Source organism: Ranitomeya variabilis, chromosome 2 (genome assembly GCF_051348905.1).
Source record: "Ranitomeya variabilis isolate aRanVar5 chromosome 2, aRanVar5.hap1, whole genome shotgun sequence".
Taxonomy (NCBI): domain Eukaryota; kingdom Metazoa; phylum Chordata; class Amphibia; order Anura; family Dendrobatidae; genus Ranitomeya; species Ranitomeya variabilis.
In genome coordinates, this window is record NC_135233.1 from 851,225,054 (window position 1) to 851,712,640 (window position 487,587).

Genomic DNA, 487,587 nt, shown 5'->3' on the forward strand with positions numbered 1-487,587 from the left:
GGCTCAGCTTTGTTCAATGGAGGAGAAAAACAAGGAGCGGCAGACACCGTTAGTAGGCCCAACCAAACAAGTAGGCCAAATGCAGTTTAACCCCTTCATGACCCAGCCTATTTTGGCCTTAATGACCTTGCCGTTTTTTGCAATTCTGACCAGTGTCCCTTTATGAGGTAATAACTCAGGAACGCTTCAACGGATCCTAGCGATTGTTTTTTCGTGACATATTGGGCTTCATGTTAGTGGTAAATTTAGGTCGATAATTTCTGAGTTTATTTGTGAAAAAAACGGAAATTTGGCGAAAATTTTGAAAATTTCGCAATTTTCACATTGTGAATTTTTATTCTGTTAAACCAGAGAGTTATGTGACACAAAATAGTTAATAAATAATGTTTCCCACATGTCTACTTTACATCAGCACAATTTTGGAAACAAATTTTTTTTTTGCTAGGAAGTTATAAGGGTTAAAATTTGACCAGTGATTTCTCATTTTTACAAAATTTACAAAACCATTTTTTTTAGGGACCACCTCACATTTGAAGTCATTTTGAGGGTTCTATATGGCTGAAAATACCCAAAAGTGACACCATTCTAAATACTGCACCCCTCAAGGTGCTCAAAACCACATTCAAGAAGTTTATTAACCCTTCAGGTGTTTCACAGCAGCAGAAGCAACATGGAAGTAAAAAATGAACATTTAACTTTTTAGTCACAAAAATGATTTTTAGCAACAATTTTTTTATTTTCCCAAGGGTAAAAGGAGAAACTGGACCACGGACGTTGTTGTCCAATTTGTCCTGAGTACGCTGATACCTCATATGTTGGGGTAAACCACTGTTTGGGCGCACGGCAGGGCTCGGAAGGGAAGGAGCGCCATTTGACTTTTTGAATGAAAAATTGGCTCCAATCTTTAGCGGACACCATGTCGCGTTTGGAGAGCCCCCGTGTGCCTAAACATTGGAGTTTCCCCACAAGTGACCCCATTTTGGAAACTAGACCTTCCAAGGAACTTATCTAGAAGTATAGTGAGCACTTTAAACCCCCAGGTGCTTCACAAATTGATCCGTAAAAATGAAAAAAGTACTTTTTTTTCACAAAAAAATTATTTTAGCCTCAATTTTTTCATTTTCACATGGGCAACAGGATAAAACGGATCCTAAAGTTTGTTGGGCAATTTCTCCTGAGCACACCGAAAGCTCACATGTGGGGGTAAACCACTGTTTGGGCACATGGTAAGGCTCGGAAGGGAAGGAGCGCCATTTGACTTTTTGAATGAAAAATTATCTCCATTGTTAGCGGACACCATGTCGCGTTTGGAAAGCCCCTGTGTGCCTAAACATTGGAGCTCCTCCACAAGTGACCCCATTTTGGAAACTAGACCCCCCAAGGAACTTATCTAGAGGCATAGTGAGCACTTTAAACCCTCAGGTGCTTCACAAATTGATCCACAAAAATGAAAAAGTACTTTTTTTTCACACAAAATCTCTTTTAGCCTCAATTCTTTCATTTTCACATGGGCAACAGGATAAAAATGGATCCTAAAATTTGTTGGGCAATTTCTCCTGAGTACGCTGATGCCTCATATGTGGGGGTAAACCACTGTTTGGGTGCACGGCAAGGCTCGGAAGGGAAGGAGCGCCATTTGACTTTTTGAATGGAAAATTAGCTCCAATCGTTAGCGGACACCATGTCGCGTTTGGAGAGCCCCTGTGTGCCTAAACATTGGAGCTCCCCCACAAATGACCCCATTTTGGAAACTAGACCTCCCAAGGAACTAATCTAGATATGTGGTGAGCACTTTGAACCCCCAAGTGCATCACAGAAGTTTATACCGCAGAGCCGTGAAAATAAAAAATAATTTTTCTTTCCTCAAAAATGATTTTTAGCCCAGAATTTTTTATTTTCCCAAGGGTAACAGGAGAAATTGGACTCCAAATGTTGTTGTCCAGTTTGTCCTGAGTACGATGATACCCCATATGTGGGGGTAAACCACTGTTTGGGCACACGGCAGGGCTCGGAAGGGAAGGCACGCCATTTGGCTTTTTGAATGGAAGATTAGCTCCAATCATTAGCGGACACCATGTCGCGTTTGGAGAGCCCCTGTGTGCCTAAACATTGGAGCTCCCCCACAATTGACCCCATTTTGGAAACTAGACCTTCCAAGGAACTAATCTAGATGTGTGGTGAGCACTTTGAACCCCCAAGTGCTTCACAGAAGTTTATAATGCAGAGCCGTGAAAATAAAAAATAATTTTTCTTTTCTCAAAAATGATTTTTTAGCCCACAATTTTTTATTTTCCCAAGGGTAGCAGGAGAAATTGGACCCCAAAAGTTGTTGTCCAGTTTCTCCTGAGTACGCTGATACCCCATATGTGGGTTAAACCACTGTTTGGGCACAAGTCGGGGCTCGGAAGGGAGGTAGTGACGTTTTGAAATGCAGGCTTTGATGGAGTGGTCTGCGTGCGTCACATTCCATTTTCAGAGCCCCTGATGTGCCTAAACAGTAGAAACCCCCACAAGTGACCCCATTTTGGAAACTAGACCCCCCAAGGAACTTATCTAGATGTATAGTGAGCACTTTGAACCCCCAAGTGCTTCACAGAAGTTTATAACGCAGAGCCGTGAAAATAAAAAATCATTTTTCATTCCTCTAAAATTATGTTTTAGCAAGCAATGTTTTATTTTCACAAGGGTAACAGGAGAAATTGGACCCCGATAATTGTTGCCCAGTTTGTCCTGAGTATGCTGGTACCCCATATGTGGGGGTAAACCACTGTTTGGGCACACGTCGGGGCTCGGAAGGGAGGGAGCACCATTTGACTTTTTGAACGCAAGATTGGCTGGAATCAATGGTGGCGCCACGTTGCGTTTGGAGACCCCTGATGTGCCTAAACTGTGGAAACCCCTCAATTCTAACACCAACACTAACCCCAACACACCCCTAACCCTAATCCCAACCCTAAAACCAACTCACCCCTAACCCTAATCCCAACTCTAGCCATAACCCTAATCACAACCCAACCCCAACACACCCCTAACCACAACCCTAACCCTAATCCCAACCCTAACCCTAATCCCAACCCCAACCACAGCTTTAACCCCAACACACCCCTAACCCTAACCATAACCCTAACCACAAGCCTATTCTTAATCCTATTTCCAACCCTAGCCCTAATTCCAACCCTAACTCTAATTCCAACCCTAACCCTAAGGCTATGTGCCCACGTTGCGGATTCGTGTGAGATTTTTCCGCACCATTTTTGAAAAATCCGCAGGTAAAAGGCACTGCGTTTTACCTACGGATTTACCGCGCATTTCCAGTGTTTTTTATGCGGATTTCACCTGCGGATTCCTATTGAGGAACAGCTGTAAAACGCTGCGAAATCCGCACAAAGAATTGACATACTGCGGAAAATACAGCGCAGCATTTCCGCGCGGTATTTTCCGCACCATGGGCACAGCGGATTTGGTTTTCCATAGGTTTACACAGTACTGTAAACCTGGTGGAACACTGCTATGAATCCGCAGCGGCCAATCCGCTGCGGATCCGCAGCCAAATCCGCACAGTGTGCACATAGCCTAATTCTAACGCTAACCCTAGTTCTAACCCTACCCCTAACCCTACCCCTAACCCTACCCCTAACCCTACTCCTAACCCTACCCCTAACCCTAGTTCTAACTCTAACCCTAGTTCTAACCCTAGTGGAAAAAAAATATATTTTCTTTATTTTATTATTGTCCCTACCTATGGGGGTGATAAAGGGGGGGGTCATTTACTTTTTTTTATTTTGATCACTGTGATAAGTTTACCACAGTGATCAAAATGTACATGGAATGCATCTGCCGGCCGGCAGATTCGGCGGGCGCACTGAGCATGCGCCCGCCATTTTGGAAGATGGCGGCACCCAGGGAGAAGACGGACCGACTTTGGGAGGCTCGGTAAGTATGAGGGGGTGGTGGGGGGGTGGATCGGAGCACAGGGGGGTGGATCGGAGCACAGGGGGGGGATCGGAGGATGGGGGAGCGGACAGGAGCACGGGGGAGCGGACAGGGGGACGGAGGGGGGTACCGGACAGAACGGAGGACTGGGGAGGAGATCGGGGGTGGTGGGGGGGCTGCTATTGCAGCATCGGCCATGGCTGGATTGCAATATTTCACCATTTTCATAGGTGAAATATTGCAAATTGCTCTGATTGGCTGTTGCACTTTGAACAGCCAATCAGAGCGATCATAGCCACGTGGGGGCAAAGCCACCCCCCCTGGGCTGAAGTACAACTCCCCCTCTCCCTGCAGATCAGGTGAAATAGGAGTTAACCCTTTCACCCGATCTGCAGGGACGCAATCATTCTGTGACACAGCATATGCGTCACAGGTCGGATTGGCACAGACTTTCATGACGCATACGCTGTGTCACAGGTCGGGGAGGGGTTAATATTCGAAACAGGAGTAAACTGGCGGCTCAGCTTTGTTCAGTGGAGAAGAAAAGCAAGGAGCGGCAGACACCGTTAGTAGGCCCAACCAAACAAGTAGGCCAAATGCAGTTTAATATTCGAAAAAGGAGTAAACTGGCGGCTCAGCTTTGTTCAGTGGAGGAGAAAAGCAAGGAGCGGCAGACACCATTAGTAGGCCCAACCAAACAAGTAGGCCAAATGCAGTTTAATATTCGAAACAGGAGTAAACTGGCGGCTCAGCTTTGTTCAGTGGAGGAGAACAACAAGCAGCGGCAGACACCGTTAGTAGGCCCAACCAAGCAAGTAGGCCAAATGCAGTTTAATATTCGAAACAGGAGTAAACTGGTGGCTCAGCTTTGTTCAGTGGAGGAGAACAACAAGCAGCTGCAGACACCGTTAGCAGGCCCAACCAAACAAGTAGGCCAAATGCAGTTTAATATTCGAAAGAGTAGTAAACTGGCAGCTCAGCTTTGTTCAGTGGAGGAGAAAAGCAAGGAGCGGCAGACACCGTTAGTAGGCCCAACCAAACAAGAAGGCCAAATGCAGTTTAATATTCGAAAAAGGAGTAAACTGGCGGCTCAGCTTTGTTCAGTGGAGGAGAAAAGCAAGGAGCGGCAGACACCGTTAGTAGGCCTAACCAAACAAGTAGGCCAAATGCAGTTTAATATTTGAAACAGGAGTAAACTGGCGGCTCAGCTTTGTTCAGTGGAGGAGAACAACAGGCAGTGGCAGACACCGTTAGTAGGCCGAACCAAACAAGTAGGCCAAATGCAGTTTAATATTTGAAACAGGAGTAAACTGGCGGCTCAGCTTTGTTCAGTGGAGGAGGAAAGCAAGGAGCGGCAGACACCATTAGTAGGCCCAACCAAACAAGTAGGCCAAATGCAGTTTAATATTCGAAACAGGAGTAAACTGGCGGCTCAGCTTTGTTCAGTGGAGGAGAACAAAAGGCATCGGCAAACACCGTTAGTAGGCCCAACCAAACAAGTAGGCCAAATGCAGTTTATTATTCGAAACAGGAGTAAACAGGCCGCATTGCTTTGTTCAGCAGAGAACAACTGTAATGAGAGGCTGACACAGTTAGTAGGCCTAAAAAAGTAAGTAGGTTAAATGCAGTTCAAAACTGGTAAAAGGACTAATCAGGCGGCATAGCTTTGTGCAGTGGAGGACAACTGTAATGGGAGGCAGACACAGTTAGTATGCCTAAATAAGTAGGCTAAATGCAGTTCAAAACTGTAAAAAGGACTAAACAGGCGGCATAGCTTTGTGCAGTGGAGGACAACTGTAATGGGAGGCAGACACAGTTAGTAGGCCCAATAAAGTAAGTAGGCTAAATGCAGTTCAAAATTAGTAACAGGACTAAACAGGCGGCATTGCTGTATTCAGCGGAGGAGGACAACTGTAATAAGAGGCTGACACAGTTAGTAGGCCCAAAAAAGTAAGTAGGCTAAATGCAGTCCAAAATTGGTAACAGGAGTAAACAGGCGGCATAGCTTTGTGCAGCGGAGGACAATTGTAAGGAGTAGCAGACTAAGTTAGTAGGCCCAAATAATAAAGTGGGATACATGTCAGCCAAAAAATTGGTCATAAGTAAACAGGGGGCATACCTAGGTACAGGGGTGGGCTCCTCTGCTGAGTAGCAGACAGTGGTAGTAGGCGCAAAGTATTAAATGGTCTAAATGGAGGCCAGGGCCCCTGTATATTTGAACTATCATCTATCATTTCAACAAATTTGTAATGGCAGTGCCATTGAAGGATTTATCAGCACAGACTACACTGTGGTGGAGCAGGGAGAGGTAAGTATTGCAAGTGGTAGAGCACTGTTCGACCTGGGGGCGGCGGTACTGGCACAGGGCCCCTCATATTACGATGGTGTATCTGACGTTGGTTGTGCACCACCACCATCAGAGACACTTCATTGCACTATGAGGGACCCTGTGCCAGAGTTGTCGCCCAAGAGTGGGCACACCCACCTGTCCAGGCAAACGGCACTCGCATGGGTGCTTGTGCCAGGTGGTGACCACGGCCCTGTGGGGGGAGTCAGCCCATTTAGGGAGGTATAAAAATGGCCTATGGTGGACATTCAGCAGCTGCAAATGGAGGAATTAGAGCAGTCAGTAAGAGGAGGCCAAAAGCAAGACATTTTTCAGGCAAGCTACGTGTCAGCAGGGGAAGGTGGGGCCAAATAATTGGAAATACATGATTGGTTCACTTTAATGAAGGTTAGATCATCGACATTTTGGGTAGCCAGATGTGTCCTTTTTTTGGTCAGTATTGAACCAGCCGCACTGAAGACTCTTTCGGATAGCACACTAGCAGCAGGGCAAGCGAGCTCCTGTAATGCATATTCTGCCAATTCAGGCCAGGTGTAGTGTTGAGCAATCCGATACCGCAAGTATCGGGTATCGGCCGATACCTCTGGTATCGGAATTCCGATACCGAGATCCGATACTTTTGTGGTATCGGGAATCGGTATCGGATCCATATTACTGTGTAAAATAAAGAATTAAAATAAAAAATATTGATATACTTACCTCTCCGGAGGCCCATGGACATCACCGCTGGTAACCGGCAGCCTTCTTTGCTTAAAATGAGCGCGTTTAGGGCCTTCCATGATGTCACGGCTTCTGATTGGTCGCGTGCCGCTCATGTGACCACCACGCGACCAATCACAAGCCGTGACGTCATTCTCAGGCCCTAAACTCCTCATTCTAGGAATTTAGGACCTGAGAATGATGTCGCAGCTTGTGATTGGTCGCGTGGCGGTCACATGAGCGGCACGCGACCAATCAGAAGCCGTGACGTCATGGAAGGCCCTAAACGCGCTCATTTTAAGCAAAGAAGGCTGCCGGTTACCAGCGGTGATGTCCAGGGGCCTCCGGAGAGGTGAGTATATCAATATTTTTTATTTTAATTCTTTATTTTACACAGTTATATGGATCCCAGGGCCTGAAGGAGAGTTTCCTCTCCTTCAGACCCTGGGAACCATCAGGATGCCTTCCGATACTTGGTGTCCCATTGACTTGTATTGGTATCGGGTATCGGTATCGGCGATATCCGATACTTTTCGGGTATCGTCCGATACTATCCGATACCGGTACTTTCAAGTATCGGACGGTATCGCTCAACACTAGCCAGGTGTCTATTTTAGATGCTCAGTAATCAAAAGGGAATGACCTGTGAGGGAGAACATCGACAAGGGCAGAAAAGTAGTTTGTAACCATACTGGACAAATGCTGTCTCCTGTCACTGAATCGATGCAGCAGTACCTGTTGTGTCAGCGGTCATTGCAAAATCACTCCACAACCTGGTCATAAAACCACTCTGTCCAATGCCACTTCGGATTTGTGCACCTCTAACACGTCTGCCATGTTGCCCACTACGCCTCGTGTTAGAACCATCACCGCCGCTGTGTGCTGGGAATGCCTGAACCAAACAGTCTACAAGAGTTGCTTGTTTGGTAGCCAATATTTGCTCAAGGTTCTGATGTGGCATGATATTTTGTACTTTTCCTTTATATCGTGGATCCAGGAGGCAGGCCAACCAGTAATCGTCATCGGTCATCATTTTGATAATGCGGGGGTCCCTTTTTAGGATACACAAGGCATACTCAGCCATGTGGGCCAATGTTCCAGGTGTCAATTCACTGATTGTGCTGGGTTGAGGAGCACTTTCTTGCAAATCAACATCACTTGTGTCCCACAAAAACCCTGTACCTGACCTTGCAATGCCACCAGTTTCTATTGCCCTGAGAAGCATCCTCCTCCCATAAATATTCATCCCCATCATCCTCCTCCTCCTCCTCTTCATCCGCCAACTCGTCCAGGAGAGTTCCCTGAGCAGACAATGGCTGACTGTCATCAAGGCTTTCCTCATCCTCGGCTCCAGACGCCTGCTCCTTAATGTGCGTCAAACTCTGCATCAGCAGACGCATTAGTGGGATGCTCATGCTTATCATGGCGTCGTCTGCACTTACCAGCTGTGTGCATTCCTCAAAACACTGAAGGACTTGACAGAGGTCTTGTAGCTTTGACCACTGCACACCAGAGAACTCCATGTCTGCCATCCAACTGCCTGCCCGTGTATGTGTATCCTCCCACAAATAGATTACAGCATGCCTCTGTTCGCACAGCCTCTGAAGCATGTGCAGTGTGGCGTTCCAACTTGTTGCAATTTCGATTATTAGGCGGTGCTGGGGAAGATTCAGCGATCTTTGATGGTTCAGCATACGGCTGGAGTGTACGGGCGACCGGTGGATGTGCGAGCAAAGTCTTCGCACCTTGAGGAGCAGGGCTGGTAACCCCGGATAATTTTTCAGGAAGCACTGCACCACCAGGTTCAAGGTGTGAGCCAGGCAAGGTATGTGTTTCAATTCTAAAAGGGCTATGGCAGCCATAAAATTCCTTCCGTTATCACTGACTACCTTGCCTGCCTCAAGATGTTTACTGCCCAGCCATGACTGAGTTTCTTGCTGCAAGTACTCGGCCAGAACTTCCGTGGTGTGTCTGTTGTCGCCCAAACACTTCATTTGCAACACAGCCTGCTCTGTTATGGTTCTCAATGGCAAGAGAACATAGCCCCAGCAAACATAAGAACTAGCTCTTGGAAGGATGGAAACTAAACTGACCATGAACTAAACCTGCCGCACAACTAACAGTAGCCGGGTAGCGTAGCCTGCGTTTTATCCCTAGACGCCCAGCGCCGGCCGGAGGACTAACTAATCCTGGCAGAGGAAAATATAGTCCTGGATCACCTCTAGAGAAAATTCCCCGAAAGGCAGACAGAGGCCCCCACAAATATTGGCGGTGATTTTAGATGAAATGACAAACGTAGTATGAAAATAGGTTTAGCAAAATTGAGGTCCGCTTACTAAATAGCAGGAAGACAGAAAGGACACTTTCATGGTCAGCTAAAAACACTATCAAAACACCATCCTGAAATTACTTTAAGACTCTAGTATTAACTCATAACATCAGAGTGGCAATTTCAGATCACAAGAGCTTTCCAGACACAGAAACGAAACTACAGCTGTGAACTGGAACAAAATGCAAAAACAAACAAGGACTAAAGTCCAACTTAGCTGGAAGTTGTCTAGCAGCAGGAACATGCACAGAAAGGCTTCTGATTACAATGTTGACCGGCATGGAAGTGACAGAGGAGCAAGGTTAAATAGTGACTCCCACATCCTGATGGGAACAGGTGAACAGAGGGGATGATGCACACCAGTTCAATTCCACCAGTGGCCACCGGGGGAGCCCAAAATCCAATTTCACAACACTGCTCCCGCTTACCACTAGCTGTTCGATAATGGGATACCTCGTGTGCAACACTGGCAGCTGCGGATGGAGTGGTTGTGCGACTGCGCTCTGTGGACGAGCTTTGGCTTCTGGAGGAGGAGGGGGAGGAGGAGGGGTGGCGAACGCCTACAGCAAACTGTTTCCTAGACCGTGGGCTAGGCAGAACTGTCACACTATGGCTGTCCCCTGTGGACCCTGCATCCACCACATTAACCCAGTGCGCCGTGATGGACACGTAACGTCCTTGGCCATGCCTACTGGTCCATGCATCTGTTCTGAGGTGCACCTTTCCACTGACTGATTGCCTCAGTGCATGGACAATGCGGTCTTTGACATGCTGGTGGAGGGCTGGGATGGCTGTTCTCGCAAAGAAGTGCCGACTGGGTAGGTTATAGCATGGTACTGAGTAGGCCATCAGGTCTTTGAAAGCTATGCTTTCAACCAACCGGTAGGGCATCATCTCTAACGAGATTAGTCTAGCAATGTGGGCATTCAAACCCTGTGTACGCGGATGAGAGGATGAGTGCTTTCTTGTCCTAACAAGAGTCTCTTGTAGGGTGAGCTGGACTGGAGAGCTGCATATGGTGGAACAAGCGGTGGTGGTGGTGGTGGACATGGCGGATTGAGAGAGGGTTGGTGATGATATTCTTGATGTTGACCTACATACAGTTTTTCCTACTAAAAACCTTGTGATTCCCTGACTGCTTTGGCCTTGCGACGATACCTCCACATTTGCTGCTGGTGGTGTCCTAACCGGTGGGCTTACAGTGAGGGAAGTAATGTAGCGTTGCTGACTACCTTCATTCTGAGCAGGTGCACCAACGGTACGGGACGTTTGGTAGTTAGTCCAGGCTTGCAAGTGCATGCTGGTTAAATGTCAACGCATGCACATTGTATTTACATTTTGGGGATTCTTCCCTCTGCTAGAGGTCTTTGAGCATTTCTTACAGATAACTTTGCACTGATCTTTCCAGACACAGAAACGAAACTACAGCTGTGAACTGGAACAAAATGCAAAAACAAACAAGGACTAAAGTCCAACTTAGCTGGAAGTTGTCTAGCAGCAGGAACATGCACAGAAAGGCTTCTGATTACAATGTTGGAAGTGGAAGTGACAGAGGAGCAAGGTTAAATAGCGACTCCCACATCCTGATGGGAACAGGTGAACAGAGGGGATGATGCACACCAGTTCAATTCCACCAGTGGCCACCGGGGGAGCCCAAAATCCAATTTCACAACAGTACCCCCCCCTCAAGGAGGGGGCACCGAACCCTCACCAGAACCACCAGGGCGATCAGGATGAGCCCTATGAAAGGCACGGACCAAATCGGAGGCATGAACATCAGAGGCAGTCACCCAAGAATTATCCTCCTGACCGTATCCCTTCCATTTGACCAGATACTGGAGTTTCCGTCTGGAAACACGGGAGTCCAAGATTTTTTCCACAACGTACTCCAACTCGCCCTCAACCAACACCGGAGCAGGAGGCTCAACGGAAGGCACAACCGGTACCTCATACCTGCGCAATAATGACCGATGAAAAACATTATGAATAGAAAAAGATGCAGGGAGGTCCAAACGGAAGGACACAGGGTTAAGAATCTCCAATATCTTGTACGGGCCGATGAACCGAGGCTTAAACTTGGGAGAAGAAACCCTCATAGGGACAAAACGAGAAGACAACCACACCAAGTCCCCAACACAAAGCCGAGGACCAACCCGACGCCGGCGGTTGGCAAAAAGCTGAGTCTTCTCCTGGGACAACTTCAAATTGTCCACTACCTGCCCCCAAATCTGATGCAACCTCTCCACCACAGCATCCACTCCAGGACAATCCGAAGATTCCACCTGACCAGAAGAAAATCGAGGATGAAACCCCGAATTACAGAAAAAGGGAGACACCAAAGTGGCAGAGCTGGCCCGATTATTGAGGGCAAACTCCGCTAAAGGCAAAAAAGCAACCCAATCATCCTGATCTGCAGACACAAAACACCTCAAATATGTCTCCAAGGTCTGATTCGTCCGCTCGGTCTGGCCATTAGTCTGAGGATGGAAAGCAGACGAGAAAGACAAATCTATGCCCATCCTAGCACAGAATGCTCGCCAAAATCTAGACACGAATTGGGTACCTCTGTCAGAAACGATATTCTCCGGAATACCATGCAAACGGACCACATTTTGAAAAAACAGAGGAACCAACTCGGAAGAAGAAGGCAACTTAGGCAGGGGAACCAAATGGACCATCTTAGAGAAACGATCACACACCACCCAGATGACAGACATCTTCTGAGAAACAGGAAGATCCGAAATAAAATCCATCGAGATGTGCGTCCAGGGCCTCTTCGGGATAGGCAAGGGCAACAACAATCCACTAGCCCGAGAACAACAAGGCTTGGCCCGAGCACAAACGTCACAAGACTGCACGAAGCCTCGCACATCTCGAGACAGGGAAGGCCACCAGAAGGACCTTGCCACCAAATCCCTGGTACCAAAGATTCCAGGATGACCTGCCAACGCAGAAGAATGAACCTCAGAAATGACTTTACTGGTCCAATCATCAGGAACAAACAGTCTACCAGGTGGGCAACGATCAGGTCTATCCGCCTGAAACTCCTGCAAGGCCCGCCGCAGGTCTGGAGAAACGGCAGACAATATCACTCCATCCTTAAGGATACCTGTAGGTTCAGAATTACCAGGGGAGTCAGGCTCAAAACTCCTAGAAAGGGCATCCGCCTTAACATTCTTAGAACCCGGCAGGTAGGACACCACAAAATTAAACCGAGAGAAAAACAACGACCAGCGCGCCTGTCTAGGATTCAGGCGTCTGGCGGACTCAAGATAAATTAGATTTTTGTGGTCAGTCAATACCACCACCTGATGTCTAGCCCCCTCAAGCCAATGACGCCACTCCTCAAAAGCCCACTTCATGGCCAAAAGCTCCCGATTCCCAACATCATAATTCCGCTCGGCGGGCGAAAATTTACGTGAGAAAAAAGCACAAGGTCTCATCACGGAGCAATCGGAACTTCTCTGCGACAAAACCGCCCCAGCTCCGATTTCAGAAGCGTCGACCTCAACCTGAAAAGGAAGAGCAACATCAGGCTGACGCAGCACAGGGGCGGAAGAAAAGCGGCGCTTAAGCTCCCGAAAGGCCTCCACAGCAGCAGGGGACCAATCAGCAACATCAGCACCCTTCTTAGTCAAATCAGTCAATGGTCTAACAACATCAGAAAAACCAGCAATAAATCGACGATAAAAGTTAGCAAAGCCCAAAAATTTCTGAAGACTCTTAAGAGAAGAGGGTTGCGTCCAATCACAAATAGCCTGAACCTTGACAGGATCCATCTCGATGGAAGAGGGGGAAAAAATATATCCCAAAAAGGAAATCTTTTGAACCCCAAAAACGCACTTAGAACCCTTCACACACAAGGAATTAGACCGCAAAACCTGAAAAACCCTCCTGACCTGCTGGACATGAGAGTCCCAGTCATCCGAAAAAATCAAAATATCATCCAGATACACAATCATAAATTTATCCAAATAATCACGGAAAATGTCATGCATAAAGGACTGAAAGACTGAAGGGGCATTTGAAAGACCAAAAGGCATCACCAAATACTCAAAGTGGCCCTCGGGCGTATTAAATGCGGTTTTCCACTCATCCCCCTGCTTAATTCGCACCAAATTATACGCCCCACGGAGATCTATCTTAGAGAACCACTTGGCCCCCTTTATGCGAGCAAACAAATCAGTCAGCAGTGGCAACGGATATTGATATTTAACCGTGATCTTATTCAAAAGCCGATAATCAATGCACGGCCTCAAAGAGCCATCTTTCTTAGCCACAAAGAAAAAACCGGCTCCTAAGGGAGATGACGAAGGACGAATATGTCCCTTTTCCAAGGACTCCTTTATATATTCTCGCATAGCAGCATGTTCAGGCACAGACAGATTAAATAAACGACCCTTAGGGTATTTACTACCCGGAATCAAATCTATGGCACAATCGCACTCCCGGTGCGGAGGTAATGAACCAAGCTTAGGTTCTTCAAAAACGTCACGATATTCAGTCAAGAATTCAGGAATCTCAGAGGGAATAGATGATGAAATGGAAACCACAGGTACGTCCCCATGCGTCCCCTTACATCCCCAGCTTAACACAGACATAGCTTTCCAGTCAAGGACTGGGTTATGAGATTGCAGCCATGGCAATCCAAGCACTAACACATCATGTAGGTTATACAGCACAAGAAAGCGAATAATCTCCTGGTGATCCGGATTAATCCGCATAGTTACTTGTGTCCAGTATTGTGGTTTATTGCTAGCCAATGGGGTGGAGTCAATCCCCTTCAGGGGTATAGGAGTTTCAAGAGGCTCCAAATCATACCCACAGCGTTTGGCAAAGGACCAATCCATAAGACTCAAAGCGGCGCCAGAGTCGACATAGGCATCCGCGGTAATAGATGATAAAGAACAAATCAGGGTCACAGATAGAATAAACTTAGACTGTAAAGTGCCAATTGAAACAGACTTATCAAGCTTCTTAGTACGCTTAGAGCATGCTGATATAACATGAGTTGAATCACCGCAATAGAAGCACAACCCATTTTTTCGTCTAAAATTCTGCCATTCACTTCTGGACAGAATTCTATCACATTGCATATTCTCTGGCGTCTTCTCAGTAGACACCGCCAAATGGTGCACAGGTTTGCGCTCCCGCAGACGCCTATCGATCTGGATAGCCATTGTCATGGACTCATTCAGACCCGCAGGCACAGGGAACCCCACCATAACATCCTTAATGGCATCAGAGAGACCCTCTCTGAAATTCGCCGCCAGGGCGCACTCATTCCACTGAGTAAGCACAGCCCATTTACGGAATTTCTGGCAGTATATTTCAGCTTCGTCTTGCCCCTGAGATAGGGACATCAAGGCCTTTTCCGCCTGAAGTTCTAACTGAGGTTCCTCATAAAGCAACCCCAAGGCCAGAAAAAACGCATCCACATTGAGCAACGCAGGATCCCCTGGAGCCAATGCAAAAGCCCAATCCTGAGGGTCGCCCCGGAGCAAGGAAATCACAATCCTGACCTGCTGAGCAGGATCTCCAGCAGAGCGAGATTTCAGGGACAAAAACAACTTGCAATTATTTTTGAAATTTTGAAAGCAAGATCTATTCCCCGAGAAAAATTCAGGCAAAGGAATTCTAGGTTCAGATATAGGAACATGAACAACAAAATCTTGTAAATTTTGAACTTTCGTGGTAAGATTATTCAAACCTGCAGCTAAACTCTGAATATCCATTTTAAACAGGTGAACACAGAGCCATTCCAGGATTAGAAGGAGAGAGAGAGAGAAAGGCTGCAACATAGGCAGACTTGCAAGAGATTCAATTACAAGCACACTCAGAACTGAGGAAAAAAAAAAAAAAAAAAATCTTCAGCAGACTTCTCTTTTCTCTCCTTTCTCTGTTAATTAATTTAACCCTTTTAGGGCCGGTCAAACTGTTATGGTTCTCAATGGCAAGAGAACATAGCCCCAGCAAACATAAGAACTAGCTCTTGGAAGGATGGAAACTAAACTGACCATGAACTAAACCTGCCGCACAACTAACAGTAGCCGGGTAGCGTAGCCTGCGTTTTATCCCTAGACGCCCAGCGCCGGCCGGAGGACTAACTAATCCTGGCAGAGGAAAATATAGTCCTGGATCACCTCTAGAGAAAATTCCCCGAAAGGCAGACAGAGGCCCCCACAAATATTGGCGGTGATTTTAGATGAAATGACAAACGTAGTATGAAAATAGGTTTAGCAAAATTGAGGTCCGCTTACTAAATAGCAGGAAGACAGAAAGGACACTTTCATGGTCAGCTAAAAACACTATCAAAACACCATCCTGAAATTACTTTAAGACTCTAGTATTAACTCATAACATCAGAGTGGCAATTTCAGATCACAAGAGCTTTCCAGACACAGAAACGAAACTACAGCTGTGAACTGGAACAAAATGCAAAAACAAACAAGGACTAAAGTCCAACTTAGCTGGAAGTTGTCTAGCAGCAGGAACATGCACAGAAAGGCTTCTGATTACAATGTTGACCGGCATGGAAGTGACAGAGGAGCAAGGTTAAATAGTGACTCCCACATCCTGATGGGAACAGGTGAACAGAGGGGATGATGCACACCAGTTCAATTCCACCAGTGGCCACCGGGGGAGCCCAAAATCCAATTTCACAACACTGCTCCCGCTTACCACTAGCTGTTCGATAATGGGATACCTCGTGTGCAACACTGGCAGCTGCGGATGGAGTGGTTGTGCGACTGCGCTCTGTGGACGAGCTTTGGCTTCTGGAGGAGGAGGGGGAGGAGGAGGGGTGGCGAACGCCTACAGCAAACTGTTTCCTAGACCGTGGGCTAGGCAGAACTGTCACACTATGGCTGTCCCCTGTGGACCCTGCATCCACCACATTAACCCAGTGCGCCGTGATGGACACATAACGTCCTTGGCCATGCCTACTGGTCCATGCATCTGTTCTGAGGTGCACCTTTCCACTGACTGATTGCCTCAGTGCATGGACAATGCGGTCTTTGACATGCTGGTGGAGGGCTGGGATGGCTGTTCTCGCAAAGAAGTGCCGACTGGGTAGGTTATAGCATGGTACTGAGTAGGCCATCAGGTCTTTGAAAGCTATGCTTTCAACCAACCGGTAGGGCATCATCTCTAACGAGATTAGTCTAGCAATGTGGGCATTCAAACCCTGTGTACGCGGATGAGAGGATGAGTGCTTTCTTGTCCTAACAAGAGTCTCTTGTAGGGTGAGCTGGACTGGAGAGCTGCATATGGTGGAACAAGCGGTGGTGGTGGTGGTGGACATGGCGGATTGAGAGAGGGTTGGTGATGGTATTCTTGATGTTGACCTACATACAGTTTTTCCTACTAAAAACCTTGTGATTCCCTGACTGCTTTGGCCTTGCGACGATACCTCCACATTTGCTGCTGGTGGTGTCCTAACCGGTGGGCTTACAGTGAGGGAAGTAATGTAGTGTTGCTGACTACCTTCATTCTGAGCAGGTGCACCAACGGTACGGGACGTTTGGTAGTTAGTCCAGGCTTGCAAGTGCATGCTGGTTAAATGTCAACGCATGCACATTGTATTTACATTTTGGGGATTCTTCCCTCTGCTAGAGGTCTTTGAGCATTTCTTACAGATAACTTTGCACTGATCATTCGGATCTTGGTTAAAAAATTGCCACACTCCACTATTCCTACTATGGAATACCTTTTCAGGCATTGCACGCTGTGCTACGTTCACCAGATGGCCACGCTGTCCTAAAACTGTTTTTTTTTGTTGAAAAACCTTTTTGGCCTGATACGGGCCTGCCAGATGAAAGCTGTTGCGATGTAGATGGCTGCTGCGGATCATCCTCCTCCACTTCTGAGCTACTGTCAGCGGCACCATCTTCCCCCAATGGCTGCCAATCTGGGTCAACAACTTGGTCATCTATCACCTCCTCTTCAATGTCATGTGCACCTTTCTCTGTGTCACCGTGTAAGGTGCTATAGCGTTCGGGACGGGCACCATAGTCTCATCAGGGTCAATTTCTGGCTCAATACACTGCGAGGGCAATGTAGTGATCTGAGTCAATGGAACAGCATAATAATCTAGCAGTGGCTGTGCATCTGTGCACTCCATGTCCGATTCATCTTGTAATGGGCTGTTAACAATTTCCCTTTCTAACTCATGCATGGTATGTGTAAAGAGCTCCATGGAGTAACCTGTTGTGTCGCCTGACGCATCCTTCACTGTTGGTTTGGGTGAAGGACACAAGGAAGTGTCTTGTTCCTGACTGGGAACATCCACTGACGACTCGCTGCTTTTAAATTTGGAACTTTCTGAAGAGGAGGCAAAAGAGCTAGAGGCTGAGTCAGCAATGAAAGCCAAAACTTTTTCCTGCTGCTCCGGCTTTAAAAGCGGTTTTCCTACTCCCAGATAAGGGAGCCTTTGAGGCCTTGTGTAGCCAGACGATGACACTGGCTCAACACCTCCAGCCTTAGCTGCTATTTTGCTTTTCCCACTACCACCAGATGCTCCACCACCACCACCATCAGTACCAGCTGGAAACGACCGCCCACGGCCTCTTCCACCAGACTTCCTCATTTTTGGGAAAATCGAACCAAAATAACAACCGTTATATGGTACTGTAAAACAAGGTAGAAGGTGTATATAAACTGCTTGAGAATTTAATTCTCCCTTTTTTGGGGGGAGACTGCACCACAACTCAGGCCCAGTGTATAACACAACACAATGTAAGTGGCAGCAAGTGGCTGGCTGATACCCCACAAACTAAGAGGAATGAGGTATATCCACTTTGTGAGAATTTCAATCTCACTTATTTTTTTGAACACAGAACCCAAACTCAGGCCCAGTGTATTTTACAACGCAATGTAAGTGGCAGAACGTGGCTGGCTGATATACGACAAACTAACAGAAATGACATATATCCACTTTGTGACAATTTGAATCTCCCTTTTTTTGGGGGGAGACAGCACCACAACTCAGGCCCAGTGTGTAACACAATGCAATGTGAGTGGCAGCAAGTGGCTGGCTGATACACCACAAACTAAGAGGACTGAGGTATATCCACTTTGCGAGAATTTCGATCTCACTTTTTTTTTTTGGACACAGAACCCAAACTCAGGCCCAGTGGATTTTACAATGCAATGTGAGTGGCAGCAAGTGGCTGGCTGATACACCACAAACTAAGAGGACTGAGGTATATCCACTTTATGAGAATTTCAATCTCACTTTTTTTTTTTGGACACAGAACCCAAACTCAGGCCCAGTGTATTTTACACCGCAATGTGAGTGGCAGCAAGTGGCTGGCGGATACACCACAAACTAATAGGACTGAGGTATATCCACTTTGTGAGAATTTGAATCTCAATTTTTTTTTTTGACACAGAACCCAAACTCAGGCCCAGTGTATTTTACAACACAATGTGAGTGGCAGCAAGTGGCTTGCTGATGCACCACAAACTAAGGGGACTGAGGTATATCCACTTTGTGACAATTTGAATCTCCCTTTTTTGGGGGGGAGACAGCAACACAACTCAGGCCCAGTGTGTAACACAACACAATGTGAGTGGCGGCAAGTGGCTGGCTGATACACCACAAACTAAGAGGACTGAGGTATATGCACTTTGTGAGAATTTCAATCTCACTTTTTTTGGGGGGAGACAGCACCACAACTCAGGACCAGTGTGTAACACAACGCAATGTGAGTGGCAGCAAGTGGCTGGAAGATATCTGAAAAAATCCAAGGACTGTAGTACAATTTCAATCTCCCTACAATGATCTCAGGACAAGTATGGCAGCAACAAAAAGGAATGCTGCACACAAAAGTGTGGACAAATAAACAAGATAACTGCAGAAAGGAGCAACAAGATTTTTGCTTTTAAAAAAGCAGTTGGTTTGCACAGCAGCGGTGCAAACAGCAATGCAGCTATCAGGGAGCCTTATAAGGCAGCCTAATAAGCTACAGAGCTGATGCACAAAGATATAGCCTCCACTGTCCCTGCAAAACAAAGGTGGTGTTGGACAGTGAAAATCGCTACAGCACAAGCGGTTTGGGGGTTAATCTTCCCTCCCTAACTATATCCCTGCTTCTGACGAAGCTGCAGCAACCTCTCCCTATGCAGAGATCGGCAGAAGTAAGATGGCGGTCGGCGTGCACGCCCCTTTATACCCCCTGTGACGCCGCAGAAAGCAAGCCAATCACTGTCATGTCCTTCTCTAAGATGGTGGGGACCGAAACTTATGTCATCACGCTGCCCACACTCTGTGTCCTCCTTCATTGGCTGAGAAATGGCGCTGAACGCGTCATATGAAATGCGACTTTGGCATGAAGATCGCCGACCTCATGGCCGATCCAAAAGTCGGCGATTTTTGAATTTGTCCGATCCATTTTGCTCAACCCTAGTGCCCACCACCCATCTAGATAAATTGCTTGATGGGTCTAGTTTCCAAAATGGGGTTTGTTGTGGGGGGTTCAACTGTTTAGGCACGTGAGCAGCTCTCTAAACGCGACATGGCGTACGCTCTTGATTACAGCTATTTTTGCATTCAAAAAGTCAAATGGTGCTCGTTCCCTTCCGAGCCCTGCCCAAACAGTCATTTTTCCCCACATAAGGTGTTTCAGCATAGTAGAAATTGCACAACAGATTTTGGGGCTAACTTTTTTATGTTATCCTTGTGAAAATAAATAAAAGAAAAATAGGGCTAAATGACACTTGTGAAAAAAGTAGAATGTTTATTTTCTCCTTCCACATTGCTTTAATTGCTGTTAAGCATCTGAAGGGTTGATAACCTTATTGAAGGTGGTTTTGAGCACTTTGAGGGGTGCATTTTTTAGAATAGTGTCACTTTTGGGTATTTTCTGTCACATAAACCCCTCCAAAGTAACTTCTAATATGATGTGGCCCCTAAAAATTGGTTTTGTAAACTTTGTTGGAAAAATTAGAAATTGCTGAATCAATTAACCCTTCTAACTTCCTCACAAAAACTATGGTTCAAAAATGATGCAGCTGTAAATTAGACATATTGGAAAGGTTATTTATTAATTATTTTGTGTGCTATATCTTTCTTAGTTAATTTAAGAGCATAAGAATTAAGAGTTTGAAAATTGTAACATTTTCCAAATTTTCACCAAATTTCTGATATTTTCACAAAAAAGCACAAGTCATATGAAACAAATTTTACCACTATCATGAAGTACAATATGTCACAAAAAAGTCTTCTGGGAATCACTGGGATCCGTTGAAGCGTTCCAGAGTTATTACCACACAAAGTGACACTGGACATAATTGTAAAAATTGGTCTGGTCATGAAGGTGAAAACAGACTCTGTAGTGAAGGGGTTAAAGAGTAACGTTTGATTTCATTTTTATTTAGTAAATTAATAGAACAAATGAAATTCATTTTATCAGAGAAATCTTTTTCTCTCTCCTTCTGGACTGACTACTATTTTCAAAATTATTCAATTCACAGTTAAAATCTGTATTCAGTGAATACAGATTGTTACATAGCTGTGATAGGAGATGTCAGATGCTACCGACAAGATTCTATGGGTAGGGGAGGAGGGACAGAACTTTTCCATCAGTCTCATTCTTCCCATCTATATAGAAACTTATTAGTAATAACTGTCTTCTCCTATCTCAGTAATGTAACATTCTGCCTTCGCTGAAAGCAGATTTTATTCATGAATCATGAATTGAGGATTTTGAAAATGAATGATCAGTCCTAGTGGAGAAAGAAGCAGACTTCTCTGATAAGATATATTACAAAGTTTCTTAATTTCATGTGCACTACTGATGTATGTATGATGTATGAATTAAAAATTTAAATGAAGTTTACACTTTAAACTGTGTATGGTGAGACATGACTATCATGTGTACTGAGAAAACTGAACAAGCACCACAAAAATGAAAAAATATTTTTAAAAAATTCTGTTCCCTTATTCCATACAATGTTTAATTTTCCAGATTGCGTATGATCACCTGCATATCTTAAACCTTATAAATTGATATAAATTGATTCTCTCATCTCTCTAAATGTTTGCATGTAAAATAAAATTTGTCTTCGGCTCTGATTCACTCAAGCCGGAAGCATTTACTCAGACAATGTTATTATGTACTATAAATCGATAATAATGCCATTTTTAGCTTGTATATTTAAAAAAAAATGTTTTTTTCAACAAATGTATATTGTACTTTAGATGAAGAAATTCAGGCTCATGATTGGTGCTGCAATGAAGTTGATGACCCCCAGTTCTGTGAAATGTACAAAGAAAAAAGACCCGCAATTAATTGCTGGGATTATAAACCATTGTTTTCAGGTGAGTAAACTGTAATTACTAGAGATGAACGAATCGATTCAGGGCGAATTAAGTTCACCTTGAATTAAAAAAAAAAAAAATCACATTCTCCAGAATTTACATTTTTTATTATTATCTTTGAGGGAATTCAACAAAATGGCAGTCAGACATTGCTATTTTTCTGACTTATCTAGCATTGCGAAAAGAGTGAAAAAAATAACTCGCCTCACTACTCCCCTGTCCCACAAGTGAAGACCTCCCTTCTTCTCCTCTATGCAGCTGTCTTTGGAACTGCAACGTCTCCTTTAGCTATTCTGGCTGCTTAACTGAGTGTCAAGGCTTTGATAGCTGAGTAGGCCTTTGAAGTCATGCTGTATGGTGTGACGTCATGATGTGCGTTGCTCGAGACTCTGCCTACTCTTTGAACATTGTAATTCATGTAATTCATAATGTCATTATTGGTGTTGTGACTTCATGACCAGTGTTGACGTCAGAGATGCATTTTGAGCACCCAAAGTCCAAGTAAAGATATTGGAAGAGCTAAAGAGGATGTAATGCTCACTGTTCTAAAGGAAGCTGCCTGGAGGGCCAGGCAAGTGAGAAGTGAGGTGAGCTTTTTTATCACGCTTTATTTATTCTGCTCTAGGTTCTGGAGATACCTCAGAAAACAATTAGGAAGATTTTATTTGTATAAGGACAGGGCCGTATTTACCACTAGGCACTTGAGGGCACGTGCCTAGGGCGGCAGGATGCGGGGGGGGCGGCACCTGAACAAGGTTTTTTTTCTTTCTTTCTTTTTTTCTCAATAGTCCGGGGCTTGCCCTCCCTCCTACCTCCGCCCTCCTCCCTCCTCCCACCTACGTCTTCTGGCTGCTGCGGGTCTCGGATCCCACTGCCGGAAACGGAAACACGTCACATCATAGGCCCCGCCCCCTTCTCGCTGAGGCGCCAACTTTAGTTTCTGCCTGACAGTTCACCCGCCCACCTCAGTGTCCTGGATGCTGGGGATCACATCATGATCACGTCCCTCTGCTGTATCCCGGCCGGACTGCTGGTGCCTTGGCCGGGGATCGGAAAGGCTGAAGCCCTCTGCCCATCAGGACCTGCGAGCGGCTGGCGGTGGGGGGCGCTGGTGGTGGGAAGCCCCATCCTGGGCTATGGGAGAAGTGCAGCTGAAACTCCTGGAGTTATTGGGAGAAGCCTCCACCTGGATCCCGGCAATGTACTGCGAAGTGCTGAAGCCCAGGACAGCCGTCAGCACAGCCGTGGCACCTGCATGCCTCTCTCCAGGAATCCAGGCTGGATGATCCTCCACCAAGCTGCCAGCCTTCTCTTTACCGGGACGTGGATAGTGTAAGTGCACGGCAGGGGCTCTGTGATGGGGGCGGCATAGCCGGGGAGCACTGATCAAAGGAGTCTGTGTTGGAGAGAAAGGTAATGATGTGTGAAACATCTTGGGGGAGGAGTGGGGGCTGATACTGCTCTGTGCACCTCCAGGGGATGCCAATGCCTGCAAGTCCTGGCACCTTCATAATGTCACTGTACCATCAGCAGATGGTCTGCATCCGCCTTTCATGTAAGGGTCACTATGGGGGATAATAGTAGGTGGTCCCTAGAAGGTCATGGACAGGTCCAATATGAGCCCTGCCATCCATAATGGCACTGACACTACCCTGGTATAGGGTCTGCACCTACATGTGGGGTTGTCAGCATTTAGGACAGATTGTTATTGTCACACTTCTGATATTTAGCAGCTTGTCCACCATTTTCTTTTAGGCAGCGCTGTACATAGTGGGGACGGGATGTATGGCACTGTTAGTCTATGTTCACATGTTGCATTTTTTTAATGCAAATTTAAAGCTGCATTTAAGCTGCTTACAAAAAGCAGTTTTTGCTGTGTTTTGTTGTCTCTCATGCATGTTGATAAAGTTTAGTGCCCCTCCACCTTCCCAAAAAAGTCTGATTTAACTCTCAGGTTTTTGCACCAAAAACTGCTACTTGCAATTTCTGCTGCGTTTTTAAAAAGTGCAGCATGTTACTTTCATGATTTTTTTTTTTTTTTTTAAACAAAGGCATAAAAACCGCTGAAAGTGACATGTTGCAGTTTTTAAAAACACAGCAGTTTTCCAAATCAGTCAGGGAAATAAAACCAAAGTGTGTGCATGAGATTTCTGAAATCTCATACACTTTCCTGATACTGTAGAACGCAGCTTAAAACTTGCATAAAAAAGCAGCAAAAACCCCTGCAAAAATACAACATGTGAACACAGCCTTATTAGTAATGTTTTAGGGTAAGTTCACACTGGGTGCTTTTGCTGCGTTTTTTGCTGCTTTTTTATGCTAATTTTCAGCTGCTTTTTGCAGTACCAGCAAAGCCTATGAGATTTCAGAAATCTCACGCACACACCTTGTTTTTTTGTGTGATCAGCACTTTGTGCTTTTTTTGGACATAGGGCATGTCACTTCTTTCAGCGTTTTTCCAGCGTTTTCCACCCTTTGACTTGAATGGATGGTGAAAAAACGCTGCAAATACGCAGATTGACTTTTCTTGCAGCGTATTTGCTACAGAAAAGTCAAGGAGAGCCGGATGGGACCTCACACTCGGCTCTGCTACATCTAGATGGCAGGCTGCATGGTGTGTCCATACAGCCTGTCATCCAGCAGAGCGGGCCCGACATTGCAGTGTTTGACACGCTGTCATGTGCATGACAGCACAGCAAACACTGCTTCTGATCAGCGGTGAAATCGTCCTCGCCGGTCAGAGAGCCGCGGTTCCCACAGTGTCAGGAGACAGCAGCACGACAGGGAGTCAGATAATTATTTCAGTCCTATCCCTCCCCTTCTTATGAAAAAATGGACCCTCTATGAAAATGTCTACTACAATGGTGAGACCAAACCATTTTTTATCTTGATCACTGGTATGCACGAGCACTTTATACACGTGGTTTTCTTTGTGTCTTTTTGTCCATGATTTTAGTGTTGTATTAAAAGTTATGTTTTAATAATAAGGGAGACTCTCCTAGCTATACTCAGTTATGCCATACGAATTCATCAGATTAAGAGAGCTGCTGTAAAAATACCATTAGAAAGATTAAACATTTTTAAAGCTGCTGGTGTCTCTGGAGTCTGTGAACCCCAAGGTGCAGGATTCTCCAGCTGCCCCTAACATACCCCTGCAGTTGTATGGGCTGTACGGTCTGGGTCCAGGCGCACGCGCAGTGCTCATATTGAAGCTGGCCCGTACACCTGATAAGCCCCCACAATGCACCAGACAGGAACTGACGTCCGGCTGCGCGTCATACTATGAGGAGGAGGCGGGAATTTTAACATGGGGGGCGAGAAAAGAAGGAATGATAACGCCCAGCGGGGCGTGAAAAGAGCAGCGAGGGGGAGAGATTGGAGACTGCCCGTCCCTGTCTACGCTGGAGCCCTCATTGTCAGAGGAATATGTCAGTTAATACATTTTTTTTCCTGATGCTTTATAGTGTAGTTTTAGATCAGAGGGGTTGTTAGGCATGAGCTAGCAAGGTGCAGGAACAGGTAGTGATGGCTACTTGCGGACATGTGCGGCACTTGCAGTTTTGCACTTGTGGTGAGACAAAAAAACACTGCTAGCCGGATCGAGGCAAGTGCCGCACATGTCCGCAAGTCCCTTATTGAACGAATGAGGCCGAACACAGTGTTGCTGTAGGTGATCCGTTATGTGGCAGATGCAGAAAAACTGCTGGATCTGCCGCAAATGGCAAAAATTGCTGATGTCAAAGTAGTCTTAAGGTACCGTCACATTAAGCGACGCTGCAGCGATATCGACAACGATGCCGATCGCTGCAGCGTCGCTGTGTGGTCGCTGGAGAGCTGTCACACAGACATCTCTCCAGCGACCAACGATGCCGAAGTCCCCGGGTAACTAGGGTAAACATCGGGTTACTAAGCACAGGGCCGCGCTTAGTAACCCGATGTTTACCCTGGTTACCAGTGTAAATGTAAAAAAAAAAACACTACATACTTACATTCCGGTGCCTGTCGCGTCCCCCGGCGTCCTCTTCCCTGCACTGTGTAAGCGCCGGCCCTGAAGCACAGCGGTGACGTCACCGCTGTGCTTTGCTTTCCGGCCGGCACTGACACATTCAGTGCAGGAAGCTCTAAACAGCAGCGCGGACGCCGGGGGACGTGACACATCAGAAGGTGAGTATGTAGTGTTTTTTTTTTTTTGTTACCTTCACAATGGTAACCAGGGTAAATATCGGGTTACTAAGCGCGGCCCTGCGCTTAGTAACCCGATATTTACCCTGGTTACCATTGTAAAACATTGCTGGCATCGTTGCTTTTGCTGTCAAACACGACGATACACGCCAATCTGACGACCAAATAAAGTTCTGAACTTTCAGCTCCGACCAACGATATCACAGCAGGATCCTGATCGCTGCTGCGTGTCAAACACAACGATATCGCTATCCAGGACGCTGCAACGTCACGGATCGCTATCGTAATCGTTGGAAAGTTGGTCAGTGTGAAGGTACCTTAAGTCACTGTTGACAGTATCTGCATTAGTCATACCAAAGGGGGAGGCAGCACGAAAAGTGCCTAGGGCAGCAGAAACTCTAAATACGGCCCTGCATAAGGAGACACCCAGAACATAATAAGGGAGATTTTATTTGGTACAAATTAAATTTCCTGGCTAAATTGAACTGAAGTGAACTGATAAATTGATGTTTGGTACATTTCCCCATCACTAGTTATTACATGGGAGGTAATCCCCCAAACAATTATACATAGACTTTCATGCTCCTGTTCGAATGTTGTACTCTCATAATGCAAAGTGTGAGACCACAATAAGATTTTAACACTGCAGGTCATTATTAATAATTTTTAATTAATTTAAAATTAATTAGCGCCATCATATTCGAAAACGCTTTACAGATATTATCACTGTCCCTGTTGGGGATAATCTACATTCCTATCAGTATGTCTTTGGAGTGTGAGAAGAAACCAGAGCACCCAGAGGAAACCAACACAAACATGGGGAGAACATAAATACTCCTTGCAGATGCTGTCCTTGGTGTGAGCATACCATCACTGCAAATGTAAAGTGCTAACCACTGAGCCACCATGCTGCCCACAGATTGCTAAAGCTCCTTACCATGGGTCAAGATTTATTAGTATGCCCTTTTTTGATGCTATGTAAAAAAAGATGTACATGGTGTAATATTTACAATAGTATATTGTTTAGAATATTGAAAAATAATGTTATTGTATTGCCACATGATTTGTGAATTTTGTATTGATCTAATGTTTTCTTAGGCTACTTTCACACTTCCGTCTTTTACAAGACGTCGCAATGCGTCGTTCTGTGTAAAAAACGCATCCTGCAAAGTTGCCCGCAGGATGCATTTCTTTGCACATAGACTTGTATTACTGACGCATCACGACGTATGGACACACGTTCCATACGTCGTGCACTGGATGCGTCGGTATTTGGCGGGCCGTCGTATCGAAAAAACGTTCAAGGGAACATTTTTTTGTACATTGGGTCCTGCATTTTAAACTGCGCAGGCGCGGCCGGAACTCCACCCCCTCCTCCCTGGGACTTCACAATGGGCAGTGGACGCGTTGAAACACTACATCCGCTGCCCACGTTGTGCTATAAAACGTCAACGTCCGTCAGTATATCACGCCGACGCTTAGCGACGGCCACGTACCGACGGAAGTCTGAAAGAAGCCTTAGACTTTCAGATAAAAAAAATTCATAATAGTGAAAAATAATTCTTTAGCTATCTGAGCACAAACTAAACACTTTCAGTGTTCCCACTAATACACTCAATCTAGTGCATAGCAGCTCGCTGATAGTCCACATCGTTCCTAATGGCACAGATAGGCTTTCCTCATACTGAAAGCCATGCTGTGAGTATATCTCAACTTATAACAGGAACCTTCTTACCTGCCTTCTAATGCACCTAAAGGGGTTGTGAGGCTGAAATCAAATTTCTGCGGTTACTGCATGTGACTGCAGACTGCCTTATCGTGATCGTGTATGATGCGCACACTGTCATAAATACCCTGTACTGCTTGGTGGTCCTATTAGTATATTTGCAGTCATATACCAGGCATTATTCATAGTAACAAATCCATCTCAAAGGAACCAAAATGTCTACTTCTCTGCTGGACACATTCTCTGGTTGCTTACAACTTCGCTTTGCAACTTCAGCATTTGAACTGACACGCATAAGTGTAGTTTCACTATACATACAAGGCAAAAAACAATATTCTCGTATTGAACTTGTATCTTTTTAAAGTGGTTTTACTTTCTGCAACTTTTACCTGTCTTTTACAGGATGGATGTTTGGAGATCCTCACATTACGACTCTAGATGGACTTAATTACACATTCAATGGACTTGGAGATTTCCTTCTTCTTAATGCATCAGACTCACACATCTCTTTAGTTCTACAAGGTCGTACAGTGCAGACTGAACAAGCGAATGCCACCAACTTCCAGGCCTTTGCAGTGCAATACACATCAAGCAATGGTAGTGTTAAAGTGAGTCATGGTATGGTTGAATTTGTAGTTCCTAGACCTTTCAGATACAGTACAATGTATACATATATGTATAGATACAATTTATAAATGCAAACACATACTCTAAAAAAATAAATTTCCCCAGTAAAGAAGAGAAATAACAGATTTAAAACCAATGCATTTTTATTAGAAAATAGATTAAAAGATTATCACAGAGTGCCCAGTCGGGGGGGCATCACAATATCCAAACTAATTTGTGATAAAGTAATGTACCATCCAATAATAGTATGTCACACTAATCACATAAAATGGAGTGCTAAGTAAACCAAATCATGAAGGAATACCGAGATATAAAATAAACACTACCGTTCAAAAGTTTTCGAAAGGTTCGAAAAAAAGATTTGTATTTGAAATAATAATTTTCTCCTTCAAACTTTGCTTTCGTCAAACAATGATCTCTTTGCAGCAATTACAGCATTGCGGACCTTTGACATTCTAGCAGTTAATTTGCTGAGGTAATCTGGAGAAATTTCACCCCATGCTTCCAGAAGCCCCTTTCACAAGGTGGTTTGGCTTGATGGGCACTTTTTGCATACCATATGGTCAAGCTGCTCCCACAACAGCTCAATAGGGTTGAAATCTGGTGACTGCGCTGGCCACTCCACTACAGATAGAATACCAGCTGCCTGCTTCTTCCCTAAATAGTTCTTGCATAATTTGGAGGTGTGCTTTGGGTCATTGTCCAGTTGTAGGATGAAATTGGCTCCAATCAAGCGCTGTCCACAGGATATGGCATGGCGTTGCAAAATGAAGTGATAGCCTTCCTTATTCAAAATCCCTTTGACCTTGTACAGATATCCCACTTTAACAGCACCAAAGCAACCCCAGACCACCATGTTACCTCCACCATGCTTGACAAATGGTGTCAGGCACTCTTCTAGCATCTTTTCAGTTGTTATGCATCTCACAAATGTTCCTATGTGTGATCCAAACACCTTAAACTTGGATTCATCTGTCCATAACACTTTTTTCCAATCTTACTCTGTCCAATGTCTGTGTTCGTTTGCCCATATTAATCTTTTCCTTTTATTAGCCAGTTTCAGATATGGCTTTTTCTTTGCCACTCTGCATTGAAGGCCAGCATCCTGGAGTCCCCTCTTCACTGTAGACGTTGACACTGGTGTTTTGCGTGTACTGTTGTGAACTCTGTTTTTGGGCTCCCTCTTGTGGTCACAACTGGTACTGTGTGAGTGCTGTCTTTGGGCTCCCTCTGGTGGTTCTTTGTGTCATTCTGCAGGTCTGAGGCAGGATCAGCTGTCTCGTTATCTCTTAGCTGGTTTCCTATTTAGTTCACCTGGACTCTCAGTTGTTGCCTGCTGTCAATGTCTTCAGTGCTATTTTGGAGCTCTCCTGCAGTCCTTCGTTATCAGTCTCTTCAAGAGAAGCTAAGTTTTGCTTGGTTCATTTTTTGACCATCAGTGGTCACATGTTTCTTGGTTTATTTTTGTCCAGCTTGCTAATATGTGATTTCCTTGCTTGCTGGTAGCTCTAGGGGGCTGAGTTTCTCCCCTCACACCGTTAGTTGGTGTGGGGGTTCTTGTATTCTCAGCGTGGATATTTTGCATAGGGTTTTTTACTGACCGCACAGTTCCCTATCTGTCTTCTGCTATCTAGTATTAGCGGGCCTCATTTGCTTAATCTGTTTTCATTTCTACGTTTGTGTTTTCCCCTTACCTCACCGTTATTATTTGTTGGGGGCTTCCTATATCTTTGGGGTGATTTCTCTTGAGGCAAGTGAGGTCTTACTTTCCCTCCAGGAGTAGATAGTTTCTCAGGCTGCGTCGAGACGTCCAGGATTTTAGGCACGTTCACCGGCTTCCTTTAGTGTGTTGGTTAGGATCAGGTTTGCGGTCAGTCCAGTTACCACCTCCCTAGAGCTCGTGTCTATGTTCAAAAACTTAGCTAGTCCGTTTTGTGATCCTCAGCCACTAGGATCATAACAGTGTACTATTTAATGAAGCTGGCAGTTGAGGACCTGTGAGGCATGGATTTCTCAAACTACAGACTCTAAAGTATTTGTCTTGTTGCTCAGTTGTGCAGTGGGGCCTGCCACTTCTCTTTCTACTCTGGTTAGAGCCTGTTTGTGCTCTCCTCTGAAGGGAGTAGTACACACCGTGGTAGGAAATCTTCAGTTTCTTGGCAACTTCTCACATGGAATAACCTTCATTTCTAAGAACAAGAATAGACTGTTGAGTTTCACATGAAAGCTATTTTTTGTTGCCCATTTTGAGAGTTTAATGGAACCAACAAATGTAATGCTCCAGATTCTCAACTAGCTCAAAGGAAGGTCAGATTTATATGTTCTCTAATAAGCCAAACTGTTTTCAGCTGTGCTAACATACTTGCACAAGGGTTAAGAAGGGTATTCTAACTATCCATTAGCCTTCTTACACAATTAGCAAACACAAAGTACCATAAGAACTCTGGAGTGATGGTTGTTGGAAATGGGCCTCTATACAGCTATGAAGAAATTGCATTACAAACCAGATGTTTGCAGCTAGAATAGTCATTTACATTTACCACATTAACAATGTATAGAGTGTGTTCTGAATCATTTAATGTTAGCTGCTTCATTGGAAAAAACTGTGCTTTTCTTTCAATAATAAGGAAAATTCTAAGTGACCCTAAACGGTAGTGTATAATAACATCAAAAGAAAATAAAACTTCACAAGTAGCAGTGTAGGCTGACACCAACGAGCCACTCACAGTATAATATACTGATAAGATAGGCAAAGTAAGATGGAATTTATCCTATTGGATGGCCACACTACATCTAAACATCAGAATAGTCCTAACATGAGTAAACAAACTAAGAGAGCTAAAGGTAAGTATAGTCATGGCAACCATCCCAATAAAATGAATAGTCCATATTAGCAATACATAAGTGCTCATAGAAGAATAAACCATTCGTAAATACCTGTAAGAATGATGACAGGAGAACGAAAAAGGTTAGGCTGGATAAGAGTGGCATCCCCTCTACCCCGATGCGGGTTTTGCCACTTGCTTCTTCTGGGGGCATGTCATCTCTGCATACCTTCATGATTTGGCCTATTTAGACCTCCAGTTTATGTGATTAACATGACATACTATTATTGGAAGGTACTTTATCACAAATTAAGTATCCTCTTGCTATTCTCCTATTAATATAGCAGTGAATTAGTTTGGATATTGTGGTGTCCCCCTGACTGGGCACTGTGTGATATTTATTTTTTTCCAGGGTATGTGTTTGTAGTATTGCCTGAAGTGCCATTAATTTAATATTCGGATACCTTTTGATAAACAATTTACACATACTGTACAGGACACTGACACATTTGTATCTACATAAAGCACATATCAGGTAAAAAGATTAAGACAAGTAATAATGATGGTTCTAGGCTACATTGTAAAAATATGTGACCAAAACATCATTATGGTTCTTCATGGCTCTCTGCCATTCCTTAAAGCCAAGGTCCTCAAAAGAGCACTTTCAACACTCGTATGTTAGCATAGGAGATGTTATTCTGCGTGACATTGCATTTCCTCTATTTTATTTTCACGGTATATAGTAATGAAATTTGCTTGTATGTAGCTCCAGAATTTGTCCAATTGGGTTTCAAGAGTAATTGTAAATTCTAACTACAGTATATAGATTTAAAGGGAATTTGCCATGTTCTCAAATGCTATCAATCTGCAAATATACAGTTAATCTGTTAATCTGCAGGTTTACAGCTTTACAAAGCTCTTTGGCCACCTTACTGAAAGTGTGACACCCAGGATAAAAATGAATTTCATTCCTCGTGGGACCCAACCACTTTCAGGCATAGGCTACGGTCACACTAGCAGTATGTGGTCAGTATTTTACATCAGTATTTATAAGCCAAAACCAGGAGTGGAAAAACAGAGGGGAAAGCTATAATAGAAACACGTCACTAAGTCTGTATTTTTGACCCACTCCTAGTTTTGGCTAACAAATACTGATGTGAAATAGTGGCCAAATACTGATAGTGTGACCGTAGCCATAGAGGTGTGCCTGAGTGACTTTAGTCACCGCTCAGTACACATTGAGTGGCAGCTGTAAGCATGCCACGGTGCTTGGATTTCAGCTCAATTTGTTGCCCATCTGTGCAGAATGAGCTGTCAAAGTGCCGAGTCGGGCTTAAAGCTGCCATTCACAATGCCCCCATAACCGGCGACGGCCAAGAGTACTAAAGTTAATGTTCTCTTGATAGATGCATGTTCAGTAAGGCAGCAAGACAGAATTGTAGTGCTATTTATCTGCATATTAACCCTATATCTGGGGGTTAATAACGCTTAGGGAGATGAAAGGTTCCTTTTAATATGTAGAGTGAATTTGGAGATACTGTATATATTTATCACACAATATGTAAAACTGTTTTGCTATAAATTTTACAGAATAAATGGTACACACTTCATTACAAGAAGGTAAAGCTAAGAAAGGAATAGCTGTTGGGGGTTCATTGTCAGTAACTATTCTGTCTCTGGATTATCTACTGACCTCAGATAATTTGTGGTATTGGTTCTCATATACATAGTATAAAAAGAAATTAAAATTTATTTTAATTATGAAGATAAACCTTTCTTGTAGACAAGTAGATAACCTTTGTTTTCTTTATACGTCTTTTACATATTAATATACAGTTATTTGATTGCTTCTAAGCAAATGTGGGAGAACAGAGCATAGGAGATAAAGGGTTGCACTGCCGTGTGGCCTCCGAGATAAAAGGCAGAAGCTGCGAATACCAGTTAGGCCACAACAGACATGACAGTGGTCAAGTACTAAAGATGAGAGCTATGCCGGTTAAGGTCCAGATTGCGCTCATTGACAGTCATGCAACAAAGACTCAAATGATGCCGGTCAAGATTTCCAACCTTGACAATGTCGGTCAACAGTCGAGAACCAACCCCCACCAATATGGATGGAAGAGACGGTCATCGACAGTCAAACACCTAAGAGGCCCTGGCGATACCTGGCCAGAGACTCTAGTCAGGGCCAGTGATCGAAGGAGATATGTAAGACAGGCTGTCACTACCAGCACATACTTACAGTACTGGGCATGGGCGGGGGAGTACTGACCAGACCGAGTTCAGCTAGTGCTGGAGCGGCTCAGAGAGTGTTGATAGACTTTGTAAGAAAAACGTTTAGACAAAGTGTTGCAGGATCAATTAGTTGTGAGCCATAGAGACCCCTAATTGAGAAAGGCCCTAAAAGGGTGGCTACGATCTAATCCTGACATAAGTTTCCTGGAGGTTGGGGCTGAGGTTCGAGTAAGAGAAAGAAAAGTGCCTACCCTAGCAGGTGTAATTCGGAGCCACCAGGTGGCCACACCTTCGGAAGCAGCTAGCAGGGAACCCGATTGGGCCTGAGAATTACATCAGGAGATCAGAGACATCTGAGGAGAATTCCACAGTATGAATGGAGCCTCTGACAGCCATCAGAGAAGTAACCCCCTGATTCTATAATGAAGGAGAGATGATGGAGAATATCTTCCCCCATCATCTCGAGTTCATCGCCCATCACAAGAGCATAGGGTGGAGTGTTAGACCTGAAGTTGCAGGGGACACATATCCTGGGACTACCCAAGCTGAGGCAATGGAAGCAGAAGCTATCAGTTAATCTAATAGGCCCCATGGTCAAGGAGAAAACCACGGGGTCTCGTATCCAAGACAAAGGGGAGATAGGTTCTGAAGATATTGTTTCTGAAAGGCCTATCATCTGGGATGAGTTTGATTGTGAATTCACCTGCTGCTTAATGGCACTGGGTCCCAGGTGACCACGATTACAGAGGAGTACTTTTAGTCTTACTTTTCTGATGCCAGCGGCTGTAAGAAGGAGCTGAACATTAGACTGGAGGCTGCTAATCAGTTGCCCATTCCAGTGGCTGATGTAGTGTGGATGACCATTCAGATGTGCGGAAGAGAGTTGGGAAGAAAAGAAATCGTTCAGGTAAAAGGCCCCATTGTGACCCTGGGAATGAATATCCTCATGGAAGTTGGGGACTTTCAGGCTGATGGACATGAAGGTAGTGACTGGAATTGTGTGACCAGATTCCATGCCAGTCAAAGAGTGCTACAACAAATCATCAGGGTAAGTCAAAAGTCAGATCTAGAAATTACCTGACATCTTCCAGCTCCTCAGGAAAGTGGTCATACCTTCAGAAGCTATGGCGACCTTGCCTGTCAGACAGACTATACTCGCCATGCCGATGCGAACCTGTGTGCCAATAGAAGGAGCATAGGTATAGATTGAGCCTATAGGAGGAGATGAGACAATTCCTGGATTCTTAGTCCCCCACTCTGGCCACAGTATGAAGGGGCGTGTGCCTGTATGCTGTGTCAACTTGAGCAGGATTAATTTTCAATTACCCACCCGCCAAAAAGAGGTCACTCATGTGTAAGTAATGCTGGAAGACCATACCAAGCACAATGCCATCAGGTTGACACCAGTGAAGGGAGATCCACAGCTCTGTCAGTCTTCCTCACTGTAAAAGAAAATGAAGAAAAAAATGGGCCAGCCGCTGCCTCCTAGAGCCAGTGGAGGCTGATATCACAAAATTGTCCCCTGGACAAGTGGGGCAAATAGAAGAATTGCTGCAGCACTACTAAAGAGTGTTTGACAGTCATGAAGAAGTCTTTGGATGCAATGAGGCCTTTCAGCCTGAAATTCCCACGGCAATCACTGCTCCCATTAGAGAAAGATATCACAAGATTCCCCCAGCAGATGGCCAAGAGGTGGACAAGTTATTGTCATATATACTGCAAAACGCAGGGATTCGGGAAAGCCAAAGCCCCTTGGCGGCGTCTATCGTTCTGGTATGCAGGATGGATCCGGAAGAAGGGTCTGGAAGAAGAAGGGTCCGGAAGAAGTAATTATCCCCCTCTACTCTTCCTGGATCAAGTCTCATCTGAAATAATATGTCCAGTTCTGGGCAAGACATTTGATCCCCCTATGTATATTAAGGACTTCTGCCATATGGATTATTTTAAAGATGAAAGAATAAAATGGTTTTTAATTGCCAAGTAGGAAAGATTTGCTGGAATTTTCTGTTGTATACTGTGGCTATTTCAAAAAAGACATTGAAAAACTGGAGCAAGTTATGAGAAGAGCTACCAGGATGGTGAGCAAACTGCACAGTATGTCCTACGAGGAACAGTTAAAGGATCTGAGAATGTTTAGCTTGCAAAAAATAAGGCTAAGAGAAGACTTAATAGCTGTCTAAAAATATCCAAAGGAATATCACAGTGTAGAAGGATCATCCTTATTCTCATTTCCACATGACTACACAGGATTGAATGCCTGTTCTGTGTGGGACTCCTATCCTCTGCTCAGAATTGAAGAGTCCCTGTCCGCTCTGGGAAGAGCAAAGTACTTTCCTTCCTTGGAATTAAGGGGTGGCTACTGGCCCAGGATAAGGAAAACGTATACCAGGATGGGGCCCAGGATAAGGCACGTATATAATAGGATGGAGCCCAGAATAATTGACATACAGTCATATGAAAAAGTTTGGGCACCCCTATTAATCTTAAGCTCAATGTTTTATAAAAATTGTTTTTTTTTTGCAACAGCTATTTCAGTTTCATATATCTAATAACTGTTGGACACAGTAATGTTTCTGCCTTGAAATGAGGTTTATTGTACTAACAGAAAATGTGCAATCTGCATTCAAACAAAATTTGACAGGTGCATAAGTATGGGCACCCTTATCATTTTCTTGTCTAAAAAACTCCTACCTACTTTTTACTGACTTACTAAAGCACTTTTTTTGGTTTTATATCCTCATTGAGCTTTGAACTTCATAGCCAGGTGTATGCAATCATGAGAAAAGCTACTTAAAGTGGCCACTTGCAAGTTGTTCTCCTGTTTGAATCTCCTCTGATGAGTGGCATCATGGGCTCCTCAAAACAACTGTCAAATGATCTGAAAACAAAGATTATTCAACATAGTTGTTCAGGGGAAGGATACAAAAAGCTGTCTCAGAGATTTAACCTATCAATTTCCACTGTGAGGAACATAGTAAGGAAATGGAAGAACACAGGTACAGTTCTTGATAAGGCCAGAAGTGGCAGGCCAAGAAAAACATCAGAAAGGCAGAGAAGAAGAATGGTGAGATCAGTCAAGGACAATCCTCAGACCACCTCCAGAGATCTGCAGCATCAACTTGCTGCAGATGGTGTCACTGTGCATCTGTCAACTATACAACACACTGTGTTTTTTTGCCGCCATGCATAACGCCTTTTTGTATGACCATACAACTCAATCTTGGTTTCATCAGTCCACAGGACCTTCTTCCAAAAAGAAATTGGCTTCTCCAAATGTGCTTTTGCATACCTCAGCCGACTCTGTTTGTGGCATGCTTGCAGAAACGGCTTCTTTCGCATCACTCTCCGATACAGCTTCTCCTTGTGCAAAGTGCGTTGTATAGTTGACCGATGCACAGTGACATCATCTGCAGCAAGTTAATGCTGCAGCTCTCTGGAGGTGGTCTGAGGATTGTCCTTGACTGATCTCACCATTCTTCTTCTCTGCCTTTCTGATGTTTTTCTTGGCCTGCCACTTCTGGCCTTAACAAGAACTGTACCTGTGTTCTTCCATTTCCTTACTATGTTCCTCACAGTGGAAATTGACAGGTTAAATCTCTGAGACAGCTTTTTGTATCCTTCCCCTGAACAACTATGTTGAATAATCTTTGTTTTCAGATCAATTGACAGTTGTTTTGAGGAGCCCATGATGCCACTCTTCAGAGGAGATTCAAACAGGAGAACAACTTGCAAGTGGCCACTTTAAGTAGCTTTTCTCATGATTGCATACACCTGGCTATGAAGTTCAAAGCTCAATGAGGATACAAAACCAAAAAAAGTGCTTTAGTAAGTCAGTAAAAAGTAGGTAGGAGTTTTTTAGACAAGAAAATGATAAGGGTGCCCATACTTATGCACCTGTCAAATTTTGTTTGAATACAGATTGCACATTTTCTGTTAGCACAATAAACCTCATTTCAAGGCAGAAACATTACTGTGTCCAATAGTTATTAGATATATGAAACTGAAATAGCTGTTGCAAAAAAAACAATTTTTATAAAACATTAAGCTTAAGATTAATAGGGGTGCCCAAACTTTTTCATATGACTGTATATACAAGGATGGGGGATATATATATATCAGGATGGTATCTAATATAAGCGACACATATACCAACATGGGGGATATATATACCAGGATGGGGCATATATTTACCCAAATGGTGACCAGGATATTGGATATATATGCCAGGATGAGATATATACAAGGATAAGGGACACATACACCAGTTAGTAACATCTGCAAATATGGACATTTTTTATGTGAACAATTTTCAGTCATTATTGAATAAATAAAAGAATGATGCCCAATAGTGACTCTTGTTGCACCCCAATCCTTAAGGGAGTTGACTACTTTATCTTTTTTGTTACAGATGTGTTGGGGACATGATTGTGTGTCTCTTGCATATACAGGTCCTTCTCAAAAAATTAGCATACAGTGTTAAATTTCATTATTTACCATAATGTAATGATTACAATTAAACTTTCATATATTATAGATTCATTATCCACCAACTGAAATTCGTCAGGTCTTTTATTGTTTTAATACTGATGATTTTGGCCTACAACTCCTGATAACCCAAAAAAACTGTCTCAATAAATTAGCATATTTCAACCGTCCAATCAAATAAAAGTGTTTTTTAATAACAAACAAAAAAACCATCAAATAATAATGTTCAGTTATGCACTCAATACTTGGTCGGGAATCCTTTGGCAGAAATGACTGCTTCAATGCGGCGTGGCATGGAGGCAATCAGCCTGTGACACTGCTGAGATGTTATGGAGGCCCAGGATGCTTCAATAGCGGCCTTAAGCTCATCCAGAGTGTTGGGTCTTGCGTCTCTCAACTTTCTCTTCACAATATCCCACAGATTCTCTATGGGGTTCAGGTCAGGAGAGTTGGCAGGCCAATTGAGCACAGTAATACCATGGTCAGTAAACCATTTACCAGTGGTTTTGGCACTGTGAGCAGGTGCCAGGTCGTGCAGAAAAATGAAATCTTCATCTCCATAAAGCATTTCAGCCGATGGAAGCATGAAGTGCTCCAAAATCTCCTGATAGCTAGCTGCATTGACCCTGCCCTTGATGAAACACAGTGGACCAACACCAGCAGCTGACATGGCACCCCACACCATCACTGACTGTGGGTACTTGACACTGGACTTCAGGCATTTTGGCATTTCCTTCTCCCCAGTCTTCCTCCAGACTCTGGCACCTTGATTTCCGAATGACATGCAAAATTTGCTTTCATCAGAAAAAAGTACTTGGGACCACTTAGCAACAGTCCAGTGCTGCTTCTCTGTAGCCCAGGTCAGGCGCTTCTGCCGCTGTTTCTGGTTCAAAAGTGGCTTTACCTGGGGAATGCGGCACCTGTAGCCCATTTCCTGCACACGCCTGTGCACGGTGGCTCTGGATGTTTCCACACCAGACTCAGTCCACTGCTTCCTCAGGTTCCCCAAGGTCTGGAATCGGTCCTTCTCCACAATCTTCCTCAGGGTCCGGTCACCTCTTCTCGTTGTACAGCGTTTTCTGCCACATTGTTTCCTTCCAACAAACTTACCATTGAGGTGCCTTGATACAGCACTCTGGGAACAGCCTATTTGTTGAGAAATTTCTTTCTGGGTCTTACCCTCTTGCTTGAGGGTGTCAATGATGGCCTTCTTGACATCTGTCAGGTCGCTAGTCTTACCCATGATGGGGGTTTTGAGTAATGAACCAGGCAGGGAGGTTTTAAAAGCCTCAGGTATCTTTTGCATGTGTTTAGAGTTAATTAGTTGATTCACAAGATTAGGGTAATAGGTCGTTTAGAGAACCTTTTCTTGATATGCTAATTTATTGAGACAGGTTTTTTGGGTTATCAGGAGTTGTAGGCCAAAATCATCAGTATTAAAACAATAAAAGACCTGACAAATTTCAGTTGGTGGATAATGAATCTATAATATATGAAAGTTTAATTGTAATCATTACATTATGGTAAATAATGAAATTTAACACTATATGCTAATTTTTTGAGAAGGACCTGTAAGTATTATAGGTTCTCTTACTACAATTGTAAGTTTAGGTTTTCTTATAGACTGCATAGTTCTCCTGTCTACAAAATGGCTGCTAATGGAAAAACATGTGACAGACCTGGTCATCACCCTCTATCAATTGAAAAGCACTACATATAGCAATGCTGTTTTTCAATTGGAAGAGTCTGGAGGAGGAGCATGTGACCAGTCCTGTCAATCAATCTCTTCGAATTGAAAAACAGCATTCCTATGTGTAGCTAACAAGTGCTGGAGGCGAACATGTGATACTTAGATATTAGTAACTGCACATAATCCAGTCCTCAATGCGTAAATAAAGACAAAGTGAACATCCCTATTAAGGTACTGCTATTTGATTGTTATTTTAAAGGGTCTCAGAATTCTCATTGTTTTTTCCTATAATTGAACATAAAGACAGTGTCCCGATTACAAAAGTGGTTATCACTTCGAAAGCCTCTAAGGCTTCACAATTAACATTCACATCCCATGTTCTTTCTTTTCTTTCAGGTGGAATGGTATTTAAGCAATGATATCATAAGTACTTATGTTAATGGTCATGCAGTCAACTTCAGATACTCAGAAGGTAAAAACCTAGAAATGTACAATAGTTTACAGTAAAGCACAATACTGTTTTCACACTAAGCAATCTTCTCTCATTCTTAGATATGAATGCCCAGATTAATAACAGTAATCCGAGTGTGTTCCTTCGATATGATGACTCCATTACTGCAACTTTTGGAGGTCTTTTGTCTGTATCAGTGTCGGCTTACTCTGGAATACTGAATGCAATAATCAGCCTTCCAAGCCAGTTCTTAAACAAAACCCAGGGCTTGCTTGGTGGGTATATTTCCTGCAGTACCCTAATGCCACCCTACTTACATAAAGTATATATTGCTAATGACAATATATCATATTCTACAAATGTAGTATATTAGAGATATTGAGGATGACAGCTGTTTTCATTGTCATTTATGGTAACACAATAAACAATGTAATATTTTTCTTACAGGTTTATGGAATTGGAATATGATTGATGATCTTATGAGGCCAGATCGTTCCTTTATTTCTCATAAGAGTACAGAAGAAGAGATCTTTTATTATGGAAAGACTTGTAAGTCAAAAGTATAATTCGGCTTTACTCTTTTCTGCAAAGGGCGGTGATTGAGGTTGGTGGGGTCATGTCTATACATATCTGCCAAATCATGAGCATGTGTCTCAGCTATCATGCACATGTGTTTTACTATTGAAAAGGACAGAAGCGAGATATCTGCTGCTCACACATACAAGCCAGTAGATATCTGTAGATTTAACTTCACCACCTCAACTCATTGCCCAATGCAGAAATAGTGCTGGAATACCCCTTTAAAAGGAGCCTGACATGACTTAAGTCCCCAAACCCAGATGATAACAGTTTGATAATGGTGTGTTTCTAAATTCTTGTCAATTCCAAATAATGTAAAAAATATAAGCAGTCAAGGGGAAGGAGACGCTTCCTTAAGCAGTGAGACTGAGCAGTCCATCTTCTTGTTTAATTGCTGTCACAGAGGCCAGATACATCATTACTGGCCACCTCCAGGAGCAAGTGTCCAGTAAGTAGTCAAACAAGGTGTAGAGGTCATTATTTCATCCATGCACTGCACAATAAATAGGAGCCGCCAAAGGTGTCTTGTGATGACAAAAGTGTTCTTGGGAACCTCAATCAAACCAGAAAGGAGATCAGCTTGCATCTTCATTTTCTTAGTGCAGCTGCTATCCAGTAAATTACTCTGCTGTTATCCAGTTACATCCCACTGTCGATCTCTGACACATAGGGTGTAAGCACGTCATTAATCCCATCGATTAGTGCCCCTGGCATGTGATCACAGGGCACCGATGGATTGTCATGACAGCTGATGGTCTTCAGAAAACCCCTGTGCCTGTCATCATGATACTCCTGTGAACGCTGGCTTGTGGCCGGCGTTCATAGGAGATTGTGATTTCTGCTAAACAGTGCTTCAGTACTGCTATGTATAACAGAAGTAATTGGATGATTGCAGCTTCAAGTCTCTCAACGGGACAATTAAATAAAGTAAAATTTGAAAAAAAGTTTAAAAAAATATCGTCAAAATAAGAAAAATACACAAATGTTCAAATCACCCTTCTTTTGTCAAATTGAAAATAAAACAATAAAAAATACACATATTTGGTATTGCTGCATTCGTAAATGTCCAGTCTATCAAAATACAAAATAAATTAATCAGATAGGTAAACAGCATAATGAGAAAAAAGTCAAAACGCCATAATTACATTTTTTTGGTGGCCGCAGCATTGCAATAAAATGCAATAACAGGCTGTCAAAACATTATATCTGACCCAAAATGATAGCAATAAAAATGTCAGCTCAGCATGCAAAAAATAAGCCATCATGCAGCCCCAGATAATGAAAAATGGAAACGCTACTGGGCTCTGAAAATGGTGACGAATGCAAAAACTTTTATTCATACAAATTTCTGAATTTTTTTCACCACTTAAATAAAAAATAAATTATACATGTTAGTATCTGCGTACTCATACGGACCTGGGAAATCATATTGCCTAATCAGTTTTACCATGCAGTAAACATAGTAAAGAAAAAAACAAAAAAAAAACAAGTGTGGAATTGCACTTTTTTGGCAATTTCACGGTACTTGGTATTTTTTCTTTTCTATTACATTATATGGTAAAATAAATGATCCTATTCAAAAATACAACTCATCCCACACACAAAATGCCCTCATATGGCAATATTAACAGAGATATAAAAAAATAATTTTCATAGAAATCATAGTAATATTTGGACATTCAGTGTTATAAATGTGCATTATTTAACCCCTTCCCGACAAGCACTGTACATGTACGGTGTAAGTTGGGAATGGAATGATTTAGTCTCATGCGTAGCCACCATTCCTGGCAGATAACAGCTGCTGTGTCACTGCTAGGATCTGTCTCTAACAGTTGTGGATGGAGCGGAGCTCCGCCCATGACTGGTAACCTGTTAAATGTCACTGTCAATCTCTAACAGTGGCAATCTCAGCACGCCGGCATGGGGACTCATCATTTTATGCATCCTTTGGCCAGTGTATTACTATAAAAAAAAGGGTCTGTTGAAGACTGCCATACCTGCCATGACGTAGCTTTGTTGAAACCTAGCCTTTAATTTTACTATATGCATCAATACTGTGGAATTGCTTTATGCAGTACAAGGGATAAGACGATTGCAGGTTCAAGTCCCCTAATGAGGCTAACAAATGCAGTACAAGGGATAAGACGATTGCAGGTTCAAGTCCCCTAACGAGGCTAACAATAACAGTAAATGTTATGGAAAATTGTTTTTAAAAGCATGAAAACATTTTAAAACTCATACAATTTCAAATCATCCTCTCTTGCCCCTCATTAAATATAAAAATGTTAAAAAATATGTAAAAAAAAAAGCCATTAAAAAGAAATCAAAATGTAAAATTTATCCCAAAATGGTATCAGTATAAACTTTGACTTGATCACCAAAGCAGTTTCGTCAACTAAAAAATGAAATTGTTATGAATCTCAGAAGGTATCAACACAGTGAAGTTTTTTTAACAAGTTTTTTTTTTCCATCACTAAAATAATTTTTTTAAAAATGGATAACTTTGGTATTGTTGCAATCATACTGGCAAAGCAAATCATGATGCCATTTTTAACACGCAATGTACATTGTAAAAACAATGACCAAAAAACAATGTCAGAATTGTGTTTTTTCTCTTCTGCATTTTAACCGCATTTGGTAGGTCGTTGAAAAGAACAACTTGTCCAGCAAAAAGTAAAAATGGAAATTGGCTATGTTGAGAAGGGGTTAAATACAATCACATTTGTAATGTTGGAAATGTATATCTAGCTGATTTAAGAAATTTTCCAGCCAATTATTTTTTGGGTATAGTTTGTAGAACTATAACAAGCAAATGCAGTTAATAAGTTCATTCGGAAGAACCATTGTCTGTTTGTTGGTTTATTTTTGCCAGTATCTTATCTGCATTTCTTATGTTCTGTAACAGGGGAGGTCACTCAGAATACATTATTTACTTTCAACGATTCAAGGCCAAAACCATGCAATTTTACTCCAGCATTTTTCAATGAGATAATATCAAATAAAGAAAGATACTTCGAAATATCATCCATTTGTGTGAACAACACAGAGTGCATTTATGATGCCCTCAGCACAGGAAATGAGACTATTGGATTTTTAACCCAGAAAGTGGTTACTGGCTTCCAAATCTTAAACGCTACACTCAGTAAGTGAAACGATAAGTTAGAAATGTGTCCTTTATGTTATAGTATATACAGTATAAACTTTCCACACTAATAATTCAGTCACTGGAAATATATGATTGTTAGATATGACAGGGATACAAATTCTAATGGAATATTGTGTTGGGGTGTGTTTTTCAAACCAATGAAATGGAACAGTTCAATCCTGGCACACCAATAATTTTTTATATATGTTATTTCTCATTCACTTCATTGAGGAACACAGGAACCATGGATTAATATGCTGACACCTAGAAGCTAATAAAAAAAAGCTGACTCCTCCCCGCCAGACTAGATGTAGGAAGACAACACCCAATTATTCACTTTAGCTTAGTTCTGTTCGTAGGCAGACATTAGACTGACTAGTAGACCTGTCTCAGCCATGATTAGGCAGGTTAGGAACTAACATTTTTTCTATTACTTTTGTGTTTCAGACGATGTTTGGTCTAAATTTTTCATAGAATGGGTAATCAGGTACAGACTGGGGCTGAAATTCAGCCCTGGCATTTGAAATCACACAGGCCCATGTTGTCCCCGTCCCCCAAGCATCAGATCGGATATATTACTAATATTACCCTGGATGGAGGAAATGAAGGTTTTCTACAAGACCAATAGTTCTAATAATAGCCGTGGCCTGCTGGGGTAAGTGATGGAGTCAGCAACTTTGTGCTCCGTCATAACTCTTAACAGTATGGGTGTCTTGAGAACACTGATTCTGTTAACAATGTAGCAGACAAGGCAGCCCATGACCAGACAGGCCCTTCTGGCATTTGCCAGATTTGCAAGATGGCCAGTACGGCCCTGTTCTGGCTCATTCACTCTCTATTACCCACAGGGCCGGACTGGCCATCTGGCAATTCTGGCAAATGCCAGAAGGGCCTGTCTGGTTGTGGGCTGCCTTGTCTGCTATGTTATTAACAGAATCTGTGCTCTCAAGACACCCATACTGTTAAGAGTTGTGATGGAGCACAAAGTTGCGGACTCCATCACTTATCCCAGCAGGCCACGGGTATAATTAAACTAGTTATATCAGGTTGTGATTTTTGATTCTTGCTTTGTTGAATGATCCCTGTAAGGCTTCTTTTACACTTGCCATGATTTTGGCAGCCCAATTTTGCAGGACTTTTTTTGCGGGTCATATTGCCGTCATTTTCACGTTCTGCCGCCAAAACGAGCCCCAAAAATCTTGCGGATGGCCGTTTTTCCGGTTTAGAGTAGTAGAGAAAAAGTAGAAAAAAAAACGGCGATCTGCAAACACGGTCAACACGGTGCACCGCAAAAATAAGCTTCCGCTGTTTTTGCGGACCCATTTATTTTCAATGGGGGCCTTGTCCGTAAGCCGTGAAAAATATCGAGCAGGTTCAATATTTTTTCATGGCCATAATTACAGCCCTCACGGCCATATGGCGTACGGCGCCCCGTCGATTTATTGCAGCCCATTTTGGGGGCCCTATAGAAATCTATTGGGGCTGCAAAAACGGGACGAAAAACCACGGCAAATGTAAAAGAAGCTTAACAGAGAGTTCATTGGTGAACATGGATGAAAAGTGCCCATTTAATATCTCAGCCTTTTCTGTTCTCTGTAATTATCTTGTAAGTGTCCTCTTTTTAGGGGCTGAAACCATCTGTTTTTTTTCTTTTCCACAGGGTCAATAGTCTGCTTTTTTATTCCATACTGCTGCTACTTAGTTTTCTGTCCACATGTTTATGAAGCTCTTACCTTTGCATCTAGATATGCGAGTCTTAGCAGAAGGGTACTACAAGTGGCAGTTGTTTATGTAGCAATCTGAGGGATTGCTATTCTTCCTTCTGCAGTAATGGTATTAGTTTTTCCACCCCAAAGACATCTTTAGAACATTCCATTGTTCCTGTGTACCCTAATGAATTGACTGAGAAGTAAAGATTTTTGGAATGCACCATATATTTTCTTTCTTGTAGCCTATTGAGGGACACAGCACCCTCCCTTGTTACGAGTTTCTCCTACTGCTCTTCCACTAACTGAATAACGGGGTGTCAGCTGCCCAGGTGTAGTGTGGTGAGGAGGAGTCAGCTTTTTTTCTAACATATTTTCTTAGTGTAGGGTTCCAGGTGGTAGCATATAACCCATAGCTCCTGTATCCCCCAATGAAGGCGAAAAGAAAGAGAATGATGAACACCAACATTTTTTATTTACTTAAATAAATATGTCTGTCATGTCAATCTCATGTGTTAGTTTTTATGTGACATTCTTAAAGAACTTTGCCATCTGCCTACAACTTTAAAAAATCAGATCTTGTCTGAGCAGTACCATACCAGATAATATAATTGAAAAGCAGCCTAATAGCAATGTCTTATATCGTATGCTTTCTACTTCAGGTTTTACGCCACCTAAGATTATGGGAGACAGCTATGTTCAAGCATTTAAGATGGAGAAAGTTCAAAAGCACTATAAAGCTGATGGAGCAGGAGTTAAATTTACTGCACATACATCAGTGAATCTTAATGTAACAGGTGGGTATATTAAAGAAGCTGATGACTTACAAAAATTAGATGTCCAAAGTGATTAAAATGTATGGATGCCTTTCACAGCAGTTTGACAAAATCAGTTTTGTAATTTTGTCTAATTAAATACTGAATGTTGAAACATTTCTACAACCGCTATGTATCAAAGTACAAAGCTCATTGTAGAACTAAAATATTTAGAATTGAGAGTCCTCAGTGGTTGATACTAGGGTTGAGTGAAACGGGTCGGCAATTTTCAGAAGTCGCCGACTTTTGGCAAAGTCGGGTTTCATGAAACCCGACCCCTGTGTGGGGTCGGCCATGAAGTTGGCGATCTTCTGAATCTGGAATCGGAATTCCGATACCGATTCACGATATGTTTAAGATACCGGGAATTGGTATCGGAATTCAGATTTAAGTGTAAAGTAGAGAATTAAAATAAAAAATATCGCTATACTTACACTCTGATGCGCCCTGGTACTAAGCGGGAACCTTCCTTCCTTAGAATCAGCCTTCCAGGACCTTGCGGTGACGTCGCGGGGACGTCGCGGCTTGTGATTGGTCGCGCGAGCGGTCACATGGGCGGCCGCGCGACCAATCACAAGCCGCGACGTCACCGTGACATCACCGAAGGTCCTGGAAGGGCTAATTCTTAGGAAGGAAGGCTGCCAGAAAGAAGCAGGGCATGTCCGAGGGTGAGTATATACCTAATAGGAATATACTCACCCTCGGCTTCTTTCCGGCAGCCTTCCTTCCTAAGAATCAGCCCTTCCAGGACCTTCGGTGACGTCACGGTGACGTCGCGGCTTGTGATTGGTCACGCGAGCGGTCACATGGGCGGCCAATCACAAGCTGCGACGTCCCCGCGACGTCACCGCAAGGTCCTGGAAGGCTGATTCTAAGGAAGGAAGGTTCCCGCTTAGTACCAGGGCGCATCAGAGTGTAAGTATAGCGATATTTTTTATTTTAATTCTTTATTTTACACTTAAATATGGATCCCAGGGCCTGAAGGAGAGTTTCCGCTCCTTCAGGCCCTGGGAACCATTGGAAACCCAATGCACTGCATTGGGTTTCGAGTTTCGGCCGACCCCGACCCCGACTTTTTTATAGGATCGGCCGATTTCACTTGACCCGACTTTTGAAAAAGTCGGGTTTCGTGAAACCCGACCCGATCCTATAAAAGTAAAGGTCGCTCAACCCTAGTTGATACCTTTTAATGGCTAACTGAAAAGATGGAAACAAATTGCAATCTTTCGAGACTACATACGTCTCTTCATCAGGCAAAGACTAAAACAAATTCTGAAGATTCACATATTTATGCACAACATAGTATAGAAAAAAAAAAAAAGAAGAGGGGGAAAAAAACCATGGATAAGCCAGGTGACATGAAGCAGAATTACCATGCAATTTGTTACCATCTTTTCAGTTAGCCATTAAAAGGTATCAACCACTGAGGACTCTCAATTCTAAATATTTTTCTATCTACTGGCTAACACGGTACCAAGATATATTTCTTTCCTGTATTGTAGAACTAGTTATCAATGCCTCTGTCAGTGACTTTGTGACCATTATCTTTCTTCTTATCTATCCTATGCTTATTTATGAGTGCATCATAGTTGAAATCATGTATCATGAATAATAGTAAAATGTCATGTCTAACATCTTCTATTGTATGTGCAATCCAACACGTAAAGTTACAATAACTTTCCTCATTACTATGTGTTAACCACATCATCCACATTTTGCTATTATTTAGAGGCTGGACTCATGACTTGGGCACCTACTAGCATTGATGGCTTTACTTTCCAGTTGGAGGCTATTGATTCACATAATCTTTCCAGTATTTTCTTTATAAAGTTCATCATATGCAGCTGTCAGTTCAACAGTGAGTGCAACTACATGGAAATCACAAGAGTCAACAGCAGTTCTCTCTATGTAAGTCAAATGTAATTTACTTTTCTGTTATCATACTGTGCATTGAATGGCTGTATATAATGTAAAGTGAATGTTGATATTTTATGTACAAACTAGGTGGCAAGCTGCAATTGTATTGATAACTACACTGGGATCTTCTGCCATGAACAAATTAACCCTTGCAGTCAAGGTTGCTACATCAATGTAAGCTGTGATCCAGTCAAGGGCTGTGGATCATGCCCTCCAGGTCTTTCTGGAGATGGACTTCATTGTTCAGGTAAGGAGCCCTGTATTGCCAAAAACAGACATCAATAAACACTATATATAAGGCCCCTTTCCTGATTGGTACCAGTCTTATGTGTGTCCATGTGTAACATATGTGTGGCATCTCTGTGCTGTCCGTGTGCCGCATCAGTAGGACACGCACCAAAGCCTGGAAAAAAGCAGTACAGTTAGCGATGTTCCCATGCACTGGGTGCTGAATGCAGCTCTCATTATTGTTGCCTGGTCTTCCTACGATCAGTGTAACCAGGCAACGCTAAAGGGAGTTGAAGTCAGTACCCACTGTGTGTGTATTGTGTATTAAATAATTTTTTTTTTTAAAATGGCGTGATGTCCCCCTTCATTTTAGTAACCAGATGAGGGGGCTGATGTTAATATTCTGGAGCTTAGCCTCCACTCTGGCAGCATTTCTGACACTCAGTCAGTGTGTTTCCGGCTGACGTGATGAGCAGTCACATCACAGATGTCACCGCTCATGACACCATCTGGATGTAGCTGAGTTGGGGAACTTCTTGAACATGAGCATTATGAATTACAAGTTTGAAAGGTGAGTATAACTTTGCTTTGTTATTTTTATTTTTTGGTGAATAAATAGGTAAAATATGTTTATTACAATTAAAGGACTTTATGTCTTTATTAAATTTGACTATGGGCATAGAAATGGGGGTGTCTGATAGACACTACTCCATTACTAAGCCCTGGGCTTGATGTCAACTGACATTAAAAAGCTGACATCAACCCAACAACTATTACCCCACTTGTCAACGCAAGGGGCAAGAGTGGGAAGAGCGGAGGCTAAGCACCAGAATTGGCGCATCCATCTAATGGATAATGGATCCTAAAAACTCATAGTGAGAATATAGCCTAAGTGTGTAATCGTCTGTATTAATGCTGCTTGTAATGCTTTTGCATTCTTATATGTAATCTATTTTTTTATTTTTATCTTTTTTAAGATTTTGATGAATGTTCTCAAAACCTATGTTCTCCCAATGCTGCTTGTACAAACACTTTGAGGAGTTATCACTGCACCTGCATGGAGGGATACATTGGTAAAATATATAATATTATATATAAAACCATAATTCCAAAAAAGATGGGATCACATGAAAATGTAAATTATGCCAGAATGCAATGATTTGAAAATTTATTATAGCCATGTTTTATTCAGAACAGAACATAGAAGACAAATCAGATGAAAGTTAGATAATTTACCATTTTATTTGAATAAATTAATCCATTAAGAAACTGATGGTAGCAACACTTCTTTGAGTTGCTGTCAAATTTATCAGCAGAACATAGACTATAGCAGGTCTAAGTTTAGAAATGAAATTTAAGCTATAGAATTTAAGAAAAATCCAAAACCGAGAGTCTACTAAACCATCAATGTTTTCCCTGAAACACCCACAAAATACAGCAAATGCATTTAAATATAACTTGCCACAATATTTGTTCCCTTTTTGTGGTGCGGTTTATTGGACTGTTCAACGGAAATTAAGACTGTTTGTCAGATTTACCTACTATGAACATGAATTCACAACAATAGTGGTGCAAACGATTTTTCATAATTATTCCAAGTAGGAGGACTCATGTCACGTACAAAGAGATTAGCAATAGAGAAGACTAGTGTTGAGCATTCCGATGCTGCAAGTATCGGGTATCGGCCGATACTTGCTGTATCGGAATTCCGATACCGGGATTCCGATACTCTTGTGGTATCGGGTATCGGGTATCGGAACAACATTAATGTTAAAATGTGTAAAATAGAGAATTAAAATAAAAAATATCGCTATACTCACCTGTCCGACGCAGCCGGGACCTCAGCGCAGGAACCGGCAGCGTTGTTTGTTTAAAATTCCCGCTTTTACATGGTTACGCGAAGTCCCGGCTTGTGATTGGTCAGGGCGGCCATGTTGCCGGGCCGCGGACCAATCACAGCAAGCCGTGACGAAAATACGTCACGGCTTGCTGTGATTGGTCCGCGTCCCGGCAACATGGCCGCCATTAACCAATCACAAGCCGTGACGTCACGGGAGGCTGGAAACGCGCTCATTTTAAAAAGGGCGCGTGTCCAGCCTCCCGTGACGTCACGGCTTGTGATTGGTTGCGTCGCGGTCAACCAATCACAAGCCGGGAGGCTGGACACGCGCCCATTTCAAAATGAGCGCGTCCAGCCTCCCGGCTTGTGATTGGTTGATCGCGGCGCAACCAATCACAAGCCGTGACGTCACGGGAGGCTGGACACGCGCCCATTTCAAAATGAGCGCGTCCAGCCTCCCGGCTTGTGATTGGTTGATCGCGGCGCAACCAATCACAAGCCGTGACGTCACGGGAGGCTGGACACGCGCCCATTTTAAAATGAGCGCGTGTCCAGCCTCCCGTGACGTCCCGGCTTGTGATTGGTCAGGGCGGCCATATTGCCGGGACGCGGACCAATCACAGCAAGCCGTGACGTAATTTCGTCACGGCTTGCTGTGATTGGTCCGCGTCCCGGCAACATGGCCGACCTGACCAATCACAAGCCGGGAATTCACGTAACCAAGTAATAGCGCGATTTTTAAACAAACAACGCTGCCGGTTCCCTCGCTGAAGTCCCGGCTGCGTCGGACAGGTGAGTATAGCGATATTTTTTATTTTAATTCTTTCTTTTACACATTTATATGGTTCCCAGGGCCTGAAGGAGAGTTTCCTCTCCTTCAGACCCTGGGAACCATCAGGGATACCGTCCGATACATGAGTCCCATTGACTTGTATTGGTATCGGGTATCGGTATCGGATTGGATTCCGATACTGTGACGGTATCGGCCGATACTTTCCGATACCGATACTTTCAAGTATCGGACGGTATCGCTCAACACTAGAGAAGACAAGTGGGATTGAAAGCAAGATAGTGGTGAGAATTCAGAAGTTGGGAAATCTGAAGCTGCATAAATTAGGTTCAAGTCTTATTAGTTATAAGAGAATGCATGGTAAACTAATATCTGTGAATTCCATATACTGTTACCAAAAGTTTTACGTTGAGCAATATCTTGTTAAGATTATTGATTAGGCTTTAAAAGAGTAATGTATGCCTAGTTTACTTATCATAAATATGAAAATAGTCCTCCAACTTGTTAGAAACCTGTTGGCAATAAATAGTATTACAAATGATATATCACATATAGTTTCAGCAGTCTAATATGGTAATATATTATTACATTATACAGTCATTTCATGTTGTTTCAGGTGATGGAAAGCACTGTGATGATGTCAATGAATGTTTGTACAATCCATGTTCTTCCAATGGATATTGTTCCAATACATTAGGCAGCTTCTTGTGTTCCTGTAATGCTGGTTATGCAGGTAACGACTCCTGTAAAACACATAATCTTTGTTATGCTTGTAAATATAAAACTGTTAAAGTACTTAATGTACATTCAAATTGTTTAGTATTTATTTATAATGATATTCAAAATAAATATTTGCATAGTTTCATAGTTGCATAGGTTGAAAAAAGACCTTGGTCCATCAAGTTCAACCTTTCTCAACCAATTGTACATTTTCTCAATATTTTAACTATAACCACCAATGTTATGTGTATCAAGGAATCTTCCAACCCTTTTTTTGAAAGCTGTTATATTGTCTGCCATTACATTACTTGTGGTAGGGCATTCCACAGTCTGGCTGCTCTAACTGTGAAGAACGAACCATTTCCTATTTAACTGCTGGAATCGCCTTTGTTCCACCCCTAATGAGTGCCCCCTAGTCCTCAGTATGGTCTTTCAAATTATTAAATCATGTGGAAGTGTTTTGTACAGGCTACACATATATTTATACATGTAAATGAGATCTCCTATTGTCAAGAGGAATATGAAAGAAACCAGACCCAACAATGCAGATTAGCTGAAGGCTGCTATCAAAGTAACCTGGGCTTCCATAACACCTCAGCAGTTCCACAAGCTGATCACCTCCATGCCACACCACATTGATACAGTAATTGATGCAAAAGGAGCCCTGACCAAGTATTGAGTGCATTTACTGAACATAGCTTTCAGTAGGCCCAATTTACTGAGATAATGATGTTTGGGTTTTCATTGGCTGTAAGACATAATCATCAACATTAACAGAAATAAACAGTTGAAATAGATCACTATGTTTGTAATAACTCTAAAATATGAGTTTCACTTTTTGTATTGAAGAACTGAATTAAATTACATTTTTGATGATATTATGAGTTTGTGAGATGCACCTGTATTTTTTTTGTTAAACTAGTTATATCAGGTTGTGATTTTTGATTCTTGCTTTGTTGAATGATCCCTGTAAGGCTTCTTTTACACTTGCCATGATTTTTGCAGCCCAATTTTGCAGGACTTTTTTTGCAGGTCATATTGCCGTAATTTTCACGGTTTGCTGCAAAAACGAGCCCCAAAAATCTTGCGGATAGCCATTTTTCTGGCTTAGAATAGTAGAGAAAAAGTAGAAAAAAAAACGGCAATCTGCAAACACGGTCAACACGGTGCACCGCAAAAATAAGCTTCCGTTGTTTTTTTGCGGCCTCATTGATTTTCAATGGGGGCCTTGTCCATAAGCCGTGAAAAATATCAAGCAGGTTCAATATTTTTTCATAGCCATAATTACAGCCCTCACGGCCATACGGCGTACGGCGCTCCGTCGATTTATTGCAGCCCGTTTTGGGTGCCCTATAGAAATCTATTGGGGCTGCAAAAACGGGACGAAAAACTACGGCAAATGTAAAAGAAGCTTAACAGAGAGTTCATTGGTGAACATGGATGAAAAGTGCCTATTTAATATCTCAGCCTTTTCTGTTCTCTGTATGATGCGCCTATTCTGGCACTTGGCCACTCTCTTCCCACTCCCGTGTAGCGGTGGGATATGGGGTAATGAAGGGTTAATGCCACCTTGCTATTGTAAGGTGACATTAAGCCAGATTAATAATGGAGAGGCGTCAATTATGACACCTATCCATTATTAATCCAATTGTATGAAATGGTTAAAAAAACACACACACAATATTGCAAAGTATTTTAATGAAATAAACACACAGGTTGTTGTAATATTTTATTGTTCTCTCAATCCACCTGAAGACCCTCGCTCTGTAACAAAGGAAACATAATAAACCAACAATATACATACCATCTGTAGATCTGTAACATCCCACAATGTAAATCCATCAGAAAGGGTTAAAATATTTTACTGGCAGGAGCTCTGCTAATGCAGCTGTGCTCGTGCCTGTAAACCCCGGGGAATTAAGGAAATGTAGGTCAATGACCTATAGTTACCTTCAGTCACGGTGATGCGCCCTCTGCTGGATGTCCTCATATGATGTCGAGCGTGGGAAAAAGTTCCCAGGCTGCAGTTCATGAGGACATCCAGCAGAGGGCGCATCACCACGACTGAAGGTAACTATAGGTCATTGACCTACATTTCCTTTATTCCCCGGGGTTTACAGGCACGAGCACAGATGCATTAGCAGAGCTCCTGCCTGTAAAATATTTTAACCCTTTCAGATGGATTTACATCGTGGGATGTTACAGATCTACGGATGGTATGTATATTGTTGGTTTATTATGTTTCCTTTGTTACAGAGCGAGGGTCTTCAGGTGGATTGAGAGAACAATAAAATATTACAACAACCTGTGTGTTTATTTCATTAAAATACTTTGAAATATTGTGTGTGTGTTTTTTTTAACCATTTCATACAATTGGAAAAATAATGGAAAGGTGTCATAATTGACGCCTCTCCATTATTAATCTGGCTTAATGTCACCTTACAATAGCAAGGTGGCATTAACCCTTCATTACCCCATATCCCACCGCTACACGGGAGTGGGAAGAGAGTGGCCAAGTGCCAGAATAGGCGCATCTTCCAGATGTGCCTTTTCTGGGGTGGCTGGGGGCAGATGTTTGTAGCCAGGGGGGCCAATAACCGTGGACCCTCTCTAGGCTATTAATATCTGCCCTCAGTCACTGGCTTTACCACTCTGGCGGAGAAAATTGCGCGGGAGCCCACACCAATTTTTTCCGTGATTTAACCCTTACATTTAATAGCTACAGCGCCGAAATTTTGCACATACACACTACTAACATTAGTAGTGTGGAATATGCAAAAAAAAGGGGGATATGACATGGTTTACTGTATGTAAACCATGTCTCACATCATGTCGGGTTTAGGCAGGAGAAATTAAAAGCCGGCAATTGAATTACCGGCTTTTCACATATATCGCGCTGAAGTAAATATAAATATAAATATATATATATATATATATATATATATATATGTGTCTCAATGACATATATATATATATATATATATATATATATATACATGTATATATATATATATATATATATATATATATGTATATATATATATATATATAAACGAAACCCGACTTTGGAGCGAAGATCGCCGACGGCCGACCCAATCCCACAGTGAGATCGGGTCGGGTTTCACGAAACCCGACTTTCCCAAAAGTCGGCGACTTTTGAAATTGGCCGATCTGTTTCGCTCAACCCTAGTGGAGAGCATGGCACTAAAAATAATTGTGTGCAAATGGTGTCTTTTCTTTTGTAGAAGACTCTGGTTAGGCTTACATGCTCTTGAACGAGCAAACATTGACTGACAAGGCAGCCAACTCCAATGTGTGGCAAATGGCAATAGATAGCCAGCATACATGAGTGTCTTGAAAAAGCAAAGGCAAATGTGTTCTATCAGTTTTCACAGATATAGGTCTTATTAAAAAATTTTATTGGTCACTGCTGTTTTAGTGCTTTTGTTTGATCATAGCTCTTTATGTATCATAATGAATAAATTCTTGCGCTTCATTTTCCATAAATTATAATTATTGCAGTATTTCAAAGTGAAAACTATTTACAGGTATCTTGTAGTACAAAGTTTAACTTTCAGAGTCCTGAAGAAAACAAATTGACAACATGTTGCTTCTGAGGTGTGGTAATATGTGGAATACTTGATTTTATGTTTGATTTGTTTCATCTGCAGGAAATGGCTATGAGTGCACAAGTGTATGTGGACCATGTAACCCTAATTATTGTGCAAATGGACAACCATGCAGTAGAGTTGGCAGTACATGTGTCCAGAAATGTAACTGCCACCCAATGTTTTCCGACAATCATTGCTTAGAAGCTGGTAACAGATATATTCCAGATGCTGCCGAGAGTAAGTTATCAAGAGCAGCCTAACGTAGAATAAAAGCAAATTGGTATGATATTATAATAATGTATCTCTTACATGAAAATAAAAGGTATAATGTCCATATATTACTTATAAGAGGCTGTCTGAAATGAAAACAATAGGCATGATACAGGTGCATACACAGAAAACATGAGGCCCCATTTCAAATCTTCTAATTGCCTCCACAGCCCCCCACTCAGAACCATGGTCCTCATAGCTACTCACTGAGTGTGATGACCCCACACTGTATGATGGACCCCTTTGCACCTCCGTTATTGAGATGTCACCCACATTCTTCCATTCAGTATATTGACCCCTCCACCCCCCACATACAGTATGATGGCCTATACAGTTCACTGCTCACTGAGAAAGATGGCCATCACAACCCCAACTCAGTATAATAGCCTTCACAGCCCCTCACTTAGTATAATGCCCCCTCAGTTCGTCAATCATTATAATGGGCCCCACAACCCTTCACTTAGTATGATGTCCTCTTAACCCCTGACCCAGTATGATGGCCCCCACAAGTACTGATATTTAAAAAAAAAAGATACCTGCCCTCATTTCCACAATGCACTGCTCAGGAGTGTGCAGCGTGAGCACGTCGCATAGTAGGTGTGATACAATGATGTCATTGAGCCTGAAGTGTGCTGAGTCTCAGATACACATGCACAGGCTGTATAATGGATCACAGTGCTTTTGGTTCCCTGATCCATTATTCTACAGAGTGGTATCCACACCCTGAGGATGTAAACAACACTGAAATTCTGATGATTGGTGTGGGGAGGGCCCGGAGCTATGCAGCATCAGGTACCCCAAATCATTGGCTCCATAAGGGCATTATGGTCTGCTGCTATGGATGGTATGCCCCTAGCCTGGTATTTTTACATCCACATTCACTTGAAATGAATAAGCAAAGTTATCAGACATATCTCATGAACAAAAGTGGCACTATTCCAGGAAAAACTACTGACTTCTTCTAATTTCAGTAAATTAATTTTTTAAAAGTTATTCAGTTCAACAAATACCTCAAGACTAAAGATACAATTATACAGCCGAACATGCCAGTTTCTGTGGAACATATTGAGAACCTAGTGTGTGTGGTTATGTTCTGACTCTCCCCGGATGGTAGAGTTAAGGGTTAAGGGTTAATGTGCCCAATTGTTTTAATATTAAGGTTTTTGGCAGTGTGTCCCAACCCCCTTCCTTTTAAAAAGAACACATAGCTCCTTGTCCAAAACAAGCATGCATCTGGGAAAGGGAAGTAACTGTTGGCTGAGTAAGTGTGTGACTGACAGTTAACTTTAGTGAGGGCCCAGTGTAATTTAGGTCTTGTGTGTTAGAGTCCATATTACATCTAAAATGCTTGACGGGTTACTGGACTTTTTCTAATGAGTGAAAGGGTAAGAGAGTATATTTCAACCATAAAAAAGTTTTTTATTAGAATAAATAAAAAGAAATTAACGACATTGTTAAACAAAGTAACACTACCAAAGAAACAGGACATTGTAAGGGGTAATAATAAGGGGTGCAGCCAATGCATCAAAAAAGTCAGATTTCATCAAATAATTAATAATAAATAATTTCTAGCAGCAGCATAAAGGCAAAGTGCAAATGCATTGTGGGGAAAGCAGTATGAGACAAACAATCTCTTATGAGCACGAGATCTTAATAACAACGTGAAGGCAAAGTGCAAACGCAATGTTAACAAAAAGACGAAGACATGGCGAAACGCGCGTAGGGGTGGCAGGTCGGGGTCCATTCACTCTCCAAATTATGTAGGTATTAGCCCGTATAATTGCATGACATAATCTCCTTTCTTGCACAGCAGGCACTTTAACTTCAAAATGCTGCATTTATTACCAATTTCCACCTCACATGAGTATCCACTTTGCTGTTAGGGAGACTTTAAGCTTTTAATAGCTCTTTTTATTTACATTGCATTTGCACTTTGCCTTCACTTTGTTATTATTACTATTTTTGTGCTCATAATAGATTGTTTGTCTCATACTGCTTACTGCTTATTACCCCTTACATTGTCCTGCTTTCTTTGGTAGTGTTACTTTGTTTAATAATGTCGTTAATTTATTTTAATATATTCCTATAAAAAACTGTTTCATGCTTAAAATTGATGTAATACCTTTGGGAGGGCATTTTGGTGATAATTATATGTTTTGAGTTCTAACCAGTATTTAATATTGTGATATCCTCTTCCTTGGGAACCTTGTGTTTAATTTTTTTCTAATGAGTCACTGAGTAACTTGTAGCTTGGTAAAATTTCCATTGTGACAGTGTTGTGTTACCTGTATTGAAATTGGTGTTTTCACTATTGTCAGATACCCCACAACGAACTATACATCTAAGAATGACATCTCTTGAGAATATTACAGCTGAAGAAGCTGAGCGCACAGTAAGTACAGGATATATCAACAAAATAACTGTACATGCAACAAAGGCTATTAGTCACGGACAGAGTATATGGAAGTGTGCTGACTGCTGAGGTGACCTCGTGTGATACAGCAAGAAACTAGGAACAAAATCAAAAATATGTTTTGCTCGTTAACAATTTAAGTATACAGCTAAAGGGATTAACTAGGAGTAAAAAGGTTTTGGGGTGTAATAATATTAGATATTATTTATGTGTAAATAGATCTTTTTTAGAATTTTTTTTACTTTTAATTTTAGCTTTCCTATGAAATAATTTTCAATGCATGACTACATAAAACTACGGACTACTTTATCTTACTTATCTTACTTTTGCAGGTAGCACAGTTTATGTCACTGCTGCCAGTGGACAGATTTGTGAATACCAGCAATTTTAGAATATTGTAAGTATATGTTTCATGGCTTGTATATTTTTTGTTTCATTTTAATTATTTGTAAAAATGGTCATGCATGAAGACGGTTTTTCCAGTGTTCTGGAAATACTTATATTTATTGTGCAAGTATAATGTGATATGTACAATAAAGTACCAGAAATAAACAGGCAACATATTTTATGTGCAGATTCTGAGGGAATCCTTTTTTTTAAAACTGTGAATTAATAACATGAGGTACATAATACACCACACATTACAATGTAAACATTCATCAAACTTCCATTGTCAGGAGCACATATGGAAAATAGCTCTTTTACAGCCATGTCCAGCTGTAAAGGGAATGTTAGGTTAATAGCTACAAAGTTAATAGCTACTCAGTAGCATGTAAAAGTTTGGGCACCACTTGTCTAAATTACTGTCATTGTGAACAGTTAAGCAAGTTGAAGATTAAATGATCTCTAAAAGGACTAAAGTTGAAGATGACTCTTTTCTTTTGTATTTTACGCAAAAAAATATAATATAATACATACGAGGGGCGTTCATTAAAGATTTCCTCTGGTCCCAAAATACTGTGAGCATGACCTTGCCTGCTGAGGGTTGGACACGTGCCTTCTTTGGAGGCGGTGAGTCACCGTGCTTCCATTGCATCAACTGGACTTTAGTCTCAGGATCATAGTGATGGACCCAGCTCTCATCCTGTGTGATCAGTCTGTTGAAAAAGTCCTCCTGGTTTCCATGGCACATCGTCAGTAGAGCCTGAGAGCATTGGACTCATTCCTGCTTCTGGAAAGGTGTGAGCAACCTGGGAATCCAGCGAGCAGATACCTTATGCATATGAAGATGGTCTTGGATTATTTTTCCCACAGACCCCACACTAATCTTGACATAATGGGCTAGGCGGCGAAAGGCTACACAGCAATTTTCCAAAATGGCAACATCCATTTGCTGGATAGCGTGTTCATCAATAGCAGAGTGGGGTCACCCTGAAATTGGAGCTGTTTGCACCAAATTCCGACCACATTTGAATTGACGATACCAGTTCTTGACTACATGATATGATGGGGAATCATCACCATAAACAGCTTTCTTCTAATCGAAAGTCTCCTTTGGTGTGTGGCCTTTCAAGTAAAGGAACTTGATAACTGCTCTGTATTCCACTGGGTTCATTATCAAACTTCACACCACTTCAGCACCTGTAAAATCAAGGCCGTTATCAGTTCTGACTTGCAAATTGGCAAGTGACCTATAGAGACTTAAATCATTACACGTGCAGGTTCAGCATCCTGTGATAAATAGAAGTGGGTCAGGGGAAATTTTTAATGAACACCCCTCGTATATATATATATATATATATATATATATATATATATATATATATATATATAGGGATTTTTGACATTTTAAAAAATAAAACAAGGAAAATGGGCAGATGCAAAAGTTTGTGCACCCTGCTTGGTTTGTAACTAGTAGCACCCTCTATTACAAATACCACAGCTTGTAAATGCTTTTTGTAGCCAGATAAGAGTCTTTAAATTCTTGTTTAAAGGATTTTCATTCATTCTTCCTTGGAAAATTCTTCCAGTTCTGTGAGATTCCTCATTCGTCTTGCATGCGCTGCTATTTTGAGATCTAGCCACAGATTTTCAATGATGTTCAGATCAGGGGACTGTGAGGGCCATTGTTAAATCTTCAGCTTGCACCTTTTTAGGTAGGCTATTATGGATTTTGAAATGTGTTTAGGATCAGAATCTATTTGTAGAAGCCATCCTATTTTCAACTTCAGCTTTTTTACAGATTGTGTTATGTCCGCATCAACAATTTGCTGAAATGACTTGATATTTCTCTCTACCCGTGACATGTTCCCCATGCCATTGGCTTTAACACAACTCCAAAGCATGATTGAACCACCCCCATGCTTAATGGTTGGTGAGATGTTCTCCACACATACCTTTTATCATTGTGGCCAAACAGTTGTATTTTAACCTCATCGGTCCACATGACATGTTTCCAAAATGCATCAGACTTGTTTAGATGTTACTTTGCATACTTCTGATGCTGAATTTTATGGTGAGGATACAGGAGAGGTTTTTTTCTGATGACTCTTCCATGAAGGTCATATTTGTGCAGGTGTTTCTGAACAGTAGAACAATGTCCCACAACTCCAGAGTGTGCTTAATCTTTCTGAAGGTCTTTTGCAGTTAAGCTGGGGTTCCGATTTGTCTCTCTAGCAATCCTACAAACAGCTCTCACTGAAATTTTGCTTGGTCTGTCAGGCCTTATCTTGACCTCCACTGTTCCTGTTAACCGCCATTTCCCAATTACATTTGGAACTGAGGAAATAGCAACTTGAAAACGTTGTCTTATAGTCTTCTCCTGCTTTGTGGGCCTCCATCATTTTTATTTTCAGAGTGCTAGCCAGCTGCTTAGAAGAACCCATGGCTGCTGTTTTTGGCATAAATTTAGAGGAGGCTGGGTTTTTATAAAGCTGGGTAACTTGCATCACCTGGCCTTTCCTAACAATGATAGTAAAGAAGTCATAACCCTAATAGGCTAATAAAGGTCTGAAACCTTGGTAAAAGTTATCTGAGCACACAAATCTCTAAGGGTGCCCAAACTTTTACATTGACACATTTTCCTTTTTATAACTTTCAAAAAATGTTCCCCTAAAATACAAAGAAAATGTGTCATCTTTAACTCTAGGCCTTTTTGCAGACAACCTTCAATTTGCTTAGCTGTTCACAATAACACTATATTTGACCAGGGGTGCCCAAACTTTTACATGCCACTTTAAGTGATAGGTAAGTTTTTTTATAATATAGCTCACTAACCTTTAAAGAAAGAACTTACCTAAATTGCATTTTATTTGAATGAATAGTTTATATTTCTTCTATAAATTTGAAATTGTTTTATTTCAATTAGCTTAGCGGATAACAAACTAGGTTATTGTGATGTTATACCTAAGCATAGGCCTCATTTCTTACTAAAATTTCCATTCTACACCCAAAGATGCAGCGCCAGACAGTCAGGCAGTTTGATTTTCAGCCAAAAAATGAGTACAAAGTACTCACAGACCACCATACTACAGAAGATAAAATCAACAAAGTTTATTGAAAAAACATTTTAAAATTAGTACATCATACTGTATGAGGATATATAAAAAAGACTCAGTCTAAATTCCATACCCAGCAGCAGTTGTAAACATAATATTAAACATTAATGATGTAAATTATGTCTTTGTGCTAAAGGTACAGCTCAAAAAAATCCTTTAAGGCAATTAAATACTATGTTATACCCGGATAAATAGAGCTTTGAACAAAATGAACACACAAAGAGCAGTTAGAAAATGTTCTTTGTCAGTGCTTACCCATCATTACCCAAGTGCCGCTGTAGGAACGCCCAGACGCGCATTTCACAACTCACGTGCTTTCTCAAGGGAAGTATTTAATTGCCTTAAAGGATTTTTTTGAGCTGTACCTTTAGCACAAAGACATAATTTACATCATTAATGTTTAATATTATGTTTACAACTGCTGCTGGGTATGGAATTTAGACTGAGTCTTTTTTATATATCCTCATACAGTATGATGTACTAATTTTAAAATGTTTTTTCAATAAACTTTATTGATTTTATCTTCTGTAGTATGGTGGTCTGTGAGTACTTTGTACTCATTTTTTGGCAGTAGTATACAATTGTCCACTATTTTTTGATTTGTGGTATAGATTTAGAGGAGTAATTATAGTAATGCTCCTGGCTAAGATTGAATATTTATGCTTTTTGTATCTTTATCTTGATAAGTTTGATTTTCAGGCAGTCCCTTTGGGTGTCAAACTTGTATGTTTTGTTCACATTTACACACATTTAAATGAGTGCCTAAATAAAAGGTCAATGGCTGATAACTATACCATCAGATTATAAGTCGTCTGCCCAAAGTATACTTAAATCTAGTTACTGGTATATAATGAATGCATATGGATTTGCTGGACTATGTCATGCAATGTCCATAGTTCAGCATATAATCACTCTTTTTTTCCCTGCAGCTCATTTATGAACTCCATGTTTCAGATCAGATTGATCTCTAAGTTCTCCTACAATGGAAACATCACAACTATAAAGTTCCTGAATGAACAGCTGATAAATGCGATCAAAAATTTGATCTCCAATGGCAGCATCAAAACGCTTACAGCAACACTGACTGGCAACATTACGTTTAAGAGAGTCAGAGATGGGCAATATTGTGAGTTAATTCTGTGATTTAAAAAAATGATATATTTGCTCACACCATAGGCAGACACATCAAACAAAGGGCAGAGCAACTAAATGTTTTTCATTTTCTGAAGATGGACATAGACTTAAGGGGATATTCTTAAGTTCTGTGTGAGCTTGTTCAAATGCCCTGTTATCGGTCCGTATAAATACTGTGATAATAGTGCACACTCCAGCACAAACCACTGAGAGCTGAGTGTGCTATATCAGAACATGTGCTGATCTTTATAGTTCTACTAAATCTACCGTTCTGGGAAGAGCCAGGCAAAGAACCAGAATTTGCATATCTAGGGTGGCTGTGGGATGCTGTTTTTAGACTGGGGCAATATCCATGGCCACTTATTAGTCTGAGAATACCAGCCCCCAGCTGTATGCTGTAGCTTGGCTATTTGTCAATATTGGTGGGAAACCACATTGTTTTTTAAATTATTTATTTAAATCATTTAAAAAAAAAAAATGTGACCCCTCTATTCTTGATAATCAGCAAAGCTAAGGCAGACAGCTGAGGGTTGCAGCCTGCAGCTGTAGGTTTTGCCTGCGCTGCTTATCAAAAATAGAAGAGACCCCACATCATTTTTAAGTTTATTTATTTATAGCACAGGTGCCTGTTGATGAATACTCTTTTCAGCCTCACCTGCTCTCGTTGTTATCAGTGGCAGCAAGCGTACACTGATGAGAGAAGTACTCTCATCAGCTGACAACTGTGAGCCTGTCAGCACTTTCTGTTTTGAACTCTCAGGCAGAACTAAAACTTGCTCATACAAGACGCTAGCGGCAGGGCAGCACAACACCTTCAAGACATAGATGGACAGCTCATGCCTGGGGTCCAGATATAAGACCCAATAGCTGAATGCCACAGAGAAATTAGGGAATACGCTGGTTTTGTCGGACAGGTATTGCTTGACCACCTTTAAAAACGTTTCCCACATTGTCAAAAATACCCAGTCATCAGGGCCAGGATGCTGGCTTCCGATCACATCACTCAACTGAAATTGCTGTAACTAAAGTGACCAACGACCTACTAACCGCCAAGAGCAAGCGACACTACTCTGTCCTCTTCCTCCTGGATCTGTCTTCTGCCTTCAACACTATGGACCACGCCCTCCTGTTGCAGATTCTCTCATCTCTTGGCATCACAGACTTGGCCCTATCCTGGATCTCATCTTATCTAACAGACTGGTCATTCAGTGTTTTCCTCTCCCACACCACCTCCTCATCTCGCCCCCTGTCTGTTGGTGTTCCCCAAGGCTCAGTTCTAGGACCCCTACTCTTCTCCATCTACACCTTTGGCTTGGGACAGCTCATAGAATCCCATGGTTTACAATATCATCTCTACGCTGATGACACGCAGATCTACCTATCTGGACCTGACCTCACTCCCTTACTGACCAAAATCCCACAATGTCTGTCTGCTATTTCATCTTTCTTTTCTGATTGCTTTCTAAAACTGAACATGGGCAAAACAGAATTCATCATCTTTCCCCCACCTCACTCTACCGCTGCACCCGACTTATCCATCAATGTCAATGGCTGCTCACTTTCCCCGGTCCCGCAAGCTCGGTACCTCGGGTGATACTTGACTCTACCCTCTCTTTCAAGCCACATATCGAAGCCCTTGCCTCCTCCTGCCAATTCCAACTCAAAAACATTTCCCAGATCCGTGCATTCCTTGACCATGAAACCACAAAAACACTAGTACATGCCCTTATCATCTCCCAGCTCGACTATTGCAACCTCCTACTCTCTGGCATCCCTTCTAGCACTCTGGCACCACTCCAATCTATCCTAAACTTTGCTGCCCGAGTAATCAACCTGTCTCCTCGTTATTCCCCAGCCTCTCCTCTCTGCCAGGCCCTTCATTGGCTTCCTATTGCCCAGAGGCTACAGTTCAAAACACTAACAATGACATACAAAGCCATTCACAACCTGTCTCCTCCATACATCTGTGACATGGTCTCCCAGTACCTACCTACAAGCAACCTTCGATTGTCTCATGATCTCTTTCTCTACTCCTCTCTCATCTCTTCCTCCCACAACCACATCCAAGACTTCTCCCATGCTCCCACCTCTTACAACAAGCCTACAACCTGCAGTGATCCTCAGTCTACTGAACTGCCACATGACCAGCTCTACCCTCTCCTAGTGTATCCTCACCCATCCCCTGTAGACTGTGAGCCATCGCGGGCAGTGTCCTCTCTCCTCCTGTACTTGTGTGTGCCTTGTTTTACTCATGTTTATTGTACTTGTCTATATTTGCCCCGTTCACATGTAAAGCGCCATGGAATAAATGGCGCTATAAAAATGTATAATAATAATAATAATAATGAAATTGGCCTAGGCCTTGACAGTGTACTCCTCTCCTCCTTGGTTGGGCAAGGAAGCTTGTCCACTGACGCTAACGTCTGATGGGAATTTTTCCAACATATTTTCCACAATGGCCTTTTGCTGTAGCATCATGTTAGTATACCTCTCTACATCAGGAAGGAGAAATGGAAGGTAGCGTGGGTCTACAGGGTGAATAACCAGTACTCTTGGTTTGGCCAAGATGAATGTAGCGGGATGGTCATGAGAAAGGCAGCTGTATATAAAGTCTGTCATATGTGCCAAGCTCCCCACAGCCAACACTTACCTGTCTCTACCGCCACTATTCTCCATCTCCTCCATTTCTTCCTACTCATTCCCATCCTCAATCCATCCACGTACGAGTGACTGGACAAAGCTTGAGTGTGTTTGCAATTTTCAAATTTAAATTTTTTTGCCCTTAAATCAGAGAGTCATGTCACAGAAAACAGTTAATAAATAACATTTTCCACATGTCTACTTTACATCAGCACAATTTTTGAAACATAATTTTTTTGTTAGGAAGTTATATGGGTAAAAAGTTGACAAGTAATTTCTTATTTTTTCAACACAATTTACAAAACCACTTTTTTTGGGAACCATATTACATTTAAAGTGACTCTGATGGGTCTATCTGACAGAAAATACCGCAAATAGGCACCATTCTAAAAATTACAACCCTCATGGGGCTCAAAACCAAATTCAAGTAGTTTATTAACACTTCAGGAGCTTCACATAAAGTTTTGGAATGTGGAAAGAAAAACTTAACAATTACCTTTTTTTCACAAAAATTTAAATTTAGACCCACATTTTTTTTTTCACAAGGGTAACAGGAAAAAATGGATCCCTGAATCTGTTGAACAATTTCTCCTGAGCATGCTTTCCCCCACCCCATATGTGGGGGAAAGCAACTGTTTTGGCAGGGCTCAGAAATTAAGGAGTGACATTTGGCTTTTTGAATGCAAAATTTGTTAGAATATTTAGCGAATGCCATGTCGCGTTTGGATAGTCCCTGATGTGCCTAAACAGTGGAAACCCTCCACAAGTGACACCATTTTGGAAACTAGACCCCTCAAGGAACTTACTTAGAAGTGTGGTGAGCACCTTGAACTCCCAGGTGCTTTAGATAAGTTTATAACATTGAGCCGTGAAAATAAATTTTTTTCACAGAGATAGCAGAAGAAACTGCACAATACAATTTGTTGTGCAATTTCTCCTGAGTACGCTGATACATAATATATAGAGTAAAACTACTGTTTGGACGCACAGCAGGGATTGTAAGGGAAGGAGTGCCATTTGACTTTCTAAATGCAAAATCTACTGGAATAATTAGCAAGAACCATGTCCCATTTGGAGTGCCCCTGATGTGCTGAAACACCCCAAAAGTGACCCCTTCAGGGAACTTATTTAGATGTGTGGTGAGCACCTTGTACCCCCCAAGTGCTTCTCAAAAGTTTATAACAATGAGCCATGAAAATAAAAAAATCTAATTTTTCCCACAAAAAATTTATTTTAGTCTCAATTTTTTTATTTTCACAAGGTGCACGACAGGGCTCAGAAAAGGATGTTCTGCAAGCTTTGAAGAAATGGTCTGAGGGTGTCATTTTGCATTTGGAAAGCCCCTAATGTGCGTAAACAGTGGAAAACCCAGACAAGGGGGAAACTAGACCCCTCAAGGAGTCTATCTAGAAGTGTTGTGAGCACCTTTAGCCCATAGGAGCTTCACAAATTTTTACGTTGATCTGTGGAAATGAAGAAAAAATAGCATGTCAGAGATGAAGAATGAGGAAGAGCAGGAGGGGCTGCAGTAACTGGTGTAGGAGGTGAAGAAAACCCTGATAGAAGTAGGGTCATCAATCCTGGGTGTCGGCAGCACATCTGCCGTGGAAGGGTGAGACTTAGTCAAGACCTCAAACATGTTCACCCAGTGTACCATCAGTGAAATGTAGCATCCCTGGCCACAAGCGCTTGTCCACATGTTAGTCATAAAGTGGACAATCCCAGTAACTGTGTTGGTAAGGACACATGCTGGTACAAGGTAGGGATGCCAATCCAGGAGAAAAAGTGGCGGCTGAGGACCGAGTACACAGGGATCAAATTTCTACACCTGTAGCAGGCCAATTTTGGTTTTTATGTCAACAATAGTAAAGTATATTTTTTAACAAAAATATATATGACCGTAATGTAACAAGAACCGTGTTAAACTGTATGGATGAATAATTGAATCCCAAAAAACTTTGGAAAGGGTTTTTTGGGGTTTTAATACCATTGTAATGTAAGAAAAAATGTGTTAAATTATATGGATGAATAATTGAACCCATCAACATTTTTGGAAGGGATTTTTGGAGTTTTATATACCACCGTAATGTATGGTTGACTAATCAAATTAATAAAAAATGTTGAACCTTTTTTTTAAGTGTTATATGCCACCGAAATATTATTGAAAGTACCTAATATTCAATGGGTGACTAGACTAACTGAATACAGACAATATTTTCAACGCTTATTTGGACTGTTATTTATCACCGAAATGTACCACAGACCACGTAATTGTGTATGGATGAGTAATTGATTATAGAAAAAATCTTTCAATGCGTTTTTGGAGTGCTGCATGCCACTGAAATGTTCTCCAGAACATGTAATAGTATATGGATGAATAATTATATACAGACACATTTTTCAACCCTTTTTTGGACTGTTATATAACGTAACACTGAAATGTATCACAGATCACGTAATAGTAAATGGAATGTAACTGAATGCATAAAAATGTTTCAATGCTTTTTTGGACTGTTATATAACACCAAAATGTACCACAGAACATGTAATAGTATATGTATGGGTAATTGAATCCAGGAAAATGTTTTAATGCCTTCTTGGAGTGTTATTTGCCACTGAAATGTACCACAGAACACATATTAGTTTATGAATGAATAATTGAATACCAAAAATATCTTCAGCACTCTTTTTGACTATTATATAGCACAGAAAAGTACCACAGAACACAAAATACTCCATGGTGACAATATAGTATTTTTTGCACCAAAAGAATAAAAATATGGTCAACTGGCGCAGCTATATATTTAACAATGAAATGCAAAGCCCTAATCCCTGACTGCCCAGAAGGGCCGGTGGCAGTCGTGGGCCCCTTGCCAGTGCCAACTCCCCCCCGCCGCCTACTCACCCCCCCGCCAGTGCCGCCGCATTCAACTATACTGGCATCTATGACACCGGTACAGTTAAATTCAATGATGGAGGAGAGAGCGTCCGCTGTCGCTCCCCTCTCCCATCATTTCCCGCTCTGCCTCTGACACTGCTGGTGCGCGATGATGTCATATCATCGCGTACCTGCTATGTTTCAGGCGGGCAGACTGCAGCTGCTGAGACCGGAGCTGGGAGCAGCACGGGGCAGGAGGAGAGGTGAGGAGAGTGTTTTTTTTAAATATATCAGTGAGGGATAACTGGATTGTGGGGCTGTTGGGGGGGCTGTATTACATTCTATGGGGGCTGTGCTGTCTTACATTCTATGGGGGCTGTGCTGTATTACATTCTCTGGGGGGCTGGCTGCATTACATTCTATGGAAGCTGTGCTGTATTACATTCTATGGGGGGATTTATTACATTCTATTGGGGCTGGCTGCATGAGGAAGAGCAGGAGGGGCTGCAGTAACTGGTGTAGGAGGTGAAGAAAACCCTGATAGAAGTAGGGTCATCAATCCTGGGTGTCGGCAGCACATCTGCCGTGGAAGGGTGAGACTTAGTCAAGACCTCAAACATGTTCACCCAGTGTGCCATCAGTGAAATGTAGCATCCCTGGCCACAAGCGCTTGTCCACATGTTAGTCATAAACATGTGACTATGGGGGCTGTGTTGCATTACATTCTATGAGGGATGTGCTGCATTATGTTCTATGGGGGCTGTGCTGTATTTTATTCTATGGGGGCTGTGCTGTATTACATTCTATGGGGGCTGTGCTGCATTACATACTATGGGGGGCTGGCTGCATTGCATTCTATGGGGGCTGTGCTGCATTACATTCTATGGGAGCTGTGCTGCATTGCATTCTATGGGGGCTGGCTGCATTATATTCTATGGGTGGCTGGCTGCATTACATACTATGGGTGGCTGGCTGCATTACATTCTATGGGGACTGGCTGCATTACATTCTATGGGGGCTGGCTGCATTACATTCTATGGGGGGCTGTATTACATTCTATGTGGGAGGGCTGTATTACATTCTATGGGGGGCTGTATTACATTCTATGGGGGGCTGTATTACATTCTATGGGGGCTGTATTACATTCTATGGGGGCTACATTATATTCTATGGGGGCTGTATTACATTCTATGGGGTGCTGTATTATATTCTATGGAGGGGCTATATTATATTTTATGGGGGGCTGCATTATGCTGTATGAGGGGGCTACCATATATTATATATGCAGGGGCTGCATTATACTATATGAGGGGGCTGCATTATATTCTCTGGGGGGTTACATTATACTCAGGGGGATACAATATATTCTGTGGGGTGACTGCATTATACTCTGGGGTGGCATCACTATACTATATGTGGGCTGCATTATACTGTATCGAGGACTATGGGGAATACATTATACTATATGAAGAACTATTGGGTGCATTATGCTATGGGAAGTGAATTGTACTACATGGATGACAATGGCGGGGCATTATACTATATGGAGCACTATGAGGAATGTAGTATACTATTTGGAGGACTGAGGAGTGTATTATACTATATGGAGGACTGTGGCAGTACATTATACTATATGGAGGACTGAGGAGTGTATTATACTATATGGAGGACTGAGGTGCACATTATAATACATGGAGGACTATGGGATGCATTATACTAAACAAGCAAAATGCTGCCTATTCATCAAGTGATTGGATTGTTTATGTGGGAACAGAAATCCTTGTTCTCAGCAGCACATCGCCAGTGTAAACTGTAGTTGTGCTGCTGATAACATGATATTGTATGGGGACAGATTGATCTAATTGTGATTGTTCTGTTCCCATCATTTTTTCTCAGTTGCTGTAAAGAGGCCGGGAAACAAGCGAATGACTTCAGTATTGTCATCACACTCGTTTAGTGGCCTGAGATCAATGCATGTAAATACAACAGAAATGCTTCGCAAGGAGACCAGGCAAGGATGATGACAGTTGTAGTTAGCACCCGACACCTGGGAATAGCACTAACTCTACGACTTTTACCAGCTGCCAGAGCATTTAATTCTGGTATGTGTAATGTTTTTAGGGTTGATGTCAGCTGCGTAATGTCAGCTGCTGTCAATCCCTGGTGTAAATAATGGAGAGGTGTCTATCAGACACCCCCACTACTAGCCCAGACCTGGTGAGACCCAGCGACTTTGAAGAGTGGTGACGGTAGTAACAATACCACTCTTCACAGTCGCCGAGCTCAGCGCAAGACCCGGAATATCTGAAGAGGGGTGACATTACTGATGTCACCGCTCTTCAGAGTCACCGGGTCTCGTGCTGCGTAGCGGAACCAAAAGTGGCTGTAGGCAACGTTTATGGAGCATCAGAATGAGGTTCCATAGCCTTTGGTTGTCTCATTCCCTTCATTATCTACGAGATCCAGTTATGTAGGTAAAGTAGCGGCTTTTCTTGGTACTGCAACTAAAAGCCATAAATAGCACTGAGCTGTAATGCTGGATACAGCTGTAATTATATGTTATATAGCCGTGTTACACTCCCCTCACTTCTTGTAACCTACAAGTGTACAAATATATCATACAGTCACCATGTGACAAGTGGGCCTCTATAACTTCAAATGCCAGGGCTGAATTTTAGTCCTAGTCCGGCCCTGCTGCCTAGAGACTGTATTCAGCCACTTTCCCTGCTCCTGCAACTCTATCTCTCTCCTTAGGCTATATCAGAATTTATCTGATACACACAGCAAAGAACATACTGTAATTAGCCAATACAAGGACTGTTACTATCAGGGCCGGACTGGCCATCGGGCACTTCTGGCAAATGCCAGAAGGGCCGATGCCAGTAGTGGGCCGCTGCACTGTTCCTCCCCCTCCCCCCGCCAGTGCCACCGCCGCCGCATTTAACTATGCCGGCGTCTATGACGCCGGTATAGTTCAATGCAATGATGGAGGAGAGAGCGTCTCCTGATGCTCCCTCTCCTATCATTCCCCGCTCTGCCTCTGACAGTACACTGTGGGTGCGCGAAGACGTCATATCATCGCGCACCTGCTGTGTCCTGCAGCCACCGAGACAGGAGCAGGGACGAGCAGCGCGGGCAAAAGGAAAGGTGAGGAGAGTGTTTTTTTTTTTTTTAACTGGACTGTGGGGCCATTATCGGGGGGGTTGGTGGGGGAGAGATGAGATGTGGGCTGTGCTCTATATACCCCTGTGCGGCCTGTGCTGTATATACCCCGGTGCGGCCTGTGCTCTATATACCCCTGTGCGGCCTGTGCTGTATATACCCTTGTGCGGGCTGTGCTGTATATACCCCTGTGCGGGCTGTGCTGTATATACCCCTGTGAGGGCTGTGCTGTATATACCCCTGTGCGGGCTGTGCTGTATATACCCCTGTGCGGGCTGTGCTGTATATACCCCTGTGCGGGCTGTGCTGTATATACCCCTGTGCGGGCTGTGCTGTATATACCCCTGTGCGGGCTGTGCTCTATATACCCCTGTGCGGCCTGTGCTCTATATACCCCTGTGCGGCCTGTGCTCTATATACCCCTGTGCGGGCTGTGCTCTATATACCCCTGTGCGGCCTGTGCTCTATATACCCCTGTGCGGCCTGTGCTCTATATACCCCTGTGCGGCCTGTGCTGTATATACCCCTGTGCGGCCTGTGCTGTATATACCCCGGTGCGGGCTGTGCTCTATATACCCCTGTGCGGCCTGTGCTCTATATACCCCTGTGCGGGCTGTGCTGTATATACCCCTGTGCGGGCTGTGCTGTATATACCCCTGTGCGGGCTGTGCTGTATATACCCCTGTGCGGGCTGTGCTGTATATACCCCTGTGCAGGCTGTGCTCTATATACCCCTGTGTGGGCTGTGTTCTATATACCCCTGTGCGGGCTTTGCTGTATATACTCCTGTGCAGGCTGTGCTGTATATACCCCTGTGCGGGCTGTGCTGTATATACCCCTGTGCGGGCTGTGCTCTATATACCCCTGTGCGGGCTGTGCTCTATATACCCCTGTGCAGGCTGTGCTGTATATACCCCTGTGCGGGCTGTGCTGTATATACCCCTGTGCGGGCTGTGCTCTATATACCCCTGTGCGGGCTGTGCTCTATATACCCCTGTGCGGGCTGTGCTCTATATACCCCTGTGCGGGCTGTGCTGTATATACCCCTGTGCGGGCTGTGCTGTATATTCCCCTGTGCGGGCTGTGCTGTATATACCCCTGTGTGGGCTGTGCTGTATACTACTACGCAGGCTGTGCTGTATACTACTACGCCGTCTGTGCTGTATACTACTACGCGGACTGTGCTATATTATGCAGGCTGTGCTATATTATGCAGGCTGTGCTATATTATGCAGGCTGTGCTATATACTATGCAAGTTGTGCTATATACTATGCGGGCTTTGCTATATACTATAGGGGGTATATTATATTCTATGGGGGAGGCTGTGTTATATACTATGTGGCTGTGTTATATACTATTGCGGGGGTATATTATATTCTGTAGGGGAGGCTGTGTTATATACTATGGGGGTATATTCTATTCTATGGGGGAGACTGTCTTATATACTATGGGGGGCTGCATTATATTCTATGGGGGGCTACATTATACTGTATATTATGGGGAGGTGGGCTGTATTATATTCTATGGGGGGCTGTATTAGATTTTATGAGGGACGATTGCATCATACTCTGATGGGGCTGAATTATATTCTATGGGGAGGTGGGCTGTATTCTATTCTATTCGGGGCTACATTAAATTCTATGGGGGGCTGTATTATATTTATATTCTATGAGGGGCGATTTCATCACACTCTATGGGGGGGCTGCATTATATTCTATGGGGGGGTTACATTATACTCTGGGGTGGCTGCATTATACTCTGTAAGGTGGTGGCTGCATTATACTGTATGTGGGCTGCATTATACTGTATCGAGGACTATGGGGAATACGTTATACTATATGAAGAACTATGGCGTGCATTATACTATGGGAAGTGAATTGTACTACATGGATGACTATAGCGGTGCATTATACTATATGGAGCACTATGAGGAGTGTATTATGCTCTGTGGAGGACTGAGCAGTGTATTTTAATATATGGAGGACTATAGGGAGTGTATTATACTATATGGAGGACTGTGGTGCACATTATAATATATGGAGGACAATGGGGTGTATTTTACTAAACAAGTAAAATGCTGCATATTCAGATGGTTTTTGCTGGAACAAAAATCATTATTCTCAGCAGCACATCGCCAGCGTAAACTGTAGATGTGCTGCTGATAACATGATACTGTATGGTGATCGTTCTGTCCCATCATTCTGTCTCAGATGGTGGAAAGAGGACGGGAAACACACGTTGAACAACTTCAGTATGGTCGATCAAACTCATTTAGCGGCCTGAACTCAGCGCATGTAAATACAACCGAAATGCATTTGGGGCCCCATTTTAAACTTTGCCTAGGCGTAGGGCCCCACTTTGCCTAAAACCGGCCCTGCCTACAAGTGTACAAAGATATTATACAGTCACCATGTGACAAGTGGGCCTGTGTAACTTCAAATGCCAGGGCTGAATTTTAGTCCCAGTCCGGCCCTGGTTACTATGATTGTTCAGCTTCAGCACCAGTATCAACACTACAGGACTCTGATTCGATAAACTGTGCACACACAGGCCTGGTCAAGCACTCTCTCCCTCCAATAACAACTATCACAGAGCTGCGCAATGGCATCAATATGCTGAGCCTGACGGTGCTTGTCCTTTTATAACCCCTGATGATGTGACATGGCCAGTCAGTCACAGTAATACACTAACAAGATGGCTACGGCATTACAATGACTTGCAGGCAATCCCTGAAGGCTTATTGGCTGTGTAACATGTGCCAAACGGGGATTCAACTTAGAAATCAAGCACAGAGATTATAGATACAACAGCATAATGCAAGTACAGTGCACTCATCAATACATTAAAAGCTGTTATACCATTTTGTGGCAAAGTGACCCCTAGATCCCTGCATTGGATGCAATCTCTACAGTTACCCCAATTACCTAATGTTATAATGGGACTGGTGTAAATAAAATATGTATGCATTGTAAGTAAATGTTATCATTTCATCTTTCTTTCATCAGACACTCTGGATCAATTAGTTCCCTACTTCACTTGCTCTTTATATGACTACTCGGAATACACTCTTAACAAAGAAACTTTCACATGTGAATCAAACTGTAAAACCACTTGTCAGAATAATGCAACCTGCGTCCATATGAAGGATGAAATTATCTGCAGGTAAGCCTATATATCTGTGGGTAAGGGATTCTAGAAATAACTTTGTGACTTTCTAAACAATTGCGTTGGACAAAGTCATGTCTATTAACTTATTTGCAGTAGGTGCTGCATTAGCCAAGGTCTATTGGAGACTCTATGGGTCTCAACTCTGACTCATTTATGTGACCTCTGTATGACATCTGTATTTCTTTACAGGAACAAGCTACTTAACTGATGTACTTGAGGTTGTTTCATGATTATTTTATAGTCTAAATAGGCTCCCAATCACCTGACAAACAAGCAAAACACTTGTTCGTAGGGTGAAATGACCTATTGTGCTATACAAAAGATTATCTTCAAGTGTATGGAAGCTAGGCTGCACCCACTGGTTGGGAGTCTGTATAACACATACATACCCTCCGTTCCTGGTTCAGAAACCTGCAAATCCTCATAGCGCACACACTGTGACAGCAGACTTATCAATTTGGACTGGACAACCGCTTTAATACAGATAACACATACCCCACAAAGGGAGTCATACAAATAACAGAGCACCAGAACAACAGTGGCGAATAACGTATTAGAGTTGATAAAATATCAATATAAAAGGTCTATATCTTATATTAGTAAATTGGAGCCACTGTGAATGCAGCCAATAGAAAATAGGAGGGACGCCCACAAATTGTAATGGATACATAGGTATAGAAAGTGTATCCATGTTGTATCAGTCATAAACAGAGGTGTAGCTAGGAGTTTGGCTCAGGTGAGCAAAATGTCTGAGTGGGCCCTAACCAGGTAACCCTGATTATTACGACTATGGGGCACACCCTACTAATGGATATAGGAGACCCTAAGCAGAAGACTATGCTGCTACTAAAAATAAATCTCTACACAAAGACCAAAAGCGATATTGTTTCCATAGGGTAGCCATATAGTAATAAATACTAATCCTTCAGATTATATAAGAGATCACAGGGCAGTTATAGATTGACTTACAGCTAATGTTCTTTCTGATAGAGTCGCTCACTTTTCCCATCTTTTCCATCTTGTCCAGACCGACATGGGAACTTCACTGCAGAGTTTACGACAAAAACACATTTGACTTCTCACATTTCCAGCACCGTCCCTATCTATTCACAACTTGCACAAATTCCTCTTCCTGCTGATACCCCAATGCTGAGCCGCTGCTGCTGTATGTGTCACTATTATTGCACCTGATGTTTGGCATAATAACAGTGTTCCACTTACTGGCCCACATAGTAGTGCACACCACTATGCCCCTTACATAGTTATAATGCATCTGTCGTGCCCTCTAGATGGTAAAATAAACCTCTAGAATAGATTAATGACCTGTGCAAGTGCCCTAGAAAAAAGTGCCCACATTTTTACCCCTAGAAAGTAATGATGCCCTCAGTTTGCCCATTTGACAGTCACATTACTCTTAGCTCCCCAATAGCATTAAGTGCCCACTTAACATTTAATAATGTCATGCGTTTCCCCCTGACAGCTCCTCTATATAGAATATGATGAGCTCACCTCTCCCCTATACAGAGTATAATGCCTCCCAAACTGTATTATGAGTCCACGGTGTACAATGGTGGACCCTTAGTAGCCCCCACACTATATAATGGCCCTCACACTGTATAATAGCCTTTTAGTGACACCCTACAATGTATAATAAACCCTTAGCAGTCCCCACACTATGTAATGGCCCCCACACTGTATAATGGCCCTAGTAGCACCACACACAGCATAATGGCCCCTTAGTAGCCCCCAAAATGTACAATGGCACCACCGTAGTTCCCACTGTATGATTGCACCCTCACTGTATCATGCCCCAATGCAATACGATTGCCCCACATTAGCTCACGCACAGTTTTATGGCCCCCTCAATAGCTCCTCTGTTGGAATAATGCTTATTATTGCATATTGCAACAGCTACTATTTATTACTCTTTATTAGTTCATGAGTTTCTGTCTCCAGCAATAGTGTTGTCATGCCAACCCATCAGCTACCTGCGGTCAAGTTACATGGTCGCTGATGGTGGAGTTTTTTACGTGCTCCCAGTGCCACCAAATTAAATGTTTTTGCCACAGCGTCATTTAACATGTTAACAGCTGCGGGTGGATAGCGATTCCACGAGCAGCTGTTAGGTGGAAACGTTGCAGGCTCACCGCCAGAGCCCGCAAAAAACAGGGGAAGCCAACCTTAGACATACTTAAACGTCCAAGGTCATGAAGGGGTTATATGATGACATTGAAGAGGACTTGTACATGACTCAACCTGAGGGCTATATCAAAGAGGGTTAAGAAAATCTTGCTTAAAACTACAAAAATATCTCTATGGTCTTAAGCAATCGTCATGGAATGCCAAAATGAACAAAGTCTTATTGGAAGAAGGATTTAAAAGAAATCAAGCAGATCCGTGTTTATACACAAAATGTACAGACATAAAGTGGATGTATATTCACCTTGGAAATGTGACATATTATCAAGGAATCCAGGTCCAAAGAGAAGAAGATGGAAGATATGTGCAAAAATCAACTCAATTCTAAGTCAGTTTGGAATGTCAGAAGTCCAAGGTTTATCAACCCCAATGGAACCATCCTACTTAAGGTTGGAAGGAGAAGATAATCGGTTACCTAATACCGAGAAATACAGAGAGGCAGTGGGAGCACTCCTATCCATAGCAACTATGACTTGACTGGATATTGCCGCAACAATTGGAATTTTCTGTAGATATGTGGAACAAATGCACCAAAAAGACTGGAATGCTGTTAAGAAAATTGTTCGATATTTAAACACGACTCAAGACATATATTTAAAAATAGCTGCAATAGAAGATCTAAAACTCACAGGCTATGTGGATGCAGAAGGGGCTGGTCACTTAAGTGATTGTAAAGGGGATATTTGTTCAAGCTTGGAGAAATATCAATTTCTTGGTCATGAAGAAAACTGGTGTCTGTGGCCTTGTCATCTACAGAAGCATAGTATGTGTCTACAGCCCAAGCAAGACAAGAGGTCATTTGGTTAAACCAATTATTAGGCAATATTGGTAAGCCTTAAACTATACTGATGGCAATTTCTGAAGCCTACCAAGGATACATTTAACTTGCATGCAGTGAGAAAATCAAGGCGAGAACCAACACATTGACTTTAAACATCATCACTTGCGTGATTTGATAGAATGTGACATAATTGAGTTTGTTTATTGTGAGACTGACCAGATAATAGTTAATGCTATGACAAAGCCATATTCAAAAACAAAATTTGAATAATTCAGAACCACTATGGGACTAACAGGATAAGTAATTGTTGAGTGGGGGTATTGGAATAATGGTTATTATTGTATATATTGCAACAACTACTATTTACTACTGTTTAATACTGCATGAGTTTCTGTCTCCAGCAATAGTGTTATATTGCCAGTAGTAATGAACGAGTGCACTCATTGTTTGGGTTTTTGGAGCATGCTCTGGTGGTCTCCAAGTATTTTGGACGTGCTCAGAGATTTGTTTTCGTTGATGCAGCTGCATGATTTGCGGCTGCTAGACAGCCTGAATCCATGTGGGGATTCCCTAACAAACAGGTAACCACCACATGTATTCAGGCTGTCTAGTAGCCGCAAATCATGCAGCTGCATCGATGAAAACATAATCTCCGAGCACGTCCAAAATACTCGGAGACCACCCGAGCAATGAGTACACTTGCTCATCACTAATTGCCAGTTAGTAGCCCGCACTATTTATTTGAGCCCCCTTAGTAGTCTCCACTATGTATGAAGGTACCTTAGTAGCCTCCACTATTGATGATGGAACCTTCAGTTGCCTCCACTATTTATGAAGGCACCCTTAGTAGCCCCCACTTTATTTGAAGGGACCTTAGTAGCACCAACTATTTATGCAAGCCTACTTAGTAGCCCCATCATATGCTCACTTTAACCCAGCGAGTCCAGCAGATCTATTCAGTGACATTATCGAGATGGGACTCTGATGTCCTCTTTATGCAACCTTCCACTTACAGAATGTCGAGTGGCAGTGCAGGGAGACCATTTTACCCTGCGTCACCTCAGAGTGTAACTGTATTGGCATGCTGCACACACCAATACAGTTAAAGGGACTCTGTCAGCACAGAATTACTGTTCAAACCAAGTACAGGCGCTCAGTGCTTCACGGCATGGCCAATCAACACCTTCCCCTTCCTTGTTTTCCATCTATTTCCTGCCTTCTCACACTATATATAGTTAGAGCTGTCAATTACAAAAGAGGAAGGTGGAGATGGATGGATAACAAGTCGGTAGGATGGTGTATTTAAATTATTGGCAGCGCCATGATGCACCGAGCCGTGATACTTAGTGTGAACTGTCATTCTGCTCTGATAGAGTCCCTTTAAGGGTAATGGTAGTTGCAGGTGGACCCATAAAAGTCATGGGCCTGAGGCGGCCACCCCCTCTGCCTCCCTGACAGCTATGCTACTGGTCATAGATCAGTGTTTCCCAAACTCCAGTTCTCACTGCCTCCAGTTGATCATGTTTTCAGGAATTCCCTAGCATTGCACAGCTGATGGAATTATTATCACGGCAACAGAAATTGCCACAGCTTCTGTGAAATACTAAGAAATCCTGAAAACATAGTTTATTGGGGGCTGTGAGGACTGGAGCTTGGTAAACACTGTCATAATCGATAGCATAAAGGATAACTTCCCAAGATACCTTACGACATCCTCCGCAGTATGCAAGCTAACCACAGCCTATGTCTAGTTTAACATACTGAGCTAATTATTTTTTTCTCAGATGCAAAAACTTCAGTATGTACATTACATCTGGGACACATTGTGAGAACCTCTCCATGAATCTTAATGCTTTCTTTGGAATATTATTTGGAGCTTTGGCATTCCTTGTTCTAATTCTACTGGCCATTGGATTGTGTGTCCGCTATTGCCTGAAAAGACAATATCAAGAAAAAGATGCTGAAAAGTAAGTAGGAATCAGACTGAATTTTAAATTTACTATATGCATTTCAGCTAGTAATATACTGTAAGTTACATCAAAGAAAACAGCTCTTATACATATGTATATATATATATATATATATATATATATATATATATACTGTATATATATATATATATATACACTCACTGGCCACTTTATTAGGTACACCTGTCCAACTTCTTGTTAACACTTAATTTCTAATCAGCCAATCACATGGCGGCAACTCAGTGCATTTAGGCATGTAGACATGGTCAAGACAATCTCCTGCAGTTCAAACCGAGCATCAGTATGGGGAAGAAAGGTGATTTGAGTGCCTTTGAACGTGGCATGGTTGTTGGTGCCAGAAGGGCTGGTCTGAGTATTTCAGAAACTGCTGATCTACTGGGATTTTCACGCACAACCATCTCTAGGGTTTACAGAGAATGGTCCGAAAAAGAAAAAAAATCCAGTGAGCGGCAGTTCTGTGGGCGGAAATGCCTTGTTGATGCCAGAGGTCAGAGGAGAATGGGCAGACTGGTTCGAGCTGATAGAAAGGCAACAGTGACTCAAATCGCCACCCGTTACAACCAAGGTAGGCCTAAGAGCATCTCTGAACGCACAGTGCGTCGAACTTTGAGGCAGATGGGCTACAGCAGCAGAAGACCACACCGGGTACCACTCCTTTCAGCTAAGAACAGGAAACTGAGGCTACAATTTGTACAAGCTCATCGAAATTGGACAGTAGAAGATTGGAAAAACGTTGCTTGGTCTGATGAGTCTCGATTTCTGCTGCGACATTCGGATGGTAGGGTCAGAATTTGGTGTAAACAACATGAAAGCATGGATCCATCCTGCCTTGTATGGAGCATCTTTGGGATGTGCAGCCAACAAATCTGCGGCAACTGTGTGATGCCATCATGTCAATATGGACCAAAATCTCTGAGGAATGCTTCCAGCACCTTGTTGAATCTATGCCACGAAGAATTGAGGCAGTTCTGAAGGCAAAAGGGGGTCCAACCCGTTACTAGCATGGTGTACCTAATAAAGTGGCCGGTGAGTGTATATATATATATATATATATATATATATATATATATAAAGTCTCATTTAGACAAGCATATAATTGGTCTGTTTGCTGTGTGGATTATAATTGCACACGAACCATTATTGCCAGTGGACCACTGCACATGACCTATTTTTCATGCGGACTTATGGTCTGCAAACAAAAATTTATATAATTCAATAATTTGGCTTATTTCATGGACAAAAATAAAGAGTGTTATGCAAAGGCATCTGCTGCACATGTCCGCAATGTGGGCAATCACACAGAGCTGTGCACGGAGGCAGTCACTTCTGCTATTTGCGGTCACGAAGGCCTTATTTTACAGTTGTGCTCAAAAGTTTATGTATCCTAGCAGAATTTTTGCTTTCTTGGCCTTTTTTCAGAGAATATGAGTGATAACACCAAAGCTTTTTATCCACTCATGTTTAGTGGTTGAGTGAAGTCATTTATTGTTAAACTACTGTATTTTCTCTTTTTAAATCACAATGACAACCCAAAACATCCAAATGAACCTGATCAAAAGTTCACATACCCTATTTCTTAATACTGTATATTGCCCCCTCTAACATCAATGACAGCTTTTGTGGCAGTTGTGGATGAGGTTTTTGATTTTCTCAGATGGTAAAGCTGCCCACTCTTCTTGGCAAAAAGCCTCCAGTTCCTGTAAATTTCTGGGATGTCTAGAAGGAACTGTGCACTTGAGATCTCCCCACAGTGGCTCAATGATATTGTGGTCAGGAGACTGAAATGTTCACTCCAGAACCTTCACTTTGTTCTGCTGTAGCCAATGACAGGTTGACTGGGCCTTGTGTTTTGGATCGTTGTCATGTTGGAACATCCAAGTACGTCCCATGCGCAGCTTCCGGGCTGATAAGTGCAAATTTACCTCCATATTTGCTGATGATGTGCTGCATTCTTATTTCTTTCAACTTTGACCAAGCTTCCTGAGCCTTTGTAGATCACACATTCCTAAAATATCAGTGATCCACCTCCATGCTTTACAGCAGAAATGGTGTTTAGTGTTGAGCATTCCGATACCGCAAGTATCGGGTATCGGCCGATACTTGCGGTATCAGAATTCCGATACCGAGATCCGATACTTTTGTTGTATCGAGAATCGGTATCGGGATTAATATCAATGTGTAAAAGAAAGAATTAAAATAAAAAATAGGGATATACTCACCTCTCCGGGGGCCCCTGGACTTTACCGCCGTAACTGGGAGCCCTTGTACCTAAGAATGCGCGCTTGAAGGGCCTTAGATGATGTCACGGCGCTCTGATTGGTCCGTAGCGGTCGTGTGACCGCTATGCGACCAATCACAAAGCCGTGACGTCACCTAAGGTCTTTCAAGCGCTTGAAAGACCTTAGGTGACGTCACGGCTTTGTGATTGGTCGCGTAGCGGTCACGTGACCGCTACGCGACCAATTAGAAGCTGCGGACTGTTGTGAATTCCGTTCTCGGGCTCCCTCCTGTGGTCATGAGTGGTACTGTGTGAGTTTGTTCTTGGGCTCCCTCTGGTGGCCTTTAGCGATATGGCTGGTCTTGGCTGGGTTCAGCTGCATTTCCTGCTATGCTGGGCCTATTTAATTCAGCTGGACCTTCACTTGTTGCCTGCTGTCGGTGTATTCAGTCCTGATTCTGAGCTCTCCTGAATATTCCTTGTGACCAGTCTCCTTCTGGAGAAGATAAGTTTGCTTGTTCATTTTGCTCATTATTTCCTTGAAAACGTTTCTCAGTATATTATGAGTTCAGTCCAGCTTGCTTTAGTGTGATTTTTCGCTTGCTGGTTAGTTCTGGGGTGCAGAGTGCGCCCCTCACATTGTGAGTCGGTGTGGGGGTTCTTGTATTCTCTGCGTGGTTTATTTTTGATAGTTTTTGTACTGACCGCACAGATCTATCTATTTTCTGTCTATCTAGTATTAGCGGGCCTCATTTGCTAAATCTGTTTCATTTCTACGTTTGTATTTTCCCCTTAACTCACCGTTATTATTTGTGGGGGGCTATCTAAAACTTTGGGGTTATTTCTCTGAGGCAAGTGAGGTCTTTGCTTTCTCTCTAGGGGTAGTCAGTTTCTCAGGCTGTGAAGAGGCGTCTAGGTTTTCAGGTAACGCTCCACGGCTGCCTTTAGTGTGTGTGGATAGGATCAGGATTGCGGTCAGTATAGCTTCCACATCCCCAGAACTTGTCCTAATATTCAGGTCATATGTGTCAGGTCAGTTTTGAGATCCTACCACCGGATCATAACAGTACAGCAGGCCCGAAAGTGTTAATGCAGCAGAAGAGGGAGAAGAGAAATCCTAAGGTCATTTTTTTTTTTTCCTCTGCACTGTGTTTAGCCTCTCTCCTCCCCTTAATCTCTGGGTGGTTCTGAATGCAGCTGCTGATATGGACATTCAGAGTCTGTCTTCTAGTGTGGATCATCTCACTGCAAGGGTTCAGGGCATTCAGGATTATGTAGTCCGCAGTCCTATGTCAGAGCCTAAAATACCAATTCCTGAGCTGTTCTCTGGAGATAGATCTAGGTTCTTGAACTTTAACCCCTTCACCCCAAAGCCTGTTTTCACCTAAGTGACACGGCCAATTTTTACAATTCTGACCACTGTCACTTTATGAGGTCATAACTCTGAAACGCTTCAACGGATCCTGGTGATTCTGAGATTGTTTTCTCGTGACATATTGTACTTTATGATAGTGGTAAAACTTCTTCGATATGACTTGCATTTATTTGTGAAAAAAACAGAAATTTGTCGAAAATTATGAAAATTTAGCAATTTTCAAATTTTTCTTTTTTATGCCCTTAAATTAGAGAGTTATATCACATAATATAGTTAATAAACAACATTTCCCACATGTCTGCTTTACATCAGCACAATTTTGGAAACATAATTTTTTTTTGTTAGGGAGTTATAAGGGTTAAAAGTTGACCAGCGATTTCTCATTTTTGCAACAAAATTTGCAAAACCATTTTTTTTATGGACCACCTCACACTTGAAGTGACTTTGAGGGGTCTTTATGACAGAAAATGCCCAAAAGTGACACCATTCTAAAAACTGCACCCCTCAAGTTACTCAAAACCACATTCAAAAAGTTTATTAACCCTTCAGGTGCTTCACAGGAATTTTTGGAATGTTTAAAAAAAAATGAACATTCAACTTTTTTTTCACAAAATTTTTACTTCAGATCCAATTTGTTTTACTTTACCAAGGGTAACAGGAGAAATTGGACCAAAAAAGTTGTTGTACAATTTGTCCTGAGTACGCCGATACCCCACATGTTGGGGTAAACCATTGATTGGGCAGATGGCAGAGCTCGGAAGGGAAGGAGCGCCATTTGACTTTTCAATGCAAAATTGGCTGGAATTGAGATCGGAACCCATGTCGTGTTTGGAGAGCCCCTGACGTGCCTAAACAGTGGAAACCCCCACAAGTGACACCATTTTGGAAAGAAGACCCCCTACGGAACTTATCTAGATGTGTGGTGAGCACTTTTAACCCCCAGTTGTTTCACTAAAGTTTAGAATGTAGCGCTATGAAAATTAAAAAATAATTTTTTCTTTCCACTAAATGATGTTTTAGCCCGCAATTTTTTTTCCCCAAGGGTAACAGGAGAAATTGGACCACAAAATTTATTGTCCAATTTGTCCTGAGTACGCTGATACCCCATACATTGAGGGGAACCACTGTTTGGGCACACGGCAGAGCTCGGAAGGGAAGGAGCGCCGTTTGAAATGCAGACTTAGATGGATTGGTCTGCAGGTGTCATGTTGCATTTGCAGAGCCCCTGATGCACCTAAACAGTAGAAACCCCCCACAAGTGACCCCATATTGGAAACTAGACCCCCCACGGAACTTATATAGATGTGTTGTGAGAACTTTGAACCAACAAGTGTTTCACTACAGTTTATCACGCAGAGCCGTGAAAATAAAAAATATTTTTTTTTCTCCACGAAAATTATATTTTAGCCCCCACGTTTTTATTTTCTCAAGGGTAACAGGAGAAATTGGACAACAAAACTTGTTGTCCAATTTGTCCTGAGTACGCTGATACCCCATATATGGGGGGGAACCACTGTTTGTGCGCACGGCAGAGCTCGGAAGGGAAGGAGCGCCGTTTGAAATGCAGACTTAGATGGATTGGTCTGCAGGTGTCATGTTGCATTTGCAGAGCCCCTGATGTACCTAAACAGTAGAAACCCCCCACAAGTGACCCCATATTGGAAACTAGACCCCCCACGGAACTTATCTAGATGTGTTGTGAGAACTTTGAACCAACAAGTGTTTCACTACAGTTTATCACGCAGAGCCGCGAAAATAAAAAATATATTTTTTTCCACGAAAATTATATTTTAGCCCCCATGTTTTTATTTTCCCAACGGTAAGGCTGGTTTCACACTTGCGTTTTTATCTGCATGCGTTTTTAAAAAAAACGCATGTGTGAAAAAACGCATGTAAACGCGGTAAAACGCATGTGTTTTTTAGACGCATGCGTTTTTATAGAAAAACACAAGAAAACAAGAAAAAACCAAAAAAATCTAACCCTAACCCTACCCCTAACCCTACCCCTAACCCTACCCCTAACCCTAACCTGAAATACGTGGCACTGAAATACGTGGCACTGAAATACGTGGCACTGAAATACGTTTATATACGTATATACGTATATAAGTGCCACGATATTTCAGTGGCCACGTATATAAGTGCCACGTATATAAGTGCCACGTATATAAGTGCCACGTATATAAGTGCCACGTATATAAGTGCCACGTATATAAGTGCCACGTATTTCAGTGCCACGTATTTCAGTGCCACGATATTTCAAAGACGTGGCACTGAAATACATGGCACTGAAATATCGTGGCACTGAAAGACGTGGCACTGAAATATCGTGGCACTGAAATATCGTGGCACTGAAATACGTGGCACTGAAAGACGTGGCACTGAAAGACGTGGCACTGAAATACGTGGCACTATGACTGTCAGAAAATGTTCATTAAACGTTTAGGGGTGAGTTTAGGGGTAGGGTTAGGGTTAGGGTTTGGATCCCTTTATCACCTTGATGGTGGTGGGTGACTTTTCAGTATGTGTTCTGGTTTTTCTCTATAAAAACGCATGCGTTTTTTACGCAAACAAACGCGTTGAGATCGAATGCCATGTTGCGTTTGGAGAGCCCCTGATGTGCCTAAACAGTGAAAACTCCCCAATTCTAACTGAAACCCTAACCCCAACCCTAACCCTAGCCCTATCCCTAGTCCTAACCCTAGCGCTACTTTCACACTAGCGTTTTTTTTGCATACGTCGCAATGCGTCGTTTTGGCGAAAAAACGCATCCTGCAAAGTCATCTGCAGGATGCGTTTTTTCCCCATAGACTAACATTAGCGACGTATTGACACACGTCACAAGCGTCGTGCGATGGTTGCGTCGTGTTGTGGCGGACCGCCAGCAGCAAAAAACGTTACATGTAACTTTTTTTGTGCCGACGGTCCACCATTTCCGACCGCGCATGCGTGGCTGGAACTCCACCCCCACCTCCCCGCACCTCACAATGGGGCAGCGGATGCGTGGAAAAACAGCATCCGCTGCCCCCGTTGTGCAGCGCTTGCACAGTATGCGTCGGTATGTCGGGCCGACGCAGCGCGACGGCCCTGTACCGACGCTAGTGTGAAAGTAGCCTAACGGGAAAATGGAAATAAATATATTTTTTTAAATTTTATTATTTTTCCCTAACTAAGGGGGTGATGAAGGGGGATTTGATTTACTTATATAGCGTTTTTTTGGCGGATTTTTATGGTTGGCAGCCATCACACACTAAGACGCTTTTTATTGCAAAAAATAGTTTTTGCATCACCACATTTTGAGAGCTATAATTTTTCCATATTTTGGTCCACAGAGTCATGTGAGATCTTGTTTTTTGCGGGACGAGTTGACGTTTTTATTGGTACCATTTTCGGGTACATGACATTTTTTGATCGCTTTTTATTTCGATTTTTGGGAGGCGGAATGAACAAAAACCAGCAATTCCTGAAATTCTTTTAGGAGAGGCGTTTATACCGTTCCGCGTTTGGTAAAAAGGATAAAGCAGTTTTATTCTTCGGGTCAGTACGATTACAGCGATAACTCATTTATGTAATTTTTTTATGTTTTGGCGCTTTTACACAATAAAAACTATTTTATATAAAAAAATAATTGTTTTTGCATCGCTTTATTCTGAGAGCTATAACTTTTTTATTTTTCTGCTGATGATGCTGTATGGCGGCTTTTTTTTTGCGGGACAAGATGACGTTTTCAGCGGTACCATGCTTATTTATATCCGTCTTTTTGATCGCGTGTTATTCCACTTTTTGTTTGGCAGTATGAGAATAAAGCGTTGTTTTTTGCCTCGTTTTTTTTTTTTTTTCTACGGTGTTCACTGAAGGGGTTAACTAGTGATATAGTTTTATAGGTGGGGTCGTTACGGACGCGGTGATACTAAATATGTGTACTTTTATTGTGTGATTTTTTTTAAATTTAGATAAAGAAATGTATTTATGGGAATATATATATTTTTTTCTTTATTTAGGAATTTTTTTATTTATTTTTTTTTACACATGTGGAACATTTTTTTTTAAACTTTTTTACTTTGTCCCAGGAGGGGACATCACAGATCGGTGATCTGACAGTGTGCACAGCACTCTGTCAGATCACCGATCTGACAGGCACTTTGCAGAGGCTTGCCGGCGCCTGCAATGAGGAATTCTCAGCAGACGCCGGCAAGCAGGGTCATCTCATGACCCGGAAGGAGTCCCGCGGCCATCTTGGATCCGGGGACTCCTTCCAGGTCACCGGAGCAGCGCGATCTCATCGCGCTGCTCCGGTGGGAGAGCGCAGGGAGCCCCCGTCCCTGCGCGATCCCCCTCTATGCCGCTGTCACTATTGACAGCGGCATCAGAGGGGTTAAATGCCCACGATCGGCGACAGCGCCGATCGTGGGCATTGCTGCGGGGTGTCAGCTGTCATATACAGCTGACACCCGCACCCGATCACCGCGGCGCTCAGCGTGAGACCGCGGTGATCGGGGCGCCGTACTAGTACTGCTGCTGGCACTAATGCAGTGCCGGCAGCGCAGTACTAGTACGGCGCATGTCGCGAAGGGGTTAAGAATAATTGTAAGTTATTCCTTTCTCTGAGACCTCGCTCATCTGGTGACTCTGTTCAGCAAGTTAAAATTGTTATTTCTTTGTTACGTGGTGACCCTCAAGATTGGGCATTCTCTTTGGCGCCAGGAGATCCTGCACTGCTAAATGTGGATGCGTTTTTTCTGGCACTTGGAGTGCTTTATGAGGAACCAAATCTGGTAGACCAAGCAGAGAAGGTTTTGCTGGCTCTCTCTCAGGGTCTTAATGAAGCAGAGATTTATTGCCAGAAGTTTAGGAAGTGGTCTGTGCTCACTCAATGGAATGAGTGCGCGCTGGCGGCGATTTTCAGAAAGGGTCTTTCTGAAGCCCTTAAAGATGATATGGTGGGGTTCCCCACGCCTGCGGGTCTGAATGAGTCAATGTCTTTGGCTATTCAGATTGATCGGCATTTGCGGGAGCGCAAACCTGTGCACCATCTGGCGGTATTTTCTGAGCAGAAACCTGAGCCTATGCAGTGCGACAGGATTCTGACCAGAGTTGAACGGCAAAACCACAGACGTCAGAATGGGTTGTGCTTTTACTGTGGTGATTCTGCTCATGTTATCTCAGAGTGTTCTAAGCGCACAAAAAGGTTCGCCAAGTCTGTCACCATTGGTACTGTACAACCTAAATTCATTTTGTCTGTTACTTTGATTTGCTCTCTGTCATCCTACTCAGTTATGGCTTTTGTGGATTCAGGTGCTGCCCTGAATTTGATGGATTTGTCATTTGCCAGGCGCTGTGGTTTTATCTTGGAGCCTTTACAATTCCCTATCCCACTAAAGGGAATTGATGTTACGCCATTGGCCAAGAATAAGCCTCAGTACTGGACTCAAGTGACCATGTGCATGGCTCCTGCACATCAGGAGGTGATTCGCTTTCTGGTGCTACATAATTTGCATGAAGTTGTCGTGTTGGGTCTGCCATGGCTGCAGGCTCATAATCCAGTCCTGGATTGGAAAGCAATGTCTGTGTCAAGTTGGGGTTGCCAGGGAACTCATGGCGATGCTACTTTGGTGTCAATTGCTTCTTCTACTCCTTCTGAAGTCCCTGAATTTTTGTCGGACTACCAGGATGTATTTGATGAGCCCAAGTCCAGTGCCCTACCTCCTCATAGGGATTGTGATTGTGCTATAAATCTGATTCCTGGTAGTAAGTTCTCTAAGGGATGACTTTTTAATTTATCTGTGCCAGAACATGCCGCTATGCGGAGTTATATAAAGGAGTCCTTGGAGAAGGGGCATATTCGCCCGTCCTCGTCCCCTTTGGGTGCGGGGTTCTTTTTTGTGGCCAGGAAGGATGGTTCTCTGAGGCCCTGTATAGATTATCGCCTTCTTAATAACATCACGGTCAAATTTCAGTACCCCTTGCCACTGTTGTCCGATCTGTTTGCCCGGATTAGGGGGGCCAGTTGGTTCACCAAGATAGATCTTCGAGGAGCGTATAATCTTGTGCGCATAAAGCAGGGCGATGAATGGAAAACAGCATTTAATACGCCCGAAGGCCATTTTGAGTACTTGGTGATGCCTTTTGGGCTTTCTAATGCCCCCTCTGTGTTTCAGTCCTTCATGCACGACATCTTCCGAGAGTATCTGGATAGATTTATGATTGTGTACCTGGATGATATTTTGGTCTTTTCTGATGATTGGGAGTCTCATGTGAAGCAGGTCAGGATGGTATTTCAGGTCCTGCGTGCCAATGCCTTGTTTGTGAAGGGCTCTAAATGTCTCTTCGGAGTCCAGAAGGTTTCCTTTTTGGGCTTTATTTTTTCTCCTTCTACTATTGAGATGGATCCAGTCAAGGTCCAGGCTATTCATGACTGGACTCAACCTACATCTGTGAAGAGTCTTCAGAAGTTCTTGGGTTTTGCTAATTTTTACTGTCGCTTTATCACTAATTTTTCTAGTGTGGTTAAGCCTTTGACGGATTTGACCAAGAAGGGTTCTGATGTGACGAATTGGTCTCCTGCGGCCGTGGAGGCCTTTCAGGAGCTGAAACGTCGGTTTTCTTCGGCTCCTGTCTTGCGCCAGCCCGATGTCTCTCTTCCCTTTCAGGTCGAGGTTGATGCTTCTGAGATTGGAGCAGGGGCTGTCTTGTCGCAGAGAAGCTCTGATGGCTCTGTGATGAGACCATGTGCTTTCTTTTCAAGAAAGTTTTCACCTGCCGAGCAGAATTATGATGTTGGTAATCGAGAGTTGTTGGCAATGAAGTGGGCATTTGAGGAGTGGCAACATTGGCTTGAGGGAGCCAAGCATCGTGTGGTGGTCTTGACAGATCACAAGAATTTGACTTATCTCGAGTCTGCCAAACGGTTGAATCCGAGATAGGCTCGATGGTCGCGGTTTTTCTCTCGTTTCGATTTCGTGGTTTCATATCTTCCGGGTTCGAAAAACGTGAAGGCTGATGCCCTTTCTAGGAGTTTTGTACCTGACTCCCCGGAAGTTTCTGAACCGACTGGTGTCCTCAAAGAGGGGGTGATTTTGTCTGCCATCTCTCCTGATCTGCGACGGGTGTTGCAGGAGTTTCAGGTCAATAGACCTGACCGTTGTCCACCGGAGAGACTGTTTGTCCCGGACAGATGGACCAGTAGAGTTATTTCCAAAGTGCATTCTTCGGTGTTGGCGGGTCATCCTGGGATTTTTTGTACCAGGGATTTGGTGGCAAGGTCCTTTTGGTGGCCTTCCTTGTCGCTTGATGTGCATTCCTTTGTGCAGTTTTGTGGGATTTGTGCTCGGGCCAAGCCTTGCTGTTCTCATGCCAGTGGATTGCTTTTGCCTTTGCCTGTCCCGAAGAGGCCTTGGACGCATATTTCCATGGATTTTATTTCGGATCTTCCTGTCTCTCAGAGGATGTCTGTCATCTGGGTGGTTTGTGATCGTTTTTCTAAAATGGTCCATTCGGTACCCTTGCCTAAGCTGCCTTCCTCTTCCGATTTGGTTCCACAGTTTTTTCAGAATGTGGTTCGTTTACATGGTATTCCGGAGAACATTGTGTCTGACAGAGGATCCCAGTTTGTGTCCAGATTTTGGTGGTCCTTTTGTGCTAAGATGGGCATTGAATTGTCTTTTTCGTCGGCCTTCCATCCTCAGATGAATGGTCAAACCGAACAAACTAATCAGACCTTGGAAACTTATTTGAGATGTTTTGTTTCTGCTGATCAGGATGATTGGGTGACTTTTTTGCCATTAGCTGAGTTCGCCCTCAATAATCAGGCTAGTTCTGCTACTTTGGTTTCACCTTTCTTTTGCAATTCTGGTTTTCATCCTCATTTTTCCTTGGGTCAGGTTGAGCCCTCTGACTGTCCTGGGGTGTATTCTGTGGTGGATAGGTTGCAGCAGATTTGGAACCATGTGGTGGACAATTTGACGTTGTCCCAAGAGAAGGCTCAGTGCTTTGCTAACCGCCGTCGCTGCATGGGTCCCCGACTTCGTGTGGGGGATTTGGTATGGTTGTCTTCTCGTTATGTCCCAATGAAGGTTTCCTCTCCTAAGTTCAAGCCTCGTTTCATCGGTCCTTATAAGATTTTGGAAATCCTCAACCCTGTGTCATTTCGTTTGGACCTCCCAACATCGTTTGCCATTCATAATGTGTTCCATAGGTCATTGTTGCGGAGATATGTGGTGCCTGTGGTCCCTTCTGTTGATCCTCCTGCTCCGGTCTTGTTCGAGGGGGAGTTGGAGTATGTGGTGGAGAAGATCTTGGATTCTCGTATTTTGAGACGGAAGCTTCAGTACTTAGTTAAATGGAAGGGCTATGGTCAGGAGGATAATTCCTGGGTTGTCGCCTCCGATGTCCATGCGGCCGATTTGGTTCATGCCTTTCATTCGGCTCGTCCTGATCAGCCTGGGAGCTCTGGTGAGGGTTCGGTGACCCCTCCTCAAGGGGGGGTACTGTTGTGAATTCAGTTCTCGGGCTCCCTCCTGTGGTCATGAGTGGTACTGTGTGAGTTTGTTCTTGGGCTCCCTCTGGTGGCCTTTAGCGATATGGCTGGTCTTGGCTGGGTTCAGCTGCTTCATTTCCTGCTATGCTGGGCCTATTTAATTCAGCTGGACTTTCACTTGTTGCCTGCTGTCGGTGTATTCAGTCCTGATTCTGAGCTCTCCTGAATATTCCTTGTGACCAGTCTCCTTCTGGAGAAGATAAGTTTGCTTGTTCATTTTGCTCATTATTTCCTTGAAAACGTTTCTCAGTATATTATGAGTTCAGTCCAGCTTGCTTTAGTGTGATTTTTCGCTTGCTGGTTAGTTCTGGGGTGCAGAGTGCGCCCCTCATATTGTGAGTCGGTGTGGGCGTTCTTGTATTCTCTGCATGGTTTATTTTTGATCTATTTTCTGTCTATCTAGTATAAGCGGGCCTCATTTGCTAAATCTGTTTCATTTCTACGTTTGTATTTTCCCCTTAACTCACCGTTATTATTTGTGGGGGGCTATCTAAAACTTTGGGGTTATTTCTCTGAGGCAAGTGAGGTCTTTGCTTTCTTTCTAGGGGTAGTCAGTTTCTCAGGCTGTGAAGAGGCATCTAGGTTTTCAGGTAACGCTCCACGGCTGCCTTTAGTGTGTGTGGATAGGATCAGGATTGCGGTCAGTATAGCTTCCACATCCCCAGAACTTGTCCTAATATTCAGGTCATATGTGTCAGGTCAGTTTTGAGATCCTACCACCGGATCATAACAGCGGACGTCTTCTAAGGTATTTCAAGCGCTTGAAAGACTTTAGGTGACGTCACGGCTTTGTGATTGGTCGCATAGCGGTCACGCGACCGCTACGGACCAATCAGAGCGCCGTGACGTCATCTAAGGCCCTTCAAGCGCGCATTCTTAGGTACAAGGGCTCCCGGCTACGGCGGTAAAGTCCAGGGCGCGTCAGAGGGTGAGTATATCCCTATTTTTTATTTTAATTCTTTCTTTTACACATTGATATGGATCCCAGGGCCTGAAGGAGAGTTTCCTCTCCTTCAGACCCTGGGAACCATACAGGATACCGTCCGATACTTGGTGTCCCATTGACTTGTATTGGTATCGAGTATCGGTATCAGATTAGATCCGATACTTTGCCGGTATCAGCCGATACTTTCCGATACCGATACTTTCAAGTATCGGACGGTATCGCTCAACACTAATGGTGTTCCTTTCATCATAGGCCTTGTTGACCTTTCTCCAAAAGTAACGTTTATGGTTGTGGCCAAAAAGTTACATTTTGGTCTCATCCCTCCAAATGACCTTGTTCAAGAAGTTTTGAGGCTTGTCTCTGTGCTGTTCTGTGCATTGTAGGCAAGATACGTTGTGGCATTTGCACAGTAATGACTTTCTTCTGGTGAATCAATCATGCAGCCAATTTTTCTTCAAGTGCCTCCTTATTGTGCATTTTGAAACAGCCACACCGCTAGTTTTCAGATAGCCCTGTATTTCAGCTGATGTTATTTGTGGGTTTTTCTTTGCATCCCGAACAATTTTCGTCGCAGTTGTGGACAACACTTTTGTTGGTCTACCTGACCGTTGTTTTGTCTTTACAGAGCCCCTGATTTTTCCATTTGATAATAACAGTTTGAACGCTGCTGACTGGCATGATCAATTTCTTGGATATCTTTTTGTATTCCTTTCGTTTTTTGTACAGTTCAGCTACCTTTACCCGTAGATCCGCTGACAATTCTTTTGCTTTCCCCATCACTCACAATCCAGAAACGTCAGTGGCTGGATGAGAGAAGCAAGAGTCTGTTTGGATCTCAGAAACTCACTCAGCTCACTTTATGCACAAACACTGATTACAAGCAAACAGGTCACAGGTGAGGATGTTACCTTTAGTAGCCATTCAAACTCATTTGTGTCAACTTCTATGCATGTTATCAAGCCAAAATCACCAGGGTACATGAACTTTTGATCAGGGTAATTTGGATATTTTGGGTAGTCATTATGATTTAAAAAGAGGAAAAAAGAACAGTATTTTGACAATAAATGACTTAACCACTAACTATGAGTGGAGAAAAGATTTTGATGTTATCATTCACGTTCTGTGAAAAAAAGGCCAAGAAAGCAAAAATTCTGCCAAGGTAAGTAAACTTTTGAGCACAACTGTGTATATATATATATATATATATATATATACACTCACCGGCCACTTTATTAGGTACACCATGCTAGTAACGGGTTGGACCCCCTTTTGCCTTCAGAACTGCCTCAATTCTTCGTGGCATAGATTCAACAAGGTGCTGGAAGCATTCCTCAGAGATTTTGGTCCATATTGACATGATGGCATCACACAGTTGCCGCAGATTTGTCGGCTGCACATCCCAAAGATGCTCCATACAAGGCAGGATGGATCCATGCTTTCATGTTGTTTACGCCAAATTCTGACCCTACCATCCGAATGTCGCAGCAGAAATCGAGACTCATCAGACCAAGCAACGTTTTTCCAATCTTCTACTGTCCAATTTCGATGAGCTTGTACAAATTGTAGCCTCAGTTTCCTGTTCTTAGCTTAAAGGAGTGGTACCCGGTGTGGTCTTCTGCTGCTGTAGCCCATCTGCCTCAAAGTTCGACGCACTGTGCGTTCAGAGATGCTCTTAGGCCTACCTTGGTTGTAACGGGTGGCGATTTGAGTCACTGTTGCCTTTCTATCAGCTCGAACCAGTCTGCCCATTCTCCTCTGACCTCTGGCATCAACAAGGCATTTCCGCCCACAGAACTGCCGCTCACTGGATTTTTTTTCTTTTTCGGACCATTCTCTGTAAACCCTAGAGATGGTTGTGCGTGAAAATCCCAGTAGATCAGCAGTTTCTGAAATACTCAGACCAGCCCTTCTGGCACCAACAACCATGCCACGTTCAAAGGCACTCAAATCACCTTTCTTCCCCATACTGATGCTCGGTTTGAACTGCAGGAGATTGTCTTGACCATGTCTACATGCCTAAATGCACTGAGTTGCCGCCATGTGATTGGCTGATTAGAAATTAAGTGTTAACAAGAAGTTGGACAGGTGTACCTAATAAAGTGGCCAGTGAGTGTATATATATATATATATATACAGTATATATATATATATATATATATATATATATATATATATATATATATATATATATATATATATATATATATATAAAAGCACAAACATCATAGACCATTAACTGAATTATATAAAAGTCACAAATTATGGTGAAAGTTATCAAATGCTGTGAACAGCTGTTAAATATGCCATGCACTAAATCAGTCATCTTTTCACAGACTGAAAACCCTCAGTGGACAATTTATTGCAGGACAGCTTTAATAAATGGCTCGTTAGAATACAGTACACTTAATTCATTAAGTGGCCAATACCGCTTAATGAATTAGACACCTCTGTTACCTGACATTCGTGGTTCATCGGGAACTAGAGTACATTTCTGCTATATAAGTAACGTCACTACAGTGGTGCAACTAATCATGAATTTGATGAACAGGCTTAGCATTGATATCCTGGCGGTGAGTTTTAGGAAAATTGCCACCGGAGGCGCTCAGATTGAGGTCTCGGCTCACAGATTGAGATGCGCAAATTGAAATCTCGCATGGGTCGCCTTCGGTGGACATTTTTTTGAAGCCCATCGCCGGGAGATCAATGGATTCCACTCCTTCCTCTCACTGCCGACATTTTCTTGAAGACCACCTCTGGGACACCTCCTCCCAGTCTAGGGCCCGCAGCATTGCCCCACTCAAGCCGCAGCCAGCTTCTTCCAGCAGCATCCCTGCCTCCTGTGAACTGCAGCCTTCCACCCAGTAAGCTACATTCAGATTATAAGACGCACCCCGATTTTACTCCCAAATTTGGGGAGAATAAATGTGTCTTATAGTTTGCAAAACACGGTAACAGCAGTAAATATTTAAATGGTTGTATTCCATCAAGACAACTCAGTGGCTAAAAAATTCTAAAATAAGTGAAGTTGTCAAATGCAATCAATTTACAAAAGTGCTTGCTGCTTCAGACATCACCCCTGAAAGACTGCATGTCAGAACATTTTGCAGCTTGTAGGTGGCATGACATTTTCCACATGATCGTTAGATACTTGATATTCTAACAGTGGGGAAAATAAGTATTTGATGCACTGCCGATTTTTCACATTTTCCCACCTAGAAAGGATTGAGTGGTGTGATGCTGTGTGATGCTGACCCCTGCTGCAGCTAGAGGGTGCTATGTGTGCTCCTCAGGATATGCAAGGAGGTGTATCTATGGTTATAATGGTGATAATGAGATAGTGACCGGCAGGATTGTAAATGGCCGATATGTGTCTCAAAGGGAGTCTGCGCTGTAAGCCTGAAGTAATGTTGTTGTTCTGGGACCTGTAGTGTTGTGATTTTGCTTTTTGCTCCCTCTAGTGGTCATTAGTGATTTGACTCTGGAGCTTCTCCTATATCCTCACCTGGGCCGTTAGTTCAGGGGCGTTGCTATTTAAGCTCCCTGGACCTTCAGTTCAATGCCTGGCATCGTTGAAATCAGAGCTAATCTGTTGTGCTCTTGTCCTATGATCCTGGTTCCTGTATTTCAAGCTAAGTCTGCTTCCGTGCTTTTTGCTTTTGTTTTGTTTGGTATTTTTGTCCAGCTTGTTCCAATCTGTATCCTGACATTTGCTGGAAGCTCTAGGGGGCTGGTGTTCTCCCCCCGGACCGTTAGACGGTTCAGGGGTTCTTGAATCTCCAGCGTGGATTTTTATAGGGTTTTTGTTGACCAGATAAGTTATCTTGCTATATTCTGCTATTAGTAAGCTGGCCTCTCTTTGCTGAACCTGGTTCATTTCTGTGTTTGTCATTTCCTCTTACCTCACCGTTATTATTTGTGGGGGGCTTGTATCTTGCTTTGGGGTCCCTTTCTCTGGAGGCAAGAGAGGTCTTTGTTTTCTTCTCCTAGGGGTAGTTAGATTCTCCGGCTGGCGCGAGTCATCTAGCGATCCGTAGGCATGATCCCCGGCTACTTCTAGTGTTGGCGTTAGGAGTAGCTATTTGGTCAAACCAGTTACCACAGCCCTATGAGCTGGATTTTTGAATCTCGCAGACTTACACGTTCCTCTGAGACCCTGTCCACTGGGGTCATAACAGTATGCCAGGCCTTGATTAAATGTTTAATGCATTGCAGAAGTGGGATTATAAGAAATAAAATTTTGAGGTTTTTTTTTCACTCTCTCATTTTTTATTTTTTTTTTATTTTTTTTTTTCCCCTTTACCTCAGAGTGGCTTAAGCTTGCTGCAGACATGAATGTCCAGACCTTGATTACAAGTGTGGACCAGCTTGCCGCTCGTGTGCAGGGTATACAAGATTATGTTACCAGAAATCCTAGGTCTGAACCCAAGATTCCGATTCCTGAACTGTTTTCAGGAGACCGATTTAAGTTTAGGAATTTCAGGAATAATTGTAAATTGTTTTTGTCCCTGAAACCTTGTTCGTCTGGAGACTCTGCTCAACAAGTAAAAATTGTTATTTCATTCTTACGGGGTGACCCTCAAGATTGGGCTTTTTCGTTGGCGCCAGGAGATCCGGCATTGGCTGATATTGATGCGTTTTTTCTGGCGCTCGGTTTACTTTATGAGGAACCCAATCTTGAGATTCAGGCAGAGAAAGCCTTGCTGGCTATGTCTCAGGGCCAGGACGAGGCTGAGGTGTATTGCCAAAAATTTCGGAAATGGTCCGTGCTGACACATTGGAACGAGTGTGCACTGGCCGCTAATTTTAGAAATGGCCTTTCTGAGGCCATTAAGAATGTGATGGTGGGTTTTCCCATTCCCACAGGTCTGAATGATACCATGTCCCTGGCTATTCAAATTGACCGGCGGTTGCGGGAGCGCAAAACCGCAAATTCCCTCATGTTGTTGTCTGAACAGACACCTGATGTGATGCAATGTGATAGAAAAACCGCAAATTCCCTCATGGTGTTGTCTGAACGGACACCTGATTTGATGCAATGTGATAGAATCCTGACAAGAAATGAGAGGAAAATTCATAGACGCCGGAATGGCTTGTGCTACTACTGTGGTGATTCTACACATGTTATCTCAGCATGCTCTAAACGTATATCTAAGGTTGTTAGTCCTGTCACCGTTGGTAATTTGCATCCTAAGTTTATTCTGTCTGTAACTTTGATTTGCTCACTGTCATCTTATCCTGTCATGGCGTTTGTAGATTCAGGTGCTGCCCTGAGTCTTATGGATCTCTCATTTGCTAAGCGCTGTGGTTTCATTCTTGAACCATTAGAAAATCCTATCCCTCTTAGGGGTATTGATGCTACGCCATTAGCAGAAAATAAACCGCAGTATTGGACACAGGTTACCATGTGCATGACTCCTGAACACCGCGAGGTGATACGTTTTCTCGTTCTACATAAAATGCATGATTTGGTTGTTTTGGGGCTGCCATGGTTACAGACCCATAATCCAGTCCTTGACTGGAAGGCTATGTCAGTGTCTAGTTGGGGCTGTCGTGGTATTCATGAGGATTCCCTGCCTGTGTCTATTGCTTCTTCTACGCCTTCGGAAGTTCCGGAGTATTTGTCTGATTATCAGGATGTCTTTAGCGAGTCCAGGTCCAGTGCATTGCCTCCCCATAGGGAATGTGTCTGTGCAATAGATTTGATTCCAGGCAGTAAATTTCCTAAGGGAAGACTGTTTAATCTGTCGATACCTGAACATACCGCTATGCGTTCATATATCAAGGAGTCTCTGGAGAAAGGACACATCCGTCCGTCTTCTTCCCCTCTTGGTGCGGGATTCTTTTTTGTGGCTAAAAAGGACAGATCTTTGAGGCCTTGTATTGACTATCGGCTTTTAAATAAGATCACTGTCAAATTTCAGTATCCTTTGCCGCTGTTGTCTGACTTGTTTGCCCGGATTAAAGGTGCCAAGTGGTTTACCAAGATAGACCTTCGTGGTGCGTACAACCTTGTGCGCATTAAGCAAGGGGATGAATGGAAAACCGCATTCAATACGCCCGAAGGTCATTTTGAGTACTTGGTGATGCCTTTTGGGCTCTCTAATGCCCCTTCAGTTTTTCAGTCCTTTATGCATGACATTTTCCGGAACTATCTGGATAAATTTTTGATCGTTTATCTGGATGATATTCTGTTTTTTTCTGATAATTGGGACTCGCATGTGGAGCAGGTCAGGATGGTCTTTAAAATTTTGCGTGAAAATTCTTTGTTTGTCAAGGGCTCAAAGTGTCTTTTTGGTGTACAGAAGGTTCCCTTTTTGGGGTTCATTTTTTCCCCTTCTGCTGTGGATATGGACCCAGTCAAGGTCCGAGCTATTCTTGATTGGACTCAGCCCTCGTCAGTTAAGAGTCTTCAGAAGTTCTTGGGTTTCGCTAACTTCTACCGTCGTTTTATCGCTAACTTTTCTAGCATTGTGAAACCTTTGACGGATATGACCAAGAAGGGCTCCGATGTGGTTAATTGGGCTCCTGCTGCCGTGGAGGCTTTCCAGGAGTTGAAACGTCGGTTTACTTCGGCGCCTGTTTTGTGCCAGCCTGATGTCTCGCTTCCCTTTCAGGTTGAGGTGGATGCTTCAGAGATTGGAGCAGGGGCTGTTTTGTCGCAGAGAGGCCCTGATTGCTCTGTTATGAGACCTTGCGCCTTTTTCTCTAGGAAGTTTTCGCCTGCGGAGCGAAATTATGATGTGGGCAATCGGGAGTTGTTGGCCATGAAATGGGCATTTGAGGAGTGGCGTCATTGGCTCGAGGGTGCTAAGCATCGTGTGGTGGTCTTGACTGATCACAAAAATCTGATGTATCTCGAGTCTGCTAAACGCCTGAATCCTAGACAGGCCCGCTGGTCATTGTTTTTCTCCCGTTTTGACTTTGTTGTCTCGTATTTACCAGGTTCAAAAAATGTGAAGGCCGATGCTCTTTCCAGGAGCTTTGTGCCTGATGCTCCTGGAGTCGCTGAACCTGTTGGTATTCTTAAGGATGGTATTATCTTGTCAGCTATTTCTCCAGATCTGCGACGTGTGTTGCAGAGATTTCAGGCTGATAGGCCTGATTCTTGTCCACCTGACAGACTGTTTGTGCCTGATAAGTGGACCAGCAGAGTCATTTCCGAGGTTCATTCCTCGGTGTTGGCAGGTCACCCAGGAATTTTTGGCACCAGAGATCTGGTGGCCAGATCCTTTTGGTGGCCTTCCTTGTCTAGGGATGTGCGGTCATTTGTACAGTCCTGTGGGACTTGTGCTCGAGCTAAGCCTTGCTGTTCTCGTGCCAGCGGGTTGCTCTTGCCCTTGCCTGTCCCTAAGAGACCTTGGACACATATCTCCATGGATTTCATTTCTGATCTTCCGGTGTCTCAAGGCATGTCTGTTATCTGGGTGATATGTGATCGCTTCTCCAAGATGGTCCATTTGGTTCCTTTGCCTAAGCTGCCTTCCTCTTCCGATCTGGTTCCTGTGTTTTTCCAGAACGTGGTTCGTTTGCACGGCATCCCTGAGAATATTGTGTCAGACAGAGGATCCCAGTTCGTTTCCAGATTCTGGCGATCTTTTTGTAGTAGGATGGGCATTGACTTGTCGTTTTCGTCTGCTTTCCATCCTCAGACTAATGGACAGACGGAGCGAACTAATCAGACTTTGGAGGCTTATTTGAGGTGTTTTGTCTCTGCTGATCAGGACGATTGGGTGACCTTCTTGCCGTTGGCTGAGTTTGCCCTTAATAATCGGGCTAGTTCCGCCACCTTGGTTTCGCCGTTTTTCTGCAACTCTGGTTTCCACCCTCGTTTTTCTTCGGGTCATGTGGAACCTTCTGACTGCCCTGGGGTGGATTCTGTGGTGGATAGGTTGCAGCGGATCTGGAATCTTGTGGTGGACAACTTGAAGTTGTCACAGGAGAGGGCTCAGCGCTTTGCAAACCGCCGCCGCGGTGTGGGTCCCCGACTACGTGTTGGGGATTTGGTGTGGCTTTCTTCCCGCTTTGTTCCTATGAAGGTTTCCTCTCCCAAATTTAAACCTCGTTTTATTGGTCCTTACAAGATATTGGAAATCCTTAATCCTGTATCCTTTCGCCTGGATCTTCCTGTGTCGTTTGCTATCCACAACGTGTTTCATAGGTCCTTGTTGCGGCGGTACGTTGTGCCTGTGGTTCCTTCTGCTGAGCCTCCTGCTCCGGTGTTGGTCGAGGGCGAGTTGGAGTACGTGGTGGAGAAGATCTTGGATTCTCGTCTCTCCAGGCGGAGGCTTCAGTACCTGGTCAAGTGGAAGGGCTATGGTCAGGAAGATAATTCCTGGGTGGTCGCCTCTGATGTTCATGCGGCCGATTTAGTTTGTGCCTTTCACGCCGCTCGTCCTGATCGCCCTGGTGGTCGTGGTGAGGGTTCGGTGACCCCTCACTAAGGGGGGGGTACTGTTGTGATTTTGCTTTTTGCTCCCTCTAGTGGTCATTAGTGATTTGACTCTGGAGCTTCTCCTATATCCTCACCTGGGCCGTTAGTTCAGGGGCGTTGCTATATAAGCTCCCTGGACCTTCAGTTCAATGCCTGGCATCGTTGAAATCAGAGCTAATCTGTTGTGCTCTTGTCCTATGATCCTGGTTCCTGTATTTCAAGCTAAGTCTGCTTCCGTGCTTTTTGCTTTTGTTTTGTTTGGTATTTTTGTCCAGCTTGTTCCAATCTGTATCCTGACATTTGCTGGAAGCTCTAGGGGGCTGGTGTTCTCCCCCCGGACCGTTAGACGGTTCAGGGGTTCTTGAATCTCCAGCGTGGATTTTTAAAGGGTTTTAGTTGACCAGATAAGTTATCTTGCTATATTCTGCTATTAGTAAGCTGGCCTCTCTTTGCTGAACCTGGTTCATTTCTGTGTTTGTCATTTCCTCTTACCTCACCGTTATTATTTGTGGGGGGCTTGTATCTTGCTTTGGGGTCCCTTTCTCTGGAGGCAAGAGAGGTCTTTGTTTTCTTCTCCTAGGGGTAGTTAGATTCTCCGGCTGGCGCGAGTCATCTAGCGATCCGTAGGCATGATCCCCGGCTACTTCTAGTGTTGGCGTTAGGAGTAGCTATTTGGTCAAACCAGTTACCACAGCCCTATGAGCTGGATTTTTGAATCTCGCAGACTTACACGTTCCTCTGAGACCCTGTCCACTGGGGTCATAACACTGTAGCCCCACAAGTGTTTGTATAGTTTGTGAAGGGAGGATTACTGGGCTAGTTTGAGAGCTGGGTGGGCCAAACTAGCCACACATACCTCCCATCTATGGGAGTGGTTACAACTACATAATGTGACCATGGTGTGGTCACATGGTCGGTAGTCTCTGCAATGAAGTCTGTAATGGTCTCTGTCCTCTCTGCAATGGAGAGTGTGTAGATCCTGGACAGTTTTTGTGTTGGGAGGTCCTGTGTGTGGACCGAATCCGTGAACATCGCACTGAGAGGCCGTGGATCTGGAAGACATGTGTGTTGAGAGTTCCTGGGAGCAGGATCGGATCCCTGAACAGCGCACTGAGAGACCTGTGTGTTGGACGGTCCCAGGTGGGGACGGACGTCTGGAACAGCACACGCAGTGGTCTGTTTTGGAAGTCCTGGGAGTAGGACTTCCTGAATAGCACAACCTGTGTTGGGAGTCCTGGGAGTAGGACTTCCTGAAGAGCACATGGGAAGGAGTGTATGCAGAGTCTGCAATGGCACTGCATTGGGGGAGCTACAGCCCTTCTGAGGATCTGGACTTACTGATGTGTGCCTGCCAGGCAAGTTGGTGATCCCAGTTCGGCAGTTTCCCTGGAGGAGAGAGGACTAACAGAAGTCAGCGTGTGGAGCAGGAGCTCCTGGAAGGTAACCCAGAGTATGGGGAACTGTGTGCACTGACAGGGGGTCAGTAATGAACTGTGTGGTCTCCCATGGTAACTGGATGAAGTGAGGTCCGGCGTGTTTAGAGACTGCAACCAATGTCGTGTGTGCTATATGATTAGAGACACTTATATGGCGTATGGACACCCCCGGTAACTAGTCAAGGAGGGCTGGTGAGTGTAGTGTCTGAACTCTAAGTTAAAGCCACAACTAAATGTCATCTGTTGGTGCCTATTTTGTTCTTTTAAGTTTATAATGAACTTGCATAACCTGGTTTATGACTGCATAATAAACCGCATAGACTGTTTTTGTGAGAAAAACGTGCCTGTGTGACTGAGTCCCATTGCTAAGCGAGTGTCCCCCTACATATGCAGTAAGCGCTATCTCACAGAGGGCCATATTTTTTTTATCATAGTTACAGTGCAACTGTGAGAGACAGAATCTTCAAAATAAATCAAGAAAATCACATTGTATGATTTTTACATACCGTATTTTCCGGCATATAAGATGGCTTTTTAAGCCCTGAAAATCTTCTCAAAAGTCAGGGGTCATCTTATACGCTGGGTACGGCATGTGGAGGAAGCATTCACAGATGGTTCCCAGGGTCTAGAGGAGAGGAGACTCTCCTTCAGGCCCTGGGATCCATATTAGTGTAAAAAAAGAATAAAAATACAAACTATGGATATACTTACCTTCCGACGGCCCCCGGACTTCTCCCGGCAGTCAGCGGTGCATGCTGCGGCTTCATTGCATGAAGTAAGTATTTGATACAGTAGAAAAGCAGAACTTAAAATTTGTCACAGAAACCTTTGTTTGCATTTACAGAGATCAGAAGTTTCCTGCAGTTCTTCCCCAGGTTTGCACACACTGCAGCAGGGATTTTGTCCCACTCTTCCATACAAGATCTTCTCCAGATCTTTCAGGTTTCAGGGCTGTCTCTGGGTAACATTGAGATTCAACTCCCCCAAAAAAAATGTTCTATTGGGTTCAGATCTGAAGACTGGCTAGGCCATACCAGGACTTTAAAATGCTTCTTAGTTGCCCTGACTGTGTGTTTCAGGTCATTGTCATGCTGGAAGCATCTTCAATCCTTTTAATGAAGGAAGCAGGTTGTTGGCAAAAAAGTCTTGCAATACATGACCCTATCCATACTCCCCTCATCCTGTCCCTTTGCAGAAAAGCACCACCAACATATGATGTTTCCACCACCATGCTTCACAGTTGGAATGGTGTTCTTGGGGTTGTACTCATCCTTCATCCTCCAGACACACTGAATGGAGTTGATACCAAAAGGTTCTAGTTTGGTCTCATCTCACCACATAATATTCTCACATGCCTCCTCTGGATCATCCAAATAGGCATTGGTGAACTTCAAAGGGACCTAGACATGTGTTGGCATCAGCAGGGAGACCTTACATACTCTGCAGGATTTGAATCCATGATGGTGTAGTGTGTTAATAATGGTAATGTTTGAGACTGTGGTCCCAGCTCTCTTCAAGTTATTGACCACGCACTCCCATGTAGTTCTGGACTGATTCCTGACCTTTTTCAGAGTCATCCTTACCTCACGAGGCAGATGGTGTTGACTGGCCAGTACTATGACTTCAACAGATCAATGAAGGAAATTTCCATGCAAACATGGAAAATTTCCTGAACTTAATAAGGGCTATGTACAAGGAATAGCCAGTACACAGTCTTAAGCACATTTCATTCACAGCAAGAAGCTTTTTAATTTCCTTCCATTGTAGTATGCTACAGGGCCAGTATAGCACAATGTTTCACCCTAAATTGGCACAACCTAGCTTATCACCACAGTACGCCTGACACTATGTTTGACAGCAGACTCTGCAGCACATTTGCCCCATGACAATAAACCCATGACACTGTGCAGAGCGAGTGTCATGGGGTTACCGCGACAGAGAGGAGCCAGAAGCATCTGATTGCTTTTACTCCTGGGCTGAATTAAAGCACTTCACCTTCTTTTTAAGTGGTGTAAACTTCTTTTGGCAGTACAGGGGTTAATCGGCCATGTTGGCAGCTCTGGGAGCTAGGAATCTCAGCTGAGCTTTGTAAGCCCCTCCTATCCCCTACATAATCTGGCTCATGAATGACACACATCGTCAAAGCTAGCTTATTCTGCATGGCTGGGAGGATAGTAGTTGGTGGTTATATGAGAAGTAGTGTTGAGCATTCCGATACCGCAAGTATCGGGTATCGGCCGATACTTGCGGTATCGGAATTCCGATACCGGGATTCCGATACTTGCCGCGTATCGGATACCGGAATTGGAAGTTCCAAGATTCAAAATGCAGAAATTCAGCCAATGAGAATGATTCCAAGTGTGGGCACATCCTGTTTAGCATGGAGGGCATGAAACTACTGGCAAGGCTGTGATTGGCTGCTGAAATGATGTCATGCTGCAGTTTAAAAGTCGCTGGCGCCATTTTGCGATCACTCTGCTGTGAATTCAGTTAGTGACAGGACGCTGTTTGCTGACTGAGGGACAGTTTAGAGATAGCGATTTGCTTCTTTGTGCTTTCCAAAGGCTAATTTAGCAACCGCTGTGTTCACCTACTATTCACCTTGCTTTTGCCTTGTAGCGCTGTTTTCACAGCGATCTGCAAGGTCTGTGTGTGTGTGTGTGTGAGTGCAGCCCACTCTCTAGTCTGAGTACAGCCACATAGGCCATCCATAGCTGGTTGTATTCAGTTCAGGGAGGGTGGTTCATTGCCTCATACTGTTCTTTTTTTTTTTTTTTTTTTCCAAGTAGTGTAGTCTGCTGCTAATTTATTCAAAAAAATCCTATTAGTGTCTTTCCACCCGTCTCCAGCTAATTTGTGGAAAAACACTACATAGGAAAAAGTAGAGGAGGGTTTTTGGGCCTTGCAGCGCCGTTTACGGCTGTCTGCACGGTCTCCGTGTGACTGCAGCTCGCCCTGTAGTCTGTGAGCAGCCGTAGCCTGGTTGTCTCCAGCTCAGGGTTGTTCACTGCGTCATACCGCCAAATCAATTTTAATTTTTTTTCAAGTAGTGTAGTCTGCTGCTAATTTATTTAAAAAAATCCTATTAGTGTCTTTCCACCCGTCTCCAGCTAATTTGTGGAAAAACACTACATAGGATAAAGTAGAGGAGGGTTTTTGGGCCTTGCAGCGCCGTTTACGGCTGTCTGCACGGTCTCCGTGTGATTGCAGCTCGCCCTGTAGTCTGTGAGCAGCCATAGCTTGGTTGTCTCCAGCTCAGGGTTGTTCACTGCGTCATACCGCCAAATCAATTTTAATTTTTTTTCAAGTAGTGTAGTCTGCTGCTAATTTATTTAAAAAAATCCTATTAGTGTCTTTCCACCCGTCTCCAGCTAATTTGTGGAAAAACACTACATAGGATAAAGTAGAGGAGGGTTTTTGGGCCTTGCAGCGCCGTTTACGGCTGTCTGCACGGTCTCCGTGTGATTGCAGCTCGCCCTGTAGTCTGTGAGCAGCCATAGCCTGGTTGTCTCCAGCTCAGGGTTGTTCACTGCGTCATACCGCCAAATCAATTTTCTTTTTTTTTCAAGTAGTGTAGGTTGCTGCTAATTTATTTAAAAAAATCCTATTAGTGTCTTTCCACCCGTCTCCAGCTAACTTGTGGAAAAACACTACATAGGATAACGTAGAGGAGGGTTTTTGGGCCTTGCAGCGCCGTTTACGTCTGTCTGCACGGTCTCCGTGTGACTGCAGCTCTATCTGTTGTCAGTTCAGCCCCCAAAAAAGAAATAAATAATAAAGTTCACCAAACACACCAGTTACACCACTTTACATTAGGCCACATTAGCTCATATTAAAGTCTAGTCCACACTTTAGAAAATTAGTGTTTCTTATACCTGTTAGGAGGAGTTGCTCAGGAATAAGCACACAAATCCGTTAGTACTTTTCTGCTTATCTTTATCAGTCAAACAAGATGAAGAAGGCAGTGAGTAAGGCACGTGGGCGTGGGCGTGGGCGCGGAGCAGGGAGGGGACGTGGGGATTCTGTGCCTGCTGCGGGCACCGGTGACTCATCAGCACCCACTTTCACCAGGCAACAGTCGTTCATGCGCAGCTTTGTGTCAGAGCGCCGTACACCGCTGCTGCGTCAAGAACAAATTGAAGCTGTTGTCGGATGGATGGCAGCTAATGCATCAACTTCCATTAGTGCCACATCCTCTCAGACACAGAGCACTGGAGAGCAGCCATCTGTCTCTTCACCACCTGCCAAATTGCCCAGGCAGACAGAGAGCCCAGGACAGGAGCCGTCTCTACTTCTGTTCTCTGAATCTCTTGGCTTGGAAACAGGGGGCCAGCCAAGCAGCATTGGAGAAATGGAAGAAGAGGCAGGGTGCAGTGATGCCCAACAGCTTTTTCTGTCTTCCTCTGAAGAGGCGGGTGGGCCAGTGGCTCCGGTCACCACATCGCAGGCCGCATCAGCTGATGATGACACTCAGGTGCCACTTACTGGTGCGTGCTCTGCTGCTGAGACTACCCAGGAGGAGCAGTTGGGGGCAGAGGGTAGTGTAGATGATGAGGTCCTCGACCCATCTTGGCGTGAGGGACAGGAAGGTGGTGGGAGCAGCTCTGAGGAAGAGATTCCCCGTACGGCCCAAAGAGGGAGAGGGAGGGGGAAGACTGCGGATCCTGCAGCCTCCGCTTTGGCACCCGTTAGGAGCATGTCTCTTCCAAAAGCCAAAAAGGGCGCTCCCAAGACTTGCAGTGCCTGGTCCTTTTTTGACACAGTTGCAGATGACATTTGCTATGTCAGATGCAAGGTGTGTCATCAAAAAGTCAAAAGAGGGAAAAATGTCAGCAACCTCAATACCTCCAACATGTGGAAACATGTGCGCAGCAGGCACCCGGCGGAGTTAGAAAAACACACTGAAGAGGTAGGCCAACCAACAGCGGCAGCTACCACCTCTTCAGCTCGTGTTGCCTCTTCCTCTAGCTCACACGCAGCTGGTTCGGCTTCCTCCCAGGATCGCCGTGGAAGAACCTCTGGCCCTGTTGTCCAGAGACCCGCTGTAATTCCACCCGCAGCACCACTTTCCCAGTCATCCACACACTCCCAGCCCAGTCTACAGCCATCGGTAGTACAGGCATGGGAGAAAAGGCGGCCTTTCTCGTCAAACCACCCATGAGCACAGGCTCTGACTGCAGGCATTGCCAAACTTCTGTCACTGGAAATGCTGTCATTCAGGCTGGTGGAGACTGACAGCTTCCGTGACTTGATGTCATTGGCAGTCCCACAGTACAATGTGCCTAGCCGCTTTTACTTCAGCAGGCAAGCCGTCCCTGCCCTGCACAAGCATGTGGAGGGACACATAAAACACGCGCTACTGAACGCCGTCAGTAGCAAGGTCCACCTCACCACCGATGCGTGGACCAGTCAACATGGACAGGGGCGATACCTTTCCCTCACTGCCCATTGGGTTAATGTCGTTGAGCCGGGTACATACCGTGCGAGTGGCGCAGGACGTGTCCTGCCCACTCCAAGGATTGCAGGAATCCATTCTGTACGCATTGACTCCTCCTCTTACACCAGTTCCTCAGAATCATCGCTGCAGGAGCCGTCACAGTCCACCTCCACATGGACCCGTGATGAACGTGTACCTGTTACGACCGACATGAGCACAGCCATGGCCAAACGTCAACAGGCCGTGTTGAAATTAATTTTTTTTGGGAATCGTAGCCACACAGCGCAGGAGCTCTGGAATGCCATCAAGCAGGAGAGCGATGTGTGGTTTGTGCCAGCGAATCTCCAGCCAGGCATGGTAGTGTGTGATAATGGCCGAAATCTGGTGGCAGCTCTGGGCCTCGGCAACCTCACTCACATCCCATGTCTGGCACATGTGCTCAATTTGGTCGTGCAGAGCTTTTTGAGGGACTATCCGGATCTTGATGCACTGCTGCACAAGGTCCGCCTAGAGTGTGCTCACTTGCGGCGTTCCAGCATGGCAAAAGCGCGCATTGCGGCTCTGCAGCGCCGACACCGCCTGCCGGAACATCGCATCATATGTGACCTACCTACCAGGTGGAATTCCACGTTACATATGTTGGAGCGGTTGTGTGAGCAGCAGCAAGCTGTAATGGAGTACCAGCTGCTTCAGGCGCAAAAAAGTCGCAGTCAGCGCCGTACAGACTTCACAACCACAGAGTGGGCCACTATGAATGACGTCTGCCAGGTTTTGCGTCCCTTTGATTATTCCACGCGGATGGCGAGTGCAGATGATGCACTAGTCAGCATGACTGTCCCCCTTATCTGCCTGCTTGAAAAATCACTGCAAGCGCTAAGGGATGATGTTGTGGAAGAGGTGGAGGATGAGGATTCACCATTTCCATCATCTTCTGGACAGTCAGCGCCACGTGGTTCCTCACAAACGCGTAGGCAGGGGACAGTTTGTGAGGAGGATGAGGAGGAGTCAATGGAGGAGGAAGACATCCGTCCAGAGGAGGGAGTTACACAATTGTCCAGTACTCAGTGTGTACAGCGAGGGTGGGGTGATGACGAGCGGGCAGAGATCACGCCTCCAGCAGGGGACAGCGTTTCTTGGGCAGTTGGCAGTCTGCAGCACATGGTGGATTACATGCTGCAGTGCCTGAGAAACGACCGCCGCATCGCCCACATTCTCAACATGTCTGATTATTGGGTGTTCACCCTCCTCGATCCTCGCTACCGGGACAACGTAGAAAGCCTCATCACACCGTTGAACCGGGAGCGAAAAATGCGGGAGTACCAAGACACACTGGTGAATTCCATCATCTTCTCCATTCCAACTGAGAGAAGTTCTGCTAGTGCATTCCAAAGCAGCTCAGTGCATCCAGGCAGTGGTGGAGGCTCTGCACAAAGAGGGAGCAGAAGCAGTGCCTCTGCCCAAGGCAAGACCAGTATGGCCCAACTGTGGCACAGTTTTCTGTGCCCCCCACAAAAGTCTACACCATCACAGACGGCTCCAGTCAGCAGGAGGCAACGGTTCCGTCAGATGGTGACAGACTACATGTCTTGCCCTCTTGCTGTACTCCCAGACGGCTCTTCCCCTTTCAAGTTTTGGGTCTCAAAGCTGGATACATGGCCAGAGCTAAGCCAGTATGCATTGGAGGTGCTGTCTTGCCCTGCGGCCAGTGTATTATCAGAACGTGTCTTTAGTGCTGCAAGTGGTGTACTAACTGACCGTCGCATGCGACTATCCTCCGATAACGTTGACCGGCTTACTTTCCTGAAAATGAACAAGGCCTGGATCTCGCAGGAATTTGCCACTCCTCCTCCTGATTAAATAATTAGGTCACTGTATACGTTATCCAGGTCTCCTGTTGTGTTCATCTTTCTACCACCTGAATTTAAATTCCTGGGCTCCAACACCGCCAGTTGAGGCTCAGAAGTGCCGTCTGCACAGTCAAAACATACGACCCAGTGTTATTGGGTTTCAGTAACGTCAGCTGATCCCCAGCTGTGTAGCCGGCAATGTGTCATGCGACCGCCACGCTGACACAACAACTGAAATGTAAGGGAATCTGTCCCCCCCCCCCAAGGCGTTTGTTACTGAAAGAGCCACCTTGTGCAGCAGTAATGCTGCACAAGGAAAAGGTAGCTATTTTTGTTTAGCACCTTGCACACGCAGAACTTAACACTTATAAAATGTGTCCACTGATACCGTAACACCGTCCCGGAGGTGGGACTTTCCTTCGTAATGTGATGCAGCACAGCCGTCATTCCTACCCCCCCGGCGCCGCGCACCGGCTCCTCAGCGTTGTTTGATTCCGTCCCGGAGCCTGCGCTGTTATGTTATCCCGTGGCCAGGCACACTTAGCGCTGCCCGTCTTCTGGCATCATTTGGTGTCAGGATGGCTGCGCCTGTGCGGCCGCGCTGGCAGAGAGCCCGCCTTGCAGTGTCTTCTGATTTAATCCCACTGGGGGCCTGGGATCCATGGACATGCGCAGTGCATATCTGAACCTCCACCTCTCACTCATCTCCCTATGGCTTCTTCAGACTGTTCGGTGTCAGCTGGTCCCTAATAGCATGCCACGGCCGTGACACCGCACAGTCTTAAGAAGCCGTAGGGAGGGGAGTGAGAGGCGAGGATATGCACTGCGCATGTCCATGGATCCCAGGCCCCCAGTGGGATTAAATCAGAAGACACTGCGAGGCGGGCTCTCGGCCAGCGCGGCCGCACAGGCGCAGCCATCCTGACACCAAATGATGCCAGAAGACGGGCAGCGCTAAGTGTGCCTGGCCACGGGATAACATAACAGCGCAGGCTCCGGGATGGAATCAAACAACGCTGAGGAGCCGGTGCGCGGCGCCGGGGGGTAGGAATGACGGCTGTGCTGCGTCACATTACGAAGGAAAGTCCCACCTCCAGGACGGTTTTACGGTTGCAGGGGACACATTTTATAAGTGTTTAGTTCTGTGTTTGCAAGGAGCATGATGAAAAGAGCCACCTTTTCCTTTTGCATCTTTTGTGCTGCACAAGCTGGCTCTTTCAGCTACAAACACCTTGGGGGGGGGGTTAAAGGTTCCCTTTCGACTTTCTCAGGCTTCGGCCTACATTGTGTTCCTCTGCTTTTCCACCTGTCCCTGGGCTCCAACACCGCCAGTTGCCGTCCAGAAGTGCTGTACGCACAGTCAACAGTCGCTCCTCTGTTATTGGGGTTCAGTAACGTCAGCTGTTCCCCTGCTGTGTGTGTGGCAATCCCTCCTACCTCCTCCACCTCCTTCTCCTCCACCTGTCCCTGGGCTCCAACACCGCCAGTTGCCGTCCAGAAGTGCTGTACGCACAGTCAACAGTCCCTCCTCTGTTATTGGGGTTCAGTAACGTCAGCTGTTCCCCTGCTGTGTGTGTGGCAATCCCTCCTACCTCCTCCAACCTCCTCCAACCTCCTCCTCCTCCACCTGTCCCTGGGCTCCAACACCGCCAGTTGCCGTCCAGAAGTGCTGTACGCACAGTCAACAGTCCCTCCTCTGTTATTGGGGTTCAGTAACGTCAGCTGTTCCCCTGCTGTGTGTGTGGCAATCCCTCCTACCTCCTCCAACCTCCTCCAACCTCCTCCTCCTCCACCTGTCCCTGGGCTCCAACACCGCCAGTTGCCGTCCAGAAGTGCTGTACGCACAGTCAACAGTCCCTCCTCTGTTATTGGGGTTCAGTAACGTCAGCTGTTCCCCTGCTGTGTGTGTGGCAATCCCTCCTACCTCCTCCAACCTCCTCCAACCTCCTCCTCCTCCACCTGTCCCTGGGCTCCAACACCGCCAGTTGCCGTCCAGAAGTGCTGTACGCACAGTCAACAGTCGCTCCTCTGTTATTGGGGTTCAGTAACGTCAGCTGTTCCCCTGCTGTGTGTGTGGCAATCCCTCCTACCTCCTCCACCTCCTCCTCCTCCACCTGTCCCTGGGCTCCAACACCGTCAGTTGCCGTCCAGAAGTGCTGTACGCACAGTCAACAGTCCCTCCTCTGTTATTGGGGTTCAGTAACGTCAGCTGTTCCCCTGCTGTGTGTGTGGCAATCCCTCCTACCTCCTCCAACCTCCTCCAACCTCCTCCTCCTCCACCTGTCCCTGGGCTCCAACACCGCCAGTTGCCGTCCAGAAGTGCTGTACGCACAGTCAACAGTCCCTCCTCTGTTATTGGGGTTCAGTAACGTCAGCTGTTCCCCTGCTGTGTGTGTGGCAATCCCTCCTACCGCCTCCAACCTCCTCCAACCTCCTCCTCCTCCACCTGTCCCTGGGCTCCAACACCGCCAGTTGCCGTCCAGAAGTGCTGTACGCACAGTCAACAGTCGCTCCTCTGTTATTGGGGTTCAGTAACGTCAGCTGTTCCCCTGCTGTGTGTGTGGCAATCCCTCCTACCTCCTCCACCTCCTCCTCCTCCACCTGTCCCTGGGCTCCAACACCGCCAGTTGCCGTCCAGAAGTGCTGTACGCACAGTCAACAGTCCCTCCTCTGTTATTGGTGTTCAGTAACGTCAGCTGTTCCCCTGCTGTGTGTGTGGCAATCCCTCCTACCTCCTCCAACCTCCTCCAACCTCCTCCTCCTCCACCTGTCCCTGGGCTCCAACACCACCAGTTGCCGTCCAGAAGTGCTGTACGCACAGTCAACAGTCCCTCCTCTGTTATTGGGGTTCAGTAACGTCAGCTGTTCCCCTGCTGTGTGTGTGGCAATCCCTCCTACCTCCTCCAACCTCCTCCAACCTCCTCCTCCTCCACCTGTCCCTGGGCTCCAACACCGCCAGTTGCCGTCCAGAAGTGCTGTCCGCACAGAGCCAAACACCTCGCCAATGTGTTAGTGGGGTTCAGCACCGCCAGCTGTTCCCCTGCTGTGTATACGGCAACGTGTACTGCGACCGCCACGCAGGCACAACAAGTTAAATTTAAGGGAACCTGTCCCCCCCCCCCCCAGGCGTTTGTTACTGAAGGAGCCACCTTGTGCAGCAGTAATGATGCAAAGGGAAAAAGTGCCTCTTTTCGTGGTGCTCCTTGCGGATGCTGAACCTAACACTTATGAAATGTGTCCCCTCACAGCGTTCAACCGTCCGGTAGGTGGAACTTTCCTTTGTCATGTGACGCAGCACAGCCGTCATTTTTACCCCCTTGGCGCCGTGCGCCGCCTCCTCAGCGTTGTTTGAATCTGTCCCGGAGCCTGCGCTGTTAGGTTAACCCTTGGCCATGCACACATTTCGCGCTGCCTGTCTTCTGACATCATTTGCTGTCAGGCTGGCTGCGCCTGTGTGTGTGCGCTGTCCGAGATTCAGCCTCGCAGTGTCGTGTAATGTAATCCCACTGCGGGCCTGGGATCCGTGGCCATGCGCAGTGCATATCCTCGCCTCTCACTCCCCTCCCTACGGCTTCTAAAGACTGTTCGGTGTCAGCTGATCCCTAATAGCATGCCACGGCCGTGACACTGCACAGTCTGAAGAAGCCGTAGGGAGGGGAGTGAGAGGTGAGGATATGCACTGCGCATGGCCACGGATCCCAGGCCCGCAGTGGGATTACATTACACGACACTGCGAGGCTGAATCTCGGACAGCGCACACACACAGGCGCAGCCAGCCTGACAGCAAATGATGTCAGAAGACAGGCAGCGCGAAATGTGTGCATGGCCAAGGGTTAACCTAACAGCGCAGGCTCCGGGACAGATTCAAACAACGCTGAGGAGGCGGCGCACGGCGCCAAGGGGGTAAAAATGACGGCTGTGCTGCGTCACATGACAAAGGAAAGTTCCACCTACCGGACGGTTGAACGCTGTGAGGGGACACATTTCATAAGTGTTAGGTTCAGCATCTGCAAGGACCATAATTAAAAGAGCTAAGTTTACCTTTTCCAGCATCAGTGGTGTACACGATGGCTCTTCCAGCTACAAACGCCTGGGGGGGGGGGGTTAAAGGTTTCCTTTCAACTTGCTCCAGTGCAGGCTTCGGCCTACACTCCGCTCCCCCTGCTCCTCCTGCTGACCCTGGGCTCTAACACCGCCAGTTGGGGCCCAGATGTGCTAGCTGCACAGAGAAAAACAACTCGCCAATGTGTCATTGGGGTTCAGCACCGCCAGCTGTTCCCCTGCTGTGCAGCCGGCAACGTGTCCTGCAACTGCCACGCAGGCACAACAGACCCAAAAGCTGCCGCCAGTGCAGGCTTCGGCCTACACTCTGCTCCATCTCCTCCTCCTGCTGACCCCGGGCTCCAACACCGCCAGTTGGGGCCCGGTACTGCTAGCTGCACAGAGAAAAACACCAGCCAATGTGTCAGTGGGGTTCAGCACCGCCAGCTGTTCCCCTGCTGTGCAGCCGGCATCGTGTCCTGCAAAAGCCACGCAGACACAAGAACTGAAATTGAAGGGAACCTGTCCCCCCTCCCCCAGGCGTTTGTACGTTTTAAAGGCCACCTTGTACAGCGGTAATGCTGCATGTGTGCAAGGTGGCTCATAAACGTATTCTCCTCGCACATGTGGAACTGAAAACACGTCTAAAATGTGTCCTCTGTGTGACCATTTAACCGTCCCGGTGGTGTGACTTTCCTTTGTAATGACACGCTGCAACCCCCTTGGTAGCGCTGCCCGTCTTCTGGCATCATTGTTTGGCTGCCTGCGCCTCTGCGGGCGCCCTGACCCACACAACGCCCCTCGTTGTCTTATTTATTGGGACTGCGAGGGTGTGATTGACGGGCATGATCAGTGCATCAGTTCGCCTGTCCCTCATCTCCTTCCGCCTTCTGCGGACTGTGCGGCTTCATGGCCGTGGCATGCGATAAGGGATCAGATGACGCCGCACAGTCTGAAGCGGGTGTAAGGACCCGAGTGTGAGAGGCGAACATATGTGCTGCGCCAGGCCCTGAATCCCAGCCCCGCAGTGTTTTAACAATGTTAAGACACTGCGGGGCTGGGATTCATGGTCATCGCGAACCGCACCGGCCGACATTAAATCATGCCAGAACATGGGCAGCGCTAACAGCGCTAGGCCAGGGGATAACACGACAGCGCAGACTCCTGTACAGCAAATAACAACGCTCAGGAGGCTGCACCCAGCACCAAGGTGGGATTCTTGACATCTGTGCTGCGTCTCATTACAAAGGGAACTCGCGCCTCCAACACAGTTTGACTGTTTAAAGGGCTAAATGTTATACGTGTTTCATTCAGCGTGTGCAAGGAGCGAAATTAAAAGAGCAACCTTTGACTTGTGCAGCACTACTGCTGCATAAGCTGTGGCTCTTCTACTTTGTAACCCCTGAGGGGGGGGTTAAAGGTTACCTTTGAAATTGGTTCAGTTAGGCTTCGGCCTACACTCTGCTCCCCCTGCAGAGCCCTGGACTCCAACACCGCCAGTTGGGGCCCGGTACTGCTAGCTGCACAGAGAAAAACACCAGCCAATGTGTCAGTGGGGTTCAGCACCGCCAGCTGTTCCCCTGCTGTGCAGCCGACAACGTGTCCTGCAACTGTCACGCAGGCACAACAGACCCAAAAGCTGCCGCCAGTGCAGGCTTCGGCCTACACTCTGCTCCCTCTCCTCCTCCTGCTGACCCCGGGCTCTAACACTGCCAGTTGGGGCCCGGTACTGCTAGCTGCACAGAGAAAAACACCAGCCAATGTGTCAGTGGGGTTCAGCACCGCCAGCTGTTCCCCTGCTGTGCAGCCGGCATCGTGTCCTGCAAAAGCCACGCAGACACAAGAACTGAAATTGAAGGGAACCTGTCCCCCCTCCCCCAGGCGTTTGTACGTTTTAAAGGCCACCTTGTACAGCGGTAATGCTGCATGTGTGCAAGGTGGCTCATAAACGTATTCTCCTCGCACATGTGGAACTGAAAACACGTCTAAAATGTGTCCTCTGTGTGACCATTTAACCGTCCCGGTGGTGTGACTTTCCTTTGTAATGACACGCTGCAACCCCCTTGGTAGCGCTGCCAGTCTTCTGGCATCATTGTTTGGCTGCCTGCGCCTCTGCGGGCGCCCTGACCCACACAACGCCCGTCGTTGTCTTATTTATTGGGACTGCGAGGGTGTGATTGACGGGCATGATCAGTGCATCAGTTCGCCTGTCCCTCATCTCCTTCCGCCTTCTGCGGACTGTGCGGCTTCATGGCCGTGGCATGCGATAAGGGATCAGATGACGCCGCACAGTCTGAAGCGGGTGTAAGGACCCGAGTGTGAGAGGCGAACATATGTGCTGCGCCAGGCCCTGAATCCCAGCCCCGCAGTGTTTTAACAATGTTAAGACACTGCGGGGCTGGGATTCATGGTCATCGCGAACCGCACCGGCCGACATTAAATCATGCCAGAACATGGGCAGCGCTAACAGCGCTAGGCCAGGGGATAACACGACAGCGCAGACTCCTGTACAGCAAATAACAACGCTCAGGAGGCTGCACCCAGCACCAAGGTGGGATTCTTGACATCTGTGCTGCGTCTCATTACAAAGGGAACTCGCGCCTCCAACACAGTTTGACTGTTTAAAGGGCTAAATGTTATACGTGTTTCATTCAGCGTGTGCAAGGAGCGAAATTAAAAGAGCAACCTTTGACTTGTGCAGCACTACTGCTGCATAAGCTGTGGCTCTTCTACTTTGTAACCCCTGAGGGGGGGGTTAAAGGTTACCTTTGAAATTGGTTCAGTTAGGCTTCGGCCTACACTCTGCTCCCCCTGCAGAGCCCTGGGCTCCAACACCGCCAGTTGGGGCCCGGTACTGCTAGCTGCACAGAGAAAAACACCAGCCAATGTGTCAGTGGGGTTCAGCACCGCCAGCTGTTCCCCTGCTGTGCAGCCGGCAACGTGTCCTGCAACTGCCACGCAGGCACAACAGACCCAAAAGCTGCCGCCAGTGCAGGCTTCGGCCTACACTCTGCTCCATCTCCTCCTCCTGCTGACCCCGGGCTCCAACACCGCCAGTTGGGGCCCGGTACTGCTAGCTGCACAGAGAAAAACACCAGCCAATGTGTCAGTGGGGTTCAGCACCGCCAGCTGTTCCCCTGCTGTGCAGCCGGCATCGTGTCCTGCAAAAGCCACGCAGACACTTGCTCTTGTACCTTCTGCTCCCCATCCTGGTTCCAGTACCGTCAGCTGGTTCCGGGCAGAGCCTTTGGCTTAGGTGCCTCCCTCTGGGTATCCGAGTTCCACCAACGTCAGGTGGTCCTTGGTAGTGCTTTCAGGCACGGGTACCTCCTGCTTAGTAACCGGGTTCCAGTAACGTCAGCTGGTCCTCGGTAGTTCCATTGGCTCTTGGACCTTCGGCTACCCATCCGGGTTCCAGCACCGTCAGCTGGTTCTCGGCAGTGTCTTTTGCTCTTGTACCTTCTGCTCCCCATCCTGGTTCCAGTACCGTCAGCTGGTTCCGGGCAGAGCCTTTGGCTTAGGTGCCTCCCTCTGGGTATCCGAGTTCCACCAACGTCAGGTGGTCCTTGGTAGTGCTTTCAGGCACGGGTACCTCCTGCTTAGTAACCAGGTTCCAGTAACGTCAGCTGGTCCTCGGTAGTTCCATTGGCTCTTGGACCTTCGGGTAGCCATCCGAGTTCCAGTTCCATCAGCTGGTTCTCGGCATTTTCTCAGCCTTCTTGTACCTTCTGCTACATTTCCAAGTTCAAGAGACTAAACACGATGACCCGGAAGACCACCCCTAAGATGACGACGACACCAGAGACGACAACCACCGTGATGACGACGACCCCGGAGACGACGACCCTGAAGACCACCCCGATGACGACGACCCCGGAGACGACGACCCTGGAGACGACGACGACCTGGAAGACCGAGAAGCAGAAGAACAAGAGGCTGCAGAACAAAGAGCAGAAGAACATTAAGCATAACACTAAATATCAGAGCAAAAAATATTATCTAAATTATAAGCAGAAGAAGACTAAGCAGTGTATGGGGGTGAGTCCGTTCCTCCTCGTGGTGCCCCTGGATAAAGCCTGATGCTGCAGGCCAAACTGAACGCAGACAAATGTAACTCTTTTGTGACAGGCAGAACGGAAGGTGTAATCTTCAAACTTTTATAGATAACAACTACGGGAATGCCTGTCACAAATAAGAATATGATGAAGAAGTAGAATATGATGAAGATAATAGTAAAATAAAAAGAATATGAACAATGTAACCAAAAAAATAATAGGTAGAAGATGAAGAAGAAGATGAATAAGGTGAAGAAGTTGATGTCAAAGAAGCTGATGATGAGGATAATGAAGAAGAAAGTGTGGGAGAAGTAAAAAAGAAGGTGAAGGGCGTGGAAGTAGTGAAACATCAATATCTGACAAAATAAAAAAAAAAATAAACATAGTCAAAATCTTTCTACCGCCGAACGTCATAAAAAAAACCCAAAATCCTGCTATTCTATTACATTGGGCTAAACCTCTGTGCCTTTAATGTCTCCGCCACGTCCCCCAATACATCCTACATTATTCTTAGTTGTTTTCCTTCATGTAGAATGAACCTACAAGTTTATAAAGGGTTTATTTTAATTCCGATATTTTCGTCCCATTGACTTGCATTGGGATCGGGTATCGGTATCGGATTGGATCCGATATTTTGACGGTATCGGCCGATACTTTCCGATACCGATACTTTCCGATATCGGAAAGTATCGCTCAACACTAATGAGAAGGCATTTGGTCATTTAGTAAGTGTAATAATTCCCTTTCCTTCTCTTACTCTGTTATATGCGAGTGAATATTTGTATGCCTGGTATTTTCCGTTTCCTCTGTTTGTGTTATCTTGTTTGTCTGGTTGGTGCACTACGGTGCACAACTACTCCCCTCTTCCCGGGGTGGGGGAAGGGTACACACAGAGGGCAGATTCAGGAGATAAAGTAAGGTAAGTGGCCCCAGCAACTTCTCCTTCAGAAGTAATCAAGGGAACAGCGCAAGCTAGGGCAACCACCTGACAACAGAGTTGTGACAGCGAGCTGTCAAAGATCTTGGGTGTGCTTACAGCTGCCGCTCATGGTATAATGTAAAGAATAGTAGGCGATCCTGTGACTATAGCCATTCTGTGTACACCTCTATGACTGAAAGCTAGTGGCTCCTGGGAGAAAAAAGGTCAATTTTCCCGGAGTAGCCATACTTTCAGTAAGGTGGCTGGATAGCATTGGAACACTATTTACTTGCAGATTAACCCCATATTTGTAGGTAAGTAGTGTTTTCTCAAGTGACAAGTTCCCTTTAAGTAAATACTCCTGCATCAGACGTTTATGCTGTTGACTACAGTCTTTGTAGGTGCTACAAGACCAAAGAAAGGTTTGTCATTCCATTATTGGGGCATTGCCAGCTTTTTTTTACCTGTGCTCATAAAGGAAAAACTGTCAATCATTGACTGTTACCATTGAATGAAAAGAGGAAGAAATTCAAGATCTAAACCACGAATTATACTGAATAATTTCCTGAAAAATTATTTATTGGTTTGAAAAGCTTTTCTTATTCGAAAAATGACAAATGTATATGTACTAAAATAAAGGTAATGATGCTTTAAAGGGAACCTGTCAGTAGATTTTGCCGCTATAAGATGCGGCCACTGCCTTTCAGGGCTTATCTAGAGCATTCTATAATGCTGTGGATAAGCCCCTGGTCCAACCTGCAAGTGAAGAAAAATAAGTTATATTATATTCACCCGGGGGACGGTCCTGTGCGGCCCAGTCCAATGGGTGACGCAGATCCGGGTCTGATGCCTCCCATCTTCTTGCGACGCCACCCTCCTGCTTCTTCATCGCTCCCCGGCATCGGCGCTCCTGCGCAGGCGTACTTCTCTGCCCTGTAAAGTACTGCAGTGCGCAGGCGCTGAGCCTCTCTGACCTTTCCCAGTACCTGTGCACAACAGGGCAGAGAAGTACGCCTGCGTAGGAGCGCCGATGCCAGGGAGAGATGAAGAAGCAGGAGGGCGGTGTCACAAGAAGATGGGAGGTGCCAGACCCAGATCTGCGACACCCATCGGACTGGACCACCCCTCCGAGTGAGTATAATGTAACTTATTTTTCTTCACTTGCAGGTCGGACCGGGGGCTTATCTACAGCATTATAGAGTGCTGTAGATAAGCCCTGAAGGGCTTATAGCAGCAAAATCTGCTGACAGGTTCCTTTTAATTACATCTTTTATTATATGAGTTTCCTAAGTGTGATAGGAAAAAACTAAAAATAATTAGCTACATTTTATTCATTTCACAGCTGCATTCCGGAAAATATTTTCCAGAAGAAAACAGCCATAATTTGTAAGTATGTTCTAATAGTAATCATAGTCACATTGCTCTTTCAATTTATGATCAAAAGATTTGCTTTTGGTTTAATAATATTTTAAATTATGCACAATAATCTATGTATAATCAAATATGGTCTATAAGTATATAATACACAGTATTATTACACATGATTGGTGAGCTGGTTTGTTGTAGATATTTTTGGTTGTAGAATTATCAGCCATTTTTAAATAAAACACTATGTTGAAAAAAAAATGTAGATATCTAATATTTAAATGAACCTGTCTTATCCAAATACGCTATTTATCTGCAGATATCGTGTGTATCTCCAGGTAAATAACATATAAAACAAGTCTGGTAGACTTACTGGAGCAGCGGATTCAGAGAAAAAATTAGTTATATTTTACCTGCTACGGCTCCCTTACAGTCAACGAGGTGGTGCAGGGAGCAGTTAGGGTATGTGCACACATAGAAAGGAGCTCTGCAGATTTTTCCACAGTGGATTTGAGAAATCCTCAGGTAAAAGGCACTGCGTTTTACCTGCAGATTTACCGCAGATTTACAGCGATTTTTATGTGGATTTTGTACGGATTCCATCTGCGGTTTTACACCTGCGGATTCCTATTATGGAGCAGATGTAATCCACTGCGGAATCCGTACAAAGAATTGACATGCTGCGGAATGTAACCCGCAGCGTTTCCACACATTTTTTTCCGCAGCATGTGCACTGCAGATTGCGTTTTCCATAGGTTTACATTGTACTGTAAATGCATGGAAAGCTGCTGCAGACCCGCAGCAAAATCCGCATCCTGTGCACATAGCCTTACAGTCACCACTCACTATACTGTGCATGCTGCTGTAATTACTCCTCCTGCACCTTGTCTGAAAGCCTACTCTGCACACACATACTGCACATGCTGCAGCTTTGTCTGTCACTCATGGTGTATGGGGGAGCAGACTCAATGTATAGTAAGGATTTAGGCATGTTTAAGTTTAGGGATGTTGAGTAATAAGCTTGCAGTTGGTAGTAAGGTAGAGTTCAGGGCTTTATATAGGCCAGCCTTTCTCTCCCTTTCTCATGATGTCACCAGCTAGCTGCAAACTACTGTCTAGAAAGTCAATGAATTGATTAACATTACAGTAGGCCTTCACTGGACCCAAATAGGCTTAGCCCAACATTCACTACCAGATTATACAGTAAGCACTATGGATTAGAGCAGAAATATTGTCTAGGCATCAACCAAACCCAGATTTACCTTTGACAGGGTTAAAAGGGTTGTTTAGTTATAAGTTCCAAGTATACAGTCACTCTATGTGATTACTAATTTGCACTACATGCTGTGAGGATTATCCAGTGCCAGCACCGAAAACTGTGGCCAAGTATGACCACAAGAATGTAATATCCATGCTCCCGGCCACATTTCAATTTGATGGGCATGTCCTTGCTCAATGCAAGTGTATTGAGCGAGGTCGGAAACAGTCAAGTAGGAATGTGGCCAGGAATATGCATATCACATAGTTGCGGTCACATGATTCTAAATCGTAATTGAAGAAAATATATATTTGCTACCATTTATTACTACTTTTGCATTGCACCATTAAGCCACAAATATAAGCTTCTGTTTGAGGGGGGCATATCTTCAAAATAATGAGATAAATGATAATAAAAATGTTCATTGAAATGTATTAATATAAACTGTACAATCCCGTATTTATTTTAAAACTTATTTTACTGTCGGGGGAAGTGGTGGGAGAGTGAGAACTCGGTTATTGAATAGAACTTTATTTCAGGAAGCCATTTTCAAATGATATAAAATTAAGATACCTTCATAATCATAATCTCACATCTTGATTTAGCTTCTAAAATTCGGAGACCAACAATCCCAGCTATAATTGTACCACCTGAAGAACCCAGTCTGGTGAAGTGGAGTCCAGGTTTGGACAATCAGCTCTCAGGGGTAACTAGAATTTATATGGTATACAATGCAGCATCTTCTTAGTCTCCAAACAGCAGGTCTATCCCTGTGGGAAAAACATAGTCAGCGAGTATTTAGTATATTTGGGATGACAAATGAGAGGATGGGTTAAGCTTTCGGTTCCCCCTTTACTGAGGTTTATTTGACTAAATATGTGGTAGTTCCTATTTTTAATGTTATATATAGTTTATGAAAATTACATTTTTGCTGAAAGGAAGATCAACTTCATCAGAATTTAGGACCTTGGAAACTGGTCTTGAGCTTGTGCAATATAAAGCACGAAGAGAGATTAGGGCGTCAGTTTAATAATCCTTTTAGTTGGATAAAGTGAAAAATAGTGTGTGACAATTGACGATGTAGCGCTTTCCATCATATTTCCTGCCTAGGATTCATCTACAAAACTGATGATGTAGCAAGTCAATCAATATTTTTCAATGTCTATAATTATGAGGGATTTAATATGAACAATGATTATTTGTAAGTGTTGTTCCTCCTTCACATGACAGCAACAGGCAAATACCTCCTTAAACAAAGATGATGTACCGACTACAAATATGGTCTTTACATCAGCACAAAATGTGCGATCAATGACAGACAAGCTAGATATGGTTTGTCGTTTGATCACTTAGCATTTACACTGAGAAACAATTGCTAACATTAGTTCATCCAAACAAAAATGATCATTGACATTATTGTAGCCCCAGTGTAGAAGATGATAAGATCAGTGGCGCATTCAGACTGTTTCAGACCTCTTATCATTCTTAAGACCCTATACATATTAACTAATGTTGTCTACTGTGTGTGGAATTGGTGGCTGAGATTGCTATTAGCCAAAAGATCAGCCGAAACATTGCTTGACTGAAAATCATCTAAGGTGTATGAGGGCCTTTAGACTACTATGAAACCTTTTTCAAATTGTGATCATAGAGGAGGTAAGGTAGTATAGACACATTATGGGGTTGACAAAGATACTATCCTTAAAAAACAAAAAGCACGTTTGTACACAATATGTGTGTGGAACTTTTCATTACCGCTTGTGAGTAATTAGGGTTGACAATACCATATACCTCCTATGCAAATAGAAGGCTTTTTTTAAACAACTGGACAATATCTTTAAAATGTATGGTTTTTCTTTCATTTCTAATGTTTTCTGCAGTGGATAAATCCAATTAACAAGTATATTTACTTCTCTTTCAGCTAAATATAACAAGACCCAACTCTCAAAATGGAGAAAGCACACCTAATGAATTTGAGCTGTATAAAGTGAACATAGAACATAGAACTGATTAAAAATGTCAACTGACTACACAAATTATGATATTGTCTGGGACATGCTAAGGCGCGACGTAAAGGATATTTACACCTGATTCATCAATTCCAAAATATAAGGGCACAGTCAATTTTCTCTAGTTTTCTTCAAGATGTATCACAAATTCTCATGTTATGAAAGTATTGTGTATAAAGCAGAGATGCTACTTTGTTTAGTCTAAATTCATAAAAATAAAATATTTAAGCTAACATTTTTTGTAGTTTCCCCAAAAATAGGATCTATTCTTGAATTGTTATTTAAATTGTGAATGTGCTTAATATACTTGATTTAAAATATTGCTTAAGAATTAGTGGAACTGAGATTGTAATTCTAATTATTCTTATGCTTATTCACTTAGCGTTAGACTCATCTCAAATTGTGCACAATAAAAATGTAATTTGTTTTTCTACAACATACAATTACTTGTTTGAATAAAACACATCTCTACGAGTTACAGCAGGCAGATTATTCTGAGGACAAGATCACACAATGTAACTAGCTTTATGTTCTAGTTCCACTTGCACCACAAGAACTTTCATTACTTGCTTGACTTTTATTTGATGTAAGTTTTAGACACTTTGCTCATATTGTCCTTTAAAGGGGGGTGACCTCACTGAAAAGGGAGTGGCAAGGCGGAAAAGAAGCACAATTCTTTTGGCAAAATTGTGGCGCATATTTTTGCCACACATTAAGTCAGCTAATACAGTATGTGACGTAACTTACTAGACAGCCTTAAAATACTCCAGATTTCTCAAACTACATGAAATATTGTAATAATTCTAGCAAATTTTAGCACTGCTTCGTAAAATAGCATCTCTATTTGATACATTTCTGAAAAAAATTCCTATTACTGCGGTAACGCGTTTCGAATATCACTATGTTCTCTGTCAAAGCTTCACCTCCGCCTTTTGTGTCACCCTTATTTCCTCATAGATTGTAAGCTGCGAGCAGGGCTCTCCTTCCTCTTGGTATCTGTGTATTTATGTGATTATTGTTTTGCTGTAATGTCTTTTTATTGTCTGTACAAATCCCCTCTAAAATGTAAAGTGCCGCGGAATATGTCGGCGACTCGCCGCTGTAGAAATACAATAATAATAATAATAATTAATATTATTATTGTTATTAAAGCTTATCATGACTGACATATCCTCCAATACATTTATATGCTATGCACACCAGTGAAATTGATGAGGCAGATGATATGGTATGAGTTAAATTAAAAACTAATGGCACCTGTGTACATTGCACAATAAACATTATACAGTAAAAATGGAACATAATTTCCCTGCGCGTGTTTAAACCATTGGGACTATATGTTGTTAGATTATAAATCCAAAACTCCTCTCGGGTAAGTAGGCGTTTTTTCAAATATCTCCTCCTCTAAAATTTGTATTGACCCTTTTGATACCGAACATTTGCAAAGCAGAAGTCTGTTGCTGATGTTGTTGGATAAAATGTTTAGATGCATGGGAAATGGCACGGTAAGTATTAGATACATTAATGATGTCTGAAATACTTGCTTTTAGTTTTCGAATTGTGCAACCCACATACATTTTATTGCATAACGCATATCATATAATATATACTACATTCTGGGTGTTGCAATTGATTTTAAAATGTTGCCTTTCATCAGACTTGGTGAATTCCTTAGTGATGTGTGCATCCTGGCATGGTTTACAATGGTTATTACCACACCTAGAAAATCCTGCACAACTCAACCAATTGTGGCGTTGCTGGGACAAATTAAATGAACTTGGAGAAAGAATATTCTCAAAAATTTTAGCTTTTTGAAATAATTGAGCAACCAGAATTAATCTAGATCGGACTGTATGGATCGATTCCAAGAAGTCATAAAATGAGATCTCATCTCCCGAGATCTTAGTGTCGAGATCTCCATCTGTGCATGCTCCACTCTTGTCTCCTCCAGCAGCAACCCTGTGATTCTGTTCCACCATGGCCGGTAAGGTATATCCGCATTATAAGACGCATCCCCATTTACCCAAATTTGAGGTAAAAAATATATCTTATAATTCGAAAAATACGGTAAGTTTAAATTAAGACCAGGTGTATGAGGGACCGGAGTAAGCCTGCTGTTCTGGGAGCCCTAATACCTCATGCGACTGCTTAAACTGCTTTTCTGCTCAACCACACTCAGGTGGCACAAATACGAGAGAAGTGCAGTGTGCCCATTGGCTCCACCAGCTGAAGGTGCCAAATGCTCAGGGCCAGTATGTTCTGCATGCAAGCTGCTTAGGGAGGACCGGGTGACTCACCATGAACTGTGCTCCATTTCATACATCTGACAAGCCACGTTAAGCTCCGATGGAGTCAGAGATTCCACTTCATAATGCAAAATGAACCCTGGACCAAGTACCCAGTCCAAGACAACAGGGACCCACTGCCACTGACAGAAACTGGATCTTCAATGCCTTCAGGATGACACTGGACTCACCGCGTGCTGACTGTGTTGGCGCCACCATTTGAACCTAACACTCAACAGTCAGGAAGCCACCAGACTCATAAGTTAACTGTTAAAGAACTGCTACATTACTTATTGTTGTTGTTTATGCACACCATTTGTATATATCACCGGCTATACTCCTGTTTATCCCTTCCTCTCCCTGCATGGAGTAACCCCCTGTTCAAGTAAAATAACGTTAACCCTTGCTCTGCCTCCTGTCCGTTACTGCATCCCGCAACCTGCTCACAACACCACTAAAGTTGCATCTATTTTCACAGAGTAGAAACAGTAAAATAGGCCTCTGACATACCTTCCACTACAGGCAACACACCAGATGGAGACCCAACATAGAGTCTCTTCACATTTAAAAAAAATTAAAAGTACAATATAAACCTACAGTGAATGCATGCATTTTCTTCATTGCTTTTTAAATTTTGTTTTTATGGTATTCCTTGTTTGGTAAACATGACCTGTGAACACATTCTCCAGGACTGTAGATTTACTTGCAACACCTAATACCAAACTTTCATAACACTATCCACTCTTATAAGCTATTAGCAGCAAACTGTCCAAACTTATGACTTATAACCTCCACACTGTTCACTCTTATGCCACGCTGTTCATTGTTATAAACTAATACTGCTGCACTGTCCACCCTTATGAACTGTTACATCTACACTGTCCACTCTTATGAACTATTTCCTCTACACCAGGGGTCTCAAACTGCATTCCTCGAGGGCCTCAAACCATGCTTGCTTTCAAGATTTCCTTAGCATTGCAAAAGGTGTTGGAATCATTCTGTGCAGGTGATTAAATTATCACCTGTGCAATACAAGGAAATCCTGAAAACATGACCTGTTTGTGGCCCTCGAGGAATGCAGTTTGAGACCTCTGCTCTACACTGTCCACCCCCATATGAACGATAACTACCCCATGGTCCGCCCTTATAAACTATGGCCTCCACACTGTTCTCTGTTATCAACTATAACTGTCACACTGTTCTCCCTTGTGAGCTATAACTTCCACATTGGCCACCCTTATGAACTGCAGCATCCATGCTGTCCACCATTATGAAGTATAACTGCCATACTGTCCTCTCTAATGAACTATTATAGCCACAGTGTCCATTTTTATGAACTGTAACCACACTATCCTCCATTATGAACTTTACCTACCACATTTACACTACCCTTTCTTATGAACTATTACCAATACACTGTCCTCACTTCTTACTGTCCCTGTCCACTATGCCCTCTCATGCTTTTCTCATGTCACACTACCCCCATACTGACTACATCGTTACAATGACCCTCACATGGTGCCAGTTCTCCATAGTATTTCTTCCACTCCCACATTGTCCCTGTCAGGGACACTGCACTGCACTTGATCACTGAGCCAGTGCGTGTGTCCTGAGTAGAACAAAATATACTCAAAGATACCTCTGGAGCGGGGCGACAGCGGTGGAGATGCATGCTTCAGGCAAACAGGACCTGAAGAATGTGACTGTGGGGGGAGTGCCTGGGGGCGGAGACAAGCCCCAGGACTCTGGAGACCGGCGCTTGAGCTAGAGATGCCCAGAGAGAAGTTGGACAGATGCGGGTCTAAGCCAGGAGATGGCACGGTACAGGAGGGGCAAGACAGGGACGAGGTTAGTCACAAAGCAGAGTCTGGAAACCAGAGACATAGCTGCACCATACAGGCAGGAGTAACGGAACAGAAGGTCAAGGACAGGCAAAGGTCATAACAGCAAGGCAAAACAAGTACAGAGTCAGGCAGAATTACCAGAATCAGGAATGGACTGGGTCATACACGAGCAAGCATACACAGGCTGACCTTAGCCATATTGTGCTTCTTTGTCACTCTGCCCACTCCACCCTGCATCCATAATGCTGCTCCTCTTTATACTGTGATCCCTCTTAAATGTTCCCTCCTCTACATAATGTACCCACCATACTTTGCTCTCTCACTAGCCCCCCAAAATAATAAAAGTTTGCCTCTTTGACTCCATATAGCACTTATCTTCCCAACGTTTTTGCTTCCTCTGGTTCCTCATGTCCAGAACATTATTAGTACATGAAAACACATACAATAGGTCTAGATGCAAGCACTGTGGTGTATTCTTATTCCAACTGATATTTTCAATTTGGATACAGTAAGAATTTGATGCCAAAGGCATTTAAGGACAAATTTATTATTGTATTTGATAATACTAGAAAATACTGGCACTATCCACTAGGGGAGAGAGAAAAGAGTGCTCAGCGGCTGCTGGTGAATAAAAAGGTGCTATATCTAACCCTGGTAGTAGAAAGAACTCAAAAGTATATAAATATATAACAGTATTCACCGCGCTGAATAAAAGAGAACAAGTAATGTGATGTAAGTATAAAAAAGTAAGGAATACTCACTTTTGTAGTGGAGGTAGTTGGAAACTATTCATGGAGCCATAAGAGGATGAAATATCTGGTGGTAGAAGCTGATTGAGATGATACGGTAATTAGTACCCGATATCAGTATAATTATAGTAACCTGCAAACTGGTTCTGAATAGTAGATAATTACTTACTCCAATAGACAGATGAAAAAGTATCGAAACTGGTCCAAAAAAAGGAGGATAAGTGTTGGTATGTGTGAGTATAAGGGCTTGTGCACTCGCTGCGGATTCCACTGCGGAATTTTCTGCAGCGGAATTGATAAATCCGCAGTGCAAAACCGCTGCAGTTTTTACTGCGGATTTATTGCGGTTTCTAGTGTGGTTTCCGCTGCGAGTTTACACCTGCAGCTTTATATTGGATCAGGTGTAAACCCGCAGCGGAATCTGCACAAAGAATTGACATGCTGCAGAATATAAACCGCTGCGTTTCAGCGCATTTTTTTTCCGCAGCATGTGCACTGCGGATTTCGTTTCCCATAGGTTTACATTGTACTGTAAACTTATGGGAAACTGCTGCAGACCCGCAGCTGCGGAAACGCTGCGGTTCCTCAGCGAAATCCACAGAGTGTGCACATACCCTAAGACGACTGGTGTTTTAGAGGCACTTGCTTACAGGTTCAGAGGTCAGTACTGGGCAGACTACAGTTAATAGCCATCTCTAGATTACTTGCAGGACCAAGGTCCCTAGGTCCCACTTACAAGCAGCGGTTTTAACCCACTAAGTGCTATTATATAATCGGCACTAGTGTTGAGCGATACTTTCCGATATCGGAAAGTATCGGTATCGGAAAGTATCGGCCGATACCGTCACAGTATCGGAATCCAATCCGATACCGATACCCGATCCCAATGCAAGTCAATGGGACTCATGTATCGGACGGTATTCCTGATGGTTCCCAGGGTCTGAAGGAGAGGAAACTCTCCTTCAGGCCCTGGGAACCATATAAATGTGTAAAAGAAAGAATTAAAATAAAAAATATCGCTATACTCACCTGTCCGACGCAGCCGGGACTTCAGCGAGGGAACCAGCAGCGTTGTTTGTTTAAAATTCGCGCTATTACTTGGTTACGTGAATTCCCGGCTTGTGATTGGTCAGGTCGGCCATGTTGCCGGGACGCGGACCAATCACAGCAAGCCGTGACGAAATTACCTCCCGTGACGTCACGGCTTGTGATTGGTTGCGCCGCGGTCAACCAATCACAAGCCGGGAGGCTGGACGCGCTCATTTTAAAATGGGCGCATGTCCAGCCTCCCGTGACGTCACGGCTTGTGATTGGTTGCGCCGCGGTCAACCAATCACAAGCCGGGAGGCTGGACGCGCTCATTTTAAAATGGGCGCGTGTCCAGCCTCCCGTGACGTCACGGCTTGTGATTGGTTGCGCCGCGGTCAACCAATCACAAGCCGGGAGGCTGGACGCGCTCATTTTAAAATGGGCGCGTGTCCAGCCTCCCGTGACGTCACGGCTTGTGATTGGTCAGGGCGGCCATATTGCCGGGACGCGGACCAATCACAGCAAGCCGTGACGTAATTTCGTCACGGCTTGCTGTGATTGGTCCGCGTCCCGGCAACATGGCCGACCTGACCAATCACAAGCCGGGAATTCACGTAACCAAGTAATAGCGCGAATTTTAAACAAACAACGCTGCCGGTTCCCTCGCTGAAGTCCCGGCTGCGTCGGAGAGGTGAGGATAGCGATATTTTTTATTTTAATTCTCTCTTTTACACATTTTAACATTAATGTTGTTGCGATACCCGATATCCGATACCACAAGAGTATCGGAATCCCGGTATCGGAATTCCGATACAGCAAGTATCGGCCGATACCCGATACTTGCAGCATCGGAATGCTCAACACTAATCGGCACCCCTATCCATCATCTCAATACGCTGTGATCCCTTTTTCATTTTTTTCTCATTTTCAGTAATTTTTTTTTTTACCTCTGAACCTGTACGCAAGTGCCTCTAAAACACCAGTCATCTTATACTCACGCATATAGTTGTATTTTGAGTTTTTATTCATTTTGGAGAGTATACTGTTATCATTGGGAGGTTTCTTCAATAAATAAAATTCAATGTATACTCTAACGAGTGATGACTTTTATTAGACTGACTGTCGTTTGCAATGACCATTTAGGAAAATCTGAAAAAAATGTAATTTGCATAATAATTTGGGACATGCTATATATATGTATATATATATATATATATATATATATACACACTGCTCAAAAAAATAAAGGGAACATTAAAATCCCACATCCTAGACATCACTGAATGAAATATTCCAGTTGTAAATCTTTATTCATTACATAGTGGAATGTGTTGAGAACAGTAAAACCTAAAAATGATCAATGTAAATCACAACTAATATCCCACAGAGGTCTGGAGTTGGAATGATGCTCAAAATCAAAGTGGAAAATAAAGGTACAGGCTGATCCAACTTCAGTGGAAATGCCTCAAGACAAGGAAATGATGCTCAGTAGTGTGTGTGGTCTCCATGTGCCTGTATGATCTCCCTACAACGCGTAGGCATGCTCCTGATAAGGGGGCAGATGGTCTCCTGAGGGATGTCCTCCTAGACCTGGACTGAAGCATCCACCAACTCCTGGACAGTCTGTGGTGCAACGTGATGTTAGTGGATGGTGAGAGACATGATGTCCCAGATGTGTTCAATCAGAATCAGGTCCGGAGAACGGGTGGGCCAATCCATAGCTTCAATGCCTTCATCTTGCAGGAACTGCTGACACACTCCAGCCACATGAGGTCTGGCATTGTCCTGGATTAGGAGGAACCCAGGGCCAACCGCACCAGCATATGGTCTCACAAGGGGTCTGAGGATCTTATGAAGTGTCCGAGGGCAAGGCCGCCCATGCATATCCATGATCTGGCCCAGCAAAACCTCCACACTCAGATTCCATCTTAACAAAGGTATCTTTACTGTTATACATTTTTCTTAACACAGCAGAACACAATAATAGACAGTACAAAGTATGCTTATTCACAGAAATAACGTGTAATAACAAACTATCCCTCACTGTCCCTATCCACACGTTACCAGTTCCTTTGCTCCAAGAGGTTATCTTCCCACGTCGCAGGCCTGTCGGTCACAGCAGGGAGACGCTCCAGCCGAAGAGAAAAAAGGAATTAAACAAAACTTTGTCTCTCAGGTCCAGACTGTAGTCCTTGGGGTTCAGCAGGTAAGGGTGGAATGTTCGGCCTCTCAATAGAGGACCCGCTTACAGTTCATGAGCTCCAGGATCTTTGAGGATGTCACCGCTGAGTGCTCCGCAGTGTGGGAGCTGGGAACAATCTGGATGTCAGCTTCCAAGAGAGAGGGGTAATCCAGGCAACCTTCTATATCGCATCTACAGGAGGACGCCAGCACACACAGACCTCTTTCTGCACCGACTGGTTTCCCGGGCTCTTTCTCTTCTCCCTCCCCTTCCTGTTCACATGACATAACAGGGGGGAGTTTAGCCAATACAGTTTGTTTCTCTGTAATCACATTCGGCATAGGTATAACTTCTGGCCACACGGGGGCAGTGTCTGTCACAGATTCTATGTCAATGATAACGGAACAGCCACAGCCGGCCAGCTCACTACACGCCCCCCTGCTTAAAGGTTGGCAGTCCCTGTCAACGACTGTCTCCAGGGCGGCGATGGCTGTGGAGGTTGTAGGACCCGGCTGTGAAAAGGGCCACACATATTGGTCTCTGTAGGACTGTCCCGGGGGCACTCCTGCGGTGGTCCTCGCTGTCCGCCTAACGGGTGCTAGTCTCTCTCCCCGATCAGTCACCCCACTCTCCGCCCCAGTCGGTAAGTCAGTCGAGGAGGTAAGGGGTTCAGACGCGTCAGTCAGGCGAGCAGGGGTAGGGATGTCTTCCACCTCTACATCCCCGGTATCGGTGTCTCCCACAGTATTAGTGATATCCGTCTCTCTAGGCATTATAGGAGGGGAGTCAGGCTGAGAACAACAGGGGCGCAACATGTTACGGTGCAGGGTGCGGAGGCTGCCGCTGTCTTCGCCTTGTACTTGGTAGATGGGGCCACCAGGGTACGGGTGTCCAATTATTCGATAGACTTCAGTCTCCCACTTGGGCCGGAGTTTTCCTTGTGGTTTCTTTATACGAACTAGGACTAGTTGACCCACACTCAGTAGGTCTTCTTGTACTGGAAGTGGATCAGCGTGGACCTGGTCCTGGATCTGCTGTTCCACCAGCCGGTAGACAGTTTCCATCTTTTGATGGTGTGCTTGTAGCCAGGAAGGATAGGTACCACAGGTGTCTTCATCAGAGTTAGACAGGTGTAGCTCATGGATGCCTTTGCCTGGGCGGCCAAAAAGGAGGGTGTAAGGCGTGTATCCGGTGACAGAATGGACTTGATTGTTATAGGCCCACAGCAGTTCTGGGAGGAATCGAGGCCAGTCGGGCTTTTTGTCTTCTGCTAAGGTTCGGATCAGTTGTAAGAGGGTCCGGTTGAAACGTTCACACGCGCCATTCCCTTGTGGATGATACGGGGTGGTCCTGGACTTCTTGATTCCATACATCTGCTGAAGTTCTTCAATGACTCGCCCTTCGAAACACGCCCCCTGATCAGAGTGCAGCCGCTCCGGACACCCGTAGACCCGAATGAAGTGTTGACAGATGGCCTGTGCAGCTGATTCGGCAGTCTGATCTTTGGTAGCAACAGCGACGGCGAATTTCGTGAGGTGGTCCACCATCACCAGACAGTACTGGTAGCCACTATTCGCCGTTCCGATCAACAGATAGTCCACCATCAACAACTCGAGGGGCCTGGATGTGCTAATAGTCTGGACGGGTGCACGCTGCTCAGTAGACTTGTGGAGTTCACATGTACGATATCTTAGGCAGACGTTTTCAACCAGCTTACGGAGTCCTGGGCAAAAAATGAATTGCTGGGTCCACCGGAGGGTCTTGTCTATGCCGAAGTGGCCGTTCCTTCTGTGGGCTACAGCCACCATCTCATGGGCTAGCTGCACCGGGACGACAATCTGCAAACATTCTTCCAGCATATGGGATAAAAGGGCCCTGCGATACAAGACTCCATCCTTCACGATCAGCCGATCCCATTGGGCAAGTAGGGCAGAGGCCCTGGTTGATAGTCAGGCTCTTACTTCGGAGGGTGGTTTCTCTTGTGTCTTCACATACTGTTTCAGTAAGACGTGGTCAGGGTCTCGATCTTGAAGCTTGGCCCATTCTTGTTGGGACAGGGGGGACCCCACTACGGCTTCGATCCCACCTACAGCATACTGGCGGCTATCTTCTATTTGTTTAGCTAGCCGGGCAAAGTCGGGCAGTTCATCTTCCTCCAACTCTTCATCCTGGTCCCCTACCGGCGGGGATGATGTCACTCTGGAAAGGCTGTCAGCATTCTGATTCTCCATCCCCGCTCTGTATTTAATTTTGTATTGGAATCTAGAGAGCCTTGCCATCCAGCGCTGTTCCATTGCCCCTAGTTTGGCATTTTCTAGGTGGGCAAGAGGATTGTTGTCTGTCACGACCAGCACCTCCGCCCCTGTCAGGTAGCCAGCAAATTTCTCTGTCATAGCCCAGGTCAGGGCCAGGAGTTCCAGGCGGAAAGAGCTGTAGTTGACGGGGTTCTTTTCGGTGTCACGGAGGGATCTACTGGCATAGGCTATTACGCGTTCCTTGTTATCTTGGACTTGGGAGAGGACCGCCCCGAGACCTTGAAGGCTGGCGTCGGTGTATAACTGGAACGGCAAGGTGTAGTCTGCATATGCCAGAATAGGGGGTGATGTCAGAGCAGCTTGAAGCGCCCGGAAGGATTTTTCTTGGTCGGGCCCCCAGCTGATGCGTCGTCCTCTGGGACTGTTCGCGGTCCCTCGGAGGGTCTCATGCAGTGGTTCTGCAAGCCGGGCAAAGTCCTTGACAAATCGGCGGTAATAGGCTGCTAGCCCCAGGAAAGCCTGGACTTCTTTGATGGTAGTTGGCTGTGGACACTCTTGGACAGCTGCTATCTTCTCTGGAGAGGGTTGGACACCTTCGGCCGAGATCCGGTGTCCCAGGTAATCGATCTCCTGCTGGAATAGACGGCACTTGCTGGGCTTCAACTTCAAGCCGTGTTTCTTCAAGCGCTGGAACACTTTGCCAAGCTTGTGAAGATGATCCTCGAAGGTGGCGGAGTATACCACGATGTCATCAAGGTATATCAGCGTGAATTCGAAGTTGAAATCTCCCAGACAGCGTTCCATCAGTCTCTGAAAGGTCCCTGGTGCGTTATTCAAGCCGAATGGCATCCGGTCAAACTTGTACAGGCCCATGGGAAGGATGAAGGCGGTCTTTTCTCTGTCCTTCTCACTCATGGGGACCTGCCAATATCCACTGGCCAAGTCTAGAGACGAAAAATATTTGGCCTTTTTCAGGGCGGTCAGTGACTCTTCGATCCGGGGGAGTGGATAGGAGCCCCGGATCGTGCAAGCATTCAACCGACGGTAGTCTACGCAAAATCTCAGGGATCCATCTTTCTTTTTGACTATCACCACGGGTGCAGCCCATGGGCTCTGGCTTTCCCGCACCACTCCGGCGTGTAGCATAGATTCTAAGAGGCTTTTCACCTCCTGGTATTGTTGAGGTGGTATTTGTCGGTACCTGTTGTGAATTTACCTTTTGGCTCCCTCTAGTGGCTACTAGTGATTTGACTCTGGGTATGTCATTCATCCCTTGTATGCTCACCTGGGTCGTTAGGTCAGGGGTGTTGCTATATAAGCTCCCTGGACCTTCAGTTCAATGCCTGGCAACGTTGATATCAGAGCTAATCTGTAGTGCTCTTGTCTACTGATCCTGGTTCCTGCTTGATTAAGCTAAGTCTGCTTTCTTGCTTTTTGCTATTTGTTTTGGTTTGCATTTTTGTCCAGCTAGTATATAATCTGTTTTCTGACCTTGCTGGAAGCTCTAGGGTGGCTGGTGTTCTCCCCCCGGGCCGTTAGACGGTTCGGGGGTTCTTGAATCTCCAGCGTGGATTTTGATAGGGTTTTTGTTGACCATATAAGTTATCTTACTACATTCTGCTATTAGTAAGTGGGTCTCTCTTTGCTAAAATCTAGTTCATCTCTGTGTTTGTCATTTCCTCTTACCTCACCGTTATTATTTGTGGGGGGCTACTATCCTACTTTTGGGGTCTATTCTCTGGAGGCAAGAGAGGTCTTTGTTTTCCTCTTCTAGGGGTAGTTAGTCCTCCGGCTGGCGCGAGACATCTAGCGACCAACGTAGGCATGTTCCCCGGCTACTGCTAGTGTTGGCGTTAGGAGTAGATATATGGTCAACCCAGTTACCACTGCCCTATGAGCTGGATTTTTGTACATCGCAGACTTACTTGTTTCTCTGAGACCCTCGCCATTGGGGTCATAACAGTTTGCCAGGCCAGTATTAAATGTTAAATGCATTGCAGAAGCGGGATTATAAGAAAGAAAGTTCTGAGTTTTTTTTTCTCTCTCTCATTTTTTTTTCTTTTCCCCTTTACCTCTGAGTGGCTTGTGTTTGCTGCAGACATGAATGTCCAGACCTTGATTACAAGTGTGGACCAGCTTGCTGCTCGTGTGCAGGGCATACGAGATTATGTTATTAGAAGTCCTATGTCAGAACCTAAGATACCGATTCCTGAACCGTTTTCCGGAGACCGATTTAAATTTAGAAATTTCAGGAATAATTGTAAATTGTTTTTGTCCCTGAAACCCTGTTCATCTGGAGACTCCGCTCAGCAAGTAAAAATTGTTATTTCTTTTTTACGGGGCGACCCTCAGGATTGGGCCTTCTCGCTGGCGCCAGGAGATCCGGCATTGGCTGACATTGATGCGTTTTTTCTGGCGCTCGGTTTGCTTTATGAGGAACCCAATCTTGAGATTCAGGCAGAAAAGGCCTTGCTGGCTATGTCTCAGGGCCAGGACGAGGCTGAAGTGTATTGCCAAAAATTTCGGAAATGGTCCGTGCTGACCCAGTGGAACGAGTGTGCATTGGCTGCTAATTTTAGAAATGGCCTTTCTGAAGCCATTAAGAATGTGATGGTGGGTTTTCCCATTCCCACAGGTCTGAATGATTCTATGGCCTTGGCTATTCAAATCGACCGGCGGTTGCGGGAGCGCAAAACCGCTAATTCCCTCATGGTGTTGTCTGAACAGACACCTGATTTAATGCAATGTGATAGAATCCTGACTAGAAATGAGCGGAAAATTCATAGACGCCAGAATGGCTTGTGTTACTACTGTGGTGATTCTACACATGTTATCTCAGCATGCTCTAAACGTCTTACTAAGGTTGTTAGTCCGGTCGCCATTGGTAATTTGCAACCTAAATTTATTCTATCTGTAACTTTGATTTGCTCACTGTCATCGTATCCTGTCATGGCGTTTGTGGACTCGGGTGCTGCCCTGAGCCTTATGGACCTGTCATTTGCCAAGCGCTGCGGATTTGTTCTTGAGCCATTGGAAAATCCTATCCCTCTTAGGGGTATTGATTCTACGCCATTGGCAAAAAATAAACCGCAGTTTTGGACACAGGTTACCATGTGCATGACTCCCGAACATCGGGAGGTAATACGTTTTCTTGTTCTGCATAAAATGCATGATTTGGTTGTTTTGGGTTTGCCATGGTTACAGACCCATAATCCAGTCTTGGACTGGAAGGCTATGTCAGTGTCAAGTTGGGGCTGCCATGGAATTCATGGAGATTCCCTGCCCTTGTCTATTGCTTCTTCTACGCCTTCGGAAGTTCCGGCGTATTTGTCTGATTATCAGGATGTCTTCAGCGAGTCTAAGTCCAGTGCACTGCCTCCTCATAGGGAATGTGACTGTGCAATAGATTTGATTCCTGGCAGTAAGTTTCCTAAGGGGAGACTGTTTAATCTGTCGGTACCTGAACATACCGCGATGCGTTCATATATCAAGGAGTCTCTTGAGAAGGGGCATATCCGTCCTTCTTCTTCCCCTCTTGGTGCGGGATTCTTTTTTGTGGCCAAAAAGGACGGATCTTTGAGGCCTTGTATTGACTATCGGCTTTTAAATAAGATCACTGTCAAATTTCAGTATCCTTTGCCGCTGTTGTCAGATTTGTTTGCCCGGATTAAAGGTGCCAAGTGGTTCACCAAGATAGACTTTCGTGGTGCGTACAACCTTGTGCGCATTAGGCAGGGCGATGAATGGAAAACCGCATTCAATACGCCCGAAGGTCATTTTGAGTACTTGGTGATGCCATTCGGTCTCTCTAATGCACCTTCAGTTTTTCAGTCCTTCATGCATGACATTTTCCGGAAGTATCTGGATAAATTTTTGATTGTTTATCTGGATGATATTCTGGTTTTTTCTGATGATTGGGACTCGCATGTGGAGTAGGTCAGGATGGTTTTTGAGATTCTGCGTGAAAATTCTTTGTTTGTAAAAGGCTCAAAGTGTCTCTTTGGTGTACAGAAGGTTCCCTTTTTGGGGTTCATTTTTTCCCCTTCTGCTGTGGAGATGGATCCAGTCAAGGTCCGAGCTATTCATGATTGGACTCAGCCCTCGTCAGTTAAGAGTCTTCAGAAGTTCTTGGGTTTTGCTAACTTCTACCGTCGTTTTATCGCAAATTTCTCTAGCGTTGTTAAACCGCTGACGGATATGACCAAGAAAGGCTCTGATGTGGCTAACTGGGCTCCTGCTGCCGTGGAGGCTTTCCAGGAGTTAAAACGCCGGTTTACTTCGGCGCCTGTTTTGTGCCAGCCTGACATCTCACTTCCCTTTCAGGTTGAGGTGGATGCTTCGGAGATTGGGGCAGGGGCCGTTTTGTCGCAGAGAGGCCCTGATTGCTCTACTATGAGACCTTGTGCCTTTTTCTCTAGGAAGTTTTCGCCGGCAGAGCGAAATTATGATGTGGGCAATCGGGAGTTGTTGGCCATGAAGTGGGCATTTGAGGAGTGGCGTCATTGGCTCGAGGGTGCTAAGCATCGTGTGGTGGTCTTGACTGATCACAAAAATCTGATGTATCTCGAGTCTGCTAAACGCCTGAATCCTAGACAGGCCCGCTGGTCATTGTTTTTCTCCCGTTTTGACTTTGTGGTCTCGTATTTACCAGGTTCTAAGAATGTGAAGGCCGATGCTGTGTCTAGGAGCTTTGTGCCTGATGCTCCTGGAGTCGCTGAACCTGTGGGTATTCTTAAGGAAGGAGTTATCGTGTCTGCTATTTCTCCAGATCTGCGATGTGTGTTGCAGAGATTTCAGGCTGGTAGGCCTGACTCTTGTCCACCTGACAGATTGTTTGTGCCTGCTAGATGGACCAGCAGAGTCATTTCCGAGGTTCATTCCTCGGTGTTGGCAGGGCACCCGGGAATTTTTGGCACCAGAGATCTGGTGGCCAGGTCCTTTTGGTGGCCTTCCTTGTCAAGGGATGTGCGGTCATTTGTACAGTCCTGTGGTACTTGTGCTCGAGCTAAGCCTTGCTGCTCTCGTGCCAGCGGGTTGCTCTTGCCCTTGCCTGTCCCGAAGAGACCTTGGACACACATCTCTATGGATTTCATTTCTGATCTTCCGGTGTCTCGGGGCATGTCTGTCATCTGGGTGATATGTGATCGTTTCTCCAAGATGGTCCATTTGGTTCCTTTGCCTAAGCTGCCCTCCTCTTCTGATCTGGTTCCTGTGTTCTTCCAGAACGTGGTTCGTTTGCACGGCATTCCTGAGAATATTGTGTTGGACAGAGGATCCCAGTTTGTTTCCAGGTTCTGGCGATCCTTTTGTGGTAGGATGGGCATTGAGTTGTCGTTTTCATCCGCTTTCCATCCCCAGACTAACGGACAAACGGAGCGAACTAATCAGACTCTGGAGGCTTATTTGAGGTGTTTTGTCTCTTCTGATCAGGATGATTGGGTGACCTTCTTGCCGTTGGCTGAATTTGCCCTTAATAATCGGGCTAGTTCCGCCACCTTGCTTTCGCCATTTTTCTGCAACTCTGGTTTCCATCCTCGTTTTTCCTCGGGACATGTGGAGCCTTCTGACTGTCCTGGGGTGGATTCCGTGGTGGATAGGTTGCAGCGGATCTGGGGGCATGTGGTGGACAACTTGAAGTTGTCACAGGAGAAGGCTCAGCGTTTTGCCAACCGCCGCCGCGGTGTGGGTCCCCGACTTCGCGTTGGGGATTTGGTATGGCTGTCTTCTCGATTTGTTCCTATGAAGGTCTCCTCTCCCAAATTTAAGCCTCGCTTCATTGGTCCTTACAAGATATTGGAAATCATTAATCCTGTATCCTTTCGCCTGGATCTTCCGGTGTCGTTTGCCATCCACAACGTATTTCATAGGTCCTTGTTGCGGCGGTACGTTGTGCCTGTGGTTCCTTCTGCTGAGCCTCCTGCTCCGGTGTTGGTTGAGGGCGAGTTGGAGTACGTGGTGGAGAAGATCTTGGATTCTCGTCTCTCCAGGCGGAGGCTTCAGTACCTGGTCAAGTGGAAGGGCTATGGTCAGGAGGATAATTCCTGGGTGGTCGCCTCTGATGTGCATGCGGCCGATTTAGTTCGTGCCTTTCACGCCGCTCATCCTGATCGCCCTGGTGGTCTTGGTGAGGGTTCGGTGACCCCTCACTAAGGGGGGGGTACTGTTGTGAATTTACCTTTTGGCTCCCTCTAGTGGCTACTAGTGATTTTACTCTGGGTATGTCATTCATCCCTTGTATGCTCACCTGGGTCGTTAGGTCAGGGGTGTTGCTATATAAGCTCCCTGGACCTTCAGTTCAATGCCTGGCAACGTTGATATCAGAGCTAATCTGTAGTGCTCTTGTCTACTGATCCTGGTTCCTGCTTGATTAAGCTAAGTCTGCTTTCTTGCTTTTTGCTATTTGTTTTGGTTTGCATTTTTGTCCAGCTAGTATATAACCTGTTTTCTGACCTTGCCGGAAGCTCTAGGGTGGCTGGTGTTCTCCCCCCGGGCCGTTAGACGGTTCGGGGGTTCTTGAATCTCCAGCGTGGATTTTGATAGGGTTTTTGTTGACCATATAAGTTATCTTACTACATTCTGCTATTAGTAAGTGGGTCTCTCTTTGCTAAAATCTAGTTCATCTCTGTGTTTGTCATTTCCTCTTACCTCACCGTTATTATTTGTGGGGGGCTACTATCCTACTTTTGGGGTCTATTCTCTGGAGGCAAGAGAGGTCTTTGTTTTCCTCTTCTAGGGGTAGTTAGTCCTCCGGCTGGCGCGAGACATCTAGCGACCAACGTAGGCATGTTCCCCGGCTACTGCTAGTGTTGGCGTTAGGAGTAGATATATGGTCAACCCAGTTACCACTGCCCTATGAGCTGGATTTTTGTACGTCGCAGACTTACTTGTTTCTCTGAGACCCTCGCCATTGGGGTCATAACAGGTACCTCTCGCGAATAGGGGCAGCATCGCCCGTGGGAATCTCGTGTTGGATACTGGTGGTGTACCCGAAGTCGGTGTCATGCTTTGCAAAGGAGTCTTGGTGTTCTCGCAGTAGTTTCTCCATTTGAGACACTTCCTGTTTGGTGTACTGGGACAGGTCCAGTTGCACTTTTTCCAGTAGTTTTCGCCCAATGTCTTCATCATCTGCTTGAGCATTTATGGCTGAGACAGTTACCGTCCAGCCATCTTCTGTAGACGGGGTGAATTGTAAGGGTCCCATGGGGTTTACTTCTGTGGGTAGAGCATATACTCTGGCAAGTTGCATGCCAGCCTCAAGAGCTACACCTACGTCTGCGGTGTTGTTTAGCCTGACAGGGACTCTTCCTTTCCTCACGACGGCTAGGGTGCGGGCGACTAGTGGGTTTAGCTTACTCCCACTTGGAGCCCTCGGCTCGATTAACACTTCAACTCCTTCAAGTTGTCGGTTGGTGTTAAGAGGCAGGGAAATGACTGTCTCTTTTTCAGCGGGCAAAGTAATCCAGGTACGGCGGGGCACTTTAATGGCTGCTAGGGGTAGTTGTTCCTTTGCCATCTGTTGAAGTCGAACGGTCCGGATTACGCGTTGGAACGCCAGACGAGTCGGATTATGTTTGGTATCTTTCTGCCAGTACTTGGGCCCTTTTCTTGTCAACAGCATAAGGTCCAGGTCTTTCAAGATATTCATTCTGATTATCACTGGGGTCTCGGAGCCGAAGCCTTCCTTGACAATGACGATTCCTCGTTTCCCTAGGTCTTGTCCGCAGGCCTTCGTATCCATCCAGGCGACTCCGGTTACTGGAATAGGTAGGTTATTAGCCGCAATAATCTTAATGGTGGTATCTGGATCACAAGAAGTTCTTGGTTTGAGGTACTTTTCATAAAACTGTTCAGAGATCGTGGTCACTTGCGACCCAGTGTCCATCAATCCTTGCACTGCAACTCCCTCCAGAAAAACTTCAAGTGTAGGACTACTCGAGGCGAGAGTACTCCGTTGCTGGCTCTGTTTTTCTACACCCCATTCTCTGTCCCCCCCTGCTGCTCGAACCTCAGCTGCAGGGGTGTCTAGTTTAACGGCGGCCATTGTGGTGAGACCTGGCGTGGTGGCTCTGCTTGTGGATATAGCTGATATTCTGTTCGTCGTGGTAACTGATGGTTTGTTCGTTGAGGACAACGATTCGCCCTGTGGCGAGGGTCACCACATGACCAACACGGTCCCGCGGGACGGCTAGGTCGTATCCGCTGGTCTCTCTGTCGTTCTAGTGTTAACTGTGACACCTGTTGCTGTAAATCTGCTACCATCTGTTTCAGCTCCTCGGTGTCACTGTTGGGCTGTTTACTGTCTAATATGGATCTGCATGCAGCGCTTTGAGTCCCCACATCCATGATGGGTCCCCTAGAACGTTCTATGGCTTCCTACTTGACTTCAGCGAAGGTGAGATTCGGCGTCATCCGAATCAAGTCCTGTAGCGTACGGTTAAGATACTGGTCTCTCAGCCCTATAACGAATTGGTCTCTCAGTACCAGGTCACGAGGAGCTATAGTAGCCAGTTATTCCCCTTTTGCACAGACTTGTTCAAGGAGTACCTGAAGGGCATTTGCATATTGGGGAATGTCCTCCCATTCCAGCTGTGTCCGTCTGAAGAACAGGTATCGCAGTGTTCCCTGGTACATAGTAGGTCCATTGGTCTTTTCCAGCACCTGCACCAAATCCTCCAACGCACGCTGCCCCCTGACCGTCTCCAGTCTGACTGTAGTCCATGCCTCCCCGTCTAGTGTCAGTACCGCCATTTCTGCCAAGGTCTTAGGGTCAATATTATACATTTCTCCCAGTATCCGCACTTGTTCCGCCCACTTCCTGACCTGGTTTACAATGGACACCGGCGGCGGTTTCTGACTGTACACTGGGCCTGGGTGGGAATCTTGCTGGGCACAGATCCTGCCGACTACGCCAGATGAAGTGTCCGAGGGCAAGGCCGCCCATGCATATCCATGATCTGGCCCAGCAAAACCTCCACACTCAGATTCCATCTTAACAAACATATCTTTACTGTTATATATTTTTCTTAACACAGCAGAACACAATAATAGACAGTACAAAGTATGCTTATTCACAGAAATAACGTGTAATAACAAACTATCCCTCAATGTCCCTATCCACACGTTACCAGTTCCTTTGCTCCAAGAGGTTATCTTCCCACGTCGCAGGCCTGTCGGTCACAGCAGGGAGACGCTCCAGCCGAAGAGAAAAAAGGAATTAAACAAAACTTTGTCTCTCAGGTCCAGACTGTAGTCATTGGGGTTCAGCAGGTAAGGGTGGAATGTTCGGCCTCTCAATAGAGGACCCGCTTACAGTTCATGAGCTCCAGGATCTGTGAGGATGTAACCGCTGAGTGCTCCGCAGTGTGGGAGCTGGGAACAATCTGGATGTCAGCTTCCAAGAGAGAGGGGTAATCCAGGCAACCTTCTATATCGCATCTACAGGAGGACGCCAGCACACACAGACTTCTCTCTGCACCGTCTGGTTTCCCGGGCTCTTTCTCTTCTCCCTCCCCTTCCTGTTCACATGACATACCTATGCCGAATGTGATTACAGAGAAACAAACTGTATTGGCTAAACTCCCCCCTGTTATAACTTCTGGCCACATGGGGGCAGTGTCTGTCACAGATTCTATGTCAATGATAACGGAACAGCCACAGCCGGCCAGCTCACTACACTTATCTCCGTACCTAATGGCAGTTTGGCTACCTCTGTGCATCCCCCCAAAGAAATGCCACCCCACACCATTACTGACTCACTGCCAAACCAGTCATGCTGAAGGATGTTGCAGGCAGTAGATCGCTCTTCACGGCATCTCCACACTCTGTCACGTCTGTCACATGTGCTCAGTGTGAACCGGCTTTTATCTGTGAAGAGCACAGGGGGCCAGTGTCAAAATTGCCAATCCTTGTGTTCTGTGGTAAATGCCAAGCATCCTGCATGGTGTTGGGCTGAGAGCACAACCCCCATCTGTGGACATCTGGCACTCAGACCATTCTCATGGAGTCAGTTTCTAACTGTTTGTGCAGACAAATGCACATTTGTGGCCTGCTGGAGGTCATTTTTCAGGGCTCTGGCAGTGCTCCTCCTGTTCCTCCTTGCATAAAGGCTGAGGTAGCGGACCTGCTGCTGGGTTGTTGCCCTCCTACGGCCCCCTTTATGTCTCCTGGTGTACTGGCCTATCTCCTGGTAGCACCTCGAGCCTCTGGACATTACAGCAAACCTTCCTGCCACAGCTCGCATTGATGTGCCATCCTGGATGAGCTGCACTACCTGAGCAACTTTTGTGGGTTGTAGAGTCTGTCTCATGCTACCACGAGTGTGAAAGCACAACCAACATTTAAAAGTGACCAAAACATCAGCCAGAAAGCGTTGGTACTGAGATGTGGTCTGTGGTCCCCATCTGCAGAACCACTCCTTTGTTGAGTGGCTTGATAATTGCCAATAATTTCCATCTGTTGTCTATTCCATTTGCACAATAGCATGTGAAATTGATTGTCAAACAGTGTTGATTGCTAAGTTGACAGTTTGATTTCATGATTTCACAGAAGTTATATTCTGTTGTTTAAGTGTTCCCTTTAATTTTTAATTTTTTGATATATATATATATATATATATATATATATATATATATATATATATATATATATATATATATACATACACTCACCGGCCACTTTATTAGGTACACCATGCTAGTAATGGGTTGGACCCCCTTTTGCCTTCAGAACTGCCTCAATTCTTCGTGGCATAGATTCAACAAGGTGCTGGAAGCATTCCTCAGAGATTTTGGTCCATATTGACATGATGGCATCACACAGTTGCCGCAGATTTGTCGGCTGCACATCCCAAAGATGCTCCATACAAGGCAGGATGGATCCATGCTTTCATGTTGTTTACGCCAAATTCTGACCCTACCATCCGAATGTCGCAGCAGAAATCGAGACTCATCAGACCAAGCAACGTTTTTCCAATCTTCTACTGTCCAATTTCGATGAGCTTGTACAAATTGTAGCCTCAGTTTCCTGTTCTTAGCTGAAAGGAGTGGTACCCGGTGTGGTCTTCTGCTGCTGTAGCCCATCTGCCTCAAAGTTCGACGCACTGTGCGTTCAGAGATGCTCTTAGGCCTATCTTGGTTGTAACGGGTGGCGATTTGAGTCACTGTTGCCTTTCTATCAGCTCGAACCAGTCTGCCCATTCTCCTCTGACCTCTGGCATCAACAAGGCATTTCCGCCCACAGAACTGCCGCTCACTGGATTTTTTTTCTTTTTCGGACCATTCTCTGTAAACCCTAGAGATGGTTGTGCGTGAAAATCCCAGTAGATCAGCAGTTTCTGAAATACTCAGACCAGCCCTTCTGGCACCAACCACCATGCCACGTTCAAAGGCACTCAAATCACCTTTCTTCCCCATACTGATGCTCGGTTTGAACTGCAGGAGATTGTCTTGACCATGTCTACATGCCTAAATGCACTGAGTTGCCGCCATGTGATTGGCTGATTAGAAATTAAGTGTTAACAAGAAGTTGGACAGGTGTACCTAATAAAGTGGCCAGTGAGTGTATATACATATATATGTGTATATATATGTACAGTAAAAGAAATAAGTATTGAACACATCACAAATTTTCTAAGAAAATATATTTCTAAGGGTGATATTGGCACAAAATTCTCTCCAGATGTCGGTAACAACTATTGATGGGTGAGCATGCTTGGGACTGTTCGATACTTTATCGAGCATTAGGGTTCTCAGGAGCGCTCAGTACTCGATCGAGCATTACGGGTACTAGATGGCCAGGTTTGAGTACCCTCATATTTGGTGCCTGATAGACAGGGAATGAACATGTGGGGATTGCCCTCTATGCACAGTAATGCCGTAGCCATGTTGGCTACTGACATTACAGTGATTGGCTGGCCGCACCTCACCTAGCCTTTGCTGAAACTTACAGCTGAGGATTGCAGCCTGCAGCTGTCAGTTTTGCCTGGCTAGTTATTAAGAATACAGGGGACCACCATGTAATTTTTAAAAATATTAATTTATTTATAGCACAGGCCACCTGCTCTCACTGTTAACAGCTGAATACAACTCTCAACTTTGCCCCCTGTTTGCTCTGATTGTGGCGTGATCAGGGACAGTGATGTGAGCTGTCTTCTTCAGCACTCAAGCTGATGAACAGCGTGAACAATACTGCTGAGATCTACGTGCCAGGACGTGTTACACTGATGACACAGGGATGTCCTCCGTGTGTCATCAGTGTGCATGTGTGCAGACCTTTTGTGACCAGTGCCGCTACCTGAAACACTGACATCTGAAAAAACCCTTAGCAAACTGGTCATTTACTGAACTTTGGACAGCTTTTGCCGATTTTTAGAAAAAAAGCTCGGGAATCTGAACAAGAATCCGAATGTGCAACATTTGTGCCAAATTTGAGATTGGTGATCATTTTCCCAACAAATTCGCTCATCTCTAATAATCTCTTAATTTATATAGCACCAACATATTCCACAGCGCTTTACAGTTTTTGCGCACATTATCATCACTGTCTCTGATGGGGCTCACAATGTAAATTCCATATCAGTATGTCTTTAAAATGTGGGAGGAAACTGGAGTACCCAGATGAAACCCACGCAAACACGGGGAGATTCCTAATACTCAGTTCCCAGCTGCTATTTTGCCCCGTGTGTCATCCCTGCCTTACACCAGCATGTATCCCATAAAATCACCGATGCCCTAACCAATGCAGTTACTAGTAAGTTCTACTTAACAACCGAAATATGAACAAGTGCTTGTGGCCTTTGATGCTACGTTTCCCTGACTGTACATTGGGTGAATCTAGTGGAGGCCAGGACTGGGAAGGACCATTGGATGGCACACTTGCTACCAAGGATTGCGGACCTTAATTCTGTCAGGATTTCCTCAATTTCCTACACAGGTACTTGCATCCCCCTCTTCTTCCTCATCCTCCATTTCTGAATTCTCATTAATATCAGTCGCAAACTGAAAGCACTGCAGCACTGCCCGGTAAAACAGGACCATGCTCTGCTGAAACTAATTTGTTTAGGTGACAGAGTTGTTGCAGAGTTGTTGAAGGGTATAAAAGACCAGACAGATCTGTGGCTCACGCCACTGAACCTACAACCATGTATGTTCGTGTGTGATAATGGCTGTAACTTAGTGGTGGCTCTGAGTCTTGTCAGCTCGAACACATACAATGTTTGTCCCACTTAACTGAACTTAGTGGTTCAGTGGTTTGTCTGAGCTTGTTGTGAAGGTACGCTATGTGTGTGCCCATTTATGCAAGTCAGCTACAGCTGTCGTTGGTCTGACAGTGCTGCAGCAGTGCTTGCATGTGCTAGCTCACCAACTGGTGTGCGACATAACCACAAGCTGCAACTCCACATTACATATGTTGAAAGGGTTTTGTGCACAGCAGAGGTCTGTACTTGAATACCAGCTACAACATGCCCACCTGTTTTCTGGTCAGCCTCCGCACTTAACAACCGACCAGAGGGCATGTATGTCTGACATCTGTGAGGTTCTCCAAAACTTTGATGAATTAGCCAAGATAGTGAGAAGCCATGAGAATTAGCCAAAATAGTGAGAAGCCATGATGCCATAATCAGTGTAACCATCCTGTTTGTGTTTCAAATCATATGCTTGCTGCTCACAATTGAAGAGGAAGCTTTGCATGTGGACCAGGTGGACATGGGGGGAGAAAGTACACAGGGTGATACTATCCAGCTCAGCCTCATGTCATCTTCTCAGTGCTGAGGTCCACGCAGGAAGCCGATAAAGTCCACATGGGTAAATATTCAGATTAACAAACCTGCATGTGTGTGAACATTTACCAAAGTAGCTAATGAGATAGCAGTATGGCGATTTATGACCCACCAGTAATTTTTTGAGGCACTGATGCAGGGTCTAATCACATATACTATACTATAACATTGGGATGTTCTTATCTCTAAGATTGAGCAGGTTTCATTTTGGCTCTCTGTGTGGCCCATAGGTCATGTATATCCACCTGGGTAGTTCACTTGATGCACTTGACATGTATTATCCATTCTTTACTGAGTAAATTTGATATTTTTTCTTTGTAATTTCTTTGAATTAATAAATTATATGTTCAGCAAAAACTCTATGTCCGCCTGTATATATAAATTGTATATGAGTTGTCTGAAGAGATTGGATAGTGGTATACAGCTGGTACTCTGTTTAATCACAATTGAAGAGGAAGCTTTGCATGTGGACCAGGTGGACATGGGGGGAGAAAGTACACAGGGTGATACTATCCAGCTCAGCCTCATGTCATCTTCTCAGTGCGGGTTGGATGATAATGAATTTAGGTAAGCGATCTTGTTTGGAAAATGTTAGCCAATTTCAAATTTAGCATGAACATAGCACATTCAGATTCGTGTATACTTTCACAAGCATTCTTAATCAGAATCAGCAAAATGTGGTTACAGTTTGGTAAATCATTGAGTTTCCACTAATGCTTTTGCTACTACTTTGGCTAGGATTGTGCTGCTGTATGATGAGCGGAGGGGATGGGATATGTTTTATGAGGGGAGGTGGTGTGGAGGGTTAGAGGACCAGCGTGCTTCTTATTTTTAACTTTATGTGTGTTGATTCCAGCAGCCAATCAGGGCACAGATACCATCCACAACATCATGACACAAGGTCTTCTGTGATTGGCTGCCGAAGCCACATGTCCCTTGACAATTTGTTTTGCTGGCGCCAATTGCTCAGTGCAGAGAAGCCGCTCCTGATAGTGCTGCAAGTGAACAGTTAGCTAGATAGAATCCTGTCCTGTGTAAAATCGATCTTCAAGCATATAACTAGATTGTGCAAAAACTCTGTGTTAGTTTCCAGAGACCCCATTTGCTACTCCAAATCGTTTGTGAAAAACCTGTGTTTCGGTGACAAATCAAAAGGCCAGATTTCAACTTGAAAATCGTTAGGCCTAATATTGGGTTGCAACCTCGAGACCCAATTAGCTAATCCAAATCATTTCTGATAAAACTGTGTTTCAGTGGCAAATCAGAAGGCCAGATTTCCAGTTAAAAATTGTTAGGTATATGTCATGAACAGAATGAAGAGGGGAAGAGGACGAAGGCTTAGCTTACGCTCCCATGCCACGATGACGTGGGGCGCCCATCCCATGTGGTAATGGAATGTGGACCCTCTGGACAACAGAGAGGGACTTGGGCCTACCCAGATTAGGGAAGGGCAGCGACCGGGGTCTGTGACAGCTGAGCATGTGGGCAAGGTGGTGAGATGCAGGACTAGATGACACCGCACAACTTCAGGTATGAAGAAACAAAGTTTACTTAGACAAAGTCATAACACAGAACTCAGGAAATAATGTTAGGCTCCCGATTCTGCACATCAAGGAAGGGCGAAACATCACAGGACAGCAGACATTACACGATGGCAAGAGGTCATCACGAGTTGATGCAGTCCAGGGTCATCTGGCACGGGCATATCAGGAGAACCTCTCTCTCAGGCCTCAGGCATTGCACTGGCACAGCAGGAGAACATCAGACACCGACCTCGGACAGACATCATCACAGGATGAACCCCAGGGCACAAGCAAGACATTGGGACACGGGCAAAACATGGACAGCACGGATCCAGGAACACCAACATGGAAGCTCAAGACATCGGCTGGTCAACTCCAGGACACACAGACAGAGCTGTCAGACTGGAACATGGAAGGAGGAGCCCATCTAGGCACACAAGTAGACTGGAGAATCCCCAGAAACACAGAGGAGGAGCCCATCCAGGAACTCAAATGGGAACCAACTCCGAGACACAGGCTGGACCACCAGGACATGGAAGTGTCAGGACTCTGAACATTTTTTATTACCTTTTTGTGCATTACTGCCCTTTTCCAAGATGGCGTCTTTGGTCTCATGTGCACTGTGTCTTCCTGCTGTAAAACTCCACCCCAGCCTTCAGTCTGTGCTAGAGTATTCTGCCTTGCATCCAGCTCCTGACCTCTGGTGACTCCCTGGCTATATACCTGCTCCTGTGAACCTGTGGGGTTATCCTGCTACTCTGCTCTGAGTTCCTGCTGCATACACCAGTTCCAGTAATCCTCCTTCATCTGCTGCTCGTGTTTACTTCCATCTGTATTTGCTGGACATATAAAATGTTTCTGCTCTGCAAGAACCTGAGACTATTACCCTGACCTCCTTGGTTGAGCTAAGATATTATTTGAACTGCCTTATAAGCATATCTATCTGTGTTTTGGACTAAGCAAGGACTTATTTGTGTCAAGTATCCTCAAGAATAATTGTGCTTCATAGACTTTCTGCGTGATTGCATTTTCCTCTGAAGTTTCCTATAGACTGCTGAGCTGCATTTGATATTGGCTAGAAGTGTTGTTGGCTTGAGTTTCTCTCTGCACCTGTTTGAATCACCGTGTGATAATATAGACTTTACCACTTATAAAACTGTGTCCTGTAGTTTTCTTGTTACACGTAAAGAGTCTCCTTAGTTATCCCCTATAATTATTACAGGATACTCTAGCCTAAAAAAAAGGAGACTGCTGGAACAATGACTTCAGAAAGCAGACTAGAGCAGGTGTTTTCCATAATTAGATCACTGCAGAAAGATGCGAAAGAAGTTTGGAAGCTTTGAACACAATCAACAAGTGTTTGGACAGACTTTGCAGGACTTAAGCACCCGCATGGCAGCCCAGGAAAACAAAATTGCTGGCATAGAGTCCCAGTATGGACGGGCTTTTCAGGACATAAGCACGCAAATAGCTGCACAAGCGACTTTTCCCTCTGAGCAACCGCCACCAGCTAGCCCACCTAAGTTGCCCCCATTCAGATTAAATGGTGATCGTGACAAATTTCATTGCTTTGTGAATCAATGTATGCTATATTTTGATGTGCATGCTGACTGTTTTCCTAATGATAGATTCAAAGTATTGTGTGTAATAATGCTGCTGACCGCACGAGCGCTCGCCTGGGCGAATCCGATGATTATGTCTCGTGACCCACGGTTAAATAACTTGGATGATTTCTTGGCCGCTATGGCATTAATGTTTGATGATCCTAATCGCCGTGCAACCACTGAATCTGCTTTACTGACTTTACGCCAGGCAAAACGTTCTGTTATTGAGTATGCTACTGAATTCAGGAGATTAGCGGTAGATACCAATTGGGACAGTTATGCACAATTGCCTATTTTTAAAAGGGGTCTGTCTAGTATTGCAAAAGATGAACTAGCTCGCTCTGAGTCACCACAAGAGCTGGAGACATTTATACAGCATTGTGTGCGCATTGACATTCGCCTTACTGAGCGCAGGCAGGAGAAGTTTGCTGCATATAACCGTATTTCTAACTTTTCCCTTAATTCCAAAGAGCCTGCAGGTAAAACATCTCGGGAGGTGGAGGAGGTGCCCATGCAAATTGATTCCGTTCTGAGGCGCGAGATCAATGAGCGCCGGGAGCATCGCCTTCGTGAAAGTCTATGTTTCTACTGCGGCCAGTCTGACCACTTCTTGATCAATTGTCCTAAGTGTCCTAGACGGCCTAACAAGGTGCTAGCAGCAGTAGGGGAGTATGACAACTGTGATGATGAATCTGACATCTCTGAATGTAGCCTGCCTTTAAATGCTGAATTCCATTCACTATTTATGACTTCACCCCCCAAGGAGCTTAAGGAAAAGAACTCTCACTGTTCTCTCCCTATTAAGATCCGGTGTTCAGGACAGTGGATTTCCAGTGCAGCTATGATTGACTCTGGTGCAGGTGGCAATTTCATGGATATCGCATTTGCCAAGGAACATGGTATTGAAATTCAGCAAAGTGCCTCTCCAATTACCATGGAAACAGTGGATGGGTCACCTTTAATCTCTGGGCCTGTGAATCAGGAGACCATACCCCTTGAAATCTTGCTGGAGCCTAATCATCAGGAGCAACTTTCTTTCTTGCATTCCTTGGTTGCGTTCTCAGAACCCAATTATCAACTGGGAGACCAAGGAGATTACCTTTCCAACAAGGAGCAACTCAGCGTTAACAGAAGCTGTCCCTGAGTCCACGGTTACGGAACCACATGTACAGGTATTTTCTTTACCTCCAGCATATAAAGAGTTCTCTGACATCTAGTACACAAAGAAAATAGCGGGCACCACAACTGTAAATAAGTCAGGGTTCAACCATATGCATATAAAACAGTACATTCAAAAAGGACCAAGAAAAAAGGGATATGCATAACACTGGGATCAACCATCAAAATAATCAACAACTTTATTAGTACACGGCATATCAAAACAAGACATACATCTAAAAACATTTAAAAGTGGTCACTTTTAAATGTTTTTAGATGTATGTCTTGTTTTGATATGCCGTGTACTAGTAAAGTTGTTGATTATTTTGATGGTTGATCCCAGTGTTATGCATATCCCTTTTTTCTTGGTCCTTTTTGAGTTCTCTGACATCTGTGACAAGAAGAATGCAGATTAGCTTCCTCCACACAGGCATTATGACTGTCCCATTGAGTTGCTTCCTGGGGCAGCTATTCCTTTTGGTAACGTATACCCTTTGGCGGCACCTGAGCTTCAAGCCTTAAAGGAGTATATTGATGAAAATCTGGCCAAAGGCTTCATACGTCCTTCTTCCTCACTAGCAGGGCACCTATCTTTTTTGTAAAGAAGAAGGATGGGACCCTGTGTTGACTATCGGGAACTCAATAAGTTAACCGTACGAAACCGTTACCCTTTGCCTCTGATTCCCGAATTACTGGAAAGAGTCCGCCATGCTAAGGTGTTCTCTAAACTGGATCTTCGTGGGGCTTATAATTTGGTGCATATTCGTCCAGTGGATGAGTGGAAGACAGCATTCAGATGCCGGTATGGACACTTTGAATCTCTTGTGATGCCCTTCGGGCTTTGTAACGCCCCTGCAATGTTTCAACACCTTGCTAATGACATTTTCAGAGATTTGTTGGACCAGTTTGCAGTGATCTATTTGGACGATATATTAATCTTTTCTGACTCTCTACAGGAACATGAAGAACATGTCAAGACTGTTTTAAGACGTCTGAAAGAGAACCATCTGTATATTAAGCCGGAGAAATGCAAGTTCCATCATTCTGAGATACAGTTCTTAGGTTATATCATCTCTCCCCAGGGGCTGAACATGGAATCTGGTAAGATTCAGGCTATCCTTGACTGGCCGGTACCCAAGAACTTTAAGGAGGTCCAACGTTTTATTGGTTTTGCAATTTTCTACATACGCTTCATTCGAAATTTTTCTGATATTGTCCGTCCCATTACTTCCTTGACAAAGAAGGAAAAGCCCTTTAAGTGGTCATCACAGGCTCAAGAAGCTTTTGATTGGCTTAAGATCTGTTTCACATCAGCACCGCTGTTGATACACCCAGATCCAACACTTTCTTTAATTGTGGAGGTGGACGCTTCTGATAATGCTTTGGGGGCTATTCTCTCCCAAAGAACTGCAGAGAAGGGTCTGCTACATCCTTGTGCTTTCTTTTCCCATAGACTAACCTCAGCAGAGAAGAATTACGAAGTGGGAGACAAGGAATTGCTGGCCATTATTGTGGCTTTCAAAGAATGGAGGCATCATCTGCAAGGAGCGGCACAACAGATCATAGTGCTAACTGACCATCGCAATTTAGAGTTCCTTAGATCCGCTAGATGTCTTTCTCCTTGTCAGGCTCATTGTAACTTATTTTTAAATCAATTTAACTTTGTTATCTCGTACTGTCCAGGTTCTCATAATGGGAAGGCTGATGCTTTATCCCGAATCCATGCTGCGGATTCCGTACCTGGAGCCCCGTCCAAGACTATTCTATCTGATGCCAATTTCATCGGAGTTATCCACGATCAGGACTTGTGGAAGGAGTGCAGGGAGGCCTATGATGGTGATGTATTTCTGGCCAACCCACCTGTGGATATTAATCTTGTCTTTAAGGGTGGCATGTGGTTCAGAGATCGATGTATCTACGTCCCTGAGGTCGTCCGTCTGCAGATCCTCAAGTTGGTACATGACTCCAAGTTGGCTGGTCACAGGGGGGTACAGAAGACACAACAGTTCTTGAGCCAATTCTTCTGGTGGCCAACTTGCCTGAAGGATACCAAGGACTATGTTCTCTCTTGTGAGGTATGTGCTCGTTACAAGACTCCTCATGTGGCACCTATGGGTCTTCTACAACCATTAACTGTTCTGTCCCGCCCTTGGGGGTCTATATCAATGGACTTTATTGTGGAGCTGCCTACATCGGGGGGCATGAATACAATCATGGTGGTAGTTGATCGCCTGACTAAAGCTGCTCATTTTGTTCCATGCACCAGCCTCCCCTCAGCTAAAGATACAGTGAACTTGGTTATACAGAATGTCTTTTGGTTGCATGGGGTTCCGGATGAGATCATCTCTGACCGTGGAGTGCAGTTCACTTCAAGATTCTGGAAGGGGTTTTGCTCTGCACTCAATATTAATGTCTGTCTCTCTTCCGCTTACCATCCCCAGACAAATGGTCAGACTGAGCGTACCAACCAGACGCTGGAACAATATCTAAGATGCTATGTCAGCCATCTCCAGGATGATTGGTTGGAGTTGCTGCCGTTAGCTGAATTTTCATATAATAATTCTCAGAGCGCCTCCACTAAATTTAAACCTTTCTTTGCCAATCTGGGTTATCATCCGTGTATCTTACCTAGGTCTCCAATTAATTCTCCAGTTCCGGCAGTGGAGGAAAGGCTGACTGCGATGACGCAAAATCTGGAGGTTCTGAAGGAATCCCTGACCACAGCTCAAGAACGTTATAAGAGATCGGCTGATAGATTCCGTAAACCTGCACCCATGTTCAAGGTAGGAGATTCCGTGTGGTTAGCAACTAAGAATCTGAAGTTAAACGTTCCTTCACAAAAACTTGGACAGAAATTAATTGGCCCTTTCAAGATCAACGGTATTGTGAGCTCTGTGGCCTGCCGTCTGAAGCTGCCTAGGACTATGAAGGTACACCCAGTTTTTCATGTATCTTTACTAAAGCCTGTATCTCCTAATACCTTCCAGGGACGTGTTCTGCCACCTCCGCAGCCTGTGGGGATTGATGGGCAAGAACAATTTGTGGTGGAGGAAATTGTTGATTCCAGGAATCGCAGGAATCGGCTCCAATATCTGATAAGATGGCAGGGATATCCCCCTGAGGAAGACTCTTGGGAACCTGTGGAAAACATCAATGCCCAACAGAAGATTTCTCGCTTTCATCAGAGATTCCCTGAGAAACCAGGTCCAGGATCGTCCTGAGGCCGCTTCTAAGGAGGGAGTAATGTCAGGACTCTGAACGTTTTTTATTACCTTTTTGTGCATTACTGCCCTTTTCCAAGATGGCATCTTTGATCTCATGTGCACTGTGTCTCCTGCTATAAAACTCCACCCCAGCCTTCAGTCTGTGCTAGCATATTCTGCCTTGCATCCAGCTCCTGACCTCTGGTGACTCCCTGGCTATATACCTGCTCCTGTGAACCTGTGGGGTTATCCTGCTACTCTGCTCTGAGTTCCTGCTGCATACACCAGTTCCAGTAATCCTCCTTCAGCTGCTGCTCGTGTTTACTTCCATCTGCATTTGCTGGACATGTAAGCTGTTTCTGCTCTGCAAGAACCTGAGACTATTACCCAGACCTCCCTGGTTGAGCTAAGATATTATTTGAACTGCATTATAAGCATATCTATCTGTGTTTTGGACTAAGCAAGGACTTATTTGTGTCAAGTATCCTCAAGAATAATTGTGCTTCATAGACTTTCTGCGTGATTGCATTTTCCTCTGAAGTGTCCTATAGACTGCTGAGCTGCATTTGATATTTGCACCAAGTGTTGTGGACTTGAGTTTCTCTCTGCACCTGTTTGAATCACCGTGTGATAATATAGACTTTTCCACTTATAAAACAGTGTCCTGTAGTTGTCTTGTTCCACGCAAAGAGTCTCCTGAGTTATCCCCTATAATTATTACAGGAAGGCAGGCAGGTCATAAGGGCAAAGACACAGCTCCAGGCACAGGACATCAGGGACACAGGCAGGACATCAGGGACAACAGCAGGACATCTGGGACACCGGAAGGACATCAGAGACTTCAGCAGGAGTTCAGAGGCATTGGCAGGACATCAGAGACACAAGCAGGACATCAGGGACACAGGCAGGACATCAGAGACACAGGCAGGACATCAGAGGCTCCATCAGGAAATCAGGGACATCGGCAGGACATCAGGCACAACGGCAGGACATCAGCGACTCCAGTAGGATATTAGAGACTCCGGCAGGACATCAGGGACTCTGGTAGGACATCAAACACGACCTAGAAAGGAACACAAGTGGTCTGGTGCAAGCACTGCAGCAACGGACTGGAGCTGGACAGACTAAGCACCGCCTAATAAGCTGAGCACAGCACAACATAGTAGGCACTCAGCACAGTCATCAGACTCCAGGACATCAGATAGTGGATACCACACTCCAGACACGACCTAGAATGGAACTCAAGTGGTCTGGAACAAGCTCCACAGAAACAGGCCAGAGTAGGGTTGAGCGACTTTCATTTTTTTAAGGTCGAGTCGGGTTTTGTGAAACCCGACTTTGTCCAGAGTCGAGTCGAGTGCAGTCGGCCGATTATCGCTAAAAGTCGGGGATCAACCGAAACACGAAACCCAATGCAAGTCAATGGGGAAGCATAGTCGGCAGTGAGTGGAGGCCAGGAAAACACCTACAGTGCCCATATTAATGCCAAAAACATCCATTCTTGTTTCTGAAGCTTGTCAATCTTAATTAACTTTATAATAATAGTTGTTCAATGGAACTTGGGGGTCATTTGGCAAATTTGTGGGGGGTAGGGCTGGTTCAAGGTTTTAGTGGGCCCAGGAATCGTGGACTACGTCACGGCGGTGGAGCAGGGAGAGGAAAGTATTTCAACGTTGCAAGTGCTGTGATCCTGAGCAAGCAGGGGGGCACACTTGTTCGCATTGGCACTGGCACAGGGCCCCTCAAAGTACAGCGGTGTGATTGCACGGCGGGGGCGCCTCCCACCAGCAGCGACACTTTTGCGTACTCTGAGGGGCCCTGTGCCAGTGACATCGCCAACGAGTATGCCCCCCCCCACCTGATGAAGGAACCTGCACTTTCATCTGCACCTTCCTCTTTGTCCCTGTGTAAGGTGGTATAACATGCGGGAAAGGGAATCTTACTTTCAGCAGGGTCAGATTCTGGCTGTGTAGAGTGCAAGGGGAATGTAGTGGTCTAGGTCAATGTACCAGCAGACTCATCTAGCAGTGGCTGGGCAATGGGCAGGATGAGGAGGAAACAGATATAGGGCCAAAGAATAAAGTAGGCTAAATGCAGTTCAAAATTGGTAACAGGACAGGACTAAACAGGCGGCATTGCTTTGTTCAGTGGAGTAGCAAACCCAGGAGCAGCAGACACTGTTTTAAGGGCCCAACCACACTAGTAGGCCAAATGCAGTTTAATATCTGATACTATAGGCCCAAAGCCAGAAGGTTGAAGCTCAGCTTTATTCAGTTGAGGGCAAACACCAGGGAGGGGCAGACACCATTAGTAGGCCGTAACCAATGTGTAAGGCCAAATGCAGTTTAATATCTGATACTATAGGCCCAAAGCCAGAAGGTTGAAGCTCAGCTTTATTCAGTTGAGAGCAAACACCAGGGAGGGGCAGACACCGTTAGTAGGCCCTAACCACCAATTTTTAAAATAACAGCACTTAATGAGAGCCAGAAGGTTGAAGCTCAGCTTTATTCAGTTGAGGGCAAACACCAGGGAGGGGCAGACACCGTTAGTAGGCCCTAACCACCAATTTTTAAAAAAACAGCACTTAATGAGAGCCAGAAGGTTGAAGCTCAGCTTTATTCAGTTGAGGGCAAACACCAGGCAGGGGCAGACACCGTTAGTAGGCCGTAACCAAAGTTGAAGGCCAAATGCAGTTTAATAACTGATACTATAGGCCCAAAGCCAGAAGGTTGAAGCTCAGCTTTATTCAGTTGAGAGCAAACACCAGGGAGGGGCAGACACCGTCAGTAGGCCCTAACCACCAATTTTTGAAAACACAGCACTTAATGAGAGCCAGAAGGATGAAGCTCAGCTTTATTCAGTTGAGGACAAACACCAGGGAGCAGCAAACATAGGTATTAGGCCCCATCCAGCAATTTAAAAAAAAAAAAAAAAAAAAAAAGCTTAATCAGAGCCAGAAGGTAGCAGCTCAGCTTTATTCAGTTGAGGACAACACCAGGCAGGGGCAGACACGGTTAGTAGGCCCTAACCACCAATTTTTAAAATAACAGCACTTAATGAGAGCCAGAAGGTTGAAGCTCAGCTTTATTCAGTTGAGGACAAACACCAGGGAGCAGCAAACAGAGGTATTAGGCCCCATCCAGCAATTTAAAAAAAAAAAAAAAAAAAAAAAAGCTTAATCAGAGCCACAAGGTAGAAGCTCAGCTTTATTCAGTTGAGGACAACACCAGGGAGGGGCAGACACCGTTAGTAGGCCCTAACCACCAATTTTTGAAAACACAGCACTTAATGAGAGCCAGAAGGATGAAGCTCAGCTTTATTCAGTTGAGAGCAAACACCAGGGAGGGGCAGACACCGTTAGTAGGCCCTAACCACCAATTTTTAAAATAACAGCACTTAATGAGAGCCAGAAGGTTGAAGCTCAGCTTTATTCAGTTGAGGGCAAACACCAGGGAGGGGCAGACACCGTTAGTAGGCCCTAACCACCAATTTTTAAAAAAACAGCACTTAATGAGAGCCAGAAGGTTGAAGCTCAGCTTTATTCAGTTGAGGGCAAACACCAGGCAGGGGCAGACACCATTAGTAGGCCGTAACCAAAGTTGAAGGCCAAATGCAGTTTAATATCTGATACTATAGGCCCAAAGCCAGAAGGTTGAAGCTCAGCTTTATTCAGTTGAGAGCAAACACCAGGGAGGGGCAGACACCATTAGTAGGCCCTAACCACCAATTTTTGAAAACACAGCACTTAATGAGAGCCAGAAGGATGAAGCTCAGCTTTATTCAGTTGAGAGCAAACACCAGGGAGGGGCAGACACCGTTAGTAGGCCCTAACCACCAATTTTTAAAATAACAGCACTTAATGAGAGCCAGAAGGTTGAAGCTCAGCTTTATTCAGTTGAGGACAACACCAGGCAGGGGCAGACACCGTTAGTAGGCCCATAACCACCTATTTTTAAAAGCACAGCACTTAAAGAGAGCAAGAAGGTGGAAGCTCAGCTTTGTTCAGTGGAGGACAACACCAGGCAGGGGCAGACACCGTTAGTAGGCCGGAACCAACAATCTTTTAAAAAACAGCACTTAATGAGAGCCAGAAGGTGGAAGCTCAGATTTATTCATTTGAGGACAACTTGAATTAGGGACTGCAGACAGACTTACCAGGCTGTGCCCTGTGTGGACCATGCATCCAATACATTAACCCATTGCGCCACAAAGGACACGTAACCTTCCGTGGCCATGCCTACAGGTCCATGTGTCTGTTGTCAGGTGTACCTTTGGACTCACAGATTGACAGAATGCAAGGACAATGTGGTCTTTAACATGCTGGTGGAGGGGTGGGATGGCTTTTCTCGCAAAAGAATTGTCAACTGGGTAGCTCATAGCGTGGTACAGCGTAGTCCATCATGGCTTTATTAATATTAAATAAAATAAAAAAATAGGCTCTATGCACTGTAAAATAGGTTCCAGGGTTACACGGGCAGCAGTGGTCTGGTCAGTGGAGGCCTAATGGAAGGAGGGACCACAGACAGGCTTCGAAGGCCTAACATAATAAAATGGGCAGGCTCTATGCACTGTAAAATAGGTTCCAGGGGTACACGGGCAGCAGTGGTCTGGTCAGTGGAGGCCTAGTGGAAGGAGGGACCGCAGACAGGCTTCGAAGGCCTAACCTTTTGTGACCAGTGCCGCTACCTGAAACACTGACATCTGAAAAAACCCTTAGCAAACTGGTCATTTACTGAACTTTGGACAGCTTTTGCCGATTTTTAGAAAAAAAGCTCGGGAATCTGAACAAGAATCCGAATGTGCAACATTTGTGCCAAATTTGAGATTGGTGATCATTTTCCCAACAAATTCGCTCATCTCTAATAATCTCTTAATTTATATAGCACCAACATATTCCACAGCGCTTTACAGTTTTTGCGCACATTATCATCACTGTCTCTGATGGGGCTCACAATGTAAATTCCATATCAGTATGTCTTTAAAATGTGGGAGGAAACTGGAGTACCCAGATGAAACCCACGCAAACACGGGGAGATTCCTAATACTCAGTTCCCAGCTGCTATTTTGCCCCGTGTGATGTGAGCTGTCTTCTTCAGCACTCAAGCTGATGAACAGCGTGAACAATACTGCTGAGATCTACGTGCCAGGACGTGTTACACTGATGACACAGGGATGTCCTCCGTGTGTCATCAGTGTGCATGTGTGCAGACCTTTTGTGACCAGTGCCGCTACCTGAAACACTGACATCTGAAAAAACCCTTAGCAAACTGGTCATTTACTGAACATTGGACAGCTTTTTATCGATTTTTAGAAAAAAAGCTCGGGAATCTGAACAAGAATCCGAATGTGCAACATTTGTGCCAAATTTGAGATTGGTGATCATTTTCCCAACAAATTCGCTCATCTCTAATAATCTCTTAATTTATATAGCACCAACATATTCCACAGCGCTTTACAGTTTTTGCGCACATTATCATCACTGTCTCTGATGGGGCTCACAATGTAAATTCCATATCAGTATGTCTTTAAAATGTGGGAGGAAACTGGAGTACCCAGATGAAACCCACGCAAACACGGGGAGATTCCTAATACTCAGTTCCCAGCTGCTATTTTGCCCCGTGTGTCATCCCTGCCTTACACCAGCATGTATCCCATAAAATCACCGATGCCCTAACCAATGCAGTTACTAGTAAGTTCTACTTAACAACCGAAATATGAACAAGTGCTTGTGGCCTTTGATGCTACGTTTCCCTGACTGTACATTGGGTGAATCTAGTGGAGGCCAGGACTGGGAAGGACCATTGGATGGCACACTTGCTACCAAGGATTGCGGACCTTAATTCTGTCAGGATTTCCTCAATTTCCTACACAGGTACTTGCATCCCCCTCTTCTTCCTCATCCTCCATTTCTGAATTCTCATTAATATCAGTCGCAAACTGAAAGCACTGCAGCACTGCCCGGTAAAACAGGACCATGCTCTGCTGAAACTAATTTGTTTAGGTGACAGAGTTGTTGCAGAGTTGTTGAAGGGTATAAAAGACCAGACAGATCTGTGGCTCACGCCACTGAACCTACAACCATGTATGTTCGTGTGTGATAATGGCTGTAACTTAGTGGTGGCTCTGAGTCTTGTCAGCTCGAACACATACAATGTTTGTCCCACTTAACTGAACTTAGTGGTTCAGTGGTTTGTCTGAGCTTGTTGTGAAGGTACGCTATGTGTGTGCCCATTTATGCAAGTCAGCTACAGCTGTCATTGGTCTGACAGTGCTGCAGCAGTGCTTGCATGTGCTAGCTCACCAACTGGTGTGCGACATAACCACAAGCTGCAACTCCACATTACATATGTTGAAAGGGTTTTGTGCACAGCAGAGGTCTGTACTTGAATACCAGCTACAACATGCCCACCTGTTTTCTGGTCAGCCTCCGCACTTAACAACCGACCAGAGGGCATGTATGTCTGACATCTGTGAGGTTCTCCAAAACTTTGATGAATTAGCCAAGATAGTGAGAAGCCATGAGAATTAGCCAAAATAGTGAGAAGCCATGATGCCATAATCAGTGTAACCATCCTGTTTGTGTTTCAAATCATATGCTTGCTGCTCACAATTGAAGAGGAAGCTTTGCATGTGGACCAGGTGGACATGGGGGGAGAAAGTACACAGGGTGATACTATCCAGCTCAGCCTCATGTCATCTTCTCAGTGCTGAGGTCCACGCAGGAAGCCGATAAAGTCCACATGGGTAAATATTCAGATTAACAAACCTGCATGTGTGTGAACATTTACCAAAGTAGCTAATGAGATAGCAGTATGGCGATTTATGACCCACCAGTAATTTTTTGAGGCACTGATGCAGGGTCTAATCACATATACTATACTATAACATTGGGATGTTCTTATCTCTAAGATTGAGCAGGTTTCATTTTGGCTCTCTGTGTGGCCCATAGGTCATGTATATCCACCTGGGTAGTTCACTTGATGCACTTGACATGTATTATCCATTGTTTACTGAGTAAATTTGATATTTTTTCTTTGTAATTTCTTTGAATTAATAAATTATATGTTCAGCAAAAACTCTATGTCCGCCTGTATATATAAATTGTATATGAGTTGTCTGAAGAGATTGGATAGTGGTATACAGCTGGTACTCTGTTTAATCACAATTGAAGAGGAAGCTTTGCATGTGGACCAGGTGGACATGGGGGGAGAAAGTACACAGGGTGATACTATCCAGCTCAGCCTCATGTCATCTTCTCAGTGCGGGTTGGATGATAATGAATTTAGGTAAGCGATCTTGTTTGGAAAATGTTAGCCAATTTCAAATTTAGCATGAACATAGCACATTCAGATTCGTGTATACTTTCACAAGCATTCTTAATCAGAATCAGCAAAATGTGGTTACAGTTTGGTAAACCATTGAGTTTCCACTAATGCTTTTGCTACTACTTTGGCTAGGATTGTGCTGCTGTATGATGAGCGGAGGGGATGGGATATGTTTTATGAGGGGAGGTGGTGTGGAGGGTTAGAGGACCAGCGTGCTTCTTATTTTTAACTTTATGTGTGTTGATTCCAGCAGCCAATCAGGGCACAGATACCATCCACAACATCATGACACAAGGTCTTCTGTGATTGGCTGCCGAAGCCACATGTCCCTTGACAATTTGTTTTGCTGGCGCCAATTGCTCAGTGCAGAGAAGCCGCTCCTGATAGTGCTGCAAGTGAACAGTTAGCTAGATAGAATCCTGTCCTGTGTAAAATCGATCTTCAAGCATATAACTAGATTGTGCAAAAACTCTGTGTTAGTTTCCAGAGACCCCATTTGCTACTCCAAATCGTTTGTGAAAAACCTGTGTTTCGGTGACAAATCAAAAGGCCAGATTTCAACTTGAAAATCGTTAGGCCTAATATTGGGTTGCAACCTCGAGACCCAATTAGCTAATCCAAATCATTTCTGATAAAACTGTGTTTCAGTGGCAAATCAGAAGGCCAGATTTCCAGTTAAAAATTGTTAGGTATATGTCATGAACAGAATGAAGAGGGGAAGAGGACGAAGGCTTAGCTTACGCTCCCATGCCACGATGACGTGGGGCGCCCATCCCATGTGGTAATGGAATGTGGACCCTCTGGACAACAGAGAGGGACTTGGGCCTACCCAGATTAGGGAAGGGCAGCGACCGGGGTCTGTGACAGCTGAGCATGTGGGCAAGGTGGTGAGATGCAGGACTAGATGACACCGCACAACTTCAGGTATGAAGAAACAAAGTTTACTTAGACAAAGTCATAACACAGAACTCAGGAAATAATGTTAGGCTCCCGATTCTGCACATCAAGGAAGGGCGAAACATCACAGGACAGCAGACATTACACGATGGCAAGAGGTCATCACGAGTTGATGCAGTCCAGGGTCATCTGGCACGGGCATATCAGGAGAACCTCTCTCTCAGGCCTCAGGCATTGCACTGGCACAGCAGGAGAACATCAGACACCGACCTCGGACAGACATCATCACAGGATGAACCCCAGGGCACAAGCAAGACATTGGGACACGGGCAAAACATGGACAGCACGGATCCAGGAACACCAACATGGAAGCTCAAGACATCGGCTGGTCAACTCCAGGACACACAGACAGAGCTGTCAGACTGGAACATGGAAGGAGGAGCCCATCTAGGCACACAAGTAGACTGGAGAATCCCCAGAAACACAGAGGAGGAGCCCATCCAGGAACTCAAATGGGAACCAACTCCGAGACACAGGCTGGACCACCAGGACATGGAAGTGTCAGGACTCTGAACATTTTTTATTACCTTTTTGTGCATTACTGCCCTTTTCCAAGATGGCGTCTTTGGTCTCATGTGCACTGTGTCTTCCTGCTGTAAAACTCCACCCCAGCCTTCAGTCTGTGCTAGAGTATTCTGCCTTGCATCCAGCTCCTGACCTCTGGTGACTCCCTGGCTATATACCTGCTCCTGTGAACCTGTGGGGTTATCCTGCTACTCTGCTCTGAGTTCCTGCTGCATACACCAGTTCCAGTAATCCTCCTTCATCTGCTGCTCGTGTTTACTTCCATCTGTATTTGCTGGACATATAAAATGTTTCTGCTCTGCAAGAACCTGAGACTATTACCCTGACCTCCTTGGTTGAGCTAAGATATTATTTGAACTGCCTTATAAGCATATCTATCTGTGTTTTGGACTAAGCAAGGACTTATTTGTGTCAAGTATCCTCAAGAATAATTGTGCTTCATAGACTTTCTGCGTGATTGCATTTTCCTCTGAAGTTTCCTATAGACTGCTGAGCTGCATTTGATATTGGCTAGAAGTGTTGTTGGCTTGAGTTTCTCTCTGCACCTGTTTGAATCACCGTGTGATAATATAGACTTTACCACTTATAAAACTGTGTCCTGTAGTTTTCTTGTTACACGTAAAGAGTCTCCTTAGTTATCCCCTATAATTATTACAGGATACTCTAGCCTAAAAAAAAGGAGACTGCTGGAACAATGACTTCAGAAAGCAGACTAGAGCAGGTGTTTTCCATAATTAGATCACTGCAGAAAGATGCGAAAGAAGTTTGGAAGCTTTGAACACAATCAACAAGTGTTTGGACAGACTTTGCAGGACTTAAGCACCCGCATGGCAGCCCAGGAAAACAAAATTGCTGGCATAGAGTCCCAGTATGGACGGGCTTTTCAGGACATAAGCACGCAAATAGCTGCACAAGCGACTTTTCCCTCTGAGCAACCGCCACCAGCTAGCCCACCTAAGTTGCCCCCATTCAGATTAAATGGTGATCGTGACAAATTTCATTGCTTTGTGAATCAATGTATGCTATATTTTGATGTGCATGCTGACTGTTTTCCTAATGATAGATTCAAAGTATTGTGTGTAATAATGCTGCTGACCGCACGAGCGCTCGCCTGGGCGAATCCGATGATTATGTCTCGTGACCCACGGTTAAATAACTTGGATGATTTCTTGGCCGCTATGGCATTAATGTTTGATGATCCTAATCGCCGTGCAACCACTGAATCTGCTTTACTGACTTTACGCCAGGCAAAACGTTCTGTTATTGAGTATGCTACTGAATTCAGGAGATTAGCGGTAGATACCAATTGGGACAGTTATGCACAATTGCCTATTTTTAAAAGGGGTCTGTCTAGTATTGCAAAAGATGAACTAGCTCGCTCTGAGTCACCACAAGAGCTGGAGACATTTATACAGCATTGTGTGCGCATTGACATTCGCCTTACTGAGCGCAGGCAGGAGAAGTTTGCTGCATATAACCGTATTTCTAACTTTTCCCTTAATTCCAAAGAGCCTGCAGGTAAAACATCTCGGGAGGTGGAGGAGGTGCCCATGCAAATTGATTCCGTTCTGAGGCGCGAGATCAATGAGCGCCGGGAGCATCGCCTTCGTGAAAGTCTATGTTTCTACTGCGGCCAGTCTGACCACTTCTTGATCAATTGTCCTAAGTGTCCTAGACGGCCTAACAAGGTGCTAGCAGCAGTAGGGGAGTATGACAACTGTGATGATGAATCTGACATCTCTGAATGTAGCCTGCCTTTAAATGCTGAATTCCATTCACTATTTATGACTTCACCCCCCAAGGAGCTTAAGGAAAAGAACTCTCACTGTTCTCTCCCTATTAAGATCCGGTGTTCAGGACAGTGGATTTCCAGTGCAGCTATGATTGACTCTGGTGCAGGTGGCAATTTCATGGATATCGCATTTGCCAAGGAACATGGTATTGAAATTCAGCAAAGTGCCTCTCCAATTACCATGGAAACAGTGGATGGGTCACCTTTAATCTCTGGGCCTGTGAATCAGGAGACCATACCCCTTGAAATCTTGCTGGAGCCTAATCATCAGGAGCAACTTTCTTTCTTGCATTCCTTGGTTGCGTTCTCAGAACCCAATTATCAACTGGGAGACCAAGGAGATTACCTTTCCAACAAGGAGCAACTCAGCGTTAACAGAAGCTGTCCCTGAGTCCACGGTTACGGAACCACATGTACAGGTATTTTCTTTACCTCCAGCATATAAAGAGTTCTCTGACATCTAGTACACAAAGAAAATAGCGGGCACCACAACTGTAAATAAGTCAGGGTTCAACCATATGCATATAAAACAGTACATTCAAAAAGGACCAAGAAAAAAGGGATATGCATAACACTGGGATCAACCATCAAAATAATCAACAACTTTATTAGTACACGGCATATCAAAACAAGACATACATCTAAAAACATTTAAAAGTGGTCACTTTTAAATGTTTTTAGATGTATGTCTTGTTTTGATATGCCGTGTACTAGTAAAGTTGTTGATTATTTTGATGGTTGATCCCAGTGTTATGCATATCCCTTTTTTCTTGGTCCTTTTTGAGTTCTCTGACATCTGTGACAAGAAGAATGCAGATTAGCTTCCTCCACACAGGCATTATGACTGTCCCATTGAGTTGCTTCCTGGGGCAGCTATTCCTTTTGGTAACGTATACCCTTTGGCGGCACCTGAGCTTCAAGCCTTAAAGGAGTATATTGATGAAAATCTGGCCAAAGGCTTCATACGTCCTTCTTCCTCACTAGCAGGGCACCTATCTTTTTTGTAAAGAAGAAGGATGGGACCCTGTGTTGACTATCGGGAACTCAATAAGTTAACCGTACGAAACCGTTACCCTTTGCCTCTGATTCCCGAATTACTGGAAAGAGTCCGCCATGCTAAGGTGTTCTCTAAACTGGATCTTCGTGGGGCTTATAATTTGGTGCATATTCGTCCAGTGGATGAGTGGAAGACAGCATTCAGATGCCGGTATGGACACTTTGAATCTCTTGTGATGCCCTTCGGGCTTTGTAACGCCCCTGCAATGTTTCAACACCTTGCTAATGACATTTTCAGAGATTTGTTGGACCAGTTTGCAGTGATCTATTTGGACGATATATTAATCTTTTCTGACTCTCTACAGGAACATGAAGAACATGTCAAGACTGTTTTAAGACGTCTGAAAGAGAACCATCTGTATATTAAGCCGGAGAAATGCAAGTTCCATCATTCTGAGATACAGTTCTTAGGTTATATCATCTCTCCCCAGGGGCTGAACATGGAATCTGGTAAGATTCAGGCTATCCTTGACTGGCCGGTACCCAAGAACTTTAAGGAGGTCCAACGTTTTATTGGTTTTGCAATTTTCTACATACGCTTCATTCGAAATTTTTCTGATATTGTCCGTCCCATTACTTCCTTGACAAAGAAGGAAAAGCCCTTTAAGTGGTCATCACAGGCTCAAGAAGCTTTTGATTGGCTTAAGATCTGTTTCACATCAGCACCGCTGTTGATACACCCAGATCCAACACTTTCTTTAATTGTGGAGGTGGACGCTTCTGATAATGCTTTGGGGGCTATTCTCTCCCAAAGAACTGCAGAGAAGGGTCTGCTACATCCTTGTGCTTTCTTTTCCCATAGACTAACCTCAGCAGAGAAGAATTACGAAGTGGGAGACAAGGAATTGCTGGCCATTATTGTGGCTTTCAAAGAATGGAGGCATCATCTGCAAGGAGCGGCACAACAGATCATAGTGCTAACTGACCATCGCAATTTAGAGTTCCTTAGATCCGCTAGATGTCTTTCTCCTTGTCAGGCTCATTGTAACTTATTTTTAAATCAATTTAACTTTGTTATCTCGTACTGTCCAGGTTCTCATAATGGGAAGGCTGATGCTTTATCCCGAATCCATGCTGCGGATTCCGTACCTGGAGCCCCGTCCAAGACTATTCTATCTGATGCCAATTTCATCGGAGTTATCCACGATCAGGACTTGTGGAAGGAGTGCAGGGAGGCCTATGATGGTGATGTATTTCTGGCCAACCCACCTGTGGATATTAATCTTGTCTTTAAGGGTGGCATGTGGTTCAGAGATCGATGTATCTACGTCCCTGAGGTCGTCCGTCTGCAGATCCTCAAGTTGGTACATGACTCCAAGTTGGCTGGTCACAGGGGGGTACAGAAGACACAACAGTTCTTGAGCCAATTCTTCTGGTGGCCAACTTGCCTGAAGGATACCAAGGACTATGTTCTCTCTTGTGAGGTATGTGCTCGTTACAAGACTCCTCATGTGGCACCTATGGGTCTTCTACAACCATTAACTGTTCTGTCCCGCCCTTGGGGGTCTATATCAATGGACTTTATTGTGGAGCTGCCTACATCGGGGGGCATGAATACAATCATGGTGGTAGTTGATCGCCTGACTAAAGCTGCTCATTTTGTTCCATGCACCAGCCTCCCCTCAGCTAAAGATACAGTGAACTTGGTTATACAGAATGTCTTTTGGTTGCATGGGGTTCCGGATGAGATCATCTCTGACCGTGGAGTGCAGTTCACTTCAAGATTCTGGAAGGGGTTTTGCTCTGCACTCAATATTAATGTCTGTCTCTCTTCCGCTTACCATCCCCAGACAAATGGTCAGACTGAGCGTACCAACCAGACGCTGGAACAATATCTAAGATGCTATGTCAGCCATCTCCAGGATGATTGGTTGGAGTTGCTGCCGTTAGCTGAATTTTCATATAATAATTCTCAGAGCGCCTCCACTAAATTTAAACCTTTCTTTGCCAATCTGGGTTATCATCCGTGTATCTTACCTAGGTCTCCAATTAATTCTCCAGTTCCGGCAGTGGAGGAAAGGCTGACTGCGATGACGCAAAATCTGGAGGTTCTGAAGGAATCCCTGACCACAGCTCAAGAACGTTATAAGAGATCGGCTGATAGATTCCGTAAACCTGCACCCATGTTCAAGGTAGGAGATTCCGTGTGGTTAGCAACTAAGAATCTGAAGTTAAACGTTCCTTCACAAAAACTTGGACAGAAATTAATTGGCCCTTTCAAGATCAACGGTATTGTGAGCTCTGTGGCCTGCCGTCTGAAGCTGCCTAGGACTATGAAGGTACACCCAGTTTTTCATGTATCTTTACTAAAGCCTGTATCTCCTAATACCTTCCAGGGACGTGTTCTGCCACCTCCGCAGCCTGTGGGGATTGATGGGCAAGAACAATTTGTGGTGGAGGAAATTGTTGATTCCAGGAATCGCAGGAATCGGCTCCAATATCTGATAAGATGGCAGGGATATCCCCCTGAGGAAGACTCTTGGGAACCTGTGGAAAACATCAATGCCCAACAGAAGATTTCTCGCTTTCATCAGAGATTCCCTGAGAAACCAGGTCCAGGATCGTCCTGAGGCCGCTTCTAAGGAGGGAGTAATGTCAGGACTCTGAACGTTTTTTATTACCTTTTTGTGCATTACTGCCCTTTTCCAAGATGGCATCTTTGATCTCATGTGCACTGTGTCTCCTGCTATAAAACTCCACCCCAGCCTTCAGTCTGTGCTAGCATATTCTGCCTTGCATCCAGCTCCTGACCTCTGGTGACTCCCTGGCTATATACCTGCTCCTGTGAACCTGTGGGGTTATCCTGCTACTCTGCTCTGAGTTCCTGCTGCATACACCAGTTCCAGTAATCCTCCTTCAGCTGCTGCTCGTGTTTACTTCCATCTGCATTTGCTGGACATGTAAGCTGTTTCTGCTCTGCAAGAACCTGAGACTATTACCCAGACCTCCCTGGTTGAGCTAAGATATTATTTGAACTGCATTATAAGCATATCTATCTGTGTTTTGGACTAAGCAAGGACTTATTTGTGTCAAGTATCCTCAAGAATAATTGTGCTTCATAGACTTTCTGCGTGATTGCATTTTCCTCTGAAGTGTCCTATAGACTGCTGAGCTGCATTTGATATTTGCACCAAGTGTTGTGGACTTGAGTTTCTCTCTGCACCTGTTTGAATCACCGTGTGATAATATAGACTTTTCCACTTATAAAACAGTGTCCTGTAGTTGTCTTGTTCCACGCAAAGAGTCTCCTGAGTTATCCCCTATAATTATTACAGGAAGGCAGGCAGGTCATAAGGGCAAAGACACAGCTCCAGGCACAGGACATCAGGGACACAGGCAGGACATCAGGGACAACAGCAGGACATCTGGGACACCGGAAGGACATCAGAGACTTCAGCAGGAGTTCAGAGGCATTGGCAGGACATCAGAGACACAAGCAGGACATCAGGGACACAGGCAGGACATCAGAGACACAGGCAGGACATCAGAGGCTCCATCAGGAAATCAGGGACATCGGCAGGACATCAGGCACAACGGCAGGACATCAGCGACTCCAGTAGGATATTAGAGACTCCGGCAGGACATCAGGGACTCTGGTAGGACATCAAACACGACCTAGAAAGGAACACAAGTGGTCTGGTGCAAGCACTGCAGCAACGGACTGGAGCTGGACAGACTAAGCACCGCCTAATAAGCTGAGCACAGCACAACATAGTAGGCACTCAGCACAGTCATCAGACTCCAGGACATCAGATAGTGGATACCACACTCCAGACACGACCTAGAATGGAACTCAAGTGGTCTGGAACAAGCTCCACAGAAACAGGCCAGAGTAGGGTTGAGCGACTTTCATTTTTTTAAGGTCGAGTCGGGTTTTGTGAAACCCGACTTTGTCCAGAGTCGAGTCGAGTGCAGTCGGCCGATTATCGCTAAAAGTCGGGGATCAACCGAAACACGAAACCCAATGCAAGTCAATGGGGAAGCATAGTCGGCAGTGAGTGGAGGCCAGGAAAACACCTACAGTGCCCATATTAATGCCAAAAACATCCATTCTTGTTTCTGAAGCTTGTCAATCTTAATTAACTTTATAATAATAGTTGTTCAATGGAACTTGGGGGTCATTTGGCAAATTTGTGGGGGGTAGGGCTGGTTCAAGGTTTTAGTGGGCCCAGGAATCGTGGACTACGTCACGGCGGTGGAGCAGGGAGAGGAAAGTATTTCAACGTTGCAAGTGCTGTGATCCTGAGCAAGCAGGGGGGCACACTTGTTCGCATTGGCACTGGCACAGGGCCCCTCAAAGTACAGCGGTGTGATTGCACGGCGGGGGCGCCTCCCACCAGCAGCGACACTTTTGCGTACTCTGAGGGGCCCTGTGCCAGTGACATCGCCAACGAGTATGCCCCCCCCACCTGATGAAGGAACCTGCACTTTCATCTGCACCTTCCTCTTTGTCCCTGTGTAAGGTGGTATAACATGCGGGAAAGGGAATCTTACTTTCAGCAGGGTCAGATTCTGGCTGTGTAGAGTGCAAGGGGAATGTAGTGGTCTAGGTCAATGTACCAGCAGACTCATCTAGCAGTGGCTGGGCAATGGGCAGGATGAGGAGGAAACAGATATAGGGCCAAAGAATAAAGTAGGCTAAATGCAGTTCAAAATTGGTAACAGGACAGGACTAAACAGGCGGCATTGCTTTGTTCAGTGGAGTAGCAAACCCAGGAGCAGCAGACACTGTTTTAAGGGCCCAACCACACTAGTAGGCCAAATGCAGTTTAATATCTGATACTATAGGCCCAAAGCCAGAAGGTTGAAGCTCAGCTTTATTCAGTTGAGGGCAAACACCAGGGAGGGGCAGACACCGTTAGTAGGCCGTAACCAATGTGTAAGGCCAAATGCAGTTTAATATCTGATACTATAGGCCCAAAGCCAGAAGGTTGAAGCTCAGCTTTATTCAGTTGAGAGCAAACACCAGGGAGGGGCAGACACCGTTAGTAGGCCCTAACCACCAATTTTTAAAATAACAGCACTTAATGAGAGCCAGAAGGTTGAAGCTCAGCTTTATTCAGTTGAGGGCAAACACCAGGGAGGGGCAGACACCGTTAATAGGCCCTAACCACCAATTTTTAAAAAAACAGCACTTAATGAGAGCCAAAAGGTTGAAGCTCAGCTTTATTCAGTTGAGGGCAAACACCAGGCAGGGGCAGACACCGTTAGTAGGCCGTAACCAAAGTTGAAGGCCAAATGCAGTTTAATAACTGATACTATAGGCCCAAAGCCAGAAGGTTGAAGCTCAGCTTTATTCAGTTGAGAGCAAACACCAGGGAGGGGCAGACACCGTCAGTAGGCCCTAACCACCAATTTTTGAAAACACAGCACTTAATGAGAGCCAGAAGGATGAAGCTCAGCTTTATTCAGTTGAGGACAAACACCAGGGAGCAGCAAACATAGGTATTAGGCCCCATCCAGCAATTTAAAAAAAAAAAAAAAAAAAAAAAGCTTAATCAGAGCCAGAAGGTAGCAGCTCAGCTTTATTCAGTTGAGGACAACACCAGGCAGGGGCAGACACGGTTAGTAGGCCCTAACCACCAATTTTTAAAATAACAGCACTTAATGAGAGCCAGAAGGTTGAAGCTCAGCTTTATTCAGTTGAGGACAAACACCAGGGAGCAGCAAACAGAGGTATTAGGCCCCATCCAGCAATTTAAAAAAAAAAAAAAAAAAAAAAAAGCTTAATCAGAGCCACAAGGTAGAAGCTCAGCTTTATTCAGTTGAGGACAACACCAGGGAGGGGCAGACACCGTTAGTAGGCCCTAACCACCAATTTTTGAAAACACAGCACTTAATGAGAGCCAGAAGGATGAAGCTCAGCTTTATTCAGTTGAGAGCAAACACCAGGGAGGGGCAGACACCGTTAGTAGGCCCTAACCACCAATTTTTAAAATAACAGCACTTAATGAGAGCCAGAAGGTTGAAGCTCAGCTTTATTCAGTTGAGGGCAAACACCAGGGAGGGGCAGACACCGTTAGTAGGCCCTAACCACCAATTTTTAAAAAAACAGCACTTAATGAGAGCCAGAAGGTTGAAGCTCAGCTTTATTCAGTTGAGGGCAAACACCAGGCAGGGGCAGACACCATTAGTAGGCCGTAACCAAAGTTGAAGGCCAAATGCAGTTTAATATCTGATACTATAGGCCCAAAGCCAGAAGGTTGAAGCTCAGCTTTATTCAGTTGAGAGCAAACACCAGGGAGGGGCAGACACCATTAGTAGGCCCTAACCACCAATTTTTGAAAACACAGCACTTAATGAGAGCCAGAAGGATGAAGCTCAGCTTTATTCAGTTGAGAGCAAACACCAGGGAGGGGCAGACACCGTTAGTAGGCCCTAACCACCAATTTTTAAAATAACAGCACTTAATGAGAGCCAGAAGGTTGAAGCTCAGCTTTATTCAGTTGAGGACAACACCAGGCAGGGGCAGACACCGTTAGTAGGCCCATAACCACCTATTTTTAAAAGCACAGCACTTAAAGAGAGCAAGAAGGTGGAAGCTCAGCTTTGTTCAGTGGAGGACAACACCAGGCAGGGGCAGACACCGTTAGTAGGCCGGAACCAACAATCTTTTAAAAAACAGCACTTAATGAGAGCCAGAAGGTGGAAGCTCAGATTTATTCATTTGAGGACAACTTGAATTAGGGACTGCAGACAGACTTACCAGGCTGTGCCCTGTGTGGACCATGCATCCAATACATTAACCCATTGCGCCACAAAGGACACGTAACCTTCCGTGGCCATGCCTACAGGTCCATGTGTCTGTTGTCAGGTGTACCTTTGGACTCACAGATTGACAGAATGCAAGGACAATGTGGTCTTTAACATGCTGGTGGAGGGGTGGGATGGCTTTTCTCGCAAAAGAATTGTCAACTGGGTAGCTCATAGCGTGGTACAGCGTAGTCCATCATGGCTTTATTAATATTAAATAAAATAAAAAAATAGGCTCTATGCACTGTAAAATAGGTTCCAGGGTTACACGGGCAGCAGTGGTCTGGTCAGTGGAGGCCTAATGGAAGGAGGGACCGCAGACAGGCTTCGAAGGCCTAACATAATAAAATGGGCAGGCTCTATGCACTGTAAAATAGGTTCCAGGGGTACACGGGCAGCAGTGGTCTGGTCAGTGGAGGCCTAGTGGAAGGAGGGACCGCAGACAGGCTTCGAAGGCCTAACCTTTTGTGACCAGTGCCGCTACCTGAAACACTGACATCTGAAAAAACCCTTAGCAAACTGGTCATTTACTGAACTTTGGACAGCTTTTGCCGATTTTTAGAAAAAAAGCTCGGGAATCTGAACAAGAATCCGAATGTGCAACATTTGTGCCAAATTTGAGATTGGTGATCATTTTCCCAACAAATTCGCTCATCTCTAATAATCTCTTAATTTATATAGCACCAACATATTCCACAGCGCTTTACAGTTTTTGCGCACATTATCATCACTGTCTCTGATGGGGCTCACAATGTAAATTCCATATCAGTATGTCTTTAAAATGTGGGAGGAAACTGGAGTACCCAGATGAAACCCACGCAAACACGGGGAGATTCCTAATACTCAGTTCCCAGCTGCTATTTTGCCCCGTGTGATGTGAGCTGTCTTCTTCAGCACTCAAGCTGATGAACAGCGTGAACAATACTGCTGAGATCTACGTGCCAGGACGTGTTACACTGATGACACAGGGATGTCCTCCGTGTGTCATCAGTGTGCATGTGTGCAGACCTTTTGTGACCAGTGCCGCTACCTGAAACACTGACATCTGAAAAAACCCTTAGCAAACTGGTCATTTACTGAACATTGGACAGCTTTTTATCGATTTTTAGAAAAAAAGCTCGGGAATCTGAACAAGAATCCGAATGTGCAACATTTGTGCCAAATTTGAGATTGGTGATCATTTTCCCAACAAATTCGCTCATCTCTAATAATCTCTTAATTTATATAGCACCAACATATTCCACAGCGCTTTACAGTTTTTGCGCACATTATCATCACTGTCTCTGATGGGGCTCACAATGTAAATTCCATATCAGTATGTCTTTAAAATGTGGGAGGAAACTGGAGTACCCAGATGAAACCCACGCAAACACGGGGAGATTCCTAATACTCAGTTCCCAGCTGCTATTTTGCCCCGTGTGTCATCCCTGCCTTACACCAGCATGTATCCCATAAAATCACCGATGCCCTAACCAATGCAGTTACTAGTAAGTTCTACTTAACAACCGAAATATGAACAAGTGCTTGTGGCCTTTGATGCTACGTTTCCCTGACTGTACATTGGGTGAATCTAGTGGAGGCCAGGACTGGGAAGGACCATTGGATGGCACACTTGCTACCAAGGATTGCGGACCTTAATTCTGTCAGGATTTCCTCAATTTCCTACACAGGTACTTGCATCCCCCTCTTCTTCCTCATCCTCCATTTCTGAATTCTCATTAATATCAGTCGCAAACTGAAAGCACTGCAGCACTGCCCGGTAAAACAGGACCATGCTCTGCTGAAACTAATTTGTTTAGGTGACAGAGTTGTTGCAGAGTTGTTGAAGGGTATAAAAGACCAGACAGATCTGTGGCTCACGCCACTGAACCTACAACCATGTATGTTCGTGTGTGATAATGGCTGTAACTTAGTGGTGGCTCTGAGTCTTGTCAGCTCGAACACATACAATGTTTGTCCCACTTAACTGAACTTAGTGGTTCAGTGGTTTGTCTGAGCTTGTTGTGAAGGTACGCTATGTGTGTGCCCATTTATGCAAGTCAGCTACAGCTGTCATTGGTCTGACAGTGCTGCAGCAGTGCTTGCATGTGCTAGCTCACCAACTGGTGTGCGACATAACCACAAGCTGCAACTCCACATTACATATGTTGAAAGGGTTTTGTGCACAGCAGAGGTCTGTACTTGAATACCAGCTACAACATGCCCACCTGTTTTCTGGTCAGCCTCCGCACTTAACAACCGACCAGAGGGCATGTATGTCTGACATCTGTGAGGTTCTCCAAAACTTTGATGAATTAGCCAAGATAGTGAGAAGCCATGAGAATTAGCCAAAATAGTGAGAAGCCATGATGCCATAATCAGTGTAACCATCCTGTTTGTGTTTCAAATCATATGCTTGCTGCTCACAATTGAAGAGGAAGCTTTGCATGTGGACCAGGTGGACATGGGGGGAGAAAGTACACAGGGTGATACTATCCAGCTCAGCCTCATGTCATCTTCTCAGTGCTGAGGTCCACGCAGGAAGCCGATAAAGTCCACATGGGTAAATATTCAGATTAACAAACCTGCATGTGTGTGAACATTTACCAAAGTAGCTAATGAGATAGCAGTATGGCGATTTATGACCCACCAGTAATTTTTTGAGGCACTGATGCAGGGTCTAATCACATATACTATACTATAACATTGGGATGTTCTTATCTCTAAGATTGAGCAGGTTTCATTTTGGCTCTCTGTGTGGCCCATAGGTCATGTATATCCACCTGGGTAGTTCACTTGATGCACTTGACATGTATTATCCATTGTTTACTGAGTAAATTTGATATTTTTTCTTTGTAATTTCTTTGAATTAATAAATTATATGTTCAGCAAAAACTCTATGTCCGCCTGTATATATAAATTGTATATGAGTTGTCTGAAGAGATTGGATAGTGGTATACAGCTGGTACTCTGTTTAATCACAATTGAAGAGGAAGCTTTGCATGTGGACCAGGTGGACATGGGGGGAGAAAGTACACAGGGTGATACTATCCAGCTCAGCCTCATGTCATCTTCTCAGTGCGGGTTGGATGATAATGAATTTAGGTAAGCGATCTTGTTTGGAAAATGTTAGCCAATTTCAAATTTAGCATGAACATAGCACATTCAGATTCGTGTATACTTTCACAAGCATTCTTAATCAGAATCAGCAAAATGTGGTTACAGTTTGGTAAATCATTGAGTTTCCACTAATGCTTTTGCTACTACTTTGGCTAGGATTGTGCTGCTGTATGATGAGCGGAGGGGATGGGATATGTTTTATGAGGGGAGGTGGTGTGGAGGGTTAGAGGACCAGCGTGCTTCTTATTTTTAACTTTATGTGTGTTGATTCCAGCAGCCAATCAGGGCACAGATACCATCCACAACATCATGACACAAGGTCTTCTGTGATTGGCTGCCGAAGCCACATGTCCCTTGACAATTTGTTTTGCTGGCGCCAATTGCTCAGTGCAGAGAAGCCGCTCCTGATAGTGCTGCAAGTGAACAGTTAGCTAGATAGAATCCTGTCCTGTGTAAAATCGATCTTCAAGCATATAACTAGATTGTGCAAAAACTCTGTGTTAGTTTCCAGAGACCCCATTTGCTACTCCAAATCGTTTGTGAAAAACCTGTGTTTCGGTGACAAATCAAAAGGCCAGATTTCAACTTGAAAATCGTTAGGCCTAATATTGGGTTGCAACCTCGAGACCCAATTAGCTAATCCAAATCATTTCTGATAAAACTGTGTTTCAGTGGCAAATCAGAAGGCCAGATTTCCAGTTAAAAATTGTTAGGTATATGTCATGAACAGAATGAAGAGGGGAAGAGGACGAAGGCTTAGCTTACGCTCCCATGCCACGATGACGTGGGGCGCCCATCCCATGTGGTAATGGAATGTGGACCCTCTGGACAACAGAGAGGGACTTGGGCCTACCCAGATTAGGGAAGGGCAGCGACCGGGGTCTGTGACAGCTGAGCATGTGGGCAAGGTGGTGAGATGCAGGACTAGATGACACCGCACAACTTCAGGTATGAAGAAACAAAGTTTACTTAGACAAAGTCATAACACAGAACTCAGGAAATAATGTTAGGCTCCCGATTCTGCACATCAAGGAAGGGCGAAACATCACAGGACAGCAGACATTACACGATGGCAAGAGGTCATCACGAGTTGATGCAGTCCAGGGTCATCTGGCACGGGCATATCAGGAGAACCTCTCTCTCAGGCCTCAGGCATTGCACTGGCACAGCAGGAGAACATCAGACACCGACCTCGGACAGACATCATCACAGGATGAACCCCAGGGCACAAGCAAGACATTGGGACACGGGCAAAACATGGACAGCACGGATCCAGGAACACCAACATGGAAGCTCAAGACATCGGCTGGTCAACTCCAGGACACACAGACAGAGCTGTCAGACTGGAACATGGAAGGAGGAGCCCATCTAGGCACACAAGTAGACTGGAGAATCCCCAGAAACACCGAGGAGGAGCCCATCCAGGAACTCAAATGGGAACCAACTCCGAGACACAGGCTGGACCACCAGGACATGGAAGTGTCAGGACTCTGAACATTTTTTATTACCTTTTTGTGCATTACTGCCCTTTTCCAAGATGGCGTCTTTGGTCTCATGTGCACTGTGTCTTCCTGCTGTAAAACTCCACCCCAGCCTTCAGTCTGTGCTAGAGTATTCTGCCTTGCATCCAGCTCCTGACCTCTGGTGACTCCCTGGCTATATACCTGCTCCTGTGAACCTGTGGGGTTATCCTGCTACTCTGCTCTGAGTTCCTGCTGCATACACCAGTTCCAGTAATCCTCCTTCATCTGCTGCTCGTGTTTACTTCCATCTGTATTTGCTGGACATGTAAAATGTTTCTGCTCTGCAAGAACCTGAGACTATTACCCTGACCTCCTTGGTTGAGCTAAGATATTATTTGAACTGCCTTATAAGCATATCTATCTGTGTTTTGGACTAAGCAAGGACTTATTTGTGTCAAGTATCCTCAAGAATAATTGTGCTTCATAGACTTTCTGCGTGATTGCATTTTCCTCTGAAGTTTCCTATAGACTGCTGAGCTGCATTTGATATTGGCTAGAAGTGTTGTTGGCTTGAGTTTCTCTCTGCACCTGTTTGAATCACCGTGTGATAATATAGACTTTACCACTTATAAAACTGTGTCCTGTAGTTTTCTTGTTACACGTAAAGAGTCTCCTTAGTTATCCCCTATAATTATTACAGGATACTCTAGCCTAAAAAAAAGGAGACTGCTGGAACAATGACTTCAGAAAGCAGACTAGAGCAGGTGTTTTCCATAATTAGATCACTGCAGAAAGATGCGAAAGAAGTTTGGAAGCTTTGAACACAATCAACAAGTGTTTGGACAGACTTTGCAGGACTTAAGCACCCGCATGGCAGCCCAGGAAAACAAAATTGCTGGCATAGAGTCCCAGTATGGACGGGCTTTTCAGGACATAAGCACGCAAATAGCTGCACAAGCGACTTTTCCCTCTGAGCAACCGCCACCAGCTAGCCCACCTAAGTTGCCCCCATTCAGATTAAATGGTGATCGTGACAAATTTCATTGCTTTGTGAATCAATGTATGCTATATTTTGATGTGCATGCTGACTGTTTTCCTAATGATAGATTCAAAGTATTGTGTGTAATAATGCTGCTGACCGCACGAGCGCTCGCCTGGGCGAATCCGATGATTATGTCTCGTGACCCACGGTTAAATAACTTGGATGATTTCTTGGCCGCTATGGCATTAATGTTTGATGATCCTAATCGCCGTGCAACCGCTGAATCTGCTTTACTGACTTTACGCCAGGCAAAACGTTCTGTTATTGAGTATGCTACTGAATTCAGGAGATTAGCGGTAGATACCAATTGGGACAGTTATGCACAATTGCCTATTTTTAAAAGGGGTCTGTCTAGTATTGCAAAAGATGAACTAGCTCGCTCTGAGTCACCACAAGAGCTGGAGACATTTATACAGCATTATGTGCGCATTGACATTCGCCTTACTGAGCGCAGGCAGGAGAAGTTTGCTGCTTATAACCGTATTTCTAACTTTTCCCTTAATTCCAAAGAGCCTGCAGGTAAAACATCTCGGGAGGTGGAGGAGGTGCCCATGCAAATTGATTCCGTTCTGAGGCGCGAGATCAATGAGCGCCGGGAGCATCGCCTTCGTGAAAGTCTATGTTTCTACTGCGGCCAGTCTGACCACTTCTTGATCAATTGTCCTAAGTGTCCTAGACGGCCTAACAAGGTGCTAGCAGCAGTAGGGGAGTATGAGAACTGTGATGATGAATCTGACATCTCTGAATGTAGCCTGCCTTTAAATGCTGAATTCCATTCACTATTTATGACTTCACCCCCCAAGGAGCTTAAGGAAAAGAACTCTCACTGTTCTCTCCCTATTAAGATCCGGTGTTCAGGACAGTGGATTTCCAGTGCAGCTATGATTGACTCTGGTGCAGGTGGCAATTTCATGGATATCGCATTTGCCAAGGAACATGGTATTGAAATTCAGCAAAGTGCCTCTCCAATTACCATGGAAACAGTGGATGGGTCACCTACCTTTAATCTCTGGGCCTGTGAATCAGGAGACCATACCCCTTGAAATCTTGCTGGAGCCTAATCATCAGGAGCAACTTTCTTTCTTGCATTCCTTGGTTGCGTTCTCAGAACCCAATTATCAACTGGGAGACCAAGGAGATTACCTTTCCAACAAGGAGCAACTCAGCGTTAACAGAAGCTGTCCCTGAGTCCACGGTTACGGAACCACATGTACAGGTATTTTCTTTACCTCCAGCATATAAAGAGTTCTCTGACATCTAGTACACAAAGAAAATAGCGGGCACCACAACTGTAAATAAGTCAGGGTTCAACCATATGCATATAAAACAGTACATTCAAAAAGGACCAAGAAAAAAGGGATATGCATAACACTGGGATCAACCATCAAAATAATCAACAACTTTATTAGTACACGGCATATCAAAACAAGACATACATCTAAAAACATTTAAAAGTGGTCACTTTTAAATGTTTTTAGATGTATGTCTTGTTTTGATATGCCGTGTACTAGTAAAGTTGTTGATTATTTTGATGGTTGATCCCAGTGTTATGCATATCCCTTTTTTCTTGGTCCTTTTTGAGTTCTCTGACATCTGTGACAAGAAGAATGCAGATTAGCTTCCTCCACACAGGCATTATGACTGTCCCATTGAGTTGCTTCCTGGGGCAGCTATTCCTTTTGGTAACGTATACCCTTTGGCGGCACCTGAGCTTCAAGCCTTAAAGGAGTATATTGATGAAAATCTGGCCAAAGGCTTCATACGTCCTTCTTCCTCACTAGCAGGGCACCTATCTTTTTTGTAAAGAAGAAGGATGGGACCCTGTGTTGACTATCGGGAACTCAATAAGTTAACCGTACGAAACCGTTACCCTTTGCCTCTGATTCCCGAATTACTGGAAAGAGTCCGCCATGCTAAGGTGTTCTCTAAACTGGATCTTCGTGGGGCTTATAATTTGGTGCATATTCGTCCAGTGGATGAGTGGAAGACAGCATTCAGATGCCGGTATGGACACTTTGAATCTCTTGTGATGCCCTTCGGGCTTTGTAACGCCCCTGCAATGTTTCAACACCTTGCTAATGACATTTTCAGAGATTTGTTGGACCAGTTTGCAGTGATCTATTTGGACGATATATTAATCTTTTCTGACTCTCTACAGGAACATGAAGAACATGTCAAGACTGTTTTAAGACGTCTGAAAGAGAACCATCTGTATATTAAGCCGGAGAAATGCAAGTTCCATCATTCTGAGATACAGTTCTTAGGTTATATCATCTCTCCCCAGGGGCTGAACATGGAATCTGGTAAGATTCAGGCTATCCTTGACTGGCCGGTACCCAAGAACTTTAAGGAGGTCCAACGTTTTATTGGTTTTGCAATTTTCTACATACGCTTCATTCGAAATTTTTCTGATATTGTCCGTCCCATTACTTCCTTGACAAAGAAGGAAAAGCCCTTTAAGTGGTCATCACAGGCTCAAGAAGCTTTTGATTGGCTTAAGATCTGTTTCACATCAGCACCGCTGTTGATACACCCAGATCCAACACTTTCTTTAATTGTGGAGGTGGATGCTTCTGATAATGCTTTGGGGGCTATTCTCTCCCAAAGAACTGCAGAGAAGGGTCTGCTACATCCTTGTGCTTTCTTTTCCCATAGACTAACCTCAGCAGAGAAGAATTACGAAGTGGGAGACAAGGAATTGCTGGCCATTATTGTGGCTTTCAAAGAATGGAGGCATCATCTGCAAGGAGCGGCACAACAGATCATAGTGCTAACTGACCATCGCAATTTAGAGTTCCTTAGATCCGCTAGATGTCTTTCTCCTTGTCAGGCTCATTGTAACTTATTTTTAAATCAATTTAACTTTGTTATCTCGTACTGTCCAGGTTCTCATAATGGGAAGGCTGATGCTTTATCCCGAATCCATGCTGCGGATTCCGTACCTGGAGCCCCGTCCAAGACTATTCTATCTGATGCCAATTTCATCGGAGTTATCCACGATCAGGACTTGTGGAAGGAGTGCAGGGAGGCCTATGATGGTGATGTATTTCTGGCCAACCCACCTGTGGATATTAATCTTGTCTTTAAGGGTGGCATGTGGTTCAGAGATCGATGTATCTACGTCCCTGAGGTCGTCCGTCTGCAGATCCTCAAGTTGGTACATGACTCCAAGTTGGCTGGTCACAGGGGGGTACAGAAGACACAACAGTTCTTGAGCCAATTCTTCTGGTGGCCAACTTGCCTGAAGGATACCAAGGACTATGTTCTCTCTTGTGAGGTATGTGCTCGTTACAAGACTCCTCATGTGGCACCTACGGGTCTTCTACAACCATTAACTGTTCTGTCCCGCCCTTGGGGGTCTATATCAATGGACTTTATTGTGGAGCTGCCTACATCGGGGGGCATGAATACAATCATGGTGGTAGTTGATCGCCTGACTAAAGCTGCTCATTTTGTTCCATGCACCAGCCTCCCCTCAGCTAAAGATACAGTGAACTTGGTTATACAGAATGTCTTTTGGTTGCATGGGGTTCCGGATGAGATCATCTCTGACCGTGGAGTGCAGTTCACTTCAAGATTCTGGAAGGGGTTTTGCTCTGCACTCAATATTAATGTCTGTCTCTCTTCCGCTTACCATCCCCAGACAAATGGTCAGACTGAGCGTACCAACCAGACGCTGGAACAATATCTAAGATGCTATGTCAGCCATCTCCAGGATGATTGGTTGGAGTTGCTGCCGTTAGCTGAATTTTCATATAATAATTCTCAGAGCGCCTCCACTAAATTTAAACCTTTCTTTGCCAATCTGGGTTATCATCCATGTATCTTACCTAGGTCTCCAATTAATTCTCCAGTTCCGGCAGTGGAGGAAAGGCTGACTGCGATGACGCAAAATCTGGAGGTTCTGAAGGAATCCCTGACCACAGCTCAAGAACGTTATAAGAGATCGGCTGATAGATTCCGTAAACCTGCACCCATGTTCAAGGTAGGAGATTCCGTGTGGTTAGCAACTAAGAATCTGAAGTTAAACGTTCCTTCACAAAAACTTGGACAGAAATTAATTGGCCCTTTCAAGATCAACGGTATTGTGAGCTCTGTGGCCTGCCGTCTGAAGCTGCCTAGGACTATGAAGGTACACCCAGTTTTTCATGTATCTTTACTAAAGCCTGTATCTCCTAATACCTTCCAGGGACGTGTTCTGCCACCTCCGCAGCCTGTGGAGATTGATGGGCAAGAACAATTTGTGGTGGAGGAAATTGTTGATTCCAGGAATCGCAGGAATCGGCTCCAATATCTGATAAGATGGCAGGGATATCCCCCTGAGGAAGACTCTTGGGAACCTGTGGAAAACATCAATGCCCAACAGAAGATTTCTCGCTTTCATCAGAGATTCCCTGAGAAACCAGGTCCAGGATCGTCCTGAGGCCGCTTCTAAGGAGGGAGTAATGTCAGGACTCTGAACGTTTTTTATTACCTTTTTGTGCATTACTGCCCTTTTCCAAGATGGCATCTTTGATCTCATGTGCACTGTGTCTCCTGCTATAAAACTCCACCCCAGCCTTCAGTCTGTGCTAGCATATTCTGCCTTGCATCCAGCTCCTGACCTCTGGTGACTCCCTGGCTATATACCTGCTCCTGTGAACCTGTGGGGTTATCCTGCTACTCTGCTCTGAGTTCCTGCTGCATACACCAGTTCCAGTAATCCTCCTTCAGCTGCTGCTCGTGTTTACTTCCATCTGCATTTGCTGGACATGTAAGCTGTTTCTGCTCTGCAAGAACCTGAGACTATTACCCAGACCTCCCTGGTTGAGCTAAGATATTATTTGAACTGCATTATAAGCATATCTATCTGTGTTTTGGACTAAGCAAGGACTTATTTGTGTCAAGTATCCTCAAGAATAATTGTGCTTCATAGACTTTCTGCGTGATTGCATTTTCCTCTGAAGTGTCCTATAGACTGCTGAGCTGCATTTGATATTTGCACCAAGTGTTGTGGACTTGAGTTTCTCTCTGCACCTGTTTGAATCACCGTGTGATAATATAGACTTTACCACTTATAAAACTGTGTCCTGTAGTTGTCTTGTTCCACGCAAAGAGTCTCCTGAGTTATCCCCTATAATTATTACAGGAAGGCAGGCAGGTCATAAGGGCAAAGACACAGCTCCAGGCACAGGACATCAGGGACACAGGCAGGACATCAGGGACAACAGCAGGACATCTGGGACACCGGAAGGACATCAGAGACTTCAGCAGGAGTTCAGAGGCATTGGCAGGACATCAGAGACACAAGCAGGACATCAGGGACACAGGCAGGACATCAGAGACACAGGCAGGACATCAGAGGCTCCATCAGGAAATCAGGGACATCGGCAGGACATCAGGCACAACGGCAGGACATCAGCGACTCCAGTAGGATATTAGAGACTCCGGCAGGACATCAGGGACTCTGGTAGGACATCAAACACGACCTAGAAAGGAACACAAGTGGTCTGGTGCAAGCACTGCAGCAACGGACTGGAGCTGGACAGACTAAGCACCGCCTAATAAGCTGAGCACAGCACAACATAGTAGGCACTCAGCAAAGTCATCAGACTCCAGGACATCAGATAGTGGATACCACACTCCAGACACGACCTAGAATGGAACTCAAGTGGTCTGGAACAAGCTCCACAGAAACAGGCCAGAGTAGGGTTGAGCGACTTTCATTTTTTTAAGGTCGAGTCGGGTTTTGTGAAACCCGACTTTGTCCAGAGTCGAGTCGAGTGCAGTCGGCCGATTATCGCTAAAAGTCGGGGATCGACCGAAACACGAAACCCAATGCAAGTCAATGGGGAAGCATAGTCGGCAGTGAGTGGAGGCCAGGAAAACACCTACAGTGCCCATATTAATGCCAAAAACATCCATTCTTGTTTCTGAAGCTTGTCAATCTTAATTAACTTTATAATAATAGTTGTTCAATGGAACTTGGGGGTCATTTGGCAAATTTGTGGGGGGTAGGGCTGGTTCAAGGTTTTAGTGGGCCCAGGAATCGTGGACTACGTCACGGCGGTGGAGCAGGGAGAGGAAAGTATTTCAACGTTGCAAGTGCTGTGATCCTGAGCAAGCAGGGGGGCACACTTGTTCGCATTGGCACTGGCACAGGGCCCCTCAAAGTACAGCGGTGTGATTGCACGGCGGGGGCGCCTCCCACCAGCAGCGACACTTTTGCGTACTCTGAGGGGCCCTGTGCCAGTGACATCGCCAACGAGTATGCCCCCCCCACCTGATGAAGGAACCTGCACTTTCATCTGCACCTTCCTCTTTGTCCCTGTGTAAGGTGGTATAACATGCGGGAAAGGGAATCTTACTTTCAGCAGGGTCAGATTCTGGCTGTGTAGAGTGCAAGGGGAATGTAGTGGTCTAGGTCAATGTACCAGCAGACTCATCTAGCAGTGGCTGGGCAATGGGCAGGATGAGGAGGAAACAGATATAGGGCCAAAGAATAAAGTAGGCTAAATGCAGTTCAAAATTGGTAACAGGACAGGACTAAACAGGCGGCATTGCTTTGTTCAGTGGAGTAGCAAACCCAGGAGCAGCAGACACTGTTTTAAGGGCCCAACCACACTAGTAGGCCAAATGCAGTTTAATATCTGATACTATAGGCCCAAAGCCAGAAGGTTGAAGCTCAGCTTTATTCAGTTGAGGGCAAACACCAGGGAGGGGCAGACACTGTTAGTAGGCCGTAACCAATGTGTAAGGCCAAATGCAGTTTAATATCTGCTACTATAGGCCCAAAGCCAGAAGGTTGAAGCTCAGCTTTATTCAGTTGAGAGCAAACACCAGGGAGGGGCAGACACCGTTAGTAGGCCCTAACCACCAATTTTTAAAATAACAGCACTTAATGAGAGCCAGAAGGTTGAAGCTCAGCTTTATTCAGTTGAGGGCAAACACCAGGGAGGGGCAGACACCGTTAGTAGGCCCTAACCACCAATTTTAAAAAAAACAGCACTTAATGAGAGCCAGAAGGTTGAAGCTCAGCTTTATTCAGTTGAGGGCAAACACCAGGCAGGGGCAGACACCGTTAGTAGGCCGTAACCAAAGTTGAAGGCCAAATGCAGTTTAATAACTGATACTATAGGCCCAAAGCCAGAAGGTTGAAGCTCAGCTTTATTCAGTTGAGAGCAAACACCAGGGAGGGGCAGACACCGTCAGTAGGCCCTAACCACCAATTTTTGAAAACACAGCACTTAATGAGAGCCAGAAGGATGAAGCTCAGCTTTATTCAGTTGAGGACAAACACCAGGGAGCAGCAAACATAGGTATTAGGCCCCATCCAGCAATTTAAAAAAAAAAAAAAAAAGCTTAATCAGAGCCAGAAGGTAGCAGCTCAGCTTTATTCAGTTGAGGACAACACCAGGCAGGGGCAGACACGGTTAGTAGGCCCTAACCACCAATTTTTAAAATAACAGCACTTAATGAGAGCCAGAAGGTTGAAGCTCAGCTTTATTCAGTTGAGGACAAACACCAGGGAGCAGCAAACAGAGGTATTAGGCCCCATCCAGCAATTTAAAAAAAAAAAAAAAAAAAAAAAAAGCTTAATCAGAGCCACAAGGTAGAAGCTCAGCTTTATTCAGTTGAGGACAACACCAGGGAGGGGCAGACACCGTTAGTAGGCCCTAACCACCAATTTTTGAAAACACAGCACTTAATGAGAGCCAGAAGGATGAAGCTCAGCTTTATTCAGTTGAGAGCAAACACCAGGGAGGGGCAGACACCGTTAGTAGGCCCTAACCACCAATTTTTAAAATAACAGCACTTAATGAGAGCCAGAAGGTTGAAGCTCAGCTTTATTCAGTTGAGGGCAAACACCAGGGAGGGGCAGACACCGTTAGTAGGCCCTAACCACCAATTTTTAAAAAAACAGCACTTAATGAGAGCCAGAAGGTTGAAGCTCAGCTTTATTCAGTTGAGGGCAAACACCAGGCAGGGGCAGACACCATTAGTAGGCCGTAACCAAAGTTGAAGGCCAAATGCAGTTTAATATCTGATACTATAGGCCCAAAGCCAGAAGGTTGAAGCTCAGCTTTATTCAGTTGAGAGCAAACACCAGGGAGGGGCAGACACCATTAGTAGGCCCTAACCACCAATTTTTGAAAACACAGCACTTAATGAGAGCCAGAAGGATGAAGCTCAGCTTTATTCAGTTGAGAGCAAACACCAGGGAGGGGCAGACACCGTTAGTAGGCCCTAACCACCAATTTTTAAAATAACAGCACTTAATGAGAGCCAGAAGGTTGAAGCTCAGCTTTATTCAGTTGAGGACAAACACCAGGGAGCAGCAAACAGAGGTATTAGGCCCCATCCAGCAATTAAAAAAAAAAAAAAGCTTAATCAGAGCCAGAAGGTAGAAGCTCAGCTTTATTCAGTTGAGGACAACACCAGGCAGGGGCAGACACCGTTAGTAGGCCCATAACCACCTATTTTTAAAAGCACAGCACTTAAAGAGAGCAAGAAGGTGGAAGCTCAGCTTTGTTCAGTGGAGGACAACACCAGGCAGGGGCAGACACCGTTAGTAGGCCGGAACCAACAATCTTTTAAAAAACAGCACTTAATGAGAGCCAGAAGGTGGAAGCTCAGATTTATTCATTTGAGGACAACTTGAATTAGGGACTGCAGACAGACTTACCAGGCTGTGCCCTGTGTGGACCATGCATCCAATACATTAACCCATTGCGCCACAAAGGACACGTAACCTTCCGTGGCCATGCCTACAGGTCCATGTGTCTGTTGTCAGGTGTACCTTTGGACTCATAGCATAAGCATATATAGGAACTAGCTCTTGGAAGATGGGAACTGAGCTGACCATGAACTAAACCTAACGCACAACTAGCAGTGGCCGGGTAGCATGCCTACGTTGATTCTAGATGCCCAGCACCAGCCGGGGGACTAAATAATGCTAGCAGAGGAAAATATAAGTCCTAGCTCACCTCTAGAGAAATACCCCGAAAGGAGACAGAGGCCCCCCACATGTATTGGCGGTGAATAAAGATGAAATAACAAACGTAGTATGAAAATAGGTTTAGCAAATTTGAGGTCCACTTACTACATAGCAGAAGACAGAAAGGACACTTTCATGGTCAGCTGAAAACCCTATCAAAACACCATCCAGAAATTACTTTAAAACTCTGGCATTAACTCATAACACCAGAGTGGCAATTACTGTTCACAAGAGCTTTCCAGACACAGTAACGAAACTACAGCTGTGAACTGGAACAAAAATGCAAAAACAAACATGGACAAGAGTCCAACTTATCTAGTAGTTGTCTAGGAGCAGGAACAAGCACAGAGAGGCTTCTGATAACATTGTTGACCGGCAAGCAACTAACAGAGCAGCAAGGTTATATAGCGACTCCCACATCTTGATGGGAACAGGTGAACAGAGAAGATGAAAACACCAGTTCAATTCCACCAGTAGCCACCGGGGGAGCCCAGAATCCAAATTCACAACAGTGGTCTTTAACATGCTGGTGGAGGGGTGGGATGGCTTTTCTCGCAAAAGAATTGTCAACTGGGTAGCTCATAGCGTGGTACAGCGTAGTCCATCATGGCTTTATTAATATTAAATAAAATAAAAAAATAGGCTCTATGCACTGTAAAATAGGTTCCAGGGTTACACGGGCAGCAGTGGTCTGGTCAGTGGAGGCCTAATGGAAGGAGGGACCGCAGACAGGCTTCGAAGGCCTAACATAATAAAATGGGCAGGCTCTATGCACTGTAAAATAGGTTCCAGGGGTACACGGGCAGCAGTGGTCTGGTCAGTGGAGGCCTAGTGGAAGGAGGGACCGCAGACAGGCTTCGAAGGCCTAACATAATAAAATGGGCTGGCTGTAGGCACTTTATAATTGGTTCCAGGGGTACACGGGCAGCAGTGGTCTGGTCAGTGGAGGCCTAGTGGAAGGAGGGACCGCAGACAGGCTTCGAAGGCCTAACATAATAAAATGGGCTGGCTGTAGGCACTTTATAATTGGTTCCAGGGGTATACGGGCAGCAGTGGTCTGGTCAGTGGAGGCCTGGTGGAAGGAGGGACCGCAGACAGGCTTCGAGGGCCTAACATAATAAAATGGGCTGGCTGTAGGCACTTTATAATAGGTTCCAGGGGTACACGGGCAGCAGTGGTCTGGTCAGTGGAGGCCTAGTGGAAGGAGGGACCGCAGACAGGCTTCGAAGGCCTAACATAATAAAATGGCCAGGCTCTATGCACTGTAAAATAGGTTCCAGGGGTACACGGGCAGCAGTGGTCTGGTCAGTGGAGGCCTAGTGGAAGGCGGGACCGCAGACAGGCTTCGAAGGCCTAACATAATAAAATGGGCAGGCTGTAGGCACTTTATAATTGGTTCCAGGGGTACACGGGCAGCAGTGGTCTGGTCAACGGAGGCCGATTGTAATGAGTGTCTGCCAGTTAGTAGTCCAAAACAACAAATAAATGTGAATGTCTCGCATTAAAACAAAACAAAAACACTAAAGGGTGCAATCATTAGGTTCAGGGGTGGGATCCTCTGCGTTGTTTCAGACCTACTGATTTAGCGCAAAGTATTTACTGTGGTAAATAGAGGACACTGCCCCTGACTATGTTAAGTACCATCATACATGTCAACACAATGGTATTGTCAGTGGCAGGTATGGAAGGATGTCAGCACATAGACTAAACATTGGTGGAAGTGTGAGAGATAACTGTGGAAGTGGTAGAGCAATGTTTGACCTGGGGGTGGGTGAATTCTCTTGTGGCCGGCGGTACAGGCCCAGGGCCCCTCATGTTACAACAGTGTGTCTGACGTTGGGTGCGCAACACCACCGCCAGAGACATTTTGTTGTACTATGAGGGACCCAGTAGCAATGCCGTCGACCAAAAGCGAGCACACCCACCTCTTTAGACAAACAGCAGTCTCACGGGTGCTTGCGCCAAGTCGCGATACCACGGCCCCGTGTGGGGAGTTTGGCCATTTAGGGAGGTGTAAACATGTCGTATGCTGGACAATCAGCTGCAGCAAATTAGACATTAGAAAAGTAATTCACAGTAGTCCACAGGCAAGAGATTTTCATAGGAAAGCTAGGTGTCGACCGGGCAAGGTGGGGCAAAAGATTTCGAAATCCAGTTGTGGTTCATTTTAATGAATGTTAGATCATCAACATTTTGGGTAGCCAGACGAGTCCTTTTTTCGGTTAATATTGAACCTGCAGCACTGAATACTCTTTCTGATAGGACACTAGCTGCCGGGCAAGCAAGCTCCTGCAATGCATATTCTGCCAATTCTGGCCAGGTGTCTAATTTTGATGCCCAGTAATCAAATGGGAATGACGGTTGAGGGAGAACATCGATAAGGGATGAAAAATAGTTAGTAACCATACTGGACAAATGTTGTCTCCTGTCACTTTCAATTGATGCAGCAGTACCTGTCCTGTCTGCGGTCATAGCAAAATCACTCCACAACCTGGTCAGAAAACCCCTCTGTCCAACGCCACTTCTGATGTGTGCACCCCTAACACTCCTAGTCTGCTGGCCCCTGGAGCTCGTGTGAGAACGATCACGTGCGCTGTGTGCTGGGAATGCCTGAAGCAAACGGTCAACAAGAGTTGATTGTTTGGTTGCTAATATTAGTTCCAAGTTCTCATGTGGCATAATATTTTGCAATTTGCCTTTATAGCGTGGATCAAGGAGGCAGGCCAACCAGTAATCGTCATCGTTCATCATTTTCGTAATGCGTGTGTCCCTTTTTAGGATACGTAAGGCATAATCCGCCATGTGGGCCAAAGTTCCAGTTGTCAAATCTCCGGTTGTGATTGGTTGAGGGGCAGTTTCAGGCAAATCTACGTCCCTTGTGTCCCTCAAAAAACCAGAACCCGGCCTTGCCACGCAACCAATTTCCAGTGCCCCCGGGAAAGCTTCCTCATTAAAAATATACTCATCCCCATCATCCTCCTCGTCCTCCACCTCCTCTTCGCCCGCTACCTCGTCCTGTACACTGCCCTGACCAGACAATGGCTGACTGTCATCAAGGCTTTCCTCTTCCTCTGGTGCAGACGCCTGATCCTTTATGTGCGTCAAACTTTGCATCAGCAGACACATTAGGGGGATGCTCATGCTTATTATGGCGTTGTCTGCACTAACCAGCCGTGTGCATTCCTCAAAACACTGAAGGACTTGACACATGTCTTGTATCTTCGACCACTGCACACCAGACAACTCCATGTCTGCCATCCTACTGCCTGCCCGTGTATGTGTATCCTCCCACAAAAACATAACAGCCCGCCTCTGTTGGCACAGTCTCTGAAGCATGTGCAGTGTTGAGTTCCACCTTGTTGCAACGTCTATGATTAGGCGATGCTGGGGAAGGTTCAAAGACCGCTGATAGGTCTGCATACGGCTGGAGTGTACAGGCGAACATCGGATATGTGAGCAAAGTCCACGCACTTTGAGGAGCAGGTTGGAGAACCCAGGATAAGTTTTCAATAAGCACTGCACCACCAGGTTTAAGGTGTGAGCCAGGCAAGGAATGTGTTTCAGTTGGGAAAGGGAGATGGCAGCCATGAAATTCCTTCCGTTATCACTCACTACCTTGCCTGCCTCAAGATCTACTGTGCCCAGCCACGACTGCGTTTCTTGTTGCAAGAACTCGGACAGAACTTCCGCGGTGTGTCTGTTGTCGCCCAAACACTTCATAGCCAATACAGCCTGCTGACGCTTGCCAGTAGCTGGCCCATAATGGGACTACTGGTGTGCAACAGTGTCATCTGCCGATGGAGTGGTTGGCCGACTGCGGTCTGTGGAAGAGCTGTCACTTCTGCAGGAGGACGAGGAGGAGGGGGTGCGAACGCCTACAGCCAACTGTTTCCTAGACCGTGGGCTAGGCACAACTGGCCCGAAATTGATGTCCCCTGTGGACCCTGCATCCACCACATTCACCCAGTGTGCCGTGATGGACACATAACGTCCCTGGCCATGCCTACTGGTCCATGCATCTGTAGTCAGGTGCACCTTTGTACTCACAGATTGCCTGAGTGCATGGACGATGCGCTGTTTAACATGCTGGTGCAGGGCTGGGATGGCTTTTCTGGAAAAAAAGTGTCGACTGGGTAGCTCGTATCGGGGTTCAGCGTACTCCATCAGGGCTTTGAAAGCTTCGCTTTCAACTAACCGGTAGGGCATCATCTCTAACGAGATTAGTCTAGCTATGTGGGCGTTAAAACCCTGTGTACGCGGATGCGAGGATAAGTACTTCCTTTTTCTAACCAGAGTCTCATGTAGGGTGAGCTGGACTGGAGAGCTGGAGATCGTGGAACTTTCGGGTGTGCCGGTGGACATGGCAGACTGAGAGACGGTTGGAGATGGTATTGTTTCCGCCGGTGCCCTAGATGCAATATTTCCTCCTACAAAACTGGTGATTCCCTGACTCTGACTGCTTTTGGCTGGCAAAGAAACCTGCACAGATACTGCCGGTGGTGCGGAAAATGGTGGCCTTACAGTGACGGAAGGGATGTTGCGTTGCTGACTAGCTTCATTGGCCGAGGGTGCTACAACCTTAAGGGACGTTTGGTAGTTAGTCCAGGCTTGAAAATGCATGGTGGTTAAGTGTCTATGCATGCAACTAGTATTGAGACTTTTCAGATTCTGACCTCTGCTTAAGCTAGTTGAACATTTTTGACAGATGACTTTGCGCTGATCAATTGGATGTTGTTTAAAAAAATGCCAGACTGCACTCTTCCTAGCATCGGATCCCTTTTCAGGGATTGCAGACTGAGCTTTAACCGGATGGCCACGCTGTCCTCCAACAGGTTTTGGCTTTGACACGCGTTTTGGCCCAGATACGGGACCGGCAGATGGAACCTGTTGCGATGTTGATGCCTGCTGCGGCCCCTCCTCCACCTCCGCTTCTGAACTACTGCCGCCTGCACCCTGTTCCCCCAATGGCTGCCAATCGGGGTCAACAACTGGGTCATCTATTACCTCCTCTTCGAGCTCGTGTGCAACTTCGTCTGTGTCACCGTGTCGGTCGGTGGTATAGCGTTCGTGGCGGGGCAACATAGTCTCATCAGGGTCTGATTGTGGATCAGTACCCTGAGAGGGCAATGTTGTGGTCTGAGTCAAAGAAGCAGCATAGTACTCTGGCTGTGGCTGTGCATCAGTGCACTCCATGTCAGAATCTACTTGTAATGGGCATGGCCTGTTAAGTGTTTCACTTTCTAAGCCAGGGACGGTATGTGTAAAGAGCTCCATCGAGTAACCCGTTGTTTCGCCTGCTGCATCCTTCTCTCTTGTTGTTGTTTTTGCTGAAGAGGACAAGGAAGCGACTTGTCCCTGACCGTGAACATCCACAAGCAACGCGCTGTTTTTACATTTACCAGTTTCAGAAGAGGAGGCAAAAGAGCTAGAGGCTGAGTCTGCAAGGTAAGCCAAAACTTGCTGTTGCTGCTCCGGCTTTAAAAGCGGTTTTCCTACTCCCAGAAAAGAGAGCGTTCGAGGCCTTGTGTAGCCAGACGACGAACCTGTCTCCACAGCTCCAGACTTAGGTGTAATATTTTTATCCCCACGACCACCTGATGCTCCACTACCACTACCATCATTACCAGCTGACAATGAACGCCCACGGCCACGACCTCTTGCACCAGACTTCCTCATTGTTTTAAAAACTTAACCAAAGTAACTTTATTTGTTGCTGTCAAACAACTTACACGGTGAGCTATAACTTCAGTATGATTTCAATATCCCTTTACAGGTTGGTGAGACCACAAGGAAAATCAGGCCCAATGTTACACACTCTGTTTTCTGTGGCACCAAATCACAGAGATGCCACACACGCAGGACTGTCACTCAAGCACAAATGTCAATATTAATCTCCCACTGTTTTATTTTATTATTTTTTTTTCAGGGAGACTTTAGAAACCAAATAAGATAAAATGATTTTTTCAGGGACAATTTAGAAACCAAATAATAATAATAAAAAAAAGGCTTTCTATGGCCCACTGAGTGAGAAATGGCACACACAGGAGTCAGGAGTGGCACACAAGCCCTGAGGCCAATATTTTTCTCCCAATGATTGATGTAGTGATTTTTTTTCAGGTAGATTTTAGAACCCAAATCAAGCAAAAAAATAAATAGGCTTTCTATGGCCCACTGAGTGAGAGATGGCACACACAGGAGTCAGGAGTGGCACACAAGCCCTGAGGCCAATATTTTTCTCCCACTGATTGATGTAGTGATTTTTTTTCAGGTAGATTTTAGAACCCAAATCAAGCAAAAAAATAAATAGGCTTTCTATGGCCCACTGAGTGAGAGATGGCACACACAGGAGTCAGGAGTGGCACACAAGCCCTGAGGCCAATATATTTCTCCCAATGATTGATGTAGTGATTTTTTTTCAGGTAGATTTTAGAACCCAAATCAAGCAAAAAAATAAATAGGCTTTCTATGGCCCACTGAGTGAGAGATGGCACACACAGGAGTCAGGAGTGGCACACAAGCCCTGAGGCCAATATTTTTCTCCCACTGATTGATGTAGTGATTTTTTTTCAGGTAGATTTTAGAACCCAAATCAAGCAAAAAAATAAATAGGCTTTCTATGGCCCACTGAGTGAGAGATGGCACACACAGGAGTCAGGAGTGGCACACAAGCCCTGAGGCCAATATTTTTCTCCCACTGATTGATGTAGTGATTTTTTTTTCAGGTAGATTTTAGAACCCAAATCAAGCAAAAAAATAAATAGGCTTTCTATGGCCCACAATTTGAGAGAGAGAGATGGCACACCCAGGAGTCAAGACTGGCACACAAGCAGAAAGGGCAATATTAATCTCCCACTGTTTTATTTATTTTTTATTTTTTTCAGGGAGACTTTAGAAACCAAATAAGATAAAATGATTTTTTCAGGGACAATTTAGAAACCAAATAATAAAAAAAAAGGTTTTCTATGGCCCACTGAGTGAGAGATGGCACACACAGGAGTCAGGAGTGGCACACAAGCCCTGAGGCCAATATTTTTCTCCCAATGATTGATGTAGTGATTTTTTTTTCAGGTAGATTTTAGAACCCAAATCAAGCAAAAAAATAAATAGGCTTTCTATGGCCCACTGAGTGAGAGATGGCACACACAGGAGTCAGGAGTGGCACACAAGCCCTGAGGCCAATATTTTTCTCCCACTGATTGATGTAGTGATTTTTTTTCAGGTAGATTTTAGAACCCAAATCAAGCAAAAAAATAAATAGGCTTTCTATGGCCCACTGAGTGAGAGATGGCACACACAGGAGTCAGGAGTGGCACACAAGCCCTGAGGCCAATTTTTTTCTCCCACTGATTGATGTATTGATTTTTTTTCAGGTAGATTTTAGAACCCAAATCAAGCAAAAAAATAAATAGGCTTTCTATGGCCCACTGAGTGAGAGATGGCACACACAGGAGTCAGGAGTGGCACACAAGCCCTGAGGCCAATATTTTTCTCCCACTGATTGATGTAGTGATTTTTTTTCAGGTAGATTTTAGAACCCAAATCAAGCAAAAAAATAAATAGGCTTTCTATGGCCCACAATTTGAGAGAGAGAGATGGCACACCCAGGAGTCAAGACTGGCACACAAGCAGAAAGGGCAATATTAATCTCCCACTGTTTTATTTTATTTATTTATTTTCAGGGAGACTTTAGAAACCAAATAAGATAAAATGATTTTTTCAGGGACAATTTAGAAACCAAATAATAAAAAAAAAAAGGCTTTCTATGGCCCACTGAGTGAGAGATGGCACACACAGGAGTCAGGAGTGGCACACAAGCCCTGAGGCCAATATTTTTCTCCCAATGATTGATGTAGTGATTTTTTTTCAGGTAGATTTTAGAACCCAAATCAAGCAAAAAATAAATAGGCTTTCTATGGCCCACAATTTGAGAGAGAGAGATGGCACACCCAGGAGTCAAGACTGGCACACAAGCAGAAAGGGCAATATTAATCTCCCACTGTTTTATTTTATTTTATTTTTTTTTCAGGGAGACTTTAGAAACCAAATAAGATAAAATGATTTTTTCAGGGACAATTTAGAAACCAAATAATAAAAAAAAAAAGGCTTTCTATGGCCCTCTGAGTTAGAGATGGCACACACAGGAGTCAGGAGTGGCACACAAGCCCTGAGGCCAATATTTTTCTCCCAATGATTGATGTAGTGATTTTTTTTCAGGTAGATTTTAGAACCCAAATCAAGCAAAAAAATAAATAGGCTTTCTATGGCCCACTGAGTGAGAGATGGCACACACAGGAGTCAGGAGTGGCACACAAGCCCTGAGGCCAATATTTTTCTCCCACTGATTGATGTAGTGATTTTTTTTCAGGTAGATTTTAGAACCCAAATCAAGCAAAAAAATAAATAGGCTTTCTATGGCCCACTGAGTGAGAGATGGCACACACAGGAGTCAGGAGTGGCACACAAGCCCTGAGGCCAATATTTTTCTCCCCTGATTGATGTATTGATTTTTTTTCAGGTGGATTTTAGAACCCAAATCAAGCAAAAAAATAAATAGGCTTTCTATGGCCCACTGAGTGAGAGATGGCACACACAGGAGTCAGGAGTGGCACACAAGCCCTGAGGCCAATATTTTTCTCCCACTGATTGATGTAGTGATTTTTTTTCAGGTAGATTTTAGAACCCAAATCAAGCAAAAAAATAAATAGGCTTTCTATGGCCCACAATTTGAGAGAGAGAGATGGCACACCCAGGAGTCAAGACTGGCACACAAGCAGAAAGGGCAATATTAATCTCCCACTGTTTTATTTTATTTATTTTTTTTTTCAGGGAGACTTTAGAAACCAAATAAGATAAAATGATTTTTTCAGGGACAATTTAGAAACCAAATAATAAAAAAAAAAAGGCTTTCTATGGCCCACTGAGTGAGAGATGGCACACACAGGAGTCAGGAGTGGCACACAAGCCCTGAGGCCAATATTTTTCTCCCAATGATTGATGTAGTGATTTGTATTCAGGTAGATTTTAGAACCCAAATCAAGCAAAAAAATAAATAGGCTTTCTATGGCCCACTGAGTGAGAGATGGCACACACAGGGATGGCACTCTAGCAGAAATGCCAATCTTAATCTCCCACAAAAAAAAAAAAAAAACAGGGACTGTCCTACAATTACTATCTCCCTGCAGTAATCTCAGCCAGGTATGGCAGGCAGCAATAAGGAGTGGACTGATGCACCAATTAAATAAAAAGTGTGGACAAACAAAAAAGATAGCTGTGCAGAAAGGAAGGAACAAGAGGATTTGTGCTTTGAAAAAAGCAGTTGGTTTGCACAGTGGCGTACACACAGCAATGCAGCTATCAGGGAGCCTTCTAGGGCAGCCCAATGAGCTACAGAGCTGAGGGAAAAAAATAAATGTAGCTTCCACTGTCCCCGCACACCGAAGGTGGTGTTGGACAGTGGAAATCGCTACAGCACAAGCGGTTTGGTGGTTAATGGACCCTGCCTAACGATCTCCCTGCTTCTGACGAAGCGGCAGCAACCTCTCCCTAAGCTCAGAGCAGCAGCAGTGAGATGGCGGTCGGCGGGAACGCCCCTTTATAGCCCCTGTGACGCCGCAGACAGCAAGCCAATCACTGCAATGCCCTTCTCTAAGATGGTGGGGACCAGGACCTATGTCATCACGCTGCCCACACTCTGCGTTCACCTTCATTGGCTGAGAAATGGCGCTTTTCGCGTCATTGAAACGCGACTTTGGCGCGAAAGTCGCGTACCGCATGGCCGACCACGCACAGGGGTCGGATCGGGTTTCATGAAACCCGACTTTGCCAAAAGTCGGCGACTTTTGAAAATGAACGACCCGTTTCGCTCAACCCTAGGCCAGAGCTGGATGGAGTAATAAGCTGAGCGCAGTATAGTGAGCGTTCAGCAGAAACTCAGGACTCCATCTTCAGTAGACACAGGTTTATTCTCAAGACACAGGTTACAGAAAGTTCACAGTCTCAGGGTACATGGTTCAAGGCACGGAAGGACTTCAGGAATATCACACAGCAGGAAACCAGATTCAAGGGCAAGGACTTTGGTACCAACACATAGACAGGACAAGTCCAGGGATAAGGACATCAGCTTTCCCAGAACTGATAGCAGGCAGAACAGGAGCTGGAAAACATGCAGACCAAGAGCAACCAGGAGGACCAAACACACTTGGCTAGGTTAAGAAATCTAATGAGAAGCTCTGGCAATGCCCAACAGGGAAGATGAACTTTAAATAGGACTGCCCCTCAGCAATAGGCTGGGGACAGCAATTCAAGCACACACACTGCCCCTAATAAAAGAGGGGAAGGTGTTGCCATGCGCACCCTAAGCACAGACAGAAACAAGGACAACATAGCAAGCACAGAAACTGTGGCTTAAGGCACCTGGCAGTGGCTGCAAGCCTGGGCACACGTGAAAAGTCATGCACCAGCTGCAGAGGACCTCGCAAACCGCGGATAGCTTCCACAGTGGCAGCCAGGGACCGCACACACGGATGGTCGTGTAGCAGAGCAAAGACCTTACAACACATGTACAGCTACAGCAGGGAATTGAGCAGCATCCACACAGGTAGCAGTCAACAGTATCCCAGCTGGTTAGGGAGAAAGGAGCAAAGGGTAAAAGCACAGACATCAGAGTAACGCCGGGGAAACAAGGCACAGAAATAAGGAATCAGACCAGGATACAAAGCCCCACTGAGGGCTGAAGCAAATGAGCGATGAATAATGACATGGCGGTGGACATGGTGGTGGTGGCTGGCGATGCTCAAAATTCAAATGGGCATGTTTGAAATGCCATTGTAAAGAGATGGGGAATATGTATTCCACTATTTTGCTAAATATTTGGCATGAGGGAGGTACCTTCTATATGTAGGAATGAGAGCTCTCCCAAATGTGTGATACAGGACCACCTGTGGGCCCTTACCAAACTCAGTTTTCATGATACCTGCTGGCACTCTGGTAATTGTTGGGGAGGGCCGCATAATGATATGGCTGTGGACATGGTGGTGGCGGCAGGAGATGCTCAAAATTCAAATGGGCATGTTTGAAGTGGCATTGTAAAGGGATGGGGAATATGTATTCCACTATCTTGTAAAACTATTTGGCATGAGGGAGGGTCCTCCCAAATCTAGGAGTGAGAGCCCTCACAAATGTTAAAGTAAAAAAATAAAGCCAAAACGCTCCGTGTGAACATATGCTAAATGGGAGGTATAATTTTTTTTATTTTTATATTCCGTTAAATACATGTAATTATGTAGGAAAAAATGTTTCTTAGCATTTTTCCCTTTCAAAAAATGTTTTTGTTTGGTTTAGTAGGTCTTTTTAAAAATAGGTTTTCATAAAAATCACTGCCCATTTTTACACTGTGTGCACAATTATTAGGCAATTTGTATTTTTAATGATTATTTTTATTATTAAACTACTATAGTGCTGTCAGTTAATACAAAAAGGTTAATAAACCTGAAACTTGAACATTCAAAAAAGTAGGTTTTGTCATTCTAAGGCCTCATACTCATTTGTGAGAAAAAAAATGGTCCGATTTCTTGACGGAAAAAACGGACTAGTGCCATGCGAGTGTCTTTCGAGTGTCATGCGAGTGTAATGTGATTTCCATGCGATTTTTACTCTGAACATCTGTATGACATGAGTCTGCAATCCGTATACAATGTGATTTTAACATGAGGTTTTACATACAGCTAGTGATGAGCAAATATACTTGTTGCTCGGGTTTTCCAGAGCATGCTCGGGTGGTCTCCGAGTATTTTTTAGTGCTCGGAGATTTAGTTTTCATCACCGCAGTTGAATGATTTACATCTGTTAGCCAGCATAAGTACATGTGGGGGTTGCCAGGGAATCCCCACATGTATTCAAGCTGGCTAACAGATGTAAATCATTCAGCTGCTGCGATGAAAACTAAATCTCCAAGCAGTCATAAATACTCGGAGACCACCCAAGCGTGTTCGGGAAAACCCGAGCAATGAGTATATTCGCTCATCACTACATACAGCAGTTCTCTGTATGTAAAAGCTCATGTTAAAATCGCATTGTAAAATACAACTGTACCAATCACTATCAAACCAAATAATCTTTGGTTTGGGGTCCATTTTCCCACGTTACCCTTGGGAAAATAAAAAAAAATAGGGCAAAAAGTTCATTTTTGTGAAAAAATATGATTTTTTATTTTTAAAGCTCTACATTATAAACTTCTGTGAAGCACTTTGGGGTTCAAAGTGCTCACCACACATCTAGATAAGTTCCTTAGGGGGTCTGCTTTCCAAAATGGTGTCACTTTTGGGGGATTTGCACTGTTTAGGCACATCAGGGGCTCTCCAAACAAGACATGGCATCCAATCTCAATTCAAGCCAATTCTGTGTTGAAAAAGTAAATCGGTGCTCCTTCCATTCCAAGCTCTGCCGTGCGCCCCAACAGTGGTTTACTACCACATTTATGGTATCAGCGTACTCAAAACAAATAAAACAACAACTTTTGGGGTCCAATTTCTCCTGTTACCCTTAGTAAAATAAAACAAATTGGATCTGAAGTAATTTTTTTGTGAAAAAAAAGTTAAATGTACATATTTTTTAAACATTCCAAAAATTCCTGCGAAGCACCTGAAGGGTTAATAAACTTCTTGAATGTGGGTTTGAGTACCTTGAGGGGTGCAGTTTTTAGAATGGTGTCACTTTGGGGCATTTTCTGTCATATAGGCCCCTCAAAGTTACTTCAAGTGTGAGGTGGTACCTTAAAAAAATGGTTTTGCAAATTTTGTTGTAAAAATGAGAAATCGCTGGTTAACTTTTAACCCTTATAACTTCCTAACAAAAAAAATATGTTTCCAAAATTGTACTGATGTAAATCAGACATGTGGTAAATGTTAATTGTTAAATATTTAGTGTGATATGACTCTCTGATTTAAGAGCATAAAAACTAAAAGTTTGAAATTTGAAAATTTTCAAAATTTTCACCAAATTTACATTTTTTCACAAAGTCATATCGAAAAAATTTTACCACTATCATAAAGTACAATATGTCATGAGAAACTCTCAGAATCACCAGGATCTGTTGAAGCGTTTCAGAGTTATGACCTCATAAAGTGACAGTGGCCATAATTGAAAAAAAAAATGGTCTGATCAGGAAGATGAAAACAGGCTTCCGGGTGAAGGGGTTAAGGGCGCAACAAATAAAAGTTTGACAATTGCACAATTCTCAACATTTTTGCCAAATTTCCAAATTTTTGTATAAATAAATGCAGCTCATATCAAAGAACTTTTACACCTATCATGATGAACAATGTGCCACGAAAAAACTCAATCAATGGGATACGTTGAAATGTTCCAGAGTTATTATCACATACAGTGACACTGGTAAGAATTGTAAAAATTGGCCTGGTCATTAACCCCTTCATGACCAGAGGTATTTTCGTTTTTGCGTTTCCATTTTTTTATCCCCTTCTTCCCAGACCCATGACGTTTTTATTTTTTGGTCAAAATGGCCATGTTAGGGCTTGGTTTTTGCAAGACAAGTTGTACTTTTGAAAGACACCATTGGTTTTAACATATCATGTACTGGAAAATGGGAACAAAAATTCTAAGTGCGGCAAAATTGCAACAAAAAACTGCAATTCCACAATTATTTTTGTTTTGCTTTTTTTTACTATGTTCACTAAATGCTAGAACTGACCTGCCTTTGTGATTCTGCAGGTCATTACAAGTTCATAGACATCAAACGTGTCTAGGTTCTTTTTTATGTGGTAAAGAAAATTCCATTCTCCATGAGAGACTAGAAGCTGCCATAACCCGATTGCCTCTGCTACTTACAGGTGATGATCAGATCGCCTGTATGTAGCAGAGTTGCTGACTTGATATGAGTGCCGTCCATCAGGCAGCGCTCATAGCAATCCAGCAGTGACAACTGTAGACGTTATTTATTTATATAATATGGCATTGGAACCCCTCTATTCTTGATAACCAGCCTTGTTGAAGCTGACAGCTGAGGGTTGCAGCCCTTAAAAATAATTTACCCGTGCACAAGTTGCCAGATTGACGCTGACCCATAACACGCATAAAAATCTGTAATTTGTATTCTGAATTCTATGCTGGTACATGCCACACAGATGTCACATGGATGCCAAATAGACAGCACATGGATGGTACACACATACACACAGATGGTACACACACATGAATGGCTAAAAGAAAACCACATGGATAGTAAAAATGGACCATCTCACGCTATGCTTTTTTTTAAGTGGACATGTGAAGGGAGTGACATCTTCATTATCACCTTCATTATCCTGCATCAAAATCTCCTAATGAATGAAACAATAAATATGATAATTGAGTATTAAGTTGTACACAAAATAAAAAACTCTCCTCTGCTTAATCAGTATTGTTGATCAGGTGGCACGGTGGCTCAGTGGTTAGCACAGCAGCCTTGCAGCGCTGGTGTCCTGGGTTCAAATCCCACCAAGGACAACATCTGCAAGGAGTTTGTATGTTCTCCCCGTGTTTGTGTGGGTTTCCTCCCACATTCCAAAGACATACTGATAGGGAATTTAGATTGTGAGCCCCATTGGGGACAGCGATGATAATGTGTGCAAACTGTAAAGCGCTGCTATATAAAGATTATTATTATTAATTGGCTTAAACATTATATTCTCCTTCACACTGAGTTTTGCTTATTTAGGGCACATAATCAAATGCACTTTTCTCTATTGAGGCTCCCAGATATAAGTTTGGTCTAACATATAAATATAAACTTTTTTTGTACAGTATACAATGTACAGTGCTATTGTGTCAACATAATTTACAAGGCAAACTGTATGCGTATTTTTTATTAAAATTACTAAATATATCAGGAATGCATTCAACAATTTTTAAAAATCACAGCATAATTGTACAGTCCCTCTATATTGTAGACAATGAGCCCTATTGCATTACTTAATAATTTCAACATTTAGAGGGTAAAATATAAATATTTCTTAAATCAACTTACAAAAATCTAATACAAAGATAGATTTCGCATTACTGGAGGAAGACAAGGTGCACAGTGCATTATAATGTAGAGAAATCCTTGCGAGTTTGTTCAAGTTTCTGAGACATTTATTCGTAAACATAATTAAACTGGACTGAACCAAATATAATTAAAAAAGCTGCGACTTCCCATTTTTCGACCCGTAATTACAGTCCAGGAAAATAAGAACTATGGTCCAAAATCTATACATCTGGCTTGTAAACAATTTTATTTTGGAAAAATAAGAAAAGTTATAGCAGGCAAATGCTCATTAATTATGGGAATTTGGCAACAGTGTAAATCACAAATGAGCAGGTCTGATAAGGCAGCATTGTGTCCCTAAGGATAGGGTTCATATCTAATAAATATCTTAATGTATTTTACAAAGTGCTATCCCAATACAGGGAGTTCTGTGTCTTATACATTCATAATCAAATATGCCTTTCAATCATTATGAAATCTTTGTTCTCTGCACATATACAAATTTTAGATACTCAAATAAAACATCATAAAAACACTTTAATTTTGTTCGGATTTCTTGATACTCTTGAGCGAGTCATTGTTGATTTCTGGTCGCTTTATTTTGACCTGGAAGAAAACATGCAAAGAATGATCAGTGAAAAGTTTAGCAAATATTAGATTAGACCAGTTATTCCCAAAACCTGCACATTTTACTCAATATCTTCTATTCTAGTCTGTAGAGGGCAGGAATGGACAAGTAGCGCATTAGAGCAACCTAGGATGGGCCCTGCACATAAAATGCTCCTTATTGGCAAAGACACTTGAATAAGCTGCAGGGGCAGGACTGGCAAAAATTGCCTTTAACCAGGAATGGACAATTCATTTTTTACCTCACTCCAGTAAGTAGTAAATGAGGTGGAGAGATGGCCATGCTTCTGTGCAGCTGCTGCCAGGGTAGCTTTTATTACAGTAGCTCGGTTTTATCATATCATTTAAGCTATATTAAAGAGAGCTGCACACATGGTCTAGGCCTTTCAGCAGTATGAATGGGAAACAAGATGACTGCCATTCTCCTGATAGGTTGGAGTCTTGGATATGGAATCGCCACTTTTTATACATTTAGGGCATATACTTTAAAATGCTATGAATGTCTCAGGTAGTAATACCCCTTTAAGTTTTATAACAGCCTTTGGGATTGGTTCAATCTGATAATGTGAACCAGAAAATCTTGTACCTTATATCTTTAATCTTATATGCACTTCTATCATAAAGAAAATGTTTGCACCCTTAGGGCTCCTTTTCACTTGCGAGAAATACGTCCGAGTCTCGCATGTGAAAACCAAGCTTTGGCGCCAGCACTTGGGAGCAGCGCGTGCAGCTGCATGTGTTGCTATGCAGCCGCACTCTCCGCTCTGGAGTGCGGCGCCAGAGCAGGGTTTTAACATGCAAGACTTGGACGTATTTCTCGCAAGTGAAAAGGAGCCCTTAGAGGTTCATGTTGTACTGTGTTGATAACTAATTTCTGTATTGCTTTCTCCGACATGCCTGCAGGTGGTGCTGCAATGCCAGACCTTAGCGGGTGTTTCCTGCAAAGTATACTCTCTACCTCTCCATTTAATCATTCCTGGTAATATGAATATATAAACTACAAGCTACACTATTTTTTTTCTTGTGAAAAAAAAAAAAAAACCCCTGACAGACGACATGATAAGTCATTAGGGTCTGTCTGGAATTGCTGGTGTTTGTCATATATTGGATTTGTGCCATTAATTTCTTTTTTCTGAATCAAACAGATGAATGGAATTCGTAATCCTAATTTGTACTGTTATTTTGAAGACATATTAGCCATCATACCTCCGTTGAACAGTCGACATTTTCAAGGTGAGGTTCCCAGTCGACCAAATGTGGAGATTTAATGCCTTTATCTGAAGTTGAAAATTCCGATTCTCCCAACCGCTCAAAGGCTAAAAAATTGATCAACATGAGAGTGCAATATTAATAAATTGAAATATATGTAATAATATTAGGAAATAAGATCTACACTTACTTGAAAATAGAGATGTTTTCCAGATAAATCGAGATTTGTATGTTCTGATTAAGAAAATAAGTAAAAAAAAGAATTATGAAAATCATTAGAATAGCATTACATGTTGTGAAAAACAGCATGTAGAAGTTACTATAAACTTAGAAATGATGAGTGCGTTGAACTGTTTTGCATTAAAATATGGAAAGCCCCCAGTGTGTGTCCCAAATTAATCCATATAATCCTTTTCACCAAAACAACCATTTGCCGTACCCCTGGAGTACTTTAGACAGTTTATTATATGGTACTCTGGGGAGATAAAAAATTATTGTGATGGCCATACAGTCATAAACTATTAGGATAACATGGATGGTGCTGTGTTCCACCCTCAGACTACTTGTAATTCTGTATGATGCTGTAGCTGCTCTTCACTGCTCCCCCTCCTTTATGGGACATTACATCACACATCAGTGGGTGTGGTATTCTTCCTGCTGCTGTGGCCTGCCCCCAGTGCTATCTGCTTGTACACAGTCTAATATTGTGGGCGTCGCGTGAGTGTGGTCTGCTTCCGGCTGCTAGGAGTAGCAGCCAAGCCCCTGATAATATGAGACCACATACAAGTAGATAGAATCAATGGGCAGACTGCTACTAACAGCCGGGAGCAAACCACGCCCACGCCATGCCCCCAATATCAGATTGCATATTAGCAGATAGTATCAGGGGACTGATTGCTGCTGCTAGCAGAGAGAATGCAATGCCCCCAGATGTGTGACATAACTTCCCATAGGGAGGGAGATCAGTGAGGAGCAGCTACAGCATCACACAGAATTAGAGGTAGTTAGAGGGCTGAAAACAGCACAATTCATGTTATCTTAATAGTTTATGAATATGGTCATTGCAATCATTTTTTATTTCCCCAGAGTACCCCTTTATGACCCCTCTCCATATTTTACAAATCAACTATAACAACTTAATGCAAGATAGTTCTTACCCTACACCTTACATTTGAGAACCTAACACTAGATTTGTCTACAGGGCATGCCTCGTGAGCCTTATCTGCCTCCCACTGCACTAAAATACAGTGAGCCAGTGTCAGGAATTGTTAAAGGATTTGTGGCAGCTCTGGGTCTGCTGAAATTTAAATGTTATTTTTTTCCTTTGGTCCAGCAAGAGTTAATTTCAGTCTCTTGTTGGCAGTTTCTTTTAGGCTGGTCAGCTGTTATTGGTTAAAAACCATTCCCACCTCCCTTTAAATAGTCACATGACCTATCAGCTGAACGTCGGTTATAGAGTTTTCTTCTATGAAGACTAGCTAGGTGTGTGGAGCTGAGACTGTGGTATTGCCACTGTTGAAGTTCTGTTATCCTGATTCCGTTTACTCCCTCTGCTGTGGAGCATACAGCAGATTCTGATCTGAGTAGTATCCTTTTTAGTAGAGGTGACAGACAGGGACTAGGCTCGTGAAAGGCAAGCATAGGGAATTAGGGAAGATTACGATTAGGCATAGGTTGGTGTCAGGAGGTGTCCCATCCCCGCTCCTCTCCTTTTTTCTGTCCTGTTGTACTTATATGCTGTGTCGTTCGCCAGACATACCCGTGTCCGAGCGTGACAGCCAGGATTAACAAATCCTTCTTTATGTTTTTCAAATGGTAGATGATGGCCATTCTGTCTGTACCACCTTTGCTATGATCAGCACAAGCGCTACCAATTGGTTAACTTTGTAATATTTGCTATGAAATGCTATCCTTATAACAGGTAATTTTCTTTTACTGTAGTTTACATTACAAGTGTGAACCAGTTGTCACTTACTCATCTGCATATCCGTCATTCTCTTGTTTCTTTCGATACCAACGAACTGCAAACCAGATTCCCAGGAGCAGCAGAAGAAGGAAGCCCAAAGCTCCAAATAATATGCCAAAGAATGGACCCAGGTTCATGGAGAGATGTTCACATTGGGGTCCAGATGTGATGTAGATAGAGAATGGTTTACAGCTGAAAGAAAAAAAATGGCTTAGGCTACTTTCACACTAGCGTCGGGCTCGGCCTGTCGCAGTGCGTCGGGCCGAGGTTACCGACGCTAGCGTTGTCTCCGCCGCACAATGGGGGCAGCGGATGCATTTTTCCAGCGCTTCCACTGCCCCATTGTGAGGTGCGGGGAAGTGCGGGGAGGTGGGGGCGGACCGTCGGGAGCAAAAAATGTTACATGTAACGTTTTTTGCTCCCGGCGGACCGCCACAACACGACGGTTGCGACGTGTGGCAATCTGTCGCAATGCGTAGCTAACGATAGTCAATGGTAAAAAAACGCATCCTGCAAGCACTTTTGCAGGATGCATTTTTTCTGCAAAACAACGCATTTTGACGGATTGCAGTTAACGCTAGTGTGAAAGTAGCCTTATTTACATATGTATGTTGTTCAAAATGTAAGAAAAAAGCTGATCAAAATTCTCTAGCTGATTTCTAGGATGTGTCATTCCCACAACTATGCTGTGTTTAGACTAAGGGTACCGTCACACAGTGCAATTTTGATCGCTACGACGGCACAATTCGTGACGTTCTAGCGATATCGTTATGATCTCGCAGTGTCTGACACGCTACTGCGATCAGGGACCCTGCTGAGAATCGTACGTCGTAGCAGATCGTTTGAAACTTTCTTTCGTCGCTGGATCTCCCGCTGTCATCGCTGGATCATTGTGTGTGACAGCGATCCAGCGATGCGTTCGCTGGTAACCAGGGTAAACATCGGGTTACTAAGTCACTGCTGTGCTGTGCTCTCACTGTACGGCGGCACTCAGTCAGAGCAGGAAGCAGACGGCAAGGGACCTGACGGACATCAGATGGTGAGTATGTACGGTTTGTTTTTTTTAACTTTTACGCTGGTAACCACGGTAAACATCGGGTTACTAAGCGCGGCCCTGCGCTTAGTAACCCGATGTTTACCCTGGTTACCCGGGGACTTCGGCATCGCTCCAGCGCCGTGATTGCACAGTGTGACCGCAGTCTGCGATGCTGGAGCGATAATCATACGACGCTGCAATGTCACGAATCGTGCCGTCGTAGCGATCAAAATTGCACTGTGTGACGGTACCCTTACACAGACTAATGTATAAGATATTGATGGAATCTGTACTGAAAATCTGAAAAAAAATCTGAACATGGTCATGGGGTATATTTATATGGTGAGTCAGTGACACACCATAATAGCCCTATGAGTTTTTATCATGACCTTTCCACAAATGTGGTGTTCTTTTTAGAACAACAATTATGATAACATATTATTAAAAACTTGGATTTTTGTTGTGTTTATGCCTCAGCCTAGACATGGTATTGAAGCGACTGTGTGCTGTAACATTTTGCACTGTGTGAGTGCACCCATAAAGTCCTAAAAATCAGCTAATATTATTCAACTAGAGACCACCCACTACTCTAATAAGACGTTTAACATAGTGAAAGGATTGGAGGAGTGATCACATGGGATCATGCATACAAGTATTGCTTCAGTTATCAACGAGCTATCTGCTGGGATCCATCTCCTAGAACCTCATCCCATTTAATCCCTCTTATATTTTTTGCCCTTCTTTTCTGGGTCACAGCTTCCACATTTGTAATTTCCTTTTTCAATGTTTACTAAAACTGATTTTTTATTACTGGGCCACTATTATTATACTACATCTTTGCTTTTCAATACCATTTAGGAAATTTCTTGTAGTTCCGCATTAGAGAAAGGATTTGAACATTAATTAAAATGATAACGTATCTACATACCTGCAGGTACGCTCTCCATTAAGAAGCAGACACATGGCATTGTTCTTGCAGTATGTATCATTGATGCATTTTGAGACACATTGCAAAGTGGCATTATCCAGTGTATATCCTCCGTAATTACATTCTGCATTTTGTGCTAGTTCTTTTACAGTCACTGAGGAAAAAAATTGCTAAATGTCACATACATAAGGTTTATAGTTATTAACTGAAATGTGAAATGTGAAATCAATGTACAGTCACATTTAAGTCAGACCCTTTTTTGTTTGCCAGGGAAAGTGTTGAGCAATTCAATGAGTATGCTGATAGCTATGCATTTATCCCTATTATACCGCTACTTCATTTTTTGCAGTGATTTTCCATAAATGGAAGTATTGGTATGTCATGCAGGAAAATGATCACAGTGACAAAAGAGACTATGATTGTTTAAAGATGGCTGCTGTACTCGACAATTGATCATCTTCCCTCATCACCAAGGGGGATATTGCCAACCCCCATTGGTGATCTCTGCAATTAGCTGGTCAACTTTGACCAGCCAATCACACCAATTGTTCATTTAAAGCCCTATCCTGGTGTATTATTTTTTACGATGGTGATTGGTGCTGCTTGTCCGCACCAATCACATGTAGACTTCTTTATGACAACCCCATCCTGTGGCCTCTGAACCCTGATCAGTGGCTCACATCATTGATCAGAACCTACAAGTATGTTCAATTTTTGGTTAAGGCTTTTTTTCCTGTCAAGTCTTCATATCTGCTTGTGCAACCAGTGGCCGTAGCGCTCTAATCAGTATTGCAACCCACTGATCAGATTCGGTTGCAGAGTCCCAATATATTTTTTCAAAAAGTGTGAAAAAATATTTAAAAATAGGAATAAAAAAATTTAATAGTGTAGTAAAAATGTATTGTAGTAATTAGCTTATATGACAATATTTTGTTAACTAAAAAGTAGGATTACAGTTAGCATCAGTTGCGTGCGCTGCATGCTCTCAATAAATGTATTTGTGGATGTCTGCCTACTAAAACTAATTTAATGTAGCTTCAGAAGTTATTTTGACATTTTTTATAGTATAGGTTTTGTTCTGCTAATATATACATGTGCTTCTCACATAATTAGAATATCATCAAAATGTTAATTTATTTCAGTTCTTCAATACAAAAAGTGAAACTCATATCATATACAGTCATTACAAACAGAATGATGTATTTCAAGAGTTAATTTCTGTTAATGTTTATAATTATGGCTTACAGCCAACGAAAACCCAAAAGTAATTATCTCAGTAAATTAGAATACTTTAGAATATCAGCTTGAAAAATGATTTTAAAACCTGAAATGTTGGCCTACTGAAATGTATGTTGAGTAAATGCACTCAATACTTGGTCGGGGCTCCTTTTGCATCAATTTCTGCATCAATGCGACGTGGAATGGAGGCGATCAGCCTGTGGCACTGCTGAGGTGTTATGGAAACCCAGGTTGCTTTGATAGCAGCCTTCAGCTCGTTTGCATTGTTGGATCTGGTGTCTCATCTTCCTCTTGAAAATACCCCATAGATTCTGTATGGGGTTAAGGTAGGCGAGTTTGCTGTCCAATCAAGCACAGTGATACTGTGGTTTTTAACCCCTTCCCGACCTGTGACGACATGTAGGAGTCATGAAAGTCGGTGTCAATCTGACCTGTGACACCTATGTGGCATCATGGCGGGATCGCGTTCCTACAGGTCAGGTGAAAGGGTTAATTGAAATTTCACCCAACCTGCAGGTACAGGGGGACTTGTACTCGAGCCCAGGGGGTGGCTTTGCCCCCCCTTGGCTACGATCGCTCTGGTGACCACTTTGTCACCATGTGACACGTCCATGTGATGCTAGCTCTCCATTCAGATGTGGAGGGGCGGAGAAAACGATGGCTGCCTTTGCTGTCCAGCTTCATGTCATCCGTGGAAGCTGAACAGTGAAGTGCCTGCTTGCGGCCCTGCCACATACTCACCGCAATTGCTGCTCCCGCCGCCATCATCACCACCGCTGCCACCAACTCCCCTCTGCTGCCCTCCACTCCCGTGCTGTTCGAATCCATGCCCCCCGACATCCGCTCCCTCCCCCCTGCCTCAGTGATCACCCCCTCCCCCTGCCCCAGTGAGCACCCCCTGACCAACCCCCTTGCTGCTGCTGGCTCCATCTCCTCCATCTGCATCTCCTCAGCCCCCTGCACCTGACAGCCCCCTCCTGCCCCCGGTGATCACCCCCTGATTGCCTCCTGCCCCCTGATCATCCATCTGCCCTGCAGATCTCCCCCTGCCCAGCTGATCATCCCCCTGCCCTGCTGATCTTACCCCTGCCCCGCTGATCACCCCCCTGCCCCGCGGATCACCCCCTGCCCCGTGGATCTCCCTCCACCCTGCTGATATCACCCCTGTCCCAGTGATCACAGCCCTGTCCCAGTTTTCCCATTAGGGTTAGAGTTGGGCTAAAGTTAGGGTTAGGGCTAAAATTAGGGTTAGGGTTGGGGCTAAAGTTAGGGTTGGGATTAGTGTTAGGGTTAGTGGTAGGGTTATGGGTAGGGTTAGGATTAGGGGTAGGGTTAGGATTAGGGTAGGATTAGAGGTAGGGGTAGGGTTAGGATTAGGGTTAGGGTTGGGATCAGGGGTAGGGTTAGGCTTGGGATTAGGGGTAGGGTTGGGATTAGGGTTGGAATTAGGGGTAAGGGTTAGGATTAGAGGTAGGGCTAGGGTTGGGATTAGGGTAAGGGGTGTGTTGATGTTAGGGTTGGAGTTAGAATTGGGGGGTTTCCACTGTTTAGGCACATCTAGGGTTGAGCGAAACGGGTCGTTCATTTTCAAAAGTCGCCGACTTTTGGCAAAGTCGGCGTCTCATGAAACCGAGCCGATCCCAGCGTTGCATCGGCCAGGCGGTACGCGACTTTCGCGCCAAAGTCGCGTTTCAATGACGCGAAAAGTGCCATTTCTCAGCCAATGGAGGTGAACGCAGAGTGTGGGCAGCGTGATGACATAGATCTCAGTCCCCACCATCTTAGAGAAGGGCATTGCAGTGATTGGCTTGCTGTCTGCGGCGTCACAGGGGCTATAAAGGGGCGTTCCCACCGACCGCCATCTCACTGCTGCTGCTCTGAGCTTAGGGAGAGGTTGCTGCCGCTTCATTAGAAGCAGGGAGAGCGTTAGGCAGGGTCCATTAACCACCAAACCGCTTGTGCTGTAGCGATTTCCACTGTCCAACACCACCTTCGGTGTGCAGGGACAGTGGAAGCTACATTTTTTTTTTTCTCTCAGCGCTGTAGCTCATTGGGCTGCCCTAGAAGGCTCCCTGATAGCTGTATTGCTGTGTGTACGCCACTGTGCAAACCAACTGCTTTTTTCAAAGCACATATCCTCTTGTTCCTTCCTTTCTGCACAGCTATCTTTTTTGTTTGTCCACACTTTTTATTTAATTTGTGCATCAGTCCACTCCTTATTGCTGCCTGCCATACCTGGCTGAGATTACTGCAGGGAGATAGTAATTGTAGGACAGTTTCTTTTTTTTTTTTTTTTGTGGGAGATTAAGATTGGCATTTCTGCTAGAGTGCCATCCCTGTGTGTGCCATCTCTCACTCAGTGGGCCATAGAAAACCTATTTGTTTTTTTGCTTGATTTGGGTTCTAAAATCTACCTGAAAAAAAATCACTACATCAATCAGTGGGAGATTAATATTGCCCTTTCTGCTTGTGTGCCACTCCTGACTCCTGTGTGTGCCATCTCTCACTCAGTGGGCCATAGAAAGCCTATTTATTTTTTATTATTTGGTTTCTAAAGTCTCCCTGAAAAAGAAAAAAAAAAGAAAACAGTGGGAGATTAATATTGCCCTTTCTGCTTGTGTGCCACTCCTGACCCCTGTGTGTGCCATCTCTCACTCAGTGGGCCATAGAAAGCCTATTTATTTTTTATCATTTGGTTTCTAAAGTCTCCCTGAAAAAGAAAAAAAAAAGAAAACAGTGGGAGATTAATATTGACATTTGTGCTTGAGTGACAGTCTTGCGTGTGTGGCATCTCTGTGATTTGGTGCCACAGAAAACAGAGTGTGTAACATTGTGCCTGATTTTCCTTGTGGTCTCACCAACCTGTTAAGGGATATTGAAATCATACTGAAGTTATAGCTCACCGTGTAAGTTGTTTGACAGCAACAAATAAAGTTACTTTGGTTAAGTTTTTAAAACAATGAGGAAGTCTGGTGCAAGAGGTCGTCGTGGCCGTGGGCGTTCATTGTCAGCTGGTAATGATGGTAGTGGTAGTGGAGCATCAGGTGGTCGTGGGGATAAAAATATTCCACCTAAGTCTGGAGCTGTGGAGCCAGTTTCGTCGTCTGGCTCACAAGGCCTCGAACGCTCTCTTTTCTGGGAGTACGAAAACCGCTTTTAAAGGCGGAGCAGCAACAGCAAGTTTTGGCTTACATTGCAGACTCAGCCTCTAGCTCTTTTGCCTCCTCTTCTGAAACTGGTAAATGTAAAAGCAGCGCGTCGCTTGTGGATGTTCACGGTCAGGGACAAGTCGCTTCCTTGTCCTCTTCAGCAAAAACTACAACAAGAGAGAAGGATTTAACCTACAACAGAATGTGGAGTACACAGTCCCATACACAACTATGAAGGATTTGTAACACAGTTTTATTAATAAATATAGACTACATCATCATTAGATAAATATAAACAGACTAACAAAACAAGGTACATAGGGGGGCCGAGGAAGCCCAACGTGAAACGCGCATCGGGGCTGCTGGAGACACACCACCGGCACATACGTATGGGTAAGACTAGCGGTATATTCCTCCTTCCCACCTCCCCCTCCTTTACAGTAGAGGTCTGGGGGGACGCTATATAGTCATTTCAGTATGTGGAGGGAATTGGCCTTATACTTATTGGCACCTTCTTTTTGCACTTAGCACTTTGCTTAGGAGGATTGTGTGAGGATACCGTTATATCCCCCAGTGTTACTACAGTGGTTTGTGTCTGTATGTATTTGCACCACCTATGTACCTTGTTTTGTTAGTCTGTTTATATTTATCTAATGATGATGTAGTCTATATTTATTAATAAAACTGTGTTACAAATCCTTCATAGTTGTGTATGGGACTGTGTACTCCACATTCTGTTGTAGGTTAAATAATTTCGGAGTGTCCTCCTTACAGGAATTTTGTCCAAATGTAGAGGGTTATTTCCCCTAGTATTTGTATTTAAGTTATGTATCAGTGGTACTTGTTCTTAACAAGAGAGAAGGATGCAGCAGGCGACACAACGGGTTACTCCATGGAGCTCTTTACACATACCGTCCCTGGCTTAGAAAGTGAAACACTTAACAGGCCATGCCCATTACAAGTAGATTCTGACATGGAGTGCACTGATGCACAGCCACAGCCAGAGTACTATGCTGCTCCTTTGACTCAGACCACCACATTGCCCTCTCAGGGTACTGATCCACAATCAGACCCTGATGAGACTATGTTGCACTGCCACGAACGCTATACCACCGACCGACACAGTGACACAGACGAAGTTGCACACGAGCTCGAAGAGGAGGTAATAGATGACCCAGTTGTTGACCCCGATTGGCAGCCATTGGGGGAACAGGGTGCAGGCGGCAGTAGTTCAGAAGCGGAGGTGGAGGAGGGGCCGCAGCAGGCATCAACATCGCAACAGGTTCCATCTGCCGGGCCCGTATCTGGCCCAAAACGCGTGTCAAAGCCAAAACCTGTTGGAGGACAGCGTGGCCATCCGGTTAAAGCTCAGTCTGCAATCCCTGAAAAGGGATCCGATGCTAGGAAGAGTGCAGTCTGGCATTTTTTTAAACAACATCCAATTGATCAGCGCAAAGTCATCTGTCAAAAATGTTCAACTAGCTTAAGCAGAGGTCAGAATCTGAAAAGTCTCAATACTAGTTGCATGCATAGACACTTAACCACCATGCATTTTCAAGCCTGGACTAACTACCAAATGTCCCTTAAGGTTGTAGCACCCTCGGCCAATGAAGCTAGTCAGCAACGCAACATCCCTTCCGTCACTGTAAGGCCACCATTTTCCGCACCACCAGCAGTATCTGTGCAGGTTTCTTTGCCAGCCAAAAGCAGTCAGGGTCAGGGAATCACCAGTTTTGTAGGAGGAAATATTGCATCTAGGGCACCGGCGGAAACAATACCGTCTCCAACCGTCTCTCAGTCTGCCATGTCCACCGGCACACCCGAAAGTTCCACGATCTCCAGCTCTCCAGTCCAGCTCACACTACATGAGACTCTGGTTAGAAAAAGGAAGTACTTATCCTCGCATCCGCGTACACAGGGTTTTAACGCCCACATAGCTAGACTAATCTCGTTAGAGATGATGCCCTACCGGTTAGTTGAAAGCGTAGCTTTCAAAGCCCTGATGGAGTACGCTGAACCACGATACGAGCTACCCAGTCGACACTTTTTTTCCAGAAAAGCCATCCCAGCCCTGCACCAGCATGTTAAACAGCGCATCGTCCATGCACTCAGGCAATCTGTGAGTACAAAGGTGCACCTGACTACAGATGCATGGACCAGTAGGCATGGCCAGGGACGTTATGTGTCCATCACAGCACACTGGGTGAATGTGGTGGATGCAGGGTCCACAGGGGACATCAATTTCGGGACAGTTGTGCCTAGCCCACGGTCTAGGAAACAGTTGGCTGTAGGCGTTCGCACCCCCTCCTCCTCCTCCTCCTCGTCCTCCTGCAGAAGCTACAGCTCTTCCACAGACCGCAGTCGGCCAACCACTCCATCGGCAGATTACACTGTTGCACACCAGTGGTCCCATTATGGGCCAGCTACTGGCAAGCGTCAGCAGGCTGTATTGGCTATGAAGTGTTTGGGCGACAACAGACACACCGCGGAAGTTCTGTCCGAGTTCTTGCAACAAGAAACGCAGTCATGGCTGGGCACAGTAGATCTTGAGGCAGGCAAGGTAGTGAGTGATAACGGAAGGAATTTCATGGCTGCCATCTCCCTTTCCCAACTGAAACACATTCTTTGCCTGGCTCACACCTTAAACCTGGTGGTGCAGTGCTTATTGAAAACTTATCCTGGGTTCTCCGACCTGCTCCTCAAAGTGCGTGGACTTTGCTCACATATCCGACGTTTGCCTGTACACTCCAGCCGTATGCAGACCTATCAGCGGTCTTTGAACCTTCCCCAGCATCGCCTAATCATAGACGTTGCAACAAGGTGGAACTCAACACTGCACATGCTTCAGAGACTGTGCCAACAGAGGCGGGCTGTTATGTTTTTGTGGGAGGATACACATACACGGGCAGGCAGTAGGATGGCAGACATGGAGTTGTCAGGTGTGCAGTGGTCGAAGATACAAGACATGTGTCAAGTCCTTCAGTGTTTTGAGGAATGCACACGGCTGGTTAGTGCAGACAACGCCATAATAAGCATGAGCATCCCCCTAATGCGTCTGCTGATGCAAAGTTTGACGCACATAAACGATCAGGCGTCTGCACCAGAGGAAGAGGAAAGCCTTGATGACAGTCAGCCATTGTCTGGTCAGGGCAGTGTACAGGACGAGGTAGCGGGCGAAGAGGAGGTGGAGGACGAGGAGGATGATGGGGATGAGTATATTTTTAATGCGGAAGCTTTCCCGGGGGCACTGGAAATTGGTTGCGTGGCAAGGCCGGGTTCTGGTTTTTTGAGGGACACAAGTGACGTAGATTTGCCTGAAACTGCCCCTCAACCAATCACAACCGGAAATTTGACAACTGGAACTTTGGCCCACATGGCGGATTATGCCTTACGTATCCTAAAAAGGGACACACTCATTACGAAAATGATGAACGATGGCGATTACTGGTTGGCCTGCCTCCTCGATCCACCCTATAAAGGCAAATTGCAAAATATTATGCCACATGAGAACTTGGAACTAATATTAGCAACCAAACAATCAACTCTTGTTGACCGTTTGCTTCAGGCATTCCCAGCACACAGCGCACGTGATCATTCTCACACGAGCTCCAGGGGGCAGCAGACTAGGAGTGTTAGGGGTGCACACATCAGAAGTGGCGTTGGACAGAGGGGTTTTCTGACCAGGTTGTGGAGTGATTTTGCTATGAACGCAGACAGGACAGGTACTGCTGCATCAATTGAAAGTGACAGGCGACAACATTTGTCCAGTATGGTTACTAACTATTTTTCATCCCTTATCGATGTTATCCCTCAACCGTCATTCCCATTTGATTACTGGGCATCAAAATTAGACACCTGGCCAGAATTGGCAGAATATGCATTGCAGGAGCTTGCTTGCCCGGCAGCAAGTGTCCTATCAGAAAGAGTATTCAGTGCTGCAGGTTCAATATTAACCGAAAAAAGGACTCGTCTGGCTACCCAAAATGTTGACGATCTAACATTCATTAAAATGAACCACAACTGGATTTCGAAATCTTTTGCCCCACCTTGCCCGGCCGACACCTAGCTTTCCTATGAAAAGCTCTTGCCTGTGGACTACTGTGAATTACTTTTCTAATGCCTAATTTTCTGCAGCTGATTGTCCAGCATACGACATGTTTACACCTCCCTCAATGGCCAAACTCCCCACACGGGGCCGTGGTATCGCGACTTGGCGCAAGCACCCGTGAGACTGCTGTTTGTCTGAAGAGGTGGGTGTGCTTGCTTTTGGTCGACGGCATTGCTACTGGGTCCCTCATAGTACAATAAAGTGTCTCTGGCGGTGGTGGTGCGCACCCAACGTCAGACACACTGTTGTAACATGAGGGGCCCTGGGCCTGTACCGCCGGCCACAAGAGAGTTCACCCACCCCCAGGTCAAACATTGCTCTACCACTTCCACAGTTATCTCTCACACTTCCACCAATGTTTAGTCTATGCGCTGACATCCTTCCATACCTGCCACTGACAATACCATTGTGTTGACATGTATGATGGTACTTAACATAGTCAGGGGCAGTGTCCTCTATTTACCACAGTAAATACTTTGCGCTAAATTAGTAGGTCTGAAACAACGCAGAGGATCCCACCCCTGAACCTAATGATTGCACCCTTTAGTGTTTTTGTTTTGTTTTAATGCGAGACATTCACATTTAATTGTTGTTTTTGACTACTAACTGGCAGACACTCATTACAATCGGCCTCCGTTGACCAGACCACTGCTGCCCGTGTACCCCTGGAACCAATTATAAAGTGCCTACAGCCAGCCCATTTTATTGTGTTAGGCCTTCGAAGCCTGTCTGCGGTCCCTCCTTCCACTAGGCCTCCACTGACCAGACCACTGCTGCCCGTGTACCCCTGGAACCAATTATAAAGTGCCTACAGCCAGCCCATTTTATTGTGTTAGGCCTTCGAAGCCTTCTGCGGTCCCTCCTTCCACTAGGCCTCCACTGACCAGACCACTGCTGCCCGTGTACCCCTGGAACCTATTTTACAGTGCCTACAGCCAGCCCATTTTATTATGTTAGGCCTTCGAAGCCTGTCTGCGGTCCCTCCTTCCACTAGGCCTCCACTGACCAGACCACTGCTGCCCGTGTACCCTTGGAACCTATTTTACAGTGCCTACAGCCAGCCCATTTTATCATGTTAGGCCTTCGAAGCCTGTCTGCGGTCCCTCCTTCCACTAGGCCTCCACTGACCAGACCACTGCTGCCCGTGTACCCCTGGAACCTAATTTACAGTGCATAGAGCCTATTTTTTTATTTTTTTTAATATTAATAAAGCCATGATGGACTACGCTGTACCACGCTATGAGCTACCCAGTTGACAATTCTTTTGCGAGAAAAGCCATCCCACCCCTCCACCAGCATGTTAAAGACCGCATTGTCCTTGCATTCTGTCAATCTGTGAGTCCAAAGGTACACCTGACAACAGACACATGGACCTGTAGGCATGGCCACGGAAGGTTACGTGTCCTTTGTGGCGCAATGGGTTAATGTATTGGATGCATGGTCCACACAGGGGACAGCCTGCTAAGTCTGTCTGCAGTCCCTAATTCAAGTTGTCCTCAACTGAATACAGCTGAGCTTCTACCTTCTGGCTCTGATTAACTGCTGTTTTTTAAAAAATTGGTGGTTCCGGCCTACTAACGGTGTCTGCCCCTGCCTGGTGTTGTCCTCAACTGAATAAAGCTGAGCTTCTACCTTCTGGCTCTGATTAACTGCTGTTTTTTAAAAAATTGGTGGTTCCGGCCTACTAACGGTGTCTGCCCCTGCCTGGTGTTGTCCTCAACTGAATAAAGCTGAGCTTCTACCTTCTGGCTCTGATTAACTGCTGTTTTTTTAAAAAATATTGGTGGTTCCGGCCTACTAACGGTGTCTGCCCCTGCCTGGTGTTGTCCTCAACTGAATAAAGCTGAGCTTCTACCTTCTGGCTCTGATTAACTGCTGTTTTTTTAAAACAATTGGTGGTTCCGGCCTACTAACGGTGTCTGCCCCTGCCTGGTGTTGTCCTCAACTGAATAAAGCTGAGCTTCTACCTTCTGGCTCTGATTAACTGCTGTTTTTTTAAAAAAAATGGTGGTTCCGGCCTACTAACGGTGTCTTCCCCTGCCTGGTGTTGTCCTCAACTGAATAAAGCTGAGCTTCTACCTTCTGGCTCTCACTAAGTGCTGTTTTAAAACAAAAAAATGGTGTTTAGGGCCTACTAACGGTGTCTGCCCCTCCCTGGTGTTGCCCTCAACTGAATAAAGCTGAGCTTCTACCTTCTGGCTCTGATTAACTGCTGTTTTTTAAAAAATTGGTGGTTCCGGCCTACTAACGGTGTCTGCCCCTGCCTGGTGTTGTCCTCAACTGAATAAAGCTGAGCTTCTACCTTCTGGCTCTGATTAACTGCTGTTTTTTAAAAAATTGGTGGTTCCGGCCTACTAACGGTGTCTGCCCCTCCCTGGTGTTGCCCTCAACTGAATAAAGCTGAGCTTCTACCTTCTGGCTCTGATTAACTGCTGTTTTTTTTAAAAAAATTGGTGGTTCTGGCCTACTAACGGTGTCTGCCCCTGCCTGGTGTTGTCCTCAACTGAATAAAGCTGAGCTTCTACCTTCTGGCTCTGATTAACTGCTGTTTTTTAAAAAATTGGTGGTTCCGGCCTACTAACGGTGTCTGCCCCTGCCTGGTGTTGTCCTCAACTGAATAAAGCTGAGCTTCTACCTTCTGGCTCTGATTAACTGCTGTTTTTTTTAAAAAAATTGGTGGTTCCGGCCTACTAACGGTGTCTGCCCCTGCCTGGTGTTGTCCTTAACTGAATAAAGCTGAGCTTCTACCTTCTGGCTCTGATTAACTGCTGTTTTTTAAAACAAATTGGTGGTTCCGGCCTACTAACGGTGTCTTCCCCTGCCTGGTGTTGTCCTCAACTGAATAAAGCTGATCTTCTACCTTCTGGCTCTCACTAAGTGCTGTTTTAAAACAAAAAAATGGTGTTTAGGGCCTACTAACGGTGTCTGCCCCTCCCTGGTGTTGCCCTCAACTGAATAAAGCTGAGCTTCTACCTTCTGGCTCTGATTAACTGCTGTTTTTTAAAAAATTGGTGGTTCCGGCCTACTAACGGTGTCTGCCCCTGCCTGGTGTTGTCCTCAACTGAATAAAGCTGAGCTTCTACCTTCTGGCTCTGATTAACTGCTGTTTTTTAAAAAATTGGTGGTTCCGGCCTACTAACGGTGTCTGCCCCTGCCTGGTGTTGTCCTCAACTGAATAAAGCTGAGCTTCTACCTTCTGGCTTTCAGCCTATACTATCAGATATTAAACTGCATTTGGCCTACTAGTGTGATTGGGCCCTTGAAACAGTGTCTGCTGCTCTTGGGTTTGCTACTCCACTGAACAAAGCAATGCCGCCTGTTTAGTCCTGTTACCAATTTTGAACTGCATTTAGCCTACTTTATTCTTTGGCCCTATATCTGTTTCCTCTTCATCCTGCCCATTGCCCAGCCACTGCTAGATGAGTCTGCTGGTACATTGACCTAGACCACTACATTCCCCTTGCACTCTACACAGCCAGAATCTGACCCTGCTGAAAGTAAGGTTCCCCTTCCCGCATGTTATACCACCTTACACAGGGACAAAGAGGAAGGTGCAGATGAAAGTGCAGGTTCCTTCATCAGGTGGGGGGGGGCATACTCGTTGGCGACGTCACTGGCACAGGGCCCCTCAGAGTACGCAAAAGTGTCGCTGCTGGTGGGAGGCGCCCCCGCCATGCAAACACACCGCCGTACTTTGAGGGGACCTGTGCCAGTGCCAATGCGAACGAGTGGGCCCCCCCTGCTTGCTCAGGATCACAGCACTTGCAACGTTGAAATACTTACCTCTCCCTGCTCCACCGCCGTGACGTAGTCCATGTTTCCTGGGCCCACAAAAAACTTGTGCCAGCCCTACTCCCCCCACAACTTTTGCCAAATGACCCCCAATTTCCAATGCCCAACTATTATTATAAAGTTAATTAAGATTGACAAGCTTCAGAAACAAGAATGGATGTTTTTGGCATTAAAATGGGCACTGTAGGTGTTTTCCTGGCCTCCACTCACTGCCGACTATGCTTCCCCATTGACTTGCATTGGGTTTCGTGTTTCGGTCGATCCCCGACTTTCAGCGATAATCGGCCGACTGCACTCGACTCGACTCTGGACAAAGTCGGGTTTCACAAAACCCGACTCGATCTTAAAAAAATGAAAGTCGCTCAACCCTAGGCACATCAGGGGCTCTCCAAACGCGACATGATGCCCACAGAACATTCCATCAAAATCTGCATTCCAAAACGTGACTACTTCTCTTCCGAGCCCCGACATGTGCCCAGTGGTTTACCCCCACATATGGGGTTTCAGCGTACTCAGGAGACAACTGGACAACTTTTGGGGTCCAATTTCTCCTGTTACCCTTGAGAAAATAAAACATTGCAGGCTAAAAAGTCATTCTGAGGAAAGAAAAATTATTTTGTATTTTCACGGCTCTGCGTTATAAACTGCACTTGGGGGTTCAAAGTGATCATCACGCATCTAGGTTAGTTCCTTGGGAGGTCTAGTTTCCAAAATGGGGTAACTTGTGGGGGGGCATCAATGTTTAGGCACACAGGTGCTCTCCAAACACGACATGGTGTTCGCTAACGATTTGAAGCTAATTTTCCATTCAAAAAGTCAAATGGTGCTCCTTCCCTTCTGAGCCCTGCCGTGCACCCGGAAGTGGTTTACCCCCACATATGATGTATCGGTGTACTCAAGAGAAATTGCCCAACAAAATTTAGGATCCATTTTATCCTGTTGCCCATGTGAAAATGAAAAAAATTGAGACTAAAAGATAATTTTTGTGAAAAAAAAGTACTTTTCCATTTTTACGGATCAATTTGTGAAGCACCTGGTGGTTTAAAGTGCTCACTATGCATCTATATAAGTTCCTTTGGGGGTCTAGTTTTCAAAATGGGGTGACTTGTTGGGGAGCTCCAATGTTTAGGCACACGGGGGCTCTCCAAATGCGACATGGTGTCCGCTAACAATTGGAGCTAATTTTCCATTCAAAAAGTCAAATGGTGTGCCTTCCCTTCTGAGCCCTGCCGTGCACCCAAACAGTGGTATACTCACATATGAGGTTTCAGTGTACTCAGGACAAATTGGACAACAACTTTTGTGGTCCACTTTCTCCTTTTACCCTTGGAAAATAAAGAAATTGTTGGTAAAAGATCATTTTTTGTGACTAAAAAGTTAAATATTCATTTTTTCCTTCCATGTTGCTTCTGCTGCTGTGAAACACCTGAAGGTAACCCCTTACTGACCTCGGACGTACTATACCGTCCGAGGTCAGCTCCCCTGCTTTGATGCAGGGCTCCGCGTTGAGCCCGCATCAAAGCCGGGACATGTCAGCTGTTTTGAACAGCTGACATGTGCCCGCAATAGGCGCGGGCAGAATCACGATCTGCCCGCGCCTATTAACTAGTTAAATGCCGCTGTCAAACGCAGACAGCGGCATTTAACTACTGCATCCGGCCGGGCGGCCGGATATGACGGCATCGCCGACCCCCGTCACATGATCGGAGGTCGGCGATGCTTCTGAATGGTAACCATAGAGGTCCTTGAGACCTCTATGGTTACTGATCCTCGGCAGCTGTGAGCGCCACCCTGTGGTCGGCGCTCACAGCACACCTGCAATTCTGCTGTGTAGCAGCGATCTTATGATTTTTTTTTTTAGCAAAGTTTGGAATTTTTTTTCACCACTTAGGTAAAAAATAACCTAGTCATGTTAGGTGTCTATGAACTCGTAATGACCTGGAGAATCATAATGGCAGGTCAGTTTTAGCATTTAGTGAACCTAGCAAAAAAGCCAAGCAAAAAACAAGTGTGGGATTGCACTTTTTTTGCAATTTCACCGCACTTGGAATTTTTTTCCCGTTTTCTAGTACACGACATGGTAAAACCAATGATGTCGTTCAAAAGTACAACTCGTCCCGCAAAAAATAAGCCCTCACATGGCCAAATTGACGGAAAAATAAAAAAGTTATGGCTCTGGGAAGGAGGGGAGTGAAAAACGAAAACGAAAAAACGAAAAATCCCAAGGTCATGAAGGGGTTAATAAACTTCTTGAATCTGGTTTTGAGCACCTTAAGGTGTGCAGTTTTTACTTTTCACTTTTGGGTATTTTCAGCCATATAGATCCCTCAAACTGACTTCAAATGTGAGGTGGTCCCTAAAAAATGTCTTTGTAAATTTTGTTGTAAAAATGAGAAATCGCTGGTCAACTTTTAACCCTTATAACTTCCTAACGAAAAAAAATTTCAACATTTTCGCCAAATTTCCAATTTTTTCATAAATAAACGCAAAAATTATTGACCTAAATTTTCCACTAACATAAAGCCCAATATATCACGAAAAAACAATCTCAGAATCGCTAGGATCAGTTGATGCGTTCATGAGTTATTACCTCATAAAGGGACACTGGTGAGAATTGCAAAAAATGTCCAGGTCATAAAGGTCAAAATAGGTTGGGTCATGAAGGGAACTTGGTATTGGTACTTTTGGCAGTGTGGAAAGGTCCTAAGTCCTGCTGGAAAAAGAATATTTCCATATCCAAAAAGGTTGTCACCAGAGGGACCATGAAGTGCTCTAAAATTTCCTGGTAGATAACTTTACTGACTTTGGTCTTGATAAAACACAGTGGACCTACACCAACAGATGCCATGGCTCCCCAAACCATCACTAATACTGGAAATTTCACACTAGACCTCAAGCAGCTTGGGTTGTGTGCCTCTCCACTCTTCCTCCAGACTCTGGGACCTTGATTTCCAAACGAAATGCAAAATGTACTTTCATCTGAAAACAACACCTTGGACCACTGAGCAACAGTCCAGTTCTTTTTCTCCTTGGCCCAAGTAAGACGCTTCTGGCATTGTCTATTGGTCATGAGTAGCTTGACACAAGGAATGCGACACCTGTAGCCCATGTCCTGGATACGTTTGTGTGTGGTGGCACTTGAACCAATGACTCCAACAGCAGTCCACTCTTTGTGAATCTCCCCCAAATTTTTGAATGGCCTTTTCTTACCAATCCTTTCAAGGCTACGGTAATCCTGGTTGCTTGTGCACCTTTTTCTACCACTTTTTTTCCTTCCAATCAACTTTCCATTAATATATTTGAATACAGCACTCTGTGAACAGACAGCTTCTTTAGCAATGACCTATTCTGACTTCCCCTCCTTGTGGAGTGTGTCAATGACTGCCTTCTGGAATCTGTCAAGTCAGCAGTATTCCCCATGATTGTGGAGCCTACTGAAACAGACTAATGGACCTTTTTAAACACTTAAGAACCGTTTGCAGGTGTTTTTCGTTACTTATTCTAATTTACTGAGATATTTGGGTTTTCATTGACTGTAAGCCAGAATCATTAACACTAACAGAAATAAATAGGGTTGAGCGAAACGGGTCGGCAATTTTCAGAAGTCGCCGACTTTTGGCTAAGTCGGGTTTCATGAAACCCGACCCCTGTGTGGGGTCGGCCATGAAGTCGGCGATCTTCTGAATCTGGAATCGGAATTCCAATACCGATTCCCGATATGTTTAAGATATCGAGAATTGGTATCGGAATTCAGATTTAAGTGTAAAATAAAGAATTAAAATAAAAAATATCGCTATACTTACCCTCTGATGCGCCCTGGTACTAAGCGGGAACCTTCCTTCCTTAGAATCAGCCTTCCAGGACCTTGTGGTGACGTCGCGGTGACATCGCGGCTTGTGATTGGTCGCTCGGCCGCCCATGTGACCGCTCGCGCGACCAATCACAAGCCGCGACATCACCGTGATGTCACCGAAGGTCCTGGAAGGGCTGATTCTTAGGAAGGAAGGCTGCTGGAAAGAAGCAGGGCGCGTCCGAGGGTGAGTATATACCTAATAGGAATATACTCACCCTCGGCTTCTTTCCGGCAGCCTTCCTTCCTAAGAATCACCCCTTCCAGGACCTTCGGTGACGTCACGGTGATGTCGTGGCTTGTGATTGGTCGCCCGAGCGGTCACATGGGCGGCCGCGTGACCAATCACAAGCCGCGACGTCACCGCGACGTCACGGCAAGGTCCTGGAAGGCTGATTCTAAGGAAGGAAGGTTCCCGCTTAGTACCAGGGCGCATCAGAGGATAAGTATAGCGATATTTTTTATTTTAATTCTTTATTTTACACTTAAATATGGATCCCAGGGCCTGAAGGAGAGTTCCCGCTCCTTGAGACCCTGGGAACCATTGGAAACCCAATGCACTGCATTGGGTTTCGAGTTTCGGCTGACCCCGACTATTTTATAGGATCGGCCGATTTCACTCGACCCGACTTTTGAAAAAGTCGGGTTTCGTGAAACCCGACCCGATCCTATAAAAGTAAAGGTCGCTCAACCCTAGAAATAAACACTTGATATGGATCACTGTTTGTAGTGACTCTATATAATATATGAGTTTCACCTTCCGTATTGAAGAACTGAAATAAATCAACTTTTTGTTGATACTCAAATTTTGCAAGATGCACCTGTATATGCATGTGGCACCCCAGAGTCCGGTTGCCACGGTGACATTGCCTCCCTCTGAGGGGTGATGTCAAGCCTGGAAGCAGGAAGAATTCCCCATGCCTGGTAATACATTGCATGCATCACAATTCCTACTCCAGGCCAGAAGGGGGAGCTCTAGACCTGACCCGACTTCAGTGGAGCTGCTCTCTCTGGTCGGGAGGAGGAGGCAGTTAAGTCTGTTAGCAGTTAGTCTGAGGAGAGGGGAGAGACAGAAATGGAGGCGAGGGCTCTGGAGAATTGCAGCTGCATTAAAGCTGACCCCGGAGTGGAGCACTGACAAAAAGGACTCAAGAGTCTTTGGTAGTGTTGAGCATTCCGATACCGCAAGTATCGGGTGTCGGCCGATATTTGCATTATCGGAATTCCGATACCGAGTTCTGATATTTTTGTGAAATCGGAATCGGAAGTTCCCAGTGTATGGTTCCCAGGGTCTGGAGGAGAGGAGACTCTCCTTCAGGCCCTGGCATCCATATTCATGTAAAAAATAAAGAATTAAAATAAAAAATATGGATACACTCACCCCTCCGGCGGACCCTGGACCTTAGCGATGTAACCGGCAGCCTCCGTTCCTAAGAATGCAGTGAGTATAGGACCTGCGATGACGTCGCGGCTTGTGATTGGTCGCGTGAGTGGTCACATGAGCGGTCACTCAACCAATCACAAGCCACGACGTCATCGAAGGTCCTTCACTCTGCATTCTTAGGAACGGAGGCTGCCGGTTACATCGCTAAGGTCCAGAGGCCGTCCGAGGGTGAGTATATCCATATTTTTTATTTTTATTCTTTATTTTTTACATGAATATGGATCCCAGGGCCTGAAGGAGAGTTTCCTCTCCTTCAGACCCTGGGAACCATCCAGGATACCTTCCGATATTTGTGTCCCATTGTCTTGTATTGGTATCGGGTATCGGTATCGGCGAGATCCGATATTTTGCCGGTACCGGCCGATCCAATCCGATACCGATACTTTCGAATATCGGAAGGTATCGCTCAACACTAGTCTTTGACTGTGCGGGTGCTGTAAGCCCCACACCAAGCACCCACAGGCACAGCAGCAGGCAAAGAGCCCAGGGCTGCCAGTGAAAAGGCAGTGCCCGTGATAGGCTCACGCTGTCTGCCATACAGGTTAAAACCGACACACAGGAGAGGGCCGCAGCTTAGCTACAGGCAGCAGTAACCAAAAAGAGAGCGCAGCAGGAAGGCCGCCAACCCCTCCTAGCAAGGTGGACCCCCTGAATGCTTCCAGGCTAGCCGGATTCCTTCTATCGGTGACTAGTACCTCGGATTGCATTTCCATCTATCAAGAAGTAAAAGGTAAAGAAAACTGCACTTTTCTGCGTCGCTTGCTTATCTTCTGCACCCCAACGTTCACCACCACCCGAACCGACTCTTATATCTGCCCTGGGGCCCCTCTCTAACCGTGGGGATTTGTGCCATCTTTGCTGTGTCACCATTGGCACCAGTGGACCTGATATGTATGTGTTTCACATAAAAAGCTGCTTCACTCTTGTATTCACTGCTTGAGAAAGGATATTATATCCGAAACGTTGCCACGCCATTCAGGCATTAAAGTCCACTTTATTTTTTCAAACCTTTTTGTGCTGCTTTCCTTTTTTTGAATTTATCATTGGTGACCATTGGATTGCTGGTTGGGAGAGCTTTGCATGTTTTGGAAGGTAGTATTTGATGCCGTTCCAATTTTTCTCCTATTATTTTTTCTGTGGAAATTTGCATCTTTATATGTGTATTTTTTATTTATTATATTTTTTTGAATTTTTGTATTTGTTTTTACATTTTTTTCATTTTTGTAACGTGGACTATGGAACATAATGCACTTGAATCTGGTATTTTTGCATATACTAGTGAAAATGGAGATAGAATAATTGGGGAGGTGGAAACTAAAGCCACCTTTCTTAGTACACCATCATTATATGATATGAAATTGAAGTATGAAAATATTTTAAGGAAATCCACAACATTACAACTGTATTTGGCCATCCTTAGTGAATACTACAAAGTGAAGAAAATTCCGAGGGGTCTCCGTTCCAATATCCGCCCCAATTTAATGACTAATGACTTTCTTTTGTGCAAGGTTCAGCATGATATCAAATAAGTACGGTTCGGATATTATTCTTTTAAATATTGAATATTTGCAACAGGAAATAAAAAAAGATGATTCAGACATACCAGTGTTGGAAACTGAGATTAAATGCCTTATGAAAGAAGATGAATGGAATAGCTTTAAAGATTTGTTGAAAACCAAGTTTGATAAGCTGCGCCTTGAGCTGGAGGACGTAAAACGGAGGAAATGGAATCGTGATATGGAGGACTATAGGGTTGGAAACATTTAAAACTGGCAAAAGGAGAACTCAGGAAATTGGAGGAAAAAAGGTTTTTCATCAAAGAGAGACACTGTTTTTTTACATGATAATGATAAAGGAAAAATCGAAAACAGCAGGAAAAGGGGAGGAAAGAAATATCGGAGACAACAAAAAAGAGAAAAAAGGGAAAAACAAATTACCAGTGGAAAACAAGTGGCGACGAGGAGCAAGGATCAGGTTTAATTGTAAATATTTCTAAAAAAAACTCTTACTAACTGTCAGGTTTGAATAAGGTTATCCTTTGGACTTAGTACCCATGTGAACTGGTTCCAATTGGGTTTGGACTTGCAACACTTCTTTAGGTTATTTACACTGAAGGAGTGGTTCTGCTATAATCCAGGAGTAGAAAAAATTCCTACTAGTGAATTAAATTTAAAACAAGTATCCCTTAGGAAAAAGAGTAATTTTATTCCCTCTGAGAATTCTCCAGTAGTAGAAGCTTTTATATCTGCTGTAAGTGACGATATAGAGAAATTGAAAAACGGATGTTCAAGGAAATTTATGCATCCCAATATGACAGTGGGTGAAATGGAAGCCCTGTATGAATTGGCACAGAACGATGAAATAATTATAAAAAAAGCAGACAAGGGAGGTGCGGTGGTTGTTCTTAATAAAAATGAGTACATTGAGGAAATCAAGGGACAATTGGAGGACCCAAGAGTGTACGAGAGATTGTCTTATGATCCTAAGTTTGACATTGCGAGAGAAATTAAAATTATTTTGGAGAGTGCTATGGAAGGGCAAATTATTGATCAAGATTTGTATGATTTTTTGACTATTAAGTTCCCAACTACACCGGTGATATATACGTTGCCAAAGATACATAAATCTCTCATGCACCCTCTGGGTAGACCAATAGTTTCAGGGTGCATTTCTATTTTTTCGAATATTGGGATTTTCTTGGACAAAATACTTCACCTGATTGCTAGTCACACAGAATCTTTTATTAGAAACACAACAGATTTTTTAGAGAAAGTAAATGGAATTGAGGTGATGGGTGAAGTGATACTGGAATCGTTTGATGTCACTTCACTGTATATATCCATAGATCATGGCCGGGGGCTTGCTGCAATAAATAAAAAATTGTTGACTACTCACTATTCTATTGGGACCAGGAAATTTATTATACAGCTTCTAGAACTGGTATTGACTAAACATTATTTTTTGTTTGGGGACACTTTTTATTTGCAATTACGCGGGACCGCCATGGGCGCGAACATGGCGCCCGCGTATGCAAATATAGTTATGAGTGTCATCGTGGAGGACTTCGTCTATGTGTCCCACCACTTCAGCCATGTGGCTGCGTGGTGGAGATACATAGACGATGTCTTCCTCGTATGGACCAGTACGGAGAACTCATTGCTTGAATTCTATGACTATCTGAATATGGTTGATGAGACAACTAAATTTACCCTTGTGTACTCGGACACAAATATACAGTTTTTGGATGTCAATGTTCAAATTGAAAGTGGGAAACTTACCACTCAATTATATACAAAAGTCATGGTCGGATAAGAATGACTTATTACTTTTTAACAGTCAACATCCCAGAAAAACAAAGGAGTCCATTCCATATAGTCAACTCATGCGGGTTAAGAGAATTGAGAGCAATGAGGATTCATTGAAAAAATCTATGGAAGGGAGACTTAAAAAATTCTCTGACAGGGGGTATCCAAGAAAGTTGTTTCAAACACAAAAAGATATGGTTGATGTACTACAGAGAAAGGATTTGCTTCAGAAAAAGCCTAGACTAAAAGAATTCGATTGAATTCCTTTTGTAACGTAATTTTGTGAGGAAAGTGGGAAAATTGCAGACATTATATGTAAACATTGGGGAATGTTGTATAAATGTTCTCCTAAGGTGAAGGAGTTCTCAAAGCCACCAATTTTTTTCATATAAACACAGCCGTACTATTGCGTCAACTCTGGTGAAGTCAGATATTGGCTCTTTTAGGAAGCAAAGTCAAACCACACTCACTGGCCATAGTAGGAGAGGTTGTTTTCCATGCTTATCCTGTATTAATTGTAATTTGATGTTGAAGGGCTCCAATTTTTTTCATCCCATTACTAATGAGGAATATAGGATACAGCATTACTTGACTTGTGATTCAGAAGTCGTTGTGTACTTACTTCAGTGTCCTTGTTCCTTATGGTATGTCGGAGAAACCACATGTGACTTTAAAACTAGAATCAATCAGCACCGACATACCATAAGGAAAAAACGTATGGACCTACCGGTTTCTAAACACTTTGTGGAAAAATCACATACTGAAAAACAGTTACGTTTTTGTATTATAGATATGATACCTGTCCAAAGGAGAAGGGGTGACCGTGTACGGTTGCTCAAGAGGAGGGAATTGGAGTGGATAATGAAGCTTAACACTTTAAAACCCCATGGTCTGAATGTGGATTTCAAAATAAATTCTATTATGTAAGGTATAATGATGGCTTTATTCTCTCTTATGACCTATAGTGTTTTAATTTTATATTGTCCTTTTGTTATAAGGACTAATAAATTTGTAAAGATTCTTTTCTCTTTTTTTTCTTTTTTCAGGTGTCCCACCCTATGAAGCAAGAAATTTTACATTTATCGTGGTCTTGCCCAATTGATGATGGACCTATATAATGTTTTCCTTTTGTTTATTTTTCAGTATATTCACTGATCTCTGCATCTTCTGACTTATTGAGTTATATGTATTTAAAGAAAAGAAAAAAAGAAAAAATAATTAGCATTGGAAGCAACCTTGTGTTGGTCATTGTGTTGAATAAATCTCTCTAGGGACATATAAGATGTAGCCAAAGATTGGGCTATTTTAAGTCACGTTGTAATGGATAGGAGAAACACGGGGGGTACCCGCCCCCAAAGGTCTCTTTGTCCATACTTAGGAGTGGGATGTCCCACTTAAATGGGGAGGGTATCCTAGTCCTGGTGACGTGCTTTGGACTTGTGTCCTGGCCCTTTAAAATTCGGTGGCACATCTAATTTTTTCCCCTATAGAGAGCGTTGTATGTGCAATTGCGACCTGAATATGGCGCTTCTTAATTTAAGTTTGCCTATAATAAAGACTTTCTTTCTAATAAAGTTCAGAGATGCAGGGTTTGGGAGGATTCAATTTTTATTTTAATCTATTTGGATTGTTATTGTTTAGGGGTTCGTCACTCTTTTGGCCAATATTCCCTTGATCAAGATGGCGCCGCGTTCCTCCAGCGACTGTGCGCAACTGCGGTGCTTAGCGTTGTGGGTCTTTGACATAGACGTCACAGACATGCGCAGTGTGTGCATGAGGACTCTGGGGATCGCGGCTTGCAAGATTAAAACTTATCTGTAAGTGTAGTTTAATTACGATTTCTGGGACAGGGACACCTGATTCTCTTTTAATAATAATTGACTACTTAGTCATTTTTTAATCACCATCACGCACAATATAACATATAGTACCTATTAATATTAAGATTTAAGGGGTAACTCAATCTGCAGTGATGCACTTTCATATTGATGATCGATTTATGTATTATATATGATTTTTTAGAATATTGCACTTAATGAGTTTCTTAATGAGATATGTATGTGTTTCACATAAAAAGCTGCTTCACTCTTGTATTCACTGCTTGAGAAAGGGTATTATATCCAAAACGTTGCCATGCCATTCAGGCATTAAAGTCCACTTTATTTTGTCAAACCTTTTTGTGCTGCTTTCCTTTTTTAGAAGATATATATATATATATATATATATATATATATATATATATACCGTATTTTCCGGCGTATAAGACAACTGGGCGTATAAGACGACCCCCCAACTTTACCAACTGGGGGGGGAGTGATCCTGATGACGACGAGGGGGCGTCTCACAGGAAAGTGAGTATCCCCCATTACCTTATCATAGCGCTGCAGCGTGGGGGTCTCTGTGCTGGGAGCGGCGGCTGCTGTGCTGTGGTGCAGCGGCTCCTCTTCTGCAGTGTGGGGCCTCTGTGCTGTGGGGTGGCGGCGGCGGCGTATCTTTATGCAGTCGGGGCTCCTCCGGCATCTCCTTAAAGCCTGGAGGCCCCGCCGGCAACTCCATCGGTGCAATGCAGCGGCCATTTTCCCGGAGGCAGCTCAATAGGTGCGATGCGGTGGCCTCCGGGAAAATGGCCGCTGGGGCTGCGCATGCTCAGATTCAGATCTCGTCCCAAAATCTCGGGACACGAGATCTGAATCTGAGCAGCGGCCATTTTCCCGGAGGCCAGTCACCGCATTGTACCGATGGAGTTGCCGGCGGGGCCTCCAGGCTTTAAGGAGATGCCGGAGGAGCCCCGACTGCATGAAGATACGCCGCCGCCGCCGCCCCACAGCACCAGAGGCCCCACACTGCAGAAGAGGAGCCGCCGCCGCCCCACAGCACAGCCGCCGCCGCTCCCAGCACAGAGACCCCACGCTGCAGCGCTACGATCAGGTAATGGGGGATAGTCCACGCACTTTCCTGTGAGACGCCCCCTCGTCGTCATCAGGACCACTCCCCCCCCACCCACCATATACACCGGCGTACAAGGCGATACCTGGCGTATAAGACGACCCCCGACTTTTAAGAAGATTTTCAGGGGTTAAAAAGTCGTCTTATACGCCGGAAAATACGGTATATTGTTTTTCTTTTTTATTCTCTTCCTTTAAATTTTCTCTTTTATCCTAGTCCAGTAAATACATTTTACACCAAACACCTGAATAACATTGTTAAATAATAGACGTGAAAACACTACAGACACATAAAGCACCCTAATTAAAAATAAATAAAATGTTCTGCCATTCCGAAAGAGTGTATTAAACCTATCTAGCTTTTGACACCGATAGTGAGGGAGAGGATTACACATTTATTTCTCTATTTTTCCACCTCATCCACCTAGTGAGAATGAGCCCCCACATAGATTTCCTAGAACTACAAATGAGCCAGCGCCCAGAGTTAGTGACACTCTGTGGAACTCACCCCCTAAAGATGATGAGACTCCTGATTTTGTGGCCTGGTCAACAATCCAATTTGCCAGCCTCACATAGATTGAATTTTTCAAAATCTTTTTCTATGATGATTTTGTAAATCTAATGGTGTCCCTAACAAATTTATACACCCCACAATTTTTAAGAAATTCACAGAAGAATAATATTTGTAATTTGTCGAAGAATTATAATTAATATTTTCAGTGAATAATCCTATTGGAGTAAGAAAAAATGATTAAGACAAAAGTTTTCATAATAACAATATTAAAACGTTCTTTTTAGTACAATTGTGAGGGTTAAAACGCACAAAAATGCCAGGTTAACCACAATATATCAGTGGTGTCCTTTGTGCGGTCTGCAGTTTCAGTCTAAATATGCTAAAGTACAATAGAAAATGTGGTATTAAACCCCTAAATAGGTCAGTTAGAGAGTGGATTTAGTTCAATTATAACGATGTAGATTTTTCTCCTCTTTTGCTTAGATGTAGACATCCAGGTTTACCCCCAAGGTAGGTAACATTTAGCCAATATTATGATTTTTATTGTAGCCTGAAAAAAATAGCCTTAACCCCCTTAGTTACAGAGCTAATTTTGTGCTTAATGACCAAGCCAATTTTTACAGTTCTGACCACTATCGCTTTATGAAGTTATAGCTCTGGAATGCTTCAATGTATCCCACTGATTCTGACATTGTTTGTTCATGATATATTGTACTTTGTGTTAGTGGTAACAAATTTTCAATATAACTAAAGGTATATCCTTATCTTGACCACAATACATGGAAATGGCAGCACCCACACTACTGTACCAGGTACCTAGCTCAAAAGGGTGCTTCTACACAATACTGAGCAAAGGGTCTGAATACTTATGACCATGTGATATTTCAGTTTTTCTTTTTTTAATAACTTTCCAAAGATTACTACATTTCTGTTTTTTTCAGTCAAGATGGGGTGCAGAGTGAACATTAATGAGAAAAAATGAACTTTTTTGAATTTACCAAATGGCTGCAATGAAACAAAGACTGAAAAATTTAAAGGGGTCTGAATACTTTCTGTACCCACTGTATATCTGAGATAGCCAAGATGATTGTCTATAAAATTATGGTAACCTCACTTTTGAAGCAGCAGTGAATGGTGAGATATGGAGCCTAAAATTAAAACGTTCAAAACATTGGTACTAGAGATGGGTGATTCCAAATGGTAAAGTTTGGGGTCCGTACAAGACACATCGTGTCTGTGCATGGACCCAGAACATGGGTTTACCCTGTATTGGCACTTCCGGCCCCATTACAGTATAGCTGTTATTAGCCAGTGAACTATGTGAAACGATAAATAAATCATAAAAAAACAGGTGTCTCCTCTATTTTTGATAACAAGTGCAGGTAAAATAGACTACGGGCTGCAGCCCTCAGTTATCTAATTTATCTTGGCTGGTTATCAAAAATAGAGGGGCTCCATGCCAATTTTTTAATTATTTAAATAAATAATTAAAAAAAAGACATTGGGACCCCCCATTTTTGATTAAGTTGAAGGTTTCATCTTCGAAACTGGGTCCCAGGTTTATCAGTCCTTATAAGATGGTAGCTGTCGTCAATCCCATAGCATTAGGATCCATATTGTGTTTCATCAATTACTAGTGATGGGCGAGCACTAAAATGCTCGGGTGCTCGTTACTCGGGTTGAGCAAATTGGAATATTCGGGTGCTCGACCCGAGCACCAAGCCCAATGTTAGTCTATGGGAAACCCGAGCATGTTTACCGCGAACCCCCCTGGGGGTCCTTTTAAGATCTAAAAACATCTGAAAATGATGGAAACTCTGCTCAAATGACAAGGGAACATCATGGCAAATGTCCTTGGCAGAATTTCTGACTCCTTGGTCACAGCTGTAAACAATGTTGTCAGAGTTTCACTCCATTTGTACAGGTGTTATGATCCTAATGGCAGAGGATCTCAGGAGTACCAGCTAAGTCTGCAAACACAAAAAACCAGCTCATAGGGAAGTGGTAACTAGGCTGACCGTATACCTGATCCTAACGCAAACAACTAGCAGCAGCCGGGGAACGTACCTACGTTGGTTCTAGACGTCTCGCGCCAGCCGGAGAACTAACTAACCCTTTCAGAGAAAATAAGACCTCTCTTGCCTCAAGAGGAAAGACCCCAAAGTTAATACAAGCCCCCCACAAATAATAACGGTGAGGTAAGAAGAAATGACAAACGTAAGAATGAACTAGATTTAGCAAAGAGAGGCCCACTGACTAATAGCAGAAAATAGAAAGAAGACTTATACGGTCAGCAAAAAACCCTACAAAATATCCACGCTGAATATCCAAGAACCCCCGCACCAACTAACGGTGTGGGGGGAGAATAACAGCCCCCCTTGAGCTTCCAGCAAAATCAGGAATCACATTTTAAACAAAGCTGGAACAAAATAAGGAAAATTCAAATGCACAAAAATAAGAAAGCAGGACTTAGCTTATCTTGCAAAAACAGGAGACCAGGAGACAGGAGAAAACAGACATGGTCTGATAACAACGAATCCAGGCACAATACAGAGTATCCAGGAAGTTTATATAGGCACACCCAAGGCCAAACGAACCAGGTGGGTGCCAACCTGGGGAAAGACACTCCAAGTGCCATACCGCTAATGACCACAAGAGGGAGCAAAGAAATATAGTTCACAAGAGTACCCCCCCTTTAAGGAGGGGTCACCGAACCCTCACCAAGACCACCAGGGCGATCAGGATGAGCAGCGTGAAAGGCACGAACCAAATCGGCCGCATGAACATCAGAGGCGACCACCCAGGAATTGTCCTCCTGACCATAGCCCTTCCATATGACCAGATACTGAAGCCTCCGTCTAGAGAGACGAGAGTCCAAGATCTTCTCCACCACATACTCCAACTCGCCCTCAACCAACACCGGAGCAGGAGGCTCAGCAGCAGGAACCATAGGCACCACGTACCGCCGTAACAAAGACCTATGGAACACATTGTGAATGGCAAACGACACCGGAAGATCCAAACGAAACGACACCGGATTAAGGACTTCCAAAATTTTATAAGGACCAATAAAGCGAGGCTTAAACTTAGGAGAGGAAACCTTCAGAGGGACATTCGGACATTCCGAGAAGACAACCAAACCAAATCCCCAACACGAAGTCGGGGACCCACACCGCGGCGGCGGTTCGCAAAAACGCTGAGCCTTCTCCTGTGACAACTTCAAGTTGTCCACCACAAGATTCCAAATCCGCTGCAACCTATCCACGACAGAATCCACCCCAGGACAGTCAGAAGGTTCAACATGACCCGAGGAAAACCGCGGATGAAAACCAGAGTTGCAGAAAAATGGCGAAACCAAAGTAGCGGAACTTGCCTGATTATTAAGGGCAAACTCAGCCAATGGCAGGAAGGTCACCCAATCATCCTGATCAGCAGAAACAAAACATCTCAAATAAGCCTCCAGCATCTGATTAGCTCGCTCCGTTTGGCCATTAGTCTGAGGATGAAAGGCAGATGAAAATGACAAATCGATGCCCATCCTAGCACAAAAGGATCGCCAGAATCTGGACACAAACTGGGATCCTCTGTCAGACACGATATTCTCAGGAATGCCGTGCAAACGAACCACATTCTGAAAGAACAAAGGAACCAAATCGGAAGAGGAAGGCAACTTAGGCAAGGGCACCAAATGGACCATCTTGGAAAAACGATCACAGACCACCCAGATGACAGACATTCCTTGAGACACCGGAAGATCTGAAATGAAATCCATGGAAATGTGCGTCCAAGGCCTCTTCGGGACGGGCAAGGGCAAAAGTAACCCGCTGGCACGAGAACAGCAAGGCTTAGCCCGAGCACAAATCCCACAGGACTGCACAAAAGATCGCACATCCCGCGACAGGGACGGCCACCAAAAGGACCTAGCCACCAAATCTCTGGTACCAAAAATCCCAGGATGCCCTGCCAACACTGAGGAATGAACCTCGGAAATAACTCTACTGGTCCATTTATAAGGAACAAACAGTCTGTCAGGTGGGCAAGAGTCAGGTCTACCAGCCTGAAATCTCTGCAACACACGTCGCAAATCAGAAGAAATGGCCGACAAGATTACTCCCTCTTTAAGAATACCCGCTGGCTCTGAGACTCCAGGAGAGTCAGGCACAAAACTCCTAGAAAGAGCCTCAGCCTTCACATTCTTTAAACCAGGCAGGTACGAGACCACAAAGTCAAAATGGGAGAAAAACAACGACCAACGAGCCTGTCTAGGATTCAGGCGCTTAGCGGACTCGAGGTACATCAGATTTTTGTGATCAGTCAAGACCACCACACGATGCTTAGCTCCCTCGAGCCAATGACGCCACTCCTCAAATGCCCACTTCATAGCCAACAACTCCCGATTACCAACATCATAGTCCCGCTCAGCAGGCGAAAACTTCCTAGAAAAAAAAGCACATGGTCTCATAACAGAGCAACCAGAGCCTTTCTGTGACAAAACAGCCCCTGCACCGATCTCAGAAGCGTCTACTTCAACCTGAAAGGGAAGTGAGACATCAGGTTGGCACAAAACGGGCGCCGAAGTAAACCGGCGCTTCAACTCCCGGAAGGCCTCCACGGCCGCAGGAGCCCAATTAGCAACATCAGAACCTTTCTTGGTCATATCCGTCAAAGGTTTTACAACACTAGAAAAATTAGCAATAAAACGACGGTAGAAATTAGCAAAACCCAAGAACTTCTGAAGACTCTTAACGGACGTGGGTTGAGTCCAATCATGAATAGCTCGGACCTTGACTGGGTCCATCTCCACAGTAGAAGGGGCGAAAATAAAACCCAAAAAGGAAACCTTCTGCACTCCAAAGAGACACTTTGAGCCCTTCACAAACAAAGCATTATCACGCAAAACCTGAAACACCATCCTGACCTGCTTTACATGAGAATCCCAATCATCAGAGAAAACCAGAATATCATCCAGATAAACAATCATAAATTTATCCAGATACTTCCGGAAAATGTCATGCATAAAGGACTGAAACACTGAGGGGGCATTAGAAAGCCCAAAAGGCATCACCAAGTACTCAAAATGACCTTCGGGCGTATTGAACGCAGTTTTCCATTCATCTCCCTGCTTAATGCGCACAAGGTTGTACGCACCGCGAAGATCTATCTTGGTGAACCACTTGGCACCCTTAATCCGGGCAAACAAGTCCGACAATAGTGGCAAAGGATACTGAAATTTGACAGTGATTTTATTCAAAAGCCGATAGTCTATACACGGTCTCAAAGACCCGTCTTTCATGGCCACAAAAAAGAATCCCGCACCAAGAGGGGAAGAGGATGGACGAATATGTCCCTTCTCCAAAGACTCCTTAATATACACACGCATCGCGGCATGCTCAGGTACAGACAGATTAAATAGTCGTCCCTTAGGAAATTTACTACCAGGAATCAAATCTATAGCGCAGTCACAGTCCCTATGAGGAGGAAGGGCACTGGACCTGGACTCACTGAATACATCCTGATAGTCCAGCAAATACTCAGGGACTTCAGAAGGAGTAGAAGAAGCAATAGACACCGACGAGGAATCGCAATGAATTCCCTGACAACCCCAACTTGACACGGACATTGCCTTCCAATCCAAAACTGGATTATGGATCTGTAACCATGGCAGACCCAGAACGACCAAATCCTGCATTTTATGCAAAACAAGAAAACGAATCACCTCCCGATGTTCAGGAGACATGCACATGGTCACTTGTGTCCAATACTGCGGCTTATTCTCCGCCAATGGCGTAGCATCAATTCCTCTAAGAGGAATAGGATTTTCTAAAGGCTCTAGGACAAAACCACAGCGCTTGGCAAACGATAAATCCATAAGACTCAGGGCAGCACCTGAATCCACAAATGCCATAACAGGGTAGGAAGATAATGAGCAAATCAAAGTCACAGACAAAATGAACTTAGGCTGCAAATTATCAATGGTGACAGGACTAACAACCTTTGACGGCCGTTTAGAGCATGCCGAGATAACATGTGTAGAATCACCACAGTAAAAACACAACCCATTCTGACGCCTATGATTTTGCCGTTCGGTTCTAGTCAGGATTCTATCACATTGCATTGAGTCAAGCGTCCGTTCAGACAACACCGCCAGAGGATTAGCAGTTTTGCGCTCCCGCAAACGCCGATCAACCTGGATGGCCAGAGCCATAGAATCATTCAGACTTGTAGGAATGGGGAAACCCACCATCACATTCTTAATGGCTTCAAAAAGGCCATTTCTAAAATTTGCGGCCAGAGCACACTCATTCCATTGAGTAAGCACGGACCATTTCCGAAATTTTTGGCAGTACACCTCAGCTTCATCCTGGCCCTGAGAGATAGCCAGCAATGCTTTTTCTGCCTGTATTTCAAGATTGGGCTCCTCATAAAGCAATCCGAGCACCAGAAAAAACGCATCAATATTTGCCAATGCCGGATCTCCTGGCGCCAATGAGAAAGCCCAATCCTGAGGGTCGCCACGCAAGAAGGAGATAACAATTTTAACTTGTTGAGCTGAGTCTCACAAGGCAGAGATGCTTACCTGCCTAGGCCACCAAACAAATGCACTCTCAGGATGCAGTGGACCCATGTGGTAGAAGAAACACAGGTGCAGCATAACCGATGAAGCAGCCACTCACAACCTACCAAATTAATGGAGGGGGTGGCTGCTTGGCACATTGCCGCACATAAAAGACTTGTATGCGGCGCTGTTCACACAATGGAGATGCACAGCATCCAGGCAGGCCTAGTAGTGACACCCTTCTATTAGATCAGGCGGGCCTGCCCAGCGCTATCCAAATGCACCCCATGTGAACAGACACCACAGTTTACAAGACAAAAAATGGGCCCAACTGCACCCTGGAAAAAAAAAAAGTGCAAAAAACACATAATTTTTTTTTTTTTTTTTTTTTTTTTTATGTGTTTTTTGCACTTTTTTTTTCCAGGGTGCAGTTGGGCCCATTTTTTGTCTTGTAAACTGGGCAGGCCCGCCTGATCTAATAGAAGGGTGTCACTACTAGGCCTGCCTGGATGCTGTGCATCCAGGCAGCCACCCCCTCCATTAATTTGGTAGGTTGTGAGTGGCTGCTTCATCGGTTATGCTGCACCTGTGTTTCTTCTACCACATGGGTCCACTGCATCCTGAGAGTGCATTTGTTTGGTGGCCTAGGCAGGTAAGCATCTCTGCCTTGTTTTGCTGTATTTTCTATTTTTGGAGGATCTTTGAATCCTCTTTTTGTGCTTTTGCTGTTTAGAGTTAGGACTCATGAGCGTGGTGACCCTTAACGCGGGTCATGAGCTTCCGTATTTTGGCCAAAATATTAACCAATACCTCACATAGAATTTTTTTTTTTTATGTGTTTTTTGCACTTTTTTTTTTTTTTTTTTTTCCAGGGTGCAGTTGGGCCCATTTTTTGTCTTGTAAACTGTGGTGTGTGTTCACATGGGGTGCATTTGGATAGCGCTGGGCAGGCCCGCCTGATCTAATAGAAGGGTGTCACTACTAGGCCTGCCTGGATGCTGTGCATCTCCATTGTGTGAACAGCGCCGCATACAAGTCTTTTATGTGCGGCAATGTGCCAAGCAGCCACCCCCTCCATTAATTTGGTAGGTTGTGAGTGGCTGCTTCATCGGTTATGCTGCACCTGTGTTTCTTCTACCACATGGGTCCACTGCATCCTGAGAGTGCATTTGTTTGGTGGCCTAGGCAGGTAAGCATCTCTGCCTTGTTTTGCTGTATTTTCTATTTTTGGAGGATCTTTGAATCCTCTTTTTGTGCTTTTGCTGTTTAGAGTTAGGACTCATGAGCGTGGGGACCCTTGACGCGGGTCATGAGCTTCCGTATTTTGGCCAAAATATTAACCAATACCTCACATAGAATTTTTTTTTTTTATGTGTTTTTTGCACTTTTTTTTTTTTTTTTTTCCAGGGTGCAGTTGGGCCCATTTTTTGTCTTGTAAACTGTGGTGTCTGTTCACATGGGGTGCATTTGGATAGCGCTGGGCAGGCCCGCCTGATCTAATAGAAGGGTGTCACTACTAGGCCTGCCTGGATGCTGTGCATCTCCATTGTGTGAACAGCGCCGCATACAAGTCTTTTATGTGCGGCAATGTGCCAAGCAGCCACCCCCTCCATTAATTTGGTAGGTTGTGAGTGGCTGCTTCATCGGTTATGCTGCACCTGTGTTTCTTCTACCACATGGGTCCACTGCATCCTGAGAGTGCATTTGTTTGGTGGCCTAGGCAGGTAAGCATCTCTGCCTTGTTTTGCTGTATTTTCTATTTTTGGAGGATCTTTGAATCCTCTTTTTGTGCTTTTGCTGTTTTGAGCTGAGTCTCCAGACGAACGAGGTCTCAAAGATAGAAACAATTTACAATTATTCCTAAAATTCCCAAATTTAAATCGATCTCCAGAGAACAGCTCAGGAATAGGTATCTTAGGTTCTGACATAGGACTGCTAATAACAAAATCCTGAATGCCCTGCACACATGCAGCAAGCTGATCCACACTAGTAATCAGAGTCTGAACATTCATGTCTGCAGCAGAGCTTCAAGCCACTCAGAGATAAAGGGGAGGAAGAAAAAAAAACAAAAAAACTCAGACTTCTTTTCTTATAATCCCGCTTCAGCAATGCACTTATTCGTCCTGGATTACTGTTATGATCCTAATGGCAGAGGATCTCAGGAGTACCAGCTAAGTCTGCAAACACAAAAAACCAGCTCATAGGGAAGTGGTAACTAGGCTGACCGTATACCTGATCCTAACACAAACAACTAGCAGCAGCCGGGGAACGTACCTACGTTGGTTCTAGACGTCTCGCACCAGCCGGAGAACTAACTAACCCTTTCAGAGAAAATAAGACCTCTCTTGCCTCAAGAAGAAAGACCCCAAAGTTAATACAAGCCCCCCACAAATAATAACGGTGAGGTAAGAAGAAATGACAAACGTAAGAATGAACTAGATTTAGCAAAGAGAGGCCCACTGACTAATAGCAGAAAATAGAAAGAAGACTTATACGGTCAGCAAAAAACCCTACAAAATATCCACGCTGAATATCCAAGAACCCCCGCACCGACTATCGGTGTGGGGAGAGAATAACAGCCCCCCTTGAGCTTCCAGCAAAATCAGGAATCACATTTTAAGCAAAGCTGGAACAAAATAAGGAAAATTCAAATGCACAAAAATAAGAAAGCAGGACTTAGCTTATCTTGCAAAAACAGGAGACAGGAGAAAACAGACATGGTCTGATAACAACGAATCCAGGCACAATACAGAGTATCCAGGAAGTTTATATAGGCACACCCAAGGCCAAACGAACCAGGTGGGTGCCAACCTGGGGAAAGACACTCCAAGTGCCATACCGCTAATGACCACAAGAGGGATCAAAGAAATATAGTTCACAACATACAGGCGCACCAAAAAACATAAAACACTAAAGCAAAATGGATTTTGCTTGGAAATATGTTAAGGAACATTTTTTCCAAGGTGATGAATTATATAAAGCAAAATAACTAACTCCAACCAAAAATGTTCCTCCACCACTTGGGCTATGTTCACCTGCAGCGTTTTTCAAATTTAGCATTGCTTTCAACCAATATGAATGCATTCACTGGGTAATGTCATTGTAACATTTAACATCCCTAGCTGGCCATGTGGTGTGTGACACATAAGCAGACACATCTTGCTTCATTTATGAAGGAGGGACTCTTAAAGTCACAGAGCCTATTTTTTGAGGAGCATCAGATGGCATTAATCTTCTTAAAGGGCCATTAAACCGTGGGTCTTCTATACTGTTATTGACTATGCAGTGAGTGGCTGGGCTGCCAAAAATTATGACGCACTCCAGTACCCCTTTCACGAGATGTACAGGAGGGCCTCCTGAAAAAAATGTTGCATTGAATGCAAGGCCTGCAATGCCCCAAAGTTACATGCACCCCAATAACCATTTCTGCAGATGTACTTGAGGGCCTCATGTCAAAATTGTTCCCATTATAAGAAAGTGTGTCTCCCATACTGTTTTCTTATGTGCTGAATGCAAGGCCTGCCCTTTCACCAATGTTACATGCACCCCAATAACCTTTTCAGCAGACATACTTGAGGACCTCATGACAAAATTGTTCCCATTAGAAGAAAGTGTGTCTCCCATACTGTTTTCTTATGTATTGAATGCAAGACCTGCCCTGCGCCAATGTTACATGCACTCCACTAACATTTGAAACCACTTAATGGATGTCCACATGAAACATAAGTTCCCATTATTATTTTTTTTAATTACCATAAATTTTGTCCATGAAGTGAATTCAAGGTCTGGCTGTAATTTGCACGCACCACAATCCCCCTTGGAAGAATCGCGGAGGAGGGTCTCATAAAAAAATTGTCACATTAAAAAGGAGCGCTTCACCTATACTTGGAATGCCCATACTAGTGTATGGGCTAACAAATATTTAACAAACATTTACCCCCTGGGGGGTACACATCAATATAGTGTGTAAAACAATTTTTTTAGGGGCACTCTAAACACAGTGGAAAACAGTAACGGTGTTTCCTACACCATTGCTGCTGGGAAGGTGCAGGCTTTTAGTAAAAATATGGCAGCCGAATCATTGGATGAAGTGATCAGGAAAAGGGGCATGGTGACGGCAGGAATGGGAATGTACAGGATTAATAACAGTGGTGGCTATGGGAGGTATGACATCCAGGATCCAGCCTACAATGATTAGTCATTTAGCCACCACCAAATAACAAAATGTGTTTCATTCTCTTCAGAAGATCGGTGTAACAGATGCTCGTGTGAAGCTCGGCATAAAAAATATCCTCAAAAAATATGTTGCCAAGGATGCACATGTCCGTATAAAGGGCAAAGTGCAACATGTTCGTGAGATGCGGAATTCTAAAAGCAGATTAATATTGGAGTAAAACCAAACAAACTGATGGATGCTCGTGAAAAACTAAGTTTAAAGAGGAGTGCACTGTCCAAAGCTATCAACACACCCGTGGAACAAGGTTCTTCCTCTTCACCCATACATATTACCAATAATATCAAAATGTCACAGCCGAAAATTATTTGTTCTAGTGTAAAGAACACTGTTAAAAGAATGCCACTAAACATACAGGTCCTTCTCAAAAAATTAGCATATAGTGTTAAATTTCATTATTTACCATAATGTAATGATTACCATTAAACTTTCATATATTATAGATTCATTATCCACCAACTGAAATTTGTCAGGTCTTTTATTGTTTTAATACTGATGATTTTGGCATACAACTCCTGATAACCCAAAAAACCTGTCTCAATAAATTAGCATATCAAGAAAAGGTTCTCTAAACGACCTATTACCCTTATCTTCTGAATCAACTAATTAACTCTAAACACATGCAAAAGATACCTGAGGCTTTTAAAAACTCCCTGCCTGGTTCATTACTCAAAACCCCCATCATGGGTAAGACTAGCGACCTGACAGATGTCAAGAAGGCCATCATTGACACCCTCAAGCAAGAGGGTAAGACCCAGAAAGAAATTTCTCAACAAATAGGCTGTTCCCAGAGTGCTGTATCAAGGCACCTCAATGGTAAGTCTGTTGGAAGGAAACAATGTGGCAGAAAACGCTGTACAACGAGAAGAGGTGACCGGACCCTGAGGAAGATTGTGGAGAAGGACCGATTCCAGACCTTGGGGAACCTGAGGAAGCAGTGGACTGAGTCTGGTGTGGAAACATCCAGAGCCACCGTGCACAGGCGTGTGCAGGAAATGGGCTACAGGTGCCGCATTCCCCAGGTAAAGCCACTTTTGAACCATAAACAGCGGCAGAAGCGCCTGACCTGGGCTACAGAGAAGCAGCACTGGACTGTTGCTAAGTGGTCCCAAGTACTTTTTTCTGATGAAAGCAAATTTTGCATGTCATTCGGAAATCAAGGTGCCAGAGTCTGGAGGAAGACTGGGGAGAAGGAAATGCCAAAATGCCTGAAGTCCAGTGTCAAGTACCCAGTCAGTGATGGTGTGGGGTGCCATGTCAGCTGCTGGTGTTGGTCCACTGTGTTTCATCAAGGGCAGGGTCAATGCAGCTAGCTATCAGGAGATTTTGGAGCACTTCATGCTTCCTGGCACCTGCTCACAGTGCCAAAACCACTGGTAAATGGTTTACTGACCATGGTATTACTGTGCTCAATTGGCCTGCCAACTCTCCTGACCTGAACCCCATAGAGAATCTGTGGGATATTGTGAAGAGAAAGTTGAGAGACGCAAGACCCAACACTCTGGATGAGCTTAAGGCCGCTATTGAAGCATCCTGGGCCTCCATAACATCTCAGCAGTGTCACAGGCTGATTGCCTCCATGCCACGCCGCATTGAAGCAGTCATTTCTGCCAAAGGATTCCCGACCAAGTATTGAGTACATAACTGAACATTATTATTTGATGGTTTTTTTGTTTGTTATTAAAAAACACTTTTATTTGATTGGACGGTTGAAATATGCTAATTTATTGAGACAGGTTTTTTGGGTTATCAGGAGTTGTAGGCCAAAATCATCAGTATTAAAACAATAAAAGACCTGACAAATTTCAGTTGGTGGATAATGAATCTATAATATATGAAAGTTTAATTGTAATCATTACATTATGGTAAATAATGAAATGTAACACTATATGCTAATTTTTTGAGAAGGACCTGTAGATAACCACTACACTGGGAAATACCAGATTTCCTCTTTACAAGATATGGATGATGATGGAACTGATGATGACTTGGAACTTTACCACATCCCCACCAAGAAGATGAAGATCACAGCTGCAAAAAAGGCTGTGAATGTCTGGAAATCCATTTTCTCTTGGGCAAACTTTACCTCTTACTTAAAGGGAACCTATCACCCCGTTTTTTTCGGTATGAGATAAAAATACTGTTAAATAGGGCCTGAGCTGTGCATTACAATAGTGTAGTTTGTGGACCCCGATTCCCCACCTATGCTGCCGAAATACGTTACCAAAGTAGTCGTTTTCGCCTGTCAATCAGGCTGGTCAGGTCGGATGGGCGTGGCTTCTTCCCCCAGATATTGCGTAGTTTTCCGTTGGTGGCGTAGTGGTGTGCGCATGTCCAACGTCCCCAATCCTGCACGGGGGGGTGAAAATAGCAGCGATGTCCGTTATTCCATTGGTGGTCGGTGGGCGCGGCCATCTTCCTTTGGCCGCGCGTGCGCAGAAGCGGCGCTCTGCTGGCCGCGGCTTCAGGAAAATGGCCGCGGGATGCCGCGCGTGCGCAGATGGAGATCGCGGCGGCCATTTTCCTGAAGCCGCGGCCAGCAGAGCGCCGCTTCTGCGCACGCGCGGCCAAAGGAAGATGGCCGCGCCCACCGACCACCAATGGAATAACGGACATCGCTGCTATTTTCACCCCCCCGTGCAGGATTGGGGACGTTGGACATGCGCACACCACTACGCCACCAACGGAAAACTACGCAATATCTGGGGGAAGAAGCCACGCCCATCCGACCTGACCAGCCTGATTGACAGGCGAAAATGACTACTTTGGTAACGTATTTCGGCAGCATAGGTGGGGAATTGGGGTCCACAAACTACACTATTGTAATGCACAGCTCAGGCCCTATTTAACAGTATTTTTATCTCATACCGAAAAAAACGGGGTGATAGGTTCCCTTTAAGTGGTGAAGAATGATGCAAACACAGCTCCCATGTCTACTCAGCACAACACTTAGCCACCTTTATTGCACACAAAGGCTCTAGCCAAAGTGTCACAGATAGGGTTGAGCGACTTTCATTTTTTTAAGATCGAGTAGGGTTTTGGGAAACCCGATTTTGTCCAGAGTCGAGTCGAGTGCAGTCGGCCGATTATCGCTAAAAGTCGGGGATCGACCGAAACACGAAACCCAATGCAAGTCAATGGGGAAGCATAGTCGGCAGTGAGTGGAGGCCAGGAAAACACCTACAGTGCCCATTTTAATGCCAAAAACATCCATTCTTGTTTCTGAAGCTTGCCAATCTTAATTAACTGTATAATAATAGTTGGGCATAGGGAATTGGGGGAAAGTTGTGGGGGGAGTAGGGCTGGCTCAAGTTTTTTGTGGGCCCAGGAAATGCGGACTACGTCACGGCGGTGTTGCAGGGAAAGGTAAGTATTTAAAAGTTGCAAGTGCTGTGATCCTGAGCAAGCAGGGGGGGGCCCACTCGTTCGCATTGCCACTGGCACAGGGCCCCTCAAAGTACGGCGGTGTGTTTGCATGGCGGGGGCGCCTCCCACCAGCAGCGACACTTTTGCGTACTCTGAGGGGCCCTGTGCCAGTGACGTCGCCAACGAGTATGCCCCCCCACCTGATGAAGGAACCTGCACTTTCATCTGCACCTTCCTCTTTGTCCCTGTGTAAGGTGGTATAACATGCGGGAAGGGGAACCTTACTTTCAGCAGGGACAGATTCTGGCTGTGTAGAGTACAAGGGGAATGTAGTGGTCTCTGTCAATGTACCAGCAGACTCATTTAGCAGTGGCTGGGCAATGGGCAGGATGAGGAGGAAACAGATATAGGGCCAAAGAATAAAGTAGGCTACATGCAGTTCAAAATTGGTAACAGGACTAAACAGGCGGCATTGCTTTGTTCAGTGGAGTAGCAAACCCAAAAGCAGCAGACACTGTTTCAAGGGCCTAACCACACTAGTAGGCCAAATGCAGTTTAATATCTGATAGTATAGGGCGAAAGCCAGAATGTGGAAGCTCAGCTTTGTTCAGTTGAGGACAACACCAGGGAGGGGCAGACACCTTTAGTAGGCCGGAAAAGCCTATTGCATTTTTTAAAATGGTAATTTGGAGCAGAAGGTTGAAGCTCAGCTTTATTTAGTTGAGGGCAACACCAGGCAGGGGCACACAGACAGACACCTTTAGTAGGCCGGAAAAGCCTATTGCATTTTTTAAAATGGTAATTTGGAGCAGAAGGTTGAAGCTCAGCTTTATTTAGTTGAGGGCAACACCAGGGAGGGGCAGAAGCCGTTAGTAGGCCCTAACCACCATTTTTTTTTTTTAAAACCACTTAATGAGAGCCGGAAGGTTGAAGCTCAGCTTTATTTAGTTGAGGACAACACCAGGCAGGGGCACACAGACAGACACCTTTAGTAGGCCGGAAAAGCCTATTGCATTTTTTAAAATGGTAATTTGGAGCAGAAGGTTGAAGCTCAGCTTTATTTAGTTGAGGACAACACCAGGCAGGGGCACACAGACAGACACCTTTAGTAGGCCGGAAAAGCCTATTGCATTTTTTAAAATGGTAATTTGGAGCAGAAGGTTGAAGCTCAGCTTTATTTAGTTGAGGACAACACCAGGCAGGGGCACACAGACAGACACCTTTAGTAGGCCGGAAAAGCCTATTGCATTTTTTAAAATGGTAATTTGGAGCAGAAGGTTGAAGCTCAGCTTTATTTAGTTGAGGGCAACACCAGGCAGGGGCACACAGACAGACACCTTTAGTAGGCCGGAAAAGCCTATTGCATTTTTTAAAATGGTAATTTGGAGCAGAAGGTTGAAGCTCAGCTTTATTTAGTTGAGGGCAACACCAGGGAGGGGCAGAAGCCGTTAGTAGGCCCTAACCACCATTTTTTTTTTTTAAAACCACTTAATGAGAGCCGGAAGGTTGAAGCTCAGCTTTATTTAGTTGAGGACAACACCAGGGAGGGGCAGAAGCCGTTAGTAGGCCCTAACCACCATTTTTTTTTTTTAAAACCACTTAATGAGAGCCGGAAGGTTGAAGCTCAGCTTTATTTAGTTGAGGACAACACCAGGCAGGGGCACACAGACAGACACCTTTAGTAGGCCGGAAAAGCCTATTGCATTTTTCAAAATGGTAATTTGGAGCAGAAGGTTGAAGCTCAGCTTTATTTAGTTGAGGGCAACACCAGGCAGGGGCACACAGACAGACACCTTTAGTAGGCCGGAAAAGCCTATTGCATTTTTTAAAATGGTAATTTGGAGCAGAAGGTTGAAGCTCAGCTTTATTTAGTTGAGGGCAACACCAGGCAGGGGCACACAGACAGACACCTTCAGTAGGCCGGAAAAGCCTATTGCATTTTTTAAAATGGTAATTTGGAGCAGAAGGTTGAAGCTCAGCTTTATTTAGTTGAGGGCAACACCAGGCAGGGGCACACAGACAGACACCTTTAGTAGGCCGGAAAAGCCTATTGCATTTTTTAAAATGGTAATTTGGAGCAGAAGGTTGAAGCTCAGCTTTATTTAGTTGAGGACAACACCAGGGAGGGGCAGAAGCCGTTAGTAGGCCCTAACCACCATTTTTTTTTTTTAAAACCACTTAATGAGAGCCGGAAGGTTGAAGCTCAGCTTTATTTAGTTGAGGACAACACCAGGCAGGGGCACACAGACAGACACCTTTAGTAGGCCGGAAAAGCCTATTGCATTTTTTAAAATGGTAATTTGGAGCAGAAGGTTGAAGCTCAGCTTTATTTAGTTGAGGGCAACACCAGGCAGGGGCACACAGACAGACACCTTTAGTAGGCCGGAAAAGCCTATTGCATTTTTTAAAATGGTAATTTGGAGCAGAAGGTTGAAGCTCAGCTTTATTTAGTTGAGGGCAACACCAGGGAGGGGCAGAAGCCGTTAGTAGGCCCTAACCACCATTTTTTTTTTTTAAAACCACTTAATGAGAGCCGGAAGGTTGAAGCTCAGCTTTATTTAGTTGAGGACAACACCAGGCAGGGGCACACAGACAGACACCTTTAGTAGGCCGGAAAAGCCTATTGCATTTTTTAAAATGGTAATTTGGAGCAGAAGGTTGAAGCTCAGCTTTATTTAGTTGAGGACAACACCAGGCAGGGGCACACAGACAGACACCTTTAGTAGGCCGGAAAAGCCTATTGCATTTTTTAAAATGGTAATTTGGAGCAGAAGGTTGAAGCTCAGCTTTATTTAGTTGAGGACAACACCAGGCAGGGGCACACAGACAGACACCTTTAGTAGGCCGGAAAAGCCTATTGCATTTTTTAAAATGGTAATTTGGAGCAGAAGGTTGAAGCTCAGCTTTATTTAGTTGAGGGCAACACCAGGCAGGGGCACACAGACAGACACCTTTAGTAGGCCGGAAAAGCCTATTGCATTTTTTAAAATGGTAATTTGGAGCAGAAGGTTGAAGCTCAGCTTTATTTAGTTGAGGGCAACACCAGGGAGGGGCAGAAGCCGTTAGTAGGCCCTAACCACCATTTTTTTTTTTTAAAACCACTTAATGAGAGCCGGAAGGTTGAAGCTCAGCTTTATTTAGTTGAGGACAACACCAGGGAGGGGCAGAAGCCGTTAGTAGGCCCTAACCACCATTTTTTTTTTTTAAAACCACTTAATGAGAGCCGGAAGGTTGAAGCTCAGCTTTATTTAGTTGAGGACAACACCAGGCAGGGGCACACAGACAGACACCTTTAGTAGGCCGGAAAAGCCTATTGCATTTTTCAAAATGGTAATTTGGAGCAGAAGGTTGAAGCTCAGCTTTATTTAGTTGAGGGCAACACCAGGCAGGGGCACACAGACAGACACCTTTAGTAGGCCGGAAAAGCCTATTGCATTTTTTAAAATGGTAATTTGGAGCAGAAGGTTGAAGCTCAGCTTTATTTAGTTGAGGGCAACACCAGGCAGGGGCACACAGACAGACACCTTTAGTAGGCCGGAAAAGCCTATTGCATTTTTTAAAATGGTAATTTGGAGCAGAAGGTTGAAGCTCAGCTTTATTTAGTTGAGGGCAACACCAGGCAGGGGCACACAGACAGACACCTTTAGTAGGCCGGAAAAGCCTATTGCATTTTTTAAAATGGTAATTTGGAGCAGAAGGTTGAAGCTCAGCTTTATTTAGTTGAGGACAACACCAGGGAGGGGCAGAAGCCGTTAGTAGGCCCTAACCACCATTTTTTTTTTTTAAAACCACTTAATGAGAGCCGGAAGGTTGAAGCTCAGCTTTATTTAGTTGAGGACAACACCAGGCAGGGGCACACAGACAGACACCTTTAGTAGGCCGGAAAAGCCTATTGCATTTTTCAAAATGGTAATTTGGAGCAGAAGGTTGAAGCTCAGCTTTATTTAGTTGAGGGCAACACCAGGCAGGGGCACACAGACAGACACCTTTAGTAGGCCGGAAAAGCCTATTGCATTTTTTAAAATGGTAATTTGGAGCAGAAGGTTGAAGCTCAGCTTTATTTAGTTGAGGACAACACCAGGCAGGGGCACACAGACAGACACCTTTAGTAGGCCGGAAAAGCCTATTGCATTTTTCAAAATGGTAATTTGGAGCAGAAGGTTGAAGCTCAGCTTTATTTAGTTGAGGGCAACACCAGGCAGGGGCACACAGACAGACACCTTTAGTAGGCCGGAAAAGATTATTGCATTTTTTAAAATGGTAATTTGGAGCAGAAGGTTGAAGCTCAGCTTTATTTAGTTGAGGGCAACACCAGGCAGGGGCACACAGACAGACACCTTTAGTAGGCCGGAAAAGCCTATTGCATTTTTTAAAATGGTAATTTGGAGCAGAAGGTTGAAGCTCAGCTTTATTTAGTTGAGGACAACACCAGGGAGGGGCAGAAGCCGTTAGTAGGCCCTAACCACCATTTTTTTTTTTAAAACCACTTAATGAGAGCCGGAAGGTTGAAGCTCAGCTTTATTTAGTTGAGGACAACACCAGGCAGGGGCACACAGACAGACACCTTTAGTAGGCCGGAAAAGCCTATTGCATTTTTTAAAATGGTAATTTGGAGCAGAAGGTTGAAGCTCAGCTTTATTTAGTTGAGGACAACACCAGGCAGGGGCACACAGACAGACACCTTTAGTAGGCCGGAAAAGCCTATTGCATTTTTTAAAATGGTAATTTGGAGCAGAAGGTTGAAGCTCAGCTTTATTTAGTTGAGGGCAACACCAGGCAGGGGCACACAGACAGACACCTTTAGTAGGCCGGAAAAGCCTATTGCATTTTTTAAAATGGTAATTTGGAGCAGAAGGTTGAAGCTCAGCTTTATTTAGTTGAGGGCAACACCAGGGAGGGGCAGAAGCCGTTAGTAGGCCCTAACCACCATTTTTTTTTTTTAAAACCACTTAATGAGAGCCGGAAGGTTGAAGCTCAGCTTTATTTAGTTGAGGACAACACCAGGGAGGGGCAGAAGCCGTTAGTAGGCCCTAACCACCATTTTTTTTTTTAAAACCACTTAATGAGAGCCGGAAGGTTGAAGCTCAGCTTTATTTAGTTGAGGACAACACCAGGCAGGGGCACACAGACAGACACCTTTAGTAGGCCGGAAAAGCCTATTGCATTTTTCAAAATGGTAATTTGGAGCAGAAGGTTGAAGCTCAGCTTTATTTAGTTGAGGGCAACACCAGGCAGGGGCACACAGACAGACACCTTTAGTAGGCCGGAAAAGCCTATTGCATTTTTTAAAATGGTAATTTGGAGCAGAAGGTTGAAGCTCAGCTTTATTTAGTTGAGGGCAACACCAGGCAGGGGCACACAGACAGACACCTTTAGTAGGCCGGAAAAGCCTATTGCATTTTTTAAAATGGTAATTTGGAGCAGAAGGTTGAAGCTCAGCTTTATTTAGTTGAGGACAACACCAGGGAGGGGCAGAAGCCGTTAGTAGGCCCTAACCACCATTTTTTTTTTTAAAACCACTTAATGAGAGCCGGAAGGTTGAAGCTCAGCTTTATTTAGTTGAGGACAACACCAGGCAGGGGCACACAGACAGACACCTTTAGTAGGCCGGAAAAGCCTATTGCATTTTTCAAAATGGTAATTTGGAGCAGAAGGTTGAAGCTCAGCTTTATTTAGTTGAGGGCAACACCAGGCAGGGGCACACAGACAGACACCTTTAGTAGGCCGGAAAAGCCTATTGCATTTTTTAAAATGGTAATTTGGAGCAGAAGGTTGAAGCTCAGCTTTATTTAGTTGAGGGCAACACCAGGCAGGGGCACACAGACAGACACCTTTAGTAGGCCGGAAAAGCCTATTGCATTTTTTAAAATGGTAATTTGGAGCAGAAGGTTGAAGCTCAGCTTTATTTAGTTGAGGGCAACACCAGGCAGGGGCACACAGACAGACACCTTTAGTAGGCCGGAAAAGCCTATTGCATTTTTTAAAATGGTAATTTGGAGCAGAAGGTTGAAGCTCAGCTTTATTTAGTTGAGGGCAACACCAGGCAGGGGCAGAAGCCGTTAGTAGGCCCTAACCACCATTTTTTTTTTTAAAAACCACTTAATGAGAGCCGGAAGGTTGAAGCTCAGCTTTATTTAGTTGAGGGCAACACCAGGCAGGGGCAGAAGCCGTTAGTAGGCCCTAACCAAAGTTGAAGGCCAAATGCAGTTTAATTTCTGATACTATAGGCCGAAAGCCAGAAGGTGGAAGCTCCGATTTAGACAGTGGAGGACAATTTGAATTAGGGACTGCAGACAGACTTAGTAGGCTGTCCCCTGTGGACCATGCATCCACCACATTAACCCATTGCGCCGTAATGGACACGTAATCTTCCGTGGCCATGCCTACAGGTCCATGCGTCTGTTGTCAGGTGCACCTTTGTACTCACAGATTGCCAGAGTGCATGGACAATGCGGTCTTCTACATGCTGGTGGAGGGTTGGGATGGCTTTTCTCGCAAAAGAAGTGTCGACTGGTTAGCTTGTAGCGTGGTACAGCGTAGTCCATCATGGCCTTTTTAATAGTAAATAAAATATACAACTAGGCTCTATGAACTTTTAAATAGGTTCCAGGGGTACACGGGCAGCATTGGTGTGGTCAGTGGAGGAGTATTGCAAGTAGGGGCTGCAGACAGGCTATCAAAGGCCTAAAATAACAAACAGTAGGCAGTCATGGCAGTTTTACATCGGTTACATGGATACACAGGCAGGCACTCCAGGCAGCATTGTGGTCAGTGGAGGAGTATTGCAAGTAGGGGCCGCAGACAGGCTATCAAAGGCCTAAAATAACAAACAATAGGCTCATTGCAGTTTTACAGCGGTTACATGGATAGACGGGCAGGCAGCTTGGTGGTGAGTGGAGGAGTATTTAAAGTAGGGACCGCAGACAGGCTATCAAAGGCCTAACATAACAAACAATAGGCTCATGGCAGTTTTACAGCGGTTACATGGATACACGGGCAGGCAGCTTGGTGGTCAGTGGAGGAGTATTTAAAGTAGGGACCGCAGACAGGCTTCAAAGGCCTAACATAAAAAAATGGGCTGGCTGTAGGCACTTTATAATTGGTTCCAGGGGTACACGGGCAGCAGTGGTCTGGTCAGTGGAGGACTAGTGGAAGGAGGGACCGCAGACAGGCTTCAAAGGCCTAAAATAACAAACAATAGGCTCATGGCAGTTTTACAGCGGTTACATGGATACACGGGCAGGCAGCTTGGTGGTCAGTGGAGGAGTATTTAAAGTAGGGACCGCAGACAGGCTTCAAAGGCCTAACATAAGAAAATGGGCTGGCTGTAGGCACTTTATAATTGGTTCCAGGGGTACACGGGCAGCAGTGGTCTGGTCAGTGGAGGACTAGTGGAAGGAGGGACCGCAGACAGGCTTCAAAGGCCTAAAATAACAAACAATAGGCTCATGGCAGTTTTACAGTGGTTACATGGATACACGGGCAGGCAGCTTGGTGGTCAGTGGAGGAGTATTTAAAGTAGGGACCGCAGACAGGCTATCAAAGGCCTAAAATAACAAACAATAGGCTTATGGCAGTTTTACAGCGGTTACATGGATACACGGGCAGGCAGCTTGGTGGTGGTGAGTGGAGGAGTATTTAAAGTAGGGACCGCAGACAGGCTATCAAAGGCCTAAAATAACAAACAATAGGCTCATGGCAGTTTTACAGCGGTTACATGGATACACGGGCAGGCAGCTTGGTGGTCAGTGGAGGAGTATTTAAAGTAGGGACCGCAGACAGGCTATCAAAGGCCTAAAATAACAAACAATAGGCTCATGGCAGTTTTACAGCGGTTACATGGATACACGGGCAGGCAGCTCGGTGTTCAGTGGAGGAGTATTTAAAGTAGGGACCGCAGACAGGCTATCAAAGGCCTAAAATAACAAACAATAGGCTCATGGCAGTTTTACAGCGGTTACATGGATACACGGGCAGGCAGCTTGGTGGTCAGTGGAGGAGTATTTAAAGTAGGGACCGCAGACAGGCTATCAAAGGCCTAAAATAACAAACAATAGGCTTATGGCAGTTTTACAGCGGTTACATGGATACACGGGCAGGCAGCTTGGTGGTGGTGAGTGGAGGAGTATTTAAAGTAGGGACCGCAGACAGGCTATCAAAGGCCTAAAATAACAAACAATAGGCTCATGGCAGTTTTACAGCGGTTACATGGATACACGGGCAGGCAGCTTGGTGGTCAGTGGAGGAGTATTTAAAGTAGGGACCGCAGACAGGCTATCAAAGGCCTAAAATAACAAACAATAGGCTTATGGCAGTTTTACAGCGGTTACATGGATACACGGGCAGGCAGCTTGGTGGTGGTGAGTGGAGGAGTATTTAAAGTAGGGACCGCAGACAGGCTATCAAAGGCCTAAAATAACAAACAATAGGCTCATGGCAGTTTTACAGCGGTTACATGGATACACGGGCAGGCAGCTTGGTGGTCAGTGGAGGAGTATTTAAAGTAGGGACCGCAGACAGGCTATCAAAGGCCTAAAATAACAAACAATAGGCTCATGGCAGTTTTACAGCGGTTACATGGATACACGGGCAGGCAGCTTGGTGGTCAGTGGAGGAGTATTTAAAGTAGGGACCGCAGACAGGCTATCAAAGGCCTAAAATAACAAACAATAGGCTCATGGCAGTTTTACAGCGGTTACATGGATACACGGGCAGGCAGCTTGGTGGTCAGTGGAGGAGTATTTAAAGTAGGGACCGCAGACAGGCTATCAAAGGCCTAAAATAACAAACAATAGGCTCATGGCAGCTTTACAGCGGTTACATGGATACACAGGCAGCTTGGTGGTGAGTGGAGGAGTAGTGCAAGGAGTGTCTGTCCCAGTACTCCCAAAATATAAATAGATGTTAATGTCTCGCAAAACAACCAAAACAAAAAAAAAGGTGGCATACTTAGGTACAGGGGTGGGCTCATCTACTGAGTTTCTGACATAGTAATTTGGCAGTAACTATTTAATGGTGCCAATATAGGACACAGACACAGACTACTTTAAGTTGCATCATAGATGTCTACAAATTTGTATTGTCAGTGCCAGACATTGAATGATGTCAGCGAATAGACTAAAGATTGGTGGAGCTGTGCGACATAATTTTGGACGTGGTAGAGCACATTTTGAGCTGGGGTAGGGGGGAACTCTCTTGAGGCCGGCGGGACCGCCCCAGGGCCCCTCATGTTACAACGGTGTGTCTGACGTTGGGTGCGCACCACCACCGCCAGAGACTCTACATTGTACTATGAGGGACCCAGTAGCAATGCCGTCAACCAAAAGCGAGCACACCCACCTCTTCAGACAAACAGCAGTCTCACGGGTGCTTGCGCCAAGTCGCGATACCACGGCCCCGTGTGGGGAGTTTTGCCATTTAGGGAGGTGTAAACATGTCGTATGCTGTACAATCAGCTGCAGCAAATTAGACATTAGAAAAGTAATTCACAGGCAAGAGCTTTTCATAGGAAAGCTAGGTGTCGGCCGGGCAAGGTGGGGCAAAAGATTTCGAAATCCAGTTGTGGTTCATTTTAATGAATGTTAGATCGTCAACATTTTGGGTAGCCAGACGAGTCCTTTTTTCGGTTAATATTGAACCTGCAGCACTGAATACTCTTTCTGATAGGACACTTGCTGCCGGGCAAGCAAGCTCCTGCAATGCATATTCTGCCAATTCTGGCCAGGTGTCTAATTTGGAGGCCCAGTAATCAAATGGGAATGACGGTTGAGGGAGAACATCGATAAGGGATGAAAAATAGTTAGTAACCATACTGGACAAATGTTGTCTCCTGTCACTTTCAATTGATGCAGCAGTACCTGTCCTGTCTGCGGTCATAGCAAAATCACTCCACAACCTGGTCAGAAAACCCCTCTGTCCAACGCCACTTCTGATGTGTGCACCCCTAACACTCCTAGTCTGCTGCCCCCTGGAGCTCGTGTGAGAACGATCACGTGCGCTGTGTGCTGGGAATGCCTGAAGCAAACGGTCAACAAGAGTTGATTGTTTGGTTGCTAATATTAGTTCCAAGTTCTCATGTGGCATAATATTTTGCAATTTGCCTTTATAGCGTGGATCAAGGAGGCAGGCCAACCAGTAATCGTCATCGTTCATCATTTTCGTAATGCGTGTGTCCCTTTTTAGGATACGTAAGGCATAATCCGCCATGTGGGCCAAAGTTCCAGTTGTCAAATCTCCGGTTGTGATTGGTTGAGGGGCAGTTGCAGGCAAATCTACGTCACTTGTGTCCCTCAAAAAACCAGAACCCGGCCGTGACACGCAACCAATTTCCTGTGCCCCCGGGAAAGGTTCGGCATTAAAAATATACTCATCCCCATCATCCTCCTCGTCCTCCACCTCCTCTTCGCCCGCTACCTCGTCCTGTACACTGCCCTGACCAGACAATGGCTGACTGTCATCAAGGCTTTCCTCTTCCTCTGGTGCAGACGCCTGCTCCTTTATGTGCGTCAAACTTTGCATCAGCAGACGCATTAGGGGGATGCTCATGCTTATTACGGCGTTGTCTGCACTAACCAGCCGTGTGCATTCCTCAAAACACTGAAGGACTTGACACATGTCTTGTATCTTAGACCACTGCACACCTGACAACTCCATGTCTGCCATCCTACTGCCTGCCCGTGTATCCTCCCACAAATAAATAACAGCACGCCTCTGTTCGCACAGTCTCTGAAGCATGTGCAGTGTTGAGTTCCACCTTGTTGCAACGTCTATGATTAGGCGATGCTGGGGAAGGTTCAAAGACCGCTGATAGGTCTGCATACGGCTGGCGTGTACAGGCGAACGTCGGATATGTGAGCAAAGTGCACGCACTTTGAGGAGCAGGTCGGAGAACCCAGGATAAGTTTTCAATAAGCACTGCACCACCAGGTTTAAGGTGTGAGCCAGGCAAGGAATGTGTTTCAGTTGGGAAAGGGAGATGGCAGCCATGAAATTCCTTCTGTTATCACTCACTACCTTGCCTGCCTCAAGATCTACTGTGCCCAGCCACGACTGTGTTTCTTGTTGCAAGAACTCGGACAGAACTTCCGCGGTGTGTCTGTTGTCGCCCAAGCACTTCATAGCCAATACAGCCTGCTGACGCTTGGCAGTAGCTGGCCCATAATGGGACAACTGGTGTGCAACAGTGTCATCTGCCGATGGAGTGGTTGGCAGACTGCGTTCTGTGGAAGAGCTGTAGCTTCTGCAGGAGGACGAGGAGGAGGAGGAGGAGGGGGTGCGAACGCCTACAGCCAACTGTTTCCTAGACCGTGGGCTAGGCACAACTGTCCCTAAATTGATGTCGCCTGTGGACCCTGCATCCACCACATTCACCCAGTGTGCCGTGATGGACACATAACGTCCCTGGCCATGCCTACTGGTCCATGCATCTGTAGTCAGGTGCACCTTTGTACTCACAGATTGCCTGAGTGCATGGACGATGCGCTGTTTAACATGCTGGTGCAGGGCTGGGATGGCTTTTCTGGAAAAAAAGTGTCGACTGGGTAGCTCGTATCGTGGTTCAGCGTACTCCATCAGGGCTTTGAAAGCTTCGCTTTCAACTAACCGGTAGGGCATCATCTCTAACGAGATTAGTCTAGCTATGTGGGCGTTAAAACACTGTGTACGCGGATGCGAGGATAAGTACTTCCTTTTTCTAACCAGAGTCTCATGTAGGGTGAGCTGGACTGGAGAGCTGGAGATCGTGGAACTTTCGGGTGTGCCGGTGTACATGGCAGACTGAGAGACGGTTGGAGACGGTATTGTTTCCGCCGGTGCCCTAGATGCAATATTTCCTCCTACAAAACTGGTGATTCCCTGACCCTGACTGCTTTTGGCTGGCAAAGAAACCTGCACAGATACTGCCGGTGGTGCGGAAAATGGTGGCCTTACAGTGACGGAAGGGATGTTGCGTTGCTGACTAGCTTCATTGGCCGAGGGTGCTACAACCTTGAGGGACGTTTGGTAGTTAGTCCAGGCTTGAAAATGCATGGTGGTTAAGTGTCTATGCATGCAACTAGTATTTAGACTTTTCAGATTCTGACCTCTGCTTAAGCTAGTTGAACATTTTTGACAGATGACTTTGCGCTGATCAGTTGGATGTTGTTTAAAAAAATGCCAGACTGCACTCTTCCTAGACTCGGATCCCTTTTCAGGGATTGCAGACTGAGCTTTAACCGGATGGCAACGCTGTGCTCCAACAGGTTTTGGCTTTGACACGCGTTTTGGGCCAGATACGGGCCCGGCAGATGGAACCTGTTGCGATGTTGATGCCTGCTGCGGCCCCTCCTCCACCTCCGCTTCTGAACTACTGCCGCCTGCACCCTGTTCCCCCAATGGCTGCCAATCGGGGTCAATAACTGGGTCATCTATTACCTCTGTGATAGAAATATATATATCATGTAGATCTCACTTGCATGTATACTCCTCTATAATCAAATATATACTTATATGCTCACAGCTAATATATACATTATAATCAATGGTTTAAAATGGCTGACACAAACTGAACTGATATAGGCCTGATATAACCCAGACAGATCATATGGTGTTTTTCCATCTTAAAAACAGGAAATCGGGTCAGATGTCTGAGATAATGCCTAGAATCTAGCTGAATCTTGCTGAAACGGCAGACCAACAGTGTCAGGTGTCTCCACTTTGTCCTAGACAGAGAACTCGAGTTTAGTTGCTTGATCAGCAGTCATATGAGCATTAATCACAATATTCCATATATGTTTAGATAACCAATGACAGAGGAGCTAGACAATATGGTAATTAACTAACCACCCCTGACAACCCCTAACCACTCCTTTCTATGTGAAAATATAAAACTATGTATGTACAATAAAGTATCAGTATTGATGGAATGTTGTTCTGTCACAGTTGTGTACAGTCCATTCTTGATGAGCGCTCAGAATACTCAGTCTAATTGGGAGCGGCCGCAGCACACACAGGGATATATTTATCCAACCCTAATATTTCCATAACAGAATGGCCCCCAACAGCGAGGCACGGATGAAAGCACGGGATCCTTCTAACCGGAGATACGGAAGTGTAGCGGTGGCCTTGGCACAGGGGCAGGAGACTGCGCAGCTCCATAAGTAAGGTAAGAAAATGTTATCATCTTACCTGAAAGTCCCCTGTGCCCAGTCCTTGTCTATGCCTCTTGCCGGTAAGATGTGGTCACAAATTCCCAGGTAGTGTAAAAAATCCGTAGCCACGAATCCACCCTGGGAGGTGTCTGCTGTGGACCGTGTATGTGTTTGTGTAAAATCCGAGAGAAGAAGGAAAAAGTGACTTTTGTTTGTGGTTGCTGAGAAACAGACCGCAGGAGGTCAAATCGCTGAGTAAGCTATCACAGATTCCCGTGCAAGAGGAAAGGAACAGGTAGTTCCGGAGCAGGTGGCTCCAGAATCCAGGCTCGGATGGTGATAGATTACAGGGGCTGCCACAGATTCCCGTAGTGCCGGCGATCCAGTCAGGACGTCCGGACCGGGGTGGTAGATTTCCCGCTTGTTGTGCTTCTCAAGCACTCAGGTGGCCCGGGCGCAGGTGCGTCCAGTGCGATTGGCAGTAGTCTGTTCCCAGCGCAGCCTGCATGTGTCACAGAATTTAAAAGGGCATCTCTCGGATTGTCTATCTGTCTGTTTGTGTCATGTACTATTGCCGCTTTAAGAAGCAGAAATAGTTCTCTTGTCCGAACTTCCTCTTTCTCCGTGCTGTTTAGCAGAGAGATATGCATTGTAAATCAAACTGTCACATTTTTTTTTCCGGACTGTTTTCAGCTGCAGTGCTGGGTATGTGTAGTTTTTTTTGTGAAGAAGTGAAATTTAAGTTGTATCTATCATTTTTGATGTGACATAAGTGTTTTCAGAAACGTGATTTTAGTGACATTTGATATTATTGCAATTTCATACGGAATAAAGAGGAAGTGTGTCTCTGACTGACAGCCGTTTTAATTTTTAATTTTTTTTTACTCTCTTAAAGGGTCTTTCTTTTTGCGGCATTTTAAAGTTTTTAATTAAGTTTTCCTCAATCTTCAATCTCTTTACCTTTTTATTTTTTATTTATATATATTTTTGAAAAAGTTTTTTTTTTTTTCTTTACTATTGTATCAAAATTTTGAGTTTTTGGTTGTGAACTAAGTTTTTGACGGTTTTTCTTATCGTTTTGGGTTTTTCTTAGAGTTTTATATACTCATTTTTAGAAGTTTTTTTTAGTACTGTTTTCTTTTTTCATTTTTATGTGTTTTTCATTTTCATTTTTTTGCTTTTGCCATGGGGAACAAAGTGGCCGAGCAACAGGAAAGTCTTTTTACTTCCTGATGAGAAAACAGCCCTTAGATAGTGACAGAATACGAAGGTGTTAAGTATGTGAAGATTTTTGGAAGGTATAAAGTACGTGAAATTCATTAGAATGGCAGACTTCAAGCTGCGGAGTGGCATGACGTAGAAAGGAAAATAAGGGAAGTTACAGTAGCTGATGTTAGATTGCTGAATACTAATACATGGTATGAAGTGGCAGCAGAGCTTACATCGTTTAGATGGTACAGAAAGTTATGTGAGCAAACCAGGAAGTGATTTTTGTGGGTATGAGACGGGAGAATCTGCGCAGTCTGCTTTTAGCAGAATCCATGGTATAGGTAGTTATTTTTGCACAGTATGTGGCGCGCCCCGTCTCTCCCTACAGGGAGAAGGCATAATTGCTCCTCTCTATTATTCTTGTTGTTCTCATCTATCCTCCTTTTTTCTCTGTCAGTCTTTTTCTCTCCGCATTCTCTCTCTCTCTCTCTCTCTCTCTCTCTTCCCCTCTCTATCTCTCTCCTCCATACCCTCCATCTTCTCCTCCCTCTCTCTCCACATTCTCTCTCTCCCCTCCTACTATTCCTTTGTCTCACTCATCACCCCCTCCTCCTTCTTCTTCCTCTTTTTTCCTCCGTGTTGCCGGCTGGGCCAACGCCCAATTCAAACAATATGGTGCTTACAGCACAAGGTGTCCCTGGCACAGTCCAGCCATTGCCAGTTGTGATATCGGGGAAAGAAGGTGAAAGCCCCCCCTACAGTGGGCAGCCCCAGACATATCAGGCAGCAGTCAGCTCAGCCCTGGGTGCAGAGGGGGGAGGAATGATATCAGAACGAGCTCACTGACAGATCCTCCGTTACCTCATTTCACAGTCAACAATATTGTAACCCTTAAGGTTTTACATGAACTTTGATATCACCATGTATTGATAATGTACAGCTTCAGCACCGGTCAGAGCTGCCTACATCCACATTCACACCAACATGAAACTATAATCCTAATCCATCATAGCTTCAGCAAGGGGGGAGACATCCTCACATAAAAAAGCAACTTCTAAGTCCAAAATCAGTCAGTGTACGACCCCAGTACAAGCTATCACAACTATTCCTCTGATGAAGATGAAGAGGGAACATCATACATGCTGTCTAGTACTAGAAAAGAAACCCACAGGCACCAAGAATGCAGGGGCAGATAGAGGCACCACCATTACACTATGTGCACTGCACTTCAAGTCAGGTGACAATAGTCCAGACCCAGGGATGCATCCCATGCCATTTTACCGAAGAATGTAGCAGAAGCAGCAAACATATGCAGGCAGCTGCAATGATCTCTGGGCCATGAATGAAAATAGAAGCAGGTGATGCACTCTGGCCAATCATGAAGGAACAATTCAAACTTCCAGCAGAATCAGACGTACATGCTTGGAAGTCAGGGCCACAGCTAATTGAACAGCTCAGAGAGTGAGCCATGACATGAGCCAAGAAAAGACAGAGTCTGTAAAGAAGTTTCATGGCAGAGTAATGCAAGTATTCCAAGACTTGGGCTTCACCATTCATGAGTCATGACCAGATACACAGGCCTTTGTGCATGGACTGAGACAGCCAATTAGGAAACCACTGATAGTGGCTAGGCCTGAGAACAGGTCAATAGCAGTGGACTGACCCAGAAAAAAAATGTTTTATGTGCGCCTAGGAGACTGTTCAATGCCAATTGTCACCAAAACTGCCACCATTATAGCACCACAAAGAGCGCGAAGAAGGAAACGGGTGCCGTGCTGCTGAGAACGCTCGAAGGGGAGCCAGAGGTGAAGACGCTGCAAAGTGCCGACCAACACACCACCAGAAGAACCGCTGCAGACTCCAGAGAGGAGACACCGACCTCAATAAGGTTAGCAAAGGGGAGAAGCTATGTCGGAGCAGGAGGAAGAAGTGATGGCAGATGCAGCCACAGCCCCTGTAACGCCCCAAGACCTTGGGTTGGATGCAGCCGCCGGTCTCATGGCACCCCGGGCCTCGTCACGAATGCACCTGCAGGCCCCGTCTTACCACCGCAGCTTCAATCAGCAGGCCGGACCCCGCTGCCGCTGCAGTACCCATCAAGGGATTGAGTCACAACCAGGGGTGCAGAAGACAGCCCCTCTCATGGTGACCACTGACCTGGAAGCCCAACCACCCTACAAAGACAGAAGAAGTGTCAAGGGTTACATCTGTGGCAAGTTTGGCCATTTCCAGAACCAGTGCAAAGCACTCACGCCCCCGAAGAGACTGGACCCATGCAACCCAAGAGTTGGTCCAGAGAAACAGGTCAAGGAGGAAGTGCAGAAAGCAGTGAAGTACCCCATTCATAGGACAGAGGCAAGCAAGCCAGGTCCGCAAGACACTACGCTCCTGACATGTAAAACTTCATCTGCAGGACCAATACCTCAAATTACCTTTAAAAGTGGATGGCGTTGTCAGATCCAAAGTGGTGCAGCCAGAAGTGTGATGACACCTGTGGAACTCGCTGATCCCACCTGCCTATCAGAATTCTCTGTGTCTCGCATGGGCATTGATGGTCAAGTCAGACATTCTCAGCTTACAAAGCCACTGAGCGTGTGCACTCAGCCAGGACACTCTATCCTGTCCCAGTTTGTGGTGTAAAGGACCTGCCACTCAACGTACTGGGAGCGAACCTACTGCAGAAGCTGAAGGCAACCACAGTGTTCCAGGGAGATGGGACAGTGACACTTTCTTCATCCCTGACCCAAGAAGAGTCATGCTGGCGGCCCTACAAGAACATTAAGCAACCAATGAGGCCTACTCAAGGAGGTACTGGACGTAGTACCAGAAAGTCTATGGTCTAAGGGACCCCAGCACATGAGAAAACCTCAAGTTGCCCCAGTACGGGTGTCACTCAAGCCATGTACCCCGTACCCTCGTAAGGCCCAGGCCAGGCCTAGAGTCAAGCTGCCTCTGACCAACTGAAGGTCTACCTGGAAATAGGAATCATTGTTCCTCGCACATCGCCTTGCAATACCCCGCTTTTCCCCATCAAGAAAAAGACTGTAAAAGGAGAGCCAGCCAAGTTCAGAATGGTATATAACCTGAGAGCTGTGAATGACGCCACAGTGTTTGAAACTGCAATTATGCCGAATCCGCACACTCTGCTCTCAAATGTGCCTGCCACAGCAAAAGTGTTCACAGTGACCGACCTGGCTAATGTTTTCTTCAGTGTTCCCCCTCATCCGGAAGACCAGTTCCTGTTTGCCTTAATGCACCAGGGGGGACACCACACATGGACAGTGATGCCACAGTGGGCCCAGAACAGCCCTTCACAGTTCACCAAAGCAATGTCCACAGTTCTCACCAACTGAGTCACAGAACAAGCAGAAGTAACCCTGCTACAATACATGGACAATCTACTCCTTTGTGCAGTTGACTTTGACACGTGTAAAGCCCATTCCTTGTATCTCCTACTCTACCTGGCGGAGCAGCACTGCAGGATCTCAAAGAACAAAGTCCAGTGGTGTCTGAAGCAAGTTACGTTCCAGAGACACTGTATTGCTCACCAGGCAAAACACCTGACAGATGACCGGAAGACCACAGTGGAGAAGATGGTCCCTCCGACAACTCCAAAGGTGCTACAGGCCTTCCTTGGTCTAGTTTCATATTGCAGAGCCTGGATCCCTGATGCTTCCGTCCTAATGCAGCCTCTGTGTGAATACGTCAGTGTGACCCCGTTCCTCCAGACAGATGTGGCCTTCAGTTCGTTCAAGAAGTTAAAAGGCTCTGTGGTCTCAGCGCCAGCACTAGGCCTATCTGACTACAAGAAGCCATTCCGTCTCTACTTGATGAGAAGAGAAGGCCTTGCTACTGGAGTCCTGACACAGCTTCAGGGGGGAAAGCAGAGACTTTCAGACTACTTTTCAGCTTGCCTGGATCCAGTTGCAAGGGAAGCCTCTTCCTCCCGCATGAGAGCAGCAGTTGCAGCACATGCCCTCCTGGACAGGACTACTGACATCAGTGGAAAAACCATTGGAAATCCTGGCTCTGCATGACATCTCAGCAATCCTCAACCAAACCCAGCTAAAACATCTCTCCACCGCCAGGCATCTTCGCCTCCAGTGCTCTCTACTCCTGCCCAACAATGTCACCATCTCCAAATGCACAGTCCTCAATCCGCCCACTCTACTCCCACTCCCAAGGGGGGATACAGATACGGATCCTCAGATAAAAAGTCTGATCAAAATCTGCATGATACCTTCTGCAGGGATCTGAATTTGCTCCGGACGGATGACCATGATTGCTTCAGCATCATGTAACAGGAAACAGCAGGACTACCCAAGGTGGCAGAAGAGCCACTGACCAACCCAGAGTTGATCCTCTATGTGGATGGCTCCAGATTTGCAGATGATGAAGGAAGATTCCACACGGGAGGTGCAGCGACCAGCAATCAAGAGATCCTGTGGTCCAGAAGTCTGCCGCCCAGTCTGTCAGCCCAGGAAGCAGAACTGATAGCGCTGATGAAGGCCTACCAGATGGCAGAAGACAAGACTGAGAAAATGTATACCGATTCAAGGTACTTGCATGGCATAGCACACGACTTCGGACCCATCTGGGCTGCAAGGGACTTCATAACAGCCAGCGGAACAACCGTGAAGCATCAATGGAGCCATTAAGGACCTGCTGAACACACTTCAACTTCCAAAAGTGGTGACAATGCTAAAAGTCAAAGCGCATGGAAAACTGAACACAGTAGGGGCACGAGGCAACAACATGGCGGATATGGCAGCCAAAGAAACAGTCAAGGGAAGATAATATGGACAAGTGGAAGAGGTCGTAGAGCCGGACGGCTACTACAGGACGGCTGAAGACAGGAAACCTGACAAGATGACATCCTGGGATCTGCTCAAAAAAGTTGCAAGAGCAAGCCCCAAAGGACAAGAAGGAATGCTGGGTGCAGAAGTGAGCAACACATGAAGAAGGAAGGGTATACTAAATGGACTACAAACCCTGTTTACCCCGAAGCATGTACCCTATGGTGGTCCAGTGGGCACATGGGCCCACACACAGATTAAAGACACAGATGAATGATCCGACTGGTGCTTACTGGTTCACTCCAGAAATCTCCACCCTAACAGCCAAGTTCATAAACAGCTGTCTGACCTGTGGCAAATGCAACCCTGGAAGAATGAAGAAAGTTCCCACACATCAACTTGCCAGACCACTGTACCCCCTTCCAGAGGATCCAGATAGACCACATCCAGATGCCGCCAAGTGGAGAATTCGAATATGCCCTTGTGGCCGTGGACATGTTCTCAAGATGACAGCCAGAAGCTTTCCCAGTGAAGAACCAGTCAGCAAAGACTACTGCAAAGAAGCTACTCTCAGAGACGAGATATGCAGCTATGGGGTCCCAGAAGTGATAGAGAGTGACCAGGGACCTGCATTCACAGCAAACCTCACATGAGAGATCTAGTCAGCAGTAGGGTCAGACTTAGGCCTACACACTCCCAATCACACTACTCAGTGTTAGGCACACTCCCAGAGGCCCAGAAAAGCTGTCACCATATGAAATTTTGTTTGTGTCTAGTCCCAGGTTAGGGGTATCCTTTCCCTTAGCAGCTGATTATGTAATATGATACTTTGTCTGCTTATGTAATTGAAATCACCAAGAAACTTGCTAACATCCATTCTCGAGTTTTTTTCTTCATTGCCAGATCCAGATTCAGTGTCCGGTATGCACTCCTAGAAGCCAGGAGACTGGGTGTTGGTGAAAAAGCTTGTAAGGAGAACACCACTCGATCCCAGATTTGATGGTCCTGCTCAAGTGCTGCTGATGACACCAAACTCTGTGAAACTGGAGGGAAGACTCGCTTGGATCCACTCATCGCATGGCAAGAAAGCTCCCCTACCAGAAGATGACACCCAAGCCAGAATGATGTTGCGGCCTGACCGAAAAGATGACCTACCTGATAAAGACTACACATCGCTCACTACACATGCTATTGACTAAGAGACTGATTGCAACGAACCCCCGTTAGGGACAGATCTCCTGACCGCCCATTTGCGAAAAGTCTGTATGGAGTGGGGCACAGGCGTTAGGCTTGTGTCAGTTCGCCAACAGCACAAAAGAGTTGCAGCGCTTTGGGACAAGAGGCTAGGATTAGGGCAAGTGATATCTAAGGGGGGCTTGTGATAGAAATATATATATCATGTAGATCTCACTTGCATGTATACTCCTCTATAATCAAATATATACTTATATGCTCACAGCTAATATATACATTATAATCAATGGTTTAAAATGGCTGACACAAACTGAACTGATATAGGCCTGATATAACCCAGACAGATCATATGGTGTTTTTCCATCTTAAAAACAGGAAATCGGGTCAGATGTCTGAGATAATGCCTAGAATCTAGCTGAATCTTGCTGAAACGGCAGACCAACAGTGTCAGGTGTCTCCACTTTGTCCTAGACAGAGAACTCGAGTTTAGTTGCTTGATCAGCAGTCATATGAGCATTAATCACAATATTCCATATATGTTTAGATAACCAATGACAGAGGAGCTAGACAATATGGTAATTAACTAACCACCCCTGACAACCCCTAACCACTCCTTTCTATGTGAAAATATAAAACTATGTATGTACAATAAAGTATCAGTATTGATGGAATGTTGTTCTGTCACAGTTGTGTACAGTCCATTCTTGATGAGCGCTCAGAATACTCAGTCTAATTGGGAGCGGCCGCAGCACACACAGGGATATATTTATCCAACCCTAATATTTCCATAACACCTCCTCTTCGAGCTCGTGTGCAACTTCGTCTGTGTCACTGTGTCGGTCGGTGGTATAGCGTTCGTGGCGGGGCAACATAGTCTCATCAGGGTCTGATTGTGGATCTGTACCCTGAGAGGGCAATGTGGTGGTCTGAGTCAAAGGAGCAGCATAGTACTCTGGCTGTGGATCAGTGCACTCCATGTCAGAATATACTTGTAATGGGCATGGCCTGTTAAATGTTTCACTTTCTAAGCCAGGGACGGTATGTGTAAAGAGCTCCATGGAGTGACCCGTTGTGTCGCCTGCTGCATCCTTCTCTCTTGTTGTAGTTTTTGCTGAGGAGGACAAGGAAGCGACTTGTCCCTGACCGTGAACATCCACAAGCGACGCGCTGCTTTTACATTTACCAGTTTCGGAAGAGGAGGCAAAAGAGCTAGAGGCTGAGTCTGCAATGTAAGCCAAAACTTGCTGTTGCTGCTCCGCCTTTGAAAGCGGTTTTCCTACTCCCAGAAAAGAGAGCGTTCGAGGCCTTGTGTAGCCTGACGACGAAACTGGCTCCACAGCTCCAGACTTAGGTGGAATATTTTTATCCCCACGACCACCTGATGCTCCACTACCACTACCATCATTACCAGCTGACAATGAACGCCCACGACGACCTCTTGCACCAGACTTCCTCATTGTTTTAAAATCTTAACCAAAGTAACTTTATTTGTTGCTGTCAAACAACTTACACGGTGAGCTATAACTTCAGTATGATTTCAATATCCCTTAACAGGTTGGTGAGACCACAAGGAAAATCAGGCACAATGTTACACACTCTGTTTTCTGTGGCACAAAATCACAGAGATGACACACACGCAGGACTGTCACTCAAGCACTAATGTCAATATTAATCTCCCACCTAATTTATTTTTTTTTTTTTCTCAGGGAGACTTTAGAAACCAAATAATATTAAAAAAAAAAAAAAAAAAGGCTTTCTATGGCCCACAATTAGAGAGAGAGAGGTGGCACACCCAGGAGTCAAGACTGGCGCACAAGCTGAAAGGGCAATATTACTCTCCCACTGTTTTTTTAAGTTTTTTTTTTATTTCAGGGAGACTTTAGAAACCAAATAATATAAAAAAAAAAAAAAAAAAAAAAAAAATAGGCTTTCTATAGCCCACTGAATGAGAGAGAGAGGTGGCACACCCAGGAGTCAAGCCTGGCACACAAGCTGAAAGGGCAATATTACTCTCCCACTGTTTTTTTATGTTTTTTTTTTTTTTTTAAGGGAGACTTTAGAAACCCAATAATATTTAAAAAAAAAAAATAAATAGGCTTTCTATGGCCCACTGAATGAGAGGGAGAGAGGTGGCACACCCAGGAGTCAAGACTGGCACACAAGCTGAAAGGGCAATATTACTCTCCCACTGTTTTTTTATGTATTTTTTGTTTTTTAAGGGAGACTTTAGAAACCCAATAATATTTAAAAAAATAAATAAATAGGCTTTCTATGGCCCACTGAATGAAAGGGAGAGAGGTGGCACACCCAGGAGTCAAGACTGGCACACAAGCTGAAAGGGCAATATTACTCTCCCACTGTTTTTTTAGGTATTTTTTTTTTTCAGGGAGACTTTAGAAACCAAATAATATTAAAAAAAAAAAAAAAAATAGGCTTTCTATAGCCCACTGAATGAGAGATAGCACACACAGCAGTGGCACACAAGCCCTGACTGAGGCCAATATTTTTCTCCCACTGATTGATGTAGTGTTTTTGTGTTGAGGTAGATTTTAGAACACAAATCAAGGAAAAAAAAAATGCTTTCTATGGCCCACTGAATGAGAGAGAGAGGTGGCACACCCAGGAGTCAAGACTGGCACACAAGCTGAAAGGGCAATATTACTCTCCCACTGTTTTTTTATGTATTTTTTGTTTTTTAAGGGAGACTTTAGAAACCCAATAATATTTTTAAAAAAAAATAAATAGGCTTTCTATGGCCCACTGAATGAAAGGGAGAGAGGTGGCACACCCAGGAGTCAAGACTGGCACACAAGCTGAAAGGGCAATATTACTCTCCCACTGTTTTTTGTATGTTTTTTTTTTTTTTTCAGGGAGACTTTAGAAACCAAATAATATTAAAAAAACCAATAAAAAAATAGCCTTTCTATGGCCCACTGAATGAGAGAGAGAGGTGGCACACCCAGGAGTCAAGACTGGCACACAAGCTGAAAGGGCAATATTACTCTCCCACTGTTTTTTTATGTATTTTTTGTTTTTTAAGGGAGACTTTAGAAACCCAATAATATTTAAAAAAAAAAATAAATAGGCTTTCTATGGCCCACTGAATGAAAGGGAGAGAGGTGGCACACCCAGGAGTCAAGACTGGCACACAAGCTGAAAGGGCAATATTACTCTCCCACTGTTTTTTGTATGTTTTTTTTTTTTTTTCAGGGAGACTTTAGAAACCAAATAATATTAAAAAAACCAAAAAAAAAATAGCCTTTCTATGGCCCACTGAATGAGAGAGAGAGGTGGCACACCCAGGAGTCAAGACTGGCACACAAGCTGAAAGGGCAATATTACTCTCCCACTGTTTTTTTATGTATTTTTTGTTTTTTAAGGGAGACTTTAGAAACCCAATAATATTTAAAAAAAAAAATAAATAGGCTTTCTATGGCCCACTGAATGAGAGGGAGAGAGGTGGCACACCCAGGAGTCAAGCCTGGCACACAAGCTGAAAGGGCAATATTACTCTCCCACTGTTTTTTTATGTTTTTTTTTTTTTTAAGGGAGACTTTAGAAACCCAATAATATTTAAAAAAAAAAATAAATAGGCTTTCTATGGCCCACTGAATGAGAGGGAGAGAGGTGGCACACCCAGGAGTCAAGACTGGCACACAAGCTGAAAGGGCAATATTACTCTCCCACTGTTTTTTTATGTATTTTTTGTTTTTTAAGGGAGACTTTAGAAACCCAATAATATTTAAAAAAATAAATAAATAGGCTTTCTATGGCCCACTGAATGAAAGGGAGAGAGGTGGCACACCCAGGAGTCAAGACTGGCACACAAGCTGAAAGGGCAATATTACTCTCCCACTGTTTTTTGTATGTTTTTTTTTTTTTTCAGGGAGACTTTAGAAACCAAATAATATTAAAAAAACCAAAAAAAAAATAGCCTTTCTATGGCCCACTGAATGAGAGAGAGAGGTGGCACACCCAGGAGTCAAGACTGGCACACAAGCTGAAAGGGCAATATTACTCTCCCACTGTTTTTTTATGTATTTTTTGTTTTTTAAGGGAGACTTTAGAAACCCAATAATATTTAAAAAAAAAAATAAATAGGCTTTCTATGGCCCACTGAATGAGAGGGGGAGAGGTGGCACACCCAGGAGTCAAGCCTGGCACACAAGCTGAAAGGGCAATATTACTCTCCCACTGTTTTTTTATGTTTTTTTTTTTTTTTAAGGGAGACTTTAGAAACCCAATAATATTTTAAAAAAAAAATAAATAGGCTTTCTATGGCCCACTGAATGAGAGGGAGAGAGGTGGCACACCCAGGAGTCAAGCCTGGCACACAAGCTGAAAGGGCAATATTACTCTCCCACTGTTTTTTTATGTTTTTTTTTTTTTTTTTAAGGGAGACTTTAGAAACCCAATAATATTTTAAAAAATAAATAAATAGGCTTTCTATGGCCCACTGAATGAGAGGGAGAGAGGTGGCACACCCAGGAGTCAAGACTGGCACACAAGCTGAAAGGGCAATATTACTCTCCCACTGTTTTTTTAGGTTTTTTTTTTTTTTTCAGGGAGACTTTAGAAACCAAATAATATTAAAAAAAAAAAAAAAAAAAAATAGGCTTTCTATAGCCCACTGAATGAGAGATAGCACACACAGCAGTGGCACACAAGCCCTGACTGAGGCCAATATTTTTCTCCCACTGATTGATGTAGTGTTTTTGTGTTGAGGTAGATTTTAGAACACAAATCAAGGAAAAAAAAAAAATGCTTTCTATGGCCCACTGAATGAGAGAGAGAGGTGGCACACTGTTATGACCCCAATGGCGAGGGTCTCAGAGGAACGTGGAAGTCTGCAGAGTACAAAAATCCAGCTCATAGGGCAGTGGTAACTGGGTTGACCATATATCTACTCCTAACGCCAACACTAGAAGTAGCCGGGGATCATTCCTACGTTGATTCTAGATGACACGCGCCAGCCGGAGAATCTAGCTACCCCTAGTAGAGGAAAACAAAGACCTTTCTTGCCTCCAGAGAAGGGGACCCCAAAGCTGGATAGAAGCCCCCCACAAATAATGACGGTTAGGTAAGAGGAAATGACAAACACAGAAATGAACCAGGTTTAGCACAGAGAGGCCCGCTTACTGATAGCAGAATAAAGAAAGGTAACTTATATGGTCAACAAAAACCCTATCAAAATCCACACTGGAAATTCAAGAACCCCCGAACCGTCTAACGGTCCGGGGGGAGAACACCAGCCCCCCTAGAGCTTCCAGCAAAGGTCAGGATATAGATTTGGAACAAGCTGGACAAAAATACAAAACCAAAACAAATAGCAAAAAGCAAAAGGCAGACTTAGCTGATATAACTGGAACCAGGATCAGTAGACAAGAGCACAGCAGACTAGCTCTGATAACTACGTTGCCAGGCATTGAACTGAAGGTCCAGGGAGCTTATATAGCAACACCCCTAACTAACGACCCAGGTGCGGATAAAAGGAATGACAGAAAAACCAGAGTCAAAAAACTAGTAACCACTAGAGGGAGTAAAAAGCAAATTCACAACAGCACACCCAGGAGTCAAGACTGGCACACAAGCTGAAAGGGCAATATTACTCTCCCACTGTTTTTTTATGTATTTTTTGTTTTTTAAGGGAGACTTTAGAAACCCAATAATATTTAAAAAAAAAAATAAATAGGCTTTCTATGGCCCACTGAATGAAAGGGAGAGAGGTGGCACACCCAGGAATCAAGACTGGCACACAAGCTGAAAGGGCAATATTACTCTCCCACTCTTGTTTGTATGTTTTTTTTTTTTTCAGGGAGACTTTAGAAACCAAATAATATTAAAAAAACCAAAAAAAAATAGCCTTTCTATGGCCCACTGAATGAGAGAGAGAGGTGGCACACCCAGGAGTCAAGACTGGCACACAAGCTGAAAGGGCAATATTACTCTCCCACTGTTTTTTTATGTATTTTTTGTTTTTTAAGGGAGACTTTAGAAACCCAATAATATTTAAAAAAATAAATAAATAGGCTTTCTATGGCCCACTGAATGAAAGGGAGAGAGGTGGCACACCCAGGAGTCAAGACTGGCACACAAGCTGAAAGGGCAATATTACTCTCCCACTGTTTTTTGTATGTTTTTTTTTTTTTTTTCAGGGAGACTTTAGAAACCAAATAATATTAAAAAAACCAAAAAAAAAATAGCCTTTCTATGGCCCACTGAATGAGAGAGAGAGGTGGCACACCCAGGAGTCAAGACTGGCACACAAGCTGAAAGGGCAATATTACTCTCCCACTGTTTTTTTATGTATTTTTTGTTTTTTAAGGGAGACTTTAGAAACCCAATAATATTAAAAAAATAAAATAAATAGGCTTTCTATGGCCCACTGAATGAGAGGGAGAGAGGTGGCACACCCAGGAGTCAAGCCTGGCACACAAGCTGAAAGGGCAATATTACTCTCCCACTGTTTTTTTATGTATTTTTTGTTTTTTAAGGGAGACTTTAGAAACCCAATAATATTTAAAAAAAAAAATAAATAGGCTTTCTATGGCCCACTGAATGAGAGGGAGAGAGGTGGCACACCCAGGAGTCAAGACTGGCACACAAGCTGAAAGGGCAATATTACTCTCCCACTGTTTTTTTAGGTTTTTTTTTTTTTTTCAGGGAGACTTTAGAAACCAAATAATATTAAAAAAAAAAAAAAAAATAGGCTTGCTATAGCCCACTGAATGAGAGATAGCACACACAGCAGTGGCACACAAGCCCTGACTGAGGCCAATATTTTTCTCCCACTGATTGATGTAGTGTTTTTGTCTTGAGGTAGAATTTAGAACACAAATCACGGAAAAAATAAATAGGCTTTCTATGGCCCACTCAGTGAGAGATGGCACACACAGGGATGGCACTGTAGCAGAAATGCCAATCTTAATCTCCCACAAAAAAAACAAAAACAAAAAAAAAACTGTCCTACAATTACTATCTCCCTGCAGTAATGTAAGCCAGGTATGGCAGGCAGCAATAGGAGTGGACTGATGCACAAATTAAATAAAAAGTGTGGACAAACAAAAAAGATAGCTGTGCAGAAAGGAAGGAACAAGAGGATATGTGCTTTGAAAAAAGCAGTTGGTTTCCACAGTGGCGTACACACAGCAATACAGCTATCACGGAGCCTTCTAGGGCAGCTGTCATGATCTCAATGGCAAGAGATCATAGCATAAGCATATATAGGAACTAGCTCTTGGAAGATGGGAACTGAGCTGACCATGAACTAAACCTAACGCACAACTAGCAGTGGCCGGGTAGCATGCCTACATTGATTCTAGATGCCCAGCACCAGCCGGAGGACTAAATAATGCTAGCAGAGGAAAATATAAGTCCTAGCTCACCTCTAGAGAAATACCCCGAAAGGAGACAGAGGCCCCCCACATGTATTGGCGGTGAATAAAGATGAAATAACAAACGTAGTATGAAAATAGGTTTAGCAAATTTGAGGTCCACTTACTACATAGCAGAAGACAGAAAGGACACTTTCATGGTCAGCTGAAAACCCTATCAAAACACCATCCAGAAATTACTTTAAAACTCTGGCATTAACTCATAACACCAGAGTGGCAATTACTGTTCACAAGAGCTTTCCAGACACAGTAACGAAACTACAGCTGTGAACTGGAACAAAAATGCAAAAACAAACATGGACAAGAGTCCAACTTATCTAGTAGTTGTCTAGGAGCAGGAACAAGCACAGAGAGGCTTCTGATAACATTGTTGACCGGCAAGCAACTAACAGAGCAGCAAGGTTATATAGCGACTCCCACATCTTGATGGGAACAGGTGAACAGAGAAGATGAAAACACCAGTTCAATTCCACCAGTAGCCACCGGGGGAGCCCAGAATCCAAATTCACAACAGTACCCCCCCAAGGAGGGGGCACCGAACCCTCACCAGAACCACCAGGGCGATCAGGATGGGCCCTATGAAAGGCACGAACCAGATCAGAGGCATGAACATCAGATGCATTCACCCAAGAATTATCCTCCTGGCCGTATCCCTTCCACTTGACCAAATACTGGAGTCTCCGTCTGGAAACACGAGAGTCTAAGATTTTCTCCACAACGTACTCCAACTCACCCTCAACCAACACCGGAGCAGGAGGCTCAACGGAAGGCACAACCGGTACCTCATACCTGCGCAACAATGACCGATGAAAAACGTTATGAATAGAAAAGGATGCAGGGAGGTCCAAACGGAAGGAAACAGGGTTAAGAATCTCCAATATCTTATACGGGCCGATGAACCGAGGCTTAAACTTAGGAGAAGAGACCCTCATAGGGACAAAACGAGAAGACAACCACACCAAATCCCCAACACAAAGCCGAGGACCAACACGACGGTGGCGGTTGGCAAAAAGCTGAGTCTTCTCCTGGGACAACCTCAAATTGTCCACCACCTGCCCCCAGATCTGATGCAATCTCTCCACCACAGCATCCACTCCAGGACAATCCGAAGATTCCACCTGACCAGAGGAAAATCGAGGATGAAACCCCGAATTACAGAAAAACGGGGACACCAAAGTGGCAGAGCTGGCCCGATTATTGAGAGCGAACTCTGCCAATGGCAAAAAAGCAACCCAATCATCCTGGTCAGCAGACACAAAACACCTCAGATATGTCTCCAGGGTCTGATTAGTCCGCTCGGTCTGGCCATTCGTCTGAGGATGGAAAGCGGACGAAAAAGATAAATCTATGCCCATCCTAGCACAGAATGCCCGCCAAAATCTAGACACGAATTGGGTCCCTCTGTCAGAAATGATATTCTCAGGAATACCATGCAAACGAACAACATTTTGAAAAAACAGAGGAACCAACTCGGAAGAAGAAGGCAACTTGGGCAGAGGAACCAAATGGACCATCTTAGAGAAACGGTCACACACCACCCAGATGACAGACATCTTCTGAGAAACAGGCAGATCTGAAATAAAATCCATCGAGATGTGCGTCCAAGGCCTCTTAGGAATAGGCAAGGGCAACAATAATCCACTAGCCCGAGAGCAACAAGGCTTGGCCCGAGCACAAACGTCACAAGACTGCACAAAGCCTCGCACATCTCGTGACAGGGAAGGCCACCAGAAGGACCTTGCCACCAAATCCCTGGTACCAAAAATGCCAGGATGACCTGCCAACGCAGAAGAATGAACCTCAGAGATGACTCTACTGGTCCAATCATCAGGAACAAACAGTTTATCAGGTGGGCAACGATCCGGTCTATCCGCCTGAAACTCCTGCAAGGCCCGCCGCAGGTCTGGAGAAACGGCTGACAATACCACTCCATCCTTAAGGATACCTGTGGGCTCAGAGTTACCAGGCGAGTCAGGCTCAAAACTCCTAGAAAGGGCATCCGCCTTAACATTCTTAGAACCCGGTAGGTATGACACCACAAAATTAAACCGAGAGAAAAATAATGACCAGCGCGCCTGTCTAGGATTCAGGCGCCTGGCGGTCTCAAGATAAATCAAGTTTTTGTGGTCAGTCAATACCACCACCTGATGTCTGGCCCCCTCAAGCCAATGGCGCCACTCCTCAAAAGCCCACTTCATGGCCAAAAGCTCCCGATTCCCAACATCATAATTCCGCTCAGCGGGCGAAAATTTACGGGAAAAGAAGGCACAAGGCCTCATCACGGAGCAGTCAGAACCTTTCTGCGACAACACTGCCCCAGCTCCGATCTCAGAAGCGTCGACCTCAACCTGAAAAGGTAGAGCAACATCAGGCTGACGCAACACAGGGGCAGAGGAAAAACGGCGCTTAAGCTCCCGAAAGGCCTCCACAGCGTCAGGGGACCAATCAGCAACATCAGCACCCTTCTTAGTCAAATCGGTCAATGGCTTAGCAAGATCCGAAAAACCAGCAATAAATCGACGATAAAAGTTAGCAAAGCCCAAAAATTTCTGAAGACTCTTAAGAGAAGAGGGCTGCGTCCAATCACAAATAGCTTGAACCTTGACAGGATCCATTTCAATGGAAGAGGGAGAAAAAATATATCCCAAAAAGGAAATCCTCTGTACCCCAAAAACACACTTAGAACCCTTCACACACAAAGAATTAGACCGCAAAACCTGGAAAACCCTCCTGACTTGCTGGACATGAGAGTCCCAGTCATCCGAAAAAATCAGAATATCATCCAGATACACAATCATAAATTTATCCAAATACTCGCGAAAAATATCATGCATAAAGGACTGGAAAACTGACGGAGCATTTGAAAGACCAAAAGGCATCACTAAATACTCAAAGTGGCCCTCGGGCGTATTAAATGCGGTTTTCCACTCATCCCCCTGCCTGATTCGCACCAAATTATACGCCCCACGAAGGTCAATCTTAGAGAACCACTTGGCCCCCTTTATGCGAGCAAATAAATCAGTCAGCAACGGCAATGGGTATTGATATTTTACAGTGATTTTATTCAAAAGCCGATAATCGATACATGGTCTCAAAGAGCCGTCTTTTTTTGACACAAAGAAAAAACCGGCTCCTAAGGGAGATGACGATGGACGAATATGTCCCTTTTCCAAGGACTCCTTTATATATTCTCGCATAGCAGCATGTTCAGGCACAGACAGATTAAATAAACGACCCTTTGGGTATTTACTACCCGGGATTAAATCTATGGCACAATCGCACTCTCGGTGCGGAGGTAATGAACCAACCTTGGATTCTTCAAAGACGTCACGATAGTCAGACAGGAACTCAGGAATTTCAGAGGGAATAGATGATGAAATGGAAACCACAGGTACATCCCCATGAGCCCCCTTACATCCCCAGCTCAACACAGACATAGCTCTCCAGTCGAGGACTGGGTTGTGAGATTGCAGCCAAGGCAATCCTAGCACCAAATCATCATGTAGATTATACAGCACCAGAAAGCGAATAATCTCCTGGTGATCCGGATTAATACGCATAGTTACTTGTGTCCAGTATTGTGGTTTATTATTAGCCAATGGGGTGGAGTCAATCCCCTTCAGAGGAATAAGAGTCTCCAAAGGCTCTAAATCATACCCACAGCGTTTGGCAAAGGACCAATCCATAAGACTCAAAGCGGCGCCAGAGTCGACATAGGCGTCCGTGGTAATAGATGACAAAGAGCAAATCAGGGTCACAGATAGAATAAACTTAGACGGTAAGGTGCAAATGGAAACAGATTTATCAAGCTTTTTAGTGCGCTTAGAGCATGCTGATATTACATGAGTAGAATCACCACAATAGAAACACAACCCATTTTTCCGTCTAAAATTCTGCCGCTCGCTTCGGGACAGAATTCTATCACACTGCATACTCTCTGGCGACTTCTCAGTGGACACCGCCAGATGGTGCACTGGTTTGCGCTCCCGCAAACGCCTATCGATCTGAATAGCCATTGTCATGGACTCATTCAGACCCGCAGGCACAGGGAACCCCACCATAACATCCTTAATGGCATCAGAGAGACCCTCTCTGAAAGTCGCCGCCAGGGCGCACTCATTCCACTGAGTAAGCACAGACCATTTACGGAATCTTTGACAGTAAATTTCCGCTTCATCTTGCCCCTGAGATAGGGACATCAAAGTTTTTTCTGCCTGAAGCTCCAAATGAGGTTCGTCATAAAGCAACCCCAAGGCCAGAAAAAACGCATCCACATTGAGCAACGCAGGATCCCCTGGTGTCAATGAAAAAGCCCAGTCTTGAGGGTCGCCCCGGAGCAAGGAAATCACAATCCTGACCTGCTGTGCAGGGTCTCCAGCAGAGCGAAATCTCAGGGACAAAAATAATTTGCAATTATTTCGAAAATTCTGAAACCCAGATCTATTCCCCGAGAAAAATTCCGGCAAAGGAATTCTCGGCTCAGATACAGGTGCATGAAAAACAAAGTCTTGCAAATTTTGTACCTTCGTGGCGAGATTATTCAAACCTGCAGTTACACTCTGAAGATCCATTACAAACAGGTGGACACAGAGCCATTCAAAGATTAGGAAAAAAAAAAAAAAAATTCTCAGCAGACTTCTTATTTCTCTCCTTTCTCAGCCAAGGAATTTAACCCTTTAGTGGGCCGGTCAAACTGTCATGATCTCAATGGCAAGAGATCATAGCATAAGCATATATAGGAACTAGCTCTTGGAAGATGGGAACTGAGCTGACCATGAACTAAACCTAACGCACAACTAGCAGTGGCCGGGTAGCATGCCTACATTGATTCTAGATGCCCAGCACCAGCCGGAGGACTAAATAATGCTAGCAGAGGAAAATATAAGTCCTAGCTCACCTCTAGAGAAATACCCCGAAAGGAGACAGAGGCCCCCCACATGTATTGGCGGTGAATAAAGATGAAATAACAAACGTAGTATGAAAATAGGTTTAGCAAATTTGAGGTCCACTTACTACATAGCAGAAGACAGAAAGGACACTTTCATGGTCAGCTGAAAACCCTATCAAAACACCATCCAGAAATTACTTTAAAACTCTGGCATTAACTCATAACACCAGAGTGGCAATTACTGTTCACAAGAGCTTTCCAGACACAGTAACGAAACTACAGCTGTGAACTGGAACAAAAATGCAAAAACAAACATGGACAAGAGTCCAACTTATCTAGTAGTTGTCTAGGAGCAGGAACAAGCACAGAGAGGCTTCTGATAACATTGTTGACCGGCAAGCAACTAACAGAGCAGCAAGGTTATATAGCGACTCCCACATCTTGATGGGAACAGGTGAACAGAGAAGATGAAAACACCAGTTCAATTCCACCAGTAGCCACCGGGGGAGCCCAGAATCCAAATTCACAACAGGCAGCCCAATGAGCTACAGCGCTGAGGGGAAAAAAAAAAAAAATAGCTTCCACAGTCCCTGCACACCGAAGGTGGTGTTGGACAGTGGAAATCGCTGCAGCACAAGCGGTTTGGTGGTTAGTGGACCCTGCCTAACGCTCTCCCTGCTTCTGACGAAGCGGCAGCAACCTGTCCCTAAGCTCAGATCAGCAGCAGTAAGATGGCGGTCGGCGGGAACGCCCCTTTATAGCCCCTGTGACGCCGCAGACAGCAAGCCAATCACTGCAATGCCCTTCTCTAAGATGGTGGGGACCAGGATCTATGTCATCACGCTGCCCACACTCTGCGTTCACCTTCATTGGCTGAGAAATGGGGCTTTTCGCGTCATTGAAACGCGACTTTGGCGCGAAAGTCGCGTACCGCATGGCCGACAAGCACAGGGGTCGGATCGGGTTTCATGAGACGCCGACTTAGCCAAAAGTCGGCGACTTTTGAAAATGATCGACCCGTTTCGCTCAACCCTAGTCACAGACACTTGTTACAAAGGAGGCCAATTCATCAGTAGGGCCCACTCATAAAGAGTCTGTCTATAGCTATTTAGAAGGCCCAAATATGACCATTAATAATTTGCATCCAAGAGTCACAGAGTAAGATATTGTGGAGCTTTTCTGTGTACGCGTTGCCTTGACGTGCACCTGCTTGTTGAGTTCAGTAGTTGCAAAGGTTTTGTTTGTAAGAAAGGAAGATGCAGTTGGTGCCTACAAAAAATACAACAGATACCTAGATGGACAATCAATGAAATGCAATCTTCCTTTGCATGGAAGTGTGATAACATCAGACCAGCCCATATTTCTAAGATTAATTGGCACCACATCAAAGAAGGAAGGTTGTTGTCGAAGAAACAAAAACTCCTCCTCCTCCAGTGTTGCTTAAAATCCTCCAGCTGAAGTTAATCCTGATACTATCTTAAAATCACTCATTAAATCCTCAGGGTCATCAGCAGTCATCCAACCAACTGCATTTAAGATTAAGCTCTGATGAGACCAACACAACTTCGAGACTGTAATAAGAGAGATTCACAATTCGTATATGCGCCCAGAGACTACTTTAAAAAAAAAAATCATTTTTCTTTTTTGTTTTTGTTTAACGATGGTGAAGATCACCAGAAGGTAGTTGATGTTTTAAGGAGTGTGGCATCAGACATTGGACAATTTATCCTGTTCCCAGCATTGTAGTACAGTTCACCTTTGTTGTGGGACAGTTGTGTTATTGCATCAATAATTTCCATTTCCCCTTGCTCTAGTATTGTGATACTGCACAATTATGTTTCTGCTGTAAAAAGGGAGGCTAAATAAATGTTGAACAACTTGTTTTCATTTATTCAATAATCTTTTTCAACTGGAAAAAATTTCTTTGCAGTTTGGTACTTGTAATATTGGAATTCCTACAAATGGGTCTCAAGACCTTCATATTCCTTTAAATGGGGGGGAAATTACTAAGTGTCCACCGACTGTTTTAGACAAAAACATTTTTTAGGCCTAATTAATGTTTCACACTGTACAAATGTAATCCAGAACAGTTCAATCATAGGAAATACTTTTTGCCCTGCGGCTGAAGGATTTTGTGATATCTGTGATATGAAGACAGAGAAATCAAGAAGGGTAAGAGATCATGGTAATAGTGATCTAAATACTGAGATGTGTAGAGAGGATTGCTGGGAGGACACAGATTGTGGTTTTATATCCACTTCATCTGCATGTAAAATTTGTTATGTAATGCTGGTAATTAAAAAAAAAATACTATAGCGTTGGCAGGGCGCAGTGCCATGCCATGACTATCTATTTGCTCTTCTTGTCCAAATCTATGTCTTTTCTTAATTGATATTTTTTTTAGCTCCTCATTGGGAGGTGGGAGACACAAAAAACGATAGGTGAACTCTGAAGAGAACTGAAACACCCCTTTGCAAACAATAACATGGCTGTTGCATCATGGAATAAGTTCACCCTAGTGGTGGTGTCAGAAGAGATGTGGAGGATGTCCTTATATGAATGTTTTCCCAACTGAAAGGAGCGGGCCTCCTATACTTGTAATGCCCATACACTAAGACTAAAGGTACCTTCACACTAAACAATATCGCTAGCGATCCGTGACGTTGCAGCATCCTGGCTAGCGATATCATTGAGTGTGACAGGCAGCAGCGATCAGGATCCTGCTGTGATATCGCTGGTCGTTGGTTAAAGTTCAGAACTTTATTTGGTCGTCAGATCGCTGTGTATCGTTGTGTTTGACAGCAAAAGCAACGATACCAGCGACATTTTACACTGGTAACCAGGGTAAATATCGGGTTACTAAGAGCAGGGCCGCGCTTAGTAACCCGATATTTACCCTGTTTACCAGTGTAAAATGTCGCTGGTATCGTTGCTTTTGCTGTCAAACACAACGATACAATACAGTGTAAAATGTAAAAAAAACAAACAGTACATACTCACCTTCTGATGTCTGTCACACGTCCCTCGCCGTCTGCTTCCTGCACTGACTGAGCGCCGGTCGTAAAGTGAAAGCACAGCACAGCGGTGACGTCACCGCTCTGCTGTTAGGGCCGGCACTCAGTCAGTGCAGGAAGCGGATGCCGGGGGACGCGAAGGTGAGTATGTACTGTTTATTTTTTTACATTTTACACTGGTAACCAGGGTAAACATCGGGTTACTAAGCGCGGCCCTGCGCTTAGCAACCCGATGTTTACCCTGGTTACCCGGGGACCTCGACATCGTTGGTCGCTGGAGAGCGGTTTGTGTGACAGCTCTCCAGCGACCAAACAGCGACGCTGCAGCAATCGGCATCGTTGTTTGTATCGCTGCAGCGTCGCTTAGTGTGAAGGTACCTTAAGGGATGAAAAACATTTCCCCCCTGGAGGGGTATCCCTTTTTTTATTATTTACGGGCATCATAAACAACCTTGGCCAAAATTGACGACTGTTGCATCACAGAATACCTTCACCCTCGTTTTCTAGTGATGGTGCCTGTAGAGACATGGAGGATGTACTCATATGTCTCGATTCCCAATTTAAAGGAGCGGGTCTCCTACATTTTGAATGCCCATACACTAAGTGTATGAGCTGAAAAACATTTCCCCATGGGCGAGTAAAACATTTTTTTGTTTCAAATTAGTAATGGGTATCATAAAAATACCCTGGCACAAAAATTTAGTGACTTTTGCATCATGTTTCATTCTGGTGTTCTAGTGGTTGTGGGTGATGAGGATGAGGACAAGGAGGAGGATAACACCAAATAGACAAAATTATGAAGCGTATACCCATGCGTGATTGTGAAGAGGTGCATGAATACACCTCCCAAAAAAGACAATGTATTTGAGGTTATGCTTCGCTGTTTTCATTCGGTGGTGTACAGAAGTCTTGCTTAATCCAGCCCTTGTTCATTTTTATAAGAGTCAGCCTGAAAGCATTTTCAGTTGACAGGCGGATGCGCTTATAAGTTATAATTCCACCAGCGACACTAAAACCCGCTCGGACAGAACGCTAGCAGCAGGGCAGGCCAGGACCTCTAAGGCGTAGAGAGCCAGTTAATGCCACATGTCCAGCTTGGATACCCAATAATTAAAAGGCACAGAGGAATCACAGAGGACGATTGTACAATCAGCAAGGTACTCCCTCAGCATCTTCCCCAACATTGCACTTCTTGTGACAGCACCCCTTGCCTCTATGCCGGCACAATGGGAGGGTCTGAGAAAACTGTCCTAGAACTTTGCCATAGTTCCCCTGCCTGTGCTGGCTTGTACTTGTCTCTCTCGCCTGTACTACTTGGTTGTCCAACAAACTCTGACGTCTGCCATCTGATATCAGATGTGAATTTTTCTAGTAATTCCGCTACAAGGGCCCTTTTAGTACACTTGTCTGCCTCTGGAAGAAAATATTGAAAGTTCTCCTCGTGGGTCTAGAAGTTTCACCAACCAGTAATGAGAAAATTTTAATAATGCGAGGGTCACAGGAAATGCAGTGCAACATAAAGTCAGCCATGCAAGCCAGACTGCTACCAGGCAATGCTTCCATGTCCTCACCAACAGGACGACTGACCATGCTGTTCTCCTCCCCCTCCTCTCTGTCCTCAGGCTATCCATGGTATACAGACGGTATGACAGTTGTGCTTGTAGTACTGTCTATAGCGCATGAAATTAGCTAATGTTCTGCCTCCTCCTCATCCTCCTCATTGTCTACCAATCCATGTTGAGACGACATGAGGCTGGGCTGCATGTAATCACCCTGTATGGTTCCTTGCTCCATGTCCTCATGCTCCACCTGCAATGCATCCTCTTTATTGTGAGTAGAGAGGTTTTCAGAGTGCAGAGAAACGGGATGGTGACGCTAATTACGGCGTCATTGCCGCTCACCATCTTGGTGCAGTCCTCAAAGTTTTGGAGGATGGTACATATGTCTGACATCCATGTCCACAACTGAGTTCTTATGTGTGGAGTCTGAACTGAATAACGACAGCCTTGTTGATGCTGGTAGTCAAAAACTGCCCGCTTCTGCTCACAAATCCTTTCCAACATATGCAATGTACTGTTCCAATGCGTGATGACATCACACACCAATCGGTGTGCAGGAAGCTGCAAACGCTGAAGCACAGCAAGGGCAGCTGAAGCTGTAGCTGACTTTCCAAAATGGGCAGACAGGCGGCATACTTTCACTAGCAGATCCAGCAGCTACGGTAGCTTTTGAGAAAATGTTGAACACATGGGCCAGGCAAGGTACATGTGTGAGCTCACCTTGCCTCAGAGCCGCCACCAGGTTCTGGACATTGTCGGCCAAAAATCTGACTGCTCTTTCAGCGCTACCCACAACTCTTCAGCAATGTGCGGTTTGTCACCTAAGCAGATTAGATTCAGAACAGCCTGTTGCTGCTTGGCTGAGGCAGTGCTGCAGTGCTTCCAGATTCTGACTGATGTGCTCATTTCAGAGATGGAGGCTGAAGAGGAGGAGGAGGAGATGCAGGACCTGCAGACTGTGGTGGGGGCAACCCTGATTGACGTAGGGCCTGCAATCCTCAGCGTCGGGAGGATGTGTTACATCCTATGGTCCGACTGGGTCCCGGCTTCCACTATGTTAACCCAGTGTGCCATCAGTGAGATGGACCTTGCCTGCCCACAAGCCCTTGTCCATGTGTCCGTGGTTAGGTGGACTTTCTCAGTAACAGCAGTGTTGAGGGCACGGGTAATGTTGTGGGACACATGTTGGTGTAATGCCGGTATGGTACACTGGGAGAAATAGTGATGACTGGGTACTGACTACCTGGGGACGACCATCAGGCTGCAGAAAGCTTCCATCTCAATGAGCCTAAAAGGCAACATTTCAAGAGCAAGCAGATGAGACATGTGATAATTTAGTTCTGTGGCCTGTGTGGCGTTGGCTGCGTATTTCTGCTTGCGTTCCAATGACTGGGGTATAGACAACCGAAGTCTGTGCTGGGACAAGGACATGGACAGCTTGATGATGGTGCTAGTTGACTGTGGGCAATAACAGGTGCAGAACACGAGGCATTTTTGCATGTACCGTGGACTGGGGATTGGCTTCTATGCAAAACAGTGGAAGAAGCAATGGTGTCACCTGCAGACAGTGTTCCTGGAGCCTGGGGTTCGGCCCACAAAGTCTTGTGCATTGCTGCCATGTGCCTGATCATGCTGGTGGTGGTCAGTCTGGTAATTTTGTTACCCCTACTGATGTGGGCATGGCAGGTGCTGTAAATGGCCTGTTTGGGGTTATTGTCCGAGTCTTTAAAAATAACCATACTCGGGAAGATCTAAGATGAAATGGCTACTTCCATCATGTTGGTGGTATGGGAAACGTATGCACACCTTCTGTCTGTGGCCACCACACTGCTTCTTCCTGCCTGTAGGGGTGCTATGCCTCCTTCTCCTTGTGTGCTGCTGTCCTCAATATGCCTGTCCTCCTGCCAGGTTAGGTCAGTAACTATGTCATCCACCACCTCATCTTCCACATCCGCACCCTGCTTCTCTTCCTGACTTTCTGGCAATTGTGTCTCATCATCATCCACCTGTTGTGCCACTTTCCCACCATCACCTTTGTGTGACTGTGGCTGCTCAAATCTTTGGGCATCGCTACATGCAATCCCATCTTGCCCCACTTCAAGTTGACCGGCCGAGAGTCCAGAATCTTTAAAGGGAAAAGTGAACAGCTCTTCAGAGTGTCCAAGTGTGGGATCAGTTGTCTCAGGGCACTCGGCATGGTGGGAGGAAGGAGGATCAGGGTGAGTAATATGCGGTCCAGACTCATGGCTACTCAGACTGGACTGAGTGGAAGATGTGGTGTTGGTGGCAAAGTGAGTGGAAGCATTATCTGCTATCCAACCAACAACCATTTTACACTGCTTTGGCTTCAATTGTGGTGTGTTCTGCGGTCCTCTAGAAGATGGGACAGGAAGGTCGAGCAAGAAGATGTGGGTATTTGTTGTGGCCCTCTTTCAACCTGGCCACGACATTATCCTCTGCATGCACCAACAACATCACGTCCACTTCCCCGTTCCTTGCCTTGCCCATTTTAAATGGACTACTGAAATATTTTAAAAGTTCAATACAAATGGATTCAATTTTGAGAAAATTGATATGTGATCAGTGTGCAGAAAAAACACACTTAATTCAATGGAATGTGGGTAATTTTTTTATTTTGTTTTTTAACAAATTTTATTAATAACTAGGGAAAGACACAACAAAACCATTTCAAAGGAGCACTCAAATGCAACAATTTTTAACCGACAGAGGCTTCTGACAGAGAAACCACAATGTTCAATATGTGGCCTTGTTTAAATTTTTTGAAAAGAAAATTACTGTCACGACGTAGGCTAAGACAGCACAAAAAAAGTGCAATGTATGCCTGAAAAGCAAGTATTTGTAGAGCACAGATAAACCAGGCGTCTGACGGAGGAAACAAACTCTTTCAATATGTCGCCTGGAGTTTTTTATTTTTTTTTACCCCAAAATACTGTATAGACCTAGGGTAGCAGACAGACAAAAAAGTGGAATGTATGCCGTAAAAGCAAGTATTTGTAGAGCACAGATACACCAGGAGTCTGACGGAGATAACAGACTGTTTCAATATATGTCAAGGAGTTTTTTATTTTTTTACCCCAAAATACTGTATAGACCTAGCGTAGCAGACAGACAAAAAAGTGGAATGTATGCTTAAAAAGCAAGTATTTGTAGAGCACAGATACACCAGGTGTCTGAAGGAGATAACAGACTGATCAATATATGGCCTGGAGGTTTTTTAATTTTTTTACCCCCAAATACTGTATATACCTAGGGTAGCAGACAGCCAAAAAAGTGGAATGTATGCCAGAAAAGCAAGTATTTGTAGAGTACAGATACACCAGGAGTCTGACGGAGATAACAGACTGTTTCAATATGTGTCAAGGAGTTTTCATTTTTTTTTACCCAAAAATACTGTATAGACCTAGGGTAGCAGACAGCGAAAAAAGTGGAACGTATGCCTGAAAAGTAAGTATTTGAAGAGCACAGATACACCAAGCGTCTGATGGAGATAACAGATTGATCAATTTGTGGCCTGGAGGTTTTTTAATTTTTTTACCTCAAAATACTGTGTAGACCTAGGGTAGCAGACAGCCAAAAAAGTGGAATGTATGCCTGAAAAGCAAGTATTTGTAGAGCACAGATAAACCAGGCATCTGACGGAGATAACAGACTGTTTCAATATGTGGCCTGGAGTTTTTTAAATGTTTTTTACCGTAAAATACTGTATAGACATAGGATAGCAGACAGTCAAAAAAGTGGAATGTAGGCCTGAAAAGCAAGTATTTATAGAGCACAGATAAACCAGGCGTCTGACGGAGATAACAGACTGATCAATATGTGACCTGGATGATTTTTTTTTTTTTTTACCCCCAAATACTGTATAGACCTAGGTTAACAAACCGCCAAAAAAGTGGAAAGTATGCCTGAAAAGCCAGTATTTGTAGACCACAGATAGACCAGCCATCTGATGGAGATAACAGACTGTTTTAATATGTGGCCTGGAGTATTTCAAATTTTTTTTTACCCCAAATACTGTATAGACCTAGGGTAACAGACAGCCAAAAGAGTGGAATGTATTCCGGAAAAGCAAGTATTTGTAGAGCACAGATAGACCAGGCGTCTGACGGAGATAACAGACTGATCAAAATGTGGCCTTGATTTTTTTGGGCCCCCCAAAATTGTTTCAATAGGTAGGCTATGACACTAAAAAACTAAATTGGACTACTGAAATTGTAAAATATTTAGCGCAATGATATGCGATGCGTGTGGCATACAAATCACAGTGATAAATATAAGAACTGTAGCTAAATATTTTTTTGCCTGCTAAAGATTTTTTGGTCAGCAAAATGGTGTCCAAAAATGTTGTAAGACACTCGAAAAAATACTACAGTACCAAAAAAAAAGGCCAGAATTGTCTGCGTACTGCTGCTAGGTATATATAAAATAGTCAGCAGCAGACAGTAATGGAGCCTTTTGATGTATGCATTGAGATCTATATACTCACATACAATGCCTGCATGCCTTGCACTGATGTGGATATGTGCACATAGACTCCCCTGCCTACCTAGCACTGCAATCTATATACCCCTGAATTAGCCCTAAAAAGGACTGATGGTTTATCAGGATTTGTGGATTAAACACTAGTAGACCCACCCTAACTAATAAAAGAACGAATTTGACCCTATCTCAGCTGCAACTCTGCCTACACTCGCTAAGTCCGGAGCTGAATGCACCAAGCAGGGCGGCATCAGGTCTCTTATAGACCTGATGACATGGGGGGGCCAACAAATCACTGTAATACCACAACAGTGATGGCTGCGGAATTACAGTGCATGGCAGACAATCCCTGCATGTTCATTGGTGCACTAAAAAGTGCCAAAATTGCAGGGTGCAGACCCGAGCTCCCGCCTAATAATCCCGGAAATGTTCGGTGCTCGACGAGTACACCGAGCACAGTGATACTCAGGCGAGTACCGAATAGTGGCGAGCACGTACGCTCAACACTATCAAGTACCTCTCAAAAAATATGTTGAGTCGTTTATACCATCATTGCTACCACCATCTTTAGTACTTGTGGATGGAAACTTAGAATTTCAGATAGCAAAAATCATGGATTCTTGCTTAGTTCATAGGTGACTTCAGTATCTGGTACATTGGAAGTGATACGGTCCTGAAGAGTGGATGTGAGTATCACTATCTGAGGTGCATGCGGCCAGAATGATTCAGCCTTTTCAAGTGACACACCCTGATAAACCTGGTTCTGAGGTTTTAAAACATCCCTCGAACAAGGGGGGTACTGTCACGGGGTTACTGCGACAGAGAGGAGCCAGAAGACTGTAGCGTCTGATTACTCCTACTCCTGCGCTGAATAGATGCACTTCATCTTCTTTTTAAATGGTATAAATGTCTTTTGGCAGTACAGGGGTTAATGTGCTATATTTAGAGCTCTAGGAGCTGGGGCTCTCAACTGAGCATGGTTAGTCACTCCTATCCCCTACATAACCTGGGTCCTAACTGACACACATCATCAGAGTAGCTTATGCTGCATGCCTAAGAGGATAGAGGTTGGTGGTTATAAGAGTAGACATTTGGTGGATTTATCTGTGACTGCTGTTTAATGTGATAATTCCCTTTGACTCCTACTTTAGTTTTACCCCATCCTGCAATATCCGATGAATTCTTCTATTATATGTGTCTGAATAATTGTATGTCTGGTACCTTCTGTTCCCCTATTCCTGTTAACTTGTTCGTCTGGTTGGTGTACTATGGTGCACAACTACTCCCCTCTTCTTTAGGTGGGGAATGGTTTAGATGGAGGGTGGATTCAGGAGATACGCCAAGGTACGTGGCCCCTGCATCTTCACCTTCAAAAGTAACCTGGGAAAAAGGGTGAGCTAGGGTGCCCCCTATTATTAGGAACAGAGAAGGAGCCCCTGGTCCTGGGTCACCTGACAACAGAGTCATGATACGGGGGTTTTCATGATAACATCTCTTTGAGGCAGCAAGTGTCTACTGTAAGGTCAACTGAGTTCACAGCAGTTGGTTCTGACACTACCCAGCACCAGTGGCAGACTGATCAAACGTGAGTGCAGCACTCGGCACTTGAGCTACCGTGGCTGTGGAAACCTTAATCGAGTCTTTAAGGTTACTGAAGTATCCAGCTGCTGGAACTCCTTTGGTCTGTAAACTAAGGTTACCTTGTGTGTGTATTTTACTGTACTTGTTAATAAATAATAAAGAAATGAAAAAAGTGGTGTCCCCCTATTTTAATAACAGTCGAGGGAAACTATACAGCTGGGGGGTGGTTTTGTTATTTTGGAAAGGGGCCAATATCCATAAATGTTCCCAGCCAATTAATATCAGCTCACAGCTGTGTGTTTAACCTTTACTGGTTATTAAAAAGGGAGTATCCCCCCTAAAAATAATGCTGAGTCCCCCCCTATTTTCAATAACTAGCAAAGGCTTAACAGACAGCTGCGGGCTAACCTTAATAAGCTGAGAAGAGGCCATGGATATTGGCCCCCTGCCAGACTAATAACACCAGCCCTCTGCCGCTCCAGAAATGGAGCATCCATTAGATGCGAGAATTCTGACTCTAAGCTTTGGCTCTTTCCGCTTTCCCTGGTATATTAGCAAGAGGGGTAATAGTTTAATGGCTGATGTCAGTTGTTTTATGTCCGCTGACCTCATACTCAGGGGTTAGTAATTGAAAGGTGTTGATCAGACCCCCACATTACTAACTCCATTGTAAAAAGTAATAAAGACACAAAGAGAAAAGTCCTTTAATTGAAAAATATGAAAATAAAAGTAATCCTCGGGTCCGCTCATCTCTAATTGTTACCCTTTTGCTCATCAGTGTATATATTCTATGCTTTGTAATCAGATGTGTATATGCTATACTCTCACTGTGAGTTCCCCAATTACTGACCTAGTATTGAACACAGCCGTGGTCTCATCCTTCACTCATCAATTAATTGCGTAATTGTCCTGAAGATTGGAGGAGACCCATTTTGTTTCCCTGACAATTGGTGACAGTTGTGGAATGTGCATGATTCCATTGGTATTCTCATTGACAATGATGATGATGATGATGGAGTAAAAGAAAAGACATACAGTGGCCAATCATTTGTCTTCAGGGGAGATAAATGCCAGAACTGTCTGATATGATACGATACACAGTATTGATCCCGGGGGAAATTACGGTATTACAGCAGCAATGCAAACAGCGGTACATAAAATATTAGGACACAAATCTTGCACAAGTATACCAACATTACATAAATAAATATGGGTAGTTCAGGTATATAAGTCACTGTTAATTGACATTAGTACACCAGCAATCAGTCATTGTTGTCTACCACCCTTAGGAAATGATTATACATCCCCATAGCAGTAGGTACAAACTATTTCCTGAATTTCTCCTTCTTGCACCTTAGTAGGATTACACGGCTGCTGAATGTGCTCTTCTGCTTCAAGAACAGCTCGTATAGTGGGTGTATTATTGATCATTATAGCCCTACACTTCTTCTGAATTCTATCCTCCAATACCTAATCAAGAGTCCAGATGGAGGCCAACAGCCGCGCTTGCCTTCTTGATAAGTTTGTTGAGCTTATTAGCGTCAGATACTCGCACACTACTGCCTCAGCATATGATAGCAAAAAAAAGGCGCTTGCCACAATGGACTGGTAGAACATTTCCAGCATTTTACTGCACACATTGAATGACCTGAGCTTACGAAGAAAGTATAGTCTGCTCATTCACTTCTTGTAAACCTTTTCTGTATGACACCTCCAATCGAGTTTACTGTCAAGGTGAAGCCCCAAATATTTGTAGCTCCCAACAATCTCAGCCTCTGGGCCAGCAATATTGAAGTCTGGCAGAGGCTTTTTCATAGAGAACTGAGCTTAGTGCTCATGTGTATGGAAGAGTCAGGATAGATAGCTGTGTGTTGTTATATAGGTTATATATTCCAAGGTTAGCAACTATTTTTCTGAAACTATTAGAAGTACATATGGTTCATATCTAATTAATTTTATTAACTTAACAAAATTAAGCAAGAAAACTGCTTCTAGTTGTAATCCTATAAATAAATCTCTTTCTTTCCCTGGCCTATATGATTTCTAGCTCTCTGTAATTTCATACTTTTCAAGTCAAATGATGTATTGTATTATAAGACAAAGAAAGGTGACATTTTAGTAGACATTAACTATATGTATGTCTCAGGTCACGTTAACTTGTTGCATTTTTTCAGCTTTTTTGCTGAATTTTACAAATTTCCAGCTGCATTTTACAGTACCAGCAAAGTGTATGAGATTTCAGAAATCTCATGTACACATTTTTTTTTTTATTTTGTCCTCAGTATTTTGTGCAAAACCTTGTTTTTTTGCAGAATGCAACATGTCACTTCTTTCAGTTTTTTCACCCATTGCTTTGGTGGTGAAATTGACGCTGAAAAAACACAGGTATCAGGTTTTGTTGCTCATTTTGTGCCAAAATCTGATGAAGTAGAATTAGAGTTTTTTATGCACTAAACTTTATCAGCATGCACAAGAAACAAATATACCCTGATAAAAAGCAGCAAAACACAACAAATCTAAGCAAAATGTGCTTATTTGAGGGGTTTCTTTCTGCCAAGAGAGCAGGTTTTGCCTTAGGAATAAAAACGCACCATATGAATATAGCCTTACAGTTTACAGATACTAAGGAATACTTACATTGCAGATGGTCAGTTACATTGAAAATTTTAATGTCATCTAGTGCCCGTATGCTTGGATTTGTAATTCTCTGCTTTAGATGCGCTACTAGTTCATTGTTTAGAAATCCAATTATTGCTATATCTGCCACATAAGTAAATTTTGCAATGAATGTTGCATTCATATCACTGGGCCCACTCCTGAAAACAACATATAGAAACATAAATACATGAAATAAAAGCTAAAATAGTGTGTTTTAGCTATTGCAAAACACGATCAACCTTCAGGTACCTATGATATACAAGCTTACAAGCTCCAGAAGAGTAACTAAACCTTTCCTATCTTTTTCCAACCTTTAGTGCCAATTTAATCGCATGCAGATCAATAGGGCAGAAGGCAGTTTGAATGATTGGTGGGGATCTCAGGACCCAGGGCACTAGCAAACAGCTTTGTAATTAACAGGGCACCGAAATATATGACTGCCAAGTTGCAGATTTTAATTTTAGTGACTATCTTTAATTATATGGCTGCTCACAAATAGTATGAAACATATAAGGAACATTGTACTCATTCAGGTATCAACATCTCTCACAACTCCATATTTTCTACACCTAAATTAAAGCCAACCTTTCCCTTATTAATTCAAAAATTCAGTGCTGGTTATTTTCATAATGTATTTTAATAGTGTTTGTAAGGGAGCTCTGTTTTCATGACTTGGTAGATGATATCATTAAAACTGCATTTTGAGACCACTGGGTGCAGCGAACTGCATGTAGAATTTTAGTTCCAGGGAAAACAGGTTTTAGGAATGAACATAGAAATGTAATGACTAATGAGCATAGAGACTTACTCTTGTTCACTGAAATGACTTGTCTTCTCGTCAAACAAATGTGTCACATCTATCTGGGCAGTTTTTAGTTTTCTCGCAATCTGTGTAAATCAAATAAACAAAAATATTTAAAGAAAGGGAGAAAATGTAGCCAATAATTGCCTTAATCTTAGTTAGGTCCCCTTCACATGTCTTTGCTTGCAGTACTTGTGCCATTTGTTTTTTTCACAGACACCACACATGCCCATTATAATCTATGGTGCTGCACACATGTCCGTGTGTTTGCACACGGACACATGTCCATTTTTTACTATCAGCGCAGATGACAAGGGCCAATGCAATTATGGGTTTGTTTAAAACATGTACCGCATACGGATGGCATCCAATTGTCATCCTTGTGCCATACCTCTGCTGTACTTGGTTAAAATTGCAAAGTATTGAAGATGCTTTCTAACTGAATTTTCTTACGCCATATTGGAAAAAAACAGATATCACATGGATAGAGATGAGCGAACCTTTCAAAGTTCGGTCCTGATTCGCTGAACAGACCACTGTTCGCCAAACGCTTCGCCGAACATACCCAAACCCCAAAACATTCAATGGGAGGCAAAACCAAACACATAGACAACACCTTAAGGAGTGACAAAAAGCTTGCCAAACACACTAGAAATTTGCAAATGGCACAGCAGCAGTCAGCCATGTTCCATGCATGAGGTATCAGGGTCTGGCCCAGCATTTACAGCTTGGAATTGCAGTCTCAATAAGGACCTGGTGGTTAAGGGAACGGTGTAAGCCTTCTTAGCTGGCAGACCTCATACCTCATGCAACATACCTCCAATTTTTTTTTTTTTAATTCCAGCCACACTCAGATGGTACAAACATCAGTTTCATACAGTAATATTGGTAGAAAAATATAAGGAAAGTAACACAGGTAGTTGACTTAAAGTAAGTGCAGGCCTGCCTGTCTGAGAGCCCTACTTACACGGGCAACCAACCAAATCGACACCCAATTTGGAGTCTCCACACTTCAAAAAAAAAATTGTCACACACTAATACTAAAGTGGCATAAATTCCCACAGAGTAGAAATATTCTAATAGGCCTCTAACACACCTTCCTCCACAGGCAACCCACCAGATGGAAACCCAACTTGGAGTCTCCACATTTCAAAAAATAATTGTCACACACCACTAAAGTGGCATGAATTTCCACAGAGATAAAACAGTATAATAGGTCTCTGACACACTCTCCACCACAGGCAACCAACCAGATGGAGACCCAACTTGGAGTCTCCACATGTAAAAAAAATAGTTGTAACAGCACAAAAGTGGCATCAATTTCCACACTGTAATAGGCCTCTGACACACCTTCTACTACAGGCAACCCACCAGATAGAAACCCAATTTGCAGTCTCCACATTTCAAAAAAATTGTAACATCAGCAGCAGTACCAACAACAGGCACAGAAGAAACCGCAAAGATGGAACAGAATGCAATAATGTAAGATCAATACATGACACTAAAAACAACATCATCGCCTAGTCTGCCCAATCTGCGACTGCGGTGCAAAAGTCATCGAAGATCCATGACTTGTTCATTTTAATGAAAGTTAGGTGGTCTACAATTTGAGGGGGCATACGGATGGATGTGCTTATCTGTCAGGAAACCACCAGCAGTGCTGAAGACACTTTCTGAGAGAATGTTGGCTGCCAGACATGATAACACCTCCAAGACATGACAGGCGAGCTGAGGCCACTTTTCTATTTTTGAAGAGCAAAATCAAAAAGGGTCCAAACCCCTCCTGATGGAATTGATATTGAGCTCTAGATACTCCTGCACCATCCTCTCTAGTTGTTCCCTGATTAAGCTGCGGATGAAACACGTGTAGGGGCCATTGGACCAGTGCACATTTATTTTCTCCTCCTCTGGACACATCAATTAGATGTACAGTAAGTACTACTTATCACCATTGCATTATCAGATCCTCTATGGATAGTCATAGCACTAAGCTTTTAGACTAGGGGTGTTAACCATATGTTCAAACTTGTTAATTTTTTATTCAAGATTATATACTTATCTACACTTCATATGTGACAATTTTTAGGAATAATCGGTTTTCTTTATTTCTGTATGTTTTTCATTTTACCTTTATATTAATAAAATATGTTATATTTTATCAGACCCACTTGCACTCTTGCTCCTTGTGTTGGTTGTGCTATTTATCTTAGAGTGTGTCTCTAGAAAGTTTTTCTTTATCTCTGCTCATTTTTTGTAAGTTGGTCACAGCGTGTCAGACTTGTAATCTGTTCTGCTGGTGGACAGGCTGGTCTACAAAAATCTGTTAAACAACACAGAAATATTTTATGCCACTTACGCTGCTGCTGCTAATATTTTGGTGATGACTCCTTGATGTTCCGGGGGTTGGACATCAACAACTGGGATGCACACTGTGTTCCTCACTGCTGTCTTGTTAAAAACCACTCTTAAGATTGTCTACAGGCTTATTTCAATAATCCAGCCACAGAGTGGCAACCCAGTAGTCAGCACTATTTCAAACCCTAAGAATATGGGCATCGTGTTGAAGATAGTGCAGCAAGAAGACGCTCATGTGTCAGGCGCTTCCATGAGCTCCAAGTCCATGAAGTGTTGCTGGCAGGGTAACACTTAAGGTTGCTTCCTCCATCCCCTCCCACCAATCACGGACAACAGAGAGCGAATTATTATCCTCTTCATCTTCTGACTGTTCCGCATCCATCACCTCATCCTCCTCAATTTGTCCCTCAGCTTCTGCATCTTCACTAACAGTTTGTCTGGTACCATGAGCCCCCTTCATCACTGTAAGCCACCCAACGACAGTCCGGAAATTTGAGATATGGTTATCCCATCTTCCTCTCCTTCCAATTCTGGAACCATTACCTCCTCATGCAGACTATTCAAAGTGGGCTTCAGCATGTAGATGACCGGAACAGTGATGTTGATGATGGCATCATCAGCGCTAACCATCTTAGCAGCCATTTCAAAACTGTACAGAATGGTGCAGAGGTTTTTCACCTGTGCCCATTCCACAAGCATGATTTTCACCATGTCCAGATTGTGTTGGCCTAGGCTATTTAAAAGGACATACTGCATCAGGGCTCATCGCTACTGCCACAGCCGCTGCAACATATGTAGTGTGGAATTCAACCATGTTGGAACATCACTAATCAAATGGTTAACTGGTAGACCAAAAGACCTATGAAGTATCAAGTCAATGACCTAAGGGGTAAGATCATCGGAAGTGAGCATACAGCGACCTTGCTTTCTGTAGCAGCGCATCCAGGCTGGGATAGCAGTGTAGAAATTGTTGTACCACCAGGTTGAGCATGTGAGCCATGCGAGGCGCATGTGTGAGGTTGCCACAGTGTAGGGCCCCTCAGGTTTGTACCGTCATCGCACACAGCCTTCCATGTCTCCAGGTATAGTGGAGACAGCAATTGCTCTAACTCGGCTTGGATACCTGTCCACAAATCTTGAGCTGTAGGGCTGTGATCTCCAAAGCATATTAATTTAAACACTGCCGGATTGTGGGGATCCATGGCTGTGCAGTATGGAGGTGGGGGAGATTCTATCTGCACAGTTGGAATGCATGTCTGATTAATAGAGGCATTGAGGGCACAGGTGGAAGTCCTAGAGGAAGTGGAGAAGGCAGAAGCAATGCAGGAACTGTTAGATACCGAGGTTTGTCCTGCAAGCCTTGGGGATTAAAAAACTTGTGGATTAGCCCCTTGACCACCTACCACAGCAGCCACCAGAGTCACTCAGTGCCCAGTCAGTGAGATTTAATGCCCCTACCCATGTTGGATCGTCCAGGTGTCAGTGGTGAAATTCACTGCAGCAGACATAGATTCTTAGAGAATGGCGACTGTGTAACTGGTACTGGTGGACTGAGACAGCCATCAACTTTCTTAAACCATCTGTATCCATCAGGCAGAAAGGCAGCATTTCCATGACCAACAGATTGGAGATGGTGGAGTTCAAGCTCTTAGCTTTGCCATGTGATGTGTATTCTTTTACCTGACCACAACTGCGGGACCAAGGGCTGTCTGCTGTGCTGAGAAAAGGTGGAGTATGAACAACAGGACAAACTGCTGGACTGTGAGTAAAGTACAGGTGGAGATGTAATGGTGGATTGAGAAGATGTGTTGTGCTAGGTGGCACAAAAGCAGCAGTCATTAGTGTTGAGCATTCCGATGCTGCAAGTATCGGGTATCGGCCGATACTTGCTGTATCGGAATTTCCGATACCGAGATCCGATATTTTTGTAATATCGGATATCGGTATCGAAACAACATTAATGTAAAAAGGTGTAAAAGAAAGAATTAAAATAAAAAAAATCGCTATACTCACCTGTCCGACGCAGCCGGGACCTCGGCGATTGTAAGCGGCAGCGTTGTTTCTTTAAAATTCGCGCTTTTACTTGCTTACGTGAATTCCCGGCTTCTGATTGGTCAGGGCGGCCATGTTGCCGGGACGCGGACCAATCACAGCAAGCCGTGACGAAATTACGTCACGGCTTGCTGTGATTGGTCCGCGTCCCGGCAACATGGCCGCCATTAACCAATCACAAGCCGTGACGTCACGGGAGGCTGGACACGCGCTTATTTTGAAAAGCGCGCGTGTCCAGCCTCCCGTGACGTCACGGCTTGTGATTGGTCACGGCGCCATATTGCCGGGATGCGGACCAATCACAGCAAGCCGTGACGAAATTACGTCACGGCTTGCTGTGATTGGTCCGCGTCCCAGGAACATGGCCGCCATTAACCAATCACAAGCCGTGACGTCACGGGAGGCTGGACACGCGCTTATTTTGAAAAGCGCGCGTGTCCAGCCTCCCGTGACGTCACGGCTTGTGATTGGTCACGGCGCCATATTGCCGGGATGCGGACCAATCACAGCAAGCCGTGACGAAATTACGTCACGGCTTGCTGTGATTGGTCCGCGTCCCAGGAACATGGCCGCCATTAACCAATCACAAGCCGTGACGTCACGGGAGGCTGGACACGCGCTTATTTTGAAAAGCGCGCGTGTCCAGCCTCCCGTGACGTCACGGCTTGTGATTGGTCACGGCGCCATATTGCCGGGACGCGGACCAATCACAGCAAGCCGTGACGTAATTTCGTCACGGCTTGCTGTGATTGGTCCGAGTCCCGGCAACATGGCCGCCCTGACCAATCAGAAGCCGGGAATTCACGTAAGCAAGTAAAAGCGCGAATTTTAAAGAAACAACGCTGCCGCTTACAATCGCCGAGGTCCCGGCTGCGTCGGACAGGTGAGTATAGCGATATTTTTTATTTTAATTCTTTATTTTACACATTTATATGGTTCCCAGGGCCTGAAGGAGAGTTTCCTCTCCTTCAGACCCTGGGAACCATCAGGAATACCGTCCGATACCTGAGTCCCATTGACTTGTATTGGTATCGGGTATCGGTATCGGATTGGATCCGATATTTTGCCGGTATCGGCCGATACTTTCCGATACCGATACTTTCAAGTATCGGACGGTATCGCTCAACACTAGCAGTCATGTCTACTTTCGCAACAGCTGACCGTCTCTCACTGTGGTGGGTAAAAAATTTTTAGTTTCTGTCACCGGAAACTTGTGTGTGAACATTTGGAATGGTGACGGAGGAGAAATAAGCAGCAGATGTGGTTCTTGGGATGGCCATTGTTTGGTGAAGCCCGCTAGTCCGCATTTTAGCGCAGTGAGATTTGCAGACTAAGGAATATTGATCACGCATGTGCTGGTTTATGTATGCAGTTGTCAAATTATTGCAATTTTTGCCTCGACAGAGATTTTTTTGCAAATTTGACAGATAATGTGTGTTGGGTCATCCTTTGCGGTCTCAAAAAATAGTGAGGCTAGGCAACCCTTGCTGCCCCTGTGAACAGCACACTAATGACCCGTGCTGGCCACAGCCAGAGTTGGGGCTGAGGATGCAGTGCTTGTCATGGTTGCATCACTTTGTGTCTGTGTCGGAAGCTGCAATGTAACCTCCTCCTCCTCCACTTCTTCTGCTGAGCTGCTCAGCTGCATGCCACTGGATTCACACCCAGTGGGATCTACAACCACATCATCTTCTCTGTTCTCATACTCCTCACCCAGAGAGTCACCCTCCTCTTTCTGCCCTGACATGACAGAACAGTCTGCGTGCGCCTCTGGTATCTGAGTCTCATCATGATCACCTTGAACCTTGGTGGTTAACATCTGGTGACAACAGTCTGGATTCTGCTTGGACCTTACTTAATTCGGCCACAGATCCAACATGAAAAAAGTTGGGGCATCGGTGCAGATGCATTCCACCTCTAGATTCTGTGATTCTTCGGAGCAGACTTCTGATGCCCATGAAATACAATGTGTGAACAGCTCTTCAGAATGGCTCATCTAAGATTCCCCACAGTCAGTAGGGCACTTGGAAATTTTTGACACAGGGAGAAGCAAGAGTGATGGGATGCCACCTTTGAGCATTGTACTGTGTGTGATGTTAAGGTGGAGGAAGAGGAGGAGAGACAACTTGATGCAGTGTCTTCGATCCACTGGAGCATATTCTCTTTCTGAGCCTCATATACAAGGCGACCACTGTGCAGCTGCCAAAGAAAGGGATTTGAGTAGGCCAATCATTAACATATGTTGACAGTCATCTTTGGATAGGACGAGATAATGTTTGTTCAGTTAAGCTTTCATTCACATTAACACCTAACCCACGTACACGTCGAATACCAAGCCTATTCTCCCTTCTACCACAACCTTGCATTTTCCCACATGTTGTAAGTGGTCTTCCTGTCTTGTACACTGCTGTTTCACAGTCTTAGACCCACAACTGTCAGTCAACTGTCACTAAATTAACAATCACTATTTCTTTTCTTAGATAGTGTGCCTTAACAACACTGTAACCCCCAACGGTTTTTAAGTGGAAATCTAGCCTTCTGATTTGCCATTGAAGCACAGTTTTAGCACAAATGATTTGGAGTAACTATTTGGGCCTCTTAGTTGCACCACTATATTAGGCCTAACAATTTTTAAGTGGAAATCTGGCCTTCTGATTTGCCACTGAAACACAGTTTTAGCACAAATAATTTGGAGTAGCTAATTGGGCCTCATGGCTGTAACACTATATTAGGCCTAACAAACTTTAAGTGGAAATCTGGACTTCAGATTTGCCACTGAAACACAGGTTTGGCCCAAACGATTTGGAGTAGCTAATCGGGCCTCGTGGCTGAACCCTAATATTAGGCCTAATAATTTTTAAGTGGAAATCTGACCTTCTGATCAGCCACTGAAACAGAGTTTTAGCACAAATGATTTGTAGTAACAAATGGGGATTCCAGAGACTGCCACACAGTGTTTGCACAATCTACATTGATGCTGGAAGATTGAGTTCACACAGGACAGAGAGGATCGACCTCTCTGCACTGTCACACTGAGCAAATGGCGCCAGCAAAGCAAGATTTACACTTTTTATATGGACAGGGACATATGACATCGGCAACCAGTCACAGACGACTTTGTGTCATGATGTCATGGATGGTTTCTGTGCCCTGATTGGTTTCCGAAATCAACATACATAAAGTAAGTGAAAAAAAAGCATGTGCCGCTCCTGTAATCTCTTTAGAAGCTCCTATAACCTCTCCACATTCCCTCTCTTCATCAAACATGTCCCCCTGCCCCCACGCTCATCATACAGCACCACTATCCTAGTCAAAGTCATACAAAAACATTAGTGGAGACGCAATGATTTACCGAACTGTGACCGACTTTTACAGACTTTGAGTAAAAATGCTCATGAAAGCGAACACAAGTCTGAATGTGCTACTTTCGGGCCAAATCTGAGATTTACTAACGCTTTCCCAACTCATCTCTACACCTGGATGGCACACTGATCCAAAACACTGATAACACGGTAACGGTAGCATACGGAATTATGAAAAGGGTCCTATGTAAAGCCTATTTATCCCTTTCTAGATAACTTTTGCTACTAGGCCCATTGTGCAGTAGTGTTATCATTTGTCTCATCATGAACCTAAGTGAACACAACATGGAGGTCTTCGCTCAAACTATAATTCTGTAATTTGGGCAGCACGGTGGCTCAGTGGTTAGCACTGTTGCTTTGTAGCACTGTGGTCCTGGGTTCAAATCCCACCAAGTGCAATATTTGTAAGGAGTTTGTATGTTCTCCTCATGCTTGCATGAGTTTCCTCCCACACTCCAAAGACATACATCGATAGAAAATTTAGATTGTGAGCCCCATTAGGAAAAATTATAATGATATCTGTAAATCACTGTGGAATTAATAGTGCTATGAAACTGAGTAAATAATAATAATAAAGTAAATAATTTTGTACCTTTAATAAGATGAACAATAAAAAATTACATTGTGCTAGCCAGAAAAATGTATGCAAATACTTGTCTCAGTATGAACAACTAATCTGAGGCACCTCACCATCAGCTGCATACCCCGATATCCACATAACCTTATTATCAGTTTAAACCACTTTACCGTCATACGGATAAATACCTTGATAAAGGCCTTTGGCCAAAACGTTGGTGTTATGTATGACTGGTCATTATATTAAAGCAATAAAGAATTTTTGGCATTGACTTCCAGTAGTCCTCAGATTAGTCGATCATATTACATTATTTTTCTGAAAACCTTTTTGCATTTTGACTGCAATCCCCTTGACCCATCCTACTTGTCTCAGTAGTTCATTTTTCAACCTGCATGAAGAAGGAACTTTTATACTCTGAAAGCTTGCAAATATAATTTTTCTGGTTAGCCAATAAAGATATAAATTCTAGAATATTTTTGTCATTTTTGGGCATAAAAGTATTTTCATCAGTTCTTAAATATATATGAAATCATTGCTACAAAAGGAACTTTGCAAGACTGGTGAAATACATATAATTGCCTAGTGTAAATACAGATTCATCAGGTAGCTGAACTTTACATTAAAATATAATAAAAAAATTACCTACCAGGTCATAACTCTCTTTAAAAGTGAAAATACTGATAGAGGATAGGAATACATGTATAGACCTCTGCATTGTACCTAAGAAAACAAAGACATGGCATTTTATTACATATGAAACAAACTTTAATTGTAGACATGCAGCAAAGGGAAACCACTCACCAGCTTTATAGGTTTTGTCCATTCACAACATACTGATGACCTAATCTGTAAGCTATCAGTGGTGGTGGTCTGATATAAGGCATACCAGCCAATCAGACGCAATATGCTCAGATGCCTGCCACATGTAAATGAAGCTACAAAGCACAGCTCCGTTCAATGTGTATCGGCCATTGCTGGGTAATGCACCTGGCAGTAGCCACTGCATGTTGACTGGGGCCACGCGTTCCAGTTCCATTCACAGATTTTATATTCAGGAGCTGCTGGAGTCTATAGATGATTGAAGAGGGCGCCTGGTGTTGGTCGCCCATCAATATTATACTGATGAACTATCGTAAGAATAGATTATCAGTAAACTGTGACATCGCCTTTAAATGGGATAAGTAAATTATGTTGACATATATTTGTAACACCCCAGGTTCCTGGTTGTTACAGTGGCATTGCTTTCCTCATGGGGAGAGTGATGTCATGCTTGGAAGCAAGGAAGGATCCTTTTATCAGGTATCACAAACATGCAAAATGTTCTTACTCCAGGCCAGAAGGGGGAGCTCTGATCCAGTTTGTGGGAGGCTCCCATATATATATATTCTAGCTGGAGGGAAAGTATTTAGTCTGTTAGAGAGTCTGAGAGTAGTCTGTCAGAGGGACAGAGGAGAGAGGAAACATAGGGGCTGTGCAGCCAAGTGAGGTACTGCAGCTCCTGGAAGGGAGAGAGAAGGACAGAATAAGTTGTAGAGAGCATGAAGGAGGAAAAGAATCACAGGAGAGTGAAGAGCTGGAGAGAGAAGCTGCAACTGGGCTTCCTCCACACTGAGTGCAGATACCGGTAGCCGGAAGACTGAGGTTGTGGGGGTAACTTCATGCCCTATGGCAGAAACCGGCAGACGGCTGGACTTCAAGTCACCTGTTCACCATTAACACCCGAGGACACAGTAGCATATAGAGCCCGGGTCGTGATAGAGATCCTGTAAAAAGGCTCGAGCTACCTGTCGTACGGACAGTGTCCTACCAACAAGGGGGACAGAGAGAACGTGAGGACCTTGTATGAGGCCTAAGGCAGCAAGGGACTACACCACAGCACATAGAGGAAGGCTTACAACCCCACCTGGTAAGGGGGATTCCAGATTTGCTTCCAAGCCGGCCACACCATACCAGTTCCTGTGATCCGGTACCCTGGACTGTGGCTACCTGAACTCTACAGTAAAGAGGTAAAGAGACTGCAACCCTGTGTCCTCCGTTCCTTTCTACACCCCCTACTACCTGTCCCTACTACACTGGGAGCCCTGGGGACCCAGCAATACCATCCCAGCTGCCATACCATCTCCCCAGAGAACCCCTTTAAGCAGCATTGGTCACCCTTGACCGAATACCACAGGTGGCGTCACGAACATTTATTATTTTACAAACCCCTTTAAAGACTTTCCCTTTAACATGGGTGCCCAGGGCCACTGACTGGGTCACCGCTGCCGTGACACATCCCTTTAAGTACCAGACCAGGTACCGAGTACCCCACGGTCCTGGCAGGCATTCCATATTCCCTTAATACATCAGTTTGCGATACAGTTTATAACTGAATGTTTTCAAGTCCTGTCATGACTGTTTTGTCAGATAACCCGGGCCAGGGGCTCTTTCCCTGTCCCTGGCCCTGGGTGCGCTCTAGCTATCCATGCTCCTCAGATTACTTCTAATGGTAAAGACACTGGGGCCACATACCTTAAAAGCTCCTGAATCTAACACTTAATCTGCTTCCACTCCCATTCGGGAATTGGGGAGTAGAATCATATGTACTGTAGATACACAAACCAGACTAACAAGAGAATAAGCACAGGTATAAAGGAAAATACCAGTCACACAAATATGCACTAACAAACAACAGAGTGGACCACCGAGCAGTGAAGGAAAGAAAAAAATAAATAGGAGAGGATGAGAGTATGCACACAACCGAATCACCAACCAACAGTCTTTAGATAAACACTCCAAACGCCTCATCAAACAACCACCTCCTCCAACTCCAGAGCCAGGCAGCAAGAAACTAACACTGGAACCCCTGTTAGACAGAGGGAACTGTATATTGCAGAGGGGAGTGGCCAACACTGAACAGCTGAGACCATCAACACAGTAATACACTAGAAGCTCTCAGCTGAACAGATTAATCCATGCATTGCTAACTGAAACCTGAACTATTTAATATGATGGTGAGGAGCTTCTAATCAGTGCATCAGTGCAGAAATGCAGTAAACCAGATGCTGTGGTCTTCTGGCACCTCTTTGTTGCGGTAAATCTGTGACAAGTCCAGTGAAGAAAAAAGATGTCTGCACACAGTCTGAGAATAGTGAATTACCTGGTCTTAGCTCTGCATTGAAGTACTCTGCTGCTTCTGTACATTTTTCACCAGTATATGTTGGCAGGCATGAGCATTGAGGGATGCAACTTTCACCAACCTTTGTACATGTTCCACCATTATTGCAATAGTTTGCTTCACACTGTGCTATACATGAACAAACTACGCCATTACCTGCAAATAGTAATGAGAATAGGCCAATTATTGGCATAGTTATATTTAAAGTAAGAACCAAAAGAACATTCTTATTTTTTATTATCAGAAAGTATCCTCTAAGTGTTCTATTGTTACATTCTGGGATTTATAGAAAAATAGGGAGCACCACAGCTGGGCAAGTGCAATGTTATGCTAATAGTAGATCTATAAAGGGGTGCAGCACCATGCATAGCCAAAAATACATAATGGAGCAACCAAGAAAAGCAGACACGCAAATGGAGCGCACACCCAGAAAAATACAAGCTGAGTAGCAACAAATACAAAAGGTTTATTGAAAACAGAGACACATACACTAGAATAAAAGCATATTAAAATATAACAACCACACCACTAGTGCCATGGTGAATACTAATGAAAGACAGCCCAAAATACAAATAGTAATATATATGCTATACACCATAGCAATAATGGCAACCAAAAAATACCTATATATGAAAATCAATAATTAGACAGCATATAAGGAAGACCTGTAAAGTGGGGAATAAAAACCCCTAAGCCCTATAAAATGTAATGTGACTCAATAATTCAATAATACAGATGTAATAGTACAAACAAATAAAAGAGCACAGAGGGTCTGGGCGTCCCCAGATACCCCCACTATGAATGAGTAGCCTTGCTATGGAAGACAAGCGAGCCTGTGACTATCAAAGTGCCATAATAGAAAAAAAAAAAAAAAAAAGGGAGGTAATACCAGCAAAAGGTAAATTAAATCAAAGGAAAAATATATAAATATAAAGCAGGGTGATCAGGTGGAACAAGAATATCACCCAGGCTATAGAAAAGTGCCCACAAAGGTCAGGGTATGTGGCACAATGGTAGAAAGAGCACAAGGTATGAGTATAAGTATAAATCACCCGATCAGGTCATCCAGTCTGCGGTCTGGGCTGTCAGCTGTCAGAAGTCAGGAGTAAAGGAAGATGATCCCGGGATCCAGAAGGTGTGGGGAGGCCCCACGCGTATCGCTGCTGAGCGCAGCTTAGTCAGGGAAAGTCTTGTTCCACCTGATCACCCTGCTTTATATTTATATATTTTTCCTTTGATTTAATTTACCTTTTGCTGGTATTACCTCCCTTTTTTTTTCCTATTATGGCCCTTTGATAGTCACAGGCTTGTCTTCCATAGCAAGGCTACTCATTCATAGTGGGGGTATCTGGGGACGCCCAGACCCTCTGTGCTCTTTTATTTGTTTGTACTATTACATCTGTATTATTGATTTATTGAGTCACATTACATTTTTATAGGGCTTAGGGGGTTTTATTCCCCACTTTACAGGTCTTCCTTATATGCTGTCTAATTATTGATTTTCATATATAGGTATTTTTTGGTTGCTATTATTGTTGTGGTGTATAGCATATATATTACTATTTGTATTTTGGGCTGTCTTTCATGAGTTTTCACCATGGGACTAGTGGTGTGGTTGTTATATTTTAATATGCTTTTATTCTAGTGTATGTGTCTCTGTTTTCAATAAACCTTTTGTATTTGTTGCTACTCAGCTTGTATTTTTCTGGGTGTGTGCTCCATTTGCGTGTCTGCTTTTCTTGGTTGCTCCACTATTGTTACATTCTCACCAGTGAATGATTATGTATAAACCAGAGCAAGTAACTTTAAAATGTTTGAATTCTAAAAGTATCCAAGCACATGACTCCACAGATAGACCAATATTTGCAGTAAAAACTGTGCAGTCCTATATTTGTGTAGATGCTTTTATTCACAAACTTAAATCCTGTTGTTTAATTGTCAGTTTCAGAATTTAGTGTTAGGTTATTTAAAGGAAATCTTTCACCACATTTGACCTAGCTAAATTATTAATTTGGGCATACGGGCTATAGAATGCTGAAAAAGTCATCATTGTATTGTGTGTCACATCAGATGCCTTGCTGCTGAGAAATCATATTTTATCACTTTATATAAATGATCTCTTCCAGGCTCTGGGGAGGATGGTGCCTGGGAGATAACTCTGCCTCCAGAGCTTATTATACATGAAGGTGGAGTTACCAGTGAGACAAGTAACCGTACACAGAACAAGATGAATGACATTTGTCTTCTTGCAAGCACATTTTTTGTTTCGCTCTCAGCTTTAGTATTGCAAAAATATTGCAGCCCTGTCTTCCTGTGAGCTGGAAGTTGAGAGGAAACTGCAGATGTATCAGGTATAAATCACACACAGCTCTGCAATGAGATCAGGAGAGAGGAGATCAGCCCTTACATATCACACTGCTAACTACCCCTTCATGTTAAATTAGCTCTGGAGGCAGAGTTATTTTCCAGGCAGTGTCATCCCCAGAGCCTGGAAGAGGTCATTCACATAAAGTGATAAAATAAGATTTCTCTGTAAGGATGAGCAAACATGCTCGGTGATATTCGGTTATCACCTGACGTGAGTATCACGGTGCTTGGATGTACTCATTCCTCGGGGAGTAATGGACGGTGCTCTATGTAACAGTCAAATCCTTACCCCATATTTTTGGCGCCTGTTACACAGCCAATAAGTATGAAGGGATTGCCTGCGCGTCACTGTAATGCAGTAACCATCTTGGTTGTGGTATTACTGTGATTGGCTGGCTGTGTGACATCATTAGGGGTTAGAAAAGAACAGGGGCAGCTCATGGCTGATTGCTTCTGTACCATACCATTCTAAAATGCTCTACTGTGGGTCAATTGACCAGTCAACAACCTGTGTTACTTTCCTTACTTTTTCTACCAATATTACTGTATGAAGCTGATGTATGCGCTATCCGAGTGTGGCTGGATTAAAAAAAAAATGAAGTTGTTGCATGAGGTATCAGGGTTTCCAGCTAAGAAGGCTTACACTGCTTCCTTAACCAGCAGGTCCTCATTGAAACTTCAATTCCAAGCTGTAAATGCTATGCCAGTCCATGATACCTCATGCATGGCACATGGCTGACTGATTCTGTTCCATTCTAAAATGTTCTACTGTGGGTCAATTGATCAGTCAACAACCTGTGATACTTTCCTTAAATTTTCCTACCAATAGGACTGTATGAAACGGATGCGTTTGCTATCTGAGTGTGGCCGTGGAAAAAAAATTGGTGCTGTTTCATGAGGTATCAGAGCTCCCAGCAAAGAAGGCTTACACTGCTCCCTTAACCACCAGGTGTTCTTTAAAACTTCAATTCAAAACTGTAAATGCTGGCACATAAATACATCATGCATGGCCCATGGCTGAGTGCTGCTGTACTATTAGCAAATTTCTACTGTGGGTCAATTATTGTCACTTTTTATGGTGTCTGTCCCTAACTTGAGCTGTTTGGGAAGATTTTTGTCACTCCTAATATTGTTGTGTATACATTTGATATAGCCTTCCACTGAATTTCATGGGGTTAGGGTACATTTGTCTAACTGCTAGGAGAATATGTGCAACAAACCAAACCTTGAAAGGTTTGTACATCTCTGTTCTCCAGGTCTTTCAGTTTTTGGGGCTGTTACTGGGTAATATCGAATTTCAGCTCCCTCCAAAGATTTTATATTGGGTTCAGGTGTGGAGACTGTCTAGGCACTCCAGGACCTTGAAATGCTTCTTACAGAGCTACTCCTTAGTTGTCCTGGCTGTGTGTCATGCTGGAACATCCAGCCATGACCCATATTCAATGCTCTTACTGAGGGAAGGAGGTTATTGGCCAAAATCTCGCGATATATGAGCTCATCCATCCTCCTTTCAATACAGTGAAGTCATCATGTCCTCTCTGAATAAAAGCATCCTCAAAGTATGATGTTTCTCCCACCATGCTTCAGCGTTGGGATAGTGTACTTGGGGTTGTACTCTTCCTTTTTCCTACAAACACGGCGAGTTAAGTTGATTGAGTGTGTAGACAGGTGTATTTTATACAGGTTAACGTGTTCAATCAGGTGCAATTAATATAGGTAATGACTGCAGAATAGGAAGGTTTCTTAAAAAACTAACAGGTCTGTGAGAGCCGGAATTCTTGCTGGTTGGTTGGTGATCAAATACTTATTTCATGCAACACTCACAGTTGAAGTGTATGTAAGATAAAAATTACAGACCTCTCCAATCTTTGTAGGTGGGAAAACTTAGCATTCTGCAGTGTATCAAATACTTACTTTCCCCACTGAACGTCAAATGTGGTGACTAGTGTTGAGCGATACCGTCCGATACTTGAAAGTATCGGTATCGGAAAGTATCGGCCGATACCGGCAAAGTATCGGATCTAATCCGATACCGATACCCGATACCAATACAAGTCAATGGGACTCAAGTATCGGACGGTATCCCTGATGGTTTCCAGGGTCTGAAGGAGAGGAAACTCTCCTTCAGGCCCTGGGATCCATATTAATGTGTAAAATAAAGAATTAAAATAAAAAATATTGCTATACTCACCTCTCCGACGCAGCCTGGACCTCACCGAGGGAACCGGCAGCGTTGTTTGCTTAAAATGCGCGCGTTTCCTTCCTTCCGTGACGTCACGGCTTGTGATTGGTCGCGTGCCGCCCATGTGGCCGCAACGCGACCAATCACAGCAAGCCGTGACGTAATGTTCAGGTCCTTCTAGGCATTCAGTATTTTAAAATTACGTTCCGGCTTTGTGATTGGTCGCGTCGCGGTCACATGGGCCGCGACCAATCACAAGCCGTGAGACGCCGGAGGACAGACACCGGAATGTGAGTATGTACTGTTTGTTTTTTTTACGTTTACGCTGGTAACCACGGTAAACATCGGGTTACTAAGCGCGGCCCTGCGCTTAGTTACCCGATGTTTACCCTGTTTACAAGCGAACGCATCGCTGGATCGCTGTCACACACAACGATCCAGCGATGTCAGCGGGTGATCAAGCGACGAAAGAAAGTTCCAAACGATCTGCTACGACGTACGATTCTCAGCAGGATCCCTGATCGCTGCTGCGTGTCAGACACTGCGATATCGTAACGATATCGCTAGAACGTCACGAATCGTACCGTGGTAGCGATCAAAATGGTACTGTGTGACGGTACCCTTAGGCCCTCTGTAAGTGCCCTATCAGCTAGCCAAGTCAAACTTCCTGCTTTGCGCTTATGAAGGTTAAGCATCCTTAAACATGTGTCATACAATGTGATTTTCTGGATTTTTAATTTTAGATTCTGTCTCTCACAGCTGAAGTGTACATACAATAAACATTACAGACCTCTCCATTCTTTGTCGGTGGGAAAACTTGCAAAATCGTCGGTGTATCAAATACTTATTTTCCCCTCTATATATGCTCATCTTCTAACCCAGAACTTCATCCTTGATAATCCCTGCAGGTATATTATTTCTGCTGGCTGCACACTTCAACATCTGCCAATCACTTTCCTCAACAAAATATAGCCCAGGACCGCTGAGGCAATTAATTTACTGCAGATGTACATTGACTGCAAGTAAATTGACTGCAATATCTGCAGCCAATCTAAGCATTAAACCAACAGGGAGCATGGAGACAAAAGTGTTAACAACCACTGTCTGTGCTATAATGAAAAACAAGCAAAAGGAGTTATATAATGATTAAAGGGAACCTGTCAGCAGGATTGTGCACAGTAACCTGCACACAGTGTCAGGTCGGCGCCGTTGTACTGAATAAAATGATACCTTGGTTGATGAAATCCATCTTTTGGCTGTTTCTTAATCTGTATTTTTAGTTTTGTGTTAATGAACGCCCCCCCCCCCCCTTAGTGAAATCTTGGGGGGGGGCACATGGGAACACAGCCACCACGATAGCAATATGTGTTTACATGTTTTAACTGTTCAATATTTTCTGCCATATGATTGGTTAATTAATTCTGTTTGGTAAGCTGTGTCTCACACGAGCAGGTTTTCGCTGGTTTAAACCGGTTTTTCCTCAGGGGTTATTCCCGCAAATTTTTATGGATTTTAATTGGTCAAGCGCTGTGAGCGGGAAGAATCTGGGACTATAAAACCAGCTGTTTCGGGGACGCTCAGCGCAGTTACCTCAAGCAAGTTCTGAAGATAGAAGATATCGCATGATGGACGAGCTGATGCAGCAGCTGCTCCGCAGGGCGGAGAGTGAGGGCGGATTGGAATGGTTACAGAGTTGTCTCTCTCTACAACCTACCTTAAAGCCTTCCTCAGCTCCGGAGGTTTTTTCAGCTTCTGTTCCACAATCTCCGCTCTCTCTTCCGGTATCCCAGGAGCCGCTGCCACCGCCGCTTCCATGCCGCAGCTCGGCGAGGAGCCGCTGGCCCAGGAACTCATACTCACCGCCGCCATCTTCCAGAGTGACTGAACGGAGGCCGGAGCCACGCAGCAGGAGCAGGAGGCCGTCGCGTCAGCAGTCCCGCAGCCCATCGCGGGAACTCATAGGAGCGCAGCCCACGTCACAGGTATCTTCAGTGCCAGCCGCCGGATCCTCCACTAGGTGGCGCTCGCCTTGTTCCGGTAAACCGGAAGCAGGGCACACAGAGAAAGGCTCATCTAGCCACCGCAGCCATAAAAGAGCTGCGGTGGCCCAGGGAGCTGCAGCGACTGCCAGCAGACCAGCCAGAGGTCTTCAATCAAGACAGGTGAGCACAGCTGCCGCTGCGGCAGCTTCCTGGAGGTCGACGTCACCAGTGTCAGAGTATGAAGAGGATCAACGCCAACCATCTCGTCAGAATTCTCCAACTCATGGGGACCCGAGTGCCGAGGTCTTCATGGAGGACGAGGTCGTGCATCAGGACAAGGGTGAGGTGTTAAATGTCCCCCCGTTTGTCTCTTCATCTAATCTTAAATCAGTAGTCAGGGAGGTTATTTTAGAATGTTTTTCTACCGGTTCTCTTCCCCCAATTGGCTGTCATACTGCTGCTAGGGACGAATCTCTTTCTGGAAGTGTTATTTTAAAACCAGGTCTGCCGGAAATATTGCTAAAAGAGTCCATGACTTGTGAGGTGACCCCCTTGGGTTTTCACCTGAGCCCTTCGGTGAAAGAGCAAATTTGGAGGAATGAATACTTGGATATTTTTTCCCTGTTACCCTCCTCAAAAGAGCAGCAGCACAGAGGAGATAAAAAAGAGGATACTGAGGATAAAAGAAAAGCTTATAATCCTAAATCGTTTAATAATTGGCTGCGAGCCTTTTCAATCTATGCTGCAGTCCTAGGGGAAAAATTCCCCAATGTTTGCTCCGGTTTATTTCAACATCTTGATGCCATATTAGAAGCCTATAGAAATTTTGGGGGTATGGCATGGCTCCAATACGACGAATCGTTCAGGCAAAAACTGGCCATGTATCCCAATTTATCATGGGGAAAGAAGGATATTGGACTTTGGATCAACTTGATGTTGCCTCAGAGGTTTCCGGCATCAAGACAGAACGTGAGTGCCCCTCCAAAAAAAGGTATTTGTTTTGCCTTCAATGAAGGTAATTGCAAATGGTCACTTAATTGCCGCTTTCGGCATGAATGTTCCTTTTGCGGGGGCACTCACCCAATGGCAAAGTGTTATAGGAAGCAATTCCAATCAAGTCAACAAGGGAACATTAAAGAATCCCTTACAAAAGGCGCTGACCCCGGTGAACCTTCCAAACATGGTACCTTGGCTAGGTCTTTTTCCAAATCAGCAGATTAGTTCCCTTATCTTCCAGGGTTTTTCTGAAGGGTTTTTCGTTCCTCAATTCAAAGGAGAGGGTTGTAAAGTAGGTAAGAACTTACCTTCTGCTGACGAATTCCCTGCAATTGTGAGAGAAAAATTGTTTAAAGAAATTGATTCTGGTAGAATGTCTGGTCCTTTTGAATCCCCTCCATTTCAAAACTTTAGGATTTCTCCTATCGGAGTAGTCCCTAAAAAGGAGTCAGGCTCCTTTCGGTTAATACATCACTTGTCTTACCCGAGGGGAGCCTCCCTTAACGACGAGGTGAACACTGATCTTTGTTCCGTGAAATATTCGTCCTTTGACGAAGCAATTGAAATTCTTCAAAGGTTCGGAAGGAATTCACTCATGTCTAAATCCGACATAAAGTCTGCCTTCAGGTTATTACCAGTCAATCCACAAGGTTTTAATTCCCTGGGTCTGGTTTTTGACAACAATTTCTTTTTTGACAAATGCCTCCCAATGGGCTTTTCATTATCCTGTTATTATTTCGAATCATTCTCTTCGTTTTTACACTGGGTGGTGGAACATTCGGTAGCTAAAGGGGGAGTTTTACATTACCTCGACGATTTTTTGTTTGTCGGCCCAGTGGATTCTGATACTTGTTCTTCACTCCTGTGCACCTTTCGGAAAATTTGTGAGAGTTTCGGTGTCCCGATCGCTGAGGAGAAAACAGTTCAACCCTGCACTTCTTTGGAATTTCTCGGTATCCACATCGATTCGGTTTCCATGACGTGCTCCCTTCCGAACGATAAAATCTTTAGGTTACGTGCAGTAATTTTTGAGTTTTTTAGTTAGGGATAAGGTTACACTTAAGGAGCTCCAATCGTTGTTAGGAATGTTAAATTTTGCCCTAAAAGTTATCCCTATGGGCCGCGTTTTCTCCAAGCGTCTGTATGATCTCACATCTGGGCACTCTTCTCCCCATGCCCATATACGTCTCTCCAAAGATACTAAAGACGATTTAAGAATTTGGGGGAAATTTCTTTCAGAATTTAACGGTAAAAATATTTGGCAATCGCCTTTCGTTTCTTCTGAAGAGCTTGGTTTATCTTTCTTTACTAACGAACACCTTGGAATGGGCCTAGTATTTTCGGATTATTGGATTTTTGAATCTTGGCCCAATTCTTGGGTTGCTGACAAGATTACTAGGAATTTAGCTTTTTTGGATCTTTTTTCCATTTTTGTAGCTTTCCATTTTTGGGGTGAGCATTTTGCCAACAAACGCATTGTTTTCCGTTCCGGCAAACAGGGCCTTGTGTTCATGCTAAATACACTCTCTTCCAAGAACCATTTGTCTGCGGTTATTCTCAGACAACTGACCTTTCTTTGTCTTAAATTTAATATCTGGCTCAAAGCCGTTTTTTCCATTCCTAACAGTATAAATAACGCTCAGCTTATTTGTCACCGCCAGGCATCTCGACCCTTGGAACGAATTTCAGAATCGGACATGGGAAGAGTAACTTGTCCTCGTCAGATATGGGAGTTAATCCAAGTCTAATAATTGCATGTGTGAAGAATTCGCTGGCACACAAAACATGGGCTGATTATTCAGCCGCGTGGCATATATGGGTCAGATTTTGTCATTTGCATAGCTACTCATGTCATAAACTTAACCCTGCAGTAGCTCTATATTTTGCTGAACATTTAGTAAAGAATGGCCTTTCCTTCTCAGCTATTTAAAAAATTTGGCGGGTATCTCATTTTTCCTGAAAATTTTAGGTAAAAGACCGTTATCGGAATTTTTCGTAGTGAAACAATTTTTGAAAGGTTTCAGGAAGGCTACCTTTTTGCCCGACTTGCGTCGTCCGATTTCGGTTAATTTACTGAAGGACATTTGCCTTAGTCTGCCGTCGGTTTGTACCAATTTTTTCGAAGCATCTCTTTTTTCAACTGCCTTTTCTTTTGCTTTCTTCGGGGCTCTTAGGGTTAGCGAGATTGTTTCCCTAAAAAAATCATCCCCATCCGGTTTGTCTTTAGAACATGTTTCGGTTCACGGTCACCACTTGACCTTATTTATTCAAAAGTCCAAAACTGATCAACTGGGCAGAGGTACATCGTTGAAACTCAATGCTATCTCAGACAAGATCATCTGTACAGTTGCTAATGCGAGGAGATGGTTGTCCTTCCGTCCTAATTCCAGTGGCTCGTTCTTTTTACATAGGAATAATGAGCCAGCAACTATTTTTCAATTTAATTTTATTTTAAAGAAATCCTTGACTTATTTGGGTTTGGGAGACCAAAAAATTTCATCACATTCCTTTCGGATTGGAGCGGCTACTGAGGCTTCAATGATCGGGCTCAGTGAGTCCTGCATAAAGAGAATTGGGAGATGGGAATCTAGCCGCTTTAAATTATACGTGCGTCCAGAATTATATGATTAACATATTATTCATCTTTCAGGTATTTTCACTATCTGGATAATCGGGCATTCGTTTATACATTGGGCCCAGAAAAGGGCTTTCGTAAGGTGTTATACTGAAAATTTATCCTTTGATAATTCCCTCATCCAAATTTTTTGGCATAGCAGGAGAGGAATGGTCTGGCAGAACTTGATCCTTGAAATTCGTAAAGTAGCTGAGATGAGGCCTTATCCTAATTTAGTAATTATTCATCTAGGCGGTAATGACATTGGGAAAATGAAAACTCTTGACCTCCTTTCCTGCATTAAGAGGGATTTGTGTTTGCTTAAAGCTGAGTTTATTAATTCTACATTTGTATTTTCCGAAATTGTTCCTAGATTTGTATGGTTCCAGAAGAGTTCTTCATTTCTTGAGAGAATTAGGAAACGAGTGAACAGGAATATTCACAATTTTATGCCATTAATTCAAGGCTTTTCTTTCAGGCATGTCGACCTTGAGGGTCGGGTCCCTGGATTGTATAGGAGGGATCTTATTCATTTGTCCGACATTGGCCTGGATATCTTCAACTTGGATATGCAGGCCATTGTCGAGAATTGGCTGAGGCGTTTTGGGGGGCCTTGCCTTTATGAGGCTCGGCGTTTGGGGTAAATCGCCCGCTCTCGGGTGGATGTGGACGTTATTTTGGTAAAGTTATGCTGTTATATGGTAATATTTTAATGGAGCTTTTGGTTTATTCATTTTATTAAATGATTTCCTGTTTGGTTACCCAAAAATAAACGCCACGGCCAATTTCTTTCCAAAGTAATCTATTGTGTTTTGTGTCTTTATTTATGGGTGTTGTGTGGGGTTTGTGTTACCATGAACGCCCCCCCCTTAGTGAAATCTTGGGGGGGGCACATGGGAACACAGCCACCACGATAGCAATATGTGTTTACATGTTTTAACTGTTCAATATTTTCTGCCATATGATTGGTTAATTAATTCTGTTTGGCAAGCTGTGTCTCACACGAGCAGGTTTTCGCTGGTTTAAACCGGTTTTTCCTCAGGGGTTATTCCCGCAAATTTTTATGGATTTTAATTGGTCAAGCGCTGTGAGCGGGAAGAATCTGGGACTATAAAACCAGCTGTTTCGGGGACGCTCAGCGCAGTTACCTCAAGCAAGTTCTGAAGATCCCACCCTCCCTCCCCCTTTTTTCTTTTGGTCACATACGTTTTGTCGTGTCGTTTATTTTGTGGGGTAAATCGCCCGCTCTCGGGTGGATGTGGACGTTATTTTGGTAAAGTTATGCTGTTATATGGTAATATTTTAATGGAGCTTTTGGTTTATTCATTTTATTAAATTACTAGCTGTACTACCCGGCTTCGCCCGGGTTAATGACTGCTGTTAGCAAAATAGAATGTGTTAACAAAAATTTATTCTGCACACAAAAACCACAAAACAAATAGATAGAAATGTAATTATTAAAAGGCAAAAACTAAGCAAATAGAAGCATTTCACAACATATATTAGCTTTGTTATACTGAGAATGTCTTTGTTGCCTATATTAACCAATCAGAGCTCAGGTTAATTAACTGTAGCAAAATAGAAGCTGAGCTGTGATTGGTTGCTATTGGCAGCCTGATAAATCCCCAGCCAACAGGAAGCCCTCCCCCCTGGCAGTATATATTAGCTCACACATACACATAATAGACAGGTCATGTGACTGACAGCTGCCGTATTTCCTATATGGTACATTTGTTGCTCTTGTAGTTTGCTTATTAATCAGATTTTTATTTTTGAAGGACAATACCAGACTTGTGTGTGTTTTAGGGCGAGTTTTATGTGTCAAGTTGTGTGTGTTGAGTTGCGTGTGGCGACATGCATGTAGCGACTTTTGTGAGATGAGTTTTGTGTGGCGACATGCGTGTAGCAACATTTTGTGTGTTGAGTTGCATGTGACAGGTTAGTGTAGCAAGTTGTGTGCAGCAAGATTTGTGCATGGCGAGTTTTGCGCGTGGCGAGTTTTATGTGTGGTGCATTTTGAGTATGTGCAAGTTTTGTGTGAGGCAACTTTTGCATGTGGTGCAACTTTTGTACATGTGGCAATTTTTCTGTGTGTGCAAGTTTTGCATGAGGTGAGTTTTCCATGAGGTGAGTTTTGCACGTGTGGCGAGTTTTGCGTGAGCCTAGTTTTGCATATGGCGAGTTTTGCATGTAGCGAGTTTTGAGTGGTGACTTTTGTGTTTCGACTTTTATGTGGCGAGGTTGGTGTGTGTGTGTGGTGAAATGTGTGCTGAGGGTGGTATATGTGTTCAAGCACGTGGTAGTGTGTGGCGCATTTTGTGTTTGTGTTCATATCCCCGTGTGTGGTGAGTATCCCATGTCGGGGCCCCACCTTAGCAACTGTACGGTATATACTCTTTGTCGCCATCGCTCTCATTCTTTAAGTCCTCATTGTTCACATCTGGCAGCTGTCAATTTTCCTCCAACACTTTTCCCTTCACTTTTTCCCCATTATGTAGATAGGAGCAAAATTGTTTGGTGAATTGGAACGCGCGGGGTTAAAATTTCACCTCACAACATAGCCTATGACGCTCTCGGGGTCCAGACGTGTGACTGTGCAAAATTTTGTGGCTGTAGCTGCGACGGTACAGATGCCAATCCCGGACATACACACATACATACATACACACATTCAGCTTTATATATTAGATATACCTGTATGTAATCTCCTGTATATAGTATATACCTGTGTGTCATCTCACCTATATATAGTATATATCTGTGTGTCATCTCCTGTATATAGTATATACCTGTATGTCATCTCCTCCTATACATAGCATATACCTGTGTCATCTCCTCCTGTATATACTATATACCTGTAGGTAATCTGCTCCTGTATATAGTATATACCTGTGTGTCATCTCCTCCTGTATATAGTATATACCTGTATGTCATCTCCTCCTGTATGTAGTATGTACCTGTATGTCATCTCCTCCTCTATATAGTATATACCTGTGTGTCATCTCTCCTGTATATAGTATATATCTGTGTGTCATCTCCTCCTGTATATAGTATATACCTGTGTGTCATCTCCCCTGTAAATAGTATATACCTGTGTGTCATCTCCTGTATATAGTATATAGCTGTATGCCATCTCCTCCTGTATTAGCCCTCGTTCACACGTTATTTGGTCAGTATTTTTACCTCAGTATTTGTAAGCTAAAATGGCAGCCTGATAAATCCCCAGCCAACAGTAAGCCCACCCCCTGGCAGTATATATTAGCTCACACATACACATAATAGACTGGTCATGTGACTGACAGCTGCCGGATTCCTATATGGTACATTTGTTGCTCTTGTAGTTTGTCTGCTTATTAATCAGATTTTTATTTTTGAAGGATACCAGACTTGTGTGTGTTTTAGGGCGAGTTTCGTGTGTCAAGTTGTGTGTGTTGAGTTGCGTGTGGCGACATGCATGTAGGGACTTTTGTGAGATGAGTTTTGTGTGGCGACATGCGTGTAGCAACTTTTTGTGTGTCGAGTTGCATGTGACAGGTTAGTGTAGCAAGTTGTGTGCAGCAAGTTTTGCGCATGGCGAGTTTTGCGCGTGGCGAGTTTTATGTGTGGTGCCTTTTGAGTATGTGCAAGTTTTGTGTGAGGCAACTTTTGCATGTGTTGCAACTTTTGTGCATGTGGCAATTTTTCTGCGTGTGGCAATTTTTCTGCGTGTGCAAGTTTTGCGTGTGGCGAGTTTTGCACGTGTGGCGAGTTTTGCATGTGGAGAGTTTTGCGCGTGGCGAGTTTTGAGCGGCGACTTTTGTGTTTCTACTTTTATGTGGCGAGGTTGGTGTATGTGTGGTGAAATGTGCACTGAGGGTGGTATATGTGTTCGAGCACGTGGTAGTGTGTGGCGCATTTTGTGTGTGTGTTCATATCCCCGTGGTGGTGTGATTATCCCATGTTGGGGCCCCACCTTAGCAACTGTACAGTATATACTCTTTGGTGCCATCGCTGTCATTCTTTAAGTCCCCCTTGTTCACATCTGGCAGCTGTTAATTTGCCTCCAACACTTTTCCTTTCATTTTTTCCCCATTATGTAGATAGGGGCAAAATTGTTTGGTGACTTGGAAAGCGCGGGGTTAAAATTTCACCTCACAATATAGCTTTGACGCTCTCAGGGTCCAGACGTGTGACTGTGCAAAATTTTGTGCCTGTAGCTGCGACGCCTCCAACACTTTTCCTTTCACTTTTTCCCCATTATGTAGATAGGGGCAAAATTGTTTGGTGAATTGGAAAGCGCGGGGTTAAAATTTCACCTCACAACATAGCCTATGACGCTCTCGGGGTCCAGACGTGTGACTGTGCAAAATTTTGTGGCTGTAGCTGCTACGGTTCAGATGCCAATCCCGGACATACATACATACATACATACATACACACACACACACATTCAGCTTTATATATTAGATTTCCTGTTCGGTTACCCAAAAATAAACGCCACGGCCAATTTCTTTCCAAAGTAATCTATTGTGTTTTGTGTCTTTATTTATGGGTGTTGTGTGGGGTTTGTGTTACCATGAGGTTCTCGCGCCCTAAGGCGGGGTTCATGTATGTGGTGCTCTTATTAGGTATTCATAATACAGACTGCTGACAGGTCACTGATCCCTCACTGCCCTGCCCTCTAGTTTGCATAATGAATACCATCACATACTGAATTAAAAAAAATGCTTCTGCAGGCAGGTACCAGCCGTGGCACCTGCGCTGCAGCATAATCACAAGTTTACTGTGCACTTATTCCCTTTTGCAGATTTTCTTGAGCGAGAGAAAAAAAAAGTAATTTTGAAACTGGCACCTAGGATGCCTGCGCAGTAGCAGCTATCGGTTATAGAGATCTGATAGCTGGCATTGCACAGGCGCTGGCGGTGCTATTTTTCTGGAGAAGAAAAAAAAATGTCCTCCACCAAGATGGCGCCGCCCGCACCTGCGCAGTAGCAGCTCTAGGAGATCGACGACAGTTGCTATTGTCATGCGTGGGCGGCGCCATCTTGGCGGAAGACTTTTTTCTTTTCCAGCAATAGCAGCTATCGGATCTCTATACACACCTATAGCTGCTACTGCCCAGGCGCGGCGAGCGACATTTTCAAAATGATTTTTTTTTTATCTCGCTCAAGTAAATCTGTAAGAAGGATTAAGTGCAAGGCACACATGTGATTATGCTGCAGCGCAGGTGCCACGGCCGGCATCTGCCTGCAGAAGCGTTTTTTTAATTTTTTATTCAGTATGTGATGGTATTCATTATGCAAACTAGAGGGCAGGTCAGTGAGAGATCAGTGACCTGTCAGCAGTCTTCATTATGAATACCTAAGCAGAGCACCACATACAGTACATGACCCCGCATTAAGGACACGAGCATATCATTAACACAAAACTAAAAATAAAGATTAAGAAACAACAATATGGCGGATTTCATCAACCAAGGCATCATTTTATACAGTATAATGGCGCCGGCCTGACACTGTGTGTAGGTTACTGTGCACAATCCTGCTGACAGGTTCCCTTTAATCATTATATAACTCCTTTAGCTTGTTTTTCATTATAGCACAGACAGTGGTTGTTAACACTTTTGTCTCCATGCTCCCTGTTGGTTTACTGCTTAGATTGGCTGCAGATATTGCAGTCTATTTACTTGCAGTCAATGTACATCTGCAGGAAATTATTTGCCTCAGCGGTCCTGGTTGCCTTTAACACTGTGTGCTGGACCTCCATCAATCTTTCTTAGTGGAGGCTGAAGCAGATGTAGGAGAGATCACTCATATTTTGCTTCTTCTGGCAGAAGGTGTGGGATGTCAGCATATAAGGGGAGAGGAGACACCTCACTGTGACCAAATGGGTAGAGCAAAGTTTTGTATGTTTTTTGACTGGTCCTTGCATTGTTTACACAGGCACAGGGGTTCATCTGTATAGTGTGGCCGTGCCTAATAGTGAAGATTAATCACAGTCTTGAGAAGGAGACTAAACATTCATAAAAAAGTTAATTAATCTTGAATGTTACAGTTTATATTGGAACTAAAATGAGAATGAAATAAAAGTTACAGATATGCTAGAAATAATTTATCCAATTACCTGAGAATCCATCATTACAAGTACAGGTGTAATTTCCTATTGTGTTATTACAGGTTGCAGAAGGTGAACAAGGAGAGATGTTCTGGCATTCATCAATATCCTCACAATGGGTTCCATTACCTAATTACCATTATATAAAATATATCACAGTTATGTCAATGATATTACAACATAGTACATATATATGGATGTCTGAACAGCTGTTGGAATATCAGAATATGGCAACATTTATCCACAGTGCAAGTAAAATGAATCAAAGCATTCTGTGAGAGATTGTCAGGTTTACGGATGACAAAAAAATCTATAGAAAGTCTAAGGCCTCATACATATATACAGCCATCATAGAGCTACCATAAGCCTTCAATTTCATATGGAGGCATAGAAAAAATGTTTCTATCCAAAGGACACAAACAGAAGACAAACACAGCATCTACACAGGGATAACAGAGCTCCTTGTACAGGCCTCTACTGTGTTCATGAGCCATAAAAGAAATGTCAGATTGCTTGAAACTGGATGAACTTGTTCTAGATTGTGGTATTCTCAGGAATCGCTGTACGCTCACTACCAGAATGCAGGAGTCTTCTACTGTATCTACTGTATGATTCTTTGCAGGTTCTCACACTAAAATTCAGAGTTACTGTATGTGACAATTCTGCACTCATACCAATAAATTGTGGTCAATTATTTTCCTTCACCTGAGAATCCATTCTTACAAGTACAGATATAATTTCCTATAGTGTTAGTGCAGGTGGCATTAGGGGAGCAGATATTATTAGTCAGACATTCATGAATATCATCACATTGGATTCCATTGCCTGAGTACTAGAAAATATTTTAGAGGTAATATAGGATATAACATTACAAATATTTTAAGGAACATACGTATATGTAGGGGGTATGATAAAATATATTTATGCCCTTGCTCTTCTCTCTCGTCCCGGTGCCGTATGTTATCAGTGTTCGTGTATAGGTTAACATATGATGGTATTGCTACACGATTTAGTGCATTGACAACCTTATATAATGGTACTGCTACACAATCAGGTGTATTACCGTGTCTTGTTCACTATGTGTATATATATATATATATATATATATATATATATATATATATATATATATATATATATATATATATGAAGGTATATTGTCTCCCTTATCCTATAATCTGCTAAAGGTATGTATTGATATGTGATGTGTCTGTAAAATAGGGAAAGCGTAGTACTTAAGTTTTCCCACTAGATGGAACTACCTTAGAAGAGTGTACATGTGTACACTGTCCATACGGGGCTGAGTGCCCAGGACAATAGCAGCAACCCCGCAACTTTTATTAAGGGAGAAGTCCAACCATCCACAGCATTGGGCCGGAACAGCAGAAGCAAGTACAGCAGTGGGAAAGGAGAAACAAGGCAGAAGCATTGACTGGACGGGGACACAGGTAGCTCTGTGATGTGGCAGCTTATCGCTTGGGCAGATGCCCTCAGCACCAGGGTGAAACGGCCACTGAGGGAACTTCCAGATGCAGTGAGCATGGAACTAGAGTATGATGGGTCACCACAGAGCACACTACAGGAGGGCAGGTCGCTCGCCAAGTGGCAACTAGCTTCAGAGACAGAAATCATCTGTATGGGGTGTTACAGGATGAGAAATGATTAACCATTGCAGAGCTGAATTGGGAGGACTCCGAGGAACCGTGCAGCACAGTCCGACCCGGGTGTGTGCTGTGTGACAGGAAGGAAAGCACAGGGAAAAAAAGTAAACATGTGTAATGTGAATTCTACTGATAATGCAGTGAAGAATATGGATGTGCTGAGAAACAGTAAAGGTGTTTATTTGGAAGCTGAAAAGGACTGTCTCAATCTTTATTACACCAACTGATGGGGACCTTCAGTGGAGCAGAGGTGACCCTGATGGCACAGAAAGTGAAGCCACAGGTATGCAAAGTGATAGACAATGTTTTCATGTAATGGGAGGCCAGAGCACAGATATACAGGAGTGCTCGGCCATGACTACTGCCCTTTTCGTGCCCCTTACATATACATACATTCTCTAAACAGACATTGATAGTAAAATTTAATAAAACATCAGTTCGCCCGACCCCCCCAAATACATCCCTGACAGGGATGACAGGGTCTTTGTGACATACATTATCAAACTCTCTCAGCTGCCACACCGATCACCACTAACAGATGCCCCCACTCTCTTCCCATCAGTGCTGCTGACAGCGGTATTGGTGATGTATTCTCTGATTAAATGCCTGTCTGGAGAAATCCACTTTTAACCCCTTAATGACCGCCGATATGCCTTTTAGCAGTGGCAGTTAAGGGTACTTATTCCTCAGTGCCGCTTTTAAGGTTGACTCATGATTCATTTCTTTCAGTAGATATGTAATATAGATTATACAATCTGGAATGCAGTCTTAAAAACTTCCATCAACATAAGTTAGAGTTCAGGTCTATTATAGTACAGACATTTTTGAGATATAACAAGATACAAATGTACAGAAAGCATTAGTGGAGATGTCAAAGTGAAGTAAAAAGCTGCCCTCAGAAAGCAATACTGCCAATATGGTGTGTAAACAGAATCTTCACAGCAGATGAGGGTTTGAACTATAGTGCCACTTATTGTGGGGAGCAATACTAAACATCAATGCTGACCCTTTAATTAGCCTTTTTATGACTTAGCATGGAAAGCAAAACCAAACACTCCATTTGAAAATACGTTTGGAGTGACTGGTTTGGATTTTTATCCTAAGTAATGTGGTAAGGATTGTGAAAAGTCGACATTGACTTTTATTATTGCTATCCTCCCAATCGGTGGCGCTAGAGTTCAAAGACCAGAGTCCTCACTGAAGAGGCATTTTACATACTTAAATTCCCAAAATTGTAGACCTGCACAAAGCAGGGATGGGCTATGGAACAATAGGCAAGCAGCTTGGTGAGAAGGCAACAACTGTTGGCACAATTGGAAAATGGAAGAAACACAAGATGACTGTCAATCTTCCTCGGCCTGGGGCTTCACGCAAGATCTCACCTCGCTGGGCAAGGAAGATTCTGAAAAATGTCAGGAATCAGCCAAAACTGTATTGGAGGACCTGGTCAATGATCTGAAGAGAGCTGGGACCACAGTCTCAAACGTTACCGTTAGTAACACACTTTGCCATCATGGATTAACCCCTTTACCCCCAAGGGTGGTTTGCACGTTAATGACCGGGCCAATTTTTACAATTCTGACCACTGTCCCTTTATGAGGTTATAACTCTGGAACGCTTCAACAGATCTTGGTGATTCTGACACTGTTTTCTCGTGACATATTGTACTTCATGATAGTGGTAAAATTTATTTGATTATTTGATATAACTTGCGTTTATTTGTGAAAAAAAAAGAAATTTGGCAAAAACTTTGAAAATTTTCACAATTTTCCAACTTTGAATTTTTATGCCCTTAAATCACAGAGATATCTCACACAAAATACATAATAGGTAACTTCCCACATGTCTAATTTACATCAGCACAATTTAGGAACCAAAATTTTTTATTGTTAGGGAGTTATAAGGGTTAAAAGTTGACCAGCAATTTCTCATTTTTACAACACCATTTTTTTTAGGGACCACATCTCATTTGAAGTCATTTTTAGGGGTCTATATGATAGAAAATACCCAAGTGTGACACCATTCTAAAAACTGCACCCCTCAAGGTGCTCAAAACCACATTCAAGAAGTTTATTAACCCTTCAGGTGTTTCACAGGAATTTTTGGAATGTTTAAATAAAAATGAACATTTAACTTTTTTTCACACAAAATTTACTTCAGCTCCAATTTGTTTTATTTTACCAAGGGTAACAGGAGAAAATGGACCGCAAAAGTTGTTGTACAATTTGTGCTGAGTACGCTGATACATATGTGGGGGTAAACCACTGTTTGGGCGCATGGCAGTGCTCGGAAGAGAAGGAGCGCCATTTGACTTTTCAATGCAAAATTGACTGGAATTGAGATGGAACGCCATGTTGCGTTTGGAGAGCCCCTGATGTGCCTAAACATTGAAATCCCCCACAAGTGACACCATTTTGGAAAGTAGACCCCTTAAGGAACTTATCTAGATGTGTGGTGAGAACTTTGACCCAACAAGTGCTTCACAGAAGTTTATAATGCAGAGCCGTAAAAATAAAAAATCATATTTTTTCAAAAAAATGATCTTTTCGCCCCCAATTTTTTATTTTCCCAAGAGTAAGAGAAGAAATTGGACCCAAAAAGTTGTTTTGCAATTTGTCCTGAGTACGCTGATACCCGATATGTGGGGGTAAACGACTATTTGGGCGCATGGCAGAGCTCGGAAGGGAAGGAGCGCCATTTGACTTTTCAATGCAAAATTGACTGGAATTGAGATGGGACACCATGTCACGTTTGGAGAGCCCCTGATGTGCCTAAACATTAAACCCCCCCACAAGTGACACCATTTTGGAAAGTAGACCCCCTAAGGAACTTATCTAGATGTGTTTTGAGAGCTTTGATCCCCCAAGTGTTTCACTACAGTTTATAACGCAGAGCCGTGAAAATAAAAATTCTTTTTTTCACAAAAATTATTTTTTAGCCCCCAGTTTTGTATTTTCACAAGGGTAACAGGATAAATTGGACCCCAAAAGTTGTTGTCCAATTTGTCCTGAGTATGGTGATACCCCATATGTGGGGAGGAACCACTGTTTGGGCGCATGGCAGAGCTCGGGAGGGAAGGAGCGCCATTTGGAATGCAGACTTCCACAAAAATGATTTTTTTAGCCCCCAGTTTTGTATTTTCCCAAGGGTAACAGGAGAAATTGGACCCCGGGATAGTACATCTAATGTCAGAAAGGGGTTAAAATACTGCAGGGCACACAAGGTCACCTTGCTCACGCACAGAATTCCAGGCCCATTTGAAGTTCGCCAGTGACCATCTGGATGATCCAGAGGAGGCATGGGAGAAGGTTATGTGGTCAGATGAGACCAAAATAAAATGATATGGTATCAATGGTATGGTATAACCCCAAGAACACCATCCCAACCATGAAACATGGTGGGGAAACATTATACTTTGGGGGTGCTTTTCTGCTAAGGGGACACGATGACTGCACCGCATTAAAAGGAGGATGGATGGGGTCATGTATCATAATATTTTGGCCATCAACCTCCTTCCCACCGGAAGAGCATTGAAGAAGGGTCAAGATTGGGTCTTCCATTATGACAATGATCTGAAACACACAGCCAGAGAAACTAAGGAGTGGCTCCGTAGGAAGCATTTTAAGGTCCTTGAGTGGTCTAGCCGGTCTGCATACCTGAATACAATAGACAATCTTTGGAGGGAGCTGAAACTCAATGTTGCCCAGTGACAGCCCTTAAACCTAAAAGATCTGGAAAAGATCTGTTATGGAGGAGTGGGCCAAAATTCCTCGTCTGACCTTTGTAATTGCAAACAAATGTTTCTGTTCTGTCTTTCTATTGCATCAAATACTTATTTCATGTAATAAAATGCAAATTAACTATGTAAAAATCATACATTATGATTATCTGGATTTTTATTTTTAGATTCTGTCTCTCACAGTTGAAGCATAGAAGTGTGCTTACAATAAACATTACAGACCTTTCCATTCTTTGTAGGTGGGAAAACTTGCAAAATCATCAGTGTATCAAATGCCTATTTTCCCCTCTATATACAGTGCCTTGCGAAAGTATTGGCCCCGCTGGAACTTTTCAACCTTTTCCCACATATCATGCTTCAAACATAAAGATACCAAATGTAAAGTTTTGGTGAAGAATCAACAAGTGGAACACAGTTGTGAAGTTGAACTAAATGTATTGGTTATTTTAAATTTTTGTGGAAATTCAAAACTGAAAAGTGGGGCGTGCAATATTATTCGGCCCCTTTAACTTAATACTTTGTTGCGCCACTTTTTGCTGCGATTACAGCTGCAAGTCACTTGGGGGTATGCCTCTATCAGTTTGGACATCGAGAGACTGAAATTCTTGCCCATTCTTCCTTGGCAACAGCTCGAGCTCAGTGATGTTTGATGGAGATCGTTTGCGAACAGCAGTTTTCAGCTCTTTCCACAGATTCTCGATCGGATTGAGGTCTGGACTTTGGCTTGGCCATTCTAACACCTGGATATGTTTATTTGGGAACCATTCCATTGCAGATTTTGCTTTATGTTTGGGATCATTGTCTTGTTGGAATACACATCTCCGTCCTAGTCTCAGTCTGTTGCAGGCTCCAACAGGTTTTCTTCAAGAATTATCCTGTATTTGGCTCCATCCATCTTCTCATCAAATTTAACCGTCTTCCCTGTCCCTGCTGAAGAAAAGCAGGCCCAAACTATGATACTGCCACCACCATGTTTGACAGTGGGGATGGTGTGTTCAGGGTAATGAGCTGTGTTGCCTTTACACCAAACATATCGTTTGGCATTGTTGCCAAAAAGTTTGATTTTGGTTTCATCTGACCAGAGCACCTTCTTCCACTTGTTTGTTGTGTCTCCCAGGTGGCTTGTTGCAAACTTTAAATTACACTTTTTATGGATATCTTAGAGAATTGGCTTTCTTCTTGCCACTCTTCCATATAGGCCAGATTTGTTTAGTGTACGACTGATTGTTGTCCTATGGACAGACTGTCCCACTTCAGTTGTAGACCTCTGCAGTTCATCCAGAGTGATCATGGGCCTCTTGGCTGCATCTCTGATTAGTCTTCTCCTTGTTTGAGATGAAAGTTTAGAGGGACAGCCAGGTCTTGGTAGATTTGCAGTGGTATGATACTCCTTCTATTTCAATATGATCGCTTGCACAGTGCTCCTTGGGATGTTTAAAGTTTTGGAAATCATTTTGTATCCAAATCTGGCTTTAAACTTCTCCAAAAGAGTATCACGGACCTGCCTGTTGTGTTTCTTGGTCTTCATGATGCTCTCTGTGCTTCAAACAGAACCCTGAGACTATCACAGAGCAGGAGCATTTATACGGAGACTTGATTAAATGGTGCATTATATGTATCATCACTAGGCATTTAGGACAACATTGGATCATTCAGAGATCCACAATGAACTTCTGGAGTGAGTTTGCTGCACTGAAAGTAAAGGGGCTGAATAATATTGCATGCCTCACCTTTCAGTTTATGAATTTCCACAAAAATGTAAAATAACCAATACATTTCATTCAACTTCATAATTGTGTTCCACTTGTTGATAGCATTACGTCCCACCCTGAGACAAAGTAAAAAAAAAAATATTTACATGTGTAAAAAAATTATACAATTCCTAAAGAAAGAAAGAAAAAAAAATATTGTTCCAATAAATACATTTCTTTATCTAAATAAAAAAACAAACAAACAAACAAACAATAAAAGTACACATATTTAGTATCTCCGCGTCCGTAATGACCCGACCTATAAAACTGTCCCACTAATTAACCCCTTCAGTCAACACCATAAAAAAAGAGGCAAAAAGCAATGCTTTATTATCATAATGTCGAACAAAAAGTGGAATAACACGCGATCAACAAGACGGATATAAAAAAAAATGGTACCGCTGAAAACTGCATCTTGTCCCACAAAAAAATGTGCCATGATACAGTGTCATCAACGAAAAAATAAAAAAGTTATTGTCCTCAGAATAAAGCGATGCAAAAATAATAATTTTTTATATAAAATAGTTTTTATCGTATAAAAGCGCCAAAACATAAAAAAAATATATAAATGAGGTATCGCTGTAATCGTACTGACCTGAAAAATAGGTCGAGGGTCACATGCTTGGATACTGCAGCAAAGCCAATTGGTTCTCCAGGAAGGTCCTGAAGGTGCTCAGGCTCTGTGGCAGCCTCTCATTGGTCCTTCTAGGAAGGTCTTGTACTTGCTGCAGCTATAAAAGGTTCGCATGGCCATGCGTTAGTATCAAATCTAAGTTATGTACTTTGTGCCAGTGTGGTTACGTTGTATGTGTTCAGGGACCCGGCTGAAATAAGCCCCTAGAATACCAGAACCTCCGGTGAGGAGATTGTGTGTATGGATTCAGGGCCCCGGCTGAAATAAGCTCCTAGAATACCGGCTCCTCCAGTGAGGAGATTGTATGATTGTGTAACCACAAACTGCTATCTGCTCAGCAGTCGCTGTGTACTCCTGTGAGGTTAACAGGACACAGTGCTTTCTTTAGGTGACTCTGTGAAGTAACAGAGTTCGCTTCTACCGCCATATAGGGCCGCCATTTGCCAGCAGCAGGTTCTCTCCTGCACGGTGGACCCCGGGCTGCGAACGCACCAAATAACATCTCTCTATTTACTCGGTGCATTCTGCCAACCCTAACATCTCCAAACGCGACATGGCATCCGATCTCAATTCCAGTCAATTTTGCATTGAAAAGTCAAACGGCGCTCCTTCCATTCCAAGCTCTGCCATGCACCCAAACAGAGGTTTACCCCCACATATGGGGTATCGGCGTACCCAGGACAAATTGTACAACAAAGTTTGAGGTCCAATGTCTCCTGATACCCAAGGTAAAATAAAACAAATTGGGTCAGAAATAAATTTTTTGTGAAAAAAAGTTAAATGTTAATTTTTTTTAAACATTCCATAAATTCCTGTGAAACACCTGAAGGGTTAATAAATGCTGATGTAAAGTAGACATGTGGGAAATGTTTCTTATTAAGTATTTTGTGTGCCATCTCTGTGATTTAAGGGCATAAAAATTCAAAGTTGGAAAATTGCAAAATTTTCAACATTTTTGCCAAATTTCCATTTTTTTCACAAATAAACGCAGGTAGTATCAAAGAAATTTTATGACTATCATGAAGAACAATATGTGATGAGAAAACATTGTCAAAATCATCAGGATCCATTGAAGTGTTCCAGAGTTATAACCTCATAAAGGGACAGTGGTCAGAATTGTAAAAATTGGCCCGGTCATTAACGTACAAATCACCCTTGGGGGTAAAGGGGTTAACAATGTGTGCTGGACCTCCATCAGGCTGAAGCAGATGTAGGAGAGATCACTCATATTTTGCTTCATCTGGCAGAAGGTGTGGGATGTCAGCATATAAGGGGAGAGTAGACACCTCACTGTGACCAATGGGTAGAGCAAAGTTTTGTATGTTTTTTGGATGGTCCTCGCATGTATCCAGACTGCAATCAAATAAAATGAATCAAAGCATTCTGTCAGAGATTGTCAGGTTTACGGATGACAAAAAAATCTACAGAAAGTCTAAAGCCTGATACATTATATATACAGCTATCATAGGGCTGCCATAAGCCTTCAATTTCATATAGAGGTATAGAAAAAATGTTTCTTCCCAAAGGACACAAACAGAAGACAAACAGGGCATCTACAGCATCACAGGGATAATGGAGCTCCTTGTACAGGCCTCTACTGTGTTCATGAGCCATAAAAGAAATGTCAGATTGCTTCAAACTGGATGAACTTATTCTAGATCTCAGTATTCTCAGGAATCGCTGTACGCTCACTACCAGAATGCAGGAGTCTTCTATCTACTGTATGATTCTTTGCAGGTTCCAACACTGAAATTCTGAGTTATATGGTATTTCTACTATCATACTAATAAATTGTGGTCAATTATTTTCCTTTACCTGAGAATCCCTTCTTACAAGCACAGGTGTAATTTCCTATGGTGTTAGTGCAGGTTGCATTAGGGGAGCAGATATTATTGGTCTCACATTCATCAATATCATCACAGTGGATTCCATCACCTGAGTAATATAAAATATTTTACAGTAAATATAGGATATAACAATACAGATTGATATTTTAAGGAACATATACATACGTAATATAATCAGATAGTGAAATATAGAAATAGGAAAGATAAATGAAACGTCAGTTCGCCTGACCTCCTAAATCCATCCCTGACAGGGTCTGTGTGACATACATTACTAATCTCTCCCAGATACCACACCGATCACCACTAACAGACGCGCCATTCTCCTCCTAGCAGCGCTGCTGACAGACGTATGGGTGATGTATTCTCTGATGAAATGTCTGTCTGTAGAAACCCACTTTTCAGGTTGACTCATGACTCATTTCTTACAGTAGATACGTAATATAGATATATATCTATATATAGATAATATAGATAATATATACATATATATACAATCTGGAATGCAGTCTTAAAACTTCCATCAACATAAGTTAGTGTTCAGGTCTATTACAGTACAGACATTTTTGAGATATAACAAGATATAAATGTACAGAAAGCATTAGTGGAGATGTCAAAGTGAAGTAAATAGCTGCCCTTAGAAAGCAATACTGCCAATACGGTGTGCAAACAGAATGTTCACAGCAGATGAAAGCTTGAACTATAGTGCCACTTATTGTGGGGAGCAATACTAAACATTAATACTGACCCTTTAATGAGCCTTTTTTATGACTTAGCATGGAAAGCCAAACCAAACACTCCATTTGAAAACACATGTTTGGAGTGACTGGGTTTGGCTTTTTATCCTAAGTATTGTGGTAAGAATCGTGAAAGGTCAACATTGACTTTAAGGATTGTTATCCTCCTAATCGGTGGCACTAGAGTTCAAAGTCCAGAGTCCTCACTGAAGAGGCTTTTCACATACTTACAGTATCTACTATATAATTGTCTAAGGGTCACTTCCGTCTTTCTGTCCTTCTTTCTGTCATGGTTATTCATTCGCTGATTGGTCTCGGGAGCTGCCTGTCATGGCTGCCGCGACCAATCAGCGACGCGCACAGTCCGGAAGAAAATGGCCACTCCTTACTCCCGCACTCACTGCCCGGCGCCCGCAAACACCCCTCCGGTCACCACTTACACAGGGTTAATGCCGGCGGTAACGGACCGCATTATGCCGCAGGTAACGCACTCCGTTAACACAGCTATTAACCCTGTGTGACCAAGTTTTTTACTATTGACGCAGCCTATGTAGCTCTTATAGTAAAAACATCTAATGTTAAAAAAAATAAAAAAAATAAAAAATTATTATATACTCACCTACGCTGCCTTTCCCGCTCCTCGCGATGCAAGCCACACGTTTCCGGTGGCACAGATGGTCTGGCAGAAGGACCTGCCATGATGTCATGGTCATGTGACCGCAGCGTCATCACAAGTTCTGCGCGCCTGCGCGATAAAGGACCTGCCGTGATGTCACGGTCATGTGACCACGACACGGTCACGTGACCGTGACATCATCACACCCTGGGACAGGAAGCCGCCTGCACCCCACACAGGCGACACAGCTACAACGAAAGGTGAGTATATGTTTATTTTTTATTTTTTTAACCTGTGTCATACATGGCTGGGCAATATACTACGTGGCTCTGTGCTGTATACTACGTCACTGGGCAATATACTACGTCACTGGGCAATATACTATGTGGCTCTGTGCTTTCGCTGTGCAATATACTAGGTGGCTCTGTGCTGTATACTACGTGGCTGGGCAATATATTACGTCACTGGGCAATATACTACGTCACTGGGCAATATACTACGTCACTGGGCAATATACTACGTGGCTCTGTGCTGTATACTACGTGGCTGGGCAATATACTACGTCACTGGGCAATATACTAAGTCACTGGGCAATATACTACGTGGCTGGGCTATATACTACGTGGCTGGGCAATATACTACGTGGGCTGTGCAATATACTACGTGGACATGCATATTCTAGAATACCCGATGCGTTAGAATCGGGCCACCATCTAGTATTCCCATAACAGCATTGCATTTTCTATAGGTCTCTTTATGTCACCTTGCAAAGCTCTCCAAGGAAGTAATGTCCCCTTAGGCCCTCTGTAAGTGCCCTATCAGCTTACCAAGTCAAACTTCCTGCTTTGCGCTGATCAAAGTCAAGCATCCCTAAACATGTGTCTGGTTTGACTTCTTGTCCTAAATAAAGTGGCTAGGCTCCTTAAAGTGTCATTGTGGACTTTTAAGATTGCTACCCCAAATTGGTGGCACTAAAGTTCATATCCTCTTCCTCTCTGTAAAGACTAAATGCATACTTAAATTCTCAGAGGAGCATTAAATGGCTTATAAGTCTCCTTATGTCGCTTGGCACACTAGTGTTAGTAATAATGTGGATAAACTTGTTCTAGATTGTGGTATTCTCAGGAATCGCTGTACGCTCACTACCAGGCTGCAGGAGGCATCTATCTACTGTATGATTCTTTGCTGGTTCTCACACTGAAATTAAGAGATATATGACATTTCTACTATCATACCAATAAATTATGGTCAATTATTTTGCTTTACCTGAGAATCCATCATTACAAGTACAGTTGTAACTTCCTATGGTGTTAGTGCAGGTTGTATTAGGTGAGCAGATATTACTGGTCTCACATTCATCAATATCATCACACTGGGTCCCGTTACCTGATTAATACAAAATATTTTACAGTGAACAGAGAACATAAAATTACAGATAGGTGTTTTAAGGGAAATGCACTAATCGAAATACACTGATCATATACTGAATAATAGAAGTATGAAAGACTAAAGGGACGTTAGATGCCTGACTTCCTAAGTACATCCAGGACAAAGTGAGTGTGACATGCAGCATTATCCTCTCCCCCACCACACTGGCAGACTTGAGCGCTGCTCACAGATCTATCGGTGATGTATTCAGAAACCTACTTTGTACATAGCCCGAATCCTCACAGTAAATAATGTAAAGTGCATATTCTCAAGCATAGCCTTAAAGCATTCAATTTGTGAGCCCAACAATGGAAGGCAGTGTTCAGGTTTATAACAGTAAAGAAAGTTCTGCCCATTCAGTCAGAGAAAAAATAAGGTATACAGTACATATACACAAAGCATTAATGGAGCTAGGTAAGGTAAAAGGCTGTCCTCAGGCTGCAATACTGACCAAGTAATGGAGGGATATGTATACTCATGTTTTGATCAAGCTCTGTGTCCCCCACTGGTAAACAGTTTACAATGGTTGTAGATGTCACAGCGTTTATAATGTATTTGAACACTGCAGCCAATCACCTGAGACCATTGAGGCCATTGATGTAAATTAGTGATGAGCGAATATATTTGTTGCTCGGGTGACCTCCGAGTATTTGATAGTGTTCGGAGATTAAGTTTTCATCGCCTCAACAGAATGATTTACAGCTACTAGGCAGGCTGAGTACATGTGGGGGTTGTGGTTGCTAGGGAATTCCCACATGTACTCAGCCTGGCTAATAGCTGTAAATCCTTCAGCTGCCGCGATGAAAACTTAATCTCCAAACACTAACAAATACTCGGAGGTCACCCGAACAACGAGTATATTCGCTCATCACTAATGTAAATGGGTAATTGAGGTTAATGGGCTGTGATATCTCCAGCATGAAGGGTCAGGACACAGTGATGGAATGGACGGTGAGTAAACATATACAGTAATTTGATTGATTCCACATTACTGCTGCCTGTTGGCAGCTGTTCAGCTAAGACAACCTCTATAAAGGTTCATCTCCATTACTTTCCCATATTGCTGATGTATTGTCCTTACCTGTGTATCCAGGATTACATGTACAGATATAACTTCCCACTGTGTTAGTACAGGTGGCGTCTTCTGAACAGTTGTTCTTTCCTCCACATTCATCAATGTCAGCACAATATGACCCATTACCTGATCACAACACAGAAAAAAATATTGTTGACAAATTTTCTTTTCCATGTGTTAATTTGATAAGATTTTGTGAAAAGAACTGATCATAAAGCATCAATGCATTGTACTAAATAGGTAAAAAACACATAATGTATATAACAACCTCATTCATTATTAATATAGTGAATGTGACAGCCTGATTAACCAGTGTAATAATAAGGTGCACCTACAGTAGAAGGTCAATGGGTCTGACCTCTTCCGCACAGATAGTGCCTTTTATTTTACTAAACATCAAACCACAGAGCTGAAATTGGCTTTTCCAGACCAAAGGACAGTTTCACTTATATATACATCCTTAAAATATTGAATAGAGTATTGGTGCTCAGGGATTATCAAACCTGAACGGTAAAGTTTGAGGTCCATTACCGAACCCAGACCACAGACTTTTTAATGTATGTCCTAGTTCGCTAGTCTAATAAAGCTTGTTGAAAGGCTGCAGCGCTGACAATGAACGTGCTTTTAGACTGTGAGAACTTCTGTAGCCATCACAGCCATGCCAAGTATGACTGTGATAGGCCGGCGCAGCACTTGACCCAACCTGTATAAATGCCGGATCATGGGTGCCGCTACTATTATGCTCTCTTTAGTGTAGAGATAGGATCCAGCTGGAGTGCTGGACAGATTCTGACTGATCACTCTGCAAAAAGCTGTTTTGTGTACTCCTCACCCATATCTGTGAGAGTACTCTGTTAAAAGTCACTTAGTTTACACAGCATCCCCTCGCCTATTGGAACAAGTCCGGCTAAAGGTTTTTGTGGACCCGGGTGAAAGTCTCAGTGGGCCTCTTTAACACATACCATGATTTATGATGCACAGATACGGCAGAGAAATATAGGTATAGTACAATGCCAAAGATTTCACTTTCTTCTCAAATTACAAGAGTAAAATATATTGTAAATTCAAGAATAGGTCAGAAACTGGACAGTATAGTCCTCCATACAGTATTATAGGCACCACATAGCGCTCCATATAGAATAATTAGCCCCATATATTGCTCCATACAGAATAATGAGCCCCATATATTGCTCCATACAGTATTATGGGCACCACATTGTGCTCCATACAGTATAATGAGCACCATATATTGCTTCATACAGTATAATAGTCTGCATATAATGCTTCATAAAAATAATGAGCCCCATATATTGCTCCATATAGTATAATGGGCCACACATAGTGCTCCATAAAGAATAATGAGCCACATATAACGCTCCATACAGTATATGATGGGCCCCATATATTGCACAATACAGAATGGGTCCCATATAATGCTCCATACAGAATAGACCCAATATACTGCTCCATATAGTATATGATAGGCCCCACATAATGCTCCAGAATATGATTGTCATCCATTATCATCCGTTTTTGTTCACATTAGTATCTCAATAAATACAGACTTAAGAATGCATAGGGCAGCATGGTGGCTCACTGGATAGCATTGCACAGCTGAAGTCCTGGTTTCAAGTCCCACCAAGGGCAACATCTGCAAGGAGTTTGTATGTTCTCCCCGTGTTTGCGTGGGTTTTCTCCGGTTTCTCCGGTTACCTCCCACATTTCAAAGACATACTGATAGGAAATTTAGATTGTGAGCCTTATTGGGGACAGCGGTGATAATGTGTGCAAAACTGTAAAGCGCTGCGGAATATGTTAGTGCTAAAAAAAATAAAGATTATTATTTAATCCATACAGTCTGTTTAATGAAAAGTGGATGAAAGGTTTATTTGTATGCTGGAATCCACACAGTATCATATGTGGAGGAATGCAGAACAGTCCCCATAAACTTAGCAATTCTTCCCTCAAGGCCAGGAATCATGCAGTAAATGTGCAGTTGTACAACAAATTGCTGCGTATCTGCTATGCTATTTTCAGAAGGGTGATGGCTTGTTCAGATACATAACATTGAAGCCAAGTCCACCTGTACGTGACGAGTAGCCTGATGTCACATTGCAGAACAAAGGTAAATTACTGTAATAACATTTATGGTGTGCGGAGCGGTCCTCAGAGCAAAAAACGCTACAACAAAATAGACAACGATATATGGATGTATAATGTCTCCATGTATTGTCTACTATTATCTCACTAGTAACTGTATGTATCCCATGAAACTATTGGTACATTTATCCCAGTGGCCTCCTCCTTGGCATGTTATATTCTACATTATTCTATATTATTGGCCATTCAGGTCTCCATCCTGTTACTGACGTGTTAATAATATTACATTCTCTTACATGAGAACCATTGTTACAGTACAGCTTGCTGGTGCCATCAGTGTAGTGTTAGTAATAATGTGGATGAACTTGTTCTAGATCGCTGTATTCTCAGGAATCGCTGTACGCTCACTACCAGACTGCAGGAGCCTTCTATCTACTGTATGATTCTTTGCAGGTTCTAACACTGAAATTCAGAGATATATGACATTTCTACTATCATACCAAGAAATTGTGGTCAATTATTTCGCTTTACCTGAGAATCCATCCTTACAAGTACAGCTGTAACTTCCTATGGTGTTAGTGCAGGTTGCATTAGGTGAGCAGATATTTTCAGTCTTACATTCATTGATATCATCACATTGGGTCCCGTTACCTGAGTAATATAACATATTTTACAGTGAACAGAGAACATAAAATAACAGATAGGTGTTTTAAGTGAAATGCACTAATCTAAATACACTGATCAGCTACTGAATAATAGAAGTATGGAAGACTAAAGGGACGTTAGATTCCTGACTTAATAAGTACATCCAGGACAAAGTGAGTGTGACATGCAGCATTATCCTCCCCCAGCCACCACACTGGCAGACTTGAGCACTGCTCACAGATCTATCGGTGATGTATTCTCTGGTGCAATTTCTGTATTCAGAAACCTACTTTGTACATAGCCTGAATCCTCACAGTAAATAATGTAAAGTGCATATTCTCAATTATAGCCTTAAAAAATTCAATTTCTGTGACCATCAGGTTTATAACAGATAAGAAAATTCTGCCCATTCAGTCAGAGAAAAAACAAGGTATATAGTACAAATACACAAAGCATTAATGGAGCTAGGTAAGGTAAAAGGCTGTCCTCAGGCTGCAATACTGACCAAGTAATGGAGGGATATGTATACTCATGTTTTGATCAAGCTCTGTGTCCCCCACTGGTAAACAGTTTACAATGGTTGTAGATGTCACAGCCTTTATAATGTATGTGAACACTGCAGCCAATCACCTGGGACCATTGAGGCCATTGATGTAAATTAGTGATGAGCGAATATACTCGTTGCTCGGGTGACCTCCGAGTATTTGTTAGTGTTCGGAGATTAAGTTTTCATCGCCTCAACAGAATGATTTACAACTATTACCCAGGCTGAGTACATGTGGGGGTTGCCTGGTTGCTAGGGAATTCCCACATGTACTGGCTAATAGCTGTAAATCCTTCAGCTGCCGTGATGAAAACTTCCTCTCCGAACACTAACAAACACTCGGAGGTCACCCGAACAACGAGTACACTCGCTCATCACTAATGTAAATGGGTAATTGAGGTTAATGGGCTGTGATATCTCCAGCATGAAGGGTCAGGACACAGTGATGGAAAGGACGGTGAGTAAACATATACAGTAATTTGATTGATTCCACATTACTGCTGCCTGTTGGCAGCTGTTCAGCTAAGACAACCTCTATAAAGTTTCATCTCCATTACTTTCCCATATTGCTGATGTATTGTACTTACCTGTGTATCCAGCATTACATGTACAGATGTAACTTCCCACTGTGTTACTACAGATGGCGTTAGCTGAACAATTGTTCTTTCCTCCACATTCATCAATGTCAGCACAATAGGACCCATTACCTGATCACAACACAGAAAAAATATTGTTGACAAATTTTCTTTTCCATGTGTTAATTTGTTACATAGTTACATAGTTACTAATAAGGTTGAAGGGAGACTTTAAGTCCATCTAGTTCAACCCATAGCCTAACCCTAACATGCCCTAACATGTTGATCCAGAAGAAGGCAAAAAAAACCCATGTGGCAAAGAGTAAGCTCCACCATGGGGAAAAAAATTATTTCCCGACTCCACATACGGCAATCAGACTAGTTCCCTGGATCAACACCCTATCAAGGAATCTAATATATATAACCTGTAACATTATACTTTTCAAGAAAGGTATCCAGTCCCCTCTTAAATTTAAGTAATGAATCACTCATTACAACATCATACGGCAGAGAGTTCCATAGTCTCACTGCTCTTACAGTAAAGAATCCACGTCTGTTGTTATGCTTAAACCTTCTTTCCTCCAGACGTAGAGGATGCCCCCTTGTCCCTGTCTCAGGTCTATGATTAAAAAGATCATCAGAAAGGTCTTTGTACTGTCCCCTCATATATTTATACATTAAAATAAGATCACCCCTTAGTCTTCGTTTTTCTAATCTAAATAGCCCCAAGTGTAATAACCTATCTTGGTATTGCAGACCCCCCAGTCCTCTAATAACCTTGGTCGCTTTTCTCTGCACCCGCTCTAGTTCAGCTATGTCTTTCTTATACACCGGAGACCAGAACTGTGCACAGTATTCTAAGTGTGGTCGAACTAGTGACTTGTATAGAGGTAAAATTATGTTCTCCTTGTGTGCATCTGTGCATCTTTTAACCCCTTAGTGACAGAGCCAATTTGGTACTTAATGACCGAGCCAATTTTTACAATTCTGACCAGTGTCACTTTAAGAGGTTATAACTCTGGAACGCTTTATCGGATCCCGCTGATTCTGAGATTCTTTTTTCATGACATGTTGTACTTCAAGTTAGTGGTAACATTTCTTCGATATTACTTGCAATTATTTATGAAAAAAATGGAAATATGGCAAAAAAATTTAAAATTTGGCAATTTTCAAACTTTGTATTTTTATGCCCTTAAATAAGAGAGATATGTCACAAAAAATAGTTAATAAATAACATTTCTCACATGTCTAATTTACATCAGCACAATTTTGGAAACAATTTTTTTTTTTGTTAGGGAGTTATAAGGGTTAAAAGTTGACCAGCAATTTCTCATTTTTACAACACCATGTTTTTTTTAGGGACCACATCACCTTTGAAGTGATTTTGAGGGGTCTATATGATAGAAAATAACCAAGTGTGACACCATTCTAAAAATTGCACCCCTCAAGCTGCTCAAAACCACATTCAGGAAGTTTATTAACCCTTTACGTACTTCACAGGAACTAAAACAATGTGGAAGAAAAAAATGAACATTTAACTTTTTTTTGCAAACATTTTACTTCAGAACCATTTTTTTTAATTTTCACAAGTGTAAAAACAGAAATTTAACCACAAATTTTGTTGTGCAATTTTTCCTGAGTACGCCGATACCCCATATGTGGAGGTAAACCACTGTTTGGGCGCACCGCAGAGCTTGGAAGTGAAGGAGCACCGTTTGACTGTTTCAATGCAGAATTGGCTGGAATTGAGATCGGACGCCATGTCGCGTTTGGAGAGCCCCTAATGTGCCTAAACAGTGGAAACCCCCCACAAGTGACACAATTTTGGAAACTAGACCCCCCAAGGAACTTATCTAGATGTGTGGTGAGCACTTTGAACCCCCAAGTGCTTCACAGAAGTTTATAACGTAGAGCCGTGAAAATAAAAAATCGCATTTGTTTTCACAAAAATGATTTTTTCGCCCACAAATTCTTATTTTCACAAGGGTAACAGGAGAAATTAGACCACAAAAGTTGTTGTGCAATTTCTCCTGAGTACGTCGATACCCCATATGTGGAGGTAAACCACTGTTTGGGCGCACCGCAGAGCTTGGAAGTGAAGGAGCACCGTTTGACTTTTTCAATGCAGAATTCGCTGGAATTGAGATCGGATGCCATTTCGCGTTTGGAGAGTCCCTGATGTGCCTAAACAGTGGAAACCCCCCACAAGTGATACCATTTTGGAAACTAGACCCCTTAAGGAACTTATCTAGATGTGTGGTGAGCACTTTGAACCCCCAAGTGCTTCACAGAAGTTTATAACGTAGAGCCGTGAAAATAAAAAATCTCATTTTTTCTACAAAAATGATCTTTTTGCCCCCAAATTTTTATTTTCACAAGGGTAACAGGAGAAATTAGACCACAAAAGTTGTTGTGCAATTTCTCCTGAGTACGTCGATACCCCATATATGGGGGTAAACCACTGTTTGGGCGCACCGCAGAGCTTGGAAGAGAAGGAGTGTTGTTTTACTTTTTCAATGTAGAATTGGCTGGAATTGAGATCGGACGCCATGTCACGTTTGGAGAGCCGCTGATGTGCCTAAACAGTAGAGACCCCCCACATATGACACCATTTTGGAAACTAGACCCCTTAAGGAACTTATCTAGATGTGTGGTGAGCACTTTGAACCCCCAGGTGCTTCACAGAAGTTTATAACGTAGAGCCGTGAAAATAAAAAAATCGCATTTTTTCTACAAAAATGATCTTTTTGCCTCCAAATTTTTATTTTACCAAGGGTAACAGGAGAAAATGGACCCCAGAAGTTGTTGTACAATTTGTCTTGAGTACACCGACACCCCATATGTGGGGGTAAACCACTGTTTGGGCGCATGGCTGAGCTCGGAAGCAAAGGAGCGCCATTTGACTTTTCAATGCAAAATTGACTGGAATTGAGATCGGACGCCATGTCGCGTTTGGAGAGCCCCTGATGTGCCTAAACAGTAGAAACCCCCCAAAAGTGACCCCATTTTGGAAACTAGACCCCCCATGGAACTTATCTAGATGTGTAGTGAGAACTTTGAATGCCCAAGTGCATCACAGAAGTTTATAATGCAGAGTCATGAAAATAAAAAATATATATTTTTTAACAATAAAGATTTTTTAGCCCCCAAGTTTTTATTTTCACAAGGGTAACAAGAGAAACTGGACCCCAAAAGTTGTTGTCCAATTTGTCCTGAGTATGCTGGTACCCCATATGTGGGGGTAAACCACTGTTTGGGCGCACGGCAGAGCTCGGAAGGGAAGGAGCGCCATTTTGGAATGCAGACTTTGATAGAATTGTCTGCGGGCGTTATGTTGCGTTTGCAGACCCCTAATGTACCTAAACAGTAGAAACCCCCAACAAGTGACCCCATTTTGGAAAATAGACCCCCAAGGAACTTATCTAGATATGTGGTGAGAACTTTGAATGCCCAAGTGCTTCACAGAAGTTTATAATGCAGAGTAGTGAAAATTAAAAAAAAAAAATTTTCCCACAAAAAAGATTTTTTTAGCCTCCAAATTTTTATTTTCACAAAGGTAACAAGAGAAATTCGATGCCAATATTTGTTCTCCAATTTGTCCTGAGTATTCTGGTACCCCATATGTGGGGGTAAACCACTGTTTTGGCACACGGCAGAGCTCGGAAGAGAAGGAGCGCCATTTTGGAATTCAGACTTTGATAGAATTGTCTGTGGGTGTTATGTTGCGTTTGCAGAGCCCCTGATGTACCTAAACAGTAGAAACCCCCACAAGTGACCAAATTTTGGAAACTAGACCCCCTAAGGAACTTATCTAGGTATGTGGTGAGAACTTTGAAAGCTCAAGTGCTTCACAGAAGTTTATAATGCAGAGTAGTGAAAATAAAAAAATATTTTTTTTCCAACAAAAAAGATTTTTAGCCCCCAAGTTTTTATTTTCACAAGAGTAACAGGAGAAATTGGACCCCAAAAGTTGTTGTCCAATTTATCCCAAGTACGCTGATGCCCCATATGTGGGGGTAAACCACTGTTTGGGCGCACGGCAGAGCTCAGAAGGGAGGGAGTACCATTTGACTTTTTTAGCGCAAAATTGGCTGTCGTGTTTGGAGACCCCCTGATGTACCTAAACAGTGGAAACCCCAAAATTATAACTCCAACCCTAACTCCAACACACCCTAACCCTAATCTCAACCCGATCCATAATCCTAATCACAACCCTAACGATAATCACAACCCTAATCCCAAAACAGCCCTAATCTCAACCCTAACCATAACCCTAATCAAAACCCTAAATCCAACACACCCCTAACCCTAATCCCAACCCTAACCCTAATCCCAACCCTAATCCCAAACGTAACACTAATCCCAACCCTAATCCAAACCCTAACCCTAATCCCAACTCTAACCCTAACTTTAGCCCCAACCCTAACTTTAGCCCTAACCCTAACCATAACTTTAGCCCCCGTCGTCACAAAAAAGTTTAATGTAACCTTTTTTTTGTACGTCGCGTCCGCCATTTCTGCGCATGCGTGGCCGTAACTCTGCCCCCTCCTCCCCAGGACATAGACTGGGCAGCAGATGCGTTGAAAAACTGCATCCGCTGCCCACGTTGTGCACAATTTTCACAACGTGCGTCGGTACGTCGGGCCGACGTATTGCGACCGCCCCGTACCGATGCAAGTGTGAAAGAAGCCGAAGGCTACTTTCACACTAGCGTCGTACTCGGCCCATCGCAGTGTGTCGGGCCGACGTACCGACGCTAGCGTTGTAAGCGCCGCACAACGGGTGCAGCGGATGCTGTTTTTTCAAAGCATCCGCTGCCCCATTGTGAGGTGCGGGGAGGCGGGGGCGGAGTTCCGGCCACGCATGCGCGGTCGGAAATGGCGGACACGTCGCACAAAAAAGTTACATGTCGTTTTTTTTGTGTCGACGGTCCGCCAAAGCACGACGCATCCGTCGCACGACGGATGCGACATGTGGCAATCCGTCGCAATGCGTCGCTAATGCAAGCCAATGGAGAAAAAACGCATCCTGCAAGCACTTTTGCAGGATGCGTTTTTTCTCCAACGACGCATTGCGACGGAAGCCAAAAAACGCTAGTGTGAAAGTAGCCTAACCCTAACCCTAGCCCTAACCCTAAATTTAGCCCCAACCCTAACCCTAACTCTAACCCTAACCCTAACTCTAACCCTAACCCTAACCCTAACTCTAACCCTAACCCTAACCCTAAATCTAACCCTAACCCTAACTCTAACCCTAACCCTAACCCTAACTCTAACCCTAACCCTAACCCTAACTCTAACCCTAACTCTAATCCTAACCCTAACCCTAACTCTAACCCTAACCCTAACTCTAACCCTAACCCTAACTCTAACCCTAACCCTAACTCTAACCCTAACCCTAACTCTAACCCTAACTCTAACCCTAACCCTAACCCTAACTCTAACCCTAACCCTAACCCTAACTCTAACCCTAACCCTAACTCTAACCCTAACCCTAACTCTAACCCTAACCCTAACCCTAACCCTAACCCTAACTCTAACCCTAACTCTAACCCTAACCCTAACCCTAACCCTAATTTTAGCCCCAACTCGTCTTCTCCTGCCGGCCGGCAGATGGCAGCAGATGGCGGGCGCACTGCGCATGCGCCCGCCATGATGAAAAAGCCGGCTGGCAGGAGAAGACAGAAGAGGACCCAGGGACACCGGGTGAGTATGTTAGGGTCCCCGAATCCCCCTATTTCTCTGTCCTCTGATGTGCGATCACATCAGAGGACAGAGAAATAACTGATCGCTTTTTTTTTTTGCGGTCGCCGGTAAACTGTTAATTACCGGCGATCGCAAAGCAGGGGTCGGTGCAAACCGACCCCGATCATGTTCTTTGGGGTCTCGGCTACCCCCGGCAGCCGAGACCCCAAAGATCTTCCGGGTGCCGGTTGGCGGGCGTACTGCGCGTGCGCCCGCCATTTTTTCCCGGAAAAAAGATGGCGGCGCCCATCGGGAGCCACGAGGAGCACCGGGGGAGGTAGGTAAGTATCGGGGGGCTATTGGGGGCCATCGGGGACCACATTTCTCTGTCCTCCGATGTGCGATCACATCGGAGGACAGAGAAATTAAACGGCAAATCGCGTTTTTTTTTTTTTTGTTGCGACCGCCGGTAAACGGTTAATTACCGGCGATCGCAACTCGGGGGTCGGTAAAAACCCCCCGAATCATGTTCTCTGGGGTCTCGGCTACCCTCGGCAACCGAGACCCCAGAGAAAATCCGACTCTGGGGGGCGCTATTCACTTTTTCCACAGCGCCGTTAATTAACGGCGCTGTGGTTTAAGTACCCTTAGCGGCCGCCGTTAAAAGGCGTATCGGCAGTCGTTAAGGGGTTAATACATCCCATTATTTTATTTGCCTTTGTAGCAGCTGCCTGACACTGGCCACTGAATATGAGTTTGTCATCCACCCATACACCCAGGTCTTTTTCATTGACGGTTATGCCCAGAGTTTTAGAATTAAGCACATAGTTATACATCTTATTACTTCTACCCAAGTGCATGACCTTACATTTATCCCCATTAAAGCTCATTTGCCATTTATCAGCCAAGCTTCTAGTTTACATAAATCATCCTGTAATATAAAATTGTCCTCCTCTGTATTGATTAGCCTGCAGAGTTTAGTGTCATCTGCAAATATAGAAATCTCTGAATGCCCCCTACAAGGTCATGAATAAATACGTTAAAAAGAAGAGGGCTTAATACTGACCCCTGTGGTACCCCACTGCTAACCGTGACTCAGTCCGAGTGTGCTCCATTAATAACCACCCTTTGTTTCCTATCCCTGAGCCAGCTCTCAACCCACTTACACATATTTTCCCCATATCCCCATTATTCTCATTTTATGTATCATCCTTTTGTGTGGCACCGTATCAAAAGCTTTTGAAAAGTCCATATACACTACATCTACTGGGTTCCCTTGGTCCAGTCCGGAACTTACCTCTTCATAGAAGCTGATCAAATTAGTCTGACATGAATGGTCCTTAGTAAACCCATGCTGATATTGGATCATGAGGTTATTCCTCTTCAGATACTCCTTTATAGCATCCCTTAGAATGCCCTCCAGGATTTTACCCACAGTAGAGGTTAAGCTTACTGGCCTATAATTTCCGAGTTCAGTTTTTGTCCCCATTTTGAATATTGGCAAGACATTTGCTATACGCCAGTCCTGTGGTACAGACCCTGTTATTATGGACTCTTTAAAGATTAAAAATAATGGTCTATCAATGACTGTACTTAATTCCTGCAGTACTCGGGGGTGTATCACATCCGGGCCCAGAGATTTGTCAATTTTAGTGATTTTTAGACGCCACCGTACTTCCTGCTGGGTTAAGCAGGTGACACTTAATGGGGAATTTTTGTTATCACTGATCATATTGTCTGCCATGGAATTTTCTTGTGTAAATACTGATGAAAAAAAGTCATTTAGCATATTGGCTTTTTCCTCATCCTCATCATCATCCACCATTTCCCCTAGACTATTTTTAAGGGGGCCAACACTTTCATTTTTTAGTTTCTTACTATTTATGTAGTTAAAGAATATTTTGGGATTATTTTTACTCTCTCTGGCAATGAGTCTCTCTGTCTCAATCTTTGCTGCCTTGATTTGCTTTTTACAGAATTTATTTAATTTTCTGTATTTATTTAATGCCTCATCACTACCTACTTCCTTTAATTCTCTAAATGCTTTCTTTTTGTCACTTATTGCGCCCCTTACAGCTCTATTTAGCCATATTGGTTTCCTCCTATTTCTAGTATGTTTATTCCCATACGGTATATACTGTGCACAGGTCCTATCCAGGATGCTAATAAACGTCTCCCATTTTCTTTGCGTATTTTTATGTCTCAGGATATCGTCCCAGTTAATTGCACCAAGATCATCTCTCATCCGTTGGAAATTTGCCCTCCTGAAGTTTAGTGTCCTTGTCACCCCTTTACTACACATTAAAGGATACACAAAAACTTATTGTTATGTGATCACTATTCCCCAAGTGACCCCCAACCCTTATATTTGATATGATTTTGTGAAAAGAACTGATCATAAAGCATCAATGGATGATACTAAATAGGTAAAAAGCACATAATGTACTGTATATAAAAACCTCATTCATTATTAATATACTGAATGTGACGGCCTGATTAACCAGTGTAATAATAAGGTGCACCTACAGTAGAAGGTCAGTGGGTCTGACCTCTTCCGCACAGATAGTGCCATTTTTTTACTAAGCATCATACCACAGAGCTCAAATTGGCCTTTGCAGACCAGTGGACATTTTCACTTATATATACATCCTTAAAATATTGAATATAGTATTGGTGCTCAGGGATTATCAAACCTGAACGGTAAACTTTGAGGTCCACTACAGAACCTCGACCACAGACTTTTTAATGTAAGTCCTGGTTCGCTAGTCTAATAAAGCTTGTTGAAATATAATGACCCCCATATATTTCTTCATACAGTATAATAATCCACATTTAATGCTTCATAAATATAATGAGCCCCATATATTGCTCCATACAGTATATGATGGGCCCCATATATTGCACAATACAGAATGGGTCCCATATAATGCTCCATACAGAATAGGCCCAATATACTGCTCCTTATAGTATATGATAGGCCCCACATAATGCTCCAGTATATGATGGCCACCATATATTGCTCCAAACAGAATGGGCCCTATATAATGCTCCATATATAATGGGCCCCAAATGATGCTCCATGTGAACAAGCGACTGAAGGAGCCACACCTTGCCACCCTGTTGTGGATTCTGTTTGTGGGCTCCCTCTGGTGGTTACTGCTGGTACTGGGTGACGTTGGTGGGTTGCGGCCTTTGGTTTCCACCTGTCCATCAGAGGCTGGGTGTTTCCTATTTTACCTGGCCTTTCTGTCATTCCCTTGCCGGCTATCAATGTATTCAGATGTGCTCTGTTTTGTTCCTGCCTACCTGCTCCCAGATCTTTCAGGATAAGCTAAGTGCTGATTTTCAGTTGTTTGGTTTTTTGTCCAGCTTGCTTATTATGTCTCTATGCTAGCTGGTAGCTCTAGTGGACTGAGGTTCTCCCCATGTGCCATGAGTTGGCACATGGGTTCTTGTAATCTCAGGATGGTTTTTTGATTAGGGTTTTTTGCTGACCGCTCAGACCCCTTTTGTATCGTTCTGCTTTCTAGTTTACAGCGGGCCTCAATTTGCTGAACCTATATATCATCTCTATGTGTGTGCCTTCCTCTCATTTCACCGTCAATACATGTGGGGGGCAACTATACCTTTTGGGGTTCACTCCTCTGGAGGCAAGTGAGGTCTTTATTTTCTCTGTAGTACTAGTTAGCTCTTAGGCTGGTGCGTGGCGTCTAGAACCAACGTAGGCACGCTCCCTGGCTATCTCTAGTTGCGTTTGTCAGGCGTAGGGCAGCGGTCAGCCCAGGTTCCATCACCCTAGAGCTCGTCCGATATTTTGTATTACTTTGCTTGTCCCTTGCTATCCCTAGCCATTGGGAATCATGACAGTATAGCCGGCCCACAAAGTGTTAATTGTTTGGGCTGAAGCAGGAGAAAAAGAAGTGTTTAAGGGAATTTTTTTTTTTTTTTTCCCTTCAGAGTTTTGCTGCCTAGCCCTTAATTGCTGTCTAGCTGCTTCTTACCTCCTCTTAACCCTTGAATGGCTCTGATCTTAGCTGTTTAACATGGATGTCCAGAGTTTGGCTTCCAGCCTGAGTAATCTCGCGGCAAAAGTTCAAAACATACAGGATTTTGTTGTTCACACTCCCATGTCTGAACCTAGAATTCCTATTCCAGAGTTCTTTTCTGGAGATAGATCTACCTTCCTGAATTTCAGGAACAATTGTAAATTGTTTCTTTCTTTAAAATCTCGCTCCTCTGGAGACCCTGCTCAACAGGTCAGGATTGTAATATCTTTCCTGCGGGGCGACCCTCAGAATTGGGCATTTGCATTGGCACCAGGGGATCCTGCATTGCTTAGTGTGGATGCGTTTTTTCTGGCATTGGGATTGCTCTATGAGGAACCTAACCTGGAGATTCAGGCTGAAAAGGCTTTGTTGGCCCTCTCTCAGGGGCATGATGAAGCGGAAATATATTGTCAAAAATTTCGGAAATGGTCGGTGCTTACTCAGTGGAATGAGTGCGCCCTGGCTGCAAACTTCAGAAATGGTCTTTCTGAGGCCATTAAGGATATTATGGTGGGGTTCCCTACGCCTACAGGTCTGAATGAGTCTATGGCTATGGCCATTCAGATTGATCGGCGTTTACGGGAGCGCAAACCCGTGCACCAGTTGGCGGTGTCTTCTGAACAGGCACCTGAGACTATGCAATGTGATAGAATTCAGTCCAGAAGTGAACGGCAAAATTATAGGCGGAAAAATGGATTATGTTTTTATTGTGGTGATTCAGCTCATGTTATATCAGCATGCTCTAAACGCACAAAAAAGCTTGATAAATCTTTTGCCATTGGTACTCTGCAGCCTAAGTTCATTTTGTCTGTGACTCTGATTTTTTCACTGTCTTCCATTTCCGTCGATGCCTATGTGGATTCGGGCGCTGCCCTGAGTCTTATGGATTGGTCATTTGCTAAACGCTGCGGTTTTAGTCTGGAGCCTCTGGAAGTTCCTATTCCTCTGAAGGGAATTGACTCTACACCATTGGCTATGAATAAACCGCAGTATTGGACACAAGTGACCATGCGCATGACTCCCGTTCATCAGGAGGTGATTCGCTTCCTTGTACTGTATAATTTACATGATGTACTAGTGCTGGGTCTGCCATGGTTACAAACTCATAATCCTGTCCTGGACTGGAAAACAATGTCTGTGCTAAGCTGGGGATGTCAGGGGGTTCATGATGATGCACCTCCGATTTCAATCGCTTCATCTACTCCTTCTGAGGTCCCTGCGTTTTTGTCTGACTATAGGGATGTTTTTGAGGAGCCTAAGCTCAATTCGCTCCCTCCTCATAGAGATTGTGACTGTGCTATAGAATTGATTCCTGGCAGTAAGTTCCCTAAGGGTCGTTTATTTAATCTGTCACTGCCAGAGCATACTGCTAGGCGGAATTATATTAAGGAGTCCTTGGAAAAGGGACATATTCATCCATCTTCGTCCCCTCTGGGAGCAGGTTTTTTTTTCGTGGCAAAAAAGGACGGTTCCCTGAGGCCTTGTATAGATTATCGCCTTCTGAATAAGATTACAGTCAAATATCAGTATCCATTGCCATTATTGACTGATTTGTTTGCTCGCATTAAGGGGGCTAGGTGGTTCACTAAGATAGATCTTCGCGGTGCGTATAATCTGGTGCGGATAAAACAGGGTGATGAGTGGAAAACCGCATTTAATACGCCTGAGGGCCATTTTGAGTATTTGGTAATGCCTTTTGGACTCTCCAATGCTCCGTCAGTCTTTCAGTCCTTTATGCACAATATTTTCCGTGAATATCTGGATAAGTTTATGATTGTGTATTTGGATGATATTTTGGTGTTTTCTGATGACTGGGAGTCTCATGTTCTACAGGTCAGGAAGGTGTTTCAGGTTCTGCGGGCCAATTCTCTGTTTGTGAAGGGCTCAAAGTGTCTCTTCGGAGTCCAGAAGATTTCTTTTTTGGGGTACATTTTTTCTCCTTCTACTATTGAGATGGATCCCGTCAAGGTTCAGGCGATTTGTGACTGGACACAACCTACATCTGTTAAGAGCCTTCAGAAGTTCTTGGGGTTTGCTAATTTTTATCGTCGGTTCATTGCTAATTTTTCCAGTATTGTTAAACCTTTGACTGATTTGACTAAAAAGGGTGCTGATGTTGCTAATTGGTCTCCTGCGGCCGTGGAGGCCTTTCAGGAACTTAAGCGCCGGTTTTCTTCTGCTCCTGTGTTGTGTCAACCAGATGTTTCACTTCCTTTTCAGGTTGAGGTTGATGCTTCCGAGATTGGAGCGGGGGCGGTTTTGTCACAGAGAAGTTCTAATGGCTCGGTGATGAAGCCATGTGCATTCTTCTCTAGAAAATTCTCGCCCGCCGAGCGCAATTATGATGTGGGTAATCGGGAGCTTTTGGCCATGAAGTGGGCATTTGAGGAGTGGCGTCATTGGCTTGAGGGTGCTAAACATCGTGTGGTGGTCTTGACTGATCACAAGAATCTCATTTACCTTGAGTCTGCCAGGCGTTTGAATCCTAGACAGGCTCGTTGGTCGTTGTTTTTTTCTCGTTTCAATTTCGTGGTTTCATACCTGCCAGGTTCTAAGAATGTGAAGGCAGATGCTCTTTCCAGGAGTTTTGTGCCTGACTCTCCTGGAGACTCTGAGCCTACTGGTATCCTTAGGGATGGGGTGATATTGGCCGCCGTATCCCCAGACTTGCGACGTGCATTGCAGGAGTTTCAGGTGGATAAGCCGGATCGTTGTCCACCAGAAAGACTGTTTGTTCCGGATGATTGGACCAGTAGAGTCATCTCCGAGGTCCATTCTTCTGTCTTGGCTGGTCATCCTGGAATATTTGGTACTAGAGACTTGGTGGCCAGGTCCTTTTGGTGGCCTTCCTTGTCTAGGGATGTGCGTACCTTTGTGCAGTCTTGTGAAGTGTGTGCTCGAGCTAAGCCTTGCTGTTCTCGGGCCAGTGGGTTGTTGTTATCCTTGCCCATCCCGAAGAGGCCTTGGACGCACATTTCCATGGATTTTATTTCTGATCTCCCGGTTTCACAGAAAATGTCCGTTATCTGGGTTGTGTGTGACCGCTTTTCTAAGATGGTTCATTTGGTGCCCTTGCCTAAGTTGCCTTCCTCCTCTGAGTTGGTCCCTTTATTTTTTCAGAACGTGGTTCGTTTGCATGGGATTCCGGAGAATATCGTTTCTGACAGGGGATCCCAGTTTGTGTCTAGATTTTGGCGGACGTTTTGTGCCAAGATGGGCATTGATTTGTCTTTCTCGTCTGCATTCCATCCTCAGACGAATGGCCAGACGGAGCGAACTAATCAGACCTTGGAAACTTATTTGAGGTGTTTTGTTTCTGCTGATCAAGATGACTGGGTTGCTTTTTTGCCACTGGCCGAATTTGCTCTTAATAATCGGGCTAGTTCTGCCACGTTGGTCTCTCCTTTTTTTTGTAATTCGGGGTTTCATCCTCGTTTTTCCTCTGGTCAGGTGGAGTCTTCGGATTGTCCTGGAGTGGACGTGGTGGTGGACAGGCTACATCAGATTTGGAATCAGGTGGTGGACAATTTGAAGTTATCTCAGGAGAAGACTCAGCAGTTTGCTAATCGCCGTCGCCGCGTGGGTCCGCCATTCTTCTTGTTGGGGATTTGGTGTGGTTGTCTTCTCGTTTTGTCCCTATGAAGGTCTCTTCTCCTAAGTTCAAGCCTCGGTTCATCGGTCCTTATAGGATCTCGGAGATTCTTAACCCTGTATCTTTTCGTTTGGATCTCCCAGCATCGTTTGCCATTCATAATGTGTTCCATCGGTCGTTGTTGCGGAGGTATGAGGTGCCCATTGTTCCTTCGGTTGAGCCTCCTGCTCCGGTGCTGGTGGAGGGAGAATTGGAGTATGTTGTTGAGAAGATCTTGGATTCTCGTGTTTCCAGACGCAAACTCCAGTATTTGGTTAAGTGGAAGGGTTATGGTCAGGAGGATAATTCCTGGGTGGTCGCCTCCGATGTTCATGCGACTGATTTGGTCCGAGCCTTCCATAGAGCTCATCCTGATCGCCCTGGGGGTTCTCGTGAGGGTTCGGTGACCCCTCCTCAAGGGGGGGGTACTGTTGTGGATTCTGTTTGTGGGCTCCCTCTGGTGGTTACTGCTGGTACTGGGTGACGTTGGTGGGTTGCGGCCTTTGGTTTCCACCTGTCCATCAGAGGCTGGGTGTTTCCTATTTTACCTGGCCTTTCTGTCATTCCCTTGCCGGCTATCAATGTATTCAGATGTGCTCTGTTTTGTTCCTGCCTACCTGCTCCCAGATCTTTCAGGATAAGCTAAGTGCTGATTTTCAGTTGTTTGGTTTTTTGTCCAGCTTGCTTATTATGTCTCTATGCTAGCTGGTAGCTCTAGTGGACTGAGGTTCTCCCCATGTGCCATGAGTTGGCACATGGGTTCTTGTAATCTCAGGATGGTTTTTTGATTAGGGTTTTTTGCTGACCGCTCAGACCCCTTTTGTATCGTTCTGCTTTCTAGTTTACAGCGGGCCTCAATTTGCTGAACCTATATATCATCTCTATGTGTGTGCCTTCCTCTCATTTCACCGTCAATACATGTGGGGGGCAACTATACCTTTTGGGGTTCACTCCTCTGGAGGCAAGTGAGGTCTTTATTTTCTCTGTAGTACTAGTTAGCTCTTAGGCTGGTGCGTGGCGTCTAGAACCAACGTAGGCACGCTCCCTGGCTATCTCTAGTTGCGTTTGTCAGGCGTAGGGCAGCGGTCAGCCCAGGTTCCATCACCCTAGAGCTCGTCCGATATTTTGTATTACTTTGCTTGTCCCTTGCTATCCCTAGCCATTGGGAATCATGACACCACCCCATCTGGTGTCAATATTACGTAAGTGGGATCACGTGGTAATGTCTCTCCATTTGTACCAACATGACATCTCCTCCTAGGAGCACATAAGGTTAGCTTGGCACAGTTTTACTCAGACCCCCCTTGTCCACACGGACCCAGGTAGGTATGGGGAGTGAGAAAAGGTGGTCCATACAGTCACTGACATGGCAACACACTCACCACAACCCTGACAGGCTGAGAGGCCCCTTTCACTAGCCCCAGTGAAACAGAACATTATCCACCCGGTAGGACTGCCACACGTTCATCGTTCAACAGACGCCTGGTCTGTTAACAGGGTTATATCAGGCCAGAAACCAGCACCAGTAGCTTGTGATTAGGCCAAGAAATGGATGTGTGGACTCGTGGATCGAGATAAAAGAGCAGCCCAAGGTTAAATTATATATTTAATCGCCTTAAGGACACACTAGGCAACACACTATATATACACAATAGTTATACATATATAATGGTCAGATATGCAAATACAATAGTGGTAGGACAAAGGGTATAAATAGAACATATAGTCATTTACCAGTTAGATAAAAGGGCTGCCACATAGGAGGCTTGGATTCCACTCGGTAAGTGACATGTCTTCACAAGATGTCCTCAGAACCTCCCAGAAAAAAAGCCTGGGGAAATGTTGTAAACAAGCATTTAACCCTGTGGGTCACTCCCCCTCCTGCCCTCTTGGCTGCAACAAAATTTCCACCAGTGGAGATTTGGAGATAAACCTCCCAAAACCTATGAAAGACCTATGCAAGATCATAATTCCTTCTTGGGCAGTTCTAGGACAGGTTCTGGTGCTATTGGATCCCACTGGGCCCAAGCTACTCATAGAGACTAAACAAAATTTTGCTATCTAGCTGCTACTGGCTGTTCTATGTATCTCCCTTTCCATGCATGTTAGAATGACTCGAGACCCATACAGACTTTTGCCCTGGTCTCGGGATCTTGTGACTATATATATATATATATATATATATATATATATATATATATATATATATAACTCTTTTATGAATTCCTAGATGGCTGAACACAGGGGGTCTCCATGTAAAAAGTTGCATACCAGCTCTAGAGGGGGTGGGAATTATTTTGAGGTTGCCAGGAGTTATGTTATCACAACCCATGCTGAAAGGTTATTTATAATTCCAGGCCCAATAGTATGCAGATGACTGACATGGAATTATATCTCCAATATTCTTCACACCTCCCCTTTTAGAGGGTGCTAGGGGGAAGCACTTTCAGGTGTTCCCCTGGGCGCCTGTCTGCAACCTCCCCTTGGTGGGAAAACCCATCGGCATTACCAAGGTCACGGCCCTTCTTGTGGTGAATGGTCAAGTGGTACTGCTGGAGCACAAGGCTCCAGTGCAACAATTTCCCATTAATTCAGGATATAGTGTGCAAACAGCTGAGGGGGTTGTGGTCCATTTCCACTGAGAATTGGCGTCCATTCAAGAATGGCTGCAGATGCTGCAGAGCTCACACAATTGCCAGACACTCCTTCTCCACCATGATGCAGCCACCTCCCCAGGCAGTAGCTTCCGGCTTGGGTACAAAACAGGGTGTTCATGGCCCATAGTTTCGAACTGGCTGAGCACAGCACTGAGGCCAAAGTCACTGTCACTGGTCTGTACTACAAAGTAAAGTCAGCTGCCTGTAGTACCAGGAAGCAGGAAAGGTTGGTTTTCAGCACTCAGAAGCCATCTCACAGCCATTGGTCCAATCGACTACAGATGGCAGCTTCTTCCTGTGGGAGGTCCATCAGGGGCTTTGCCAAGCCACTATAGTTAGGGATGAACCTCCCATAATACCCGGCAGTGCCCAAGAAAGACATCTCCTGTTTCTTGGTTCTAGTGTGCCAGGTAGTGGACGTAACTCATGCCAAGCTGGCACTTCTCTGGCTTAATGGTCAAGCTTGCTTGGTGGATCTGCCTGAGCACCTGCAGAAGATACTCTAGGTGATCCTCAGGTGGGACTGAAGATGACAGTGTCATCAAGATAGGTGGCAAGGTACCCTTCAATTCCCTTGAGCAGCTTGTTGACCATCCGCTGAAAAGTGGCAGGGTCATTTTTCATCTCGAATGGTATCACTGTGGACTCGTACAGTCCAAATGGGGTGATAAAGGCAGAGTGTTCATGTGCCTTGGGTGTCAGGGGAATCTGCCAATATCACCAGTTAAGATCCATGATGGTCAGGTAGTTGGACACAGTCAACTGGTCGAGCAGTTCATTGATGCACGGCATTGGATACGCATCTGTGACCATGATAGTGTTGAGCCCCCTGTAGTCCATGCAGAATCGGGTTGTCCGGTCTTTCTTTGGGATGAGGACTTCAAGCAAGGCCTAAGTGCTGCTGGAAGGTTGGATGACCCCCAGCTTTAGCATCTCATCAATCTCCTGGTGCATGTTCCGCTTTAACTCCAGGGAGATCTGATATGCTGAACACCAGATTGGGGGGTAATTCCCTGTGTCCATGTGATGGACAGCCAACTTCATCCTTCTGGGCATGTTGTTGAACAAATCCCGGAAGGGGTGTAGGGCCATCCACAGCTGGGACCTTTGGTCTGACAAGAGCTGATTGGAAACCACCACCTCCTCGAGGATCCCACCCGCCTTAGCTTGGGCGAGCATATGAAGGAGAGTCTCAGCCTCTTCCTTTTCTGGCAGGCCTCCCGCACATAATGGGCCTTCATCATTTTCATGTGGAAGGCCTTCCACCTTCCTCTGGTGTGGCCCAAGGGGACCAGGTATGTTACAGCATTGAGCTGCTGATGCACGAGATAATGGCCCTCCCATAATTACCCATAATGGTAATATTCTTTGTTGGGGGGATTCCTGTCGGGCTCATGTCTGCTGCTGGTGCATCCTGCTGGTGTTCCTTGTTCCCCCTCTATTCCTTCCGGGTTGCCATCGGTTTACAGTTCCTTCTCAGATGTCTTCGACAAGAAGAAGGCGGAGAATCTTCCCCCGCATCGACCCTACGACTGCCCTATTGATCTTGTTCCTGGTCCCGCTCCTCCTAGAGGAAGAATCTATTCTCTCTCTCCCGCAGAGACTCAAGCCATGTCGTAATATGTTCAAGAGAATCTCGCCAGAGGCTTCATTCAGAAATCTTCTTCTGCTGGAGCAGGCTTCTTTTTCGTTAAGAAAAAGGATGGCTCTCTTCGCACATGCATAGATTATAGAGGCTTAAACAACATTACAGTGAAAAACAAATGCCCATTGCCACTTATCCCACAGCTATTTGATCGCCTGAGGGGAGCATGAATATTTACCAAGCTTGATCTTCGAGGAGCCTATGACCTGGTTCATATCTGCGCAGGGGATGAGTGGAAGACCGCATTCAACACCCGTGATGATCACTATGAATATTTAGTCATGCCTTTTGGCCTCTGTAATTCTTCTGCAGTATTCCAATAATTTGTAAAGGATGTCTTTCGAGATCGCCTCTATTCCAGTGTCGTAGTCTACCTAGATGACATCCTCATCTTCTCTCCTCATCTGTCTACTCATCAACGTGACGTTTGTCTGGTTTTACAACGACTAAGGGAGAATCATCTTTTCGCTAAGATTGAGAAGTGTGTCTTTGAGCAGTCTTCCATACCCTTCCTTGGTTTTATTGTCTCAAAGTCTGGCCTGAAGATGGATCCAGCGAAGGTGTCTGCCGTTCTCAACTGGCCACATCCCATTGGAGTGAAGGCCATTCAGTGTTTTCTTGGCTTTGCCAATTATTATAGGCAATTTATTGCTAATTTCTCCTCTTTAACTAGACCAATCTCTGCTCTTACCCGCAAAGGTGTTGACCCCAATCACTGGCCCTCGGAGGCTGAGGTCGCCTTCCAAACCCTGAAACAAGAATTTGCTACAGGCCCAATGCACCAATAAACCATTTATTCTCGAGGTTGATGCATCTTCCGTTGGAGCTGGAGCAGTTCTTTTACATAGGTCTATCTCTGGTCGTGTAGTCACCTGTGGCTTCTTCTCTAAGTCTTTCTCCCCTTCGAAACGCAATTATTCCATAGGAGACAAGGAACTGTCAGCCATTAAGCTGGCTTTAGAGGAGTGACATTATCTTCTCGAGGGGGCTGTTCATCCCTTCATCATTTTTACAGATCACAAAAATTTGGCTTACGTTCAGTCCATCCAAAGGCTAATCCCTCGGAAAGTCAGATGGTCTTTGTTCTTTGGATGTTTTGACTTCGAGCTCCACTTTCGTCCAGGTGATAGGAACATCAAAGCCGATGCCCTTTCAAGGTCTCTCCAACCTCTGGATGAATCGGAGAGTCTGACGTATATTATTTATCCAGCTAGGATGATCTCCGTGGCTCCTTTGGACGTAATCACTCCTCCTCCTGGAAAAACCTTTGTGTCAGATTGTGACAAGGTGAGAGTCTTGCATTGGGGTCATTTCTCCAAGTTTGCCAGACACTCTGGAAACAAGAAGACTCTCTCTTATTTCTTGCCATTATTGGTGGCCATCACTTTGCCAAGATGTCCTTGATTTCATCGCTTCCTGCTCTTCTTGCACCAGAAACAAAGTTCCCTGGCAGCTACCTTCTGGACTCCTGCATCCGCTTCCTGTGCTTTCAGCTCCTTGGAGCCATATTGCTATGGACTTAGTCACTGATTTGCCTCGCTCCTCGAATTTCTCCATTATCTTGGTAATAGTGGATAGATTTTGCAAGATAGCCCACTTCCTTTCCTTGCCAGGACTGCCTTCTGCCCCAGAGTTGGCAAAGATCTTCATACACCATGTCTTCCGACTTCACGGCTTCCCACGGCACATCGTGTCTGACCGAGGAGTTCAATTCACCCCCCGTTTCTGGAGGGTGCTTTAATGAAAGTGACTCTGGATTTCTCCTCCGCCTATCATCCTCAGTCCAATGGTCAGGTTGAACATGTTAATCAAGTTCTCACAGCTTACCTTCGGCATTTCTCCAATGCTCACCAGAATGATTGGGTTTCTCTTTTTCCATAGGCAGAGTTTGCCTACAACAATCAACCTAGTGAATCTTCATCTAAATCTCCTGTTTTTGTGGTCTTTGGGCAAAATCCCAGCATTTCTCTTCCCATTTCCCCCACCTCAGGCACACTGGCGGTGGACTCTCTGTCCTTGGAATTTTCTAAAGTTTGGCAAGAGACTAAAGAGGCTCTTGAGAGGGCTAGTAGCAGGATGAAAAGGTACGCCGACAAGAGATGTCTGGATGCTCCTCCATATCAACCGAGTGATAAAGTCTGGCTCTCTTCTCGCAACATCAAATTTAAGATTCCCTCTCAGAAGCTAGGTCCACGCTACATTGGTCCTTTTGAGATTTCTAGTCGTATTAATGATGTGGCCTACAAGTTTAAGTTGCCTGCTTCATTGCGAATCCCCAATGCTTTTCATGTGTCGCTCCTCAAACCTGCAGTCTTTAATCACTTCCATTCTTCTCAGTCTCATTCCCCTCTACCCAGCACTTCTGATGGTATATTTGAGGTTGAGGATATTCTAGCCAAAAAGACAGTTAGGGGGAGGACTTTATTTTTAATTGATTGGAAATAATTTGGTCCTGAGGAAAGATCATGGGAACCCAGAGAGAACATCAATGCTTCTCATATCTTGAGGAGGTTCCTCTCCAGCATTAAGACTGCCTTGTGCAGCATGTACTATGGAGGACAGAGAATGAACTTCAATCCAATATTGCAGCCAGCATGCAGCCAGCGGGTAAGGAAAGGGTGAATCAAACACCTGAAAACCCCGCCTCTATGGCTGAAAATTGTTCCCTCCAAATTCAGGTGACAGAGTCCCTTTAAATAAAGTTTTGGCCATTTGATTCCAAAATAAGTTTTGTATATTTTATTTTATTAGCTATGCAGCTTTAGTCATGTGCTAATGAATGAGGGTCCCTCCCAAAACTCGAAGTTTTGATAAGACATGCTGCACAAACAGCTAATTTAATTGTGACCAAATGTTAGCGAGAAGACCATAGATGATGGCAATAGATTTATATTAAAAAAAAATCACATTTTGTACACATTTGAATTTCCTATGATTTCCACCATTGTTCTCAAAGAGTTATAAAATATAGATGGAGTCCAGTGAATGGTTATATACATATAGACATCTACAGTGATAAGTGATTACCTTGGTATCCAACTTTACATGTACATAAGTGGTTTCCTGTTCTGTTACTACATGTTGCATTAGGAGAACAATCATTATCATCCTTACATGATGTCAGTGGCTCACAGTCATATCCATCACCTAGGAAAAGAATATAATGTAGAGTATGAGGTATAATGGTAAATAATGCTCAAAATGAAGATTTATTAGAATATCCATAAATTACAACCCCTATTCTTAAAAAAATCGAACACATAAAATACACATCAGAAGTTACAAGTTAGACATTTTTTACATTTCATTTGAAAGCATTTCGATAAATCATTTAAAATTTGATTTCAAAAACATATCTCAGAAAAATTGGGACAGGGCCATGTCAATATTGTTGTTTAGCATTCCCTCTTCTACTTACAACAGTCTGCAAATGTTTGTAAAGTGAGGAGACCAATTGCTGGAGTTTTGGGAGAGAAACACTGTCCCATTCTTGTCTGATGTAGGATTCTAGCTGCTCAACAGTCAGGGATCATCTTTGCCAGATTTTGTGTTTCATAATGCGCCATATGTTTTCTATTGGTGAATGGCCTGAACTGCTGGCTGCTAGTTCAGCAATCAGCACCCAAATTCCTCTTTTGCATAGCCATGCTTTTGAAATGGATGCAATATGTGGCTTAGCACTACCTGAATTATGCAAGGCCTTCCCATACCAACAGAGATGCAGGCTTTTGAATTGTGCACTAATAACAATCCACAGTCTTGAATCCACAGTACATGGTGACCGTGGTTTCCATAAAGAATTTTGGTTCATCTGACCAGAGAACAATTTTCTATTTTATTTCAGTGCATTTTAAGTTTTCACACAGAGACGCCAACAGTATACTTGGATTATGTTGATACATGACTTTATAATTGTATGACAAAGCTTTAAGAGGAATCTGTCAGTAGGATGGACCCTCCTAATCTGTCTTTATGTAGGGTTTAAAATAAGCTCTGGAGGCAGATTCTCAGGGAAATCTGTGTTTGGCCCACAGATCTTAATAGCTAATTTGCATATGAGAAAAATTTCAAGGGAATAAGACATAGAATTGCAGATATCGAGGTATCATTTTATTTAACTTCCTATGATCCACATGCACATATAGATGGAAAGTCACCCTACTGATAGATTCTCTTTAACTTGCATTTGTGGTTTGCATGATTTCTGAAAGTATTCTTGATCTTATGCAATGAGTTGCGTGACAGAATCTTGCCTTTTTATAATGCAGTGCCAGCCATTCAATATTTACAGCCGTCCTTTTCTTTTGTGCACATAGATTCCTTTAGAATCTCTAAATCTTTTGAGGACATTATGTATTGTAGATAGTGGGGTATTCAAATTCTTTGTAATTTAACATTTGCAATTTTTATGATTTTGTTGCACAATTTTTTGACACAGTTGTTCACAGATTGGTGAACCTTTGACCAACTTTGCTTCTGAGAGACTCTGCCTCTCTATCATGCTCCTTTATATAATCATGTGACTTAGTTGAAAATTGGCCCTGATAACTGTTTTTCATTACTTCCACTTACTTTTCCATCCTTTTGTTATCTCTGTTCCAAATTTGAAAAAATATCTTTCAACTCAAAAAACTGTTAAAAGACTTTCAGCTTTTGCCACGTATTCTGTGTGCTTTTGTGAATAAAATATGGCTATAAGAGATTTCCAAATTATTGCATTTTTGTTTTCTTTTCAATTTTATACATAGTCCAATTTGTATGGACTTGGTGTTGTGTATTTCACATAGATTGTCAACAATAAAAATGGAATACATATTTGTCATGATCCCTGTTATGTTGAACTGCAAAACTATAAATGTTAATACAGTTAAAAAAAGACAAGATCAGTAATCAATCACCAATCAGAACTCACCTGAGAATCCATCCTTACAGGTACAGGTGAAACTTCCTATCGTGTTATTGCAGATTGCATCAGGCGAGCAAGTATTATTCGGCTCGCATTCATTAATATCATCACATTGGATTCCATTACCTATTTTATATAAAATATTCCACAATTAACAGAAGGTATAACAATAGAGATAGATGTGATAATGAGAATGTATTAATCTACATACATTATCTAATCAGTTATTGAAAAATATTAGCATGGAGTCACAAACATATCAAACTCCAAATGAAAAATGACAGCGCAACTCACACATTTTCTCTAGTTTTGGACAGATGTGACATGGCATCCCCTATCTATTCCAGTCAATTTTGCCCTCCAAAAGTCAAATGGCGCTCCTTCCCTTACAAGCCATTCCATGCACCAAAACAGTTTTCAACCACATATGGGGTTTCAGAGTACTCAGTAGAAAATACACAACACATCTTGGGATCTATTTTCTCCTATTATGAAAAATTGAAAAATTTGGGGCTAAAGCAACATATTTGTGGAATAAAAATAATTTTCTTTTTTTTCTTTCTCATTGCTTTAATTCCTGTGAAGCACCTAATGGGTTAATAAACTTCTTAAATGTAGTTTTGAGAATTTTAAGGGGGTCAGTTTTTAAAAATTGTGTCACTTTGTGGTATTTTCTGTCAAACAGGCCCCTCAACTTCACTTCAAGGTCACTTCAAATTAGATGTGGTCCCTAAAAAAATTGGTTTTGTAAATTTTGTTGGAATAATGAAAAATTGCTGCTAAACTTTTAACCATTATAACTTCTTTCTTAGCAAAAAAAATTATACTTCAAAAATTATTCTGATGTAACGTACACATGTGGTAAATGTTATTTATTAAATATTTTGTGTAGTATAGCTATCTGGTTTGACAGCATATAAATTAGATAGCAGACGCGATGCTAAGTTTACAGAGCTCCTGATGTGTCTAAACAGTGGAAATCCATCACAAGTGACGCTATTTTGGAAACTGCATCCTTTAAGGAACTTATCTAGAGGTGTAGTGAGCATTGTGAACCCATAGGTGCTTCACAGATGTTTATAACATTGAGTCATGAAAATATAAAATTACATTTTTCTCACAAAAATATTCCTTTAGCCCAAATTTTTAGTTTTCACAGGGATAACAGAAGAAAGAAAGAAGTAAGAAAATGAACCATGCAATATGTTGTGCAAACCTCAGTATGCCGGTTTAAGCTCATGGCGGTGCTCGGAAGGGAAGGAGCACCATTTGACTTTTGGAGGGCAAAAAGAAAGCAGACAACATTTCACGTTTCCAGAGCTCCTAATGTGCCTAAAGAGTGGAAAGCCCCACACACGACTACATTTCAGAAACGACACCCCTCAAAAGGTATCAACCACTAAGGACTCTCAATTCTAAATATTTTATACCCCTCAAGGAATTCAATTAGAGATTTGGAGAGCACCATGAAAACACAGGTGATTCACAGAATTTTACAACATCGAGCCGTGAAAATAAAAAATTACATTTTTCCTATAAAAATGTTGCTTCAGCCCCAAATTTTACAATTTCAAAATGGTTACAGGAGAAAATGAACCATACAATCATCACATTGGATTCCTAATCGATATCAAATGTTTTACAGTTTAATGTGGATATAACATAGAGGTATATGTGAAAATATAATAATCTACACATTTTGTCTTGTCAGTTATTGACAAAGCAAAACAACAACATCGAACCTGCAAAGATAACACAAAATTAGAAAGAATCTAACACAGGTTCTAGTTATGGCCAAACATAAGAAAAATCTACTGAAAGAATGAAGAAAAAATCATAGTGTCACAATCCATAAATACACCCCTTTGAAGGTAGATACACATCATACAGAGAATATTAAAAATGTACACACCTCTTAAAATGACAAGCTTTTGCCATGCAAAAAAAATTATACCAAGAAAACTAATTTCAAAACCTTTCCTACTTTAATTTCACAAGTAATCTGTAAAATTCAATTTGAAAAGTAAACTTTTTGTGTGGAAAAATGAAGAAGTAAAATAATGTGGTTGCATAAATATGCACACCCTTAAACTAATACTTTCTTGATGTATCCTTTGAATTTATGACAGCATTACGTCTTATTGAGTAGAAGTCTTATCAGCATGGCATATCTCAAATTTCCAATTTTTGCCCACTATTCCTTGCAGTAACGCACAAAATCTTGTCAGATTGCAAGGACATCTCCTGTGTAGAAAGATGAAATTTCTCTTCAACTCCAGTTTTGTAGCAGATACATGAAAGATTGATAGCAAAATTAACTGATATGTGGAACTGATCATAATTCTCTCTTTCTCAAGTAAAGCGCCAGTTGTAGTTGCCAAAAAACAGCCACAAAGCACAATCCTGCCTCCATCATGCTTCACTGTGGGTATGGTGTAAGTTTGTTGAATTGCAGTGTTCACTTTGTACCTTTTGAAATGATGGCAAAAAGTTCACCCTCCATCTCATCAGACCATAACATGTTTTCTCAAATACTTTTGGTGGACATGACATAGGTTTTGACCAACCATAGCGAATATGTTGCAAAACGATCCAGCTTCAGATGTATAATGTGCAGTCAAAATCCATAGTTTATTGGTACCATAAAACATAAGGATGCAGTGCACAATAATAATTAAAAAAAACAATGCGTTTAAAATGTCAGAGCATTCTTAGTTTGGTTTCCATATTATTTTCCCAAGTTTGAAAAAAAAAAAACATAGCCAGGCTGGGATCTATTTCTTTGTAAGAAAATGTTGTCATTTTGCCACCCTAAGTGCCATAGGCCACACATAGAATACAGGAGATTGCAATACTCATTACTTACCAGAAAATTGAGGAGCTCCTTTAATGTTGCTCTAGGCCTCTTTGCAGACTCCAGGACTAATTTTCAACTTCTATTGTTATCAATTTTTGGGTGACATCCAGCTCCAGTTAATGAATGTCTCTGTTGTTTCAAATTAAATTCACTTCACAGTATTCCATGGTATACGTAATGCCATGGAAATTTTTTTGGACTCCTATCTTGTCTGAACAAAGGGACTTCTTGTGAAAAGCTGTATTCTAAGCTGTTTACAGACTACTGCAACAGCTAAGCAGTTTTATATGGGGTTAATCAGAATCACTGTTAATGATGGAAGCTGTATACTGATTACTATTTAAAATTAGTTTAAGAGCTCGCTCACACTAGTGTATACATCGGACGAGTGCTATCTGACATTTCATTGAATAGCACTCGGTTCGATGTTATTTTTTGGGGCAGTGCTGCAATTTCACTCTGAAAACAATGGACTGCACTTGGATGACAGCCGCGGACACAGAGATGGAGAAATTTTGTTCCCCATCTTCTCCTCACAGTGTGCTATGGTTCCCTCTTCCGAGAGAATCAGAACACACTAAGCTGACACTGAGCAATCCCTGATCAGAGATTGAGCAGAGTGTCATTAGCATATTCGACCCGATTCTGTCAGATGAGAGAATCTATGGCATGTGACCCCAGCCTAAATGTGATCGACTAATTTTGAATGCAACCACATCCCAAATTATACAAGGTTTTCCCACTTATGAACCACATTATTTTAGTTTTGTTACTTTTTTCCCCTCAAACTTATTTCTGTTTGTTTCTCAAGGAATTTGTACAGATTATGGATGACAGCCAAGATGGAAAACGTTCTGAAATTATCTATCGTGATATGACTATTTTACATGACTAAAACCAGCATTTTTTGGGTATGTAGACTGTTTATATCAACTCTAGTTTGCATATTTTCCAATGTAGCATTATATAATTTATCCTATTACCCTGAAAGGGGACTGTTCTAGAGACCCCACTGTCATCTCTGTTATGTGTGGATTACTAGGGGAGTTATCTTTGGGTGGGTAAAAGTTGGGTTGGGATCTGAGTCATGGAATGCTATATTTGCTGAAGTTTAGTGGGGAATGCATGCATTTTAAGAGATTTCTATTTGATATGATGTTTGCGTCATGGTTTGATATTGCTCTAGAAAATGGCTAATAGTATAACTTTTTTGTCTTGGAATGTTAGGGGGGGTTAATGAGTCTGTAAGAGATGGGCAGACACCTAGATGTTCAGGTCTGGTGGGTTCGGCCAAACAGTTACAGAAAGTTCACTTAAATGGGGGGCCCAAACATCCAGTGTTTTTTTGACTCTGTCATGTGCATAACAGTGCGACAAACACCACTTCTGATGAATATTCCCATCAGCCGCTCCTGCTCTCACTGTTATTAGCGGCAGCAGGCGTCGGCTGATGGGACCAGTAGTCCTTTGACACCAGTGACCGAAGGTACAGTAAACTTTATACCTCCGATCACAGCTGCGCGCTCACGCTGTCTTTTGACAGTGTGGGAACCGTGGCTGTCTGACTAGCGGTGATGATTTTATTGCCAGTCAGAAGCAGTGTTTACCATGCAGTCATGCACATGACAGCACGGCAAAGACCCGATGTTCGGGGGCCAAACTCGAACAGTAACAGTTAAGTGTCAGTGCCTGAACAGTAGGTGTTCGGCATGGACGCCGAACTTTACTGTTCGGGTTCACCCATATCTAGTCTGTAACATGCAGGGCTATTCTAGACTACACAAAACCCTTCCACCCTGCAACAATCTGTCTACAAGAAACTCATCTAACTGGAGACAAAATACACTTGTTGAGGGCACCCTGGATTGATCAAAGCTATCATATTTCCTTTGAGGGTTGCACAGCTCAGCAAATTTTCTGATGTAGTGAACAACTATTGGCCGAATTTTGAACAGACAATCAAAGTTGGGATCATGCCATGGAGGATACATTGCAATATCATTATAATGCAAACATTTTTGGATGGCTCCAAATCGTGTTTTTGCCATGGTTATAGGGAAGACTGGTATGCTGTATAAAATATCAATACTTCAGTTTTGCCGAAGTTCTGTTTTTTTCAATATGTCAGAATTTCTGCTTCATTTACAGTCATACATCTGATAAATGATGATGTGGGACTTTGGGTGAAAAAATGAACCATATGAATTTATCTGGGCCACCATAAAATTTGCTATATTCTCACCGAAGAAAACTTTGAAAAAGTCAATTTAAGTGAGTCCTGTAGCGTTAAATTGGATTCCTGAGCTGCCCATCAAATCCGAAATAGGAGACTGATTTTTTGGGGGTGGGGTCCATATGGGATCAATTGCTGAAGGGGTTGCCTTAGCTCTGGGTCTTGATTAGAAGCACCTTTTATTGTTCATGCTGCTGCTGTTGCTACTGCTGTTGTTGCTGTTGACACTGTTGCTGCTGCTTTTGCCACTGCTACTGCTGTAAATTGACCTGGGACAGCTTTTTAATCAGCTACTCCATGTTTCCAGTCTGTATTGGCACAACTGAAGCTGCCTTCACCCAGGGCATACAGTCTTTACACCACAATAATTTGTACTCCTAGTGATCTTATGTCTGTATTCCAAGCACCAAGTGTAAGGATTCACACTTAAACAATGAGTGGTTTATTAAAATGTCCATAACCAGTTACAGCTCATAAAGAAAATAAAACAGCCTTTCCTCAGCACAAAGGTAAAAATAAACTAAACAGTTATCTATATCAGATACTGGATCACTCGTTCAACATAATGACCACTTTCAGTCAGCTTCTAGCAGAGGTTGACCAGCTTGAAACAGAATCTTTCTTCCTTCTACCCACAGACAACCCTGTGGCAGCTCACTGTTTTTGTTTTCAGGACCTACATCCCCAAGGCTAACTATCCCGGTGACACATTCTTTCCAACCAGGACTTTTCCAGCTTCTTCTCTACAACCCCAAAAGGTCTAAAAAAAGTCCTCAACTCATTGATCAATAAATAAACCCTCATACTGTTAACCAAAAATTTAAAAAAATACAGAGGCAGAATTATATTGATTATAAGAACATTTTTTAGAGTATGATAGTAGCAAAACATAAAAAATGTTATAACTCTGGTATCGCTATAATCACACCAACCCAAATAATTAAGCCATCTTATCTCTATCATGTGGTGAATGAACCACACACAAATAAAAATTCTTGTACTGCTGTCTATTTGTTTATTCTACCTCCCAAAAAGGCTTGCTTCACATTTATCTTGTGCTTTCTGCTGAGAACTTACACTGGGGGATTTGTGTCAATCTAGGGGTAGCCAGAGTCCCGTGAGTGTCAAGCATGCTGTCCCCTCACTCCAAAACTCCAGCACGCATTTTGCCTTGCTTTTTCCAGAACACTAGACATTCATTGGTCCCTGGCTACTACTATTATACTAGGTAACTTATGGTTCAAGTATGGATATTCATATTGTAAGAGAGCCACATGTTGTTTCACCATTTCATCAGCCAATTTTGCATTGTTCTTACTCTGTTATTTTAGGTTACTCTGGAAATGTTGTTATTGTACTCTGTACTATTACTCCCTTTATTGGTCTTACATGGCTAAGTCTGCTATTAGCAGCAATGCCCCATTTCAAAGGGAAGTCACAGAGCTCTTTATTATACTGACAGTTTTTTGTCATTTTTTCAATATCCATTTTTAGACTGTATACAATACCATGTTGGCTATTTTTTATGCTTTACTGTCAGGCATATTCAGTGTTCCCTTCTAGAGGCATTCCCTATATATACTATTTAATTGTTTTAAAATATGGTTTAACAAAAGATTTTGTTTTTTGAGGGTTGACAAATGCAAGACAGTGTCTAAATTTGTGTTCCAAAAATTAAATAGCGCTCTTTGCTTTCCGAGGTTTGCCATGTGTCCAAACAATAGTTTTTGACCACATATGAGATATCACTATGTTCAGCAGAAATTGCATAACAAATTATGAGATTTGCTTTTCATTATTACCTCTTATGTAAATTAAACATTTTGTGCTAAGATAAATGTTATAAATGTGGATAACATAATGTGGTGTCCACGTTTTCTTGTTACCTCTTGAAAAAGTTAAAAATTTAGGGCTAAAGCAATATTTTTGTGAAATAATTGTGAAATAATTAGATAAAATCCTGGAGGGGTGTAGTTTCCAAAATGGGGTAAGTTATGTTAGGTAATGCTGTTTAGGCACATTAGGAGCTCTGAACATATGACATGGTGCCCACAATCTATTTCAGCTAAATTTGTGTTCCAAAATTCAAATGGTGCTTCTTCCCATCTGTGCCCTGCCATTTGTCCAAATAGAGGTTTCTGACCCTATATTAAGTATCAACTTGTACATAATTAACTAGGTAACAAATTGTTGTGTATATTTTCTTGTGTTATCCATTGTAAAAATGAAAAATGTGAGGCTAAAGCAACATTTTAGAGGAAAAATTAAAATGTTTCTTTTTTCATTCCTGTTTGCATTAATTCCTGTGTTACACCAGAAGGGTTAATACATTTTTTACAGCAATTTTGAAGTATCTGAGGGGTGCAGTTTTTAAAATGTTATCACTTTTGGGGAGTTTACAATATATAAGTCCCTCACAGTCTATTTAAACCTGAAGAGGTCCCTAAAGAAACTGGTTTTGTATTTTGATTGCAAAAAGTGAAAAATTGCTGATAAAATGTTAACACTTCTAACATCCCAACAAAATAAAATGACATTTAAAAAATGATGCAGATGTAAAGTAGATATATGGAAAATGTTATTTATTAATTAATTTGTATATCATGATTAATTGATTTAAAGGAAACCTGTCAACAGATTTATCCCATATGATATAAGACCGGTACCTTACAAAACTGATATACAGCATTCTAATATGCTGTGTATATGCACCCAGTATGGCCTGCTAGACATGAAAAAAACTTTTTATAATACTTACAAACAGGGCAGTTGGGTCCGATGGACATCATTGTCTTGGTCCAGTGCCTCCCTTCTTCTTGCGATGCCATCCTCTTTCTTGCTTTGTGTGGATGACGTGTGCTACGTCAATCACAGTGTCTCCGGCATCACACTTCTGTGCAGGCGTATTTCTCTCAGTCCTATCAAGGGCAGAGCAAAGTAGGGTTGAGCGACCTTTACTTTTATAGGATCGGGTCGGGTTTCACGAAACCCGACTTTTTCAAAAGTCGGGTCGAGTGAAATCGGCCGATCCTATAAAAAAGTCGGGGTCGGGGTCGGCCGAAACTCAAAACCCAATGCAGTGCATTGGGTTTCCAATGGTTCCCAGGGTCTGAAGGAGCGGAAACTCTCCTTCAGGCCCTGGGATCCATATTTAAGTGTAAAATAAAGAATTAAAATAAAAAATATCGCTATACTTACCGTCTGACGGGCCCTGGTACTAACCGGGAACCTTCCTTCCTTAGAATCAGCCTTCCAGGACCTTGCGGTGACGTCACGGTGACGTCGCGGCTTGTGATTGGTCGCGCGGCCGCCCATGTGACCGCTCGCGCGACCAATCACAAGCCGCGACGTCACCGTGACGTCACCGAAGGCCCTGGAAGGGCTGATTCTTAGGAAGGAAGGCTGCCGGAAAGAAGCAGGGCGTGTCCGAGGGTGAGTATATACCTAATAGGAATATACTCACCCTCGGCTTAGTTCCAGCAGCCTTCCTTCCTAAGAATCAGCCTTTCCAGGACCTTCGGGTGACGTCACCGAAGGTCCTGGAAGGGCTGATTCTTAGGAAGGAAGGCTGCCGGAACGAAGCCGAGGGTGAGTATATTCCTATTAGGTATATACTCACCCTCGGACACGCCCTGCTTCTTTCCGGCAGCCTTCCTTCCTAAGAATCAGCCCTTCCAGGGCCTTCGGTGACGTCACGGTGACGTCGCGGCTTGTGATTGGTCGCGCGAGCGGTCACATGGGCGGCCGCGTGACCAATCACAAGCCGCGACGTCACCGTGACGTCACCGCAAGGTCCTGGAAGGCTGATTCTAAGGAAGGAAGGTTCCCGGTTAGTACCAGGGCCCGTCAGACGGTAAGTATAGCGATATTTTTTATTTTAATTCTTTATTTTACACTTAAATCTGAATTCCGATACCAATTCCCGATATCTTAAACATATCGGGAATCGGTATCGGAATTCCGATTCCAGATTCAGAAGATCGCCGACTTCATGGCCGACCCCACACAGGGGTCGGGTCGGGTTTCATGAAACCCGACTTTGCCAAAAGTCGGCGACTTCTGAAAATTGCCGACCCGTTTCGCTCAACCCTAGAGCAAAGTACTACAGTGTGCATCAGCCAGGGAAGGTCAAAGAGCCCCTGTGCATTCATATTGCAATCCTTTACTCTGCCCTGATAAGGGCAGAGATGTACATCTGGGCAGGAGCATGATCCCGGGGATACTGGTTGGATGCATCATCCACACGTAGCACAAAAGGAGGATGGCATCGCATGAAGAAGGGATGTTACGGATCTGCAACACACGACTAAGGTAGAAGGGGGAAAACTGACCCTGCACTAGGACTAGGCTGAAACCCTACGATGGAGTGGGCGACCCATTCCTTGCGAAAAGACCCACCAATGATCCTAGGTAAATCTCAAGCGTAGACCTATAGATAAGGGGAAGGGGTATTCTAAAGTAACTAAGAACTGGGTACAAAAACAGGTCACCTCCTAGTAGAAAACACAGAGAAGGCTGCAGAAACCAATAGAAAACAGAAACTAAGGCTAGCTGAACCAGAGGTACCAGCACTGCACAAATAACACACTAAGAACAAAAAGCAAAGCACCAAGCTAGAGCTCAAGCAAATTAACAGTTGTCCAGCAAGGACTGGGAGGAAGGTGCTGGGTAATAAAGGGTGATGCAATCACCTGACCCAAGACAAACCCAGCACCAGAGGAAAAAGACCGTCAGACAGAACTCCACAAGAAAATGTCGGATAGTAACAAAATAAACAGGTTCTAACAAGGGATGTACCATATCAAGCCAGCAACGTCCTTTGGACCTCACCGCCTCAAAGGTGGGTACAATAAAATATATTTTTCGTGTCTTGCAAGCCAGATTGAGGGCATGTATACAGCATATTAGAATGCTGTATATCAGGACTGAAAGTTACCGTATTTTTCTGACCATAAGACGCACTTTTTTCCCTCCAAATTTTGGAAAGTGTGGGTGCGTCTTATGGTAGGGATGTAACGTGGGGAGGGGGCAGCAGCAAGCGGGATCGCACTGGGAGGCAGGAGGCAGAAAAATGTCCCTGCCTGGCTTCAGGAATCAGAGCTGTGGAAACCACATGGTCCCGATCATTAAAGTGCAGTGAATATTCATTAGTTGCTTCCCCGCCCACCTGTCAGCTGAGCAGTGAGCCAGGAGCAGCAAATGAATACTCCTTCACAGGTACACACATGGTTTCCCCAATGCTGGATTCCTGCAGCAGCTGGGGAGATCTGTATATCGGGTGGAGGAGGCAAGAGCAGGGGCCAGAGGGGAGACACAAGATCGCTGCATACCTGCCTGCCGGGGCTGTGCTGAGTGATGAGTGCTCCAGCACAAGGACCTGTGTGATGTCAGGAGTGGGCGGGCTGGAGCATCACATGGCAGCACAGAGCCCTCCCTCTTCTGTTGTCATCACAGGTCCTTCAGACACCACACTACAATCTGCTGGCTTCCTCCTGTGCTGTGGAGAGGCAACAAGAGGGAGCACTCTGTGGTGTCATGGGATGGGATGCTCCGGCTTTTTACCTCACCACAGTGTGGCTGGCTGCCTGCCACAATTAAAAGGTTAGTCACTACAACACACAATAAAGCACTCTGCCACTCCTGTGGTGAACTACAACTCCCAGCATGCCATAGGATCTGCAGGACAGGCTGGGAGTTATAGTTCTCCCAAGGGTTCTTAAAGCAGCACTCCAGTGTTATTTTTCAGTGCTGAGTGCTTTAAATATAAGCCCTTCATATAGTACTTTACAGACACCACACTGGTCCCGTAGCTTCCAACATAATAGCATACTATTATATATAATAACAACACATATAATAGTATGTTATTAAATATTTTACCACCTTTTTTGCTTCAAATATTTTTTTCCCTATTTTCCACCTCTAAAACCTGGGTGCGTCTTATAGTCCGGTGCATCTTATAGTCCGAAAAATGCGGTAATAGTATTATCTCATATGGGACAAACTTGGTTACCTTTCAGGACATAAAAATTGAAATTTGAAAACTGCTAATTTTCCAAAATTCCACTATTTTCACAAATAAAAACAAAACATTTCAACCTAAATTTACCACAAACAAAGTACTGTATGTTATAAAAAAAAATTCTCAGGATCACTGGAATATATTGAAAAGTTCCTGAGTTATTAGCACACAAAGTGACACTGGTTGGATTTCAAATATTGGGCTTGCCCAATTGGGGTAAAAATTTACTGTCACTAATAGGTTAAGAAAACAGTAGATGGCAGCAGGAAGATGACTTAATGAATATAACTTATTATCAAAACTGCCCAGCACAGTCCCTAATGTGTGTAAATCTCAACATTTGCTAGGAAGTCAGAACTTCCAGGCTACCGAATTCTATCATTGAGTGGGATTCCACAACCTTTTATGTCCCCAGATATTGTGTGTTATTGCAAGATTTTGTGCTTTTAACTAAATCAATGCTGTTGTGATATTTACCAATTGGTAACTGCTCTAATGATCTGTTTTAACTAAAAGCATACGTTGACGATGAGGGAGCTGTGGAGCAGTATGGAATACTGCTCAGCATGCCAGGAGACCACAACCCAAAAGTTTGGACCCAGCTTTTGCTAGAAAGTTACACCCACAATAGAGATTTTTCTGGGCGTTTTTGCTAATAAATGTTATTTAATAAAGTTACTTGTCTTCGATTGCCCACTGTTTTCTTAAAGGTAATGTATAATGACTTTTATTTCTTTGTTAATAATTATTAGTAATAAGTGAGCACTGAGCACTAAAATGCTCGAGTACTCAATACTTGAGTCGAGCAAATCCTAATTCTCAGGTGCTCGACCCGAGTAACGAGTATAATGGAAGTCAATTAGAAAGTCGAGCATTTTTCAAGCGGTCCTCCATGGAGGTCCGGAGGGTGTCTAAAAATTGCTCAAAACAATGTAAACAGTGCTGAAATGGCATTGGAACAGCATCAGGAGACCTCTGGAAACATCTCTGAATCCAAGGTCTCTGCTTGGAGCAATGTTGTCAGAGTATTACGCCACCCTTTTGGACTGACAATAAAACACAAAACCTGCCCTTAAAATGAATTTGACTGGCAAAAATGTTAAGAAACATTCTTTGAATAGAATAATGAATTGTATATAAGGCAAAGTAAATATGAGAAAAAAAATGCTCCTCTACATCATGGCCTAAGTTCGCACGCAGTGTTTGTGCTGCGGTTTTGCACTTTTGCATTGCTTTGAATGATGAAAACAATATTCCACAGGAAATGTAAATTTATAATTTTAATACCTTATCTGGCCATGTGGTGTGTGAGACATTTTCATACACATTGAATGTCCCATGAGCCAGCCATCACTATTTGTAAAGGGCCATCAGGTTGCCCTTTCTATTGTTAGGGGGCCAGCATGTGTACAGAAGTCTTGCCCAATCCAGCTCTTGTTTGATAAGACACACTTTGATAAGAGTCAGCCTGGCAGCAATTTCTGTTGACAGGCAGATGTGCCTATTGTTTATAATATCCTCGGCAGCACTAAAAACCTGCTCTGACAAAGCGCTAGTGGCAGGCAGGGCAGGCTAGGGCCTCCAAGGCGTAGAGAGACAGTTCATGTCACATGTCTAGCTTGCATTTGCATACTTAATAGTTGTAAGGCGCAAAGGAATCATGTAGGATGCTGGTACAGTCGGCAAGGTACTCCTTCAGCATCTTCCAAAATTTTTCCCTCCTTCAGAGCTTGGGCACTGGGAGGGCCTGAGAAAAATTTCCCAGACCTTTAAGAGTGTTCCAATGCCTCTGCTGCCCCAACATCTTGTGGCGGTAGGAGAGGTCTCTCTGTCATGTTCCCAATGGCAGGGAATTAAACACATAACACGGGCAAAAACAGGACGAGCTCTAGGGTGATGGAACCTGAGCTGACCGCGATCCTGAACCTCAACACTCAACTAACAGCAGCCGGGGAACGTTCCTGGTGGGACTCTAGACGTCTCGCGCCAGCCGGAGATCTAGCTACCCCTATCAGAAGAATCACAGACCTATCTTGCCTCCAGAGAAATATTCCCACAGAAATAGCAGCCCCCCACATATAATGACGGTGAAATGAGAGGAAGGCATAAACGTAGTTATGAAAACAGATTCAGCAAAATGAGGCCCGCTTAAGCTAGATAGCAGAGGATACAAAAGGTGAACTGCGTGGTCAGCTTAAAACCCTTCAAAATACCATCCTGAAATTACTTGAACTCATGTGCCAACTCATGGTACATGAGTGGTAATTTCAGCCCACTAGAGCAACCAGCAGCAGAGAATTATATATCTGCAAGCTGGACTAAAAACATGAAAGCAAACATGAAACAGGGAAATCCAGACTTAGCTTGTCTTGAAGGCCTAGGAGCAGGTAGCAAAGGTAACAGAGACACACTGATACATTGATAGCCGGCAAGGGAATGACAGGAAAGCCAGGTTAAATAGGAAACACCCAGCCTCTGATGGACAGGTGGAAACCAGAGACCGCAACCCACCAAAGTCACCCAGTACCAGCTGTAACCACCAGAGGGAGCCCAAAAACAGAATCCACAACAGTACCCCCCCCTTGAGGAGGGGTCACCGAACCCTCACGAGAACCCCCAGGGCGATCAGGATGAGCTCTATGGAAGGCGCGGACCAAATCAGTCGCATGAACATCAGAGGCGACCACCCAGGAATTATCCTCCTGACCATAACCCTTCCACTTAACCAAATACTGGAGTTTACGTCTGGAAACACGAGAATCCAAGATCTTCTCAACAACATACTCCAATTCTCCCTCCACCAGCACCGGAGCAGGAGGCTCAACCGAAGGAACAACGGGCACCTCATACCTCCGCAATAACGACCGATGGAACACATTATGAATAGCAAACGATGCTGGGAGATCCAAACAAAAAGATACAGGGTTAAGAATCTCCAAGATCTTATAAGGACCGATGAACCGAGGCTTGAACTTAGGAGAAGAGACCTTCATAGGGACAAAACGAGAAGACAACCACACCAAGTCCCCAACAAGAAGTCGGGGACCCACGCGGCGACGGCGATTAGCAAACTGCTGAGTCTTCTCCTGAGACAACTTCAAATTGTCCACCACCTGATTCCAAATCTGATGTAGCCTGTCCACCACCACGTCCACTCCAGGACAATCCGAAGTCTCCACCTGACCAGAGGAAAAACGAGGATGAAACCCCGAATTACAAAAGAAAGGAGAAACCAAAGTAGCAGAACTAGCCCTATTATTAAGGGCAAATTCGGCCAGTGGCAAAAAGGCAACCCAGTCATCTTGATCAGCAGAAACAAAACACCTTAAATAAGTTTCCAAGGTCTGATTAGTTCGCTCCGTCTGGCCATTCGTCTGAGGATGGAATGCAGACGAGAAAGACAAATCAATGCCCATCTTAGCACAGAACGTCCGCCAAAATCTAGACACAAACTGGGATCCCCTGTCAGAAATGATATTCTCCGGAATCCCATGCAAACGAACCACGTTCTGAAAAAATAAAGGGACCAACTCAGAGGAGGAAGGCAACTTAGGCAAGGGTACCAAATGAACCATCTTAGAAAAGCGGTCACACACAACCCAGATAACGGACATTTTCTGTGAGACAGGGAGATCTGAAATAAAATCCATGGAAATGTACATCCAAGGCCTCTTCGGGATAGGCAAGGATAACAACAACCCACTGGCACGAGAACAGCAAGGCTTAGCCCGAGCACACACTCCACAAGACTGCACAAAGGTGCGCACATCCCTTGACAAGGAAGGCCACCAAAAAGACCTGGCCACCAAGTCTCTAGTACCAAATATTCCAGGATGACCAGCCAACACAGAAGAATGGACCTCGGAGATGACTCTACTGGTCCAATCATCCGGAACAAACAGTCTTTCTGGTGGACAACGATCAGGTTTATCCGCCTGAAACTCCTGCAATGCACGTCGCAAGTCTGGGGAGACGGCGGACAATATTACCCCATCCCTAAGGATACCAGTAGGCCCAGAGTCTCCAGGAGAGTCAGGCACAAAACTCCTGGAAAGAGCATCTGCCTTCACATTCTTTGAACCTGGCAGGTATGAAACCACAAAATTGAAACGAGAAAAAAACAACGACCAACGAGCCTGTCTAGGATTCAGACGCCTGGCAGACTCAAGGTAAATCAGATTTTTGTGATCAGTCAAGACCACCACACGATGTCTAGCACCCTCAAGCCAATGACGTCACTCCTCAAATGCCCACTTCATGGCCAAAAGCTCCCGATTACCCACATCATAATTGCGCTCGGCGGGCGAGAATTTTCTAGAAAAGAACGCACATGGCTTCATCACCGAGCCATCGGAACTTCTCTGTGACAAAACCGCCCCCGCTCCAATCTCGGAAGCATCAACCTCAACCTGAAAAGGAAGTGAAACATCTGGTTGACATAACACAGGAGCAGAAGAAAAACGGCGCTTAAGTTCCTGAAAGGCCTCCACAGCCGTAGGAGACCAATTAGCAACATCAGCACCCTTTTTAGTCAAATCAGTCAAAGGTTTAACAACACTGGAAAAATTAGTAATGAACCGACGATAAAAATTAGCAAAACCCAAGAACTTCTGAAGACTCTTAACAGATGTAGGTTGTGACCAGTCACAAATTGCCTGAACCTTGACGGGATCCATCTCAATAGTAGAAGGAGAAAACATGTACCCCAAAAAAGAAATCTTCTGGACTCCGAAGAGACATTTTGAGCCCTTCACAAACAGAGAATTGGCCCGCAGGACTTGAAACACCTTCCTGACCTGTAGAACATGAGACTCCCAGTCATCAGAAAACACCAAAATATCATCCAAATACACAATCATAAACTTATCCAGATATTCACGGAAAATATTGTGCATAAAGGACTGAAAGACTGAAGGAGCATTAGAAAGTCCAAAAGGCATTACCAAATACTCAAAATGGCCCTCAGGCGTATTAAATGCGGTTTTCCACTCATCACCCTGCTTTATCCGCACAAGATTATACGCACCGCAAAGATCTATCTTAGTGAACCACCTAGCCCCCTTAATGCGAGCAAACAAATCAGTCAATAATGGCAATGGATACTGATATTTGACTGTAATCTTATTCAGAAGGCGATAATCTATACAAGGCCTCAGGGAACCATCTTTTTTTGCCACGAAAAAAAACCCTGCTCCCAGAGGGGACGAAGATGGACGAATATGTCCCTTTTCCAAGGACTCCTTAATATAATTCCGCATAGCAGTATGCTCTGGCACTGACAGATTAAATAAACGACCCTTAGGGAACTTACTGCCAGGAATTAATTCTATAGCACAGTCACAATCCCTGTGAGGAGGGAGCGAATTGAGCTTAGGCTCCTCAAAAACATCCCGATAGTCAGACAAAAACGCAGGGACCTCAGAAGGAGTAGATGAAGCGATTGAAATCAGAGGTGCATCATCATGAACCCCCTGACATCCCCAGCTTAACACAGACATTGTTTTCCAATCCAGGACTGGATTATGAGTTTGTAACCATGGCAGACCAAGCACTAGTACATCATGTAAATTATACAGTACAAGGAAGCGAATCACCTCCTGATGAACGGGAGTCATGCACATGGTCACTTGTGTCCAGTACTGCGGTTTATTCATAGCCAATGGTGTAGAGTCAATTCCCTTCAAAGGAATAGGAACTTCCAGAGGCTCCAGACTAAAACCGCAGCGTTTGGCAAATGACCAATCCATAAGACTTAGGGCAGCGCCCGAATCCACATAGGCATCGACGGAAATGGATGAAAGTGAACAAATCAGAGTTACAGACAAAATGAATTTAGACTGCAGAGTACTAATGGCAAAAGATTTATCAACCTTTTTTGTGCGTTTAGAGCATGCTGATATAACATGAGCTGAATCACCACAATAAAAACACAATCCATTTTTCCGCCTATAATTTTGCCGTTCACTTCTGGACTGAATTCTATCACATTGCATAGTCTCAGGTGCCTGTTCAGAAGACACCGCCAACTGGTGCACAGGTTTGCGCTCCCGTAAACGCCGATCAATCTGAATGGCCATAGCCATAGACTCATTCAGACCTGTAGGCGCAGGGAACCCCACCATAATATCCTTAATGGCCTCAGAAAGACCATCTCTGAAGTTTGCAGCCAGGGCGCACTCATTCCACTGAGTAAGCACCGACCATTTCCGAAATTTTTGACAATATACTTCCGCTTCATCATGCCCCTGAGAGAGGGCTAATAAAGCCTTTTCAGCCTGAATCTCCAGGTTAGGTTCCTCATAGAGCAATCCCAGTGCCAGAAAAAACGCATCCACACTGAGCAATGCAGGATCCCCTGGTGCCAATGCAAATGCCCAATTCTGAGGGTCGCCCCGCAGGAAAGATATTACAATCTTGACCTGCTGAGCAGGGTCTCCAGAGGAGTGAGATTTCAAAGAAAGAAACAATTTGCAATTGTTCCTGAAATTCAGGAAGGTAGATCTATCTCCAGAAAAAAACTCTGGAATAGGAATTCTAGGTTCAGACATAGGAGTGTGAACAACAAAATCCTGTATGTTTTGAACTTTTGCAGCAAGATTATTCAGGCTGGAAGCCAAACTCTGGACATCCATGTTAAACAGCTAAGGTCAGAGCCATTCAAGGGTTAAGAGGAGGTAAGAAGCAGCTAGACAGCAATTAAGGGCTAGGCAGCAAAACTCTGAGGGGAAAAAAAAAAAAAAATTCCCTTCAACACTTCTTTTTCTCCTGCTTCAGCCCAAACAATTAACACTTTGTGGGCCGGCTATACTGTCATGTTCCCAATGGCAGGGAATTAAACACATAACACGAGCAAAACCAGGACGAGCTCTAGGGTGATGGAACCTGAGCTGACCGCGATCCTGAACCTCAGCACTCAACTAGCAGCAGCCGGGGAACGTTCCTGGGGGGACTCTAGACGTCTCGCGCCAGCCAGAGATCTAGCTACCCCTATCAGAAGAATCACAGACCTATCTTGCCTCCAGAGAAATATTCCCACAGAAATAGCAGCCCCCCACATATAATGACGGTGAAATGAGAGGAAGGCATAAACGTAGTTATGAAAACAGATTCAGCAAAATGAGACCCGCTTAAGCTAGATAGCAGAGGATACAAAAGGTGAACTGCGCGGTCAGCTTAAAACCCTTCAAAATACCATCCTGAAATTACTTGAACTCATGTGCCAACTCATGGTACATGAGTGGTAATTTCAGCCCACTAGAGCAACCAGCAGCAGAGAATTACATATCTGCAAGCTGGACTAAAAACATGAAAGCAAACATGAAACAGGGAAATCCAGACTTAGCTTGTCTTGAAGGCCTAGGAGCAGGTAGCAAAGGTAACAGAGACACACTGATACATTGATAGCCGGCAAGGGAATGACAGGAAAGCCAGGTTAAATAGGAAACACCCAGCCTCTGATGGACAGGTGGAAACCAGAGACCGCAACCCACCAAAGTCACCCAGTACCAGCTGTAACCACCAGAGGGAGCCCAAAAACAGAATCCACAACATCTCTCTAAACGGAAAGGATGTTTCTCAACACCTGATTTTTACTGTGGCCGTGATACCGGTGAATCCCAGTTTGTTGAGTCAGCATATGTGGATTCCAGGGCGGCCGGAAATTTCATCCTTTAGGCTGTAGTAGTTCGGTTCCAAATCCCAGGTCATCCACTCCAGAACCCCCTGGTAATAACATCTGTTGATGGAAGAACTCTTCGGGAGACAGTTTGTTTAACTACTGAGCTGCTTGAGGTCCATATTGGGATGCTCCATATGGAGAAAATGGTCTTCTATGTCCTCTCCAACATGCTTCACACCTTTCTCTTGGGGCTACCATGGCTGCATCAGCACAAACCTGTCTTGGAATGGAGAACTGGGGAGGTGCTCTGCTGGGGCCATTTCTGTCATGGGAGGTGTCTGGCTCCCATGCTCCCAGCTAAGGCCCCATCTAGTCTGGTATCGTGGCCCAGTTTGCCGTCTGCCTTTTGGTCTTTCGCTGATGCTTTTGACAAGAAGCAGGCAGAGACTTTGACACCTCACAGGCCATATGACTGCCCTATCGACTTGATTCCCGGGTCTTCACCCCCTAGAGGCCAAATTTACTCTCTGTCCCCAGCTGAGACCTAAGCTATGTCATACTACATTCAGGAGAATTTGGCCAGGGGGTTCATTCAGAAATCCTTCTCTCCAGCTGGAGCTGGGTTTTTCTTTGTCAAGAAGGATGGATCTCTACGACCCTGTATAGACTATGAAGGTCTCAACCAGATTACGGTAAAAAATAAATATCCTATCCCACTGATTCCAGAGTTGTTTGACTGATCAAGAGATGCCAGGATCTTCACCAAATTAGATTTAAGAGGCGCCTACAATCTAATCTGCATTCCCTGAGGAGATGAATGGAAGACAGTTTTCAACACCAGGGATGGACACTATGAATACCGAGTGATGCCCTTCGGTCTCAGTAATGCACTGGACGTTTTCCAGGAGTTCAACGATATCTTCTGGGACCTGCTTTATACCTGCATTGTGGTTTACCTGGATGATATTCTGATATTTTACCCAGATCTGGCCTCCCACAGACAAGCAGTTTGGCAAATTCTTAAGCATCTAAGGGAGAATCGACTCTACGCCAAGTGTGAGAAGTGCATTTTCAAACAGTCCTCACTTCCTTTCTTGGGATACATTGTCTCAGATACCAGACTCAGGATGGATCCCGAGAAGGTCTCTTCCTTTCTTAAATGGCCGCTGCCTGTGGGAGTCAAGGCTATCCAAAGATTCCTTAGCTTTGGTAATTATTATCGGCAATTTATTCTGCACTTCTCCACTCTGACGGCTCTCATCTCTGCCATGACTTGAAAGGGAGCCGAACCAAAGAACTGGTCTCCTGAGGCTGAAGAGGCCTTCCACTCTCTCAAACGGTGCTTCTCCACCGAACCTGTTGTGCATCTTCCAGATCTGAATATAGTTCTTCCTTGAGGTGGACGCATCCTCATTAGGGGCCGGAGCTGTGCTTACGCAGAAGTCCTCCTCGGGTCGCCTTGTTTCCTGCAGCTTGTTTTCCAAGGCTTTCTCCACTCCTGAATATAACTATTCCATTGGGGATCGGGAATTTCTCGCCATTAAGATGGCTCTGGGGGAGTGGTGATACCTGCTGGAGGGTGCAGATTATCCAGTAGTGATCTACACGGAGCGTAAGAATCTGGCATATCTCCAGTCCGCTCAGAGAATTAATCCTCGCCAAGCCAGGTGGTCTTTGTTTTTTGCCCACTTTAACTTTCTTTTGCATTTCAGATCCGGTGACAAGATTGTCAGAGCTGATGCGCTTTCTCGCTCATTACTGTCTGGCACCCAAGAGGAGTATCCTCAATTTATTATTGAACCCTCTAAGATGGTTACGGTCACCTCTCTCTTCCTGTTGCAAATTCCTCCAGGAAAGACCCTTGTAGGTGAACCTGAGAAGTAGTTTGTCTTGGGGTCACTCCTCCAAGGCGGCTGGTCACGCTGGACAAAGGAAGACATTACAATTGATCTCTCATCATTACTGGTGGCCATCCATTAGGAAGGAGATCTATGCCTATGTGGCTGCCTATCCGACTTTTGCCCCCAATAAAGTTCCTAGACGACTTCCTACCGGTTCTTTCCTGCCATGACCCGACTACGACTGTAGTATCAATATAGCAATGCTATTTGAAACCAAAGTTTTCTTTTGTGTGTTTTGAAGCTCAACTCTAGCACTATAAATGCAGTATGAAATGTCACTGCTCAAAAAAATTGCAGTATTGCAATGCCTGCAAAATGTGCTGACTTCAGATGGACGTATAAGACTGCACTACCAATATAGGAATGTGATTTTTTAGCAAAGGTTTTTTTTTTTGGGGGGGGAGTTGAGGCCTAACTATATCATGCTAAATGGTGTATAAAATTTCACAGCTCCAAAAAATATCTGTATTACAATGCCAGGCAAGTTTACACACCTCAGATGGACGTATCAGACTACAGTATAAATATAGCAATACAATTTTTTTTAACAATTTCTTTTTTTGGGGGGTTTGAGACCCAACTGTAGAATGTGAAATGGCATATAAAATGTCACAGCTCCAAGAAAAGGCTGTATTACAATAGGAGGCAAATTTGCACACTTCAGACAGACGTATGAGACTGCAGTATTAATATTGTAATGAGACTTTTTTAAAAATTTATTTTATGGGGAGTTTGAGGGACAACTGTAGCACGCTAAATGGCGTATAAAATTTCACAGCTCCAAAAAAGGCTGTACTATAATGTCAGGCAAATTTGCATACCTCAAACGGACTGTCATGCCCTCAGCAGCAGGTCCGGTCTCCGCTGTGCAGGGACACAGGTCCACTGGTACTGCTCACCCTCTCCATGGCTCCAAACGATTGGCGGCTCCTTCTCTGTTAGGAACTTGCATTCCCTTGGCAGGTCTCCTGGGAATGCTCTTAGGAGGCATACTTAAAGGAGCAAAGCACCTGTTCTCTATTAGGGCTGTCTGTGCTGTGATGCTATGTGCATAAAAGGTATCCTCCCCTTATGGAAGGTGCCTGGGCAACGTGTTCATTCTGTTGATTGTGGCCTCCTGCTCAGGCCACACTCTGCTGTGCTCTGCAAACTGAAGTTTGTTACTTTTGTTATACTAATACCTCTGTCTCCTCAGAATCCTCCGCTGGCAGTTCCCTAATCTGGATCCTTCTGGACTTTCCGGTTTCAACTCCAAGCTTACCAAGCTGCTCCTCACAAAACCATCCAGATAACGCTGTGGGCTGGATCAGCCTTACCGGGATTACACAGAGCTTCCAGGATTTTCTCCACTGACAGTGCCAGTATTACACTCTCTTGTTAACACGGTCTGTACGGGTCATCCTTCTGGTCTGGGTACTACGATATTTAAGCCACCGAAACCACTACGTGGTTCAGTGTTGTGGTCAAGAGGGTTCTTCCCTCAGGCACCTTTCCCTTTTGTTAATCTTCCTTTAAATAAATACCTTTGGTTTATGGAAGCTCATTCTCCTGTCTCTTGTGTACCTGGTATACAGCTACCACTGCTCCATCAGTGGTCTAGTGAGTCCACTATACATCCCCATGCCCTGTGGGTATAACACAGACATACCAGACTGCAGTATAAATATTGCAAACAGGTTTTTTAAACAATTTCTTTTTGGGGGGAGTTTTGAGGCCTAACTGTTGCAAGTGGCGTATAAAATTTCACAGCTCAAAAAATGGCTGTTTTACTTTGCCAAGCAAATTTGCACACCTCAGATTAACATACCAGACTGCAGTATAAATATAGCAATACTATTGAGAACCAACCAAGACTGGCTGTATGCTTTTGATGCTCAACAACCACACTAAAAATTTTGTATAATATTTACCTACTCAGAAAAATTTGCAGGATTAAGAACATAAAGAATATTATTAGCCCTGAGAAGGGGTTTTGGTATCAGTTGCAGGCTGCAGCATAAAGGACATATAATTCACACTATCCTGTCCTACAAGATCCTTTAGCACAATCTCTCCCAAGTGCTGCTAACAGCAGTATTAATATGTATTATAATTAGCCATTAGAAGGGCTGTTGTTGTACATCACAGAAATATAAATGTGGTTGAATCCCCAGCTAATATGAGGCTTCAATTCTGTTCCTCTCTCATCGGCACGTCTCCCTACGGTGTCTGTGTTCGGGATACAGTATATCGATTACACTATGTGGCCAGCCAATCACAGTAATAATGACCCAACCAAGATGGCTATAACATTACAATGACTGGCAGGCAATCCCCACATGGTCATTGAATGTGCAAAAAGCACCAAAGATGCAGTGCGGGGCTCGAGCTCCCACTCAAGCATTAAAAGAAATACTCGCTGAGTCACGAGCATCTCGAGCACACAGATCCTCGAGCGAGTGTCGAGTAGTGACCAGCATTATTGATTATATAATAATTTATCTTAAAAACAAAATCAGTTACACAGTATTAACATTTATTTATTTACACATTTTTTCTGCAGCCGTTGAGGGCTGTCATTTTTATTTGATGGTGTGTAAGAGTCTGAGCAAGACATTCACACATTTCAAATACGATCCCAGGCCATAAGAGACTGTAGTCAGCGTTCAACCTGAATTCCTGTACTGTGACTGCCTCAACTGTGAACTGTGTGAACTGGTCATATCCCCTGAGATGCCCAGTTCACAGCTGTGAGGGGAGTTGACCTACATTGTTTTGTAGTGGAGAGCTGTGCTGTCAGCTACAATTCACTCCTGTTACTGCTCATGCAATTTTAAGTGGCGAGTGGAGTACCAGCACAGCGGCGGTTAGCACAGGTCAGCAGCCTGACATTGTACTTGTAATACCTGATATTAGGCTACATAGAGCTCTTTACACCACTGGAAAAAAGTGATCTCCGCAGTCTGGTATCAGTAGTACAATGTCAGTTCATCGGTAGGGAGGCAAATCATCTGGGTGGGCCCCTAACCAGGTCACTACTTTTAGATCTATCACCATAGTTAGTGGAATGTCAGCAGGTGATAGTGCTGTTACTGAAAATCTCTGATAATGCCACCATATGGTGGTAGATATCAGTCCTGCAGAACGTATAAGAGATTAAAGGGTTATACATCGTGATTTCCAAATGATGTTCTTTCTGATGAGTCATTCATGCTTCCTTTCTTTTTGATCTGACTCACAATAACATGACATCTTCCTGCCATGAGTCGTCTGCAGAGTTTATAGCAAAGATACATGTAACTTCTCACATTTCCAGCACCATCTCCATATATTCTCAACTTGCACAAATTCCTCATCCTGCTGTCACCCCAATGCTGAGCTGCTGCTGCCCTATGTGCCCTGTTACTGCTCACTTAGAACCCACATAATAATGGCAAGACTCGGACCTTTAGGAGGGGAATACATGACGAAGGACACCTTCCAAAACGCGTTTCGGGGTGTGCGCCGCACCTCTTTTGTGCCCATTCCCACAATATTTCATCCCACTTTGGATTAATTGTACCCCATAGGTTTTACATCCCCTGCTCAAACTCACCTGCCCTATTAATACATTGCAATCTCCAATTACCTCTTTGCATGGTTTGCATCTCCTGTTCTCACTCATTTGTTCTCCAAAATTTTGAACATGCTACTTAATCTTACAGTGATGCATTACTTATGCTCTTATATGAATTTGCATCCTTTCGGTGTCTATTTCTCTTCTATGCTATAGAGATTATCTACTCTTGTATCCAGATGACTGTCCTCTTACCTCAGTAACATGTTATGACCCCAATGGCGAGGGTCTCAGAGATATCAGCTAGTCTGCAAAGTACAAAAATCCAGCTCATAGGGCAGTGGTAACTGGGTTGACCATATATCTACTCCTAACGCCAACACTAGAAGTAGCCGGGGAACATGCCTACGTTGGTCGCTAGATGTCTCGCGCCAGCCGGAGAGCTAACTACCCCTAGAAGAGGAAAACAAAGACCTCTCTTGCCTCCAGAGAAAAGACCCCAAAAGTTGGATACAAGCCCCCCACAAATAATAACAGTGAGGTAAGAGGAAATGACAAACACAGAGATGAACTAGGTTTAGCAAAGAGAGGCCCACTTACTAATAGCAGAATGTAGCAAGATAACTTATATGGTCAACGAAAACCCTATCAAAAATCCACGCTGGAGATTCAAGAACCCCCGAACCGTCTAACGGCCCGGGGGGAGAACACCAGCCACCCTAGAGCTTCCAGCAAGGTCAGGAAACAGATTATATACAAGCTGGACAAAAATGCAAACAAAAACAAATAGCAAAAAGCAAGAAAGCAGACTTAGCTTAATCAAGCAGGAACCAGGATCAGAAGACAAGAGCACTACAGATTAGCTCTGATATCAACGTTGCCAGGCATTGAACTGAAGGTCCAGGGAGCTTATATAGCAACACCCCTGACCTAACGACCCAGGTGAGCATACAAGGGATGAATGACATACCCAGAGTAAAATCACTAGTATCCACTAGAGGGAGCCAAAAGGTAAATTCACAACAGTACCCCCCCCTTAGTGAGGGGTCACCGAACCCTCACCAAGACCACCAGGGTGATCAGGATGAGCGGCGTGAAAGGCACGAACTAAATCGGCCGCATGCACATCAGAGGCGACCACCCAGGAATTATCCTCCTGACCATAGCCCTTCCACTTGACCAGGTACTGAAGCCTCCGCCTGGAGAGACGAGAATCTAAGATCTTCTCCACCACATACTCCAACTCGCCCTCAACCAACACCGGAGCAGGAGGCTCAGCAGAAGGAACCACAGGCACAACGTACCGCCGCAACAAGGACCTATGAAATACGTTGTGAATGGCAAACGACACCGGAAGATCCAGGCGAAAGGACACAGGATTAATGATTTCCAATATCTTGTAAGGACCAATGAAGCGAGGCTTAAATTTGGGAGAGGAGACCTTCATAGGAACAAATCGAGAAGACAGCCATACCAAATCCCCAACGCGAAGTCGGGGACCCACACCGCGACGGCGGTTGGCAAAACGCTGAGCCTTCTCCTGTGACAACTTCAAGTTGTCCACCACATGACTCCAGATCCGCTGCAACCTATCCACCATGGAATCCACCCCAGGACAGTCAGAAGGCTCCACATGTCCTGAGGAAAAACGAGGATGGAAACCAGAGTTGCAGAAAAATGGCGAAACCAAGGTGGCGGTACTAGCCCGATTATTAAGGGCAAATTCAGCCAACGGCAAGAAGGTCACCCAATCATCCTGATCAGAAGAGACAAAACACCTCAAATAAGCCTCCAGAGTCTGATTAGTTCGCTCCGTTTGTCCGTTAGTCTGGGGATGGAAAGTGGACGAAAACGACAAATCAATGCCCATCCTACCACAAAAGGATCGCCAGAACCTGGAAACAAACTGGGATCCTCTGTCCGACACAATATTCTCAGGAATGCCGTGCAAACGAACCACGTTCTGGAAAAACACAGGAACCAGATCAGAAGAGGAAGGCAGCTTAGGCAAAGGAACCAGATGGACCATTTTGGAGAAACGATCACATATCACCCAGATGACAGACATGCCCTGAGACACCGGAAGATCCGAAATGAAATCCATAGAGATGTGTGTCCAAGGTCTCTTCGGGACAGGCAAGGGCAAGAGCAACCCGCTGGCACGAGAGCAGCAAGGCTTAGCTCGAGCACAAGTACCACAGGACTGCACAAATGACCGCACATCCCTTGACAAGGAAGGCCACCAAAAGGACCTGGCCACCAGATCTCTGGTGCCAAAAATTCCCGGGTGCCCTGCCAACACTGAGGAATGAACCTCAGAAATGACTCTGCTGGTCCATTTGGCAGGCACAAACAATCTGTCAGGTGGACAAGAGTCAGGCCTACCAGCCTGAAATCTCTGCAACACACGTCGCAGATCTGGAGAAATAGCAGACAAGATAACTCCTTCCTTAAGAATACCCACAGGTTCAGCGACTCCAGGAGCATCAGGCACAAAGCTCCTAGACAGAGCATCGGCCTTCACATTCTTAGAACCTGGTAAATACGAGACCACAAAGTCAAAACGGGAGAAAAACAATGACCAGCGGGCCTGTCTAGGATTCAGGCGTTTAGCAGACTCGAGATACATCAGATTTTTGTGATCAGTCAAGACCACCACACGATGCTTAGCACCCTCGAGCCAATGACGCCACTCCTCAAATGCCCACTTCATGGCCAACAACTCCCGATTGCCCACATCATAATTTCGCTCTGCCGGCAAAAACTTCCTAGAGAAGAAGGAACAAGGTCTCATAGTAGAGCAACCAGGGCCTCTCTGCGACAAAACGGCCCCTGCCCCAATCTCCGAAGCATCCACCTCAACCTGAAAGGGAAGTGAGACGTCAGGCTGGCACAAAACAGGCGCCGAAGTAAACCGGCGTTTCAACTCCTGGAAAGCCTCCACGGCAGCAGGAGCCCAGTTAGCTACATCAGAGCCCTTCTTGGTCATATCCGTCAGCGGTTTAACAACGCTAGAGAAATTTGCGATAAAACGACGGTAGAAGTTAGCAAAACCCAAGAACTTCTGAAGACTCTTAACTGACGAGGGTTGAGTCCAATCATGAATAGCTCGGACCTTGACTGGATCCATCTCTACAGCAGAAGGGGAAAAAATGAACCCCAAAAAGGGAACCTTCTGTACACCAAAGAGACACTTTGAGCCTTTTACAAACAAAGAATTTTCACGCAAAATCTCAAAAACCATCCTGACCTGCTCCACATGCGAGTCCCAATCATCAGAAAAAACCAGAATATCATCCAGATAAACAATCAAAAACTTATCCAGATACTTCCGGAAAATGTAATGCATGAAGGATTGAAAGACTGAAGGTGCATTAGAGAGCCCAAATGGCATCACCAAGTACTCAAAATGACCTTCGGGTGTATTGAATGCGGTTTTCCATTCATCGCCCTGCCTAATGCGCACAAGGTTGTACGCACCACGAAGGTCTATCTTGGTGAACCACTTGGCACCTTTAATCTGGGCAAACAAATCTGACAACAGCGGCAAAGGATACTGAAATTTGACAGTGATCTTATTTAACAGCCGATAGTCAATACAAGGCCTCAAAGATCCGTCCTTTTTGGCCACAAAAAAGAATCCCGCACCAAGAGGGGAAGAAGAAGGACGGATATGTCCCTTCTCAAGAGACTCCTTGATATATGAACGCATCGCGGTATGTTCAGGTACCGACAGATTAAACAGTCTCCCCTTAGGAAACTTACTGCCAGGAATCAAATCTATTGCACAGTCACATTCCCTATGAGGAGGCAGTGCACTGGACTTAGACTCGCTGAAGACATCCTGATAATCAGACAAATATGCCGGAACTTCCGAAGGCGTAGAAGAAGCAATAGACAAGGGCAGGGAATCTCCATGAATTCCATGGCAGCCCCAACTTGACACTGACATAGCCTTCCAGTCCAAGACTGGATTATGGGTCTGTAACCATGGCAAACCCAAAACAACCAAATCATGCATTTTATGCAGAACAAGAAAACGTATTACCTCCCGATGTTCGGGAGTCATGCACATGGTAACCTGTGTCCAAAACTGCGGTTTATTTTTTGCCAATGGCGTAGAATCAATACCCCTAAGAGGGATAGGATTTTCCAATGGCTCAAGAACAAATCCGCAGCGCTTGGCAAATGACAGATCCATAAGGCTCAGGGCAGCACCTGAGTCCACAAACGCCATGACAGGATACGATGACAGTGAGCAAATCAAAGTTACAGATAGAATAAATTTAGGTTGCAAATTACCAATGGTGACCGGACTAACAACCTTAGTAAGACGTTTAGAGCATGCTGAGATAACATGTGTAGAATCACCACAGTAGTAACACAAGCGATTCTGGTGTCTATGAATTTTCTGCTCATTTCTAGTCAGGATTCTATCACATTGCATTAAATCAGGTACCTGTTCAGACAACACCATGAGGGAATTTGCGGTTTTGCGCTCCCGCAACCGCCGGTCGATTTGAATAGCCAGGGCCATAGAATCATTCAGACTTGTGGGAATGGGAAAACCCACCATCACATTCTTAATGGCTTCAGAAAGGCCATTTCTAAAATTTGCAGCCAATGCACACTCGTTCCACTGGGTCAGCACGGACCATTTCCGAAATTTTTGGCAATACACTTCAGCCTCGTCCTGGCCCTGAGACATAGCCAGCAAGGCTTTTTCTGCCTGAATCTCAAGATTGGGTTCCTCATAAAGCAAACCGAGCGCCAGAAAAAACGCATCAATGTCAGCCAATGCCGGATCTCCTGGCGCCAGCGAGAAGGCCCAATCCTGAGGGTCGCCGCGTAAAAAAGAAATAACAATTTTTACTTGCTGAGCGGAGTCTCCAGATGAACAGGGTCTCAGAGCACACGAGCAGCAAGCTGGTCCACACTTGTAATCAAGGTCTGAACATTCATGTCTGCAGCAAACACAAGCCACTCAGAGGTAAAGGGAAAAAGAAAAAAAAAATGAGAGAGCAAAAAAAAAAAACTCAGAATTTTCTTTCTTATAATCCCACTTCTGCAATGCATTTAACATTTAATACTGGCCTGGCAAACTGTTATGACCCCAATGGCGAGGGTCTCAGAGATATCAGCTAGTCTGCGAAGTACAAAAATCCAGCTCATAGGGCAGTGGTAACTGGGTTGACCATATATCTACTCCTAACGCCAACACTAGAAGTAGCCGGGGAACATGCCTACGTTGGTCGCTAGATGTCTCGCGCCAGCCGGAGAGCTAACTACCCCTAGAAGAGGAAAACAAAGACCTCTCTTGCCTCCAGAGAAAAGACCCCAAAAGTTGGATACAAGCCCCCCACAAATAATAACGGTGAGGTAAGAGGAAATGACAAACACAGAGATGAACTAGGTTTAGCAAAGAGAGGCCCACTTACTAATAGCAGAATGTAGCAAGATAACTTATATGGTCAACGAAAACCCTATCAAAAATCCACGCTGGAGATTCAAGAACCCCCGAACCGTCTAACGGCCCGGGGGGAGAACACCAGCCACCCTAGAGCTTCCAGCAAGGTCAGGAAACAGATTATATACAAGCTGGACAAAAATGCAAACAAAAACAAATAGCAAAAAGCAAGAAAGCAGACTTAGCTTAATCAAGCAGGAACCAGGATCAGAAGACAAGAGCACTACAGATTAGCTCTGATATCAACGTTGCCAGGCATTGAACTGAAGGTCCAGGGAGCTTATATAGCAACACCCCTGACCTAACGACCCAGGTGAGCATACAAGGGATGAATGACATACCCAGAGTAAAATCACTAGTATCCACTAGAGGGAGCCAAAAGGTAAATTCACAACAGTAACACTAATACTGTGAGGCATTTTTCTGTGGGCTTCTGATATTTTGGACATTGCTAATTACTTTGTTATTTATGCTTATATATGTATATATAATCTTTCCATTTTTTTACCTTGTGGTTTTAGTTTATAATTGTCATCTGTCTATCTGAGCCTCCTGATGAGCCACATCTGGCGAAACGCGTAGAGGCGTTCGTCTATGAACACATCAGAAATGATAAGTACCCCGTTGATATAACTGATATATACATATATTGCAGAATGGGATTACAGTTGGGCATCAGTACTGTACCCATATAAACTTGCCTGAATTCAAAGTTGTTTGGCCATAATGTCTGGGGCCATTTGATGTGATACCTGTCATTAGGGATTAGTTTATTTTGTAGGGCTTGCTTTTAGGGTAAGCCGACGTGGAGTGGGGGCGCCACATCTGCTTAACAGTAGGGTGCCAACCCCCACTGACAGGCAGGAGATCGATCATCAGGGAGCAGTTATAGAGAGGTACTTAGTGTATTAAGCACTCTTTGCACTTTATGTCATTGTGTTATTCACCCTTTTTCACATTGTCCTTTGATTGCCGCAAATGGATTAAGGCATTGACTGGCAAATATTTTTTTCATTTTTTCCTGTCATGTCAGAATGGTGGTTTAAATGTATCACTTTATCTTTAATTGACATACAGGAGTCATAGGGATAGCCTCCGTTGAGCGGGGGCGCCTATCTCGTATATATATGTGTAGGGTGCCAACCTCCGCTGCAAGGTTGGGCAATCTAGGTTTAACAGTGTGAGGGACTTTTTTCAGCCTAGCACGGTTGTTTGCATTTTGATTGTTAGTCTAAATTTTTAAAGTAAGAAATAAAGATTGAGTTTTATCTATGATCTGTGATGACACAAGGTTTTTTTGGTTTTACTTAGGAAATAAGTAGTGAAGCTGCAGTCTACACATGTCTTTTTTCTGGGGTCTAGCTGCTATACAGGGGTGATGCATCTGAATATATGCTCGCCCATCCCGCACAGCACACGGTCGGCCATCAGATGATATGACATAACAAAATGTAAGTGGTTTTTTTCAATGTTAATCCCATTTTATTTGTAATTGTATTGTACATATGATATGTGTCTTCTTTATAATATATTTTTATACCTCTGTAAACACTGCCTACCTTTTTTGGAGTAAAATATAAAATTGTAAAAAGGGTTAGAATCGTGCTTTGCCTGTTAAGCCCACAGCAAATGCAGCAAAACATGTAAAAAATATATGTGAATATATAAAAGTCATGAAAGGATCTAGAAGAGATCTAGAAGAGATCATAAAAAACACTCTTCAGATAAAGCTGAAATGAATTTACCTGTTGCGCCTAAGTGTTTGATTCACTCTCTTCAGATTCCTCTGATGCCGCCAGAACAGAAGTCCATATTTAACAGGCAAAGCACGATTCTAACCCTTTGCCACTTTACATATGGTCAGACTACCACTGTCGGCCTAGAAGTGTTTAACTGCCACTTGTCTATAAAATTAATGAGGGACTGAACCTAGCGCAGATATAAAACCAGCTATATTGTTTATATACAGTGAGACAGAAGAGTGGTACTGTGTCACTATCCGCAGCAAGGTTTATAGTTTCGCAAGCGCCAATGGTTTTTAACTATCTACTTCCATTTAAAATATAAAATTACTAGCTTGTCTTTCCATGCTCTATAATGAACGGTCACCTTCTCTGAAGTGAATTACGCTACTAATCTGGGTTGGCTCCGGACCCGTTTATAATTAAGAAACCGGAGCTGGTGGCAGCGGATTTGTCCTGTGCGGTTGGGACTTTTTGTAGCGACCGGAAGTGTTGATAATTATTGTTCGTGTCTGAGTGGGAGTAGATATATCACCCTTGCTGCAGCGTGTCCAATAGCCAGTACATAGAAGGCAGCCTTTCAGGCGACTAATTATTATAGGTGCAGTACCTGGTCTGACCTGAGGGTAAGGGGGTTACAGAGAGCTGTAACTGGGAAGTGGGATATAGATAAATCCCCTTCAGAAAGAACCAGAGGCAACCAAACAACCCCGGTTCATGACAAACTGGTGTGAGTGGTGAGGATGATAAAGGTATCCTCCCCGTGAACCGTGACATCATCTATCAGAGATAGTCACTGATATTTTTACCCTTAATTTGCAAGCAATGGTGGAGTTGGACCTTGGTGGGGTGGGGCCACTCTTGCCAACAGGTGTTGAAAATGGTAAACGGACTTGAGCTTTGACTAAGTTGACTAAGTTGTGGCTTGGTTTATAAGTTTTTTTTACAGTTATGTGTTAAAATTTAATAAAGACCATGGACCAAATCTTTCCAACAAAGTCAACATGTCCTGTCTATTTTGTTTAAAATTTGGTATTTAATATTTTACTAGGTTAGGTGGAAGTTACTGGTCATAGAGTGGGTAATGCAGGCCCCCCTGCTCAAGAAGGCACATGTGCAGGCCTGTCTGAAGCTTGCCAATGAACACCTGGATAATTCTGTGAGTGATTGGGAGAAAGTCCTGTGGTCAGATAACTCAACATGTTTGGAGGAAGAGAAATGCTGCCAAAGAACACCATTCCCACTGTCAAGCATGGAGGTGGAAACATTATGTTTTGGGGATGATTCTCTGCTAAGGGCACCACAGGACTACTTCACTGCATCGATGGGACAATGGATGAAGCCATGTACCGTAAAATCCTGAGTGACAACCTCCTTCCCTCCACCAGGACATTAAAAATGGGTCGTGGCTGGGTCTTCCAGCAAGACAATGACCCAAAACATACAGCCAAGGCAACAAAGGAGTGGCTCAAAAGGAAGCACATCAACGTCATGGAGTGACCTAGCCAGTGACCAGACCTTAATCCCATAGAAAACCTATGAAGGGAGTTGAAGCTCCGATGTCAGGACTTTTTATTACCTTTTTGTGCATTACTGCCCTTTTCCAAGATGGCATCTTTGGTCTCATGTGCACTGTGTCTTCCTGCTATAAAACTCCACCCCAGCCTTCAGTCTGTGCTAGAGTATTCTGCCTTGCATCCAGCTCCTGACCTCTGGTGACTCCCTGGCTATATACCTGCTCCTGTGAACCTATGGGGTTATCCTGCTACTCTGCTCTGAGTTCCTGCTGCATACACCATTTCCAATAATCCTCCTTCATCTCCTGCTCGTGTTTGCTTCCATCTGCCTTTGCTGGACATGTAAGCTGTTTCAGCTCTGCAAGAGCCTGGGACTATTACCCAGACCTCCCTGGTTGAGCTTAGATATTATTTGAACTGCCTTTTAAGCATATCTATCTGTGTTTTGGACTAAGCAAGGACTTATTCGTGTCAAGTATCCTCAAGAATAATTGTGCTTCATAGACTTTCTGCGTGATTGCATTTTCCTCTGAAGTTTCCTATAGACTGCTGAGCTGCATTTGATATTTGCACGTGTTGCAAGTGTTGTGGACTTGAGTTTCTCTCTGCACCTGTTTGAATCACCGTGTGATAATATAGACTTTACCACTTATAAAACTGTGTCCTATAGTTGTCTTGTTCCACACAAAGAGTCTCCTGAGTTATCCCCTATAATTATTACATCCAAGTTGCCAAGCAACAGCCTCAAAATCTTAAAGGGAATCTGTCACCCCAAAAATTGTATATGAGCTAAGGCCACCGGAATCAGGGGCTTATCTACAGCATTCTGTAATGCTGTAGATAAGCCCCCGATGTAACCTGAAAGATAAGAAAAACAAGTTAGATTATACTCACCCAGGAGTGGTCCCTGTTCGGTTCGGGTCCGATGGGCATCGCAGTCCGGGTCCGGCGCCTCCCATCTTTATACGATGACGTCCTCTCATTGTCTTCCTGCCACGGCTGCGGCACAGGCGTACTATGTCTGCCCTGTTGAGAGCAGAGCAAAGTACAGCAGTGCGCAGGTGCTGGGAAAGGTCAGAGAGGCCCGGCGCCTGCGCACTGCTTTTCTTACCTTTCAGGTTACATCAGGGGCTTATCTACAGCATTACAGAATGCTGTAGATAAGCCCCTGATGCCGGTGGCTTTAGCTCATATACGATTTTTGGGGTGACAGATTCCCTTTAATGATTTAGAGATGATCTGCAAAGAGGAGTGGACCAAAATTCCTCCTGACATGTGCGCAAACCTCATTATCAACTGCAAAAAATGTCTGCTTTGCTTGCCAACAAGAGTTTTGCCACCAAGTATTAAGTCTTGTTTGCCAGAAGGAGCAAATGCTTATTTCTCACTGCAAAATGCAAATACATTTACATCATTTATACAATGTGATTTTCTGGCTTTTATTTTTGCTATTCTATCTCTCAATGTTAAAATTAACTTACCCTTAAATTAAAAACTGTTCATGTCTTTGTGAGTGGGCATACGTACAAAATCAGCAAGGGATCAAATAAAGATTTCCTTCACTGTATGTGCCCTGTATTTGTTGGGGATCAGGCCAAGTCAGTTGAGCAGGATCTTGAGAAGTTATAGGATGAGACATTTAACAGCCAACTGGAGGTGGAAGCAGATGTAGCTCCCAGTTGCGGAGACCTCACCAACTGTCCCAGATGTGATGCACCAATGCCACTTAAAACATTCAGTAAGTGAACTGTGCAACTCGTGTTTTGTCCCTGTATAATTGCTGCTCCACGTATCTATAGTGCAGTGCACTTTGGAGTTCAAAGACAAATCTAGAAATCAGCCTATATTATCCTGTATGTGATCGGAGAGAGTGGTCACCCCTTTCTGTGAGAAATAATGTCATCTTGGTATTTTCCAGAGAGGCTGAGTGTACACTATTACTACTCGGAAGGCAGCAGAATCCACAAGCTTATAAGGCAGTGACTGCTAAATCAGCAACTTAAAAAGATTCGAGTTTAGTTGGCAAATCAATGAATGTTTGGTTTTATATGGTTGTTTTTTCTGCACAATGTTGGCGAGATGGATATTTGCCTTTTCAATGGAAAAGGATAACGAGGAAGAGTCTTTGAGTACAACATACAGTAGAGCAGGATGACAATGATAATGATCGTGATGATGACACCGAATAGGTGATACTTTAGGGTGCGGCTTCACTGACAGAAAGACGAGAGTGCAAGAAGGGGAGGAGGAAAAATCAAGGCTTGCTCTGATTGCTGACCAGCTTTGCCAAAAGAGCAGACGATGTCGCTTCATGTGCTGATGGGGAGCCACAGTTCCTAGTCCATATGAGATGGAATGTCTTCAGCTTGTTTTCCTCTTGCAGAGCGCCAGAAAATCATCTGAAGGAATTGTGCAAAAGTACTCCCACACGTGAGGAGAAAGCATACTCGACTAGCCACCAAAACAGAGATTTGAGGATATATACCACCTCCTCCACCAACAACATGTGTAAGGAGATGGACATATTGCCCTGTTCAACCTTGAAAATATCAGTACAGTATATAAGGTAAAGTGTTGCGTGTATAATGTGATGCTCTATGGCGACGGTGATGTGCAGCATGGATTGTGATGTTGTATATTGAAATGTTTTGTACTGTACTATTAGGAAGCTAAGTTGTGTTCAAAATCAGACAGTGAGTAAGTTAAGACATAGTTAAGTGTTGGGACTAACATAGAGAGGAAGGGGCTACGTAGTAGGATCAGAGAGGACTTCCTGGTAGTGACTCAGAGAGGACTTCCTGGTAGTGACTCAGACAGGGCCTAGCTTGCAGCTAGAGCAGACATTTGTTCTGAGTACTCAGCAAAGCCGCAGGTTGCTGTGGTTAAGAGGTCTTTGGGGCAGAATAGAAACAGGTGTCATTGATGGATTGGCATTTCCACTATGTACAGCATTAACTGTTATGGCAGCGGAGGCGGTGGAATAAACAGACTGCTGACTCCAGCTATTGATGTCACTGTGATTGAGGTGACAGATTTAACATATACTCTATTATGCCCTCCTCTTCCACCCCACTAATATGCTTGCCAGAGTTTGTAAAGGTGGACAAATCTGACTTGCATTTGGTACTACTACTGCTGGGACAGTTGCTGTCAGCACTACTGGTGATGGTAGAGCTGCTGCTAACAGCAATCACTGTGTTATCTGTGATATTAGTTTTCTTTTCTAACATCCTGCCACGTCTGCTGCCTGCGCCATGTTATGGTTTACCATACATTTTGGACAAAAGTATAATGTTTCATTTGTTTATAATCTTTGTTAACAAACTTCACAATATTTTTGGTTTAAAATTTTCCCATTCACCCTAGCGGTCGCAACGTAAATACATGCGCAGAAAGTAATTTGCAGCAGCAACCAGCAGTATTGTTCTGGTGCCTACGATTGTTCATTTTGAGTAATCAAACATTAGAAAACCTTAGCCTCTTATTGTTGTTTTTTTTTTTTTAAACAATGACATTCAATTCAAATTAAAAGTAATTAAATGAAACCTAAAATGCTAGATTGTAAAGTTGTGACTGGTAAAGAACAAGCATGTGAGGCGTACAGCATCTAGAGTAAGGAATTAAAGCAGGTATTCCAAAATTAAAGAGATTTTTTTATTAACCCCTTCATGACCTTGGGATTTTCAGTTTTTCCGTGTTCGTTTTTCACTCCCCTCCTTCCCAGAGCCATTACTTTTTTATTTTTCCATCAATATGGCCATGTGAGGGCTTTTTGCTTGCGAAACGAGTTGTACTTTTGAACAACATCATTGGTTTTACCATGTTGTGTACTAGAAAACGGGAAACAATTCCAAGTGCGGTGAAATTGCAAAAAAAGTGCAATCCCACACTTGTTTTTTGTTTGGCTTTTTTACTAGGTTCACTAAATGCTAAAACTGACCTGTCATTATGATTCTCCAGGTCATTATGAGTTCATAGACACCTAACATGTCTAGGTTCTCTTTTATATAAGTGGTAAAAACAAAAAATTCCAAACTTTGCTAAAAAAAAGAAATTGCGCCATTTTACGATACCCGTAGCGTCTCCATTTTTCGTGATCTGGTGTCGGTTAAGGGCTTATTTTTTGCATTCCAAGCTGAATTTTTATTGATACAACTTTTGTGCAGATACATTCTTTTGATCGCCCGTTATTACATTTTAATGCAATGTCGCGGCGACCAAAAAAATTTAATTCTGGCGTTTCAATTTTTTTTTTTCACTATTCCATTTAGCAATCAGGTTAATCCTTTTTTTATTGATAGATCAGGTGATTCTGAATGCGGCAATACTAAATGTGTAGGTTTGATTTTTTTTATTGTTTTATTTTGAATGGGGCGTAAGGGGGGTGATTTAAACTTTTATATTTTTTTTAGTTTTTTCAAATTATTTTTACTTTTTTTTTTACTTTTGCCAACCTTCAATAGCCTCCATAGGAGGCTAGAAACTGGCACAACTCGATCGGCTCAGCTACATGGGAGCGATGATCAGATCGCTCCTATGTAGCTGAATTCCTGCATTGCTATGAGTGCCGACCACAGGGTGGCCCTCATAGCAATCTGGCATCAGCAACCACAGAGGTCTCAAGGACCTCTATGGTTACTATGCAGACGCATCACTGACCCCTGATCATGTGACGGGGGTCGGCGATGCTCTCATTTCCGGCCCGACGGCCAGAAGCGCCTGTTAAATGCCGCTGTCAGCGTTTGACAGCAGCATTTAACTAGTTAATAGCAGCAGGTGGATCGCGATTACACCTGTCGCTATTGCAAGCACGTGTCAGCTGTTCAAAACAGCTGACATGTGCCAGCTTTGATGCGGGCTCACCGCCGGAGCCCGCATCAAAGCGAGGATTCTGACCTCGGACGTACTATCCCATCCGAGGTCAGAAAGGGGTTAATATTAAAGTGAAAAAAGCCACGTCCCTTTTTAAAATAGGATGTTACCAGAAATCCGGGTAGAATCACTTCCCAATAAAAAGCACGTGCAACTGGCCACAGTATTTCGGTGGCGTTTGGATCAATGTCCAATATTAGTTTATTGGAGCAATTAATCGAGTTTAAAAAATTAGTTTAAGCAGCACAGACACTTTGGTAAAGACTTGTGTAAGTTTCTGAATTTGAAAGATTTATCTTAAAAAAAAAAATGGTGCATCTCAAAACACAACACAGGGATCACACTTTCATTTACAAACAGTAACAAGCCTTGAATTCTGAATTTGACCATGTGATATTTCAGTTTTTCTTTTTCAATAAATTTGTAAAAATTACTACATTTCTGTCTTTTTTCAGTCAAGATGGGGTGCAGAGTGTACATTAATGAGAAAAAAAAGAACTTTTTTGAATTTACCAAATGGCTGCAGTGAAACAAAGAGTAAAAAATGTAAAGGGGTCTGAATACTTTCCGTACCTACTGTATATTACAATTCACTAAGATGAGAAACTGTAAATGGTCCTGTAAAAGATAAATAGGTGCCGAGTTAAAAACGGATTACACACTGACAACACACGGACATCACATGGATGATAAGTGGGACCTGGATGAGAATGGGACCGATTTTTTTATACGGTAGTGTAGGCGAACCCTTAAGTATAGCTTACAGAAATTTCTGCAAGGTTTCTGCATCTCCTGGCAGCAAAAATGCTGCAGAGCATCCACAGCATTTATGGTGCATTTTTGCACGTGTTTTTTTCCCTGTGCTTTCAAAGGACCAAAAACTAAGGCAAAAACGCACAAAGAATTGACATGCTGAGGATTTAAAAGCACAGCAAATCCTGAAAGGAAAAATACTGATCACATTCACAGCACTTCAGGATTCTCATTGACTTTGATGGCATAAGGATTCCTTAGAATTTTGGGGCCAATTACCAGTGGGAAAAACACCACAAAAACGCATAAAAAACGCACACAGCCTGTTCACACTAGGGTATAAAAATAAAATCGGTGCCATTCTCATCCAGGAGAGTGGGATGATTTTTTTCTCACTTGTCATCCGTGTCCTGAGTTTTTACTCAGCAGCTATTAATCTTTTACAGGAGATGACTTACAGTTTCCTATGCTATAAAATTGTAATGTATCTATAAGAATCGGATGACAAACTGATGGTCCCTATGGCATGCAATTTTTTCTCACACTGTCCGATTTCAGAGTGAAATCTCATCATGGTGTGAATTTGTTTGGTCATACCGAATACTGCTGAGAAAAAATGCATAGATCTGCCCTGCCTCATTGAATAACATTGGTCCGAGTGCAATCTGATATTTTATCGGGTTGTACTCGTCCAATTTATCATGTTATCAGTTACATTTTTCGCTATGTTTCTTAAAAGTATTTTTTATGTGTTCAGAAAAGAGGATGTGTTAGTGGTTATATTTTTCTAAATTAGATTAATTGTGCTGACTATCCACCACCTGTAACTGTAAAACTTCAATGCAATATCTACACTAATGGACGGTGCCTGCTTAAAAGATCTGCCTGGAAAAAACATTAATATAAAAGCCAATGGCCTGTGAGCTTTTACAACATTATTCAGACTGTGATAGTGTTGAGTGGCCCCAATCTCATTTTATTATGAAATGCCTAGATGGTTAGAGGGTGCTTTACACGTATAAAACATGTTGAGAAGGGGGACCTGTAGAGAAAGGGGGAACGCCGTTACAAGCATACCCCATCCCCCTGCATCAATATACCTATACAAGCCACTGGCCTGTCAGAGGCCAGCAGCTGATATTGGTATCACACCACAGACGGAGCAATAACATCACTGCATTGCAATGCCTGTGCCAGCTATGGAGGAGGAAGAGGTTGCTGCTCATAGGGGAACGAGTGAGAGGAATCTTTTTTTTATCTATGTGAAGAACACCAGGATGGGGGACCTAATTACAGTGTTGGGGCAAGGACGAGGAACATTATGGCGGCATTGGGATGAGGATGGGGGACATTAGTATACTATTGGGGTTAGAGAATGGTGGACAATATTAGCTAAATAGGGGATCATATGCCTTGAATCTCAATACTGCAAAGTGATTGGCTTGTTTATGTTGAAAAAAAAGTTATTGTTCTTGGCAGCACATTGTTCAATGCAAACAGGACACATGCGGCTAATAACATGACTGTATAGGGACAGAATGATCTATTAGTGATCGCTGTACCCTGTCCATTCTTTGTCAGCCTGTGTAATGAGACCAGTAAAAAAGCACCAAATGTCTTGAATATCAAGTTGATTACACTCGTTTAACAGTCTGAAATCACTGGTGTATATGCACCCTTAATGTTTCCGTATGATGGTACAATATAATAGTGTTTGGGGGCTCAATTTTCACTTTGGTGAGGTTGCCACATTGTCTAAGACCAGCTCAGAACCTAACATATGGCTTAGAGAACGCACCTCACCAGGTGAGATCATGACAAAAGATTCACCAATATATTGACCTAATTTAGACATTGTAGGCTTTTATCATGTATACAGTGAATTCTCACCTGTAAATCCATCTTTGCAGGTACATGTAAAGTTTCCTATCCTATTTTCACACACAGCATCTGGTGAACATGTAGAGTTACTTTTACATTCATCAATATCTGTGGATCAATACAAGATGATATAAGATAATTACATTGGAGAGATACTATTATTATAATTATTTTACAACAAAAGAGAGCAGAAGTTCTGTACCTGTACAATGTGCTCCGTTCCCAGTATAGCCAGTAGGACAGGCTCCACAACCAGTAGAAGTGTCACAGGATACACCAGGAAAGCAGCCATCAGCACACAGATTAGGAGGAGTCTCACAAAAATCTCCAGTGAAATTATTGGAGCAATTGCAGCTTGTGATCTGTAATTGAAGTAAAAAAAAGAATTAGAACTCCCTAAAATCCCACTTGCAGCTTGATTGTAGAGCAGATTATAGACATGTTCTCAGCAACTGATATCCTAGTTAACACAATTTACTTATGATCCAGATAATCAGTGTGTAGATACATCAAGCAGAAGGAGAAATATAGGTACCGTACATACTCCTTCTACATGATATCTTAAACTTCACAGATCTGCAGGATAAATAGAATTTGATTATTATAAAGGTCTCACAAACCAATTTACTTGAAACGGAATAGCTCCAACATTTCAGCAGCTTATATGACAGACACATAAAATACATTTCACGTGTGCTATAAACTACAATATCAAGCTAAAATACTAAATTTGGGCATATACTACAAATTTTTGGTGGCCGGGGAGGTCAGTTTAGAGGTCATACACAAATTTGGAATAGGATTGACCTACAAATATGTTCCTCACCTCAACAACTGAAGTCCAGTACAGAATAAAGCAGCGATCAATCTGCTTATTGTAGATGAGCATGTTTTAAACTAGAGTTGGGCAGATGGCTCAAAATTTGGATTCGCTGGCACACCAACATTTCCCCAAAAAATTGATTTATGGCAAATTTATTCTCCACAAATTGCAATGCTGAAAAGCCTCTAATAGTCTAGACAATATTTGTATCACACTTCAAGGTCTCCTGTTTTGAACCCCGTCTGAGCTTTTTAATGCAAACTGCAGTGCGCAGGCGCCGGGAAAGGTCAGAGAGGACCGGTGTCTGCGCACTGCAGTACTTTGCTATGCCCTCAACAGGGCAGACAAAGTACGCCTGCGCCGGAGCCGCAGCGTGAAGACAAGAAGAGGACGCAAGAATAGGACATCATCCTATGAAGATGGGAGGCCCCGGACTGGACCGCGATGCCCATCGGACCAGAACCGGACCAGGACCGCCCCTGGGTGAGTATAATCTAAACTCTTTTTCTCATCTTTCAGGATACATCGAGGGCTTATCTACAGCATTACAGAATGCTGTAGATAAGCCCCTGATGCTGGTTGAGCTTAGCTCACTTTCGATTTTGGGGGTGACAGGTTCCCTTTAAGTGACCTCAACCTACACTACTCACAAAAACTTAGGGATATTTGTTTTTTGGATGAAATTTCAGGATGATCCTAAAATGCACACTATAATTTTCAGATGAACTTAATGTGATAGTCTCTAAACGTTGAATGCACATGTCCAACTGTTCAATGTTTCAGTACTTTGTCTAGTCAGCACAGAACTGCCCTACTCTTTGTGACAAGACCCTACTACTTGAATAACATCATTAATAGTTATGAGCGAATATACTCGTTACTTGAAATTTCCCAAGCATGCTCGGGTGTCCTTCAAGTATTTTTTAGTGCTCGGAGATTTAGTTTTTTTTGCCGCAGCTGGATGATTTACAGCTACTGGCCTGCTTTATTACACGTGGGGACTCCTTAGCAACCAGGCAACCCCCACATGTACGTAGCCTGGCTAATAGCTGTAAATCATTCAGTTGAGGCAATGAAAACTAAATCTCCGAGCACTAAAAAATACTCGGAGGACACCCGAGCGTGCTCGGGGAAATCTTGAGTGACGAGTATATTTGCTTATCACTAATCATTAATCCAGTTATTGTGCTTCTGCATGGACAACACAGACCTAATTTCATCTTCATACATGACAATGCTCCAAGTCATTAAGGTGACATCATTAAGGAATGGCTGCTGGAGACTGGGGTACCCCAAATGGAGTGGCCTGCACTTTCTCCAGACATCAATCGCATAGAAACTTATGGGATTAGATGAGTCAATATGTAGAGGCTCGTAACTTTGTACCCCAAAGCCTCAATGACCTGAGGGCCACCGTTCAAGAAGAGTGGAATGCCATGCATCAGGAGACAATAACTCGACTTGTGATCACCATGAAATGTCATTGTCAAGCTGTTCTGTAAATGATGTACAAGGCCGCATGACAAGTTACTGAGACATTGGCATTTTAGGGGGTATACCCATCAGTTTTATTGGCTTTTGTTTACATAAATTATTTTTATGCTTCTTCTTAAATGCCCTACTTTCATGATAAAATATCACTGTAGAGTGAACTTTTTACATTTTTTATAAATTTCAACAGAATGCAAAATATCCCTAACTGTTTATTGGTAATGTATATGGATAGGGGAAAATGGATGGTTTCCAATGGTAACTACGAACCAATTTAACCAAACAGATTTTTTAGGCTACTTATATTGAAAAAAAAATGTTCAAAAATTATCACTTTTTGGGGGAAGATGCCTGATTTGAAGGTATTTATTCATGGGCTGTGCAAATAGAAGAAGCTGTGGCTTTTTCACCCTGGGTGGGTTCCATGTATGCACAGCATTAAAAGCTTTTTTTTTTTTCTTTGCTAAATGAATACACTATTGCTTTTCACAACCCATCCAAAAAAGGTAGCAAAAAGAGGTGTGCTGTTTTTAAAGTACAGAAGTGGCTTCTTAACTAGAAGTAAAAATAATAAAAAGGTGATTCCACAGGTTTACTATTCTCAAATTCTTTTTTTTATCAAGCTGTCTAAAAATTATCCTCTTTAAAGAAGCAAGAACAGGCTAGCTATTTTCAAAGTGATAAAGCAATGGCCTGTTGCCAACAAGCATTTTAAAAATTAGCCATATTTTTGGAACTATTTCATGTTTTGTGCTCTCAAGAGAGTATGTTTACCAGGAACAATTGTATTGTCTAACACTATTAAACACAGTGGATAGCCAGGAAATGTATTTACTGGTATGGGAGTACAGTGACAGTGGTGGCAGCAGAAACTGCATGGCAGAGAATTAGGATGAAGCAAGTACGAAGATGTCTGCCAGGTGTATGGCCAGTATAGAGTTGTCTTCATACTTTTTACCATGGACCCTGGACAATTTTGTGTGGGCTTTTTTGTGCAAGGGCTTTGGTAGAGGCTTCTATTGTGGACAACATCCTAGTTAACTGCAGTAAACATTCAGGCCAATTTTCTTCAACCTTTCTCATCAGAAGACTCTCCTGTTTAGGTTAAACAATCACTGTCCTCATTATTTAACGGGCACTTCCAAACATATGCTCAAAACTATCGGTCTGACACATTAGGCAGCCGAAAAGCATGAAGAGATCCAGAGTACTATTAAAACAAGGCTTTATTAGTGGAAAATATATCCAATGCCATAGTGCACAAGCACCTAAACAAGAAGTTGGGAGCTACCACATGTATCATGCTAAAAAGCACATTTTGCAGTGTAAGACCGAAGGCAACGCTAAATATAGATCAAGTACACACCACTTTACGTTGCCTAAGCATACATATAGTGACATCAATATATTAAATGTACAAAAGCAATCGCCATATCTACCTGTGACTGGCCCAGCGTCCCACCTCACCCAAACGCGCGTTTCGCAATTGGCTTCTTCCGGGGGCGTGTCTGGGGCAGGGAAGTGCAGAGTTCTTATTGTGCATAAGCACCAATCAGATAGTTAGGTGTTAACTTCCATGGTCGTCTTGGATGTCTCTGTGAGATGGTCGTAGTGCTTTGTTACATTTTTGTATCATCTTTGCTACAGTATTCTAATTGATCAGTGAAGCTTTCCTGATCTTCTTGTAGCCTTTCGTTTTCTTGTGTTAATAATTATTTTCTTTCTCAGGTCCTGTGACATTTTTCTTCCATGTGGTTGCTTGGCAGACAGTATGAAATAGGAAGGAGTTTTCTTTACATAACTCCCTTTTATTGTCAACTGTCTGCTGGACTCCTGTTTAACCCCTTTCTGCCAGCTGAAGGAATAGTACGTCAGCTGGCAGATCCCCTGCTTTAAGGTGGGCTCCGGCGGCGAGCCCACCTTAAAGCCGCGATATGTCAGCTGTTTTGTACAGCTGACATGTGCGTGCAATGAGCGCGAGCGGAATCGTGATCTGCCCGTGCCCATTAACTAGTTAAATGCCGCCGTCAAGCGCTGACAGCGGCATTTAACTAGCGCTCCCGGCCGCGCGGCCGGAGCTGCTCGCACTGCTGACCCCCGTCACATGATCGGGGGTCAGCAGTGCATCACCATAACAACCAGAGGTCTCCTTGAGACCTCTATGGTTGTTGATGGCCGATTGCTTTGAGCACCACCCAGTGGTCGGCGCTCAAAGTACACCTGCCTTTCTGCTACATAGAGGTGATCTGTATGTCACCTCTATGTAGCAGAGCCGATCGAGTTGTGCATGCTTCTAGCCTCCCATGGAGGCTATTGAAGCATGCCAAAATTAAAAAAAAAAGTGGTTAAAAATATAAAAAATATAAAAAATATATAAAAGTGCAAATCACCCCCCTTTCGCCCCAATCAAAATAAAACTATTTAAAAAAAATCAAACCTACACATATTTGGTATCGCCGCGTTCAGAATCGCCCGATCTTTCAATAAAAACAAGGGATTAACCTGAACGCTAAAAAGAAAAAAAAATCAAAACGCCAAAATTAAGTTTTTTGGTCGCCGCGACATTGCATTAAAATGCAATAACGGGCGATCAAAAGAACGTATCTGCACCAAAATGGTACCATTAAAAACGCCAGCTTGGCACGCAAAAAATAAGCCCTCACCCGACCCCAGATCATGAAAATTGGAGACGCTATGGGTATCGGAAAATCGCGCAATTTTTTTTTTTTTTTAAGCAAACTTTGGAATTTTTTTCACCACTTAGATAAAAAATAAAATAGACATGTTAGGTGTCTAAGAACTCGTAATGACCTGGAGAATCATAATGGCAGGTCAGTTTTAGCATTTGGTGAACCTAGCAAAAAAGCCAAACAAAAAACAAGTGTGAGATTGCACTTCTTTTGGAATTTCATCACACTTGGAATTTTTTTTGCCGTCTTCTGTTACACGGCATGGTAAAACCAATAGTATTGTTCAAAAGTACATCTCGTCCCGCAAAAAATAAGCCCTCACATGGCCATATGGACGGAAAAATAAAAAAGTTATGGCTCTGGGAAGGAGGGGAGCGAAAAACGAAAACGAAAAAAGCTCCGGGGGTGAAGGGGTTAATGAATAACTAAATTTACTTATGGCTCAATGTTAATTGGAATTCTGTATTCTATGAGTGCACTATAATTTTTGGTGAGTTTTTGATGCTTCGTATAAAATTTCAGTAACCTATTTTACTTAATGGGTGCGGAAATGGTGCAAAAAATATGCAAAATCAAAAACTCACCTAAAGCTCATTGTAGGAACGAAGCTTAAACTTTAGCTTTGCTCTTAAGACTTTCATTGAGGTGCACTAATTTTTACAACATGGTCTTGAATGAATTTGTTAGGAAAATGACTTTTTTAGGTGTGCAAAATTACAAATCTTGTTTACAATTAATGGCCCACATTTGTTGGAGTATAAGAAATGTTGATCCTGAAAGAGACTACCTCCATTTTCAATGTGATTCATCACTTAAGTGGTACACCACAATCAGATTTAGATCTATTTCTATGCTTATGTGAATGAGCTGTGTGCTCTAACCTTTATTTATGCATTGTAAAAGCCTAAAATGATGCTGAATAGCAGTCATCTTTAATTGTACCTGTCATCGCCCCTCTTATTGGCTGCATTAGACTATGTGATGTGATAGTTATGGGACACTATGAGAAAGCCTGGATGGCTGTGCATAAAGTCATTACCTTGCTCATTGAGTCTTCAGCAGTATATGTAATTGCACCAATTTGTAATATTTTGCAGATCCTAGCGTATTGATTTGCAGACTGTTTGAATTTGCCAGGACAAGTGAATTCCAGGAGATTGGACTCAAAGTTGATTCTACACTAATTGATCCACGTATCTCTAGTATTAATTTATGGAATAGTCATCTAGAATGAGAACCTGTAAATACCTACGGTGAACACCAGTCATTCAGAAAGCATTGTAGAAATGTATCTCCTGCTTACTGTGGTATTGTGAGGAACACAAAACACCTTTTATATTAGAGGTGAGTTCACCAAAGGATCCTCTCTTTTTCTTTTTAGCCAGTGACACCCTAGTTTTTATAGAAAAAAGAGATATCTATACCTGGTAATAGGAAATAATAGGTTTATATTGCCCATGCTATGAACAGTCATCTAAATATTAAGCGAAATGTGAATTTTTCTGTTACTTACAGAAAGAGAACTTCCACTGACTTTAGATGATTGACTATAATCACACTGAGAGCGTTCATTACAGCCACATAGAACAAAGGACAGCTGCAAACTGGATGAAAGGTTTTGGGAGTCAGTTGCTAGAAGAAGGAAGGTAAATCCGTCCTTGCTTGTCGGTTTCCAGGTCAAAGTTCCATCTTCTTTTGCAGCAATGAAAAATAAAAAAAATGAGAAAATAAATCATATTACGGTACATTATGTGTACTTTTCAATTTTTCTTTAATATGCCCTTATATCAATAAGTATATACTTCAATATGTCTACTTGTACATCAAGGTTTCTATACTTCTTTTACATTTAACTTTTCCATTTCATAATATATTTTATTCTTATTCTATCTGATTTATTTTTTCTACAACTGCTCTGATATTTGTCACTATTTTTTACTATTCCAATGTATCTCAAGTAATAAATAAAAGAAAACTTCAGTTTTGTTTAGAATAATATTTATGTTTTATTTCTGTATATATAATTGTGTCTCTGTGGTTGTTGGCTGTAAAAGAAACCTCTGTATAGCCATATGTTTTAGTCATCTGTCACTGGTTAGTTTGTAACCTGTAGTGAAGGAGACATCTAGGTCTTCATAAACACTGTAACCACAGAATAGAGGCACTTTTTTCATTAATTATTTGCTACATTGTTTTACTTTTTTATTTTAGATGCACTGGATCATATAAAATGGTTTTACAAGTGCCCAAAGTCTTTAAAACACTTGAGGCACCATAAAGTATATAAAACGTAAAGAACAACATGTCATAATAATTAATATTTTTTTAACAAGGGGAACGAGAGTCAACATTTGTTATTAATGCACAAAATTATAATCAAAATATATAAACATTATAGATTTACGAGTACAGATGTGATTTGATCACTAGGTAAAAAAGAAGATAGATCAGGTCATGGTAAGAATACGATGAACATAAGGATGAATGACCTCGGGGAGATCAAAACATCCAACACCGCGGAGACACCATCACGTGTTTCTCAACGCAGTGATCCAGAACACTGCCCCCATCCCTTATGGGAAATATGCAAATGCATGTAGAAAAGCCGCGGAGACACCATCACGTGTTTCTCAACGCAAGCAATGAATAGCCAGGTCTTTTGATCTCCCCGAGGTCTTTCATCCTTATGTTCATAGTCTTTTCACTAGGCACTGCTCCTAATAGCCAGTTTCCTACTCCACACTGATGAGGGGCAAATACACTGAAACAGCTGTCTGTGGATGGATACCATGTTTTGGCATAGGTGGTTTTCCTTTCTTGGATGCTGCCCTTCCCGTGGTTGTTCCTTCCCGGTGAAAGACCTGGCTATTCATTGCTTGCGTTTAGAAACACGTGATGGTGTCTCCGCGGCTTTTCTACATGCATTTGCATATTTCCCATAAGGGATGGGGGCAGTGTTCTGGATCACTGCGTTGAGAAACATGTGATGGTGTCTCCGCGGCTTTTCTACATGGTAAGAATACGAACACTTGAGAATTTTTTTCTAATCTTACAACATCAGGAGAGACACGTGGTAAACTGATGTCCATAGACAAAGTTAATGCTCTATACAGCCCAATAGTGGGAAAATAGTCCAATGATGGGACAATAGTCCAGTGTCTGTCAAACAGTTGTGAGGGAGGGCCGGGACAGTAGTCGTGGCCACCAGCATCTGCAACAGTGTGTCCTGACCTCCCATCACATAAACACGCTGTCCATCAACCTGCACACCTGCAGCGTCTTCTACAGCTCCATCAGGGAACTTAGCACATTTCAGGAGGTTCTCTGGATCCACTAAGGAATAAACAGAGTCACAGTCCATTCCAACTTTAACAAGAACTTCTTTACTAGGATTTGTACACAGCATATTCTTATTCTTTCCAGCGTCATCATCATCAGGGATTACTGCAACTAAACCTCCTCTTCTGTCCCTTTCCTTCTCTTTCTGTTTCTAAGCTCACTTCTGGGACGGACCGTATTTTTCAATCCCTCAGCGTCCTCTCTGTCCAGATTCCTTGCCTCATGTGGGGGTTCCCTCAGCAGCTGCTTCGCCCCAGCTCCGAGGGCATCAGCCCATGCAATCATCTGCCACATGATGAGCGACCTGCCCGTACTGCTTAGACTTTTCTACTTTTCTAGCAACTGCAGACCCACTTAAACTGCACTGCCAGCACTGCTGTTGTATCTCCCTCCGGAGACAATCCAGGTCCCGAATATCTGCTGGGTTCTGTGCCTTGTTAATGTTGCGTGGCACGGTGATGCCCAGGGCTAGCCAGCCCTGCTGAGCTAATAGGCGCCCTCGTCCTGACTTAGAACTATCAGGAAGTCCCTCCTGTCTTATCCCAGCGTGCCCTCCTATATTTAACTATCTACACCCTGTTCCCTTATGCCTACTATACTATGTGCTGAACTATAGTCTCTGGGCCCCATCTAGTGGCCAATCTGTGGTAATTCACTTTCTCTAAATACACAGCAGATCCAAAGAGATACAATGCAGTAGCAACAGACAATACTATACATATGTACACTTAACAACAAAGATTATGCATCAATATTAAGATACCACATCTATACATCGGGATGAAACATTAAGCGGGTTAAAGGCAGATATCAGCATTACAACCCCTTACACAGTAACAAAAGACTTATGTTGAATGTAATACATATTATGAGGGTAACAAGTAATAGAGGTAATAATCACCCATTGTATCTGTTAGTTTTGCCTGAACTGCGGCCAAGTTACTTGTCACTCTCATAACAATAACATAACAGTCTATGGACATTAGTCTATCCACGTCTCTTATAATGTTGTGAGATTAGAAAAAAATTCTCAGTTGTTCGTAAGCTTACCATGTCCTGATCTGTTCTCCGGCATTCTTTTTACCTTGGGATCAAATCACATCTGTACTCGTAAATATATACTGTTTATGTATTTTGATTATAATTTTGTGCATTAATACTTTTTTATATATTTTTGGCATATTTTGACTCTGGTTCTCCTTGTTAAATATATTATGACGAGTAACGTGGAACTGGTATCTTTATATAAATGTAGCAATAATTAAGTTTACTATAAGTAAATCATTAATTTTATGCAAAGGCTTTCTGCAAAAAACAATATAGACCATACATATGATGTGAAATGAGAATTGCCACTCACTGGTCAGATTAATATCTGTATTTGTGTCAGGATCAGCAGAGAAAACCACTCCGGTGCCAGTGGCGGTATACTGTACTGTAACATCACTATATATAAAGGCTTCAATAGTCAGATTTCCTGCAATTGATGGAGCAGCGGCATCTGAAAACACAAGGAGAATGAGGCAATGTACAATGCTGTCACTGTATTACAGGATGCATTATACCATCTATTGGTGTGAAGCATTAACCTACAGAACAATGCTATGTGCTAAGTCTGAGAACAATCATTTCCAGAGTTGTCATCTATGTAACTGAGGTAAAATTCCCATCATTACTGCAATCTATAATCAAGTTGGATCGCCCCATGGGGCCGTGGGGGTACTCGGAACCGGGTCCTTCGGTTCTCAAGGGGGATGTCATGGTGGCTGACCTGGTCCGTGGCCCTTGGGATGTCCGTGTTAAAGGGAAAGGTCTTTAAAGGGAATGTTCGTGACTCCACCTGTGGTATTCGGTCAGGATGACCGATGCTGCTTTAAGGGGTCCGCTGGGATGATGTTATTGCAGCTAGATGGTATACCTTCCCACAGGTGAAGTAGGTCCCCAGGGCTTCCCAGTGTGAAGATGGTGGATGGTGTGAGGCGCAGTGAAGAACGAGGACACAAGGTTGCAGTCTCTTTACCTTTTTACTGAAGGTTTCAGCATCCACAGTCCAGAGCACAGATCACAGGGCTGGCAGAGTCCGGTTGGTCTGGAGGCAAATCCAGAGTCCCCTTATCCAGGTGGAAATCAGTAGCCTTCCTCTAGCGCTGTGTTGTAGCAACTTACTGATAAGCTTCTCATAACGTCCTCACAACTGTTGTAGATGTTATGTCTCTCTCTCTGTCCCCCAGATAGGATAGGACAAACCCGTATGACTGGTGGCTTGAGGCTGTTTGTAGGGACTCTCACACGCCCCGGCCTCTGAGAGGTGCCACCGTGCCTCCTGGGTGTAGGGCAGACAGGTAACTTGCAATTAGCTCTCCTGCCGGTCTCTGGAGCAAGGCATAAAGGACTGTTGCTCCCTCCGTGTACCGGCTACCGGGATCCTGTTTGTGATACCTGGTAAAGAGATCTCCTTTATTGCCTCCAAATGTAACATCACTCCCCCCTAGAGGAAAATGACATTACTGCAACGACCAGGAACCTGGGGAGCTGCAAAGTCATGGGCCATTGCTTCTTTAGATTTTTACAATGATATTTTGTTGCTCTTCACCCTTATCACAACGATTCCTGTCTTCCCATGTGAATGCTGCATCTACATAATGTGCACTAGGCGCCATCACTTTCTGTAATTCATTTAAAACCAAAGGAAGAAAGCAGTACAATACAGTATATTGTATTATTGTTGTGAAACAATTGGCAAAATGAAGAAAGGAAAAAAGAAAAGTATAGCAAAAAACATGTTTAGGTTAAGAGACTTACTTAAAGTGCTATTGGTTTCTTCCATTTGTAGTGACACCTTCATTGTAGCTAATCCGAGTTCTGTATTATTTGTGGCCAGGGCATCATATATACATTCGGTTTTATTACCACACTTCTCCTCCAATTCTGCATACTGGTCTTTATATTTATCTCTCAAATCACCGAGGAAAACTGGTATGAATGAGTCTTTTCCTTGTTTATACGGCTCTTTAAACAAGCTCATCTCGTTGACTTCCCCTGCGTTACAGACACATACATCTCAAGATACAACTCGCACCATTTTACAGAACATATAAATATAATCTGCACAAAGTATAATGTACCTGAGTGAGAAATCTGCCCAACTATGCCAAACTATGTGCAACTGTGTGACACTGCCTCATTAGAGAGCTGTAATCCCCGGTCAGCCACAGGTTCAGCTCTACAGCTCTATACTATATACAGGTCTGGCAAAAATTAAGAGACCACTGCACAGTTTTATAAAAATCAGCTTCTCTATATGTCTGACAGCCATTCCATTCCAGTGTCAGTTGAATTCCAACCAGAGTACACCTCATTCTACTTAATGTGCTTCTAATTAGGTGATCACCTGAACCAAATCTTATTTAATGAAGGAAAGTATAAAAAAACACTGCTGTGGTGTTCCCAATCCTCTTGCAATAGGACAAGCTGGATGGCAAAACAAGTGCTAGTAATATCCCAAAAGTAATAGGAATGAAAAAATAACTTTTAACCATGCCAAGGGAGTTGAAAAGAAAAGTCTGGAGTGAGGAAAAGAAGGGCTCAATTCCGGCTTTACTAGCAGAGGGACACAATGAGCGTCATGTTGCCTCCATCCGTAAAATCATTAAGACGGCTGTCCATTACAACGAGGTCAAGCAGCAGACTTTGGGGACAACAAAGCTACAGACCGGCAGAGGGAGAAAATGGCAGCTGGAGTGAAGTGTATGTAAAGCATGAATTAAGTCACTTTCAAGGTTATCCTGAAAAAAAAGTTTATTCCTTTTGTCTGCTCAGGCAATGTTCCCCAACTCTGAGGACTGGATTTTCCAGCAGAACAATGCACCATGTCACACAGCTAGGTCAGTCGAGGTGTGGATGAAGGACCACCACATCAAATCCCTGTCATGGCCAGCCCAATCTCCAGACCTGAACTGTTATGACCCCAGTGGACAGGGTCTCAGAGGAATGTGTAAGTCTGCGAAATACAAAAATCCTGCTCATAGGGCTGTGGTAACTGGGTTGACCAAATAGCTACTCCTAACGCCAACACTAGAAGTAGCCGGGGATCATGCCTACGGTGATCGCTAGATGACTCGCGCCAGCCGGAGAATCTAACTACCCCTAGGAGAAGAAAACAAAGACCTCTCTTGCCTCCAGAGAAAGGGACCCCAAAGCAAGATACAAGCCCCCCACAAATAATAACGGTGAGGTAAGAGGAAATGACAAACACAGAAATGAACCAGGTTCAGCAAAGAGAGGCCAGCTTACTAATAGCAGAATAAAGCAAGATAACTTATCTGGTCAACAAAAACCCTATAAAAATCCACGCTGGAGATTCAAGAACCCCCGAACCGTCTAACGGTCCGGGGGGAGAACACCAGCCCCCTAGAGCTTCCAGCAAAGGTCAGGATACAGATTGGAACAAGCTGGAAAAAAATACAAAACAAAACAAAAGCAAAAAGCAAGGAAGAAGACTTAGCTTGAAATACAGGAACCAGGATCAAAGGACAAGAGCACAACAGATTAGCTCTGATTTAAACGATGCCAGGCATTGAACTGAAGGTCCAACGCGCTTATATAGCAACGCCCCAGAACTAACGGCCCAGGTGAGGATAAAGAAAAAGACAGACGCTCCAGAGTCAATTCACTAATGACCACTAGAGGGAGCAAAAAGCAAAATCACAACAGTACCCCCCCCCTTAGTGAGGGGTCACCGAACCCTCACCACGACCACCAGGGCGATCAGGATGAGCGGCGTGAAAGGCACGAACTAAATCGGCCGCATGAACATCAGAGGCGACCACCCAGGAATTATCTTCCTGACCATAGCCCTTCCACTTGACCAGGTACTGAAGCCTCCGCCTGGAGAGACGAGAATCCAAGATCTTCTCCACCACGTACTCCAACTCGCCCTCAACCAACACCGGAGCAGGAGGCTCAGCAGAGGGAACCACAGGCACAACGTACCGCCGCAACAAGGACCTATGAAATACGTTGTGGATAGCAAACGACACAGGAAGATCCAGGCAAAAGGACACAGGATTAAGAATTTCCAATATCTTGTAAGGACCAATAAAACGAGGTTTAAATTTGGGAGAGGAAACCTTCATAGGAACAAAGCGGGAAGAAAGCCACACCAAATCCCCAACACGTAGTCGGGGACCCACACCGCGGCGGCGGTTGGCAAAGCGCTGAGCCTTCTCCTGTGACAACTTCAAGTTGTCCACCACAAGATTCCAGATCCGCTGCAACCTATCCACCACAGAATCCACCCCAGGGCAGTCAGAAGGTTCCACATGACCCGAAGAAAAACGAGGGTGGAAACCAGAGTTGCAGAAAAACGGCGAAACCAAGGTGGCGGAACTAGCCCGATTATTAAGGGCAAACTCAGCTAACGGCAAGAAGGTCACCCAATCGTCCTGATCAGCAGAGACAAAACACCTCAGATAAGCCTCCAAAGTCTGATTAGTTCGCTCCGTCTGTCCATTAGTCTGAGGATGGAAAGCAGACGAAAACGACAAGTCAATGCCCATCCTACTACAAAAGGATCGCCAGAATCTGGAAACGAACTGGGATCCTCTGTCTGACACAATATTCTCAGGGATGCCGTGCAAACGAACCACGTTCTGGAAAAACACAGGAACCAGATCGGAGGAGGAAGGCAGCTTAGGCAAAGGAACCAAATGGACCATCTTGGAGAAGCGATCACATATAACCCAGATAACAGACATGCCTTGAGACACCGGAAGATCAGAAATGAAATCCATGGAGATATGTGTCCAAGGTCTCTTAGGGACAGGCAAGGGCAAGAGCAACCCGCTGGCACGAGAACAGCAAGGCTTAGCTCGAGCACAAGTCCCACAGGACTGTACAAATGACCGCACATCCCTAGACAAGGAAGGCCACCAAAAGGATCTGGCCACCAGATCTCTGGTGCCAAAAATTCCTGGGTGACCTGCCAACACCGAGGAATGAACCTCGGAAATGACTCTGCTGGTCCACTTATCAGGCACAAACAGTCTGTCAGGTGGACAAGAATCAGGCCTATCAGCCTGAAATCTCTGCAACACACGTCGCAGATCTGGAGAAATAGCTGACAAGATAATACCATCCTTAAGAATACCAACAGGTTCAGCGACTCCAGGAGCATCAGGCACAAAGCTCCTGGAAAGAGCATCGGCCTTCACATTCTTTGAACCTGGTAAATACGAGACAACAAAGTCAAAACGGGAGAAAAACAATGACCAGCGGGCCTGTCTAGGATTCAGGCATTTAGCAGACTCGAGATACATCAGATTTTTGTGATCAGTCAAGACCACCACACGATGCTTAGCACCCTCGAGCCAATGACGCCACTCCTCAAATGCCCATTTCATGGCCAACAACTCCCGATTGCCCACATCATAATTTCGCTCCGCAGGTGAAAACTTCCTAGAGAAAAAGGCGCAAGGTCTCATAACAGAGCAACCAGGGCCTCTCTGCGACAAAACGGCCCCTGCTCCAATCTCTGAAGCATCCACCTCAACTTGAAAGGGAAGCGAGACATCAGGCTGGCACAAAACAGGCGCCGAAGTAAACCGACGTTTCAACTCCTGGAAGGCCTCCACGGCGGCAGGAGCCCAATTAACCACATCGGAGCCCTTCTTGGTCATATCCGTCAGAGGTTTCACAATGCTAGAAAAGTTAGCGATAAAACGACGGTAGAAGTTAGCGAAACCCAAGAACTTCTGAAGACTCTTAACTGACGAGGGCTGAGTCCAATCAAGAATAGCTCGGACCCTGACTGGGTCCATCTCCACAGCAGAAGGGGAAAAAATGAACCCCAAAAAGGGAACCTTCTGTACACCAAAAAGACACTTTGAGCCCTTGACAAACAAAGAATTTTCACGCAAAATTTTAAAGACCATCCTGACCTGCTCCACATGCGAGTCCCAATTATCAGAAAAAACCAGAATATCATCCAGATAAATGATCAAAAATTTATCCAGATAGTTCCGGAAAATGTCATGCATAAAGGACTGAAAAACTGAAGGGGCATTAGAGAGCCCAAAAGGCATCACCAAGTACTCAAAATGACCTTCGGGCGTATTGAATGCGGTTTTCCATTCATCCCCTTGCTTAATGCGCACAAGGTTGTACGCACCACGAAGGTCTATCTTGGTAAACCACTTGGCACCCTTAATCCGGGCAAACAAGTCAGACAACAGCGGCAAAGGATACTGAAATTTGACAGTGATCTTATTTAAAAGCCGATAGTCAATACAAGGCCTCAAAGATCCGTCCTTTTTAGCCACAAAAAAGAATCCCGCACCAAGAGGGGAAGAAGACGGACGGATGTGTCCCTTCTCCAGAGACTCCTTGATATATGAACGCATAGCGGTATGTTCAGGTACCGACAGATTAAACAGTCTCCCCTTAGGAAACTTACTGCCTGGAATCAAATCTATTGCACAGTCACATTCCCTATGAGGAGGCAATGCACTGGACCTGGACTCGCTAAAGACATCCTGATAATCAGACAAATACTCCGGAACTTCCGAAGGCGTAGAAGAAGCAATAGACACAGGCAGGGAATCCTCATGAATACCAAGACAGCCCCAACTAGACACTGACATAGCCTTCCAGTCAAGGACTGGATTATGGGTCTGTAACCATGGCAGCCCCAAAACAACCAAATCATGCATTTTATGTAGAACGAGAAAACGTATCACCTCGCGGTGTTCAGGAGTCATGCACATGGTAACCTGTGTCCAATACTGCGGCTTATTTTCTGCCAATGGCGTAGCATCAATACCCCTAAGAGGGATAGGATTTTCTAATGGTTCAAGAATAAAACCACAGCGCTTAGCAAAAGAGAGATCCATAAGACTCAGGGCAGCACCTGAATCTACAAACACCATGACAGGATAAGATGACAATGAGCAAATCAAAGTTACAGACAGAATAAACTTAGGATGCAAATTACCAACGGTGACAGGACTAACAACCTTAGATATACGTTTAGAGCATGCTGAGATAACATGTGTAGAATCACCACAGTAGTAGCACAAGCCATTCCGGCGTCTATGAATTTTCCTCTCATTTCTAGTCAGGATTCTATCACATTGCATCAAATCAGGTGTCCGTTCAGACAACACCATGAGGGAATTTGCGGTTTTTCTATCACATTGCATCACATCAGGTGTCTGTTCAGACAACAACATGAGGGAATTTGCGGTTTTGCGCTCCCGCAACCGCCGGTCAATTTGAATAGCCAGGGACATGGTATCATTCAGACCTGTGGGAATGGGAAAACCCACCATAACATTCTTAATGGCCTCAGAAAGGCCATTTCTAAAATTAGCGGCCAGTGCACACTCGTTCCAATGTGTCAGCACGGACCATTTCCGAAATTTTTGGCAATACACCTCAGCCTCGTCCTGGCCCTGAGACATAGCCAGCAAGGCTTTCTCTGCCTGAATCTCAAGATTGGGTTCCTCATAAAGTAAACCGAGCGCCAGAAAAAACGCATCAATATCGGCCAATGCCGGATCTCCTGGCGCCAACGAAAAAGCCCAATCTTGAGGGTCACCCCGTAAGAATGAAATAACAATTTTTACTTGTTGAGCAGAGTCTCCAGACGAACAAGGTTTCAGGGACAAAAACAATTTACAATTATTCCTGAAATTCCTAAACTTAAATCGGTCTCCTGAAAACAGTTCAGGAATCGGAATCTTGGGTTCAGACCTAGGATTTCTGGTAACATAATCTTGTATACTCTGCACACGAGCGGCAAGCTGGTCCACACTTGTAATCAAGGTCTGGACATTCATGTCTGCAGCAAGCTTAAGCCACTCTGAAGTAAAGGGGAAAAGAAAAAAAAAAAAAAAAAAAAAATGAGAGAGGAAAAAAAAAACTCAAAATTTTCTTTCTTATAATCCCACTTCTGCAATGCATTAAACATTTAATACGGGCCTGGCATACTGTTATGACCCCAGTGGACAGGGTCTCAGAGGAATGTGTAAGTCTGCGAAATACAAAAATCCTGCTCATAGGGCTGTGGTAACTGGGTTGACCAAATAGCTACTCCTAACGCCAACACTAGAAGTAGCCGGGGATCATGCCTACGGTGATCGCTAGATGACTCGCGCCAGCCGGAGAATCTAACTACCCCTAGGAGAAGAAAACAAAGACCTCTCTTGCCTCCAGAGAAAGGGACCCCAAAGCAAGATACAAGCCCCCCACAAATAATAACGGTGAGGTAAGAGGAAATGACAAACACAGAAATGAACCAGGTTCAGCAAAGAGAGGCCAGCTTACTAATAGCAGAATAAAGCAAGATAACTTATCTGGTCAACAAAAACCCTATAAAAATCCACGCTGGAGATTCAAGAACCCCCGAACCGTCTAACGGTCCGGGGGGAGAACACCAGCCCCCTAGAGCTTCCAGCAAAGGTCAGGATACAGATTGGAACAAGCTGGACAAAAATACAAAACAAAACAAAAGCAAAAAGCAAGGAAGAAGACTTAGCTTGAAATACAGGAACCAGGATCAAAGGACAAGAGCACAACAGATTAGCTCTGATTTCAACGATGCCAGGCATTGAACTGAAGGTCCAAGGCGCTTATATAGCAACGCCCCAGAACTAACGGCCCAGGTGAGGATAAAGAAAAAGACAGACGCTCCAGAGTCAATTCACTAATGACCACTAGAGGGAGCAAAAAGCAAAATCACAACACTGAACCACATTGAAAACCTCTGGAATGAAATCAACAGGATGATGGATAGTGACAAGCCATCAAGCAAAGAAGAACTGCTTACATTTTTGTACCAGGAGTAACATAAGGTCACCCAAAAAGCAGTGTGAAAGACTGGTGGAAAGCATGCCAAGATGCATGAAAGCTGTGACTAAACATCATGGTTATTCCACAAAATATTGATTTCTGAATTCTTCCTGAGTTAAAACATTAGTATTGTTGTTTCTAAATGATTATGATTTTTTTTTTACATTATTTGAGGTCTGCAAGCAATGCATTTTTTTGTTATTTTGACCATTTCTCAGTTTCAGAAAATAAATACAAAATTTATTGCTTGGAACTTCGGAGACATGTTGTCAGTAGTTTATAGAATAAAAGAACAAATTACATTTTACTAAAAAATATACCTATAAAGAGAAAAATCAGACAAACTGAACATTTTGCAGTGGTCTCTTAATTTTTGCCAGAGCTGTACTAGGCATCACATTATCCACTGAATCTGAATTTCATTTCTGTTACCTCCCGTTGGCATATTTCTCAAATAACACATGACAAATACCACTGCAGCTATAATTTCATCTAGGACAGTTTGATGAAAATCACAATAGGCTTTTAATTTTAAAGTTAACTTCTCATCTGATTCATGCTGCCCCAACAGCGGGCAGAATGAAATCAGTGGCCGACTGCATTTATCTTTGAGCATTAATAACATATCAAAAGTTTATTTTAATAGAATTTTGAAGGCAATTGATGAAGTTGAGTGACTGGACATAATTTTATCTTATAATGCAATAACATTGCTGGAATAGTGCCTATCTGACTTTTCAGGTTCCAGTGTTCAGTGTTAATTCAGGAAAAAAATGTGTTTAAACAATTTGGGTCATCATCTTATTCAGCAGAAGCCAACCACTTTACAAACTCATAGTTTCCTGATAGCATGCACTTGAATGAAAATAGTTTGGACCGTCAAAATGGTCGATTGTCATGCTGCCAGCCTGAACTGTAAGCTCCCAATGCTCCTATATGAGTCAGCTTTGTATCTGCATCCTTGGACACATTGTGGAACTAAAGTTGGCTTACATTTAGAGCCAACAGCAAGCTCTTGCAATCTTGGTCACTAGAAAAGAGCTTTAAAGTATTATTTGGCCACCACTGGGAATTCTATTAAGAAGTACATTGTAAAGTTTCCTGTATTTACAAGAACAATCCAGTTATAGTTATCTAGGTAGAAATAGTGGAGAAAATATGTTTTGTAGCTCTTTCTTACTGAATGCTGTACAGAAAGTTTCAGAATACAATTCTGTTGTGTGTGTTCAGTTACAAAAGAGCAGGTTGCCTGAAGAATAACATGCAGTGGGGCCATGTGCTGGGATATAAGGATATTTCTATTGCATGTTCGTCTATCAAACATTACTGGATAATCCTACTATTGAGAGCTGCATGTTGATCTAGTTCTAATCCATTACTTACACTCCATTCCATAGTAGAATATCTCTTCTTCTGAGCTGTTGATGGGAAGCTTTGTGCCATTATTGAAAAAGAAATCATCACTCTGGTCATTATTCCAGGTACCTACAAAGAGTTATATTAGAATTATTGGCTAAACTTCTACAACCAGTCATTTTAGTAAAAACAGTAATAAAATAAGGTACTTCAAGCACCAACATATACACTTTATGCACAATTTTTAGGCTAGTATTTTAGCCATATCATCAATTATTTGCAAACTTTCCAACTTCAAGATGCATTAACTTTAATTCTTATTGGTGTGAAGCAGATCAGGCGATGTACATTTGTTGAATGAGGACAGGTTGGGCTTAAACATATCATCACACTTTATCAAGGTATGCAAAATTATTACCGTAGTTTGTTTTCCTCAGGCAAATTGGCCAAAATAGAGATTTAACTGGCTCTGGATAGTTAAAAATTGTTAGAATCCCAGTGATCACGAGACAGTTGTTTCATGACATATTATACTTCATGAAAATGCTAAAATTTGTTCGATATGACTTACATTTATTTGTGAAAATATTGGAAATTTGATGAAAATTTCACTATTTTCAAACTTTTAACTATTATACACTTAAAACAGTTATGTCACACAAAAAAAGTTATTAAATAATGTACCACGGGTCTATTTATATCTGCATATTTTTTTTTTAGATTTTTTTTGTTAGGAAGTTAAAAGGTTTAAAAGTTGATGAATTCAAGCAATTTCTAATTTTTCCAGCAAAATTTTAAAAAACATTTTTTTAGGGACCATATCACATTTGAAGTGATTTTGGGGGGCCTATATGACAGAAAACATCAAAAAGTGGCACCACTCTAAAAACTGCACCCCTCACAGTCTTTAAAACCCCATTTAAGAAGTTAAGCAACCCGTCAGGTGCTTCATAGAAATTAAAGCAATGTGGAAGGCAAAAATTTACATTTTCCTTTTTTTCACAAAACTTTTTCATTTTCACGAGGATAACAAGAGAAAATGGACTCCAAAATTTGTTGTCCATTTTCTTCTGAGTACGCAAATACCCCATAAGTAGGGAGAAAACTAATGTTTGAATGCATGGCAGGGTTTGGAAGTGAAGGAGCACTGTTTGATGCAAAAATGCCTGGAATTAAGAGCAGACTCCATGTCGCAGAGAACCTGATGTACCTGCAATCTGGAAACTGCCGATAAATGACCCCATTTGGGAACTAGACCCCTCAAGGAATTTATCCAGATTTGCTTTGAGCACATATATCCTCTAGGTTCTTCACAGAAGTTTATAATGTAGAGCTTTAAAACTAAAACAATCACATTTTTCCTACAATATTGTTCTTTTAGCCACAATTTTTTTATTTTCACAGGGGTAACAGAAAAAAATGGACCCAAAAATTTGCCATGCAATTACTCTTGTGTATAACAATACCCCATATGTGAGGGAAAACTACTGTTTGGTCGCATGGCAGGGCTCGAAAGAGAAGGAGCACGATTTGAGTTTTTGAATGCAAAAATGGCTGGAATTGAGAGCAGACGCCATGTGGGGTTTGAAGAGTCCTTGATGATAGTGAAAATCCTCCACAAGTGATGATATCTTGGAAACTGCACCCCTCAATGAATTTATCTAGATGTGTTTTGATCAGCTTGAACCGCCAGATGCTTCAGAGAGGTTTATAACAAAGATCCGTGAAAATAAAAAAAATCCCATTTGATTCACACAAATGTACTTTTAGCCCCAATTGTTATACTTTCAGAAGGATAACAGGAGAAAATGGACCCCAAATTTTGTTGTGCAATTTCTCCTGAGTATGCCTATACCCCATATGTGTGAGCACAGCAGGGCTCAGAAGAGAGTGATGTTTTGGAATGCAGACTTTGATGGAATGGTCTTCAGACATTATGTTGCATTTGGTGAGCCCCTGATGTGCCTAAATAGTGGAAACCCTTCACAAATGACCCAATATTGAAAATGGTATATTGTTTTCCTGATTTGTGAATTTTATAATGTGGTGGCATATGTAAGTTGTGTAGCATGCATCAGCTTGGCATATGTGAGTTTTGTAATTTAAATCACGTTGGCATATGTGAGTTGTGTAGAGCACATCAGGTTGGCATACACAAGTTGTGTAGACTGCATCAGGTTGGCATATGTGAGTTGTGTAGAGTACATCATGTTGGCATATGTAAGTTTTGTAGAGTGCATCAGGTTGTATGTAAGGGACATCAGGTTGGTTTACATAAGTTTTAAAATATACATCATGTTGGTATACATGAGTTGTCTAATGTACATCGGGCTGGCATATGTGAGTTGTGTACAGCGCATTAGTTTGGCATATGTGAGTTGTGTAAAATGCATTAGGTTGGCATTTGCAAGTTGTGTAAGTAAAAAATGAATTTAGTAGTCCATGGATGATTGGTACAGTCTGAAGCATTTTTTTATACACAGGCTAGGTTTGGTGGGACAGGTGTTGCATTGATAAGTGGTGTTCTTTCTTATCCCTCTTCTATAACATACTCAGCAGCTTTTTTTTTGTGGTGTGAGCAACTTCACCTGGGAAATGTTGCCCTCATACGATAGGGGCGTCTTCGGTTTCGGAAGTACTAGGGCCCACTCCTTCCTGACTTCTAAATATTATGGCCTTGATTACTACCTCCTGGAATTGAAGGCATATGCTGGTCTGGCCTACACATCATGATAGCATGAAAGTTATAATTGCCATCTGAATGACATAGTGGGGACCTGTGTATAGGAGTAGAGGAACCTCATACATTGGTGGAGGTACTGTCATCACCATGTATGGTGGTCAAGAACAGGACATTTCTCTTTCCTTGTATTTGAGCACCAGCATATTATTGTTATATTGGGCTCTGCTCTTACCCTTTTTGTGCAGCTGCCGATTTACCATCCTAAGGAGTCTTCTCTGATGTTTGCAGAAAGTACCGTATGCTGCGGTAGCTCTCGCACAGAGGAATTGGAATAGATATATGTTGGTACAAAAGGTATCTACACAGAGGTGATAATCTTGATCCAGTAGTGGGAGCACCAAATACTTGATCCAGTGCACCATTCGGGGGGGGTGAATCCAGGTGTCCTTCCCTTCATTAACCCTAAATCTGTGTGTGTACCCTGAGGTACTCTGACACAGCTTGTAGAGTTTAATTCTATTCCTTGTCCTCTTACTAGGCAGGTATTGTCTGAAGTTGAGCCTCCCCTTGGAAAGCATTAGGGACGCATCCATGCAGATGTTCCCTTGGGGAATATATACCTCAGCAGACCTGTTGCTGAAGTGATCAATTACTGGCCAAACTTTGAAAAGCCGTTCAAAGTTGGGGTAATCTTATGGAGGACAATGTGCATTATTGTTGTAATATGTTGTTTATGGGTCATAGCCATGGGGAACACTGGGTGCCAGAGGCGTGTCTAGAGAGGGCAGGTGGGGCTTCTGTCCGCAGCACAGTCGGCAAGGGGCACAGTTGGGCTGCCTAATGTGGTGGTCCGAGGTGTCTCCCAAGGCAGCTGCATTTTGCAGCCACTCGGATTGGGAGTCAACTGTCCTCTGAGCCAGCTGTCAAGGTGATAGCCGGCTCACAAAAGGTGCAGCATGCCAGCTGCCAGTGCTCAATTGTACTCGTTTCTTTCAGATGGTAGAACTATTGAAGCACAGACCGCTGTGTCAGGATGACATTTGCAGTGCTACTGACGTCACTCGGCATGCAGAGGCGCGAAGAAGATTTGTGGAGCTGAAGACACTGAAGATTTAGTGTATTTTAGGGAGATTTAGTGTGGGGGTATTTAGTGTGTGGGGGAAATTTAGTGTGGGGGAGATTTAGTCTGCGGAAATTTAGCGTGGGGGAGATTTTGTGTGGGGAAGGGGTATTTAGTTTCTGGGGGAGCTTTGGTGTGCGCAGATTTGGTGTGTATGAGGGACATTTATCCTATGGGGGTGATTTAGTGTAACAGGGGGTGGGGAAGATTTTGGGACATATGTTTGGTGATCAAAGAAGGCACAGATGCAGACACAATATGGGGAGTGAAAGGAATTTGGACACAGGATGAGGAGCAAGGGAGAGATTGGGGGCATGTATGAGGAAACAGTATGGGGGATGGGTGCAGAAAGAGTTTGCTGAGTGGTGAGATGGTGCAGACACAGTTTGATGAATGGGGGTGGGTACAGGCACAGTGTGATGAGCAAGAAGGGAATGTATGAGAGGAGATGGTGAAGATACAGTATAGTGAGTGAGGGGATTGATTCGAACACAGAATGGGGAGGATGGATGTGAAGACAGGGGAGGGAAGGGGAGGAATGTAAATGCACACAGTAGGGTGAGTGGAGGATGGGTGCATATGCAGTATGAGTAGCAAGGGGAAAACTGTATGCAAACACAGTATTGGGAGCAAGGATGAGGGGATGTGTGCAAACAGAATGGGGAGTCAGGGAGATGTGTGAGGAGGCAGTATGGAGAGTGAAAGGGTAAATATTAGAGGAGACAGGATGGTTAGCAGGGGGATGTGAAAGGAGACAGTATGAAGAGGGAGGGGAAACGTGTCAGGAGACTATTGAGAGGAAGAGTTTGGGGATACAGTATGGGGAGAAAGGTGTAAGTGGGCACAGAATTGGGCAGCACGGTGGCGCAGTGGATAGCACAGCAGCCTTGCAGCGCTGGAGGCCTGGGTTCAAGTCCCACTAAGGACAACATCTGCAAAGAGTTTGCATGTTCTCTCCGTGGGTTTCCTCCGGGTACTCCGGTTTCCTCCCACATTCCAAAGACATACTGATAGGGAATTTAGATTGTGAGCCCCAATGGGGACAGTGATGAAAATGTGTGTGCAACCTGTAAAGCGCTGCGGAATATGTTAGCGCTACATAAAAATAAAGATTATTATTATTATTAGAATTAGAGATGAGCGAATATGTTTGGAAAACAATCGCCAAACATAAATTCTGCACGAATGTGGCACATTTGGATTCGTGATTGATAACGCAATCATTTTTGTTAAAATCAGAAAAAGTCGGTACAATTTGGTAACAGTGCAGGAAAATTATCGCACTGCCACTAAATTATTTTAACCCCTTTCCGACATCAGACGTAATGGTACGCCAATGTTGGACTCCCTCCCTCCCTTTGATGTGGCGTTGAGCCCACATATTTCCTGGCACATATCAGCTGTTTTGAATAGCTGACATGTGCCTGCAATAGCCGAGGGTGGATTCGCGAACCACTAATGGCTATTAACCAGTTAAATGCCACACGCTGACGGCATTTAACAAGCGCTTCTGGCAATTGCGCCAGAAATACACACTCGACACTCATAGCAAGTGGGTAAATCTGCTTTATAGAGGCGATCTGATCATTGCCTCTATGTAGCAGAGCCGATAGGGTTGTGGCAGCTTCTAGTCTCCCATGGAGACTATTGAAGCATGCCAAAAGTAAAAAGAAAAGTTTTTAAAAATATTAAAAAACCAATATAAAAGTTCAAATCACCCCCCTTTTGCCCCATTCAAAATAAAACAATAAAAATAAAATCAAACATACACATATTTGGTATCGTTGCATTCAGAATCGCCCAATCTATCAATTAAAAAAAAGGATTAACCTGATCACTAAACGGCGAAGCGAGAAAAAAGTCAGAACGACAGAATTACATTTTTTTGGTCGCCGTGACATTGCATTAAAATCAAAAGATCGTATCTCCACCAAAATTATATCATTAAAAACATCGGCACACAAAAATAAGCCCTCACGCAAACCGAGATCACGAAAAATAAAGACGCCACGGGTATCAGAAAATTGAGCTTTTTTTTAACAAAGTTTGAAATTTTTTTTTCACCACTTTAGATAAAAAAGATTCTAGACATGTTTGATGTCTACAAACTCAAATGACCTGTAGAATCATAGCTCAGTTAAAGCATTTAAAGAACATAATAAAAAGCCAAACAAAAAACAAGTTTACACCGCACTTGGAATTTTTACCTAATTTCCTAGTACACAATATGGTAAGACCAATGGTGTTGTTCAAAAGTACAACTCGTCCTGCAAAAAACAAGCCCTCACACGGCCATATTGATGGAAAAATAAAAAAAGTTATGGCTCTTGGAAAAGGGGAGCAAAAAACGAAAACGCAAAACTGATAAAAGCTCCGGGGGTTAAAGGGTTAAAGTAGATGATAGATAGATAGATAGATAGATAGATAGATAGATAGATAGAGATAGATAGATAGATAGATAGATAGATAGATAGATAGAAGAAAAGCAGCAATTCAGCAGACGCAAACTGTAAAATCACTGCAGGAGCCGACAGGATAGAAGAGATGAATTACATACAGTAAATACAAATAGAATAAGTATAAATATAGATGACTGTGACACACACATTTATATATGTATATATATTACATAGATAGAATAAAAGCTGGCAATTCAGCAGCCATGCAGTGTAAAATCACAGCAGGAGCCGACAAGATAGAAGAGATGGATTACATACAGTAAATATACATAGGATAGACAGATATACAGATGTCAGTGACATATACAATTAGTACAATGTGTGCAACTTACTGCACATTTATTTAATAAAAGATAAATTTTCCAAAACAAAAAGTGTGGACTCCTGCATAATTTTCGTAATCAGCAGAGGGAAAGCCGATGGCTGGGGGCCGATGTTTGTAGCCTAGGAAGGGGTTAATACCCATGGAGATTCCCAGGCTATTAATATCAGCTCACAACTGTATACTTAGCCTTAACTGGCTATTAAAATGGGGGACCCTAAAAAAATTTGCGTAGGGTCCCCCTATAATTAATAACCAGCAAAGGCTATGCAGACAGCTGCAGACTGAAATGAATTGACTAGGAAGGGGCCATGGATACTGGCTCCCCCAGGCTAAAAAGAACAGCTGTCATCTGCCCCAGAAAAGGCACATCTTTAAGATGCGCCAATTCTGGCATTTAGCCTCGCTCTTCCCACTTGCACTGTAGTGGTGGCAAGTTGGATAATTGCTGGGGAGATTGATGTCACATTTGTATTGTCAGGTGACATCAAGCACCAAAGTTAGTAATGGAGAGGCATCAATAAGACGCCCCAATTACTAAACCCATAAACCCATAGCCATATTGTATGAAAACACAGACACCCAGAATAAAGTCCTTCGCTAGTGTGACTCCAGCCTTAGGGTATGTGCGCAAGTTGAGTATTTGCAGAAATTTTTGCGAGGTTTTTGCATCTCTTGGCAGCAAAAATGCTGTAGCAAAAACACACTTTTTGCCGTTTTTTTGGCTCTTTTTTGCAGCGGTTTTGTACTCATTTTTGTACAGCAATGAAGGCTTTGTTTAACCTAAAAAAGATATAAAAAAAAAATTGGTGTTGTAATTTTTTTGCTCCACACCTTCTTTTTCATTCTGATTAGTGTAATGGGGTTAGGGCTTGCTGTCAGCAGCTGTAGTTGACACTAAGCCCTAAGTTTAGTAATGAAAAGTTGTCAACCAGACACCCTCATTACTAAACCGATAAGTAAACACACACACGCACACATGCATGCTCACGCACGCACACACTGTAACCAGCCTATGTAGGAACGTTAACAGAATGACGCTACATAGGCTGTAACCAAACAGGAACTGTTAATTTAAAAAAAAACATTGCGTGGGCACCCACGTAGTTTTCATGACCAGCAGAGGGAAAGCCAACAGCTGAGGGCTGATGTTAATATTCTGGAAGGAGCTAATAGCCATAAAAGTTCTCGGGCTATTAATATCAGCTCATAGCTGTTTGGTTAGCATTTACTGGCTAGTTTACAGAGGGACCCCAGAAATTTTTTTACATAGGGTCCCCCTATACAATTTAAATAGCAGACTAAGCAGACAGCTGCAGTATAATATAAATAGACTAGGAAGGGGCCATGGATATTGGTCCCCTCCCAGACTAAAAACATCAGCTCTCAGCTGCCCCAGAAAAGGTGCATCTGTAAGGCTGTTTGGTATCCTAGTTAAAGATAAACTTACCTGGAGCAGCCAGTGCCAGGCAATGGCTGCCAAGGCAAACAGGATCATGGGGTGCATTATAAGAGGTCTGGATACACATGATGAAAGCATTATACTGCCTCTGTACAAATCCCTGGTTAGACTGCATATAGAGTACTGTGTACAGTTTTGGGCACCGGTGCTCAGGAAGAACATAATGGAACTAGAGCAAGTACAAAGGAGGGCAACAAAATTAACAAAGGGAATGTGGGAACTACAATACCCAGTGAGATTAGCAACATTAGGATTATTTATTCTAGAAAAAAGATGATTGAGGGGTGATCTAATAACCATGTATAAGTATATAAGGGGACAATACAAAAATCTCTCCGAGGATCTGTTTATACCAAGGAAGGTGACGGGCACAAGGGGGCATTCTCTGTATCTGGAGGAGAGAAGGTTTTTCCTCCAACATAGAAGAGGATTCTTTACTGTTAGGGCACTGAGAATCTGGAATTCTTTGCTGGAGGAAGTGGTGATGGCGAACTCAGTCAAGGGGTTCAAGAGAGGCCTGGATGTCTTCCTGGAGCATAACAATAATGTATTCTACAGTTATTCTTTAGAAGGACGTAGATCTGGGGATTTATTCTGACTGAAGATAGGCTGAACTGGATGGACGAATGTCTTTTTTCGGCCTTGCTAACTATGTTACTATGTTACTATGTTACTGAGGCAAATCTGGCACTTAGCCTCGCCTTTACCACTTGCCCTGTAGCGGTGGCAGGTAGGGTAATGGTTGGGGAGGTTGATGTCACCTTTGTATTGTCAGGTGACATCAAGCCTACAGGTCAGTAATGGAGAGGAGACTATAAGATGCCCCCATTACTAACCCCGTGTAGTGATATTATTAAAAAAAAAGCAAAGACACCCAGAATAAAGTGTATAGCACTGAGCTTCCGTAAGAGAGTTCACCGGAGTTCATCAGCTCCGGTGATCTCCCTTATGGCACAACTGCTGCCTGAGAAAGCTCACCAGAGTCCATCATGAACTCGTTTGACATCTCTCACAGCAGCTCAGTGATACACTGCGGGAGCGAGTACCTCCTGTCTGTGTATCACCAGCGGCTGGGTAGAGCAGTCACATCTCCCGATGTGACTGTTCTACATGTGAGATCGCCATGGGACACATGGAATTACGTAGACTATAGCGGACAGGTGAATATATGGTGGTTTATTAATAAAGCTGTCAGCTTTATCTTGGCAGGTAATCAAAAATAGAGGAGTCTCCATCCAATTTTTTTAAATTATTTAAAGGGATCCTGTCAGCCACATTGTGCTGAGTAACCTAAAGACTGTGTCAGGTTGGAGCCATTATACTGATTAAAATGTTACCTTGGTTGATGAAATCCATCCGGTGGCTGTTGTTTAATCTTTATTTGCAGTTTTGAGTTAATTAGTTAGTTTCTGCTAATAGTGTGGGCCATACACCAGGCCTCATTTGAGAATCTTAATAATTTGTGCTAATAGTGTGGGCCAAATACCTGGCCACATTTCAGAATATAAATTGTTTGTGCTTCTATTGTGGGCCAGAGACCAGGTCACATTTCAGAATATAAATTGTTTGTGCTAATAGTGTGGGGCAGTCAATAGTCCACATTTCAGAATCTAAATAGTTTGTGCTAATTGTGTGGTATAAATATCCAGGTTTATTAACTACTGCAATGAATGGCAACATTGTAGTTGTTCGAAAATATTATCAATCATCAAAAATACAAATTATCTAATAATTGTGCACACAGTATAAATATATAGAGGCAAAATAATTGATATAGGAAAAATGTAATGGCTGGACTAGAACCAAGTAAAAAGTACAGCTGGGCTTCTGCAAAAACAATTTGTTATGATATTTTTGCTAATACGTATGTACAGAGGAAGAACAATAACAAAACTTAGAGAAAATAATGATTTAAAATGAATTACCATTAATGATGAGCGAGTGTGCTCGTTACTCGAGTTTTCAGAGCATGCTCGGGTGTTCTTTGAGTATTTTGGGCATGTTCGCAGATTATGTTTGAGTCCCTGCAGCTGCTTAATTTGCGGCTGTTAGACAACCTGAATGCATGCAGGGATTGCCTGTTTGTTAGGGAATCCCAACATTTATTCAAGCTGTCTAGCAGATGCAAATCATGCAGCTGCAGTGACTCAAACATAATCTACGAGCACGCCCAAGATACTCAGAAAACACCCGAGCGTGCTCGGACATCTCAAGGAATAAGCACACTCGCTCATCAGTATTAACCATATATAGAACTAAATGATTGGCACTTACCCAGCAATCCTTTGGTATTGCTCAAGAAGCTACTGGGAAGACTGGATACGGCAGTCAGCATATTAGATTGGACCGACACTTGTACAGACAGAGAACCTTCAAAGGTTGCAGTGATAGTTGAGTTATTGCTTTTGAGGAAGACGGCTGAATTGGTGTCATTTATATCGACCTCCATGTCTGGAAATTAAGATAAATTACAATATTAATCATAAGTCTCCTGTTTAATAAACATTAATTTTATTTATTATACTTTTTTTTGTTAAAGAAATAACATTTTATCATGTATAAAAGAGACACTTAGAAAAATGTTCATAGAAATATTTTTGGGTTTAGTGGAAATTAATATTTAAAAAAAAACATTCCATTTGTAAATTTAGTTACTAAGATAAAATATATAAATTTTAATATAAATTGTAACAAACTCTAAAATTGTCAAATAAATGTAACAATCTAAAATATGTAAATACATTTTACAGGAAACACAATTTATTGCTACAAATACTTTTCTTTTGTACCTTACCATTTATATGTTCTTGTTAAACTTAAAAGGGGTTATTAATCTCTGCTGTGCTTTAGGCTAAGTTCACACGTTGCAGAATTGCCGCGGATATTTCCGCGGCAATTCTGCGCCTCCTGCCGCGGGTATATCGCATGCAGAATTAGCATGCATATACCCACAGAAAACTAGCGTTTTGCAAGCGTAATTAGCTTGCAGAATGCTAGAGTTTTCCAAGCGATCTGTAGCATCGCTTGGAAAACTGATTGACAGGTTGGTCACACTTGTCAAACATAGTGTTTGACAAGTGTGACCAACTTTTTACTATAGATGCTGCCTATGCCGCATCTATAGTAAAAGGTAGAATGTTTAAAAATAATTAAAAAAAATAAAAAACATGGTTATACTCACCTGCAGACCTCAGCGGCGTCCGTTCCTATAGCTGTTGTGCGGTGAAGGGCCTGAGATGACATCACGGCTTGTGATTGGTCGCGTGAGCGGTCACATGCGGTCTCGCGACCAATCACCAGACAGCGACGTCATCGCAGGTCCTTCACCGCACAGCAGCTATAGGAACCGAAGCGGCAGCGTGCAGCGGAGAGGCCGGAAAACTGCAGGGGACATCGAAGGTGAGTATATCGCTATTTTTTATTTTAATTCTTTTTTTTTTACCACTTATATGGTGCCCAGTCCGTGGAGGAGAGTCTCCTCTCCTCCACCCTGGGTACCAACCGCACATGATCTGCTTACTTCCCGCATGGTGGGTATAGCCCCGTGCGGGAAGTAAGCAGATCAGTGCACTCCTATGGGTGCAGAATCGCCGCGATTCTGCAATTTTAATGAACATGCTGCGTTTTTTTCTGGAATGCGATTCCGCTCAGGAAAAAAATGCAGCATGTGCACAAAAAATGCGGAATGCATTCTATTACATAGGATGCTTAATGTTAGCGTTTTTTTCGCGGTTTTATAGCGTTTTTATAGCAAAAAAACGCGAAAAACACAGCCTCACTCATAAATAGTGAGACCTAAACACTTCCATGTTATCTTTGTATGTGGCTGCCTCACTTGGTAGCTCAGGGGCCCCATTCAGTCACACAGATAAAGTCTCACCTATGACATTTATGGCCTCTTGTCTGTCTAAGATAGGAAAACTTCAAAGGGGTTTTCCAACTTCTAGACAAATTTCTGCTTTCACTCTGCAGACTTTCAAAATTATCACTGTACAATGATCACACTGTCATGATTCCCACTTATTCCCAGCGTCAGCGGGTGGGCACATGATCACAGATATGGGACTTCCATACTTGTGGTTTCGTGTTGACTAGACTCTGGTGCACTTCTCTCAATATTCTTGCAGACTTGCTATCACATACCTAGATTCACAATTTCTTCTCTTAATGGAGTATTTCCATCTCCAATATCCTATCCCAATATGTAGTAGGTGTAATAATAATGCTAATATTAGCAAATACCTCCAATTAGAAATGTAGTATAGTTCTTCTGATAAGCTATGTCACTTACCCAATGTGCAGACATTGTAGTAGCTTAGGTATCCATGTTTACGACCATTCATATAGTAACAGTTATTTAGCTGTTAGTGGTCGTAAACATGGATAGCTAAGCTAATGCAATGCTCTGCACATGAGTAAAGCGACATTACAAATCATCACTAATTGGAGGCATTTGCTAATATTATTATTCTTACACCTACTACAAATTGAGATAGGACGTTGGAGATGAAGATACTAATTTAATCATGTTTTGATAGAAGCCGACGAGAAGCTGGTCAGCATGTTAGTGTAATTATGAAAATCAGATACCTGTGGTCACATGACCACCTGCGCGCACTTGAAATATGGAGGATTTGTCATAGTGTGCACCTTGCACATTGTCATTATTTGGTAATCACAAAGCATCAAGATCTTGAAAAATCAGTTTGTCATGAGTGATCTTTAAAGGGGTATTCCCATCTCCCAAATCCTATATCAATATGTAGTAGGTGTAATAATAATATTAGCAAATACCTCTAATTAGAAGTGTAGTATAGTTTTTCTGATTTGCTATGTCTATGGAAATGGGAATACCGCTTTAGCTTGCAAAACTGTTAAAGTGGTTAACCAAATTTTTCCCTCTGGGCAAATAGTTGTTATTAACCTGCCTGTTTTGTACGGCGCCAATCTCTGTCAACTCAGAGCCATCACGGACCACTACTGCCTGCAATTCTGTGACTTCTGGTGACATCATGGAGAGCAGGCCAGAAGAGGAAGAGATGCTCTGCTAAAATGAGGTTAAATGAAGCAGCAGAATCGCTGACAAGAGAGGTCATTGACTGCTCTAAACCAGCAGAGATTGGGCCTAGCAAATCAGGCAGGTAGTTAGCTGCAACCTGTCTGTAAATCCTTAACCCAATAGGAAAAACATAAGCCAAGTCCAGAAGAACCCCTTTAACTTTTAATTTATTCCTAAAATAAACTATTAGTTTTTAAGTCTGCATACCGAAAGCTTTAGCAAGTGGAAAGTACTCCTGTTGAAGCGCTATTTATTTTCCCAAATCTACTGTGCATGTATTTTAAGGTTACAAGTTGGGAGATGAAAGGGTACATTTATCTGCCTCTGCTTCCACTTTTGGTGCTAGTGTGTACAAGGGCAAATCTTCAATATGCTAGCCATATCATATTTCATGCTCATTAAATAAAAAATTGCTTACCTTGTGAATAATCAAATAATACTTTCTGACCATCAAGGAAAGCGTTTATACTGCTAGAATTTGCCAGATACCACTCCACCTGGTAGTTGTTGAAAAAAAGAAATCATGTTATGTTCTAAATTAATGGCAAAGACCAAAACACAGTACTGGTATTCTTATGTTTTCTATTCCATAGTGATTTATCCATCATTAATAGGGATGTATCATGCAGATACAGTGGCATGTAAAAGTTTGGTGACCCCTGGTCAAAATTACTGTTACTGTGTACAGTTAAGCAAGTTGAAGATGAAAGGATCTCTAAGGCCGGGTTCACGCTTGCAAACCGGGGCTTTGCAGACGGCTGCGTACGTCTTCCCTGAAGCTCCGCCCACTTTTGAGCATCTTCTGTTTAGGTCCGCCTACTTCTGCATGCATCCTGCTTACCTACCTTAACATTGGGTACGCAGGACATGTGAATGTATGCGGATGTATGCGGATGCGTCACTTTGACATGCCCGTCGACCCCATGGGAACGCAATGTTGCCAATAAAGTTATTGAAAAAAAGAAAAGCATGTGACAGGCTGTCATCAGTGCTGTGTGACACAGCACCAATCACAGCTGTCACAGTGGGTGGGGTGATCGAAACGTCACCTCACCCGATTAACCCCTATGGAGCCGATTGGCTGAACAATAGTTTCTAGTCAATCTGCGCCAAAGGGGTTCATCTAAAATAGGGATCATCACCCTGCACGCCATCTTTACCTCAGATTTGGCATGCAGAACGGTTCTCCAGCCTCTGTGTCACCTGAGAGTATCCATTGGTGGCCAGTGCAATTGTCCCTGGGATCTCCTGCCCTCCTGTGCTGTGTGCTGCTCCATTGAAATCTTCCTGCGATCTGTGCTGTGCTGCATCTGCCTGCTGTGTGACTCATCTGTGATCACAGCAGAGCAGCAGCACCTCCCTCACCCCTTTCCCAGTCCCCCATCCCTGTTCCAGTTTTTAGCTTTTTTCCTGTGTGCGGCGTCCTGTGCAGAGCATTTATGCGCTTCCTGCATCCGCAGAGCTCTGATCAGTATCGTTGCTGAACAGAGACTGCACCACAGGACTTTTTCTTTTTTTAGCTAGTTAGCATAGCGGTCGTTGCAGTCTAAGTGATGTCTGATTTTTTTTTTGAAAAAAATAATAATAGTAGTTAGTACAGTGTAGTTTTAGACATAGCAAAGTAGCGTAGCCGGCGTCAGTGTGTGAGGACGTCCCCTCATCCCTGTTCCAGTACCCCCTTCTCTTTCCCTTCATATTGAATTTTTTGCGCACTTTTTTGCTCTTTTTTCCTGTGCGCGGTGTCCTGCGCAAAGCATTTGTGCTCTTCCTGTGCCGCAGCGCTCTGATCAGTATCTCTGCTGATCAGAGACTGCGCCATGTGAATTTTTCTGTTTTAGCTAGTTAGCGTAGCGGACGTCACAGTCTAAGCGATGTCCGATTTTTTTTTAGAAACAAATAATAATAGTAGTTAGTACAGCGTAGTTTTAGACATAGCAAGGTAATATAGCTAGCGTCACATCTTTAGTGACGACCGATCTTGTTTTAGAGAGAAAAAAAAAATTGCACAGCGTAGTTTTAGTGGTAGCGAGGTAGCGTGTTAGTGTAGCCGGCGTCACAGCGTTAGTAACAACCGATCTTGTTTTAGAAAAAAAAACGTACAGAGTAGTTTTATAGGTAGGGAGGTAGCTTTTTTTTCTTGTTCATTAAGTTCATTAAGGGAGCGTATGTCACATTGTTGGTGACGTCCGCTTTTCTCTTGATAAAAAAATTTGTTGCGTTGAGTAAATTTTTAGCTAGTGCAAGAGGGGAGCGTACATCACATTGTTGGTGACGTCCACTTTTCTTTTGTAAAAAAAATATTCGCGTCTGGTAATACATTTATAGGGAGGGCATTAGTGTAGTGAACGTCTGTTTTTTTATTCAAACCTTTTTTTACATCTGATTTTTCTTTCCATTTTTCTCTTCTACATTTTATCTCCCTACTTTTTTTTCTCTGTTTTGTTATAATAAATAGTACCCTATACACAAGCCCCACACATTACATTAGTGTAAAAGCATCACTTACATACACATCCCGGGGTTTGGAAAAAAAAATTCAAATGGCCCATTCTTCAAGAAGATGCTATTCACCAGAGGAGGCTTACGCTATACTTGCGTCCGACATGGATTCAGGCAGTGAGGAAGATCCTACATTCCGCTATTCCTCATCCTCCTCCTCATCTAGTGAGGAAGGACCCACAAGAAGGCGCCCTAGGACCCAGGCAACTTCTGCCCAACAATTTTTCACCCAAAATCCCATGTCATCATACGCCAGATGGAATTCTGATGCATATGGGCATAATAAAAATAAAAAAAACAAAGCTTAAGCAAAACTGGAGTACTGATATTCTCTACAGCACACCAGTATTCTGCATGGCCATGACAAGGACACGATGAGAAGCGATCCAAAAATGTTTGCATCATAGTGATAATGCACAGTATACTTCCCTAGACGATCCAAACTTTGGTTGTCTATATAATATTCAGCCAGTGGTTGAACACTTCAGCAGAAAATTTTCTAAGGCGTACATACCCTAGAGGGACATGGCTATTGATTACTCTCTCCTTCACTTCAAAAAGAGGCTAAAATTCTGACAATACCTGCCCAGTAAGAGGTCAAGGTATGGAATAAAACTGTACAAACTGTGCGAGAGTACCTCACGGTACACCCACAGATTTAGGGTCTACAAGGGAAAGGACACCCAGATTAACCCCCCGGAATGTCCCCCGTCGTGGAAGTGAGTAGAAAAATTGTGTGGAAATTGCTGCACCCACTACAGGATAAGGATAATCACCTCTACATTGCTAACTTTTACACCAGCATCCCATTCTTCAAGGCCCTCTCTGCCAGAGGTACAGTTGCATGTGGCACCGTGCGGTAAAATCAGAGAGGCCTCCCTAAGCCGCTAATTGGGCAAATGCTGAGAAAAGGGGAAAGCAGAGCCCAATGCAGCAACAACATTCTGGTGGTCAAGTATAAGGACAGAAGGGATGTCATTATCTTGACCACCATACACTGTGACAATAGTTCCTTTGTCACTGTTCGATGGACCACAACACAAGTCCCAAAGCCAGATTGTGTCTTGGATTACAATCAGTACATGGGGGGTGTGCATCTTTCAGATCAGGTCCTCCAACCATACAGTGCCATGCAAAAAGCCAAAGTATGGTACAAAAAATTGGCCGTGCACATTGTACAGATGGCACTAAACAATGCTTTTGTGCTGTTCTGATCTGCAGGCAATACGGGGACCTGCCTTCAGTTTCAGGAGGAAGTCATCAAGGCCCTAATGTCTGGCACTCAGGAAGGGGAGGGTCCCGGTACTTCTGAATATGATAGTGCCCTTATTGTCCCAGGTCAACATTTCCCAGGACAGGTTCCCCAAACAGCAAGGAAAGGCCAATGACAAAAACGGTGTTGAGTGTGCTTCAAGAGGGGAATCCGAAATGACACAACTTACCATTGTGAAACATGCCTTGAGAAACCTGGCCTTTGCATTAAGGATTGCTTCAAAGTGTACCATATGTCCATAAATTACTAAAATTAGTTTATACCCTGTTGACAAAGCGCACTTTGATGTACCCCACACATCTTACACATAACACCAAATTATAAATACATGCACCAGTAAAACCAAAACCATTATAATAATTACTATAAAACTATGCCTCTAGATAAATTCCTTCAAGGGTGTAGTTTCCAAAATGGGGTCACTTGTGGAGGATTTCAACTGTTTAGGCAAATCAGGGGCTCTGCAAACGCAACATGACGCTAGCAGACCATTCCTTCAAAGTCTGCAATCCAAAACGTCTCTCCTTCCATTCCCTTCCTAGCCCTGCCGTGCACAAAAATAGTGGTTTTCCCCCACATATGGGGTATCGGCGTACTTAGGATAAAATGCGCAACAACTTTAAAGGTCTATTTTCTCCTGTTACCCTTGTGAAAATAAAAAATTGGGGCTAAAATATCATTTTTTGTGGAAAAAAAATTGATTTTTTTATTTTCATGGCTCTACATTATAAATTTCTGTGAAGCACCTGGGGGTCAAAGTTCTCACCAAACATCTAAATAAATTCTTTAGGGGTCTTGTTTCCAAAATGGGGTCACTTGTGTGGGTTTTCTAATGTTTAGGCACATCAGGGGCTTTGCAAATGCAACATGACGCCCGCAGACCATTCCATCAAAGTCTGCAATCCAAAACATCACTCCTTCCCTTCCGAGCCCTGCCGTGTGTCCAAACAGTGGTTTTCCCCCACATATGGGGTATCAGCACACTCAGGAGAAATTGCTCAACAATTTTAGTTGCTAAAAGATCATTTTTGTGGAAAAAATTTGATTTTTTATTTTCATAACTCTACATTATAAACTTCTGTGAAGCACCTGGGGGTTCAAAGTGCTCAACACACAGCTCCATACATTCCATAAAGGGTCTAGTTTCCAAAATGGGGTCACTTATGGGGGTTTTCCAATGTTTAGGCACATCAGGGGCTCTTCAAACGCGACATGGCGTCCGCTCTAAATTCTAGCCAATTTTGCGTTCAAAAAGTCAAAAGGTGCTCCTTCCCTTCCGAGCCCCCAAACAGTGGTTTTCCCCTACATACTGTATGAGGTATCGGCGTACTCAGGAGAAATTGCTTAATAACTTTAGCAGACTATTTTCTCCTTTTACATTTGTGAAAATGTAAAAATCATTGCTAAAAGATATAATTTGTGTGGAAAAAATGTGATTTTTTTATTGTTACGGCTCTACGTTATAAACTTCTGTGAAGCATATGGGGGTTCAAAGTGCTCACCACACAGCAAAATAAGTTCCATCAAGGGTCTAGTTTCCAAAATGGGGTCACTTGCAGGGGTTTTCCAATGTTTATGCACATCAGGGGCTCTTCAAATACGACATGGCGTCCGCTCTCAATTCCAGCCAATTTTGCTTTCAAAAAGCCAAAAAGTGCTCCTTTCCTTCCGAGCCCTGCCGTACGCCCAAACAGTGTTTTTCCCCCACAGATGGAGTGTCAGCGTACTCAGGAGAAATTGCTCAACAACCTTAGCAGACTATTTTCTCCTTTTATATTTGAGAAAATTTAAAAATCATTGCTAAAAGATATACCGTATATACTCGAGTATAAGCCGAGATTTTCAGCCCAAATTTTTGGGCTGAAAGTGCCCTCTCGGCTTATACTCGAGTCACGGTCGGCGGGTGAGGGGGAGAGGGTGCTGAGGCATACTTACCTGCTTCCGGGGCTCCTGGCGCTCCCCCTGCCCGTCCCACGGTCTTCGGTGCTGCAGCTCTTCCCCTGTTCAGCGGTCACATGGGACCGCTCATTAGAGAAATGAATAGGCTGCTCCACCTCCCATAGGGGCGGAGCCGCATAATTAATTTCTCTAATCAGCGGTGCCGGTGACCGCTGAACAGGGGAAGAGCTGCGGCACCGAAGACCAGCTGTCCGGGGGAAGGAGCGGGACGCCGGGAGCAGGTAAGTATTACATATTTACCTTCCCTCGTTCCACCCGCCGAGCGCCGCTCAGTCTTCGCGTCCTCTTGTTCTGACTGTGCAGGTCAGAGGGCGCGATGACGCATATAGTGTGCGCGCCGCCCTCTGCCTGATCAGTCAGTGCGGAGAGACGCCGGGACGGGACGCTGAGGAGCTGCAAGCAAGAGAGGTGAGTATGTGTTTTGTTTTTTTTATTGCAGCAGCAGCAGCAATGGCACAGATTTATGTGGAGTATCTATGGGGCAACGGTGCAGAGCACTATATATAAGGCACAGCTTTATGTGGAGCATCTATGGGGCAACGGTGCAGAGCACTATATATAAGGCACAGCTTTATGTGGAGCATCTATGGGGCAACGGTGCAGAGCACTATATATAAGGCACAGCTTTATGTGGAGCATCTATGGGGCAACGGTGCAGAGCACTATATATAAGGCACAGCTTTATGTGGAGCATCTATGGGGCAACGGTGCAGAGCACTATATATAAGGCACAGCTTTATGTGGAGCATCTATGGGGCCATAATCAAAGGTCAAAGGTGCAGAGCATTATATATGGCACAGCTATCTATGTGGCCATAATCAAAGGTGCAGAGCATTATATATGGCACAGCTATCTATGGGGCCATAATCAAAGGTGCAGAGCATTATATATGGCACAGCTATCTATGGGGCCATAATCAAAGGTGCAGAGCATTATATATGGCACAGCTATCTATGGGGCCATAATCAAAGGTGCAGAGCATTATATATGGCACAGCTATCTATGGGGCCATAATCAAAGGTGCAGAGCATTATATATGGCACAGCTATCTATGGGGCCATAATCAAAGGTGCAGAGCATTGTATATGGCAGTGGCACAGCTTTCTATGGAGCATCTATGGAGCCATAATGAACTGTGCAGAGCATTATATATGGCACAGCTTTATGTGGAGCATCTATGGGGCCATAATGAACGGTGCAGAGCATTATATGTGGCACAGCTTTATGTCGAGCATCTATGGGGCCATAATGAACGGTATGGAGCATCTATTTTTAATTTTGAAATTCACCGGTAGCTGCTGCATTTTCCACCCTAGGCTTATACTCGAGTCAATAAGTTTTCCCAGTTTTTTGTGGCAAAATTAGGGGGGTCGGCTTATACTCGGGTCGGCTTATACTCGAGTATATACGGTAATTTGTGTGAAAAAAATGTGATTTTTTTTATTTTTACGGCTCTACGATATTAACTTCTGTGAAGCATCTGGGGGTTCAAAGTGCTCACCACACAGCAAAATAAGTTCCATAAAGGGTCTAGTTTCCAAAATGGGGTCACTTGTGGGGGTTTTCCAGTGTTTAGGCACATCAGGGGCTCTTCAAATACGACATGGAGTCCGCTCTCAATTCCAGCCAATTTTGCTTTCAAAAAGCCAAAAGGTGGTCCTTCCCTTCCGAGCCCTGCCGTATGCCCAAACAGTATTTTTCCCCCACAGATGGAGTTGCGGTGTACTCAGGAGAAGTTGCTCAACAACCTTAGTGGACTATTTTCTCCTTTTACCCTTGTGAAAATAAAAAAATCGTTGCTAAAACATCATTTTTGTGGAAAAAATTTGATTTTATATTTTCACGGCTCTACGTTATAAACTTCTGTGAAGCACCTGGGGGATCAAAGTGCTCAACACACTGCTACATAAGTTCCATAAAGGGTCTACTCTCCAAAATGGGGTCATTTGTGGAGGTTTTTCAATGTTTAGGCACATCAGGGGCTCTTCAAACGCGGCATGGCATCCGCCCTTAATTCCAGCCAATTTTGCATTCAAAAAGTCAAAAGGTGCTCCTCCCCTTCCGAGCCCTGCCGTGTGCCCAAACAGTGGTTTTCCCCCACATATGGGGTATTGGCGCACTCAGGAGAAATTGCTCAACAACTTTAGTTGCTGAAAGATCATTTTTGTGACTAAAAAGTTAAATGCAATATTCAAAAAACACTTGGCACTCAAAAAAATTTTTTGCAAGTTGATTATTCCATTTATTTGTGCATCCAGTTAGAAAATAAACGTTTTCGGTCCATACATCAGACCTTCATCAGAAATTCCTTTTATATCAAACTGGAAAATTTATGTAGATGGGTATAACAAGGCCTACACAGGCCAAAAGCTGGGTGATCCGGTACAAAGGCAGAGAGGCAGGCAGCCTCTATGTGCCTGAAGAGGTATATGCTGAGTGAAGGCGCCGATCCGCCGCTCAGATTAGCGCTTGAAACGCCAGCTGTGTGGCGTGAAGACTGAAAATCCCGGGACCGCGGTCTTATACCTGATGAAGGTCTGATAATTTCTGATGAAGGTCTGATGTATGGACCGAAAACGTTTATTTTCTAACTGGATGCACACATAAATGGAATAATCAACTTGCAAAAAATTTTTTTGAGTGCCAAGTGTTTTTTGAATATTGGATTGAGGGGCTGGAAACCCGACTTGAGCACCATACAGGAACCTTGAGTGCCGTGTGCATTTTTTCATTAAAAAGTTAAATGTTCATTTCTTCCTTCCACGTTGCTTCAGCTACTGTGAAGCACCCGAAGGGTTATTAAACTTCTTGAACGTGGTTTTGAGTACCTTGAGAGGTCACAAGAAAAAAGGAAAGAAAAAGCCAGTTCACCGATCTTCAGAAGGTGCACGGAACCCCGGTCCTGATGAGACGATCCAATAGTAAAGGAAAAATTGTTTCCATCGCTGCCATGACCTTTATCAAAGCTTGTATTTTAAACGCATGAAATAAAGTCAAGTATTTTATGAAGAAGAGCAGGAACTATTTTTTTTTTACCTTGAGAGGTGCAGTTTTTAGATTGGTGTCACTTTTGAGTATTTTCTGTCATATAGACCCCTCAAAGTGAGGTGATCCCTAAAAAAAAGGTTTTGTAAATTTTATTGTAAAAATGAAAATCGCTGGTCAACTTTTAACGCTTATAACTTCGTAACAAAAAAAAAATTTTGGTTCCAAAGTTGTGCTGATGTATAGTAGACATGTGGAAAATGTTATTTATGAACTAATTTTTGTGACATATCTCTCTGATTTAAGGGCATAATAATTAAAAGTTCAAAAATTGCTAAATTTTCAAAATTTTCGCCAAATTTCCAGTTTTTTCACAAATAAACGTAAGTCATATCGAAGAAATTTTACCAGTATCATAAAGTACAATATGTCACGAGAAAAGATTCTCAGGATCACCGGGATCAGTTAAAACATTCCAGAGTTATTACCTCATAATGGGACAGTGGTCAGAGTTGAAAAAAATGGACTGGTCAGGAGGTTGAAAACAGGCTTTGGGGTGAAGGGGTTAACTGTTCATAATAATAGTCATTTAGACCAGGGGTGCCCAAACTTTTACATGGCACTGTATGTGAAATGTATATGATGCAACCAACAATAGGTGTGGGCAATAGTTTAAGTGAGAGATGAGCTGATAAATTCACATGGAATTGAATTCTATTCGAATATTACAAAAACTGCATTTGTCAAAATTTAGATTTTTGTGATTTGCTTCCTCATGAACTCAGCAAAATTATGTCTATTGGCCGCCATTTTTCTGAGCTGAAAAAGGCCATCAAGATGTAAAGAAAAAAATCTTATACTCATTTCTCCTGCCTTCGTGCTCCACACCGCCACATGAACATTCCTTGACGCATCTTCGGATTGGCATCAGCTTTGGTAAAATCCCAGGACCTCAATCGCTAGGCTGAGGCTTCTTGGTTTGCTAGGTCTCGGAGCTTTCTGTGCTTGCACTAGAATAGATCATAGACCACGCCAGGATGTATGATGTCACTGCATATGCCACAACCTTCGTGGGTGCATGTGGAAACCCTCCTAGCAAACCCAGCAGCCTGGGCCAACCAACCAATGCTGTGGGATTTCACCACTGCCTACGCTGATTCAAAGATGCAATTAGGACCAAACAGCAGTGAGGTAATTTTTTTAATTTTTGTTCCAGATTATGTTTATTATGCTCTGGGGATGGGAGAGCCCCCAGAGTATAATAAAATACATTATATTCTCAGAGAACTTCTCTGCAAATCGAATTTGCAGAGAATAATCTTGTGGTTTTCACCAATATTTTTGCACTAATTTCATCTTAATTGTGCAAGAAATTCCTAAATTTTGTGCAAAGCCAAAAATTGTTGCAAATCGATTGATATATTTGTAACACGTTAGTACTGTAAGTCACTAAATAAAATGTATTTATGCCAAAATACGGATGGAAATGCAATGATGAATTTGGCCCAATCTGTAGACTGACGTTACAGGGACTGTTAAATGACTCAGTATAGAATTTTACCTACTATTTGTCCCAATAATTACACTGATACTCACTTTAACACTAGCATTGCTTGATGTGTATTGCACTGCAAAGGCCTCGAAGTTGGTGGCTTTCGCTGGTTCAGTCTGCACTGTACGACCTTGTAGAACTACAGAAATTTCTGAGTCCGATGCATTAAGAAGAAGAAAATCTCCAAGTCCATTGAATGTGTAGGTTAACCCATCTAGAGTTGTAATATGAGGATCTCCAAACATCCCCCCTGTAGCAAAGAATTAATAAGTTGTTTAGACTTCACGAATGTATTTATTGCTGATGAAAGCTACCATAGTTTTTACAGAATTCTTTATAAAGTCCTTTATAATAAAATGTACGGTATGTACTTTCTAAGCTGGCTAGTCAATAAGAAGTTTGTTTTTACAATGATTTTAAAAAAAGTAAAATTGCCCCAAATTGTAAAATAACACATATATATTTTTTTACAATTCGTCTCCATTCCCTCACTGCCACTGTTTAGGTTCCCTGCTTCATAATACACCCATGTGTTGTTTTTTATGATAGTGAGCTATCCAACCACAGGCCAAAAACATGACATCTATGGTGACATCATTAGAGTAGTCTGTGACCGCATGACCAACTCCATCCATGTGGTTTATATGAGTGATATTATGTGGGAAAGTACTCAGAAATATCTAGAAGATGAGGAAACAATCAGACTAAGGGCTCGTTCACACAACCATATCTCTGTGTTAAAAAAATCGTAGCATGCTCGAGTGGCTTTTGTAAATCGGGTGAGACTCACCCATTCAAGTCTGTATGTGCCCTCCCCAAATAACGTACACATATAGCATCCGATTTTTATGGATACATTGGAAACTATAAATGGTCTTGTAAGTTATTAATGCCTGCTGCTGTAAAAAAATGGATTGCTTATAGATTGCACACAAATCACAAGTGAGAAAAAATATCATCCGAGTTTTCTGCATGAAACTCTAAAAATTTTTTATAAGATTATGTGAACCTGGCCTACAGTGAGATAAAAGTGAGCAATTAAAAAGAGTAGGCAAGTATATTAAGAAATTAATCCTTATCTATTATTATTTCATAATTGCTTTTATCATAGATGACCAGCATGTAAATTATACATTATCTTATGTAACGTTATGGTTTATCTCTTACCTGGCCTTGGTGGCCTGTAGTCTAGACAGTTAATTGGTGGTCTTTTCTGCTTGTACATAGTGCAGAACTGATGATCCTCTACATCATTGCAGCACCAGTCGTATGCCTGAAGCTCTACATCTTGTACATCTAGGAGATAAAACATATTCATTTTATTGCATTTTTCTTACAAGTAATGTTGTTGATTTATAATAAATCTTCTCACTCACTATTGCTCGATGAATTAAAAGTCCATGTCCGTTCCTGGAAACCCTCCAAGAACTGATTCCTGCGGTAGTATACACATCTCACACCTGCATTGTGCCAGTTAGGAGACGTGCTGCGGAAAAGTTTGATGTAGTCTGACTCGCCTAAAAGTAAAAGAGATATATAAGAAATCATTGCAAAATACAAATAGACTGCAAATAGAAATAATAATAAGCTGCCACAGAAATCTGCAGATGATTACTGCTGTGGTTTGGTACGTGCCTTTGGTCCTCTAAAGATCAATTTACCTAATTTTTGACTCTTTAGTGCATAATTTGTGGCAATAATGAAGATTTTGGGAAATCCACAACAGATGAACATCGCCACATACTGTATATTACAATAATACTGATAATGAGAAGATGAATTACAAAAAGAATATCAAAGAATAATATATAATAAAATTAATACAAAACAGTTAATTTTTGATTAGCAATGCCACTAATTTTTACTCATTATTTCCCTGTCTGCTCAGATTCGACTTAATGCAAAAATTTGAGGAAGATTAGACTCAAGTGTTCCTTGCATGGGTTGCAAGTAAAAGATATGCATAAGATATTATTGCAAATACAAATAGATTGCAGAATAAATGAAGCTTTATTACAAGACTTTCTTGAGTTAAATCCATTGTGTATTTTGAAAATAAGCTGCAGTAGAAATCTACAGAAAAGTTTGAGATTTCTACTGTTATCCATAGTTGAAGTGTTCTGTTGTGAACTCTATTTTTGGGCTCCCTCTAGTGGTCACAAGCGGTACTGTGTAGTGTTGTCTTTCTGCAGGTTGGCTTCATCACCTGGTTCGTTATCCTTGGTTGGTTTCCTATTTAGCTCACCTGGATACTCAGTTCCTTGCCTGCTATCAATGTATTCAGTGCTCTTCAGATTCCTGGTGACTACCTTGCTCACAGTCTCTCCAAGACAAGCTAAGTTTTTGTTTGTTCTGTTTCTGATTATCAGCGTTCATCATGTTTTTTGTCCAGCTTGTTAAAATGTGATTTCTTACTTGCTGGTTGCTCTAGGGGACTGAGTTTCTCCCCTCACACCGTTAGTTGGTGTGGGGGTTCTTGAAATCTCAGTGTGGATATTTTGTAAGGGTTTTTTACTGACCGCATAGACCCCTTTTCTATTTTTTGCTATCTAGAATTAGTGGGCCTCTTTTGCTGAATCTGCTTTCACCCCTGTGTATGTGCCTTCCTCTTACCTCACCGTTATTATCTGTTGGGGGCTTCTATATCTTTTGGGGATTATTTCTCTGGAGGCAAGAGAGGTCTTTCTTTCTCTCTAGGGGTAGTTAGTTCCTCAGGCTGGCTCGAGACGTCTAGGATTTTAGACACATTCACCGGCTGCCTCTAGTGTGGTTGGATAGGTTCAGTTTTGCGGTCAGTCCAGTTTTCCACCTCCCTAGAGCTTGTCCTATGTTTAGTCACCTTGCTGGAGTAATGTGTGATTCTCAACCACTAAGGATCATAACAGTATAGCAGGCCAAAAAGTGTTTTTTGCATCGCAGAAGTGGGATTAAAAGAAGACCTGAGTACATTTTTTTTTTTTGTGCTGCAGTCTGTCTAGCTTCTTTCATCCCCTTGAACTCTGAGTGGTTTTGAGCTCAGCTGCAGACATGGATGTTCAGACTCTGACTTCTAGTGTGGATCATCTTGCTGCACGGGTGCAAAGTATTCAGGATTTTGTTATTCATAGCCCTATGTCAGAACCGAAGATACCCATTCCTGAGTTGTTTTCTGGAGATAGATCTAGGTTTCAGAATTTTAAGAATAATTGTAAGTTATTTCTATCTCTGAGACCTCGTTCCTCTGGTGATTCCGCTCAGCAAGTAAAAATTGTTATCTCCTTGTTGCGTGGCGACCCGCAGGATTGGGCTTTCTCTCTGGCGCCAGGAGATCCTGCATTGCTTAATGTGGATGCGTTTTTTCTGGCGCTTGGATTGCTTTATGAGGAGCCTAATCTTGAGAATCAGGCAGAAAAAGCGTTGCTGGCCCTCTCTCAAGGGCAGGATGAAGCAGAGGTGTATTGTCAGAAATTTCGGAAATGGTCAGTGCTTACTCAATGGAATGAGTGTGCCCTGGCTGCAAATTTCAGAGAAGGTCTTTCTGAAGCCATTAAGGATGTTATGGTGGGGTTCCCCACCCCTACAAGTCTGAGTGATTCTATGGCTTTAGCCATTCAGGTTGATCGGCGTTTGCGGGAGCGCAAATCTGCTCATCCTTTGGCGGTATTTTCTGAACAGGGACCTGAGTCTATGCAATGTGATCGAACCCTGACCAGAATTGAGCGACAAAGTCATAGACGTCAAAATGGGTTGTGCTTTTACTGTGGTGATTCTGCTCATGTTATCTCAGCATGCTCTAAACGCTTAAAAAAGGTTGCTAAACCTGTCACCATTGGTACTATACAGCCTAAATTTATTTTGTCTGTTACTTTGATTTGTTCTTTGTCGTCCTACTCGGTTATGGCCTTTGTGGATTCGGGTGCTGCCCTGAATCTGATGGATTTGTCATTTGCCAGGCGCTGTGGTTTTGTCCTGGAGCCTTTGGAATTTCCTATTCCTCTGAGGGGAATTGATGCTACGCCATTGGCTGAGAATAAACCTCAGTATTGGACGCAAATGACCATGTGCATGACTCCCGTTCATCAGGAGGTGATTCGCTTTCTTGTTCTGCATAATTTACATGATGTTGTCGTTTTGGGTCTGCCATGGCTGCAGGCTCATAATCCAGTTTTAGATTGGAAAGCTATGTCTGTGTCTAGTTGGGGTTGTCAGGGAATTCATGGCGATACTCCATTAGTGTCTATTGCTTCTTCCACTCCTTCTGTGGTCCCTGAGTTTTTGTCTGACTACCAGGATGTATTTGATGAGCCCAGGTCCAGTGTCCTGCCCCCTAATAGGGATTGTGACTGTGCTATAAATTTAATTCCTGGTAGTAAATTACCTAAGGGACGACTTTTTAATTTGTCTATACCAGAGCATGCCACGATGCGGAGTTATATAAAGGAGTCTTTGGAGAAGGGACATATTCGCCCATCCTCTTCCCCTCTTGGTGCAGGATTCTTTTTTGTGGCCAAGAAGGACAGTTCTTTGAGACCGTGTATAGATTATCGCCTTCTGAATAAAATCACAGTCAAATTTCAGTATCCTTTGCCACTATTGTCTGATTTGTTTGCTCGGATTAAGGGTGCTAGTTGGTTCACCAAGATAGATCTCCGTGGTGCGTATAATCTTGTGCGCATTAAGCAGGGAGATGAATTGAAAACAGCATTTAATACGCCCGAAGGCCATTTTGAGTACTTGGTGATGCCTTTTGGACTCTCTAATGCTCCTTCTGTGTTTCAGTCCTTCAGGCATGACATTTTCCGAGAATATCTGGATAAATTTATGATTGTTTATCTGGATGACATTTTGGTTTTTTCTGATGATTGGGAGTCCCATGTGAAGCAGATCAGGATGGTGTTTCAGGTCCTGCGTGCAAATGCTTTATTTGTGAAGGGCTCAAAATGCCTCTTCGGAGTACAGAAGGTCTCCTTTTTGGGTTTTGTTTTTTCTCCTTCTACTGTGGAGATGGACCCAGTCAAGGTCCAGGCTATTCATGACTGGACTCAGCCCACGTCTGTTAAGAGTCTTCAGAAGTTCTTGGGTTTTGCTAATTTTTACCGTCGTTTCATCGCTAATTTTTCTGGTGTGGTTAAACCTTTGACGGATTTGACCAAGAAGGGCTCTGATGTGACTAATTGGTCTCCTGCGGCCGTGGAGACCTTTCGGGAGCTTAAGCACCGGTTTTCTTCAGCTCCAGTCTTATGTCAGCCAGATGTCTCTCTCCCCTTCCAGGTCGAGGTTGATGCTTCCGAGATTGGAGCAGGGGCTGTTTTGTCGCAGAGAAGCTCTGAGGGCTCTGTGATGAAGCCGTGTGCTTTCTTTTCAAGAAAGTTTTCGCCTGCCGAGCGAAATTATGATGTTGGTAATCGGGAATTGTTGGCTATGAAGTGGGCATTTGAGGAGTGGCGACATTGGCTCGAAGGAGCTAAACATCGTGTGGTGGTCCTGACTGATCACAAAAATCTGATTTACCTCGAGTCTGCCAAGCGCCTGAATCCTAGACAGGCTCGTTGGTCGTTGTTTTTCTCCCGTTTCAACTTCGTGGTCTCATACCTGCCTGGTTCGAAGAACGTGAAAGCTGATGCACTTTCTAGGAGTTTTGTGCCTGACTCTCTGGGAGTTTCTGAGCCGGCTGGTATTCTCAGAGAGGGAGTGATTTTGTCTGCCATTTCTCCAGATTTGCGACGAGTGCTGCAGAAATTTCAGGCGGATAGACCTGACCGTTGTCCACCAGAGAGACTGTTTGTCCCGGATAGATGGACCAGCAGAGTTATTTCCGAGGTTCATTCTTCGGTGTTGGCGGGTCATCCTGGGATTTTTGGTACCAGAGATTTGGTGGCTAGGTCCTTCTGGTGGCCTTCCTTGTCGCGGGATATGCGTTCCTTTGTGCAGTCTTGTGGGATTTGTGCTCGGGCTAAGCCTTGCTGTTCTCGTGCCAGCGGTTTGCTTTTGCCTTTGCCTGTCCCGAAAAGGCCTTGGACGCACATTTCCATGGATTTTATTTCGGATCTGCCAGTATCTCAGAAAATGTCTGTCATCTGGGTGGTGTGTGATCGTTTTTCCAAGATGGTCCATTTGGTGCCCTTGCCTAAGCTGCCTTCCTCCTCCGATTTGGTTCCTCTATTTTTTCAGAATGTGGTTCGCATGCACGACATTCCTGAAAATATTGTGTCTGATAGAGGATCCCAGTTTGTGTCCAGGTTTTGGCGAACTTTTTGTGCTAAGATGTTTATTGATTTGTCTTTTTCGTCGGCCTTCCATCCTCAGACTAATGGCCAAACCGAGCGAACTAATCAGACGTTGGAGACTTATTTGAGATGTTTTGTTTCTGCTGATCAGGATGATTGGGTGACTTTTTTGCCATTGGCCGAGTTTGCCCTTAATAATCGGGCTAGTTCTGCTACCTTGGTTTCGCCTTTTTTCTGCAATTCTGGTTTCCATCCTCGTTTTTCCTGGGGTGGATTCTGTGGTGGATAGGTTGCAGCAGATTTGGAGCCATGTGGTGGACAATCTGAAATTGTCACAGGAGAGGGCTCAGCGCTTTGCCAACCGCCGCCGCGGAGTGGGTCCCCGACTTCGTGTTGAGGATTTGGTGTGGCTGTCTTCTTGGTATGTTCCTATGAAGATTTCATCTCCTAAGTTTAAGCCTCGCTTCATCGGTCCTTATAAGATCTTGGAAATCCTTAACCCGGTGTCTTTTCGTTTGGATCTCCCGGCATCGTTTGCCAACCATAATGTGTTCCATAGGTCTTTGTTGCGGAGGTATGTGGTACCTGTGGTTCCTTCTGTTGAGCCTCCTGCTCCGGTGCTGGTCGAGGGCGAATTGGAGTACGTGGTGGAGAAGATTTTGGATTCTCGTATCTCTAGACGGAGACTTCAGTATCTGGTTAAGTGGAAGGGCTATGGTCAGGAGGATAATTCCTGGGTTGTCGCCTCTGATGTTCAAGCGGCCGATTTGGTTCGTGCCTTCCACGCAGCTCGTCCTGATCGCCCTGGGGGTCTTGATGAGCGTTCGGTGACCCCTCCTCAAGGGGGGGGGGTACTGTTGTGAACTCTATTTTTGGGCTCCCTCTAGTGGTCACAAGCGGTACTGTGTAGTGTTGTCTTTCTGCAGGTTGGCTTCATCACCTGGTTCGTTATCCTTGGTTGGTTTCCTATTTAGCTCACCTGGATACTCAGTTCCTTGCCTGCTATCAATGTATTCAGTGCTCTTCAGATTCCTGGTGACTACCTTGCTCACAGTCTCTCCAAGACAAGCTAAGTTTTTGTTTGTTCTGATTATCAGCGTTCATCATGTTTTTTGTCCAGCTTGTTAAAATGTGATTTCTTACTTGCTGGTTGCTCTAGGGGACTGAGTTTCTCCCCTCACACCGTTAGTTGGTGTGGGGGTTCTTGAAATCTCAGTGTGGATATTTTGTAAGGGTTTTTTACTGACCGCATAGACCCCTTTTCTATTTTCTGCTATCTAGAATTAGTGGGCCTCTTTTGCTGAATCTGCTTTCACCCCTGTGTATGTGCCTTCCTCTTACCTCACCGTTATTATCTGTTGGGGGCTTCTATATCTTTTGGGGATTATTTCTCTGGAGGCAAGAGAGGTCTTTCTTTCTCTCTAGGGGTAGTTAGTTCCTCAGGCTGGCTCGAGACGTCTAGGATTTTAGACACGTTCACCGGCTGCCTCTAGTGTGGTTGGATAGGTTCAGTTTTGCGGTCAGTCCAGTTTTCCACCTCCCTAGAGCTTGTCCTATGTTTAGTCACCTTGCTGGAGTAATTTGTGATTCTCAACCACTAAGGATCATAACAGTGTTCTTAAGTAGATAATTTCTGTCTCTTTAGTGAAGAATTTGTGTTAATAAATGGATTTTAGGGCGATAAACACTCCGTCAACTAAAATATAATTTGAAATGAGTTGCTTGTAGACACTTAATTTGGCCCACTGACTCTGCTCCATACAACTCAGAGCTTGTATAGTCATAAAACAGCAGTAACTATGAGCCCACGGAGATAAAAAAGAGAGCTTATTTTGAGTCCTTATAAAGCTTTTTCCATTCTATCCTCTCTAAGCTTAGTTTCAATTTTGGCTTAAGACAAAAATCTGAGTAAGGTGAGACACAATGGTATATTAGGATGTGCCGCCTGACAATCCAAAAAAATGGCATACTGCTCATTGGCCACTTTATGAAAAATAAAATGTTTGTCATCATGAGTTAGATTCTCATCTCGAAAACAATGTGTTGATGTGCTAACAACAGTATAATAGAGAAGAGCAGCCTAGCAGTAGTCACCGTGAATGTCCCCATTTCTCTTTAGGTGAACCCCATTTATAAGGAATAAGGCTCAGGGTCTTTACCTGCTTTTGTTTGTCTGTAGCGGGAATCAGCCTGCGCCTGCTGGAATAAACAGGGGCATGAAAGCAAACCAGAATTCCACTGTGACGGATTTTCATGTTGATTGTTGAACCAATTGAGACATTTCATACGACTGTTCTCCACTGTGGAATTATTCAGTTGGTAAATCCAGAGTCCTCGCCTGTCTGCAAAAGTAAAAAAGGAAATAATGCAGAAGCAGTAGATTTAGAACAATTTAACAACAAACAGAATGTCTACATTTAAAACATATTAAAATTTGAGCCCTCGGTCCTCATTTAAAAAAAATCATTACTTTCCATGTCATCACCAGTAAACTACTCTTTTTTAGACGAATGATTGCAATCGTTAAAGCAAAGGTCTTGCAAGCTTGTACTCACTTCATAGGATACTGGCCAACTTTGTTATGTTCCATCAGAGGCAGGTAACCTAAGCAACCATAGAATTAAGTATCCCTCCATTTTTTAGAAAGGAAGGATTTTTCATAATTAAATTGCAAAGATGCTTCTTTTGGAACACTTGGAAATTTTAACCATTTATAAAGATTAGACAAACCCTTAAATAAGTTTGTTAAATTTATACATGTCCACGGAGCTGAGAACAATTTTATGCCAGCAAAGCCCGCAAGATGAGTGGCCCCTGCAAATAAGATTTGTAAAGGTAAAATAGCCAGCTTATCACAGATTCATGCCTTGCAAAGCTTACGTAAGGATGGTCCGGCTCAACAAATGTATATTAAAATGTATTCAATGCTTTATTTCAAAATGCTTAAAACAGGTATAACAAATATATTAAAAAATCCTTACTACCAAAGCATTTCTGGCATCGAGTGCCCTTACTCATGGTGTTAGGAAAAAAGGAATACTATTGAATTAAAATACCTTCTGGTTCCAATTTACACATAGTTGGGCTAATTGGTCTTCATTCAAGTATTTAGGGTAAATTTGCATAAGGCACACATTTGATATAGCAGTAGAAATAAATCATGAGCACATTCAAATAGTATTGGAACTGTAGAAGGTAACATCAATAGCATTGATATGACAACACAACACATTATAATATAAATAACGTGTTTAGTTAGATGGGAGTAAAATACATAAGATAATCAAGAAAAGAAAAATCAACCAAAGGCACAATAAAAACACTCAAGCCCCGAAAAAAATTGTGATTCATAATTATGTACTAGCATATGAATGTGAACATTATTTTTAACCCAAAAAAAATAAATCAATGAAAATAAATACGCATATTTGGAATTGCAGCATATGTTAATGTACAATCCATCAAAATATAAAATAAATTATTCTGATTATTCTGAACGTTATACTGCGTAACGAGAAGAAAAAATAATAAAACAGCCAGAATTACAGTTTTTCGGTGTATGTGTAAGCAGGTTGCAAGGTGCAGTGACGCAAGAAAGGAAGACCAAGGGTTAACAAATTAATTTAACAGGGAAAGTACTCCTCACAGGGAGATAAACAGTTAAATAGAATATGAAGGAAAGGGATACAATGACAATGCAGCAGCAGTTCACTTAATAAACTTATGATGTCCTTGGTTTCCTCAGCAGCAGATGATCGGGTGAGGATTGTAGTTCGAGCAATGGCCGATGAAATGTCCTCAGAGGAGGCTCCACAGCTCACGGTCCGATAGGGGTGGTAGTGCCAGTAACGTCCGGTGTAGAATGCTCCGAAGGGGTCCGATAATAACGATCCGTCTTCTGGTGGCAGCAGGTGGTCACAGGTTTTGCCCGCTGAGCCCTTAGTCCATTTAACTGTGGTGCAAAAGAGTAAAGCTCTCCGCAAGGTTCCTCTTGGCACGTGTCTCCCTGAGCAGCTGCCATCACCTGAATGGCTGCTCTGCATGGCTCTGCATCTCTGTGTCCCAAACGACACCCGGATGCCCGCTCTGCAATGCTCTGCCTGGAACGCACTGCTCTGTGTATCACCCGATACCAGAAAGTCTATCACTCAGTAAGTCTCTCATGCAGCCGTCCTGGATTTGTGCTCTGTGGCCCTTATCTCTGCTTCACGGCCTGTCACTGCTCACTGCGCAGGTCCTCACTCACTGTCCCATTTGAGCGCTCAGGAGATCTCCGTCATAGTACGTCTCCGTGCTGTCTGTCACTTTGCGGAGCAAGCTGCATGCCTGCTTCTGCTCACGCTGCTGGCGGGAAACTGACTGTTTCTTTGCACGCTTTCTCCTCACTGCCTGGCTTAGTCACGGGGCGTGACTCTTCCTGGGTCACGGGGCCTGTCCTGTCCCCTATTCTTTCCTCTGTGCAACATGGGATGCAGCCCCAGCAGTTCTGGATTCAGCATGATGCAGGCACCTGCTACCCAGTCTTCCTCCTTACACCCCTCTCCTATAGCTTGCCATTCCACGGGCGAGGACTTTTTGTGCCCCTTTATGTTCTTTGGAGGTGGGCCAGATGCCCACAATTTTCTCACCCATTTTTGCCTCTCTTGCACTATGTTTTGCCAAAGAAAATTGTTCTGTGTATATTGCATGGGCAGAACTCCAGCATGGTCACACTGTGTACTTTGAGGCACGTCTTGAATTTTCTCATCAGGAGTACTCAGAACTTCAGTTATCTCATACAGACTTTTGACATCTGGCTCTTCTCCATGGCATTCAACATCCTCCTCCACTAAGCCATCTGACTGCACACTAGGTGTGAGCCCTACCTCCACTGTTATGATCCTGGTGGTAAGGATCACAAAACTGACCTGATAGGTAAACCAGAAAATGAAAACAAGCTCTGGGGATGTGGGAACTATACTGACCACAAGCCTGATCCTATCGACACCACACTATAGGCAGCCGTGGAGCGTTCCTGAAAACCTAGACGCCTCTTCACAGCCTGAGAAACTAGCTACCCTAGAGAGAAAGCAAAGCCTCACTTGCCTCAGAGAAATTACCCCAAAGTTATAGACAGCCCCCCACAAATAATAACGGTGAGTTAAGGGAAAAACACAAACGTAGGAGTGAAAACAGGTTTTAGCAAATGAGGCCCGCTACTCTAAATAGACAGAAGAAAGCAACGAATCTGTGCGGTCAGTATAAAATACTATCAAAATTGTCCACGCAGAGAATACAAAAAACCCCCACACCGACTCACGATGTGAGGGGCGCAACTCCGCACCCCAGAGCTTCCAGCAAGCGAGGAAATCACATTTAAGCAAGCTGGACTGAACTCATCATATGCTGAGAAACATTTACAAGGAAATAATGAGCAAACATGAAGTAGCAAACTTAGCTTCTCCAGAAGGAGACAGGTCACAAGGGAAGTCCAAGAGAGCTCTGAACCAGTACTGAATACAACGACAGCAGGCAACAAGTAAAGGTCCAGGTGGAGTTAAATAGGAGCCAGACTAGCAGAAAACGAGGCAGCTGAGCCCAGCTAGAGACCAGCCGTATAGCTCAAAGCCACCAGAGGGAGCCCAAGAATAGAACTCACACAGTACCAGTCATGACTGTTATGATCTTTAGTGGCAGAGGATCACCGAATGGACTAGCTAAGTTACTGAACATAGAACAAGCTCTAGGGAGGTGGTAACTGGACTGACCACAACCTGATCCTAACCAAACACACTAAAGGTAGCCGGTGAACGTGCCTAAATTCCTGGACGTCTCGACGCAGCCTGAGAAACTTGCTACCCCTATAGAGAAAGAAAGACCTCACTTGCCTCAGAGAAATACCCCCAAAGATATAGGAAGCCCCCAACAAATAATAACTTTGAGGTAAGGGGAAAAGACAAACGCAGAAATGAAAACAGATTCAGCAAATGAGGCCCACTAATACTAGATAGCAGAAGACAGACAGGGAACTGTGCAGTCAGTAAAAAATCCTATACAAAATATCCACGCTGAGAATTCAAGAACCCCCACACCAACTAACGGTGTGAGGGGAGAAACTCAGCCCCCTAGAGCTACCAGCAAGCAAGGAAATCACATATTAGCAAGCTGGACAAGGACAAATAAATAACCAAGAAACATATTGAACACTGATGAGCAAAAAATAACCAAACAGAAACTTAGCTTCTCTTGGCGAGACTGATAACGAAGGAATTCAGGAGAGATCAAAATAGCACTGAATACATCGACAGCAGGCAACCACTAAAAGTCCAGGTGAGCTAAATAGGAAACCAGCTAACAGATAACGAGACAGCTGAACCATCCTCAGACCTGCAGAATAACACAAAGAGCCACCAGAGGGAGCCCAAAGACAGCACTCACACAGTACCACTTCTGACCACAAGAGGGAGCCCAAAAACAGAGTTCACGAAACATGACCACAGGAGGGAGCCCGAGAACGGAATTCACAACAGTACCCCCCCCTTGAGGAGGGGTCACCGAACCCTCACCAGAGCCCCCAGGCCGATCAGGACGAGCCAAATGAAAGGCACGAACCAAATTGGCCGCATGGACATCAGAGGCAACAACCCAGGAATTATCCTCCTGACCATAGCCCTTCCATTTAACTAAGTACTGAAGCTTTCATCTCGAAATACGAGAATCCAAGATCTTCTCCACCACATACTCCAATTCTCCCTCGACCAACACCGGAGAAGGAGGATCAACAGAAGGAACCACAGGCATAACATACCTCCGCAACAATGACCTATGGAACACATTATGAATGGCAAACGATGCTGGGAGGTCCAAACGAAAAGACACAGGGTTGAGGATTACTAAAATCTTATAAGGACCGATGAAACGAGGCTTGAACTTAGGAGAGGAAACCTTCATAGGAACATAACGAGAAGACAACCACACCAAATCCCCCACACGAAGTCGGGGACCCGCACAGCGACGGCGGTTAGCAAAGCGCTGAGCCTTCTCTTGAGATAACGTCAAATTGTCCACTACGTGGTTCCAAATCTGCTGCAACCTATCCACCACAGAATGTACCCCAGGACAGTCAGAGGGCTCAACCTGACCTGAGGAAAAACGAGGATGAAAACTAGAATTACAAAAAAAAGGCGAAACCAAAGTAGCAGAGCTAGCCCGAAAAAAGTCACCCAATCATCCTGATCAGCAGAAACAAAACATCTCAGATAAGTTTCCAAGGTCTGATTAGTTCGTTCGGTTTGGCCATTCGTCTGAGGATGGAAGGCCGACGAAAAAGACAAATCAATGCCCATCTTAGCACAAAAGGACCACCAAAATCTGGACACAAACTGGGATCCTCTGTCAGACACAATGTTCTCTGGAATACCATGCAAACGAACCACATTCTGAAAAAAGAGCGGAACCAAATCAGAGGAGGAAGGCAACTTAGGCAAGGGCACCAAATGGACCATTTTAGAAAAACGATCGCACACCACCCAGATGACAGACATCTTCCGAGATACCGGAAGATCCGAAATGAAATCCATGGAAATGTGCGTCCAAGGCCTCTTCGGGATAGGCAAGGGCAAAAGCAACCCGCTGGCACGAGAACAGCAAGGCTTAGCCTGAGCACAAATCCCACAGGACTGCACAAAAGAACGCACATCCCGCGACAAGGAAGGCCAGCAATCCCAGGATGTCCCGCCAACACTGAAGAATGAACCTCAGAAATAACTCTGCTGGTCAATCTGTCAGGGACAAACAGTCTCTCTGGTGGGCAATGATCAGGCCTATCAGCCTGAAATTTCTGCAGCACTCGTCGCAAATCTGGGGAAATGGCAGACAAAATCACTCCCTCTCTGAGAATACCAGCCGGCTCCGAGACTCCCGGAGAGTCAGGCACAAAACTCCTAGAAAGTGCATCAGCCTTCACGTTCTTCGAACCAGGCAGGTACGAGACCACAAAGTCAAAACGGGAGAAAAACAACGACCAACGAGCCTGTCTAGGATTCAGGCGCTTGGCAGACTCGAGGTAAATCAGATTTTTATGATCAGTCAAGACCACCACACGATGTCTAGCTCCCTCGAGCCAATGTCGCCACTCCTCAAATGCCCACTTCATAGCCAACAACTCCCGATTACCAACATCATAGTTCCGCTCAGCAGGCGAAAATTTTCTTGAAAAGAAGGAGCATGGCTTCATCATAGAGCCATCAGAACTTTTTTGTGACAAAACAGCCCCTGCACCAATCTCAGAAGCATCAACTTCAACCTGGAAGGGAAGAGAGACATCCGGCTGACACAAGACTGGCGCTGAAGTAAACCGACGCTTCAGCTCCCGAAAGGCCTCCACGGCCGCAGGAGACCAATTAGCAACATCAGAACCCTTTTTGGTCATATCCGTCAAAGGTTTAACCACGCTGGAAAAATTAGCGATAAAACGACGGTAAAAATTAGCAAAGCCCAAGAACTTCTGCAGGCTCTTAACAGACGTGGGCTGAGTCCAGTCATGAATGGCACGGACCTTGACTGGGTCCATCTCCACAGTAGAAGGGGAAAAAATAAAACCCAAAAAAGAAACCTTCTGTACCCCAAAGATACATTTTGAGCCCTTCACAAATAGAGCATTCTCCCGCAGAACCTGAAACACCATCCTGACCTGGTTCACATGGGACTCCCAATCATCAGAAAAAAACAAAATATCATTCAGATAAATAATCATAAATTTATCCAGATATTTCCGGAAGATGTCATGCATGAAGGACTGAAACACAGAAGGGGCATTCGATAATCCAAAAGGCATCACCAGGTACTCAAAATGACCCTCGGGCGTATTAAATGCCGTTTTCCATTCATCTCCCTGCTTTATGCGCACAAGGTTATACGCACCACGAAGATCTATCTTGGTGAACCAACTGGATCCCTTAATCCGAGCAAACAAATCAGACAACAATGGCAAAGGATACTGAAATTTAACCGTGATCTTATTCAGAAGACGATAATCTATACAAGGTCTCAAAGACCTATCTTTCTTGCCCACAAAAAAGAATCCTGCACCAAGAGGAGAAGAGGATGGGCGAATATGTCCCTTCTCCAAAGACTCCTTTATATAACTCCGCATCGCGGCATGCTCTGGCACAGATAAATTAAAGAGTCGTCCCTTAGGAAACTTATTACCAGGAATTAAATCTATAGCACAATCACAGTCCCTATGAGGAGGAAGAGCACTGGACCTGGCCTCATTAAATACATCCTGAAAGTCTGACAAAAACTCAGGGATCTCAGAAGGAGTAGAAGAAGCAATAGACACCAATGGAGAATCGCCATGAATCCCCTGACACCCCCAACTAGACACAGTCATAGCTTTCCAATCTAAAACTGGATTATGGGCCTGTAACCATGGCAGACCCAAAACGACAACATCATGCATTTTATGCAGTACCAGAAAACAAATCACCTCCTGATGTACAGGAGTCATGCACATGGTCACTTGCGTCCAATACTGAGGATTATTCTCTGCCAATGGCGTAGAATCAATTCCTCTAAGAGGAATAGGATTTTCCAAAGGCTCCAGGACAAAACCGCAGCACTTGGCAAACGACAAATCCATAAGACTTAAAGCAGCACCAGAATCCACAAAAGCCATAACTGAGTAAGAAGATAATGAACAAATTAAAGTCACAGACCAAATAAACTTAGGCTGAAAAGTACCAATGGCGACAGGATTAACAATTTTTTTAAGCGTTTAGAGCATGCTGAGATAACATGTGTTGAATCACCACAGTAGAAACACAACCCATTTTGACGTCTATGATTTTGTCGCTCGGCTCTGGTCAAAATTCTGTCACATTGCATAGAATCAGGTGACCGTTCAGACAGCACCGCCAAAGGATTAACAGATTTGCGCTCCCGCAAACGTCGATCAATTTGAATGGCCAGAGCCATTGAATCATTCAGACCTGTAGGGATAGGAAACCCCACCATCACATCTTTAATGGCTTCAGAAAGACCATTTCTGAAATTTGCGGCTAGTGCACACTCATTCCATTGAGTAAGCACGGACCATTTCCGAAATTTTTGACAATATACCTCAGCTTCGTCCTCACCCTGAGAGATAGCCAGCAACATCTTTTCAGCCTGATTTTCAAGATTAGGCTCCTCATAAATCAAACCAAGTGCCAGGAAAAACGCATCAACATTCACCAATGCAGGATCTCCTGGCGCCAGAGAGAAGGCCCAATCTTGAGGGTCGCCGCGCAAGAAGGAAATAACAATCTTAACTTGCTGAGCGGAATCACCAGAGGAACGAGGTTTCAGAGACAGAAACAATTTGCAATTATTCCTAAAATTCAGGAACTTAGATCTATCTCCAAAAAACGGCTCAGGAATAGGTATTTTTGGTTCAGACATAGGGCTATGGATAACAAAATCCTGAATGCTTTGCACCCTAGCAGCAAGCTGATCCACACTAGAAGTCAGAGTCTGGACATTCATATCTGCAGCAGAGTTCCAGCCACTCAGAGAAAAAGGGGATGGAAGAAGCTAGGCAAACTGCAGCAACAAAAAAAAAACCAAAAAAAAAACAAAACCTCAGAACTTCTTTTTAATCCCGCTTCTGCGATGCAATAAACATTTTCTTTAGGCCTGGCATACTGTTATGATCCCAGTGGTAGAGGATCTCTGATATTCCGGCAAGATAGCAAAAACATAAATACTGCTCTAGGGAGGTGGAAACTGGGCTAACCGCATACCTGATCCTAACACACACAACTAGAAGCAGCCGGTGAACGTGCCTACGTTGGTTCTAGACGTCTCGAGCCAGCCGGAGAATTGACTACCCCTAGAGGGAAAATAAGACCTCACTTGCCTCCAGAGAAATTGAACCCCAAAGATATAGAAAGCCCCCAACAAATAATAACGGTGAGGCAAGAGGAAAACACAAACTGTTATGACCCCAATGGCGAGGGTCTCAGAGGAACAAGTAAGTCTGCGAAGTACAAAAATCCAGCTCATAGGGCAGTGGTAACTGGGTTGACCATATATCTACTCCTAACGCCAACACTAGAAGTAGCCGGGGAACATGCCTACGTTGGTCGCTAGATGTCTCGCGCCAGCCGGAGGACTAACTACCCCTAGAAGAGGAAAACAAAGACCTCTCTTGCCTCCAGAGAATAGACCCCAAAAGTAGGATACAAGCCCCCCACAAATAATAACGGTGAGGTAAGAGGAAATGACAAACACAGAGATGAACTAGGTTTAGCAAAGAGAGGCCCACTTACTAATAGCAGAATGTAGTAAGATAACTTATATGGTCAACAAAAACTCTAACAAAAATCCACACTGGAGATTCAAGAACCCCCGAACCGTCTAACGGCCCGGGGGGAGAACTCCAGCCTCCCTAGAGCTTCCAGCAAGGTTAGGATACAGATTATGTACAAGCTGGACAAAAATGCAAACAAAAACAAATAGCAAAAAGCAAAAAAGCAGACTTAGCTTAATTTACACAAAACAACAGAACGGAGTATACAAGTCCCAATACGCATTTTATTTAAAAATTGTATAATTTTATTTATATTATCAAAATATATAACTCAAACTGAGTAATCAAATATAAATACAATACATATAAATAACAGGATTAGTGGAGGAGGAAACACTATGATAGTGGCGGAGCGGATGACAACACCTATCACATCATATCACAAGGACTGCTATTGTGGGAGCCATAGTATGAAAACAGTCTGTGGCAATAGCCCTAATCATCATGGCTATATTGCTCAAAAAAAAAAAAAAAAAAGGTGCAACAGTGCAGGTTATATCACTAGCTAAAGTGCCATAGTGCCTACAGGACTCATCACCTCATATCATATAAAGCAGCTTACCCATTAGGTCTGAGATGTCTCACCACGCTCCACACACCACCCCCTTGACGCACGTTTCGCGGTCGCTTTCTCAAAAAGGGTTTTTTTTGAGAAAGCGACCGCGAAACGTGCGTCAAGGGGGTGGTGTGTGGAGCGTGGTGAGACATCTCAGACCTAATGGGTAAGCTGCTTTATATGATATGAGGTGATGAGTCCTGTAGGCACTATGGCACTTTAGCTAGTGATATAACCTGCACTGTTGCACCTTTTTTTTTTTTTTTTTTTTTGAGCAATATAGCCATGATGATTAGGGCTATTGCCACAGACTGTTTTCATACTATGGCTCCCACAATAGCAGTCCTTGTGATATGATGTGATAGGTGTTGTCATCCGCTCCGCCACTATCATAGTGTTTCCTCCTCCACTAATCCTGTTATTTATATGAATTGTATTTATATTTGATTACTCAGTTTGAGTTATATATTTTGATAATATAAATAAAATTATACAATTTTTAAATAAAATGCGTATTGGGACTTGTATACTCCGTTCTGTTGTTTTGTATTTATTGGGGAGTTTCCTAGACTGTCCTATTGTTTCGGACAGAAATATTGGGAGAGATATAACAATCCTTGTCTCTCGGCCACGCATATGTATTAATTTTTGTGAGTTTTGTATTTAGCTTAATTTAGCAGGAACCAGGATCAGTAGACAAGAGCACAACAGATTAGCTCTGATTACAACATTGCCAGGCATTGAACTGAAGGTCCAGGGAGCTTATATAGCAACACCCCTGACCTAACGACCCAGGTGAGCATACAAGGGATGGCAGACATTCCCAGAGTCAAATCACTAGTAACCACTAGAGGGAGCCAAAAAGATAAATTCACAACAGTACCCCTCCCTTAGTGAGGGGTCACCGAACCCTCACCAAGACCACCAGGGCGATCAGGATGAGCGGTGTGAAAGGCACGAACCAAATCGGCCGCATGCACATCAGAGGCGACCACCCAGGAATTATCCTCCTGACCATAGCCCTTCCACTTGACCAGGTACTGAAGCCTCCGCCTGGAGAGACGAGAATCTAAGATCTTCTCCACCACGTACTCCAACTCGCCCTCAACCAACACCGGAGCAGGAGGCTCAGCAGAAGGAACCACAGGCACAACGTACCGCCGCAACAAGGACCTATGAAATACGTTGTGGATGGCAAACGACACCGGAAGATCCAGGCGAAAGGATACAGGATTAATGATTTCCAATATCTTGTAAGGACCAATGAAGCGAGGCTTAAATTTGGGAGAGGAGACCTTCATAGGAACAAATCGAGAAGACAGCCATACCAAATCCCCAACGCGAAGTCGGGGACCCACACCGCGGCGGCGGTTGGCAAAACGCTGAGCCTTCTCCTGTGACAACTTCAAGTTGTCCACCACATGACTCCAGATCCGCTGCAACCTATCCACCACGGAATCCACCCCAGGACAGTCAGAAGGCTCCACATGTCCCGAGGAAAAACGAGGATGGAAACCAGAGTTGCAGAAAAATGGCGAAACCAAGGTGGCGGAACTAGCCCGATTATTAAGAGCAAATTCAGCCAACGGCAAGAAGGTCACCCAATCATCCTGATCAGAAGAGACAAAACACCTCAAATAAGCCTCCAGAGTCTGATTAGTTCGCTCCGTTTGTCCGTTAGTCTGGGGATGGAAAGCGGATGAAAACGACAACTCAATGCCCATCCTACCACAAAAGGATCGCCAGAACCTGGAAACAAACTGGGATCCTCTGTCCGACACAATATTCTCAGGAATGCCGTGCAAACGAACCACGTTCTGGAAGAACACAGGAACCAGATCAGAAGAGGAGGGCAGCTTAGGCAAAGGAACCAAATGGACCATCTTGGAGAAACGATCACATATCACCCAGATGACAGACATGCCCTGAGACACCGGAAGATCAGAAATGAAATCCATAGAGATGTGTGTCCAAGGTCTCTTCGGGACAGGCAAGGGCAAGAGCAACCCGCTGGCACGAGAGCAGCAAGGCTTAGCTCGAGCACAAGTACCACAGGACTGCACAAATGACCGCACATCCCTTGACAAGGAAGGCCACCAAAAGGACCTGGCCACCAGATCTCTGGTGCCAAAAATTCCCGGGTGCCCTGCCAACACCGAGGAATGAACCTCGGAAATGACTCTGCTGGTCCATCTAGCAGGCACAAACAATCTGTCAGGTGGACAAGAGTCAGGCCTACCAGCCTGAAATCTCTGTAACACACGTCGCAGATCTGGAGAAATAGCAGACACGATAACGCCTTCCTTAAGAATACCCACAGGTTCAGCGACTCCAGGAGCATCAGGCACAAAGCTCCTAGACAGAGCATCGGCCTTCACATTCTTAGAACCTGGTAAATACGAGACCACAAAGTCAAAACGGGAGAAAAACAATGACCAGCGGGCCTGTCTAGGATTCAGGCGTTTAGCAGACTCGAGATACATCAGATTTTTGTGATCAGTCAAGACCACCACACGATGCTTAGCACCCTCGAGCCAATGACGCCACTCCTCAAATGCCCACTTCATGGCCAACAACTCCCGATTGCCCACATCATAATTTCTCTCTGCCGGCGAAAACTTCCTAGAGAAAAAGGCACAAGGTCTCATAGTAGAGCAACCAGGGCCTCTCTGCAACAAAACGGCCCCTGCCCCAATCTCCGAAGCATCCACCTCAACCTGAAAGGGAAGTGAGACGTCAGGCTGGCACAAAACAGGCGCCGAAGTAAACCGGCGTTTCAACTCCTGGAAAGCCTCCACGGCAGCAGGAGCCCAGTTAGCTACATCAGAGCCTTTCTTGGTCATATCCGTCAGCGGTTTAACAACGCTAGAGAAATTTGCGATAAAACGACGGTAGAAGTTAGCAAAACCCAAGAACTTCTGAAGACTCTTAACTGACGAGGGTTGAGTCCAATCATGAATAGCTCGGACCTTGACTGGATCCATCTCCACAGCAGAAGGGGAAAAAATGAACCCCAAAAAGGGAACCTTCTCTACACCAAAGAGACACTTTGAGCCTTTTACAAACAAAGAATTTTCACGCAGAATCTCAAAAACCATCCTGACCTGCTCCACATGCGAGTCCCAATCATCAGAAAAAACCAGAATATCATCCAGATAAACAATCAAAAATTTATCCAGATACTTCCGGAAAATGTCATGCATGAAGGACTGAAAAACTGAAGGTGCATTAGAGAGCCCAAATGGCATCACCAAGTACTCAAAATGACCTTCGGGCGTATTGAATGCGGTTTTCCATTCATCGCCCTGCCTAATGCGCACAAGGTTGTACGCACCACGAAGGTCTATCTTGGTGAACCACTTGGCACCTTTAATCCGGGCAAACAAATCTGACAACAGCGGCAAAGGATACTGAAATTTGACAGTGATCTTATTTAAAAGCCGATAGTCAATACAAGGCCTCAAAGATCCGTCCTTTTTGGCCACAAAAAAGAATCCCGCACCAAGAGGGGAAGAAGAAGGACGGATATGCCCCTTCTCAAGAGACTCCTTGATATATGAACGCATCGCGGTATGTTCAGGTACCGACAGATTAAACAGTCTCCCCTTAGGAAACTTACTGCCAGGAATCAAATCTATAGCACAGTCACATTCCCTATGAGGAGGCAGTGCACTGGACTTAGACTCGCTGAAGACATCCTGATCAGACAAATACGCCGGAACTTCCGAAGGCGTAGAAGAAGCAATAGACAAGGGCAGGGAATCTCCATGAATTCCATGGCAGCCCCAACTTGACACTGACATGGCCTTCCAGTCCAAGACTGGATTATGGGTCTGTAACCATGGCAAACCCAAAACAACCAAATCATGCATTTTATGCAGAACAAGAAAACGTATTACCTCCCGATGTTCGGGAGTCATGCACATGGTAACCTGTGTCCAAAACTGCGGTTTATTTTTTGCCAATGGCGTAGAATCAATACCCCTAAGAGGGATAGGATTTTCCAATGGCTCAAGAACAAATCCGCAGCGCTTGGCAAATGACAGATCCATAAGGCTCAGGGCCGCACCTGAGTCCACAAACGCCATAACAGGATACGATGACAGTGAGCAAATCAAAGTTACAGATAGAATAAATTTAGGTTGCAAATTACCAATGGCGACCGGACTAACAACCTTAGTAAGACGTTTAGAGCATGCTGAGATAACATGTGTAGAATCACCACAGTAGTAACACAAGCCATTCTGACGTCTATGAATTTTCCGCTCATTTCTAGTCAGGATTCTATCACATTGCATTAAATCAGGTGCCTGTTCAGACAACACCATGAGGGAATTTGCGGTTTTGCGCTCCCGCAACCGCCGGTCGATTTGAATAGCCAGGGCCATAGAATCATTCAGACCTGTGGGAATGGGAAAACCCACCATCACATTCTTAATGGCTTCAGAAAGGCCATTTCTAAAATTTGCAGCCAATGCACACTCGTTCCACTGGGTCAGCACGGACCATTTCAGAAATTTTTGGCAATACACTTCAGCCTCGTCCTGGCCCTGAGACATCGCCAGCAAGGCTTTTTCTGCCTGAATCTCAAGATTGGGTTCCTCATAAAGCAAACCGAGCGCCAGAAAAAACGCATCAATGTCAGCCAATGCCGGATCTCCTGGCGCCAGCAAGAAGGCCCAATCCTGAGGGTCGCCCCGTAAAAAAGAAATAACAATTTTTACTTGCTGAGCGGAGTCTCCAGATGAACAGGGTCTCAGGGACAAAAACAATTTACAATTATTCCTGAAATTTCTAAATTTAAATCGGTCTCCGGAAAACGGTTCAGGAATCGGTATCTTAGGTTCTGACATAGGATTTCTGATAACATAATCTTGTATGCCCTGCACACAAGCAGCAAGCTGGTCCACACTTGTAATCAAGGTCTGGACATTCATGTCTGCAGCAAACACAAGCCACTCAGAGGTAAAGGGGAAAAGAAAAAAAATGAGAGAGAGAAAAAAAACCTCAGAACTTTCTTTCTTATAATCCCGCTTCTGCAATGCATTTAACATTTAATACTGGCCTGGCAAACTGTTATGACCCCAATGGCGAGGGTCTCAGAGGAACAAGTAAGTCTGCGAAGTACAAAAATCCAGCTCATAGGGCAGTGGTAACTGGGTTGACCATATATCTACTCCTAACGCCAACACTAGAAGTAGCCGGGGAACATGCCTACGTTGGTCGCTAGATGTCTCGCGCCAGCCGGAGGACTAACTACCCCTAGAAGAGGAAAACAAAGACCTCTCTTGCCTCCAGAGAATAGACCCCAAAAGTAGGATACAAGCCCCCCACAAATAATAACGGTGAGGTAAGAGGAAATGACAAACACAGAGATGAACTAGGTTTAGCAAAGAGAGGCCCACTTACTAATAGCAGAATGTAGTAAGATAACTTATATGGTCAACAAAAACCCTAACAAAAATCCACACTGGAGATTCAAGAACCCCCGAACCGTCTAACGGCCCGGGGGGAGAACTCCAGCCTCCCTAGAGCTTCCAGCAAGGTTAGGATACAGATTATGTACAAGCTGGACAAAAATGCAAACAAAAACAAATAGCAAAAAGCAAGAAAGCAGACTTAGCTTAATTTAGCAGGAACCAGGATCAGTAGACAAGAGCACAACAGATTAGCTCTGATTACAACGTTGCCAGGCATTGAACTGAAGGTCCAGGGAGCTTATATAGCAACACCCCTGACCTAACGACCCAGGTGAGCATACAAGGGATGGCAGACATTCCCAGAGTCAAATCACTAGTAACCACTAGAGGGAGCCAAAAAGATAAATTCACAACAACAAACGTAGAGATGAACTAGATTCAGCAAAGTGAGGCCCACTAGTCTACATAGACAGAAAATAGATAGTGGACTATGCGGTCAGCAGAAAACCCTACAAAAACATCCACGCTGAACATTCAAGAACCCCCACACCGACTGACGGTGCGGAGGGAGAATATCAGCCCCCTAGAGCTTCCAGCGAGCCAGAAAATCAAATATTAAGCAAGCTGGACAAAGACACTGAAAAATGCAAACGATCCAAATTATACAAAACGGACTTAGCTTTTCTTGCATGAGACAGACTGAAAGGAATCCGGAGGAGACCATATAGGTCTGGATACAACGATGCCAGGCAAGAGACTGAGTCCGGAGGAGACTTAAATAGGGAACACCCGCTGCTTAACGACACAGCTGGAGCTCAGGCCTGCAACAAGACATGCCTAACACAATACCGTTAGTGACCACCAGAGGGAGCCCAGAAACACAGTTCACAACAGATTGGTAAAATTTTCAGCCAACTGAATCCTTTGTCTACACTGCGCTCGCTCCAATCTTAGTTCAACATGCCCAAGATCGATGTGAGTGGACACCGTTATCAAGTCCTCCAGTGTAGTGGGAATCTCCCTAGTGGACAGGGCGTCTTTTATGTGGTTAGCAAGACCCTGCCAGAACACGGGAATCAGGACTTTATTTGGCCACTCCAGCTCAGACGATAAAGTCTGAAACTGGATGGCAAATTGGCTGACCAAGGAAGTGCTCTGTCTTAACACCAGTAGTTGGATCATGGTGTCATGAGTCACTTGAGGACCCTGAAAGACCTGTTTCAGAGCATCCAGAAAATGAGGCGCTCTGAATCAGCTGGTCATTACGCTCCCACAGTGGCATAGCCCACTCCAACAACTGCCCGTCAATAGAGATACCACGAATCCCACTTTGGCCTGTTCAGACAGGAAACGTGAGGCCAGCACCTCCAACTGAATAGCGCACTGGTTCACGTATCCACTGCAAGCCTTGCTATCCCCCAAGAACCTATCGGGGGCAGGACATGTGGGAAAGATGGGACAGGCGTTGCAGCAGCGACGCTGGTAGTGGCCCCACTGGCAGCTTTTGTCACAACTGTGGTAAAATCCACTGCTGAAGTTGTCCACTCAAGAGTAAGCAACCTGCCCTCCAGCTGCTGGATGTACCACTGAAGAAGCTGCTCTGCCATTGCTAGCTAGACCCTGGTGCAAGTGTACTGTTAGGGTTGGTAGATCACACTAAATATAAATTATGTTTAAATGCGATCGCAACCCAGGGTCCACAGTGCAGAGATGGTAAACTTCAGTTAGTAAACAATGGCAGAGCAAGACTGCGAGCAAGCACCTTAAAAACACTGAGTTAAATGTCACTCAATGTGAACAGAGCACAAAGTAACTAGCTCTGTTTCTCCACAAAGCGGTACTTTACCAAAGGGCTCTTTAAGCTGAGCTCTGTTACTCCACAGAGCAGTACTGTACAAAAGAGCACTTAGATCTATACCCTGTTGGATGACACAGGAGTAAAACAATAATGACGCTAGTTGGGGGCCCTAAAGTAACCCCCCAGGTCTAGGCTGGTGATTGTGCTTGCTCTGAAACTCAGCTGTGCTAACCGCACACACAACCGGAGTCAGATGCTAAGTCAAGTGGGAGTTCCCATCCTACACTGCCTGCCTAGATACTCAATCGCCGTGCTAAAAGCAGCACACATGCACACAGAGTGATAGCGTATCCACTCACACACAACACGGAGGACCTTTTGTTTATGTTCAGGTCATGTCCAGTCGGAAAGGACCTTGCTTGTGGACTAATTCGGAGCTGCCACATCACCTGAGCAGCTGACGACCGACCACCAATGAGATGTCAACAAATCATGTGCATGCTCAGTAGGGTGATTTCTGGACTTAGCCTCCAGAACATCTGTTTGCTGCTGCCTATCGCTGGTCACCATAGACTTGGCAGGAATGCCAGCAGTAACCAAGCGAACAGCACAAGCATGAGCTAGATGATTTGACTGACGTCTTTGTTCAGCCACACCCACTGCAACCGAAACAGGATGGGAGACTGCGGAGGCAGACAAGGCTTGAGATCTACCCCGTGCAGCGGTAGAATCCCAGTGCCTAACACAGGGCATGTTAATTAGAGGTGCAGCTGAGTGTTAACCCTGTGAGGGAAAAACAAGTTTAAACAGAATGAGTCCCGTAGAGTCAATGGAAAACAGTCGGATCTGATATTACAAAAAAGAAAACAAAGCAAAGCAAAAAAACAAACAAAAAGAATATTACATTGTGAGAACAATGTTAGCTATATTGGAAGTCCAGATGAGTATTTAAGCCATTGGGACTACGTGTGTGGAGTTTGAATTTTCAAAATGTTTCACGGTTCAACACCTTTCTTCTCACATCGTCTACCCTTGCGAGTCTGTAGACCTTCTCAATACCTAAAAATGTTAGCGAACTAATAACCCCCTTATGAACCTGTTCAAAATTCCTAGACACGGCAGAAATATTGACAGCTGTGAAATTAACCGCATCTGAGAGGTGGCGACGAATGCGCTTTGTGAGTGGTCCCACTGTACATCTAACATATTGTACCATACAACTGGTTCACTCCACGAGGTAGATAACACCCATACTATTACAATTAATAAAACTTTTGATATGAAAATGTTCCTGTGTGACCATAGAGGTAAATTCAGTTTTTTTTAATTATCAGCATAAAGACATGCCTTACATGGGACATGACCACATCTATAGAATCCCTTGACAGAGCCAGGTAGATTTACTAGGCAATTTAGATGATTGAAAGTAGCTAGGAGATAATAGATTTTGCTTTGCAGAGTGGGAGTTTTTTTTAAATAAAACTGAGTTTAGAATTTTTTAGAATCACCACTAGCTTGGAATCTTCATTAATAATTGGTAAGAATTTCTTAATAATATTAATGATGTCAGAAAATTGCTGAAGTAATTGTTCCCCTATAAGTAATTCTTCTACAGAGGCTAAAACAATGACTAAAAGATTGACACAAAGGCCGGTGTTCCACTTGCAATTGCAATGCGAGAAACTCGCATGAGTCTCTCTCCTCAATACCCGGCGCTGCCGCCGGCACTCGGGATCGGAGTGTGCGGCAGCATGTATTTCTATAAAAATATTAGTATTACTTGACTATACGTATACTTGACTTCACTATGCTTTTTGACAAATTTATGTGAACCAATTGTGGCTGATCTTTGGTGCTACAAGATCTCCTGAGTATACCAGTACCCCAAGGGTGGTTGAAAAAATTTCTTGATGCACTGTGCAAAGATCAGAAGGGAAGAAATGCCATATTGGAGTTTAGGGTTTGCTGAAATGGTTTTGGGGCGACACGTCACATTGGCAGAGCCAGGTGCCAGAACAGCATAACTCCTCCATAAGTGACCCCATGTTACAAACCACACCCCCATTAAATGCATCTAGCAGTGCAGTGAGCATGTTGACACCACATGTGCCGCATAGAGTTGTATACCATTGGGAGGGTGTTTTAGATCCAAGTTTATTTTTTACAATGACTAGTAAGAAAAATGGACTTCGCGGTTTGTTGTGAAATTTCTCCTAAGTACTCCTAAGTATGCCAATACCCTACATGTAGTCGGAAACTACTTTTACTACTACTACTACTTTTTGTGGATTGCCGGGAGAGGCGCGTGTCTAGCGCGGGGTCCCTCCCGCATGCGCCACACATGTCGCGTGTTAATTGGCCATGATAGCGGCATGCACCTATATAACCATGACACACTTAGTATCCACACAGCCCCCCGAAGAAGCACATCACGCAAAACACACGTCGGGGCCTCCTGCTGGACACTGACCACACAAGAACACACATGGGTAAGCCCAATGGATGTTATAGCATCTAGTTACTATCGCACTTTATGGGCATTGTTGCAATACTAGGGAGATTTAGGAGGGATTGGGATAGGCACAGTATACGCCATTTGTTGTTACTTTCTATAGATTTCCTTGTCTTTCCTCTGTTCCCCTCCCATTTACACCCAGCAGTATACTTTGCTGCTTGGGTGACATAAACTGCCTGGGCTGTTGACATATGAAACCCTTACTATATTATGTGTATGTTCCCATGTGGTTGGTTGTCCTTCTGAGTCATTCACCTTGTCCTCATCAATTTTGTCATTATATGTATTAAATATTTATGTATGTCATTTACAAAATAAACTTACACTTGTTTAGCAATGAGTGTCATACGCATTTATGGGGCATCAGGCTCTTGGTAGTTGATAGGATTTCCAATATTTGGGGAGTTTGCCCCCCTCTTTTCCCGTGTAGGAGTGCTATGGGCACCCCTTGTGATAGGGATTGTTTGAGTCAGTGTTACATCCACAGATTCGGTTTTTGTAAATTTTTTGTGGAAAGTGTAGAAGTGAAGGAATGCTGGCACAGTCTAAACAGGCCACCGAAACTGGCAGACCCAGAGGTTGTCATTTGCCATGACAATGATCAGTAGCCCACGATGATGTCGCGGGGGTACGAATCGGATGGGAGAGTGAGCTATTTTTACCTTTGCAAAAATGAAAAAATTAGATCTAAATCAAAATTTTGTGGGAAAAAATACAATTTTGATTTATTTCTTGCACATTGCTTTAATTCTTCTGAAGTACCTGAAGAGTTAATAAACCTCTTGAATATGACTTTAAGCACTTTGAAGGGTGTAATTTTTAAAATGGGGCCACTTTAGGGCATTTTCTGTCACATAAGCCCCTCAAAGTCACTTCAAATATATTAAGTGGTCTCTAAAAAAAAATTGTTTTTTAAATTGATTGAAAAACTAACAAATCACTGATTAACTTTGAACCCTTTCAACTTTCTAGCAAAAAAAGTTGCTAATATGTTGCTAATGTAAAGCAGACATGTGTTAACTGTTATTTATTTTTTTTGTGAGGTATAACTATTTTTGCCTCCCTGTTCTGGAGCAACCCTGGCTTCTCCTAGCTAGTGCCATTTCCAATAGCAAGCACACTCCACAGATGATTTCTAAGAAACGCATCAGGAGAGATTCTTTAAAGGGAAAAAGCTATACTTGGGTACTGCCCTTATTAGGGCAGGAGTCAATGCAGAGGGTACGACAGGGCAGATTGAGGAAGGTTTCGACCCACATGGCTGTAACCCGGATGCCATTCTGTATATGAATTGGGTGAGATCCACACATTTTCTTCTTTTCATTTCTCTTTTGTTGCACAAGGGCATGTATTTATTTGTCTCTTTGTCCATCTATATAATCGTCTAAGGGGACCTCCGGCCGCGACCAATCAGCGACAGGCACAGTCTGGCCACGAAATGGCCGCTCCCTACTCCCCTGCAGTTAGTGCCCCCTCCATACTCCCCTCCAAATCAGCACCCGCCGCCCACATAGCGTTTTTGCAGTCTGTTAAACCGACTGCATTACACCGCGGCATAACTCGGTGTAACGCAGTCTGTTAATGCTGCTATTTACCCTGTGTGACCAACTTTTTACTATTGATGCTGCCTATGCAGCATCAATAGTAAAAAGATATAATGTTAAAAATAATTAAAAAATAAAAAAATGGTGCTATTCTCACCTTCCGCCGTCCACCGATGCGCGCGAGCGGCGAGGTTTCCGCCAGCTTCCGTTTCCAGAGATGCATTGCAAAATTACCCAGATGACAGCGGTCTTGTGAGACCGCTAAGTCATCTGGGTAATTTCACAATGCATCACTGGGAACGGAAGCTGGCGGCAGCCTCGCAAGCATCGGGACAACTTTGGTGGACGTCGGAGGGTGAGTATATAACTATTTTTTATTTTAATTCTTTTTTTTAACAGAGATATGGTGCCCACACATGGCTATGCTATATAATACTACATGGCTGCTATATACTACGTGGCTGTGCCATATACTACATGGCTGCTATATACTATCTCGCTGTGCTATATACTACATGGCTGTGCTATATACTATATGGCTGTGCTATATACTATGAGGCTGTATTATATAGTACATGGCTGTACTATATCCTTGCCCCCGAACCCCCAACATCCTGTGACCAATCAGTGACAAATGCAGTCCAGCCATGAAATGACGCAGATTTAAACCACGCATTGCTGATTGCTTGCGTCTGGCCGGCCGCAACCAATCAGCGATATTGGCGTGGGATTTAAACACCGCTCAAGTGATTGGTAGCTCACGGCTGGCCACAACCAATCAGCGATCGGCGCAGTCCAGCCACGAATTGGCGCCAGATTTGAACCACGCTTTGCTGATAGGCCAGCCGAGTGCGACCAATCAGCGATATTGGCTTGGAATTTAACCCCCACTCACAGCGCGACGTACATACATACATACATATTCTAGAATACCCGATGCGTTAGAATTGGGCCACCATCTAGTTCATAAATATTCAGGTATCATTGTATTTAATATGTATCTTGCTGACAGCTTATCACTTTTTATGGAAAGATTACCATGTGTTTAGTGTAAATGACTGTATCCTGACATTATCAGGGGCCCTTTTGGACATTTTTCCGCTTTGTCAGATATAATTAGTTCTTTAAATTACATAAATAAAAGTTACTTTTTAAAGTATCCTCTTAGCTGCTAAAATAGATATATATATTTGGGCTGAGGCTACTTTCACACTAGCGTTAACTGCAATACGTCGCAAATGCGTCATTTTGCCGAAAATACGCATCCAGCAAAAGTTCTTGCTGGATACGTTTTTTCGTCATAGACTAACATTAGCGACGCATTTGCGACGCATTGCCAAACGTCGCGTCCGTTTTGCGACGCTTGGGCGTGTGGTAGCGGACCGTCGGGAGAAAAAAACGTTACATGTAACGTTTTTTGCTCCCGAAGGTCCGCTTTTTCCGACCGCGCATGCGCGGCCGGAACTCCGCCCCCACCTCCCCGCACCTCACAATGGGGCAGCGGATGCGTGGGAAAAGTGCATCCGCTGCCCCCGTTGTGCGACGGAGACCACGCTAGCGTCGGGAACGTCGGCCCGACGCACAGCGACGGGTCTTTCCCGACGCTAGTGTGAAAGTAGCCTAAGGGCACAAAATTGAAAAGTTTGAAAATTGCTACATTTTCAAAAAAAAAAATTGCCACATTTTCAATGTTTTCCTAAATAAACACAAATTATATGAACCAAAATTTATCACTATTATGAAGTACAATTTGGGAGGAAAAAATAATTTCAGAATCGCTGGGAAATGATGTAGCATTCCAAAGTTATTACCTCATAAAATGGTCAGAATTGTAAAGCTTGGCCTGGTCAGAAAGGTGAAAAGAGGCTTGGTGGTGAAGGGGTTATGTATATTATTCATATTATATGTTGTTGTTATCTCATGTTGATGTTATTGATGTTACCTGCTGTTAATAGAATGAATGTACACAGACATAACATCAGAACGGGCGTTATGAACACAGTCTCTCTAGGCATCTTTCAATGAAACACAATAGCAATTTGAAACTAACCATCATTGAACAGATACCAGAAAATGTGCAGAACCGTCTACAATAGGGAATCCTACTGGAAATACATGGTAACTCTGTAGGGATGGGAAATCTTGTGCACCTTGGGATTAATTTTCCATCAAATAATTACCAATTAATTTGTGTTAGTTTTTATGGATCTAAAGATTCATGTTAAGGGTCAATTGTTTTATAAGGTTGTGTTCATTATCTGGGGTTGTATACATGTATCTGTTTTTTTCACAGGTACATTTGTTGGAAATGGTTAATGCTACATTGTAACAACCAATGTGAATGATATTCAAAGTTAATTGATTACATAATGATCACCTGAATGTCCTAACATCTGATTTGTCAGCAGACACCCAAGGGTGTATATAATGGCCTTGAGTCATTATGTATGGTACATTTGTATTGTGCCTATTGAAGGAACAGGTCCTACTCCAAAACTCATAGCAATAAAATTAAAACAATATTTTAAAAAAATTATTTTTGCCTCATGATTGGACACCGATGACTGTGGGCAGCGCTTCATGCACCACGTGAAAATCAAATTTTTCATGATTTGATTCTATCACCATCTCAAATTTGTGATAAATGCAAACATAAATACTTTAATGTAAACCAATTATCCCATCCAGGGGCGTAACTACGACAGGTGCAGGGTTTGCAATCACACCCGGGCCCTGGAGCCTAGGGGGCCCTAAAAGTCCCTTTGGCCTATAGAAAAAAAGACTATTGCTATTAAAGATTTAAAATATTTGGGGTCCCCGTTGGAGCTTTTGCATCGGGGCCCATGAGTTTCAAGTTACGCCACTGATCCCGTCCATATGTTAATTGTAACCAGAAAACATTTTAAAACAAAAGTATTCCTTTTTTCCCTACTCCATGATTAAGGGCACTTGATGCCAGATACCTATTAGTGGTTTGGATTTTTACCGATTTGCCGTAGCTGTGTTAAACATTTTGGAATTAATCATTAAATAAATGTTAATATACATTAATTTAGCAAGTCCATTTTTGGAGGGAATTACAAGGCATGCCAGGAGAGTGGCAAGGATCTGAATATTTGTGATTTTTCATATACTGTATATATACACATACACTGCACCATGAACTTAATGCATTTTTTACAAGCTGTTTCTGGGTGGCTTCATTTCGTTTATACATTTTCATCATACATATTTTAATATGTGCTCTAATTACAATGGAAAAGCCAAATATGACACATCTTGAAAAATGAAAAAAATAAATGACACAAAAAATCATACTGTTCACATTTATTTTATATATCTCTACTGCCTTATAATTAACATTTGCCCATTTTTCACTGTAAAAAAAATGAGGCAAAAAAAAGATAGGAAAACATTGCTAAATTGGTTGACTTAGCACTTTACTAATTCTACATTTTTACTAATGTTTCTCTAGTCACTCAGCTATTTTTAAGTGGAATATACAGAAATGTCAGTCAGCATGATTTTTCTTGTATTCAAATTGAACACCTACCTGAATTGCTTCCAATATAGAGGTCTGGACGGTGTATGTTCACAGCAATGCCATCATTCAAGAAAAAGTTATCCTTGTTCCCACTGATAATGGTAAAACACTAAGTTAGTTTCTTGCAAAATTTTGTTCTTTAATAATGATTCACCAATAAACCAAAACCAAAATACATCCTCATATCCAGGCGTAGGAAGGCAGCTACTGAATACAGTTTACACAATATACTGAATGTTAAACTATGCAAAGCAAGATGCGTTCATTATACCATCTAGAATTGACATAAATACTATAGAATTGAAAAGAACGTAAACTCATGAATTAAAATGATTTTAAAGAAATTTTAAGAAATTAAAGGTACCTTCACACGAAACGACATCGCTAGCGATCCGTGACGTTGCAGCGTCCTGGCTAGCGATATCGTTTAGTTTGACACGCAGCAGCGATCAGGATCCTGCTGTGATGTCGCTGGTCGCTGAATAAAGTCCAGAACTTTATTTGGTCGTCCGATCGCTGTGTATCGTTGTGTTTGAAAGCAAAAGCAACGATACCAGCGATGTTTTACACTGGTAACCAGGGTAAACATCGGGTTACCAAGCGCAGGGCCGCGCTTAGTAACCCGATGTTTACCCTGGTTACCAGCGTAAAAGTAAAAAAAACAAACAGTACATGCTCACCTGCGCGTCCCCCAGCCTCTGCTTCCTGACACTTACTGAGCGCCGGCCCTAAAGTGAAAGTGAAAGCACAGCGGTGACGTCACCGCTGTGCTGTTAGGGCCGGAGCTCAGTCAGTGACTTGAGGTCTATTCATTCCTGTTTGAAATCTCTAGCCTGAGCCAATAATAGTATTCCTACCTGCAATAACCAATTAGAGGTCTTGGGTGACGATCTATTTCATCCCAATTCATTCCACCATCTTTAAACCAAACAAGCACAAAGGCCTGGAATCCATCAGTGGTCAGCACAGCCTGGTATGTGTTGGTCTTATAATAAAAAGAATACATGATATTATAAAACAGAAATGTACAGAGTATCAAAATTGTTTGTTCTTATAAGTTCTGTACTATAATTAGATACCAAAGAATGAAAAAATAAAAAGAAACTGCAATCACCAATGGCAATGAATTGTCAGCAACTTTTTTGAGGACGTTACATGTGGAGAGGAGACATAAAGGGATGATTGAACGACAGGTGTTTCATGAAATAAGCACAATTTACGTGAATTAGCTGTCTCTCAATCATCCCTTTCTCCTTTCCTCATGTGACGATCTTAACCCCTTCACCCCCAAGGGTGGTTTGCACGTTAATGACCGGGCCAATTTTTACAATTCTGACCACTGTCCCTTTATGAGGTTATAACTCTGGAATGCTTCAACGGATCTTGGCGATTCTGACATTGTTTTCTCGTGACATATTGTACTTCATGTTAGTGGTAAAATTTCTTCGATATAACTTGCGTTTATTTGTGAAAAAAACGAATATTTGGCGAAAATTTTGAAAATTTCGCAATTTTCCAACTTTGAATTTTTATGCCCTTAAATCACAGACATATGTCACACAAAATACTTAATAAATAACATTTCCCACATGTCTACTTTACATCAGCACAATTTTGGAACCAAAATTTTTTTTTGTGACGGAGTTATAAGGGTTAAAAGTTGACCAGCAATTTCTCATTTTTACAACACCATTTTTTTTTAGGGACCACATCTCATTTGAAGTCATTTTGACGGGTCTATATGATAGAAAATACCCAAGTGTGACACCATTCTAAAAACTGCACCCCTCAAGATACTCAAAACCACTTTCAAGAAGTTTATTAACCCTTCAGGTGTTTCACAGGAATTTTTGGAATGTTTAAATAAAAATGAACATTTAACTTTTTTTCACACAAAATTTATTTCAGCTCCAATTTGTTTTATTTTACCAAGGGTAACAGGAGAAAATAGACCCCAAAAGTTGTTGTACAATTTGTCCTGAGTACGCTGATACCCCATATGTGGGGGTAAACCACAGTTTGGGCGCATGGCAGAGCTTGGAAGCAAAGGAGCGCCATTTGACTTTTCAATGCAAAATTGACTGGAATTGAGATGGGACGCCATGTTGCATTTGGAGAGCCCCTGATGTGCCTAAACATTGAAACCCCTAACAAGTGACACCATTTTGGAAAGTAGACCCCCTAAGGAACTTATCTAGATGTGTGGTGAGCACTTTGACCCAACAAGTGCTTTACAGAAGTTTATAATGCAGAGCCGTAAAAATAAAAAATCATATTTTTTCACAAAAATGATCTTTTCACCCCCAATTTTTTATTTTCCCAAGGGTGAGAGAAGAAATTGGACCCCAAAAATTGTTGTGCAATTTGTCCTGAGTACGCTGATACCCCATATGTGGGTGTAAACCATTGTTTGGGCGCAGGGCAGAGCTCGGAAGGGAAGGAGCGCCATTTGACTTTTCAATGCAAAATTGACTGGAATTGAGATGGGACGCCATGTTGCATTTAGAGAGCCCTTGATGTGCCTAAACATTGAAACCCCTAACAAGTGACACCATTTTGGAAAGTAGACCCCCTAAGGAACTTATCTAGATGTGTGGTGAGCACTTTGACCCAACAAGTGCTTTACAGAAGTTTATAATGCAGAGCCGTAAAAATAAAAAATCATATTTTTTCACAAAAATGATCTTTTCACCCCCAATTTTTTATTTTCCCAAGGGTAAGAGAAGAAATTGGACTCCAAAAATTGTTGTGCAATTTGTCCTGAGTACACTGATACCCCATATGTGGGTGTAAACCATTGTTTGGGCGCAGGGCAGACCTCAGAAGGGAAGGAGCGCCATTTGACTTTTCAATGCAAAATTGACTGGAATTAAGATGGGATGCCATGTTGCATTTGGAGAGCCCCTGATGTGCCTAAACATTAAACCCCCCCACAAGTGACACCATTTTGGAAAGTAGACCCCCTAAGGAACTTATCTAGATGTGTTTACTTTTGAGAGCTTTGAACCCCCAAGTGTTTCACTACAGTTTATAACGCAGAGCCGTGAAAATAAAAATTATTTTTTTTTTTCACAAAAATGATTTTTTAGCCCCCAGTTTTGTATTTTCACAAGGGTGTCAGGATAAATTGGACCCTAAAAGTTGTTGTCCAATTTGTCCTGAGTACGCTGATACCCCCTATGTGGGGGGGAACCACTGTTTGGGCGCATGACAGAGCTCGGAAGGGAAGGAGCGCCATTTGGAATGCAGACTTAAATGGATTGGTCTGCAGGCGTCACGTTGCATTTGCAGAGCCCCTGATGTACCCAAATAGTACAAACCCCCCACAAGTGACCCCATATTGGAAACTAGACCTCCCAAGGAACTTATCTAGATGTGTTGTGAGAACTTTGAACCCCCAAGTGTTTCACTACAGTTTACAACGCAGAGCCGTGAAAATAAAACATATTTTTTTTCCCACAAAAATGATTTTTAGCCCCCCAAATTTTTATTTTCCCAAGGATAACAAGAGAACTTGGACCCCAGAAGTTGTTGTTCAATTTGTCCCTAGTACGCTGATACCCCATATGTTGGGGTAAACCCCTTTTTGGGCGCACGGGAGAGCTCGGAAGGGAAGGAGCACTGTTTTACTTTTTCAACGCAGAATTGGCTGGAATTGAGATTGGACGCCATGTCGCGTTTGGAGAGCCCCTGATGTGCCTGAACAGTGGAAACTCCCCAATTCTACCTGAAACCCTACCCCTAACCTCACCCCTAACCGTTTACTGAACATTTTCTGACAGTCATAAGTGCACGTATATAAGTGCCACGTATATAAGTGCCACGTATTTAAGAGCCACGTATATAAGTGCCACGTATTTAAGAGCCACGTATTTAAGAGCCACGTATTTCAGTGCCACGATATTTCAGTGCCACGATATTTCAGTGCCACATATTTCAGTGCCACGTATTTCAGTGCCACGTATTTCAGTGCCACGTATTTCAGGCATTGAAAAATACGTGGCACGTAAATACGTGGCACTGAAATACGTGGCACTGAAATACGTGGCACTTAAATACGTGGCACTTAAATACGTGGCACTTAAATACGTGGCACTTAAATACGTGGCACTTATATACGTGGCCACTGAAATATCGTGGCACTTATATACGTATATACGTATATAAACGTATATTTCAGTGCCACGTATTTCAGTGCCACGTATTTCAGGTTAGGAGTAGGGTTAGGGGTAGGGTTAGGGTTTTTTGTTTTTTTCTTGTTTTCTTGTGTTTTTCTATAAAAATGCATGCGTTTTACCGCGTTTACATGCATTTTTTCACACATGTGGTTTTTTTAAAAAACGCATGCAGATAAAAACGCAAGTGTGAAACCAGACTAAAAGACGCTTTTTATAGCAAAAAAGTTTTTGCGTCTCCACATTTTGAGACCTATAATTTTTCCACATTTTGGTCCACAGAGTCATGTGAGGTCTTGTTTTTTGCGGGACGAGTTGACGTTTTTATTGGTAACATTTTCGGACACGTGACCATTTTTGATCACTTTTTATTCCGATTTTTGTGAGGCAGAATAACCAAAAACCAGCTATTCATGAATTTCTTTTGGGAGAGGCGTTTATACCGTTCTGCGCTTGGTAAAATTGATAAAGCAGTTTTATTCGTCGGGTCAGTACGATTACAGCGATACCTCATTTATATCATTTTTTTATGTTTTGACGCTTTTATACGATAAAAACTATTTTATAGAAAAAATAATTATTTTGGCATCGCTTTATTCTGAGGACTATAACTTTTTTATTTTTTTGCTGATGATGCTATATGGCGGCTCGTTTTTTGCGGGACAAGATGACGTTTTCAGCGGTAATATGGTTATTTATATCCGTCTTTTTGATCGCGTGTTATTCCACTTTTTGTTCGGCGGTATGGTAATAAAGCGTTGTTTTTTGCCTCATTTTTTTTTTTTTTCTTACGGTGTTTACTGAAGGGGTTAACTAGTGGGCCAGTTTTATAGGTTGGGTCGTTACGGACGCGGCGATACTAAATATGTGTACTTTTATTGTTTTTGTTTGTTTTTTTTAGATAAAGAAATGTATTTATGGGAATAATATTTTTTTTATTATTATTATTTATTTAGGAATTTTTTTTTTTTTTACACATGTGGAAATTTTTTTTTTTACTTTTTTACTTTGTCCCAGGGGGGGACATCACAGATCGCAGATCTGATAGTGTGCACAGCACTCTATCAGATCGGCGATCATACTTTCATCGGAGCAGGCTGCAGCTTTCATCTGCAGCCTGCTCCGACCCGGAAGTGCTCCCTGCAGGACCCGGATACAGCCCCTCGGCCATTTTGGATCCGGGGCCTGCAGGGAGAAGACGTTCGGTACCAGGTGAGTACATCACCTTGTACCGATCGTCTCAGGGAAGCCCGCAGGGAGCCCCCTCCCTGCGCGATGCTTCCCTGTACCGCCGGTACACCGCGATCATGTTTGATCGCGGTGTGCCGGGGGTTAATGTGCCGGGGGCGGTCCGTGACCGCTCCTGGCACATAGTGCCGGATGTCAGCTGCGATATGCAGCCGACACCCGGCCGCGATCGGCCGCGCTCCCCCCGTGAGCGCGGCCGATCGCGTATGACGTACTATCCCGTCGGCGGTCATGGGGGCCCACCCCACCTCGACGGGATAGTACGTCTGATGTCAGGAAGGGGTTAATAAAGTTGCTGATAATTCACATACCAGTGGTGATTGCAGCTCCTTTTCAATTTTTCATTCTGTAGCATCATGTTATAAATAGAGATGAGCGAACATTTGCCAATCTCAAAGTTGGCACGAACGTTGCACATTCGGATTCATGTTCGGATTCCTGAGCGTGTTCAGCAAAATTCGGTAAATTATTGAGTTTCCACTAAGGTTGTGATCTTACCGGCTGTTCTGATCAGCAGTAACGTTACCGCCAGTAAGATCGTTATGAATGGTCAGAGCGCTGCAGGGACACGCTGTCAGATGTGCGTGACCACACAGATGTGACTGTGACCGGCAGTGCAGCAAATCATTATAGCCGGTTAGAGAACCGCGATTTCCATGCTTTCAAATGACAGCGTGAGCTCACAGTTGTGATAGGAGGTAAAAAGTTTACTTTCGCTCACTGGCATCAGCTGATGGGACCACTACTGCCGCTAATAACAGCGAGAGCAGAAGTGGCTGAAGGAAGTACTAAACAGCTGGCGCATGCACTCTAAAGAAATAATAATAAAAAAAAACCCAGTGAATTTCACTGTATTTTTATCACCAGCCAGGCAAAACTAACAGCTGTGGGCTGAAACCCTCAGTTGTCAGAATTAGCAAGGCTGGTTATCAAGAATACAGGGGTCCCCATTCCATGTTTTTTAAATTATTAAAATAAATATATATTTTTTTAAATGGCATGGAGTCCCTCCAATTTTTGACAACTAGCCAATCTAAAGCAGAGAGCTGGGAGCTAATATTCTCATGCTGGTAAGAGGCTATGGATATTGGAATCCCTAGCTTATAAATAGCAGCCTGCCCAGAAAATGCACATCTATTAGATGCACCAATTGTGGTGCTTTGCCTAGCTTTTCCCACTTCCCCTGTGGCTGTGGCAAGTGGGGTTCATATTTGTGGAGTTGATGTCACCTTTGTATGTTCCGGTGACATCAAGCCCACGGCTTAGTAATGGAGAGGTGTCTATAAGACGCTTATCCATTAATAATCCTATAGCTATATTGTAAATAATCACATAAAGTCTTTATTTGAAATAAAAACAAAACACACTTCTGTTTTTATTTAAAAATAACAAACAGTTATACTCGCCTAACACCACTTCCATTAAAGTAAAAAAAAAAAACATACCTCACCTGTCCGTCGTTCTACCCCACGCCGTAATCCATGCCTGGGGATAAACAGTTTTCAACCCAGACGGTGCCAAGATGCGACCTTCCAGGTTGAGAACCACTGGTGAATGAGCTTCTGAGAGCGCAGCCTCAGTGACTAGTGATGACGTCATTGAGGCTACTGAATGGTCACTGAGGCTCCGTTCCCAGCTGGGTCCCAGAACTGCTGGGACTGCAGTGAGATCGCCACTAGCACAGTGAGAAAAAGTCTCATGGGAGAAAACAATGATTTTACCACTGATCAGAGGCTGTGTTTTACACGCTGTCATGCACATGATTGTGTGGCAAACGCTGGATGTTCTGGCCCCCCTTTCAAGTAAATGGGTTCCGGGCTCGTATACTGTACTGGTACCCGAACTGAACCTTTTTTCACTGTTCGCCGAACCCGAACATCCAGAGGTTCGCTCATCTTTAGTTATAAACATTTCCTATGCTATGCTTTCCTATGGGCTGTGTACCACCAAATCTGGTTGCCTGGTACAATCTTATGCCAATTGCGCTTCTGGTTTAAATTATCTCACAGGTGTGGTAACAGTGCCAACATTTTCTGCCACTTTGTCATATGTGTTATACTTTAATTAAAATTTTCTTAATGTCTAACCTTGTCATTTTCCTTTGCTGGATACGCAGGAACATTCTCCCAGGTAATCTTCAATGTCCACTGAGCTGTGTATGAAATCTGGAATTGTGTGCTAATGATGTTCTCAACATCAGGAATGACGATGCCATCATTATTGGTGTATTCCTGACAAGGGACAATTATTAAATATTTATACACTTTGTTTTCTACACTCTTCACTTTTGTTCACCAATTAACCAGTGTCATAAACCTACCTGGTAGTAAGTAGTTCCCACTCCTTTAGACAAGTCTGCATCACTCCAGTATGCTGCAATGGCGGCCAAATCATATGTTTCACTAAATCCATTGACTGGTGGGTGAGAATAAGAATATATGGTATTTCTCGATCTCGGGAACACAATCAGGCCGTTGTCTGTGTACTATAAAAAAACACACACTTTAAAGTTAATTTCTCACATCTTGTGACTGAAATAGTTCCCAGCCATTTATACTTACATAGACAAAGTTTCTTAAACTGTTTCCAAAAGGAAAACCAATTTTTGGCTGGAATACTAGAGAGGTAAAGTCTGTCGATCTTTGGTCGTAATTAGTATCATTTGCATTTGTTCCATATGGAAAAAGGGAAATGGCTGCAGTGAATGAAATACATTTATTTATTATAACATGTACAATACTTGCATGCACATTTCTTATTATTTATTTTAATATTTTCTATAAAAATTAAAACTGTGATTGTAACAGAATATTGGAAAAAAAATTAAAAGTAATAGCCTTCTGTGATTCACATTGATACATGGATTCACTGCCCTTCCTCTACACTGCCTGAGTCAACTTTTGCAAACAACAAACATGAGTATAATTCCTAGCACAGCTATGCACAGATAGTGTGGGGTAAGGGGCAGTGCAGCAGAGCTGATAGTGCTATGAAAGTGGGAGAGCTGATAGAAGGGCTTGTAATGTGACACAGCTAAATTCAGCTGAACTGCCCTTTTCTCCGCATGGACCTTATGTGAAAGTCATGGATGCTCTAATCTTCCAACACTTTCTAATTATGCAGGAGATTAGATAAGGAAAATCAGAGCTGTATCATTACATTTCACACACTGAGAAACCTAATCTGTTGGGGTGGGCATGTTCTTTATCTGCTGTGTTACTGCCTGCTTATGATTGGGCAGCAGATATAGGAAGAAGTACACATCCACAGTGAAAATTATCTGATATTGCCCACTTGGGCTTAACAAAAGTTAACTCATTATGTGTCAAATACATTGATTGATAATATCTCTGCCATAGAGAAGCTAAAATAAAAATAATAAAAAAAATTTTATTCCTCTCTGCTGCCCCTATTACATTGTGTGTCCAGTTCAACATGAAAAATTTTGTAAAAGGTCCTCTTAAATGCAAGAAACAAATTCATTAAAAATCAGAGGGTGATATATCTCTTCACTGTGCTCAGCGAACCTTAGGTATCAAGAGGCTTCTATGCTAAAATAAGTCGAGGTAAATCATTAATATATGCCATTATTTCTCGATCAGTTAAAATCTGATGAATGTGATCCTCAAAATCAAAAAAATTAAAGAAGCCAAAGCTTAACACTTGAGTTTCTTGAAATATTTTACTACTGCATTAATGCTTTTGGCCACACTCTATACAGGAAACTGCATCAGTTTGGTGGAATAATTCACTCTACAAAATATGGAAGTGGCTCACATGACCTCAGTTGTCTCTTTGCCATCTTCCCCAATATGACTTAGACACTATTGTGACACACAGTATTTTAAAGCCAATTAGAGGAGACCAAAATATATATAAAGAAAATAAATGTGCATAAAACTAACATGTACCTGTACAGTAAACACCATCTCCTGTGTAGTATGCTAAGCATTGGCAATAAAAAGATCCAGCCACATTAGAGCATCTGGCATTTTCTGAGCAATTATTCAGTGCAGGAGTAGAACACTCATCAATATCTAAAATGAATGAATTATAGATATCGCATTAGTTACAATGAGTACTTTTATATCAATACTTATAGGCTGTTAACCGGTTCCCAACTTTGAACGTAATGCTATGTCTTATTTTGCAGTGTGTTCCCTCAAATGTACATATATGATAAGCTATGGCCTAGATAAACCAAGCCGTTGCTAACTCTTGGGGATTATGACGGATAACAGCTAGAAGAGTATGTCCCAATAATTTAAAACATAACTTTTACTTAGATATTAAAAAAGAACAAACAATGTACAACAAACTAATAAAGTGCTCACGCTGAAAACTGTGCTCAAGATAAAAAACTGGTTTGGTCTCACCAATTGTGGACGAAGGATCCCCGCATGGATAAATAGGGTAATCCTAGGGAGGGTCCAAACTGTAGGGTGATAGAAGGGGACA

The 487,587-nt window shown here is 43.8% G+C and overlaps 2 protein-coding genes and 1 long non-coding RNA gene across 3 annotated transcripts; 2 read left to right on the plus strand and 1 right to left on the minus strand.

Moving 5' to 3' along the window:
• The first annotated feature begins 49,420 nt into the window (after window positions 1-49,420).
• LOC143803973 (mucin-4-like) lies at window positions 49,421-124,258 on the plus strand. The gene is made up of 11 exons (XM_077281724.1): window positions 49,421-49,463; window positions 51,488-51,604; window positions 55,263-55,439; window positions 57,791-57,864; window positions 58,218-58,282; window positions 62,312-62,508; window positions 74,203-74,359; window positions 79,130-79,312; window positions 119,920-119,963; window positions 121,806-121,906; window positions 123,122-124,258. The coding sequence occupies exons 1-11, from the start codon at window positions 49,421-49,423 to the stop codon at window positions 123,212-123,214; spliced, it is 1,251 nt and encodes a 416-aa protein (XP_077137839.1). The 3' UTR covers window positions 123,215-124,258.
• A 78,392-nt stretch (window positions 124,259-202,650) lies between these two features.
• On the minus strand, window positions 202,651-487,058 carry LOC143803974 (mucin-4-like). The gene is made up of 34 exons (XM_077281725.1): window positions 487,041-487,058; window positions 485,450-485,614; window positions 485,217-485,360; window positions 478,564-478,691; window positions 477,716-477,798; window positions 453,157-453,339; window positions 446,168-446,308; window positions 445,959-446,087; window positions 444,836-445,041; window positions 434,941-435,019; window positions 431,738-431,914; window positions 421,445-421,546; window positions 413,015-413,251; window positions 411,573-411,713; window positions 408,387-408,565; window positions 402,072-402,231; window positions 401,879-401,977; window positions 361,478-361,597; window positions 359,593-359,712; window positions 338,915-339,034; window positions 335,045-335,164; window positions 333,802-333,921; window positions 331,154-331,273; window positions 322,259-322,378; window positions 321,563-321,682; window positions 305,302-305,475; window positions 302,809-302,882; window positions 293,823-293,902; window positions 292,994-293,172; window positions 208,596-208,749; window positions 206,641-206,823; window positions 204,856-204,899; window positions 204,663-204,772; window positions 202,651-203,435 (listed from the first exon to the last, which is right to left on the minus strand). The coding sequence occupies exons 1-34, from the start codon at window positions 487,056-487,058 to the stop codon at window positions 203,367-203,369; spliced, it is 4,398 nt and encodes a 1,465-aa protein (XP_077137840.1). The 3' UTR covers window positions 202,651-203,366.
• Window positions 228,067-230,948, plus strand: LOC143809975 (uncharacterized). The gene is made up of 3 exons (XR_013222568.1): window positions 228,067-228,159; window positions 230,273-230,410; window positions 230,529-230,948. It is a non-coding gene; the product is annotated as an uncharacterized LOC143809975 (long non-coding RNA).
• Window positions 487,059-487,587: the final 529 nt, after the last annotated feature.

What these genes read in the sequence shown, in the direction of transcription:
- LOC143803973 (XM_077281724.1), top strand. Translation starts at nt 49,421, where the DNA reads ATGTTTTATTCAGAACAGAACATAGAAGACAAATCAGATGAAA. An exon ending in AGTCAGAGATGGGCAATATT is followed by an intron (nt 62,509 to 74,202) that starts GTGAGTTAATTC and finishes TTCTTTCATCAG; the next exon opens with ACACTCTGGATCAATTAGTT. An exon ending in TGGACAATCAGCTCTCAGGG is followed by an intron (nt 121,907 to 123,121) that starts GTAACTAGAATT and finishes CTTCTCTTTCAG; the next exon opens with CTAAATATAACAAGACCCAA.
- LOC143803974 (XM_077281725.1), bottom strand. An exon ending in TTTTAATTCATCGAGCAATA is followed by an intron (nt 446,088 to 446,167) that starts GTGAGTGAGAAG and finishes TTTATCTCCTAG; the next exon opens with ATGTACAAGATGTAGAGCTT. An exon ending in AGAAACCAATAGCACTTTAA is followed by an intron (nt 411,714 to 413,014) that starts GTAAGTCTCTTA and finishes TTGTGTTTTCAG; the next exon opens with ATGCCGCTGCTCCATCAATT.